A 576,716-nucleotide genomic window follows, 5' to 3' on the forward strand; every position below is an offset into this window, starting at 1 on the left:
TGTGGGATGACTGCTGACACTGCACGGCGCAGACGGACAGATGTGGGGGCTGCTCCCTGTTTCAAGGAAAGACCTCACATGCTACATCTATCTCCTAGTGCAATACCTGAGACGGCTAGTGACTCCTGACTCCTCATCTGCTTCTGTGCATCACTATAATACAGTTGCCTTTGTTTTGCTTGGTACATATACTTAAAACCTGTCTAAACAAGAAGTTCCTTGTGAATAACTACCTCTAGACGCATCAGTTGTCCCATCTAGAAAATGCATTGCCATTTGCAATAGCTGCAGCAAGAAAATGTTTTTTGAAAAGCAATGGTAATTTTAAAGGAAAGAGTGCACTCAAGGCTTAGGATAATGTTACCAAGCAGCAGAATATGTGGAGAGAAAAAAAAAAGGCATGAGGTTTCTCCCTTGTGTAGCGATACTAAAGGAAGGAAATAGGATCCTAAGAGCTTTAATAATCCTGTATAACTTTTTGGTGTTTAGTACAGAAATCCAAACGTAACACTACTTTGGCTGAGCATCTCTCCATTCTTGGGTCAGAAAGGCTGCTAATCTTCACTAGCATATCAGGAAAAAAAGGAAGCTATCACAGTTTGCGCAACAGCAGGGCTAGCCATATAAATGGAAATGTTAATTCTGGTCACCACTCTTTACATTTTTATTGTTGCCAATGTCACTTTCAATCTATAAAGCAAGGATGAAATCCATGTCTGTTGTCATCAGTCCTAATGCTCAAAGAGTAACCAAACAGCTAATAATGATGGCCTCAGCCCTTTCAGGTTTAATGAGTCTTCATTTTAAAAAATACTGGCTCAGTGCAAGAGTGCCTATTACACAGCTTAAAAGATATTTTTGGACATGATTTGCAAGCTTTTGGAAACCAAGAGGTTACTAAACAATCAGAGAAAATGCTAAGTCTAATGAAAGTGCTCTGTTATGGTAGATACAACAGATTTTTCACCTGCAAACAGATTTTTACTTTTTTTTTTAATGCTCTTACAATGTAAGCTTCTCTGCTGGGAAGGGAGAAAACAAGAACCTGCAACTCATACCACACTAGCAAAAGCAGCAGGAGGTTTGTCACTGACTTCAGCATGAGCAAGACTGTACTGACTAATGACTGTATTCAAAATAGAACAAGAGGGAAGAAACAAGAAGCCTTATCATTTACAGCTTACAATTTAAGTGAATCTGCAGCTTAAAAAGCCCAGAGGGCTTTAAAGTTACTTAATATTACCATGGCATTACCATTTTTAATATTAACTTTAATTTGGAAGCAAGTCAAGCAGATTTGCAGTAAAATGGTTCAACAAGTATTGATGAAATACACAGCACAAGATGGGTGTATGCATGAACACAGTAAAAATGTTGTTACTTATTTTAAAGTGAGATTTATGCCCTCCGAAGTTTAGGAACCTTGTTGCAATAAGTCACAATACTTGAGAAAATAGGGACAAAAACTGAACACAAAACATTCTGAGGTAGTCAAATAAGTTAAATGAAGTTTCACACAACATTAGGCTTAAGACAGACCCGCTGCGTTATATTTATATTTATTTCCACGAACACAATAGCGGTATTAAATGCAAACTGTGAAACGTTGGTGCGGCACGGAAGCTGGTCCTGCTCCAAGGTGAAGGGCCAGCCTCTGGCTGACCATGTGCCATCAGCTGGAAGGCATTGGCTGTGCCTAACGATACTGGTGGTGCTACCAGCGACATCTCCCCAGGCGGTCCTGCTGACTTTCTACAGCCGTAGTGATGCAGACCTGGTGGGATGGTCAACCCACCAGTGTCCAGCACTTTCTTCAGGATACTGACAGCAGCAGCCTTGCTAGGAAGGGCCAAACTCCCCTGAGATCACAGTTAGCAGTCTACAAGCTGTGGGTCAATATGGCCTAAAAACCTTGGTCATTTTAGTTTCCTACAAGGGTACTAGGTCACTTCAGTGCTCTTGTGCCGTCTTTCCTTACTAAGGTTACTGGAATAGGCTTGAGTGCATCTGCCCAATTTTCAATGTGTGCTTTCCTTGCCCTTGCTTGCCACAGTCTGAAGTCAGTAAGGTGACCCTGAAATCATGTTTCAGTGGCAGAAAAGTTCTAAAATAAATAAATAAATAGAAAATCAGAGTTAAAATACTGTCATCTGTTGTAGAGAAAATTTAAAGACAGGTTCCTTGGGTCCAGTGGACCAATCCAGACACTGGCGTCTGTGTCAAAGACTGCCTGCCTTCAAGAGGACCACTCCAATGCTATGCCTCAGTTAATTTCAACAGTGCTGAATGCAACTCTGGTCAATACAAAATTGATTCAATGCTGTAAGGGCAAGGCAGGGAGGATAGAAGGGAAGCAAAAAGTGGAGCTCATCCTCTGCTGCATCACACAGCCCTGCTGCAACACACTGCAGACACAGGGTGGTGAAGAGGGGAGAGGGAAGGGGCTGCAAGGAGCTTGCACCATGCAGAGTAACGCAGTACCTGGTACTGTTCAGGGTCAAGGCAGGCTTTTTCCCTCCCTTGGAGGATGGGCCAGGGAGTCTCTCTCCACACATGTAGCTGACAGGTACAGCAGTTGAATGCAGCAAGAAAAACAAATGAAGTGATCCCAGCCAGACAGTTAAGAGTCAGAGGTACAGAGGTCAGCCCCATGGCTGAGGAGGGGTAATTCCTTTCAAACTAGGGGCCAACCCACATTCCTCTCACCTCACTCCTTTTTAACTACAGTTTAGGCAGTTACAGCTTCATTTGGGTTAGTCCCTGCAAAAGTATCCACGTACCAGGAATAAACCAGACGCCTCTCAACAAGCCAGTGTTGTTTCACTCCAGTGTAGACTCTGTTTGCACAAACTCATGTAGAGTATTTATGCCCTGGAAAAATTAGAGACTCAATCCACAAAATTAAAGTCCCTGGAAACACGTGTGACTCAGGGAAGAGCTGGGACAAGATGTGTTTGACACAGCTGGTAGAGATACCTTTATGAACTAGAAGTTCATATTTACCCAAGAGAGGGGACAGTAATAACTGACATGAGCAAAGTCTTGATTCAGAGTATTTAGGAGATTTTGGTACACAGCTAGCTTACATCTGGCTCGGACTGAAATTCATCAAAATGTGTTTTATATAGCCAAAAGCCAATACAAAAATATAGCTAAAAAAATCTAGTGTAAACAGTTGCTTCAGGGTGGGAAAAATAAAACTCTCCTTGCAGTGTCTGCAACTGCTCTGAGACAGAACTTGAAAGGGAAAATGATTTATACATGAACAGGAGAGAGAGCTCATTGATTTTTCTTCTTCTTTCATGTCCAGAAAGGAAACAAAACTAGTGACAAACTGGACTAAAAACATTCTTTTACTTTCAGCAGACTAAGACATGATTAGTGCCATGCTTGGGGTAAATAAACATGCTACCCACAGCATATGGGGTGTGATTCAGATCTTATGCAAACCTACTTGTGAAACTCAACTGATTTAACAGATACTGTGAGATAACCATCAGGCACAGAGTTTTAAAACTGGCATTGTAAAATTACAAAAAAAGCAGGAAATAAATGCAAACACATAAATGCCAGTATTACACAAGAAACAAAATCACAATTGTTTGGTTTATTTCAACATGAACCACAGGGAGTCCTATGTGGTTAGCTTGGCTCCCACTCTTTCCGGATCACATATTAAAATGAATCCCAACAAATGAAATGTTCAGTTCTGAAGATACTTCAAAACCAACCTCCAGATCTTTTCAGACTTTTAAGATAAGCGTATTTCAAAAATAAGTGCTCCCCCCCAATCCCTTTCAAACACTTTTAAAGCGAGTTATAATACACCCAACTGTGCACAGATGCTTTCGGCTTTTCTCATGTTTTGTCCAACCCGTAGGTGCCAAGTGGGGTAGACCCCTTTGTAGCAGAGGTGGGGTACACTGCAGAGAAGTGTTCGGGAGTGGTTAGCATTTGCCTCATGGCCACGCCACTGTGCATGTGCTGTGCAATGCGACGGCAATGTGGTCTGCAAGCAAGAGCTACGCCAGCGCAAGGCAGCGCCACTGCAGACGGGTGGTGTGACCGCTCACAGGAACGAGCAGGCAACCACCTTGGCAGAAACTAGCAAGCCACCTCCAAGTCTTCGCCTTGAAACACCAACAGCACTAAAAGGTTAACGGAACTGTTGACACCCTCCTAATCACAGAGGGAAGAGCAGGAATATGCATTTGTATATGATCTTATTTACATGTGTGGAAGCAGTGAGGGGAAGCAAATACTTCTATAGCATGCAAAACCAAGTTCACTGGCTATGCACCAGCATAGCAAGACAAGTCTGGTATTTTTCCATTTTTCAAGTGAAAAAACACTTTGCCTGAATAGTTGTTTGTGTGTTCTTGGTACGGCAGACTAACAAAATGTCACTTACAAGCAGAACGCAGCTATAACACTTGCATGTCTGATCTACTTCAACAGGTTTGGAGGAAAGGAAATATAATTTATTATAGCCTATTTAGCTCTGCAACAATTGCCCTTCAAAACCCGAAGGAGAACAATGTAATTGAAGTGCATGCCTTCTTCCCTGCAGAAACCTCAAACAGCCTCAGGCAAGAGCTAATACAGATGTAGTACAAGGCATTAAAAGAGTGCTGGATGCTGTAGCTAGCAATTATCCTGGTATTTAACCAAATCTATCGCTCATCAGGAAAGCGTTTAGTGCAGTAGTCGGAGCGAGACGTGCTGACACGGAGCACAGCTACTTAACTGTCCCCTCCAGCGATTACACTTTCTCAACCTAAGTCATGTCAAATTAAACAACTACACATTGACTTTTCACTTCTATAAACATTAAGGTATGATTGACAACTCCTGGATGCTATAAGACAGTCATTATAATCGGCCAACATACTGTTAGCTTATTTGTGGTGTGGTTTTCTTCCCCTGTTCTGAGCAATTTCCTCCTGGACTATTTTTACAGTGCTCTATAGATACGTTTGCTTTGATTACACCCCCATCAGGAGACCTTTGTGTGTGTGTGAAGAAACAACATAAAATTACGTGACTGAACTTGGCATACAAGATACTTCTTTTTTTTTTCTTAGTCCCAGCCAGCACTTACCCATTTAACTCAAATTTGGAGATATCTGGACAGCAGCAATCGGATGCTAGCACTGCACTAAATACCGTTAATGTGGCACCTTTGTGGAGTATTTTTCCCAATTCCTGCCCTTACTCCTGGAATTCTTTTTCAATCTACGTACGGCAGACACTGCAAGAGGAATGAGTCAACTGCAAGAATAGGAAATTAAGTGACAAGCTCTACGATAGTGTTCTGAGTACGTATTTGTGAAGACCTCAAGCTTCATAAGGCTATTGCAGTGTCCCTATGTCAAGGCACTGCTTACTCTATGTATCTGAAGACTGCAGCTTAGTAAAGTTACTAGAAACCAAACAGGTACAAAAAGGAATCAAGGTTGTAAAGAAATATGACCCTTCGATTTTATATGCAACATTCTGGTGCCTGAAACCACCACATTATAAGTGACAGCTTTACTCTCCACCCCTCTAATTCAAGCCACAGGAGTAACATAAAAGATGTCCAAACTTTCCCTGCTCAAAATAAAAGGAGAAAGTAAAAAAAAGTTTCGTAAATAATGCTTAACATGTCTACCCTCTCAACTCCCCCCCCCCCCCATCATCCCTAACAAGCCTCACCGGATCCTTTAAAGCCTCTGGTAATGAAGCCGGTGAGATTAATACTATATCATTAAGCTAATTATGAATACGAACAAGTGTAGAATGCTATTGGTATGCCTGGAAGCCTCCATACTTACATGATTAGTGGATCTGAAGCTTTACCTTCCTACTGCCTGCAGTAGACTGAAAGGTAAACTGTACGGTGGTTTGTTTATTTAGAAAAACATAATAAATCAACTAAATAAAATCAGTCACAGTAAGCACATTTGTGGAAACTGTTCTGGGCTAGAAAAGTATGATTTCACTGCAGGATTAGCACTCAAAGCAAAAACAACTACAGGAGCTGAAAACGGCTGAGGAGGACAAATGAAGTATAGCTATCTCTCCTCTCTGGTAGTACCAACTGCAGTCCCACTCCTTTTTCCACTTCTGAACTATATTTAATACCCGAGAATGGGTCTCAGAAATCTAAAATTAAATGTATCAGTATTTCAAACATCCCATCTCTCCCCCTGGCTGAAGAGCCAGGCAATAATAAAACCAAAAGACTTTAGTGAATAGTCCAGAACATGCCAGCTCTGTTTCAAACACAGAGGACAAAGCAGTCACAGCACTGAAGACAGTGAAATATAACTTAATTACCAGGTTTTCCAGTGTAGCACTGAAATAACAACATCACAGGAAGCACTTTAAAACTTTGCTGGTCTATCTCCAATCTTTTCTTGCGTTTCTTTTTCATCAGTTAACTGCCACCAACTACCTAAATTTCACTAAAGCAAGTTACTGTCCTTGTCTGCAGGCCAACCAACACAGCATGCTTTCCACTTCATGCGGCTATTACTGTTTAACTCCAGGGATATTTCCCAGACTGCCAGATCCCCAAGACAGCAGATTTATCTCCAAAAGCTCAGCTTCAATTTACTCGTACACAAAATATCTTGGTTATATTTTGCACCGACTTCCTACTTATGTAATTGGACAAAGGCACCTACTATTTTATCTTATTCTCAATGACCTCATGTCCACGCTGCAGCTGAAGGGACTAAAACAAGCAGGGAGAACATCTGCCATCCCAGCACATTGCCAAATGTACTAGTAACTTATGTAGTTTCTGTATTTTAAGGTTTCTGGGTAAATATCCCCCAAATCTTCTGCTCAAAGTTTCACCTCCCAAGATCTGGGAGGCATTGACACAAAAAACCAACAAAACCCCACCCAAATCAAAACCCAGCAATGGGCTTTAGCTCCATTTTGGTGGTTACCAGCTGGCTGTATCATCTCTACATCTCAGAAGCAACCTCCTCCAGCTGAGCTGCTCCTGCAGCACTCTGCCTCACCGGAGCTCAGCTGCCCACGGGATGCACCTGCATGCACCCCCGTTCTCCCATGGGCAACACACCAACTGTATGTAACTCACTCACCTCACAGGTCCTTTGGCTTTGCTATTGAGAAATTCAACGTTAGCATTTGCTATAGCAACCCTACAAAAAAACCAATTAACCTAAACCAAAAATCCCTTAGGAAAATTCCCACTCTGTATTTCTAGCCAGGAATCATAAAACTACAGTATTCAAAGAACTGTATTTTCAACAGTATTTTTTTGAAAATAAAGGCTACTTCGCTGAAAAGCTAATGCTAAAATGCAGTACTTCAACAAAATACTGAAATACATTTAAGAAATAGCATAAAAATAAGACAGGGTCCCATCAGAGAAATCTGTATTTGAACATACGCAGTGTCTGTATACAGAATGTGCGCATAGCATGTGTGTATCCATATATCCATGTATATATATCTCTATATTGATATAGGCACCCACACACAAGTACAGGTATGTGTAGATTATATATATTATATATATAAAGCTAACTTTCAGTCCTCAGAAAACAAAAGCTATCCCCATATAACAGCCAAATTCCTACATAACTCAATTTCGACATCTCATCTGGTGTGAACTGCACTCATTCCTAGTGTAAACCCCAGCGCGCTCTGCAATGATATACTGTAATGTCACATCGCAATCTGGATTTACTATAAAGGGCTGCTGACGAGTTTCAGAGCAGTAAACATTGCTGCGAGGTGTATTTCACACTGAGCTGGTTTTTATGAAGAACACTTCACCGCCCAGCCACGGCACCCAGATGATGAATGGTGAAAGATGCATGACAAGCTTCATCATTGTTTGTAAATCTTAACTGTTCCTGCTCACTAACTCTGCAGGCAATTTTCAAAGACAGCGGCCGACAGAAGGACAGCACAGCTTTCCTGAAGGTTATTCAACTTGTACTTGGCCTAAGCTATGCCTGCGAGGAGCAGGAAATAAACTCATTGGTTACACTGAAGCATAGAATTAAAAACGTCTGCGGGGCAGGCACGCTAACGGTAGCTAAATTAAGAAAGCCCATTAAGTAGCCTTGCTATCCGTCCCGTACCCTGCCCCGCAGGGTTACATACATCATGTGCAGGCAACGTATCTTGGTATTATTTACACACACAATATAAATATGCATATTTATAAAATGGGCAGAATGAATGATGGGCTGTCTGCTCACATACCACGATTCCCCTGTATCTTGTGCAGTTACACACAGTGCTCGACCATCCCCCAGCTCCTTTGCCCACTGCTTGCAGGAAAACTACTTCTGTTCTCTTCCATCAGAAGTTTATCCTTGCAACAGGGTATAATGCACAGATAAAGGAAACTACTCATGGCATGCAAGCATGGCAGTAGAGAGAGATGTTACCCTTCTTTTCCCTGAGATCATTCTCGTGTGGGAGCAGCGTCATGGACTGCAACAACCTCTTGCAAAGAGTCACAATCTGGCTCATCTCCTCCCTGCTAAAGGCAAAGCCCGTCTACACCGCTCTACGCTACAGAGCCTTCTTAATTCTGAGTTTTTCTTTTCCCTTTCCTTTTCTTTAGAGATCAGTAGCTAATATTTCTTTTGCTAGAGTTTCTTACGATCTGCAGAGGGTTGCTTTATAAGCAGGAGAAGCTGCAGAAGAATTAGTTCAGCTGGAGACTCCCACCTGAGCTGCAAAGCTGGTGTGAACTGCAAGATGCTCTACGCAGACTCTCGCGCACAGAAAAGATTACAGCTGAATATGGAGTGAGTTCTCTCTTCTCTTAACCAGCCAAGTTATGAGGATGCAACTGCGCATTACAGCAAAGCAGAGAGGTGAGCAGTATCACTCTTTGTTACAATTACAAATCATGCCTAGGTAAGCACACTGTTATCACTACTGTCCTGACCAAGATGTCTGCATTTCTTTTTATAGTAAAGTTTTTTTTGCTATTAATGATTTCTATCAATTTCTGCTTGCAGTGGGAAAAATTCTGTATCCAGAGGTAATAAAATCAGTGTCAAAGTCATACTTGGGTATAAAAGGAAGCAGCTCAGCTGACGGTGTCGATTTTTTCAGTGAAGTATCCAACATCCTTTAAAGTGTGAAGAAAAATCCCATACAGCCTCATCAGCTATAGTAACATCCTCCGTCCCACACAGAGGAGCTCAAACAGGCAGAAAATAAGTCCAGGGGTGCAGTGGTTATAAACCACTGGTCTCTGACATGTGGCTCTAAAATGCTCCTAACTGCAAGAAGGACTGAGAAGAAACCTGCCTTCTTTGACTGCTTAGCAACTGTCCTGGCTGAGCCCCTTCTTGGCAGATGTGGTTTTGCTGGTGTGAGTGGATAGGGTCCCACTGGCACCTCCTGAAGGTTCAGGCTGTCCCACTCTCTCTTGCTAGGGTGCCGACAAATGAAAGCATTCACACATAGTTTTCATGAGACTTTAGCGTTCCTCCTAGAGGATGCTAAGGCCTCAGTCCAGAAATATCTGTATTTCTACAAAAAGAGATTTGGCGTAAAACCATCAAAAATACAGCTTGTTCAGCTGCTCCTGCCGCAGGACTAGCAGCCTCCCCCAGAGCAAACAGCAAGGGCTCATCAGCCGCCTTGGCATGAATCAGCAAAACTCATCAATCAAACCTGTAACTCTGCAATTGTCCAATGAAAAGTTGCTTTGCTGCACATATTATTTTATTTCTGTGTGCTTGTGAGTGAGTGAAACATAAAGGTTGCATTTAGAGAAGAAACTACTAAAATGAGCCTTTTAATCAGAAATAAACTGAAGCAGAATGGGATGTAAGCAAATACTTACATTAATTTCTTTTCAGGAATTCCCTTCAGACCTTATAAAGTTATTTTAATATTGGTCAAATCTTCACCTATCCAACCTAATTTAGAACACAGACCAATAATTTATAAAAAGGCTTCAATACACACAAAAATGAGTTACCAGAGCTTATACTGAATATGCCTCACATTCTCAAATGTATTTTGATAGCAGCTGTTACAGCTAATGAAATGATGAAGTATGAGTAAGTATGTCACAAATCAGGGTTAGTGGCTTGCTTGGTTTAAAAGACAAAAAATCCCCAAGCCCAACAACAGTCTAGTCAGCTGAGACCAAAATTCAACTTTTTATTGAAAATGAAAATGACATGTTAAAAGGGCATCTGCCTAAAGAGGTCTGTTAAAATGTTGCAATGCACGTGCACAACCAGCAGTGTAAACCAAGGCTTGCAGAAGCGCAGTGTAAAATCTGCTTGCCATCCTTGTAATGACTGCCTAAGGGAAGCTGCACACAGCACAGCCATCAGGGACTGTAAGTAGCAGCAATGAGAATGCACAAGAAAAGATAACCAGTCGCACAAAGATTAAGTGACCCATTTGAACTGACTGTTCAAAATCTGCAGATTTGGATGATTACTGCTTCCTTTCTTCTTCTGTCTTATTTCAAAATTTACTTCTAAAAGTTTGATGTAAGACAGATACTTATTGAAAATAGTCCCGAGTTGCTCTTTCGTCACTAAGGATAGCATACTCTTCAATAGGGGTCACTTTTTAAGCAAAAGATGCACAGACAGACACACACACAAAACACACAAGCTAAATACTGCTGAACTGTATCAGTTCTAGGCGCAAAATGTTACCCTCCCCACATACTCGCTGCTGAAACCCCTCCAAATTCAAGATGTATTTCTGCAGATGCTCTATTGAAGAGGTGCGTAGAAAAGGAGTAAAAGTGGTACCTCACATACTTGACAATACCTGGACCCTTTGGGACTGAAACAACTACTCTTTAGCTTACACAGACTGTTTCTAGGCCACTGATGGAGGACAATTTGGGATATTTCCTACTATTGTGCCCCACTTCCTAAGTGCTTTATTAGCATAGCTCTGTCAATGCATTTTCTCAGCTGGCTGCAAATAAAGAGCAGATAGATGAAAGGCTTTTTTCTGCTCTTTGGGGTAACTTCTTAGCCGTACCACGCCAGCCTACTTTGTTGCAGTGCCATCTGTGTAACTTGAATACTTGCAGAAAGCAGTTCAGGTTCAAGAACATGGTCTCAAAGACCTTTTGCATACCAGGACCCCTTGACCTCTCTGATCCTACAGCCAGGTGCCACCTGTGGCTCTGGAGGGTTACCCTTACCTCGCATGGCATTTCAAGGGCACAGGAAACCTCAAAAAAATGGGCATAACTTTGGTGCACAGTAACCCACTCTGAAAGAAACATCCAACCTCTCCTGCAAGTTTCTGACATTCCTTGCATTCCAGCCATGCTTTTGCCTAAATGGAACGTTTTGTCTTAAGCAGGGAGAACGTTTCCAACATGCCCTTGATTGTGAAACCACTGGAAGAGGCTCTTTACAGAGCTGCTCCAGTTTGGGCGGGCTTCTCCAATGGCTCAGCACTGTTTTCCATACAGCATCCAAGCAGAGAGATGCAAGGGTAAGTCTTTAAATGCAGACCCTGGAAAGCCTGTGCCACCTTGGATTTCCACAACTGTAAAACTGGGGATACCAGTTATTTAACTTCTAGAAAGGACTGTGAAAAGGTGTTTTGAAAGTGTTGGAAGCTGTTTGGCTGACAAAAAAACCTGTTACCAGAAATGCTCTCCTTCATAAAATTTTTTTTGCTGATTTACACAAAACTGTTGACCATTTCTGTATCAAAATGAACACTTTGTATAAGTTTTTCTTATTTGTGTTTGGGAGGAGTTTCGGGCTCCTGCTTTATGTTCAAGCTGCAAATACAGCACTGCTCCAGTGCTTCATTACTTGTGTTTCCAAATATCCTGACACTTAAGAAAATAAAAATTCAAATCCATTCAGCAGCTAGAGCAACATTTTAAACGCAAGCCATCTCCTTTACCACAGGTACAGACACACAGAATAATTATAATTTCACATAATAATGACAAAGAGGAGTTTTTATTCAATGCCAACTATAAGATGAGGTAACTACTTTAATGATCAAAGGTGTCTGCAAATACAGGGATGTTTCTCCCTTGCATGCTTCTATTTGAATGTTAAATTTTTCTGCCATTGTCCCAAATCTGGAAAACACTCCCATACAGATAAGCAAATGCTCAACTTTTACTCAGTGGAAACAGGACCCAGAGCAAGGTACGCAGTCCTGATCCAAGCATGTACTTTCTTGCTCTCTCAAAGCAAGGTCTTGTGCAGGTATTTCACAAATCTAAGTGCAGGAGGGCCTGATTCAAAAGCAGTGGAAGGTGCTATCCAATTCTGGGCAGTGATCCAACCCTGAAAAAGCCCCATTTAAAAAAAAAAAAAAAGAAAAGAAAAAAGCAACTGTCCCACAGAAATCAATGGGAATAAGGCATTTGGCTTTTGGAGATCCACTTCTTGCACAAGGATCTCTCAGCTTGGCTTCTTTCAAAAGAAAGACGTGTTAAAGTATGCTTTGCTTGCACAGGGATTGATAACAACCTCTCATACATCTTTTCCTTTGATTGCTCTTGCAGAAAAAACGAGAGTAAAAATCTTTTGAAAGTACTGAGTACAAAATTCCTCTCCTACCTACAAATTATTATATAAAACTTACAACCTGGTGATCTAAGAGAGCCCTCTGAAAACATCCTTATGCCATTTGTCACTGGTTTATCTTCTTTTTCTCCCCGTTTTTTCCAGTTTCAGCTGGAAGGGCAGCAGCTGTGCTGAGTTGGAAGCAAACCCATTTTACTTAGAACCACTTCAAATTGCAAGGAGGTTGACTGATGGTGTTTCGCCATTCAGAAAATGTCAGCCCATTACTATATGCAACACACTGTAACATGGTATGACCTCACAAATGTCAGAAGCTTCCTGAGAACTTTGCATCATTCATAAAAACAAAAAAAGTGTAAACCAGTGGTCTGCTAGCTCATCTCTCCTCCCTTTCAATGTAACTGGTCTAAGCAGGCAGTTAACTTACTAGAATAAAATTAATGAAATAGTCTGACTAAAATACTGAGATAATACATGAACTGGCAAAACCTCTATAAAGCTGAAGTTTCAATTTAAGTGTGGGTAATAGACTGCATGTGTTGTAAGACCATCTCAGATCTGTGCTTGGGAATTTAATAACCATTTTTGTTAAAGCTAAACATTTCCTATGCTTTAAGAATTTGGCTGCAAAATTAGGTTTTCATTTTGACTTGCTGATCTTCTATACGCACTATTACCTTCCTGTAAAATTTCTGGATTAACATTACGCAACTCTTCACACAGATCTTAAAAAAATTAGTTATGGGCTTGCTGCAGGAGTTACGAGGTGAAGTTTTATAGTCTGCATTATATAGCGAGTAAGATCAGATGATCCTAATGTTCCCTTCTGGACCCAAAATCTATGAACATGTAGTCTTAGAGAGAAAACAAGTCTCCAAGCATGGTTACTACTTCAACCGCAGAAAAGGAAGGAGTAAAATATGATTTGTTTATTTAAAACATGCACTAGCGTTGTCTTCAGCCAGTAGCAACCACTAACCCTGCAGAAACATGCCACCAGGCTTCACACAAAGCAGTCAGGCATTGTACAGAAAGTTCAGCCCAACAATCAATGGAGAAACGCCTAAGGATGTGTCTTCCGTATGAGGGAGCACTTGCAGCATAGGCAGTCAGTACTTTGGGGGAATGGACCACCCTCTATAATACGCAAGATCCACTGCTCATAGCCTGCTGGCTGACTCGGCACTCACACAGATGACAATAAAGAGGAAAAAAACCTCAAACCCTCTGAGGACTGTCAAAAGCACCAGAAGAAGAAGGTCACGGGAATGTAAATAATCAACTAACAGCCTGAGAATATTATTTTGTCTGTAGATGGAAAAAGTAAAAGCGGTCATTTCCTCCAAGAACATGCATAACAAAAAAGAAGATGCTTCTAAGAAGCCCATTAAATGGGTACAGTCCTGCTCACATGTTCAAGTTTCTCACAGAAATATTGGTGCCTCTTTCACCCACTACCTCCCTGCTATGGAAAAACACTTCTTCAGAGTCTGGAAAATGCTGTTTGATCTCAGTAAATTACATCTCACTGCTTGTCAGTTTCTGATTGATGGTGTAACTTAGGGAACAATATCTGTGTGTGGAATACTGTCTGGAGAAGCAGTCAGGGATTATTGAAAATACAGTATTTATGCAGTTTAAAAATCAGTGGCACATTACGCACAACTTTTTTCTGGAGTGATGAAAAATTACTGAAGTGCATTTGGGAACAAAGGGTATAAGGTCTTTTGTCTATTTGTAAGAACACTCAACTGGTAAGACTTCTTAGTGAGTTAATAGTGATGGATGCAAGAAAAAGTGTCAACTGCAGTTGAGCATAAAGCCAACTGCTTCTCCGACCAATGGGCAGAAAGGAAGACATCACTGTTCAACAGTGGTCAGAGAAGAGGGAAGAAAATAAAATTGAAGAAAAGAGAAGGAAAATGAACCAAGGATCACTGATTCTCTAAGCCATTTAAAACTACTGGAGAGGGAAGAAAAGTCTAAGGTTTCATCACACCAGATGTTGTTTCTTCATCTATCTGATACGTCACAGTTAGTTGGAAGATTTTCAGAAAACAGCCATTCCAAAAGAGCAGCCACCTCCTCAGCATAAATCATTCTGGAGTTACTGAATTCAAGGGCTCAGTGCTGATTTACACCAGCCACAGGTAGGACTTTATACACACCTCACCTTCCAAAACGTAATTTGAGTCCTTAAGGTCCTGTCATGACACAACCACTGTATTTTTTACCACAACAAATGCAAAAGACCCGAAGACATTGGCCACAGAAAAGCCATGACTGAAAACAGTTATGGAACCTATGCAACATACATCCTTCCATCAGATATAAAGAGCAGAAGATTAATTTCAATGCATGAGTGCATCAAAGAAGCAAATGAGGATGGATGCTGTTGCCACTGGTGTGACTCTGTGCAAAAAAAAAACAAAACACGAACAAACCCACAAAAATTTTGCAAGTGTAAAGTAAAGGAAAATAAATACTTCCCACAGACCACACAAAATTAAACTGCCATATTCATGAATTGCTACAGAGAGACAAAAAGTGTGAGAAGATTATTTCACAATTCATGGAGTGCAAGTCTGCTGCTGGTAACTGAAATGATGGTTCAGAGGCAATCAACAGCTCAGTATACCTTTGAATGCTGTAGGAATGTGAGGATTTTGGACATATGAAGTAGGATCACCCTACTCTTTGTTTCTCTTCTTGCTTCTCTAGCAGAAGTTACTGTCCCATTACAGGGACAGGGAAGCAGGTCAATGGTGTTCATCTACTCCAGCAGGGCCAAGTTAACACCCGTGTGTGCACTCTACCTGCTACCAGACCAAGGGAACAAGGAAGCGAGAGAAACATTGTCAAAACCACAGGGTAAATTCATCAACCATTTCCTGGAAATTATTGCAGTTTATAGTAAAACTTAGGACAGCCAAGAAACACTGGATATGAAAAGAAGAAATTATCTGCAGTAGTTTTAAATTAAGTAACACGGTGTGATGAGTTTGAAAGCAACCAAGGAAGCAAGTCTGCAAAGGACTTCACGACACGGTTGGGATGCAGGAATAGTTCCCACATGTGGTTCAGAAAGGACAGCAAAGGCTCAGTAGGAGGCCTGTGGAAAAAATCACAGACAGCATTTCTGAGAAATGCTGAAAGAAAAAAAGAGAGGAAAGACAATTCTGTGGTTGGGGCAAAGACAATTCTTTGCTCCTGTGAGGGAGCCAGGTGGTAAGCACCAAAGACAGCCCCTCAAGTGACTCTCTGTACACCTTCAAGACATACACAGGAGCAAAAAGGTACGACTAACTGTCCTCCTGAACCATGAGACTTCTGAAGTACAAGCCTGCACTACTGTGGAGCAGCAGCCCTACGTTGCCACTGCACTACAGGCCTTCCAGAAAACAGCCACCACCTTGTAAACACCTGCTTTCTGATGCCTAGCTTCCTTCCCAGCAGCAACCCACACCCCCCAGGTGCCTGCCCCAAGGCAAGGCGGTCCCAGACACCCTGGTAGGTGCACTTACCTCTCGCTTTCGACTCTGGGTAGCAGGGGATGTCCTCAGAGGTCAGGATCTGGGGGAGGCACGTGGGAGCGCCAACCCCCTGTCCCAGGTAGGAAGCAGGTGGGTAGTAAGAGCACATGTGGTACTGGGAGCCGACGGCATGGTAGCTCTCCATGCCCTTCACCTGTCGGAGACAGAACCGCAACAGCAGCCTGTGAAAACTGAGCCCCAGCCCCCGCGAGCACCCCGCTGCCCCACATGCACACGATTTTGAAGGAGGTCGCAGAAGGTGGATGGGAAATAAAATCCTGACATGCTGGTCTTGGGTTTTTGCTTTGGCTGGCTCATGGCGTGCCCACATCGCTCAGCTACAGGTAAGCTGGCGTGGGACGGGATGTGACCTAGCAGCAGCAGCACCGGCACACCTATGGCTGGGTTATCTTACCTCAGGTGAAGCTGCATCTGGCACACAAGCACATACTCTTCACTGCAAGGAGCTTGCTGGCAAGTTCCCCGCTTATGGCACAGACAACACCAGGGGAAGCCTTCCATACCCCTTCAACTGCACGCACCTGGCCCGTGTCAGAGAGGAAGCATCCATCCAGTCCCCACACCTCCCCACAGACCAACCCATCTCAGACTGGTGGCAACAGCTCTGCCAGGGACCTACGGGGTGGCTAAGCAAGACAGTTCTACTGACTGGCTCCCTCAGGACACGCTCCACGCTGTCTGAGCAGTGGCACACGCACACAAACACATTGCTTTTCTTATAGCCTCGGGAGATGGACAAAATTTTATTGATTTACCCAGAGAAACCAAGTTGTGGACAGACTACATGGGAAGCCTGTAGCGGAGCCACAGCTGGACACCAGCCAGCAGGTCCGCTGTGTCAGCATGGTGTCCACCAGACAACCCCTTCTCCCTCCCTCCCACAGCATGAAGCAAAGTTGGCAGCACTCAGAAACCAAAGTTCACCCTACTCCAATGCCCTGAAATCATCCAAACTGATCTCCTCAGAGAGGTGGTAATGCTTTTTTAAATTTTTGTTTTATGAAAGAACTACCATCTGCTATTATTTGTTCCAAAGCTCTACAACGTAACATGGCTACAGTGCTCCAAAAAATGCAAGCAAACACTTCACAGGATTAAGATTTTCAACAGGAAAAGTAACACTACCTGGTCTCCCTAAGTCTGCTGGGCAGTGAATGACTGTAAGATGGAAAGCTTCTGGGCAGAGAAAAAATATCAGAGTTTTGTACCAGCTATAAAGGTAGCAGTGCCAACAGTAATGCACATCCAGCTAGGCCATTAGACATCATCTTTGCAAGCAGAAGTGCTTGACAGCCTTTTCAGCTGCGTCTCACCTCGGTTAGAGGAGCTCTGCCCGCTCCATTTTGGTTCCCTCGGGTCCCAGGCAGCTGCACATGGAGCCCTGCTCCTCAGCCCTTCCCAGGCTGCGAAACTCAGACCCGGGGAGCAGCAGAGGCAGGGGGTGAACCTGCTGTCCCAGATGGCTGCCCAGTGGCAGCAGACCCCCAGGGTCTAGTCCTGGCAGAAGGAGCCACCGGTGCCTCCCAGCAAAGCAGCCAGAATGCAGTCACTTCTTGTTTTCCAGGGGTCCCCTTAGTAATTCGATATTCATTTTAGTATGCCTAGCTGGAAATAACATGGCCCGAGTCACATAAAATCCTGCTGGTTCTCTCTGAGACGAGGGCAACATCCTCCTTTCCATGCGGAGCCAGGTTTGCAGCGAGATTAAGTGCTGAGAGAGCAGTGGCTGTTTACAGGAAGCAAAGTGCACCTCTGCCTGCCTTCTGACAGCAGCACAGCTGCACGTATTTGCACGTGTACTGAGGGATTTGCACGACACGCTTTTAGTCTGTGAAAGTAAGAGGTTTTCTATTATAAGTTAAAGCAGTACTTAAAAGGTGATTTTTCTACCATCTGCACCCTATGCATGCAGAAAAACTTCAACATGTACCGAAGTTTCATCAATGATAAATAGTAAATTGCACTTAAAATATTTAATGTGTCATCCCAAGGAAGCCTGAACTCAAAAGAACCACTGACATCCCCTCTGCTGTTCTGAGAAAGGGCAGTCTCCTCATGGAAACTGACATCTGTACTTTGCACAGAGTCCCTCAATAAAACCCAGGCTGCCTCTGCCCTGAAATTATGGATTAGCAATACAAACTGCTCAAAATCTCAGTCCAAAAGCCATTTTGCATCTGCACATCTGCAAAGCTCAACAGCTCTAGAAGTACTGGGTGAAAAAAGTTAGCAAACGCCTCTCTGCCTGCCATTTTGCACACACCATCTTCCTTCCCTTGGTGGGGCAGGGCTGTGGGCAGCATCCACGGTCCTCACTTCACCACCTCTCCCTTGTGCAAGTGCACATGTGCAGGCATACAACTGAGAAAAGGTCGCCTGCAGGAGACAGCATTATTTCAGCTGTAACAAAATGGAGGGATCATACCCTGGCACTGAAACGACCACGTGCATGTTTCTTCTCCCTGTAGAGCAGATGCAGTGACCTGTTTCCTTTCAGACCTTTTTTAGGGTTTTTCTCCATTTCTTAAAAAAACAACTCACCTAAAATCTCTGGATGCAATGAATTATTACTACTATTATTATTAGTGTGTGGTAGCTGGCTAGCAAGAGACATGTTTTATAATCTTATTACCCATACCAAGTCTATGAACCACAGTTCGACCGACAGCCAGAAGCTTGGCTTTGCAAAGAATATGCTGTGTATTAACTGCTGAAGAAAATCTAAGCTTTTGGTTTTGTTTTATTAAACTGTTTAGAATACACACCGCAGTAAATCTGAACCATAAGGTTTCCTTTTTATAGTGCTTAGCAATCCTATTTTACAGTAACAATAAAAAAACAACCAGTCGTAAAAATTCTTGACCTTAGCACTGCATTAAAAAGGGGACTTAGGAGATCATTACCCCATGAGAAGGGGCATTTGCTCTGTATTAACTCCTGCAGCTCTGGAGAGTCCTTGCACATTTTTGGGTGCCCACAAGGGAGATAAAAATAGCCCTGGGGAGGGCCTGGAATATTCAGATTATTTCTAACCTGAGGCAGTTCGGCCTTCCAAACGCTGCAGCCACATGCCAGGTTTGGGATCCTTCCCTGGGTCCTGTCCTGGGGAAACACTGGGCTCATGCAGGGATCACAGGAGAAGACGCCTGGCCCTCTGGTGTCTCCTCCTGCCTCCCCCGCCCCTTCCAGCCCTACAGCAAGGCCAAGACATGCAAGGGTCCCACAAGCCACTCTGGTTTCTATCACCGCAGGCTAGGCGCTGTAAGAATGAGGCATGTTTTAGGTGAGGAAGTGCTGTGGAAGGGAAGGGCATGCACTTGCTCTTTGCAGAGAGCAAGTTGGGCTCCTGAGTTGAACACCTAAGTTGCTGACTTACAGTGCATCCCCTTCCACCCACACATCGCTCGTGCCCTGCCCCAGCTGCAGGATTGATTCACCAAGCACCTCACTCTCTTCAGTGGGAGACACAGATCATCGGAGAAGCACATTTGGCCTATTCAACATTTATGGGTGCCCCTAAATTATACAACACAGCGCACACTCAGTAACTTTTTAAAGGAAGTACTGCAAGCAATAGTAGGATGCTTATAACTCATGAACAAATAAATATGGCCTGATTAAAAGACCGTGCATGCAGTGGAAATTCTTCCCCTGTTCCCTTGTAAAGCCAATATGGGGAATCAAGAGGCAGCTACAGCTTGTCCACAAACAGGCAAGCTGGAAGCAGGATTTGTCCATCACTGAGCACAACAGCCAGTGCAGCCCTACAGCAGTGCCCAACAGTGACAGAATATGTAGCAAAAGCCAGAGAAGCATAAAGAGAATGCTCTTAGAATCATAGAATCATAGAATCATTTAGGTTGGAAAACACCTTCAAGATCATAGAGTCCAAGCATTAACCATGCCCACTAAACCATGTCCTGAAGTTCCCCGTCTATTTGCTTTTTGAATACCTCCAGGGATGGTGACTCCACCACTTTCCTGGGCAGTCTATTCCAATGTCTGACAACCTTTCAGTAAAGAAATTTTTCCTAATATCCAACCTAAATCTCCCTTGCCTCAACTTGAGGCCACTTCCTCTCGTCCTGTCTCCAGCCACCTGACAGAACAGACCAGCAGCCACCTCACTACAACCCCCCTTCAGGCAGTTGTAGAGAGCTATAATAAGGTCTCCCCTCAGCCTCCTCTTTTCTCGACTGAACAGCCCCAGATCCCTCAGCCGCTCCTCATAAGACTTGTGCTCCAGGCCCCTCACCAGCTTGGTTGCCCTTCTCTGGACACGCTCCAGCACCTCAGTGTCTTTCCTGTAGTGAGGGGCCCAAAACTGAACACAGCCCTCAATGTGCGGCCTCACCAGTGCCCAGTACAGGGGGACGATCACCTCCCTGCTCCTGCTGGCCACACTATTTCTGATACAGGCCAGGATGCCGTTGGCCTTCTTGGCCACCTGGGCACACTGCTGGCTCATATTCAGCCGGCTGTCGACCAGCACCCCCAGGTCTTTTTCCACTGGGCAGCTTTCCAGCCACTCTTCCTTCCCCTGTAGCGCTGCATGGGGTTGCCGTGACCGAAGTGCAGGACCCGGCACTTGCCCTTGTTGAACCTCATACAATTGGCCTCGGACCATTGATCCAGCCTGCCCAGATCCCTCTGTAGAGCCTTCCTACCCTCAAGCAGATCAACCCTCCCTCCCAACTTGGTGTCGTCTGCGAACTTGCTGAGGGTGCACTCGATCCCCTCATCCAAATCATAAATAAAGATATTAAACAGAACGGGGCCCAACACCGAGCCCTGGGGAACACCACTTGTGACCCGCCGCCAACTGGATTTCACCCCATTCACCACAACCCTCTGGGCTCGTCCATCCAGCCAGTTTTTCACCCAGTGAAGAGTACACTTGTCCAAGCCATGAGCTGCCAGCTTCTCAAGGAGTATGCCGTGAGAGACAGTGTCAAAGGCCTTGCTGAAGTCCAGGTAGACAACATCCACAGCCTTTCCCTCATCCACTAAGCTGGTCACCTGGTCATAGAAGGAGATCAGGTTGGTCAAGCAGGACCTGCCTTTCATGAACCCATGCTGGCTGGGCCTGATCCTCTGCTTGTCCTGGACTTGCCATGTGAGTGCTCTCAAGACAAACTGTTCCATAATCTTCCCTGGTACCGAGGTCAGGCTGACAGGCCTGTAGTTCCCCAGATCCTCCCTCCGACCCTTCGTGTAAATGGGAGTCACACTGGCAAGCCTCCAGTCCTCTGGGACCTCCCCTGTTGACCAGGATTGCTGATAGATGATGGAGAGTGGCTTGGCAAGGACCTCCGCCAGTTCCCTCAGTACTCTTGGATGGATCCCATCTGGCCCCATAGATTTGTGAGTGTCCAGATGGCGTAGTAGGTCACTACCTATTTCCTCCTGGATTAAGAGGGCTATGTTCTGCTCTTCATCCTTACCTTCCAGCTCAGGGGGTGGAGGACCCTGAGGATAACTGGTCTCCCTATTAAAGACTGAGGCAAAGAAGGCATTAAGTACCTTGGCCTTTTCCTCATCTCTGGTGACTACGTTCCCTTCTGTATCCATTAAAGGACAAATATTATCCTTGGGATTCTTTTTACTGTTAACATATTTGTAAAAACATTTTTTGTTGTCCCTTACAATAGTGGCCAGACTTAGCTCTAGCAACTCTTCCATCAGTTCAGACCATTCCTACAAAAAAGCTTTCTCAACAGCTGGTGGAAGAGCAACATAAAGCCCAGCTTCTCCTTCGAAGCTCCTGGCAGCATTTGCCTAACCTTTACACATCTTCACCGAGGAAGAGCCGCGGAGAGGAGGTGGCCAGACCAGAGAGAGGAAAGAGGCAAGGCAGGCACAAGTAGTGGCTCACTTCTCCTTTCAGCCTCAGAGACTCGAAAATGGTCCTGCCCTTCCCAGATGATTTATTCAGACAAAACATCATCCAGGTAATTCTTTTATTTGCAGAAGCTGCCAGGCACAATCTCCTTGCGAGCAAACCAGTGTTACTCTTAGCAGCACCTTCACATTTTGCAGTTGTCCTGACTATGGGGCTTATTTCCAAGAAGGACAAGTGGGAGGAGGTTGGAGGTGCTAATCCTGGGTGACAAGGGCTGCAAAAAATTCAGAGCAACATAAGAGATCAAAGTACTACCCTTCAGCTCTGCCACTGGTGTGCCACGTGATCTTGGACAAATCACTTCCCTCAGGTTTTCCATCCCTCTGTCTCACCCATGACTCACCAACAGCTGCCTTAAAACAAAACCAGTAATTATAGAAACACCAGAGAAACTCTGTTAAAAGTTTTAACACAGCTTCCTCTTTCTGCCTTGATCTCAAAAATAAAGCCACCTTTAGGGGGCATAAAATTGCATTTTGCGTTTATGTGTCGTTGTTTGCACACAACAGAATTCACAGGTTGTTTTTTGGCATAAGGCAAGAAGGCATCCACAGGGCACCAAAGTGGAAATCCAGACATCAGGAATCTCCAATCTGTCACCTGCGGGCTGTGTGACTGTGGGCAAGTTATTTAACACTTCCCTGCCTCAGTTTCCCCACCTGTAAACCAGGATTGCTGTGACTCTCCCACCTTGCAGTGATACTGCCCATGAGCTGACCCCTCACAACTACTGCTGCACTCGTGCTGCCCAAGGTGGCTTTGTTTCATTCCTAAAACCAGCTAAGCATATTTTCCAGCACCAGGAAAAAACGAGTCTGTGATACCCTGCCTTGACTTACTTTGATTCTAGCACAGAAAATACAAGAGACATCTATATCTGTCCCTCCTTGATAGACAAACTTAATTAACCTTTGCTATTCTGTTCCAACCTATTCTTTTAGACAAAGGCAGTGACCCATAAACAATATGTTACCATCAGAATCTCAACTGCGGTGACACCTAGAGATATAGCCCTATCAGCAATATTGGAAAATAAACCGCTTAGATTAGCTCCTCCAAGAAATATGGATTGCATTCATGTCACACATGAGCTGTCAGAAACATTAGGATACTTTTAGCATAAATCTGTAGTGTGAAGGGAATGTTATGAATACAGTATATAATACACTGCTTACACATAAAATTAGGATTGTGTCGGGTGACTTGCACAATGTGTATATATTTACACACATACACGCACATATATTTTACACTTTTTACACCTATTTCTGGAGAGTTAGACTGCACATTTCTGTAAGAAGGCCAGGCTTATTGGAGGAAAAACTGTGCCAGAAACTAGAAACAGGTTGTGGAAGCTGAAAAGAGCAATCTTTTTTACTAGCAAGCAGCTATTCTTAAGAGTGCGAATGCTAGCTGCCCTATCACTGCCACACTTTTCTGGATTTAGTAAAAGACAGTTTTATACGTTTGCTACTTTTTAAGAAATCCTTGCAAAACAGTTTCCTACCTCAGCAATGCTAAATATTTCACTTCCTTATGGTAAATGTAATTCCCATATTAGAAAATCAGTTAAAATTTCTCAGTCTGACTCTCACCAATACTTATTTCAGGGTTTTGCTCTAAACTGATTTAAGGAAAGAACAAAAAAGTTGCTGTTTTGGAAGTGAGAATAGTGGTTTGCCAAGCCGCATTAGAAAAAAGGAAAGAAAGAAAGAGCAAAAAACAGCTCAGAGAGCATGAAACAGAAATTACATGAAATTCTCAAATTCGCCCAAAACCTCCCCAGCCAGCCTTAACCTTTCTCTGAAGCAGGATCCCTGGAGTTACCAGAGTAACAAAGAAAATGCAGCCACTGGTTCCAAGGTGTGGGGGCATATTCTGCATCTTGCAGATTTGTAATGGTCCAGCTGCAGGAACCAGAAAAGTTTTAACACTTTTTGGGGAGGACACCGACTCACAAGGAGTCACAATTATCCTTATGCTGTGGGTCACACGCCAGCAGTTTCAACGCCTGGAGAATTAAACCTGATTAGATTCGGACGTGTCCATCCAGGTTTTACTTTTGTTGTGCTGCAGTCACCCCATGATTTTCCAGTTGCTGTCCCTAAGCGGGTCGCAGTGAGACCAATTTCAGAAGCACCAATTTCCACTGTATACCAACATGCTCTGACTTGCAGCGTTAATGTGGGTGAACTCATTTAACTGTTAATTGGACTGAATGCACATAGATTTCTCTTGTAATGAACAATTATGAGACCTTCAAGGGAAGGTGCAGATGCTCACACAGAACTGGAATGAAAGGAGATGCACAGTAACCACCACATCTGCTACACTTCTTCTCCAACCTAAGCTTGTCTTTTCTTCTTCAGGTCCAACATCAGACATACCTGATTATCTGCCTTAGAGCTGGCAAAAGCAGCAGAATATAAATGAATGAAGGATGCTCGGCCAAAACTATCATCTTCATTATGCTTATCAAATCATGATGGATACAACTTCTGGGATAATTATATAAAAATTAACAAAACCTACACAGAAATATCTAAAAAATTTGCACTGCTATGAATCCATTCAAGTACAGGAGCCTCTGCAAAGAACAAAGACTAATGAAATCTGACATTAATCTACATTAAAGATTCAGTGATTCAGTTTATTTGCCAAGGCTCAATGATGCATTAATCCTCATCCCATCCCACACACACTCACACATTTCCTCCCTGGCTTTTCTCCCTTGCTCCCTAAACTCTGAAACAGCAGAAAGCTGGGCTGCTCAAGGCCTTGTCTGCATCCAGAAGTTATCTTACTTTAAGTATGCAAATATCCTTGTGTGGTTACAGTTATCCCAGAACAAGCAAACCTCCAACAACAAAGCCTGGAAAAGGCAGGAATCTTGTCTACACTGCTTAAACTAGGATACCTTCCAGTGAGAACATGGGTGGCTTACACCAACAAAGAAACCCTCCTGTGGGCTCACAGCTTAGCAAGCTGCCCTGATTTTGTCACAGCAGGCATTGTTGCACAGCTATCATTTTGGTAAAGAAGCAAAAATGAAAAACCTTGATCAAAACAGTTATAGCACCACCAGTCACATGAACAGATTCACGCATACTGGAAGACTGGTTAAGGAAGCCTATGTATGTAAAAAATAAACTCAGTCAGTACAGGCAGTCCAGCAAAAATCCCTGTGTACATACACCTATGTGCTTCCTCTGGAGAGAATCAGCCCGCAGAGGTTTGCCAGCAAAACCCCCTGAAGGCGTAATCAAGGTCTGATTCCTCTTCATGGATCATACTTTGAAACTCTCCTGCAACGCCTTACCATGCTTGACAGAGAAACTCATTCATCCTTCTCCATTTAACACTACATTTGTGATCTTCCCTTGCTGGTAGCCTTCTATGCACAGAATCAATGTTTAACCACGTGCAGCAGCTGAGAGCTTGTTCCCCTTACAACAAACTATCTTCAGTGCCACACAGTGTTTTACAACCTTGGCATCACTGCACCCACTGCCATCAAGCATTATCTAGCCTAGCTCTCACTAAAAGTTTTTATGATTATTTGTGCAATGTTATGCTGTCATAACAGTATGCAAAGCCCATGATTCGTAACTCTTCCAGCAATAACAATCTTTCTTGCAGATCAGTCTCTGAGAAACAGCTTATATGTTAAATGACACTGACCTTGAACTACACTCTGCCCTACTGAACAGGAGAGGAGAGTCCTGGGTTTAGGCCATTTAGAAGCTGGGGAGATGTCACTTCTGCAGGCAGAAAGCACTACCTCTAGTCTCTCTGGACAGACCTCTCACCAGAACAGCACTGAGAGATCCCAAAAGGTTTTGCCACGAGAATTTAAAATCTTAGGTGAGGTAAATCACTAAATTCACATGGACATGAATGGAACCATGCAATACATCCCACAAGGTGGGAATGAACACCTAGCACTTGGTGCCTGCTGGTGGAAGGAAAACAGTCCTTTCTGACAGCAACCTCCTCTTTTTTGCTTAATCACGTATTTGGTATCCCACTAATTTGAGTGGCACTTAAGCAGAAGTTAGTTACAGATTCTGCAGGGCCCCAAGAGAAAAATGCATGGAAAACACACTATTGCTTTATATTTCTTTAAGGGGTGTCAAAGGTCCCACAAGAAACAGGCAATCTCACAGTGACACAACAGACCCTCTAGGCCAAGACCTCTTACACATACAGTCTAGTTTCAAATGACAGTACATGACAACAGAACCGAGAGGACACCATCTTCATTCCAAGGTTTAACATATTTTAACATACTCTCATGTATCTCTTCCTCAAACACTATGCGCTAGGATAGTCAATACATGTAATTCACTTTCCTTTTTCCCAAGCAAGTAAAACCACAGAAGCTTCTACTGGCTGGAGGAATGGTGAAGTGTGGGACTAGCAGCCTGCAAGAACATTATTTTCACAAAACAAATGTTGCTGCCACTCTTTTGTGTTGACAGTGTCTCCAAGCATCAGTTCTGCAGTATGCTCTTACAAGCTAGGTACTGCAAAAGCTTCAGAAGAAACTTTCTATCTGAAATACTCTGCTATGACATGTCAGGTTAACTCAACGAAAATGAAAAAACTAAAAAAGCACTGGCACCTCACCTCATTACCACACAAAAAATCCCACCCCCAGCTTGCCTCAACTAATTCTCCTCCTGCTCTGGTGATCAAATTCAGCAGCTAGAGAGGAGGCTATCAACTAACCTAACTGAAAAGGTGTACCTCCGTGTGTGTGAAAGTGACTGCAGCGTAGCCTATCAACACACTGAGAGAAGAAAGCTCTCGTGGTGTGGGTTCACATTGCAGGAGGAAGGGAGACAGCTCTTTTCCCCATGCAGCTGTACTCATGGCGAAAAAGGGACATGGAATAGTACTAAATGCAGACTGCCAGCTGTTGCTCCAGGAGGCCCCCAAATTTTCAGAAGGACCTTTCTGAAGAGAAAAGTGTCTAATGATAGGGAAGCCTCACTGAAGGTGATCTGGATAGCTACAGTAATTCTAATCACCCTGGTCTTAGTTCCAGCTCCCCAGTATCATAAGTTAAAATGCCCTTTCAGAGTTGGTCCCCGTGCCAGAATTGCTAGAAGAATTCTCTGTCAACAAAGGGAATGACCCATCTGTTCTTTTCAGAAAGGAAGTTTTGGCGGACATTTAATCTTTCATTCTTGAGTGGTTTCACAACAGAGCCTTTGCAGAAGGGAGCCTGCCCTCTCTTGATGCTCTAGAGAAGAGGTCTGCCCTCTCCTGCCCTTGGACAAGGGACACAGGCGTACGCAGACTCAGAAGGTGTAGCCTCCCGAGTTCAATCTCAGACAGAAAAGCACCGCTGTAGCCCAAGACCAAACAGCCTCAGGGTCACTGAAATGGCTCCAGTTACTTTTCCAAGAATCCCCTGCCTTGGCAGATTTTCCCTTTTTCCAGTCTCCGACCGGTACTAAGTTGGAGGCTACAATTATCAAGTCCTAGAGTGAGAGGGCTTGGTTGGCTTTATACCCTAACTAACGAAGTACGCAGAGCTCTGGTGCAAACCTCTCAGGCACAGCCTGTAAGCTGAGCTACCCAAGTCAAAATTGCAAGCCCTGGAGCTGACACTGCCAGAACGCACCATTAGCAACACGCCATGTCACATTCAACTGAGTGCCGCCAACTCACTGCACAACAGCATGGTCTCCTGTCTCACTTCAGTGCCTTGAATGTGAAAGATGGAAAAGAAAAGAACAGGGTCCTGAAGAGCAAAGCCTCTCAGAAATGACACCTGAAGCTCCCAGGATGCTATGTTGGGTAATTCAGTTGGAGTCTTTTTTCTGGAAAACAGCCCATAACCTACTATGATGTAAGTCAAAAGACAAAAACAAGTGGGTGCCCTTTATCTGTGCTTGCAGCAACCTACCTACACCTGTATCATTGCTTTCATTGTGCTGCACCACAACCACCCATTTCAGCTAACTTTCCTAATATGGGTCCTAACCCCACCCTGGAATCTGGTTCTGGTTTTGCACTGCCATGAAACCAGCAAACAGGAGGTCAGAATCAGGCCCCAAATAGCTTATTGTCCACCCCACTCTTCCATGAAGCACCTCTGTAACATCATACCTGCCACTGTTTTCCTGACTGGCTTGGCACGTATGTTGCTGGGAGGCTTCGAAGGCTGTTCTTCATGGCTGACCCTACAATCATACCCCCAGCCTCACTTGAGGAAGGCTCACTGGCCACTGCCATTTGGTACTGGGAGTAGTTGTACAGGTTGTTATAGTAAGGATACAGAGACGGCTGGTAAAAACTGCTGCAGCAGGTGGAGTCCACCACCAAATCAGACGTGCTCTCCAAGTGCCCTCTGCTGGGGATGGAAGAGATGTCCTGAATGAGCACCCGTCCCTCTGGAAAAGAAAAAAACCAAGCATTATGAAACAGGAGGCTCCGTGAAGACCACTACCTTTCACCTTCTGATGAGCTACTACTTCTCCTGAAGGCTGGACAGAGAGTAGTAAATAGGAAGAGGTGGGAGCTGAAAGGTGAACACGGCTGGATGTTTGGTGGAAACTCAAGTGGACTAATGTCTACTCAAAGCCCGAGACCACCACCTACATGCACTGCAGACCTCAAAACAGGTGACAAAACCAACTGCAGGTTAAGGCAATGCTCCAAGTCCTCAAGCAGCATCAGTTGATCTGATGATGGTTTACACTGGCTAAGGATGCAGCCCCGTACTATTTTTAAATAGGAACAGTGTGACAAGTCTCTTCTAACTCCCTGGAAGCAGAAAGGCTGTAGCTACAGGATGACTCCTCTCCAGCCAGTGTCCTGCAGGTGAGAGGACACTTTCTGAACAAGCCTCTAGACAGGGCAAACAGCCACAAGGCCAAGAGAAGGTGCAGCAGGCAAAGCACCGCATGATCAGCCAAGGTGTCTCAGAAACCCACACGCTGCCTCTGAGTAGCAAGGCCCTCAATCCTTGCCCAGCCTCCATACCCAAATACAGCTCCTGTTTACCTACAAAATCACAGAGCAGAACAAGATCCCCCGCCACTGGCAAAAGAGGAGAAGGAGGGGATTGCTTGTGACTTGCTGCCTGCATTCCGGAGTGCCTCCAGTCCGGAGGCCAGCCAGCTGCCCTCGCCAAGGTCTGCCTGCCACGTTGTTCCCTAAGATGGAGGTGCTTCTCAGAGGGTACTGTAAGTCCTGTTTTCCTCACTGCAGTGTCAATCGGTGCCTTGCTATATTTGCAAGGATGAAAAAGGAAGGTGCTTGTTGGTACTCTTTCACAGCCAAGCTCTCTCTGACACGCTGCAACAGCTACCTGGCCGAGTCAGACACCAGAAAAAACTGCCACAACTTTAGAAGGTCTAACCACACAGTGAATATACATTCACGTATTAAACAAGGGAGCAACTGTAAATCCCACCATCCCTGCAGCTCTGGTTCTAGCTCACACCCCTGTAACCCTGCCCTGCACCAATCCTTACACTGTTTGCAGCATAATGATCCCTTCTGCAAGCAGCTCCTGCTCTTCCCTTGATGTTGTCTAACTCTACCATGGAGGAGAAAAGGATGTGGCTTAAAGCATACTGATGAGCTCTCAAGGGCTATCTGTACGGAGATGAAGCAGCATGGACAACAGGCATTGTTGTGGTTTAACCCCAGTCAGCAGCTAAGCACCACGCAGCTGCTTGGTCACTCCTTCCCGCTCCCAGTGGGATGGAGAGGAGAATCTAAAAAAACAAGTAAAACTCATGGGTTGAGCTAAGAATGGTTTAATAACTAAAGTAAAATAAAATATAATACTAACAATAATAATATACAATATAATAACAATAATAATGAAAAGGAATATAACAAAAAAATAGAAAAAAAAACAAAACAAGAAAAGACAAGTGATGCACAATGCAATTGCTCACCACCCGCTGACCAATGCCCAAGCAGCAATTGGCCCCTCCTGGCCAACTCCCCCCAGTTTACATACTGAGCATGACCTTCTATGGTATGGAACATCCCTTTGGCTAGTTTGGGTCAGCTGTCCTGGCCATGCTTCCTCCCTGCTTCCTGTGCACCTGCTTGCTGGCAGAGCATGGAAAACTGAAAAATCCTTAATTTAGTATAAGTGCTACTTAGCAACAACTAAAACATCAGTGTGTTACCAACATTGTTCTCACACTAAATCCAAAACACACTGGACCAGCTACTAAAAAGAAAATTTACTCTACCCCAGCCAAAACCAGGACAGGCACGTATGAAATAATGGCGGTAAGAGAGATGCCAGGCAGGCATTGTCTAGTTTGTTTTGTGTCTTTCTGTTGGTATATCTGTACCTTGGTTACTTACCTGCAAAATGAATACGGTAGCATTTACCAGCCTCTCAGAGTCATGGTAACAACTTCCACTGTACTGTTTATTAGCTGAACACTAGATCCAGTGATTGGTTTTACCAGTTATTGCCATTTACAATGCAATTCTGCTTCACTTCTTCAGCTGCAATGAAAGCTCTCTGCAACCATGGATAGTCTCCTTCCAGGTCACTAAATTATACAGTGCCCCCATTCAGCTCTTGCTGACATTTTGTTGACATCAGTGAACTATACCCATTTATTAGCAAACAGAGCATTTTATGCCTCCCGCCTCTGATTTTTCTGACTCTTAACCCTATGCGAGCAAGAATCAAGCCAGCCTGCCTTTTTCATTGGGAGTACGTCTCAAATTTGCACAGAGAGCAGAGGAGTCTGCAATGCTACAAAAGACCCCTTGACAGGTTTTGCACTTTCATATTTTAATGAAATTTTATTATTGCTATGTTTCTGCTTCTGGGCAGGCTTCTCTTCAAATCCTTTTGCCCATGCCTTTGATAAAATCAGAACTTAGACCACTGGCATTGAAAACCCAACAATTCTGATAAATCACAGCACAAGCCTAACTCCCCTCCTCAAACTTAGCTCCCGAATAAAGCTGCAGTCCAATTGTTCTGCTTTTCATGCTGTAAAATAGAAGGTGAAAGCAAAATCCTCCAACATGTTCCCTGCTGGGATACAGATTTCACACAAGATAGAGATACGCAAGACAGCCAGCCGCAGAACTTCTAGCAGAGCTATGCTATGCTGCACAGATGTGCAATTTCTTCCAAAACCTCTGCAGTGTCTTGCCGCTTGCAGTGCATTGTAAGAAGGGATACTACTTTCCACTAAGAATACTCGCACCAGGAAGATGGGGCCTCTTTTCACCTACACATGGAAGGTGAGCCACCCTGAGGTGTCAGCAGCTAAAAGTAAGAGGGGGAGAAAGTAGCAGGCTTTCATGCAACTTTTGGAAAGGTCTCATGCACTACACTTCCTAACATGGGATAAGATGGGCTAGGCTAGAACAGAGACCTGCCCATAGCTCTCCACAAAATCATCCAAGCATCCTTGATGTCTCTGTGATGTTCCAGTGGCTGGTAGTGCTACACCTCCTTCCAGAAGAAAAAGCAGTGGTGGCAGTCTTCTGCTGCATTAAGTAGGAGAAAAAAATATGCTTTTTGCCCCCTCTTTCCTCTTTCTACCTCCTGTCTGTGGTTGGGGCTACCACCATTTGCCACCAGAGGTGCAAAAGGGTTTACTTGCTGCCACTCGTTTTTCCTTTATCTAGCTGTACAACAGCTGCCAGCAGTTCAGTGCTCAGGGCTGTTATGAATCCACCAGAACAGTCCTCCGCTTTCCTTCTGCTGTCCCTCCGCTCTCCAACAGTCTACAGTACTATCAGCTGGCCTCTCAAGACTCAGCATTTAGTCCAGAGAGGCGGTCACCTGCTCATTCAGCCACCCATGCACCCATACACATACATCCCCAGACTTCAGCAGCCTAGGGCATTTTTCTCTTATAAACGCAGAATTACGGAACCCGTGGTCCTTGTAACAGCCGTGGCACACAACCATTCTGAGGTGCAGCCATACCACAGGGATGTTCTCCAGCAAATTAGCAGAAAAAATGGGAGCCACAGGAAAGTTCAAGTGAAGGGACAGACACACCCAACTCCATACAGAACTAGGACTCCTGTGACAGCGCTGGAAAGACGTCCAGAAGTGTTAATTTTCCCTAAATCCCGAGCCACACCATGCTTCTGAAGGACTGGCAACATCTGACAAAGAGCATGAGAAAGCTGCCACACGCTTCAACTCACACTTTATTTATCCTGAATTTAGGAGATGAGTTTTTCTTTGATGTCATGCTTTGGGGCAAGTCTCTACTTTTTTTCTGTAACATGCGGAGGAGATTCGGTGCTTCACCTGGGAGAAGGGAGACATCTCATACAAGACAGCTTTGTGCCACCCAGACTGCAGGCAGATGTCAGATCAGACCAGGCCAAAGCACCCCAGGGGTTTCTCTAAACTCTTCGCAGTCTTGAACCAGCCAGCCCCTCTGGCTGCCTGGGATGCCTCTGGAGAGCTGAGCTCTTGCTGGTTTTCAGTGACTCTGGCATGCAATGGGTCAAGGGGAGGTCTGCAGTCCAGCTCTACGCTCTTATCCCACCCCCGCCTGGGTGAATCATGTCATCTCCTACTACTAAAGCATAGATCATGTATATACAACACATATAGAACGTACACAACTGTAAACACATTAAGGGGAAAGAGTTTTGCTATTATTGGAGAAAGCCCCGGAAGTCTTGACTTTTTTCTGAGCAATGAAAACTCAGGAAGAAAAGCAAGTCAGACCAGCCAGTACCTACATGGTGTACCTTCAAACAAGTGCTAAATGCCTAGGGAGCAGAATCAAAGGCCAAAGAACCCTGCTAAACTATCCTAGGGATAAAACAAGGCACTCGGAGATCTGTCCAGAGAAGATTTCATGTTCATCACACACCCAGGGCAGTTTTTGCCCCATCCATGCCACTTCTCTCCAGCTGCAGTCTGCTAGCCAGCTGGTGGGCAAGCACGCTGCTTCTGGGCTACAGCATCCTCAGGCACAGCCACTGTTTGCAGAATAGGGCAGATCTATTGGAAGCAATGGCTGTAACTAAGCTTTAACTAACTGGGGCTCCTCTGGTCAGTCTTTGGCCTGTACCTGTAATTCTTGACTCCTACCTACAGGCTGAACCTTCCTACAGCCTTGCCTCTGGCCACTCAATGAGCAAGGTGTCCTCCTCAGGGGAGGCTGTCAGCCCACAGCTGCGTTTCACACCAGCAAGGAGAGAATACCAAGGTTACGACAGCAGCTTTCAGCTGTGGATTTGTTTTTGGTTTTTTTTCCAAATGTAATTCAACACAGCTGAATGGCTCTGCTGGCAAGGAGATGGTCCTCCCCTGCCTCAGAGTTTGCCGCATTACAACACCTGCACATGAGGGGCAGCCCTGAGGTTCATTGCTCTAAGGGGAGCAATTTTCGAGAATTAAACTCTCAACAAGGCAACTGCTGCTGCACTGTCAGACTCCCACTCTGCCCCTCCACCTGCCCTTTAAAACAAGGGGGCTGCTGCAGGAGCTGGGCTCATGTCTTGGCTGTCTTCACCCTCTACATGGAAAAACTGGGAAGGGCTCCTGGATCTTTCCCCTGCCACTAGCCACAAATTTTAACATTTTGCAAGTTGCAGTCCGGACATGATTAAAAATATGGGACTGAACCTGTACAAGAAGGAAGAGAAATTAGAAGAGCAAACCTAAAGAAGAGTGGTTAAAATCCTCACTCTGTTTTTGGAACACCAAATCTACAATGTAGGGCCGTCAGAGGCTCTCCGTGTGTGAGCAACGCTCTTGCAGTGTGACAACAGTAACCCCTCATGCAGTTATGCCCTTGGATCTCTAAGCTCTTTTCTATGTCTTTACTAATTCCTGTAGAGAACTGGTGCTACTTTTTTTGCAATATGTACACAGTGTGAAATATGGCCCACTCTTTCACAGAAGATCAATATGATGCACGATAAATACTGTTATTGATCTTGCAGTGTTGTAGACGACTCTCTAGCTCTATGGCATATTAACAGTAGTTAACCAGTAATTCATTTCAGGATGGCTGGGATTTTCTTTCAAGGAAGGTGAGTTCTCGGGGTCAGCTCTACATGGGTCTTATACATTCAGCAACCTATAAGGGGCTCCTGCCTTCACTTAGCAGAGCATGGTGAAAAACAGTGGTCCAGTCCTCAGTTAATGTAAACCTGTCTCAGACCATTTACTTCAATAAAGCTACGGTGATTTACACGAATTGTGGATATGCATGACAAAATCAACACAGAAGCCAGTATATATAGATCATTCTTTCCCTTCTCACTTTTTGGGAGAGGAGAAATGTCAGAGAATTTACAGGAACTTCTATCATAATTTCTGTCTCACAGATGCAAATGTGTTTTTAAGCATACACAATGAGAAATGCAAACACTGAAGTTCTGTCTGTAACATTCATTCATTCCGTACATAAGCATGGATTATTTCCTATTCCTACCAGTACTGTCAAGGGCCAGTTATACATCTTATTATACACTGATAATAGTAATTTAAACATGCCTGGGCAAGCCTCTGATGCTGAGGTCAAATGGCACAGAGTCCACACTATAAGACTTTCTCAGCATCTAAAACAAGGTTGTAGCACCAAATTGCCTACTAGGAATGGTTACCGGACCACATTTGGGAATTTGAGGGAGAATATTATTCAGCTTGGGATGGACGCACACCAGGAACTGTTTTAAAAATCAGGATAGCACATACAGTCACGTTTCAATGTCTGGGAGCATGCAGTGGCATGGTTCAATTTACTCATGTGGCCGTAACAGAAGATTAGTCTCCATCTGATTGTGTATTTCAGAAAAGTGATTCTGTATATGCAGTGTGGCAATTAAGAGAATTTCACTCCCTGCATTTATTGACATGAGTTCTTACATACACCTATGGTTAGCAGCTTTTATTTCTTCTATGCCTACACAGACTCTATACATACACAGACATGCCACTGAAAATGTACAAGAACTGTGACTACTCAAGCAACACATTTACTCAAGAAGAGGTAGGCATAGCCATTGACCAGTGAGCAGAGTTCAGGTTCTGGTAGTTTACATTTCCTATAGTTTTCAATTCAGAATGACTGTTTTCATCACTGCAGCATTAATATCTTCCTGCAAGCAAGCCTCTGTGGCAGGAGACAGCTGTGCCATTAAAACACAAACAAATCAATTATTCAGTCAGGAAACACTTGCCTTAGACCTCAAATGAGTCTTGGATACGCACATGACAATTTCTCCTTGCTCAGTATATAAAGCATCAGTACACTCCTATTAACTAGTTTGGCAATATTAAGTCTCGCAATGTATTAGTTCAATTCATAGCTGGCTTTGAGGTCGGACAGTAGCCTTGAATGAGGCCGATCTGAAATCACTCCCTAACATCATAATCAGAAACACTGGAACAATATGTTTCTCCCATCAGACAATCATGACAGAGCTATTTCAGATGTCAAAGAAAGCTGGCACAACTGCTTACTTTCTGCTGAGACACTCTGCCTCCTGAGGAAGAAAAACCCGCACGCTTGCTCTGCCTTTGAGAGGAGTATTTCTGTTCTCTTCCCATTAGAAGTTGCGGATTATCTTCTGTTCCAGCATTGAACTTTTAGCTTGCTATAAAGTTAATGTGCTAGACAATGTTCATTCCAGGCAAGGCTGTGGGGCTGTGTATTTTCTGCCACCCCCAAAAAAGACCATTATCTGTAATTACCCATTACCATGCATAATTATTTCTTCTATTCTGGTCTATGGCCCCCAGGACTTTATGCTGTTACAGCTCACTGCATTATCTTATCAAATTTGTTAAGGAAGCTTTTTTGACCTTTTGAGCACTTGTCACAGCACATACAAAAGCTGGCAGTAAATTGTCTAAGCATGTAGTGTGTGATTTATTATTTGTACCCTGCATAGTGATACTGTACAAAATATTACACACTAACACCTTCCCCATTCCCACTCCCTGCTTTAGCTAAAATGAGAAGAGGAAAGGAAACCTCTTTAGTAAGAGAAGGAAGGGAATGGGAAGAGGCTGGAGACTCTCAATGGGAATTTGAAGAACACAACAGCAGCACATGGCTAAGCCTGAACATCAGGCTCTGGAGAAGATACCAGCTGCTCTCCACTCCATTGCCACCTTTTATGTTTGTCCTCTCCCTCCTCAGAGACTGATTCCACTATTTCGGCTTCTTTTCACACCGGTGTAACTCTGCTGAGCCCTGCTCTTTCACACAGAAGCCCATTTACCGCTCCTTCAGTAAGCAGAGAGAGGGCTTTAAACACCACCACCATCCCCCTAATTTACAGCTTCTGTCAATGCAGTACAGGTTCCTAAGAGACAAATTTGGTCCAATATTAGATTCACAGGGATTGTCCTTTATGGATACTGATGTGAATGCACGAAGGATGAGGTTTTGCTCTCCACTGCTCTCAAAGCTCACAGAGAAGTCCCAGGCACTGAACTGCACCCCAGTACCATTTGCTTCAGCTAGCATTCTCACCGCACTCTGAATCCACACACTATGTCCCTCTTCTTCGTAGGGACACTGGAGTGAGACCCTACAGAGAAGCAGGGCTCTCAAGAAAACAAGAAAGCTGACTCTGTGCATCTTGATTTTTGTCTTCCCCTTGGTCCTCTTTTCATCAATATACTCCAGAGTGTGCTTTATCTTAAAACCTCTCTTTCAGGTGCGTATATGTATAAAACCCTCAACCCACATTGCTACCTGAAAAGAGACATTTAAGGAATTACCATTTAGCAAATTCTAGTAAAAAAATAATTTTGATGCTTTTGAACCATGTAATTAAATAAATTTCCCAAACAGAAGAAAATCTGAGACACTTTTCTGCCATCATGACAAATAAAAGGGAATGTAAAGGATCAGGTACTCACTTTGGACTGAAAGTGCATGGTATAAATTACTGTAGCACAAGGTATGCAGAATCAGGCCTTTCAGATCTGCCCATGAAAGGCTTCTCCCTAAAAGCAGAGTGAAAAAAACAGGGACCCTGGACTCCTGAAAGCATCCCTGAAATGAGACCCTAAGAGATGGCTACCCGAGCCGCTGTGAAGACAAAACCCTTCTCTGTGTTTCTCCACAGTTTGCAGGCCTCTGGTCCATCGCTCTGTGCTGGCTCTCAGGCAGTGGGGAGGTGGAGACCTTAACAGCGGTGCAAGGAAGAGAGAGTCACCCTGTGTTCGAGATGAGCCAGCAAACACAGGCAAAGATCATGGTCCACAGAGCAGCAGGGGAGCTTGCGCTTGTACCCCTGTCCTGGAGCCCGGTTTCTGAGACTTACGGGGATGTCCTACTCTCATTCACACCTATGGAAAACCGTCTCTGCAGTCCTCCCAATTGTTTTGACCAGAAAGCTTTTGAGAAAAGCATGTTTCTTCCTCCCTCCCCCAATTGCCAACAATGCTACGACCCCATTGTAAGCTCAAATGTCAAATCCAGCGGTTCTTTTTCCTCATTTGGGATCGCCTGCCCAAACAGCCCTGGGTGCCCAGCTGTGCTCCGACTAACATCTATTAGAGGGAGAGGTCGAAAAATCTGTTATCAGCCATATCAGACGTGTGGGCTAAAAGCAGTCCAGTCTAAAGAGAATAAATCATAGCCAAAACAGCTTACTGCAACCACAGTCCATAGGTACCTCTCCGACTGTACCCAGGGAACACAGTTGCTCAGCAGAGATATGGCTTTCTTCTCATAGCAGAAATACACATTTAAAAAAAAAGAAGAAAAAAAAGAAAAAAATGCATGGTCCAACAACTCTGAGCCTCTTGCAGGCTCCTGGCCTTCTCCCTGGCGCTGAAGTGCAGGGACTGATCCACCCCACCTCCTTATCATGGCCCATGCCTCGCCTGGGCATTTATCACCTGCCAACTCCTACCACGTTTTTCACCTCCTCCCACCACCCCAAGACAAAAAAACCCAGTCATTGCACCTTTCCTGCAGCAGCTCTCTGACAGCTAGGGCAGAGCCGGGGTGTCCCACAACACCCCTCGCTGGACAAAGCAGCTGGACCCCAAGTTCAGCCCGCGTTATTGGCAAGGAGTGGGCACAAGGGCAGCACACGTCCTGGGGGGCAGAAGACAGCTTTATCCGCCAAGACATCAACGGCTGCGCTCTCCTGCTTCTCAAGGTTTACTCGACTGCCAGAACAACAGCCATTTTCACCCTGAAGGAATGAGCATTACTTGTTTCTTCCCTCTAGGAGTAATGCTGGAGTCATTATTTGAGCAAAGTGGCATAAGGTTTTCCAGTTCCACCTATAAAGGGCTAAACCTGTCCTAAGCGGAACAGCACATCTTACCAAGAACGACATTTGCCATAAAGAGGCCCTCTAGGATAAAAGTTAAGCAGCAAGAAAGCATTTCAAGAAAATCTGGGAGATCCTAGAATTAAGGCTGTCCATTATTGCCTTGCTTGAGCCCCGCAGTGGACGCACCCAACACACAAGCTTTTCATGGGATTCTGCATCCACATGACACTTCTGTTCACGATGTCAAAACCCATCCCATGAATCGTCACAGAAACTTCAACTTGAGCTGGTCTAGTCTGGCAAGGGCACAAGTGATTCAGAACCATCATATGGGGATTAATGAAATCTTAGATGAGAGGGTCACTAAAGGTCAAAATAAACTGCTGCCTCTCACCTCAGGATGTGTTTTCTGGTCTTTTAATCATTCCTGCATCTCCTGTCTGAGCCCTTCCAAGTTCAAACCCAAGTGTGGTGGTTCAGACCATGGCTGTATCCCCACCATCAGCTATAAAGAGAAGCCTAGGGAACACTAGGAACAGGGCAAACAAACGTGCTAACTCCCTCGCGCCCTCCCCCAGTCTCCCATCATTTTTGGCTCAGTGATGTTCCTGAGCCTAGTGTGGTATGCTTGCTTAATAACCACTAACGATCTCCCTTCCAATATCTGTTGAGAGCCCACTTTCCTGTATGTACAATGTCACCACGTAAGGAGTCCCACTAGTCCCACAGGCACCTGCCCAGTTTCAGGCACAGAAGACAACAAGCCTCCTTCCCACCATCACAGGGCTGTCTTAAAGGACTGTACCAGTCTTTGGTCATCCTTTTCCACCAGGAACCACTAATGTTCAGCATAGTACCCTCGTGGCCTCCAGCTCCTCTGCGGTGACAATGTTTCTTAGGGACAGACTCCTCCATTTTTCACTTCTGGTATGGGTTAAAGTGGCTCTTGTTTGCACGTGACCAACCATCTAGCCAACTCTCCCACAGTGCACTTATATCTTCTCCACGGCTTGCCAGTCCGTGCACCTTTCCATCACCTACCAAGGTGACCTGTGGCGATTCCAGGTTTGCTTCTAAGATACCAATGGGAAGACCACACCGCTTACAGACAAGAGCAGGTCCCTGTGAGACTTCTCCAGAAACACCACCGCACTAGCCTCCCCACTCAGACCCACATTTTCAGACTGATAGACTTAAAACCATGTAACACATACAATAATGATTTTCTGTCAATTGAGTTTCCTAATCAAGATGTCAGGGGATACAATAATCAAACGCTTTGCAGAGTTTGATTGCATTAATATGTCACTTTGTCAAGCAATTTTGTAATGATAAAAGATTACTAACTTGACAGAATCTTTTACCCATAAACTCCTGTTAATTCACATCCTGTAAGCATTCTTTAACAGTTGCATTTCTCCCCCTCCCGCACATTTCAGTCTGCTGCGGACTTTTCCGCTGTTTTCACAAAAACTGATGTCAGGCTGAGGGATTTGTAGGCACCCATCCTACCACACTTGCTTTTCTTAAATGCTGGCATGACATCAGCTTTCTTCCAGGCCTTAGGAATTTCCCCAGTGTTAAAAGACTTACTGGAAATCAGCATTAATGGACCAGAGAGATGTTCAGCCAAGTTTTCTGTTGGTTTTTGGTTGGTTTTTTTTTTTAATACTGCATGCAAGTAATCCGATCCTGCTGATTTCAGTTACTGCTGGAAATGAAAGCCGAATGTCACCATCTCCATATACAGCAACATTGGCTGCCTTTCTTCAAAGCAAAGATCTGAAAAAATTATTGAGCATTTCTTCCTCTCTTCCACACCTAGAACTGTTATCCCATAATGGGTCAAATGACTTTTAACTCTGTGTGTGTGCGTTCCTAAATACAATCAAAAAACCTCCCAAATTTAAGATTTTTAGTTAATTTTAAACTTAACACAGAACAATTTTTTTCAAAGGAAAATGTGATTTGGGAGAAAAAAGACAAGGAGGGAGAAATCCCAGCCAGAAGACTGCAGCTTGGCATAATGAGTTTCCCAGTCATACACACAGCCCCAATCCAGCTCCAGCTAAGAGGAGCTGAAATACCACCACTGATTTCAGTGGAACTGGAGAGGGCACATTTTGTTCACATTTAGCGTACACTTAATAAAAATGATCTGCTGCAAACATTTAACATGCAACTTAAAAATGCTCCTAATACAGCTGAAGAAATAAAACCTACAGAAAATAATTTTTATACCCACACTTAATGCAAGCTTCAGGTCCTCAATAAGATGTACACAGCAGCAAATTTCACTTTCAACATCTTCTGCCACTAACTAGAGCAGAGTAGTTGATCTTTTTATGTGAGCTGGGGGGCAATGCTTGCTCCTTCCTTACTTGCACTTTTGGTCTTTATAATACAGCTATAGTGATTGTATTCAAATTTTTATTGGCAAAAAAGAATGGCTTTAGTAGAGAAAAAGCACTCAAAATCTTTGAATGTGGCTTTGAATCTGTGAAGATGCTACGCACTATTTTAATGTGCCAGCATATGCTTGTTCACGCTGAACTGAGACAGCAGGATTATTTACATGTCTAAAACTATTGGCAGGCATGACAGCTAACAGGATCAGGACCAATAAAATTAGTGCTTCAGAAAATTAAGAGCACGAGAAACAAGTGCCATCTTCAATCTTCAGTATAACAGCTGGGAGTATGACTACTATGTGCGCATATATATGTATACCGGTTATTATTCATCTTATGATACCTGATTTGAGAAAGGAACTTACAAACATTTAACTCACTGCATTCAGACATCCGACATGCTACTGAAGTGTGTAATGGGAGCAAAAGTTATAATCAACCCAACTTTAAAAAAATAGAGGAAGAAATTTAAAAGACAAAGGAAATTAGGAACAAAAACTAGACTTCTAGACAGTGATGGAAGACAGCCCGGACACCTGCAGGTGCAAAGAAACAAATTGAGAGGAGAAGAAAGAAATTCGGTGTGGATTAAACATAAAGGGATTTAAGTCATTAACAAGAGATCAAAGAGAACATCAGAAGGGAGGGAAGGCTTTACAAGTGTCTGAGATAGGAGACCTTGGAGGAAATATGACTGGGATAAAATCATTATAGCTCACACTAAAAATAATAAAGGGAGTAGGACGATGGTTGGAATTAGCTGGACTCCATGCTTGGTTATAAGCTATATGATGACAGAAGCCCAAAAGGTTTCTAAAAAAGACCAGCTAGAAATAACAGGAGGGCTTTTTCACTCTGTCTACCTAATATGTGATGGAAAAACTAATATCAGGAGTGGTAAACAACCATTGTAGACACCCACTGGGCCTGGGCAAGTGAGCAAAAATCACATGCACGTGCATCACTTTTGTACACGATCGCCAGTGTTGCATGGATGCAACAACACCTGCACACAAAATCTGCTTCCATGCAAATGCAAATTGATCACTAATGGATTTTGTTCATGCCCAGCTGACAGACAGAAATGCACAGTGACTGGAACTACAGTGGCTTACATCAGCTGAGGTTCAGTTGTGCCCGTGACTATAGGCATCCAAGTCAGCAAATGGTGGCCTATGCTGTAAGCAATAGAAATAGTACGAATAGAGACTAGAGACAGGAATTGGGGGAAAAAAAATCATAAAATAACTAGGAATCCAAACTCATTGCAAAGTAAGAGAAGCTCAGTGCTTAACTGACTCTCTGCATGCTCTTCAAGAAAACATAGGACAGAAGTGCATGAACAATGTTTGTACTTAACTAACTGATGTATTCACAACTCTGATTAAGACTAGCGGGTACTCAAACTAAGGAGAAAGTTTAGAAAAGTTCAGAAAAAGAAAAAAAAAAGGGGGAATCAGAAAAGCATATGAAAAAGTGTTCCTACAAAAGAACCTTCAAAACTGCATTTTAGTCCCCATGTCATTAAGTGACAAGTCTACTTAAAATCGAAAAGGGGCCAACAGGCTGAATCAGGAAGTTAGTTTATAAATAAAGCAAATTAAAGCAGTCTTCAAGGTATAAGAAAGCACGTAAAAAATAGAAAAAGCAAGAAAACATGGCAGTGCTCAGTTAAGAAGGCGCTCAACTCCTTCACTCCCCATTTTTATCTTTTCTAAAAATGAAAAGAAAGCCCCACACATTCAGATAAGCCATAGTAACTGTTTCAAGGACACAGAAAGGAACAAGGGGTTAGCAGCAAATACTGTAATCATGTGCCCATGGATAGAAAATTCTTAGTACATCTTCTGCTCCTGCTCCATTCCTCATCTCAGTGTTCATAATGACAAATGGAAAGCACAAGCTGGCACAGAACACTCTCTAAACGTGAATGCACATACGCAAATGCCAGTGTGACAGAGGAAGAGCTTCCAAGGCACAAAGAACAATAGGGGCTGCCCACCAGCCCCACTGGCCTTCAGTGGGAAGAGAAACCCTGAGCACCCGGGTGCGAGGACAGTGTACACGGTAAAGCCTGTTCAGCACACAGCAAATGCTGCTCAGCATGGACCTCGCTCTAACCTGTAGCTCTACGTCTGGAAACCTCTCCTGGTGTGAGAAAAGGCGGACAGAAAGATGCTGCAAACACAGAAAGCCCTACAGCGAAAGATTTTGGAAAATGCACCAAACAAAAAAAAAATCGCTCAATTCTTCACGGGAAAAAAGCTCTTCTGAAACATGGAAGAAGGACGGAAATACCTGTTGAGCTGCCTGTGGGTTTTCCCCTCCAGCCCTCTGGTCAAAAGGCAGTCACAGAAGCCCTGGGGCTGAGCAGCCCTTCTCTCCTGAAGTAACTGGGTCTGGGTAGGTCACAGCTGGTCCCCCAGCACCTCTGCTTCCCCAGCACACTGCAGAAAGCTCTGCCCAGCCCCTGCCTCTGGTGAAGACAGCCCTGAGCAAGCCCCACAGTACCACTTGCACAGAAAAAGAAAAGCAATCTTCTCTGAGGTTTTCCAAATCGTTTTACACTAGTATTTATTTTTACACTTCCACTGAAGCTTCAGACAGCATTGAAAGCCTGAAAGGAAAAATGAAACTTTTTCTTTAGCTACTTAACCCTGAAAATCACAGCTAGTTCTATCTGTTTCACCAACACAACAGAAATACCACACTTTTGACAGTCTGTTCCTCAATGAATAAACACATATGGCACTTCAGACATTAGCTGAGTTAAAACACAGGCACCTACACACACACATGAAGCTGCAAAGACCACGAACGAATATTGCTTGAAAGGAGGAGCAGGGAAAGGGCAAGCTTTGCAAGCTCCAGCACTGGAGAATTAACTGGAAACATCTAATCAGGGATGCAGAACCCTGTAACATTATGATTTATTTAACACAGTCAAACAATAGCCAGAGGCAATGAATCATATAGGAGATGACAAAGCTGCAGGAGATTTCCGTCATCTAGTCTAACCTGCACATTGATCAGAGTTTACCCCTGTATTAATCACTTGAGATCGTAATCTAACACACTCTTAAACACCTCTCCTGATTATGCTTCACTTACCCCCTTGTCCTTATGCAGGTCACTCCGTTGCTAATTGCACTTCCAGTTAGGAGAAAAAGTGTCTACTGTCTAATTTAATTTTGTCTTTTTTAGTTTCAAGCCGTTGCTCCTTGTTATGCTGTCTCAAGCACTGTAAATAATCCCTCCCCCTCCTCCATATTATTACCTCTCAAATATTTATAGACTGTTATATCCACCCTTAGTCTCCTTTTCTACAAGTCATACATCATTTTTGTCACCCTTCCCTCTATCCTTTCAGATTTATCTATGTCCTTGTATAATGAGATGCTCAAAACTCCTTTGCAGCTTTTCCAAGTACGGCTAAACCAAAGCAGCAGAGATAGGCAGAAACGCCCCCCTTGCTTCACAAGCAATGCCTTTTTAAACAACTCCGAGCAAAACATACATGATTTCAGTAGGAACTGAAAATTACAAAGCAGAAAAAAAAAAAAATACTGCAGAGTGCTTTGTTTATCGCATAGTTGTAGTCAGAAATTTAAAAAGCCTGTTAGGGGAAGGTTTTATCCTAAACAAAAGGAAGATTGTTCAAAGTGGAACACTCCCTGAATATTTGCCTAGTCCAGCTTGAAAGAGATTTAGCAACTGCAAAAAACACCATACAGACAGACCATCTCCAGCAACTGCTTCCCAAGACAAACTCATGCTGTGGAAATAACGCCCATGCAAGAGAGATAACACAGTTCAGAAACTCTTACAAGAGACACATGCAAATGAGATTCTTTTTCTCTCATCTTAACTGTAACCAACTGGAGAAAAAACAGATGATTATGGATGGAAAGTTATTAGTTATTCACAGGTGAAGGATGCAAAACTTACTTCTTTGCCAGCTGTTACAATCCAGTGAAGACACACCATGTTCAACTACACTCTTTTCTTTTGAACAGAGATTTGCTGGCTGTGGGAGAAGCTGGGGAAAAGCACCAGGAAGCAGTGGATGGGGCTGCTTGGCTCTCAGTATTGAAGGAGAGTTGGCAGGACCAGGAAGCAGCCAGCAACTGAAACTGGTGATGAAGTAGTAGTGGGTGCAGCAGGAGAAAATCGTTGTTAAAAAGTAACAAGGAGACAAAGCCAAAAGGAAAGAGCAGGATGATGGACCAGTAACCACTGCAGACCCACCAAGATCTCTGAGGACATGCAGCCATCAAGTTAGCCGTGGCACAGGCAGGCAAAGCAGCTAATGCCTCCTTCCCCTTACTGCTCAGCGCTGCTGAGGCTGCTGCCACCTGAACTAGCCATCTTCTCCGCCACCTGCCAACCCCCATGATGCTAGTTTTCTGTTGAAATCTATCTTGGATTTAGTCATCGAATGCATTTAGGTCAAAAGAGTCAGGATTTCTTTCCCAGGCTTGCAAATGTTATCAGTATTGAGGCTGGCTGAATTTCAAATTTCAATATGTTGACTTAATGTCAATACAAAAAAGAGGGCATTTCATAGATTCACAGAATAGTTTCGTTTGGAAAGGACCTCTGGAGGCCAGCTGGCCCAAACTCTGCTCAAAGCAGGGCCAGCTTCCCAGTTAGATCATGTTGCTCAGGCACTATCCAGCTAAATTTTGAGTCTTCCCAAGGATGGAGGCTCCCCAACCCCTCTGGGCAACCTGTTCCAGTGCTTAAACACTCTCACGGTGAAATGTCCATGGCAGCTTCGTCATGTTGCTCATCCGTTGACTAAAACGAGACTTTTTTGACAAAATTGAAATTTTGACAGCATATGACACTATACTGTGAAGACTTAAAAGGACTTTTCTTTCAAAAAGAAAATTTCTCACTTTTTTAAAACCAGTCCATGGTATCTTCCAATTATAATAACTTGGTTTTTTACCTCATTACCTATGCAGAACAACATCTGCAAGTTCACAGCATCAATTTTTGAAATCACAATACAGTGTCATAGAAAAGGTCAATGCAAAAGATAACACCAGAAAAGCAAAGGAAGAGTAAAGAAGGCAAGGCAGGGTTTTCAGAGGCATCTAGGGCACTGCAAGTTCAAAGGGATCTCAGTACCATTCATTAGCCATAGTATTACTGCTGACCCCACTACAGTGTGTATTTATGAGCAGATAAAAACCCATCTGTTCCTCAAAGAGTTCCAAAGTTAAGGCAGCATCCACTTAGAGAAATGTAAAAAAGAACACTATTTTGTTTCCGTCACACATAATAAATGTAGCAAAGGGAAATAACAAGTGCAAGCTTATTACTCACAATTGCTGACAACGATGTTTAACTTGTCAACCAGTGATACTACGAAGGCACCTGAACAATGTCATTATTAATAGTCATTGCAAAGCCAATGGGAAATCAACCACTGCAGAGCACAGGAGCAGGAGCTGACATTTAGCATCATACAGTAATCCCATCTATATTGGATGCTTCTAAATTGGGCCAACATGAGCATAGAGCAGCAGAAAGAGGGGATGCTTTCCAGCACTTTCCAGTCATCAGGTGATATATGTTGCAGCCACCACACCCCATTCACCAAATGCCAAACATTACCCTTAGTCTGTGACAAGGACCAAATAAAATGGGAGGAAAGGTGAAATGCACTGTCTCCTTCCTTTTGTGTGAGCAACTCTCTCAAAGGTGTTTCATGATCACACCTCCCCAGCCCATGGTGACTTGTACATATTAAAATGGCCGAGGCACCAAACTGACATGGAACAGGGAAGAATCCAGGTTTTATAAACTGAGTGTGTCTGAAAGGCATGTTTTAAATGCCTCACCATAGTCTTTTCCTGAGTTTTGCACACTAGTTAATCTAACAAGATGTACTTACCCTACAGAAGGAAGGACAATTACCTCAGATCCCCTGGGATCATGACTTTTTGCTGCTCTGTACAATTAAATGGCCTTTGCTCTCAGCAACCTACAACTTTTTGAGGGAAAATGCACAGAAACTACAACACCTGTTCGCAAGAGGCTCTGCTAATGCCCTGTGACCACAGTCTGCTCAATTCCAGCTAACCTGCAAATTCCCAGTTTGCTTTTGATTGGGGAAGATACGGTCCATCCAAAGTAAACACGATTTCCAAGCTTGAGATGGTAAATGCACAAACCCCTATGCTATGACCATGACAATTCATTTCTCCCCTTTTCAAAAACAGCATGTCATGAAGGGATCTGAAAAATTGTTTCTGGCCTCTCCAGGTGTCACGGTATTTCTGATCTGCCGATAAAATAGATACAGCGAGGAAAGACTCTCTCTCTTTGTGTGACTCCTTCACACATTATTCCTCTGCTGGCAAACAATGCTCTGCGTGATGGGAGTCCAAAACAAGAATTGCTCTTGTGAAGCCAAAAACTTACAGGACGAAGAGAATTACCACTGTCAAAACCACCTCTTGCCTAGTCTAACGTGTGTCATACAGGGCACGCTGCACTCCCAGGAGCCACTGGTTCCCCTGGGGCTTGCAGGGAGCTGCTGACTTCCCCTGCCACAAAGGGTTTCACTCTCTCTGCCTGCCTTAATGATTACTGTAAATTCTTGCAAAATCAGCATTTCAGCCTACCAAACTGAGACACTGTGACACTTGCTCCAACAGGGTCTCTCATTTTGCTTGCAGTTGAGGGTACCAATAAAATGGTAAAACACCAATGCAAGAATCCTTTGAGCAGCTGGTCCTGAAACAACTTGATACCTAAACCTAACCTAACCTAAACCTAAAGAACTTAATGTCACATCATACCTGGCAGTTCCTTATCTAACAAAAGATCTTTATATGCTAAAAAGAGAAAGCTTCAGAATATTTAAGCAGTGTTCCTCACTGAAAAATCAGACTTTTCAGGGTGAAGCCTGTACTCTGACATCTGATGAAGCCACCCTACAGGTCTGGCTGAACGCAGAGCACCTTCTGCAGCTTCAGAGCCAGCACGCAGTCACCGGTCGTGTTAAATCCATACCCATGAGTACTTTACACTGCTTTCAACAGATTTACCTACCAAAATTATTTGGGACAGAACTTTATGCAGTGCAGTCGCTTTTGAGCTAAGCATGAATTTCTGTTGCTACTTAGGAGCCTAAAAACAAAGTTATGAACCCGATTTCATATTCATTCCCAGATCCCTCCATTTCTGGTGAACAAAGCTGACCCTGCCTTGATTCTTGGCTGGAATCACATCTTCTCTCTGGAGATTAATCTATGTATTTTAAATGTTGTCACCCACCCACAGTTATTTAGTAAAATGCTTGAGAAACAATGTATTTGAATTGCTCACAAAGAAAAATCCACTGTAAGAAAGATGACTGCAAAGCATTTACAATTGTTTTCACCAAAAAATTTCAAATAAATTACTTTAAAATTAGGCATTTTCATGTTTTCATGAAAGTCTTTATTCAAGCATGTGAATTGCCTTAAGCTTGTTTAATGAATGTTTTTCACTAAAGACCACAATTTAATTCAATTAATAAGAGATTATTAAAGTGGGGTTAATAAATTAAATACCTCCACTGACATTTTAAAAACATTAAGAGTAAAGCTTATGCAAATTTTGTTGCCAGTAAGACAATTTCATTTTTTGGCCTCTCTGTATAAGCAAGCTCTTGTTCTCTTGAGTTACACACAATCTCTATACATTACTGAATATACTACTTTAATCTTCAGCCAGCTTTTTCCACGTCTATAGACAAAGCATGCAGTAATCCAAATATGAAAGGAGTAATTGCATCGATTCAAAGGTGACACTAACATGACTGCAATAATGAAAACAAAAAAACTAATAAAAAGCTATTTATTGTTTTATCAACCAGTTCTTCTAAAAGCTTCCCAAAGAAATTCCTCCACATCGGTCTGAAACTGCCTGTCTGCAATGGATGCAACAAATCCATCTGACAAGTCTTTAAATGGCCCACAAAACAGTGATGTTGTTTGACAGATACACATATGCGCTGTCCTTTTATTAGTTAATGCAAGGCATTGTCCACTTTAGAAACATCTTTTTAAGCCGGAATTATATTCACCTGTATTATTGACATCAGCACAGATGATTAAAAATGAATGAAATTTCCTTTTCCTTTCCTCTATGTTTGTTTGCTCTTTTCTTTTTTCTGTCTATACAGAAGTCAGTTACATTAGTTTCATTTTTATACTTATTGAATTGCTGTATCTGTCAGGCATAAGCTCTGCATAGAAAAAAAGCACTTTGCCTAGAGTCTTCATTCCATACCTTTAAGTCTTGGTTGTGCTTAGCCATGGTTATACTGAATCTGCAGACAAATACTGTTTGGTTTTTTTAGTTTTGGTTTGGTGGGGTTTTTTGTTGTTTACAAGGGCTTAATGCAATACAGTAAGGTGCAGCGGAGTGGAAGGACTGCATCAGTCCTTTGTAGTTATCACACCCGGCCACACACAACAGATGCACCACCACGTCAAAACATGTAAAGTGGGCAGCCTTCTGCTGCTGGGGTCAATGATATTACCTACATACTTGGCTCCTATACAATGCTGAAAACTCCGGTTTTGAAGAAGATACCCTGCCAGCCAACACGCCGTTGCCAGGACTGTGGCAGGAGCACATATTTTGGGAGAAAGGAGAAAACCTCCTCATAAATCTCTACTTGCAGGTATACACCCTACTGAATTCAATTACAGCACCAGTCTATACCAAATTAATTTCTGATTTTCAAGTAAAAATAATCAACTAAAGTATGAAAGACTGACCCTGGGTTCTTCCCTTTTGATAACCACATCAACAGTGCAACGCTGTTCCTGGAGAGGGGACCCTCCACAACCCCACCACTGCAGGCAGGGGAAGAGGTGCAACAGCAGGCAGTCGTAAGCAACGTCAGCCCTCGCCCCCAGCAGTGAGCATCGCTCTCCCAGCACTTTACCTGATGTTGTGCCAGCTGCCATCATGGCTGTATTCACCGAGTGCACAGGGCTGCCGCTTTCCAACAAGAGACAAGAGCTGCCACCACTGTTCCTCTTAACGAACGGCTCGGGGGAACTGGGCAAGGGCACCGGGTGGCTGATTCCCAGTTCCTCTTCCTGAGCTTGCTGTCTTCTCAGCGCAACCTGGGAACAAGAAGACAGATGCTGGGCATGCTCTCCGGCTTGAGCACAATTTATAATGGCAACAACAAAAGACTCAAACTCAAGGCTGTTTTTTCCTCTTGGTACTCTATGGTGTTGATGTCACGATCCAGCCAGTGGGTAGAGGAGGATATAAAGGAGGTTATAAAGCTATTTAAAACCAACCCCTTTTTGTGTCCAAACATATATGAACAAACCTATGAAATGCTGGTGCCATATACATCTTCCTCCAATGAGGCCACATGAAGATGTATTAAAACTGACCGCACTCACCCAAGACAGTTGCTTTTGGGCAAAGCATACTGTGAAAAGTGTAGTCACTACCCTCCTCTCTGCTGATACACAGCTGCTGGGGATAAGAAATTAATCTACTTGCAGGGCCCTGCTGTGCCTCTTCATTAATATAAAGCAGCTCTTCAAAAGGACTTATACCTGCACTCTGCTCCTGTCCAAGGCTGCTGGGCTCCCTCACTGGCTCTTTGCTGGAACTCTAGCCCTTCAAAGGAATTTCAGTATACTGTACACAGACAGCCATCATGGAAGAAGCACGGCAAATGTGGGGAACTACCCTGCAAGCATCTCAGGCAGTGTCACACACATTGCAGGTAGCTGGCCAGGCCTGGAGCAGCAGGAGCTCCACACTTCTTTCCCATCACTGATGATGTTCCAAAGCCTAGCCAGCACTGGCCAAGCCCACAGGCACTACACTGTCTGGACACGGGTGCAAACAAACCATGTTTGTTGCTTACTAAAAATACAGAGGACCCCTCCTGCCTCATGTGGACTGGCAGATCAATTTTGCACAGCTGTCCACCCATGCCAAGTTGTGGTACATGTCCAGGCAGTATATATGACACTGGGGGCCTTACAGCTACCTACTCTGCAACTTGCCAGGTGACTGATTTGCATCTGTATTTGAACCTTGGAAATCTGTCCTAGATTACAGACTGGGATCATGGGCTTTTCCTGCTGGAAATTCTCCTGCGTAACTTGGACAGGATCTTCCCTCCACTTCCATGTTCAGCAGCAACAATCTTCTAATACAGATGCATAATACCATTAGAGAAATTAATATCTCTTGCAATAAACACATACCAAACAGGAGGTGTAGACTTGCAACCACCACGGGTAACTTTGACTTCACAAGCCAGTAACCTTGAACTGTAAAATTCCACCACCGCCAAGAGGCTTACTGCAGAAAGATATTGTAAGGGGGAAAGACAGACTTTCAATGTGTAACTCCTACACAGATAAGGTTTAGTTAGGGAGGCTTCAAAGCCACTTTCAAGTACTACGCAGGGAAGAGAAAACCCCCAGGAGGACCACGACCAGAATCTTACCAGGAGGCATTCGCTGCCTGACAGAAGCTGCTGGGCAGCAGGAAAAACAGTCTGTGCAGAAGGGGACACTTGTGCAGGGAATACTCCATTTCATGTTCCCTCCCCCGAGGCAGGCAGCAAAGGGATCCAAGTTTATTATTCCGTGGTTCTCAACAAGCAGAGAAAGCACATTAACTTGGGCATAACAACAATTTCTGGACTGCCACGCCGCAGACAAAGAGAAATTATCTAAATGAATGAAAGCTCCCAGTGGTTTCAGGGGACATTTAGTATACCTGCACTGAATAGTTACATAAAAAAGTGGGGAAGGATTTAATCCAGAGCTACTAAGATTTTTAAAATCTGTCAGTGGGATGCTCATTTTATGCAGGATTACAAAGCTCTGCGTGCACATTAATTGCAAACTGGGTCGGTGGGTCTGATACCACCGCCTATACCTGCACCAGTAGTCCTAACGCCTTCCAACTAATTTGTCTGCAGGGGACTATTTGCACGAACGAATACGTGCAACGCCAGTCACAGAGCTCAAGCACGCTGGTAGCCATTACGCTCCCAAGACTCCTCTTAATGAAGTTTTCGAGATAAGGATCACAAGGACTAACACAACGGTCATTTACATCGCCAAAGAGTTGTGACTTCAGCGGGACTACCCAACGGACAAAGTTATTCGTACGCAGAACTGCATGCAGTTTGGTTTCTTGGCGAATACCACTGAGTCCTCGTTTGGATTTAAGATGACCGAGCCACGCTGCTATTTACAGAGCCGCTCTATGCAAAATCAGAAAAACCGCTGTTAAAAAACCAGTCACTTCAGAAACGCACTCAACTAAAGCCACCTAGCATCAGGAAAAGCAGATACACCGGACCTGAAACCGCCAGCGGAAAATATTCTCGCTAACCAATTATTTGGGTAAATTACCCACTGCCTGGCTAAAAACGAGCTGAAAGCCGGCCGTTCGAGGTTAACTAGAAGTCCTCCCCCCCGGCGGCGTTAAAACCGATCCGCGCACTGCAGGGCGGCCGGCAGCTTGCGGCTCTGCCCATTTTCGGGCGGAGATGCGTGCAGGGGTGCTCGGAAGTGGGCAGCCCAACGCCGGCCGCTGCCGCCTGCCCCTGCCGCTAGCGCAGCGTGACTTAAAATCCTACGCGCCTTCAGGGCACCTCCTGGTTTTCTGCCGGAGAAACCAACACCCCACCTAACGTTAGAGAGAGGCGGCGAAAAGCCTTGTTAATTTAGGCAGACGGCGGTGTTAACTCCAGCCCGGGGCCGGGCTCCCCCCGCGGCCGCGCTGTCTCAGCGCACCGCACCGCACCGGGGCCCCGACCGCCGGGCTCCGGCGGGCACCAACGCCCTCCGGGGCGCGGAGGAACGACCCCGCCGCCGGCAGCACGCCGGCGGGACGGACAGCCCACCCCGCCCCGCCCCGCTCCGGGCGGGCAGAACCCGCCGAGGCGGCGGCGGGCATCGGCGGCGGGCCGCCCCGCGGGGCTCACCTGCGCTGCCATCACCCGCTGTCGCTCGGCGATCAGGCTGCACTTCTTGCACTGGCAGTCCCGCCACATGCAGAACCGCTTGTGCCCCTTCAGCGGCGAGGAGTAGCCGTGGTTGCGGCAGCGGGCACACTTGGGCAGACGCGGCGGCTTCTTCTCCGTCGCGGCGGCGACCCCCTCTGCTGGGGCGGTCGCCATACGGGCCGCCGTCTTCCCGAAGCCGTTCGTCTTGCCCCGCGGCCCCCCGGCGTCCGGGGGCTTGCTGAAGGCCGGGGAGTCACTGGACATCGCGGCGGGCTAGGGCCAGCCGAGCGAGGGGTCGGCACGGCTCTGCCCTGCCTTGCCCCGTCCCGCCCCGTCTCGTCCCGTCCCGTCCCACCACGCCGCGCGTTTTGGCGGGCGGCGGTCAGCCCCGCGTCGCTCCTCCCGCTGCGGCCCCTCCCGACCGGTGCGGCCGGCCGCGAAGCCCTCTCCCCGCCACGGGGCAGGCGCCGGGGGTGCAGGAGCGAGCCGCCTTCCCTCCCCGCTCCTCCTTCCCGCCCAGGCCGGCCTGGGGCGGCCTTCGGCGGGGCGGCGGGTGCTGGGCCGCGGCGGCCCCAAAGCCCCGGCTTCGCGCTGGCGGTGCCGGCGGGGCTCGGCTGAGCCGCGCTGTCCGCAGGGCCCGCACGACAACGCGCCCCTGGCCCCCGGTCGGAGGCGGCTCCGCGGCCGCCCTGCGGCCTCACTGCCCTCCCTCCCTGCCGGGGCCGGAGCGGGCCGCGTCCACGGCGGTCTGAGGGAGCAAGCCGGGATCCAGAAAGGCCATTTTTAAGGCCCGTGTTCCCCTGGGTTGCGCAGGCCGGGTTTGGTTAGGCGAGCGACGTGGCCTGGCCCAGGGAGAGGCGTGACGCCCCCAATACAACGCCGGCGTTGCCGCAGCTCAGCTGCTCTCCTTCGTGAGGCTTCTGGCTCCTTGCTGGACTATGTCTCTGGGTGGCAGGTTACCTTACGCTCGTACCCCTAAATGGGTATAAACACACCCCCATCAGTATCTGTGTGGGCAGGTGATCCCCACAAATACAGACAGCGAGGCTGTGGTGACAACTTCGCAACCAGCACCTCTGGAGCAGGCCTGGGCGGCTGGAGCGGCTGCACTCTGCCGAGGAAGACGGGGAAGATGCTTTTTCTTTTCTTTTTTACATAGGCTCCCCTTCCAACTCGGCACTACGTGATTTATAGACCCAGGCAGCTCTACAGATATTATTTACAGTATTAATATTTCCTCTGTTACACCTTTAAATCTTTCCGGGCTCAACTTCAGATGACGCTATCTTCATGCTGAAATGAAACTATTAAATTACATCTCAATCTAAGATGAATGACAACTGTCAAATGAGTGACTCAACAGAGATGAAGCAGAAAGCGCCTGAGATTATGTGAGGCTGATTTATAAAGATTGCATAAAGATTTCTATAACCCCAGCTTCATGACTCAGCATATCGGATGGTAATAAGTTACAGTAGGTAGAAATTTATTTCTGCTAGAAGAAGCCAAGGAAAGCTTTTCCCCCTTCGAGATCAGCTATCTCCCAGCTAATTCTGCTCAGACTGAGCCTCCCTGCTGGAAACGATCGGTGCCTATGCCCGCCTGAAGAAAGCCCCTGATCCTTGCTGCTTGGTGCTTTGCATTAGCATTCAATAAATTACATTTAAAGAACTTTTTACTTCATGGTACAACATTGGAGACCTTTATGGTGCTTTCCCTCCTCCAGAGAGACCTTGTTGAAACACTCCTGTTGAGTTCCGGTCTTGAGCAGTCAGATGGTCCTCAAGTGAGGCACCAGCAGAAGCTGGGTGGGCTTGGCACGGGGGTGTGACCATCATTCAACTCGCAGAAGCTGAAACTTTTCCCTTGCATCGCTTTGCTGGTGTTGACATTTCTGATGTCAGTAACTGCACACCTTCCTGCAAAAGAGGAGAAGATGAATACAATGTTTAGTGGAACAAAAATATGATTTGCCTATACACCTAATGGTGCATATCACTAATATTTAAGGAAGTGAACAGTGCAGACAGGCCTGCTTAGCTTCCGGTATCAAAACATGAAATTCCTCCCTGAATGAAACCAGTTGAGATCTTCTCAACTCATAGGGGCATTGATCAGACTCCGAAGTTGTTGTCTAGGAGCGAGTCTTGAAAGCGACACTCCAGTTTGTGAAGTTCTCTATGTGGTTGAGCACATGGGCAAAGATTTTTTCAGATGCTCGCATGCAAATTGTCTTGAAGTCAATTGAAAGTGCAAATTAAGAGGGAGATGAAAGGAGGCTGAATCAAAAGAACAGGAGAGGTGTCCTGGTTTCAGCTGGGATAGAGTCAGTTTTCTTCCTAGTAGCTGGTGCAGAGTTGTGTTTTGGATTTAGTATGAGAAAAATGTTTAAAACGCACTGATTTTTTTAGTTGTTGCTAAGTAGTGCTTATCGTAAGTTAAGGATTTTTCAGTTTCCCATGCTCTGCCAGCAAGCAAGTGCACAAGAAGTTGGGAGGGGACACTGCTGGGACATCTGACGCAAACTGACCACAGGGATATTCCAGACCATATGACATCATGCTCAGCATATACAGCTGGGCTGGAAGAAGAAGGAAGCGGGGGGACATTGGGAGTGATGGCATTTGTCTTCCCAAGAAACCACTACGGGTGATGGAGCCCTGCTTTCCTGGAGATGGCTGAACACCTGCCTGCCGATGGCAAGCAGTGCCTGAATTCCTTGTTTTGCTTTGCTTGTGTGCGTGCACAGCTTTTGCTTTATCTATTAAACTGTCTTTATCTCAACCCATGAGTTTTCTCACTTTTACCCTGCTGATTGTCTCCCCCATCCCACCACGGGGGGAGTGAGTGAGCAGCTGTGTGGTGCTCAGTTGCCAGGTAGGGTTAAACCACGACAAAAGGCAAAATAAAATAAAAAACAACAAACTGAGGTATGAAAAGGTATGATAAGAAAAAGCATATCAGAAATGACAGGAGGAGGAGGAGGAGGAGGAGAACAACTGGAAAGAGTGAAAAAAAGAGGAAAGAGAGAGAAGCATAGTGCATAGACAAAGGAGAAATAATAGCAGTCACCAGCTGCTTATATGTGACTTTTCACTAGGAACTAAGTGGGACAGCCAAGCTCAGGGATGAATCACAAGATGCAAAAAATGCAACAGTTCCAAGAAGAACATTCATTCAGCTGTCTTTCACATAACTAGTATTTTCTGCTCCTGGTTTTCGGGCAAACTGCACAGATCCATATTATCTATAATGTTACAGAACCTATTGGTGATAAAAAAAATATTAATGTTGTTAGTACCTATCTAGTAATTTGTGTCCTGGATGAATACCACCAAAATACCTAGGTGCCTGATGAATAGAAGTACAGGAGCAATCCTTTAACGATGAATCGCTTTGGTTTTGGTAGCTCAAGTCATACTTTGAGTACGGTTTTAGTGTGTAATGTTTGTCTCAATTTTTTTTTATGGGTGTTTGGTGAGGATGACAGCACATTACTGGATTTGCATCCGTTGGAGTCATGAAGGAATACGAGGTGGTTATAAACTGCCAGCAGTTCTAACACGAATCAGAGCAATCTCACTGCAAGTCTTCAGGAAATCGTAGTCATTAGTTTAATCTAAGTCTGGGTGTCTCTGATTGGAATCCAGCAATGATGCCAGTGACTAAACATTACTGTTGTCCGCTGACACCTTTGGAAATAACTGTAATTAATGTTTCTGTTGGAAAAAAAAAAAGAATAATCAAATGACATTTTTGCTTTTTTTTCTAGGTAGCTGATAGTTATACTTTAGCTTTAACATTTTTGCACAAGTCTTTAAAATACAAAATGTCATCTGTTAGTGATGATCTCTCCTTTGCCAATGGGTGCCTTTGGCTGATCCCTTGAACCTTGCAAAAATGTTTTATTTGCTAACAAGGTATTCATTTTGAGGGACAGATATGAACAAGCCATGTCCCCACCACTACACTTGGCATGACTGAGCATCTCAGTAGAGAGGTCACGCATTAGAGGACTCAATTCTGACACCATTGCCTGGAAAGCAAAGACCTTTAGTTTCACAGAAGTCAGCAGGGTTGAATGCATTTAGTAAGTCCGTTTTAGAGATCTGCTAGATCTGATTCTGTTTAATATTTTTTTTGCTGTCAGTAAGCCAAGCCAGAGGGTTTTTGCCCACTCTGTTCACAGCAGATCTTGCTGACTCTCCAAGGTCATTACAGTCCGTTATCACCAGGGATCATTGTGGATTCCCAACAGAGCCTCAGCTGCAGGAGTGGTGAGGGGTAGAAGATAAAGCATTCACACTGCTGGTCCGCATTGTTTGAAAACATCAATGCATCCATAAACACTCTGGACATTCAGAACAAAATATCAAGAACAGCGAGAGGGAGGCAAGCAAGGGAGGGAAATGGTGCCAGCATGTTCCCATGAGGCACTGACAGGGGCTGGGAAACTCCTCAGTGCCGGACTTCGGTGCTTGCCTGCAGCTTTGGGTGTCTTGGCTGCCCTACAGCCATCGAGTTAGCAGAATAAACAGGTGCACAGCTACACCCATCTCCAGTTCTGGAGCTATGTTAGTCCACACATGTCATTTACTCGTGTGAGTCACTGGCTTGATATCAGCTGGTCTGCTTGTGCGAGAAGCCTCCCATGCAAGTGTATTTCCTAGAGTGGCAGACATGATCGTGACAACTAAACCGACTGAAAAGATACTTCAGGAAAAATCCAGTAGGTGGCATAAATAAGCCGTGCAATTTTTGCAGTTTCACTTGTATACTTGTGCAGTTCTCTTTCATTCATTCATGCCTTATTTTAAACCTCCTTTAACTTACAGGAAAGCTGCAGGTTTGTCCCCTGGCTCTTAAAACACAACCCCACAGGCAAAGTTTTGTATTCCAGGCAGAGAATTTTCTCGACAGTTTCTGGCAGCATATAGCTTGCGGGGTGGTGGTGGTCTCTTTCTGTAATCACGTTTTCACACTTTCTGTTTACAAGAGTTTAAAATCAGCCCTAGAGCTGCCGTCTCAGACACTTCTTTGTGATACTGTAATAGAGTGTTGGCACTAGCAGCATTACTCAAGATCAATGAAATCTGATAAGCAACTGATGGTTTTGCTAAAAGTCCATTCAATCTAGCTGAATCTTTCATTCAGGCATAAGATTTCAAGGCGTAAGGCGCCCCAGCGTGCTACTTGGTCCTCTTCTCCTCAAATTCCTTTTTCCTTTGCTGTGTTGGTCTCAGGGGCTCTTGTTCACTGAGCGAACAACTGAAGCAGTTTAAGGCGCAGCCACCACTCGGCTGTTTGCTGCTTTTCCTCAGTGAGAGTTAGGAGAGTCCCTGGGGAGAGGTCTACAGCCTCTCACCAGTGAGTTCAGGGACATTCTTTCTGCATCTGTCTGAAAAGCTGCTGTGCCCAGCTCCGCTTGCAAAGACTGCTGGTTGTTGGCAAGGTGGGTCAGAATGTATACGATCTTCAGCACGCTCGGTCCACGTTCTCTTCTCTTGGTGCAAATCCAGACCCACTGGGAAGATAAGGTGTGACACCCATTCAGGGGAGTGTAAGGAGGGATGTTGGCAGGGGGCAGGGAACAGCAGCAGCTGTATCCCAAATTAGGGAACAGGCCTGCCACAGCAGGTAACAAGGGCCATTGAAGTGGGAGTTTCATTCACGCTCTGCTTGCTGGTGTTCTCCTGACATGTGGAAAGGGAGCCTCCTCATCAGTAACTTGAGATGAGCTACGGCTGAGAAAAGCCACCAGAGATTCTTGCCTGAGCAAATGCATGTTTGTTAGCAAGATGCACACTAGTCAGACTCTAGGGTTTAATAGTCCAAATGTCTGGATTGTGGTGAAAACTATTTATGTAAAAATCAAGAAAAGCCTGTCTGTAAAAATGGATGGCTCTTGCCCTTCATAGTTGTGAGCCCAGCCAATGACGTTGGCCCACAATGCTTGATAAAAACACAATTCACTGGAAATAAAATTCACTCTGTTACATCGTGCCAAGTACAGTGCAAAACCAGAGCAGTTTTCAAGTACAATGAAGCAAATAGAATGGAGATATTTAAAAAATGTGTATGTTTGTTTGTCATGCCACTGCTGTAACTAGTTTTACTTAGTAACAGGCATAAAGAAAAGAAAAAAATTACCTTTTTTTTTTTACTAACACCTACATTCTCTGTTTCCTTATTTGTTCACGCAAGTCAGAATCATTTCATTGCAGATGTAAAGGCTGAAGAGAACACACTGTCAGCTCCTCAGCAATTTCAATCATTGTTAATAATTGACTTGGGTAGCTATTTGGAAGCATTATTAGGTCTGACTTACAAAATAGAAGTAAAAAAGTGAGTATGGGGAAACCACTGGATTGCTTCTTCTCCATCTTCATTGTTCATTTTAGGCACATTTAAAAATTAATTGTATCCAGTGACTTAGAACATTGAAGACTCTTGCATGACTCATTAAGCTGCCATTTCTAACATTTGTAATTCACACTGTAAGAATGATAGAATCACATAAGCCATCTACACATTCAAGCTCCTTCATCAGTATAGGACTACTGAAGAGAATGCCCTTAGTTTTGAATATCATCATCAATTCAGCTCTAAGACATCTGTAATGGAGCTGAGTTTGATAGACTGCCGGAGTGTGAAAAACTAGGCTCCAACCTCTTAAAAACAGGCAACACAATTAATTGCTACTTTTTTATTTATGGTCTTTAATCTTTTAATGCATACAGTTAAATTTCCACTTCATTGAGCAAGCCAATTGGTATTTAAAGGAACAAATAGATCACTTCAAATTATAAAGCACTTGCTTTATTAAATATGCTTTCTTTTAAATTGTGCAAGTTTTTATTATTTTACATTCTTGATCTTCAGTAACTTAAAACTGCTGGAGCTCTGTGATTGTGAGGGATGGTTTCGGCTGAGGTGACGGAAGGGCCAGCTCTTGCTGTGTTGATTTCTTGGTTGTCTAATTTATTTAATTATTTGTGCATTATTATTTGTTGCTCCTAATTCCGATGCTTGATAGAAGGAAAAGCATTGTTACAACAGCTCTTTCTGAATTTATTTTCTTCTTTTTTCTTTGAGCCTAAATAAATTGAAAGTATCTTTTTCACATAATATTTTGCTCTCAGGGGAGCACATTTCATTCTGTGGGATTTCCTATTAAAATCAGTCAGTGTAGCACATGTCTAAGAGCAAAGTGTTGTGTTGCTCTTCCCCCATTTCTTCCCTCTTCCCCCTTTCCCTGTGAAGTCTTTCAAATCCACTGAGGAGCAGCAGGACAAAGGGGGTAGAGGTGTCAGAATTGTCTCCAGCCACAGCTCAGCTCTTGGAAATATTTTAATCAAATTCAAATGACTGTTACTTAATCAGCCATGCTGTGAAATTGCTTGATGTGAGCCACTGACCTTTTGCATCTCCTAGGCTGTGAAAGAAGGTTTCTTCTTCCCTGTCAGCCTGACTCTCTTCCTCCACAGCCTCTCCTGTCTCCCCTCACTGCCCTGGAGCCCCCAGAGCAATTGAGCAGCTCAGAGGTGGTCCCAAAATGCTGCAGTGTACTGAGTCTCCCCATCCTCAAGGGCCGCTGGCCTCATCCCTCCTCCATGCCAGGAATCCAGTTCAGAGGAAGGACCCAGCAAATCTGGGTCCCAGGAAACTTACACCTCTCAGGTAAGGCTTTGCTTAGTGCTATCAAGACACAAATAACCAGAGCACTTAGTTGGCTTCCTTAGGTAACAGTTTTTTCTATCACTTGCATGTCGGTCAGCAGTGTCGAGTTGATGATCTCTGTACCTATTACATGCACGTTGCCTAATTAGAGGTAATGTGAGTTTCTCTAATTCTATTGGCTAGAACACAGTTACAAATTATTTCAACTGTCAGGCTATTAATTTTAATTAGGCTGGCATTGTCTAGATATGGAGATGCTTTGTGAAGTGATGGGAACATCGTATGGAAACTGATTAGTCATACATCTTAATTTTTTGTCATCCCTATGCGAACAGTGTCTCTTGCAGATGCCAGAATAAGGGTGTTCTGAGCCCGGCTCAGCCATCCCTGCTAAGTGCATGCAAATATTCACATTGCCTGAGTGAAATATTTTTAAATATCTTCAGAGTTTGAAATTGTAACAGGTAACACACAGTAAGGTTGAGAACAAAGAGTAGCTTTGCTGCATGGTTGTTTAAGCTATTATTTTTTCTTACTTGTTTTTAAGAAACTAAGGCGTGGACATGGCCTTTCACTACTGGAAGGCAGCTTCTGTGAAGTCACAATAATGACATCTTAGAAGACTGTTCATTAGGCACCTGAAGGTAAGTACGGTGCACCTCTAAAATTGGCCAAGTATCTATTAACACAATAGCCCATAATTCATTTCTGTAGGACTCGCTATGTTCTACCAGCTGAATTATACATACCTTAAATACCTGCCTGGATGCTCACTTTACATGATAGCCCATCAGCCAGGTGATGTTCTGGTCCACTGGGTGAAGAACACATGCCTTAACCAACTTCCAGTAGCTATTTATTCTTATGTGGTCCAGTGACATCTCTCCTATCATCTGTATGGTTTATTATTTCAGCAGTCCCATACTGTGTGATGTTTTAAATTCCTCATTTACAGGATTTGTCTCTTAGCAAAACAAAAGCATCCTTTTAAACTTCATCCTTCTTTTCAACTCCTTTGTTAACAGCTGTTTGTCGGGTTGATGGTGGCAGCCTTTGGAGCTGTTTCCCTTGGGACACACTGACAGTAAATGGTGTCAAGTTGCATTACATCTTCCAGGGTCAGGTGCCTCTCTGCTCCATCTGAATTGGATAAAAAAATGCATGGACCATTTTTTGCTCTCATCACACTGACAACTCCGGTCTAATTTTGCTCTCCTTGCACTGCCAACTCTTGTTTAATTCACTCTCTGGCAGGTTTTCTTTCAGCATTACAGATTTCTAGCTTTTTCTCACTCCCACAAACTTACATTCTTTTTCCTTAGTTGTTTCAGTCTGATTTTCCTAAACCAAATCTCATTTTATTATCATCCTGTGTTTCTAATCTCTCAATCTCTTTGTACAGCTGTTCTGCTCACACTCCTCCCAAATCAGCATTCACTGCAGAAGGCATTAACATGCTTCTTGGTCATCCTGCTAAGCTAGTGATGCAGATTAAACCACCCAATAAGGGACCTCTGAGCAGGTATATGTGGTTGCACTGGAAAATTCTCATGATAAATTTGCAAGAACGAGTGCATGGGGAGGGGGGAAGCCATTTCCTGGGCCAGCCCCTGCCTGCTCACACCTCCCCAGTGTCCCCAATACCAAAGGGTTGTAACTGGCTGGCTCTGCCTCACTCACCCCTGGGACTGGAGAAAAGTTGCTCTTCTGGCCCCAGAAAATGCCCCAGAGAAGGCAGGGGCACCACAGGATGACTGCCAGAGGCAGCAGGTGGATTTTCATGCCTCAGAGAAAGGTGTGATACCATGGCCAGGAAGTAGAGAAGGATCTTTATTAATCTACCTCTTCACCATGGCATGCAAAAGAAATGGCTTGTCTTCATCTCAGTGAAGTTAAAGTGGCTGTGCGAGGAAAGACCGTATTACTGGGGGAGCATGAGCTACCCTTTCAACTCTGTGGGTAGCCAAAGCTCTTAAGGAGAACACAGCAAAGGCTGTTTCTGCAACAGTGGCTAAACCCATTAAGTGAAAAGCTGAAGAAACAAATTACCAGTATATCTCCTAGAAATATCTCTTTGCTACTTCCATTCAGATCAGCACACACAGATCATACAAAAGCAGATGCACTGCTTTGAAAAGATGTTACCCCTTATGTTATCTAAGTAATAATCCGGGAAATGGCTGTAGTGGTGTTCAGAGGACATGGAGACTGACATCTGCTATTCATGGCTGAATGTATTTAATAATACTCTGCTTAAGAGTATAATGATGCCCTTATTTACAGGTCTCTACTGTAGAGGTCTTTGAAGGTCAGTTTTGTATAGCAAGAATTATTTAAAAGGCAATTTATCTTTGCTGGTGCTGGCTGTGTTGGCTAACCAAACAGAAAATGCACACATGTGGTTCCCAGTAAGAACTGGCCAAGGGGAAAGACTACCACTCAGCTAGTGGCACAGGGCAAAGGAACAAAGCACAGGTGGGTAGAATGATAGAGGGGAAAAAAAGGTCCATCAAGCTTGTCTCCCATGCCCTCTACCACCCCCTTTAAAGGCCCAGCCCAAGCACTCCCAGCAGGTACCAACTGCCTGAAGGCTCCTGTTTTCCCTGATGATCTTCCCATTCCCGAGGTCTCTTCAGAGACCATGCATGGGGTGAGTGTGTGGAAACATGTTTATCTTTTTCTTTTAACAGGAAAAGATGAAAGTCCATACCATTAAGGAAGCAGAACACTTACAGCTGAGCTTTTGAGGCACTGAATTCATTAATCACTGATAATAAAGAACCGTCTGGTATATTGACCAATGTATGTATATAGTCATAAGGCAGTACTACTCATGTGCTTTGTTCCCATTGCCTAAAAACCTGGCAGGAAGTTGTTACAATTGTCTTTGGGAAAAAAAACAAAGTTATAGTATTTCCTGCATAGTACCTCATACAGAGGTTTCCAAATATTCCTGCAGGTAGGATGGAGTTCTGCAGCTCCTTACCAGCACTTTGCTGCCCAGTGATACTTGCTGAGAAGAGATGAGGTACTGATATGTTGGATGATGTCACACCAACCAAATAGAAACTGGAGCAACTAATGAAAAAAGACAGCAACCAGGTAGCTCAGCTCTAACCACGCACTTAGCGTATGCATGCACAGAGACACAACAGCCAAAGTGAAGTGAAATGAGCAGGCATTTTTTTAATTGACTTCCCTAGGCATTGCATTAGGCTGTGAGTAGTGAAGGCTAATGCTTTCGCAGTTCCCAACTGAAATATGAAACAAACCTTAATCTAGGTACCCCTTTCCTCTAATCTCATTGTGGTCATTTCTAAGAGTGTTTAATGCAAAATCCTCCTTGCATGTTTTCCAACATCGCTCCTTGACCTTCTACCTCTGTCCGTTGTCCCATGTCAGGCTCCCAGAGGCAGGCCCAAGCATTCCCATGTGAACTGAATGTCTGAAAGTGTCCCTTTTTAGCAAGGAAATGCTTGTAATTAAGCTTTCATTTGATGGACCTGGATGCAGGCACAGGAGCAGGAAGGGATGAAGTTTACAGACCTGCATGCAGACACAGAGCCCACTGAAGAGGGCTGCTCGCAGCTGAAGTAAGAGCGTGAGTGCTCTGCTGCCTTTCAAAGGCAGGAGGATGTCTGTAGCCTTTGGGCGGCTTCCATCCCAGCAAACAGAGCCAGTCCTGTGTGTCAGGGATTGATGCCAAGGCTTGCACTATTCACACCACGGCTGAACGGGACCCAGAGCAGCCAGACTTCTCAGCCAAAAGTATGAGACACCAGGAGAAACAGACATAAAAACTATTTCTAGAATAGAGTTCTCCCAGCTGTATGAAGACGATAAAACCTCTGAAAGTACCTCTTGCAAAAATGCCGCCTTCTTCAGTCATTGCATTTAGATTAAAATTGTGTTGGCTAATTTCCACCATTTTAAAACTTGTTACCAGTAACCCTCGCCTCTTGTCTCTCAGAGTGATTGTAAGTAGCAGCTTCACTTAATGTATGACAGTATAACTGGAAAAAGACAGTTACGTGTTTTACAGTCTTGAAAAACTGCCAGAGCTTTTATATATTCACTGACAGTTGGAGTTCAAAGGTGATGACAATATCATGCTTGGATATACTGAGGGTCAGTCATCATCTCATCTGAACTGAAAAACAAATGCCGGGGAGAGTGTGTAGGGTGAGCTCAGTTCAGAGCTGGTATGCATGGTAAACCCCTTAATCCTAGCACCTGTGATCAATGCTATCCAGCATTAGCAGGCAGAATTAAACTTGGCTTGCAGAGGGCATAGGTGGGTACAAATGCTTTTGGGAACCTCTTAACTATTTCCTGGGGATGGGCCTGACTTCCACAGTGTGAACTGCTTCAGGTGTCAACCTCTTGGAGACAGGAGGGCCATCCAAGAGAACAAAATGCTAAGGAAAGTAATTATTCTTTCTCCTTCTTTTTTCTTTCTTTCTTTTTTTTTTTTTTTTTGAACTGCTCAATCCATTAAGTCACCCCTAATAGGATTTTAGGCCAGAAATGACATTCACTGACTTTGGTAAAATAGTCTGTTTATTCTGTACTTTTCACCCATATCCACAAACACATCCAAAGTTTTGGTTGCTTTTGGTAATCTTCCTTACATGGCATACCACAATGGCTTACTTCACCATACAGCTAGAACTGGAGGCACTTTGCTTCACAAGGCATTTTAACCCAAGACAATGAGCTTTTGGGAAGAAACTGAACGTTGCATAGAAATGCAGAGTCCACACCTTCATCTAACATTTTCTAAAGCTCTAGAGGCCAATTCTGGGTCAACCATTTTGCTTACCAGGAAAATGGCACCTAAATAAATCCAGGAACTCTTGAGTTGCATAACCTGACTCTTGCATGCTGTTGGAAGGGTCAGACTCCGCCCCAGACTTCTGATAGTCAAGGCCATTAGAAAGCAATGCAATCACTTAGAAAATTTTAACCCCTAATGTGTTTGTTTCTAATACACCAATTCTCGGGGGAGGGGAGAAAAAAGGAAGGAATGTTTATTCTACATTCCTCTTCCTATGCTTATTTCCAGGTTAAAAAAAAAAAAAAATTAAGGTACATTTGGTGACTCTCCCTCCGTGATTAGACGCCTGAACCACTGGACCCATTTTTTTAAACCCTTCTAAGATAGTTGTGTGCCCAGGACTCCCATTGATTTGTGGAGGGAGACAGAGGGAACTGTGCCAACCCAGAAAATAAGTCATGGCCATTTGCTCTGCAAAGCTAAATTCACAGGTGTTTCAAATTTTTTTTTAGCCTCAGGCTATGGTATGTACAAATACACATGTGCAAATGAAGCACAGTAGCAAGGTAGTAGTGCAGCAACAATGATCATTGTTTAAAAAACTATTTTGGGGGCAAAGCTCTATTGGACATACTACTAAATAAAATATCTCCTACAGCAATACAGTGGCACTACTGAAGAGGATGTTATCAGACAGCTCAGCATATACTCTAACAAAGTCAGATTTTGAAGCATAATCTACAGGCTTTAAAACTGCTGTCATAGAATATCTCAAGTTGGACGGGACCCATAAGGATCATCACATACAAGTCCCTGCTCCTTGCAGGACTACTTAAAACCACTGTCATGAGATATAAGCTAGAGTTAAAAGTATGATTAATAAACTTCTTAAGAAAGCACAACTAGACTGTTTTGGTCAAACCACTGCTAAATAAAAACTGTGGTAAAGTGATAAAACTGAAAGTAGAAACCTGTCCCTGGTCCAAATTCTGTCCTGGCGATATGTCTCTCCACTAGACAAGAATTTAATCCATTAGATACAGGCAAGCATGTAGAAATATGTGAACTGGATTTTCTGTACAATTAGAACAAGTTCTGGAGAAAGATTAAAGCAGTCATCCTTTTTCTCCACTTCATCAGCTTGATTTGTTTAACTCCAGCACTGTGTGTAACTCATAAAGACAAGAACAGATTATCTTGACTTTGATTTCCAGACAGGTGTTCGAACTGTGGCAAGAGGTGGCAGATCAACAGGTCTGAAAATGAAGCAAAAGCCACTCTTGCCATGCCCAAGGCAGGGAGATCCAACTTGCACTAATTCTGCTGAACGAGAAACCCACCCGGCTCCTAAGTGAATGAGGAATTTTTTGGGAAGCCTGCGCTGGTGTCATGCACTGCGTGTGACCAAGTCTCAGGTCATCCGTTGCATGCATGTGTGGGGCACAGCTCAGCTCCCTGCTACGCGAGACAGCCTGCGCCACCCTCTCTGACTGAGCATGGATGGCAAAGTGAGGGTATTTTTTTCTGTTTAATTTTTTACAGCTCCTGCTGCTGTTTGCCATCAGTCTGGCGTCAGAGGGAAGACCTTATTTTCACAGTAATTTGGCAAGTTGGTGACATACGTCTTTAAATAGCAGGCAGGACCCAGGTGAGACAGCATCCACACAAAATTAGATGCTAAGTGAAGGGTGAGAAGAGAAGTTGGCTAAACAGAGAGGTGCAACAGTAAAAACTGACTGACCTCAAGGTGTCTGTGGGGGCTTGTTTGGGACTGCTATGTTAAGACACACCCCCCCCCCCCCAGCAGAGAGACTTCACCTGCCCTTTGCCGAGGGCACACTCCCAAGCACTGGCGTACCAGCCTGGCACTGGTATCACACAGCACCTGCAAAGCTGGACCAAATCAGCTCTGACAGAGCTCACTGAAATTTCATGTAGTCCCAGCCACCGAGTCCACGTCGGCTGAGTGGGTTGAGGATGGCTTCAGTGGGTCCCTATTTCAAAGGAACTATGTAGGAAGAGCTGTTTGATAGCAACTTACGGAGGGAAGGAGGAAGGACACAGAAGAACAGAAGTATTTAGGTCCCTTGAAGGAAGGCACGGAGGTGTGTTTTTCTGTCTGATCAGGTAGGTCTGAACTGACAAGGATACAGAGGCACTAGCTTAGGACTTGCTCCAACGCCATCTAAAAAGCATGCCCTTCACTAGGCTGCCAGGATTGTTTGGACGATAAAGCGCAAGGGCTTTTATTTCAGTTGGTAACTACTTCGCAGTTCAAGCAAATCGCTTGAACACCATCCTTCAGTGCCTCCCCATGATGCTGCCCATGGCCGAGAGAGAGGCCACTTCTCTCCCAGACAGCAAAGGGTCCAACCTTCGCAGCACATGCAAGACCAGCGAAGGCGTATCATCTTGGGCAAAGCTTTTTACTCCACCAGTCAGCAGGAAAAAGCTAGTTTGGGCACTGAAGCTGTTCGCATCAGCAGCCCCCAAGGGTTGAACTATCCAGTCCTCCCTGCCCTGACTTACCAATCTACCCCATTTTGCTGCTGCAGTTGTAATTTGCAGTATTTCTGGATGACGACAAATCACATGTAAACCAGGAGAGGAGTAAAACAGCATAATGAAATTTTATTCTGAAAATATGGCAAGAGTCTAAGGCACTTCAAACATTTCAATACACATGACTAAAGTGAATGTGACAAGGTAATAGCATTCCATAAATATGCACCGAGAACTACACTCAATTCCACTCAAGGGGAATATTCAGCTGGTACCTCTAATTTTACTCTCCAATAAACATGTATGGAGCTTATAGACTGACACAGTTAATAAAAATATGGTAACAGGACATGTAATTCTTCATGTAGTTTTTAATTATTAAGGAATATAAAATGTTGAAAATACTGTGTGAGTTAATTTTATAGATACTAGTATCTTTCATATAAAAAGTTATACATTATCCCCAATTAGCAACAACTTATTTAGTGAACTTCAGACCTGACAAGAGGCTCTATCCCCAATACCTACCCACTCACCCACCAGCTCAAGATCCACGGAGCTGACTATATAAGCAACTGCAACTTCTGAATTTCAAAGTAATTAAAAACATCAAAATCATGTTGGAATGAAATTTATGAAAAGGTTACTGTGATAAAGTCTAGGCACAGTAAATATGTTTTAGAATGATTAAAACCAAGCCACCGGGACACCCCTGCACGGATAGCTTTAGAAGTCTTAGGCCACACATAACATAGGAAAGGATAATAGCAAAGAAAAACAGGATTTATGCCAGTGTATGGAAAGACGAGCAGGTGAGCAAAAGAACAGTTCTGGCTAAGGTTCTCAGCTGAGCACTACTTAACTATATGCTTGCTTCAAGTTTACAGTTTTCTATCTCTAGCACTAGATCTCTGCTTTCACTTTGCTGGTGAGTTCAGGCACAAGACAATTACATTCAGTATCTGTCTCAGTAAAACAGTAATATTTAGCAGCTTAAAGATGGCATAGAGATTTTTACAGATATTCATGCACTACTCAAATGTGGCTCTGTGGGTAGGACCAGGAGATGTTCTTCTGCTAAGCCTAGGAGTGCCCTAGAAAAGAGGGAGGAACAATTAATCAAAGTGAAATTATTCCAGCCAGCTGAGTGAGAACACAGCACTCACAAGCACTCTGTTCAATCCCTTGCCTTTAAGTACACAGATTAATCTTTTTTTTTTTTTTTCCTTCATTTTAGGAAGAACAGTGCTAGCTATCATACAGCCTACTAACTGAGAGTGCATGTTGTTTAGACAGTGAAAGGTTTAGCAGCAGTTTATCAGGAGAGTGAGTTGGGGCTCGGAGAGCAGGTAGGTAGTTGCCAGAACACCTAGGACAGCTGTAACTCCAGAAACAGCTGTATTTTGGTGACCAGGTCAATAATTAGCATTATGATGATGCAACAGCACCTCTGCACAATAGCTAGTCAGTGAACCCTGCTAGTGAGCCATCTGTACCCCCAGATAAAAGGGAGGAGAAGGAGGAGGTATCCTGCAATCAGGGTTCAGCCTTCTGCAGTCAATCTGTATTTAAAAATGCGTATTACACTTACCAGCATAAAAATTATCCTGTGAATAAACTTGGAATTTCATGTGTTGTACTGCTGTACAGCTGCTGGGGAGTTTTGGGGGTGTTTTTTTATGTTTTACTATTATGCTCAGAGGCAGCAAGTTAAAACATAAACTGTAAGGAGGTTGGGTACTAACCGGTGACTGGGTTTTGGAAAAGTTGACATGGGCATAAAGGAGAACCGCTATGTCCTTATGTCCAGCTTCCAGGGCTATTGAAAGTGCCGTGCTGCCATCCTGAGAGAATAAAGGAAGAAATAAGAGAATTAGTGCTTGTCTGCATTAACAGATCTCTTAAAAGCCCCATCAGCCCACAGAGAAGGGAAGTTATGGAGGCACTACTGCTCAGACAGACAGTTGCGTTAATTTAGAGTCTTGTTTAATTTCTTTTATTATAATTAAGTGACAATAAGCCTTGCACTGCTGTTTTATGAGGCAGTCCAATTGTCAGAGGCCTCATAATTTCTCTCAACAAGGAGCCTCTATTATTGCTGAGGAAGAATGAGCACGCCATTATCACAGTAACGTTACATGTAGTGCTGTGTAAGACCAGTGATTTCAGAAGATTGGGTTGCCTGAGAGAAACTACAATGTCAGTGAGGAGTCAGAAAAAAGATAAGGGAGGGATAAATGCTAATCAAGTTATCATTATAATTGCTGTGTTACAATGATAATTGTTGTGTTATAGCTCCCATTAACACTAAGAGCAGTTGCATTCATAATTCCAAATGCTTCTTGATGGAAGTCTAACTACAAACAAATAGACTTTCCTGGTCAAATACTGTCACCTCAGTTTCTCAGAAGATATTGCTTTCAGAAACCATAGTTGCTGAGGCTACTAGAAGCAAAGACTGCTTTTGCTGAAAGGGTGATTTATTGACATGCTGTTTTCCCTTTAGACCATGTTTGGTCCAGGAAGAAGTAGATGTCGGACAACCTGTCAAGTGAACCTCTGAGCTGTCAGAGGGTCACACCTGTATGAAGCTGCCACATCCCCAACTCTGCCTTCCTTGTTTCCTTCCCTTCCTGAAATTGGTGCACCACATAGCTACAACCCCCTGCTCTCCAATGGTGTTTAAATTACAAGGCAGGCAGCTACAACCTCAGCACAAATCTCACAGTGGCTTGCTGGTTCACTGCCTGGCTTTTGGCTCTTGTGCACAGAAGTTTCTACAATAATGCCAGTCTTTGAAATGTCCTCTCACAGGGATTGCCTCTTATGTTGGCCCTCTGAATGGAGCATGTTTTCCAGCCACTGCCATAGCACTCGTATTAGAGAGGTCGGCACCAGTTTAAGGAAACTTTCCAGCATGGGGCACGAGGGACAGCATCCAAGTGGAAAGTCGTTGTATAAGACTACAGGGAGCAATTATACATAAATCTAACTGTCCTGAGCAGACAGAGAGCTAGAAGAGCTGTCCACTACAGTGCAATATAATGCACTACAAATGCACAACAAATACTCCACAGTCAACACCAGGAAAAGACAAGTTCTTTAAGAGAGATGTTGAATCACTGTCAGAGTGGCACACATCAGTAGGATGAAGCCCAGCTTACTACTGATCATGCTGACTGGGAAAGCATCACTGTCACATTCAGAATAGCTAGGGGAATGCTAAAAATCTCATAATCTCACAGCATGGACAAACCCGTTATAAAATGAATAAGCAGCAGAGAAGCTGTGCTTGGAAAACAGTATCAAACTGCCTACAGGAATACTTAAGTGTCCTGTCCCCATGAAGAGTTTAATTATTGACTTGGTGATTAATAGTGGTAACAGCATCCAGGCTGCAGTAACCTAGATTGCCCCCAAAAGTGTTTGTTACACTGAGGCCTTCTTACATTTTCCCCTCAGGCCAGCTGTTCCACACCGCTGGCACCATCAGTCAACTGAGCCAGCTCCTGCAGCAGGTGAGTGAATGAACAGAAATGATGTCTCCAGCTCTCTGCAACAGCTTCAAAAAATAACCACCCACTGCCCTCCCAACTCCCAAACCCAGGCTCAGCTTCCGTGCTCAGTGGGTGAAAGCAATAGGAAGAATGGAAACGCACCCAAGAAGCGGTGGTGTTAATGAGAACACAGTACTGGCAAGAAACCAGCTAAGCCATTAAGCTGGTTTCAAGCTTAAGAAGTCTACAGATCAAATTGTCTGCTGACAGCGTAGGCTGCAATGATCCTTGCAAACAAGAAATACACAAGTGTCTCACTTGGCACTGAAGTCACAGCCTGCATCTGTTTATTGTCAGGACAATGTAGCTTCATGACTGAGACCAAACCTGTACTCTCAAAAGTCATGGTGTAGATAATGTGTGAAAATCCTGTGAAGAGCACTGTAGGGTTGATGTTTGCCACGGACACAGAAAAGCGATGCTCAAGGCCATTAAGTCACCAGATAAGGTCCTAACTGAAAACTGGAAGACTCCTGGGAAAGGGGGAAGGAATGTGAGCAGGGAAGATGTTTTACCATGAGCTAGCAAATGTTTTTTCTGTTCTGGCCACTGCATACCTACAGCTAACCATAAAAATTGCTAATGGGTAGGTCTGTTAGAAAAGTAAAGATACTAGCCAAATAATCACAGCACTTGCTACCACTAAGCATAGGATTCATGCATTTGGTACTTTGGCACTGTGAGTCAGAGATTCATGCAAACAGATTTCAGCAGCTCTCCACTGCATCAAAAAAACTGAATTAGGAAAACATTCCAGAGCGGAGAAGCTATCTGATGAAGCATTGTATGGAAAGGCAACTCACATTGTCCTCCAGGGTGCCATTACACCCAGGCTGAGCCAGCAGAAGTTTGACAATCTCTACATGTCCGTGTTCACTAGCACACATCAGAGCTGTAGAGCCCTCATCATCCTGGATATTGACATCTGCACCACAGGCCAGTAAAGCTTTAACCATGTCTATCCGCCCATGACTCACAGCTAGCATCAGTGCAGTCTGACCAGCCTGCATGGAAAGAAGAGGAAAACGCAAGTAACTACACAATCAGTGACAAAGCATGCACACTTATTTTCTTGGCTCTGTGCTGCTTCTGGGAGAAAAAAAAGGAGATTGTTATTTTATACAGCACTCTCAAGGCTCTGCTTGCCATTATTTAAATACCTTTTATCCATAACACATCCCACATTCACATAGCTATTTATTAAATTAATGGAAGATATCGGATCTATTTCCAGACACCTGGAGTTCCTTGGAAGGAGCTAAATGGTGCAGAATTTGCAAACGCCTCCCAAAATTCAGTAATGGTTCTTTCATATAATATTCAGTCTTCATTTTTAGAAGAGATCCAGACCTCAGGCTCAACTGTTCTTCCACAGCTCCGTTTTGTATACAGCAATCAAAAACATACACACAAACATTAAGGACCGCAGAGGGTGAAAGTGAACAAGTGCAAAAGCTGAACCAATGGAGCGGGGATGGGAGTGTGGAAGGAAAGATAAAAAGACACGGGAGTGAGAACGGTGTCTCATGAACTGTTTGACTGACCTGGCTGGCTTTAGCATTCACGTCCCCACAGCTGAACAGTTCCTCCACTATCCTCATGTCCTTCTCCGCTTCCACAGCTGCAAGTGCAGCAAGCATGATGGGGGTATAGCCGGCCTTGTTCTGATGATTTACGTTACAGACATCTGCAGAGGGATGAGATAATTTCTTTGGAAAGCAGGAACCCAAAAAGCAGCAATTGTGCTAATGAACTGAATAAACTGTTAGTAGAGAAGCCTATAAAAAGAAAAGGCAGCAACTGCTCTCATAATGGAAGCAATTCAAGGGGAAGTGCAGAAAAAAATAAACAGGGGTGCTCTTGAGCCTAAGAAAGAAAAGGATTCTCTTCTACTATACATGCAACACAAGAGAGAGCACAAAGCCATTTTATATGTCATCATTTAGGGCTTTCTTTGTGCATTTTTTTTCTTTTGTAAAAACAAGTGTGTGAAATTTGACATGACCATCAGGGTCATGCATCTGAACCCCAGGAATACCATCAGGAGAGTCTTTAAGCTCCTCTCTTTAAGCTCCTGCAGGGATCCACATTGCAAAACAAAAATGGCCCAGCAACATGGTCAGTGGGAAAGCTGCTTCTCCTCAGCACAAACATTTTCCTGTAATTGGTGTTATTTTAAAGACCTGCAAGTGTACTTGGACATGTTTTGGAGCTGCAGAAAAAAACTTTCAATTAAAACTGTTTCCAGCTCTACAGAGTATTTGATTGTGAACAAAAGTACTCTGGGAACAAATACAGTCAAGTCCTCTGACTAGTGCCAGCAACTGACAAGAGTTCTTCTTTTTGTTCACATCTAACCTGCAGTCTGTCTCTGTTCCTAAAATTCTGCAGAAATCCAGGAGGGTTTATTAGTTTACAGGCAGCAGCGCTTTTAGTGTGCTCATTGTATTGGAAAGCAAGGACTCAGACTTACATAAACAGTATCTCTAGACTTGGGGTTAAATTGCATGACAGATATCTTTAACAAGCAAAACTGTTTCAGGAAATTCTTCAGATTCATTGCCAAAGGCTTTTTTTTTTTTTTTTAAGTGAAAAGAACATTGCAGAAGCAATACAAATGCAGATTTAAGAAAATGCACATTTTTTCATGTTTGGTAACATCACCTGTGCTACCTTATAACCAGTAGCCCAACCTTCCTTTCAGAAGTCACTTCTGGGAGGCCACTGAAGTCACAGAAGATGACACTCTGCTACATGCATTACCTCACAGGTAATGAATAATTATTGGAAGTGATACTCTCCTACCCTACTCCTAGACTACTTCAGTAGAGGTGTGTTTTCTGAGGTCACATTTCAGCTCCCTTTCTATATGGCTAATGAGCAGGGAGCTGTCGTCCTCTTGGTAACACTGCACGGTGATACAGACGAGTGTCTTGTCTCATCTGCTCTTCCCACCAAACACAGACACAGCGTTCTTGGACCAAGAATCTGCCTGTGATATAGCCACACTGCAAAGTTGACTACAGTGACCATTTAGACACAGTCCAGAGGAAGACTGTCAAAACCTGAAGGAATTTGCCTGTTCACAAATATTTTCCAAGTGCTGGCATGTGCAATGTGCTCCTGCACACCTGGCACTAGTCAAGGTGTTGGATTTTACAGTCAAAACCTGCTGTGTCCATAGCAATACAGCAGCTGCTGTAAACTACAGGAGACCTGACTTCCAGCAACAGATGAGCGTGCTCATGCTACCCTGAGATACCCAGGGAAGCGGAGGGGCAGCTTCCTCCCACCGTGGTGCTGCAGAGCCAGCCTGCTGCATTTCACTGTGCTCCTGACATTCCCTGCATTCCCCCGCCATGACTCACTCTTCCCAACAGGCTGCCTTCAAACAGGACCAGAGATTTCAAAGCGCTTGCCTTCCTGCCGAGGAAGTCTCTGCATGTGCGACAGATGTGCTGGGTTATCAAAGCTGAGATTTGTATCATTAATATCCTTGTTTATCTGATGCTACCCTTCTGGATTTATAAATATTGCTAGACTTACACTCTAGCCACGTTGTTGGCCTAATTAAGCTTCACAACCAACTGTGACAGGTTTTATAACCAGCTTAGAGAAAGCAACTTCAGTCAGGGAGCAAAACTAGGCTTAAACAAATCACATTCTGCCCGGGATCAGCTCCAACGTGTGTCACCTTCTGCTGGCTGCCTTCCGGCTTAGCACATATGGGGAGCAGATGCTCTGGAGTCTCCTCTCTGCCACTACCTTCTCTGCACGTGTGTTGCAAGGGGATCAAGAGAAGGAAGCAACAACAAAAGCAACTAAATGAAGCATCATCAAATTGCTCATGGATCAGGAAAATGCTCCTATAGGGCAGAATGCCACGTTGCTCCAGTTTCTCAGAAGAGCAGCATAGACGTATCAAGGTGGTGGCCAGAAAAAGCTTCTGTACTGCTGTAGTAAGACAAAGCTGGACTAGTTCGGGTGTTCAACATGGATGTTTATACCTCAACACATCTTCCTCCAGCAGCACCCTACCTTTGGCTGAGCAGCAGCTGCACTGCTTCCAGAGAAAACTGGTGGAGGCTGGTGCTGCTGAACTTGGACTACAGTCCAAGAGTCAGGGATCTACCTATCCGTCCCAAACACTGGTCAACTCTGTATATAGATTACTTGAGTGTATTTTTAACTTCGTCAAGAAGTTACAAGTCACCTCCACAGCTAGCACTAGAACGAAGGATTCTAGGCTACCCAAGTGAGCTACCATGTAACTGTTAATAGTTAAAACAGCAGCTGGAGGGAGCCCAAAATCGACCTCTGGCTCATGAAGAATTTCACCCATGAGGATTGCAAAAACCAAAAATAATTAAAAAAAAGTATGCAAACAAGTCAACCTACTTGCATCCAGAAGAAGCTTTACAATTTCAAAGTTAGAATGTGAGACACTGTAATGCAGAGCCGTGTTTCCATTTCCATCTGCCATATTGATGATATGTCTGAGGACAGCAGGAGAAATCTCTTCAAAAGCAGTTATGTAGTCTCCAACCATTTCAGGGACAGCTGACTTCTGACTTGAGACACGAAACCACTCATGCTGGATGGTATTTAAACAAAACCTCTGCCAAAACCAAGACAGAAAAATTTACATATGGGCAATCTATTTAAAGGATTTTCCATCCCACAAGTCAGTGATGCAGGAGGTCAAGCCTTTTTTAGTCAAATGTGGGAAGAAAGTATTCAGCTCACAAACAAGATGTACGGACTGAAGTTTCCCCTCTGACTAGACACCTCTTTAAAACACCAATTGTTCACCTCCTCTCTGATTGTATACCTCCTCTCATTTCAAGTAATTTTCAGGCATGGTTCACCTCTGAGGGTACAGAATTTTAGGATGAGATTACTCCCAGAATTAATGGGTTTCAAAGAGTGGTGAACAGAAAAAAGACTTGGAGTAACCATTTCCATCAAATAGTTAATGACGTTTATAAATCACTGATGAACCAAGGCTAAGAGCAGTGGGAACGCACACTTCTCGGGGACTTGAAACAACAGCATGCTAAGACAACTAGGCCCAATCCCAAGGCATGAATTAGCAAACGCGCAAAGTATAGGAGGACTGGCTGGACAGCAGTTCTGCAGGAGAAGAGCTGGACATTACAGAAGATGACAAGCTGAACCTGAGTCAACAACACGACACTGTAATGAAAAAGGCAAATACTGTTTTGGGGTGAATAAACAGATTTATAGCTTGCGTGGCATGTGATGGAGTCCCTTCTCTCCGCCTAGCACTGTGAAGGCAACAGCTAGGCTACCTTGTCTGGTCTGATCACTGAATGACATGAAAGATTAGGTCAAAACAGTTTCAAAGGTGAGCTGCGAGCATTAGTAGCCAAGGAAATCTGACCTATAGGACAGACAGGAAGGACTGGAGTTGCTCTGCTGAAAGAACAGCTAGAGAAAGGAACCCTGTAACATTTTCACAGTGCAAAAGGCTGTTGCAGTGAGAAAAGAATGAACCTGTTCTTCACCTGCAGGATGGATGCCTGTAGGAGTAAGGGATTTTAGCTACAATGAGAAGATGCAGGCCCGACATTCAGGATACACTTTCCCATTGGTTCCCACAGGGACTGAGAGTGGAGGGGTAGGAGCCTCTCAGGCCAGGTAACTTGTCTGTTGGGAACAATGTAGGTGGAACAGATCTAGCTGTGAGCCAAGAAGGCTCCTGCAGTCACCGCCAGCTCTGACTCTCTGAGACAAGTTCTCTAACCTGGAAGGACAACCATGTCCTTCTTCTCATAAACCCCCACCTGCAAGGTGCCCAGTAAGTTCAAGGACAATTTTGCATAGAAGACATTCAGCATGCTTCTCTAGCCTCTAGGGAAAACACAGAGGACCTGTACTAATAGCTCTAGCGGCGATCCGTGTCTGGTAAAGGGAGAATATTCTACACACGTCAGTACTACATATATATCTGTACTACATATACATATATACCAAATATCCTACATCAGTACTACTATAATAAAAACTTACAAGGTCCAACCATTTGAATTAAGAGACCACATGTATTGTGAACATACAGAGCTGAAACACAAAAGTGGTCATAAAGTGACATAATATAAATATTTTTTTTTTTATTTTAGGCACTACTGAGTGCAAAATACCACTAAGAAATTATTTTTACAGTCACAGTATCACATGCGTTATGAAGTAAATGGTACACTTTTTTTATTCAAGTAATCCATCACATCCCAAAAGGAGCAGTCTGCAGCTCTTTCTCATGTAAACAGCAGCTACAAGAGCTGACTGTGTTGGAAGAGGTTGGGACAATTTATACAGATCCCTAGCTGTACTGAAGTTTACCCTTTTTGGACAAGACTTCTTTATCAGCAGACAGACAGAGAACAAGAGCTGATTGGACTGCAGTTTCCAGCTACAAAGCACCACTTGTGCTGGCAAACACTTGTAAGCACAAGAAAGAAACACATAAATTCAAATTACACTTCTAAGGCAGAGATTATCACCTGGTTATACCATTTTTGGCACCATCAACTCCGACTGGGCCTGAAGCATTTGTTGTTTGAATGACTAAACTACTCCTGAAGGACTGACCCAGGACTGAAATCTACCTGCCACAACTGTATTAAACAACTTTTCAGAACATTCCTGGACCATGAATGTCAGAACTGGACACAGACAATATTACTGTCTGTATCTTAAAGACAACATTATTGTCTTTAAGAAGCTGCAGATGGTCTATGGTAGGGGAGACTGGCACTGGACTGTTGCCTTTTACATCACTGCACAACTGTAACAAATTTAAAATTCAGTTTCGTATCACTTTGCTTTCAGATTGCCCTCACAAAGTAGCATAGGCAATTCCTAGATGAGGCATATAGGCAATTCCTATATGAAACAAATACAACCTTATTTCTTGAGACTGAGTATTATACTAAGAATGAATCCTCCACCTGCAGTTTCAGAACAGACTCCGAGCTTTTGTTATGGGAAGAAACAAGCTCCTCACCTCGTGCAGTCTCTTATTATGAGGCCTGAGAGCTGGCCACAGCAGTGCTAAAGCAACACTTAGAAAAATAACACGGGAACGCATGGATGTGTTGAAACTGCACTTTCATGTTACTATTTTTATGTGTGTGCCTTGGGATGACAACACCCCAGGACACAAAGCACAAGTACATTCCCTGGACAAAAGTCTCCTGATAGAAAAAGCACTTTGTGACTCTTCCCAGAAAGACGAAATCCTCTTCTGCCTAGCCACTGCAGTGCTGGTCCGGCAAAACCAGAAATTATCCCTCCCTGAAGTTTTTCTGTTGCAGCTCGGAGAGAATTTTGCCCTGCACTGCTTACCACATCTTTGTTGGTCAATGCCTTGGGGTCATCAATGTTGTTTCTCAGCAGGTGACAGGCAGAAAGCATCTTTTCACTTAGTTCGTATCTGAGGGAGACAGCAGAATACATGGCATGTTTCAATTTTTCTCTTGACATTTCAGTGTAGGAACATTTACCTTTTTGAAAGTTGTGTGGGAATGAATGTTTCCAGGCAAGCCATCAGCTGCTGCAATTCAGAAGCCGCTCTGGCAGCTCTTCTCCGCAGGGACTCCCTCCACGGTGAGCAGAGATGTATGCGGGAGAAGCAGCAGGAACAGAGAGCAGGTGATGCATTGCTTCTGTGCTTTAGACTTGGCAACCCTTCTAGTGGAAATTCTCCCCTACTGCTGTATGACTGCAGAGCATGTATTACATACTCTATGCTTTGATTACTTCCTTAACAAGAGGAAATGCCGATAGTTTTGACGGAAACAGAATTAACCAGTGGGAAAGGGCACAGGCGGTGCCTTCCTGCCAGCTCCCATTCACCGGAACCAGCCTTTCTTATCCCATCCACTCTGGAAATTTACTGTCTTTCTCCGGTCCCCCTTCATGTTTTCACTTCTGCCCCCCTTCCATCACAAATTTCAAAACTCAGGGAACAGCTGAAAATAAGAAGGCTCATGCCCATGCCACATGGCACACCAGGCTGTGGCCAACCACCTCTGCCTACAACCTGCCACAGAAGATAATGGCAATTTTCCAGGAAAATTCTCCCAAAAAGCAGAGAGGCTAATACACTCATGTGTGTAAGGCAGGCATTTTAGCCTGCCAGGGTTATGAGCCAGCTGCTGGTGCTTCCAGAGCACTGAAATGCTCCACCATCGCATGGACCATGCTCATCCCATGTGGCCATGCGCCCTGCCTCTCCCCCTCAAAGGGCATTGCCAGGGCAGCCAGTTTGCAAACAACACACTCCTCAACTACACGTGGCTATCTAAGCTGTCCTGCTGCTCCTCTTCACAATCACCCCTTGCGAGGGTAAATATAAATTAGAGAGCTCCTTTGAGAAATTGCCCATCTCTTTAGGCCACTTGTAAAATAACAGGCCATCTTACAGTACTGTATAAATAAAGCTCAGGGCACTTCAAAAACTCACAGCTCCAAGGCCTCTGAATAGCTGTTTAATTATGAATTTCTGCATCTCTTTTATTTAGCAGTTGATACTTACAGATACGTTTGATGCTAGGCTCTACCTCCATGAAACAAGGCATATTAGTTTTGTCCTACCTCTTTTACTGTTATTATTCCACTTACATAATTATCCAATCTAGCACACTTGTAAACATCTGGCAAACCCAGTATCTATAAAATATCCCTTCACTGTCTATGTTTATACTTCCTTTTGTCCATTCACTAATCAAGAATCAGTAAAATCTCGCCACACTACTGCTTTCCATGTGCCAAACCCCGCCCCCCAAACCTTGCCTGTCAAATGCTACCTTACACGGCTCATTACCAGCTATTTGAAAAGTTAACTTAGACATGAAATGCTGAACAAGTGCATGACAGTGGCTTTGAAGTATACTGTAGTATACGATCTCATATGAAGTATATGATCTCAGGGTTGGACGGCCTCCTCACTGCTGTACCTCATCGTCTTACTGAGCAGTACCCGCCACGGCTGAGATGCTGTGGAAGGTGCAAGTGCACAATGTGCTCCCAGCAGGCTGCTGACTGGTGTGCGTGGTTCAAGACTCATTTGCTTGCTTACTTACTGTTTACAGACCAGGTTGTTAACAAGGCACTGCCTGCTCCTAAATGAGTGCCGTTTGTAACCTGGGAGAGTCTCTGCCTGGGGGAAACCACCTGGGTCTCGCTATAAATGGACCATTTAAGGTTGCTAGGGTCAGCTGCTGGAAAGAAAACCCTCTGACACCTTCTCCCCGCTCACACGTGGTCGTTTTGTGACAAAATCGCCCCTGATCACCCCCTCAAGGAGGAGGGAAGCCGGCAGCAGTCGAACAGCTATGGGGCTAGTGCTTTTTCCACCAGCACGGGCATGGCCTGTAGCTTGCCCCACGCAACAAGGCGGCAGTAATCCCCTCAGAGATATTTGGGAGAGGCCGAGCAGCCTACCTCTCTCTGATTTCCACCTCCTCGGCCTCGCACTCTGGAGGGGTGCTGTCCTTCTCTGCCCCCATGGCGCAGACCTCCGGAGCAGCACGGGGTGCGGGCTGCCCCTCCTCTGTGTGCCGGTCGTGGGGGTACTCGTGGCCCTCGCAATCCTCCTCTGAATCTGAGGACGAGCTCTCCTCGGAGCTGGAGTCATCGCTGGATGTTGTCTCGTACCTGGGGGGGAGAACAGGCAGGGGCAGGGGTGCTTGCTCAGTGCCATTCAGCAGCCGTCAGTGCTTGCGCCGGTGCAAGCTGAAAAACGTCTTCCAAAGGCTTAGTCCTCCTGTTTTCTATTCAGAAACCTCTTCTACTCACTGCACTCAGTGTCGCTGCCAACGGACACTGTAATTATTACGGGCACAGTGTGTAGTGGAAGAACAACCCTTTTTAAACAGAAGTCTTAATACTCTTGTCAGACCTTGCCTTAGCCACAAAATGAAATTCGTTCAGAGTAAATTGTGTTGTTGCCTTACTAGGCAGATATAAGCAGGGAAGCTAAGAAAGCTACCTAAAGAAAACAGCCATGATTTTAACGTTTTTTCCTCTGACAGTCGAAAACATTTTGGTATTTTAGGTGAAATATAGGTGATTTGGACAATTTTAATGCTGATTCTAACAAACTGTCTTATTCCACCAACCTCAGCAGCTGACGAATTAATGTACTAAGCCTATTCTTCTACTGTACAACAGTGATTTATGAGTGGTAACATTCCCCCACTGTAAGTAATAACATCTTTAGTCAATATCGATGAAATGAAGTAATTGCCATATTTAGGCTATATACTGCACAAGGCATTTGTACTCAAGAAAAACTAATCTGAGGAAAGGGCTAGAAAAGCTATATAAAAACAATTTGGTGAAACCGTTTTAAAGTTGTTCGCAACATTCTGCAAGGGTAAGTAATATTTTAAAAGATTATTTTCCATACTTTTTTCTGTATTTGTGTAGAAAAGTTTGTTATTTATCTAGTGCAAAGCCAGAAAAGTTAACTCTTAGGCAATGCCATCTCTTGCTGTATGGTTCAACAGCACAATGCTGTGTTTGTCAGCTGCCAAAGACATATTAAAGCTTTCCTTACTAAAATATTGCCCGAGAAACGTTTCCATGGCTTTTGAGTTTGTTGCATTTTCCTGTGTTAAATTTGCCAGCGATCTAATCTGCAGGTACTTGAGACTGATGCCACATATGACTTGCAAGCACAAAAGGTTCACAGAGGATTAAGATAAGCTCAGCTGTTTCGTTCTTCCCTCCAACCCTTAAACTCAGCAGATGCACCTCAGCCTGAAGGACAGGCCAAAGCTATGCAAACGCTCCTGGGTTCCTCCTTTCCTTCCCACTGTGAAAGTGCCACAATGACAGATTTTTGGAGACAGGTCTCTTACCCGCCATTAATGCCGACAAACTGCAGGTTCTTCTTGGTGTTGCTCATATCCTTCTTCCCATCCCTTTTCTTCATGATAGATTTTAGTGTGTTTTCACTATTAGTACATACTGTTGAAAAGGGAGACAAAGCACACCTATCAGTACAAATCTATAGCTGGCTTTGACTGCAGCAGCTTTAGACAATTTTTCAAAACAAACACAGCAGCTTTCTGTTTAATTTACCAACTGAAGCTGGGCTTTCTCATCTCTTATACATACAGTCATGGTGTGGGATGCACATTGGAAATATAGAAGAACACTTCCAAAAACGAGTTTGGAAGCAGGAAACTTGTTTAGCCTAACTTTCCCATCTTCCAACATGCTGCTAATCTTCATGGTGCTTTAGAAATCATTAAGAAAAGACATGTGGTTGGTTTTTTTTCTTCACTATTTTTGAAAGACTTCTAACATTGAAATGGGTTACTCTGCTCTGTTAAGAAGATTTTAATTCTTGGTGTCAGATGACAGCAGCTCCTTGCCAGAACTAAGGCATTAGTACAGACAGCACATTTAACAATAACCTATTCAACGGGGTGGGGAGGTCCAATCAAGGCTGGTCTTTTAGATTTTAGTATTCACTGAAACAACTTTTAAACCAACCTCTAAGCATAAGACAGGTAAAACATTCGTACAAACTTAAGTTAAAAAAAAAAAATTCTTTAACCCTTTCTCTGTCAGTCAATTTTTCTTATGAAGACACTAAAGAGCATTTCACTGATGCGCTACCATCTGCCACTTAAAAATTAACTACTATCTGCAGACACAGGGTCTCACACTGTGACCTTCCCACATCTTTTCCCACTTTTGCAATTTTGAGAACCCTGAAAACCTCCTTTAACTATATTTCATATTCAAACTCCATCAGCATGATGAAAGGTGAATGTGAGCCAGTTATTACCATAGAGGCCAGAGGCAAGCTGGTCATCTGTCAGGTTAATTGGAGTGAGAGTTTTGTCCTGAGAAGAAAAGGACTTCCTTCCCCGAACAGCTTCTACAAGGGGAGTCTTCCTCTCCTCCTGAGCAGGCACAACATCCTGCTCCAATTTCAGCGTTCGCAAATTTGAAGTTAAGTGGGCGTTTGCAAGTTGGCCGTGAGGGATGTACTCCAAAGTAGCACCTGCCAGAGAAGACAGTAGGCATCACAGAGTCGTCAGATGAAGACATTTCCATCAACACTGTGATCAACAGGGGAAAAAAACCAAACTGGAAAAAAAAAAAAAGCGCAACACTTGTGCTTTACAATACTCTTTTCTGAGGATCCAATAGGAAAAGGGTGTGATCGCTTTCAGAAAATACAAAAAAATAGCTGTGAGTTTTTCTTTCCATGAAAACATACAATACAAGGAAAAACTATAAGGATTTGGCTTTAAAACAGATGAAAGGAATGGTCCTTCCTTTTCCTTCTCTTTTGGTTTGCGCAGTCACCGCAGCTCCTGCTACCCTGGCCCAGGGCAGACTCGCTGAGCTGCGCCTCGCTGAGCTGCACCTCACTGACATGCCTGAGGAGTGCATTTATGGGCTCTGCAGGTTCCTTCTGCAAGAGCAGTGCCCTTTTTATCTTACTTTTTTTTTAGAAATGGTATTTTCCATGAAAGCAGAACTTTTCAGGAAACCTTCCTTTTTGCCAGCATTCCACTAATTGTGAAAGTTATATACTCTACCCAGTTACTGAGACAACTGCAATAAACTCCCACCCACCGCATTTCTTTCTTTGTTTTTTTTTTTTTTTTGATAGGATCGTACTGAGCTAGTAGTTGTATTTAAATCAAGTTCCAAGTGTTGGAGCTATACATTATTTTTTGGCTGATTTGCTGGCATCCACTCATTTTTTCCCTTTGTGTGTTTAAAAGGCAGCACTAATTACACACAGACTTTTACAGATTCCCCTGGAGTTCCTCCAGCTGTGCTGTTACAACTGCTCTACAAAGCTGTACAAATGCTTTTGTTTGTGGAACATGCTGGTTTTTTACACACACATATTTTTCCTTAAGTGATCTTGCTAGCACTTCTAGGAAAAAAAATATGTTTAACTTACTTTAAACACTATCACTTCTTCCTTTCCAAGCTTGCTTTAAACACTTGTGCCTCCACAGATTTTTCCTTGTTATTTATCATGAATTAAGCCACAGTCTCCTCATTCAAACAGATGAGTGGCACTGTACAGGATGCTAAAATATTGTAGTAATGTAAATTCCAAATATTCACTTTTAGAAATACAGCCAACATCTTTACTGCTCTTGCTAGTCTGCCCTTCCCCCTTCTTGCTTCACCTCAGTACTTTTTTTTTTCCTGTTACAGGACATAATGAAGCTGATTTTTCCAAACACTGTCACTTCCCAGCAGTTCCTCTTCTTTGCTCCTGTTCTCACCCAAGTCTCCGAGTTCCCAACCAAGTCTCACCCCACATGCATTTCCAAGGCACCTTCTCCAGCCATGAGACCGATTGCACACTTCCACCATTGCTTATAGCTTCTCCAAGCTACACGGGGAAGCCGCCTGCCAGGAAAAGCACACGGCATGGTATCGACGGACATGTCACTATGGGTATAGCCAAAAAGCTTCTGCCCTCTCAGGGAAGTGGGAGGTGAAGGCAGCAGCCACCCCAGTGCCTGCCGTGCCGGAGCAGCCCCTCTAGAGACATGCCTGCACGCTCCGGACGAAACGGGCGCCCATGAAAACCAAGAAGGCAGTCCTGCCCTCGCTCCCCCACCTCGCCTTGCTTCACAGCGGTGACCAACTTCGGTCGGGTCTCTTCCCGACAGCGAGCGCCATCCCTCATCTGCCAGCCGAGGAGAAGAGGGCTGCCAAGGCGATGGAGCGCCGAGCCAAAAACAATGATTTTTGAACTCCCTTAGCTGAAAAACAAGGAAACCGCCTCCCCCCTCCGCTCGCTTGGAGTGGTGACAGCTACAATTAAAGAGCACTGAACAGAGTAACCGCTTCCAACTGCAGCTGGCGGTGGCTGCCGCGGCTGGTTTTACCAGGTCACCCCTTCTGCTCCAGCCTGGCCACCGAGGACACGGAGAGGGAGCGGAGGAAACCTGCTCTGAAGCAGCAGATATGGAAGGGCTCCGAAGCTCCCCAGGTTTACTGGAAGCTGAGGTCTCTCCGTCCCCTGCCAGGCGTCACAGTCCTTCTCCAAAGGCAGCTGTGACAACTGCCCCGTGTCCTGGGGACACGGGTGGGCTTACGCGTGCCAGAGCTGAGGGCCGGCGGCAGAGCTCTGGGAAGGCAGAGCGGGGGTCCTGCCTGACGTGAACCGACGGCACCATGGTGCACCCTGCCATCCCCCCTCAGCAGTGTTCAGCCCCCCAAAGCCAGAGCCTGAACTTCCTCAGGTGTCCGTCTCCCTTCTGCCCTGGGACACGGCCGGGGAGGGAGCTGCAGCAGGGTCGAACACAGAAAGGAGGAGGACAGTAGCAGACTCGTCTCCCCTGCCTTACAGCCTCTCTCCTGGCTAAACCTGCCTCCCATGCAACTCGACCTCAGTAAGTTCCCCCTCCTGGTTCATCCCTCGGTGGCTGAGAAGCACCACACAGAGTTCAGGATCTGGGGCATGCTGTCCATGCCTTCAAACGAAGGAGGAAAGGTGTTCTGCTCGGCCCCCAGCACCTGACAAAAGAGGATGACATCAAGGCTTGAGGACAAGCACACAACAGATAAGCGTGCATTAGACGAACTGGCCAGTACACTCACTCTCCCCACACAGCTGTTAGATACCTACACTTACTGCGTCTACGGTAGCCAAGGTTCAAGGAAAGACAGCTTTGGGCCAAGCACAGCATTAATGCCGCAAGCTGTCAATTAGCATTTAACATCAGCTCTCAGGCCTTCCCCTTCACAAGACAGCCAACGTACAGATGCTTGGAGAGCAGCAACGCAGTGCAAATCACTCGGAAAAATGGATGAAGGAAGCAGGTGTGCTACCCAAGACTACGGTCAATGATTTAGCAAATTAATCAGCCGCTGCCCAAACCAGAAAGCTGAACGAGCCAAGCTCCCTCTTCCTCCAACATGGCTGCAGGGTCCCTGTCAGGGCCGGAGGCGACAGGGACCGCATTTCAAGTGTGGAAATGAAACCCTGGCTGAAGATCACCACCAGTCTACACGGACCTTAAAATAGACTCTTCATCTCACTTCACGCAGATCTCAAGTATGCCTGCACACAATCCTTCTCAGTCACACTGGGTCGCGGTGCCCAACACTGACAGTAAATCAGCCAACAGGTTCAACACTTAGCCAGCCACTGCCTCTGGGCAGAGCCACTCGGGTAGACTCGCCCCGATGGGTTTTGTTAGTTTACTGGTGTGGGCAAATAATGCAAACCTGACCTAAGTTTCTAAGTATTGATATAGCATAGCTAACCACAGCATGGAGCTGCCAGGAATTTCTAAATGTATTTTGCAATATAGTAGGGGATCTTGGAAAAGTTCACGAGTAATTTAGAAGCCAAAGTATAGAAAGACAAAACGAAAAACTTAACAGATTTCAACTGTTTGTAAATCCTTATGCAGAAAGCTATTCTCATCAATTTCAGAGGGAAACAAGTGACTGAAGCATCTTCAGTGCTTTAGCCCCAATGGTTTGAGGGAATGAGGGCACCTGTTTTTAATTTTTAGAGAGAACCTCCTCTCCTAAGTCACTTCTTTTGAAAATCTCACCAATTTAAACCAGGGTAACAGCAAAACTACTACGCATCAGCAGCGGATTACCCCTGCCATTTCTGGCACCTATAAAATCCATTTATTGTTATTAAGATGCTATTTCCCTTCCTAACTGCAGACCTTCCCTCCCACTTACGAGAGCATGAATAGTCATGTAGTAAGCTGGTTCAGGGAACTCACTGGGTGAGTTTTAAACAGTACTTTTTTCCCCTGAATTTGTGCTGAACTTGTGATACCAGAAGTCTGGCCTTTACCTGCTTTTGAAAAATTCCATTTAGTCTGATGGAAGCAAACCTAAGTAGTACTATAAAAATGATTTAGCTTGACAATACTGGAAATCAAGAGAAGTGCAAACGAGGCCAGGGGAATTAAATACCATCAGGATGAGAACCCAGCTCTCTGGCTGGAACATCACAGGCTTCTAGCTAAAAAAAGGGCACAAGCTTGCTGCCTATGTGGTAGCTGCACAGAGATTTTATTTTTAACCTGTTGATCAGTACAAGCATTTATTTGCACAATCCGTTTATAACAGCCAATGATACAACTTATACACTCCCTATTAAAGACAGTGCATAAATGTTGTCTGGAGCATATACAGCAAGGAAATACTTCTCCTTCACACTGCATGATTTCTTCACAGTAGCAATAAGCTCCCTATGAAATTACTGTAACTGAAGAACACAAAGTCTTCTCCAGTGGTTTTAAATCTTATTAAGTTGCTTTATACTTAAAGAGTTATTTTTTTCATATAAATAATTTTTAATCCACTCTCCATTTGGTCTATGCATCAGAACAACTGAAGGAAAAAACCTCATTCTATTAAGGCAAATAAAAAAGCAGTGATGATCAAACATGTTAAACGTAACATGATTAAACATTTACAACGATTGATATTAACCCATCCACCTGATAAATGTGTTACCTTCAGAAGACTAAGCGTAGTTTCATTTTAAAAGGTACTTCTGAGACATTCCAGATTAAAAGTCAGTGAACTTAAAATTTCAGGACAAAAAATTGCCACACATGAACTTTTTATATGACAAACCCACAGAAGCCAGATTCACTTGGGGCCCAGGAGTAGGTAAATGTTGCAACTACCATTGGCTCTGGGGAAAACGCTCCTTCTAACAGGATGGCTCCTTTAACAAGATTGCAAGAACAATCTAAATTTCATTTTCACTCTCACTTTAACCATTTTCTTTGTGTTGAGAAGCTGCTTTCCAACCCCAAACTAACTTGTGAAACCAGCTCATTGAAACTGGAAGTCAAAACCAACTCCTTGAATTGAACAAGACTGAACACAAAAAATTACACATCTGTGAAGCAGCTAATCATCTTATTTATGAAATGCTCTCTTTTCCAAGACAACTGCATGTGAAGCTCGGTGAAAGCCACCCTAATTGCCCTGATGAGTGGTGGATCAAAGCATCTCATGACACGGCACAGCAGGAAGGTCATCTCAGAACTTTTTCTTCTTTCTCATTTATGAGTTCATCTTCTCAGCTGATGCTTTATTGTTGCTGAAATACAACAACACTTCCTTGGAAAAATGGGAATCTCCTGCCATTAAATATTCATAAAATGTGGCTGTTACCATGGGAGTTGAACTTTGAACATATCTCAGTGCCTGACATCACATCCCTGTGCCACAGTGCAGGGAGGAAACTGGAGTTTTACCACAGTCACTCTAACAGACAAGCTAGCAGGCTGGAGCTTGCCACTCTCTAAGCAGCAATATATTTGAAAGATAAAAAATTATTTCTATCATGGCAAATTATACTCTTTATTAACTGACGCAGAAATGAGGAGATAGAGCAGCTTTCAGATTCAAACACTCCATGTAGTGCTCCCACCAAATGAACACAGCAAATATTCTAATGATAACAATGATAATAGTAGTAAGCTTGTGTTAACACATGACCAGGGAAGGTATGTCAAACTCTTTAAAGAGGTTTATGGAATTTCACTTGAATAATGTCTTTATAGGACAATTACTGACCAGGTCTCTGCTTCTCTTCTGATACAATTGGATGGGTACTTAAAACAGGAAAAAAGCCCACTTAACACCTCAGCTCCTGATGTAGAGGTCACTACCATTTTCGAACGACAGAGGCATTTAAGCTTTATATGTTGTCACAACTAGCAGGTCAATAGATACCACCTGCCATACGAAAAATGCAGAGGCGGCACTGTATTCTTTGAGATGCCGGCCAGACACATGTGAATAAACAGTAGTCATCTGGCACACAGATGGGACCATCTGCATGACCGTTTTGCATCATGCACTACCTTCCAGGGAATATGAAAAATACTTCACATATGTCAGTCACCCTCTCCCCAGCAGAGAGATGGATGGATCCCCTTTGTTACACAAACAAGCACATCTGTACAGAAACTTAAGATGGTGATTAAGGCACGCATCCGTGGCAGAGCTGAAGCAGAGGGCTTCATTCACTTGCCTAGACATAGAAAACCAGAGAGATTTGTCGCAGCCCACAGCTTTGCAGAGTCCACCGACATGCCTGCGCCTTGAACAGCATTGGCTCCTGAACCTCAGGCAAGCCTCAAGTCTTCAACTGCACCAGTGTGGTCCATGCTTCCAGGACAGGGGGTACTAAGCCATCAAGCTACACACTCTTTGAAGGAAAAGGCTACAAACTTTGTCAAAAAGAAGAGCTGTAAAGAGAAACCAGCTTTTTCCAATTCCTTGCTGGTTTTGCATTACAAATGATGACACAGAGAGACAGCCATGGCCACAATACCTCATTAGTCCTACCCACCAGCTTTGGACAACCAGGGGCTTCTCGCACCACCATCATTCCTTCTGCCCTTCCATCGTCCCCCAGCCTGCCTCCCCAGCTCTGGGTGAAAGCTAGAGTTGAAAACTTTGAAAGATCCTTCCACCAGATGGCACATCATGTTTTCCTAACCCCCGAGACTTCCCTCCACCACTTGCTTCCCCCTTCCTTTCACTCCCTCAAGTCTTAATTCAAGAGGTTGCCTCCTTCCTTGCCATGATTAGTATAATGCTTCCACTGGGGTGCTCAGTCAGGATTGCTCAAATAAGTGACTGTAAAACTGGTACTCCAAAGATCACTGAGGCAGAATAACCATGCATTTTCAGGTCAAATATGCTCAGGTAATTTTTCAGGGCAACAGCAGAGCAATTGTTTTTAAACACCACCACCCTTGTGAATGTCTTGCCTGAGAAAGACATCCATCTACAAGACTTGTGAAATGTCTGTCTTATTAAAACCCCTACAAGCGACATTAGGCCCCTGGCTGATATTTTGGAAAACACATCACAGACGCACTCAAATCTAACTTACTGAAGCTTCTCAAAAATTCTGTGACAATAAACAGAGAACCTGAACGCGCTGTCTGGTCTAAGAATAAGGATCAGTTAGCGTCTAGGTTTGTCACCTACATCCATATGATCCAGCTGGACACAGACAGGGTGCCAATGCTGGCTAACAGGACTTTGTGGAGTGGAAATCGGCTTGTCTGGCCAGCGGGTCTGATTTCCCTGACGTCACTAGGGCTTCTGAGAGATAGTGCATATGTAAATAGGAGTTGCTTAGTTACGGAAGTGAAGGTGTTTATTTTGCAACAAGCAATATATTAATTGCTAATGGACGCGGTTCAGAGATCCTCTCAGAGGTCCGCTTGGCTTGCGTCTAAGGATGCCAGCTGCAGAGCCAGCCCACGTCCCGCTGGGCAGGCTCCAGCTCTCACGCCTGTGCCTCCAGCGCCCGACACACGCTGCGTCAGGGGCTGGGAGGCGGCAGACGCCCCTGCAGCACAGCCTCGTCTCCCCGGCACTAGCAGGGAGAACTATCCATAAAGCTGAGAATTTGACTGACGTGCTGCCACCTCAGGTATCAGAAGCAGTACGGACCACTAACCCTTTAACACGGCAAACGGGTACCCAAATCACACACCTCAAAGCCAGCTCACGTGCTTTTGCCCTAAAAGGACCTAGCCTCTAAGAGGCGCTTCCTAAGGATGCTCTTTCAATAAAATATTAAAGATGACACTACTACTGCTGATCTGAAGCCAGACACTTCTGCATCTATTTTCAGCCTGTTTTTCTAAGAAATTGAGGCTTGCGAGGTCATGCTTCTTTCAATAACTTAAACCCGATCGCTCATTCTAACCAAACCAGACTAAAGACTCAATGCTCTGAAAGATTTTTGTATTTCTACAAGCTTTAGAGATGCCAGGCCTCAAGAAAGGGGTGCTGGTTGAGTTCACACACGACACCTGAAAAGCTACATCCGAGAAACCTAAATGTCAGGGAAAACTTACTAAGAGCTCACAAGCTATCATGAGATACTGATGCATGGGGGGAAAAAAAAAAAGCTTTATTAGTTCCAGGGCTTACAGAATTATTTAAGTTAGTGCTTCATTCAGCAAAAATCCTTCTACAGAAAAAAAGTAACTAACACATGAGCTGTAAAACCACAGGAACAGGCAGCAGGACCAGCAGATTAATGTAGTAAAGACAATATTTTCAAAATTAATAGAAAGAAAAGGGGAAACATTTCAGGCTTATGGCCTCCTTCCCACTCCAATTCTCCATGGGTCTAAACTGTTATAGCCCAGAGCTTGATTTATGCACGCAGTCTTGGCACGTAGTTCTCACCGAAGACTAAAAATAAAGCGATTTTACACTCAGCATCCACAGCTAAAGATAATGGCATTACAAGTTAAAGTAAAATTATTCCAGAATAATTTTATCAAGAATGTGAAATCTGAATCCAAGTAAGAACATCTTTAGTAAAATATGATCCATTGCTCCACCTGTGCCTAAATACTTTCAAGTCTCTAGACTACACATTTGATACTGTGTAGTAAAAGCAGAGAAAGGAATTGAGGATTTACAGCTAGTAAAAATTCTGGTTCACTGTTTTTAAGGACACTTCTGGTGTCTGCTAGATACTCTTATTATTATAGTATCATTACTTGTAAGAAGCCCAAAATATAAAGAGCATACCAGAAAGATAGTAATATTGCATATATAGTATCATATTGCATGTATGCAGACAGGATATCATACATTTTCTTTACCGCTACATAAATGTTGCTTATTGCTTTACTACTGGAAGCTGAAATTTTTACTTCAGCTCATTTAATGGATGGTTCCATTTAGCACACGAACATTGAAAAGAATCAGATTTACCAAGCTGCCTTTTAACCAGAATAGGTAAATTTTAAGACAGTAAATAAGCGGCAAGAGCTTTATATAGCAGTGCATTAGCCAATAATGCTATGCTGACATTAAATGGTATTTACTCAGGATTTTTCTCCCAATTCAGCACCCACTTTACAGATGGATTTGCACAAGTTTTTCCCATTTTCTTAACCTCTCGTTTCAGTCACTGTATGGCAGGACCAAGAAGACAGTATCAAACAGTCACTGCTAGGCATTACATATCGGTTTCCAGCAAGCCAACGTTTATAAATTTAGTAGTAATGTGGTTGGATTCACCAATAAGGTATTAGAAAAAAATGTCTAAGTTTTAAAATAGACTACCAGACATCAAAAAATAATAACAAAAAAGTAAGCAACTTTACTACCCCTGGGAATAAAGAAATCCCTCAAATTAATTGTATAGATTTTAAAGTTAATAAATAAAATGCAAGGAGTATTTAAATCTCAATTCTTGCCTTTCCTGAGTGTCACCAAAACCTCCAGCAGTAATTACAGCTTATGCCTTTCAAACATGAGGTTGTAATTAGGGATTAGGACAAACAGTTACTGGAACACAGAAGATGCAAGATGTGGTTTCTGTGAAGCGTTCTGGAGTTGCCTACTAAAAAGCAATCAGCCCTGCTGTTTCCCCTGGGGGAAAGCACCCCACAGCTCTCTGACTGAGAGGCACAGGGAACGAAGACAATGGAAGAAACACTACAAAACCCAGGGAAACAAGTCAGTTTGATACACACATTGAATGTGACTTTCACCTCTGTCAAATCTGACACTGTAGTTTTTAAAAACTGCATGCCAAGTTTAAAGGAAGGACAAAATTCCAAACCCACAGGCATTAACCTCGAGTACTATTAAAGTTATAAAACAGTGTCAACACCTTGTACGGCAGTCAACCCCTGCATACTTTTAGATACCTCTCTTGCATGGTCAGAGCCATCATCGTCAGGCCCTTCAGACTCTGCTGGACTGGGAGAGAGAAAACCACCTCTGGTTCTTCAGTTAGAAGCGGTGGGCTGGAAAGACCACCCAATGGGCACGTCTAGCAACAACATTATGTTCTGCGTTTCACTGGGGAGGATTACACACTTGCTTCCAGACTAAGCAAGAGCCTAGCCGGTGACTGACCTGTGGCTCTGGCAAGGAGCGGACCGAATGTGCACCTGGATGCTGGGCTTACCTGACGTGGTGCTTCTCTCCATGCACTGCTTCTGAAGGTCCAGGCTCCGCAGCTCCTCTGTGCTGGTGTATTTCATGACGGAGTTGATGGAGGTGAGGGTGCTGATGAGCTGTGAATTGAGAGATCCAATCTGGGAGTGGGGCTCCCCAAAGGCTTCTGCCAATTCACTGTAATTTTCAGCAAGCAGCATCTGCTGTTCCTGCAGCAGCTTCTGCACGCGCTCAATGTAGTGATCCAAGCCCGTCCTCAGCTCAGGTGGAGGCAGAGGGCTTTCCAACAGACCACTCACCGGCTCACAGACAGACTCTCCACCAACACCAATGCTCCTGGTACCAGCCGGCACAACTGGCAATGGAGGGGGTCCACAGGCAATGCTCCTCATTTTAAGACCAACCAGGTAGTTCTCATGAACGTTTATCTGCCCAACACCACAGTCTTTGGTTTTTACTGCAGAGGGCTTTTCAAAGCCAGGGTGGCTGGAGAGCAAGGTGCCCACTCCAACCGAACGCGTTTTAGCAGATGCGTGTATGTCCTTCACCCGGCCATCTCCCACGGCCACGCTCCGCGTCTCCACGCTCTCCGTGTTGGTCTGTTTATCGCAGCTGCTCAGAGCAGTGTTCGTCCCGCAGTCCACCAGGGCGGCCATCTCTGTGCCGGTGCACTGGCTCACCATCTCCAAAGCGGTGCTGGTTTGCCGGCTAGCCGTAGAAGGCACGGCCATCACTGTCGCCTCTACCCTGGGCACAGCCTCTGTGGCTGTTTCACGGGACACACGCTCCTTGGGGGTGCAAACCATCACATCCACTGAGCAATCCCCGCAGCCCACAGACCTCACCGCTCCGACCGACCGCGCCGTCTGGCGGGGGCTCGGCACGCCTGCTGGCTCCTCCGTGTTGATGCCCATCTCACAGACGCTTGTCTCTGCGCCCACCGCCTTATTACGCAGCTCAACAGACCTCCCTGCGCCCTGGTCTCGCACCTCTGCCCTCTCCCTCACCAGCCACCGGCTCATCAACAGCTCGGGGCCCGCAGCCACGCTCCGCACGGCAGGTCTGCAGGAGGTGCCGATGCTGCTTGTCTGCAGGTGGCTTCCCACTGACGAATCGGCGATGTCCACGTGGTCTCCCACCATTTGGTCTCTCGTTTGTATGACGGCCTCCACCATCCTGCTGATGACACGGGGCTGAGCCATCACAGCTTTATCCAGTTTTTTTCCTAGACCCAGCTGCCTGCAGCTCCTGTTTTAATTTGGTCATTTCCCTGTCATGGGTCGTTTCCTTTAACTGAACCTCTAGTCTGTAAATCTTCTCCTTAAGGGCTTCAATGGTCTGCTGCTGAAGCTCTATCTCTTTCTCGACCTCTGTAGACAAGCCAAGCATTGCTTCCGTCACCCCAACCCCAGACTCTCTCATTTCTTTCTCTGTCCCCACAGCTACTTCTTTGTGTTGCCTCGCCGATCTGTTGTATATAACCACATCGTTCATGTTCTCATCAGCACCTACAGCAACAGATCGGGCTTCTTTTGTCAGGCTTTCTCTGTTCACCCGAAGGTTTGCTGGACTTTCATAGTTGCTATCCTGGATTTTTTTCTCCAGGGCTTGCATCTCAGCAGTCAGCTGCCTGAACTCCTCTATCCTCTGAGAGCTCTGCTCCACACTCTCCACCTCTTCCTCACAATCTATGTACAGTTCTCCACCTCTTCTCACCTGAGACATGTGTTCCCACTGCTCTGCATTTCCCGCACTGTAGGATCGCCTTCTGAAACCGTATGTGTCATTTTGAGTCGCTTTCCTCTGGTTTTTGAGTTCGGCCATCATGTGCCTCTTCTCTTCCTGCAAGACTGAAATTTTGACCTGCAGCACAGGAATGGTCTTGACTTGCTCCTCAAGCTCCTTGAGACGCTTGAGGGCAACTGCCATTTGCTCCCTGATGTGCTGCAGATGCACTGGGCTCACGTTGGTGACCGGCGTGGATATACCCGAGCTCATGGGGCTGTGACGGATGGAGCTGCCCAAGGAGGTGCTGAAGCAGGCGCCGTAGTCCCCGTTCCCCTGATACCCGTTCTGCAGCTGCTGAGACATGTGACCGTACCCGCTGGATCCCACAAAAGAGGGGAGGGAGCTCGTGGAGCCCATGCCTCCAAAGCTGGAAAGCCGGGGCCTGCGGACATCTCCAGGCGTGACCTGCATCATCCTCTCCTGCTCGAGTCGCCTCCGTGTTTCCATGAGGGTTTTTGTTACATGGAGGTTGTGCCGAGGAGGCTGGGGGGAGGGAGGAGGAAGCTGCTTACTCTCAGGGACGGTTAAGTAAGAAGGAGATGCTTCAAAGGTAACTGAGGGTCTCACAGCAATGGATGAGGTCACTTGACTCCTCGCTGCCAAACAAGACTGCTTGTTCTCATCACTGTTCGACGAAGAGAGAGACTCCGTGGAGGTCCAGCCACCGCACTGGCCACCAGAGTTCTTGGTACCCGCCGAAGCTGGTACGGCTTTCCTCTTCTTTCGGATGTTTAGTTTCTTAATGGTATTGCCCTTTTGTATATCATCCACGTACTTCAGAAAATCCAAGTCCAGCTGGTAGCCATAAGGTGTTTCCACAAAATAGGGGTCTTTCCGTTCTTTTTCATCATCTCCATTTATAGTAACTTCCTCTTTTTCTGGAAAAGAAGAAACAAAATCAGCATTGGAAAAGAAACTATGCCTCAGTAAACTACGCGCTGAAACACAAGCGCAGAAAGACGGGTGCTCACAGCACACTGGAGGCAGAAACTGCTGCAGCAGCTCAGCGAGCAGACCAGCTTTCCGCTGACTGACCCTTAACACTAAATCCCGATTAACTTTTAAAAAGTTAATCAGTAGGTTTTCAAACGCTGAGAAGTGCATACCCACATAAATGTGTACACATGCATACACACAGATAGCGTCTGTTAACAAAGGGGCACAGAAGTGGCACAGCTAGTAGCTCAAAGCTGTCCTTCCCCGAATCCCTCCAGTCTTCCCGCGTCACACCAGGCTTTCACACACGCTATGCTGTCACGTAAAGACCACAAGATTACAACATACCGCACAAATCATCCGGAGACCAACTTCTCTAGAGGGTGCCTTTGAGCAGGTGAGGGGAACTCCGACCCCACTCCTCATGCAACCGATGCCATTAGACTTTACACAGATCTGCTCCTGTTTTATGGCTTCGGGAACTGCTGCCGCAAGAGCAGCAATACCAGTTTGCTCTCACCTCAGCTCACATCGCTTCCATCAGCGCCTCTGCCTCTTTCATTTTAAACTGCACAAATACCCCAGCACCCAGACGGGCAGCGGGACCCCCTTCTAGCAGGGTCCCAAATCCCACTGCTGAGGGAGACTGTCGCCTCGCACCAGAGGAAAGCCTGTCTGCCCTCCAGACACAGGACTCGCCTGTCCCCAAAGCAATCTAAACAAAACTTCACCAGATCCACTGGGCTTCCTTGGGCTGAGTATTTATACGCAGCGCTGCTATACAACCTGCTCCTCCCGTCCCACTTGGGGGGGGGGGGGGAACAACTGTTGCAAGTTACGATCTGGAGGAATAATAAAAGCCAGCTTTCTGGTTACCTGAATTAGCCACATGCCTCTGCCCCCACACTGCAAATTTTCCAGCCACGTATGGCTGCCTCAGCTTCATGTGTCACACGCCGAAGCCCTGCCTCCCTCCCGGCTTTCTCCTTCTTCACCCCATAAGGCAGGAAGAGCCGCCCGCACCCGCGAACACCGGCCCCGCCGCCCCGCTCCGCGGCGACCGCCCTCCGCCCGGGCCGGGCCGGGGGCCGGGGCCCTGCCCGCTCCCCCCGCCCGCCGGCCGGCCGACCCCCGCCGCCGGGCCCGCCCCGTCCGCCCAGCGCAGCAGGCGGCTACCGTGGCTGGGAGCGAGCTTTTGCTCGCTCTGTTTCGTTTTTAAAAGGCGAGGTTTGGAAGCCGCGTCCTCTTAAAGGAATATAAGCCGGGTCGGGGGGGGGGGGGGGCGGGGGGGGAGGCAAAAAAAGAGAGAAACTCTCGACTTACTGCAACTACAGGAAGTGACTTAATGTTGTACTGAAAAGGTTTGGGAGAAGGGGGGGGGGGGAGCTCCTGTTTTTCCAGTTTCCTTGGCATGCTTAAAAAAAAGCTTTGTCTACAAACAGTGTAACTGCTTTCATGGCGATCCTTTACGCTTTTGGCTACCACAGGGCACCCCGAGCAGTAGATGCTGCTCAGGGAAAACCTACCTTCCCCGGCACGGGAAAGGAGTAGGACAGAGACAAGAGACACGGGCAGGCACGCGTGAGAGCCACAGAAGTGGGGCTGACCTGAGCGCGTTGGTATCTCGGTCCTGCAGTGTGGACAGACTGGTCGGCAGACACAAACAACCCCCCCGACCGCATGTTTCTGCTGAAAGACCAGAGTCTCAGTATGCTGTGGTATTTACTTATAGATGCACCCAAAATAGCCATCTAAATACCAGAGTGGAAGCAAAAATACATGCATACACGCACAATTTAAGCACATAAGCACACACAGCTCCTTCCAGCAGGACTGTCTCGATGTCAGCCTGGGAAAAAGTCTCCAGGACTCCCACTGACAGGGAGAGAATGAGACAGAGCATACTCTCCAAATTACTCCTCTTCCTCCCCAGATTCAGTGCTCCGTTCCCAGATTCTCACCCTGGCTCCATTTCCCGCAGACAGACAGCTCTCCTTTCCATACCCCACAGCTCCTCACCCTAGGATGGTTACCGTTCCTTCCTGCCTGCACCCTGGGTTTGTCCCCACTCTCACACTGGCCGTCATCCCCGGTAGTCTTTTGGTCTCTTTCTGTCTTCTTCCCACACTTCGGAGTTCTCACCCATTTTCTCTACTTACATCCATTTGCTTGCTCCACCAATTCTAACCCAAAATCTGGTTAAACTCTCGCCCCTCATCCCAGGCTTAGTTCTAGTCACTTCACCCAGCCCATGTAAATTCAAGCTCCGACAATTTTACCTGTTCTCCCATTTTTCCCAGTTCCTTTCCTCTGCTTGTCTTGGTCCTTGTCTTCCTACCCAGCAACATCTCCGATTCTCCCATCACTACACCAGTGAAGTCAGGCAGCTCCTCTAAGCTGTCCTTGGGCACAATGCGTAAGTGTTGGATGGGGGAGGGAGGAACAGACTCTTTGGAAGTCCCAGGACTTAAGAATTAATGCATTTTCGGAAAAATATTCATAAAACCTCTAAAAAGACATGCAAATCTCAAGTTAAGTCATGAGAGCCAAACTGGAATCTCAGATACATTTTTTCTTCTTCATGGAATGGTATTAAGATTGCTCAAGAGAAACCTATAAAAAATAAATAATAATAAAAAAATAATCACACTGACACTGAATCCCTCACTAAACTGCTCCACAACACCTACAGGCAGCTCAGTGTCTTCACAATGAAATCCCTTTGGTCCTCAGCCTAAGCTGGCAGCACTACCAGGCCACAGTTCATATCTGCTGCTCCACAAGCATGAGACTGCGTGTGGAGCTGACTGCCTATTTCTTCTCCTTAAAATAACACAGTGAGCACTCCAACAATACAATCCCAGTATTATGAGTTGATCTCTGGAGACGTTTCTTGATACGTTAAAACAAATGACAATCAGGCATGCATCTATCCCTAACAACACAACACTGATGCAGCATGCAGGAGCTGCATCAAGCCTTTGTGCATTTTGCTGCCTCAGAGAAAGGGCCAACATGGGTCTGCCTGTTAAGCATGGAACAAAGCAAAATGGATAGCTGTTTTCAAGCAATAAAAATTATTTTCTTGGTTCCAAAAGAAAAAAAAAAAAAACACTAATAAAAAGGAAATGAATAAACACCTGGTAAGAGTGTAGCCCTTCCTCCTTTCAGCCCCTTAGGTCCTGGATGAACCATGGATGCCCGTACTTCTAGCTTTGGTGGGCGAGTACGATGTGCTCCACAAGCAGGTACCTCAGATTAACCTCAGAGGAAGCTGTATCTATTTGCCCTTCAGCCAGATAGGTAAGTCTTCATGCCCAGAGACCTCAAGTGAGCAAAAGATTCTTACCCCATTCACCCCAAGACACACAGAAGTAGTGCAGCAAATACCAGGCAGTACAAACGCTCTTGTTAGGTGTGTTGTCTCATCCTTGGCTGGCTGATCATAGGCACAGCTAAAATTAGAAGAACTATTCCCCAGTCTATATAGTAGCTCAGGCAAATATTAATCACATCACAGTGTTACACTGAAACAGTATGTGCAGATGCACAAACACATACACTTTTGTCTGTGAAAATGCTGCAGACACTCCTGCTTTCCTCTGGAATGTTTTTAAATGCAATGAGACACAAACACATCATGCTTTTAGGCCAGTACCTGTGAAGTAAAACACTCTGTGAAGCACAGAGGCCTCATTGTGGTACTGTCGTTATTAATGCATTTCTCCAGAAGTATGCAAAGACTTCATTTCCCTCTCCCTGCTGCAGGACAACCATGGGCAGGACACAAGCAGCATTTAAAAAATGCACTCTTCAATTCTCGCCTCCTGCACTGCTGGGACTGGCTCTGTCCAAACATTCCAGTCTTGCCAACTTGAATTAAATTATATCCTATCCAATGCACTACACAAGAACATCAGTATATTAAAATATTGAGTCAGCCCTACCCAAGTCCACACTAATCATGTCTGCTCCCAGACCAGGAGAACTGGAAAAAAATAGAACATTTAGTTGACGTGCTTCAAGACTTCTGAGGGAGAGAAAAGCAGTGAAAATGTGGGCAGACATACAGTTTTGGTTCTGCAAGCTTGGAAAACTTTACCGTAGAGCTGCCTTCGAGGGTCCAGCAAGAGCAAAGGGAAGCAACTGAAGATGTACTTCTGAAGCTAAAAGTCTAAGGTGCCTTGAAAAATACAGACATCACATCTAAAGCCTTTTCTTGCCATCTGGTTATGATATCTGCTCTGAGGCATTTTTATCTTGGATCTGACTGCTATTAAAGAAGTCTTTTCCATTGAAATAATGTTACGAATAACAGAGTCTCCTTCCAGAATTATGGCATAAGACAATTCATAAAGAATGCTGCAGAGGAAAAATACAGAGGCAACATCTGGCATAAACAGAGTCAAATCAGTATTTTTATATGCTCAACTTCAGTTTGAAAGGTTATCTGAGGCAGGAAAAGAGGGGATAAAAAAAACCAGTTCTGACTTTTTGATTCTTTACTGCAACAGAGAAATTGTTGCTTTTTCCCTTCTCCTCCCACCCCTGATACTACTTTTGTTCTTTTCTCTATCTGTTCTTTGGCATATATAAATGACTGTCAGCCTCACCTTCTGAAAAGAACCAGAACACATGAGGCTGAGCTCTTGTTTAAAAAGAAAAAGCAGAATGGAATAATTAACAATTTTTCTTTCATTCTTCTTTTCAGGTCTTGGGATTTGAATGTAAGTTAAAAAAAACCCAACAAAACCACTTGGAAAATAGACCTTAGCCTTGCAGCACACTCATTTAATCAGCCTGCTTTTGGCTAGCAATATACAGAAGATGCCATGAAATTACTAGATCTCCAACAATTCAGCCTAGCTCTCCAGTATTTTCAAAGGTGCGGGGAAAAAAGCCCCAAACCCAAACAACCTGTCAGATTTTTATTTTATTCCAAGAACTGAGGGGGGAACACTTGCAGAAAGTTGTTTCTGTACTTTGCCAGACACAGCAGGAGCACTGAGTGTTTTATTTTTCCCTTTGCAGTTAAAGCACGTAGCGGTAGCATGAAGCACACCGCAGGTGTGGAGCGCAGACTGCGTCGTTTGGCTGCTCGTCTCCCAAAAGGAAGAGAGCCACCGCAGCACAGCACGTCAGGCCACGCAGCTGCCCATGACGATGCTCCGGTGCTGGCCTCAGCCACCCCTGCTGCAGTGCCAGGCTGGAGTGCCGCGATGACCCAGCTCAGCTTAGCTTGTACAAGCCATGGCACGATTGCCCAGCACGCTACACTATAGTGTAAACATGGCTGATGATTACACCTTCCTCTCTTTTTCTGCTATGGAAAAACAACTAATAAATACCACCTTGTAAGAATGGTAATCTGTTTTGCTATTACTCAGCTACAGCTATGCCTGGAGCAAACGGGCTTTAACTCCTGATGCACCTGAGGCTGTCAGGTATGGGGTACTATAGTTCAGACCAAAACGCCCCAGCCAGAGCGGGATGACAGACCTTGCTACCAACCCCGCAGTTACAGATGCGGAGGATTCTCCTGTTACAGAGGAATTCCATTTACTGCACATTTTACTGAAGAAATAATTCTCCAGTGTAAAATGTTTGCTACAAATTTAATCTCTAAGAAAAATAAGGAGCAGAAAAATGGTAAAATATTTTTATAAGGTTTTTAGATTACTTTTTAAAATTTATGTGTCAATAGCCCAACTGGGGAGCTGACTCTTAAATCTGACATCTAAACACTCAGTGCTTTGGGTTGGAGGTTGTAATCAAAAAATGGGGGATAGCAGCTTCCCTGATAATAATAACAACAGAGAAGGGCTGAAGCTACAACACTGTGTAATAAACAGGTTTTTATTTCAAGATGTAGAAGCTCCAGCTCAGGTATTTGTAGTGGTAAGCCTCACAGAAGTAAATTAAGGACACCACCTTAAGTCAATGAACACAAGCAGCAGCAATGTTGAAGAAAGATGGTTCAGACTGCTGCTGTGTTTTGGTTGCACTGTGAACACAAACACTAGGACACTGGGCTACAATGCCACATTTACCACACAACATTGGTAAAAGAAGGCATTTTAAGAATGGATCTGCTGTCTTAATCTCATGCTCTTTCTAGAAGAAGTAGGACCATTATGACAATAGAAGAAAAACTCAAAACAATCACAGCCACAATGCAAATGCCATTAAAAGCATCAAAAGTCTTCCCGTTGACTTAACTGGGCTTTTCCATTGACTTGATCAACCCACAGTGAAAACAGTCTCTCAAACAGTTATGTTCCTCTGAACCTGAAAAATCATAGTTGCTTAGCATTATAGCAAAAACAGTGAGCCAACTCCCACCTTGGTACTGGTGATCAGATGGATGCTTTAGTCTGGATGTCCCAGTGTCAACTCTTCCTCAAGGGTCAATTGCTAAACCATAGAACCATTCCTTAACCTTGTAGAAGAGACTCTGGCTTTTCTTATTCTTGTCCCTTTGCTACATGTTTGCTAACTACGTGCTGATTATTGTTCATAGCTACAAAAACCAGAGCACTTTGTTATCACATAGGAAGTGCTCAGAATGCTCACCAGCCTGCTACCCAAAGGCATATATATATATTTTTTTATATATATATATATTTATATGTAAAAGCCTTTTTGGTGTTAGGAGGGGGTCTTTCAAGGTCACATTACCTTTTTTTACATCATTAAAGGTTCTTTCACATGGTAAAAAAGAGTTACCTACAGAGTTTCTATCTGAACTTCATATAACCACAACTGAAAATTATTTCTGTGAGCTGAAAGTAAAAACCACCTTTCAAAAAAGCACACCTCCTAACCCTCTCTAGTCTTTTTAATGTCTAAAAGTTTTACTTCTAGAATCTCTGAACTGCAAGCTTGCTGCTCAAACAGAAGTTCCTTTAAAACATAAAATACAGACTATAAGAAAGTTGTGCAAATTAATTAACCCAGAATAAAGGATTAATCTTGCTTACAAGAAATCTATTCGGGGCGGGGGATAAAAAAGTACAACCAACTGTCCTGAGAGTGACTGTAATATGCCCCCTGATCAAAATTCACAAAATCTTCTTTATATTCTTGACAACTCCCTTATTTGAGGCCAATAATAAATCTCCTTTTCAACTGCTCTCACTTTGTGGGAATAGCACTAGATCTGGCAGTTCTGTGGTGGGACATCTTGTATGTGCACCACCTCAAGGCCGCTAACCACGGAAACTCAAAGCTACGAGGCTAGTCTGTTTTGCTTCCACCCTGGTTTCTGACTCACAGGTCCCCCACAGGAAATCAAACTGCGGCTGGCAGGAAGCAGGGCATGGGTGGGAAGCCATGTAGTCATTAGCTTATTCTGCTAACCACCCCACCAGCAGCAAGGAAGAGCAGAGCAGAAACCATGGTGGGGGCTGCTGCTGTTGTCAGCAGTACTGCTACCTGTGGGTAGAAACTAAAAACAGTGGCCGCTTGGGCAAACTGCTGTCACAAGTTAGCCTGTGGGTCCACTGTGGCTCTGAGCGTGACCAGCAGGTCCACCATCAAGCAAGTCAAAAGCAAGCGGCGGCCTTAGTTGCATTGCACCAATGCATTTCCCAAATCATCTTCCACCAATGCGACTTTAGCCAATGTGCTGTGTCAAGAAATGCAACTGAGGAAGGAAGAGCTTGCCTTACATTGAAAGCAAACCACTGAACCAGTGGCGGGGGCCTAGTTAGCTCGGCCACAGAAAATGCTCTCCTCTGAAAGATGCTTATTTCCTCATAGTAAAGTTAGTCTCCTGCTCTCTCAGGTATCACTGGGAAGAGCAACGAGGTGTCAACAGTCATCCTTGACTTTGGGGCTTGAAATGGGGGGCATCTCAGTCCTGTTTACTTATGTTTGAAAACCAGATGCCAACAAGGTAAGCCCAAACCAGCATGAATTTATTCTTTCCAAGCGCCATGTGCATTTTTTTCACCTTGCAGTATTTGTCTACTTGAGAACTGCCCTTCATCATTCCCCGAAGCATTTATTTCATTCACTTTCTACTATGTGCACACTTACTGGCTCCAGGCACGTTTGTGACAAATGAAGAGCATTCAGTTTAAAGGTACTTTCCAAATCTAGACTAACTCAGGCCTGGCAAAATAATGTAAGTTACGGCAAACAGTAGATACCCATCACAAGCTCCTCGCAGACTGGGAGAAAGCCATATGATGTGATCTACCGAACACAGTAGGAGAGCAGCTCAGTTTCAGACCCCCATCGCCCTCCTTTCTGAAAATACATCCCACTAGATCTGGGCTATTTCAGCCAGCAATGCTGATGAATGCAAGACTGAGTCCCAGTGTTGGTAAGGCACCTTGCTGTCCTCTGCTGCACAGAAGAAACCCCGAAGCTCCCCCACTTCCCTTGCCAACCCTTGAAAACGTGGCATACCTGTCCCATTCTTCAAACAGTACATCACCCCGTTGCTTTACACCACTTCATTGTCACAAGAAAAACGACAAAGGAAAAAATAATTACAAAGAACAAGGCTTGTGTCCACATGGTAGGATGGGCTTCACAAAACCCAGATAGAGGACTGGCAAAGCAGAAGAGGAGCAAACCCCCAAATATTTCTCTTCCTTCCTCACTCATCCACATCATCTCCCCACTCCCCAAGGAGGCCAAAGGAGTCATGGATGCAAGCCAGGTGTTCCCCTGAAAATGTCATTTAACACAACTGTTCATCAGTGTTACCTGCTGAAGCCCAAGCAAAGAAGGCTGTGTTTGCGTTCTAGCCAAGAACAACTGAATCACAAAACCAAAATATTTAGATTTATAATGTCATTACCCTTCTGTGCCTATAAATCTCTGAAAAGGTGAGAAGTGGAGAACAGATACATAGGGCTATTGTAACAGGAGTAACCATCAGGAAAGAACCTGGACTCCTGGGGTATAAACCTGCCATGGAATATTAAAACTGATTTACAGTTTCAGTTTGGTCTTACAGCTGTGCACAGAGTGGAAAAAATGGAAGAATTGTCTTCTGCAAGAATGGTTCCACAAATATTTGTATTTATGAGTCCTGGAAGGACATTATTTTGTCACATGCTTACCTCCATAAGGAATATGGTTTATGCTGCATAATCAGTATGATATTTCAAATACCGGGAATTGTTCCCTCCTACCCTTTTTTATATTAATCTAGTACTGATTCCTTCTGTGTGATAAGACGTGTGTTGCCTTCCAAACTTCAAAAGCATAAGCGATTTCCATTTTCGAAAAACACTGAAAGCTTTTTATCTGTACTTAAGATAGTTCAGACCCATGAACTGATTTTGGACAAAAAGTCAAAAAAGTGATCATCAGAGAAAATATGGAAAAGGTCATTACTAGAATTAATTCTTTATGCACTTTCTAAATAGCTAAAAACAGTGGCTTATAATTGAAAGTCTACAAACAATTTTCAAAATTAGCCACTTTACGGGTAACAGTTACCTTTCTGCTGTTGAAACGATGCCTTACAGTAAATAGTTGCAGCACTCCCTTCACTTGAGCGTTCACAACACCAATATCCCAGTAGAAAACCTGCATTTGTTGAAGGAAACAAACTACTCTGTATGTAACAACAAAAACAAAGAGGCTACCAGAGGTGCATGAAAACGCAAGTGCAAACTCCCTTCAGACAGCAGCGCTTGCGAGACAACCCAGCTAACTGGGCACTATTAAAAAACCACTAAAAAATTCCCAACTTTATACCCTCTAAGATCGTCGAGGGGTAGTTTCAGCTGTGCTACCCCGGGGTGCCCCCCATCCCTTCTCTCAGCTGGCCCGCAGCGCTAGCAGAGCCAGCTGCTCGCATCTCACCTCTCCCCCCAGCCCGTTCGAGGGTCTCACTCACCGATCCACCCAGAAGCAAACCCTCGGACGTTGCGGAGTTTAGTTTTTCAGGAAATTAAGTCTGAAGCACACTTTCCTTTGCCTTAAAGGGAGTGCGTATTCCTGACACATCAGCAGGCAGGGAGCCCAGAGGTTGCTACAGAGCATTTATTTATACTCATTTGGAATTTCCTGAGACAGTCCCAGCCCGGCAGCCAGCCCAGCGCAGCGCCAGTGGTTTCCTTCATGGCACTTCACATGCTGCATGATGCCTCCGGCTCCCCAAGGGTTAAAATGCATTAAATGGGCAGCAGGACAAAAGGAACCACCCCAAATGACACACTAAAAAGATAATTTTTTTTTTTTGCCTCCGGTGAAGACAGATTTAATTCTCAAGAGGAAATTAAAAGTTCAGGTCACTTCTCTTCCACCCGCTCTGCCTTCCTCCCCAAGCCCTTCACCCCCACCGCTCTCATTTCTCACTCCCACGTATGGACTGAGAGCACAGAAAGGTTCATTGATATAATTTGGGCAGAACAATTACCTCTGTTGTAACCACCACTGCTTGCAATTCTGCCTGTGTTACATTCAATCTCATTTAGTTTACGCTTCTCAAATGCAGGTTATAATTTGAGGGATAAAAATAAAACTTTTAGTATAAAGTTACAGACACAAACAGTTTTCTTCTTTTCTGAAACACAGCCAAAATATACAAGATGCCCTTCATGCTAGTACAAGCACTTTCAAAATGATGCACACATATATTTGATTTTTCCATATTCGATTTTCTTGTTTCCACTTAACACCAAGTATTAACTCAATTAAAGATAACTGGCATTCCAGATGCAAAAAGGGTCACTTCTTAGCATCATAAAGAGACCCTCAAAGGCCTCAGCTCCATCTCTCTTCACCTCTGCTTACAGCAACAGTTGCTGTAGTATAGCCAAACAAGGACTCCAGAAGTAAACGGGCAAGGGAACAGGCTAATTTAACAAGGATAACGGTCCTAAGACTTCACAGGACTAAAGGAAAAGTTTAATTACCATGCCTTTCATTCAGATTCCCAAGAACAGTTAAAAAGAAAGGAAAAAAGAGACATGAATTGTTAAAGTAATTTCCAAGATCACTGCAGACTGGAAGAATTGTGCTTCAAACCAAAGTGGGATCTTGTGCTGAAATGGCAGGAGAGAGGTCCAAGTCCTCCACAGCACCTTCAGCTAAAATGGCACAGACTTCTAATAAAAGTGTTTCCTGAACATGTCTAGTGGCTGCAGTGGTATTTAATATGAAGCAAAGTAATATTTAATAGTTACAGGCATCAGCTTTTGGACTATAAACTAGGTCCTGCCCTCTACGTAATTGTACATTTATTTCCTTCAATTACAAGTCATTGATGCATACACTATAAAGCATGAGCTTGCAAAAAAAGTCTGAAGAAGGTCTCTAGATGTAGCCAACTTGTTACATCTATGGACCATGAAGGTACTGAATTTTATGTGAACTTGGTTTGGTTTGGTTTGGTCTCCACTCTAATCACCCCATCCACAAAGAAAAGCAGCTCTCCATAAAAAACACTTTGGGAACAGCTTCTAAGCATGCTTTGAAGTTTCTCTTAAAAGACAGGAAAACTCTAGGGCAGCTGAAACCCGACCCATGCTTTCTGTTCTGGGAAACAAAAGCAAAAATCCAGCCCTTTTAACTGCCCGGAGCCTGCAGCACTTTGCTCTCGCTGCCCCTTCAGGCCCTGTCTTTCAACCTGCAAAGCGAGTGACCAGCCAGGTGAGGACAAGCAGTGCACAGCAGCACTGGGTGTTACTGGTGAGCATCTCTAGCTCCATTGGCAGGTTCTTCACACTAGGCGGGGGAGAACATGAAAATACCCATCTAGTTTTCTGCTGTGAAAAAAAATGTGACATCTGGGATAAAGTATGAGAATAGAAGGTATGACCAAAACATCCTTCTCAACAGTTAGGAGTCTGCTCAGAGAAAAAAAAAAAAATTCTCTAACTTCATATGATTTCATTTTTCTAAAAAAAGACAGCACGATATCCTGTTTAGAGAAGAACAAATTTTAGCAGCTCTCTCCACATGTTCCATCTGTTTATCATTACTCTGTGGTTTCAAGGGCTTGACATCTGAACAAGCTCTGCATCAAGTCACGCACCTTCAGCGGACTCTTGTCAAAGCTCGGTCAACTCAGCGGGCTGAAAAAGACCTGCCACGAGTGCGAGGAATAACCCATAACATGTATCAGCACTTTGTCCCTTGTCCAGCAAGTCAAATATGGAGGCACATGTCTGGGTTGTCACCAGTAAAACCTAAAGGCAAAGAGCACACGCGTATTTATTCTCTTGGCCTTTGAGACCGTTATGGTGCCAAATAAACTCATTCAGCTACTGTTTACAGTAGAAACAAAACTGAGGTCAGAGCACAGCTCCCCAGTGACCAAAAAACCTGACTTGGTCTGCAGCAAAGTGAATGTAAGGTTTGGTGTATGGGCAGCCATCCAGCTGTTAAATTCTTATCTAAAGAGCAGGTTTTTTCACACCCCTTTTGAAAACAAAAGGCAGAGAGGGCACAATGGATCTGTGAAAGGCGATGGATGACACGCAGCTCTTTAAAACACATGCCTCCAACAGACCATTTCCTCAGCACTGGAGTGGCTCTGCCTGGAAAGAATGAAATACTCTGCCCAGCTGCAATGATCCAGTTCAGGGGAGCACAGAGCTTGGCCCAACCCACCACTGTCAGGTTCCTACCCCCAAAAATACAGCTGTTGCATTTTGGTGAAGGTTGGATATGGGGTTCTTCCTTCTTTTATTTTGGTGGATTTTGTTTTGGGAGAGAGGGGTGGCATTGCTGTGGGTTTGTTTTTTTTCTTTATAGCCTTTCAGAATTTGGCAGCCGGTTTCCACAGAATCATTTAAAACCCGCTAACCATTCAGGTCAGACCAGAGACTGATCTCTACCCACCTTCTCCTCCCTAGCAGATGCCTCTGGAAGGGCATAAGAAGAAAACAAACATACACCAACATTTCTCCTCTTGGCTTCCAGAAACCTGTGACCCAGATACCTCCTGAGACAGGGGTGGTCTGGGATGGGTTTTAAGTTACAGCGTCAAATGTGTGTTTTCAAAGGTGTAGCTGGGAGGTATTCAGTAACTGTTCAAAATGTCAAGACAGCAGCTGATGTGTTAGTACTGTAAGGAGATCTACTGGTCAAGTGCCTAGAGATACAGTTATGGATGATTAACCTGACCCAATGACTACATAACACTCAAAACCTCCATATGAGAGACTTTGCACGCTACAGTTAGATCCCTCACTAGTTGGTATCTATCCACAGAGAGCACGCAACTGAAAAATGTGCCCAGTATCATTGTGAAGTGTCCACCTGGTTTAGCCTCCCACAGAATGAACTTCAACTGCTTGGTATTTTGTATGTCATGAAGCAAGGCATGATCTCTACTGTTCTCCCAACATAACTGCTTGGAAAAGCTTATGGTAAGAAGTCTTGTTGTGGGAGCAAGTAGACCATTCAAGCCTTCAAATTTGGTGAAAAATTTTTTTTTTCTTCTTCTTCTTTTTTGTATGGATGGTCAGGCATACTTGCTTGTTTCTATTCAGGTGCTAGAACTGCGTGAGCTAGCAACTCAGCCTGCAGCTCCCAGCAGGGCTTTACAGGTTAGCTTTGCTCTCCCATTTTGCAGAGACGAAAAGTGAATGACACCGAACCCAAACACAAGAGAAAGGAAAAATCCATGGCTGTAAAAGAAAGACATACACTCTCAAATCTGGAAATACATGTATGGGCTTCTTATGCCACAGAAAAGGATGCAAAGTGAACTTCTGCCTGTTGGGAACTCAATGGAGGTATCAGCCTAGCGACAGTCTCCTCGTGCATTTGAAAAAAGCTGAGTCATTTGGGTCAAGCGGTGGATCCTGCCAGCGTGGAAGGCATCCCGTGTCCTTCAGTCATCATCCCTCCAACTTTCCCAGCTGAGCAGAGGCAAGGGGTGCAGGACGGAACTCACAGCTTTACCAGGGAGACCATACAGGCTACTGTTTTAGGCATCTCTTTCCCACTTGGATCAAAACTCTGCAATCAAACACCATGGATTTCTAGTAACAATTACTAATCCAGAAATACTGCACTTCTACCCACAATAACATACTGATTATGCAAAAGGCTGAGGCAAGGGAAAGTGCTACACAAACTGGGGAAAAAAACAAGTGCCATGCATAACTAATGGGACCCACGGGCAAGACTTCGCATGTCCACTATTAATGTGCCATGTAACTGATAAACAATGTGTGTAGTACATCACGCAGCATCAGCATCAGAGAAGGACAGTAAAGCTGGAGTGGAGGAGGAGATGCTACATTCAGTTTTGCACAGAGATGTTTCTCACGCTGCTGTGGTCTTGGCTGTACCTGCTATCTTGTCCTACAGGGATATGGGCTGAGATGGTCTGGCTGAGCCACGCACATGCTCGTAGAGTTGCACTGTAGCCTTACAACTTTTCTCTGCAAAAGGAGAGGGAAGTAATTTTCCCAGAATCGTCAACAGTGCATTTTCCACACCACTGAAGATGGGTTGCGAGGAAGCTGCTGAGCATTAAAGGCAGAGCAGCCGGCCGAGGAGGGTTGGATATCAGAGGCAAGGTACAGTCCCTGTCCTCCCCAGGGACTGCACTCATGGAGAAGTCCCTGCATGTCCTCAGGGAGAGCTAGGGTGAGACCAAGCACTGGAGAAAGGGGCCGGGAGGAATATCAGGGAACAAAAAGGAAAGGATGAGCATCCTGGATGGCAGACATGCTGTCTAAGAGCGGAGGAAGGGAACAGGACCATAACTAATGATGGCAAGGGAGAATGATGAAAGTCTAAAGGGCGATGCAGTGGATGCACAGACTTGTGAGCACATTCAAGTACTGGCAAGCTTAAAAGCAATGTGACAGCCATCTGTCTCCATGTAGAAAAACAGAGTACAGGAGCAAAAGAGAACCATTCTAAAATACACTTTTTTTTTCTTTAACCTTTTAACTGAAGATATGGAAAAACATATCTAAAATTTAAAAATCACAACTTCTTCTGGAGGGAGGGGAGAGGGGGACAAAGGGCTTAGCCATTGACTTCTTGAAGTGGAAAAACACTGTTGATCCTTGTAATCCCTTAAAACATGACCGCTCTGATCTTGTCTTTCTAATTCTATCATATGCAAATTCCAGTCCACTTTTTCAACCATGACGATGCATTTTATTGTATTTTCTTGCACTGTACTTTTTTTTTTTGAAAGGCGCACACTTCAGATTTACCAAGCAGTGTACATGAAGTGTTAAAACTTGACCTATTTGCTAGGATTAGACCTGAAATTCCAGTAACAGCAGCTAAGTTGCACAAGTGTTTTCTTTTTATTATTAGAACTTCTGCAACCCATACAACAGCGCTCCAGGCAGAGGAGTTAGTTGTGTGAAGAGAGAGTAGGGAAGGGGCTAGGAGTACATCAACAAGCATGCCCCTCAGCAATAACAGACTACTCCAGACCAGTGATGTCTGGTTTACATAGGGAGAACAATCTGTTCCCAATTACCAGTTAATTTGATCCTCACTCTAATCTGACCAAACCTTCAAACCCAGCTATTAAAAACAGTTTCTACCCCCTCCCTCCATCCCTCCCTCTCCTACTTTCAAACAAATACTGAAGGGCAATGCAGAAATATCACAGACAGGTCCTGTGTCTTGAAGGAAAGCAACATCGTTATGAAGAAAAAACATACAGGAATATATTCATAAAAAGAGAAGACAATTACATAAAACAGTCATTACAGTGTGAGATAACTAGGGAGGAGAGTCAAGCAAGAAAAAGAGATGGGCTGTGAGAGGGGGTAAGGGTCACGTTACCTGCTTCTACAAGGAAGAAGGCTTTGCAAGTGGGGAAGGATGGACTGAAAGCATGAAAGAATATGATGGGAACTCACACTCACCTACCTCTCCGAGTGTCTGAGCACTTAGTTTTGTCAAAGTCTGTGTGAAGAGTCAAGTGAAGAAAAATCTCAGGAGACCCTACCTAATGCAGACTGAGTATATGCTACGAAGAGTTTTAAAGAGTTAGAGAGATGGGGGAGGGCGAGAGCCCTATTTGGACCCAGTTGACCTGCTAACCCCCCCAGACACTGCAAGCTGCAATCTGCATCCCACAGCGGAGGTCAACCATCGCTTTCAGCCAATATGGTAAGTGCAATTTCCGGATGAAATCAGAGGAGGGAATGAGAGAAAGAAAGAGGAGGATGGCCACAAGCATGCTTCTGTCCCAAAGCTCAGAGCTGGTCACACAGGGACATCCTGGCAGGAATCTGTACTCTGCCACCAAGGGGAGTTGTGTTTCCAGAGGAAGGAAATGGAGATACAGCAGCAATGCCAACGTGGGCAGCCCAAGCGCTCCCTCAGCCCCTAAAACTGCTGTGAAAACATGATACGGGAAGGGCTGCCCTTCTGTCATCTCTAATCCAAAGCCTTACAAATGGCACAAAAGCGGGGGGAGGAAAGAGGTGGCCATTACAAGAGGCTTCCCAAGGACTTCTGCGCCAGCAGTAACCCTTCTGCAAGGAACATGTCTAAATGTAGGCTCTCGGTGTTCATGAACAGAAGAAAACTAGCTGTAGTCAGGCTATTTCCATCCAAGCCATTTCCCTGAGGGGCCATATCCTTTTAAAAGCAACAAAATCCCCTCCCTTCCCACAGGGAGGAGATTCATACACATTATTCATAAACTGCTTTCTGCAGAAGAATCTGGGAAGGGAATGAGGAATACTGTAGAACAGTTTTGGGGAAAAATACACCCTTTTGGGTTAAATGGCCACAGGAAGATTTGACGAGTTGTTTATCTTCAGAGTGGGGAGGGAAGGAAGATAGATGCCGAGAGAATAATTTTTCAAGTCTGGAAAACGTTTATTCTTGGTGGTTTTCCTGTGACGCGTGCCTGCACCACAACTGGTGCTTGCCCCTCACCCAGCCCCGCAGGCTGCTCCTCCATATGGGCACCTCTCGTCCGACTGCCACCACATCAGTGCAAAGCAGTGACTTCCATCACAAGAGCCTAGGGCTTTTATCGCTGTTAATCACCACCAGTTCAGTGAGGTTCCAGGGTATGGTAAACAGCAAGGCATGCCTGTTTAGTCCCTAGAGCATTATCGGCTTTAAAATACAAGCACTCTTAGCTGCCTCTGAGGGTGTAGAGGGCATGTATTTCCACAGGGAGCAGCAGCAGGCCACATGAGAAGGTCCAGGTGCTGCTCATGCATGTGCATCTCAACAGCTCAGGCAAGGAAAGCATGCATTACTCCATGAGCAAGACTGTGTCAGAGAGTAATGAAGACAGTCCTCTGTCTAGGTGAGATGTAAGAAGCTTCTGGGCAGCTGCAGAAGGTAATCCATAACAAGACACAACTGCAGTAATCTCTGAACAAAAGACAGACCAATTAAATCTGTTCCATTTCTCACGGGTGCTTTGTCCTTCTGCAGAGGACAAATGGACAAAAGACAAAGGACAAATCATGCATCTTATATGGCTTTGTGTCTTGGGCTATCTGCTTCCCACCACATCCCATTTCCATTTCTAAGGACTGGGCTATCTGGGCCAGACTGCTATGTCCTGAGCTCCTAATGACACTGTATTTGCTGTATCCTTTCTAACTTCTTACCGCCCCTTCCCTTTCCAGAAGATTCCAATATTAGGCCTGAGGGCATTCTTCAGGCAACAAATCCTGTGTAGAAGAAGATGCATGATCCTTGATCCTCTGTAGTCTGATAAAGGCCTCTAGGTTGGGCAAATGCAAGTCAGTGTCTTTTCAAGCTTTCTGTTGCAGCGGCAAACGCACCCTTGGATTGCAGGTATCAACTAGCACTTGCTGCAGAAAAAAAGTATTAACTCAAGTAGAAAGTTGGCATTGGCTGTGAGATCGTGTGCTCCATCTCCAGCCACCTGTCCTTAAGGCAGATCTGGCATCAGTGAGTGTACTACAGTATACTGATGGAAATCCTTATATGGCTTATGAGAGAGCTGATGTGAAATCACTGGAGGTTCAGTCACCCTTCACCCCGCAGATTTCAGGGTCCCACCCTAGCTTGTTTTTAAATACTGGGCACTACCAGAGTGACTCACTAGATCACTCATGGGTGAGGCAGGAGCAGGATCCCAGTGACAGCCCTGCGTGCCGTCTACCCATCCAGAAAGCACAAGAACTACATGGCAATTCAGCAGGCTCTGCCGATGGCAACGGTCTCCCACCAGCTGCCAAAGCACACCTTCAGCATACACCTGTCCCCATTAACTCTGATGGTTACTGGATGCAGGCTTGGAGCAGGGAGCATGGCAGGGGAACAAGTCCACGCCTAAACAGTCTCTCATCACACAGCCCTGACTCAATCAAATTACCCTTGCTTGCATGGCTGATTTGATAAAAACACAGGCTCACCTGAACCCTGGTCATTTGCATCTGCTATGCTAAGCAAATGCAGCGCATTTAAGGCTGCTAAGCTCAGAGTTTGGGGTGTCAGTAGCAGTGCGATGATACCTCGGTGACACCTACTCTGCAGGAAAGCAGTGGAGAGCGGCTGTCAGCTGGGGTCTTGTGGCAGGCACCCGCAATACTCAGGAGTAAAGGCTCTGTCGGACTGACTACTACCTAGCAATCAAACACTTCCAATTGCTAACTTCTTCACGTCTGTAAGTTCCCATTTATTGACTGAGGGTCTGTAATGAAAACTGGTGGATATTCTGCTAAAATTAGTAATAGTGGTAGTGTTCTTGTGCACAGCACTTTCTTCTCAGACTACACTTCAGATCATTAGGCTGGAAATCATGCAAAACTCCATGCATATTGCTTAAGATCATATGCATCAGGAAAAACAAATTGTAGGAGAGACTCTAACTCAAATAATCCAGTAACTGAAAGGAAAGTGTGTCTACAAATGTTTGTTAAGAGTTGTTACATATCAATGCAGAGGACATGTATGATAAAAACATTTGCTCGAAGCAAACGTGTATTCTATTTATTGGCTTCAATAAAAAGGGTTAATAAGTCAACAGGGGTTTTCATAATACTTTACAACAGTTGCTTAAGCATTTATATACTAGCAGATGGAAAACACATTTATTAAACATTTGCTCTTTGAGTCACGCTGACGTTAATATCTCAACATTAGTTCAGGCAACAGCCTCTTGCAATGGCCTCATTCTCCAACTAACTACTGCATAGTTATAACTTCACTTAGCAGTCAAAAAAACTGCTCAGATACAAAGAAAATCTAACCAGAGGCCCATGGGGTGCTGCAGAGTAACTGTGCATATATAAAATAACCAGAGGGACACCAGGCAGCTGCAGGAGAACCACAGCTCCAACACGGTTTGTATCTGCCATCAAACCACCTGCGGTCCCACAGCCCCTGGCGTGCTCTCCAGAGCAGAGGTGGATGCCCAGGTCTGCTGCGGGTAACATCTCCCAGTCCTGGGAGGCTGAAAGTGAAAGGAGTAAACTGGGAGCAAAGATACTTGATGCCTGCACATTGGCTATTACAGCAGCAGTTCCTTGCTTTACAGGTGCAAAAAGACCAACAGTAAAAACTATGGTGACTTGCTACAATGCCACTGCTTTAAGAACTGTGTAGGAATCCAAAGGAGGAGGTAAAGCATATAGTGGAGTTAAACACGCAGGGATATAGTTCAAATGACTCCGTATAAGATGTAGTGCTCCTGGAAGTAGAAGCATGTTAAAAGTGGGATGGGAATGCATGAAAACACAAACCCTTCAACAAGAGTGAGGGGGAAGGCGCAGACAGAAGGGAGAAGGAGAAAGGATCAGGGAAATCTCAGACACCGTGTACAGAAAACAATACACCTTTGCTTTACAGCAAAGTAAAGAAAGGGTTTGTGCAACAGCCTTGCTATACTGACCCCTGCAGCCCGTCTCACTCAGGAAACCTGGAAAAGCTTTTCTTTCCTTAAAACACTATTTTATGTCCCTGTTAAAGACATGACTGGCAATTCTGTGGTCTCTGGATACAGAGCATGAGGTGCTTAGGGAAATCAAATAAAACAGATACAAATACAGTTTTTAATCCTTTATATTTTTTAATCGGTCTCTTACATTTCTTTTGCTGCTTCCTTGTTTTCTACATCAGAGTAAGTGGAATTGGACTGGAATTTCACATCATTCACTGCCTTTCAGACCATGTTTTCAAAAGAAAGTTTCAGGAAATTAGGTATTGGTGAACAGACTGAAAATCCAGCCAGAAGTATTTCCAAACTGCTCGCTAAGTTTTAGGCTGGTGTGCACTGTGCTTTTTGTAGCTGACTGGAGGACCTTTCTACAGATACCACTACAGAAATGTTTGCAGAGCCTCATTAAATAGATGATTTATGCATCAGTCCTAGCAAGCACAGAAGCTAACAATTACTGGAAGTTTCACCCAGCAGTTAATGGAGACAATAATACTATTTCAAGAAACAATCACCTCTTTTTTTTTTTTTTTTTCTTGTACTGTGCAAAGATAAATTAATTTGTGTCATGCACCAAACCAACTCCAGCTTCCCAACAGCTCCCTACAGATGCAGGGTGCTTCCCAGCTCCTGCTGCAGGTCCCTGGATGAGTGCACAACACACTTTGGACTTAACCCTGCTGAGTTTACCAGACTGAGCAGTATGCTCGCATGCCACCAGGGCAGACTTGAAACGGCAAACAGTTGGGAGTACCCAGCACCCAACTGATAAAACGATTTTTTCTGCAAGCACCGATTATCTATCACTAGTGTTAGAGAGACTTCAGCTATTTTCTGAGCAGATGACACAACTTTGACAGACCCTAATCCAAAATCGGTACCAAGCCTCAAACCAACTTCCAAAATGTATGAAGATGAACAAATAAGCTTGCAGCTCACAGAAATACAGTTCACAAGACCTCTGTGCAATGAAACTGGGAACAGAGTGATAAAACTTTAAGTCAGCAGCAAACAAAACTATTGACAAACAGTACTGAAGTCTAAATCACAGTCTCTGTTATTTATTCGCCACATTTAAAGTTCATATCTTTACCAAGATATGCAAAAGACACAGAAGTTTATCTAGGTGCTTTCATGATAAAGTCATCACTTGCTTTGGAGCTTATCTAGCATACACATTCACTGAAAATATTTACAGCAAATGTACTTCCCATAAACATCCTAAAAAAAAATATGTTTATACAAATGCAAAATAGCTTGATCCTTTCCTGGAAACAAGTTCCAAATTCAAGCATTCCTCTACAGATTTTATCTGTAGCAGTAGTCCATATAGGCTTGTATACTGAAAAAATTTACCGAAATGGCACACAGGCATAATCATTTAACAGTGCAAGTACTCACATTCTCGAGTTAACCAAAGCAAACCACTGCTCCTTAGTCACCTTGTACTTGAATGCAGCTGAACGTGTGGTCAAACTTGCCAAAATATTCAAGTAACATAAACGCAGCTTAGTAGTCCATAACAAGTCTTTCTAGTTCTTTTTCCTGTTGCTGATTGATTCAGAGGGTGCAGAAACACCACCCCTGAAGTTTGTCTTTCCACTCTTAGAGCTCCATGCAATTAAGAAACTTGCTTCAATACCTCCAACGCCCAAATCAGTTCCTGCTCATCCAAAGGCATTCTCTCCCAGGCAGCAGGGCAGGATAACAAATCACAGGTATTTGCAGCCCAATACTCTGTCCATTATGAACTGCTGAGGATTTGGAGACACGGGCATACATAGCTGCGTGTCAGAACGCCAGCCTCAAGGGTTTGCAAAGCCAACAAGTCCTGACAGTCTCTGCAAAATGTTGTCCAATTTAGTTTTGAATTAAATACTTGCAATTCATTATAGCGTCTTTCTACGAATAAGGGAACAAACAGCTTCTACCCTGCAAGAAGCCTTGTTTGCATAACAATCCTGAAACTAAAACTTCATCTTGCATTAACACATCCCCAGTACAAGCATTTAGCTTGTTTTAGACTTACACATCAGCCTACCAACTTTTTCAATAGACAATTCTGCTGGGGGGGGGGGGGGGGGGGGGGGGGGGGGGAATTAGCAAACCTATCAGTAACACTCCATGCACAATTTTTCTTTCCTTGTAAGCAGAGGGAATTGTTCTGCATGACTTAAGTTAAAAGCGTACTACTAAAAAAAGTCAAGTTTTGGTGGGGTTTAGGCAGTAAACAGCTACAGTTCAGTCACACAGCAGAGGTTTTGAAGTCTGTCTTCTCAAAAGGATTACAAAAGGTTACAAAAGGATATAGTTTCTTTCTTGGAGAATATACTTTTAACTGTATAAGGGAGGGGGGAGAAAATATCCTTTTTCAGCAGTCTCAGGATTTAACAACATTGGTAGATTTAACCTTAAATCACCAACAGATAATAGTCACTCCAATGTCTTCATGTAACTTCCACTAGCCTTTAAAAAAGACTTGTTTTGCATAAATTGCAGATAATGACACTCCATATTTCTAATTTCCTGCACACAAAATGCTTTAATCCCTTGCACTAATTAGAACAATTCTACAGGGAGCACAGTGAGTAATTTAGGATGTTTCCATACCAGAACATACTTTCAAAGGAGGTTGGTGCTAAAATCCACCAGATAAGCCAATTCTCTGTACGGGTTTGTCATGATCTGGCGAGTAGCATTTGAACACGAATGCATGAGCCTTAGGGCAGAAAAAAAAAAGCTGAAATTTCTGTTTACATGGACAACAAAAAAGATACTTTATGTTCCTTCCCAGGATATTCAAAGTGCTCCCAGCCACCCCAGCCTTCATTGATAAATCCAAATCCCATCATACCTACATTAGGAGGTCTCAAAAGAGCACCCACAAGCTCCTACCACACACTTGAAATTTTCCATATAATCCCACTGTAGCAGCCTCAGCTTTTAGTGGGCTGAAGCTATGTTTGTGCAGTGATCAGGAGAACAGGAAAATATTGACACAACCGGAGAAGGAACACTGCTGCTGTGCTGTTACCAATCGTTCTGCAATCTCTGCCCCCTCCTGACCCATCAGTCCTCCTCAGCAACCTTTGAACATGCCAAGCGATCTATTTCAAAGAGTATCACCCAACCAAAATAGACATCTCGGGAGCTTCTTAAAATAACAAAAAAGTGAAATGAACTGAATGCCTCCTCTTGATGTTGCTTGAGAAATGCTTTTATGTTTTGCTGAGAAGCAAGAAACAAAAATCAGCCTGACCAGTAAGGGTGACCAGGAAGGGCTGGAGATTTGATGTTTAAGAGCTGGTTAATGTCGCAAGTTAATTACAGACACAGGATAATAACCACATGACTTTTTGCAGCAAAGCCCTAGGCCTCTCAGAGTCTGGTGTAAGCCAGCGTAGGTCCTTCAAAGCAGAGAGTGCTGCATGCTGAACGACTGAATGCCAGCCCTTAGATCTTTGCAAACAACTTTCCACACTTCAAATATGTAAAAGGTTATCGGGGATGGTAGTGGGGGAACAGACAGGCTCTGATCTACCAGGAAATTAGTTTTCAGTATTTAGTTTAACTGCGGCTACTTCCCTTTTGTGCTACTTTTACAATTTAAGAAATAAGTTTTTTTAAAAAATTAATAATCCAAAGGGGGGAAAGCGTTCCCGATTAGTTACCTGTAGCACTGCCGTTAGTATTTGCTGAGTAGGCCATGTTTGCTCAGTGACACATCCAGAGCTAGGCTGTTAGGTGTCATGCAAATGCCATGCATCAAGTCCAACCAGACATGCAACCTGGAACAGACAAGAGAAAGGCAGTTAAAAATGTACACTTTTAAGAAGTTAGGTACATTAAGCAGTAGGCATTTCTGAGTGTTTAAAGTCTCATCTTCACTGCAAACTTCACCATAGCAGTAACTTAATATCCCTCTTCATCAGCGTCCTAGCTATCATAAAACTCACAGCCGTCCTGGCGTCTGAAGTTGAATTGTGGCTCTCTGACAACCTCCAAGGAGGACCGCTGCTCCGGATCTGTCCTCAGTGAGGATGTAACCAGCTGAATTTGCAATTGGCCTTGGTTTTTTTGGCCTGCCCTCAGCTTTTTGCAGTTTGTCCCTAGCCTCCCTTGTAACCACAGCAGCTTCCTCGCATTTGCTGGCACGCATGTGAAGTTTTAGACTGCCCGACGGTTAACACAGGCAGGGTTAGAGGATTTCTAGGTGAAGAGCACCTACAGAAGAGCTGTACCTGTGAGCAGGGGACCAGCCACGATGTCTGAGCTCAGCTGTCCCCCAAAGCAGCTGAGGGCAGAAGGACCCCACCGCAGACACAGCCAAGGCCAGCACGTGCATCCCCACCACCCGACGAACCCGGCGGCCGACAGCTGCTGCGTGGAAGCCTGCGGCGTGGGGGGACCACAGCGGGCACGGACCCTGGCTGGGACGGTGCACAGCTGACTGCAAGACCTGTCCCCCACAGGTCCCAGCGGTGACAGGTTTTCTGGGTGTGAGGTTTTCTTTCAACCCACATGTGGCAGATTCAAGGGAGAAGCAGTGCTTGCCTGAAGCTCAGGCTGCGGGTGCAGAAGAAGGGTGCTGTCGCCCTGGGCGGGTGGCTGCTGGCCAGAAACCAAGTGAGAGGCAGAGGCAAAACCAGCAGCAGTTTTGTGGCTAGCTGGCTGCTGGCTGGCTCTGCAAAGCCAGCCTTGCTGGCTCTGCAACGGGGCTCCGGCTCCTCCTTCCCTGCCCACCGTGGGGGCAGCCTGAGCACAGCCCTCATCCTCAGAGCAACAGATTCGACTCCTCCGGGGCTGCAGAGATGCATCCGCTTGGCTCTGCTTCAAGTTTTCTACAATCCAAACAGCATTTCGTTTTGTTGACTCAGATAGGTGGAGCTTAGGTGCACGAAGAATACGCTGCTTCACCGACCCCAGTCTGACTTAGGCTGACAGCTCCTCAACAAACCAGTCACATTTTTCCAATTACATTTGATTTGGCTCTGACAGTACATGCGTGGAAGTATTTAAAGCTAAGCAGATTAGCAAAGGAAAAGAAAATCCAGAAATGAACTAGTGCAAGAACCATGCGAATCTGAGTCAAAGGTTACCGACTGATAGAGAAGCTGGCTGTCTCTTAAAACTGACAGAGCTCCATCACACAGGCTAATATAGCTTAGTTTCCCCCTTCAAGGAACACAAGCACAATAACTTTATTTTTAGTATAATCCTGACATCAATTTTCCAAGAGTGCAGAAAGACCTCCATTGCAACAACTCCTCCCCAAGCTCTGTCATATACGCTTAAATTTATGATCTCTTGTTGAACGGAGGGCAGGATATGAAGCTGTCATATAGACTACAAGCAAAAGGCTACAAACAACAAGATAAAGCAGGCATCCAACACAGACCATCACACAGAGAGGCCCATCACAAGATTACAGGCATAACAATAATTACCAGATTTCCAATACAATGAAGCATGGCAAAAAAAAAAAAAAAAAACAACAGAAAAGCATGTTGCTGGCTGAGTTTGCAGCCAGAACTGAAGTTTGAAATCTGTGAGCCTTTAGGAAAATATTAACTACTTCCTCTCAAAGGGAGAAATTTTAAAGCATCGCTCCCATCTCTGCCATTGCCATCAGGATATAAAGTTATGCTTTAAGTTCAAGAAGTGCAATTTTTTCTGAGTCACAACAAATACTTACTGAAAAAATTACCATCTGTCTCCATGTTAAGTTTCTCAGGACAGCCACTGTCTCAGGGCAGGCTGCACTTAGTGGGACATCAGACGCTACCAGCAGTGCACCCAAGGGTAAACAGGGCTGAATTATTTCTAATTTGTTCAGCACAGTCCTGTGCTTCTCACCAGCACTGTAACAGGCGTGCTTCCTTGCTTTCACTGTATATGTTTATTGCACGCTGCTGCAGCAGAAGTCTCGCACCACTGTAAACCTAACCAACGAAACACGGTAAAATACACACGCTGTCTAACATAGGCCTTGCTTTACCAGGCTACTCATGTTCTGCCAGTCTGCAGCTCCCTATCCCACTAGAAGCAAAGAAAGCCCAAGGGAGGCTGCTCAGGAAACCTGACACAAGATTTGCATCCACCTGGCCGAAGTCCTCCAGGGTCCTGTCTCAGCGCTTCTGCAGGGCTGGATGTTAGCTAGCTCCCTGAGCTTGCTTGGCCCACACCACCAGCTGCACCGCCACTAGTGCTTGTACAAGGGGAGACGAGAGAGGATGCACCCAGGGACGGGGACGGGTGGGAGAGAACCACCTCTTTCTTCTAGGTGCAATGCAGTCCCAAGTGAGAGCGGGTCAACCACAAAAGTAAGGCCCAACTTGAAACCCGTGCTGTGGCTTGCCTGGAAACTCATCATGGGTTTACACGTAAAATCTGTTAAGCTTCATCCTATCAGTTTCAAAAACACTGGTCACCTTCATGAGCACACATGAGGAGAGCTTCCTAATAGCGAGAAGCAAATGCAAAGCCAAAACAGGGCCTCAGGTCTACATTTTGTTGTGGCTTAAAAAGATGTAATTGACCTGGTACAGACTCCCTTCTGGGTACGCTTCTATTGGTTTCAAAGCTGTGCAGGCTTAAGTACCTCCATTAAGCAACAAACTCATCTTTAGTTAAAACAGTGATGCTTCTGAGCTTAAATGAGGATTAATAAAATAATTTAGGAAGCAAATTCAGTCCAACAGATAGGAGAAAAGAAAAAAAAAAAGATAAAAACATAGGGTCTAATAATTCACTACCTAAGATTAAGTGGAAGAATTGGTTCCTTTCTTTTTTTTTTAGATGAAATTTAACTGCAGCTGACAACCTGCCTATTAAACAGCTCTTAAAGTATGGAAGAAATCTGATCTAGCTCAGCAGACTCATGGAGGAAGGGAATTCATACTGCTTTGAGCCACAACAATACATCAGGAACTGAATTTCTGAAATTGCACCAACACGTACATGGACCATTTTTAGAAACATATTGCATGGGATTCCCCAGCAACACACATGCCAATAGCTGCACTTTGACAGAAGTCTCTCATGTGGGCAAGGCGCAGGATGACACTGGAGGCCAGCTAGAATACACAGAGAAGGAAAACTTAGCCTGCTCTACAGCAAAGCTTGCTCTCCAGTACAGACATCTTACAAAAGAAAATTAGTAGAGGAGCTTATATATTCCATTCCCAACTCTTCAACTTTCTGCCCATGTGTTTTTACATGCTCACCCCATGCCTGCCTGTGAATACTGTGATTTACAGACCCTAGGGCAAATGCAAAACAAGCAGAGACTAGCTATATGAAGTGTTATTGCTCAATGAAGCAGTTGTTTAAAGTGTTTTGAATTAGATATTCAAACTCTCTTCTGCCCTGAGGTTCAACAGCAGAAACCTTAAACACACATGATCTTCAGTTTCTACAAACTATCACGACACCCCAGCTTTTACAGGTTTTTCCAGAATGGTGATTCTTTAAGCAGAACATAAAGCCTATGTCCTAATCCTGTCCTAATCACAGAGGACAAGAACCTTGCTCCTCCTTTGTGCTGCATCTTGTTGGGACACCTACACCTATGCTAGCACTTCTGCACCAGAAATATCTGAGAAATATATACATCAGTTCTGGCATCCACACAGCAAAGCTGTAGACTCAAGAGGCGCAGACCAGACCTTGCAGAAAATCCAGGCTCCCACTTTAGTCTGATGTTTGCAAGAGACACTTAAGACAGCAAATAGTTGAGGGTTTATCTAAGAGTGGTTGAAGAATGGCATGTTGGCAACACAGTAATTAGAAGAGAAATATAACTCAGCTCTTAACCCAGAAGAGCGGTGATGAAAGTCCTCCTGTCCAGGGTCCACATTCACGTGTGGGAAATGGTGATGAACACACACTTCTTTGTGGGATTCAAGAAGACAGGCCTTGGCTTCCCAGGCAAAGGGGCTTTAGGCTAAATAGATATGCGTCTAACTTTTCTCTTTCTCATGGCACGCACAGACTGTTAAGAGTAAATGGTCACGTCAACCACTCAACACAAGCTCCAGATCTGCAGATATCTTGAACCACTCACAGGGTGAGTGTGGCTGAGACACTAAGATGCTGTTAAGATCTGGACTAAAAGTGGGAGCATTGTGGGGCAGAGCTGTGCAGGATTCAAAGGTACTGGCTCCCAATTGTTCAGATGGATGCAGTCAGAGGATGGTCCCATAAGGGAAACAAGCTCTGCAATCCTGTCCAGCAAGTGCAAAGCAGTGATTAAGTAGGCCTGGGATAGAGGGGTTTGACAGAGCAAGTCAAGCCATGATGTGCAACACTCGAGGAAAAACTGGTACTGCTCCATTCCTGTTATACATCACTGCAACAAGACTTCTGCCTGACACTTCCCTCTCACTTGTGGGTTGTCCCAGCAGTAGAACTCGCCCAGTTTCATTCTGCAAGATACTGATAACTTTTGCAAACAAGAGGCAAGATACATGCAAAACCCATCTAAAGACACGGATGGTAATTTCTCCAGCTGCAAGAAGAAACTGGCACTGGAAATCCCTCCTCCTGCTCAGCTGGAGGGGCAAGTGCTTTCCAAAGTTGTGTGGCTCTACAGGAAACAGGAATGTCTGCAGCCTACTTCGAGTCCTCAACCAAATATGCCAGGTGCAATTTAAATGAAGCAAGGGCTGAAGCCAGCAACAGCAAAAGGGAAAGTATGTGGGGAGTTGCTCTGTGGTTGGTATCTACCCTGGGAGAATGACTATGTATCTCACCAATATTTTCTTTTCAATCTTACCCCTACTGTGGTTGTGTTCTTCTTATCCATGTGTTTATCAAAACAGGTGGCCAATAAACTGAGAGGCAAAGTTTGTAAGGGAGAAATATTTTTTGTTGCTGTTTTTTATAATTAAAAACCAAGTAAGAATGTAGGCATATGAGGATTTTTTTCAGGTCAGACACAAAGCAGTCAACTTTGAGATAAGGGAAAACTGTGAATGATTTTAAATTTCACTTAATTATTTAATCATGTAACAATTCACCCATTCACATACTTTCTAGAGCTAATGTCTTTCTCATGTTGCATCCATATCACAAACAAAACTATTCAAGTTCAGTTGCTGCTCAAGTCTCACTAACTGAACAAAATAAGTCACTAGCACAGGCTGTTAGCCTAGGCCACCCTAAAATGCAAAAGTAAAAATTCCCCAGGATCAGTGTTTCCTGCAGCCTCTCTCAGGCAGCAGGCTGTTGTGATTCAGCCTTTTCCATCAACAGAGATGATCCAGAGATGATTCTTACTATACGCAATATGACAGGCAATTTCTTTTGGATTGTATTTAAGCAGGCAACCAAAAAAAGCCACCTCTCACTGTGTATGGTTTTTTTCTGCAGGATCTGCAGTACGATGGGAGCAAAAGAAGCCTTGTAAATCCTTTCAACAGGCGAGTTAATTAACAAGATATGGCTATGGTCAGCAGGAATTTACCTGCCTGCCTTCCTCACTCCCTCCACTTATGGCATTGGCCTGTAAAAGGTCTCTCTTTGCAGCAGAGCTCCAGGCAAAAGCTGAGCTAAGCTCTGTTAAGAAGAGAGTGATGGCTCAGAAACTCTGGGACCTGAGTCAGCAAGCTGAAGAAAAGAACAGTCAGAGTGCTCCCAGCCAGGGCACGTGCTTGTGCTTCCCTTCTGCCACGAAACAAAAAAAAATCAGACCTGACTCTGAGCTGCCTTGCTTTTGAACCACGAACTCCCAACTACTGCAATGCCAGGCTCTAATTCTGAAGTTATGTTGGAATTACCCATCAGTCACTTTCATGGGAATGTCCTAAACTTTCTCCCCGCCCCCCCCCCCCCCCCCAGCAGACTTGCATTAAGCTGTCTGCCTCCCTTGGTATTTCTGCAAGCAGAGAATAAGTGTACAAACTTCAGTTACATAAGGATCTGAGGGGTTTTCTTCTGCATACTTGAAAATGGTCTCCTCCTCATCTCCTGAGCTGAGCTTCTACAAAGCTTCTACTTCACTCTCCCAAGCCACCTACCTACTGCACAGGAGCTGGGCTTTATGGGGCAGCTTTCGGTACGGCAAATGCCTCAGAAAATGGACATATATGAAAATCTTTCAAAGGCATTGGATCCTTCTACCTACCCTAAATAACCCAGCAATTTTCTGATCTTCCCCCAGTGTTGCTTTGTCACGTTTGTTAGTGATGACAGCAATGCTCTACCACCAGCTGTTGGGTTTTAGTTTCCCTTCATATGGAGTTATCCCAAGCGGGTCTGGAGGATCCAGAAAAGAAATCAGCTGTTCTGCACAAGCCACTCATTCATTTGCTGGTACCAAGCAACAAGGGAAGGATTTCAAAATACTACCCAGCAGCCACAAACATAACAAGCATCCTGTGGAGCCAGACAAATGGTCCATCTAGACTATCTTGTTTTCAATGGTGGCAACAAGAGATACTATTTAAGGAGAGTACACGTGCATGATGATGAGACCATGCTTCTGTGCTCTCCCAGCACCAACAATGATTGGATTGTGAATATCTAAAGGTGTATCCTTACTGTGTCATTTTAATATTGTGGTGGGTTGACCCTGCCTGGACACCAGATGCCCACCAAAGCCATTCTATCACTCCCCCTCCTCAGCTGGACAGGGGAGAGAAAATATAACAAAGAGCTTGTGGGTCGAGATAAGGACAGGAGAGATCACTCACCAATTACTGTCATGGGCAAAACAGACTCAACTTGGGGAAAATCAACTCAATTTATTACCAATCAACCAGAATAGGGTAATGAGAAATAAAACCAAATCGCAGAACACCTTCCCTCCACCCCTCCCTTCTTCCCAGGCACAACTTCACTCCCGGATTCTCTACCTACCCCCGCCCCAGCAGCACAGGGGGACGGGGAATGGGGTTTACGGTCAGTTCATCACACATTATTTCTGCCGCTTCATCCTCCTCAGGGGCAGGACTCATCACACTCTTCCCCTGCTCCAGCATGGTGTCCCTCCCACAGGAGACAGTCCTCCATGAACTTCTCTAGTGTGGGTCCTTCCCACGGGCTGCAGTTCTTCACGAACTGCTCCAGCATGGATCCCTTCCACAGCATGCAGTTGTTCAGGAGCACGCTGCTCCAGCGTGGGTCCCCCACGGGGTCACAAGTCCTGCCAGAAAACCTGCTCCAACGTGGGCTCCTCTCTCCACAGATCCACAGGTCCTGCCAGGAACCTGCTCCAGCGCGGGCTTCCCACGGGGTCGCAGCCTCCTTCAGGCACCCACCTGCTCTGGCATGGGGTCCTCCATGGGCTGCAGGTGGATATCTGCTCCACCGTGGACCTCCATGGGCTGCAGGGGGACAGCCTGCCTCACCATGGTCTTCCCCACGGGCTGCAGGGGAATCTGTGCTCCGGCGCCTGGAGCACCTCCTCCCCCTCCTTCTTCACTGACCTGGGTGTCTGTGGGGCTGTTTCTCTTACATGTTCTCACTCCTCTCTCCGGCTGTCGTTTTCTGTCCGTCCCAACTTTTTTTCCCTTCTTAAATATGTTATCCCAGAGGCACTACCACCATCGCTGATGGGCTCGGCCTTGGCCGGTGGTGGGTCCGTCTTGGAGCCGGCTGGTATTGGCTCTGTCGGACACAGGGGAAGCTTCCAGCAGCTTCTTACAGAAGCCACCCCTGTAACCCGCCCCCGCTACCAAAACCTTGCCACACAAAACCAATACAAATATCCACATTAAGTCACCTGTGAATTTGACTAGCCCCTTTCTGACCCTGCTGATGCCACCTGCCTCTGCTGCCTCATGGGGCAGGAAGTCCCAGGCTGTCACTACCCACTGTGTACTTGTTTCTTGTTTTAAACTGACATCCTACAAATTTTACTGAGTGCCACCAAATCTTGCATTGCAGGGCTTGGTGAACATCAGTGCAGATTCAGCTTACCCACACCCTTCGTGATTTTATAAACCTCAGTCTTCTCTCCCAGCTCATATGGCAACTCCATCCACAGATCATTTTACTTGCCCTATTTGTATGTACCCTTTCATGTGTATTCACCACGTGGAAGACCCACATCACGAACAGCATCCTACTAAAAAAATGTCTGCAAGAACGATCATACAAAACTGGGTAAAGTACATTCAATACTTTTCTTAGCGTAACCAAGCTTGGCTTTAACAACCAGCTAATAGATGGGAAAGAAAACCACAGTTTTAGTAATTTTTGTCAAGTAAGTGAAGAGTTAAAAGAAAACAGAACTTACCTGCAGCACAAGCAGCTTTCCCTAGTGTAGGCCAGGTTGGACACAGCCCTCCCAAGCATCCAAATGCACATCAGGTCAGCCTAATGGACTTTAGGTAACCATACCTGTTCTCCGAGATCCAGCAGACTGTCAACCAGGACTAGCAGCTCTCACTATTTTCTCACTATCACGATCAGCATTCATTGGTAAAAGGAAGTCTTTGTATGGATTCTGTACATCATAGGTAGTATGCTTTTGTCATTCCTGACAAAGAGGATACCCTGTCTATATATAACTGGGCTAAAATCTTCTTGTTTTGTCCAGTCTGCTGACTTGGTGGCCCATGTCTAATGTGCAAGAGCATGATCTTTGCTCACGTGCTGTGAGACTGAACACAGAAAGGTATGTTTGAATGGCACCCATCACACAGTGCTGAAAGGCCCCCCCCTCGCCGCAAACGTTCTCAGACCACCCATCTCTTCTGGAAATCATTCCTGACAACATGATTGTCATCACATTACATTACAGAAGCAAAAAAAAAACCTTCAGAAGGCTGCAGTCTTGTAACTCAGAAACCAATTTCTGTTTATATTAGAGGAAAAAAAAAATCACCTAGAAAAAAGAAACACATTCCAGGATAGAAAAAAACAATTATTTTTTTTTATACCTGAAATTCCTAATGGGTGATGTAGAAGACACTCCCTTTGGTATATGCCAGTGAATAATGAGTCACACGAAAGTACATGAATTCAGGCCAGTATGATATTGCTATGGGTTGTAGTGCTTGCTGTGACTGGAAACCCAAAGGATGTAACTGGGCTATCCACATTTTCTTGTGGAGAAGCACGAGGGCTGAGACTTGAAGGGCATGGCTTGAAGTAGTTCAGTCTGCTCATTCTTCAAGAGGCAAATGAAACAACATGTGAGCAGCACTTTCATCTGCTGTGACAAAGACTCAAATCCAGCATCAGTAACAAATGAAAGGGCTTCCAAAAGAGGTGTTAACTTAGGAGAGGAATGAATGCACACTGGGGATGATGCATCCATGCCAGCTGCAGTATACCTGTGGCCTCCCAGTGCTGCTGTGCCTGGCACAAGAAGCAGTTCCACCTTCTCATCTACAGCATGAATATAAACTACCCATCACATCTGTTCACTTAGTGGGGCAGGACAAAACACAGCATCCTTTTCACTCTCTTGGCTTTAAACATTAAAAGCTGGATAACAGTTGTAAAAACGTATCTGCAGATCCCAATACTTTAAAATCAATTCACTTATTTAAATTGAATATGAAGATAGATAAACTTGAGGTTTGAGATGAATAAACAATCAAGGATGTTTATAAACAGCTCATGAAATGCACTATGATCTCATTTAGACATTGCATCTAAGAAAAGCTGCAAGGATTTTAAGGCACAAACTCCAGTAAACAGTAAAGTTTAACTCTTCTACAAAGTGCCCAAGTATTTAATTTTTGGTGACATTTCATATGCAGTGGCACAAGCACGAAACATATTTAGAGGTAGACGGCCAAATCTCAGTCTGCCTGTTCTTCTGATTTCAGGTCTGAGATGCTACACCTAGTCAGAGCAACCATAAATCTCCTATGACAAAAGGGTGGTGTGCATTGCAACCGTGATGCTGTGGGACAGCTGGTAAGTTCAAAGACTTTTGTCTAGCAGCATTTGCCCATGTAGCTATTCCATGGTAGTCCCAGCTGAAGGTGTATCTTTATGTGAGACAGCTCCAGCAGCAGATCAGCTTTGTCCCCATGTAGCCCTAAATGCTGCTTCCTGCCCCAAAACAATACCCAAATCCTGGTAGCTTTTTTCCTTTTTTTTCCTATTAATAAGGGTACTGTAGACTTCAGTATCAACCAGTCCTTACCATACAGGAACAGAGAAATTACAGGCTTCTTCCACAGTGAAAACAGAAAACTGTAGGGGCAAGGAGACAACATTGCAAGGGCTGGCCTCTCACTTTTCCTCTATCACAGTTTACAAAAGAGGACTTTAAAGTCCTATTCTCCATGTGACTCTAGAGCCCACACTGCCAACATTCACCACTACTAAGTGCTAGACTGCATGTACAACCTCAATATTAACATGAGCCCACTTCTCTCTAAGTTGCTGTGGCCCTTTGGAAATGCAGGGGGACCCCACCCCCCACAACTTTTCCATTGCACTGAGACCAAAAACACACAGCTTCAGCTTTGCCAGGGAACACACTCGAGACATCCTCCAGGCTGCCTTCCCCTCCCACCCCATCAGTCAGCATCCCTCAGGAACAGGCAGCATGTGTGCACAATTTTTCTTGCCTCCTCCCCCGGCCACATACCATCTCTCTGAGGCTTTTTGCATTCATCCCAGGAGTGAGCAGGTTTCTCTGGTCCCTCCTCCAAAGCCACCATCTCCACACCACAGCCTGTGGACTGCAAGCTTGCACACTCTGGCGGAAGGCACATGGGATTTCACAGCAGAAAAAACCTGCCAGCCACCCCACCACTCTCAAAATTACCTCTCGTTACTGAGCATGCAAAGAGCCACCAAACCCAACTAACATTTCAACTTGGAGCTGGCATGAACCAACTGGAGAGTGTCTGGCAGCACTTGCAGCAGAGCACAGTAGAGCCAAGCTAGCTGGGTATCTCCAAACTCTTCCTGCTCAACGGCTCATGGAGAAAGACTTGTCAGATTTCTGCAAGTGTCATACTGCCTCTGCCTTGCATGCAGCCAAAAACATCTTGCTGCATGTGGCTACCTGCAGAGAACTTACCCACCCAAAGGAGGGGACCACAAGTTGGGGCAACACACTTGTCCCTCACAGGGGGTGTTCCTCTCTGCTGGCTAGTCAAACCAACATTAAAACAACCTGTTCCTAATGCCCAGGGACTTTGTAATTTAATCAGAGTAATTTAAGTCAGCATAGAGTTCACAGAACTTGTCTCCCGCCTTCTCAGTGAGAGGGTGAGCTAACGCTTGTATTAATTATTGACAGCATCTCCTCATGCTCATGCCCCCCTTCTTTTTCAAACAGCTGTACAGTGGCAAGTTCTGAGAGTGCCAGTGCCCATGGAAGTGTGCTGATCGACTAACTGCACAAGAACTTTCCACCTTAGGGAGCCGGGCACTAAAACTCGGTGAATTATGTCTCTCACCTACAAATTCTAATCCAAAGCCCTGCATCTGGTTGCTGGCAGGAGGCACACACTGCCCTGCCACAGGACCCCGGGAAGCAGAGGTGCTCCCAAGCAAGCGGGCGTCCAGCTGTTGGGACGTGTGTAGTACTATGCCACGTGCAGCATCAAGGCTTGCAGCACTGACACTCATTTTTGCACCAGTCAGTCACATCCCAATAAACTCGGGCTTTCATTCAAATTGTCTGTCAGCCAAAACTACATCTCGGCACTGACATGAGCAGGCACGGTCTACGAACAAGCGGCCATCTATATCTTACAGCACACGTCAAGCTAGAATCAAATTTGTAATTCCCCAAATGACGTATGGATCTGAAAGTCACCTTCCTATAACCCTGAAACAGTGGATCAAGTCCAGCACAAACTGCAAAAACTCTACCTTTCTATGGAGATCTATAAATATGTTAACTTTAAAATCTTTGTGGTTGATTTATTGTTGGATAGCAGCACATTAGTAAAGACATAGCAAAATAAGATGTATCTTTATCAGTCACCATATGAGCACAGAGATGTAAGTAGATGGCAGTGCATCTTTCACCACTAACTAAATTCTGGGAAAAAAAGCAATATAAGAGGTTAATCTTCTGAAGAGCAACACAGCAGGACTGTCAATGAAACAATGCATCTTCAATGTGATTCATGTGTTTCTTCGCAGAAGGCCACTCCTAGGCAGGAAACTATGTGGCATGTATAAAACTAAATCAGATGTTCCTAGTAAGAAAAGAATGGCTTTCATATTCACCTGCATTATCTGGAAAGCAAAATAAGTTGCTGCACAATTATCAATGCCCTCCTCAAATCATACCACCACTTTCTTTGTTGAGATTATTCCCATCCACATCCCACTTCCCCAGGATGCTAAGCCGTACTTCGAGCTCTCCCCAGCTCGAGATGTCCATGGATTTGTGATAAACACCCGGCTACAGTAAACAAACCAATACAGAGCTAAAAGCACACCCATCTGTCTTCTTGGAAAAACTGCAAAACAGAAAATATACAACTTATTTATACCTGTCCCCCTTTTCCCTCACTCCACGCATAATCAAGAACAGAGCAGCTGAATTTGAACAAGGTCTGTCCCAGTAACATAAAAAGGGAAAGTTTTTAAGATTTAGGTTCTGGTTTTCTGGGTCAGAGCAGAACTTAAAGGTCCCTTCTGCAGGTGGTGTAATTTCCCTATAAAGCCTAAAAATACCCTTCTTTAGCGATACAGATAATATTTTACTGATTTTAGATCTTGAGAAATGTTTTTATAGGAGAAGGATGTTACAGCAGAAGTCTTCCCTCTGGCTTTGTTCTTAGATATGCTGAAGCTCTTTCCCCCCTACCTTACTTATTTGGAGGAACTACTTATTTTCACTGTTTCTGTCTCCAAGGATGGATGCACCTTACGCGGGGCTAACCAGCCCTAATTTTCACCTGCTCCTATTCCTCAGAGCAACAGGTCCAGTGCCGAAAAGCAAGACATGGGAATTGATACACTGCTATACATTTTTACTGAGAGGGAAGAGAATAGAGAGCCAAAAATGTTACAAGGCAGCACAGCATGTTAGGATTAAAGGCCTCTGCAAATACTTTTCCTACTACTACTTTTAATTTCTTAATTTTCTAAAGCTATGTAATCACCTTATGAGGTAATACTTTTACCCTTTGCTCCTCTCCGCTGTACTGGAATGACTTTTTTTTTTTTTTTTCTCCTCACAATACAATAGCAAGAGCAAGCACAGAGGTTACTATTGAACTTCTGTTGACATATTTATTGCTAATTATTAATCCATGTTTTGCCCTTTGTTTCTGACAATGTACCTCTAGTAGCAAAACATTGCCAAGAAAATGAACAAAAAGAAGGCAGCATGCTGATGTTACCCTGCAGTGAAGTTTCAAAAGCAGAAAAGGTGTAAGCTAGGCAAAAGTTTTCTTAAGTAAACATTTCATTTTGCATTCCCTATTTCTAAATGCCACTACGTATCTTCCATACACAGACTTACACAGAGGGCATATCCCATGCTGTTCCATTACGCAATACAGTAAATAAAAGACTAAGAAATTAGAATGCACAGTATTTAGAAATATTCTACACTTCGCTACTCAAAAAAGCAGTTCCACTTTCAGGGAGGAAGGCTGCCACCAAGGTGGAAGCTCTCTGCAAGCTTCAAGCTGGGGAAACACCCTGTTGAGAAAAACATGATCTGATTTTTAATTACTACAAAAGTACAGAGTACAAAAACTGCTACAGTTTACCTCTACCAGTACAGAATTACCAGTACAAATTACTAGCTTGTAAATAAGATACAACTTTTCCAACACAGCAAAAGGATATCTGCTTCACCAGAAAAAAGTAAAGAGAAGAAATATCAGGCAAACAATGCTAAGACAAAGTTTGTGGAAGAGAAACCTTAAGAACTGAAATGTTGAACACTGTGTGTGAATTATTATTTTAAAGCTCTGATTTAAGAAGTAGACTTTATTTATGTATGTAACTGAATATTGCAATTCAAGTGTTTATTTTTGCTATATATTAATTATTTTACAGTACATTTAGAATTGGAAAAAATACAAAAAAGATGAAAGTTATCCTCAGTTATCTGAGGACACTAACAGATTTCGGTATGCTTCTTACCTGCTGCCATCACACTGAACACTGACTGCTATGAAGATAAGACATTACCAAGAAAGAGAAAAGGCTAGCTAGGTCACAGATCAAAATAAAGTTCATAAAGGGTGAAAGCCAGCTTTAGTTCCCTTCTAAGTATAGCTAAAATTCATCATATGATAGCTCAGGCACATGAGCCTTTAAGGACACATAGACAAGCACAATTTTCATCAGCAACTGTCAAGGAAGGCATGCTCTTTAAGGGCTAATTTTGAGAAAGGTGAATGGCACTTAAATAACAAAAACTCCTATGGAAACTTCTTCAGTTTACATTGTCTCCACTCCCACCACCATTAGGAAAGCAGACAGTAAACATGGACAGATCTAAACTGTTCGTCAAGCCTTACTGGACACCATGCATCTTGCAAATTGATGTGCCAAGTCACACCACATCCTTCACTTTGAACTACACTCACGGCTGATAGCAAATAAAGACCTGGGTGACTGCAAACTTTATCCTTAAATGAAGTCCCGTAGCTGCAGCATAAAACCTCACAACTTTGTATGCATCTCTCTATTTGTTCAACAAAACCCATCCCTCAGCTAGTTTGAAGAGAATTGTAGTATTTGTGTTTTGGTGCATAAATCACACAGCAACAGTTGCTTTAGAGTAGTAACGAGGTAGCTGTGATTACTGCTGAGATTTGTAGAGGGTGGCTTTTAAAAAAAAAAAACGGGTGGGGACTTAACATGCTGCAGAGTATCACAACAAAGGCACCAGCCACTACCTTGTATTACATCTCAGATACCAGAATACATTCTTGAATAAGTGCGATAGCAACAGGAAAGTTTAACTTAGCAGTGGACACTGCAATTACAAAAAGTAGACTGCAGATCTTCAGAGCTATTTGGCACTTCATTTGCCTTAGGGAGTTCATGCAGCACTTGCAGAAGCAGCAGAGGACTTTCAATGAGTACCCGGAGAACTGCTGATAATTACAGCAGGGAATCCCGGAGCCACAAGAGACAGGAACATCCCTCTCTGTGATCTAGTCTGCTCTCAGGTGCAGGGAAGAGTAGCATAAAAAGCAGTCAAAACAAATTTGTTAGCACCAGTGTTAAGAGCAACATTTCTTGTTCCATAACTAAAGGGATTTTTGTCTCAAGTAGGAGATGGCCTTTCACACAAGGGCTATAAAGATGCATCCTATTTTCAAGGTGGCTCCCACCATCATCTCCCCATGGCCTGAGTGATACCCACAAATGCACAGCTCTTCATGGCCTTTACCTCTCTCTGCTGAGAGCTCGAGGCAGCTGGCCTTGCTGCAGGACAGGCACATAAACCCTGAGTCCCTATATATGGCGACCTACAGTTGTTCTGGTGGTGCTCACTTACAGTAGTGTATTTTGGAGTTGGGCAGTTTTTAGCTTATATCGAAATAAACACAGCTGTGCATATGAACACCACTCTGTCACCTGCCCTCCTGAAGCATTTTGCATGCGGCTGCTATGGCCCAAAAAGCTACAGACACAAACCTTCCCAAAAGTGCCAATTAGCAAGTATGTGGGAAGACAAAACCTGACGAGGCAGCAGCTCTTTGCTGGGAAAGCAAAAGCATTGAAGGTAAAAAAAAAAAAGCAGCTTTAAGAAATTCCACTTTGTTTCATTGACTTGCAGCAATGAACAGTGGCAGAAGGAATGCAACTGTTGGGAGTACACAGGGTGCTGAGGCAAGGTGGGACAGAACAGCAGAAATTGCTTCCTAATCTCTCTAGACCTGTGAAGACACCAGCCAGCCCCTCCCAGAAGCTGTGAGATTAGTACATATTTACATCACTGCCATAATAAAATAGCACTCAAAAGGAACAATGAAGATAACACACTCCAAAAAAATATCTTTAGGAATCACAGCTACTCTATGTGTATGAATATTATCTGTAAACACAAATTTCATCTTATTAAAAAGCGTTGATAAATAGTGTAAGTTAGTGTTGACTCATGATGGAAAGAGACAACTACTGTCTCAATATGTAATTAATTTCTCCCTGTCAACAACTTTCAAGCCTTAGTTACAGTAAAAGTAAATATTGCAGACTGTGTTTTATAGTTAATTAGAAATTGTATGTTAATCAGTTTGCCTGTTTCTGAAGGCAGGACAAAATAAAATCAGGGAGACAACAAGCAGCACAAAGATATTTGGATGCTCCTTCAGAGACATTATTAGTTTGATCCATTCATCTTGCAGAGCAAAATACTGTAAAAAACATGTTCTATGAGCCACTGTGCTTATCCATGTTATCACTCACTATGAGGATGACAGATGCTTGAGCTCCTTCCTCTGCAGCATTGAGAAGCGCTGGTCCTACCAATATGAACTGCTGCACAGCTGAGTACTGAATAGAGCTCATCTTAACAAAATCCAGTCAGGGCTACTGAACGCCATCCTCTCTCCAAAAATGGGACAGACTCACTCTCCACAATGCACTTGCAATTCTGCACGGCATCACTGAGTGGTAGTTGTACGGTTTGTCTATGTATAAATGAACTTTGAAAAACCTGGCCACAATGAAAAATAGCATCTCAGAGTAAGATTTCAGAATAATACCAAAACAGAGTATTTCAGAACAAAACAAGGTAGTTCCCAGAAGAACAAAAGTTATGTCCCATGCACCTAATGGTGATCATATTTTCTACAAAATGTAGCTTTTTTTTTTTTTTTAAACAAACATTCTTAATTCCAGAAAGTGACCTCACTAAAAAGCTTACGGTATCATCCTGTTCAGTGTCCAAACACTGATTAACGGAAAAAAAAAATCACTTTTAACACTCAAACCACAACACTTAAAAGCTGTTTGCAGGATAATATGAAGGAATTAAATTATTTTTTTCAGCTTCTGGTCTCAAGGCAGGTGGCTTCTGATCACCATCAGGTGGAACCTACACAGTTTATTCTCAGATTTGCCAAAATCTATCAGTGGGCATAGCAATGCATACATATACAGAGCAGCCACTAAAGGGAGCATGGGAGAAACAGACATTGGACTTTTCAATATCCCTCAGGGCCGGCTGTGTTTTGCACCAGCTCGTAGTTACAGCATGGGTGGAAATTTGCATTAGTTAGAAGTAGGAGGAATAAATAACAGGAATAAAAGATAACCAAATCTCCCAGCAAATGTGTTTTAATTATTTCCTGCCAGCTCTCTCACACCAACCTCTAATCCTAGACAAGATTATTTATTAATTTTATTGATTTATTGTCTTCAGTCTTTATGTCCTAGTCAGTCCTATTCTTGACCTTACCAGATCTGCTGATTAAATGAAGGTTATTTATATATATTACAAAATCAAAGTGTATCATGCTGACTTGTGGCAGACTTGTGCTAGTTTTAACAAACATTCTTCAGAAAATTTCTGAGTCTCTACATGGGTGTAATCAGGCAAACACCTCTGGCTCTTGGCAAGACTGTTGCTCCTGCTCCTACACCACAGGTGCTGCAGTAGACTGCCTAATATTCCCAACCAACGCAATTCAAAGTGAAACAGGATAGGGAGATGTGTTGCAAGCGAAGAGTCATGCCATTTTCACCAGGAACATTTTCTACGTGAATATGGAGACTCCTCAGCTAACAAGGGGCAGATTTAAAGGACTTCTGAGAACCCTGTTTGATTCCAGTAGGAATCCACTAGAGCAGCTGCATGGTATATAGAAAGTGATCTTAGGAGAGTTGGGCTAGTAACATGGTAGGTGTGCATGCTACACCTTTACACTCCTAAAAGCCTCTGAATTTTGACCCAAATACCTACAAGATCTGTAAGCCTCCCCTGGCTTTAGGGGTGGAGTTTCACAGGAGATGGTAAAGGGACATTGCAAGTGGTCATCACCAAGACCAGCTTCCCACTTCCAGCCTTCCCAGCTGGCCGCTGCTATGCAGCTTGCTGGTGGTCTGCACCACTACTAGTTTGTGCTACCTTGCTTTCACTCCTGCAAGATCCTAAGTTCCCACAGCAGGCCCATTCAGAGAGTGAAAACAGCAGCAAAAAAAACCCACAAGGAGACACTGCTAATTTAGTAATTGAGTAATTTAGTTCCCTGACCAGCCTGCAGCCCTGGGACCTGCTGAAGGCAGTGTGCACGGTGCTGCTCGCTCTGCATACGCCCCAGAACCGAAGCCTGGGCTGCCCCGTTCTGCCCTCCAGCCCAGCCATTTCTTTTAGCTTAAGCCAGCGGGTACCGGGAGCCGATAAACTAAAAGCTAACAGCAAGCGCCAAGGTATTATTTCCACCTACTTCACAGAACGTCGTGGGGAATATTAACAACAGGTAAGTACAGGATGCACAAACACCCAACTTTCCCAGGCATTAGTGGTAAGACTGCGCAAGCAGCGACCCATGCCATCTGATAAGCCGCTGTTTCAGGAAATTCACAGCAGAATCGAGCCCAGGTTCAGAGCAGTCGCTGTGCACGCACTCCACTGAGATGAGAGTTCCCACGTGAACAGCGTGGCTGACCTCATATGGGTCCATTTCTTGGCGCGTAACCCACTCTGAAAATGCTTTAGCTGCCCAAAAATTCACTGATTCATTGAACTCCATTAAGTGAGGCCAAAACTTTCAGACAAAAATTCTCTCAGCTGCAGAAGTCCTCGAAGTTGTAACCCCTAACTTTGCTACTCACTTCCTAAGCTTGGTCAGCCCCTCTCAGCAAAGCAAAGTGATGACCAACCTATCCAGCTGCAGATGTCTCTGATATTTTGCAAGGTGTGACCATTTTCCACTGAGTAGTCCGAGTCTCAGTACTTAGAAAAATAAGAGGATATATATACATACACATGCACATGTAGACCTATTCTCTGGTCAGCCTGGAAAATAGGAGTTTTTCAGCACAACTGCAACTATTGAAGGCAAAACTGGCTAAGGCAGTGTAAAAACTGGCGGTAACATCAATCTTACTTACTGCAAAATCGTGAATAATCAACATATAGGTAAAAGGACCACAAATCTCATTTCCCTGCATTGTGGCTACTCCTTCAGGAAACTGTATGCTCCTCTCACTTCAAACTAATTCAACCAGTATCAAATCAAGACAATTTCCTAAAAATCTGTGCTGAGTACTGGGCAGAGTTTTCTTTGGAATAACCGGTCTTTCCCTACAGATGCTTCTCTTCCGCAGAAGACATCATATCAGCGAGACACAGCTGCACAAATCAAGCTTCCTTTTGCCCCTGGTCAAAGCACTGGTGTTGAACAATTGTTCCTGTCAACAAATTCCTCCCCTCTTACTCACAGAAATATACTTGACTTTCAGCACACTCAGCCCAGTGGTTACAGCATAATGTAAACCAGTTATTACCCAATTTTCTGTAACTTTTATATTATAGCATGTGTGTATTTCCATTTATCTTTGGTAGACCGCAACCCTTTCATTGGCACTGCTAGCTCTCTTTAAGGTCATCTATCACTCTAAATTGGGAGGAGGGGTTGAGGTTTCTGTTTGTTGGTTTAGTACCGCAGTGTGAAACAAATAGCAATGATTCTTAATAAGCACCCCTAGGGAGACAGTCTTCCAGAAATATTCCCCTATAATGGTTACAGTGCAAATAATGTACTCGTGGATGAGATCATGAAAAAGAAACAGAGTAGAAAGGTTGGGAGGGGGTGTTTGGTTTTTTTTTTTTTTTTTTTTAACTTAAAAAAGGGGAGGAGAAAAAGTAAAACATACTAGCTTTGTTACCCTTTTCCAATACAAGACAGGCAAAGAAAATGGAAGGTTAATATGAGGTGAAGACTGAGGCATCTCTTCCTCTTAATTTTTTTTTTTTTTTAAAAACTTGGGACATGCTGTGCAGTTTGCGGACAAACCCAACTGCATTTTCTTTACCCAGAATACCTTTCCTAACTTTTTCTATGCAACCTGTCACTGCTTATTCAGTTCAGAAGGACAGGTGTACACCTACATAAATGTACCCTAATCTGACCACACAATATATATTGTGGCTCTAACCTCGTTATCTAACTCAAAACAAGATGGTAAGGTTAGAGATTGTTTTATTCCATATTTAATTAAGCAAAATCCTAACCATTTGAAAGAAATAACACAGTCTTTTCTCATGATGACAGCTGAATGAATTGCACCTTTTACAAAACCACAACATCAAGTAGATTAACAGTTTAGAAAAAAGAGATGTTTTTTAAGTGGTTGGAAACCCGGTTTTATTAGTACCATAAAGGACGGCAACTTTCAGCAAGACTGTGAATTGTGGCAGAGACACATCTAAGCGGGGAGCTAAAGCAGGGGGGTGACAAACCGGGCAGATACCAGCAGCACCACGGAGTGGTACCAACTCTCTGCCCAGCAGCCTGCAGAACTGCCAGAAATGTTAGCTGAGGCTGCAATCACAAGCTGTGCTTAGATGTGACATGCTCCTTCAGTGAGAGCCTAATCTTTGTCTGTGTTTTCAGTTATCTCCTGCTTACAACAAGAGGGCCTTTTTCCAACCGCAAAGATTCCCTGGAGTAGCAAGATAAGAGTTTCACGTTCAAGCGGTAATTGTTTTACGTCGTCCTCTAGCTTTGCTACTCAGTCAAAGCAGAGCAATTGCGTAAGAAGTTCCTTTGTAAAGTCTGTGCTCCTAATTTGCCTGCCGTGCCTCCCACAGCTCTACTTTAAATCACTGCCCAGGAGGACAGAGCCCTGACATAGCATCGGAATTTTGTAAATTTTCGTTCAATGCACTGAAATCCAGACCATTTCACAGCAGTGCCCTTTTCAATCACTTAGAGAATGCAAGTAAGTATCACTCAATTTGCTCTCTTTGCTTGAAAGAAACGTAATTTTTGTCTGCATTTGAGTATCTAATCCAACCTGTATCACACTGCAATTTCTGCCTGGTTAAGAAACTTAATATTAAGAAACTAAAAAAAAAAAAAAAAAAAAAAAAAACATAGGCAAAGAGCAATGGGCAATTGAGAAATAACTACTCATTCCAATAGCATACATTTGTGGATAAACTCTCACTTGTATTCAAATTTATGAATAATCCAATGTGTCAACTAGCAGACATCTGAACAAGACAAGCAAAGAATCTGGACCCTGCAAATAGGGAAATTAAGCTTGTTTAGTTAAGCATTTTGCCCAGGTCAAGAACTTCAATTAAATAATTTTATTTTTTCCAAATCTGCTTGCTTTATTCTCAGTATTGTTACAAAAACAAGGTGCATTTTTATTTGAAAGCTTTTGTTATATAGACACACATAACAGTACATGTATTAATTAGCTTTTGCTTAATAGATGTCAGGTTTGATAGTCTGCAAGCCAAGGTTTATTCCTTCTGTTGATTGTCTCTTTTTTTAATTTTATCTTTTATACTTTTACCTCATGCAGCTAGCACAAGTCATGGAAAGATGCTGTCACTTCAGCACAAGAGCATCTGGATACTGGCTGCCTATTTCCAAATAAAAATTTCATAATTCTCTCTCCTACCAACATAATTAACCTTAAAACCTTTCTGACAATCAGTCTCAAATAAATTTCTTATTTGTGTTATGTATGAGAGCTAAAGGACATACCACAAAATACCTGGTAAAAATACACTTTTGCATATCTAAGACAAATAAGTTTTCCACAGAGGTGCCTGCATGGTACTTTTTCTACTCAAGGTACCTCTTGTGCATAATTAGAAACCATTTCTTACGCTTGATAGCAACTTTTTTCCCTAACTCAAAGTAAAAATGCAAGTGGATTTGTCATTAATCATCTTAGGTTCCTTTCCAGGAGAACCCTTTCTCTCTCCTGGTAGCAGGTCCTGCTAAGGAGAAAATGTAGGAGCACAAACTCCACCATCTCACAGACAGACATGCTTTGGCATGCATGGCTCAGAACCACAACATGGACCTTTACTTTTTCCAGTGTCCAACAGGTTCATGACCATCTGCTCAGAAAGGAACTTCAGATACCATGTCTCAATTCAGGTCTGCCCTTCAGCTTCTTTCAATGTAAAGTAGCACTACTCAATTTCAATAAAAGATTGCCAGTGTCCACCAGGATTTTAATCTCATGTTGACACTAAAGTACAGGACAAGCATCTTGTTATTTAAGTTTATCTATTATGCTTAATATTTTTATATATAGAAGGATGCCAGATTTTTTTTAACTATGGGTTAATTTTGACAGTTCCTTCAAGGTATCTGCACTTGATACACCTATTTATCCACTGCTAACCCTTGGCCAGGAATGTATAGTCATAGACAATGATTTTAGCATACTTCTCAATATTTAGCAATTGTCCCTATTCTTTCAGTAGAATCCTCCTCAGGGGTTATATATGCAGGACAGCAGCAATAGGTCTTTAAAAGTCAGTAGAGTAGACGAACACTCAGCCCTGCAGGACTTTAGCTCTTCTGACATGTAAGAGGAGGAAATGAAAAGGAGAAAAAATGCAATAATTTGCAACTCTGAGAATGGGCACCTCCTACCAAAGCTTTTCAGACTTGGAATACCCATTCTTCCTCAACATGGATGTGTGGCAGACAAGCAGTGAAAGGTGCTTTTGTCATCACAAAAGAGTACTTTTTACGCTGAATAGTGTTTACCACTTTTCTTACGATTTTTGCAAATAAAACAAGTTTCCCATGGAACTATCCACACTGCCATCTAGTGCAAAGAGTTGCTTTTTAAAAAAAAGAAAAATGAAACTGCTAGTTTCAAGACAGAAGGTTGTCAGTGTGTTTCTCCTATACATAGCAGCAAACGGAGGTAAGAATTGCAAAACTCTCCTCTCCTTCCTTTTCAATGGCCAACACAGATATCTCCTACTGTTGTAACTGCAGACCACAATACCTAAAGATGTAAGATGAGGGTTGGGAAGAAAGACTTGTTCACAGACAGAGATGAGAGTTTATTATTAAATCAGGTATTGGGAACACAAGAGGTTTTTCTGTTCCCTTTTTAATAAGCACATCAATTATACAGAAACCAGGGTGTGTCTGGGAACCTAATGAAATGCATCCAGCAAGTGTCAGCCCACAGGGAAAACACGCAGCCTCACCCCAAGAGGGTGGCAGATGTTACGACAAAATTACTATTTGCACGTTACACTAATCATTACGCTGCATCTGAAGCCAAAGCACCGCTGGCTGTGGTTGCTGTCAGAAGTAAACCGCACAAGACGAGGGTTACGCAGCTGCTACACAGAAATACTCGAGGCCAAGGCTCAGCCACAGCTGCTTCCCGCAGCAGCTGGTGAGTCACCGCTGCCGAGGGGACAGAGAGACAGGAATGAGTGGCCAAGGCAGCGAGTGGGACCTTGAGCCAGTTTCTGCCCCTGCCAAGGAGAAGGCAGAGCGGTGGGACATGGCGCTGGTCGCTCGGCACCCCACGCCCAGCCAGCAAGGTCATCGCAGGATGCTGAGGGGTCCACACCAGCTATCTGGCTGCCTTCTGGTCAGCAGGCTAAGTAAGGAAATCATGCTGCCAACTAGCTATCGAGTCTAGCGGTTTCAAGCGTCACTGTCTAGTACCCCAAAAAAGTGCATCTTTTTAGTACGGGCTGTTTCCTAACCAAGGGATTTTCATGTCTTCAACTAACATTTTGCACTTAAGTGTGGAGGCCTGCCTCTGCCCAGAAGTGGGGGAGATGCAGTTCCTCCCAAGAGCAGGAGTCAAAACTTCCAGTAAATGCTGTAACTTATCCACTGCAGGAGTCTGCCTGCTTCCCTCACCAACTCATAAAGGGAAAATAATGAAACCCATCTCTGATTAACTGCCCAAGTTACATGATGTTAATCTGCCATGAGGTCTGCAGTTCACTTGGGGTAGAGCAATGCCTCTGCAGGACTCCTGAACACATCCAGGTTTTAGCATTTTGAGTTTTTCTAGAGGAAAAGCAGGAATGTTTGTGCACAAAGTATAACACCCTCCTGCAGTATGGCATCTGCAAAAAAGCCTGCAACAGTGACCAAAAAAAAAAAAAAAAAAATCCTTAAATCAGCAGCCTGCTCACTGTCATTTTTATTATTTATTATGCCCTGGATTAGTCACCAAAAATCATACTAGAAGATCTGGTGTCCAAACAAGCCTGCCCACCCATGGCTCTCAGGCAGTATGCTCACACAGTTACTTTGCTCAGCACCCCTGTGAGAGGAACCAGAGTGGTCTTCCTGCTACGAAAAGACAGGTCTCCTTAGAGACAGTCTTGTGCAGGAGTTTCCTTTCCACCTTGGGGCTGGAGACCTTGACAGCAGCAATCCAGTGATGCTCACTCTCTCAACAGCATGCCAGAAGAGAATGGAAAGTTCTTTGGTTTTGTTACAAAGAAACAAGGTCCACCAATTTACAAAAAACATACAGGTGTGGAGTCTAAAGCTTTTTAAAAGAACAAATACTTTACTGCTGGCACAGTTTAAAGGAGATAGAGGTTTTCTGTGTTGTGCCCTAAAAATCCTTGGAAAGGATCCCAGGGAGCCCACGTACATTTGCACACCATGGAAAGTGGTTGCTTTCTGTGCCACTTATGACTGTTTAGCAGTGTGGGTGAGCTGAGAGGTGAGATCAGCAATCAGCGGACATGCCCCAGACTGGCACCTTTCTTTCAAGTGGAATTACATAGCTTTTTTGCTTGGTAATAGGAAAGCGTTTGCTTCAGGGGAGTGGATGGCACTGCAGAGAAAAGTAAACTAGTCCACGGCACAGACAGCTGCCTGGTAAATCCAGTCACCTTTGTGACCAGCAGACCAAGCCTTGATGCATGTGGGCAAGGCAGCAGTCACTTCTGTCTACCCTTCTGCTGTCCTTCAGCAACAGAAAAGCTTTGTCTAAAACTGAATAGATCCATTAGCCACAGTTGAGCCTTTATCTAAAAAAAAAAAAAAAAAAAAAAAAGAAAGAAAAAAGACTCACCTTTCCCAACTTAGCAAAAAGTAATGGGGGAGGATGCTAATGGCCCAGTCTGGAAAACACCATGGTAAGTAAGATGACAGTGGTAGCCTACTAAAAGCAATCACTGCATGTTGTGCCAGCTCCAGGGGCCATGGTGGTCATCTATTACAGCCTCTCAAAGTCACAGTGGTCAGCTTGTACCGTGAATTTAGGAGGCATTACCTTCACCTGCAGCACCACTCTGCTGCACCTGGGTCCAGGCTAGCCACAGCCCATCAGCAGCCACCTGGTCACTTGGTACCAAGCAGACTCCTCAGTGACAGCCTACCCTGCCAACAAGACCTACTGAAGAGCTGATCAGCCATAAGGCTGGTGGGGAGGGAAACAGTCTTTTGGTCCGGGAGGGAGGGACTTGGCGGCTCCTCGGCCAGCTCACCACATCGGCAATTCAGGTCTCACAATCTGAAGGCAGAGCTGATGAGTAGTGACACTGATGATATCATGGCAATTAAGAGACCAAACCTGAGCCGCAAGGAAGGAGAGGAATTTCACTGGCAGAGAGTAATGTTTCCTCTTCTCTCACACTAAAACAATGACTACCAAACACTATGAAAAAAGAAGCAAGTCTTTGTTAAATATGTAAAACCCCTCATCTTTGCTACTGTATGCACAAACAGAACAGGATCTCCTTGATTCCTGCTCTCCTCCTCCTTGTTCACAGCTAGAAATACTCAAAAGACTTCAAAATGGAAGACAAAAGAAATACATTTAAAATTTCCATTATCATAATTTTACCAGTTTAACAACAAGCCTCTGGCAACAGCAAGGAAAACCAGGTGTTTTTCCCAGTATTCAGCTATCAACACAAGATTGGGCAGGAGGGAGAAATTCTGTACAATAAAAACCACCCCACCCCTCCATTTTCAGTATTCTGTAAAATTTACATTCCAGTAATTTTTTTAATTATGATTTGGGGTTTTTTACTGGTGTATCTGAGAGAAAATGGAAGTCTTCATTAATAAGAAGGCATATTAAACATGTGGCTTGAAAACTATGTACAGGGAACAAGTATTTCCCAAGTTTGCAAAAACTAGGGGATGTCAGGCAGGATAAAAAGACAGTAAAAATGCGGTGCATCCACACAACCTAAGTAACCCATGAAACTCCTAGCCATAGGATGTTGTCTGTGCTAAAAGTCTACATGTATTTAAAACCCTGGATGGAAGAAAAATACAACGCATTCGTCCACCAAGGACTACTGAAACAAACAAAGAAACTACCTGTGGTTTGAGAAAGCTCTGGACCACAAATGGTTGGAGGTTGGTGGTATATTCTGGGAATGGATTATGTGCCTGCCTTGTTCTCATGTTATATTCCCTGGGCACTTTTCTCTGGTCACCGCCAGAGAACAGACTGAACCCTGTGGACCTTGACCTGATCCAATATAGCCACACCTGCATAAATAAAACAGAACAAAGTGACAGAAGGAAAGCACCACTTCAGATTGTTTCTTCCACTAGTAGCAGCATTAACAGAAGTGGTTTGAAGTGACTATGTTATTTTTAGGTATTCAACCTCATCTTTTTATGGACAAATGCATGCTAAACTCTGCAACTCTAGAAAGAGCCTAAGGATAGTGTAGTGAGCTTGCACTTCCCTCAGAACTTTCCAGACAGCTGGCTTTCTGGTTTTCTTTTTTTAAAATCAACACTTAGCATTTCCAAGTGATTTGGAACGACATTTCAAAGGAGGCGCAAGCTCTGTATCCTATCTCCACAGACACATGCCAAAACTTATCCAGAATTGCTAACTAAATTTCAAAGGCATGGAAATATTTGACTAGTTCTCCGTCAGGTTGTGCGAGAGTGCGCACAGACAGAACTTGTTTGTGGGGGTGTTGTTTGTCTACAAATAGGGCATTTTGCTAAGGAATGCCTAACATAAACTACACATTTCTTGAGAAGCCTGGCAAATCTAGGGATTATCACTGACTAGGAAATAAATGTCCTTTTCACACCTACAGCATGTTGTGCTGAAAATGTGTTCTCAGATGGTGAAGAAAATCTGCTCACCTTTCTAATTAGCATTATTTATTTATATACACAGCATGTTATGAAAAACAGTGTTTGCAAAGGAGGCCATCCTGTTGAACAGAGAGAGGGAGAACATCCTTCAGGGCATACTCATGCAGATTTACACAGATATTACCTGATAGCTTAGTCCTAAAGCAGCCTAGCTCTTGAGAAAAACAAGAGGCACTTGCTGCCAAACTGCTGCAGCTGCTCACCCTCACGACTGTTACAGACACTCCTGGGAACCTCTGAAGGCTGCTTTGTTCATTCTTGGCTTTTCTTCCTCACTTTAAGTCGTATATCTTGATGATTACTCCCATGCAGCACCTTCTCTCTTGAGCTATCTACTGCACACACCAGGACTTTTGTTGAGAGAAGGGCACTGCCCTAAAGTAAAGCCAAGCCTCTGGAGCAGTTTTCTGCCCAGAATATTCCAACATTTAAAAAGCAAAGACTTTAGCGTATTTCTTAAAAGACTGTTCATGCAGGTTTACCAGGAGTAAAGCAGGAGTCCCAAACTGCATCTCCTTCCACCCACCGAAACCCCCATGGCCCCACAGCAAAATCCAGCTGGGTTAAGGAGGAACTGCAGCCCTCTGACCAATGAAGGCTGCCATGGACAGCCCTGGAGACTTGTCATGAGCCCTTTGGGGACGTAGGGCTGCTCATTTCCCGTAGGGGCTCCAGAGGTAGCTGCTCAGCTCTCTGTCCATGGTTCAGTTCTGCACGCAGAGGGGCATCAGGCAGCAGACTCTGATGCACAGTGGGGGATGCTCACCCTGACATCAGTTGTGAACTTATCACAAATGCCATGGGCATTTACATTACCAGGTATTTACCTGGGTTGGAGTAACTGCACTTAGTGCACAAGCTTATGAAACCCAACTACTCACCTTTCTACCCAGCTTGGCCCTTGTGGTTTCTGTGCTCGGAGATGGAGAGGCTACCAGGAGACTTTGAGCAATGAGTCACATCTAAACCTTTAGACTAATTCTCTTGCATATGATACTGAAGCCAATGAAGAATGATTTGTACAGTATTAACACTGTGCAATACTAAAATACTAACACTTTTTTTTTTTTAAATCCTACACAGACTAAGTTAAGAATAATCCTATTTCCACATGGGTGAAAACTCTGGCAGTCCTGTGGGGAATCTGACAGCTAATAGATCGGTTCACGTGGAGTATCTTTCCTGGGGGCTGTACTTCTTCCCTAGACTTGTTCATCACATTTTGGGAACACTGACAGGGGATGCTCCACCCTGTAAAAGAGACACTGCTGGGAGCTGTGGGAAACACTAGGGTGACAGAAAGGAGGGTGTGTGGAGCACCCCTGGGGTAACACTGCATTGAGAGGGTGCTGCTGAGTACAATGGCATGGGCTATGCCCCACTGCAGGCAAAGGAGGCTGGGTGGCCTACAGAGGGACCGTGAACTGCTACATTCATAAAGACACAGCGCTTAACAGAAAGTACTGCACAGTGATAAGAAAACCCCACACTTCCTCACGTCAGGTTTCCAGACTTACTCTGCAGGCAAGCACAGAAGGGGACTTAAGGATGATACAGCATTCAAAGTGCCTACCAGTGAATGACTATCATGCTTGTTCGAGGCATGCCTTTGTCCAGAGCTCTGAAGGCATCAGGAATTAGGAGAGGTATTGAAGCGGCATGGTGGCACCAGCTCTGCTACAGAGCGACTGTGCCAGAGAGGGCTTTGTGTAACTCCAGGGATGACTGCAGCAGCAGGCTGGGATCCAGCCCGCTTGGGCACTCCTGGGCTGCGGGGAAGTACCACAGCATACCTCTGACTTCCTTCTAGTTCCAGGCTCAGTAGTAAGCCTCAGAAGTCCATAAATGAATGCCAAGGTCCACCCGCTCCCCTCTTTCCCCTAGAAAGAACACTTCTGGCAGTGTAGATAGGGACGGCTCAGAAGCCCTGGGATACACAGTGGGAACCATCCCACCATATATCGCTGCCTTTAATGCTTCCAGTGTGAAGTGAACCATGCTTCTGAAACCTTACAGCCAAGTTTCAAAACTTGTGACTATTTTGGAAGCAAGTTGTGCTTTTATGCATAAACATGGAGAGTATGCTTGGATGCAACTTTTAACCTTCTCACTACTTAAAACTTGGACACACAAATATATGCAAAGCCTAATACAAAAAAAAAAGTACAAGGAGATTTCTCTGATACCTCTCATTGTTGTCATCTAAAACCTAGAACAGCACTGCCACAATAATTCACTTTATTAAGAACAAAGCCTGCAGTAAACACAGAAGAAACCATGAGTTTCAACTCACCTAAGCACATTAAAGCTGCCAAATTGCCTTTTCTGTTTAGACAGACATTAGACTAATTTTCCCATGATCACTGCGTGATCACTAAGGTCTTCCGTTTCCTTCATACATTATATGCATCTGGTGACAGGCTTGTGACAAAGACTTATGAAAACGCTCTCAAGCATGAAGTATAACACTGTTGGGATTAACACTAAATTCTCATAACAAACAAAGCAAACTCTTATTGTACTTCCATATATCCTATGTAGAGTATCAAATAAAGACAGAGTATACAAGTGGCTTTTCAGAAATTAAACCATTTTGGCAGTGCTACATAGAACGTGCATGTGTATGTACTGCTACAGAAGACATATGGGGAATCATGTATACCAGATCCAGTATAAAATTTGTATGTTTGCTGAAAAAAAAACATCAGTTAAGTTTACCCACATACTGTTTCTTGGTAAGGCACCAAACCTCACAATAAATAACACTATTCCTTGTAGTTTGTCTCTACTTTGCCACCGATATGCGATTCTCAGTATCTCTGTTTCTGTAAGGCTTATCTCCTCCCTTACAGAAACCCAAGCCAGCAGCCCTACTTTCCTTCAGAAAGACATTTGATACAAACGGCCGAAAAGGAAAAAAGTTCCTGTTTCCTTTGAGACTTTTTCCTTCAAGAAGTGTGGCCCATGACTTGTGAGGAAAACCACCATCTCCGCTCCCTGGAGAAAGCATGAGAGCAGAGCAGACAGCAAGGAGTCCCCTTGCAGAGAGTCAGCAGCAGTCCTTAAACCAGGAGTCCGGCAACACACCTCAGCCAACCTCACCACCAGCTGGCGAAAGGAGAGGTCTTTCCAGCCCCACCACTCTGCCCAGATCCAGCTGCTCCCTGGGTACCTCGCTGTGAGCTGCGCAGACAGATGAACAACTAGAAAACATTGTTGTTGGTTTTTTTTTCCCCTGTAGTGCTGGGTTTGTTCCCATTTAGTCCCCCCAACCCAGCTCCACACACGGGCAGGCAGATAGGCTGGTGTGCTGGCACACGGGGAGATCACAGAGCTGCACTCTCTGGGGAGGGTTTAATCCAAATTAAATCAGGGAGGCACAAACAGGGTGCCCATTTTCACTGGCCAGATCTCCCACCCGCTCTTGTGCCTGCTCTCAAGATGACAGCGAGGAACCAACAGGAAACTTGTGTCGTTCCTCCCTCCACTGTCCCCCAGAAAGGTTTGTTTGTCCTGCTTGCAAAGCACGGTCAAGGCAAGGCAATGCTTCCAAGGCTTCTCCTTGGGCTCCTACAGATAACCCATCTGTGGAGGGATCAGTGAGACAGAAATAAAGCCTGTGGCTGTGCCGTATTGCTGCAGCCTCAGGGAGCGGGGGACTATCACACACAGCCTTCATCTAATTCCCCTGTCCCACAAATCTTCAGAGCAGCACCTGTGGCAGTACCCACACCGCTGGGGCAGACAGTTTCAGCAGTGTTTGCTTTGCATGGAGGACAGCATCTAAAAATCCGCATAACCACCGTGGACAAAGCATGTAACTGTGCATGTGGTAATTATCACGTATTTGAATTGTAATCATTATTGTCCAGGACTAATTGCCCAAGGAATGGAAAGGGACAGATTGGTCCACTCAATGGTTGCTCCAGCGTGTCTGCACATTCAAAGGCATGAATATCACCTGCTGCTTTGAACAGGGGCTTCCTCATTTCTGGACCAGATTTTAATTTAAAGAGCAAACAAGAAAGCAGCTTGAATTTTGCAGCAGCCTTGCTCCACTTAGGAAGGAGTCATAACCCCCATTAGTGCTTTCATTACCTTTTCAGCTGCTTATGAAAAGGACATTTTTCATAAGAAACAGCATAACCATTTTCCAGTGCCTTGTAACAGACAGTAATGCTATCTCCAGTCATTTTATAATCTCACTTGTAGAGCCTGCAACAGAGAACAGTTTATAAAAACCAGAAGCATGCAGAGATAAGGCAGTATTTGCAGAGCTGTTCAGGATACCAAAAGCTGCCAGCTTTTGAGAAAGGCTGAGTTTATGGCCTCTTGATTAGTTCTAACTGCATGACAGGACACAAACACAGTTACTGCCTTTTAAAGTTAGCCTGCTTGTAGTTAAGAATGTATGTACCATAACCGAGAGCCACCTAATGGACACTGCCTGCTATACCAGCCCTGAGCACAAGTCCTAGCCTCAAAATAATCATCGTCTTTATACGGTAGACATAGGATAACCCCCTGCTCCTGCAGAGCTGTCACGGGGTTTGTGACTTTGGGAACTGTGACCTCAAAATCTCCTGAATACCACAACAATTTACCACTTCGGAAAATAGACTCACACAGATTAAGCGACAAAAGCATACTGATTATTTGCTGGCAAAAAGTGTATTTTCTTTCTAAATGTGCACATTTTTATATGCACAGAGTGTTAGAGTCAAGAACAAATAATCCCTTGCTTCCCAAGAAAGGAGGGAAAGCAGTCAGACTTAGGGTATATTAATAGCTATTAGTACGCCAGACAGAAATGCCTAAAAAACCTCTGCAGGCATTTTAACTTTTCCTGATCACACAGGAGGAAAGAAGGTCACAGGTGCCCAAGATTAACAGTAGTCAGATGAAAACAGCCTTTATTGGTTACAGAAAATGAACAGAAGAATGTACCCATGATCTTGGACACACCTGAAGGTCTTCTCTCCAAGAGAGAGAATATTTATGGACTGAAGCATGAACAACTTCTGCCTCCTAAAATGAGTAATTTTACATTTCACTCTCCATTGCCTAAGAATTAAACTGACTTTTGCACACTGAAACCCCGAATGCATCATTTTCCTGAATTCCCCTGTGTGAAGAACAAAACAGTGAATGTCAAAAGAGAAAACAATTAAAATAATTACCATTGTCATGCAGTTCTGTCCTATTCCTTATGCAGGTTCTCCCTCTGAGTCTTACTCAATTGATTCATTTCACTAACAGTGGAAATCTTTCTTTTGTCAGGTTAGTTTTCTGCTGAGCAGCACGTTAAAGTAGCATTGCTCGCTTTCCGAACAGTGCACTTCTGCCCTGCTTGTGCCTTGGGCACAACTGTCCAGCCTTGACCCAGACTGAGAAACTTCTCCAGCTGAAAAACAACCTGCTGAAGGAGAGCCTGCTGTATGCAGAACTCACACACACGCCCGCCTTCTCTGTTTTCCCTAAAGAAGAGTTTTTTCCAGTATTCCCCTCTTCCTGTGACCCCCCCCCCCCCGCCCCGATCTGCTCCTTCCAAAACCACAGCGCAATACAAACATGCATTTCCTGCATGGAAATCTTGCGCTCGGTAACAGGAATACCTACTCTGTCCAAAAACACGGCTCTAAACATATGCTAAAAATTTACAGGGAAAGCAAGGCCATTCTAGTTTTTTAAATCCAGCGCTAAAGAAAGGCATATGTTTTATAACCTTGGTAACTATGAGGTTGTCAGTAGGGTTGGTTATACAACTGTTAGGCCTCATTAATAAGTTCAAGAACACAAAACAGTCTTGCAAGAATCATGAATCACTGGCCATCTGCTAAGGTACTGTCACCCGAGGTCAGTCACCCCCCTGCCCACCAAGAGCTCACAGCCAAGGCTGACCCCGGAGATCAGTGCTCCCACCTCTGCAGCACGCATGGCTGAAGGCGCTCAGTAAACACTCAGCACGAAGCTGGGGGGGGGGACAACTCCACACACAACCAATGTAGCAAAAATTTTACTAAACGCTAATGCCAGGTGATTGCTTAAAATCTGCATCTATTGCTTTCCTGCACCTGTTTTGTGATACAGTGTACTAAGAGGGATAGGGTCCTAATACAGCTCTGTGAACGATACCTCCTTTAACTTGTTTGTTAATCCACTTTACAGCCACCACTTCCTGCTGCTCTACAGGGAACACTGGCAAAGTACCGTGCTGCTGCAATATTAATGATGAAATACAATTATTGAATCAGAAGGTCTTCTAAAGCACTCAGTGGAGAAAATACAAGGAAGACAGAGATTATAGAATATACAGAGAAAACAAGAAAAATTTACGGAACATAGAAAATCTTTTACTTCCCCCCACCCCTCCTTTTTTTAAAGCCTAAATTCTCTCATAAGGAAGTAGGAGCCATCTGCAGTAAACAACAAATAAAACCTACTGCAAAGTTCTCATGTTGTCAATGAAGCTTTTTGCTTTTTGCTTTTCCAAAGTCATTCATTCATCTAGTCCAACCATTGTATTTACTGAGGTTTACAAAGCCAAAAACAGCTGTAGGCTGTACAGATTAACTGAGTATCAACACATTCCCTACTATAAACTATTTTTAACCACATCATTACTACAAAGAAACTCTCATAACTTACATTTGGGATTTACAAACTACTGAAAAAACAAATAACTTTCATAATTTCAAACGCTTCTTTTTTTTTCAATTCCTCCCTGTCAGGACTGCCATTCCCTGTCTGAGGAGGTATCTTCCCCACCGCTAGTAACTCATACAAAATGTTAAGGTCATCTCTGTTTCACTATACTTTTTTTTTTTTTTTAAACTTATGAACTGCATACCTCCTCAGTAAAAAATAAATCTGCCTCTCCCTCTTTGTCTGAGAATTGTTCCACAGAGCAAGGGGCAGGGAAAAATCCCATTAAATGAACCCTTACCAGAAATGTTGGGGGGAAGTCATCCCTAGGCACAGAATGATACTGCACCAGTAGGAACTACTTTTGACTTTGTTTTTACCCTGAAAATTACTGGAATGGGAGATTAATGGACTATGACCTATTCCATGTTTATTGGGATTAAAATGCTACATAGATTTTTAACTTTCAGATCCTTAATCTCTTTCTCCTCAGTCTCTTTACAAGCTAGCTGCTGCTGAGATTTTCAGTGTATTCAATCTTCTATTTCAAGTCCTGTAAGCAAAAATAGAAAACTATCCTCAAGCTTCCCAGAAGACTGGTTTTCCACTATGATCCATACACCATCATAAGCCTTACACTGCATCAAAAAAAAGTCTTCACAGTGGAACAGTATTGTGGCTTGCTATCCTCCCTGAAGTCCTGTTACCTCCTACATATCGTTCTTTCACACCTGTCTTCTCTTTACAGGCTCTCACATTGTCTTTTTATGTGGTCTTGCCTGTATATTCGTTACTTCTATATGAAGGGTACATGTATTTGGAGACGAGGGTTCAGAGTGCAGAGTTCTTCTGGATACGACCTGACAACAGCAGTTATCTGACTTAAATGAATTATTTGTATCACTCCTCTCAGAGAGCCTTTTCAGAAGTGCCCTACCGAGGAACAGAAGATTTTGTAGTGCTATATTAGGCAACTCTTAATCACCTACACAAGAGGAAGCATGAAAGTCAACCTCTGAAGCTTTTTACAGCTGAAATAAGGCTTACGATATTTCTTTCAAAATCTGGGCTTTAGAGCTTTTGTTGCTCAATACATTAGCAATCTCAAAATTAAAAAACAATTACCCATCTCTAAAGCACGTGCATGCACAAATCTTTTCACAATTAATATTATATCACACGTGTTCAAACAGTGCTGTGCAGGCAGGTTAGCACCATGGCTAATGCTGGGCTTGCATGAGTTAAGCAGATACTCTCCTTCTAGGGGGGCAAACCTGATACAGGATAGGTGCTCAAGGCTGCAGAGTGAACCAGCAGAAGAAAGCTCCTTTTCCTCTCTCAAATCCTTCAGACCACAGTTCATTGCCCATGCATGTCCCCAAGTTCTGTGTTTGTAAGACTCCTCTGCCATCAAAATTCCTTGAACTTCTGAGCACTTTTTCCCTAGGTGTCTGAAAAGAAAACCTATTTCTAACACAGTTCAAAATTACTCAGTGACCACTGATAGATCATAAATTGTTTCAGATAGCTAGCAAAGGGCACAATGCCTCAGTAACCCCCCCTTCTTTTTTAACAAAGAAAAATTGCTTGTGCTGTCCAGAAGATTTCAGTTTTAAATAAATTACTGATTCTTATTTCTATGCATTTTCAATTAAGACACACCCAGTTAACCAACCTCAGCCAAGCCACACTATTATGTGTTTAAACCTATGCTTACCTGCTTAGTCTGATCTCAGCCACGACTAAAAGGAATTTTACAGGTACCTTAAAACGCACAGCCAAAAGTTAAATAAATATAGACACATAAAATAATGGGATGCATATTTCTGCTGCAAAGTTACACTAAACAAGCCAAACTCCTCCCTGAATAGAAATCCATCAATTACTGACTTTGAAAGGCAGTCTGCTGCCTCCTCTATTTCTTTTTAAAATGTCAAGAATCCTGCTGAACTACATCTTTTTTTTTTGCCTTTTTTTTTTTCCTTTTAAAGCAGAGGGAAGTTGGTACTTAATTTTATACTATTGAATTTGGAGCAAAACAAAGAGCAATTAACTTGAAGTGATGTGACAAAGAAACAAGTTTGGGATTGGGTAGCATTAGTCACAAATGAGGGGTAACCTGGCAGAAAACACTTTCTTTCTTCCTGCAATTTTTAATTTGGCCAGAACAAGCAATGATCCATCCTTCACTAAGGACAGATTTAAAATGAGATGTCTTGCCACACTTTTGAATTTGGCACAGGAACTCTTCTACCCTTTGGGAATCACGGACACATTCCAGCAACTCTGGAAATGGATTTTCCACCAACCCTTTTAAAGTTATCCTGAATTTTAAAAATTGGTTCAGAAAAATCAAACATGCAACATTACCTGTTTACTTCTCAGAGGATTAACTGAGGTTTTTGAGGAATATTTCAAGCACAGTAGCATTAGCCTTTCAAAGTCAATGACAAATTTTCCTTTTACACCCCGAGGACTGACAGCTACATTCAGCTGTAACAACTCCTAAATGCCTAGATCTGTCTTGCACACTCACGACGTTGTCAGCATCTGAACCTTCACACTGATCTTTGCAAAGCAACAGTGTGCATCTTTCCCTTGCATCCTCCTTTTCAGGGAAGATAACTTATCATTGCTGATGCATCTCTACTGAGGCAGCTGTGGTCCCTCATCAGCTGCTGCTGTGTGGAAGAAGCAAGGCAGCAAAAGATGTCAGAACACTTGAGGCCAAGGCAAAGAAATAAGAGAAAACTGGAACAAAACCTGCTAGTCACTTGTGATTTCACTCTAAAGTAAACCACAGGCTCCATCTCAAGGTGGTGAGTCCTTAGAAGTTGTACTTATCTCGAAACTATTTGGGGGGTGGGGGGTGGATTCCTTGGGTTCAAGACAGATTAAACCCTATCTTTCATGATGCCCCCTTAAAATGAAGTTCTCCATTCTGTATTTTTTAACCTCACCTTCCCACATTGCCTTTCCTATAGGCACACTAGAGAAAGCTTTCAGGAATACAATTTGTCTAGCACAAAATAAGTAAAACAATACAAACAAAACAATATAAACAAAATTCTGCATTTTTATAGCACAGTATTCCAGGTGCACAAGAATATCCTGCATTAAATGAGAAAGAGGAAGGGTGAGGAACCTTGAAAAACAGCTTAGGATCACGCTGGATCCAAACCTTATTTACTCCATTTTCCATTTCAAAGCAAACTTTGGCACTAAAAAACAGATCATGTTTCAGATGCTTAAAGCTTGCAGTGAGGCAACACATAACTGCTTATTCAATTATTTTGTAATTAGTTGGAGGCACAACCATTTTCCGAAACAACATAGCTCAGTTTCTACCTACCCAGCAATTCTTCTGCCATTTCTAACCATGTTTGTTTATACTGCATACAGCTTAGCCATGTTTACATTGATGCATACTGGGAAAATCTGTGCAGCCACCCCTGAGCACCCTTATTAAGAGCAGCATGGAAGGGAGGAGGAAAGGGGGAAGAGGAGGAAGAGAACAGGAAAGTGCCCTGGGACTATACGTGCTATAGATAGCAGATGGGTAACACACCTTGGCACACCACATTTCATGGAAACGGCAGGAGAGATGCCAGCCAAAATGGTTGTTGGGAGAAGAGGGTTAAAAAGTGTTCTGCCCTCTGCAAAAAAGAAAGGACTTACCAACTTCACTGTGGAAAGATAATCAATAGAGGCCTCTAGAAGGACAAAACGTGATTAGTTATCATGGTTACAGACATTAGGCAAGGACATAGCTCTACTTAAAGCAAGTTTTGCAGAAAATTCATTACTTTTACAGCTGAAAATTAGTTTGGACTGAGTATCCAGTGAATCCATTAAATGGTCTCATTAAGAATCAGCTTCTGTCACTGCAGAACCCCTCAGAGCAGGTAACGGAATTGTTATCAACACTAATTTGCTAAACTCAGCATGTAATTCATTATGCTCCCCATCGCTTTCAAATTAGTGGTGGGCAATATCATGTAACAACAAAAAGGAGAAGAAAAAAGATTTTGTCCATGACCATGTACGGGTGTTGCACAGGATGAGTATGTCCTGCAGCCTAGCCAGCAGAACCAGTGCTGGTACTGCAGGCAGGCTGGACAACGTTTGCTCAGCAATAAGCACTAATCCCACCCAAGGCTTTGCCTGGCTGTGTGGCAATAGGCTGCAGATCTCAGCGGTGAGGTAATTGGAGCACAAGGCATCTGCATTATAACCAAGACAGGTTTTGCAGCACTGATCAAACCTGGAAGAGGCTGCTGAAGTTTGTCCCACCCAAGCAAGTTTTATACATCTTTTTGTACCAAGAGAAGGGAGAATGGGAAGAAGAGGAGTTTTCTTTCCCTTATAATAAGGCATGTTGCAACTTGCAATAGACAAAGCACTTGGCGTTACACCTGGGTGGGAATGGATGCGACCACACACATTTTACCCTCCTGCCCCATGCCTTCAAAAAGAGAGTATTTTAGGCAGTACCTTTCAAAAATAATCGAAGGGTATCCCCCACATACACACCTTAATTCCTATACTGGAAGAAAAAAAAAAATTTAACATTATGTATTTTGATGCAGTTGAAAGGAAATGAAAAGTAATGGAAGGCTGTCAGATAACTTTTGTTCACAAGCCAAGCCCGCTTGCCTCACTGCTCCCCTACCACTTTGCATTTATACTGACTGCTAGGAAAAGCCTCTCTGTGTTTTCCCTTGGGGAAACTAAAAATGTTTTGGGTTTTTTTGGTTTTTTTTTTTTTTTGTAAATCAACTACTTACAAGTCCTTTTGCACCATGCCATTCCTGCAACACCTGCACTGGCTGTATGGGATTACAATCAAACACTAATTTTATTCCATTTCTTTTCCTCATATTTTTTAAAGCCATACTTAGGGGCAATATGAAGAAGATTTTGCTGCAGCTGTCCCTGTATTTTGAGCATGGCCTGCAGAGATCAGTCACGTGAAGCTGAGCTCTTACCATCTTATCCATCCCACTCTCAAGGCCTTCTCCACAATTGCTTTCCTAAGGGTAAAAAATTTGGGATGGTAGCAAGCAACACTCAGGTCATTTGTACAGTAGATTTCTAATCTAGATAACTTTCTGAAAGTCACTTGACCTTTCTGGACTAAGGCATATTTTGTCAGTATGAAGAAATCAACAAATGTGAAATTGCATTAAAGCTCTTTTGTGTTTGTCAGACTATTTCTGATTGATTTCTAGGGGGGGTAAATGAAGAGGTCAGAGTAATTTCATCTACGCACTGCCTGCAGAGATTTCCCAGATGCAGAGAAGGAGAATCCATCCCCACCGTACTTTGTGATGTCTCCTTATCTTACAGTTTCTCATTACAGTAGCCACTAACAAAGCCAGTGAAAGACGCTCTTTTAGACAAACACCAGGAACAAGGAATTTTCAAAATTGTATGTCACTACCAAAGTATACTTGTTTCAGAAAAAAATTACACACACACTCTCATAGTCCAAAACCATTTGAATAGAAGGTTGTAACAAAGCCAGAATTCTAGTAAAATGGCTAAAGTCTGTCCTTCTGGATGAAAACACAAACAGATGCACACTTGACCCAAAACCAAAGTCACAGGCATGTCAATGTCCAATTGTTTGTATCTTCTGTAAGATCAAATCAAAGGTATCCTCACTAACCAGCACAGAATTTTCAGTTGCCTGTATTATGTCAGAATTGCATAAACATTTAAACTACTGGAAAATTTGCCACTTTGATCAATCAAGTGAGTTATCGCAGACCTATCAGATGACCTATGGAAAACCTCCCACTCCCCTTCCACAACAGGTTTCTATCCATCAAGCAAGCCACAAAATTCATGATCTTGAACATCAAAATAGTCTTCTTCAGGATATTGAAGGTTTCATTTAAATCCTCACAGCCCCAAGACCCCCTTAAGATAAATCATTTTATATTAGCAGTGAAGGAGTTGGAGATTTACAAAGCGAGTAAGAATTCATAACTTTCACATTTTAATCATTCATAGCCACTGTATTTGATTTAACTCACAATTTCCATCACAAAACAAAGAAGTTTTGAAGAATGAGTTATTCTCAATGTAAGCCTCTAGCAAGCCTCTATCAATCATGTTAGTCCTTTCCCCGTTAGTTTTTTCCTCTGTCCTGATTGAAACTTCACAGCCAGTTTAATTACTTCATTACTTAATGATTTATTACCTTAAAAGGCTGTAACTGTATGGAAAGCTGAACTAATACACAGCAATTCTCCATGGAATAGAGGAAACTATTATAAACATCAGTATAGCACGTGAAGATCAACTATGTTCATACTTGTCATTACCCTAACACTTTTACAAAGGGGGAAAAAAAAAAAAAAATCTGTAGAGGTCTGGAATGCTTCTACCAAAGGAAATATATGCACACACATAAAGGGAAATAAACAATTCCATACTCAATACAATATTCGCTTGCCACAAATTGTACATTCCCTCAGCTGTATTAGAATAACAACCTGTAGGAAGCTACCATTCCAGAAATTATAGCTTAAAAAGAAGTTTCAGTGTTGGACATCTGTTGGGAAGACTAAGCGTTTGATAGTTTTGCTGGCAAGTTTTATTTTTTACTTATTTATTTATTAATTTCCAGTGTGTTGAGCAGCTCATTGTACCTTTGTTCAACTACAGGGAAAGAACTGTTTAGTTTACAGCACAGTTTTATATGCAAATTATATTCAGTAGACTCTCTACTCATCATAAGTGTCAACAGGAAAAAAAAAAGCATGACAAATTTAAGACTGTTGAGATTTTTCATAAACTTTGAAGGAACACTGAAATTACAAAGCATGCCTAACTCACTGTAAAGCATTTTCTCTAAGCATGTGCCAAATCATGTATATTAAAGGATTTTTTTTTCTAAATCTACTAGGACACTTTATGCTCCATTTTCCATTTCTAAATATTTATGACAATCAAAAAAGTCCCATCTTCTGCATACCATCAAACTTACTGTTTATACACACAAAGTCACTGTTTGCTTAGCTGTCCCAGAAATAAAGCTTGTTTCTACTCTGTGGAAACATTTCCATTAGATTTAGTAGCACTGAAGAAAAAGCAAGCTTTCACCCCCACACAAATCAAAATTCAGGAGGAAATTCAGAGTTCAAAATGAAGAGATATTTTACTGCCAATAGGGGGAAACGAGTCTTAACAAATCAGCCAGCTGTTGCACTAACAACATCAAATAAAGAAATTGTGGAGCTTTATCAATAATGCATGGCTGCGCACAGACAATTTATAGCTGTTTTCCATCATTGGGTATTGTGTAGTACTAAATTAAGTCTACAAAATTCAAGGACAGTCCACCCACACAGCTACTGTAAGCCAGCCAGGCCACTTTGAATAAACATTTTAAAGGCATAAAGTGAGTTTTATTAGCATGCTGAGCCACAGTTCCTAGTGGACAAAGCAGCTCCTTTGAAAAAGTAAAAGTACATTTAGCAGAAGAGATGAGTCACTCTTGTGCCTTACATGTACAGAAATAGCAAAAAAAGAAAAAAATATATACATGCAACAACTCAAACCCCTGAATTTATTAAGATTAAAACACGAAGCCAGAGAATTTATTTTCTATACTAGAAACTGATTGTCAGTCTCAGAAAATCCTGAGAAGTGCTGAACCAGTCAGGTTCTGACAGCAAAAGAGCTAAAAACCAAAGATGGTTTTGACGGGTTTTGTTTACATTTAGGTAGCTCCAAAGATTAATAGATTTATTTTTTAATCCTTCATAAGTCACATAAATCAGAAAAGCACACACAAGGCTCTTTCATCAAGATAAAGAACTAGTTATCATACTGAAATCACCTCAGCAACATTTATGGCACCAGTAAATAAGCAAAAGGTGGGGTCCCTCCACAGGCCATATTAACCAAGAGACGGTATGCCACAAGTTGGTTGCTTTCGGTCAGTCCCACCTCTTCCTACCACAGCAGTCCCAGCACTTGAATGCCTGAAACACAAGAAAGCATCAAAGAACTTGGAGCACACGAGCTGGCCACGAGCAGCAAAAGGATGCGGATGCCAGGTCTGTGAATCCAACAGTTTTACCCAGGCTCTGCTCTGGCAGTGGCCAATGTGCCACCTGGGTCCTCCACCTGGGTCCTCCACCTGGGTCCTCCACCTGGGTCCTCCACCTGGGTCCTCCACCTGGGTCCTCCACCATGGACTCAGGTGTAACCAGCCACAACATGGATGGCAGCACCACCAGGAGGTAGGTTTTGGTCATGTAGCAGACTTCTACTGCTGTATCTTTTACAATCGCGCTGCCTAGCTTCCCTCTGAAAAAGTACTGCAGAAGTATGAGGTTTGTGACAGCCTTTTTATAACCAGCACACCACTCCTGGTGGGACCCTCCAGGTCTCTCTGGTAATTGGCATGACACAATGATATCCCTGCCTGGAAAAACTAATTTCTTGCAGTGTGGGAAGGTGGAGGATGTAGCACAGCATGGCTGGGCAGCTTGATGGATTTCTGGCACATTTAAGCACAACCACAAATAAGAGCAGGAAGGATGCAAGAGACAGGGCTTAAGCCACATGTGTTGTAAATTGGTCAAGTGGAAATAGCTGGCCAAATTAAAAAAAAAAAAATGACTGCATTTATTGTGCAGGTGTGGAGAGGAAAAAACCCAACCCTGATCAGTGGTATTTGGATTTGCAGACACCTTTAGTTTTCTAGTTAAGGTGTATACTACTGTACAGCAAAGTTTAACTTCACTTACAATAAGCATGCTTTCTCAAAAATCAGATCCCCTTTGCACATGCAAGTATCTCATGGACCTCTGAAGCCAAGTAATCAGTGTGTAAAAATCTAATTTAACTTATCCAGTGAGCCCAGAAAATTCAGAAAGAGCCAGATGTAACTAAATCTTCTCACGATATTGCTGTGCCAGGGCAACCAACCTCCACCCTTTGGTGAAGCTGCTTCACCCCTGTGAAAGCAGAATCTGTCTGTTTTGTCCTACAGGCAGAAACTACCCCAGATGAAGCTGAAGATTTAGCTAAGGAAAGCAACTGCTGGGTATTTGTATTTTAACCTGTCAGAAGTGGAAGGTTTTCTTCAGAGGGTTGGTTGGGGGTTTTTTCCACTTAACAGGTTGAGTTTCTGCTGTGAAAAGTGAAACTGCTGTTTTGCAGTCTGATGAGATTGCAGTAAAACCCTTGGCTAAATCAAGGCCACAGGACACAGCTTTGAGAAAGCCCAGACAATCCCACTGAAGTAAACTTGGCTTTAGAAGTGGAAATTAATTTTAATAAGTCCATTGCTCATCTCACATTGTGAAAGTCTGTGATCCAATTAGAAGCGCATTGCTTTAATGACCTGCACAGGGATCATATTCAGTGAAGTTCAGAGACACACAAAATGCTCTCAGGCCTTCTCCATGGAGTGTGTCACTCCAGTGGGATGCTGGCTTTGTAACTCACAGGCAAAAAGCACTGAGGTGGTCACATTAGTATTTCAAAGTAGCAGTTATCTGTACAAATGCAAAATGGGATGCCTTGAGCACAACAAAGTGTTATTGTGTTACGTGCAATCATGGGCACACATGATCTTCAAACACTGTATTTTATGAAGAGAAATTGAGCTTACTTTTCCAAATACTTGCTGAATTAGTAGTCCCAGTGTACTGAGGTTTAATTTGTAGTACCTCTCTACAGCGCTGGCTATTGCCATTAATGCCTGTACTTTCCTCTCCTCTGTAACACCGAGTTACAGCCCAGCACTACTCACATGTACAGTGGGATAGTTCGCTATGCCACTTGGTGTAAGGATACACAAAGAAGATATGTACATATGTAACATGAGGGGTACTTAAATTCAGAGCATCCGAGAAGCCCCTCTCTTCATCCTGCTCCTCTCTGTAGCCACAGCCTTGTGACAAGAGCTGACACAGAACCTGCCTTTACTGTCCATTTCTTAGCAACTGTACATGGTGGTCCTGCACCTTCTGAGAAGCTACCAGGCAGCCCACAATCATCACTACTTTGGCTCCCCAAATCTGATACAAGCCTGCTCTGGGTTCTCCAGCCTTTCTGCAATCACACTCTTCCCCTCTGTCTGCACGTGTTTCCTTACAGCCTCCTCTCCTCTTCTCCCACCCTGCACCTTGCACAGCCACCCGTGCACCCCACCGGTGCACTCCACATCCAGGCTGTGACTACACTAGTTTACTGACACCCGCTACAGCGCACCAGGCAGCCAGGTCTGGGGACCTGCAAGGGCACCCTGAGAGTCCCTCTACGCATGTATCCGCATTTTCCTCGCTTAGAGGCCCACGCTTGGCTAAGGGTGCACACTTCTACAGCCAGGACATGGCTGTGGCACCCAGCCACACAGGAACTGGGACAAGCCTAGTCACAGTGATAATAAGTTTCCTTATTTAGCCTTTTCTAAGCACTTCTCCCTGCCAGCTACAGCCCTGCCTCGGGGACCAGAAGCAGTTGTGGCTGCTTTCCCCCAGTTCTTGTACAAAGCACATCTTTGCCACCAGAAAAGACAAAATTCACCTATAGATGCTCTTCCTAGTGAAAAGAGGGAGCTCCAGACGAGCGAAAGCCCTGGTATGCTGAACTGCAGAACAGCATCCTGCAAGGAGGTACAGGCACTGCTCTATGAGCAAGAGCCCAGGGCTTATTTGTAACGTGCTGGCATGAGGTCTGCAGTGGAAGTGCAGGCAGGCTTCCCGCTCACGGCAGCTTGCCACAGGTGCATTGCAGCACCCTCTGCCCCCTCTCTGAACTGACTTTTGCGCAAGAGAGCCAAAGGGAGAGTCAGTGGAGTCTGGGTGGATGCACGTACACACATGCACACACCCCATCTAAATGGCAAGTTCAGAGAGAAATGAAGAAAGGCATGAGATGTGCTCTTCCACACTTACTGAGTTTCACAGTTTGGGAAAACCAGCTGGTACCCCTGCATCTTTGGGATCACTAGATTCAGTAGCCCTCTACCTGTCCCAACCGCTGTCAGCAATTCAAGGCCACATCTGTAAGCACAAGATTTACTCCACAGTCAACAGCCAAACAAGCTATCCTCCACTAGTTGGTTTCACTCTGATTAAAGCAGCGAAAGCAGGACAAGACAAGAGTTAATCTGCACTGAGCTATCCTAAACAGTCAGAATGGCCAAGAGACTGAGTCTTTGCTCTTCAAGAGACAAGCTTAGTTTTAGGTGTGTCTTATCTCTCATCTGAACCTGCAGCACATTGCAGTGCACATAACAAGGAGGGCGGTGACAGTCACCAAAAGTAAATAAAAATAGGAGTCAGCTGCCACTTCAAACAGCAGCTGTCAAACCGGAGGGAATCCAGGAGTCAGTAACAAAGAGAGCCTTTACACTGGGATTACCCATCTGGATTTCTTTTATTACAGATTTAATTCAGGCCTTCCCTTTGGTGTTGCTCTTAACCCAGTTTGTATCTTTGCACAGCAACACTTTCATATAGCCCTGTCCCGCTGGGGTGCTTACACCCAGTCCCTGGTCACTGAAATGACTCTGCAGTGAAAGAAGACCATGCTGTGCACTGGGCATTGCACAGATATACTCTCCATTGCTCTAGTCTGTGGCTGGTCTACTGTGCTGCTGAGAAAAAGCAGCAGCAGCACTACAGTGCAGTGGACAATCTAGCTATGAATCCAAAAGATGAGTACAAAATATGGGTAATTAATTAATGAAAGTGATGGCAGCAGCAGCTCTAGTCAAAGCAGAATGGTCACTTTTCCAGCTACAGTTGCAGTTAGCTTCTTGCCCATATTTTTCCTGGTGAAGAATTTGTCTCAGCCTGACATCCCATAGGGAATGAAGACTAAATATTTTTACTACTAAAGCATTATTAATACATAGATAAAGGACTAAGGCATTCTAATGGAAAGGTATACAAGCACTTAAAAGTGTAGAATTGGTGATTTAGGAAAATAAACCAAGTCGTTTCTTCATTGCATCAGTTTTTACCTTACTGAAGTCGGTGAATTTAGTCATAACTATCAAATACTGACAGTCGGGTCCAGCCTGAGACTTCATGTTGGTATGGTTTATTACAGAGCAAGAGGTGGGGCTGGGACAGTCTGTGGGACCATGTCTATCATCTTCCCCTTGCTGCCTGCAAAAAAGAAGTCACATCTTACCTTAAAATATTGTAACACAAGTGCCAGTCCTCTCTTTCCTTTAGGCCTTTTTAAACATCAAAAATAATGCAGAGGCTTCAGCTAGTTCAATGCTTCAGCATTTGACAGCACATTCAGGAACCTGAGAGTCATCCTACAAGAAGAGAAATTAAAAGCACCAATTAGTCCTTGTACATGTTGGGCAATACATCACATGCTTAAAATGGCTGATGCCTGGTAAAGCCATAGTGCTAAACAGTAACGAAATTACCAATCAGAAATATGAAAGGCTAAGTCATTTTTCACTTCCATGGTGAAATGCACAAGCACTATTTTGGTTACAGCACCCTGGAAAGAAAGCATGCACGTTGCAATAGGTATGTCACCCTGCACAGCCTTCCCAATTTAAATCGTCTTTGTTCCAACAACAGTCCGTGTGAGTGCACAGAAACAAAGCTCCAGGCATATCAGGATACACTAGCCATACCAGTTACAGAAACACAACAGTAAGTGTTTATGCAAAGGTAACCAGGTACTAGTTTAAACTGGGAAATGCAGTAAAAAGCCCATGAGAGCTAAGTAGTAGCACTACATAAGCCAGGATGTTGGTGTACATGAAAGACCCATAGAAGTATTTTATAGACTGCAAGTAGAAACATCTACAGAGTGGTTTGTCTCATCTCTGTCAACAGGCTTTTTTAAAAATTCTCACGTTGCAAGGGTTCACACATACTCTTAAACCTTACCGAGTAAAGACACACCAACTGTGGCTAAGTTCATGCCTGCACCACTACGGCATATAAAACAGGTCTTTTCCACCACAGCAATTCGGCTAAGATGTTCTGTCACCAAGGTTTAGACACTTATTTTTCAGTTTCAACTCACTTGGCATGCTTAATCCCCCAAACAAGCAAACTTCCCAAAACCACAGGCACACACATATAGAGACACCGTTCCTTGCACCAAGACATCCTGCCTCACAGCCGCTCACAGGTACAGTCCAAGTCAGCTGCACCCTGAGGTTGTGCTGATGTTGAACAACAACACCGCTAGGGCATTTGACAGCTATGCAGGGATGGGACTGCAGAACAATTTATCTGTTTCTAGCATGGTTACTTAAAAGACTTCTGAAGATTATTTTCAGGGAAGACACTTCTATCGTCCATGTTTTAACTAAGTACTTCCCTAAAGCTTTGGTATGAAAACACAGTGATTGTTGTCCCAGTTTGTAAAACTACAGAGGTATGGACTTAATGGAATACAAGGGAATCATACCATGTAAGAATTTTAAAGAGTTTTTATTATAAATTAATAAACTGGCACTGAAAGCATGTCACAGACCAGTGTCCCTACATATATATACCATCTAATCCTACACTGTTTACAAATGCCTAAAACAGCCTCTTAAGGGTTAATTGTCTTCATAAACTAAAATAACATGTAGCATTTGAAAGTGAACTATAAGGGTCTGTCTGTGGGAGAAGGGGAAGGGGGATTAAGTGGAAGACCTTACACTTTGGAAACATAAACCATAAATGTAACATGTGTTACAAAACCAGAAATCCAAAAAACCCAAGCTTAGGTGAGCTTTAAAATAGTATTCAGTGCTCTTAAGTTACCCCAAGGAAATGGGAGTCAGTTTCTTCCTTCCTCTGTCTAACAATTCCCCAATACATTTAGTTATACTTTCAGCTATTTATATAAAATATGAACTTGTTTACACTGCACGTTAGCTATTCATGATACCCCAAAAATGCTTTTCTTACATTTCAATGGGACTGCATTCCAAGATGATTACAAGTATCTCCAGTTACATAATATTAAAAACTGTAATGCATTAGGAAACTTGAGATGATAGAAAACAAATTATATCCTTGGAGCTATATATTCAAAGATAACAGGAAGTACCACAATCATTGTTATTTCTGTATAACCTCCTGCTCTCCACTTCTGTATAAAGTGTTACAGCGGTTTCCTATGAAAATTCTGAATATTTCAAGACTTCAGCCTTTATCTTGAAGTTGTTCAGTCGATAGTTACACATCCTGGACCACTGTTCAAGGACACAGGAAAACTGACTTTCAAACTCCTACTACCACACCCAGCATGCCATGTCCCCATGACATGTTGTCAAGATCGTTCAGGTATTTCTCATAGCTTAATTTTGCTCCAACAGATTTCACCTTTGCACATTGTCCCACAGCTAGCATAAACTTTATACCAGGTACTCTGTGCAATTCAGCTGAAGGGAGTGTTTATGTCCACACCTGATCCAGATCAGTTTGAAAGCACAGTAACTGCAACACTGAAGGCCAGGACTAGGACATGGCTTTAGCTCCAAGATGAACTAGTGACAACTTCGCAGGAGTTGCTCCTCTGAGAAAGAGGACTGAACAAAAGTCAGAAATCCTTCGGGAGCTAAGATTTATCACATACCCTACCATTTTCCACACCAGATGGAAAGAATGCTTAAGTTTTGCTTTTTACCCTTTGGGGTAAAAATCACAGCATACATGCATACACAATCATCTGACTCCTACACATCCAAGCCCAACCAAAACAAAAAACATTACGCTGCACACCCATTTTTTCCCTTAAGGAGAGAATTAACCACACCTAACAGGTATTGACAAAAACACCAAACATTAGAAAACATTCTGATACAATGGGGATTTAAAAAAATGTATGTAGTACTGTAAGCAAAATTTGAATCTGTATAAAATGGATTTATGTATCTCATATCAAAAAGTAATTGTTCTTCTAAACTACCTCGCAAATGGCAAGCCAAATTCATTCTCAGGCAGAAAACTGACTCAGTGATTAGCACAGAGTTCTAAGCAGAAGCAAAGAAAAGCAAAAATGAAAACAAACATAGTAAAACAGTTAAGCAGAGATATAACATATACAAAAGGAACACATTTGCTGATAAAGTTGTCATTTTTACAGGAAGCTTTAACCTTGAAAACATTTTACATTTAAACAAAGCTCGCTATGCAACAGGTATTTCTTAAATTCCCAAAGACATGGTTTTACCAATTTTTCACAGAAAGTCTATGTACTTCACAGAATACTCTAGCTTGACAAGTTCTCCACAGGCAGGTAACACACATATTCCATCTTGTCCCCTTTTCCATTTTAATATTGTTCAACACCTCCTCCCACACACTCCTCCAACACATGCACCTCCCTCCAGCAGACAGCAGACAGATTCACTTATCTAAAGAGGAATTTATGCTGGTCTGAAAAAACACCAGGCCCCTCAAATGCAATGACGTGCCTGGATAACTTATTGAGATATGCCTCAGATGTTGTGTCAAACACTTCAAAGTCAGTTAAAGATGCATTGCATAGCATCAGAAGGGTAGTCACATTCTTGCTGGGAAGAAGAAATTATTTTAAAATAAATTTGAATTTGAAGGTAACACTTCCAGTGGTAAAGACACTATTTCCTAGCGGATACGTTCTAGATTTTTTGGACAGAAAGCCTTTAAGTAGTCAAAAGCAACATTCAATCTTGGTACACCTCACTACCATAAGTTCTCATAATTGCTAAAGGAAATAACTAAGGCTATGTCTGCATGGCACAAAGCACCATGCTAATTAACCCTGCAGAGACACTAATTAATCTGGGCAGGGCGCCACGGTAACATGACTACTCTGCTGCCTGGGGAATCTCCCCATGCCGATGTATTGAAGTATCCTGCCATTCAGTCACCCCCCCACACCCCTCAAGCGGTCTCTTTCACATGAAAAAAGTCTTACACCAAAAATGAACCACCCCCCCCCACGGAGGGGTGCTTCCTCTCAGAAGTTGTCATACTGCTCTTTGTTATTTAAGCCTGTGACCTACAGCAGACAATACCGAGCTGTACATTGCACTAATTCTTAACAAACAGCAAAATAACCGATCAGTGTTACTGAGGATCCTAGGCTGCTACGAGGAGAGGGTGTCTCTACAGACAGCCTCCTCGGCCCCAGCAGAAGGTGCAGGATAGCATCTCAGAGGAGCTATGTGTAATGATAACGATGATTGTCTGCCAATCACCTGCAGCAATTCACCCCACAACATTTTAATTTCTCAGCTGGTCTCAAAACAGAGCAAGAGACCCTGTAGACCTAGTGTAAATGTTTGTGAGTTAGTAGGGTCTAAATAGCAGTTAAGGGTGTGGTTGTTAGCACATTAAAAAAGTTAAATTGTTGCCAAAGCAACTTTCCTTTCAACCTTCTGGTGGTAAGTCCTGGGCTAAAACCAGAACACCTTATCTGCTGTACCTGATGCCACCTCTTGGTACAGAGACTAGCTCTTCACGTACTGCAAATGGACTCTGAACTTCTTGTGACTTGTTAAAACACATGCCATAAAGAATAACATACTCAGCAGTAGCTTGAAGTGCTTGTCCCAATAGGAACTGGGTTTTGAGCTGCCAGAGAGCAAGAGGGAAGGGGAACATCTGCCATACAACACAACCTGCAGCAGAACGTAGCCTCGTAGCCTGCTCAACAACACAGGATGGAAAGAGGCAGAAGGGTCATTCACTATGGCACAAACAAGCCAAAGTCAGGGAAAAGTGTTTCATTGCCGAGCAAAACAGGCAATTTCAGAGTCTGAACAGCTCCTGTCCAGTCCACTCTTTCTCCTCCCCACCAGTCCACATTTACAAATGAGGCATTTCCAAGACAATTCTGTTCATATGGCCTCTCTCAAGAAACCCAGATCTTCTGCAAAGCACAGCCCCATAAATTTATGCATGAGTTACTGTAGCAAGGGGACTCGCATTGCTAGTAAATGGGATACACCAGCTCAGCTAGAACCTGGCAGGCAAGGCTGGCTTCTCACATTTCAGTCCATTTGCACAGGCAGACGCCACAGCACAAGAAAGGGCAGCTTCACCTTGGTCCAGAGTTTGCAGTATAGCGGTCAGAAACCAATGACTGGTTTCAACAAGTAAGCTGTTTCTTGTGGCAAAAGCACAGGGACAACTGTTAGTCTAGTATAAAGTCTGCTGCACTGAGACAGGGAGACCACATTCAATAGCAGCATCAAAACCCTCCTTGAGCCTTTCATGCTCTCAGAGTGGACAAGTACTCAAGTAAGTCTGCCAGGTCCAGCTGAGATGAATACAAATCCTACACCACTGTAAAAAGCATTAATTTACAAGAAATTAAACTGTATTTGGTAAGTAGGTGTTAAAGTAGCAGTTCTCACACTTAGACCCAAAGCACATCGGCTCATGAAAAATGGAAAAGTGTCATACAAGACATTTGCTGCCCAATCCCTTTCAAAAACAGTAAGACTTTTTCACAGCCATCTGGTGCACATGTAAGTTTGAGACTGACTAATAAAAGGCTGTCTCCTTCAAAACTTTTTTTTTTTTGACCCAAAGGCTGAGTGCAAATTGCGTGCAGTAAAAGTGGCAATCTAGGTAAACACTTCAGTCTCCAACCAACAAAAACTGGTCAAGATTGTGACAAAACAGTAAAACCCAGCAAGGCATACAAACAGATGTGCTGAATCTTAACATCTTTAGCTGTCAAGTCAGGTGAGATTGACTCATCATTCACTATACCTTCCTCAGAGGCCAGATACATGTCCCATTCCCTCCCTCCAGTACCTTCCCTATAAAAACTGTGGAGTTCACCATGGGCTTTCTGAATGGAGATCTTTTCTTGGTAGGACAAACAGTGCCGTGACACAACCACCACTGCAATGGAGACCTCCAGCTAGCAGACAGCAATCTGAGCTTTAACCAGAAATGGGCAAACTTCTGAAAAGAAACAGTACAAATATCCACTCTAACAACTGAGGCTGCTGCCATAGATGAAGCTTTACTGACAGTGCTAGAGCTTTCACAGTGTTTCTTTTATCCCATCTGCAGGGAAATCACTGCTCACGGTCTTCAGCACCTATATATGGGGACTCATGTCCAGAGAGTAGGAGGAGGTAAAGTCACTAGCACACCCAAGTTTTGTTTGTGAGGATTTTTTTCCCTTTTCCACATGTCCCCTTCTGCAGACAGATCTAATTCTTTGTTCTCTGTCTGCAAGTCTAAGCTACCAAAACTCAGCCCAGATTTAAAAACATAATAATTTCCTAGGGCTCTAAAGCAGGATGGGCTTTACAAGGAGATCTTTATCTTTAGTTTAGATATTTTATGTTAGGCAAGGAATGGAGGGAGAAGAGGGTGTCACAACTGAAGCACTGGTGTGAAGTTACCTAAAAGTGGTTCAAGAAAGAAGGAAAACCGGGAAGACCCTCAGCTACAGATCATCTTCATTTAACTTTCCCCAATACACTAGTTATATCCTGTACTACATCCCTTATCCAGTTATATCCTTTGCTTGTTCACATTACCATACCATGAAACACCTCTGACAAGCAACAACATGCATGATAAATCTGTGCTTGCTTCCTTAAGGAGAGCAGAGATTAGGAAAGGGCGTGAAGGTCATTCTTTTGTCTTGCAATGGAAAGGAACTGGGAAGGTGGAGAATGAAGCTGTAAGGGACCATAAAACACTATCTTGCTTGCCTGGTTCCTAGGTCAGATGGCCTCTCACCTGCCTGTGGGACACAGGCACAGGGACACAGGCAGCTCCTGATGAGAGCCACCTGCTTACTCCTCTGGTCCCACCTGAGCTGGGCAAGCAGAAGAAGGGCGAGAAAGGGGCCTACCAGCTTTTAAAAGGCAGAATACACTTCACTAAGTGATCTTAACCTTCAAAATTAAGTTAAAGATACATGGCTGATTCATTATCTCCAGAAACAGCGGCTCAGAAACACCAGTAACCTTGGCAGACCCAAAAAATTCTTAGTTGCTAGATTTCAAGTGAAAAAGCAAACTGCCATAAAAACTCTGCTCTGTTATGCTATTTCCCCATCCTCATAGAAAATGAAAACATTCCCCAGCTGTCAAGCATCACTACATATCTTCATGGGTATATCACAGTTATAGCTAACAACAATGAAATAGGCAGTTGATCTGCTCTAGAACCATGCCAAGAACCTGCACCTTAGGGAATCCATATCCCTCACATATCCATCTCCATATCTAGGCCTGGAGGTTGAAGCTCCCCTTAGTCTGGGACAGGCCACGTCCTGAGACTTCAAGTTGGCAGGAAAAGAGACAACAGGGCTCACGTCCTCCTCTGGCACCAAGGCAAACCTTGGACCAGGTCACTTGGCTTTGCAGCTCAGGCTTTCCATATGCATGTTGCCTAGCTGCCTTTGGGCTTTTCAGACAGATCTTACCACCATCGCCCTGGTAATATTCCAGAGCTTATATTCCTAAGGGATGGGATTTTTGGAAGGGCTATGGTAGACCAGTCATCAAAACCCAGCACTGTTTGGGAATGACCCTCACACCCACCACACACTCCTGTAATAGCTCTGAGAAATTTCCAGTACTGAACCAAAATGAGAATAAGGCTCTGTCATATTTTCAGCCTAAAGCTTTGAAAACACAATGAATTGATGACCCAAGCTGCACGGTGCAGCAGGGTGGTATGCTCCTCGCTAGGCTACAGCAGGCTACAAAAAGAGGGATACTCCAAAGTGTAAACATAGTCACATACCACTGAGGGCCACTGTCATGGCAATGCTGTTTCCTTTGTGCAAAGGGAAAAAAAAGAAATATGACAGTTGTCTCATCAGATAGTCTGAATCAATGATTTAAACAAGAAAAGCTAAAAATAAAGTTATTCTGAGTTTAACTCCTTTGAAGCAAACTAATCCAGAATAACCACTGTGTGTCCTCACACCTTCAAGAGCACCATGTTCTAGACATGGTAATTCATTTTGGATGAGGGGTGGTAGACAAAACTGAGCATTTCCAGGGATTCAGTGACCAGGAAAATTAAGCAAATAAGCACATGGCCTCCAATGGAAAGGGCAGATTATTCTCCAGAGTCCCACCACTAGCTCTTAACAGAACTGCTTTCCCCAATTCCATTTCAAGCCCTACCACCCTAAGACATTTGTCTGTGTCCCTCAGAAACAAAGCAGGAGAATAGCTGGTGTCCTAGAATAAGCAAGAAAGACTAACAAGGGGAGGACAAGTGTGAGGCATGCAGCGCTGGTCAGGATGTTCTTCTCTGTTGAAATTGTTATCATGGCTATGGCGAGCATATTCAGCAATGGCACTGACTAGAAACTCCACAAAAGAAGGCATACACAAACAACAACACTCCTGTTCGTTCTGCCAAAAAGTAAGTAGGGAGACTGTCATTACAATAATAGTACTCTGTCTCTCTCTCTCTCTCCATACGGGGCGGGGGAATATATATACACTAAACACTAGATTTTCAGGCTCAAGCTCATGGACATTAAGGTTGTAATCTAACAGCCTAATCTCTCAAACTTGACTGGGGGAAAACACACATGTGAACTGTGTGATTTTCAACGTTTCCCTCAAACAGCCAAAAGAGTAATATAAAATTGCAAAAATCCCCTCTACCCACACAGTCCAAAAAACATGAAGGTCACAGAGCAAAGGAACCTCGACCGATTCCGCCTGAAAAGTCGCAGGCTCTCCTTTGCAAGCACAGCCAGCAGAAGGGGGGGCAGGGGGGAAAGGAGAGGACAGAGTGGAAAAGCAGATGAAAACGCCAGCACAAGTTTTGCAATGCTGCTTTATCATGTCAGTGCGAAGGCTCAGCGTGCTTGCGGGTGCTCAGGGTCACTGCAGATGAAAAATCGCCAACTTAATCGTCATCCTACCATGGCTCCTGCCTACCAGACTTTGACTTGTGTGGGACTATCGGGGCTGTTGCAGCAGTTTGCAGTTTGCTCACCAAAAAGAGATACCGACTGAGGGATTTCACACGCACGTACACACACACACACACACACGCACGCACACACACGCACGCACCCCCCCCCCCCCCAATACTTCTTCGACATTAAGTACGGCCATTCAAAAACAAATCACCACTTCAAGCCACAAGCACTCTCCTATTTAGATATATTTTAAATAGTCCATTAGATTGTAACACCTAAACCTACTCAGTGACACAAACCAGATCAGATTTCACTCTTTCATGAAAAAGTAAAAAAAAGACTAAACTTACAGGGCTGTTAGTCCACCGTTTCTCTCTAGCACACCGTACATCATTGAACTGCAATGCCTGAAACAGTAACTTGACCTCTCTGGGAAGGTGGGCGGTATTATACAAGCTGAAACATTAGAAACATGCATAATTACGCTGGGTATTTGCCACACATTCTTTCATCCGTGAACCAATATGAATGGAAAAGTCACACTGACACTCCAGGCTTAGATTATGTGCAAACCATCAATTAAGAAGATTTCTCATGAGGCCCTGAGAGAACAAAACTCTTTAGGGCAGGAGAAATTTACTTTGGACTTAAGCTGTGCATACGTTACAAAGACACAACAACAGTGCTGCCAGCTCAAAGCCAAGGCAACAGCGAGCTACGCGAGGAGTTTTCAGCTTTCTTCCCCACCACTGACAATGTAGCGTCACTTTGTTCTCCTCTGACCCCACGCACCCACTGCACCCGCTCCTGCAGCACTTGTGAGGATGTCTGCCAGGGCACCAGCCGCATCCTGTCACTAACCATCCACCCGCGCCTGCACAGTGACACTTCTCTTACACACCTGTGCCGTGCCTGCCTGCTCCTCAGCACAACCACATACCTCCATCAGACCAAGGACCTTCAGCAGAAGCAATCCATCCATACAGCTCGTTTGTGGTGAAAAGGGAGGAAAATTGATGTGCATTTCAGCACAAACTGCTACAGAGCAAAGATCTGAGTTTGCATCAAATCCTGGTTGGAATCACTTAATTGCCACTATGAAAGAGGAAGAATTTCCCAAGTCTTTTTCAGTATTTGCTTTTCCAGTAAACACAAGAGAAGGGAAAAGTCAACACTATAGTTTTAAGATTCCAATTTAGAAGTGGTTTGATAACAACCTTCCCCAAGTCATTCTCCTGGGAAAGAGTTGTTAAGGCACAGAGCTAATTAGGGCTTGTCAGTTAAGCTCCTTCTCCTGCTTTGTTCAGAAAACCTACACAAATAGCTTATCCATGGATAGACCTGGGGGCCTTTCACAAATATTTTGTATTCCACTGCAAGCTTAGGCACATTACATAAACATCTGGAGTACCCGCTAGAAACGTGAACACCTCTCCCTCTGCCCTGCAGAGACTGTCTTCATTACACTGTCTTCATGACACTGTTTTATCAGCAGTGACAGAAAGAAACCAATATTATAGAGGGCTTCCATCCAAAAAAATGTTGTAATCTATAGCTTGTCTATACATACACGAGGGTTTGGGGCAACAGGGAGGAGGGGAAATTCAGGTGCATAAACAAGTTTTCCAATTCTCTTTATCAGTGCTTAACTTCTGAGAGAAAGTAAGTGCCTTGTATCATTAATAGTAAGACACTGTTTCCAGAAGGGCTGGAGACTAGACTGCTCTGGGGGGGGAAACAGCAGTGAGAATCAGGTATGCTCATCTTTTCCCTGGAGGTGCAGTCCAGTTTGGAAATGCTCTGAGCATCCGGAACCCAGGACAATGCCAAGTCATCCTGGTGTACTCTCACACCACGGCAGACTGAGAGCATAGAGAAAAACACAAACACTGTATGAAACATGGGCATCTACAAAAGGTCCCAGCTGTGTTGACCATGCCAGGGCCCATAATTAATAAATCAGTTGCTCACAATGCAGCAGATACTTTGATACCACATTTCACAGCATAGCTGGATTGGAGCCAAAGAGCTACTTGCTATGTGAGCAAAGCTCTAAGGAGGGAAAGGCTCACAGTTTCTGGGATGCTCTCCCCAAAGTCCTAAAACAGCAACATCAGCACCTTCAGCTTAGACTGCAAAGATGCCTGCAGAATTGCATCTATCAAGCCTAACCACTGGGCAATTTTTAATGTATTTGTTTATTTTTCAAACCTGTACCTTACTGCACATTTCAGCAACTGCATAATAGGTGCAGCTCATTTACCTCAAAACATTCCCTTCACAAAACCAGGCAAACAAAGTCTTCCTCTTCACTGCTACTCCACAGGAGCGCAGTGAAAACTTCTGGTGAGACAAAAGCAGTAGCAGACAACCAGTGCAATAAACTATCATTCACATTTTATTCCAATGAGTAATAATTACATAGTTTAAAAATTCACAAAATCCGTGCATATGTTAAACACGAAAGAAACTGTCCCTATGAGCTAGATGCTCTGAGATCACATTTCAAAGCAATGTGGTATCATTCTGTTAATCTTTTGGGAAAACCAGCACGGATATTCTGCTTCAGTGTGATTAACGCAGGAATTCCAGCCTCTCCGTTGTGACCTTCCACAAAAACCTCAGGGGTCAAGAGTAGCAGGTTGTATGTGTTGTGCTACAATGTTAATATATCTGTACTATCAACAAAAGCCTTCTGTAACAATAGGACCAACAAGTTTTGGGAGGAATGGGGGGATCTATATATACACTGTAAGGCTGCCACAAAACAGCTTCTACACAACCATAAGTGAAAAGTTGTTCTCCTAAAGGTAGTTACAGAAATTTCATTTTTGCTATGCAATTGGAAAAAAGCTTATAGATTTACTTCCATGTTTTATTCTCAACAGATACCCACACCCTATCAAAACAGTAACAAATAAGCGACTGCTTTCTTAGAGCAATGGTTAATGAACAAAATGAAGCTGAGAGAAAGGCAACTTCTTGCTCCGACAATGAAGTGCTAGGCAGAGTGAGAGAGAGTTTGGGGGAAAGGTGTTGGGTTTTTTCCCCTTGAGCCACGTCACAGTAAATCCTTGGTGAAACCTGATGAGCACAAGCAAACCTGCAGCCTGCAGTGACAATGCTGGTTCCTGCCCTTCATACTGAAAGGGCCGTGCCCTCCTCCCCCAGCACCTCTCAGCAGAGTGACCGACAAGGAGTGCTCCAGGAGAAGGGAGCGACCTGGACAGGCAAGGAAGCAATGGCAACTTCTCTGCTCGCCAAAGGCCCTGGGCTCCACCAGAACCACCGGTGAAAATTTAAACTGAACCCCACTCAGCATGCTTGGCATAAACAGCCTCAGGGTGGCCAGCATCAAGCCATGAAAAGAGACCATCAGATGAGTTTCTCCTCTTCATTCTTACCCTTGGCAATCTGAGAAGAGTGAAAGAGGACACCAGCTAGGAAGAATGCTGCTAATTAACGTCCTTACCCAGGCACTGCAAAGCTTCTAGCTGCAAAGTACCTGCTTATCTAGGAACAGGCACTTGACGGCATAGGTTTGATTTGTTCTGAAAAATGCCATTAAAAGAGACAATCATCTCACAAGATCAGTTTGTAACATTTCCCCTATCAGCAGCGAGAAAAGACAAAAGAAAAGCAGCATCGCTCTTGCCTACGTTATTTTAAGCCTGGTTAAATTTCAGAGCACCAACTTAATGTTGCACAGCGATTTTGATGACAGGTCAGCATGCCACAGTCATAGATGCTTTCAAAAAGATGACTTCACATGAGGAAGAGTCCTTGCATCATCTCTTAGGTGAAGAAGTTTCCCTGATATAAACTCTCTGAATAAATTGCAACAGGGTAGAAACGCCTTGCTGCACAACAGGCCAACCGGACAGCAACAGGCAAGAGAAAGTATATTTTTTTTTACTGTGTTATCACGTCCTGGGCACACAGAGTACATGTTGAATGCACAGCAGATGTGCAGCTTAGTCAGCTGTGTTTTCTCACATCAATTTTTCATTCCTGTGTCCCCATCCTGAAACTGCTTTTCCTTCTATCCACCCAGCAATCTCAGCCACATATTTTCCCCTGAAAAAAAGGATTATAGTTTCTGGCCTTACCACAGCACACAAAATTCACTGAAATCTGAGAAGCAAGAATGTTTTACTTCACTTGAATCTGAAGACACCTGCAGTTCAATCGCAGGTGTGCAATTCCAAGCCAACAGCTAAAAAAATGGAAATGTCAAGGACCAGGTACTTTCTTAAACATACCAGATTTTGCTCTGGGCAAGCAATGAGAATACTGTTTGTTTTGGTTTTTTTCTTTTTAAAGCAGAAATTCTCGACTGTAGGATACACCATTGTAGGTTAATCAGTTCCCATGTACAAGCTCCTCTCTGATGAACTGACTGGCTTCAAGCCCTTCTTTGGACAGGTAACCTGGAAGAGGTCAGCCAGAGGACCCTGCAGATGCAGACAGGCTGGATCAGGAATGCCAGTGGCCAGAACCCAGACTGGCTAAGCAGGAATTACGCAGCTATCCTCTGGGTGATTACTGAGCATTTTTTACACCAATGCTATCAGATCTGAAGAACTGGAAGAGAAGAAAATCCATAGGGACACATTTCCTACTAACCTTGTTGCTCCTTCTCAAAAGCAGTAAAATGCCCTTTGTTTGAGTGCAAAAGTGAGGGCAAGTCCTTCCCCACTTGGAATAAACACAGTTGTGCACATTCCTTCCTTTTATACAGTGTACATCTCTACTTGGCATCACAAGCTGTTGCAGGATAACTCAGTTTGTTACTGATTAACAGCTCACTTCAAGTCTTTTCTGTGCCTCAATCCAACTCTGCTCCTATCAGTCAAGCATCCTGACACCATGTGTTTCTTACGACTTTGCCCTCAGGTGTACCAGACAAATACTAACTCAATAGCCCAGAGTTCACGATGTATCAACAGTCTTCTTCCCCCCACTCCAGAGCACAAACCCCACCTGCTTGCAACTATGCAGTCCTGCAGCACAAGCCTTTCACATCCCCAAAGGCTCTGCAGGCAGCAGAGCAGGACTGTGGTCTTGCTGTCATCCCAGATTTCCATGCACGAAGAGACTAAGCTGCGAGTCAAGGAGAGGTGTCCTGTCAAGGGAAGGCTCTGCTCCCTCAGGTGCCTATGGATACCTGATAGACACCAGCAGATGGTAGATAGCTGGGCCACCATGCAGTGTTATCATCTATTCACTTCTGGAGAGCAGGGCCTAGCCCTCCTGCCCAGAAAGGGGGGGTGTGCATGTATGGGGAGGGGTTACTTTAGGGTCACAGACAAACATGGTGCTTCAAATCTGAGACCAGGGGAAAGCAAGGTACTTCAGGTTTGGGTGTATTTCACCCAAATAAAATGTACTTTTTAAAGAAAACAAATCACCCTTTTCCTACATATTGAAGGCAACGCATCAGTCCTTCAAAAATACTGGGACTGCTGTCTTGAATAGTCATGCAGAACTATGTCCCGGCATGGACAAAAGGCAGCACCCCCAGCAAGCTTTGCTGTAACAGCTGCTGAAAGGTGATGTTATCCAGCCCATACCTTACTGCCTTCCCCACTGACCCACACCCTCCCCCGCCCTTCCCCCCAGGCACCAGCAACCTCATTCAGCCTTATTTGCTTTCAGCCCACAGCCTTTAACCAAAGACCACCTCCATCTGTGCCTGCAGCTCACGCTTCTTCCACCAGGGCTGCCCGTCCGCACGGGCATGCACACGCCTGCCCTATAGCAACACCCTACCCACCTCCCAGGGAAAGAGGGAATCCCAAGCACAGGACCTCACCCCTTCTCTTACTCTTCCACAGTGTGGTATTTCCAATAAAGTATTTACAAACACACACACAAGCTATGCACCCAGCAAAGTCCTGTCCAGGGGTCTTACCCTACCGCATATTTGCATTGTGCAATGAGTGCTCCTCAGCCCTGCTGTTGGCACAAGCCCTGAGAGCAGTGCAGGGGTGAAGTCACATCTTCATGGCCTCAGAAAGCCTCCAAAGGCCAGGGCAATGCCAACTGACATGCAACCGCCTTTCAGAAACGGAGGCAGAAGTGGCAGCAAAGAGACAAGTCGCTGCCAACACTGGAAGTTTGTTTGCTGGTGTAAGAGTTGTATCACGAGATAAGCTGAAAGACCTTCTCCTGCCCATCTGCATGCAACTACTGGCACACCTGGTGCTATTTCCAAATGCGATCTCTAAGAGTCCATGCAGGCTGCTCTATGAAATTAGTCATGCCAACTCCAATATGATTTGGGCGATAGCAAGAAATCACTCCTGCATCAGGAGCACTGGTAGTCCCTATAAATATCAGACAATATTTACATCTGCATCAAACCCACAGTTTGGCAAAAAAAGTTAATTCACCCAAGAGTGCTTTGATCCTCTGACAAATCATTTCCTGATTCAAGTTGAAACAACACAAAGGACTTTGGACACCAACCAGCTGTCACCCTCATGTTGTGAGCTGGCACTAAATCCCACACAGCCAGAGAGGAAAGATTTAGGTGGTGGGAGGGGAGCAAATGGCCCATTTGCATTCACAGCATGTGAGAAGTTCCTTCTGGAGAAGCGATTCCTTCTCTTGCTACCTATCTGATGCAAGCTGACAGAACAGGGATCCATCAAAACTCACAAACAGGAAAGGAGCTGCAGGACACTTCAACAGCACCGAAGCAGAACTTGTTGGATGTACTACAAATGAGGGGGTGACAGGAGATGGTTTTTCTTTGCTTTGCTCTCCAAAGGATACTTAGACACTGACAGATCTCCAAAAGCAATGACCCCTTTGCGACCTTTGGGCCTGAGCTGAGCGAGAGAAGTAAGAAGTGAGCTTAAAGATCTGAGAGAGCAGCTGGGAAAAGTGAAGGCAGAGCTGAGGTTTAATAGCCATCTCCTTTTGTCCTCTTTAAAATGAAGCATACACACACTTACTTGCAACCTAAAAAAAAAACCCACATGCTAGCAGACTGCTTTCAACGTCCTCCCTCAAATATTCTCTCAGGACAGATATATTCATATTTTCCTGTGTTTCTACTAGCACATATAGCACTTGGCAATTAAAAAGAAATGCAGCTTGGGGGGAAGTGGATTAGAAGAATAACTTGCTACATAGTTCTGGTATGATGAACCCTTAATTAAAAAAACATTATTAATTCAATGTGTTGAAAGAAACAATCCACAGAACTAAGTAGTTTCTTCCAGTCTCCATCCTCATTTTAACTGATGTGTTTTATTAGCAGGCTTTCAGAAAGTGATTTTACGACCTCCTTGAACGAACAGGCCATAATACACAAGCCAAAAAGTGACTGACTAAATCTTGATGTTTATGAACTTATTTTTACTATGGGTGGCATAAAACTGAACTCCTGAAACTTCTCCTTGTGACAGACTTGTTACTCTTCTATTATTTCTCATTAAAACAAGTTTTGCTGGCCAGGCAACTCTCAGATGTGCTGCTTGACCTGCCCCCTGCCTCGTTCAAACTGGATCAGTGTCTTCGAACTTAGCAGCACAAGCGTATCAACTTGATAAAATTCATGCCTGGCGCTTTGAACTGCCTACCGCCAGATCCAGAGCTGACATTACTCCAAGTCTCTCACGGGGCTCTGTTGTGATGCAAATAACGTACAATCCCCAGACACAAAAAAAGTCATTAAACTGGAATTAGGAGTTATAAGTAACAGGCAACTTGAAGGAAAAAATCAGGGTTAAAAGGAACACCGAAGATAGATATACAAAGAAGAAAGTAGGAAATGGCAGTTTACAGTTACACTTCAGCAAACCTAAGGAAACACAGGTACGAGGACAGTGCAGCTCTGCAGCAGGCAGCCTCCACAGCACAGGCTCAGCCTGCTTTCCTTCCCGAGTGCAGGGCGTGCACCCACGTCACCCTTGTCCCCCCATAAGCATGACCTGACGGACTTTGCCATCCAGCCCTGCCCCCGGGCTGAGAGCACTGACAGCTTTTTAACTTTGCAGCCTCCTGCTCAGCCCGCCAGTCGCATCGGTTGGCAGACAAGGCTAATACCAGCAACAAGCCAGCTCTGTGTGCAACCTGGAGCCAAGGCCAGCCCGTCGCCAGCCAAGCTCCCAGCAGCTCCCCAGCTGCTGACCAAACAGAGAATTGAGCAAACTGGGCAAGAGCAGAGGAAACAGTCACATGGTATTAGGTCAGGAGTTAAAATATCTCAATGACCTGCAACTTCTATCATGAACAGGACTGATGAATGCCAGAGCCACACAGAAGAGAAACTTGTCTACAAAAAACCCCATCCAGCTTCTGATGCAATTTCTATCACTCCAGATAGCCAGCAAGGTGAAAGTAAGAAGGGTCTCCTCCCTTCAGACAGAAATTAAACCATGACTTAAAATGAAGTTTTCAAGAAACAACTGAGGAAATGGATGGAGTTAGTGGAGACTTCCTAGATCACAGAGCAGCTCAGCATCTCAGTCTAGCAAGATGAATATTATCTCTTTTTCATGATAAGAAAGATAACCAAGAGCCGCCTTTGCCTGTAACTCCATCTTCACTTTCAATATCAGCACTGACCATCATTCACCTTGCCCAACTTCAGTCCCTCTCGGGCCATCCAAGATGAATTATAAACCAGTCATGGAGCACAACAGCTTTTTTCCACAGTAACAAAACATAATTCACACAGAAACGTACAACACAATTTGTGGCTATTCTTCACCCAGAATGTAAGTAGTCCTGTAACAACCAGTTCTCAAATAACAGGTTAACTGTGAAAGGAAATCAAAAGATCAGTTCAAAAAAACCGTGCATAAATCAGGCTAGAAGAGTGTTCACAGCTAAGAAAACACCAGATTCCTGCAGAAAGCAGGAAGAGCTTAAGAGAGCAGCTGGCAGAGCAAGTGCATGCCTTATGCCACCGGCCCAGCTGGTCACAGCTGTGGCCAGAGCAGAAGGCAGCAAGAGGGCTAGTCCACAGCCGGCACTACCCAGCTGCAAACAACCGAGGCTAGAGAGTACTCACAAAAGCACCTGTGGCACCTCAAAGCATTTGCTTGTTGTGACCCCTGGCCCCCATGGGATTTATCCCAGGTTGGATTCTGCTCTGTTTGAGAAGATGGCAAAAACGCAAGTTCTCAGACATGCACGGACAAGACAAGATTCAGGCCAATGTTCCTTGCCAGGAAAAGTTCCCTCTCTGCAAACTGTCATGAAGTAATATGTGTATCTTTTATTAGATACACATAAATTTTCTTTGCAATGCTGAAGCTTGAGCTTGGTACCAAGAATAGCCCAGTATGTCGTCTTTTTCCATTTCCAAAGTAGAACATCTTGTAAGACTGCAGCAGCCTGAAAAGTCGTGGTAGTTGCTGCTGTGTTACAGCGAGGGGCAGCTATATCTTCCCCCCACCCCGCCCAACTTGCAATGAGAAAAGGAATTGCATGGCTGGCTCATCACTTCTGCTCCTGCAATAGCTCCTTGAGACAAAGTTCAAAACTAAGCAGAAATGTGACGACAGGCTGAAAATGCAAAAGGAAGGACAGCCTCTCAAGAAAAAGTTTTACTTGTCAGATTGAACAGAGGAGCCTGAATCCTGTCAGGGATAGTTCTTTCACTTCTCCCTTTTATTTCTTCCATTTTCTTCTCGTTACCCCCCTTTTCTGTATTGTCTTAGAGACTTTGAATAAACAGAGCGAGCATTCAGGGGCAGGGTGAAAGAGGAGGAGCAGGCACAACTTGACAGGCAGTGAACAAAGCATGCGCTAGATAGAAAAGTTACAGGAAATAAAAGGAGTCTGGAGAGCCGAGACAGAGGAATAGCAAAAGCATGAGAACAGCCAAGATGTGAGATGCTTCACAGACATGTCTGGGCAAACATTCAAGGCCACGAGGTAAAACTACCAGAAGCCAGGAGTTACATTGTGCTTCTTCGTACTGCAACAAAAAACTACCCTGAACAGCTCCCCGGAGGGACCCACAGGCAACGCCACAACTTCACTCCAAGTTGTTCAGAGGTGGGAGAAACCAGTTGTGTTAGACATCCAGGCCTCCCCTAATCCCTCTTAATCAATAGGCGGCTGGTAATCAACCTGGCTTAAGTGATCAAGATGAGGCGATGGGCACAGATGGGCCGATGAACTCACAAGCTTAGTCAGGAGGGTGGTCGGACGGCATGGACCGGGGTCAGAGCTGCGCATTGAGCTTGTTTAACTGCCAGTGTCAAAACCAGTATTTCTAACAGGGATATTTTAAGAAGCCTCCTATCTCAGCATCACAGTCAGAAGCTTCCTGATAACTCTCCAAAATTATTCTCCTAATTCTCCAAAACCAGCAGGAAATGGATTTAATTTTTTCTCTGGACACTTCACTGAAACCTGCACCTCCATGAGCTGTTCAGCCATCCCACTGTGGGCAAATGACTTTCACCATGTGGCAGGCTAAGCAGGTGGGGGGAAGTACCATTTTAACTACCTGACTTCAATTCACCTCTGCATGCAAGTCAAAACCATCTCAGTTAAGGCCAATCTCTTCCTAGCAAAAGCTAGGATAATATACTGCAGTTAAATCCTCACCTGCAAGCCACCCTTGCTTTAATTAGATTCAGTCAAATCCAGGTCTTTGCAGTCTAGACATGGTTTATCAAGTGCTTTTATGTGAGTAATTCGTTGCAAGAGAACAAAATTCTTAAAGGAATTGGAAAGATAACTCACCACATGTGAGGTTTTATCTGGAGCTTACCTCAGTTTTGGCAAAGAAAACCTCACTGGATTTTGGCAGGGCAAAGACGGCCTAACCTAGGTATTTAAGCATCAGTCAAGCAAAGATTTTACTTGGGGAAGGAAGGAAAACAAAACGCTCCTCTTTACCCCAAAACTTTTCCGAAGTTTAGCCAGCCACAAAAGGCTATCTGTTCAGACCAAGAGCATTAACATTACCATTTTGCAACACAGCACAGAAACATGAACCTTGAGGCGATGCAGAATAGACTTCCATCCCTTACTCTGACCCCTTCCGTAGCCTCTGTACTACTCTGGGTTTTAGGCAAAGGTATAAAGATTTACACAAAGGAGAGAGAAAAGGCTCACAGGGAGTACCTACTGCTTCTAACCTACAGTACAGATACACTGGTCACATTTTCAAGGACCTCCCATGCTCACACACCTATTTACAGAAACTTAAGGCAGGAATATCAGAGAAGCTTTGTGGCTTGACAACTTCTGCGTTGAAATCAAAGTGATGAGATGTTCTAGCTCCTCCAAAGTCAATTTGACTAAGCTTTAATATATATACAAAATGGCTGTCAGATGACAGAAAATCCTCAAGTGCCAGCACTACTGTGCTCCTAGCTGTGCATATACACATTATTTTATTGCTATTTTTGATTTGCTCAGAGAATCTCTGGCAGAGCATTGGTAAGACATGGCGAGTATCAGCCCAGTATTTCTGAACAGTGGATACGTAGGGGAAAAGGCCTTACATACCCAGCTAGTTCTTCTACAAGGCAACGCCAGTATCACAGGCCAGCCACTCCTCCTGCTTGTAATGAGACTCTCTCAGCACGGATACAAGAATGGCTGTAACTCGACATTGCAGAAATACAGTATTAACCAGTTCAATTAAGTGTTATACTTGAATGCACCAGTAAGCCTAAAGCAACCCATAAATCGTCCCATCTTTTACTCAAACAGTTGAAGAGATCTTATTTCTGCTACTTACTAAGGAGACAACCCTGGCTCACTTTTGTGATGCAAATGAGCAAGTGGCTTGGAGGAAGAGGGGAAAAAAGGTCTTTTAACTGAAATTACAATGAAACTTCCTCCCTAGACAATAGTCACAGAGACACCAGCACCCACTGAGCCTCCTCCAGGACTCCATTGCTCTTCTTCAGATCATGCATAGCCAAACCTCTGGCCCCTTGATTGCACACTGTCCTCACTCCTGCGTGCCTCTGTCCCCTCACTCACCTGCAGTCACCAAAAAGACCTGGAATCACCCAGAACCAGCACCAGATGTGTTAAACTGTGCTTGAAACTGAGGGACATAAATCACTGCCCTCCCATGAAGATGTAGCTACAAGGAAACTCCCTTACCAAGCGGTAACAGCCTCCAAAGCAAAACACCATCCCAAATGAAAAGCGGCTCAGGAATGTGAGCTATGTGGGCAGGGGGGCTCTCATGGATATTGAGGGAGGACAGGAGCAGGCAAGCTGCTTTCACAACCAACAGTGGTTTTCTAGCCAGAGCAGAGGACCAGCCTAGCTGCCCTCCCTCGCCCCACGCGTGTGCACGCACAGGCACGCCGGCACACACAGAGCTTGGGAATGTGAGCAATGCAGATCGGGGGCAGAGAGGGATGGGAGCGGGTACGAGGGAAACAACACAACAGGACCAAGAGGCAGCTGGGGTTGCTGCAGAGTTGCAGGACTCCCTTTAAGGGGGGGGGGGGGGGGGGCATCTGTGGAGGGGTCGCAAGGCTCGACTGCATGCTGCAAACCAACCAAGGGTCCCTTCTTGTCCCGCTCAGCCCGTGCTTGTGGGAACAAAACTTTACATGCAACTTTGCAATAAACCTGTCTGTCATTAATTTCTACCGGCTGAAACAAACTGCAGGTCCCCCAGTTTTGGCTAGTTGCTGACATGAAAAACATACCAGCATTAAGAGTAATAAACACATGCATTTAACACTTCCTGAGCCAGAGACTTGATATTCAGCTGTACAAGCACAAGCCTCTTCTCCCCCAGGCTAACAGAAGATGGAACTGCTACAGATAAAACGACCTGAAACCCTCCCAAGTCTACTTCAGCCAAAACCAACAACGCCTTACAGTGTGAAGAATGTATTCAGTCACCTGCTATTTTTAAGGTTCTTGAAGAACTCCATTTTATTTCTACCATATTTTCTTGGTCCACAGGTCTCGGTCCAACCAGGGAGTCAGTGAATAATGAGCACTGCCTATGTGGCTGGCGCTGCAGCTAGGATTGGCTCAGCCAGGAGGGGCTCATGCCCACAGCCAGCGGGCACCTCCCACCGCCGGCTCTTGCCGGAGTGAGCACCGACTGCATCTCCTTAGCACGCCTACCGCACAACTCGTGACAATCATGATGTGTGCACGGACACAAAGAAGGGTTTGTTTTCCTTAAATTTCCCCAGCTGAGAAGGCTCCCGGCAGCCACTAGTATTTTCGTTGATGTGACCGATCTTGCACATTGCTTAAAAACATGACAGCGGTCAAAAGCAGCAGCAGTGATGGGGTGAGAAACTGCAAGAAAAAACTCAAGAGAGATAAAGACCAAGTGATAAATCACAGATAGGATCAGGATCAAGACTAAGGCAACTCCAACTCCACACACAGGCACACATCAGAGCTCTTGTTTAGTTGAAAAAAAATGAGTAAAACAGCTCACTGCAAGAACAAAGTAAGAAGCACGCATGAAGTTTGTCAGCCCGGTTAAATGATGCTGACAAGATACATAAACCGTAGCTAATCAGGTCTACATCACTTTCAGCACCTCCTGGTTTCAGAAAGTTTCAATCCCAGGGTCTTCTTGCAGGTGATTTTATCTCTTCTGGGAAAGTTACCGACTTGCCATGCACAGAAAAGAATCCGAGCAGACTGCTGGTAAAGTACACATGTGGAGGAAATGGTCAGTGATGCCAGAGTAAGACTAGCATTCATCTGAGGAAAGAAAACTCTCCAAGAGCTTACCATCAAAAAAAAAAAAAAAAAAGACAAGTTAAAAGTTTAAGAACAAGTTCAACACCATGTCAGGAAGGAATGGAACTTAAACTAAAAAAGTCTCGTCTTGTGTTCCTTTTTCTAAGTCTTAAGATCACTCTTGGATAAAGACTGTTGTTTTAAAAGCAAAGTTGTTTATTGAAAAATGTGAAGTGTGATTTTAAAAAAATACCATGAAGCAGTTTAATTCTAATCCCACTCATGTAAATCCACACTGAACACCTGAAAAGAGCCAGATGACTTTTAATACCTTTAAAAAAGAAACCAAAAAAGACTCCCCTGCTCAAGAATCCCAACGTTTTACAGTTCATTGCTTTTTGGTTTGTTTTGTTTTCAATACCAAAACTGGCTTTTCAGCAAAACTGTCCAAGGGCTAAAGCTATGAGACATTATAGTAAAAATGGAGACTTTTTGCTTTGTTTGTGGAAAACTGGAGATTATGAACAGAGTTTAGAGCAACTCTAAAACTTACATTTCTATTAACACCTTCACTGTGAAGTGGTTTCAAAACTGAGTGACAACTGCTTTTCACTCAGCAAGCCCATTTTTTGTTGCCAGTCTCTACAAGACAAGGTGTTACTGTCAGATGGACAGAAAGCTGGAGAGCACAGAGCAGGTTGAAGAGAGCAAGAAAAAGACTCTGAAAAGCACAGAAGCTATAGAAATCCTACTTCAATATAGCTGTTAAAGTCCCACCTTAGTACAGCTGCATAATATTCCATAACGTCCATATGCAGTTTTGACAACTGTTCTCCACCTTGTTAGGATTTCTCCAGCCATTCTGCACCCATCTTTTACTTCTGCTCTCCTGTGCACTTACACCACACGGAACAAAAAAGCTAAGCCAAGCCTGCCAAATTACTTCTGCTTCCTGTCCCCATTTGCCTCAGAAACCCAATTACAAAGTTAACTCATGCTAATGGAGCCTGAAGGGATGTACACTCACACTCAACTACATCACAGGTCACAATGAATGAACAGCCAGATTTTCACCCTGGTTTGGTATCTGAAATGTAAACAATGCACATTGAAGATATCTATTTCAGAATTGCAGATACATCTTGGTCTATCTGTGGGTAACTGGAGTGAAAAGTCAGATTCCAATAGATGAGTCATTACCCATTAAAGCACTCTGCTCAAAAAAACCCAAACAAACAAAAAAAAACCCAACCCACAGTAGGATTGACCCCAGCATCAGTTCTACTCTGAAGATTCAGCTAAACTAAACATCTTCTCTCAGCAGATATTTTGCTGTGTCTATTGAAGTACATCCACTCAGAAAAAAAGCAAGGCTCTGCTCTAGTGCAGCCTTCCAAAAGCTGGACTGCAGTGGGAAGTGGATTACGCCCTAATACATCAATCTACTAACATTGCAAGGATACTGAAGAGAAGGAGTTGAAACAGTACAACCTGTCTACTAGCAGCTGGGTTAATAGCAAAGCACTGGTGAGAAGCTTAAATTGCCTTCGCCAAGCTGCAAAACAGAGAAGACTCATCAGCTCTTTCATTCCAATGTCTCTTCTGTCAGAAGTCCGGAAATTAGAGGCAAATTCTGCAATAATAAATAATTATGCATGGGTCATGTCCCTATACTTTTGTCTCATAATCAACATCTTGACTGTCCTTTGTTACTTTTTTATACTCTAATTTTAAAACACTCAAAAGCCAAAAATAGAGAGAAAGGCTCTCTAGTCTGAATCCAAAGATATTTCCCCCCCCCCTCCACTAATCACTGCACTTCTTGGCAAATTCTCTCTGGAGAAATACCGAAGAGCCACATTAAACACTCTCATATCTTTCTCTGTCCAAACCAGATTAGTTTGGAGTAACTCTTAGAGAGCCTCTGCATTACCATATGCTGAGACAGGGATGAAAAGAGCAACATTTGCAGAGAGTTCACTATTGTCTGAGGTCCTTGGAGGTTTTTTTGACACAGCTGTTCCAAAACAGCTCAGGAATGACCACCATCCTTTTCTCATTTAACAGCTCATGATGTGAATGAAAACACTGTGATGGAAGCCCCACCATGCACAGCCATGTTTATGCACCTAAACAAACACATTCAACCTCTGACACTGTCCCACTCCAGGGGACACTCCCAGTCATTAAACTGGGAAAACAGTTGCAGTTAAAAAAAAAAAAAAAGGCAGGGGGGAAGAGTCAGAATAACTCAGGGGAAATCATTGTTTTAAACTAAACCTCCATCTTTGAGACAAACAAGTTGCGGGCTGGTGGCATGCATGAATATGCAATGCAAGGCAAGGAGCTTTCCCAATCCCACCCACAGAGCAGGATGCTTCTGATCATCACCTGCCAAGCTGGTCCTAACGGACTGAATTTTAGAACAAGTCACATTGGTTTCCAACAGTTCGCAGGCTTGAGAGGCCATCATAGTACCATGATTTCATGCCTATTAATTTCTGACACAACCCCGTTCTGCCGCTGAGAGGCTTCCCACCCTCTCCTGCTACGCTGGCACAGTGCGTACTGTGGGACGCTGTGCACACAGAGAATAGCCTGGGGGGCTATTTTAGCAGGTTTGTTTCCAGCCAAATCAGTGCTCCGATCTGTTTCGTCCCACAGCCACATAAATATTAGCACGATCACAAAGAAGCTGGCAGCAAAAGTGCAAGAGGAGAGCTCGCTGCTTTCAGCCAGGCACGGATTTACTGCCTACCTGCAGCTCCTGTAAGGCCCCTGTGGCACGGGCAGCTGCAGTCAACGGGAAAGAGCCAGGAGGTGTGGAGATTCGTATGGATACAGAGTAAAACAGAAATAGCTCTGATACCACTTCTGGAGCTACACTTAGGAATACTAATTAAAGTCTTCAGGGGAAAAAAAAAATTAATCCAGGGACTTAGGGCTTAAAAGTCAATGTCCACTAATTACAGACCCATACAAGACATAAGGTAAGGGACAGATTAGACCTCGTCAGTCTTAGGTGTATGGATACTGCACACTTCTCAAAGCCTTTGGTACAAAATCTCTCAGCACAAAGCAGCCTTACCAGGGCTGGCGCATTGTCCAATAACCAATATTTTGACTGGTTTTGCCTCCTCAGAAAACACAGCACCAGCACTATCCACTCCTCCCAGGGCAGTACTGCTTCATGTAACTGCACTGGCCACCCTTCGGGCAGAGAAGATGGCAGACCAGTAAGAAAACCCCAGGTCCTTGGGACAAGGCATGGGTACATTTGTGCAGTGAAGAACTCAACAGTAACGCTGGCACTTCAGCTCTGCAAAAGCAGCTGCAGTGAAACCCTTTTGTGTTTATTTCCTCAGCACCATCCCTGAAACAGGCTGGGACACCCCCACCGCCAAACACCCTCCCACCATCACCTTCACCAGAACATTTTCTGAAGACACCTTCCCACGTTCAGGGAAACATGGTTACAACCTCCAACCCATCAGGGCAGATATCCGGGTCTAGTTTTGGCTCCTGTGTGCAACAGGGAGCCTGTACACCAAACAAGTACAGGAACAGCAGTTTGGCTTACAAAAAGGCCAGACTCACTTTGACAGATTTGCTTACCCACAATTAAGTTCCAACTGCTCTTGTCGGACTCCTCCATCTTCAGCCTACTCACATCTCTAAAGAATTAAAGGGACATTCAAAACATGCATTCATGACTCATGTTTAATTGTCAGCTGTCCTTCCCCAGTACAGCTCTAATTAGAAATCAGAAACATACTTTTGAGCACAGAAAGACACAAAAAATTGGCATTAACTGCCAAGGGAAGCCTGTGGGAGCATTTTAAGTCTCACGGGATGCTTTCTTCTAAGTTGTGCTTTAGCCAGACTAGTCATTGGGCTTAATACAGGGGTAAGAGCCCAGAGGCTGTGACAGCCTGGAAGTGAGATCAGACGCTCTCACCATCCATCCTGAATGACAGAAGTCTTTTCATTACTAGCAAAGCTCAGAAAGCATCTTCAGTATTCACTACAGCACCTTAAAAGTAATTTCCTCTTTTTCTCATCACAGACAAGAACATCTTTAATGCTGAAGAAGGGACTATCGCCATATACATCTTTCTGCTATTTTGCAGAGTTTGCCAGGGAACCTTTGGCAAAGTAAAAATATAAATATAGCCTAAACCAGTATTCAGATTTAACTACAAGTCTCAACGCTGCTGTCATGATTGCAGACACAGTTTCCCAAAGTAATGGGCAAATGTTTCCCAAACACATGGGCAGCATTCAGAGTTAGAGAATGAGCTAGACGTTAGAGCATAATTCACAGTATAACACTGCTAGGAGTAATCAGCATAAAATATATAAACTGCAAAAAAATAATCAATTATGCTACTTGTTCATTCTTGACATGTATTATTACTTCCCTTCAGGTCCCAGTCTTTTGATAGCTGGGAACAGCCATATAATTTGCATGTTATTTCCCCTCGATATGTAGCATCTATAATGGGAGCAAGAGATAATTGTGGAGTGTCAAAGTTGACAAGCCTAAGTGGTTTCCCCAATTTCTCCATGAGATGCCTAAATGCCTTTTTACAGCACTGCCAATTATTCAACCACGCAAACAGATACTATTAAGATACTTAAAATGAATCATTTCCCACCAGAACCAAACACGTTATAAGTTTGATCATAAATCTGAATCTCTAGTCAAGATGAACTTACTTCAGTGCTTACATAAGGTTTATAAAAAGATATTGCGATTTTATATATTTCATATAGCTCCAGCAAAAAACTTTTCAAGTAAATCCTGTAAAAAAATTACAGCTGTCATTTCAAGCCATCTGTAAACTACATTTACTGCACCTTTAAAAAGTTAGGTGGAATCAAAACTTCTCGTAAGTTGTTCATTCCTACTTCATGTTGCAATTCCATATGAACTTCTCATCATTATGACATGATAATGCAGTTATTAGCTTAACACTTGCCATCTTGCCACAACCCACAAAAATTTAGATAAAATTCGTACCCATGCGTGTATATACACACAAGCTTTCAAGCCATTTTGCAAGTTCTGTGTTTCTTGCCTTTCTAATGTGCAAAGGCAAATTTGGATGGATCGGACAGTCCAAGCAGTGAAACTTCCCTTATGGCCCATTAGTCAATTCCATTAGCTAAAGGACTAGAAAAAAACCCTCCTTGTCCATGACCTACCACTACAATAGGTGCTGACACCACAAGAAAATCTGCAACTGTCCTCAACAACTAATGCTTTAGTAACTAAAAGCACAATCTGCTGCCTGTTTCTGATAGCTCTTCACAGTGGCTCTGCATCATTTGCAAAAGAGACTCTTCATTTAGACGTTTTCATTTCACTTTCAGCATCTATTATTTAGACATACAGGGCACTGCAGAAACTGAGACCGCAAGCTGTACCAGAGGCTCACAAGCCTGAGAAAACTGCCAGAGTGGGAAAAGGCAAAGAGATACCGAGGGGGAGCGACTGAACAGATTCATCTCATACAAAAGTCATTTGTGGTATGAGAAATACATCTATTGCCAGTTCTCCCAAGGAGACAGGATTTTTAGAGACCCACTAAACTGCCACCTAAAACCAATCTGCATTCAGTTTTCAGTCTAAGGACCCAGCTTTATTCTCAGTTTCTCCAGTGCAATTTTAAGTAAAGCCTAATCTCAAAAGAAAGCAGGTGTGTACAAATTTAAAAACTAAGACACTGGGGACTCCCATATAGGCTGGAGTGCTACAGAAGTTGTCACCAAATTACCCGGAGTGGTCATCAGTAATTTATTTAATGGCAGTATCATGTTTGCCACTAGAGAACCATCCACCTCAGCTGAAGAATTTTAATCTAGTTAGAGCTCTGGCAATAAAAAGGGAAAAACCTCACTGTGATGTCAGATAAACAAAACAAAAGAGTTCAGTGTAACATCAAAGCACATGGTCAGCAAAGTCACAGATTTTGAGGCGCACAAGAGCTTATATGCACTTATGCTTCTGCCCAAGCCGCTCTCTGGCAGCTGGAGTTGTACTGCTGGTGTACTTTGGTGTGACCCACATTTCCCCACACCCAGCACTGTATGGGATGCTCATGCAACTAGCTCCCATGCCCAAGCTCCCCCACGCCTCATACACCAGAGCTGCAACGTCTGTCGCTCAAAATGGATGGAGGAAGGACGTGGGCTTCCCTGCCATAGGACAACACCTCGTCTTCTTTTGAGGAGGCAGTTTTGGGATAAGATCCCATTTTACCTAGTCACTAATACAAGGCAGGTGCTCCCAGACAGAAGAGACTTCAAAGATGCTGCTTGCAGCATGGATTGGGGGCAGCCCCACTGCTACCAGCCAGGCCCACTGTGCCCTGCTGGCACCTGCTCCCTTTGGAAAACTGACTCCAGACCTGAAGTCCCAAGCAGCACTCCCAATGGCTTGAAATCCCACTTGAACAAAAATGTCAGGGCTTTCTTTGCCCACCTTGGGCACTTATTAAATTAGTTCAGCCTTTCTAAAACTCGCATTAACCCGATCAGCCTCCTCTCACTTAACTCATACTTTCCTTTCTTCACAACATGCACCCACACAGCCTTTAATCAGATCCAATCACCTTGCCAGAAGGGGTGAAATAAAAGGGTAGAGATACCTGCAATATTTTTAATCAGGAAATTGTTCGGGTCACCTTTCTTGGCTAGCCAAGATGCAAGGTTATCAACTAAACTACAGAACTGCCAGATGGGCTCTGCTGTTAGTTAAACGTTTGAGAGCTTTGATTTAACAAAAAGCACACTATGCCTGACCTTAATATCAGTACAAGAAAGTTAAACTTAGCTTGGTCTTATGTGAAACCCAGGGCCAAAGAAGTCACAAGAAAGTCATTGTCATTACTGAGGCTTGTATTATGCCTGAATCCGTTTTTACACATAACTGTGTCTCAAGCTATAGGGCCTCACAATGTTCTTTGTTTCAGAAAGAATAAGATGGTTTTCAACCACTTCAGGATGTCTTGAACAGCTTTTTGGAATGCATGAAGAGCAGCCAAAGTTAAGGCATATTCATAAGCTGCGCATCAAAGCCCAAGACCCTCCCCCCGCCGCCCCCCCCCCCCCCAAAAAAAAGAAGATTCTCTACTGTCTATTTTTAAAGTGCCAGCTCACAAGTTAGACTATATCCAAGGCAGCCCATTCAAACAAAGCCCGGCTGTGGATGTGACCCATTCCCCACACGCCGGTACCCGGTCTCCCTCCTCTCCCCGTACAGATGCTCCCCACCCCATCCGGCCGCACTTCCATCCCCGGACAAGCAAGAAGGCGGCAGCCAGCGCTCAAGGTCGGGGGGAACTGCCGAAACCTGCGCTGGAGCTCACCGGTCAGGCGAGCACCGTGCGAAGGGCAGGGCTAGGATGCACCTTCGCTGCTCCGAAGTCGAGGCGGGATGCAGCGATGCACAGAATGCTCCCGTCCGTCCCCCCGCCCCAAGGTAAAAATCACGCATTCTTACTCAAATCGGGGAGCGGGTACCGGTACCAACAACTCTCCGAGACACGCTCGCACACCGGTCCACCGGGTCAGCAGACCGCCCGCTCCCCGCGCCAGACGGACCCAGAGGCTCCCCCCGGGGCGGGCTGCTCCCCCCGGTGAGAGGGGCGCAAGGGCCGCCGCCGCCCCCCGCCCGCCCCATCCCCATCCCCCGCTCACCTCCGGGCTCCGCGCCCCGGCGGGGCCCGGCCGCCGCCCGCCGGGGGGGGGGGGGGGGGGTGGTGGTGGGGCGCTCGGGAGCCCCGCAAAACTCCAGCCCCCCCCCGCCAGCCCGCACCGCCAGGAGCCCGCAAACTCCGCTCGCCGCCGCTTTGTACCCGCCGGCGGCCCGCACTGCGGCTGCGCGCTGCCCAAAATCAACAAGGCGCGCTTCCAGCCCCCCGCCGGCACCCTCGGCCCTCCCGCCCACACCCCCCGCCCAAGCAGGGCCGTCCCTCCGCCCAGGGCCATCCCTCCGCACCCCCAGCAGTGTAAATCCTCCCCCCGCCCCCCCCCGCCAGTGCAAACTCCGCAGCGCCCGACCATGCCCCCTCCGACAGTGCAAATCCTCCCGCACGCCCGGCAGTGCAACCCCCCAGCCCCGCAACAATGCAGTCCCTCTGCACCGCAACGCATCCCTCCATGCAACCCTTCTGCCCCGCCGCGGGAGGTGTGGGGCGGGTGGTGGTGGTGATGATTTTGGGCCGTTTTGGGGGGTGCGTGGCATGGCATGGCGTGGCGGCCGCGGGACGTCTGCCCTACGCCGCTCCCGAGATGCGCTGGAGGGCAAGGGCCAGCAGCGGCTGCAGCAAGGAGTTTTTCTCGCCTCCATCCAAAAGCCTGGGTCAGTGGGTCACCAGGATATGGGAGCTCCCTGCCAGGGAGGGCAGGGCTAGCGTTGGGGCCGCGACTGGAAACACAGCATCCTTGGGAAAACCTCTCGGGGGCTAACCTAGATGAAGTCCTCCCTGTGCTGGGGCTGGAGGGACTTGATTTGAAGCCCGCAAAAGGCGTGTCAACCTCGGCAGGGTTTGGGTCAGATCCGATACCTGGTCAAAGCTGGCACTGCCCGGTGCCAAGGGACTGACTGGGATTCCCCACCGGGGACTGTCATGTGAAAGGTTTTTTTCGGTGCCAGAGCATCAGCAGAATATGCCCACCCACTGCCAGCTACTCTGCTGCACCGGGGTGGATGGGATCCTTGGCCGGGGCTTTCAAAGGAGAGCAAAATGCGCATCAGCTCCCTCTGCATTGCTTTGCGAATCTCAGCTTAGAAGCAATGTTTTTAAACTTGTGCCTTGATCTTCACTGGTCAGAACAGGCTGTCTCTAAAGCCTTTTCAGCTGTGAAAGGATACAGTAGTCCCCATTTTGTGAGCCTTGAGTTTTTTGCTTAACAGTTGGAATATTCAGTATGGATTGATGCATGGTTTCTCTCACCCCTCCCGTTCTTATCTCAGGTGCTATCCTCATTGCCCCGGGGCTCCCAGATCCCCAGGAGTAAATGCTTCGGAGGCTTTGTGGCGATGCCAGGAAGGGTTTCACAGCTTGGTGTCAGGTAGTCCCTCCCAAACACAGAAAGATCAGCAAGTGAATCCACAGGCCAGGAGTAAGCAAGATGCAGGAGGCTCAGCAAAGTCAGGAGTGTGACAACACTTGGTCTACTTTTCCAGATCTGGACATGGGACCCGGCGAGGTGATTATTGTGAGTTGCTTCACAGCACAAAAGGATGCAACTGTGGTGCATCGCTCCTTGCTTTTTCTGGTTTTCCCTGTAGTGCGCCATCAAACGCTGGCACCTCCTCACCCTACCTTCCCATTTCCTTCTTTCTGTGTCATTCCTCTGCTTTTCTTCTGCCTTTCCCTGGGTAATTCTCACAAACTCTGCATATTTCCAGATGGGTTTTTTGCAAACATGATACCTGAAGCTCATGAATGGACACCAGCAAAGATTGTCTCAATGAATATTGATTCCAGAATAGAGCAAGAAGGATATGAAGGAAATTTGAAAATCTCTGTTTTTCCCAGTGGACCACACTCAAGTAATGGTAGACAACAAATGGTAGGGTTTTCTTGTTCTATAAAAAGCTAACAGGCTTAGTGATATTTCCACCTAAATAATTTCCAGTATTTCTTCTGAAATCTCTGAAGCCATTAAAACATTTTAGAGATTAAATCACATTGAGTATTTTCGTAAGTGAAGCTGCTATGATGTTGATATAAACCATCTCTCAAACCACTAAGCTTTTATTAAAAAAAAGAAAGCTTTTATACATTTTAATTCAAGAGCACATATTTTTTAGAAATATTTGCAGACTGAATCTGCAACCAGACCCTGCAGCTCTTTAAGACGCTAATAATTATTAATCCTGACTGTGCTAACTTTCCATCAACAGGCTATTTTTTATGGCTGAGTTACCAACCCTAGAAAAAATGGGGGACTGATGAAAGAAATAGCTGAGACAACAGTGAGCACCACTTGCCATTATTTATATTAACAACCAAAAAGAAAGTATACTCAGGCCAGCAAGCAAGTCCTTAGCATCAGCTTATTCATCTGAATAGTTGGGTCAGGACCATGTTGTACCAGAAACTGTACAAACACAGAATGAAAGCACTCCAGACTACAGCAATGAACAGAGCAAGCAGATAGGGCTCTTTCCACTTCTCCCACTTAATCCTTCCTTTCAGGAGCTGCCAGCTTTTGACAGTTTAAACAATGAAATTAAATAAAGAAGTCAATTGTTGCATTACCTGTATAAGAGTGACAGGAAAACTCTCAGTGTGGTCATGCAGTAGATGGGGCTTTTTTCTTTGATGGTGCAGTTAAAACCACCAGGTCTTGGTTCACCCCTCAGCTCCCTGGGGCTTGTCTAGCACTGCAAAGAGCTTGCAAAGTGCACTAACTGGGAGCCTGGGGATCTGCGAAATGGGGCAGAGGGGGGATATAAGGGAGCAGAAAGTGAGGAGGGCCAGTAAGCACCTGCTGCTCTACCCCGTCTGCCCTGGCCTCCGGGGCACATACATGCACATGGGAGAGGTTGGGAGAGGGGACACAGGCCCTCCCTCCACAGACTCCCTGTAACGCACCAAAAAGAGAAACTGGCTTCAGTCTAAACTAACCCAGGCAAAGCTACAAGGTGAGAGGGGGATGACGGTGTCAGTGTGTTCCTACCCCTCCTCAGGTGTGAGCAGTGAGGAGTGGGGTGCTGCTCCCCAGCTGGGCATGCCCTGGCTGGGGCACTGCCACTGGCCATGTCACCCCTGGAGATGCCTGCAGAGCCCCCACCGTCCACCCAGGGCTGTGGGTGTGAGTGAGTTTGCCTCGCCCGGGCCAAGCACCAACGAGAAGCACAGAGCAGGGAACAAGTGCTTTTGCAGGACTTTTCCAGCTCCCTGGGGTGTTTTTCATTTGGGACCTGCTCCGGCAGGTAGGAAGGCTGGACACACCATTAACGTTTAGCAAAAAGACCTCCCACCCCCCCAAAAAAATCCAAACCCACCTCTTTCCTTTAAAAAGCCAGATGTCCCATGCCTGTGAGCAGGTAATCATGAGTGGCATGTGCAGAAGTAAGTAAGGGTAATACCTGAAGAGGCAGGACACATTGTATTTTTCCATGATCTGGATCTGGTCCAAATAAACATTGTGTATGCTTTGGCAGAGCTTTCTGTGAGGTTTTAAGTTGCACACAATACAGATAAAGCCTATGCACACATAGTGCATGTGTTAAAAACAAGAAGGACTTAAGACAAATCATCCCGCCCAATGTCATTTTCAGTGCATTGAGCAGGGACTCAGGCAGAATGAGTTCCCATGGACTCTCAGGCCCTATCCCTCTGGGTTTTAACACTCACCATGCCTGAAACCTGTTTTGTGTTGTACATCCCCCACAGGTTACTCGGGAGTCAGGGGGCTGCTAGAGCACGAGAGTCACATCAACAGCCTCAGAGGCTGGAAGTGCACCTGAGTGCGGGTGGTCTGGGGGCTAAACTTGGAGGCAGGTTGCACCAACCCTACTCCCAGCTGTGGCCCATATCCTGTTTGGAAGTGTGGTAAGAAGGGGGATCAGAATCCCCTCTGCTGCTGTATTTGGCAGCAATTCTTTGCTTAGCTGCAGTCATACAGGAGACATCTATGGCTCCACAGCAAGCAGGTCCTCAGCAGGACAGTGGGTGGAAAAGGCTGAGGCTAACTCACTTTTTGCACAATGCCCCCCCTCTCCTGCCTTCCCCCAGAACCCCCAAAATCTGAGATGCTGCCAGTCCCACAAGGCTCACAGCTCCAGAGAAGCCCCTGAAGCCACAGCAAACTTCACCCGATTTGTTGGGGTGGTGGAAACAGCCCTGCCCTATTAACAAAACAATCCTATTAAAATTCTATAAACAGAATAATTCTGGTTTTGCCAAAACAAAACAAAAAAGTTGAAATGTTCTTTCCATAGGAAATGACAATGCTTTCCTGTGCCTTATTTTGTCCATTCTAGAAATACCACTTATTGGAAAAAAAAAAAACAACCCCATATTGTTACTGAAAATAAGCTTTGGCTTGTAGGAAGCGGTGTTCATAGCACCTGCCTAAGCCTGACCAGAGCACTACAACTCCCCCCCCCCCCCCCCCCCGCCTAATTCCTCCCTGCCTTTGTGGGGTCTCCACAGAGAGGGGCTGAGAGGGGGCAGGGCTGCGCTGCTGGGAATATCTCCCTTCAGGGGCCTGGGCTGCTCTTCTGCTTGTGAAGGACACTGAAGTGCTGATCGCTGCCAAGCAGCTGCCATTGCCAAAGCTGAGTAGCAACTTAAGGAATTAAGTAAAACCCAATTTTAAACGCACTGGACCTTTGCTGCCCTGAATATTCTGCAAACCATGCACCGGTGTGAATGACCCCACACAGTGGGCATGGCAGCTGAGAGTCAGATTAATCCTCTCCACTGGCAAGCCTGTAAAAGCCCAGCTTTTCCTCTCTGTGCATCTACTGTTCTGACTTTCTTTTAGGGAAGCAGTGGTTTCAGTAGGTGTACGCACTGTCGTTCTTCTCTCAGTGTCACACACTGCTAGCAAATCCCACCACATGGCTTGTTTCTGAGCACCATCTGTAAAGGAGGGATGTTACACAAACACAAAAGAAGGCAGAGCATTTTTTCTGCCCTGGTTCAGGACTCACATCAGTGGCAGCCTGGAAATAGTACCACATGCTTGCCTGTCAGTCTAAAGTGAAATGAAATGATGCAGCATGCGGCTGAGTTTCCATCATCTGAGTTTTCAGTGCTGGAGGGTACGTGTTGCTGTTTGCCATACATTGTCTTGGATGTCACCATTAGGCCTACGGATATTTGAGGCAAAACAGTGTTCTTGATTTGTGCATGAATGCACAGGAATGCAACTCCAGAAATCATTTACTAGATGAAATGTAGCACTTGCCTTTCCCCTTATCTTTAAAGGAGCAGTGTCAAAATACTATACTCCCCAAGGTTCAATCAGCTCTAATAAGAAAGAGGAAAAGTTGCCATAAATTTGCCTTCTAGATTTTATCTACCTCTTATCACTGAAATATTTGAAAGAATGCTTGATGCTTCAGAGCTCCCAGACCTTTATTTTACCTCTGAGCTGGGTGAAGAGGCCACTGCAGTTTAAGTTGAATCAACACCATCATGCAGTTGTATTACCAAGCTTAGTCTCCACAAAAACCTTTATTTGGACTTGATGTCTCTCATCAGTTTTCTGAGAGATTAATATAATAATTTCCTTAGTGGGTATGTGCATACAGCAACTGTGGTCTAGAACTACATTGGGGAATCATGCTAAAATCTAAAATTATCACCAAAGGTTTGTTAGGACACCCATGCTGGGGGAGATGAGCAGGTCCACATGCCAGCTCATGAGAGGGAGAGTTGGCTTGGACGAGTTCACAGGATACCTGTCTCACATGCCAGGGCAGGCAGAAAACATGTCACAGCACCCCGACAGCAAACTTCAGACCCATAGTAGAGACAAAAGCAACAACCATAAGAAGAAAGCAGGAGATAAAATGCTTTGGCAATTTCTTGCTGGAGCAAGGAATTTGTTAAATGACCTCCCAAAGTTAGACTCAGTTGGCGCAATCCTAAATTTGTGCATGTTCATCCAAGGAAATGGCAGAATCAGGAAATTAATAACACCAGTATTCATTTCCCTGATGCCATGGCTCCTTGGAGGAGTTCCTCCCTCATCATGGATTTTGGTTCCACAGCAGGAGATACATAGGACCTGAGGGACACTTTGAAGGACTCCTGCATTTTACATACAAGACATTTGGAATTTTCTTTCTATATTTGTACACTGAAAATTCTCAAATTAAAATGTGCTCTGTGCCAGAATTGGGCTAGCAAGGACTGCTCTTATGCACAGACAGATTTATTTACTTTGTATAAATGGTTATTTGATTTCTGTGATGATGATTTGATTTCATCAAATTCATTAATCGATTGTCCTCTTAGAATGGGGTTTCTCAACCTTCATCCTAGTTTCAAATTCACAAGGGGATTTTAACTTAGAGGCATGGTACCTTTTTTAAAAAATGGGATTGGGATATGGAGGGCCTTGATTGTAAAAGTGCAACCAAAAAAACTTGATGCACTTGGGCATTTTGTTGAGAAGGGTGGTCAAGGTATTTTCTCCTGTTTTTCTCACCTGCTGACTGACTTAACAAATAAGGGCCCATCTGATGGTTATTTAGTGACAACTCTGACCAGTGACCAATCTGAAGAAGAGAACAGGTTCTTTGTTCCTGTTTCACAGACATCAGTGTGAAGCTGCTTTGGCAGAGACTGGGGAAGGTTTTAGCTGTTCTTGAAACGCATGCCTTGCTGATTAATCTGTGATTTATAGCGCTGGAGTTGGGTGTGGATCCTCTCTCATAACTCACAGAGATTCTTCATCCTGAAGCATCTGGTACTGGCTGCTGCATGGGTAGGAAATGGGATGAGCTGAACGGCATGCCAGGTCTAATAATGCTATATTTATGTTTCAACAAACTCATGACTACCAGTGGAAGTCTTCAGCCTTCAGATGTACCTCCTGACAACGCAACGTGGCACAGACAGTAAATACAGATTCCTCCATAAACTAAGCTGACCTATCACTCTGGTTTTGCCAGCCAGTCTTCACCTGGGATCTGGCAGTTGTTGTGTAGACACAGGTACCCTCTCACTGTTTCAGACCATCCTGGAACATATGAAGAGTCCCCGTTCTTAATGCACGGTGTGCAATTCTCCTCTCTGGATGCAGTGAGTGCACTTTGGTATTTTACTGATGCAGAGCGCTGCTGAGGATTGAAAAAAATGCATTAATCCCCGAAGCATTTCTTGGGTTTGGGCAGTTTTCCACCCTCCTTCCAGCAGTGGTGTTTGAGCAGCCCCCTCGGTGGCACGGGCTGGCGTGTCGCAGCTCTTCCGCGCGGTCCCCGCAGTGCTCTCCGGCAGCCCTGCCTGCAGAGCTGTGGGCAACCTTCACCAACACCTCCGTGGCCGCTCCCTCCTACGCTGCACTGTCCTGCACAACCCATGTGTAGGTTCGCAGCGGTCAGGTACAGGGATCTTGGGCAGGGGGTGAGTTACACCAGCATCATGGAGAGCAGAGATGGGAACTATCTGAAAGTGAACTGCCAAAGTTAAACAGAGGATTGAACAAGCTCCAGGTTTGCAGCCATGAATACCGTGTGTTAAATGCTTTTCCTTACCAGGGTGTGGGAATGATCAGCAGTGAAGGAAGGCTTAGCTGGTCTTTCTAGGAAGATTGCCTCCGTCAGTGGAACACTCTGAGTGCCGGGATGGCAGCTGGTGCTGCAGGGTCAGCCCACCCGTGATGTTGCCTGGCTTGTGAGCAGGATCCCCATAACTGCGAAGCCACTGGTGGGTGCATCCTCCATCGGTTAGTACTAGAAGAGATTAGCAGTGAACCAAAACTAGCAGAAATAACAGGACATTCTGCCTTTGCCCTCTGTTTCCTCAAACTATGTCTGTCTATGACTGTATTTCCAAGCTGAATAATTTCCGTCCACAGGATCCCTTTTGTGCATAGCCCACGGAACCAGTGGTCACTCTTGGCACCTGTTACCGCAGGAGGTGTGCGGGGCTGTGCTGCTGCTCCCAGCCACCCTGAATCCCGCACTGGAAGTAACAATCCCGACACTTGGTCTGCCTCCTTCAAAGGAGTGATAGGAAAGCACAGTGTGCCTTTTGTTTATTGCTTTTGCAGTTCCCCAGTCCTTGATGGAAACTAGCAAAATCCAGGCAGCCAGCATTAAAAAGCAAAAAAACCCAGCACCAAAATCCACAAAATCCCCCTAAAACCTAAGAATATCTTTATTAGAAAAATGAGAGTTTTCCCTATTTTATGATTATTATTTTTTAAGCTTTTGTGATTACTTTTTGCCTGACAGCTTCCATTAAAGCACAGCAGTGCTTGGTTTGGTGCTGAGTGCCCCACATGGTGTAGAAAGTGAGATGCATTCAGCACTTTAACCTGCCCTTAATTCCCTTTCCATGGTACTACTCCCTTTGTTCCCCACAGTGTGTTGGGTTTTTAATCTTTTGCTCCCTGATTGCTTATTTATTTCTTTATGGATGGATTTCTTTCACTTAGCTGCAGCCTTTGTCCTAGGCTGCAGCAGGCCTTGGGGGCAACTGGGTTTCTCTACAACCTGAGCTGAGCAATCCTTTCTACACAGTCACAGAGGACTGGTTTTATTCTCTTCAGCCTGCCACAGATTACAAGAGTTTTGTTCTTCCTAATTTAATCATTGGTTGAAGTCTGTTACATAAGCCAACCTCTTTGAAATCTTTTGGACCCCATTGATTCAATATTATTCTCCCAATGTAAAAAGCTGGCAGCATGAAGTTACAGCAAAAATGCCATCCTTCTAGGCTGCCAAGAATTCTCCAACCTCTGAGGCAAGCACTATCAGCTTAATTTTTGTAAAGCTGGTCTTTCTGCCAGACCTTCCCCTTTCCCTTCCCTTTTCCCTTCCCTTTCCCCTTCTCCTCCCCCCACTGGGAAAAATGCCACCCCAAGGGTTTAGGTTTGAGCCCAGGAGTTTATGCCTTAATTCAAGAAGGAACACGCACCTTTGGGAAGACTTCCAACCTTTCTTTGATACCTGAGACGGGATTCTTCATTTCTCTTAAAGTTGAGCTGCAGACAGAGGAAAGTTTATGGTTTTGTGCATACTTCCTTTCTTCACTGTTTAAGGCCAGAAACACTTGTTTGCTTGAGGTTTTAAGACAGCTTTCTGGCACTTTCAAGTTATAGGTATATCAGCAATGCTAAGTGTGCTTTTTCTGCTTTTTCATGGAGCTCTCCTTGGGCAACAGACATTTGTACAGACATTCACATCTGGGAAAGCTGGAAATGTGTGGTAGGAAATTTTCCCTTCTAGTTGTTTTACAGGTGTTTGTTAAATAGCACAAAACATAGTCTTCCTGCCATGAAGCTGAAATACCTTGTCCCTTTGATTATTAGATTTTAACTTTGTTATTTGAATTTCACAAGTCCTAGCAGGCATCCAATACATGTTTAGAAATATTGCTTGAATAGAGGCAGATAGGGAAAAACCTTATTCTTGTAAAAATAAATAGTTCTAAAAGAAGTATTAGATCCACAGACAGAAATATAAAATCAATTTTATAGCATAGGGAAAAAAGTGTGTAATGCTTTAAAGCATTTACATTTGCATTTAGGTGTTTTTTAATTCTGCCCATGTGGTATTTAAACAAGTACATACCAATTTTTCCTCTCATAACTGTTTCCGTTGAGAAGGTATATAGCTTATAAATAGTGCATCTGTGTCGTAATTGGGACTAAACGCATGCTTAGCTCTGGACACCCCAGCATATGCTGTATAAATTCATAAAGGGAAATAAAAATTAAAAAAAGAGTAGAATTCAACTTTGCATTTCTTTTCCTAAGGGGAAAATTTTGTTTTGAAGAATGCAAAGCTACAGATTTCTTAGAACAGACAAGCAGAACAAAATGTTACAACTTTCAAGGCCTTCTAGACTAATCCTAGAAAACTACCGTTGAAGGTCTTTTTGGTTTTAGTTTGTTTTGATCAACATTTAGTTTGATGTTTTCAGGATTTTTTACTGAGCAATATTGGTGACTACATTGTTTGCAAAAAACTTCATCCAGATTAGTTTTTTTAATTCTTTAACACTTGGAAAACAATTTTTGAATAAAAATACTTCATTTAAACCAATCCCTCACTGAGAACATAAGGAGTCACAGAAAACGTATTCAATGTCAAGCACTCAATCAATGCCAGATTTTACTGTTACCTTCCCAAACACTAACTGAGCTCTACTATGAACGTGCATTGACTTTATTAATGTAATCAAAAAGGACTTTTTCCACAGGGGCCCTTTCTCCTTTCAGTGCACTGATTAGACTGGAGCATTACCCAATCTGATATGATTTATCAGGACCTGTTGATTGTTTTTTAATCACTCTGTTTAACCGGTTTAAAAGATGGTCAAAACGTAGTCAGCTGAGCTACTCCCCAAATTACCCCACTCCCAAATTACCCCATTTCCAAATTCAGCACTAGTGGCAACACCCTATGAACATTCCTTGTACATGTTCCTGTCTACCAGAAGGCAGCAGCCCTGTAGTGCAGCGTAACACAGTAAAACACTGTTATCATGTGCTTCATTTTCATAACAAGCATTGCTTTGAGAGATTGTCACGCCTTAAAGAGTCCTAGCTGGCTCTCTGTCAGGCTGTCTGCTAAGCTTTAATTCCCCTTTCTGAAACACTTGAGATGATGATACTTCAAACAGACAAAAAGGAAAAAACAAAAAAAAAAGGAATTAAAATGTTCGCCTGTGTTTTTCCACTTCTTCAAATTGGTGGGAAACCTAATGAGAGGAAGCGTTCAGCTTCCAGAAAGAGGTTGTGTAACCCAGACATGCCAGTTGTAAGTGACAACACTGCAGTTCTCTTTACCCAGCGCAAGTGTGGCTACAGCTACTCACAGTCGTGCCTGTTCAGTCCATCACCTGCTGAAGCCTTGAACGTGTGATTTTTTCATGCAGTATGAAAGGTGTGCTCCCTTTACAGCTGCTGTTCTGCAAACCAGGAAATCTAGTGTTAGGGCTGGTCATGTAGGATACATACTTAAGGACAGTAGTGCTGTCCTTAAGCACCCACCTTGACTGTTCAAATGTGTTCAAAACATGCTGACAGGTTAATTTATACTTCTGTTAGTCTTCTCACAGCCGGCATGGTCTCCTTATATATGCGTGTTGTCTGCACGCTGTCAGATGCGCAAGTGTGTGCTTGCAGCTGATGTGGATCAGCTGTGCTCTGCTGGGCGATGGGGGCTGTGTACAGACTTGATGCTGCTGGTCACAGCCTGCCGCTGCGTGGTGCAGAGGGACGGGGCACAGCTGGGCTGGTGGGCTGATGGATTCCAGCCCCAAAACCAGCACCACGCTCTTTAAAGCTGGTGCTAGCTCATGGTAAAGGCAAGGAGTAAGTGAGCTGTGCAGAACTCCCAGCCAAGACACACATGGGAATCTCTGGACCAGGATGGGTGCAGTGCTATGCCTCACTTGCTGGTTCCCCCCTGACAGCCTCAGTAGCTTAGCCCTGGACCTAACTAGTGTGGACACACAGAGCTCTCCTTAGTCTTGAATCACCCAGATGGTGTGTCATTCCGTGTTTCTGCTCTACACCTACACACTGCAGGAGGAAAGAAGGGCACTACCGTCACCAAGCTTCCCACTGTCATTTTTCACAGACACTGAATGAAAAAGGAAGTTAAGAAGCAAGTTGTTGCCTGTTACCCCTGCAACAGACACAATTTACCCTGAGACAGACCAACACCTCCCCTGCCCAAATCTTTTAATTTTCTGCTGAATGATGCTTCTACAAGGAAAGGTTGCTCCTACTGAAATTTTCCTTCCAGCTGGATTCTATAGAGGTATAAGGTGCAATGTAAAGGCACTTCTGAACATCCTCTGAAACAGTCTCTTTATTGCAAAATGAATAAGATAAGGTAAAAAATTTACATTTCACACAATTCAACTCTTGAAAGAAATGTACAAACCATGTTTTATTTGTAGAAGGGACAACATGAGCTACAAACTGAGGGCAAGACTGGCCAGCTGGTTGAGGGGTGCTCAGCTTGTAAAATGTGAGTGACGAGTCCTTCAGTATTCATATTATCCTGAGTATTGTTTCAGTTCAAGGACCACAAAACACTACCTTACTTTTACCTAGTATATTGTACACCTGTAGGGGTTTTTCATTTCCCTGAGGTTTCTGTTATTTAGGCTGTAAACGATAAGCATCTTGTAAACAATGAGTTTGGATTATGGGATTGATAGATGACAGTATTCTGACCTTCCTCCTGAACAGGCTGTTAAAGACAATAGATAAGGGTCTAGTTTCTGATAGGCAGAGATCTCATAGCTTCCAAGCTTTGGGAAATTAATTATCTTTTCAACTTAGAACTGTTTCAAAGCAACTTGTATACAGAGAAGCTACTCCACGGAGGCATCTTTTGCTTTGAGCTCTTGATACCATTCGTTTATGTACTTTGGATGCACTCACTTCAAAATCATGGAGTACTTATTCCTGATGATTGCATTTAACAATACTATGCATGAGGAGGGAAATGCTTTCTTACACTCCAAGTGCTGTGTAAGTACAGGGTTTATTTCACCTCTTTCCACATCTCATCTTGTTTGATGATGCCTGTGAATCTTCTACATAGCACATTCAAAATCTGACTTGCTCAGATGTCAACGAAGTGCTGGGAAAATTCCTCTTACCAAACAGCAAGGCTACAGCTGACCATAAAAAGTCAAAATGTTTCCACTATAAGCAGCAGCCTCAATCTCCCTTATACTTTTGGAGCAAAGAGGCTTTGCATTTAGAAACACATGGCATCAGCTCTGAGAAAGTTCACTGTAATTTTCTAAAATGAAGTACAAAGGAAAAACTTAATTCTACTGTTTCATTTAATTTTAACATTTAATTATGTGTTTGGGCAAATGGGGTTGGTTACTTTAATCAGCATTAAACCATAATTTCCGAAACCCTGAAAAGGTAGAGGGAAGGAAGTAATATTGAGGGACGCTTTCATAGATCTTTGTTTCAAAATACAAACATTACATGGTAAGCATGGTCACAACACAAATTATGGCTCTGCCATTGCCTCACTAAATGAGTTCCAAAGTCCTGATCTCTCTCTCTCTCTCAGCATCCTCATCTGCAAAATTGTAATATTTCCTTACTTCAGAGAAGTGCTGTAAAGATTATTTAGTAAAATGTTTGCTCAGGGTACAGAAAATACTAAGCATTAGGTATTATAAATTATGTGCTAATTTCTCTTAAGCTGCAGTAAAGCCTGAGTGAAGTGCCTTGTAGGAAATCCTCACTGTGCGCTTCTGTAGTTAATTTTAGATAAAGTTATCTACATAAGAGCATTGTATAGTAAAAGAATCACTCATAGCTTAGCGTCTTCTTTTTAAACTATTACTTGTTAGCTCTGCTAAACAAGACACTAATTATTAAGAAATCCAACAGCATGTCAAGTAGTAGTCCCCATACTTAGAAAAAAAATGTAAAAGATCTATAAGAGTTATTTATTGCTACTTCTTGCTTCCCAAGCTTTGGTTGAGAAAACTTGTGCAGAACTCTCCCCGCAGTGAAGGACAATTATAGAAACTGGTGACAGAAACCAGTTGAGGAAATTATTCTTTCCTACAGCTCCAGCTCAGCAAACACTGAGCAAGGGACCATGTCCCTCCTCATTAAGACAGCATTTAAGCATGTGATTAACTTGCAGAATGTGCTCCATTGCCAAAAGCATACGGATAAATACTGTCTTGGAAAAGGACCGTAAATAGACATAATTTGTCAGCGTCCCATAGACACGTTATTTGGATTCGCGTAACACCTCAACCAAATCATGCAGTTCTGTGTCTGTTAGCTAGTGGTGACTGACCTCATGCCACTGACCACTCTAATGGTCCACCCCTCCACATTATGTGATTATTTTACAATATACAAAAAGTATCTAAAAAGCATCCCCTTCCTTCCCAAGCCTTCATGAGATGTGGTTGATGAACAGTCATCCCCCAGTGTTCATTCAGTGATCTGGTGTAAATGCTTTTCTGCAAGCTGTCCAGAAAGTGCACATGCTGTCTTGTGAGACGTTTCTGGTTTCATAGATGTTGAATACCCCATCACTTCTGGCGTGCAGCATGAAGCTCTTCCTTGGCCAAAGTAGCTAGTCCTTAGGTGCTTTGTGAAGAAGTCTGGGCATCATACTTCCTAAAACTGTGGTTACGAAAAGATTCCCTGCAATGAAATGGATCCATAAATAAAGTGGGCAAATGAAAAAGGATCCGAGAAATATCTGCCTTGTGAAAAGGAGCAGCTGACAAATCATCACCTGAAGCATGTTATGTGTTGGCAGGTCAGAGGTATATTACTTCTTCCACTCCCACCCCACACTGGACACAGTGGCTTTGTGAAGAAGTGTATATTCATAAGTAAAGAACATAAGTGAGACTTCTGTCTCAGTCATGGAACTAAACCTGATTATGTTATCTGCGAGTGAAAGGATCACTCTTACTTCATGCTGGCTAACACCACACGGTGCCATGTGTTCAAAACACATACCTGTTCTATCTCCTTCCTGGCTTCAAATGGTGAAGAAATGGCAAGATGTTTCCAATATCTTTTCATTAGGGCGAGGGGGAAGACTTCTCTAACAATGCATTAAAATGACATAAATCCTCTACCCCAGGAATATAAGCAGCTTGAGAAACACAGTTAGTACTACATTCAGCTCCAGTGGAAGTCAGCAGACTTCATTAACCAAGAAGTCTGAAGTTGGCAGTCTATATCATGGCCTGTTTTTAGCTGCCAGTAAAACTGCCTTTGCTCCCTGAAAAAATGGCATCTTTTTGTATAGCTACAACAGATTACCCTGCCCTAACTGTACCTTGTGCTATGGACTTTCACTACAGGTTTGTACAGCTCTGGGATCTTCCTCTCAATCATGGGCCTAAGGTTCTCTTTCAGCTTCCCGTAGTTCTTTCTGAGCTCTAGCTGATACTCCCGCTGGTCAGCAGTAATAAGGCGCTTGTTCTTCTCCACTGCTTCACCACACCTAGGCAAAAGGAAAGAAAAAAAAAAGGTATGATGTGTCGCCTACTTCTGTTAAAATCATTAACTTTGTGTTAGGTAATATGAATGGCCAAGGATCCAGCTCCTCTGGGCTAGGCATTCCTCTGATAACTTGTCAAGTCCAAAATGATAATGAACTAATAAGAAACCTCTGTCTTTCCCAAGTACACAAATTGAGGCGGTATTTTTAAGACATTAGAAATGCATGAGGGTGCTAATAACAAATTTAATGACTGCAGAATACTGAGCTACCTGCCTACTTAGTGTAAACAGATGCAAGTGGCAAGAGCAGAGAGTAGAGGCTGTATCTTCTGCATAAGGCTCATTTTTATTTAACTCAAACTTAGCCTTCAGCAATTACACTTTCTTTGGACTAAGGAGATGAATATCTTGCTATGTGGGTATGCTTGTTAAGATTTACAAGCATATCTAAAGCAAAGGCCATATGTGTCTACCACTACCAATGTGTCTGCTTGACAGATAGGGTCAAATGTTTTCTTATGAACAGCTTCCTACATAAAAATGTCATTTTATTAAAAATAAAATCAAGGCAATAGTCTGAAATGCTTGATTTCTCTAAAATATCAGAGGATAAAACAAATGGAGGATCTTAATTTCTACATAATTAGTTTGAAGTGTTAAAATTTGCTCCCATTTGGGATGCAAAGCCTACCAAAGCACTGACAATGAAGCAGAGATAACAAGTCTGGACCAAGAATCTAAAGCGTGAGATGCCAGGATTCATGATGCTAACTTGCATAATTAATCACACAGTCATATTATTGTTGCATTATTGTGATTATTGGCTTTATTGATGCAATTCAGCACTTCAATTTTGTTTTACTGACCTCATTATAAACTCTTTGAAGCACAACCTCAGCTTGTTGTGATGTCGATAAAGTTTGGGATCTGCTGGAATTTCAGCCAGGAACACTTGCGCTACCTCTAGCGGTCCCTTACAGAAATAACACAGGAAAATGTCAAAAACACCTGCTTAGACTGAAAACAGACCACACGTTTGGTTAAGCTGTTTATTATTTCATGAACGGAATTATGAAACAAAACAAAACTATGTGTAGTCACCATAACAGTATGGTTTTTTGCTCCTCTCCCCCCCCCCCCCCCCCCGATTTTTCCTTTGGCAAGCAGAGTTTTTGCCCATCATATTTTATCCTCTCCTGTATTTATTTCACCTCCAGCCCCACAAAAAACGGGAACTGACAAATTCTACTCAGCAGAGAAGAGGTGGGATAGCTCTGCTGCCAAACCTCGTTACATGAGATAAACACAGCTCCTATCTGTGGCATTACAAGACCCCAAGGGAGTTAAATAAGCCCAGCGCAGAAAAGGACCACTCTTTCCAAAGCTTACAACAATGTGTTACTTCAGACTAGAAGCTTTGGTTGATGAAGAATCTGGAGAAAGTGAAAGTATTCAGGCTTTCAGCAAAGAAACAAAGCTCTGTGAAACTGTGGATAATATCAAGTTTTCTCTCAGTTGTGTCTTTATTCTTTCATTTTATTTTTTTTTATTTGCCTTTTTTTATTAGCAGACATACTTATAATTATTGCATCTCAACTTTCTTTTGGGGCACTCAGGTCTTGACTTCATGTATTTTCTGTGAAACTGTGAGTTTGCGGTGGTGCCACAGCAGAATTGTTATTATTATAGCCATTCCCCAAGGATACACCTTGACTGAACAAAATGGCTGAGATGACTAGTGTGCTAGAAATGGAAAATCCTTGGATGCATCCACAAGGCTTCTGTGAGTTTCTGCACCTACAACCAAGACAGCTCTTCCAAAAACACTTTCATCAAAAGCATACCTAATGAACAGTATACAATGACTAAATATCAAGGGATGAAGTTTAAATGCACATTGTGACTAAATGTGTCTGACTAGATGTACTTCTTCCACTGCAAGAGCTCAGAATGAAAAAGAAAGCACATTGAGAAAAGTATGCAGCAATTCTTCACCTGGCTTATTTGGTTCCCTTACCTGATTTACAGTGGCTCCAACTGAGCCCTGCAAAACCATCTGGAGCATTTTGGCATCTGGTGGTTCTTGGTTGGTGGCTGCAGTTAGTTCCTGTGTTTTTTTCCGCATATCTTCAATAGCAACTTCAATTGGGGTTAAAATAAACTAATGGAGATGGAAGAAAAGATGATTCATTACACGAATCATGCATGCACTTGACCTGTTCTAAACCTGGCAATACCATTGTCATTTTCCCATGCCAAAAGCAGTAGTTGTGAAACCAAGGAAGACTGTTCAATCTAAATGTCACCTTGGTAGACACTGCATCTGATCCAAAGCTCTCTGACATCTTACCATTTGCAAGAATAGCATGTGGATCTGACTCCCTGATTGCATAAATTTATTATTATTCTGAATTACTGACTTCATGTCTGAAATGGTTTTGCACTTTCTACCTTTATAAAGCTTCCCTGTCTCCAAACCAGCTCTGAGCCAAATTTAGTTCTTTGACTGTACTTTATCAGGTAGAAGTACAGCCATAAATAGAGCTCCACACATCCTCCTACACAGCATTACAACTGGGAGGTCAAAAGAAGAATATACCCTCGCTAGCTTCTCTTGTCCATAGTAAATACCCATCCTGCATTTGTCTACCCATTCTATGCCACTCCTATTTATGAGAATAACATGTCTGAGAAATTCAGCCTTCTTTTCTTCTACCAATCATAGAATTTGAAAATCTTTCCACCCAGAGACTTCTTCAGCCCCTGAGAAATTACATCTGTCCTCAAAACCCAATTACCTCTTCTTTTTGGATGACATTGATTCTAGTTTTGATGTAGGGGAAAGCATGCATTGTGGTTAGGATGGTGTTCCTCTTGTATTGCTCGCTAAGCTCTCCTCTGGGGCGCCCATCCATGGTGAAAGGTGTAGTGTACATGAACCGACAGAGGTTGAAGTTCTTCTCAAAATAGGTTACCCTGTCTTTCATCTCATACTCATCAAAATATGGCTCCACAAAAGTAATTTGTATGTATGCCTGAGAAAAGAGGGAAGAACCATTACAGTACTTTACAATCCAAGAAGTGTAAAAGGAATGGCATATGTGAAATATCCCATAGTTCACATTGGCTAAGCATGGTCTGGAAGAGCACAAAGCTGCAGATCCTTCAGGGCTCCTTCTCTTCTTCAGAGCTGACAAAACTTGCCTCTGGGGAAGGCACAGCTTAACCCTGCGGATCAGAACCAAAGCAGGGACCAGAGGTCAGAACTTCTAATTTCCACTCTCTGTGACAAGCTACCAAACTGAGCCTTTCACAGAGGCTTTAAGGACACCCCTGGGCACAGAGATACAGCCAAGTTGGGGTTTTTTTGGGTGCCTTAATGTTCGAGCATGAAAGTTCCTTTTCTGTTTCCTCTTCCTTCATTTTCTGTGACAAAGCACTCAACACTCTCAGTAGTGTTTCCCTACCTTATTGGGATCCAGCTTTCTTTTGTCGACAGGAGCAGAGTCCTTAATCACTTCCACAGCATCCTCCCCAAAACACTGGCCATAAAATCCCTGGAAAGGAAACAGAATTATCCCAGAGTGTTTGTTACACTGCTAATGATCTGTATGCTTCTAGGAGAAAGAAGTAACCATGACAATTTCTGGGCTCTGTACAGTCAGTATACTGCTTCATGAACCACAGCTGGCCAGGGCAAGGCATCTTCAACAAAGATCAGTGTGAGCTGCTCACAAAAAAGCAGAACTTAAGGTAAAGTGATCAGAAGGGAACATTGCAGTTCCATGAAAAAGCTGAAAAGATACCAAAGCAAATATCTGGCATGCTCAAATCAAATCATTCGATATATTACAGGCTTGCCCATAAGAGACATGGCCTGAAGAGAATGGATCGCTTTCATCATTATGCTGTAAAAAGGGCTACAATGGAAAGGATATATACCAAGGAAATAATCCATGGTACAAATCAGTTTGTTACTGATTTTCATATAGCAATAATAATATTAGAACTGTGTAGGCTCATTAGAAAGTATAACGTAACATTGGAGATCATATTAACACAATGTTTTTTTCTTTACCTCTAATCTGTGAGAAATCTCAGGCAGTTTGGTAATTGCAGGCTCCTTATAAACAAATTCCTGTTCATCCAAGTCCCCAAATTTGGATCCATAGAAACCAACACGGAAGTAAGTTCCAAACATTCGCTTTTGACCCTAATTGATAAAAAGAAAGAGGAAATTTACAATTATTTTTTTATGTCAACATTGTAGTATTTGGATGCCTTTTTTTCCAAATTGACATATAAGAAAACCCACTAATCCTACATTTTCCTGATTTTAGAGCCAATTCTATGCATCATCAGTGCTGATGGATTAGAAGCACATGTTCATGAAGGAAAGCATACAATTTAAGGGGACATTTGACTGAAAACTAACTTAAAATTTAGGCTAATCATGAAGTGACTTTTGCAAAACATAATAACTTATTATTTTTTAATTCCATTGGATACACATTAACAAAATAAAAAATTTGCAATGAAAATTCATAAGAATTTGAAACTGACTAGACTCAGCAATACGATTCTTCTGAAGAAAGATAAGGAAAGGGGCAGTATGAGTGCTGAGAATTTAGGCAGGCTTTTGTATTTCTTGTTTTATAACTGAAAACACTAGTTAATTGACAATAAAGTTATTTTTCTTAAATAGATGTGGCCAAGTGGAGTCATGCACGTTCTTATTCTAAGTTTGACCTGTTCAGCTATTTTTCTGTAACTCTAAACCAGTTTTATATTCATCTCTGCTTTTTCCTACAGAGACGACAGAGCCTCTTTTCACTGTAGACTACCCTTTGTAGGTAGGCCAAAGCAGATGGAAGCTTTCGTTAGAAAAAGGAAATGGATCTATTTCACATGAACAGTTTTATTATCGCCAGTCCTAAACAAACAGTGCAACCCAGCAATGTGTCTTGCTAGCGGCGCCTTGCCTCACAAGTACCTTATTAATAATGCTGTCAAAGGCCTTCTGTAGCTTGCTGTGTGTCAAGGTAAGCTTCCTGAAGTCTCTATGCGCTTCCAGTATGGGGATGACAATTTTGTACACCTCGTTCACAGTTTCATACAATCCCCCCTTGGGAGAGAAAAAAAAAAAAAAAGGCAAAAAAAAAAGAAGAAAAGAAATGAGTCCTCATGCACTCTGAAAAGAAACTAAATCTCCATTAATGGCCTGGCTGAAGAGGGGATTTATGGGACTCATCTTAATCTGCTATGTTGCTAGTTTTAGCTTTCTAAAAACTAGTAATAGTAAATGCGTAGTTCTAAGCTGCAAACAACAAACTGGATCTAATTTGGATCTCTGATCTCTTGGGCTCTCAAGCCCAAATTCCTGTGTAAAGCACATGGTTTCTGCCTGGGGGCTAGAAGAGTTAGAAATGCAGGTCAGCAGAAAGAAATTGATTTGTTTAGCATGTATAGTTCAGGGCAATCAGAGCTGCATTTGGACGAAAGGAACACAAATTACATCTTCAGAGATGCTAAATCATATATCCTCTTTAGCACTACAGCAGTATCATGAGCTACTTGAGTATTAACATCATGACTCTTTACATGGTAAGTGTAGATTACAACACTGGTGGTTGTATGCTGTGTAAAAGCACAGGAGTAACTCTCACATGCTTTCTAAAATCTACAGTTTAAGCAAGACCTTTTTCTTAAATGCACTATTCCATGAAAACACCAACCAAAAGGCTTGGTTTATGCTTGGGACAATCACTTTCTGCTGATGCTGCCTGTAGCCTGCACAGTAGAGGTGGATATATAGCTGAGCTAGGCTACCTGAAAAGCCTAGCTTAGCCAACCCTAGCTTAGCCAACCTGGCTGAGGCAGGGCTGGGTCAGACATAAGATGTGTTTCTGCCTCTTGTTTTTTTGCCGTGGGGCAGATCTGTGGAGCCTGGTTTAGCAGTAAGGCTTTGTTTCCTCATGTGCAGGACAATAAGCTATGGATCTGGCCCAGATGATAGCCCCATTCCATGTCCCCATGTTTTTGGCCCTGGCTCACCGTGCTGAAGAGCTCTGCTGCTTGTTCCAGCAGCCCTACCAGGCCACTTTCTGAGAAATACCTCCCAGAACATATACCATCTTCATCTGGAGACAAAACATCATCTGAAACAGCAGATTCCTCCAGCACATTGGACGAAATGTTCTAAAATACATCAGAGCAGAGAAATCAGAAACCTAGATCAATAGTCTATCATAAAGATCGAGGCAGAAACAGTTTCAACATATTTACATGACGGGAAGAAGAATGAAATTATAGAAGTGCAGCCAGGGGATACACAGTTAAATTCCATTTAGAAGCGAACGTAACATCATAAATCTCTGCAGATGGCAGGTCAGGATTTTCACTACAAGAATCCTAAACTTTCTTTCTCGCCTCAGGTTTAAAAGGCAGACTCCTGTAGGTCACAAACTGTCCCTGCCCCGCTGGCTGCATTTCTATGGTGCTGCAATGAGCTCAATCTCCCAGGCTGCAGGGGCCACAACCAATGTGCCCTTCCCGCTGCTGGTGCCTGGGGATGGGAAATTCCAAGCTGCACCCCAGACCTCCTGCCACCTGCTTGAAGAAGCTGAACTTTCAAGCTGTTGGTTTGACTTCCGAAAGCAGAGGAGAAGTAGGACATAGACAATATTGCTCTAAAAACTGCAATAATCGAATTCTGCTTCTTGTTTCAGCCTCTGCTGTATTACACCTTGATCCTATGGAATTTACTCAGTTTCTTGTTAAAGTTACTGATCTTACTGTGTGTTTAAATAAAACTAGATAAAGTACACAATGTCAGTCACTCTTTGAGATTCTAGACCATGAAATAACATGTCTACAGTTCTTCAGGATCCCTTTGAATAAATGACACCGGGTAGAGTCAACATTAAAAATTTTGTAATACATAGAAATACATGTAAATGAACATTAAAATATGTGTACCTACAGTATGGAACTATCACATGTAAGTTTCAACAGCAGTAGAAATGCTAAGCTTCGATTTGTTAGTAATTAAAAGGAGTTAAATTAGTGTCATAGTGTCTCACTTCCGCAGAAACTGGCAATGACAATCTGTCTGAGCGCAGGATAGATGCCAGCTGGCTAGCTAGCCAAGTCCTTAAAGACATCTTTATAAAATGGCAGAGACACTGAGGGCTGTTACTATTGATCAGATTTCAGATAAAGAATTGGCACCACACATCACTAGCAACATGTGACTTTCCCCATTGGGTTTTGTAGATGTATTTATTTCTCCATAGGTGAAGTTTACTCCAGCCATGCTGCCATCACAGTACCTAGTCTGCACATCACATCAGCTCACTGGCAAGGTCAGGACATAGCTCAGGACAGCATTTGCAGGAGTTAAGAATATGCCTGTATTTCAGCCAGAGGGAAAACTGCAGCATGTTTTAGCACACCCATGCCACTTCCTACTTACCAGTCTCATTGAAGATAGTGACTTCAACCAGACTTAGCCTGCCTGGCATATAGCTAGGGCAACTCATACAACCCATGCTGCAGGGGGTTTTCCCTTTCTGTAACAGTAGCCATTAAGGACTGTTTTCACAAAATGGCACATGACCTTGGGTGGCTTTTTCTTTTTTTTTTGTAGTAAAGGGAAAAGACTGCAGAGGAGTGATTTATTTATGAAAGTAACCAAGAAAGTCACAGACACCAATTATCTCTTCTTTGCCTTTAAACCTGTAATAACTAATGTCAGGCATGTATTTGCATGTTTTATAGTCCATGCACTCTAGTAGGCGAGAGCCCTCATGACGTACTCCTGGTGCTTGCATGATCTTTTGCAAAGTGGACATGCCTTACCCACCTTTTGTCTTGATCTACCTTTCATATTGCAGAATTTTATATGTCCCTTGTATAATAAAGACAATAAGTAAGTTACCACATATACCATCAGCAATTATTTGGACCTCACAAGCCTAGTTTTCTTTAAGGAAAAGAAACACTTGTGTAAACTCAAGGAACTTAAGTGTGATCCCCAGCTGTTATCACCATGTTAGATATGGCTAGGGTACCCTGCAACCTAAAACCCCCAAACAGCACAGTTGAATTAGGCTGAACTGAATTAGGCTAATTAGTCCTGTGCCTCAGCAGGTAGACAACATACACACTAAGTCCTTGTCTGTGGTAATACAAAGTGGCTTTAAAGTCAGTCCATATGCAATTCATACTAAGTCTCCCTTACCACTTGCAAAGGGGATTTAGTCTAAACACAAATTAAGCTCAAAGGGAATTTCACTGAAAGTGATCCCATTCTGATTCCAAGGGATAGTTTTGATTTCACAGAGGGAAGTATACGCAGTTTTGTCTGGCACAGTATAAGGAAAAGTGTTTCTCCACTGAGAATCAGTTTTCTGGATGCTAACAGGGTCACTGCAGAAGACCTAGGTCAACTGATTTAATCCTTTGCTGCCTCATTTTACTCATCTGTAAAAAGGAGATAACACTTCTGCACATCCAGAATAATCTTTTTTTATACATGTTATCACCACCCTCAATTCCACAACTAAATGCGTATCACCAATATCAGTTAATTTCATATCGGAGCTAAATGAAGAAATGGACACAGAAAGAGTCAGTGAATGAGATCTGGAACTCCAGGTAAAGCTGAGACAGTCTGAGTAGTGTATCTCTCTTTTAACAAGGTCATCTGAACAAGATCTTCACAGGTGCTACAAAACACAAACCTGTTAGTAAAGAATGCGAGCTCTTCTCTTGAAAGGCTTTGCAAAAATGCGAAGTGTTATTATAGTTAATTATTGTTACTGAGCAAACTTAAATTCGGAATTATGCCGTCAGATAAAGAATTGTGTAATTGGGTTTCTGGTCATTAAGGCATTTTATTACCTCTCTCCTATGAAGCAACTGTTTCTTTGGCAAACATGTATTTACACAAGCATTTTGATGAGAATGATTGATTTGTTGCTTTTAAACTTCTAAGTTTTTGCTTGCCTAGTGCCTTGTAGAATAGACTTCAGTTCTCTAAAATAACTGAAAACATACCCATTCATGGCAATGTGCATAATCTGGGGGAAATGGAAGGAGGAATTCCATTAGGGTCAAGCATGTGACATTACAAGCATTCAAGGCAGCCTGGGAGCAGGATGACATTGGGAAGGGAATGCAGATTTCACCTATATCTAAATGATGATAGTATGTAACAAGTAGGGAGAAAAGAAGAAAATAGAAGTAATGAATGGAAGTTAGAAGTTAGGAAGTACCCAAAGCTGACAAGGGATGCAAAATGTCAGAAGTATAAATCTCTGGCCAGAAGTGTAGCCAGTAAAAAGAGTATATACAGCTATCTTAAGAGTAAAGGAATTTAAGAATAACACTAGTCTGTCACCTGATTGCTAAGGTGGAATTGCAAATACTAACACCCAACATACTAAATTCAATGCAAAACGCCAAGTGGTTCAATCATGGTCACATTTACTATTCTGAAGGGGAAAAAAACCCCAGGTGGCACGGTTATTTACTATTCTGAAGGGAAAAAAACCACAAGTGGTATGGTTATATCAAGGGATGATGAATGTACCAACTACTACTGTTAACCATTTCAAAATCACCTGGACCGTAGAATGTGCTCCTCAACAGTTCAAAAGAGCTAAGCAAAAGGGTATTCAGGCAGCGAATACCGAGTTGCCGTATGTTTTAAGAAACTGGAGAAGTTCGAGAGGAGGAAATATGCTTTGGGGACCACATTTTTTTAAAAGTAAACAAGATGAGCAGATAGTGGTAGGTTTATCAGTCTGCATCCAGGACAAAGTGGTGGAAATACTGATACAATATGTTACTAAAGAAAAAATTAAAGGTATTGTAATTAAACTGAATCCACACCAGACTACAGAAACCTGAAACTTTTAAAGAGATTACAATCTCATAAGGGTAATAATGCCCAAACAGTAGATGTTTATAAAACATCTGAGTTGATTCTCCAACACATTTCCACTAATTAGTTGGAATGATTCATAATCATTGCAGCAAACACTCTGTAAATGAACTGGTCTTAGAGAATAATGATAAAGGGGGCATCATCAACACATGGGAATATTTTAAGGGTTCAGCCATTTCTATTTTTAATAATGTCTGAAAAAAAAGTAGTAACATCACTGAATTTGCACATGAAGTCAGTTCAGGTATGGGTAACCAAAACTGCATAATCTGATAAACTACCTATGAATATCTGCATTTCAAAATGTCTAACTCTAACAACAAAGAGTTATGCTTTCATTTAGGGGATGTAGAAAAGAAGGGTGAAAAACAAAATCTAAGAAAACTCTCTGGAAAAGATCAATGTATTATGGAGTAAAGAGCTCAACATCAAACGAACAAGTGGAGCCTTTGGAGACAGAAACTGAGAGACAGTTTCCAGGCTTAAAGAACTTAATGGTCATTTTTACTTGACTTTGACGTGACTGCATATAGACTATGGTGATTGTGTCATTCATCAATCAAAAGGGTGTTGGTTAGTAACTGGAGGACAGTCAAAGGATTGGAGAACATGTCTAAAACAACTAAGTAGCTCCAATTACCTAGATTATGAGAAAGATCTGTCACAGTTGATAAGTAACAGCCCTAGCATGTGATAATACAGGGGTTCTGCTTAGCAAATAAGAGATTACAGTATCCAACTGCTGGAAATAGAAGCTAGAGACAGCCAGATACTAAAGTACCAGTTTTCATCAGTAAGCATGAATCATCAGAACAACCTACCAAGAGTAGTGATGGATACTCTGCCATCATAACTTTTCCTCCCCATACATGCACTTCTACTCTGCTTAACACAAGAAGGAATTCACACACCAGAACAGGCCATCCTGGCCTTATGCTGTCAGAGCTTGGGAGCCTTTTCTTACCTGAAAGCTGACACTGCCCACTGGGAGATAGTTTCGATCTTCAAGCATGCTGAGGTACTCTGCCACAAGTGCTGCAGCATGGACCAGACACATGGCTGCTTCTGTATAGCACTTCCTCTTGGTGTGCTTCTCTGCCATGTTCTGCAGCCAAGTCAGCCTCAAGTCAGGCGATGTCTGGTATCCTTTGGCAATTCTAACAACACAGGGCAGAAAGGAGGTGTGAATGATCACTTCCTCTAAAATAACAGAAAGATCGTTTATAATTCTCCACGTGGGTTGAATGGAAGGAGACATCTCTATTCTGTATGATTCACTAAGCACAGGGCAAAAGAAATGGTTAGGCAGGGGTAGGCAGGACACACAGGGGCTATGAGGAGAGTAAAACTGCTGAACCCAAGACTCTTCAGTGTTCATCAGTCCCTGACCCCCACCCTTGCCCAAGTCTATGCCCACCTCCCAAAGGCTCTACTGCAACATGCTCACTCCCGCAGCCTGTGGCCCCTGTGACAGATCAGCTGTACTAAAGCTGGAATTTACACAAACAGAACAGCTATAGGGTTTGTCCACAGCTTGTCCCTAAAATGCACAGTTCTTGTGCTCACCTCACTGCAGAATCTCCTCAGTAGCAATTCTAAATGGATTCACCTGTACATGAGATCCATGAGCATCTCTGGATCTTCCTGAAATTCCCTCATTTTCACTGTATCTGACAGGATGCTGTTCAGATTACACAGCAGCTCCTCTACCTGCAGTAATACAAAGATCAACATGCATTTCTCAGGTGTTTATTTTCCCCCTTCTAGAAAAATAACAGCATCTGCACCAGATGATGTCTTTTAGTCCCTCTTACCCAAGGAAATGTCAGGATGCTGAATTGCTACAAGATATGTTTTTCCAACTCTATTCAATGCAGAGAAGACTGCTGACATAGCAAACCTTATACACACATTTTAATTAATCGAAATGAGCTGGAATCCTTTGATCTGTCTATTTCCAAATGAAAAAAAAAAAATCAAACGCATGTGCTAGTGGAACTCAGCTATAGTTAATATATGATCTGATAACAAAGCAGATGTTTTTATAAGTCTTCAGCACAGCTGAGTTACTGTAAGAATTTTAGCAAAGCATCTGACAGTTGTCTGAAATGTTTTTCGTTATTGCTGCTGCCACCTTATGAATTGACAAAGGGAGAGAAGTTTGAATGATGCTACTTGTCTGAAAACATAATGAATCAAATTCCATCTTGGGAAACTCTTACAGGGTACAGCTCCTGCTGGGGTCTAGAAGAAAGTTGTACACAAAGCTAAGAGATGATTCTCCTGTAATATGATTTCAGTGGAACTTCGTAAGAGTTTATTCTATGGAATTATGTCCTCCACTTCTTCCCTGCTTATTGTTGTGTTAGAAATAAACTCATGCAATAATGCCTGCATCCTTATTTTCATTGCTTTGGAAGACCAAGATCTAGGACTTGCTCCAAGCACATTCCTATGTGAAAGCTCCTGATAAAAGCCACAGATGTCATAAAAGATTTGACCTGAATGGGAAATGGAGTTGCCTGCATATCCGCATCTTCCTCTGCATAGGCTAGGATGGTTCGTAAGGACCGTCGAAGGAATTCTTCATTAAACTCAGGTGATTTTCCAACCAGAGAGGCTAGTGACATGGTCACCTGCATCTTCACTCTTGCAAAATTCTTTCAGAAGAAAAAACAAAACCATGAAAGTATGATGGCTGCATTGCATCATGCATTTCAGCTCATGTATCTCTGTCTACTGTGTAAACCAAACCCTCTTTTTCCTGCCCACACTGAGTGCATTAAACTCACTGCTCACACGAGTGGCCTCTGGTGTATCAAAGCCAGTCCTGTTTTACCTGGTTAAGCCAAAGTTCCCTAATTCTGATATGCCTGTACTTCGGGGCGAGAATATTCCTTGGAATACACATGGTTGCTTGAGACAAGGGGAAGTCAGAAGCACCTCTTTCCCCCTCTGCACAGCCCAGGGGGTGTGTGGATCAGGCCACCCACAGAGAAGAAGGAGAGGAAACAGGACTGGGAAAACATTCTGGAAACAAGTCTGGGAAGCAGAAGCCCTCTGAGGGCTTCACCTGGTGATGCACTATGCCTTGCTGATCATGGTGTATCAGAGGCACATTTTCCTCCTCCAGAGCCAATGCTTTTTACCTATTCAAGGCTTTTAAAGTAACAACTAGGAAAGAAAATGCTGTGCAAGATCAGACGCTATTCAAAATGCAAATGCATATCCTTTTGTGCCAGGACATTGTGAACCTACATGCATAACACATGTATTTTGCTCCATATGTGTGGTAACAATCAGAGCCTAGTCCTGAGACCAAGGGGCCAGCGAAGAATTCCCATTAATACAAGCATACAGTAGTTCTACTGAGGTTCTAATGGCATTAGAATAGAACTAGTCTAAGTTTAAGTAGTTCTGACACAGGAGAGGGAAAAAAAAATTCCAAAACATGACAAAACAAAGAGTATTGCTTATGCATTGTATAGTCCTTGCCATCAGAGGCCTAATGCTGTTCCATTTGAAGATGCATTTACAGATGTTGCAGAAAAAAGTCACATTTTCCTCAACAAAATAATGAACAATAATTAAAACTACTTTCCCTCTACACTTCTAGCAGTTCTTCTGGCTCAAATGTGTGGAACAGCATAACATATGATTATTTGCAGATGCGTTCCATTTGCTATCACAACTTCAGTTTCAGCTTCAATCGATCACAAAACCTAGTGCTGTTCTCAAAATCTTACACTGGTAGAGCTGAAGCTGTATCTCATGAGGAGATAAAGAGTGGCACAGGCTTGAGTCCGTGTAATATCTATGCTGCTGCTGCAGTGATGGAGAACTCTTTGACATAGGTCAGCACACTGTTCGACCTCCTCTTCAAACAGGAAATCTCCAAACTAAGGGAGATAGAGAAGAACACATTCATTGCTCTTGTTTCTGGCCATTAAAACATCATTAGCTTAGTGCACAAAAATCACAGGATTCATAAAAAGACCAAAGTTTGCAGAAAGTACATTTTATACGTCTTTTTATTTGGACTTCTAATTCCTATGACACAATAGGTTCCATTTTCAAGTCTTCCTACAGGAAGAAGGGTTTGAAAATAGTCTTTGTGTTTTGAAATGAGTGGCAGAAAGAATAAAAAAAAATTCTCAGAGTCCCATGGCTCCAGGAGCTTTTGAAAACCTCAAATATTGCAAAATTCTTAGAATCATGGAGAGTTGCTAATTTCAGAATACATCATGGTTGATGAAACATGCAAATACTTCCTTAAGCATAAGGAGCAAATAGTAGCTTTTTGCATCAATGCCCAACCCTTCCACAAAACTTCCATTGCCCAGCGTTCATGTCAGACCCTCCTCTACAGTATCTCCACAATGCACCCAGCAGACAATAAACCCAGGGTTTCTGTGCTAAGAAACTCTCACCGTAGACAGCACAGATGCACCAGTACCGTATGTACTTCCATAGGACTGCCTGATAAAGGCATTTGGGCAGAACACAGGATGTTATTTCTCATTTGCAGGCCCATTTGCCAGTTCTCAACCTTTCTTCACTCCATTATCTCACTGTTTTATGTCTAATTTATATTACAAGTCTGCTGGCACAGGGTTCTATCATTTTTATTTGTAAAATAACATGTATATACCTACAGTGTAATAGAAATAATTGGAATGATTGCTTCATAAAATACAGAACTGAGTCAGCTTAACTAGAAGATCTATTTCAAGGAGAACAACAATTGCTTCACAATATTCATTATTGTAATTGGAAGTTAGCTTTCAAAGATAAAGTACAATGAAAACGTAATTATGAGTTTCATAACTACTCAGATATCTACCCGGTAATTAGGCTTTGTCAGCCAATCTGCATTTAACAGCAGACAGGCATTAATTGGACAGGAGTATCCTGTTAGTTATTTGCATTTTAGAATAGTTTAGGGGAAAAAAAAACCCCAAACATTTAATGGATTTTTCCTTTCTGGAACCGCTTTTCATTGTAGGGCAATGAATCTTAAACAGATTTTAGAGAGTCTTCATGAAGCACCTAAACAATTATGACCCATTTTATAAAAATGTTGGGTCAAATTCTGTCCTCATATACATTTTGAATTTTGTTTTTTAATCAGTAATACAGTAATGAAAGAGAGATTAGGCTTAGTTTTCAGGCAGAATGAAGATTAAATCTGTCAACATCTTAGAATCTACTTAGAATTTTGGAACTTCTCTTAGAAGCAGAAACCTAGAATGAGCCCCCTGATCTCTGATGGGTTAGCTTTGATTTCTCTGTCTGCTTGGAAACTAGTCCTGATGATATAATAATTTAAATTTGACTTTATGGAATCTGTGCAATCCGTAGCTTTAAGATTCCTATTTTAAATCAGAACGTATTTGAAATATAATGGGTAGAATTTTTTACCTTTTTTTTAGTAAACTTCCATATTTAAGAGTAAACTCCTAGAACCGCAAGATGATTCAGATTCAGTTATTCCATCTTGTGTGGTCAATGTAATAATCTTACAACAAGTGGAAGTCCCTTAACATCCCTATAGATAGGCATTTGTATTTACATACGCAAAACGTATTTAACAAATGCCAAAGGGAAAGTGGTAAGTGAATGCACACAGTTCCGCTCTAGAAATGCTGCTCTGATAAAATAACTTGATTGGAAGCATGAAAACAGAAGTCTGTCAAGAGCATACCTTAGCAATGAGCGCTCTGAGTGTAGCAAAGCAATGAGTCAGGTAAGTGGTGCTCTGATCACAGCCAAGAGAATTTACCAGGACCTTCAAAACTCCTCCCAAAAGATTGTCTCTGCACTCTGCTGCAAAGCTTGCCTACACATGGAGGAAACAACAATAACTGCATGAGGTAATTCAGCAATGAACTGGCACATAAGAACCCCTGTCCATGAGACACATCCAGGAGTTTAGACACTGCAGTTTTTTCATTTGTTAACATCTGCTTCAGAGGAATTTCAACACACTTTTGTAGTGATTAAGAAGACAGAGGGGAAAATATCCCAAACATTTCTCAATATCCATGGACCCTCCAATGCATTTTCAAGCTCAGTCAGATTCTGCAGTGACTCTTGAAGCTCTGCCGACCTTCTGTCCAATCTTTCATGTACCTTGGATCAGGAAGTGATCCTGTGGTGGGCAAGCACTATCCTTCCCCTTGCCTCCTCATGCTCTCATTTCCTGGGCATATAGGCTAAATAGGCATACTGGTATGCTCTGATCAAACCCACAACCCAAATAGGGGGGAGACTAGGTGCTATGAGTGATGTCATGCAAAAGTGATGCCCAGTACTACAAGAGTCTGGTACCTAAATGCTTTTCCACTAACAGGTTTTCAAGAACGAAGTTTTCTCCTCACTATCCATGAATATGAATGTTGCTCTAACAGTAGTATTCCCATAGCCATGAATTTGGAGTATCTCTCCTAAACCAGGAGACTATGTCTAAGCAGAGTCAACTATCATGGTTCCACTGCTGTCAAAGGACCTGTGAAATTTTACTGCATCTGATTCCTAGAAATTAAGTAAGTTCTGCACATTACATTGCTCTAGGGGGCATATCTCTTTTCAGAAGGCCTCCATGCAGGTGGAAGATACTTTCCCGCACTGAGCACTCTGTGGAAGTTAAGGTTAAATCCTTTTGTCTCACAGGATCATACATGCAAGTATGAGCAAAGGCCACCCAGCAGTCCAGTACCAAATTACTAATATCTTCAGATACATTCCTAGCATAAATGAAGTTTTTTCTTCCCTCATCCTCTCTGAACTCCAGGATCACAGTAAGACAGTGGAAACAGCTTTCAACAACATGTACTGAAGACAACAAGGTGGTAGATTTCCCTTTCATTCACAGTAGTGCAATGCCCTACAGTAGAAGGGGCTTGTGGCAACAGTGTAAGGCAGGCAGCAATTTCATCTTTGGATTCATTCTTCTTCATCTTTTTTTCCCTTCAAGATTATACAAGTTTACAGAAGATCTTTAATTAAAACATTTTGCACTGCCTAAGAAATAAAAGGAGAAATTAATCTTGCTTCCACTGGCTTCTGAGGGAGCAGGGATTGATACCAAGCTAACTCTGCCATTTCCCACCTGGATGATGTTCTCCTGCATATCAAGAATGATCAGGTTAGCTTCAGTTGCCAGGTTTCCACTGATCAGAGCTTCTTGATCGAGCTCAGCTTTTGTCCTGCAAAAAGGAGTTCTAATTAAAGCACGCAGAGAGTATCCCAACAGATGGCCTGCTGTTTAAACAAAGCCAAAATACAAATGATACCATTCTGAACAATCCCATAAGAGCAAATAATGAAAATAATGTTCAGAGGTGTTTCTTAAGAACTACAGAGTCAAATGAGGAGGGCTGATATTGTAGGACAGAAGTCCCAAAGGAGACATCTGAAAACTAGGCCTATGTATAGTTCAAAGAGATGCTTCTGCTTCCTTAATAGCAATCTGTGTAATGGCTACTCTGCCCTCAATATCATGTTCAGTTGTTCAATAAGCTATGCAATAATTTCTGAATGCATTACCTGTAGCAGGACACCAAAACCCAAAATGGAATAAAAGGCATCTGATCTAACACTTCCAGAAAAAAAGTAAAAATAGCAGGCTTGGGCAAAGGGGAAATTGCTTCAATGCCATAGCAGCAGTGTTTCATGTAGGCAATTTAAAACTTGATTCTTGAGACTGTTGACAACATAAGACAGCAGGTCCAGCTGCTGCGGGGTCAATACAGCAGTGCCCCAGGCCATTTAAGAGAGGGCTGAAACATTTATAAAAGACAGAACATGGTGGTAAGGCAATGCATGATGCCCTCTTAGGTGAGACACATGGGCGAGGTCTGGAACACCACTCTTCTGCAGCTGAATGCTCTAAGCATAGGTGCAGCTCCTAACAAAACTGTATTTTCAGAGATCCCTTCTATGCCAGAAACACAAAGAAGAAGCTTTGTTCTTTTTCCCAGACTGCTCAGAAAAGGGCTGCTGCATGGCCAGAAGCTGCTCTCTAGAGCTTGAGATTAGAGCTGCTTTGACTTGGGCCAAAGTTCCTAAGGTGCATTTCTGTGGCTGGAGCAACACCCTTACAACCACACTTCCAAGTGACTTCAAAATTTGTGGCTTTTCTGCTACATTCACTTACTTTTTCTGCCCAGTGGAGTCTTAGCCAAAAAGAGAATCAGAAAAGTAAAGAACCATCCTTTTGGGCACAATGAGATAATTCTGGGGAGGGCTAGGAAAGGAAGTCAGGGCAGTTGTATGGTTATTAATTACAACGACTCAAAGCAACGAAGAATAGAAGGCCCTGCCAAAAGGCTGGTGCTATAATCAAGCCAGGGGTCACTAAATATGAGTAAGAACTGACCAAATTAAGCAAACAGCATAGCCGTTTGAACCATTTCCAGCAACCACTCAGCCTTGCACATTAACCAGGCTGACTGGATCCTCTCTGACTTGTAACCACGTGTAGCTTATAACTGCAACTACAATACCGAAGCATGCTGGACTCAAGAGGAAGCAGGCTGAGTGAGGCTGAGTGGCAACCTGTGCAAACCTGCTGTGCCATGTACTACCTGCAAACACCTTACTTACGGGACATATACACTAAAGGGATCCAAAAAGGATGAGAGCAAAGATCTTGCATACCACAGCGATGAAAGCTGGGTAAAACAGAAATGCCTGGGCAGCATGCAGAGTTTTACTTATGTAACCATAATTTTTATTTTAAGTGGTTTAACTGAACTACTGCAAAGAGGTATTGTAGAGCTGCTACTTGAGGACTGTTTTATTCTGATTTCAATGGAACTGGCTGGGAGAAAGCAACCTGCTTTCAGGGAAAAATAAAAATATCCACACAGGATCTGCACCTCTTACAAACTAGCACAAAAGGTGGAAAGATTCTTTTTTTAAAGTTTGGATAAATTCCAGATTAACAGTCTTGTGTTCAAAAATGTATGTGATAATCATAGATGAGTGCTAGTAGGCTACATCAATGTAGTTGCTGCATAGCACAAGTGTTCTCAGTTCAAATTCACACATGTTGAAGGATATAGTGGTAGCTCACAGCAGCTGGACTGGTGAGAGTCCACTGTCTCTACTTGACACACAGTGGCCCGTTTAGATAGTCAAAATTCAAGCAAATATCTATGAACAAAGGACACATCTCCTTTAGGGAAAAACAACAAGCTCCACACTTAAAGAAACTAAGCACATAGCATATGAAAATGCTGTTAGTAACACAAATCATTCCTGAAAATACAGTTTTCCATAAATCTAGACATTGACTTGTCTACTACCCATACAATGCTGCTAAGGTGAAATGTACTGAGACATCATAACTTAAAACCTGCAACAAGAAAAATATTCACTACAGAATCATGTTCCCCTACTCCTGCAAATAACACTTCTCAATTTTAACATAGTACATCAAACCCAGCTCAACTGATTTCATATGGCAAAACTTATACCACAGTACTGTTACAGTGAGGAGCCATAGCAACACCAAAATAAATGTTGTAGCAAGCCTCTGTAGAGTATTTGATACAACTTGTATCAGTAGCTAGTGTTTACTACATTGCTAATAAGAAGGAAAAAAATGTGTAAATAACTATTTAAACTTCTCATTCAAGTATTTGTGATCTCTTTGTTGTGTCATACCAACAGTTGGATACTTTTGCTACATAAACATTTTCTATTTTTCTCTTTGACAGAAGAGAGAAAGGATTGAAACTGCTGACTTTGTATTAAAACATCCTAGGGGAAAGAACAAAATGTAAAAAAACCAAAGACCTTGGTTTTAATAAAAGCAATATATATTTATTAAATGACTTACTTATCTTGTCTCTCATTTGCCTGCCGCCAGTGAGTCTGCTCCTTTCTCCAGCGCAGGTTTTCATTTAGTCCCGCTGATCTGTCATTCCCTAAAAGTGCAACATATATCAGTGAGATTAAAGCAAAAGGGGACACCTGAAGTTTGATAGCTCACTGAAAGAAGGAGATACATGTCTGTAGCAGCCTGTCAGAACTAAAACCATTTAACTTTACAGCCTCAGGGCTCTAGTAAAAGGACAGGACCCCATCATTTTTCTCATCTAGGATTTTTAGAACATTAGCTTGCTTAATGTCTTCAAAGATGAAAACACAAATTATTCCATTTATTAAATGAAACAACCTTTTTTGCTATGAACAATTTGTTCTTACTGATAGTTTTGACACCATTTCTTGGCTCTTGATTAGACACTAACACAATTTTTCAGAATGTCTTAAAACTTAGCTGGCCTCATAGTCTTCACCTGAGAAGAGCTCAGTCCCAGCCACACCTTGGATAGTTGAAAGCTAGTAATATTTTTATCCACAGCAAAATCAAGAAAGGTCTGCAAGGGAAAGGACTGTGGGTGAAAAATATAAGGATGAAAATGAGGGGAGTGCATAAAACCCAACAAACTCATTTATGTCTACAACCTCTTGAGATCTTTTCAAAAGACATGGGGGGAGAGGGGTGTGAAGTACCAGCTGGTATTCTGCAGCGCTTCATCATTTCTCCTCTGGCTCCTTCACCTCTCAGTAACGCCTCTTCTAATCGGGCCTTAACGTCTCGTGACTTCTGGAGTACTTGAGTGCTAACTTTATCTGAGCTTTGTTTGCCCTGAAAGTAAAGTCAAAGCAATCAGCACCAATGGACATGAGTCCAAATTACATCTTCAGAACCAGACACAACAGGAGAGATCTGCAGAGGGGGCAGAAAGCAACGAATATGGTTGACTAATATATAAAGGCTAATTAAATGTTGCAGATGAGGAAAGAGGTAGTATATGTACTGCTGATAAACACAGATATATAGCTCAGTGCTACAGAGAGAGAAATTAAAGTTCAGAGAGAAGGTTCTTTGATACATTTCAGACAGACCCTGTCAGAGAGGGGAGTCCTGATGTTCAGTCCCAGCACTTAACTAAAGGGTCATCCTTAGTGTCCTCTCCAGAACTTACAGGAGCTGTCAATATATTGCCCGCCAAAAATAGCCCTCAAATCCCCAGAAAAAGGAAAATAAGAAAACAACTTAAGCCAACTTCATAGGACTTCCTCAAAGGTTTTGGCTGCATTTTGCTTGAAGGCTAGTGTCATTTTATCTGAATTAATTTGTCCATTTGTAGCATAGATTAGACAAGAGCTAATTTAACAACTCTCAGTAACAAATTTCCCCTGGACAGCCAGAAGGTAAGGAAAAAAAAAATTAAACCAACAAAATCAGGCCATGTTTCGCTTACCTTGTACTCAAAGCATGAGACACAAATGAAGAGGAGGTCTAAAATCCTGTTCAACTGCATGGATGGAAGGTCTGCAATCCATTTCTGTATTAGATTCTGATCAGCATTTTTCATGATCCAGAGGAAACAGATCAAAAGGTTGCGAGTAGTATCAGGACCTAAGGTGGCACTCTGTCTGTAGGGCTAGGAGCAGATAAAGTAAACGTTAGTTGAAGGAAGAAAAAGAAGAGGGAGGTCATTCAGGTGAAATAATGTTATTTAAATTTCAGTGAAATCAAATCTCAGGACTGGACTTCAGTAAGTTTAACCTCTTCCAGGTTATACTGATTGTATTTTTTGAATGTATGTGTGTGTAATTAGTGACAGGACCGGTTCTATGCAAGTGAAAGACAGAAAGAGGCACAAGAGCATTTTTTGCTAGATGCTTGTATTTTAATTTCCTTAGAATAATGCAGAAAAAGATTCTATAACTCTTTAGTCCCCTCTTGCCATGCAGTTGTGTCAGCCAAATTGTATAGAAGATAAAAACAACCATGAAGGAAGAGAGAGAGAGAAAAAAAGAAGGGTCTTGGATTCAGGTGAGACTGGGAGGCAGTGAGGGAATCATAGTGGCATTTGCTGATCTGGAAATGAGACTAGGTTGGGTGTGGCAATGGAAATAGGCATGTGGGAGAAAAAGTGGAACTACCTATGGTAAAGGAGTAATTAAATGACTAGAAGAGAAGAGGAGATGACAGGAGGAATATGAGGCATTCTTTGGGGCTGGAGGAAACAAGAATGCAGTTTTTCATTACTGCAGTTATTAGTGGCAAGAAAGGATAAAAGGAGAAAACAAAGAAAGAGGAAAACAGATACCAGAAAGGACACTGGCAGACTACTGGACATACTAGGGACAGCAGAGATGTTCCAGAGCTCCTGAGGTTGAATTGATTCCCTGCAATGGCAAGGGCCACGTTTTGATTGATTGCACCTGTAGACTCTTGTTCTTCTTCTGGGTTTCCTGTGCGTCCCTTTCCGCTGCGGGCATCTGAAACTAGATTTGAAATATCCTATTAGAACTTCAGGAGCAATCCAGTTGTTGCTGCTCACTTGTCACAGTCTTCCATTGGGCTGTAATATAACAAAACAATTGGCACCTCCATCCCTGAGACTGCTGGTCTGGCTGATGTACCAAGCAGTGAAAGAGGTGCAGCATTAGCAAGACAGATTGCAGCCATCTGCAAAGGCTGCCAAATTGTTCAAATTAACACAGGGAAAGAAGATGTGTCCAATAAGCTCCGGGTATTCAGAAAACCTAAATTAAAAGCAAAGGCAGTAGCAAACATGAGGTTTGCTCATGAAGTCCAAAGCTAAGCAGTGCTTCATAAGACTTGGAACCACCCAGTTCCAGTCCATTTCAGGTGAGACGATCAATGCAAAAGCCATACACGGATTTGGTGATATTCAACAAAGTATGTAAGTCTGCTAACACCTGACAGAGCCAGTATTGCCTGCTGACTAAAGAATAAGTTTAATTTCAGGCTGCTTCTATTTCCTGCTAGTTCTTGACATCACTTTCAGCAAATAAAGTTGTTTATACCTAAGTTTTGTAAAAATCTCCTCTGATTCTGAGTGTCCATTTTGTGTTTTGCAAGTCATGTTTTTCAGACAAGCTGAGTGACCAGCCCGTCCCAGTGTGTTCAGAACGAGGTCAACAGCCTCTTGTGACAGATACTCAGAAAGAAAGACACTCTAAAACCAAGCCATACTGGGACACCTGGGCTTCCTCATAATGTCTCTTTTTCATCTGTGGCATAAGGATAACACTTAGATTACAAGAATGGGGTGAGATCTGATTAGCCAATGTATAATAAATGCTTTCATCCTATTAGACTGAAAGTGCTAAATAGTACCTTTATAGTATTAAGTTTTTTGTCCAGACTTCTAAATGCAAAATATTTTCAGAACCAGTGACAAAAGTATATTCTTCAAAGATTATACCTTTTTTTCTTTATAGCCTTTATTTTATTTATGGAAGTGAAATGTAGTTTTCCAAGTAGCAGAGATCTACTATCCTACAAAAAGATGTGAAATAGCTGCTTTTAGCAGTATTATATGAACACACATGTAGCAAAATGCAAGAAAACAGCCTACATAATGTTGTTTTAAAAGGCTTGATAATGTAGAGCAAAGTTTATAGTTATAATAGATGACAAAAATATGTCTCCTATGTGATGACTACATCTGCCTGAGATTAATTTTGGTATCCTGTTAATAGCACTACAGAGCAATAGAAAAAGATAGAAAGAATACAATCCAATTTCTTTAATTGTGATGCAACACAATGTCAGTATCACTCTTGTTTTCTTCTCTACTGTCTGTTAAACCTATCTATATGTCAATATTTCTCGCAGATCTTGCAGGCTTTATTTGCAGGATCATAATATTTACACTAAAGAGATAGGCAGGAGTACTTACAGATACATCTCTAGTCTATCATTTGCTCATGAAGTGAGGACACTGATGTTTTTCCTGTCTTTAAAAATCCAGTTTACTTCTAAGTAAAAGAAATATTCAACCTTACTAGACTGTGTGGAATTTCTGCACTTAGCACAATCTGTTTTATGTTTGATAGATTGTTTAGACAAGTCACTCTGAGAAGCTGAAAAATACAAAGGCAGAAAGGTCTTACTTGTAAAATCATGGAGTTGCGGCAGTGAATCCAAAATGATACCAACCAAAGGGAGGTAGAGAGCTGCAATTTTAATCTTCACCTCTTTTTTGGAGCAACGTGGGTCTAGGTCATGGGAACTCAGCAGGCTAAGGATAGCACTGACAGCCTTTTTTTGCACCTTGCTAATCCTGTTAACACAAAACCCATCCATAAGCTCCACAAATTATTTATAAATCAAAGATTTAAGAAACAGAGTGGAAAGAAACAAGTAAACAAACAAGTAAAAGAAACAAGTTAATACACCAATATTAATTAGATAATCTCTTCCATTCTGAGCAGAGACTCATGTTCCCTGCAAGAGATAGCTATCTTAAATCTCCAAGCCACTTCACCACAATCAAAGAGCACCCACGTTTTTCAAACTTCCCATAAAAATTCAGTATGGTGAAGAGAGGTGCTTAAAGAAAAGCATCAGATTCTCACCAAAGTTTAGCTAAACGCTTAAGTTCAGACAAAGGAAGAGGTGTTTTAGAGAGACGAGCAACTGAAATGTTGTGTTCTCAATTCGTGTATCTAGCCAACAGTACTGCAACAAATAGTATATTTTTATTCACTGGGACCAACATACTGCAGATAAAACAATGACTGGGTTATTGCTATGTTAGAGTGACTCACTGAAAGAGTGGGGGAAACAAGACTGCCCTGGAATAGAACTATGACCTTGCCAAGAGTAATAATGTGACTCGATCCCATTCTAAAATCTACAGATTGGGATACCCACCCCTCGCTGTCTGCATCCAGCGCTGCTGCCAATTCAGTGAAAAGTAAGCCGGTCAGAAAGTGCTGCTGACGGTATTCAGCTGAGAGGTCAAACATACCAGCGATTTTCTGGTCCTGGAAACTAGAGCAGGAGCTAGAGTTCTGCAGAAGTATATTAGAAGTGTTTAAGAATGATCATTGAAATAAAAGCTTCTTAAAGAGGCCGTAGTTACAGTCCATGTAGCAAATGGAAAATCTCTACCAGAGGAAAAGCACAGACTTTGAAAGAAGGTTGGACATTTTGGAGAAAAACACCTGTGTGTGAAATAAAAAGCATCTAGTTTCAAATGAGTTGTTTGCTAGGATGCAATCTCATTCTTTCCATTCTGTGTGAGCAACTCGTTTGACATTTTTTGAGATGTAAAATTCTACCCTGTATTCATTAGTTTTGACAGGACACCAAGTCAGAATTTTCTCCATGTTTATAACTCTTTGCATCGTTCTTACTATTGCAGAGTAGCCATTGGGCATCATACAGCAAGAAGCTGCCCCTACATTAAGAGGGACCTTGGTGTCAGAAGCTCTGCACTGTGCCTTCTTCAGCATCCATGATGTCTAGCATGGAAGTAAGGTCAGGAAAGATGTGTGAACAGTGTTTCCTTTCACCCTGGAAATCCTTGGCTGAGCTTGCTGGCAGCTGGCATAATTTAGAGCAGCCTTCAAACTGCTGTAACTTATGGCTATGACTGATATACAGCCAGCTCAGGAATGGAAAGTTGCTGCTATATATGTGTTGTGAACTTCTTAGATTCTCCAATCACAGGTCTGTGCCACAGGTCATCTGGAATGTTTTTGTCCCCTGATCGGGTGAGCATAAGTCTTAGACTCTACTCCCTAGTGCAGCTACTGGGGTTTATGAGTCCAAATTTTGCTTTTAATTTATATTCTTCAATATTCTCTCCCAATATTTCTATCAGTCACCTGGGAATAGTCCCAGAAAACAAACACATGAAGCAGCAGTATACCACACTGTGGCAGCTGTCTTCCAGCATATTGGGTCAAATGAAACTCATGTATCTGAGCAGCCCCATATTTTGGATCCACGTACTTAAGCCCACTCCCATTTTGGCCTCAAGGAGACAGGCATTGGCTGTACTATGTTTGTATGGAATAACGTTAAAGTGTAGAGCACCCAGTTAAGTGAATTTGGCTTCTCTCCAAGAATTCCAAAAGATTTATTCACACGGCCACATTTCTTACTGAAAATCTAACTCTAGCTGGGCAGCCCTCCTGCAGACAGATGAAAATTACTGCAAGCGTGGTCAGCTAATGTATTAAATCATCCAAGGGCCACAAAAGCCTTATTGATTTGCACAGGTTGCACTTCATAGGTTACTCCTAAAGAAGAAAAAGGGTTGATGATGTTGCTTGAAGGAAAGAATGATTAAACTGGTGTCTGCCCAGCTCTGACTTGCTAGAACTAGTTGCAAGACCTATGCTTGCTAGAACTAGTTGCAAGAGCTATGCTGACTTCTTTTTTCCCCCATAAGCAGAAGAGTCCCATTTCTAGTTCTTTGGCATTCAGGATTAGCATTAAGCAAAACTACTGGGAAATCCTGACTCTAAGACCTTCATGTTTTGCTTTTAAGACCAGGAAAAACTTCAAGGAAATACTATTTGCTATCATTGACCTGTCAGAACCCTTAAGGTTTGAGATGCAGCACATCTTAGCATCCAACTAATTCCTTGGCAATGACACTTGAAAAAGTTACCATGAATTTGAAAAAGTTACCATGAATCTGTTACTCAGAGTGTTTTTATACCTCCCACCATTCTTGGCTTCAATTCCATCCCCCTGCTTCCAAGGGCTGTGGCAATTATGGGGCACTGCACTGAAATGCTTCATCCCAGTTCTGACCTCTGCAAGATCACTGAGGTGGAAAACAGGCAGGCCAGCACCCTTTGTCAGGGGGTATACCCCATGGTAAATGCAAGTTACCATCTAAGTAGAATGTAGAGGAGAAGAGCACAACACTGGCAAAATAGTGTGTGGCATGACAGCCAAAAATTTCTTTACTGAATGCATTTGTGAACTCCATACCCAGGATGATGCATGGAAGGTCCTGACATTCAGGAAGTCTAGAGCTGTGTCAGTGTCAGTATCAGTATCTGGGAAAAATGTGCATGTACTGGGAATGACATCCTGGGAGAAATGAGAAGTGATGAGGAGGGGCATTCACAAAGTTGTGTGGAGAGGTCTACTCAGGATACCTGAGTGTTTCCATGCAGAAAAATCATAAAGTTCAAATAAAAGGGAAAACACTGTCCAGAAAATACAGAGAAATCATTGGCATAGTGATAGCATCATCTGCACCACTGGGGTGGGGAGGAATCCAGAACAAAGAATGCTGCTATTTGAAAAGGAAAGCATGACAATCCTGCTCTGAAAAACACTAAGGCTCAACAGAAATCCATCATTCCAGGATATTGAAAATTGCAGTGTTTTAGTCACTAGTTTACATAGTGGTAGCATCTACACCCACTTGGAGACCAAGAAGGTCAGCTAGAATGCAAACACACAGAAAGTTTGCTGCGCACTGCTGCATGCCATAATTCTCCAAAACAAATACTGAAATACATATTTGTGGTTGTGTATGGATGGGATACAGGTGCGCCTGTAAGTTTGCCTTCAGAGCCATGTTCCTTTTAGACCTTGTATGTCTACCTTAACAGTAATTTTCTGTTTTCATTTTTCTAGAGGGGCACATATCTGTGTCACGTTAAGTTTAAACTTATGTAGATGCAATTTTGCAGTAGTACTCCCTTAATCTTTATTCTTCTGCCCCTTTTCTTTCAAGAGGGAAGTTATTCTCCCTGATCCAACCGTGGCTAATTCTAACCTAAGTATCTGAATACAGAGCAATGTAAGTCTTTCTCTACATGTGTGCTTCATGTGACGTTCATGCAATATCATCTAATGGATGCCCACCTGGGAGGATAAGGAGGGGGAGGGGGATGCTGGAGCAGACATGGAGGTCATGAAGAAGAGGTTCAGATTGAGGTAATGCTCATGGCTGCAGAGAATTCTCAGGAACTCCAGTCTCATGGAAATCAGGGTGGAGAGTGAACTCAGCTTGTTTGAGAGCTAGAAAAGCAAACCAAAGAAGTGTCATGTGATGGGCATGCACTATTTAAACTACCATGCAGTGAAATATCCTGCTTCCTGAAACAGAAATAGACAAATAGCCCAGCATGCATTAAAATGCTCACTGGTTCCCTGTACCTAACTAGTTTCCACCCATTAGCTGCTCTTTGTTTCACAGTGGTGGTGTCTCTCTGCCCCCTCTCTGGCCGAGTTACCAACTTCCCAAGAGACAATAAATTGTTTTTTTTTTTCCTCCCCAAAGAAAAACACAGTATTTTTTCCCTTTTGCATAACACAAAGATTAAAACCAAACAAAACTCTGCTGAGTCTGTGGCAAACTCATAAAAAGTCCTACTAGGCAACACGGAGCATCAGTGGTCTTGTCATCTCTCTTCATATTAACAATGACATCAGTGAAGTATTGTACGTACTATAAGAAACTGAGGTGGTAGCCATCTTGTGCTCTCTTACCTACCATCAGCTGACAGAGGGCCTTCCTTTGGCTGAAAAACTACAGTAGGTATATCAGGTCACAAAACAGAAGGAAAACTTTCCCCTTCAAATGCAACAAATAATTTCATAACAACATCCTGCATCATCATTTATTTTTAATTTTGGGAGGCTTGTAAAGCAAGAAGACGGACATGGTTCATTTTGACTGAATCCCCCAAATCTAAATACATCCTCACAGCACTGGAAGAGTCAGAGACCAAAAGCTGCTCTGTATGGTCTGCAGACCCTGCTGCTAAGGGATGTTAAAAAGTAAGGGAAGAAAAGTGGCTCCATGGATGCTCTGCAGTAGTGCAAGGTATGACATTTCTAAAAGAGTCTTAACCTACACTCAATTTTTTTCTGCAGACCACAGATCAGAAAGGTTTAAAGTCTCTGCATATGCAAGAGGAAACAGGAAATTTACCTGGCCCTTTAACACAGTTCAAAGGATCTTGATGGATAAATGAATCAAACAGAACAGAACAGTGGACTGGCCATAAGCCAAATGCAATACCAATCATGCATGGTGCCTACCTGATTGCAGTAATGTTTGATGAGATTAAACACAAATCCTCGGTCCATTAAAGAAAGAAGATCATACAAGAAAAACGCCAGGCTGATATTAATCTTTTCTGCTTGTTCATTTTCCTTTTAAAAAAAGGGATGAAAAGAAGAACTGCAGTTACAATGTATGAAACTTATACAAAGGTGGAAGACTTTTCAGAATCATTAAAAAATAGTGTAGGGAACAGCTCCCAGAACCATGGCATGGAACATACTGGACAAGATCGTTTCAGTTCTCCAATTTATGTAATCTTGTTAAAATTATACAGAATCACTCCTGTAAATTATTTCAACTGTTGTGGTTTTCACAGAAGAATATCACAGGATGAATGAGCAAGTTTATCTATGCAAATCTTTGGGCTGACAACAATGAAATGGAATTTGAGACCTGTTCTGAACTCCCTATGGGGTGCAATCCTGCATATGCCATTTTAAAAAAAAATTGAACCTTTAACATTAGAGAATGCTGGTTTAGGTACTTAAACCATAAAATATTGTTTTAATATATTAATAAAAATCTGCACTCGCTCTGCTGATGGAATGCCAAGTATTTTGTTTAGAAATTTTAAGTGTAAAACTGATAGTAAAAAAATACTGGTAAGATAAATCTGTGTGTTTTACCGTTCAGCAGCTAAGCTCTTGCATGCTTACAATTGGCCTGATTAACAGAGATACGCAGCCCCCAAGTAAAAATCACAAAGAACTCCACGTGCCCTCTAAATAAGGCTACAGTTACTTCAAACACACCAATTTAAATCATAAAATCTCAGTAGCATATGTAGTTCACCAAGAGGAATTTGTGGAGGTGCCTGAGGGATCTGCACACATGTAATTCTCCGAGTCCTCAGGTGGATTCACTCAAGACTGACAGAGGAGATGACTGAGAAAAATGTTGCCCCTATTCCTGTCTCTGACTAGTGAGAACAGGTGTGCAGCACCTCAGGGTGGTTACAATTTCATTTTTAATTTTTCAACCTTTTTGAAGCTGTTCAGGAATATATATACATATATTTCCTGCAATGTGGAATTTACACAGCAAAACAGTTTCTGCTGTGAAGAATAAATTAGTTTTCCACTACCTTACTGGGTAGGCTAAAATATGCCACACATCACTGTAGAATTTCAGGGCAATCTGACATGCTCAACCATGTATTGAAACATAGATTATTACTGCTTGGATTTAAAAATCAGACACACATTACCTACTGCTGCTCTGTACAACTAACCAATCGCCCTAATTCTGCAAACACCGCAGTGGGTTTTTCACACATAATCAGGTTCTATACACTCACTCTATCAAAACTGAATTGAATTAACAGCCCATAAAAACCTGTGTATTTCTCAGGAGGAAGCCATAAAATACTAATCTCTTGGCAAAACCTACAGTTTTGTTAAAACATTTTTAATGTTACAAAATTTTATTACACACGTATTTAAAAAAAAAGAAGTCACTGACACCTTAAGTAAACATTTCCATGGAAACAATTTCTCTGCACATGGCTATCATGGAAGCACACCAAAGATCAAGCAAAGGGTAAAGCTTCAGGAAAAACTTTTTGATGGACAATGACAATCACTTCTGCCATTCTCTGCCCTCAGTCATCTGGTCTCAGCCCTTTCCCAGTTTCTGCTCCTCAACAGCACAGTGGAGGACACATGAAGTGGATCAGGAAACTGAGCTGGCTGAAAAGCGATGTGGCAGGCCAGCTGTCCAGCCTGGTCTGCCCTGTGGCAGAGCACACTGCTGGGCTAGCACAGTGCATTTGCCAGCTCGGAGGCATGAAAACATGCCGGTTGCAACAACTGAACAAACAACAGTCATCCAGCGTGTAGATACACAGATGTGGCCTTAACTTTGTCTATTGGCTAGTGCAGAGTGACATCAGTGATGTAAGCTGACTATCAATGTTAAAATATAGATTACATTTTGTGATCCTTTCAACTTTATAATCCATTATATCAGTACAACTTGTTAAAACATATCAGGATAAAGAATTTCATGAGACTTAGGGCTTATTTCTTGTCTTTAATTTTCAAGTGGCCAGTGCCTCTTTAGAGAGATCTGGGTTAGATCACTCATGGCTAGATTTTGCAACAGTCAGGAGGAATACTGCCTTCATCTTGCATAGCCCACTGCTGTCAAAGTAGTCAAATGTGGAATAAAACACTGTGCAGTACAAACAAAGGTAACAGGAAAGGGGGATAAAAGGAATAAGCCCTGCTTTGGCTGCAGTTTGATGCCCTGGCTAACCTGGCATAAAGCATCACTGCCACTGAAAAGGGGTGTCCAGTCTTTCCTGTTGATGGGAAAAGGGGTTCCCTCCCTGCACCCTGCAGCCACAGCAAGAAGCAGGCTGGGGAGCTGAGCTGAATAAAAACAAACTGTCTGACAGGGGAGCACAAGGCTAGCCCTTGCAACACCCCTCACTCTTACTTAAGGTCCATGAGAGAATACTGCTGCAGTTTTGGCTTAATTCTAGTGACACTGCTGAAGGTGAAGTGGGATTAAACACTGCTCAGCGTAACACAGGCTGAGTAGCAAGGATCCATGGTGCTTATTTCATGCATTTACCTTCTGTGGTTTGACTAAAAGCGCAGCAATCTCTGAAGTAACCACACTAACTATGGTGGTAATATCATCTTTGAAGCGATCGGAGAACCGGCTTCTTCGTGGGTTGTCTTGCTTCTCTATGTTGTGAACATACTGAGCCATACTCTTTATCTGCAAAGAAAAAAAAAAAAAAGAAAAAAAATTAAAAAAAAATGCCAAAACTGGAGGTAAAACTACTGCTTTGTTAGTCCATGGGAATAAGATTTCCTACTTGTTTTTCCTTGAATGTAATCACTCTCATCTTCTCAGAGCTGCTGTGATAAATCCTACATGTACTGGCAACAACAACAGAGAGCCTGAGACTTGAACACAGACAGATATTGATTCCTGTTCACATCCACGCAGTTGGCTACTCTCAGCACCTGAAATCAGAACCACCCTCCCCAGTCCCTTGCCTCTGCAGCTCTGAAATGCTGCTATTTGCAACTTTTGCCCTTCATGATGACACACAGGGAGTGCCACTTCTGGAATTAATTCTTATTTTTTGACCAGATGTTGGGTTGCTTATACGCTGCCAGTGGAAATCAGTATGTTTTTGCCACTGACATCCATCACCTCATTTTCACATCTGTGAAATTGAATTTGGGGAGCCTTGTCACTGCTCCCATGTTGTTAACAAAGTGGAAGAGACAGGAACAGGTATTCACAGGAAAGGGTGTGCTCAGTTTGATGTCTGTCTTTCAGCCTTCTGCAAGCTGTGGACCACTGTGCATGTACTTCATGCAGGACTTTGCCACGACAGGCTGTCAGTGGGAAATGGGTACGAATACGGAGAATTCTTTAGTTGTACTTCCATTATTTGGGACCTTTCCTTTTCACACTGGGGCTGAGTAACTGAAGATATCACCACAGATCTAAATCTGTGCCTGGAGTACCTGCTACATTTCAGCATTAACTTACTAAATGGCACTATCAAATCTTACCAGGAGCTCAAAGAAGAACCAGGCATACTTGAAGACAGATTCTCTCACCATACCCGTGCTGACGACCATCTGCAGTGCCAGCTCCTCGTGGAAATGCTAAATAATAAACACAGAGTGTTGGGAAATAACTCTTCAATCAACTCATCTCCCAGGTTGAACATCCCCCCTCTTCCCTGTGGGAAACTCCCCCATACTGGAGAGTCAGCAGCTGGATAGGAATGTATGGACATCCCTGTAGGATCAGAAGGCAGATTTGACCAAAATGATGTATGAAGAATGTTGATGGCAAACAGACTTTGGAACCCATTTTTCTGTGGATCCAGAACCCCAGATAACTAAACTAGGGAAATGCCTTTGGTCTATCCTCAGGCCATTGGCTCTGTGCATGACAGGGAGCAGTCATGTTCCCCACTCCCCACTAATTGTTTCCATTTAGCATATCCATGTTTTTGAGAGAAGGTAGAAGTAAGATTGTCTCTGTGGTGTGAGAGAAGGACACAGCAATAACCACAGCAGAACTTGTACATAGGTTTGTGGCTGGAGACAATACTCTTTGCAGTGAGATCTGACCATAAGACACCCAATCCCAATAACCTGAACTTTAAGGAAACTCAAATCTGGACTAAAAATTTATTGCAATATCTATTTTCTATACCTGACACAAACAATAAAGCTAATGAAACTCCTAAGCATATTTACATTGAATAGGACATATAAAGCCATCCAATATTCAGACTGGGTATAAATCTCTATGCTTTTTGGCAGAAATCAGACCAATAAACAGACCAATAAACAGGAGTAAGAAAGGAGAGTTTCTTAACTGTAACTCAGATTCTGAATTGCTTATTGCAGGGTTTCTCCCCTGCTTCTTCATCCAAAGCCACTGCTGCTGATCAATGCTAAACACAAGACCCAGCTCTGGAAAAATTATCTAAGTGATATGGTATCTTCTATGTTGTTAAAAAGCTACTTGGGAATACATACTCAAGATAGAGGGAATTTCTTGGTTCTAAAAGCTACAAAAGGGGGAAAAGAAAAATATTCTTTACAGAAGAAAGAGATGGCAAACATTTCTGAATGCAGTTTACTGTAACATGTAAAGGCAGGTATCCAAGGGTAAACAGAAGTGGAAAAAGAGAGAGGCCCTAACACCTTGAGAAAGAGAGCAAAGGGAGGATCCAGACACGCTGCTACTTGTCTAAATCTGTCTTGGAAAAAGAATCTAAAGATTCTAGAGCACAGCCAGAAAAGTTTGGGTAATAGTCACCCACTGATTCAATATTCTGTCACTAACTCCTTGTTCGATAAAACTGGTTGTTACTTTATTCTCTCTCTCCCTTCTCCTCGTTTAGTAGCACTAACTACCAGCACTGCCTCACGAAGCTCCAGGCTCTGTTACTGTGCTCCCTCACACTTAGTGGTAGGCTACCTTTTTATTGGATGGTCTTGGGCTTGCACAAATGCTTGGCATGTCATTTGTTCCTTCAACGTAGAAAGACATCCGACTGGAGCTGTGATCCATAGGCTGGGAGGCATAGCCAGAAGAAATACAAACTAGTAAGTTAATACATAACTTAAGCTAATTAACAGAGAAGAAATCAGCACCGGTGGGTTTTTTGGAAGGTATGCACAGATGTTCACCTAAATAGCTCTTCACCTTCTTTCTCCCCATTCCCCTTCCCAGTGGAGGCCAAGGACCACCTGAATGCAGCAGCCGCAGGAGCGTGCAAATGCCAACACTGCCATCACGTGCCCAATTTCAGCACTGCAGCTGTCTTTTGGAAGCGCTGCAATTCACCGTCAACGGTAACTGTTTATCCGGTGGCTCTACATCCGAAATTAACGAGCATAGGGGAGTCTTTCTTCCATTAAAAGTAATGCCAATTTAAAAGGCAGTGAAATGGCAGCAGCCAAGTGTCAACTGCTACATTTATCAATGTGGTGAAGCTGTAATATCAAACATTTTACTTTTGCATTAATTTGGGGGAAAAAAAATGCCTTGAGCTCTGTTTTTTTTTAGGACACAGCACATTACAGTAAAATTCATAAAGCTATTAAGTTCAAATCTACATTATTAAAAATTGCTATGGATGAATACATATGCCCATATAAACAAATCAAACAGATTGGCAAAGCCTGTGCATCTTACTAGTTCTGGTTTAATTTGCTGAAGACAAGCACCCCTTCACTTTAACTGGAAAAGCATGTGGTTGGTCAATGGAGAAAAGACTTCAAAATGTTTCTGAAAATAACCTGCTTGAGAAGCAGTATTTTACATATGTAACGCTCAAAGAAAAGAGAGGGAGGATATAGTTCAGAGCTCAGCAGACATGCTGCTGTAGAGCTCTGCTAGGGCTGCAGCTAGGACCAGGCGAAAAATCCTGCTTTTGTCAGAAGCACAGCTTCCCTGCTCCTGCTGAATGGGGAACTCCAGATTTTGGTTTCCCCAGAGAGCCAAGCACAGCCATCCTCATAAAGCTCTGAGATGGGCCTGGAATGCTGTTAGACCCGCAAGCACTAGATGCCAATCAGGGAGGAAAAATCCTGCTTCTCTGCTGTCATTATGCTTTCTATCCTGCAAGCTGTTGGTGGCATATGTAGTTGTGGATGGGAAAGACAGAGGAAGTTTGTGTTTCACTCTGTGGTTGAATTAAGTATTTGGAAAGACCCAGTTACAAAATATGCACATGGCATCTGTACTATAGCCAGTATAAAAACATGGGACTGCTGTCATATAAATTGCTTACTTTTTTTTTTTTTAACAGGAAACTATTTAGCACCAAACAGGCTCTGTGATTTAAAAAAAAAAAAAAAAGAAAAAAAGGAAAAAGAGTTAAAAGGAGTAAGAATAAATTATCAGTGCATTTTAGGAAAACTATTTCCCTTCTGAGGAATCTTTCACCCCTTTCAGAAAGTGAATCTGTTCCCAGTGTAATCAATAGTAGTCTTTTCTCACACTGACTCTGTGTAACCTGGACCAGCCCACATCACCAGACATGAACAGAACTTAAATGTCAAGAACAGGAGAGTGAGGCATGTCAAAAAAGCAAATCCCTCTATGGAGTGTCTAAGCCTCACACAAGAGACAGATTTCTTACCTCTTGCTCTCTTCACTGATAAGAGACATCAGAATTTAGCAAAGGGATTTAATGTATGCCTATACCACATCAGATAAACAACAAATGCTTCTGGTGATACATACAGCACATTTACAAGAAGTAAATCCAAACCTTAAAGAACAAACCTAGATTATTAGGTTTTGGCCCGTACAATTCTCCAGGTATTTGACTTTGTTCTCTTACCTTGGATGACATGATGTTTTTGACCTCCTCATCAGTAGCAGTTGGTGTAACAGCGATGTCAGGATTGCTGCAGCTTATCACTCGGCTCTGCAGGAGTTTACTCCCAACAGACACTGCGGAAGTGCGTCCAAACGTGTAATAACGAGACTCTGTCAAAATGGTACTGCTGCCTGCACCTGCCCATAGGGAGATGTCTGAACTAAGACTAAAGTACACATGTATGAGACAAACCTCAGATTCAAGCCAGCTTTGCTCAGTGCTGTTACAGCATCAGCATTTTGAATACCATAAAGCTCCTGAAAATCTCACCATCAACTGCTTAATTAACAAATTACACAGGCATTGAATGACAAGGTGCAGATGTTTTCCGACTCAACAGCTCACAGGTGATTGCACAAGCAGTAACAACAGATTTAACATGGCTACCTGAGCAGCAGCAGTATTACAATAGCTCTTTCTTCTTTCGCTCAGCTCTTTTTAATTTGCTGTAGATTAAGACAAGATTCACAGGCCTAAACACAAAATATCACCTCCAACACGTAACATTTACCACCAGGTTCAAAGTATCCAAGGAAGCAGAGAGTGGCCAGCAGGAACTTCACTAAATAATTACCTAATGTCTTCAGCTTCCCCATGGACCTTATTTTTCCAGGATAAAGAATTTCCAAGCATAGGCGAGCTCAGAGATTTTAGCACATACTAACATCAGTTTAAATGTCCCTCAAGGGGGATTTAAATGAATATTTGAAAGAGAAAAGGGCATACCTATCTTTAGTTCCCACATCACAACTGTTTGGTGGTCAGCCAGTTAATATATAGCAATTGATCAAATGAATTCTATAGGCTTTAGGACAATGGACTGCAGCAGAGTAACAGAATGGTTGAGGTTGGCAGGGACCTCTGGAGGTCATCTGGTCCACCCTCCTGCTCAAGCAGGGCCACCTAAAGCCAGCTGCCCAGGACCATGTCCAGATGGCTTCCTAAAATCTCCAGGGTGAGATGCTCTACCACCTCTTTGGGCAACCTGTGCCAGTGCTCAGTCACCCTCACAGAAAAAAGTGTTTCTTGATGTTCTGAGGGAACCTCCTGTGTTTCATGTTGTGCCCATTGCCTCTGGGCACCACTGGAAACAGCCTGGCTCTGTCTTCTTTGCACCCTCCCTTCAGGTCTTTGTATATGCTGAAGATCCTCCTTGAGCCTTCTCTTCTCCAGGCTGAACAGTCCCAGCTCTCTCAGCCTTTCCTCACTGGAGAGATGCTCCAGTCCCTTCATCACCTTCATTGCCCTTGGCTGGTCTCTCTCCAGTATGTTCACATCTCTCTTGTACTGAGGACCCCAGAACTAGACACAGCACTCGAGGTGCAGCCTCACCAGTGCTGAGTAGTGGAGAAGGATCACCTCCCTCAACCTGCTGGCCAATTTACAGGGTTTTATCCTCTGATGACATCCCTAATGCGATGGAGAAATTTGCAGAGCTTGGCCCTATGCCACTTGGCAGCAAGTGAGTTTGCATGGAAAGTAGATTACTGATGTACAGGCCAGTAAGAAATTGGCATCTTAAGGTCATTTTAATTTCTGGAGGAAAATCCTCTAAAGAAAGCCTCAGTTTAGGAGATGTCTCTCACTTTCATCTTCATGAAGCTACAGTGTTGCATATAGCTGTGGAGTCCTCCCACCTCAACCATGCATCGTAAATGAATGGGAGATAAGAGATTATGTGGGGCAAGTCCATGTTGCTCTGTGCAGCTCTGAGATCCCTGACCTTCCTCTGAGAAAAACAAAATATCTGAACAGTGCTGTGCTTAAATGGTATGCAGTCTGGGTCTGAGAAGTTGTGTTTGCTATTTCATAGGCCAGTGCCCTAAGTCCTCCTCGCAGAAGCACCATGCTGAATGCCATGTATCAAGAAAAAAGAGTACTTTAGCAACCCTTGCACCAATATTACCTGCTTTGACTACTTCTCTTTGAGGATCTGGCAGACGAAATACATAGTAGACATAAGAAGCCAGGAGGCAGTTCCTCCCGTGCTGGTCTTTGCTCAGGTCTTTGCTGTTGTGAAGACTGTTCACTATTGCAACCACAGATTCAAAGGCAAACTGTGAGAAGTTGGCTGTGAAACAAAGGCAAGAAATAGTCTCAGCACTGAACGGTTTAGGTGAGGGCATTCTTTGTGCCACCACCAACTAATCCTACATGCTTTAATTCAGTTCTTAACAAATTCAGAGCTCTAGACAGCAATTGCTATACCTGACCAGACCCAAAGTCTACATAGGCCAATAACCACTCTTCAGTAGATCCACTGAGTTTCAACCCAATCACTGCTACTCCATCATTTCATGCTACATAAAAGCAGACCAGAATTGTTACTAACAATTTCCAGCAGCCTTCACACAATTTCCTATAAAATACCTACTTGAAGAACACTAAGACCCGTTACTCTCCAGCTGACACACAAATACAAGCTAGCAGGCTTTTCCACAAATATTACAGTGGATGACAAGTGTTAATTACCAAAATGAGATAGGAAAGAAACTACACCACTGTTTCCAAGTATGCCTTCCCTCCAGAGTTAACATGTGGTGGGCAACTGACAGCCTCAGTAACAGAACAATCTGTGTGCATTACTATACCCTTTCTGTTTTGTGCTCACTCAATTCTGTCTAAAGATATTTGAGCAGCGGATATGGTGCAGTCAGCAATGCCAGCTGTAGGATAAGTGACTTTCTGGTGTTTTCCTTGCAAAATAATTGAATTCCAAACAAAGTTAAACCACAACCCACTTTCTGACCTATATTTCCAGATAAGTGAACTACTACAATTTAAGGTACCTCCCAACCAGAGCCTGAGAGTCTTATATGCAGGGGGAAAAGGAGAGAGGGCAGCAACTCAGTTAAACCTGATAAAATTGTGCAGTGAAACTGTGTCTTGAGAAGCACAACTCTTTTGGACTACCCCAAATACTAAATCTGAGCCTGGATATTTAGCAATCATTTCCCCTATATTTCTAGGTTGCTTGCACGACCGCTCCAAGGCCATGCACCAGTAAATACCTGTCTGGCCAGCTATGACCATGGGCTGTACAGCAAGCTGGAAAAGTTTATCGAGTACCAAATGTAAAAACAAGACAAGAGGTTCAAGGCGTGAAGAATTCAAACAGATAATGCTGAGTTTCAATTCATGTTCCAGTGTAGCCTCAGTTATCTTCTGGTCCATCAGTCGAATGGGGAATGTCACTTGACTTTCTAGAGAATGGCACAAAGTGAAGAACTTCTCCAGGTGATTGTCCTGCAAATACAGTGCACTCATAGTTAACAAAGTCTTTATAGTTCAGGCTGCTGCTAGCTGAGCAAAGCCTGATTGTCCAACCTGATGGGATCAGAGAAAATACATTCACCCTTCTGGCTGGCAGTGGTAGCTAGCCCTAGAAATCAATTTGTAAACCAGCTGTCACAGCCTTTTGTTTGTTCCTTTTCATCTGGCTTAAATTCAGACTCTAGTTAGATCAGATTAAAAGCAGAAAAGTTAAAGCCCTCACTAAAGTGATTGCTTCATTTCATGAAAATACTCTTCCCTCTCCCTGATAAAAGTCTGTCACTCCACAGGTCTATAGTCCCTCTGCCACCCACACCTAAGTTCCAGCTACATACTAGTTATGTGCCTAATGGGTATGCCCTACTTGTATTTAGAAAGCATGCTACCAGTGGTGATGGACCTGCTTCAGACACAGGGTCTCCAGTTGTTAGGACATAGCTACCAGGGTTAACTAGAATGGGATGATGGGTAGGAGACACGGTAAAGCAGCAGAAACAAAATAAAGCTGCTCTGCCTCAAACCAGTATCCCAATAAGGCGGGCAAAGCTCCAATTTCCTATCACATTTAAATGACCAGAATCATACAGTTCTCATTCAGCACTAAGCTTGTGTCCCTATACCACATGGCATTGACAGTTGAGCTGCCTAAAGCATTCTGGCAGTATAACCTGTCCCTAGAGGCGGGGAGGTGCTATGTCTCTGAAGATGGGGACACGTCTGAACTAGCCTTGCAGAAGATGTAGACTGCAGAAACTTGCACTGTGCCCTGCCAGTGTCTTTCAAACACAGCCTAAGCAGATCCTTGCTGAGCTGAGAGGACATCAGGCTCCCTAATGCTTGATGTGACTTGCTGCTGAGAGTGCTCATTTGTTCCCTTGTACCAATAGATTTCATTTCACCAAAGGATTTCATTCACGGAGGCTATCAGGTTATTTCCATAGCTGTTAGCTGTTTTTAAACCTGTGTGGGCTTAAACATCTCCACTTCATAAACCTCCCAAGTCAGCCTGGGCATCTGAATTTTCTTTGAACTGAAACTACAGTGGTATACTGCTTCTGATGCGTTACCTGAGTGTGAACAGATGAAACAGCTTGCACTTCAACATTGAAAACACCCTTGTGTCCTTCAACCCACTTAATAGGTGGTGTCTGAGATGGAACTTTCTGTGATGGAAAAGAAATATGGGAATCATCAGCTTCTTTTTAACAATCAAACAGAAAGTCTGTTTACACAGTGGTCTATAGGGTATTTGCACTATTCACTTCATTTTATATATTCAAATTCAGTGCCATACAGAGGACCACAGCTCGGCATCTTCTTGTTCTCATACACTAGATGGAGAGAACCTGGTGCATTGAACAGGGAAATGTGGAGCACTTCAGCTGGATGCCTAGCACAGGCAGTGGGAATATACATCTTCTGACGGGATATTTTTAAGGTTGGAAGTTCCCAGTTAAAGCACTTCCAAAGGCACTCCATGGTGATACAGTGCAGTTTTAACCCTCTGGACAGTTTCCTACTTGCCATATTTACTCAGAGGACACAGTTTTCTGCTCTAGTAGCAGCACCTAATTCCTTTTTTCCTCCCTCTCCCACACAGCCACAAAAAAAATGAACAAATCATCCTATGGAAGAAAGCAAATTATTGACTTGACACCCTCAGAATAAATGTATCCCTGATTATACAAGGATTTGCTTGGATAACTAACATTAAAAAACACAATATAACAACATAGAATAGTAATAATAACACCAGTGACAATAATAACAACATTTTTCTCCAGAGCTTGCCCCTTTTAAAGTTCAAAAAGGAGGCATTGTCTACAAGCAGACAGCAACGTTAGTTTGTAAAACACTTACGCTGTTCTCCTACATTAGGAAAATATTATCTTTTCATAATTTTCTTTGTTACCTCGGGAGAGTGAATTGAATAGTGGACAGGCAGCTTATCCAATGCAACAGGAAGACAATAATGTCCAGTTTGAAGACGATCATTTAATAGAATCGGCAGCCACTGAAACAAATGAAGAGAAAACACAGCAATATTCATGACCATATATGATTAGGGCTATTTATCTAATTTGTTATGTACAGTCAACAAAACAACAAATGAGATATTGACCCAAGCTTCTCTGCTCTAACCCAATTCAACAGTAATTTCTTTGCATTTTAAATTCACTGATAGCTACTGTAGAAAAATGTACAAGACTGCTTTACAAACCATCCCTTTTGAAGAAAACAAATACAGAGCTTTTCATGTGTGACACATATCTTTCTAATAAATCCTACCAGAAGGATTTAGTAGAGCCCATGTTTTTATTTAAAAAATCACATATCTTGAATAGACTGGTCCTTGGCTTTGAAGCAAATCAACAGAGTTAAAGTTTTGCTAAGGATAAAGTGAACATCTTGGTCGTGGTCACCATGAGGATTAAGGCCAGAATGACTCATCATAACTCTGTATTGGTATTTGGACACACTTCATTTTTCTCCTATTCAAGTCTGAAAGAGGCTGTGCATTTGATTGTCACAGGGCAGAAACTTTTGTATTTAGGTGAACAGAAGCTTGAAAATTAAGTTCTCACCTATGTCAAGTCTTGCTCCTGAACTACAAACTAATTTACTTCTTACCAATCCCATTGACATTGCTGGGACTGCATCTGTCTATAAAAGAAAGCCCATTTGAAAAGATTGTCAGTATTGGGATCAAGAACAAATACAAACTTCACAGCAGGAACACATGGAAAGAATTTGTCTGGCCCCAGAGCTCAATTGCTGACCATAGCACTATGACGTTTTCAAAGCTGAAGTATTATCATCACCATCTATGCTTTCCTTTTATTTTAAAATCTATCCAGTTAAAAATACTGATTGATAAAGAAAAATATCAAAGAGACTATGCTACAATACGTATTTCTTAAGCTAAAACATGCTAGTCTCAACATGAAGATAATGAATGCAAGAGAATTAAATTTTACCTTCTAGATTCTTTCTGTTTTTTAATTTTGATGTGGGTAAAAGACACTTTAGAACATAAACAATGTCATACAAAACCTAATTGAAAATATTATATTAGTTGTTACCTCATGTACGAATATGTTAGGTAACAGTAAATAATTGTAATTGCTTATGTTTTAGGGTTTTTTTTTGCAATAAATAGAATATAACAGAATTAGGCAATATGATATAAGGCATTGCTGTTGCAAATATTTAGGTGCATACTTAACTTCAGTTGCATCAGGTGAATTTATCAACTTCAAAGACACTTAACAATGTAAAATTATAGGACGAGGATCTAACATAGCGCAGGTTGCATCTGGTTTCTGTGAATTAACACTAAGACCGTCTACTGGTTTTCATGTATTACCATAAACAGAAAGGGAATATATGACAAAATTCTTGACAAGAAAAGAGTCTGTGTGCATGGGATGTAGATACAGATATATATACACACGCACACTTACATATCACATGGAACTTACTGAATACCCGAGGAGGGTTTCCACAGATGCTCCTTGCTTTGGCTGGCAGCTGATGTGATAGAATGTGAACAATAGATGGTGCTTCTCTGTGAGTTTTGCTGGCAGCTTAATTTTCACTTCTTCATAAAAGTCAGGGGACCTGTTTAAAAAAAATGCCAAGCATATTTCCAATGTAAGTATGAGACTGAGCAGAAGGAAAATTTGCCAGTAGGCTCTTAGATGCTATAGTTATAAAAACTGTACAAATACTGAAAACAGCCTCAGAGCCTAGTTAAACAAAATACATATATATACAGCTGTATTTATGAACTATCTACAGCTTTGAATCAGGAAGAACATAGACAGTATCAGCTAGAATGCTTCAGCTTTCACCCATCTCTATTCTTTCAAAAACATTCAATCTTAATTTTGGGTTCCATCATATTTACTGTGTAAATCCTAAATCCTGAGTCCACATTCATGAGAATAAGAATGTCCCTTCAGCTCTTTTGGATCTGTGAATTCAACAAAGTGAATTCTGGTACAAAGTTGTGCTGCTGCTTCCTGCTCCTGCTCCTTAATCTTCAGATTAGGAATATTCTCAACTAACCTCTGAAAAACTCCAAACAAGAAAAGCAATGGTCACTTACACAATGGTCACTTATGCAAATGCATGTAGCAATCCAAATTAGATATGACAAATCCACATAAAATGTAAATGTTTGAAATGGATTAGTACCAGCATTCCTTGATGAACTATGTAGGCTAAGAATTATGTGAACAGGTCATGATTAATACTTCTCAAGTCATACAAATAGTAACAATACTCACTTATTATGGTACGTGATAGCTGTGTATATTTCTTCCACAAATTCTGGACCTGAAGATTTCCCAAAAATTACCTACATTAAGAAGGAAAGAAAGTAACAGCAGTCAGGTCTAAAGCATTTAATTGTCATCATCTTGTATAAATTTTAAGACAGTATCTGAAGGCTGAAAATGACTCTTCAATTTTATCTTAGCATGTTGACACAAATGTCTTATTACCAAGCATCTTCCCCACACAACATTCAGGGTAAAACACAAGGAAAATGGAGCAGAGTTAATTTCCAGAGCCACTGACTACCTCACATCACATTCTCCAGTCATGCACTAAAAAGTTACAAATTGCAGGAATAAAGTTATGGTAAGCCTCTTACACAGTCACATTGCCTTTAACTAAATGCTAAAAAGTTAAAAGTATTTTTAGAAGTTTGTTTTTCAATTGTATCCTGCTCATTTAGGGTGAGAGCCACCTCACCCTACCTTAGAGGTTCAAAGTTCCTTTATAATCAATGAAGAAAAATAGGCATTTTTGGTGCTTGATTTGCTCCCTTCATTTCAGACACAGGCTCACGGTAAGGTCCTGGAATCCAGTAACTTAAAGGGAGCCCTAGGAGATGAGCTTAGACGAGGATATCTGTACAGCACAAGTCCATATGTATTGAGATGAAGCTCACTCACAGTGGAGAGGGATGCCAGATGAACTGTGTCTGTCCTAAGCATTTGTCAAAACCTAATCATAATATGGGCAGAGTTTAAGGAAACCAACAATGCAGTATTGTGTAAAAGATGGTGTTACATTCACACAGCACAGCTCCAGCTCTGGAAGAAACATGGCTTGGGAAAATGCTGTGCTGATGCTCTGATTTCAGTTCCAGAGGTCAGGTGGAGTAAGGCTGCATACTTACTGTGCAGCATCAGCATGCTGATAAAGGCTGGTCAGGTGTCAGTCCTTGCTCCAACATACTGTTGGATTAAAGCTCCTCCAAGTAGTATTTCCACTCCTTTTTTTCCCCCACTAACACATAAAAATCACAAAAGATTTTATCCCAATGTCATTCTCAAATAGTCAATCACACTGTCTGAAAATTAACCAAAAAATTCAGGCTGAAGCAGACGTCTGAGTTAGAACACTTCAGATTGAACATCTGAAGCGTGGTAAAGCTGGAGAGAGGATCTTATAATGAGAAGTGTTGAACAACCTGAACATCAACAGTGCTGCCTGCTTTGCTAGTAGTGCACACATATTCCCTAATATACAGTGTGTTTCAAACATGGAAAACTATTCCTGCACTGCATGACTGTGCACCTGTTCAGATTCAGGCAATGAAGATCCCAACTTCTACTTTCCAGTGTTAGACCTGACTATTTGTGTTCACAGAGTGCATAAAGAGGAGTTACACTTGAAGACAGACTATATTATTCTTAAAATGTCTCAGAAGCTCTGTGAATTTTAGCATTAGTTTCCAACACAGCATTCATTTAATACGATGTCATTCTTCTGAAAAGAAGGTATGAAGACTTAGATAAGAGAGAGTAATATGCCTCTGTTCCACTCGAGTGATAAGTCTTTCCTGTTGTGGGTAAGAGCTACAGCCCTGCTTTCTGATGAGAATGACAAACTTCACAAGCTCTCTGATGTTAGGCTTCCTAAGGCTCCACTAGAAATCGTGGTGATGGGAAGTAAACAATGACTTATCTCTTCAGAGGTTCCTCAGGAATGCATGTACGCAAAAGTCTGCTAAGAAATCTCAGCATTTATTACCGGCATTGCACAGGATGGATCTTCGCCACACATAAACTGGATCTTGATGGTAATGTTTCTTGCAGAAGCCGGTCTGTTAGCAAAATTCAGCCTCTGAGGGTAAACATAGAGGAGATTTCTGGAAGAAAGAAAAGGAGGAATGAAATGGGCAAATGGCAAGCATTTGCTTTTGAAAATGAAGTGCACAAACTAGCATTTTGCCGATTCCTCTCCCTGTCCTTCAATTCCACCTAGACAGTGAAAGCTTTGCCAGAACTCCATTTCAAAAGTTGACAAGGAAAAGGTAAGTTCTTGTTGTGACACATAGAACATCCTATGTTTAAGGTTTCTTATACAGTAAGCTATGTCTTTGAGAAGGCAGTCTTCCTAGCTCTCCTTTTTTTTTTTTTTTAAATATGTAATTCCAAGTTACACATGAATGAGTATCTTTGCTTGACGTAATGAAAAGCAGGAATCTCTCAAGAAAGCAGCTCCCTTCTCAGCTTTGAAAAATCAGATTTTGGAAGGGGTAAGGAATCACTCAGAGGTGATAAAAAGAAGTAAAACAGCAAATAAAACGAACAACTGAAGTTCATACATTCCTAGCTTATAGCAACAAAATGGCACGTGTTTCTAGATTATGCAAAGCAAAAAGCAGTATCAATGAACCTGAGTAAATACAAGGAAGAAATTTTGAACTATTATTCTAGAAACTGACACTTTTTAGTAATTAATATGATCAATGCATTAAAATACAGCACAGCATACTTTGCTGTTTACTAGCAAAAGTTCATGGGCAGATCACTAAACTTAAAAAGCACCTTTAATTTCTGTGGGGAATTTGGCAGCATAGATGGTCTTCCAAGTTCAAAATTCAACAATTCTGGTAGAAGAGTCAAAATGCTAATAGAAAGCTTTTTCTCCAGTGAAGTCTATGGCAAGTCTGAGATTTCAGCAAGACCTGGATTACACACATACTGGCATCACGATTATGTCTATTTAATGTGTCATTTCCCAATCTGGTATAGGATTCTCACTGTTTGTCCTCTGAGTGTAAGGAATAAGACTGGTGTTGGTGGAAGCATGCTGGCTTCCAATGAGAAACAATGAGAACTACTCATGGGCTTTCATGCTTTCTTTTTGACTGTGACAGTCAGAAGCTACACACAGAATCGCCCTGTCCTTATCACAGATAACTCCTCAGCACCATCGTCAGCTGAAAATGTGGAGCAGCTTTGAAGAATGCTGTCATTAAGTCAGGCAGTCCATCTTTCATTTGTTGTAACCCAAGATCTGGAAAACTGTGGTTGATTCTCCTTATTGCCTTATGTCACAATGTGACAATAACTTTCAACTACACAGTCCAAGCTACTTTGCTAACCAATACATGCTACATGGGCCGTGGTATGCCTTATGCCTTTCCCTTTGTTTAGAATAGTACTCCTGCCTGCCACACTAATGCACTTTCTTCCTTACCTTCTTAAATGCAATTTCTGCTCTGCCAAATTCTCTCCAACAAGATATTAGGAAAAGCTAAGTGAAAGAGAGAAATATATTGGTAACCTCCACTGAATTATGCTTGGGGGAATGACATATTAAATGAAGGATATTATCAATATTACATCTGCCAGAGGTGAAGAAATACATGTAGGGGAGGCTGCATAATCCAGTCATTGCTTCATTAATCTGCAGCCCAGCAGAAGATGTCACAAATCCATAAAATGTCCCTGAGCACTGGATTTTACATTTAGATGTGACTTGAGATGAAAGATATGTAAAATCACAAACAGAGAGCTCTCTGCTGACTAAACAACCAAGGAAGCATTACTCCAGCAAGTACTGTACCGAAGAGCTAAAGTTGTGCCATTTATGCTCAGGCAGTTTTAGGGATCTTGCTTACACGTGTATTAAACCCATCAGCACTGAGGAAGAAAAGAGGCAAATGCTGACTTTGGATATCCTGCAGAGAGGAAAGTGATGACTGATTTTTTAAAGCAGGAAGGCGGGGAGAGGATCAAAAGAGGTTCCTTCACGCAGGCATGAATTGTAGACCCATTGCTGACCACTGTGTAAGTGCTACTGCCTGCCAGCATCTGTACCCTCCAAAAGCCTTAGAGGAAGCAATGACAAGGAGCATTTCCACCTGGCAGTTAGCAGGGGTGTCAGGGCAGCACATACTGATGTCTTTTAAATAATAGGACAGCTAGCATGCCCTTAAGGACGTGGTGAGCTCCAGGAGGCATTGTGTCTCCCTCGTGGCTCTGCGCTGAGCAGAAATAAACATGCTACAGCAAGTACTTTTGGTCAGTGTGACTAAACTTCTCCCCTCGATCCCACTACAGAAAGTGCACTCCAGATATAGTCAGATGTGCTTACAAAAAGCAAGAGAGCTATTCAGGACTCAGTATGTGTCTACAAAAGCCATGCCAGAGCACCCAACTTCACTGAGCTCAGAGTCCCACAGGACAGCAGAGTCCTTGGTGAGGCATGGATCTAGATAGCTTCTCTGGGTCGGAGGCTGACCCAGCAGAGGGACGGTAAGATAAAAGGCTATTTCAGAATCAGTTACTTGCTGGGAAAGCTAAGGGTCCACCTAGCTTGACACAGGACACCATGCAGCAATTCTCATTCAAATTTGCTGACCTTCCTACACTTTCATGGGACTTAGCAGTGGTGATTTGATCACTTCCCATGGCCAAAGCAATGCAGACCTATCTTCTGCCAAATTAAAATCTGTGAGGAGTTTCAAGTCTGTGAGCCTTCTCATTGAATATTCCTATTTGTAAATACTGGTTGTGCGTATGCGTGAATCCTTCTCCTTGCTAAATCATACGATGTGTAAGGTGTCAAGAAGTGCATCTCAAACTCCTAATGAATATTAGGCATGTTCATTGATGACTGTGACAAGAACGCCATACACAGCAAAAGCCAATAAATGTGCAAATAGTCACTCTCGATACAAATGTTCTATAGGTGCACAGTCATGGATGGGTTAACATTGCCATTTAACACTTAGGGTACCGGAAACAAAAACTGATACACCCATTAGTTACAGTTTTCAATTTTTGTTGATTCCTCTACACTTTTGTGGGGGTAGGCAGGGAATCTTCACAAAAAGTGTTTGAAAATTATAATGCAAATCACAAACACTTTACCAAATATGGAAATCTGTTCTAGTCAGCCACTGACTAGACGAAATGGCACAATGACAGAACTTGAACAGGTCATATTCAAGAGGATGTATATGAATATATATTCTGTATCTTAGTATGGATAATTCAGGTAATAGTTTGAATGATTTTTCTCATGTTGCTAAAATTAGACATCATCCAAAGAGTCATTTGTCAGATCCTCATTAAATTTAGGCTGAGAGTGATTGTCACTTTATTCTGTCCATTAGCATTGGTGTGAAAACCGTAATAAATTTTCTATTACAGTTTTAGTCAGCACAAAAAAAATGTTGCCAGAGGAACTGAGTGGAAGGCTGACTCAAAACATCAGATTTCTGCAGATTCAAACCACAAAATTATGACAAGAAAATAGATATTTCTAAATTTAAATGTGACCCAGAGCTTAGAGTCAAGTCAGACTAAAATGTTAATAGCTCTCTCTCCAGGACTCATATTTATTCATTATACAACATTGAATTGATCTACCATTACTTCAAATATCAAATATTGCAAACAAGTAATCAATGACATAATGTGTTTGAAAACCAAGACCAAAGGCAAATAACTGAGATTTTGTGAATCATAAAAATCACCTTCAAAATAATTTCTTACCTATCATATTGATCTTCTGGTGTGCAAATGTAGGGAACTTTTTGACCCACAATTACTTTACATCATCTTTTCAGAAGTTACTCTTAAAACAGTTTTAAACTTTTCAAATATGAGAATCAAAGAGATTATACCACCTTCTGATGTCTCTGTCCTCCATGTTTTGCAGTCCTCTACCAAACTAAACCCACTGTTCCATCGATAATACCCTCACTTCCTCTGCTGGTTCCATTATTATTAAATCCCAAGTGGCAGTGTTTTTGAAGTGGATAAAATGAGTAGATATCCACCAGGTATCAACTATTGCAATGTCAAGACACTGTAATAACAAGACAGTAGGTCACACATAAGGCATTGCCCAGTCGCCCGAATGAAGTATGAAAAGCTGAAAAAAGGAAGATAGTAACTATACCACAGAGCTGTATTTTATGCCTCCATTTGCCATCCCAGGACCTGTGATTCCTCTAGCTGTGTAAAGAGAGGTAAAGCTTTATCCCAAAATTTTCACTGAAACCCAGTAATCAAAGAGTGAAATTTCTGACATACCAGATTTTTACATATAATAGTGAACCTATTTGAAATATTACAATAGAGCCGAGAATTGTGGTGAGATAATTTTGTCCCGATATATTTAATTAAATGACATCATGAATGAGTGCTAGTAAATACAATAGCATACCACATCTTCCCAAAATACTGGTAACATGCCCCCCTGAAGTTACATGTGTTAGATAATGTGAGGTAATATTTCATTTTTACCAGCATCTTCTTGTTGTCATGGTCACTATGCAATTCTAAAATTTCAGTTGAAAATGCTTAAAAACCTTAGTGAATGACACAGGATTCAACAGCATCCACTATCTGTGCAGCTAGAAGTCAACAGGTGGAACCTGGATTTGTTTTAATTGTCTCACTGATGCATTTACACACTCACCCATCCTGACCCAGGAGACTGGAAGCTATACTGACAAACTACACTGCTCTTGAGTGTTGCCTCTTCTCTAAACTGTACACCTCCAAGTAACCATTTATCAAGCAAGAGGAAAAAAAAAATCCAGTGAGAATACTGATGTTCTCTCTAAGTGCCCTGCAGACTTAACCTAAAGAAGTCACCTGTTCTTACCAAAAGGGAAGCCACCTACTACTACCAGTAATGCAGCACTATTAACAACTCTTGGATGAAGTCATTGGAGCATTTTCATTACAGTGAAAAGCAGACAAATGGTTTGAAGGAGAAAGCACAGTGCTCTGAGGTTAGCAAAATTATCTGCAGACTTGGGAAGGAATGTTTTAGTTCCAAGAGTCCTGGTTGGGAGTTCTTTACAAAAGGACAATATTCAGCACCCTACTACCTAAACAGGGTCAGTATCAGTGATCAGAGTAGCTTCATTTTTCTTAAGATATTCATGCAAGACCAAAGCAGAAGCCACTGCCTGCTGAAGTGGAGCTGCAGCAAAACCAAACCAATGAAGAAGATGCCTTAATTCAAAACCATCTGGAAAAGTAAGCCCCTCACACTACTTCATCTTTTGTGTTTTCAGTTATGGTTTCTTTCTTGAGAAGAAGGTGAGCATTCATTGTTGCACTGACTGCTAATGATAATGATTAATGAGCAATCCAGTTTTTCTGGGAAGCCATTGTACTAGATAATGAAGTGCTTTTATCTCTACAACCTAGAGGAGAAGCAATAGTGATACTCTTTACAAGACAGGGAAAAAGAAGGGGGAAAAAAAGGCCTCAAGTTTGGGGAATTAAAGCACAACAAAAATGCCCAGCATTGTTTGAACATCGTATATAAACATTAGTGAAAACTTTCTAATATTCCTGGACTGTAGGTATCTTGCTGTGGATGTGAATGTGCAGTTGGAGAGCAGGAGACAAAATCAATAAGTCAAGGCTTTGCAGAAAGTCAGTGGTAGAACTGGAACTGGATTTAAGAACTGGATTTATGTCCCACATTCCTTATGCTTTAGGGAAGTTGCTTGAATTGAGATACCTAGATGTTAATTTCAATCTTTAATTCCTACAGGTCTCTGGAAGATTCAATTTAGCTTCTTGTGAAAGAAAAGAACACTAGCTTGCTTGGTATACAATGTGAATGCTTTGCATTTACTTTCTGTTGTTTTAAAAGCTTTCCTTAACATGATTTTCTTGCTGATAGTGCTCTTTTGTTTCCACACAGTAGACCAAAGAACAAACTAACACTGAAGCTGAAGAACAATGCAAAAATACATCATCAGATTCGTCTGGGAGGTAAAACACAATATTTATCAGTATATGATAAATTTTAAATATTATAAAAATGCTGCATGAATGTGAAAGCAGATATTATACTAATGATTCTCATACAGACAGCTAGCAGCTATTCAAGACAGATTGTCAAGATTGACCAAATTGTCAAGATATTTTTGAGATGCTGTTGTTGCATTTTGAATTATACTTCCTTAAAAGTCTGCTGAAAATGGAGTTTTCAAGGATCTGATTTATGATGTCAAATTACAATTAACCAAAATATTTTGAAGTACCAAAAGACCCCCTCTAATTAAACCACTTGCATTTGTTTATTTTTTTAAAGCATAATTACACATTTCTTTAAAACTTTGCTTTCACCTGGAAGTTTAGACAAATCCATTATTTTATTCAGAGTCTCTGCTCAGTGACTACACAGAAATCACCATTCCATGGTGGCATGTTTTCCTTTCTGCCTGTATTACATAATTAATGAAGTTTGTTATGAGGAGTCAGGCATAATCTCATCTGAAAGCACTGTGACAAACAAGCTGCCTATGGGAGAGGGGCATGTACGCCCAGAATCCTGTTTGTGTAGCTTTTGTTTTCATAGTTTCTGCTTTGTTATGCCGTACTTGACAGGCATTTTTATTTGAGTAAAAAAGCAAAGAAAAATTAGGAAACTTTCCATGAAACCTCTTACTGCTGAGATAGTATAGTAGATGCCCAGTAAAGATTACAGAGCTTGGAAAAGAGCAGGCAGCTATTTATGTTGGGATGAAATCATGTGTACTGAGGAGCAGAATAAATCAGGACACGCTCACATCTCTGTCTGAAACTGCAGCAGCTAGCTTAAGCTGTTTCCTTCACCTGTGCACAACAGCGCAATCCTAATCTCCACTTTGTTTACTCTGAAAAAGAAGTTAGAAGTGCTAGCATCTCCGACCAGCACAAAACTAGAGCAATGGCCCTGTAGAAAATGCACAGGGCTATGTGCTCTCTCCAGATCCCACGGGCAAAGAGGCAGAAAGGAGTAGATAATGCTGTGACAGCAGTAACGGGAATAACAGACCATTATACACCAATAGCCTTTGCTCACTCAAAACTAGTTAAGGATGGGGTAGAATCATTGAAGAATAACTCAGAGATTTAGAATAGTCTGACTATTTTGTGCAAGATGTATTTTGTATATATCAAATTAACAAGTAAGGCTGTAATCAGAAAGGCACACAGTTAGCATTCATAGAGTAATGGCACCCTGGAACAATTAGGCCTTTATGTTTTGAGGATGCTTTGTGTGCATTGCCAGCTTGGCAAGAATACTCAAGGTCCATCAGAGAGAAAAGAAACATTAAGGATAACTGGACCTAAGAAATGTAGGATGTGACTGATAAAAAGAAATATTCTGCTCCAGAAAGCGCCGAAAGCTGGATGATTGCCAAAGCAGCATGAACTAAGGGAAAGGTAAAGGTGGCAGGGGGAGATCGTGACCTCCAACTCAATTCCAGGCTGGAAGAACTTGCCCCCCACACACACCTGCAAGGAGCATGCATGCTAATTTACATAGCAAGCGAGGCTAATTTAAATATAACTAGCCAATAGTAGATGAGATGGTGACTACTAACCAATGAATGTAAATGTAGGCAGGTTTTTACTGATCATGTAACAGAATGAATACATTGTTTTCCTTTGGTGTGGTGTCCTAGCTTTGTGGAATTACCACCTAGCACCCATCTTTGTGCAAATATGAAATAAATAACGTCTCTCCTGAGTGTGTGATTATTGGCTCGCTGCACACAAGGAAATGAATCCACTTTTCGGACAACAGAATGATTACCACCAAAGCAGAAGGCCTCCAGCTCACACTCCAGACTAAAGCAAGTCTGAGCACAGTGCCAAGTCATTTGCAATTAAATGAAGCAAAACAGCAAAGGAAAGTTTCTGCCCCGCCCCGCCCTCCAAAAATCCCCTAAGTGTTAGGCACTTCCCCTATCTAAGACAGGACTTTCTGTGCCTGGTTAAAATGAGCGATGGGACAAATCCCTCTTCCTCAGCACCAACATTTCACAGTGGCAGTAAGCAGCATCATTTTCATTTCTATTAAAATGATAAACAAACCTTAAATTATATGATTTTTCCTATTAAAAATAGAAAGGTATTGAAAGAAATAAATCTTGGAATGTTTTGACATTTTCAGGGAACTATTTTTATTAAAGAAATGTAGGTACACAACAAAAAGAAGTGCTCAATTTCACAGTGCACAAAGAAAGTGGGCTGGCTGATCTCTCTGGCATAAATCAGAAATAGCATAATTTAAAATAATGGCATTACACCAGTATAAAAACTAGCAAGAGTTAAGTTCAAAGACTGTAACAGAAGACTCTGCTGCTCCTATCACAAAGGAAAGAGCTATTATTTAAAAAAAAATTTTTCCTCTGAAATATCTTACATTGGGAAAAAAAAAAAAAAAGTAAACGAACCCTGTATATTTCTTTTAAACTTTCAGGAGAAGAACTGAAGCTAGATGTTTCATTAGTATTTGGACATGTGTAGAGGTATTACTATGCCAGTAAGAGTTTACCAGCCTGTATTTTTATGTTTCCATTTATTTGTCATTCAAGTACTTCTCTACCTCTCCTATATTCATGGTAATGTTAATAGAAAACAGGTAATTATTTTATCCATTTTTCATTCTTTTAATATCTAAATCTATAGCACTGGTAAAAAGAAATGCTTTGCAGACTTACAGTCAAAAATTAGGAAACATTAAATCACCTGTAACACACTAGAAGGCCATGGCATTCAGCTGTGATAAATGCTAGCACATTGCATAATTAAGACAGGATGGTTCCACTTTTCAGATTAGAGGAAAAGGAATAAAATAGCATGAAACACTTGGTATCTGGCTCTGTTCAAATTCAGAGTTATGTTGCATAGGTTAGTTTAATCTCTGGCCCAAAACAGTATTCACCATACAGAGAAGTAAGCAAGGAAAATTGCATGATGGTTAAATCAAGCAAAGGGTAGGAAGGCTCTACAGAGGGATCTGGACAGGCTGGGTCGATGGGCCAAGGCCAATTGTATGAGGTTCAACAAGGCCAAGGGCCGCATCCTGCACTTGGGTCACAACAACCCCATGCAATGCTACAGGCTTGGGGAAGAGTGGCTGGAAAGCTGCCTGGTGGAAAAGGACCTGGGGATGTTCGTCGATAGCTGGCTGAATAGGAGCCAGCAGTGTGCCCAGGTGGCCAAGGCGGCCAACAGCATCCTGGCCTGCATCAGAAATAGTGTGGCCAGCACACAGGACTAGGGAAGTGATCGTTCCCCTGTACTCAGCACTGGTGAGGCCGCACCTTGAATACTGTGTTCAGTTTTGGGCCCCTCACTACAAGAAAGACATTGAGGTGCTGGAGCATGCCCAAAGGAGGGCAACAAAGCTGGTGAAGGGTCTAGAGCACAAGTCTTAACATGAGGAGCGGCTGATGGAATGGGGGTCATTTAGCCTGGAGAAAAGGAGACTCAGGGGAGACCTTATCGCTCTCTACAACCACCTGAAAGGAGGTTGTAGCGTGGTGGGTGTTGGTCTCTTCTCCCAGGTAACAAGTGATAGGACAAGAGGAAACAGCCTGAAGGTGCAGCAGGGGAGGTTTAGATTGGATATTAGGAAATTTTTTTTTACCAAAAGGGTTATCAAGCATTGGAACAGGCTGCCCAGGGAAGTGGTTGAGTCACCATCCCTGGAGGTATTTAAAAAACGTGTAGATGTTGAGCTTAGGAACATGGTTTAGTGGTGGACTTGGCAGTGCTAGGTTCACTGTTGGACTCAATGATGTTAAAGGTCTTTTCTAACCTAAATGATTTTATGATTCTGATTCTGAATACATTGGCCTATATTCCTTAACTATGCTTTTGGTCACCAAACAGAGCACTGACATGATTATGTGGCAAAAGTGTCTCAGATGTGGTCAGGCAATTCTGGCTTGTGGGAAAAGGAAGTGCTTTCAATGGCACTGCGCAAACACAAGTGTTATTTCCTGGACCCCCCAAGTTCCAGACTCTGCTGTTTCACGTTTGCAAAGCTGTCTCGTCCGAGTTTCTGGGGATCTATTGCTGGAGTTCATAAACAGTTTCAGTTAGCAACTCCCCTCTCTTGCTCCAAACATGTTTGTTGTCACAAGGCAGTCAAAACATGACCTAGCATTTCTGCATTTTTTTCACCATTTCCCCAGTGTATCTAACTAACTGTCTTTAGGGTTTTATTTGGGTATTAACTGATAGAGTTTCCAGTTAACAGCATAACGCCACTTACAGCACGTCAGTGGTGTCATCACCATTGATTCACTAATTAAGGTAAAGATTAATGAACGCAGCTATTCTTTATAGATATTCTCTTCATTATTACCAATTAGGCTGGACAGATCCTGCTTTGTTTTGTTACCATGACTTTTACTTAAGGTGAAGATTAAAACAGAGCCTAAAAAGCCTGAAGAACTTAAGCATGCTGGGTATTAACTCTCGCTCAAGGAGTGTAGCTGTTGACTTATAGCAAGCATTTCTTCTAATGTGGGTGTATGTATTCAATAGAGACACCCTAGCAACTGAAGGATAGTGTGGAGACACCCAAGCTTGCTTCAGGACATGCACAAATTAATTTTCAGCATGGTGGCTTTGATATTCATGATGTCTGGCTGCAGAAGTTTACCTTGGTGAGAACTAAAGAGAGAATATTCTGTGCAGACTCAACTCCCTTTCTAGCTCAGCAAGACAGCAGTTGCTAATGGTTTTCATTTTCAAAAGCAGACCTTTAGACACTATGAGGCTGCACACTGGAGTTGACACATGCTACTCCTTACTGGGGCCAGAAAATGAACAGGAAAGTTAAAATTCTGTCTTAGTTCTTAATTTAAAAAGAAAAGGCATCATTACTCAAGTTCATTTACATTTGTACTTTCAACTGTGTAAAAACTACTTCCCCTGTAAAAATGCCTGCATAAAACCCCTAAAAACTTGGGGGTGGGGAAGACATTCACTTCTATCTTTGATACACAAAGAAGACAAAGTACCATAACACTGCCTTTTAGCATTCTGGTGCCGAGAGTGCAAAGAAACTGCCCTCAGAAGTTTTCATATCACAGATTCATGGCACAGCCCAGGAATAACTCCTCCAAAACTTATAATGAGGCTCTATCCAAACTGGCTTACTTACTCATTTCCCTGCTGACACCACATTGCAAGTTATTATTCTAAGGTAAGATGCCACTTCCTCTTTTTGCTATCCCTAAAAGCTGAGACCCAAACTCAGGTGTCACCAACAGCCCCACTGGCTCTCCACTTTCCCATGAAGGTGTGGAGCACCTCCCCCAGCCTTGTAGTTCTGAGTTGTACGAACCACAAGTCTTGCCCTTTCCTTCTCCCCTCCTGGATGGAGTCACGTGAGTGGGTGGGAGAGCTGGCTCTTTGCTAATCTCTGCTGCAAGAAGTGAATAAGATTTATATCCCTTTATTCAGCTTCTGCATTCTGTGATTCCCTACTGATAGTCACATCTTTGCCACTAATGCAATTCAGTACCTAGCTACTGTTTTAGGGATCAGAAAAGTCCCCTAGAATAGCATCAACTACTCTTGTAAGAAGTATTATGCTTCACTTTCATGCCTCCTAACACAATGGTCACATGAAAGCTAATATTTCTGTATCTATAATACTGTGATACACTCTTTCTGAATTATTGCTAGTTAGCTATTACTGATATCACTGCTCACTAGCACTACCATGCTGCACAAACATCTTGAAGAACATTCTTTTGATATTCATTTCTTCTTGGAGACTCAGATGTGCCAGACCACTAAGAAATTATGAGAATTGCTCAGTTGCATACTACTGAACACTGTGGTGTCCTTGAAACAAGCAGAATAGAATGGACTTAAGAAAAGAAATGACATAGCCTAGAGTCCTTGTTCATGGTGAAAAAGGACACGGGGCAACACATTACTTGCTCAGATGCTCAGATGACTCAAATTAACAGTAGAAATCACCCAGCATGAACATTTACCAAAACTGTTAAAAATTATAATAAGATCTACTGGCAAAAAAAAAAAAAAAAAAATAGAACAGGGAAGATATATCTATATCTATATCTATATCTATATCTAGATATAGATATATATATGCCAAGTCAATGAGAGCTGTTAGGGGGTTTTTTGGACGTTTTAGAAAAATTTTCAAAGGACAACTTAATTAGATTAGTAAATACACTATAGAACATCCTGCAGGTGTTTTATCTTGTAATGGCTAGTAAGATTACATCATCAGCCTAACACATAGCCTTTAACATTTTTTCAAAATATTTTTAGTTTCTATTTCTGAAACAATAAAATCTAAATCACAATTATTTTTGAAAATGGATCTTAAAAAATTAAAAAAATATATGTTATTTCTTACCTATAAATGGTATGGGGAACATACACTTCTCTAATTGGGAATTCCAAAATCTCTTTGTGAGGACGATTACGGTTTTCTGGAAATGGCTTCACTGGTAGTAATTCTGGTGTCAGACAATAACCAAGGTTTTCTGGAGCTGGGGAAATCTCCAGTTTAAGTGTTCCTTTAGAAAAAATTACAAAATCTCAGCAAAAATATAAAAAATAGCCAAAGTATAATAAAACAAAAATGAAAACAATATGTGAGATTACATAGCAGCAGTGCAAAAATAAGAACTAGATCTTCAGCTTGAAGGCTGCATGAGAATGAAAACACAGGTGTATAAAAATACACAGGAAGTAACCTACACACATCCCTACACATCAGGCTAATATATAGCTGTTTATGTCTACCCTGTACAATTTCAAAGAAACAGAAAAGAAGGAAGGAATACTATATGCTGGGTTGATGTTCTAGTATTTTTCACACACGAATAATATAAAATTTGTCTCGGAGACAAATAAAAGTTAAAAGGGCTGCTGTCTATTTAATAAAGTTCTGTCTCCGCGCCCCCCCCCCCGCCCCCCCCCCCCCCCCCGCCCCCGCCTCAGATTCTGCTCTGATTAATCTCTGTCGAAGTAGACACCACCCACCAGGAAAGCCAGGCTTGCTGTGGTGAGCAGTTAAACAGTTAATACTGATAACATTTACCCATGTATAACTAGACTTTCAATTTAAATTCTCTGTTTTGATAAGTGAAAACCATTTGGGGAACTCAAACTTGTCATTTCTGGCAATCAGCTAAAAAGGCAAAACAGCTTTGCACTGGGTTCGTGTTTTTTAAAGTTCCTCTACAACCCAGAAGAGCTTGAGCTGTAATTCATGTAACAAGAAAAAATAAGCTGGTCATGTTTTTGACAGTAGCTAAACACTATCTCTGCTTCTCTACTTTGTTAACTAGCACTGACCCAAATACCCAAATAAGATGAAATGTGTACAAATTTTAATTTCCCTCTGTAAAATATGATCCATTTAAAAACATTGCAGGGAAACAGCAAGGAACTTACAAAGTTGCTTTAAAGCACTGTCTTCAAACAGTTTGAATAAGAACAAAAGACATCCAGTAGATACACTGTAAATTATGGAGGAAAGCAAATAATTTTAAAATATCAAGTTAAATACAGATCTCCATACTCACTCATACAGAAAAAAAAACTCAAAAGCATCTGTGCTCAGGTAGACACTGGGAACCCAGGAAGTTCCACAACAGGACATCCTATAGACTTAAAACCCAAGGTATTTCTGTTTTGGGGTTGGAATTTACTGGACAATCCAGAGGAGAGAAGTACATATATCCTCTTCCATCCAAAATGAATTACATACCTGGTAAAGTCTTAATTCTTCTCTGCAAGGAAGACGATCTTTTGAAATCAGCTAAAAATTTGAACAGATCTTCGTCACTGAGTCTGTCTCCTTCCTACCAGGAGAAAGACAAAAATCAGTACCTTCATAACAATACTCCATAACACCAAGAAAAGCTTCTGAGTGAACCATGTCCTTGAGGCATGCAAAGCAAGTGGGTTACTGCCTACCTGACAGCAGTTATCCTTTGTCCCCTCACGAACATCACTGATAACCTTCCCCAACACAGTTCACATTACATAGATGAAAAATGTCTAAGGCAATTAGAAATAAAGGGTATCCAGTACCTGTTTAAAGAAGGTGTTGAGGGTCAGAGAGATTCTTTTGAAGTTTGATACTGGATAACTGTCTTCTGAGCTGAGACTCCTCTCAGAAAGTCTTCTTGCCTGTAGCAGTGTTGCCCTCTTGTCACTAGTGGATCCTTTCCCTTCAAACGGAAATTAAATGAAACATCAACTTGCTTTGTGTTGCTTCAGTACAAGGACTATCAGAATACACTAGAAATCCACAACTTCCCAGCAACTTCAGAGGACAGAGAGAGTACCTAAAACATTCCACTACTTTCATTTCAGACTATGTGAAACAGTGGAATGCCTGAACACACCTAGTGAAGTGACATTATTTCTGCTGCAGAGCAGAAGTTCATTCAGATTTTTAGTTCATGGGTTATAAAGCACATTGGTCAATGCTGTTGACCAATGGTCCTGTGTACTCTAGAAACTAAGATGACAGGTATTTTGATCGCCCTGTATTGCAAATGAACTCCATATGGCAAAGGGAGTTTTACTTCTACAAAGCCAGTGTTCAATGAAAATTAGGCCTAAAACACAGAATAATATTTAGCATACCAAAGAATAAATATGCAGAGATGAAACAGTGAGCATATTAAGCTGTGTTTGTAGCACTGAAAAGGAAGGCTGAGAAGACGTGACTTTGAATCTGTTGTTCACTCTTGATGCCAGAGTAAATGACATTCTTTCCTATGCACAGTCCTACTGAAAAGTCACTTTACATTAGTTAGAAAAGTTAGACAACTACCATTTAAACCTTCAGCCTCAGGTATTTCTCGTTCAAGTGTTGAAAGGTTGAAGAAATTAGCTAGGCCTATGGGAATCCAGGCGAATGGCATTCTGTATTTCCCCAGCCGCTGACAAAAGGATTCAGCTTGGGCTTTCAGTTTTTCAATCTTCTCTTTTGTCTAAGACAAAGAAAATAATGACTGTTTAAAAAGCAGTAAGTTATTTTAATGCTACTATAGATAAAAAATGGAAATTACATATTTACAGTTCAGTAAATGATTTGCATTCTTATCTCTTGGGTTTTCTTGCTACATTACTATCAGGGTCACAGCTGTTTCGATTTGTACATTCACTTCTCAGTTCTTTTCAATGAGTTCATTTTCATTATAGAAAAGGAGAACACAGATCTTTTTGCAGTGGCCCTCAAGCCCAGCATAAACAATCACCATGAAGTGTTAGCAGCTTCTACTTCCTTCATCAGATACAGAAACAGTGTTCTGCTGAAAGCAGTATCCTAAAAGTAAGAGAAGTGTGAAAGTCCAGCAAACATTGTTAAGTCTGCTCCAGGGGGGTAAATGACCCTGAATTCCTTGAACAGAGCTAATGTTATCTGTGGATGACAGCACTGAGCTGGCCACGTACACGCTACAACAGGTTGTTTGCCCATCCAAATCAATAACATGTCTCTGAGGTACAAGTATTTCTGCTAACTCCACATTGCATTGCCATCTCCTTTGCTCACCCCTGTCTGCTTCGTGACTGAAGACTTTGTCAGTATTGATTTCCAAAAGGGACAGCAATGAAAGTGCACCTTGCCTTCTCACGACTTCTTCCTGTTGGCCACAGACACCAGACTGCTTGCACCACGGATGCACCAACTGGCTTCCTCCCCAGTGTTCTTGGGATTCTGTCCTATTTCAAAGGGTCTGCTCTTTCTCTGTTTTTTTTTCTTGTGCATGCATATTTTGATCTAAACACTCTTTATAGTTATTTACTTACCTTGCCAGCCTCGCTTTCTTTAAGAACCATGTAGGGCTCTGCACAGTCTCCGATTTCTCCTTGCTGAAGCACTTTTTCTATCTACAAAAAGCAGTAAAATAAGACACTCAAAAAAAAAAAAAAATCACCCAAACAGTAACATGTTGCTTCTCTAGCAATACGAAAGAGCCTGCCTAAATCTGCAATATAGAATTCTTAAAAATGTCTTTATGGAGTAACCGATACTAAACCTTCCCCTAGTTTTCCATCTGGTTTGTTACAAAGCAGAAAATACATATGTCACAACACTGTGAATCAGGTACTACTGCAATTTCACTGAAGTCAGGAAAATTAACACATTCCAAATGAAGTGGTTCAGGCTAACTCAGTGTTAGAATTAAATAAAGAAAATTATGCAAAGTACACTAAACCAAACCCCCAAAACCTCCCCAGAATGTAATTAAAATTTTTAAAAATGGCTTATTTCACTTTACTTTAAATTTCCCTTAGGCAGAGATAGGAAATTCTAAATACTTAGTAGAACTAGAACACAGGGTATCAGTAGAACTTCTTAGCTTGGGAGTGAGATATACCAGTGGACACCAGCACATGTACTATTAAAAACTGTAAGAATTCATCTCAGCTACAGGAAACCCATGTTTGTCAGCTCCATGAACTCAGACAACAGGCACAGCTGGGAACAGGAAGAACAGCATTGAAGTAGCACTGTAACATACCTTTATTACTAGGTATATATCTGACGAGGGATACGTGACAGAAAATACTGCCGATCTTGCCTGAGTAGACAAGTCAATGGAGGGTGTATGAGAACGCAAGAATCCTCTTAATGAATCAGGGTTGAGGTCACAATGAAAATTTTCTGAGATCTTGAAAAGAAAAGGAATTAAAATGTATTGCAACGCAAAAATGCATCAAATTTTATTTTAAAGTAAGTCAAAAGTAGTAACTAGAACTACAAAATAAACAATTGCAAGCATGTGACTTTGACTGAATAAAAAGAATCCTGGATGAGACTGCATGTGTGAAAAAGTTGCATGTTTTTTGTAAGTTTTCCTAAATTATTACTCCAGAGATAAAAACTCAAGCCAACTGAACAAAAATACTGTTTGCACACTTACCTTTTTTCTTTCTTTTATATCATAGAGAGCTATGCATGCAAACAAAGGTTCAATCTCTATATCAAACCTGTTAAGGAAAGACACACAGGACACTGATTAATACTGCACTCTTATGACTCTGTATAATAAAAAACCGAAAGGGCTGTATTTCTACTGGCACTTCCATTAGAAAATAAGGAGAAATATTTAGTTCCAGACCTCAGCTCTCTCAAAGTCTGGAGGATTTTTTTATTGGTGCCTTTTATTAGATGATTTCAAGAGGAAAAGAAGGGAAGTAAACTGCATGCAATGCATTTTCTGAATTTGTCAGAAAGGTGGTCTCAGATATCAGTTAAAAACGATCATACCTTTCCTGAATTTTTTTTTCTGTTTGTCAAGTCCAGTAGCGTGTACAGAGACTAACCTAGTTTGTTGGAAATACATAATTTGGGCTCATTCCCAACTCCTTTTCAACCTATCAAGTTAGAGACTTCTGTAATGATAGATAGAAATAGTCCTCTGCTACACTACAAAAGAACAAGCATGCATGTAAACACTTGCTGAACAGGACACCTGTAGTGGTGTAGCAGGATCGGCAGCAGTACACTGGAATGAACTGAGAAATGGTGAGTGAGGCCTGTGAAGGATACTTACTTCAGAGTCTGCAGCTTCACCAAAATCCTGTTGCCCAGATGTTCATTTGGGCGATCCGGCACCGGCCGTATCTCCACTGCATCCTCCTGTCATTAAACAGCTATTGTAGTCATACTCAATTAAAACAACTGTAGATTTGCATACATGCATAAGACCTTTATGTGACGTAACTGGGCCACTGCTACAGACTAGCACCTTCCCCCACTCAGCAGGCATTCTGTCTCTTCAGAGATGAAAAAAAATTGATTTATATTTCTGAATATTTACGCCTCTGACCCCCACCTGGCATTTACACTGGATATTTACACTTGTGGCCCCCAAGCAAGCGTTACAGTGAAGGCTAACACCCTGACACAACCGCACCACCAGCATGTGGCTTGACCCACACTGCGAGGGGTATAACAGAGCCCCAGGCACCACCACGAGTCCCAGTACAGCCCCCCGAATGCGCGTTCCAGATAGCTGACAGGAGCCCATGGTGACATGCCTTCACCGTGTTATTATCCAAGGGAGACGCATATCCAGGCCACAAACCCTGGTTTTTGACCGGGGTGCAGCTTTAACCACCTTAAACATGCCGGGACGGCCAGCTCAGGAAGGCTTGCGGGCCAGTCAGCCTCCGAGCTCACCTCATCCACGGAGGGGTAGAGGGCGAGGAGCTCGGCGTGCCGGTTGGTGCGCCGCGCCTCCTCGTTCTGCCTCTCGAACTCCTCGGCGCTGACATGCCGCAGCAGGTTTTCCAGGCGGGGGTCCGGCTGCAGGCTGCGCAGGTCGAAGTCGGAGGAGGCGAGGGTCGTCCTCGAGGCCTCCTCGGGGAGCGCGGGGACGGGTCGGGGCCCCGCCTGTTGGAAAACAACAAAACGGTGAGCTGTGGCATGGACACCGGGGCATCATGAAACGTCTCTTGCTTCTCTGGCAGGACGGGCCTTAAGGCCACCTCTGCCGTGAGGCCTAATGGCAAGCACGGCTCTCCGCTTGACGCCATTACAGAGATCCTAGGATGCTTCCTTTGAGGAAAGCTGCTATATTTGATCACTTTTCCATTACAGAGATCCTAGGATGCTTCCTTTGAGGAAAGCTGCTATATTTGATCGCTTTTCCCAAAGTGAAGAAAATGTACCTGGAAGTTTGCATCACCGGAATCCAGTGTTTCCGATTCAAATGTTTGTTTTTGAAGCGTCTTGTGAAAATCTTTTCGGGATCCCTTGTTTTTCAGGCTACAAGTATCTGAATTCCCTTGGTTCCTTTCACAGAGAAGCCCGAGCAAGTGGGGACAGCATGAGGAGGAGTTAAGGGAAAATAAAACAGAAAAGACAAATTTAAAAAAAATATTAAGCAACTGGAAACATTACTGGGCAAAGGAGCAGCATAGCACAGCTTTTATGAAAAAAAGTGGCATTTCACAACATTTAATTGTTTTATCACACCACTGCAGCTCTATCATGTATATTAAGAATGGTTTTAAAAGGAAGAAAATTCATTCAGATCACTTTTGCACAGACTGTGAGCCTGAGACAGCAGCAAAACCTGACCTAGGTACAAATTCAGCTCTGAGCTCCTCCTCAGACACAGCGATTATTTCAGTCACCTTAAGAACATGGATCCGGATCGCTTATCTCTTGGCTGGCTCTTTGCTCCTGCAATTATATATCAAGGCACTTACTGCTCTTCTCCTGGACCTAGCTGGTATCCCAAGGTAATGACATACAACAATCTACGCCTTTCAAACAGTGCCTGTTTTTGAAGAGGGCTATTGCGATGGCACAATGTAACCCTCTCTGCTGGCAACTTCCCAAGATTTTGCAGTGAGGTACCAATTTCAAGTTACATTTTTGTGGCAGATGAAAAAAAAACAGCAGGTACCTTGAAAAAGATACCAGATGCATCAAGAGCTCTTTTTCTTCCACTTTAGTATGCAATTTGCAAAATCCTGTGATGGCCTTTTTGCAGTCAGCCTCCTTAGTTACTGTATCCTGCTTCGTTCATTTTCCCTTCCCTAACACTCCCAAAGCAATGTCTAAACCTCTGAGTACTTTCATAAAGATGCCATGATAAGCAATTATTGATCAGGGAGACATCTTTTTATTACATTTTGGGAGTAACTGAATTATATGCTCTGATGTGTTCTAATTTTAATTGTTTGCATTTTAATCATTTACCAGTTCACTGCAAATGAAAACTGAAGTCATAAAAGAGACAATCCCAGCTCTCCTTGGATGTGACCTTGTTTTGGAACTGCCTTAATCATCCAGAATATGAAAGACAGAAATTCTGCACGAGTTTACTTTAAGACATTTCAGCATCCAAAAGAGGTTTTGTTGATAATTTTTTCACTACCTTTGGTGGCAAACAAATGATTAATGGAGAGATTTATGTACCTGAGATCACACTTGCCCTGTGGTGTACAAGATACACTAGAGATGCCTTTCCCCTAAGGTATTCCTGGAAAATGTATTTATATTGTTTCTTTATTCTGAAAAGCACAGTAGCAATTAAAACTCTGGCAAACCCTGCTCTTAGTGCACATGTCAATTTAATGGCCACAGACTGAATTAAGAAAATGGGACAAGAAAAAGGAGCAAAGGACAACTGAAAGGAGAAACTGACAGGCACAGGACCAAGCCTCCCATTCAGCTTCTGGCAAAAACACATGGACCCCTCAGCTGTGTCCAGCCCCTCTGTCACATACCTCTCTGCCCTGGGGCACGAGGACCACCTCTGCTCATGCCACCCACTGAAGACTCTTCAATCTCCTGTTCTGAACCTTCATGTCCATGAAAGGATTAAAGTCACTTACACACTCCTCTCATCCATAGCTCACCAGACCATATGTCCAGCAACCTGTCCTTCGTCTCCCAAGTAGGCAACTACAGTTTTTCCAGCCTTTCTCAAAACAATGGAAAGCTTTCTACAGCTATTTTTTCTCACTTCTCTCTTGATGTCTTTCATATCTGTTTTGAGAATGGTGTCCAAGTGTAACGTGAGACTCCCAATAACAATCTATCACTGGTTTATGTGACACTGCAGCATATTTTACACTGTCTTGTTCTTTGCAATTTTTAATAACTTGCTTGCTTTGTTAGCCACAGCCATCAAAGCTCAGCTATCTGGCAGGGCCCTTCATCATGTTTACCACAGACTCAACTGCTCAATAAAGTTCTTGAATGCAAATTTGCCTTACCTGAATGAATGAAATAGTAAAACACACGACAAATCTTTTCACGCATGTATTTCTACTGCTCCATTCACTTTTCTACAAGCACACATAAGTGCAAAAATAGCTATGTTCTATTTTTCACCTCACCTACTTTACTGCTCACTCTCTACTCGTGTGCACAGACAAAGCTGGACGCTGGCTCTTTACCGTGCGCTCAGAACAATGTCGTGTGAAAGAGCTAGTGCCTGTGCTCTGAGCAGTGGAGGTGGAGAGCGTGCAAAACCCGCTAGCTTATTTTTAGTGACTCACTGTGGAACAGTTCTGAGAAGTCAATCAATTTCATCAGCACCCCTGAAGGAAGTCTCTTAATAACCCTCAGCGGCTGCTCCATCCCTGCACAAGCTGCACAATTAAACAATGCAAGTCCTTTACAATCACCAGGAGTCAACCCATAACACACTAACTGCTGATGTACATCAGGTCAGAAAAACAGAAAGTAGCAGGGGTGAGCAAAGGGGCACAACAAAATGGCAGTAAATGTGCCAGCACTCTACAATCGGCTGCTACTACTGCTTCTCAAGAACAGGGCACGAGCGCAGGTGGGGATGAACAGGAAGCGCTGCTGAAAAACAGGGCTCCAGAAACCTCTTTCTGAAGAACAGGAGGGGGTGATGGGGAAGGAGGTGAGCTCCACTGGCACAGCGCATTGCTGAGAGTCTGGGGACAGACACCCCTGCACAGAAAGCACTGACTGAGAGTTGCCTTCACATTTAATACATGAAATGAAATGAAACAAAATGACATTAAATGATAAAATAAAATAAAATAAAATAAAATAAGTCACTTGTAATGACTACAGGTCCATTTCTGTGTGTTGAATTACACTGACCCCAAATGCAGAAATCACTTACTGATGTAAAATAGTGAAGTTGGACGTTATGCTAACAATCCCATGAATACAATCAATCACTGCTGGGAAAGCCCATAATCATCGTTTTTTTGCTACTAGCACTCCATTTTGTTTTCAGACACCATGAGAAATCAGATCATACTGAATTTTCAGGGCATGGAGGGGAAAATGAAGAGCATACAAATGTAATCTTTATCCCTGTTATCTTTCCTTTTAGTGTGATCAAATAGTAGAAGTATTCCTGATTTAGATAAATCATCATTACAGTTGATGTGAATTTCTTCCCAATTAATTCCCAGAGTGCCTGATAATTAAGAAGCAGATGCAACAATATTTTGCTATAGCCCACCGGCTCAAAAAACCCAATATAGTTATATATACACTACTGAAAAGTCAGTTGTTGTCTTCAGTCACTGATTCAAATCATTATTCTTTAGGATTACTTATAACAGCACGCATCTCCTCTCTGACAAATAAGATGCAAGGTATTTTCTATTTTATTTACTTGTATGTAGCTTACTTTCGATTTACAATCAGCCACTCCCGGATATACGTCTGAACACAGTCTCTGACATGTGAGTCCAGTTCGACCCTGGGGAAAAAGCAACGTATTGTAAATTTTTTAGTACCTAGGTCATACCTTAAGGACAAAGAAGTTTATCTAAACACGGTGTTCAGATAAAGGCCTCTCTATTAGTCCTCTCCTGTATATTTATTTTACTGTTAAACTATTGTTTGAGATTTAAAGAATTCTGTGTACTGCATGAATTCCCTGATGCAGGTTTTTGTTACTGTGTTTATAAATTAACAGAGGTATCCATTTGCCACACTATGCATTTCATGAATGTAAGACCGATGTTGCTATAAAATACAGCAAAATACAAAAAATTATACCAGGTACCCATCTTTGTGATTTTCAAAACTTGATAACAAGTCTTAAGATATAGAGATATTTTTCCAGATGCCTCAGCTCCCGGACTCTTGCAAATACACAGTCTCTTGTATGTTTTCAGTGTAATTTTCTCTTCCTCATAGAAATGAAGAAAATTCTAAAAAAGGACCTTAAGCTTTTAATCAGATAGCATAATAAAACTTTAAGATCTAAGAATATTAATTTTATTATTTTCAAATAAGTTTCATTTAATGTAGGGGGTTGTCAGTGCTGCCTGATAGACTGGATACTGATTGGAACTGAAATATTAAAAGCTAGTCGATGTCCGTGAATTTGCTGCCATGATGTTGTAGCATAATTCCCCTACCCCTATTCTAAAAAATTTTAGTGACCTGTGCCAAAATCACTCGTCACGTCCTCCAATCCAAGTGAGTAAAAGAGTACGATACACATGCAATGCAGGAACGGGGTAAAAGGTATGATACTTTTTAGCACTTTCCACCCAGAACTCTTAACAGATTTACAACCAATTACCAAGACCGGGTAACAACGGATTTGGGTTCACACGTGCACCGCAGGACAGAGCCTCGGCCAGTACCAGACTGCTGCGTGCCCTGCCACCAGTGGACCGACACAGCACATGGTCACTTCCTGCATCTGGTTCAGGGGGGACGTATGTTTGCAAGCAGGCAGCACGTTAACCCACTTTGGTCGGTGGTATCTGTTTCCTGCTCTCAGTGCAGGAGGACACCGCAGACTGCATTGCCTGCAGGTCAATCTTTGGTGCATGCCCCTCCTGTGCTCTCATCCTCCCTAACACACCCTGGCATGCTTCACCAGGATTTTCTGTGAAAGCACTCATATCGATGACGGCAATGTGAACAGCTAAATGGGAAGCTGCTGTGTAAAAAACATCTGCTGAAAGCGTATTTGTTGGTATTGACTATTTGAGCTTTGCCACAGACTCCTTACAAAACCCTTAATGTCACTGTGGTGCAAATCAGGTCTAAAACTGATTGTACAGTGTGAGTCTACACATTCTCCTACTGGAAAAACAAATAGGTAACTGCTGTTTTAAATAGCAGGCATGCTGGGAAGTAGCCTTGGAAATAGAGGATAAATGGTCATCTTTTAAATCTAACTTCAAAGCTGGATAATTTTTTACTATTTTTGTCCATCATTTAAATAAATGGGAACTTCAGGCACCAAAATATTCACTGTTTCCCACATCCATTCTCTCTCCCCAATCCACAGGAAAACAAGAATTCATGATAAAGATTGGAACATTTTCTATGAGTAACTTCAACTGAAAATCACCTTTTGTGCAAATGTCACAAAATTTCTTAGGAGCTGTGTGATTCAAAGAGTTCTCAGGTGACCTAGCATGGCACCTCATCTCTACTGCCTTTGATCTCCTGAACTTCCCGAGAGATGCACTGGGCCAAGAAGGAACTTGCAGGCTGAGATCTTGCTTAGAAATAGGGGTTCTCAGCTAGTCCACAACTGGAAAAAAAATCATATAAACTGTGGTTCCTGCTTAGCCTCATTGCATTTGGTATGTTGGGCAGAAAACACTGAACAAATACTGCTGTTGTATAGGGCTCTAGTTTATACAGCTGGCTGGTATAAATTAGAGCAGGCTGCAACAACTTTTGCAGGAACAGAGGGGAATGCAGGTCTTCCCTGTGAGCCAGGACACCATAAGATAAGCCTATTTGTCCCTTCAGCATCCAGGTGCACCACAGCAGAGAATATAGACTGTGCCATGCACTTCCTGAATATACTGGAAGGAGCCAGGTCCCCATCCCAAACAAGTTGCACAGTTAGCCGTCTTTGCAGCCACAGCAGTTTGGGGCTACAAGGGTGCTGACTTGATGTTTATCAAGGCTGTTACTGCTTGCAAAACTCAATAGGCCTTTGTGGTTCTGCTTGAAGGTACCATCTACAGCAAAATAATCCTTAAAGAGTATTTTGTATACAATTCATAGGACTCTCCTAAACCACATCAGAAAACTCTCCAATGCATCCCTTTTTATCATTCTGAAAAATTCAGTTGCCCATAGTTTGCCTGTTTATCAAATCAGCTTAACTATTTCCCGGATGGCTGAGCACCACCATCAACACATGCTACCTATTTTAATTTAAAAGCTGTTGAACACAGTGGAATTATTTCATTAATGTCAGCCTGAAACCATAAGTGGCTCCTACACTAGAAATTAACAGTTTTTTCCCAAACCTTGTGAAGTATGAACTATTTCCCCCCATTTAAGTGAGAAAGGTACTGAGAAAGAGATGGTGAGTAATCTGATCAATGCCATGTAACACATAGCTGGGGAAAAAAAAAAAAAAAAAAAAAGAAAAAATGAAAAAAACCTCAATCCTATGCTTACTGTATGACCAGAATCAACTTCCACCTCTGGGATCACAGCTACAAAATTATTTTTCTTACTACTGTCCTGCCTTTCTTTACTTTTCTTCCTGGTCTACATCTATCTACCTCACTTCTGCTGCTACCAGCTAGCTCAGGAAGTCATGCAAGTGCTTGCATAATTTTAAATGTGCAAACAGGCCTAACAGAATCAATGTCAAAGTTCAAATGTTTAAAGTTCAGCAAGTGCATAATGGCTGGATGGATGGCAGAGTGAGGTGTCTGGATCAACATCTTCAAAACTAATTTTAAACTTGCAGCGTTTCAGAGGGAGAGAAGGTCTCCTTACCCATCTTCTGGCATAGCAGGTTGCAAAGTCCTGCACTCTTTGGGTGTAAAGACAATGTCCAAGTCATCTTCAGGAAAGTCACCAAGTTCTTGTGCTAGTTCTGAGTCCAAGTTGTTTAACCGCGTCATTAGGAAGCCTTCAAAATCTACTGGGTCTACTGCGTCATAAAAGGCAGGCTAATGGAAGAAATAAAGAGGTGTTTATTTCAGCAACAGAAGGTTCTTCTTAATAGTGTAATTTAGGCTTATTTATTTAAGTCTTGACATTGTCCCATTATTTATTAAACATTGGAAACAGACTTCTAACCTTATATATAGTGCCACTGCGTTTAATGCAAGGAAAAGTTGCTAACGAAACATTCAGCTGAAAAAAGAAAGGGAACAAAGGAGAAAAGTTTTAAAACACAAAGAAGAAATAGAAGATACTACACCTAAATCCAAATTTGCACCTATTTCCTCTGTTGAGCTTTTCTAAATGCTGGTAGAAGGAGGGCTGACTGAGGTGCGTCCTGGATGCCCTAAGATGTGTTCTGCAGGATTCCCATGAAGTGCACTCAGTCCCCCTTGTCCAATCCAAGCTATGAAAAAGGCAGTAGTGAGCAGGAACAACAGAGGATAAAGGCAGGTGAACAAAATGATAGTGGCAGGCAGTGCCAGCTGGCAGGGAGCTGCCAATGGACTCCACAGCACATGTGAAGAAAGGCACTAGCAATAACAAGGCCAAGGCAGTAAGTCTTGGAGGTTATTCTGAGCTAAGGACCAACTATAAGCACCATGGCTGCCATCACGAAGATGCCACTCATTTGAGGTGCTGTGCCTGAAAGACACTCTTAGAAATGCTGTGTGCTTTCAATTCCAAAAAATTTGAAGGCAAGATATACCTAAAATCAGAAGAAATTATTATTTTCCATTTCTGAATGTTACTGGTTTGCATATTATTGGAGTTCTAATTTTAATGGATTTTTCAAGGGTTAGTACAGTAACTACACACAAGATTACATGGAACTACTAAAATTATTATTGCAAACCTTAGATATCCACCATTTCTACAGCACATGGCATTGCACCTTGATAGAAAGCAGTTGTATCTGATTACATTTAATCAGCCATTTTTACGGAGAATGTCTGATGAGAACAAAGTTAAACAAGTACAAGCTCTGCCACTCATACATGGTATGAAGCCATCTGGGTCTTTTTATCTGTTTAGTCTCAGAAACAGGCAGAAAATCTTATTTGATATGGTACCTAGAAATGTGACTTCATATGTTAAAAGTGTATGTTATTCTATGTATAGATAAAAGTGAAAATTATTTTACTTGCTATATAGCCAATAAAAATTCCCTGTATATGTTTAGAAAGTAAAACATCTGTCCAGTTGGCTGCAGAGACCAGCATCTCATATTGTTAATTTGCTTGGCAAGTAACAAATAGATCTGAAAGCTACAGCTTTAGAAACCTTATGGTTTATATTCTGTGGGTTCCAGAAAGGCCGAGGACATCTCAGCGCAGTAAGAGCACAGAAAAATAGTTAGAGCATTAGAAGAAGAGCACTGGAATAATTTATTTACTAGGAGGAAGAATTCTAGCAAAAAATACCTATCAAATCACCCTTGCCTGTAAAGAGCAAGGATTGCATTGCACTGATTCGCCCAAATACTTTCACACGACTGCCTTCTGAAGCCACCAGCAGTAAACAGTCTGAACATAGATCAGATAATCTACCTCTACGGTGCTGTTGATGGGGTGTGGGGAAAATAAGGCACCCAATGTCCCTGATATCAACACTGCCTTTATATTCAATGTTACTGTGGCTACTGTCTCATCCAATGTTTTCTGGAGCTATCCTCCTTACAGCCCAGTGTTGTTCTCCACAAATAAAATCTGTGGGCCAAAATCATTAAGTCCTCACTCACTATTACTGAGTCCTACTCACGCAAGGCTCTCGTGGAAGTTGACAGGATTTTTGCCTGAGCATGAAGTGATCTCTGCACATAACAGTGTTACACCCACAACATCAGGAATTTTGGCTTAATAACACAATGAGGAATTCCACAATTTATGAAACATGAGAACATGCTTAACAGTGGCAAAGCTCAGGGTACCTCTGAACTAAAATGGCTCACACATAATATGCCACGTCAGTCACTGTAGATAGGAAGATGTGTTAAAGCTGATTAGTGGTAAATACGAGTTTGGAGCCTTTTTAGTGTTCTGGAAATATAAGTAAGGAAGTTATTCAGCTAATAAAAATCCAGAAACATCTTGCAGAAAGTGAAGCATATTTAGAACAAATGTGTTAAAAACATCTAGGAGAAGCAAACCAATTTAAACTTTTGAAAAAAAAAAAAGTGGTAAATACTCCTCCAAATGATGTAGTAGAGACCTTTGAACACAACCAACCACCATCCCCCACCCCAGGTTCCCCTTTTATAGGGAAACTGTACATGTCTCTGCATAAATAAAGTCTCTGAGCTCACCCCTCTGCCTGTACATTTAAGGGATTGATTGAATTCTCTGAAAACAGCTTTGGGAAAAATCTCTCTCTTTCTTTGCTCTTTTTATCCAAAGTGAAAACCTAAAACTGACAGTAAGTCCAGCAAATCATGAAGCAGCCAGCTGAAGAAATACACTGTGCTGTGAATAAATTTTTAGGTTAAGCACTATCTCTGGTTTCTATCTAGTGTAGTGCTGAGCATACTGGATCAACAGTTATGAGTAAATAGTGATCTTTATTAGCTATTGATTTTTTATTAATTGTCAGCATAATATCCTTGAAGTTCACTTACTGTACTGCCAGTGGGCAAAACATTACATATTAGTATATACATATGAAGATCTACTAAAAAAAAAAATCACAAAAATTAAAGTAAAACACAGCTTAAAATATAAAAAGCGCATTGCATCTTTTCAGTTGCTGAAGACGTAATGTTTTACATGCAAAATATTTTTGCTTAATACAATCTAATTTTTGATCTAATACTTCCTTTCAGAAATGATGCTATTCTGACAAGTCCAATTCATTGCATTTCATCATGTCTTCTAACTTTTTCTAGTTGAATTGTTAATAATAATCTTTAATCACTAGAAATTTGTGCTTTTGACTATTGTAAATTAGACACAAATGCAAAAAAGATGGTGAAAAACATAAATGCAAATGGAGAGTAATGGTCTCCCTAACGATTGGTGCAAGTTACCAGATACTGTTTCAACTGAGAAGCCAACACTACTTTTCACACATCATACAAGTGTGCAAAACAATTATTCTACAGAAAATGCCACAAATCATTGCTGCAAACATACCTTTTTAAGGATGATGGATTAGAGGCATGTAGATTGTGACAGCACACAAAATGGCAGCTACAGCGTAATACTCGGTAAATGAAACGTTATCAAGTTTCTCAAGAGCAAAAGCAACTGTCTGCATGTAGAAGGGACCTAGCCACCACGCTGAATAACCGCATGCAACAAGTTAAAACACAACAGCATTTCGGATTAAGGAAGTGAGTAGTGGCGGGAGGCCCTGACACACAGGAAGTAACTGCTTACATCTAGCGGTTTACATTTTTTCACAACCACTGGTGCACAAAGACTTTTCCTGCTTCTACTTACGGGGTCACACAAAAATAAGAAAAAATTAAAAGGGTAGGAAGAAGGAGAGTATAAAAATCTTAGTCAGTTTTATTTATGGCATAGTATGTTTGCAGAATACCAAGAAAGGCCATTAAAAAGATGTGGCATTTTTTCCCCTTGTCGTAAGGGTAGTGTCACATGGTCTGACTTCTTTAGAGGGGGATTACATGTGAAAGGCTGACGATGATTCGGAGACATGTAACAGTTGACTCAATTATATCTATTCCAATCAGGGCATACTTCAGCATTTCTCACTTAATACGCTTATGCTAAAGCACTGAAAGACCGGTCAGTGTGCTGTCTCTGCTGTTAGCTCTGGAAACTGCATATTAAGCCAAGCTAGCTGAGCTAGCTCTACCCTTCTTTTTTTTTCTCTTTATTCAATGACCTCCTTTGCAAATCATCTGTGATCACCACACAATGCATTTACTTGATGGAGTAGAATGTTTCCAGCGAGGAAAGATGTAACTTACTCCAACACTTACTAATTAACTGTGATTTATAGTAGTATGCAGAAGGACTCTCTGTTTCGGGCTCCAAGGACCATTCTCAGTTTTTTCAAATGCGTAATTTCCTCAGCCCACCAGGGAGTATTTTTTAACAGCTTCAGGCAGAAGCCAGGGGAAAGCAAGACAACTTAAGAAGATCACGTAATTTAACCTAAAAACATTAAGCAATGCAGATGCCAAACCTGTGTAAAGAAGGTAAACCCAGAACTTACCAGATGGAGAGTAGAAAAGCCAGGGGTACTTAAACTTCGTTGACAGAACTGTGCAAAGCCTGGTTGGAGAGTAAATTGCTTTCTTATTTCTGCAGAGGAGTGCCTTTAATTAGAGCAGAGAAAAACCCTTATAATTACAATTATCCCCATACAAATTCGAAATGCCAGACTTCAGCCAATTTAGTCTCTTGTCCCAGTGTTTAGAAATGTATTTTGATGATGTTCTAGACTCCTCTTGTTTTGTAGTTGATGCAAACCTCAAAAAACATTTGCAGTCCTATATAATTAAGATTCTGACACTCTTCCAACAGATTTCTATCATTATATTGCAGTCGTTGCAACTGGGAAAGGTTATGAAAGAAAGAATAACTTTGCGCTTAAGGGAAGTGTGACTGCAACCTGTACAGCAGTACTCACAGATTCATTTCTGCAAAGCAAAGATACAGGATAACAGTGCAGAGAAAGAAAAATGAACATCACACAGGCAAGTATTTTAATGATCTAGTAATTGACTAAGGGATAAAAACAAGACAGGACCACTCACTGAACAGTCTAAGCCTAGACTTCTGTTACTAATGCAGTCTGCTGTGAAAAGCACAAGAGAAACCAAAGCATGAAGTTAAAAATCAGCCTATACTGTATCACCTGAACATTCGAGGAAAAGACTGGGAGCAGAAAGAGGCCAGTACTGAATTCGTCAGAAATCCCAGAGCGATAGTACAGTTACATGTATCCAGTCTGAAAATTCAGTAATCAGAGTAGCTTGGTCATTATTCATGGAAACAAATCAATTAATATTTAATATGATTTAAGAATAATCTGCCATGGTAACAATGGTAACAAAACATCTACAATATATTTCACCATGAACGTTCAGGACAAGATTTTTAAAAGAACAAGAGGCACTTAAGCAGATTCCAAATTAAAAAAAACCAACCTTACAGCCCACCAGGGCAGCCAACTGGGAGACAGGAAAATACAGAGGTAAGATGACTTTCCCTTCCGTATGAGACTCTCTTCCAACTCTGGCAAGCATGAATAGGCATCTTAGAATTACCAGCTGCCACAGGACAGTTTGCCTGTTTGGTCTGCACCTTCTCTCCGCTCTGGCCTCTTGATTTCTGTGACTACTATACCTATTCTGTGACCCTAAATCTCTTTCCACTGCTTTTGTAACACACATGACAAACACCTGAACTCCGCTCAATGCAATTCTGCTCGTATTAAAGACAGGCATCTCCCAGAAAGTATTGAAGTTATTAGAGGTATTAGGCCTGACTTCTAAAATAAAAGACGCATAAATAGAAGTAGTTCCTTGTAGGTCAAAAGGCCACACCAGTTGTGAGTGGGACATTGCTCCAATATGAAGGCAGCAGCAACTGCAGACAGAGCAAAGCCAGAGTTACAGAGAAAGAAAAGAGATCCATTTGGAAGAGAAATTCCTACTCATAAGTGGTATTCCAAAAATCAGACCCGATGAAATGGGATTTTTTTTAAAGGTTATTCAATAATTATATAAGCAAGAAGCCACATAGGGAGAGTGAGGGAGTCTGTGTGTTCCTCGGATTATTTTTGCCCTATTTGAAAAAGAAAAGCTGCTTGTATATCAAAGTTATGGTTACTCATCTTCCCACTGCAAATAATCTCTGATCATGAATGTATGTAGCAAGGTATAACACAAAATTCAAATTACTCAAAATTTTTATTTCCTTTCAAACTGAGTCAGTTTCTACCCGGTGCAGAAGTATCTGTTACGGATGTAAATAATAGATGTACCAGCAGATGTTGGCTTAATGTATGTAAAAAACAGTGTTACTGTGTATTGCAGAAGTTGCTTCTGTAAACAATGTATAACACATCTCTGAATTACACCAGATATGTGGTCATCAGACTCTTTAAAGAGGAAATGGTATGAATTTTCATCTACAAAAGAGGAAGCATGCATGTGGATGAAGGGCTGTCTGGTAAAACGCTATGCAAGCCCAGCTGAGAGGAACTACATTTCTCAAGAGTGCCAACATTAGTTCCAGAGTCTCCGCAGTATTCAAAGAAAGAACTGCAAAATACACCAGTCCAATGGAAGAATCCTGTAATCTATAAAGGTGAACTTCAAATAGTTTAAGAGTGGTTCAATTGATTGATTTCACATTTTTCATATCACTGAAGGAAGAAAGGCAAAGCTGGTTTGAACCAACTCAGAAATGATTGGCAGGATCTACTAGGAATAGGTAATGGAAAGACACAGCTGCTAAAAGACACCAAACAAAAAACACAAGTTAGCTACCCCAACACAGATAAAAGGTGGGCGTTACAGTCAGAGATCAGCATGTAAAGTTTTGAAAACCTGAGAACCAAGGTAGAAACAGAGGTCCTTCTAGACAGCTCTTCGATAATGCCAGAATGGCTGTGCTCTGCGAGATGCCCGTTTTCTGACCAAACAGCTACCTCAGACACTGTCTGGGTACCCGCCGGAAAATGGTGGTCCACGTTAACCTAGCGCATGTGGTGTCTCAGCTTTTATGGAGGTTGCAGTCCATCTATGCCATGGCCATACTTTTACCATACCTGCCTGTACAGCAGACCTGTCTGATTCCTAGGAGAGCTTTATAGTCACCCTTAGTGGCAAGGACAGTCTAGCTATGTGCTAAAAAACAATAAGGAAAGAAGGCAAGTGATTAAGGATGAATGCAAAGCAGTCACTGAAAATCTCAGCAATCTCTGACACTCAAAAAGGTAGTAAAGCAACTTGCTGGACAATCAACTTACAAGTAGCTGGAACATCAGGTCCCAAACTGTTGTCTCCAGTTGAAGTAACGGGACCATGAAATCGTACTTAACATTAAAATGTACATCACCTTAGTAATGCCTGTTTATTAATAGTCTGATGATGAAATGTATGGTGGGCAACTAGAAACTGCGGACTGTAGTAAGCTATGGTCCAAAAAGTTTGAAAATTATTGGTATATTACTGGCAATTATTAGGTAATGATGAACAGCCAATATGGATTTATCAAAGGGCAGTCATGTAAAACCAATTTAATACTTTTCTGTGATAGTTAACTGGCTTCAGTAAGGCTCTTGATAGTGATTTAACCCCAGCCAGCAACTAAGCACCACGCAGCCGCTCACTCGCTTCCCCCCCCACCCAGTGGGATGGCAGAGAGAATTGGAAAGAAAAAGGTAAAACCTGTGGGTTGAGAAAAGAACAGTTAGTAGAACAGAAAGGAAGAAACTAATAATGATAATAATAACAATAATAAAATGACAATACTACTAAAAGGATTGGAATATACAAAACAAGTGATGCACAACACAATTGCTCACCACTCACCAACCGATGCCCAGTTAGTTCCCAAGCAGTGATCGCCCCCAGGCCAACTCCCCCCAGTTTATATACTGGACATGATGTCACAGGGTATAGGATACCCCTTTGGCCAGTTTGGGTTGGCTGCCCTGGCTGTGTCCCCTCCCAACTTCTTGTGCCCCACCAGCCTTCTTGCTGGCTGGGCATGAGAAGCTTAGAACTCCTTGACTTCATCTAAACATTACTTAGCAACAACTGAAAATGTCAGTGTGTTATCAAGATTCTTCTCAAACTGAATCCAAAACATAACACTATACCAGCTACTAGAAAGAAAATTAACTCTATCCCAGCCGAAACCAGGACATCCCTCATGACACTTCTATAAGCAAAGTAAAGAGATAGTGGCTAGATGGAATCATCACAGCTGATTCCAAAACTGGTTAAAAACATATATGCAAGGCGAAGTCATGAATAGTTCAAAAGAAGACTGTGAAGAGATTTTGAACAATGTACTACTGTAAGTAAGAAGCAAGTTAATTTTTCCTCAATCTAGCTCCAGTCCATATTTATTTTACAACACTGATAATGGTATAGGTAACATACTAATAACATTAGTGGATCACATCAGACTGGAAGGAGTTGTGAATGCTCTGAAAGGCAGGACTAGCATTCAAAATGACCTCGTATTTTAGAAACTGTCTGAAATCAGCACATTTGGATTCAATAAAAATAAATTTAAACCCCTAAACTTATGAAGAAAAAAAATCAAATGCAGAAATACAAAAAGGGAAATCAACTGTCTAAAGAAATTGCAATGCCATTGAAGAGGCTCTGAGAGAGTATACTGGGACACTTACTAACAAAGTATCATAAGTGAGGAAAAAGAGAAGTTATTTCTGTTTATTTAAGCCAGTGAGACAGTGCTTAGGCTGATGTACGCACTTAGAACACCACAGAGTAAGATACAATCAAATTTAAAAGGCTTCAGAAGAAAGCAGTCAGAGTCCTAAAAGTCTGGGGAAGTATGACCCATGAGGAAAGATGGAAAAAAAAATAGATGTGTTACAAAAGAGATGACTGAGGGGAAACAGCAGTCATCCTCAACTATGTAAAAGGTAGCAATCTGTAAAGAAACCAGTGAGAAATTCATGTCCATAAAGGGAATAATAAGAAGAAATCTGCTTAAACTGAAGCAAGAAAGATTTAATAATCTATTAGGAAAATTGTTCCCATTGCAACAGTAGCAGGACACTGGAAGTGTCACTGGAAGTGACATGAGCACACTGGCAACGTACATCATGTCTCTGAAACAACCTGGTGAACAGCATCTGGACAACTGCAAGTCTTTCAGAGACCACCAATGGGACTCAGCAGTGTTAATAGCTTTACAGATCTCTCATGTTGGTACCTGTCCCTTTGTTTAGGATAAAAACGAAACACTAGCTGCAGAGGTGTAGATTTGAGGGAGTTTTTTTCCACAACAGTTACTGCTGAATCCACAGTTAGTCAGCCTTCACATGGCATGCTGCAAGACAGTGTAAACCTGTGGAAAGATGGGAGATGATGGCAGCCTGAGGCTTTTCTAGACTTTTTAGATCCTTGGTGGCTCCATGGTGTTAGAGCAAAATAACATCAATTGGAATTCATTGCTCCACTCTTGTGTTGCCTTGGCCCTACCTGAATGACAATGCCATACTCCTCTGCTGTAAATCTTGAAAAAGCTGGAAAGCATCAGACTTCCTGATCTACCCAGATGGGACCAGAGAGTAGCCTCCCCACCCCCCCCCCAAAATTGGTGCTGCTTAATCAGAATTTCACCAGTGTCTGTCCCACTGGCAATCCTCCAGCAATTCTCCTGAATTGCTAACAAAAAGTTGAGACATAGTCTGTATTTCACAAATACTTTCCAATGCAAAGTGTACAGTTTGCATAATATATTAAAACAACAGTGTAACCAAAGTAACAGACTACACCTGGGGGTTCTTAAAATTTAATTTAACTTGTAGGTCAAATTCTGAGATGTTCCTCAGGACAGAGCTCATTGCTGGATTGGGAACTTGGAGATTTGTGTTACTGGTTGGGCCTAGATGAGGTATCATGAAAGGAAGATAAATAGCCATTTATTTTCTTTCTCTAAAATATGTTAGATCTGTGCCTGAACACTGTTGGGTTCTATAATTAAAATTATATGAATGCTCATAATGCATAAAGCTTGTTCACTGTAGTTTCACTGTAAATTATGCTCAACAATATAGTTCTTTGAAATATGTAGTTTAAAAGCAGGCACAATGAGTATTTTGGTAGTAAGTAGATAATAAGAAAACTTAAACACAGAGCAACAATTTAGAAATAAAAGAAAACAGAAAGACAACAGCTTTAAAGATCACCTATTAATTGGAAATCAGAAACTTCATAAGAAAAAACCTGATTTTAAAAATATGCTTCACACACCTAATGGATCAAGTTGTCCGAAGTTACCTACTATTAGAAATTACCTTCTAGACAGAGGCAGGAAGAGTAATCCTCCCTTAGAATCCCTTCCAGCAGACTCTGAGGAACAGTAGGTTGTCATCTGCAAGAGCTGCATACACAATTAGATAGCAAGGAAAGATGAAAAAATGAAATAAAAAGAGGCTATAAGAACTATCCCCAAGGTAAGAGAAACCTTCACATTTAAATGTATACAGATGGTGGAAGCATAAGATAAAATAGTGAAAAATTTTGCTTAACAGGTGAAATACTCAGTCTTGACTACCCTGAGGAGTAAACCCTTTCATGCGACACTGACATAGAAAATTCTCAAGTAGCTTTTGTTCTTTTTCTGAGCCTAACATGAAACTTCTCTACAACTAAAAACAAGCAACAAAAAACTATGGAAGAGAAAAAGGTAATAATTACCTAGCCCTCTCCTTCACTCCTCCACACAAAGACACACAAAGTTTTGTGCAACAATCCACATCTTTAACTAGCAAATATGGGAATCTTGCTTAGAAGTCCTTTTCTTACTGCCAGTGGAACTGCCTGTTTTTCTTCTAAGTTTCTAATTAGTCCTTAAGGCACCAGAGCTCTGCTTTGTTAGTCACTGTTTACAGCCATGGTCGATCTGAACTAGCTGCTATTTCCTTGATGGCTCAGGTAGGCTATACACCCTCTGGCACACCCCTGCTTTGGGGTCCACCACATTAAGACTCTGTATCAGCTAAGGCAATAAAGATCCTATCTGAGACCATTGAAATTTAACCACAGTCTTCTCAAAGGGGATGGTGCAGGAAGAAAGGAAGAAGTCTAGCAGAGGAAATTGTCGACTTCATTATGCTGGCATCTTGTTACAAAATAAAACAAGCAAGAGGTCAATTTTTATTTTTGTCCCAGGTCATGTATGCCATTCATTCAGTGAAGGTTTTTCACTGCCACTCAGTTTTGCTGTTTCTCCCTCAGGAAGAGATAAAAGCAAACATAAAAATTAATTTTCTAATCCTGGCAGTGGAGGAAAAGGACAACCATATTTTCATGCCATGCAAAGAAAATGAAGACTTAGGATTTGGTCCTGATGAGCCTGCTTTTATGTGCTTTTTAATCACTATGCTCTACGGATAATATGGAAAAGCTATGATATAACATTTGAAAAGACATTGTGCATGCATTGTTGACTGGTTGGCTCTTGCAATGAAAGTGGTTTTAGGTGTAATGTTTCATACAACAGTTTAGTGGTACCTCCTAGAAAGCAGAGTATAAATCAATCTTATCTGTCATCCCATTATAGACTTAAACTAATCATGATAGTTTATATATGCAATACACATGAATATTTCACATGATGCTAATTAATGATGCTAATAGAAGATAAATTTGTGTGAAAACAACACAATTCTTTTGTTGTCCCCATTAGCTTAAAATCTATCAGCATACAGCAATATATACACAAATCTTTCATACTGAAGGGATTAACCTCAATTTATCTAAGGATAATTTTCTGTAGTTGGCTCAGAGGTCTCTCTGCTTGAAGTGCTAAAGCTCATATTGGTGCTTCATTAAATGTTTGTTTCAACTGAGATGGCTGAAGAAAAGCTTTCTAACAAGTATGCCAAGTCTCCAGAAGACTCTACAGATCTATATTCCAGGGCAGAAGTTTATAGTTAGGGCCCACCTCTTTTTTTTTTTTTTTTTTCCCCTTGTTCCTTGCTAAAATGTTTAAATGTCTTCCAAAACCTTAGATTCTCTACAACAACGACAAGGGCAATTTCAAAAGCATTAGTGATCATACATGCCATCTTCCTTTTATACTTTGACTTGAAATGTAATAGAAAGATACTAGTTTGTGCTTTTAGATTGTTGTTTTGCCTGCACTATCCTACCAATTCACAACAGGGTAATTATGAAACAAACGCAAGGTTTTTATCTTCCAGCTCACACATATTATCTGAGCTTCACAAGGACTTCACTAAGAAAATGCTACCATAGTCCTAACAATTTTGTAAAACCCATACCAAGTTTAATAACGCATGTACTTTATTTTCACTTTCTTCCTAATAAACAATTATTTATAATAAGTAAAAAAGTCTGACATTAAGAATAATAATAAAGAGCATGTAAATGTTATTCTAGGGAATTTTTTCTTTTTGCTTCTACAGGTTTTTTTAAATTTTTATCAGGGTCAGGGTTGGTATTTTTATCAACAAGGAAAAAAATGTGTATTTTGTCTCTTTCATGACAGACCACTTCAAAGAAAGTCACAATATATTCACAGGTGGGTCTTTAATACTGTGAGTACTTCAAAAGCCAGAAGAGGAGAAAATGCAAATGGCACAGAACTGGAAAAATAATTTGTGTTAATATTTTGGCCCCTCATTTCCTAAGACCACAGATTTGTGGAGCTTCAGTGTGACCTTTCTGTGACAGGAAAACCATGAGTTGGGTTTTTTCCAGTTACTTCTTCAAATAACAATTTTTTCTTTAGAACTGTAAGTTTAACTAGAAAAAGCAGGATCTTTTATTAGGGCATCATACCTAAAAAAAAAAAAAAAAGGCCCAATTTCAAGTACATGAAGAGGTACTGTCATTTTTAGAACAGAGAATTTTGATTCAACTTCAGTGGGAGCCAGAGCAGTAACTAAAATACACTTGAAACCTGGATATCCCACTCACACTTTTAAAAGTAAGAATGTCCACAGAATTTGGCATATGTTAACAACCGTGTTGTTAAAGAGAATATATTTTTGTATATGCTGGCTACACTACAGGTACAAATTCCATAGAAGTTATATTACACACCCTCACAAACACATTTGCAAGACATTTTATATGATAAGTCAGAAACTGAATTTCACTTTGCGATTCATCTGGAAAATTTCAAGCTTGGGGAAAGGTTAAATTTTACTCTAACTATGTTCTAAACATGAGGTTTTGTTATTATAATGATTGTAAAGCTCAGATAATGTGACAACTGAAATAAAAAACACTCTTATCTAATCAAGTTTGCTTGAGTTTAGGGAAAAAATACTAATACCGAGTCTAGGTGTGCTGACTCCTTTATAAAAAGTCTCCAGGTCATTGTTACTGAAGCTCAGGAAACTGTGAGATTCATCATGTGCAAGTATTATTCTACAAAGGTTGCAAGGAAAAATATTGTGGACTTTTTATATGAACTTGGCCCAAAAGCTGATCTAGGCCTGGACCTATTTTTCTGTAACTGCATTCATGATGGCAAGCATTTAGTGTTAGTATGTTATCAGGTAAGCACTTTTCACAGACTATCCTTTTTTCCTACTGCTAACAGACAACAATATAGTCTGGTGTGTGTTTTTCAAATCAAATTAAAAAAAAAAAAGCAAGTCAGAATAGAAGAAAGGACAACTACGCTGAAGTGTGCTCATGAACCATAATTTTTAATGACCATAAAACCTAAAAGTGGTAGAGGGTATAAAATACAACATTAAATATTTCTTCCTTGCTGGTTTTCACTTCATGCCTGAAAATGAAAACTGTTTGGAAAGATAAATAAGGGATGTTCATATGTGGGACCTGGTGGACATAAAGATGTTTCTCATTTGCAGCTACATTTTTCTTGGGTAAGCTTAGGATTTCCTGTACTATAAAAAAAGAACCTCATCATAAATTGCAGCCTAGACTTCACAATGCACGTAGATGTCTTAAGTCTAAGAGGGACATAAGATCTTAAAAAAGGTTTTTAAAATGCAGGTTTTCTGCCCAGAGCCTAAAGTCCATTTCATGCTCACCAGCCATCTTCCCGAGACAAAGCAAAAACCTCAGTACTCTAATCATGTAGCAAGGATTATTATGTGTGATTCCAGTGATTGCACAGGTATGTAAGTACAGCATAATACCAGTCTTCAACAACTGTAATAGAAAATAGATGGTTATATTTTAAACACAATTTGAGTATGCAGTCAGATGAAAAGATCAGCTTCCTGCTAAAAACAGTTGTCAATAACATCTGGGAATGTTACAACAATTACAGTTGTCCCAACAGTAACAACAGTATTCTGCTTCCTTGACCAACTGTTCTCTAAAGGCTTTGTGTCTACAGGTGCGTACTTGCTGATAAAGAGTACACTTGTATTATGGAGCCTATCTTTCCTGCACTTGTAATTTTTCACGGAGATTTGGATGGATGGGCCTGTGTTTGTCATCAAGCCTCTATTTGAGTAGCTACTATCACCTTGATTGTACAGCAGGCAGACCACTCCAGAAGAGGTAATCATAAAGTTCGAGGTAAACAATAGAAACCAGAAGTAAATCACTGTGAATAGCCAAGGGCATTAGTATCCTCTGAAAGTTAAGAGGGTATTTTCTCACTCTTTCTTTTCTACTTCCTAAAAGTTAGATGTATTTTAGGCAGGAAATGTTGTAATCTTTGTGATAGACAATATGATGTCAAATCTACTAAGAGCATCCTGAATAATCTTATCTTTGAAAAATGAGCAGATATTTACAGGAATCTCTATTAGCACCCTATGGCATAATCTTGATATATATTTTATATATATTTTTTTTATATATATATATATAAAAAGATATTGCTTTCTTCCTCAACTTACTCCTGTAACTGATTTACAATCCACCTCTGCTAGACAAGGAAGCAATGTTCACACCACTCCCCAACAGAATTAGAAACACCTTAAGGACACACACACAGTTTTGCACAGATAAAACATGGCTTTGTGCATTGTTTGCTTTTTATTAATTTTGTGCATATATAAAACATGACAGCTTGCAATCTAAGCCTAGTCCATAACAAATATTATAGCAGTGTTCCTCTTGTCATGTAGTTGTCTCTCTTACAGCCTCCAGCTATGTTCTAGCCCATATGGTCTACAGCACAGCTTGCTCCCAGGTATAATTCAACAGGCTGTGTGGATGCAGACAGGCTTTGATATAGTTGGGCTTAAAAGCAACAATTATCAATGCCAGAATGTGAGGTGCAAATCAGCTTATATTGGTTTGAATTATACATAGTGACCAGTCAAACTGTACACCATTTGAATTTGTCATTTGCTTAAGTGTGGTTGTAAAACATGTTTAGAAGTGCTGCACTGACATAGATTTAGTCTAATTTGACTGCTCACTGGAAACTCCCTAGCAAAGGCAAATTAATTATCTTTAGGGCTGATGAAAAGATAATCTAACAGGCATTAGGAAGTTCCCTCTATTAGCTTTAGAGCTATTTACAATAGATAGGATCCATCCCTAGCCTGCTTTAATATTCTTGACTTTGTGGTAGATTTAGAAGGTTGTTATTCCCGCAGGTTACATCCCTCCCTTGGAGTGGAGTACCACCTGTAAAAATGTCCCAAAAGAAGAGACAGGTTAATATACGTAAGAAAGGAGCCATCTGAGGTATTTAATGGCTGTTTAGTCGTCTACATGCAGTGAGCGCTCATAACTGATACAACAGGGATGAATCCATGGTCTCAACTCCTCCTTATCTTTTCTGCTCACTCAGATTGCCTTCACTAAACAGTGGTGGGATGGGAGGTAAAGCACCTATGTGCAGAGGCTGAAGTGGGGATCAGCCTTTATGAGTGCCGTATGAAGGAAGAGCTCCCTGTCTTCTCTCCCTCTTCTGTACCTGCTTTAGAGCCATGTACAACCTATTCCCTATGCTGAATACAAATCCAGAAGACACCAAGACAATCATGCCATAAAAAGCTAGTAGAAATCAGCTTGCAGTAAGTCAGGAAGACAGGAGCGACTTTTTCTGGGAAGAAGTAACACTTAGCAGATTGTGTTCTTCATTATGTCCAAAGGAAACTGATGTCTAAAGCTGGTGAAGTACTAGCTGGATGAGTGGACAGCGAGTTGGACTGAAAACTGGCTGAACAGCCTGGCCCAGAGGGTGGTGATCAGTGGCATGAAGTCTAGCTGGAGGCCATTAACTAGCAGAATACCCCAGGTCAATACTGGGTCCAGTCCTGTTTAACATCTTTCTTAATGATCTGGATGATGGGGCAGAGTGTGCCCTCAGCAAGTTTGCTGATGACACAGAACTGGTAGGAGTGGCTGATGTACCAAAGGGTCATGCTGCCCTTCAGAGGGACCAGTGGAACGCCCTTCACCTGGAACATCCCCATGCACCAATACATGCCAGGGGGCCACCCAGCCGGAAAGCAGCTTTGCAGAAAAGGACCTGGAGGTCCTAGAGGACCACGTTGGTCCTAGGAGACCATGACTTCAACGAAGTTGAATGTAAGCCAGCAATGTGCCCTGGTGGCAAAGAAGGCTGATCTTATCCTGAGGTGCACTAGGCAGAGTATTGCCAAGGATCCTTCCCCTCTGCTCAGTACTGGTGAGACATGCGTGGGTTCTGTGTGCAAGTCTGGGCTTCCCAGTACAAGAGAGACATGGACATATTGAGGAGAGACCAGCCAAGGGCCACAAAGGTGATGAAGGGATTGGAGCATCTCTCCTAAGAGGAAAGGCTGAGAGAGCTGGGACTGTTCAGCATGGAGAAGGGAAGGCTCAGGAAGCATCTTATCAATGTATGCAAATATCTGAAGGGAGAACATAAAGAAGGCAGAGTCAGGCTCTTTTCAGTGGTCCGCAGTGACAGGACCAGAGGCAGTGGGCACAACCTGAAACACAGGAGGTTCCACCTGAAACACTTTTTTATTATGAGGGTGACTAAGCCCCAGCACAGGTTGCTCAGAGAAGTTATGGAGTCTGCCTCTTTGGAGGTCTTCAAAAGCCATCTAGACTGGGCAGCCAGCTCTAGGTGTCCCTGCTTAAGCAGATGGGCTGGACAAGATGACCTCCAGAGGTCCCTTCCCACCTCAACCATTCTGTGATTCTGTGAAAGAAAGGAGCAGATAGTTTGGTCAGTTTATAATCTATCCCTGTAAACCGGAAATGGCAATTGGGAAAAAACACATGTTGAACTCAGCTGAAAAACTGGAAAAAACTGAATATAATAGTTAATGAAAGGTGAAAAAGGTAAAATGATTTTCCTGAAGGACAACAACCCCAGTATTTCCTATAGCTAAATTAAAAGGCTCTCAAAGAAAACTAGTATGCAGGAAGAAGACTAGTGAGCCTTACCTCAGAGCCCAGCAAGATCATGGAACAGATTCTCCTGGAAGTTCTGTTGAAGAATATGGAATACAGGGAGTGGTAAAGACAGCCAACATGGCTTCACCTAGGGCAGGTTGTGCCTGACTAATCCAGTGGCCTTCTACAATGGAGTGACTGCATCAGTGGACTAAGGAAGAGCAACTGATGTCATCTACCTGGACTTCTGTATGGTCCCCCACAACTTTCTTACCTCTAAATTAGAGAGACATACATGGATTTGATGGACAGACTGTTAGTTGGATAAGGAACTAGTGGGATGGCCGCATCTAAAGAGTTACAGTGAACAGCTCAATATCCAAATGGAAACCAGTAACAACTGGTCTTCCTCAAGGGTAAGTACAGGGACCAATACTATTTAATATCTTCATTAATGACACAGATAGTGGGACTGAGTGCACCCTCAGCTAGTTTGCAGACAACATCAAGCTGAGTTAGGCAGTTGTTTGTTAGGCAGTTGTTTCACCTGAGGGAAGGGATGCCATCCAAAGGGACCCTGACAGGCTTAAGGGGTGGGCCCATGTGAACCTCATGAGGTTCAACAAGGCCAAGTACAAGGTCCCACATCTGGGTCAGGGCAACCCCCAAGATCAGTACAGACTGGGGGATGAAGGAATTCAGAGCAGTCCTGCGGAGAAAGACTTAGGGATCTTGGATGAAAAATTGGACATGAGCTAGCAATGGGTGTTTGCAGCCCAGAAAGCCAACTGCATCCTGGGCTGCATCAAAAGAAGCGTGGCCAGCAGGTCGAGGGAGGTGATTCTGCCCCTCTCCTCCACTCTGGTGAGACCCCACCTGGAGTACTGCGTTCAGCTCTGGGGCCCCCAGTACAACAAGGACATGGACCTCTTAGAGCAGGTCCAGAGGAAGGCCATGAAGATGATCAGAGGGCTGGAGCACCTCTTCTGTGAAGAAAGCCTGAGAGTTGGGGTTGTTTAGCTGGGAGAAGAGAAGGCTTCGGTGAGACCTTATTGCGGGCTTTCAATACTTAAAGGGGCCTTATAAGAAAGACGGAGAGAGACTTTTTAGTAGGGCCTGTAGCGATAGGAGAAGGGGTAATGTTTTAAGCTAAAAGAGCATAGATTCAGGCTAGATATAAGGAAGAAATTTTGTACAATGAAGGTGGTGAAACACTGGAACAGGCTACCTAGAGAAGCTGTGGATGCTCCATCACCGGAAATGTTCAAGGTTAAGCTGGATGGGGCTTTGAGCAACCTGATCTAGTGGAAGGTGTCCCTGCCCATGGCAGGGGAGTTGGAACTAGGTGATCTTAAGGTCCCTTCCAACGCAAACCCTTCTATGGTTCTAAGATGTAAACCCAATCTTTATACTCCCTGCACATGCAACTCCAAGTAATTTTCTCCAAAGGATTGAAAAAATCAGCTTCTCATTTATTTTTATGGAAGTCTAAGAAAACTGGCCATTTACTATATAAACTGTTACTAACAGTGTTATACGTAACATATGAAACTTCTATACATCCTACTTTTTTATCTTTAATCTGTTATTAGTGTTTAATATTCTTTGTACCAAATAAAAAACCACTACTATTTCACACATGTACTATGTAAGAAGTAGTCTTTTCCCATAGCAATTACAAATTGGAATTTTTTAACCTCTCTTAAAAGCCATAGTGCACTGTATATTTATGGCATGGATTTTAGATTAATTCAAATGGGTTATTATTTGATTGTTCAAAAAAAACCATCTTGAATATAAACGTGCAAAAGCTTATTAACTTGAGTTATCCTCACTTAGATATCGATTCCCAGGGTGCAACTCATTAGAGTAAAGCAGGATTCATCCCTTTCATCAACTGTGCTCTGCTTTGTGACTCTCTTGAATTAGGCTGACTCAGTAAAAACAAACACAGGATTTTTAGTACTGCCACTGTCCTGACATTACATATTATAAGGCTATGGCTCAATGGTCGTACTTGATAAGAAGGATGTATCTACAAGCAGCTTTTAAAAAAGTTGATAAAGTATGAACGTGCATTTTAGGTATGCAGCAAACACATAGAAAATGCCTTCACTATTAGCAGACTGGTACTTTTATTAAGGCTTTTATAATGCATTACTTTATGTAAGAAACTGACTGTGAGAATTTACCACATCTTTTTAAAAACGCCCTAGACCTTTATACTTACTACATAGATCTATTGTACATACAAAGGACTGAGGTTCTCCCTGCAGCTTACTTAATATACTTAAAGATTAAAAAGAAAAATTAATTAAAAGAAATAGCTTTGCCTATACAATGGAGTCTGGACAATGCTTTTAAGTAATTAACATTTTATTATATCCATATAACAAGGGTTTTATTGAAATTCAATCAAAAGATGCTGGCCTCAACCCCATAAAGGGGTTGCACTGAACAGAAATCTGCTATCAGAGCACATAGGAAATGGCCTGTTCTGCCACTGAAACTATTTTGCACTGTGCCTGACCCCTCTGTAACAGCCTTTGCCATTTAGGGTAATTTCTTGTGAACTTTCAGAGCTGAGATTTGTACAATATTAGGCTGAAGATGACCTTTTCATTTCAGGTAGAAATAATTTAAATGTATTGTCATCATTAATGTAAAATAGAATTCATGGTACAATTTGAGAATTAGGTAGGGGTTTGACTTTTATCGTAGGCTTTTTGAAATTTGCAATCTTTAGCTAAATGTTTGCTTTAATATTGGTAGTGTGGGTTGCTTGTTTTTTAAAATATAAATCTATGCAAATCAATTCATCCTTATGTACACTTATTAAAACTAGAAGAGGAAAAGAAAATTTTGTTTGGCGACTGGACAATTTCAGGAACAAGGAAATGAAATGATAGAAGTAAATGCTAAAAATGTGTTTTATAACAGTTGTAAAATGCAAACATTGGTTGTCTGTAGAAACAGTTGAGTATGTCTATTGGGAGTGGTTTTAATTGCATGAGTCACATGACTGAAAGTTAAGTGATGTGTTAGGGAGCTGTATCGCTGCTCTTGATAGTTTTCTGTTTTGTAATTTATGTGTTGAAATGTTTTCAATGTATAGCACTGGTGGCCAGGCCCCTAGGTAGGTGCCTAAAACACAGTTTTCTTCAGTTGAAGTCAAAACAAGTACTTACTACTGCAAGATCTATGTAGAAGGTAAAACAGTAAACAACACTAGCTAAATAAAAGTAATAAAAATAGAAAATATCTTCCATGAATGCTGTGTTTATTCTAACACACTGCTGAGGCAAACTGATTAAAATTCAACTTTTGTGGTCTCTCAGACGTACACTGCTCAGCTGGTACATGTTAGAGCCCACACTTTTAGCAATGATGAGTTGTTTTTTCTCAGCAGTTTGCAAAATTATTTTTCAACTTTCTTGTTTTCTGGTATAAATACTGTGATTGGAAAGTAGACACATTTACAACACACAATCCAGATACCTTCTAATTACTATCTAGGACTCAACTCAAAAAGGATGATCTGGTTTTTCATGTCCCGTGCTGGCTTCCAACCACCACAGACACCTAACACTGTCAGAGAGCACCTTAAAGGTGTCTTAGTGTTGCACATTAATGAGGGTTTTCTTCCCCTTCCTTTGTCCAATGCAGGAGGCCATTTGGAAAGACACTTACAACTAACTTTTAAGTGATAGTATAGGCTTCATTTTGAAGAATGTATAAAGTTGGACAGGAATTTAAATTCTCATGTAATAAAAAAAAAGTTATTTCAAGACGATGTTTTCTGAGGTCCTGCTCAGTTTTCAGCAGCTGAGCTCTGGGTAATACGCATGTAAGTAGTAGGAATGCTGCCTAACATTAGGGACACTAAAGGCTTGCTCCTTCACTTCTACATACAAGATGAACATCATTATACATAAAAGTTATCCCATTAAAACAGAAGGAACTACTCACATACATGCATTAAAAACATGTGTGCAAGTCTTTGCAGGATTAAAAAAAAGGCAGGAAGCAACAGGTTGGGGCAATAGACACCAGATGGGTAGAAAGAAGAATAAAGAGGTAGGAAGACATGGTTACGTGGGCAGGTTGCATACACAGCTTACAAGTGAAGGCATTTGAAGGCCTGTTTTTTAAAGTTTGACCTTGCTTTAAACAATGTGATGCTTGTCATGTAACAGCTGTTCCAGAAGCATCTGCATGCAGTTCCAGTGCTCATGATCGATAACTCACACTAACTTTAAAACATGACAAGACCACAAACACAACATTTCAGATCACACCATTGTTAATTTTTTACAGAACAGTGTTTAGCATAGTTCATCGGGTGGTCATGCTTCACCAAACACCCAGGGTAAACCTTACGTAACTAGGAGGGAGACAGGCTGATGTCATTGTACTGAGGAACCAGTGCAGAGCCTGAAATTCTACTGGTCCTCATAAAACCAGTATATAGCTCAGTCAAGCCACTGGCAAGAGAAAGAGTGAGAAAAAGAAGAGCCTGCATGCAAATTTGTAGTGAAAGGAAAGTAATTATGCAGACAATGTAATAACTCCTGTAAATTATGCCTTGCCAGTAACGTCCAACTTTCACTAAGAGTTGCATTTTGAAGAAGTAAACTCTGGAACTCTGAAGAAAGAGGAACAAAATTTTATAGCTGTAAATTAGCCTTTTATGTACAGGCAAGGAAGCTAACACACTGACCTATTATTCCTCTTATTTTGAAAATTCCTTTAAAAAACCCCAAAACACCACATTAAAAACACTTCTTGTGAAGATACATGACTACTGTCAGTAGAACAAACTGTACTTGCGTCACGTAAGAATGACCTGCTCCTTTTGAAGAAAGGGAAACACAATGTTCTGCTAGCAAATATATGTAATTTCTACTATACTGTGTAAAAGTGAATATTCTTACTCACAAAATAAACATGCAGATTGTTAAACTGGAATCATATTCAGAACATGATGATTAAAATATTTGAACATTTAATTTGCTACAAAAATATTGAATATTTCACTACTGAATCAAAAGAAGAAGAAATTTAAAAAATTTTAACAACAAATGAATTTCACAACCATTCTTACTAGCAAAACTTTTGCGAGCCTTTGTGAAATGAAGCCAGATTAGTTGTTATGAGTCCACTACTTTGTAAGGTTTTAGTCAGATGAACAGTGACCATCACCGCTCCTGGGAAAAGCTGCCAGAAGGCTGACCCTAAAAATAGGAAGAAAGAAAATAATCCAAACCCTCTAAATATCAGCCAGTTATGCTCTTTATTCAAGAAAGTCTCCAAATGAACCGGAATTGTGGCAGGATCCTGGAGTGAACTGCTCGTCTGATGGCTTCTCAATATGTTGTCTCACTCTTGTGAATATCCCACTGTAAATTTAAAACTAATTTCCAAAGCATACAGAAAGGTACACTGATGCGTATTCTGCCATGGGAAAGGCACATCACAGCACAGCTAATTTTATCCTCTGTGACTGCAAACCCCATGTCTTCCAATAAATTGCTGAGGAGGTGGAGTTTCTCTGCATACTTTTCTCTCTGGCACAGAGACGTATCCTCAGTTTATATTACCATTACGCTATCTGTTCTTTCGTATGTCAGTGAATTCAGTTGCCTTGTACTTAGATTAACACCCTGGAAACCCAGTTTTGGTCTCAGATGACAAGACACTTGCAAAGGAGGCCTGTGTTTTCCTTTAACCTAACAATATGCAAATAATTGTCTTGGTTTCTTACTGCCACCACAGAGCACAGACCAGCTGAGAGTCAGCACTTCCCTGGGAAAAGACACCAAAGTCTAGCAGATAGAAGCTCAGTCGCAAAAGTACGGTATTCCCACAGCTGAACTCTCATTTATTTGGTTTAGGGAGGGAAGGGGGAAGGTAGATTTATTTTCAATCATCAGGAAGATTTTTTCTTTTCATAGATGAAAGGACCAAAAGGAAAAAAAAAAATGCCAGGGATGCATGTCATTGCAGTATTGATGCCCTACATAAACCCCCCATTTCCTAGGAACGTCGATTAGGCACCAGGCCATTTTGCCGCTTCGTGCGGAGGAGGGACCCCAACCCTCCGCCCCGCCGCCACCCAGCGGCCCCTCCAGCAGGCTCGGGGCTTGCTCGGACAGAGCTGATGGGGAACAAGCTCCTGGGGTGAGACTGGACGTTTCCTCCCTGCCAGAGGACACGAACACACAGCCGGCTTCGTCTGCCTACGCGGCATCAGAGCGAGCTCCGTTGCAGAAGCGCACCCTGGAGCGGCAGCTCCCCGGGACCAGCAGAGGACCGGCGGGATGCCCCCAGTGTCGCCGCTCGCCGGAGCAGCCGGGCGGGGGGTGGGGGATACCGAGGGCTGGCCGGCAGCGGGCGGCGGCGGCGGCAGGGCTAGCCCAGCTATCTGGAGCTGGCAGATGGCTCCACGCCACGGCGGTCTCCCAGGGAGGAGCCGTCCCGCCCCCGCTCCCTTAGCCCGATCGCCCGCCTCGGCCGGGTCTCCTACTAAGGCTGGCGGGGAAGAGTTGCGAGGGACGAGGAAAGCCCCTTACCTGTTGATTTTCAGGGCGAACGCCCTCCTGTCTGCGGCGGGTAAAGTCGCCATGCGGGAGAGCAGCCGCGGGTGTCGGCTGCCGAGGAGGACCGACGCCGGCTGTACGCACGAAGGGCGGCTTTGGTTTATTTCTTTATTTTTCTTAATTGCATGCTCCGGGCTAAAAACCCGACGGTCTTCTGACAGTTCTGGGTGGCAACTTCCGCACTGCACCTTCCTCACCGAAATCGGCCGGAGTGGGAGGGATCTGCCCCTGTGCACAGCTGGCTTCCCACCGCTGCCGGCGTCTGCCCCGCCGACGGCAGCGCCCAGCCCCGGCACCCGGCCGCGCTGCGCCTCTCCCCGCTGGCTCCCACGGGCTGCCCGCTGCGGCGGCAGCGCGCCCGGGCGTGGGAGGGATTGCCCCTCCCCGTTTAACACAGGCGACCCCCGAGCCGCCCGTGGGTATTTGGAGGGAAGCAGCGGGGAAGGCTAGCATTTAAGCAAGCGCAGGAGGGGAAGGCGGAGGCGAGGCGCCTTGTACCCGTGTGAACGGGCAGAGCTGCGCAACTCCGTGCGCATCCCCCCCCAGCGCTTTTTGTTTCGGAAGCCGCGGTGCGGGTGTGGGACACCCCCACCACCCCCGCCGGGGGGTGGGGTGGGGGTCGAGCGCTGCTCTGCGGGGGCGGGCGAGGAAGCAGCGGACACCGCGGGGCGCCAGACGGGCCCCGGGCCGCCCCCGGGCGCCGGCGGTGCAGCCCGTCCTCCCCCGACGGAGAAGACGCGGCCGGCGGGCTGGGCCGGGCACGGTAGGGCAGGGCAGGCCCGGGCAGGGCTGGGCAGAGCGGCGCCCACTGCCCCTCAGGCAGAGGAGATAGCCGGGGTCCTTCCTTCGGCCCCGCTGGCACATGGACGGAGCTGTTCGGGCAGGTAGAGACGGTGAGGTGTGAGACGTAAATAGATGCCGGTGGTTTACCCCGGGTGACATTTTGCTAACACACGCCTGCACCCAGGATAGACGTTTCTCTTGCCCCCGAACAACTTGAGTGTGTAAGGAAAACTCACACATACCAACACCAGATACCAGCTCAGCTTGGCACAAAGTGGGCCACGCTGCTGTTCTCTTCACCTGCGCTTACAGCTCAGCTTTTTAAAAAGGCCATTTTTATTAAGTATCTTGTGGTTGTGTGACAAAGTGATGTTTCCTGACGGGTATTTTTCTCTCAGCCTTGGTGCAGATTTCACGGCTTCTGCAGATAAGCAGAACTCGGGCTTCATTTGAAAGGGGAAACAGAAGCCAAACATGGTTTCTGCAGATGAATTCTGGGGTAGCAGAGGCAATTCTGTTTTAGGTTGTCCTGTTTTTACTAAACCCATGCCTTGGTGGCAACAACATTAGGATTCACCTGCCGAAGGACAGTCATAGCTTATCTCTCCGTTCCCAGTGAGCTGGAGGGTACCTAGAGGAAAACAGCATGGTCTGAGGCAAGGAATGTAATATTGTCAAACAGTGAAGGCCTAAAATTGTGCTACTAATAATTACCTTTTACTCTGCAGGATTCACCATTCTTTAGAGCGCTGTTAAGTATGGGTGGTCTCAAATATAGATGTTAACCCCTATGGTCTTTGAAGAGCACTGGCTATGTGCCCTTAGGGAAGTACAGAAAGGCTGAAGAAGCAAAAGATTTAACAAAAACCATAAGTAAATAAAAAGAGTTGAAAATGACAACAAATACAAATATTTTGGGGGGAGAAAACCCACAAGGCTCTACAGCAGAATAAGATCTCAGATATGAGTCTGAAACTTCGGAAAAAGAACATTAAAATCTACCACTAATAGAACAGTGTTAACTAACAAACATTTGCTTTGGGAAAAATAAATTAGACACTTTATTGCATGGAACTTACCATACCCATCCTTTCTTTACATTGCCGAGATAAAGCTAAGGTCACTTACCTATCTGTAATTTGAACTTAAATATCACTTAGTTACAAATCACTGATACATAGCTATGATCTGGCATGTGTGTTGGTGACAAGAAGACTCTTGAGTGTCAGAGGTGTTGACCGTGCTTCACACCACCTTTCTTCTTGTCTGCACTTGCACGTGTCTGTTCAAAGTTTGTTACTGCCTTCAAAACTCTCTTCAGTGCATGAACTGGCTGCGGTTTTAATAGATGTGTTACTGCTCTACAAGAACCTCAAAGCATGCAACCTGCCTTTTGACAGGTGGCTGTTATCACATTGCTTCAAAAGTGGAAAGAAACAAGAAAAATGTAACCTTTTTAAAATTTTAATAGACCCATATAATTCAAATGGACACAGCAATTTTTGAGAGCCTAATTTGAGATACCCAATGTTTGATTTTTTCCTGGATCAATGGTATGCATTTCTTACCTACTTTACTTGGAGTTGAGGGCCTCAGCACTGTTCAACGCTACGCATCCAAAATCCAGCTGAAATATTTAACATCTTGGCCTTTCTAGTATACTTATTCTCTTTGCTTCTACAGAAAATTGGTGGACAGAGCAGCTTCTCTCCTATTTGCTTTTCAGAATTTTAGCTTAGAGATTAATATAAACCATGCTCTCCTTAAGATGCCATGAAATAGCCATGAAATAAACACCAGTTTGTCAATTTTCTATGTTGTCTAGACCACTGCAGGATGGGCAAGAAACAATTCTTATGTACTCTTTGCACACGTCGAGGTGGGCTCTCTCAGTTCCACTGCATTCTATCTCCTGTATAAAAGAAGGGAAATCAGAGAAAAATGTTATGCAGTTCTCCACTAGTACAGTAGGTCCTTGCTATCAGATGAAATTGCTTTCTGGTAGCTTAACCGTGCATTATAGATAACCCGTCACTAGAAGAGCTGCTCATCCACAGTAGGAAGCCAGGTCTTTCCTGTTTCTCAAAGTACTGCTTTTGAAAACCACAACCATCCTTTTCATTGTTTAATTTCAAAAGCTTCCATGAAGTGCTATGCCTCTGTTCCTAGCAACTTACAAGCTAAGGCGAAGAAATGTAAGCAATGAAAAAAAAAGCAGGTACCTCCATTAACCATTGTGTGCATTGTCTGGTTGTAGAGACAGTAAGACAACAGTTTTAGTATTGTATAGGTTTCACACCCATCTTTCTGTTCACTGCAGGTTGCATGAAAGGAACTGGACGTTCTTGCGTTGCTGAAGTCTGTGGTTAACTGCGTTTGGGGTCTTGTTTTTTGTTTGCTTGTTTAAGAGAGGAAGATGTTTCTTCTTCTAGCTGTATCTCCAGAACTGCTAACTACTCAAGAAGAAACCACCACCTTATTTTTTACTGAAGCTATAAAAAAGAGTCCAGGCTTCATCATAACAGCTCATATGGCATGAAGTAGGACCTTCCTTGATTCCTGAATCTGTCTACACAAATCGAGCTAGCAGCAATGCAGAGAACATCCCAACTTGCACAAAAACACCCATTTATGAATGATACAACTATTTATTTTGCAGTTTCATACATTCTTGGTAAGCATGGACAAAAGGATTACTCAAAAATATTTTGTCACATGCACATCAGCAGCCTACTTCAGCGTATGAGCAGCAAAACTCATCAAGTATTCCCTTTCATCTATTATGTCAGCAATTCCATTGCCTTTTTTGGGGGAAAAAAAGAAGAAAAGAAAACAAGGAATTTTATCAAGAAAGCTTACATGGTTTTAACCCATTGGAGTACTACCAGATGAGATGTTAGTAAACTGATTTTTTTAAGCTATCTTATCCAATTAAGTATTGTCAATAGTACTGCTCCAGCTTATTGTTAAACACTACTGTTTGAATTCCTGCAACAAACAAACCTGCTATACACAAGGTCATGAAGGCTAATCATGCCTTTAGGACAAGAAGTCCTAAAGAACAAGATCTTTCCAGTCAGGAGATTAAACAAATGATATCAAACCAGGTGCCAGTGGAGGCAGCACAAAAATCAAAAGTGAAGAAAACAATGCAACTCAGAACAGACCGTGGTTTCCCAAACCTAGCTTGCTTGGATGGCAGCAGGTGTTGGTGGGTCTTGTATATAATATGGTAGAAAGCATGCTTAGATTCACCATTTCCTCATCCCCATCCTCCTGTTGCACATGCATGCATCCCAAACGGTGGTCCTAATCATCGCTGCATCCCTGCATCCCTAGAATCAGTCATAAAGCCACGCTTCCTTCTAGTTCTTCTTGGGCTTGAAATGCTCTCACCATGCTTTGGTCTTCCTCCTGCTTTGGTCTTCCTCCTGCAACTTGACCTGGAGGTGGTGGGTCCACGGCTGGTTGGTTGCTGTACCTGGGCAGGCTGAGGAGCTGCAGGCCCAGCCACAAAGAGCAACTGGGTGGTGGTACTGACAGCACAGGCTGGGTATGAGCATCTGGGCTGAATGGCTACTGCTGCGTATTGTTTTGAAGGAGTTTGCAAGCTGGAGTGAGGGAAATGCAGGAAGAGACAATAATTGGTGTGTCTATACACCACCTACCAGGGGATTATTTTTTCTGTTAAGCCACACATTTCCAAACATCTTTTTTTCTTGAAAGAGTAACTAAGCGGTCACTTCTTCACTGGCAGTGGTATCCCTGCAAAGAATGCTGTTGCATGATAGAGTATTACAGCATCATGCTCATCACTAAACACAACTTTGTATCCCAGGATAGTGATGGATGACAAAGCCCTGCGGAAGCTTTAAGTGTCACCTGCATATTTGTAGAAGATGTACCTTTGATGCTCAACTGGCAACTGAGTTGGGGAGTTTTCTCAATATCTTTTATAATGGTAAGTTTGCATCCTTGGCAAAATACACCAGCAGTACATAACTTCAGTAATGAATAACAGTTATCTGATTACCTTGTAAGAATGCCTGGAGGTTCACACCAACAGGAAAACTGTGATGATCTCAGTACCTGCCAGCAACACACAATGCCTGTTGATGTATGCTCATATTCCACCTTCGTACAACATCACTGACTTGGGGAGTATAATGTAGCCAGTGCAACCAGACACTCTCTCCTTAAAGGAAGCTGACATGCTGTCAAGTTCAGTGCTTTCGCTGGCATCCATCTCGACTGTACCTAAAAATCTAACTGACCTACTCGAGATTGTTTAAACAAAATTGTAATATGAAATTTAGTAGGCTAAATCTCAGAAAAATGAGTGTAATTTTCCATTACTCCTACTGATGTATTAAATAGATTGGCAATGAAACACTGAACCTTCCTTAAAAAAAAAAAAAAAGTTAAAAAAGTCATTCCTAGGTTTAAGTTTCATTTCTGTGTTGGTGAAAGAGGAGAAAGGGAACTTAGATCACTTTGCAGCCTTCTGTTTTTTTGTAAAACACTTGACTCTAAAAAAAAAAAAACCCAAAACTATATGTGAAAGCATATATTCTTTTTCCATTTGTCTGTGCAAATTCTTCTGGAGAATTAAAAATGTTACTGGCCAGATCCTCAACAGAGAGTGTCTCAAAGAGAAATGTTTCTTTGCTCACCTTTGCAGTAAACAGAGCTTAAGCAGAGACAACACTGACAAAGTTTTCTCTTACTGTCACCATCTTCCTACATACAATTAGGCAACTTGCTAGATGATGTATGGTGATATTTAAATCCTGACTGTACCTGTACCTGATACCTGATGGTATCAGCCGTACCTTTATTTTAATGTTCTCAGTTTCACTAAGTTTCACATCATAAGAGCATATTAAGCACATAGGTCATAAAAAGCACCAGTGTTAAAAAGCAGGTGCGCTGACTGAAGTAGGATCTTCCTTCTCTTACACGACATGTGAATAATCTGCATTCTTCAAAGAAAAATAAAGTCCAGTTTTCAGGAGAAGCTGTCAATCCATGTACAGGTAAGAAAATAGAGATAGTTTAATATAGGAATAGTTAGATAAGAGGCAAGAAAGAAGTAAATGTACCCAGGGGAATATGCAAATCATACTAAAGTTATGCCTCTGCTCACCAGCTTATATTTTGAGATATACCTGGGCCTGCTTAGCAGCTACTGAGCCAATCACAAAACTGAACTTAATCTCTGCTTCCACATTGTTTTGCAGGTTAACTATCATTCAAAAAATCTGGCATCATATGAATTTGCAGCAACTCCTTTCTCTGTGACGCTGAACTACATTGTACTATACAGACTAGTAGTACTGCAACGGAACCTCCTTCTCCAGCAGCCGTGATGCTTTAAGACTGTTATATTCCACATTATACTGAAATGCCAATGGTTTTCTTTTCCTGTTGTTTCAGTCAGACCATGCTCCCCTTGCTACTGCATCAGGAATCAGTAAGTTGCAATGCTCTTCAGTGCATCCTCTTCCTTATTTTCATGGCTCTTACAGTCTTCTTCCCCAATTCTCCTCAAAGAGCCTTAAACACTTTTGTCCATCATCGAAATCAGTCTGAAGCAAATGGCTTTGCTTGCACCGAGTTCTTCAGTATTTGGGAAGGGACTAGCTTATTTCACTTGGAGCCACCTAAAGTAATTATTAAATATGACCTCTTGGTACCCACCAACACTTTACTGCTTTCTGATGTTTTATGTCTGGCCTACAGATACCTTAGAATAAAACACTCCAACTGTGCCACCCAGATTTAGGTTTGCTGCGCTCATTTTAGCTGCCACCATAATAAAATATGCAGGTTTTACATTTATCTTACAAAGTAGGCTTTATTACACAGTTCAGTAGAAACACAAAGACAGTTAATACTTAACAGCAAAATTCTAATGTTTGAATATATAAAGAAACCAAAAGGAAACCCAGAAACCACAGTATTTATTTTAGATAATTTTGTTAACAAAAAAAAAAAAAGAGCAGTGTCATGTGAACTGATGAAAAGCAGAATACCAAGACACTGGTTTCATGACCTTTTTCTTCCCCAACACCAGGTGTCTCACTGACATGTAAATGAAATTTCAGTATTACAAATAGTGTCATTTTTGAAAGACAGCTTACAGCCTTTTATATGCTCTGTGATGCTAGCCTGCTAGTACCCAACACCTTTCTTTTTTCTTCATTTACCCCACAGCTTTCTTGCAGTGAAAATCTTAAATATTTTTCTTAATCAATCCTTTAATAACAGAACTATGTAAAGTTGAGCAGTCTCAGGACAGCAAAAACATATACCACCGGTCAGGGTTCTAACAGATACAGCTTTGAGAACCTGATCAGGTTTTTCCTCTAAAACAGGAAGCATCATACAAAGCGATGACCTGTGTGGCTGAAACAAGAATGCAAAAAAATGCATTTTACCACGTATTGGTCCTATAATTATACAAATCAACAGACTATAAATTTATACTCTCTAATGAATGGATGAGATACTGCTTTCCACAGTTAAGGAAACAGGAACTCCACAACTGATTCTTGTCACCCACTCTTATTTACTGAAGATCCCTAAGCTTGCACCTTGCTAAACTCAAAAGTTTCATACTTGTGCTGCTGCTGACATTCCACAGAGCTGGTGGAAGATTTATAGGGTAGGACAACATGAGTTATTTTAACTATGACCTAAGCAAAACCCCACATTTTTCTCACAAATCAAGATTTTAATAATTTGCTTTTGAACTTACTATCTGGACAATCACGTAACGATAGGTATTTCTGTTGGAATAAATACAGTTTTATCTCCCAAGGACAAGCTGAATTAATGGATTATGTAAGTATTTGATCATTTTTTTAGACCAGACTTTTACATGCTTCCTAGAATGACTGAAGTAAATGCAAACTATTTAGAGTGGATTATCAGGTATCACTGGTGTTAAAGGAATGTTTTAACCTACACAAGAAGATTCAAGGATAAATACTAAGTATATGTACTGCCATACAAGCCAACAAACATACAAACAAGATGAAGCCCAACATACTTTATCAGCCTGTTCTCAAACCGCTGCCACTGGAACTTATATCGAGAGCAGAGAACCACACCTGGGTTTTGAGCAGTATGCACACTCTCTCCTCCGTGCCTCCCCCAATACTATTACATTTACACCTTTTGGTGTGAAGAAATGAAAGATATATTACCAATTCGCTAAACCTATGGTCCACAAAAACCTATGGAGTTTACAACACTGTTGTTAACTGTAGACAGGTCTTGTAAGGGTCCATGCCTCCTCACCGTATGTAATGGAAAACAGAGAGCGCTGGCATGCGATTTGTAGCCTGACTTGACTATAAACAAAAGACAGCACCTCCACACCGCACAGGATCCGCTGACCACAGCGGGACGCCTTCAGCGTTCCCCGTGGGTCAGAACCGACACTCCTCTTCCCGAGACCGGGCGGAGGAGGTGTAGCGGGCGGAGGGACCTCGCCCCCTGGGGCCGCGTCTGACGGGAGGCAGGCCACCACAACATCCCCCCCACCTCAAACCGCCCAGCCGCCGGCCCTTAACGGGCGGCTAACGGCCAGTCCCCGCCCCTCCGCGCCGTCCCTCCTGCTGCGCCTGCGCGGCAGAACTCGGCGGGAGGCCGCCCTGAGGGCCAAGGCGCAGGCGCTGAGGGGAGGTGCATGACCGCGCTGCGTCCTAGGCGCTGCCGCCCGGGCCGGGCTGGGCCCGTGCGTGGGCTGCGTGACGTCGGTCGTCCCGGGTGAGTGGCGGCTGGCGCCGGGGCTGCGGGGGAGAGGGCGGGCGGGCGGGCATGCGGCTGAGGGGAGAGCGGCGCCTTGCCCCGGCTGGCCCCGCCGCATCGCCGGCTTCTGCCTCTCCCTCTTCCCTAGCCGCGGCTGCGCCGGGCTGCGGGGGCCCGCGCTCTCATGGAGGACGAAGACTGCCCCGACCTGGTCCCGATAGACGCCGGCGGCGCGGAGGAGACCCAGTCCAGCCCCAGCAGCAAGATCCCCGTGACGATCATCACGGGGTACTTGGGTGAGGAGCGGCCTGCCGCGCTTCCCGGCGCCGGGAAGAGCTGTACGGCAGGCCTGCGGGCTTCGCTTTGTTGGCGTCGGGAAGCCCCTAAGGGAGAAGCTGGGGCGCTGGGCTGCAGGGCGGCCCGCACACCGCCCGGCGGGCGGAGAGGTGCCCCGGCGGGTCTGACAGAGCTTCCGTGCCCGCGAGTTGGGTGGGTAAGCGAGACCCTGACAGCGTGGCGGGAAGGAGTCCTTAGCGCTGCTCGTCCCGCGTTTTCTGCGCCGTGTCCTCACGCCGCTCCTGGTGAGCGCGGGTCCGGTTAGATTTGCAGAACAGTTTCCAGCAGGTGTGCAAGCTCCTGTTACTGCTTTTAGCAGCCTGTTTTCGGGGTCCCCTTTGCTCTGGTCGTACTTGACGAATCGCTTTTTGCCCCTTAATGTCAGAACAGTGTGACGTATTTGCCTCAGTTAAACGCAGACTGAATTGCAGTCTTACAAATGTGAGGTTCAGCCTTCCTCTGTTAAACCAACACAGTTGTTGGGAGCTTCCAATGTAGTTACATATGGTAAAGATCGGGTTAAATTTAGGATCGTCAGCACTGTTCAGCTTTGTTCTGCATCATACTCTCAAAAAAATGTAAGGGCAGAGAAGGAGGATTGTTTTACCAAATTCCCCTAGTTGTGAGCTTGTGCATGGGATGAAACTGTTAGTAATGTGGTGTTACAGAAGTTGTTAACACCTTGTTTAACAATGCCTCATCAATGGCAGTAGCACATCAGTGATTACTGATGATAAAAGAGCTGGTCAGAAAAGGCAGCTGGAGGGAGAAGAGTAAGTGCACCTTTTGTTGAGAGAAACATAAAAATGAGTTTTCTAGGAAAAAGCTGCCCAGCTGGTGGGGACTTGTAAGTTTATCAAACACTGACACTTAGTGAATGGAAAACTGTGGGTCTTCTAAAGCTGAGATTTAATGTGCAGATAGTTCTATGGGGTCAAATATCTCTACAAATTAATTTTTACAGTGTTGTAATAGAATGCAGGATACAAGAATGAAAACTTATATTTCAGAAGAGATCAGATTTGTCTGAAGTGTGCATGTGCACAACAATATTTGCTTCTTATTTGAAAATTTAAGTTTTTCTTAACATTTTAATAGAAATGTGGTCTGTGTTCTAGGAGCTGGGAAAACAACTCTTCTAAATTACATACTGACAGAACAGCATAACAAAAGAATAGCAGTTATTCTGAATGAGTTTGGCGAAGGTATGTAAACCTGCAGAAACAGGGTTTTTAGCCATAAAATGACAAATACATACAATTTCTGGGAGAACATTGTAGTTTTAAATCCGTTACTGAGATTATTGACATACCTCATAGCCTTCAGAAGGGCAAAAAGTCTTTTGACTGGTGTTCATAAAATAATGCTATGCGTTAATCTGTTTTGTATATAAATTCAGTCCCTCAGAGTCAAGTAAATGAATATATCACCCTGTTGAAAGTGCTATACCTCCATTTGTCCTACTCGGTTTCAAGCAAATGGAAATTAAAATAACATGTTGGTAGTTAATATTTTCTTTCCTTTCCCCTCAGCCACTTGCAGATCACAAATTATCCTAGACCAAGAAAATGGGGAGATGTATGCTTGGTGTCTATGATTCTTTAAACTCTTTGCTTTCCTTCTCAGTATTTTTAATTGTTAGGGCTATAACTTAATATCCGTACCATAGGCAGTGTTGCTTACAGTTTGCACTGTGTTGGTGATGGTTTGTTTGTTTTCATCAACAAAGATGCATGCCACTTTTCTGGTCATGGAGCCTAAGATAAAATGTGTAGACAGAGCCTTTATTTGATATGGAGACAGAGGCTGACTTCCCTTTCTTTTAGCAAAGTTTGTGGCACTTACGCTGTACTTTCATCCTCTGGATTTTGGTCTTTGAAGAACCAACTTGACTTCGGCTCTTAAATTTCCCATAAAACGGAAAATACTAATTTCTGAAGAACATGTCAGAAACATGGTCTCAGAAGAGAAAAATACAATTCAAAAATGTATACCAACTTGAATCATACCTCTTTTATAGGCATTGTCATGCAAATTTGTAGATTAAAATTATAGTACTGCTTATATTTCCAGGAAGTGCCTTGGAGAAATCCCTGGCAATCAGTCAAGGGGGAGAACTCTATGAAGAATGGCTGGAGCTCAGAAATGGCTGCCTGTGCTGTTCAGTAAAGTAAGGAAGGACTATTGTACAAGTTCTTACAGTGGGTTTTGGGGGAATTGAGGAAAGAAGACATCCAGGATTCGATTCCTAAAACTGATGGTAGTATTGATTGAGACTTCTTTTGTCAGGTAAAACAAGAACTGGAATCTGGGAGACAGAAATCTATTTCCTTTTGCTGCCTTACTGGATTTGGACTTAATGTCTTTCAGAAAAATGATCTAAATACCAACTTATACGCCATTGGGGTATCATAGGGTGGGGAGCTCTCCCTCTTCTGTTAGTATTTCATGCTTTTATGTAGAGAGCTAAAGATTCAGGGAGGCTGGAACTAGGACTCAAGTTTCCTAATTTCCACATTGAATACGTACTCTGTGTTTCTTTCTCTGTATGTTGGTTAATACTTGAATATTGTGTGCCTCAGAAAGGGTGGAGGGAGAACCTTTTGGTGACCTAATGAAACACAATATTCCAAATTATAAGCTGGTGGTCACATGAAAAAGCCAGAGTGTATTTGTTTCCTGGACATGTTTTTACCCTGTTTGTTTGAATGCTGGATTGTTTGTGCTGAGTTTGTAATAAAGGTGATGGCCTGTTTGTCCTGAAAATTTGGAATAACTGGTCCTATGCCTTAAATTGGGATAGTAAGTGGAAAACAGAAGGCCGTTTTGCATTGTGTTCTCCTGGGATGTAAGGAATGCTGCCATTGCTGCTGTGCTTTATATACATTGGTTTCTTACGTAAATGCCATACATTTCTGCTTCAGGCTGCCTTCATCGGTTGAGATTTGAGTAAATGACACATCTTAATTTTCTTGTAGGTGAGGTGGAAAGGCAGGAGAACCTGGTTCAGTTCTTCCACCTCCCTCCATGCACCCCTTTCTTTTCGTAGTCTCAGCTGCCAAACCAAATAGTTTACACAGTTCTACTGTCCTTTACAGGGTTTTCAGTGTTGGAAAACAAATCTTCATTTAAATTACCTTTATATACCTGTTGGGAGTAGGCAAATACTATTTTCAGACTAAAATGTAACAGAAAACAACAATTTGCCTAATATTAGAGCAGCAGCTTGATGACTGGATTTTCACTGTAGACCGTAAGTCCTGACTCAGGCCTTTGCTTTGATGGTACTGACACTGTGTTCTGCATCAGAAGATACACATTTATACATGTTTTAGCTTGTTTTGTCTGTTCTCGGGTTTAATTGTTTCTTCTTACAGGGACAATGGTGTGAAGGCTATTGAGAACCTGATGCAAAGGAGAGGAAAATTTGACTATATATTGTTAGAAACAACTGGTTTGGCAGATCCAGGTAGTTCACTTTATGGTTTTCATAACCATGATAATTATACTGTTTTTATGAAATGCTTATTTGCTCACCAGTCAGTTCACCGTGCAAAATGTAATATAAAGTGGTGAGTTGTCAGGCGTATGTTTTGATTGCTATGTAGACTAAAACTGACTGGATAAAGTGCAGAAGCAGGGTTGTGGGTGGGGTTGTTTGGTTGGGTGTTTTGTTTTTGTTTTTTTGAACTTGCTGTAAATTCACTCTAAAGCTTAACAGAAATCCAGTTAAAATATATTTCTACCAAGAAAACACACTGACCTTAGACAAGAGAAGCACACTCTGAAACTAGCAGTTTTCAGTAGGCTTTTGCTGTTCTACATTGCTCCCTCTAAAGTATAAATTATTAGCATCTGATGTATTGTTATGTTGGTTGTGATAGTTCTTCTATTTTGTGAAGTCATAAGATACGCTGCAGAACAAACTAATACATTCTTCTGGTAGGTACAGAACACTAATAGATCTTAGAAATTCCCTGTGTGCTCTTTAGTGATATTTTACATAAAAAGGTGTTTAAACTTGATGTCCTGTTAGTAATAGCTATTTAAAACAATTTTCTCTGAACCATCTCAATTAAAAATGTGCTGTTGATTGAGAACAAAGGAAATTCTTTTCAGAAATTCAGTTGTTTCCCATTTAGATTGAGACTTCCCAGCTCAAAGCTAAATAGTTGTCATGGTAAAGTAATCTTCTTCAAAAGAAAGGACATTGATTTGGCCTCTGTTACACACAAATTCTATTTGAGTCAAATTGGAAAACTATTACGCGTTTTGGAAAAAAAATCAATAGTTACCAGAAAACCATTAGATGTTGTGGCCCTTGCTGTATCTTGCATGAGTAAGCACTGTGAACAACTGACAGGTATTTGGTGTTGATACAGAGTGATGTTTGGAGAACTGCATCTTGTCACTTCAGGTGGACAGTTTGAGGTGTTAGAATAAGTTTAGTTACTGATTTGTTTTTTTTTTTTTTCCTTCTGAGATGCCCAATAGTCTTAGACAGCCTGCCAGTAACTAAGTATCTGATAATTGAAAAAGCAAGTATTGTTATTGCTGTCAGCTCCTCCTGTCCTTCATATTGTGGCACTGATATATGTTAAATTGGTTTATTTCATAACAAATTATGATTTTTTTTTTTTTTTTAAATACACAGCACATCCTACACTTGCTAGAATCTGTTTTACAGGGCCTTTTTATCAGAAAACAGGAGTAGCATACTCCTAGGCCACCTGTAGTACACAGGTATCAGCTTACAGATTCCAAGTCCTTGATAGAATGTGGTCCCAGTTGTCCAAATACTTGCTGATTGTTTTAGCTCAAGACTCGTCAGTTTACTATGTTCCATTTTACATCCTGAAGAGATACAAATGACTATACAAAGAAGAGAGAGTATTACGTGTTTCATTATTCCAGAAGTATCTCATCTGAATGGAAATTCGGTGGATAATAAGGTCAAGCATGTAAAAAATACTAGAATCATATAATCAGAGAATAGTTCAGTTTGGAAGGGATGTTAGGAGGTCTTCAGCCCAGCCTCCCGCCCAAAGCGGGGTCAGCTATAAGACCAGGTTCTTTGGGATATCCAGTCATATATCTCTGTCCTCTGAGGATAAATGTGACACAGCCTCTTCAGCCAACCTGTTCTGTGCCTGCCTTTTCATGGTGAAAAAACATTTTTCTGATATATGTGGTCTGAACCTTGCTTGCTTCAACTTACTACGGTTGTCTCCCATCCTTCTGCTGCAGCCTTGTTCAACCTTCTCAGTGACTCACCTGTAGGTACCAGGGAGGCTGCTGTTAGGTTCCACAGAAGCTGTCCCTTCTCTGGGCTGAACAAATGCAGTTCCCCCACCTCTCCTTGTAGGGCCTGTGCTCTGGCCTCAGCTGTCTGGGTGATCCTATGCTGATGTCTTTCCTGTATGGGGGATCCCCACGCTGGAAGCACTAGCACATGTGGGCTTGAAAGTGCTAAGTAGAGGAAATAACCTCCCTCAGCCATGCTTCTGTTCAAACAGTCTGGGGTGCTTTTGGCCTTCTCTGATCCTGGGGCACACTGCTTGCTCAGCTTGCTGCCTACCAGGACCCCCAGGGCCTTCTCTGTAGACCTGCTCCCCAGCCAGTCTGTCCCTAGCCTGTATCATTGCCAGAGACTCTTTGTTCTTAAGTGTATTAGTCAACAGTTTTCCTTTTTGAATTTTGTCAGGTTCTTTTTGGCCATTCCTTCCTGCCTGGCCAGGTCCCTCTGAAAGATAGCTCTGCCCTTAGGTACATCAACTGTTCGTTTCCGAACTTGGTGTTCTCTGCAAATGTGACAGGCATGTCTTCCATCCCCTCCTGGCTTCCTGGTGGAGATGTTGAACAGGACAGGTCCAACGATAGACCCCTGAAGTATGCTACTTAGTACTGGCTTCCAGGTAGGGTATGCCTCATTAACTGCAACCTTTAGAGCTTAACTATCCAACCAGTTTTACTTAATTGTCTTTCCATTCAGGCTGGCAATGTCCCAGCTTGGTTACTAGAATATCTTCGAAGACAAGTGTTGAAAAATTTGCTAGAGGTGATGTAAACTCCATGCAGTGCTCTCCCCTTGTCCACAAATACAATCATTTTTTCCACAGAAGGCCAGGTATGTCTTTTCCAGATTGATCAGGCATGATTTACCCTTGTAAACCTCCCTTCCAGTACAATATCTGTTTGCAAATTGAACCTTCCTTAGATATTTCTTAACTCAATCTATCTTAAAATTGTCTAAAGCCAGAAGCTTTTCTGTGCAGACCTGACATAAGGAACACATTCTTTTCTATATCCAGGTATTCTTGACTTTATTCATCCAGTTGATTTATGATGTAAGAAACTGCAGATGGAGAGTATAGAAACCAGTGAAGAAGAGGAGGTCCCTAGGAGAGAGCTGATTTGTCTCAAATGTCCCAAATCCATTTTTCTTTAACTGTTTTATCTCCTTTTTTATCTCCTTTTTTGTGTGTGTGTGCATGCCATGACCTAGAAACAGTGGCTGAAAGGTGAAGAGGGGGAGTACAGAATTTTTTAGAAACGAGGCAGCCTTGGAGTGTGGTAATGACGGATAGTTGGTGTTACTGAGTAAAGGTAATTTAGACAACTTACATGCATCTGGAACTGTGAGATTTTTTAAAGCTTTTTGTAGTCATAGCTGTTGATGTGCACACAAGTATAGCACTTTGGTAGCTGTTGTTAGGTCAAATGTGTGGTTGGGTATTCAACATCTATGATGCTTTCTGAGTTTGGAGGAGAGGAGTTTCAAGTACAGCACTACAAATTGAGTTTTTCTTTGAAATGTCTGAATGTTGATAGTTTACTGGAAAATGTCAGTTTTGCAACTGAATGTACTGCACTTCTTAGGAGCTGTGGCCTCCATGTTCTGGGTTGATTCTGAGCTGGGAAGTGACATCTATCTTGATGGTAAGAAGTGCAAGCTTGTTTTCCAATGTATTGCCATTCCATATCTGGATTTAGTGTAATGTACTCTTATCATTTAAGGCAAGGTTTCAGAGAATGTTTGAAATGCATGATCTTGGTTCTCACATCCCCAAATTTGACTGCGGAGATCCACTTGCTTATTCTGATGCTTATTTATCTACTAGGTGAGCCGTTTCAGTTTGCTAAATCCAACAAAAGTTGTGTACTGCTTTGCGAAGGGATCAGATATGGAGAGGTCTTGATTGTGGTGTAAGGGGGGAAAAAAACCCTCATTAGTTAGATGTTACAAAACGTTATTTAAGAGTAATATTGCGGCTCTTGTTATCTCCCCCCCCCCCCACCCCAATGTTTCCTTTTTTCTGAACTCTTAATTTGTCAACATCAGGATTCTCCTGCCTTTTGTTTTCTGCCTTCTTTGCCTATTGTACTCTTGTTAGCTCTAGTATTTGCTGTGTTCCAATAAAAATCTGAGTTTAATACAAATCGTCACTATATGTAGTTAAAGAGCATGTTGAATGTTGATTTTTTTTTTATGTAGGAAAAAAACCTTACTTGTTGGCTTAATAAAAAAAAAATCCTACTAACACTTTGGTTGGTCTGTGAAATACCCTTCTAGCCAAGGAAACGTTCAATTGAATAGGAAATAGCTTCCTAAGTTTCTGCCAGAGAATTGCAGATTCCTGGTCACTTACAATCAGAATAACTGTATACCTCAGTCAGTCCATCCCCTTAATTTGTTTCAGTAACTTGTAAAAGCGTACCTCTGCCAATTTGCTGTTGTGGAAGAAGGAGGAGAGACATCCGCCTTCCGAGAATTTCTCTCACCTGGTTTGGTAGACATTTTTTTACCACAGATACAAGTAATAACTAAGAAAATAACGAGGTGACAAGTCTAATGTTCAGATACACTGGAGGCATTGAAAGTATTATAACCAGTTCTAAATGGTATGATAGTTACTTTGGTAGTTGTACAGGAAGTTTACAAGTTGTTAAATTGTCAGCTGCTTTCAGCACATTTCTGTGTGTTTTTTAATGTTCTTTTTTAGGTATTGTATCTGTTGTTGATGCAAAGCATGGATTGCAGGTAAGTTACTGGATTTGTTAGATAGTTTAAAACTGCAGTGTTAGAGCAGCAATTGCAATGATGTTCATCCAGATGAATTGCGTTTTTATAATAGGTTTAATTCTTAAAATGGATGAGGATGTATTTCAGTTGCTCTGGTACCTTAGTACTATGTTTTGAATGGGAACAAGAAAGTACTGATATTCACAGGAATTCAGATTCTTAGCAGCACAGCAGCATGTCTACTAAGAGTTGTCAGGTTGCTACTTAGATACTTGATTCCTCCTAGTTCTATCACTTCATTTGGGAATCTTGGTCGTATGCCAAATAGGCATTTGGATTACTGTAAAAACAGTGGAGAAGTTTGTGTTACAGAGTGTCATTGGTCCATGTTACTTGAAAGGAGAGGGGTAGGGACAGACCTCTGGTACCAGTGTGGTAACAAGCGAGTTAGGGCTCAAATTGCAAAAGGTGCTAATGTAATGGCAACTGTGGTGAGGAGAGATGAGAGAGCCAGGTGTCTAGGTACCATTTCAGATTAAAAGATTACTTCATTATATGGAAGCAGACAAAAAGAACAGGTATTAGAGTAATCTATAGAAAGTGTAATGTAAGAACAGACCTATAGAACAGTGAGTTTGGATAACAGAAGAAATCGTGATTAGATCAAATAGTTCAACTTTTTTTGTAATAGCTAGACATAAGTATAATTATTTGCAACTTGATAACTTAGGAAGTGACTACTTTGATTTAGGTACTGATTTTGCAGGATTCAAAATAAAAGCAACAATAGAAGGGATGCTTCCATGGTATAAAAATCCTGTCATGCTGTGGAAGTGTTTTTAATATCTCTTTATTTTACAATGGCTGCAAGAAGCTGAAAGAACTGAAGAACGATGGTTAAAAAATAAGGAAGTGATCCCTCCTTTATAAGATTTTATTTTCTTTGGACCATGTGGGTTTCTCGTTTCAGTTGAGCTGATCTAATAGCTGATTTACCGGAAGGGGGCAGTCCTGTTCTCCTGTCAATTTGTGTTGCACCAGGACAGAACTAATCTAACCCCATAGCAAGCCAGTTTGGCGAGTTAAGCCATCGTGTTTTGCAAGGACTTTTGCGGAGGAGTTGGTAGAAGAATGAGGGGAAGGGACTGAGAGGTGGTTTGCCCTTTTAAGCAGGAACTGACTTTTAAGTCAGCTAAACTATCACAAAAAACCACAGCATGTCTTAAGTCAGACCCCTTTTCAGCTGAGTGCCCTCATACTAATTCAGATAGGTTTTATTACTTGCAAAAATGTTCTGTTTATCTTTCTCTTCATGCAATGCTGATATATTGGCTTGAATCAACTATAATTGTGTTGCTCACAGCAACACTAAATTATTATTGTTTAAAAAATAAAATTTTTAGTATTTAAGCTTTCAAGTAATATGTCAGAAACAACATAGAAATGTTTTGAAACATTCAGCTTTTCTATCCATTATTATCTTTGACAGTTCACTGGAAACTCTTACATTATTTAATCAGTAAGCCTGTACATCACTGACATCCACTCAGAATAGTAGAAACTTCAGACTTTCTCAGTTATATACCAAGTAAACAACCTTTGCTTTGTATAAAGGACTTGCTGAGTTGTGCGATTCCTCTGGTTGCAAAGCTTGACCTCAACAGCTGCTTGTGATTCAAAGAATTTTGAAAGCTATACAGGTAATGACATTGAGATAATAGGCAGCAATTTAAGGGTGTCATGCTTCAAAGAACCAACCCATCACAAGAAAAGCTGACAAATAGTAGTACTCTGTGACCAGTCAGCCAAATTGAAACTGCAGTGGTAATTGATATCATGGGTTATCACTAATGGATTTGTCACCCAGCAATCTGAAATACTAATTTTTTTAATCGAGGGCAAACTGTTGGACAACTTGAAGTGACAGTTCTCTACTTTCAGGACTTGACATCTGGACTACTGACATTGTTCTTTTCAGGGCAACAAATCTGACAACATTTGATTCAATAGAATCAATACACAGAGGATTACAAAGAAAAGGTCAGAAGAGAGGTTCCCTCCCAGTCATCCTGTTGTTACGTTCTGCTTAGGTTGTGCACAATCAGGAAATAGTTTTGGTTTGGTTTTTTTTTTTTTTTTTTTTTTTTTTTTTTTTTTTTTTTTCTGTTAAGGTGACAGACTGACAGTATTTAATAATCTATTTTTTTCTAGTCAAATAATGTTAGATGCCTGATAATTCCACTTGAAGAAAAAATAGTTTTCTAGGGTTTTTAAATTTATATCTTTCCCATGACAATTAATTCCACTTTCATTTGGTATTTCTGTGTCTTTCAAACCAAATTTTAAAATAATATTCCTGGTACATTTAAAGCTGATGAAGGAATGCACAGGACTAGTCTTCCCAGAGATGTAAGGTTTAAGTGGTGAGGTCTTACTAATATTACAGCATCAGTTTAAAGTTTTACTGCCTCCAGGTATCTGTGATGCTTCTCTCCTGGAGATTGCTGCCTGCGTGGTAGAGTGGGCAGAAAATAACTTGTAGTTGAACCTTTGCTGCTTCAGTGTAGTCTGTTGCTCAGTCTAAAATAAGTAAGGCTTTATGTTGTTAAACTTCACGCTGCTGCTGGAGATGGAGGCATTTTTTTTCCCTTTCACTAATTCTTCTGTAAGGATGTTAGCTTGGGCAGACAGGTAGAGCACAAAGCTGCAGTTGATATTAAACTCCGGCAGCATGACAAGAAGCTTCTGCTTTTGTCGGTGCTGACTGACTCTTCTGCCCAGTTACAGCTTGAATAGGCCACAAGCACTGATGTTGGGCAGACTTGCCAAGGAGTAGTGGTTTATTTGTACAAACCCAGAAAGAGAGTTGGGGATTTTTACTATAGAAGTACAGTTTGTCAAATCTTTCAGAAAAAAGGAATATGCAGGTTTGTATATGAAATTCTGTACTGCAAGCCTAACCTGTCTTTAACAGTTAGTTGACACCACACTCATTAGTAAAGTTACTGTACTTTGATTTTTTCAGATATGTTTTTACATGATTACTGCATGTCATGGTGACTCTTTTTACTTCATTGTAAATCTGAAAAGTTATTAAAATAAATATAATACAGTTTTCCAATTCTTTAGCGTTCTAATCATAAAAGTCATTAGAAGAGTTTTTGTAAAAGAAATTATAAGCTTTTGTAATGGCAAATGTATAAATACACTTTTTCACCATCAGTTTACAGAAAAATTCTAGATGCCATTTTTCTCAATACCTTGTTGAAAAACATACCTCAGCTGAATTGGTTTTGACTTCCTTTAATGGCAAATGAATTTAAATTTCATTTGAATATGCTTAATCCAATTGTTTTAATTTTTGTCTAGCACTTGACAGAGGAAAAGCCAGAAGGTCTTGTCAATGAAGCATCTCGGTATGGATGTATAAATTAATTTTATATATCACAGTTAGGAACTGCACTGTATAGAAGTTAGTTAGAAATGACTTCTTTTTCTTTTGTAAGGCTTTTTGCTCCTCCTTTGCTTTTAAACCAAGATAGATTGGTCTAATGAGGTAGAAAATTGAAAAGTGACTTCATGCTCCATTTTGGTCTTTTTACCAAGATCTGAATCTTCTAATACATACTTTAAAAGGGACTGGATTTTTATGTCAGTGAAGGGGAACCACCTGTATTGAGAGGAAGAAAGAATTGCATGCTACGATCTGTCAGATGCTCGAAGGAAAACTGGAGATAGAGGATTATAAGACAACAAAAGTCTTCATAAAGTAACGAGACTTACAAGTATGACTTTATGAAGACTACATGCAAGAGAAATAGGGGCTTGTGAAGTTCATAAATCACCAAGTACTTTGGATTAGATGTCATTTAAAAAAAAACAAACCAAAAACTAGGAAGCCTTTGTAGGTTGCTAGACTTCTCTTATGGCATAGAAGAGCACCTCAAGGAGAAGCCAGTAGTACTTTAGTCATACTCCATGATGTTTGATAAGTGCTTGCCTTTCTGTATTAACAATGCTCGTACTATTTTTTTAGTACTATGGGAGAGATGGTGTTTCTGCCTTACCGAAAAAGTATTTGTTTGCTCATGTTGTCTTTTTTTTTTTTTTTTTTGTTCCCCCCCCCTCTTAATGCATAGGCAGGTTGCATTAGCTGATCTTATAATCATCAATAAAACAGATTTGGTTTCAGGGGAAGAACTGAATAAAGTCAGAACATCTGTCAGGTATGAAACTTTTGGCATAACTGTAACACCGTACTGGCTCAAACGTTATTTAAACACAGTTCCTTCCTTCATGCTGTTAATACAGAAATTAGATCTCACGATTACATTGACACAAATCATTAGCTCAGAAGGGAAAACAGACTGCCCGTTTCTAAAGGTGTTTCAATACTTTTAGGTGCTTACACGCACAGGTGCTTAGCAGTCTGCCTATCTAGGTAAGATCTGATGTGACTTACTAAAGACAGGCCTTTGTCTTAAGTGTTGATGCTCTTACATTTCTGGGCAGCTGTTCTCATTTTTCAGAATCGGCGTAAGGGGGAAAAAAAATTTACTAGTAGATATGAGTTCACTAGGAAACGCAAAGAAAGATGTGTGGAGGAAGTCCCAAGTAATTGTCATGGGTGCAGAAGAACCTATAGTCTGAATCAAATTAGCGATCAAAGACGTGCCCCATCTTTTTCTGTCAATACCATGATAACCAAAATGAAACATAAAAAATTCTAAGTACTTTACAACTTCATTAGTGGTTTGAATTCTAAAAGTAAAAATGCTTAGACTCAGCAGGGTGTATCATGAAGAGCCTTTGATAGGAAAATGCTATTCTCACTGGTAGTATTTTGTTGTCAGAACTTCCAAAGTTCCCCAACCCTTACTTAGGAGATGAAAAAGTCACAAAAACAAAGTCTGTCAGGATGTCTGTTGGTTTATTCAACAAGTTGATAACAGAGTTGGGGTTATTGTTGTGGTGCTATTTCTTCTGCTGCTTTCCATGGTTAACTTGTTGCAGTGTTTTCATATAACTTCTGACTTTTCTGTTTTATTTTAGGTCAATAAATGGACTTGTTAAAATTCTAGAGACACAAAGATCAAGGTATTAAATGGCCACTGTTACTAGGTACCAGATCCTGCTTCTTTTGCAACAAATTTAAGTATGCTATTAGATCAGTTTGTGTAAAGGAAAACTATTGAATTAGAAATATTTAACTCAATATTTATTTCATGAATAAGCATCTAGATAAAGGAATTTTTTTAATGAAGTAAAAATGTTTTTTTCTTTTTTCTTTGTAACTGTTCACATCTTACACTCTGCTGTATAACTATTTAAAAAAAATCACTATTAAGATGTGTCTTAGTTTAGAGAGGTTATCACTAGTGGGTTTTACTGGACTTTGCAATATAACCATAAATATTTTTTATTTACATGAGAAGGGGATTTTACAAAAGCTTGGGCATTTTTTTTTCCCCTCAAAACCTGTATTTTGTTCTAAGTTTAATACGAATATGGCTTTTAATTACTAAAGTTGCCTTTTACTCATGTTGCCATTTATGGAGTAATAGCATTTGGAAAGTTCCTGAAAAATGCTAATACAGATGTAGTTTAATTGGCTTCAGCATATTCCAAAAATGTAGCAGATTTTTAAGGGAGTGTTACAGGCAAAAATTCAAAATTTCTCATAACTTGTTAACCAGATATTGTAACTAAAGAGCAACTTGTAAGGCCAGGTTGTCTCTGAGCTAATCACTGATCGAATGCACTATAATGTTTTCTTTCTGTTGTGTCAGCTTAAAGATTTTTCTCACTTATGATGGCTGCTGCAAATAAGTTGTTACTACAAAATTTGAAAGCAGTGCAAGGAAGCTTATAAGAAGGAAAAGTAATTACACTGGTTTTGCTTTTTTTCCTTGAAATTCTGACTCAGATTTCTTCTTTAATAAGGAATTAAATGGATATGGTATTCTGTGGGTCATTAGGAGAGCAGTGTATCTTTCAAACTGCTAGGACTGATTTGTGTGCTATTACATCAATTATTTGACTATATTGTGATAAATGTTCCTATAATACAGGTTCCTGTTTTAAGCAATTTTTAAAGGGAAAATAGTAGACATAATCTTAGTAAGTATACTTTTTTTTTAAAGTTATTGTCCAATGGAGTTGGAAAGTGTAGTGAAGAATATTTGCTGTTGTTGGCTGATCAGATAGGACCAACAAGTGACTGTAGAGTATGTATTTTGTTCGGTAATGCAGGGTTTTGAAGACAGGTGCTTGTCTGACTTCAATCTGAAGATCAGCTCAGTTTACATTTCCAAAAATGTTAATCATGTTAACATTTCTGTTGGCTTTAACTTACTTGAAATTCTGTCTGCAGTCTGATCACTGGAAGTTTTATGCTCTGTTGTTGAGCAGTTGCACTATGAAAAGCATTCCCTTTAGTGACTATCCTGTTAATTTATAAGGATTATCCTCATACTGTTTTCATTACTTTGTTCAAGGAGCAAGGTGAAATGTTTAAGTAGTTTTGACAACTTCACACTCCTTTCTTGTTAACTTGCAAATTCTGTTGAAGAATGCTTAGAACAAGAATAAACAATACTGTAGAAGGGATCATAAATTCAGTTACTGGGAGGTGTTTCACAGTCATTCATTTATTGCTTTTCTAGTGATCCTCAGTAAATCATTTCTCTCATGTCAGCATGTGTGTCTATTACATAAAAAGTTATTTTCTTCAATAGATTTATTGTCATTTAGGGACTTAAGTTCAAAACAGCAGGTGTATATAAACTTGTGAGCAATTCTTATCATCAAGCTTTTAATGTTCACCAGCTTTTTGATATGTTAAGTTTTAATGTGTAAATAGTCACTCTAGATTCTGCTGCAAAATTTAGACTTTTGTGAATTTGTCCTATTCTGTAAATTCAGTATTATTAAGTTAGTATTTCATAAAGTTGAGTTGTATTAGAATAATGTTACTGGAATTTTTCTCTGTCTGTAAATGGAGGTGAGAATGCTCTGATGATTCTAGGTTAAATTTAATCAGGATTTTATTCTGATGGTAAACCTTGGATATTTACTCACAGCTAACTTTACATTATCAAATCTGGCTGTCTTTTATTTTTGAGACCTCTGTATTACTTACAGTTTTCATGAGATCTATGCAGTGTGGTATTTCTTCATCTAATGTATGTACTTTTAAGTGCAGCATGAATGATTGAATGAAAGACAAAAGAAGAACAAATACTGCAAAGGGATGGAGTTGCAGAGATACAATTGTAGCATTTTCCTTTCCTCCTGTTTAGTAATCTTTTGGAAACACGATATTAGTTTTTTAAGTTCTGGAATTTATATTATGAAGAATGGGAAATTTTACTTTGCCACAGAATGGGGGAGAAAATTATGAAGGATGATCAGGGCTTAGGAAAACACTTAAACGAAAAAGATTTGCAGCCGATTGCTCCAGCTGAAATCAAAGAAGTGGCGGCATGATGATTTTACTGAGAAAAAACAGTGGTTTTGAGAAGGCAGATCAGGAGTTCCTTGTTCTTTAGTTGCAAGGCATAGTACAGAAATGGTCAATGAAATGCTTTGGAGGGGGAAAAGAAGCAAACTCTTTATTGATAAAATTAAATCACTCATAAATTGCATATGCATGGGTCTGACTGCCCTAGGAAATTAGTGCAAGTCTGAGGCCAAGATTTTTCTAATATGAGGAAGAAAAAAAAAAGTTTCTGTAAATGTTATAATGGTATCCAACATGGCTAACAATTTTGAAGAGGATATTAAACTTCATGCTTTGTGTCTTAAATCAGTATCTTTCCATGTCCATTAGGAAGAGATCCAGTATGTGAAGTGTAGTATCCACATCTGCATCATTCTCTTGTGTGTGATGCTAGCCAGCATTGAATTTTTGATATTAGATTAAGTGGGCCTCACATTCAGTCCTCAATGGCAGCTGTTGTGTTACTAATAAATATTCTTTAGTGAACGACATATACTGTTTCTCCCATGCTTAAACATTCCAAAAGTGAAATAAGCACGAAACTAATTTATTAGCATGTTATTTGAGAACACATCTTCTTTAATTAGGTGCTTTTGTCCCTCAAAAGCCCACATTTAAAAGGGACCAATATAGCACTTTCCTGAGTGTTTCTGTATGATTTTTCAGAATACTGCTGAGAACAAACAATTGGCAGTGAGCTGGCCGTGACTTCAGAGAGGGATTATTTACATATTTTACATTATAAACCTTTCATCTTAGAAACTGCTTTGCAAAGTACTGTTGGGTGCAGAAGTTTAATAATAATGGCTACACTCCAGAGATCTTTTTTTTTCTTTTTTTTTTTCAACGTCTTATATGTTCCTTGGATTTAGCTACATATCATTACTTGCATTTAGAAAGCTATCAGTTGCTATTAGTGGTGAAACCTATAGTCTATATTGCTTTTATAAAAAAAGTTTCTTATGCAAGTTTATAGGTAGCTGTTCTTACAAGTAAATATGATCAGTGCTCTCTGTTCCATATTACATTTTTCATTTGTCTGGTTCAGATGTTAGAGCTGAAATTCTTCATAGTAGCACGTACCTCATAGTGTATTTCAGTTTTGTTTGCTAACAGTGTGTCAGTGTAAGCTACGTATGTTCCAGTGGTTTGGGTGTGTGTTGAGGGGGTCTATGTTAAGGGTGCAGAATGATCGCTGAGAAGAACTTCAGGGTTCCTTTTCCCAAGGGTGCAGAATGATCACTGAGAAGAACTTCAGGGTTCCTTTTCCCATTTAGGGAAAATCAGGTTTATTTGGGCATCCAGTATGAGGGATTTTATCATCTTACTTGGAAATACCTTGTATTTTACTATATTTTTAAAATTATCTTTCTGTGCTTACATATTACTGTGTAAATAAACACTGCATCTCCTTGTAGGAGGCAATACCAACCACCAATATCCAATAAAGCTAAGGATTGATGGCATTAGTATGATAGAAAAACAAATATAAGCTTCAGTGAACCATTTTAAAAATAATTATTTAAGTATACACAGTATTTAAATATAGCAAAAATACAAAGCTTGCTTTCTTCCCTCTGTTTAGAGTTGATCTCTCCAATGTCTTGGACCTGCATGCTTTTGACAGCTTATCTGGAATAAGGTATGGTGATAATTTCACTGTCTTTTATTAGAAATAATGTTCATTGTATAAATACGTGCCTGAAATAGGGACACTGAAATCCTGGCTCAAATTTGCATCTGAGTTTCTGTTAGAAATCCTAGTTCAGTCACTTCTTTAAAGTTCTCACTTCATAAGTGGTAATCTGAGACTGAGGATTTTTTCCACTTGAAATACGTGCAACAAAAGCTTTTTGACCTTGTAAAGTTAAATGAGGCAGAGTGTGCATGGTTGGCTGGTGCTTTTCCCCAAAATACAAGTTTTGCTTTAGTACTAGTAGTATAGTAGAGTGTACAACTCTTTTCTGGTTCTCTTAAAGGGTTTCAAAATTTTTCTCACTTCACATCATGATGAACTGGAAGCTTCCTTAGTTTTCACAGAAAACAATGAGGGACTGAGGTTCCACAACAAACAAAGCCACTACAAATTCTGATTACTGTGTCCCATGTTCTTGTTTTTTTTAACGCCAAATGTGTGCTTCAGCATGCTAGGTGGGTGGAACAGTAAAATTGGAGGCGAGGGGAGAAGGACTTCTGTTCGCTTTGTGTGCTGAAGTTGTTCAACAAAGAGAGAGCAAGGTGTACTGGAGCAATCATAAAGGAAGGGAGGGAATATGCAACTAGGGGCAGTATCAGCTTCATTTTTCTTCGTGGACGCATGCTATTCACTTCAGGTAAAGGAACATAGCCACTTCCTTATTCACAGAAAGGAGAAATTGCGGAAGATGCAAGCTAGTAATCTCTAGTAGATGAGATGTGCTCATGAGATTTCCCAGTGAACTGGTGCAGTACTATCCAAAGGATAGCCTGCTTTTCCTGACTCTCTACTGCCCTTCGTTTTTGCTGGCACTGGCTTTTGTCTGATCTGTGAAAAGTAGCGTTTGTTTCTTTTGAGCTCCTTGAATGTACCAGTCAGATCTGTACCAATGGCAGCGTCAGGGAGGTATCAGAATAGGCATCCAAAAGAAAGTTAAGGGAGGAGGAAGGCCAATATATCCTTTATGGGCAATAGGTAACTATTATGTCGTAAACCACATCATAAACCCATGTCCTGAGTTCTTATGATGGATCAGCTAGCTAAACTGACTCATCCTGGAGGCACAGGATAGAGGGAAAGCAGGATATGTGAACCAGAAAAGGGTCATTATTGATAGTGGCAGTTCACAGTTAGATCTGATTAGCTGTAATATTAGGTGGCATTCTGCTAGGTTTACTAGGATGGGCTGTGCTCCACAAATCTGAGAAAGTTCTTAAGGAGCTGATGAAAAAAAAAATCTTTCTTGCTTTACTCAGTCTAGTCTTCTTGCTTATCTCACTCATAGTTCCTTTAGAGGTTCTCAGTATTTGGTATTAAAACAGAGGAAACACTCTAAAATTGCAGCATTTGAAGACAAATTCTAAAAGCACTAAGAAGGTTGTGGACTGCTTAAGTGAAGTTCTGTTTCTTTTGTTTTTGTTGGAGCTCTGTACAGCGGAATTGCTTACCCTGCTATCAGTTCATAGATACAGAAATCCCTGCATAAAATATTAGTGGTGGCTTCTGCCCTATCATCTGTAGCAGAAAAACTCTTTGCATCCAGCACCATTTGAGCACAAATACACACTAGCACACTAAGAAAATTGTTGTTTTAACTGCATACTACAGTAAGGATTTCTGCCAGAATAGCAGACAGTAAAATATCTGATCGGAATGACTGCACTGGTAGAACCTTGTAGTCTATATATGCCCTGAAGTGACAGGAAACACATCGAGACTTCTGGATTCTGTGGTATGCAGTCTGAGAAGACGACAAAGCAAAGATGTGAGGAGTGTGAAATGTTAACTTCAGTAGCAGTCAGTACCTTTTCCCCCACCATTAAAGGCTTCTTAAAATTTAGTCGTCAAAGTAGGAGGAGAGATTTTTATGGGCAATCTTCTCTGAAGTAGCAGAGAGCTGTCATCATAGTGACTTTTGCTATGGTATTCTTTTTTCTGCATGTTGGACATAAGACAGAATGTTCTCTGGTACAGAAACAGTATTTGAAGAAATCTTGCACTGTCTTGATTAAAGACAGATGTGGGTGTGTAATCTAAAGTTGCAGTAAAATTTTATGTTGTCATACAAAATGATACAGCGAGACCCTGAATCTTAGTTTATGAAACAAGTCCCCAGGTTCCTCTATGAAGTAGAGAGGACCAGTTCTAAATTAGCAGGCACACTGCACAGTAGGAATGAGCTGTACAGCAGAGTTGAAATGGAAGCTGGTATATAGTATTTCACTTGGTGTTACAGATTTCATTCTCACAAGCAACAGCTTTGTACATTTTTTTTTTCTTCTTGCTTTTCAAATCATTCTTCTAAATTTTTTTTAAAAAATCAACCTCTAATAAATCGACAAATTCTAGTGATTATTTTTCCCTTCTTGCTTTAATGATATAGTTTGCCTTTTGTTCCTACATAAAGGAATATCAAAGGCATTGTACTTCTTGAAGTATAAATATTTAAATTTCCAAAAATAATTGGAAATCATACTATAGTCTAATTGTGTTTATATTTAAAAAAACCCGACATTCTAACACAAAGCATTAACTAGATCAAACTAATATAATTAAACTTCTCTATTTTGAGATTAAAATTGAACTAACAGTTGAAGCTTATTCTTTGATATTTTAGTTTTGCTCTGCAATACTGAAGAGTTTGTTTAAATTTTGAAATAATGACAGTTTTTCCATCCTACTCAAATGTGACATTTAACTTTACTTATTTTTAGTTTGCAGAAAAAGCTTGAGCATGTAAAGACAACACATGCACATCTAGATAAGGTAATTACCAAAAATATTCCTTCAATCTTTTTGTAACAACAAAACCCTGTTGTTCAGGGTAATTGCAGTCGTTGCATACTAATCATGTTACCTTTTCAGAAGGTTTCGGTTAGGGAGTAATAAGTTTTAAGATCTTTGGAAGATTACATAGAATACATATAGGAATGTGCATCGTTGTAGATAGATTCTAAATGGGTAGAGTTAGATTCTAAATGGGTAGAGTAAGTTTTACTTTCAAAAATAGCTTATAGGCTTCCACTGCTCCAGAAAGTCACATCATTCATTGATTCACATGGAGAGTGCTACTGAAACAGACAAACAGTACTACACTTTTTAATATTTGCAGCATCAAGTCCTAAATATGTAGCCAGTCTTTACCCTGTAGGTTTTCTGTCCAAATGTTGTCTGTGTATGTAGGTATCGGGGAGATGTTATTCGTGACTTTGCAGTCTTTAAAGCTGTAATAAAACTTCACTGAGTTTGTATATATTTCTGTTCTATGAGTGCTTCCCATTGTTTTCACAAGAAATAGTAACAATTTAACTTGTAACAGTGAAGTATGAATGTTATTTTTAGTATGTCAAATTAAACTCTAGAAGGTATTTCCCCCCACACCCCAATACTCCACCCAATATGTGTTTATATTGGGGCAGAGTCTTTTCTCTCCCTGTGTGCAACTGCAAATAGCATTTCTGCCTTTGTGGCATTTATTTAAGCAAATACAGTATTTTTTGTGATCAGCATGTCTAATTTCAAAGATGAATTTAAGGAAAAAAGGTCTTGTCCGTCATCCCTACAGAATATAACAGTTCTATGCTAATTGCTACTTTTATGCATCTGTCTTATCCATGATGTACGGGTTTTACTGGAAAGGCTTCCCTTTATTTTTCTTTTTCTTTTTTTTTTCTTTGTTTGCTTTCCAAATATTATGATCACAGTATCTTTTCCTGCTTAGACCCTTCTCAGAAGCAGAACAGTCCTAAGTCAGGGAATTACTGAATTTATTGCCAGGCAACAAAACCTTCTAATTACTGATTTGAGTTCTGAAAAAAAGAAATGCAAAACAATTACACAAATGCTTACACGAACACTTCTCTCTCCCCCAACTTGCCCTATTTTTTTTCAGTGGGTTACACTTGGTCCATCGAAGTTCTCCCAGCAAGGCCACATGTGGCATAGGAAGTTGCGGTGTTTGTGTAATAATTTTCTGTTCCTCATCACTGCTCTGTTCCTTAGGGTTCCTGGCCTGTGGTTCATGCAGGACCCTTAGTACCTGTGGAGTGCCCCTGCTCTGTGGGTAAACAAACAAGCTGCCGTCTCTCAGGAGTCTGTGTACCCCTTTTAGCATGGCATGGCATGGCATGCCTCCTCTGAAGAGTCTTCAGTCCCAGGTCACTGGAGGTGTCTTGTCTCTCTAACAGGGTGCCATGTGTTTTCTCTCTGCCTGAAGATGTGTGGCATGTTTGGTTTTTTTTACTGTTGTATGGTTTCAGAGCTGACTGGAACAGGTTGTGAGACACACGAGGGAGCTGATGGTCTTTTCCCACACCCCTTGGCACCGCAGCCCCCTGCTACATAAGCCTTGTAAGCTTACATATACTTAGAGCTGTATAAATGTATATCTGTTATAGACTCTACCCTTTATATCGTCAGAAACTGAATGTACACCTAGTACATATTCTACTCCTTGCCACTGAGAGTTAAACTGTAGGGGTTAATGTTGTAGCAGTCAGAATATACATGTTAAAAGTTGTTGTATTTAACCTCCATCTCCTGCCAAGCAGATGATGGAGGTTAGTATCGTAAGGGTTTGAATTTACATATTTCCATTGTAGACTCCACCCTTTGGTGTAGACTAGTAAGGTTAGCATTGCATACTGCAAAGTTCAGGTCTTGTTCCTGCAAAACACCAAACCAAGACACTCGGCTGTTTAATTTACTCATCATGTCTTGGTATACAAGCAAATATTCAAGCAAATAAACAGTACAACCACAGTGTAACATCACTATTTAATATCCACTTGGTTTCTGAGTCCAGCAGCTGTAGTTTCATTCAGAACCGAGACGTGTGGTGACCAATGTTGATCTGATATAACATGGGCACTTCCCCATTTGGGATGTAAGATGATGCATCAGCTGACTTAGATTTCTGAGAGCTTGCTACATATCCTGTGACCATATTAACTGAGCTCTGACATTTCTCCTGAGCTTGTTACTCCTTAGATCCCAGGTGTAGATCTTCAAAGCACTTCTTTTCCCCTTTCCAAATCCCAATTTATAGGGTGGAAGCACGGAGATTTTTGTATACCCTCCTGACACTTTCACAGCTACAATTTTGTCATGCATTGCCATGAGGCTGATGTCACACCTGCCTCTGGCATGTTCCCTCCAGTATGATACTGTAGGTCACTCCTTGATCAATAGGATGTCCCACCAGGTTATCAGGTGATACCAGAGGGGCAGCAGTGATGGTGCCTAGCTGTCAGAGCTTTTGGTCTGTGGCCCCAGCCTTTTTGGGGTCCCTTACTCCTTGCCTGTAAAAACAGCAGGGGTCAAAGTGACCACAGTTGATTGCCCCTACTTCCCAGTCCCTCCACAGGGGTCTTGTTTTGTGGATCGGAAGGATTGATCTCAGCATACCGTGCCATCAGTAAATCCCAGAGTTTCCTACTTTTGCAAGTGCCCTCCTCTAGCTTCCCAGCACCACCACAGCCACTGCAGAAGCAGCTTTTGGGGGCAGCAGCTGTAGGTTTCCTGCACTGGTTTAATTACTTCAAGTAAAAGGTTGCAGAGTGGTTGCACTCTGGGGAGCTGTTTTGCATTTCTGGAGTACTGTAACATGGGCTGCCTGATAGGCCTCTCTTAAACTGGCTTACAGTTTCCATAGTAGATTGGATGGCTTGTGTGGCGGGTTGACCCTGGCTGAACACCAGGTGCCCACCAAAGCCATTCTATCACTCCCCCCTCCTCAGCTGGGCAGGGGAGAGAAAATGTAACAAAGGGCTGGTGAGTTGAGATAAGGACAGGAGAGATCACTCACCAATTACTGTCATGGGCAAAACAGACTCAACTTGGGGAAAATTAACTCAATTTATTACCAATCAACCAGAATAGGGTAATGAGAAATAAAACCAAATCTCAGAACACCTTCCCTCCACCCCTCCCTTCTTCCCAGGCACAACTTCACTCCCGGATTCTCTACCTACCCCCGCCCCAGCAGCACAGGGGGATGGGGAATGGGGTTTACGGTCAGTTCATCACACATTATTTCTGCCGCTTCATCCTCCTCAGGGGCAGGACTCATCACACTCTTCCCCTGCTCCAGCATGGTGTCCCTCCCACAGGAGACAGTCCTCCATGAACTTCTCTAGTGTGGGTCCTTCCCATGGGCTGCAGTTCTTCACGAACTGCTCCAGCATGGATCCCTTCCACGGCATGCAGTTGTTCAGGAGCACGCTGCTCCAGTGTGGGTCCCCCATGGGGTCACAAGTCCTGCCAGAAAACCTGCTCCAACGTGGGCTCCTCTCTCCACAGATCCTGCCAGGAACCTGCTCCAGCATGGGCTTCCCACAGGGTCACAGCCTCCTTCAGGCACCCACCTGCTCTGGCGTGGGGTCCTCCATGGGCTGCAGGTGGATATCTGCTCCACCGTGGACCTCCATGGGCTTCAGGGGGACAGCCTGCCTCACCATGGTCTTCCCCACGGGCTGCAGGGGAATCTCTGCTCCAGCGCCTGGAGCACCTCCTCCCGCTCCTTCTTCACTGAAACCTGGGTGTCTGCAGGGTTGTTTCTCTTAAATGTTCTCACTCCTCTCTCCGGCTGCCATTTCTGTCTGTCCCAGCAACTTTTTTTTCCTTCTTAAACACATTATCACAGAGGCACTACCACTATTGCTGATTGGCTCGGCCTTGGCCAGCAGTGGGTCCGTCTTAGAGCTGGCTTGTATTGGCTCTGTTGGGCGCAGTGGAAGCTTCCAGCAGCTTCTTACAGAAGCCACCCCTGTAATCCCCCGCCACTACCAAAACCTTGCCATGCAAACTGAATACAGCTTGTCACATAGCTTTCTGCTTGGCCAGTTCAGTGTTAGCAGCTGGGAAGTTTTGATCCAGGTTTTGTCATTCTTGCTGAACACTTACTAGTGCATCTTTTCGCAGACTATTAGTCTAACAGTGACTGTCAGTCTGATGGTGATGAATTTTAAGCAGTCCTGATCTTTCTGAGGCTTCATTTGAAGCATATGATAAACTGGCATACCCCTACAGCAAAGCAGCACACCTCCCACTGTTTTACAGGTGGTAGTTGTATCCCTTTTGCAACGCTGGGCTAATTTCCTTGTATGCTGCCCTAGGGGACTGTTAAGGCTCCATACCACAGGCACATGGGCTTGAAGCTGGCACCATCCTGTGTCTTTGCAGTCATCTTCCTCTCCCACTAGGGCTTTCACAGGTCCCTACCTTTTCCAACAGTTTGTACGTTGTCTGCACACATCCCCACATATGTAATGGGTACGCCACTGACACCAGAATATACAATCACAGATTCCCGGTACGAGAACCAAGGCTCCTTCTGGATTCTTCAAGTCATTGCAGTAATGTACTCCCCTCTTACAAGTCCTCATGAGAGTACAGCATCCATCTCTGGGGCCTCCAGCACAAGAAAGACAGGGACCTGTTGGAGTGGGTCCAGAGGAGGGCCACAAAATGATAAAGAGGGACAGAACACCTCACCTATGAGGACAGGCTGAGAGAGTTGCAGTTGTTCTGGAGTCTGGAGAAGTGAAGACTCTGAGGACACCTTATTGCAGCCTTTCAGAACTTAAAAGGGGCTTATAAGAAAGAGAGACTTTTTGCCAGGGCCTGTAGTTTTGTGTAGTAGCTTTCTGCTCCTTTTTGCTTCTTAGTGGTTTTGTGACTGCTGTGTTCCTTGGTGTTCCTGCTCCGTGGGTCACCCATGAGCCCCAGTCCATATACAAGTACCCTGCTCTGTGGATGAATTGTGGGTCCCAGTCCTCTCTGGGGTATCCCCAACTGGCTGCGGTTCACCCATGGGCAACAGTCCCCTTGGACTGCAAAAAAAGAATAGCCTGTGTTGTTACACAGTAGCTTAGAATAGTGTGTTTTCCTTCTAGAAAGTTGCTGTGAATAAATTTAATTTTCAGGTTAAAATATGATGCATAAAATGCCTGTATTTTTCTTTTTGAACAGCAAATCTTGACTGTGAAGTTGCTAGTCTTGAAAACAGGAAAAGGCAATTATAATCTCTTCTGGAACTAAAGATTAAGTAGAAAATCAGTTTCATGCTTAACTGTAATTGTGATCAGAATCTTAAGTTAGTAGTTTTTTGTTTAATTAAAATCTGTGTTCATCTTAAATAAGGTCAGGTATAGTAATAAAAGTCTGAACAGATCCCTAAAGTAGGAAAAAAGTTAAGTAGAAGCCTTCCTGAATGTTATGAGAGTTATAGCACGCTTGTATTAAGGAAATTATTGTTCCTTTTGTAGCTGTTCGACCAGCAGGAAACAGTGAGATTTCATTGTTGCTATCCTTGTTTAATTCAACACCCACATTAAGATGGTTGTTGAGACAGATGAGGCATAAATGAGGGCAGAACACCTCTCGCAGTAGGCTGCAAGTCCTTGTTGGATGATAAAGTGTGCTTATTACCTTCATGTGGAAGATAAACAGAAGCAATACTGTGGAGCACAGTGAACTTTTGTCTATTTTGTTTGGAAGCTGCTCAAAGTGGTCTCTCTTGGTTGTTCTGGTCAGTTTACTTGGTCATTAGATAAGCCTTTAGATTTGCTGCTTGTTGCTTATTTTTTTTTTCCCTTAAGTTAGACTAGTCATGTGAAAGCAGTAATCATTTGAAAGAATTTTAGGTTGTACAAAAAGTCATTCTCTGTTCTTCTATGCCATTGAGAGGTTATGGTGACAAAAATAAGCTTAAGACATTATTTCCTTTATTTTTTAATAAATTGTTAATATTAAACTGCACATTTATTTTCACCTTCTGCCTTGATAATAATTGGTTCTGCAGTAAGCCAGTGGTTGCTTTGGAATAAAACATCACTTTGGGCATCTTTATTTTTTGAATCTATTCCTACATAGTCTGTCTATAAAAAGCTATTTGTAACAGGGAAGTACAGATAGGTGAAAAATGTGTTGATTAATTTTTGTCTGATAGAGTTGTGATGAAGATCAGAAATTGTGGCAAAGATAAGTATGCCAAGAAAATAGCATTCTTAAACTTATTTGAAAGATTGAGTTTACTAGCCTATAAGAATTGAAATTCTTAGGCTTTCTTTGAGAACAAGCATCAGCTACAGCAAAGAATTACATGGTAGAAGCTGATGGCATTAAACTATCCAAAGTATTGTGTATGCCCCTTACATGCACATCCAAACAGAACCAAAAAGTATAGCATAATATAGCAAATTAGAGCAGAACAGATATGGAGAATTTTTTTTTTTTTTAAATTTGACATGGGTATATAATTGTTTTTTTATGAGGTCAAGTTATAAAGAACACTTTTTGAAATTAATGTAATGAAATGTTTACTCTTTGGTAACAATAAGTGAGTCTTTCCATTTGCAGGGCATAGTTACAGTAACATTTGAAGTTCCAGGAAATATAAAAGAAGAAGACTTAAATCTCTTTATTCAGGTATGTAGTACATCACTGTCAAGTCATTGTGGCTTTTTATAGAAAACCATCACATGCCATTCTCTTTATGAAAACTTTTCCTTTTTATAGAATCTTCTGTGGGAGAAGAATGTGAAAGATAAGACTGGGCACACTATGGACGTCATAAGACTGAAGGTTAGTCAGAAATGACCAACTTCTTTGTTTCGTGCTTTTCCTCTTTTACACCTAAAAAACTGCTGTGTGCTGTCAGTTACAGACCTATCAAAGGCGCTACTGGATCACTGTAGCAGAACAGACAAAATGGAGAATAGCAATTTGTCATTGTTCTGCATAGAGACAGTTTGTTATCTGCTGGCTGGTGGAACAACTCAAAAGGAGATAGCTGACAAAGAAGCAACCAGTCCTAAACATCAGTGGAAGAGTTAATAATCAGGACATAGTTAAATCACTTTTTAATTTTTCACCTCCATTGCTTTGAAAAGTTCCATCCATCTCACATGAATGTCTCCTTACCTAGGGATTGGATACTATAGATGGCTATCCATAATTATAATTGTTGGCATAATATGCAGAAGTTGAATTTGGCATAACATAACAGCACAATACTTGTTGTGGTCTACACTTAAAACTTTTTATGGTATTACCAGATGGTAGTTTTAAAGATACAGCTCATAAATACTCATCTTCATGGGCACTTCATATGTTTTTCAGTTGCATGGGTTTGAGAGGAGTATATATGACAATTTAGGATGTATTTTCATTTTTCTTATACAAAGCAGCCAAGTAAATAATTAAAAAATGAGAATCAAGTCTGTCATTTGGTAGGCTGTAAGAAATATAAGAAAATACACTCTGGTTTGTTTTCTGAGAACACTTGTGCGTCATGGATAGCAACATAATTATTTTCATTTCATTGGAAGAAAGGCAGTATTCTTGCTCTTCCAGCTACAAAATGAGAATATCCTTGTCTTCCCCTTCCTGACAAATAGAAGTAAATAGCCACTGATGCATCTTAAGCTGTCTGAAAACAGTACTGCTATGCACAAGTACATTTTTGTATGGAGCATTGGAATCAAAGTAATTCTTTAGGTGATCTGAGGCCTGTGATAAGCTGTGTGCTGGCGCTCAGTCACAGACAAATGCACCAAAGCAAATGAACTCCAAGTAATAATATAATGGGTTCCAAAGTTTGTCACTTCTGTATTTGTATCTTACCTGCTCTCATAATCCTTTTGGCAGTAATAGTCATAGAATGCCTACTAATATGTCAAATGCATGAAATAATTTTAACTCTCTTTTTTTTTTTTCCTTTAGGGAAGTATAAGACATGTTTTACAGAATGTGTTTCACTAAAATATTTTATAAAGTTTTACATGAAGTGATGAAAACTTTTTTTAAAAAACTTTTTTAATACAACTTTTGGTATGTGGGTTAATGGGCTCACTCTGACATTAATCCCTTCTAATTCTGTTGGTAGTCATTTCACTTCACAAATGTTTGTTCTTTCTCCAATATTCAAAGATTCTGTTTCAGAATAGTGAATAAGCTGAGCATGAGAACTTAATCAGAATAATCTGAAATCAAATGTTTTTGCTCATTTTACACCATCTTTGCTGGCAGTCAATCTTTCATGGACTCAGGCATGATACAGCATATATATATTCGAAGTGGCATAGTTCCTGATGACATTTTATTGTTGCTTGAACACGCTAGATACTGAACAAATGAGGAACAGAAGGCAGGGTATGGTGAAGTGTAATTATTAGTGTTTAACAAAATAAGGCGATGTGAGAATGGATGTTACAAGTAGAACTGATCATACCATGTGATTATCTTGACTAACTGGTGCAGAGTTGCCAGAAATATTTTCCCCTGCTTGGCCTAGTTTCAAAGTTTTTTCCCCCTCTTGCATATTTCCTTTCTAAAGGTTTGTTATATATCCTAACAGTTATTTTTCTGGTAAGGGACTGGTATCTATTCAAGGCAAATCTCATCAGGTGATAGTCCAAGGTGTCCATGAGCTCTATGATCTGGAAGAGACTGCAGTAGCCTGGAAAGAAGACGAAAAGAGAACAAATAGATTGGTCCTAATTGGTAAGAGGAAATAGTGTATCTCCCTGTTTGACTTTTAAGAAGCTGTTCTTTCAGCAGGCAGTCCTGTGACTTGCCCAGTGAGAAGCAACCGGCCTAAACTGGCCAGAGTAATAGCAGTGAGTATGTTCAGCATAACCTTCAGTCAAAGGTTTATCCATCAAGACCTCCTGTGGTTTTATATTCCAGCGCAGGGGAATCTATACTATCCCTTTTAGTGACATTAAAATAAAATACTAAGTATTCATAAATTATTTTGGCATATTTAATGTTATTTTTAAAATCCATAATAAATATGGTGATGGGAATGGTTTAAATGTTTGATCAAATATTCAGTAACTGTAAGGAAGGTGATTATAGCCATTAAAACGTATAAAATTTGTTTCTGAAAAGCTTGTAATGCTCAGGTTGTGCATTTCTATTTCCTACTTGTTACTCTCTGCTTTGCAAAGTGTTTTTATGACCAAAACCCATAATTTTTCCTCCTTTCCCCTACCTGTACAGCTTGAAGTCTGTTGTTGCCTGTAAAATCTGAAGTTATCTTGTTACCTGCAGTTTAATTTTAATATTGCTGGTTTCACTCATTGGTGTAATAAACATTTTCTTTGCTGAGAAGACTGGCAGGTTGCTACTTGCATGCATTTTTTGTGATACGCTCTAAAATACACTGTTCTCGTTACAGGCAGGAACTTGGATAAGGAGACCATCAAAGAAGTATTCATAGCTACTGTGAGAGAGAAACAAGGAATCAGTTGACATCAAACTACAAAAAAGATTAAATATCTGTGCTTAACCCTGCAAACTTTTTATGACAGAGAGACCGAATGACATGCAGTATAGTAGTTTCTTTTTCCTCTTGCAGTTTACACAACAGTTAATCCCTGAAATCCTCCTAAGAATCCCAGCTGATATACTGCTTAAAAATTAGCTTTTATGTCTAGAATCAAACACAAAGAATTCTGCCCTTTTGGATTTAGCTTACATTATCTCAGTGACACCGTTTACCTGTGCAGAAGCACAGACAGGCAAAAAGCTGTTGTTTATGCTGTACGTGAAGTATTACAGTAGGAATATGGTAAACAGGTTTGAAGCCTAGTGCTTTCTCCAGCTAACTCTCTTTTACTACTGGAAATGAAGCAACAGTGATTATTGCCAGAGATGTAATCACAGTAAAAAGTATTTAGTGTTTACTATTAAACTGTCTTCCATCTCTTTCCACTTGTTTTGTGATTTTTTAATGTATACATCCGTCCCAGGTACTGCTAAACCTGTTGTATAAATGAAACTAAAAATACATAGATAGCAGAGGCTTGAGACCACATGGAATATATACTATCTGCATAATAGCTATGAATGCAACGTTGAGTCACGTAGCCTGAGTGTTGGAAGATGTAGCTGGCCTCACAGATCTGCTAGGCCTTGACCCTGCCAGTTCAGGATTTGGCGGACCAAGGACAGCACATTTTCACTGTGTTGTGTAGGCTGCCCTGTGATTTGTTATGGGGTTCTCTGACACTGCTTTTGGGTGCTGTTTTGAAAACTTAGTTTGAAGCTTTTATCTCTGTGCTCATTACTTTTACACTTTAGAGTTGAACTTCTTGCCCTGTACCTTCTCCGGTTCACCTCTTAGCTTTAGAGGGATATGTTGACTATGGCTGGGTGAATGCGAAATGGGTGAATGCGAAATAAGTGAATGCAAGAAGATAAGGTGGAATTAAAAATGTTTCAAAACATAATTCTAGGACATGCAGCAGATACTCTGAAGAATGGACTTTTGGCTACAGTGCTACCTGGATGCTTGCTGATGTGTCTGGATAAGTAGACATTTGTTTTCAGTATCAGTGGTGTGTTACTTGTCACATAGCTAACATTTGCTTTAGGATAAAAGGTGCATCAAACTTAAAAAAAAACAAAAACCAAAACAAACAAAGAAATAAGTCCATTCCCTTATCAGCTGTCTTAAAGAATTTCTTTTTGCTTCTACTAAAAAAAATTACTTTGGAGTTTGTTTCCAAAGAGCTGAGCAAGGAGGCATTGTTCATCTTTCACTGCCGGGAGCTGGCGTCTTGTTTGATTAATATGTGAAGTCACGTGTCCAATAAGATAGAGCTCTTCAGTCTCCCAGTGGATACATTAGGAGACATGACTTCATTCCTCACATCATAAATTGTTTTAGATAGCTTGAAGAAGTTTCCAGAAATTAACTGTTTCTGTAAACTAAAGCAAGGTAAAAAGAAGGAACAGTCTACTTAAAATGTTGCTTTCTGTTTAGCGGAGCATTGGTGGCATTTGAGTGAGGTGGGTATATTGTTGAGCAACACTGGCAGTTTCCCTTAGCAATTGCATCTCTTCATTTTGAAGACTAATACATATTTTCTCACTGATACATGTTTTGGATTGCATAAATGACACTTAGTCCTGCATGAAAGTGATTGCCATCAGTGTTTTATGGATTGAGTTACAAACATCATGTAAATGTAAAATTGTGGATAATACATTTGTATTTGTTGCTGCTTATTACTTCCATTCATCATAAAGTGATCAAATACCTTCTAGCTTATAAATGCCTCAGGTAATTGAAGAACTCTGTTATCTTTAGAAGCATGAAGTGCCCAACTGATCATTCATTTTCCATTTGAAAAAAAAGTTCAGGCATTTAATAAGACCTTCAACCACGAGTCACAAGGGAACAAGCCATGGATGGCTTACACACTGTCATATTTTAGGTGCTTATTTTTTATATTTGCTCACCAACCACATACTCCAAAATTCCCACAATGACTGTCAATATACTGGGGTGTTTTTTTGTTGCTGTAATGGGGCATCTCTGGAGCTGGGAATCTGTATCGCTCATCTTGCTATTACTCATTCTTCCTGCGTAGGACTTTCCCTGCACTGCTCGCAGTGGTAGTGTCAGAGGAGCTTTAGTCAGTGTGCACAGCTTTGTCTCCTTGTCTCCTGTAAACTGCCTGCATATTTCCAGGGAGTCCCTGGGATGGAGAGCAAGCAGCTCCTGGGCAGGGTGAGAATATGCACGTCTCCATCCTTGCTGGCTGTCAGGATGATGACTCTGTGTTGTCTTTCTCTGTTCTCTTCATGCATAATGACACTGGTAACACAGCCAGTCAAGGGCCAGCTCTTCATCCTCTTCTCCCAAGAAGATTGCTGGGTTTTATTCTTGGATATTTATTTGTCTTTTCCTGGTCTGTTATACGCCCAGCATGGGGACATCATGTGAAAATGAAAAGAGGAAGAAAGGTACATGACAGAGCTGCAGTAAAACCTGCTCTTAGCGAACTGATTGCTGGATGCTTTCAGTATTTTTGTTACTGGCAGTTACATCAAGGATGGCTTTCTCCAAGGAACCGGAACTGGGCTAAAGTGAGGTGGGGCTGGAGGCTGTAGGGAGCAGGTGGACACCACTCAGCCCTGTCCTGGGATGGCGGTGGCATGGGCGGTGGGGTGGCTGAGGGATGCTCAGGGTGGGGCGAGGAGGGGTCTGGCCAGGAAAGCCATTAGCATTTCTCCCCATATAGGTCCCAGGAGGGGCACAGGGGGGAGCGAGCTGCACCTTCTTGTGAGGAAGTGGTGGCTGTCATGGCTGTGGGGCAGCCATCCGCACCTGGGCCTGCTTCAAAGCCAAAATAACTCCCAGGATAGCAACGCTTCACTCCCCACCTCCAAGACACACTAAGCCCTAGGCACACGCTCAGGATCAATCTCGTCAACAAAACCCACGCACTTTCTTCCCTAGCAGAGGCAGAGGAGTTTCTTTCCTAGAAGCATATTGCAATGATTTGATCACCTCTGCGCCCTCGTGACCATCAAGCGTCTACAGAAATCACCTTCCCAAAACAGCATTTTTTCCACTGTATTCTACTTTCCACTTGGTTTTATAGGCTCTGTTAAACTTGAAAATGACAGAAATGATCTGCTTGCATTAACCCATCATACCATTTGTTTATATCATCAGTCATGTTTAATCTTCAGGAATTACCCAGGGAGGTGGATGAGGTTTAATTTTTCTGTTTTATTATGCCCTTTAAAATGTAAGCAGTTCTGAATTTGCTATTTTTTCACTAGATTCTTACTTTCTAATCCTCAAGTATAAAGACCTCCATCCCCACCCTCCCACCACACCAGGGCGGGCTGTCATCCCTGTCCCGTCCCCCATGGGCAGGATGTGGCTGGAGGGGACAGGACGGGTCGGTCTGGGGTCCCAGCGGCCCGCTGTCCCCATGAGCCACCCTGCTCCTCCACCGTCCTCACCAGCTGGTCCGCCATGCAGAGACCACAGCGGCGGTATCCGCACCTCCACCCCGGCCACTTCCCCTGCTACCGGGAGCGCCCGCCCGAGCAGTGTCCGTTGGTTCTTCTTCCTCCCTTTCGGACCCACTTGAGCATCATTTTTGTATGTTTGCTACCACGCTTTTCTCTTCCTTCATGGTTCTGCAGCTCCACATTGCATCCCAATTTACTATATACATTTAGAAATCCTGGGTACCATGCATTTGTTCTCTTTTTTTACACTTAAACGCAGTTTTATCCAGGTCTGAGTCTGCATTGTTTTAACTGACCATGGGTGAATTGTTTATAGCAGTGGGGTCCCAGTGCTAAGCCTGCGCCCCGTGTCTTACCACCCCATGCCTGTTCTCCTCTACACCACATCCTTGTCTCCACTTACCAAGACCGCTGACATTGTAGTATCAAGCATGTGTTTCTCTATGCTGCGTCATTATTTTACAGCCATAGGTATCTCATTCTACACAGAATGGCGGCTTGTTACTGCTAGCTATAAAAACCTACGGTTGTAACATGCAAGGACAAAAAAGGAAAACAAATTAGCAATAGACACCTGGTCAGTTAGAGAAACTGCTGTCGTAAGTAAACCAAATAACATGAAGCTGTGGGTAGGTCAAGAAAAGACCAGCCAGACCAGGGGTGACAAACCTCAGCCCTGAGGCCCTGCACACTCAGTACGAAGCTTATGGCCTGTTACTGGCAGTGGCAGTGCCATACTGCAAGACGACATGGTTATGTTCCCATCCCAGTGCCCTGCATACGGTCCTTCTGTTCTTCCGGGCATAGACATGCGGGCAAACGGAGCAAAGAGGAATTCCAAGTCTGGTTAGGGCCAGCAGCTTCATTCACAGAGGCAGCCGTCAGGGCTCCAGTGCAGCTTGGTCTCAGTCCTGCATCCACAGACATCCATGGAAATTCTGGGAAAAGAACTCAGCTGTAACAGATCAAGCATCAAGCAGTCTAGGACATGTATTGCTTGTTAAGAGTTGAGTAAAACACTTGCCACTTCTATTTACTTATAATTATTGGTCTGAAGTGTAGTTTTATTGTACTGTTTCCAGTCTTCGAGCATAATGGCAATTCCCAGTGATGTTACTGTCCTCACTCATGTAGTCTGAAATATCTACCAGTCACACATTGCTGTCTTAACAGGATATCTATCTGTTGCCTGTTGCATCTGTTTCAATTTAATCATTTCAATCTGTTCATCTACAAGCACAGTTAGTTTGTTAATTGGTTTCTTTATTACTTTCTCTGTACTGTTCTTGTTTGAAACTTCTTTTTAATAGGAATGAGCAGCTAATAATGATTTTTATACTCTTAAATTTACTAAGATATTGGTATTTTTATAATTTCATTTTCAGTTAAATGCAACAGGAAAGACTATGGTTCTCTATGGTTTGTCCAGTGCAGAAGTTTGTTTTTATTCACAACAGGTTGCTCAGAATCACAGCATCGAATCTTTCCTTATGGAGAAAGTTTTTTTAAAAAACCCAACACTACAACTAGCTGCTAACAATGTATAACAACATAACACCATTATAACATTATAACAGGGTGAAGGGGCCTGGTTGTTGTACAGCTAAACCCTGTGAGTAGCGGCAGGGCAGAGCAGAGCAGCCTGCGGGCGGAAGGGCTGGCCTCCTGCACCACTGGGTCTCCCAGTTGGTCCTTCCTCGCCCTTTTCTCCCAGCTGACCCTTCTTCCCCCTTTCTTTCAGCACATTTTCTTAGGATGCACTGATGTAGTCACTTAGGGAGCTTTTTTTAAAAAAAGCTGTCAAGAGTGTGAGCAGTTACTGCTCCTCTCCTGGAGATGCCCACCTTCTCTGCAGAAGGGCTCCAGTCAGCGCTGCCTAAACCATTTCAGTGCCAGGTCAAACCAGTTAGGTCAGGTTGTCCTGAACATCAGACTGGTGTGACACTGCACTGAAGAAGATCACGTTTGCATAATGCTCTGATAAGAGCATTAACCTCAGCTGATGAACTGTGTAACACATGGCTGGGAAAGATAATATTTTCAACCATGCTAGCTGAAAGGGGGTCTACATTACAATAGCTTAATTCACTGCAACTGCATCATTCTTTTAGTGGCATTGTTAGCAGGTGCCATTTTTTAAAACTATCTTGTTCTGGAACCCCTGTTTGTAAGAAGAGAGCACAAAAAATTAAACAGACTTCTCAAAAGGAACATGTGAAAGTCGATTAAAATTCTTCCTCTCTGTTCATGCTAAAATATGCTTTAGAAAACTCTTCAATTTGCTGAAGAAATGAGAATTTTTCACCCCTTGAGAAGTGGACATTTCTGGTCTCTATTTTTTCTGCTAGGAGCTGAGATGAATTCACAGCTCTAGAAGTAACCTTTAACTGTGCTTTCTATGTTTAGTTTGCTTTTCCCTTCTACTGCTATGCTTCCCCCCCCCCCGCCCCGCATCATTTGTCAGTCATTTTAATCACCACTGTGAAAGCCTTTTCACAGATTAAAGTGTTCGTAGTCCAGTAGAAGTCACAACCAGAACTGAAGACTATAGCTGGATCTAGATACATTCAGAGCAGAGGAAAGCTGAAGTTTTCTTTCAGGTATTTAACCGTTTGAAGCAACCTGGAGTCTCAGATACCTGAGGTCCTTAATTTAAATCAAAGTAAGATATCCTTGTAGAATACACTTTGTGGTTCATATTCCTTGGTATCATATTCCTGAAGCTACTGGATAACATATGAGAGGTTGTTTTACTGTAACATGCAGGAAAGTCAGATCAGGTATCATATATCTGTGTTTTTTTGACCTGAGAAACTGATTTTTCTTTCTTTTCCCTGTCAAGTTTTTTGCCTATCAATTCAGTAATTTTTAAAATTAATTTCATAGTACTGATTCTATATTTTTTACTATAAATAAGGTAAAATAAATCTGAAAGAGAAATTTTGGCATGTTCAGGGATCATGTATTCACAGTATTGTTCTGCACTGTGTCTATGGTCATCCATTCTGTTGCAGCAAGACAATTTTTTTAGATACAAGTTCCCCCATACAAAACCCCCATTATAGTCACAGTATCCAATTCAGGATAAGCACTGCAAAATTCAAAATCTTTTAAATCCTGTTGCATGGTTTAAGAGTATCTGTGGTATGGAGTTTGTCAAAGTGAAAGGACTGGTTCAGGTTACCAGGGTAGACACCAAACAACACTTGTGGCAGTCCCTGGATAATTAGTGCTTCATGCTGCCTTGGAAGCTGACTTTCAACTAATTGCCTGGCAGGTTAAGGGAAGTCCCGTGCTAATGCATGCTTGCGGATGAAACATACCTCCTTGGCGGGTGAGACTTTCCACGTACTTTGACAACATACTTTTTAGAAGAGGTAGATTTAAAAATAAGGCAAACTATCAGTGTAAGTCCAGTAGTCTCTGACCAGCTACAGGTCCCTTACATAGAGCTAAGTTCAGCTTCCTTTGCAACAGCCATGGCTGGTCACTCACCTGCTCTTCCCGAGGCTTCATGAGCATGGGCATGGAGCCCCTGTCCAGCCCCTGAGTGCCCCTTACCTGGCCCTTCTGCCTTTGCAGGAGCTCACTGATCCCTCGATCGGTCCCTTGGCTCAAATCAACATTTAACCATTGTTAACCATTTTTGCACTGTGAGCTTCATTCATTAATTCGCCATGTGAATGACCAGCGCTCTTGCCTGTGCACTGTGAGAGTAAGCATGTGTATAATGGAAAACATGGCAATTTACAATAGTTTAGTGTGTGATTTAACTTGAATTAATTTTTCATTCATATGTACTATTTGAGTTTTAAGATAACAAATCAATAATAAACTTACTACAGATAACAATACAATGATTATTAACATAGGTATAACATCCATTGCAGTACATTGGTAGTTTTTGGTGACCAGCCATCGTACTGATGATGCTGAATAAGGGTGGTTTCCACCTCGCTAACTGAATCAGTGTAATACTACCATATATCATTTTTATTTCTCATTCCCCTAAGCATTTTCTAATTTCAGACAGATGTTGAGTAACCTTGTTACTTAGTTTGAGAGAGTTATATAGCATATATGGTATATATGTAGCATATTGGGGGTTTGGACTAGATGACCTTTGAAGGTCCCTTCCAACCCAAACTATTCTTCTGTGAATTTATGATTCCGTGATCCTATGATGTTGAAGATTACTTCAATCACTACTGAGGTTTTAAATGGTGCAAAATAAGACACCTCCTGCTCAGTCGTGTGAGAGGTTAACTAACAACTCTTTTGGTAGTTTGGTCAAAACCACAGCACATTACAATGGCAAATGCTGCCAGGTCCAAAATTTATATTGCCTTTGAAGCAAATAGTATTGGAAGTGGATACTCTGCCACCAAACCATTGTCATATACTCATGTCTCATTACCACAGACATGTTGCCAGACACTGGTAGCAGATCAGAGTCTAACTGTGGCTGTGAAGTTGGGTAGCGGTTAATTTTCAATACCTGAGGTGCTCCAAGGGCAAGGTGAACCCACAGGAGTCTGGTTGCAGGGCTATACCCCAACCACCAATGTTCCCACAGGGGTCAGGTAGCTCCACATTTTCCTGCAAGACAATAAAGCTTGGACATAAGACTTGGAGGTCTCAGGGTGTAACGTCAGCAGCACCTTGCACATTCCTGTTGTGAAACAAGGGTCACCTGGTGGACCCCAAGTTGCATGTTTAACCACAGCTTCAGCTCTAGAGCTTCAGGGGGGGTTTACCTCAGCTTTAACAGGATTTTGTACTGCTTTTAACATGAACCCTTTGTATGGGACTTCTCACAGGGGTTTGCCACAGGTTTAGCTGACGTATGACTCCCCATGGTGCGATCCACAATGGGAGGTGGGACTAGGGTCCCTCCCGCTGTTGTCCCCTTTCCACCACAGGTGGAAAATCCATGCACTCTGTCCCAGCCAACCAGGGTTGCACTTCTTTATTCTCAAACTGTGCCCTGTTGACAGAGGGTGTTTCTTGGAGTGGGGGAGAAGCAGCAGACTGGCATCCAGGCAGCCCCTTCCTAGCCATGCTGCCCCACCATTTGTTTCAGCCAAACCATTGATCATCTGATATCACTTTCTGCCAAGGTGGGTTTTTAGTTGGTTTTAGTTTTTTTTCCCACCTGTGGGCATGTACATCTCCTATGGATATGTTCCCAGATTGCGCTATAGCACAAATCCTTTCCCAGTGTTTTCCCTGGACAGATGCACGGTAGTTTTCTGTGCTGCCCCAGGGGAAACCAGTTAAAATTTTCAGCAGTGGGCGCACAGACCCTGATTCCCCTTCCTCCAGTGAGCGGCCCAGCGCAGCAGCCCTGCCCACACAACCAGCAGCACTTTCCCAGAGGGGTACTGGCCAGGATTTACAGCCAGCAGTAGTACGGCAATCCTTTTTACATTGCCCTTCTTGTTGCCATCATCTCCGTTGATCTCCAGTAGTGTAAAGGAGCGGGTAGAGAGGACGGGCCCTGTAGATAGGTATATCAACCCTGATAATAAAAAGTTTTTTTAACAGGCCATCCTAGGCTGTTATATGGTGAATGTTTCTTTTTTTTCTATAATACCCTGTTGCTGGGTTTGTTTGATTAATTCTCTCACACGTTTTATAGCAGGAGCAAGTAGCTTATACTGATGAATATTAATGGAAAATATTAACTATTAGGCAGGGGTGGGGCTATCTGTAGTATATTTGTAGGCTTAATCATGTGGCAAATTGTCTTTACTGTAACGGGAGGACTACCGATTTCCTATTTACCCCAGCTAGCTACCCAAGATTGTCCTTTCACAGTACCCATTCTGAGAATACTGATTTTGCCCAATAACAAGGGGCGTAAGGTCCACCCACTGCAGCACATTAATTTGGCCCATACCCTGCTCTGGCTGCGGGTGGTGCTGGCTCCCCCCTGCACTTCAACCGCTGGGGTGTTCAGCTGCCGGGGCTGATACCCCCTGATTGTGGGATGCGGAGGGAGATGGTGGGTCCTCCTCTCCTCCTCTCCAATTCCCTGGTTTCTCCTGGGGCTGTCTCAGCATTCAGCTGGCACACCATGCATTACCTCCTTGCTAACCTGGTATCCCAGTATTTCCACCTAACCTGGCTGTGTTGGTCAGGCACTTTGCCTGGAGGGTTTTTTTTTCCCCGCAGGGCAAGTTAACCAGGGCAGAGTGTGGGGGGCACTGCAGCAGCACAGTCCCAAACTTTACCTCGGAGCCTGCCATTTCATTTAACGGTGAAGCAAGCAGAACACTGCTCTTACTCTGGGCTCTGGGGCACACGGCATTGCCACGGGTTAGCACTTGGGGTCTGCCCATCCCGGGATGTCTGTGGTGGCAGACGTGAGCAAGGGGTCCATCTGCAAGTGCGGAGCGTTCCCCTCAGCCGTGTACCTGGGGCCTGTTGGAGTAGCTGGTAACAGTGATCCCTCCATGGCCAGCCATCGGCTGTGACACCAGGATGCAGTGCTGGTTGTAAGCACCTGCTCTCTTCTACACCTAGGTGCACTGCATTTTACATGCTGTGTTACCTTCCATATCTGCTTCTTTCTTTCCTTCCAGAGCACACAGCACTCTCCCACAGGCACATCTCCCTCTCCCTTCTCCTGTTGCACATGTGAGATGCATGCCCTGCACATATTTCACACTTGCTCCAAGATCCCAGGTCTGGATAAGACAGATACCTAACAAATTTCTGTCTGTACCTTATGCTGTCTCCCAGGATCTAAGCCTTTTCCATATGCAAACCTTTAACTAAGCTGTAAGACTTGTGGGTACACAAGGGATGGCACATGGCAGGGAAAAGAAAGCACTTGCACTTTTTCTGTACTTATTTAAAATGGACTCTCAGACTTTCTGAACATAAAAATGTGTGACAGTTTCATTAATTCCTGAAGTCTTGTAGTTGCACTACATTTTCCAGTAAAGCAACTTGTTCCTTCACCAGAAGAGGAAGGAGACTGTCCCTGTATTTCACCCACCATCAGCTGACCGGTCAGATAAATCTTTGTCCATTACAAATTAGTGTTTATCATTCAGGTGATGTGCCAATTGCTGTGCAGTAGTGGCAGTCAGATATTTTTTGGTGAAGGCCAGAACACAGCTGTGTGGCTTGGGAATAGGGAGTTTCTTGTTGCAAGAGCTGTTCCTGGCATCCCAAGTCCTTTGGTAGAGGAAGAGATTGTGTTGCTGTGTGCTGTGAGGCTGAGTGTTTCCCAAGGACACATTTAAAGTCCTGAGTCTAATGTGAACTGCCCATCAGTTAGGAATTGCTTCCTGTTGTTGTTGGATTACTCATCGTGTAAACCAGTTTAGGAACCTCAAGTGCAAGAGAAGCAGCAGAGAATTACAAATCAAGTTGTAAAACCATGGGTTTTGCATTTATTCTCTTTGACTTACATCATTAAATACTGCAAAAAATTATTTCTCCAGCAGTCAAGGGGGGCAATACCTGTTACAGTAATGTTCAGTGTTACTAACATCCAGTTTTACTGGATAATAACATCCACAACATCTCATGCAGAATGTGGATTTTGCATGGAGTAAAAAGACCAGTCATCCCATTGCCAGCATAGGGCTTTTCCCTTCCTCGGGCAGTGAGCCTCAGCCAAGGACAGTAGCCAGCAGAGTTTAGGAATTTCTGCAGCACAGCTGCCTCTCTTGCTTTTTAGGGAGTTAGCTAGGGCCAGTATCAGCATATCTCTCTAAATGTTGTGCTAGCACTTGGAGGCAGTTGGCATTTTTGCCTCCAGCGTTTTCTTCTGCCCTTGCTCCATCCCACACTGTGTCACCCTATTTTATAAGCAATGTCTGCCCACATTCATTGCTGATTCTGAAGTATTTCTGTGTTTCATGGATTGAAGTCCTTGAGGTTTCAAATTTATTTTGCTTACATATTTCCATATTTTCCTCTACAATATTTTCCAGGAAAGTCACATATGTTATACAGTACCTTTTAAAATCATCTGAGTGTCAATATTCATGAGTTCCTTATTTTAGCTGCCGTCAAACTGATTGGTTTACAGGGCTGAGGAACGGATAGCCTCATATATGACAGCAGACTTTGGGAAAGGGGGAAATCTGATTTTAAAAACTTTAAAAATACCCATTTTTACTTTCAGTTTTACTAGAAGACTATTCTTCAGAAATCTAAGTGTGAGGCAAATCTGCTTGGGTTAATTTGTTCTGCTTTCCTAAGAATTAACTTTACTTTCCTAGTTTATAAATTCCCTTATGGGCTGGCTTCCCCCTGCTAGGAACACCTTTCTTTTTTTTTTTTTTCAGAGGACAAGTAGAGAAGGTTGCATCTCCGTGGCTGACTCTTCCTGTTGCCAAAACTGTGCCTACCTTACGATAAGCCCTTCTTCTCCAGTTTTTTTTCTTCTAAAAGCCTTTCTTTGGATACCTTTTGTGGCAGTTCCTTCCCTAATACAAAGAAAGGGTAGTTAGCTGAAGTCAAGTCCCATTTCCTCTAGAATCTGAACTTCAGTATTATCTGTTTAAGGTTGCTTTTTTTTTGAGAAACTCTGATGCCTTACTTACACTGATATGGCTGCCATAAATGTATTGGGGGTTATCCGAACAAAGGCTGTGTTGATATGACATTAAAACTGTATTTTCCAGAAGGACCTAGTCATAATAATAGAATCATAGAATCATAAAGTCATAGAATCATAGAATAGTTTGAATTGGAAAGGAACTTTAAAGATCATCTAGTCCCTCCCCTGCCCTGCAATGAGCAAGGATGTCTTCAACTAGATCAGGTTTCTTATAAATAATAGCCTGAATAAACAAATCTTCTTAAGCATAATATTTTTATTTGCTTCTTTGTAAAAATTCTGCTGCTTATTCCTGAAAACATCCCTGTGGGATCAGCATCTGCCTTAGAGGAATTGAAGGAAGGTGAGTAAAAAATCAAAACTGACAGTTTCTGGAGTTCTGGTTTGCAAACAAGAACATCAGAAAGCCTAATATCTCAGAGGACAACTCCTCAAAGTTAGGACTATAAAGCAGCACCCTGCTTGGGCTGAAACAAAGAATTTACAGGCCAGTGAGTGAGTTTTACTCAATGAAAAACTCTGCTGTTGTCTCCAGGGGGAACAGAATTTGTTTCCAAATGGGGATTTAACCCAGATCCTCACTTAACACAGTATTTCTTTGCCTATTTTTACCTTTTAATAATTGAGCTGCTGGCAGGACAGAAAAGGTCACAGAAAACGAGTATTTGCTGTCATCTAGTGGTAATATTTATTTTAGCAACGGTTTGTTCTTGGCTCTGCAACAATGTAGTTTTAGTTTTTCCTAGGAAATTCCGCACCTGATTTTGGTTTTATGCTCTTTTCCAGGCAGTAAAGGAGAGGATTTATGGAGAATAAAAAGCTTGTATCCTTTTACTGATCGTTCAGTCCAAAACCGTAGTGAGATTTTTTTCCTGCCAAATGCTTTCCTCTTTCTTCTAAAACTAAGAGAATTCTGACTTCATTTTTTTGATAAAGGACTTTGCTGACATCATTACAAGATTGAATGATGATGTCAAAGGTGCCTGAGAAGTTAAGCTTTAGCTTCCCACCATAGGAAGAGAGATAACTTTAATCATCTTCTTCAAACATAGTGGAGACAACGTTACCTTTAGAGTTAATTTTTTTCCCCCCACAGATATTCTTGCTACAGGATGGACAGTGATGCTTGGAATCTTGAGGTATCATTCACATCTCTAATATACCATGCATGGTGTGCCGAGTTACCTTCTATTGCTTGGTTAACTCTGTAGATATCAATAAAGCTGCATGAATTTATACTCTTTGAAGAACTGTCAAATAAGACACTCCTGCTTTGCATTATTTAAAGGCAGTTACACTGACAGCTGTTAGATGGCATGTGCTCTGGACAGGACTGTCCAATGATGCAGCAGAAAACCATGGATGTTAAACCTGGGATGCTGCATTCTGCCCAAGGAAAGGATGCATACAGCACTGCTGGGAAAGGGTAGGATGGATGAGGAAAAAAGGCTATGCCATAATACACCCTTTATTAAGAGATAACACTCGAAAAAGTGATGTGGGGTCCACAAAGACCCACTTCCAAGTTTATGTGAACCCCTTTTTAACTATCTATCTGTGTCATAACAATGTGTATTATAAAGGAGAAAGTTAAATTGTTGTATGTTTTCACATACGCTTCTGGCCCTTTCCACTTGAATGTGATCTTACGAAGGCTGAAAGACCAGCTTGTAAACTTTGGACCAAGATGACTGCAGAAGTATTTTGTGTTAAGGCATGGATAGATTCAACACTGGAGAAAAGCTGAAAGTAAAGGTACAGAATCTCAGGAAACTGCCATTTTGGTAGGGTGTTTGCTGGTTAATCATGTGGCCATGGGACAGGCTGGAAGGGAAGTGGCATCTTTGACATAGTCTGATTCAAAGTAACAGCAGACAAGCAAAGACCTACAAGAGAAGTCAAAGCAGCACCCTTGGTAAAAGTGGTAGGTAGAAACAGCCTTCCACTTCTGTGCAAGGTGAGCCTCCTGGGAAAAAAAACACCCTTGTAATTCTAGAGTAAAGAAATAAAGCAGCATGTTACTTCTCTAAAAGCATGGTGGTCTAAATAAGACAGACTTGTTCAAGCCCGTTCCACGACAGGTTCATTTCTGCAGCAGTAGGCTCCAAAGACCTCAACCCAGGTGTGCACTGCAGGTATAAATAGATATATTAACTCAGTGTCTCTGGCAATCTTAAGGAAATGCCCTATTTAACACCTGCAAATTGATACTTTATTTTATTTTAGCTAACATTCTATTGCAACTGCCAAGTACAGCTACACTCATTTTCCAGAGTACATCAAATTTTGGTCCATTTACATTTTCACAGAATCTAAATAAGAAAAGCTGAAGTTACCCTGGATTTACCTGAGGCCAGACGAAAAGTCAGTCAAAACCAGGAGCAGAAGACACACCAAAACCGAAAGGCTGGTTTGTCTGACTACAAGTGCCCAAAGACATACATCCAAATGGTTATTCCTAATTAAGCACCCTTCCTGGCTTGCAGGTCGTGAGAACTGAGAGCAAACTCCACAGGGAGGAGCCAGACAATATGGTAGGTTATGGAAGGGAAAAACAAATCAGACTTTTCCTGTGGGCAGGCCCTCCAAGAGCAGACTTTAAGCTAGACCAGACATGCCCACAGGAGGAGGCGCTGCTCGACCACTTTCCACATTGCGGGTGGGACCTGCAGTCGGGTTGGGGCTCTCGGCTGCAAATCAGGACTCCGATGCAATTATTCCTTTGACTCACTTTGATTTTTTTCTGGATCTTAAAGTCAATGGTTCTTTCTGGATTATTTTTGTCAATTTGAAGTACTGCTTTTATGTCTGTCTAGCCTCTTTAGTGACCACTCGAATGTGGAGAGATTGTTTAGCAGACACAGTATGTTGCTGTAAGAAATTTGTCTTCTTTTCGTCAGCTATGGTCAGAAGATAAAATAAATTCCCTTGCAAAATCAATTTGTCAGCTAAAATTTAGAGTATGTATGCTGAAAAATTACTTGACCTTTGACATGAGAGAGAAACTCTTAAAAAGAGAAAAATCCCGAGTTCTTTATCCAACAGTAGTCCCCCAAATGGCAGGGCCCGAAACAGCAGGCAGTGAAGAGTGAAGTTAACAATGTCTTTTTCAGTGGGTGCAAAAACAACGGAAACCTTTAAGCAACTATGCAAAGTGATCAAAACCATGTTATTGACACTTGCTAAGGAATTACTGGAATTCTGTCTGGACCCTTTCTTAAAATAGGCTTTTTTAATCCCTAGGTCTCAAAGCACTTTCTAAAAAACCAGTGAACTTGGTTGGTGAACTGAGGGACTTAAATATATTGTGACTTCCCCAAAAAACTTAGAAAGAAAACTGGTATTAAAATCCTCACCCCACCCCACCCCATTCCAAGGAGCTGTTTTTCCGTGCTGCTTTCTTCTTCCATTTTTATTGTATTCCTGAACAGTTTTAGCTTGAGTCCTTGTCAGAGACACTGTGACTTAGAGCAGGGGTGATAACAGTTTGCTTTTCCTACCTTGATATATTGCTGTAGAAGCCAGTATATATAAGACAAGGAATCCCTGTACCAAACAATCATTATGTCGAGTGTGTATCTTCCTTCAGATTTGTTTATTATCAGAAAAGGTATCAGGGGAACATTTCCTGCTCTGCATTTTTAAACCTTGTATATGCTTTGACTTAATGTTAAAAATCCCTGGCTTTTTAAACAGATGGACAGTAGATCTGCACTATAAATTCAGTCTCCGCTTCATGTACCAATCTGTTAGTACAGCAAGAAAAACAGCATTTTTCGCTGTTACCTTTACTACCTAGCATGCCCAGGGCTGGTAGTTAGATAGCCAGGACATATTTGAGAATGAGTGTTTCACTTCTGTATTATCACTGCCCAGCTGCCAGGATCAGACCATTGTGCCTCAGCTGGGATTTTCATTTTACCCAGTAATTCCACCACTGAAAAGGATGAACACACACAGAATATGCTAGCTTGTAAGGAGTGGACTTTAGACCATGAAGTAATTCGCTGCCAGGATTCTGCAGTGCACAAGTGGATGATCACGTGGAAGAGGCCATTCAGTTGGCAGTATCTGTAAGGCATATTTTGTCATGGTTATAGAACATGATGTCATCTGAGCATTACAGCCTGGAGGGCCTAGTCTTGTGTCACTCTCATTGGATGCAGTGGTAGTACTTCTCACACCTCTGAAAATCGGACCTGAAATCTGCAAGTCTGTGGCAGCAGGACCTGTTTGTAGGTTGTGTTTTAGTCTTTGCATATCATGTGCCAGAATGCCAATCATAAGGATAAAGTTTCCACTCTTAACTTGTAACATAATTGGTAAATAGCCATAAATGGAAGTGTAAGGCTTCCACAGAGCCTATGGAGTAAGCTCCTGCTAAATTGGGCCTTGATGACATGGTGCCTTACTTGGCAGTGCAGCCAGCTTCTTAAACAGAATATATCTATCTCCATCACACAGTCTAGCAAGACTGTGGTGACTGCACATTTAATTTTACATATAGTAAGATTAGTTAACTTACTTATCTGCAGTTAGAAAAACAGAATGAATCTCTTGACCGTGGCCAAAACTGAGAGTGTGAAGCATCCTTCCATATTCAGCACTTCCACGCAGAGCTTGTGTTGGACTCAGAGAATCTGTCACTTCCTGAGCAGGAATTTAATTAGTTAATTACAAAATGTTAATATTTGAGAATGTTAGTATTTTAGATGGCTTAAGTATATTTCCAGATTTTGTGAAGAATTCACATGGGATCCATGTCAGACATCTGTGTTTTTTGGGGGATTGCATCTCTGCTACATTCATTCTGGGCATTAATGATATGTAAGCATATTTATGGGGTAGCAGGAGAGGATTGTATTGCAGTGTCCTCTCCAGCTGCCTTCTCCTCCCATGAGAGAGGAGACCACCTGACTGTGTAGCTCTTTCCTGTTCCCAGCCTTTCCCTTCTTCATCCCCACCATAGATCTTTCCGCCCTTGAATCATGTTACTTCCCAATCTGTACTTAATTAAAGGACAGCAACAAACATAGCACGTGCTGATGGTTCATCATTCTATCCTGAACTTTGTGGTATTAATTTATTTTTAATTGCCAGACAGAAAAAAAAAAATCACATCTATATATAAATCCCAACATGAACTCAACTGAAAAATACAGACTTTCTTCCCAGAAGATGCCCTCTGCAGATGTCCTAACTCCTAATATTGGTGGCTAGCATGTGCCCAAAGAATTGTACAAATTTTACAGCTTATTTGAATTATTGAATCTAGCAGCTGTTAAACAAGGGTTACTGAACAGTACCAGGAAAAACTTGAATCATATGTTACTTACAGCCTTTTTATCAAAGTAGCATTTATTCCACGCCTTGTTCCCCCCTGCACCAATCCAGACAGGCTGCCTAATGAGAAGCTGTGATTTGTGCAGAAGCATATCCACTATAACCTGGATTTCAGACATCCAGCAAAAGCTGTTGCACAGCAGTGCCTGTTTTGGTCTACACAGCCACTTAGCAAACCTAGGATGTGGAGTAGGACTTAAACACATCTGTTATTATTTCCCTTAATCTACAAGGAGTGCGTAACAGGTGACGGATCTAAGAAAGCTGTGTAAATAAGTAGAATGGTGCTCTTGCTAGTGAGGCAACATACTCAGAGGAGGAGCATTGCATAGCCCCTTGCAGGACCGGAGAGAGGGCTTACTTTGACTCCCAGGAATTACATTTTGTTTCCTCTCCCATGCTGGTGAGTCACATTCCAAGCTGCTGTTAAGGCGATAGGAGAATTAAAAGTGTCAGCTGCTTCCCCTTCTCATTCCAGTCCTGGCAGCGGAGGCTAGACCAGCAATGGAGCTGCTGAACTAACTGTGGCAGGACTAGAGCGGGAACAAAGACAGTTGCTTGGGCGCATGTTCAGATTCTGCTTCTTCCCCACATTGTCAAGAACCATTGCACGATGTATCTGTTGTTCATAACCTTGCATAACACCTCATGGCCTAGCATTCAGTGCGCTTGGCTGAGTATTTCTATGGAATTATTGAAAACAAGAATGATGGGACTGATCTGTCAGTAAGTGGAAAATGAAAAATTGCTAGTGATTCTAAGATATCCAAAGCACTAGTTTAAGTAGGCATATTGTTAGAGTTTTGAAATGGAGATTTATCTTGATGTTCTCTGTTATGCACAAAACTAATAAACTTTCTGCAACAGAGTCTCTGGCCATTTTGGAGGATGCACTTTTTACAAAAGTTGCTTTCTCTGTTATGTTAATGATTGCTGATCTTCCTTCCTCCCTTCCTCAGTCCCTTCCTTCCTTCCTTCCTTGTTTCTTCTGGTTTGATGGGTAGTAACAAGCAATTTTGTAAGTCAGACCTGACTTGTACAACATCACGAGTTGCTGACATAGCAGTAAATCAGATGTCTATCATGAGAATTATGTTTTCAGGGATTTTTTTTCCTGTTTGGGCTTTGTAAATCAATTTGCATATAAGTTTGTGTGAAAATGTTCCTTAGAACAACCGCCTTGTTTCACAGTAATTAGAGACTTACAGCTGTAGTGAAATATAGCCTTTTTTGGTGATTAAGTATAATTTCCAGAAAACAACCTCACCGAGTTGTGGTATCCACCAGATCATAAATACTACTTCTCAGTAAAACTCTACTACAAGGGAACTAATTTTCCTGTAGGAGTATAAAATACACTTTCTCTGCCTTTTCTAAACATTATAGCAAGGCTTACACAGAAAAGCTTTCATCTGTGAACTGAAAGACAAGACAGATCAGGTCAGTCAAAATATCTAAAAAAATTTCAATTTTATTTTCTCTTTTAATTTTTTTCACTCCTAACTAAATCTACATTTTGAAACAAAGTCACTGCAAGTCAAAGAAAACAAAGTATTCACAAGTAGAAAATGACTCAATTGGAAGCACTGGGTTTTAAAACCATGTTTGCTTTTATTAGTAAAACAATATATTAATTGAAATTAGCCAGTCTCTTTGAGTGTTTTTCATAAGCCAAGATTTTATTTTTAGAACATTTTTGTAAAATGCTTTTTCCAATAGCTCAGGTTAACAATCTTCATCTTAACAATAACACTACTGTATGACATTCTTCAAATTATAACTGCACTCAGTGGCAGAATGAGAATTTGAACTGCAAAACATGGCACCATGGGGAATGGCTGAATTACTTTTAAGTATCCCCATTTCTATTGCAAACACATACTGTATGAAACAACTGTAAAAATATGTATCCATCTAAAACTCAGGTACTATATTCGCGCTGAACTGTGAACTTAGCAGTGCAACTGAAAGAGCAAAACTTCCTCAGTTAATGGTGCTGGTACTGTTCTGCCACAACATTTGCAAGCTGATAACAAAAGATTTTTCCTTAACAGAGAGTAAGCTTCAGGTCCATAGCAATTTCTTGTATATTAGCATCAAATCAGAGCTGGACTGGGCTTCCGTAATGTACCTTTAGGAAGATACATTAGTAGTTTCTGCCATCTTGCAGAGGAGACACTTCTGGTCACCAGGTCAACTGAATTAGAAGTAATTGCGTGGCTATAGAGGGCTTCTGTTGCTGTGGGACAGATTTCTTTCCTTTGAGTCAACACAGAAAACAACCCAATGCCCAGCTCAGCGCATGAAATGATTGGACCTAAACGGACAGAGAAAGGCACCAGTACAATGCTGGTAAAAATAGCTGAGGAAACACAGAAATTATGGCTCTTAAAGTAATTAACATTGCCTCAGTCAGCTGCACAAGGCAAATGAGTTATGGTAAACATCTTAAGGCTCAGGAATTAAAAAGCTTTAAGAATCAAAGTAAGGGTTGAAAAATATTCCTGAACTAGATAGCATATGTCAAATGAAGTTTGCAAAATTGGCAGCTAATTGTTTTACTTGGAAATGGAACAAATTTAACATGTATCCTATCACTCCGTTACGTTGTTTTTTTATTTTAACAACCTTTCAAAAACTAACTCACAATACACTGTGGCAATACTAAGAATATATTTAGCTGTTGTTTTCCAAGAAGGCATTCCAGGATTTTAATATCATCCCATAGTGATAATTATTCCTTTGTTAGAGATACATAGCAGTAAACACTTAATGCACTGCAATATTGGCCATTTACAGAGACCTCCACTTTTCAGTGAAATCTGCTGAGAGTAGAACTGCTTGTGGGACTTTGTATTCGGTTTGCATGGCAAGGTTTTGATAACAGGGGGGCTACAGGGGTGGCTTCTGTGAGAAGCTGCTGGAAGCTTCCCCTGTGTCTGACAGAGCTAATACAAGCCAGCTCCAGGACAGACCCGCCACTGCCCAAGGCTGAGCCCATCAGCGGCAGTCATGGCACCTCTGGGATCACATATTTAAGAAGGGGAAAAAACTGCTGCACAGCAGCAGCTGGGAGAGAGGACCGAGAATATGTAAGAGAAGCAGCCCCACAGACACCCAGGTCAGTGAAGAAGGAGGGGGAGGAGGTGCTCCAGGCACCGGAGCAGAGATTCCCCTGCAGCCCGTGGGGAAGACCATGGTGAGGCAGGCTGTCCCCCTGCAGCCCAGGGAGGTCCACGGTGGAGCAGATATCCACCTGCAGCCCATGGAGGTCCACGGTGGAGCAGATATCCACCTGCAGCCCCTGGAGGACACCACGCCAGAGCAGGTGGATGCCCAAAGCAGGCTGTGACCCTGTGGAGAGCCCATGCTGGAGCAGGGTCCTGGCAGGACCTCTAGCCCTGTGGAAAGAGGAGCCCACACTGGAGCAGGTTTTCTGGCAGGACTTGTGACCCCGTGGGGGACACGCTGGAGCAGTCTGTGCCTGAAGGACTGCAGCCTGTGGGAAGGACTCACGTTGGAGAAGTTCGTGCAGAACTGTCTCCCTTGGCAGGGACCCCATACTGGAGAAGGGGGCGAGCATGAGGAGGAAGGAGCGGGAGAGACAATGTGTGATGAACTGACCGCAACCCCCATTCCCTGTCCCTCTGTGCCACTAGCGGGGAGGAGGTAGAGAAAATTGGGAGTAAAGTTGAGCCCGGGAAGAAGGGAGGGGTGTGGGGAAGGTGTTTTTAAGATTTGGTTTTATTTCTCATTACCCTACTCTGGTTTGATTGGCAATAAATTAATTTCTTCCCTGTTTTGCCTGTGACAGTAATTGCTGAATGATCCCCTCCCTGTCCTTATCTCGACCCACGAGCTTTTTGTTATATTTTCTTTCCCTGTCCAGCTGAGGAGGGGAGTGACAGAGAGGCTTTGGTGAGCACCTGGCGTCCTGCCAGGGTCAACCCACCACGGACTTTTGTTGCTACAGAAGAGAATTTGAAGCGCTTCTCCATGTATAAATGTATCAATATAATGTAATCCAGGTACTGGAAAATTGAAGCACTTCTTAAAAAAAGTAAAAAATTGTTCCTTTTCTTCAGCTTTTGTACTAGAATCTTCAGGCTCTCTACATTAACTTTTTCATGCTTTGCACTGCCACAGTGAAGGCTGGTAATTTTTATTTTTTTTAAACAAAACCTGAGCTTCTCATGAAATAGCATGACTTTAGGAACCTGAGTTTTGCAAAGTATTACAGGAATCACAGTAAAAGAAGGGTCACAAACTTTTGCTTGGACTTATCTCAAGCAGAGCCTGAGTTTGAACTAAAAGATTTACAGTGCTCTTTACCACCCATTACACTCCTGGTAGAGCCATTGTCAAGGTGATGCTTGAAAGGACTGCAAAACACGCTTTTTCTTTGTTCTTCAGCACTGTTTATGTAAATGATATGGGTGAAGACAAACGCTTCTGGAACATTGTCACTGATTGTCCCTCTTAAATGTACATTCTGGAACAGAGTTTTTAAAACTGATTCAAACTGGTATATTTTCTTCCAAATGCTGGACACATTTCCCCTACCCATATGAAAAATACAGTCAATTCTCTATTTCGAAGACCATTACTTTGCTGCTTACTTTGGTCATGTGTTTTCCGTTATTTGGCATTTGGAACTTATCATCCAGTCTTTCTAATGCTTTGCTTTTGACCTTTGTTGCTGTTTCCTTGTTGGATACTTGCTGTGGTAGATACCAGTTATCTGATTCCATTTCAGCTTTCACTGATGCAGACTATATGTTGTGGTTTCGTTAACGGCAGTGCCCAACATTACTTAAGGTGTAACAACCTCATCTATAGCTGTGCCTTGTTTACATTAGGCATTGCCATACTGCAGAATTTTTCCTTCTGCTATTTGAAATGCATTCTGAATCAGTACAGGAAGCCATAAATGCGACTACAGACTAAGAGGTCTAACAAAAGAGAAAGAAGACATTACTGCTTCCCTGTATCTGCTCTGGCCCTCTGCCAGTGTATATGGTTCAGCATATAGGTGTTCCTTCACCAGAGCTAGAATTCCTGTGTCTGTTGTAGTGGATTAGTTTATTTAAATTAAACTGCTGGGCCTCGCCCACATAGCATGTATAGTGTTCTACTGTGAAGGCAGTGGTCACTGCCAAAGGGATGGATGAGTAGCAGACAATCGTATCTTAAACTGTCATACTCTATCTGCTATGAACCACTAAAGAGTCTGCAGAGACAGGGCTCAAAGCCACAGCTGAGTTCCTCTGGTTACCATTCATCAGGTGGCACTCACTCTCTCCTAGTCTATGCAACAGACAAAAGCATTTTACCCCGTGTTTGCCTGGCCACCTCCTGTCATGCAGCTAACACGTTGTCTTGTTGAGCCGTGACACTCCATCGTGCTTCTGAGCAGTTTATGAGCAGCAGACTCCTTCGTAGAGACCTGAAGAATGCCTTACAAAATGATTTTTCTCTGTTCAGGCGCAGGTTTACACCAGGGGTTTCTTAAGCACAAGAATGACATCTAGGTTACACGACTATTTTTTCCAACTCTCCAGCCAACAGAACTGTCCTGGCAAGACACCGTAGTGTGGGCCCGTGTGAAACAAGCATTTGGATGGAAAATTTCAGCTAATGTTTGACAGTCATAGGCATCTGTAAACACAGCCTTTATACTGGGAAATGTCAGGCATCTTCATGATTGCCAGTGCCGCCACCCCTGCATTTAATTTAAGCAAAATGCACACATACGTCAATGAACTCAGCCTCGCCACATCTGTATGAAATACCTTACAGTTTTTCAAAGGGTAAGACACTTTCAGAGGGTTGCTCGGCCCTACAGGGGGTAAGCCTGGGCAGAAACCAGCATGATCTGTTACCGTACAGTCAGACCAGACCCCTCCTGTAGTACTCGGCTCCTGCTGTGAAAAAAACGAAGCAAACCCCCCTCTGTAAGCTTGCTCACTACACAGAAAACTTCTTTCAGAGCAATATAGTAAAAAAAAAAAAAAAAAAAAAAAAAATCGATTCCCCTAGCTCGAGGTTCGGTAGTGAAAGAACTTGTTCATTCTTTAAGCGCTTGTTCTTCCGTTTTCTCGCCTGCAAAACGGGACAGTACCACCTCCCGCTACCACTCCAGCCTGGGGACTGGTCCTCTGCTACGCCTGGCTGCCGGGCCGTGCTGCCGGAGGGGACAGACGGCCGGCTGCTCCCCACGCCGCCCGGCGGCGGTGCGCGGACCCCGAGGCCGGCCGGCTGCCTTCCCGCCGGCCGGGCGGGAGGGTCGGCGGGGACGGCCCCGGCGCTGACAGAGCGTGATCCCCCCGAGCAAGTGTGCCGTGCCGGCTCGCCCTCTCCCCCCTGCCTCCGGTTACATCCCTGGCAGCAGACCGCGATCCTCGGCTTCGCTTTCCAGGGTTATTTTTGGCCGGGGCCGCCGCATGCTGATGGCAGCGGACCGGCAAGCCCCGGGCGTCCCTGCGGGCGCCCAGGCGCCGGCGGGGAGGGGAGGGGGGGCGCCGGGCGGGGGGAAGGGGCGGCGCGCACCCCGCGCCCGCCCCGGCTCCCCCGCGGCGCCGGGCTCCCGCCGGCGGGCCGCCGAGGGCTGAGCGAGCCCGCCTCCGGCCCCGCGGGGGGCCGGCCGTGAGGGAGCCCGGCCCCGCGGCCGGGGAACGCCTCTCTGCTCCCCGCCGCCGGCCAGGCAGCCTGCGTGAGGGGCCGCCGCTCCGCAGCGGAGCCACAGCCGGGCGGGCGGCAGCGGGGCGCCGCCATGGAGAGGACCCCCATCCCGGTGCTGACGGTGCAGACGGCGCCCTACGAGGACCAGCGGCCGACGGGCGGCGGGGGGCTGCGGCGGCCCACGGGGCTCTTCGAGAGCCAGCGCAACTACCTGCCCAACTTCGTGCAGAGCCTCCTCTCCTCCGTCGACCTCCGCGACCGCCAGGGCTGCACCATGGTGGTGGGCAGCGACGGCAGGTACTTCAGCAAGACGGCCATCGAGATCGTCGTCCAGATGGCCGCGGCCAACGGGGTAAGCGGCCCCCTCGCCCTCCCCGCCGTGCCCTCACGCCGTGCCCTCGGGGTGGCCTTCCCGCTCAGCGCCGCTAGCCGGGCCCCCTCAGCAGCTGAGCGCCGCTAGCCGGGTCCCCTCAGCCGCTCACCGCCGCTAGCCGGGCCCCCTCAGCAGCTGAGCGCCGCTAGCCGGGCCCCCCTCAGCCGCTGCGCGCCGCTAGCCGGGCCCCCTTAGCCGCCCCCGGCCCGCCTCAGGCGGGCGTCCCCCTTCGCCTCCTCGCAGCGGGGTCCCCCGCCGCGGGGAGGAAGCGCGGAGAACGTCTGAGTGCCGTGAGCCGGGTAGCGCTGGATCCGCCAGTCAAAATAAGACGAGCTTCGCGTCCGGCCGTGTGTCGGTGGTCTGCGCCTCCGAGGCGCGGGTCAGCCCAGTGCCGGCTCGGACGTCCTTTAGGCCGTACCGCTAGGCTTCGGCGTGGCTGGCTTTATCTACGTATAACGGAGGCGGTCGTGATAATAACGGAGGCGGTCGTGATAATAACCTCGGGAGACTGCTGCTGGCCATGCCGTGCTGTTTCGCACCTTGTTTTAGACTGGGGCAGGAATGGGAGCTGAGGAGCAAAGTTGACTCTGCAGGAGAAAATGTAGCAGAATTAAAAATAAGTGTGTGGGAAACGGGGGTGTCAGACGCGTATCTGCTGCTCAGGGTCTTTTGAAAATATTCAAGGAAAATGGTGTTACTGAAGCAAGAGGAGTTCAGCAATTTGGCTGCATCCTAAGAAAATAATCGTTCTTCTCCATTGCTCGCTTGCAAACAAATTACGAAATGCAAGAAGACAACAGTGGCAAATACCTCTGTGATCAGATGGGTTTCAGCTTGTCTTGTGCAGTGTTGAAAATAGGAAACCGATGTCTTCTGATAGATATGTGCACATTCATGTGTTGGTGTGTATGAACAGAAAGCTGGAAGTACCAGCTAATGTGGGCTTGAAGTTTCTGCTTCGATGCAGAGGTGAAGCTGCTGTCTCTCGTTATGATGGCTGAATTGATTCTCCGGATCTGGCAGAAGTGACATAATTTTATAGGTTCTTTTTTTGTACTGAATTTACTTTTTCTTAACTCTTTTCAAAAGCTCCATTCTTTAAATGCAGTCCTGTTTTATAACCAGGAGATCTTTCAACTTTAAAACAAATCTCTGTACATGTCTGAATTTTCCTGCTGATTTATTGTCCCATACAAGCTATATGGATTAGCCAGCCTGGTATAAATAATGAGTATTTTAAATTTATTTCTGAGGCATGTTGTCACCACACTGATACCATCAAGCAGACGCTGAGCGATACCTGAGATTTCAGAGACGCTGGCTGTGTTACTTACTGGCTAGCTTTTGCAAACTCACCGTTCACGCAGGAGCTTGGTAGAGGCCAGGGCTTATGTGGCCGGGGGTGCGAGGAGGGCTGTCGGGGGGGCCACTGGCGAGGGCAGCACGGTGGTGTTTCGTCTGCAGTGGCAGGGAGGGAGTGTGCCGGGAGCACGCGCGGAGCAGCGGGAGCGGACTGGTGTGTGGGGTGTTGCGAGGAAGGTTGCGAGGAAGGTAGCGAGGAAGGTAGGACGGGACCTGGAGGAGTGCTGCTCCCTAGCCCCTTCCCCCACATAGCTCAGTGGAGAAAGCCTCACCGCTGGAATTGTACCTGTTGACCAGGTGGGACAAAGCACAGCAACAGCTTTAGCAAGAGCCCTGCAGCAAGAGCTGTCCTGCTGAGGCTGAGGTCCTTGCCTGCCCTTGCACACTGATAGGAGCTACAGATTCACAGCCACACGGTGACCACAAGGACCGATGTGCTGAGGAAGACAAGAACTTTGGGGTTTAGAAGACCAGGGGCTTGTCAGCCAGGTTATGCTGTATTCAGGACTCCTTCCTGACTAATTCTTCCTGTCAGCTTGCCTCCTTCCTGCTGCTTCTGTCACATTCCTCGTTTTGCTCGGTTTCCCCTGAAGATCAGGTCTTTTTGACCTCAGGATATTTCCAGTTTGACGTGTTTCTGGCACCTTGCTGTAGTAGTGCTCCCCCTTTCTTAAGTTGCTGCAAGTTTCTTGGAAACACAGTTTCTCCCTAGTGTTTTCTGAAGCCAAAACCCGAGCTTTTCTGCTCACAGTTCCCACAAATATCTGAATTCAAGCATGATGCTCTTACTAATGACACAGTCCTCACAAATTCAGCAGGCCAGCTGTTGGGGTGCTATTGATACTGAAAAGGCTTCCCATTTCCATGCTATGCTCCATCCCCTCACCACCATCCTCACCCTGCTCGCTCTCACCCCCGTTTCTCTCAAGCACGCTGTAAGTGCATAAGCCTCACATTTACTTAGTGAGTACTGTTTGTTTGTTTTATTTTTTGGCTGTTAAAATATATCTGCTGGGAAGATACCTAAACCTCCCTGGAGGCATTGTTTAGTGCTGCGCTATGTAAGTAGGGGGAGAGGAAGGGAATACTCCTGAGGCCAAAGATCACTCCCTTTGGGTAAGGTTAATGTCATTAGAAGGCATGTAGCCAGTATCAAGGAAAGAAGTAAGCTGGTGTAGGCAGGATCGGATGAAATGTGTGGAAGCCTTGAAGTTGCATGCAAAACCTTGAGCCACCCCAGAGTGCCAGGAGAGGGATAGCCATGCAGTGCTGATAAACTGAACTTGAATCTCCTTCCTGGAAGACATGTAGCGAGTGTTATGGTTAATTGTGCCTGCTGAGTACAAAAATAAAAGGGATTTTCTATTATCAACTGTAAATGCATTGCCCTTTAGAGTTGCTAGGTTCCCCTTGTTCTAATTTGGTGACTCACCCTGCATTCCCCCTGTGTTAACAGCCTAGCACAGTTGGCATAGGCCCCAGCACAAGGAATGAGATGAGGCCCCCTGCCCGGTCAGCTGCCAGTGCTTGCCCTGCTGCCTTCTCATCCTCAGTCCCTCTGGCTCGTGCCCTCCACCTTGGGGTTGCAGGTACACGCTTCGGAGCTGTAGCCTGCGTAGGCTTCCACCGGTGGCAACAGCTACGGGCTGGTGCGTGCTGTGCAACTGTAATTAGCACACGCTCCACCAGATCTTTCTGTTCAGAGCCGAAGGTGGCTAACCAGGGTCACCCTTTGATGGGTCACACAGCTGGGGCTGTAGCAGGCACATGTGGGTAAGGGACTGCATGCCGTGAGAAGGTGGGGGAGTGTGAGGAAAGCTGGACAGGTCCCGTACCATTCCGGGTTGCAACAAGGAGTTTTGCGAAGTGGGGTGTTAGGAGAGTGTCTGAGGCTGTATTCCCTTTTCACCTGCGTCCTGTCAGTAGTGGTGTCCTTGTACCTTAATGTGCAGAAGAACTGAGATAAAAGGCTCCACTGTTTATAATACAGTTCCACTACAAATTAAATGCAAGTATTCCATTAGACCCATCGAGTGGATGCAGTGTCTCATTTTTGATGCAAAATTTAGGATAGGTTTAAATGAGAAGCTGGGGTGTGTGAGAATCAGTGGCAGATCAGAAGCTGGTGATCATACTCTGAATACGGAATGTCATAGCAACATCCTAGAGAGATCACAAGAGTATTGCTAGTAGTGCTGTAGAAGCTGGAGATGGCAGAGAGTTTTCCAACTGTCTTCTTTATAATACCATGGTGTTTTTATTTTCCATGGTCTTCCATGCAAATCTTGCCATCCCTCCCTGGACCTGTATGATTGATATATTTGCTTGAATGTTGAGTGTGGCGCTCAGTCATCCTTATGGTACTATAGTACAAGATAGGAAGGCACAGCCCCGTGCTGTCCAGGATATAATCTGCTTGCTTCATGTTCTTTCAAGTTTAATTGACTGAGGCATGTGAGAGATTACTGGGAAAAATAATTAAAAAAAGCATTAAGTGACTCCATGATAATCAACTGAATTGTCTGAAAATGCACAGCTGCAAGTGGTAATATTGCATAAAAATGTTCTTGTAAAGTACTTCTTAGGATGACTGTTCTTTCAGCTGTAAGAGTTTGCTGAGGATCATGGTCTTTGTTTCTGCTGTTGCTACTAAAAGCAGATTGACAAAATAGAACGTGGCGTAGGGGCACAGTATTAGAAGAGACATTACATGCCTGTGATCTCGTAGCCATGCAAGTTTTTGAATTCCAAAGATAATCTTCCCATGCTATGAAACTGTCCAAGATTTTCAGAGGTATATTAGTGGAACTTTAATTGTGAGTCAGTGCATGGAAATTATTTGGTTACTGTTTTAGCCCAGCTTGCGAGAAGTCTGTGAATCTGAGTGTTCATTACTTAAAATTAATTAAATGTCAGTTTAGTCTTTGGTTCAGCGACAAAATGAACAGCTTCTGGGCCAAGAGAGGGATGAGGTTGTGCATTCTTGCCACTGAAATGAAGAGAGCAGAGGAAGATGGGTAGCGTGCGTACACTTCTAAGGTCTGCACTGTCCTCAGGGAGTTTTGTAAAAGCACTGAAGACCTTCACATAAGGTGAAGCTCTTTGCAGTAGGCACTGCAAATAAAATATCTGTGTATCATTAATGTAATTTCACTTTCAACATCCTTAATTGAGAATAATAAATATTGCAGTATTTCTATAGTATAGAAATTAGTATAATAAATAGTATTTCTAAGTAGTATAGAAATAATAGCCTTGTGACACATGCTGAAGGCACAGCAAATTACTCCTGTTCATATTAATATTGGACATCCAGAAAAATGGGAAAACTGGTTTGTGCAACATCTGTTGAACAGGAAAAAAATGAAAGTATGGTAAAGAGAGAGCACCGGGTAATTTATGCATTCTGAATAAACTAAGTATTCTACTTACTTTAAAAAACAGTTTTCGTTTGCATGAAGGTAAAAATCTAAACCTCAGTAGTTTAGATTTAGAATTACAAAGAACACGTGCTCATGATAAGCCTGTATACAAGTATAAATGCATTTATACTTGAGCGTACCTCAAGATAGATTCAGTGGTGTTGTTTTCAAGCATTTTGCAAAATGTAATTCCTGTCATCTTCCTTTTGCTTACCCATACACAATACTGTTTTAAGAGCTGGCACCCATTTCTGACAGCTGTATTTGGAAGATTGAGTCATTGCTCTAGCTTTCTACATGCTTCATAGTTTTAAAAAAGGGAGAGACAATATTCAAAACAAACATTTTCAGTATTTATTTTCACCATGCTTTTCTTTCCATAATAAAGGTACATGGGTAGATTGTTGCATAGACTGGAAAAAGTTTGTTAGAGTCTATTTCCCAATGTTTTCTGTTTTTCTAATGCTTCACTACAATTGGCAGTAGTGATTAAATGACAGCATAAATACAACAGTCTTGCAAGACATGGCATGTTGTCCAAAAGCTGCTCCATGGACTGAAAAGAAGCCATAAAAGGACACACTCAAATTCAGAACAATTTAAAAAAAAAATCTCTATTTCTCTTTCAAATTATTTACATGGCACTGGTTTAAATAAAACAGTAAAATATGTGGCTAATGGAAAGTTTTCTTTCTTGAGCTTGATTCTAAAAGTGTGTCAAAGCATGTGCTAGAGCTCCTAGTGATTTCAGTGCCTCTCCTGGTGGATGGAGTTTTACCCTACGCATTTTCTGGGGTAAAAGTGTGTCTGTCAGTTGTCAGCCACAACAACTGGAAATGCTTCTGCTTTAAAAAAAAAAAAAAAAAAGTCTTCCTTGTTCCCCAATGTAGGAATTGCATTTCTGTGGTAACAAGAAGGGTTGTATAGAACGTATTTTGGAAGTAGTTTAGTATTCCAAACAGTTGAATAAATTAAATGTAAATGTAGCATTTGGAGATTTAAAAGAGTTTTAAAAGATGGGAAGAACATTACATAAATGTGAAGAAGTCTGATCAGTAAGAGAGATACCAATTTTGTTCTGTAATCAGTGAAATGACATCTAATCAGCTGCTTCACTTGGCTTGGAGCTAGGATTGGAGGAAATATACCTTCATTGTTGCTCCTGAGGTCTGTAAATTATGATAAACTGAGAGCTTTACAAATACACGTGCTGTAAATTACTGCTTAGTTTTACCTTCAAGGAGAAGCAAGAGTGGAAAGGCAGGAGGGGCGTAAAGTCAGAAGGTGATACAGAGTCTTGGAAGTAAATGCTGTCACAGTGCACAAGCATAACATTTAATACATTCTTCAAGGAAAACTCTATTCACTGGTATGTTTTGTTCCACAAATAATCAAAGGTATTTATGTTAAAGTCTGCATTAGGTTCTATGATAAGGAAGATGGTATTGCTCTTAATCATTCAGTCATAGGTTAATGAAACAGTATTGTTAGGCTTAAATAGGAAATAAAATTGTTCAGTACCACTGAAGTGAGCAGAAATGAGGTTCAGCTGTATAGTATATGTGTTAACTGTGTATACACTCAACCCTTACCAAACTGACCATTTCAGTGGAAGCACTGCTTTAAAATAATCTGTTGAAACAGAAAATGTGGATTCTGCTGATCTGCATTTCCTCCTGGAAAGGATACTTGTTTTCCCTGGAAAACATTTTCATTATAGTAGAAAAATCAGAAACCAAAGTTTTTTGTATCTTAACTTTTTCTTTTTTTCATTTCCTTCAGAATTGTTCCAACCTTGGAAAAAAAAAGACGGTGAAACAAATTCTCCCAATAGTAGCAAGAGCAAGTAAAATGAACCTTTGAAGTTTTTCTATGAACTGTACTTAAAATTTTGATAGCTTTCCTGTTTTCTAGCAACAATCCATAGGCTTCAGAATTGCCTGCAAAAACTGTGAAAAGAGAACCAGGTAGACAAACAATCATCCTATCATCAGATCTTGAGGTAGAAATCCCAGTTAATAGAATGTGTTGTTCTGCACATTTTTTTTAAATTTGAAGGCAGATGTCGTAATTTTCAGTGAAAGAGAAATGGTTAACTGTAGTTTGTGCTTTGTGCGGGTTAGCAAAAAATAACTTGTACTTGCTTAAGAACTTGATCATTTCAATGTAGAATTTTTTTTTTTGTAATTAAAATAGTTCAAAAAACAGGCTAAATAAATAATTTATTAATCCTTTGCTTTTCTGAAATTATTTGGAACCCCACTTCTAAATAACCATTAGGGGCCTCACACAAGTGCTGGACCCAGAAGAAGGTAATCTGTATGTGAAGGAACAGTCCTTTATAGAAGGGTGGCATGTCCTGACACCTCCTGTGCTGTTGATTTGCCACACAGATGGTAGAGCTGTCAAATCTCCCTCAAAACTAGAGAGGAAACCTGAGGTTGAACTCCCAGTCTGCTTTTAGATAGGGAGTGGGAAGGATTCAGTGTTCTGCCTCTCCCTCCCTCCCTCCATCCCCACCCCTCTACTTCCCTAACTACTACTCAATAGTGGTAGGGTTTTTTTTTTTGTTGTTTGTTTGTTTGTTTGTTTTATTTTAAGTAAGGATATTAAAAACCCCCAAACTTTGGCAGTATCCTTTTAAGCTCCATATGCAGCTGCCTCAGTTCTCATCTGTGACACAAACCTCCCCTTCTCCCCTCCTTTTTTTGTATCTGCCTGTTTCCCAGGAACTGGAACTCTTTCATATTTCTTTGTAAATACATTTCTGGTTGGCTCCTAGATTATTTATGTTGAGCTGAAGCTGTAGTATCTGTGTAGGGATGAAGGCAAGGTTTTGAAATTGGAACCTTGCAGTGGGACTGCACATAATACTAAACACATTGAACCAGTGTTTCGTAACACCACCTGAAAGCTTTTTTTACTTTAAGAATGGTGGGAACTTCCCCTGCTCAGCTGTCCCGTGGGAAACACACCCTCTTCATCTGGAATAGCCAAGGAGTCACAGATGGCTGGAGGAGGAGCAGTACTTTCTATAGGGCAGGACATCAAAGGGTGTCTTAGGAATAGAGATGGGACCTGTAGAGTCTGCAGGTCCTACTGTGTAGTGATACTGGTGATTGCACTGAAAGGCTGCTCCATGAAAGGCAATTCGCTTGCTGTTCTCTTTTTTGCTGGTTAAAGCCCCAACCCTGCAAACTACATCCACACAGTCAGCCGTAAACTGTATTGATAATTTGAGGGGATTTGCTGGTTCGTGGGGATACGTGGAAAGGTTTGATAGCAGGATAGCATAGCCCAGTGCTATGCTTGGGAGCTTTGCAAATCACTGCCATGGCTGTGCTCTTGCTGTACTATCGATACACAGGCCACTGGTGTTAAATGTGCCAGGATACAATATTTTTTGTCAGCGTTCCAGATCAGCGTGCAATCAACTCGTGTACATGTATTTCTCTACAAAGGAATAGGTTCCATACTAGGACTTCATAATCTCTATCCTATACATGTATGCCTGTATGTGTGTGCATTTATTTATTAATTTTCAAAAGTTTGGTACCATTCAGAGTACTTTGACTTCCTTTTCCACCTAGATCGGCAGATTGGTTATTGGACAGAATGGTATTTTATCCACACCTGCTGTTTCATGTATCATCCGAAAGATCAAAGCAGCTGGTGGAATTATTCTAACAGCTAGCCACAGTCCTGGGGGACCTGGAGGAGAGTTTGGAGTCAAGTTTGAGGTTGCCAATGGAGGTAGGTTTTTTTTAATAACACAACATTGCATCTCGATATGATGAAAATATGCTGGCAAGGATAACTAGCTTACTTTAACTGTGTGTTTTTAATTCATTCTGTTAAAACTATGAGGAGCATATGCATATCTCTTTTTTTTTTTTTTCCAGTAATAGCAGTGTATTTGTTTACATGGGTTCATACAGTAAGCATCAAATGTTCACTGAAGTCCTTGTGGTAGCTGTAAGATTTCTATAAACAAGAGGTTTACTATCTCATTTTTATAGCATTGTATGTAGTCTGCCAGATCATTGTAACAGTTCTGATCCTTTTATAAAGATGCCTGTGAGGGAGCTCTGTTTTGCTCATATTTCTGTGTTGCTTGTCTTGGCATTTATTTAAAGCGTGTAATTTCAGAAGTGCTGTAAGCAGTATAACTCATTGTCTTGTATGGAAGAAAGCACTTCTCATGTTTACCCAGGAAATAACTGCCCTTACCCAGGGAGAGGGTTGTACCATTTTAACTACTGCAATTCCACTGTTGAATAATAGAGGTTGTGTATATAGCTGATGTCTTGTTTTTCAAAATCGGCAAGCTAACACATGTATAACACATGTTATACATGATGTATGTTTTATGTTATAGATTTGTGTACACCTATAAAACACCATGGTGACAATTGCTGACACCTTGTGCACCTCACACATGTAGAGTGCTTTCCATCTGAAAAAACTGAATTGCTTTTAAAATAATGTTTGCTTCCCTATTTTGAAGGTGGGATACCTTGAGCCCTTGTCCCTTGTTTAACTGAAAAATTTGCATGGTTAAACCAGTGTGATTTTATAAACAGAATAGACTTGAATCCTGGAGAGATTAAAGGGACTGTGTAAGGTCAGACAGTGAGAAAGCCAGGGTCACAGCACAAGCATACCAGAGCCAAACCATTACATGCATTAGCACTCTATAAACTTTAAAACACCACATACACCTAAAATCTCTGTGATAGATGGGTAACAGTTAGTGGGGCATTCTTTTTAGTGTGCTTTGCCTTTTTAAAGAAAATTCAAACAGGCTATTAAGCTTTAAATATGAAGCACTTCTCAAGCACAGGCCATGAGGTTCAATTATTTGTGGTAATCGGCAGGGACATAATGAAAAGTAGTTGGTTTAAGTTGCAGCTGAGAAAATGTGGGTTAAGTATTAGGCAAGGCTTTTGAACGAAGAGGATGGTTAGGCACCACGACAAGCTTCTGGGGAGGGCTATTGTTGCTCTGCATTCTCGCTCAAGTCTATTTTGCAGATCCGGGTCAGGCAGAAGCGGTTTGTTTCTGTAGCTGTAGGAGGGAACGCAGAGAGACACTGTGGGATCTCCTTAGCTGGAAATATCAGTAGACAATACATCCATCTATCAAGGATGATCTGGAGCTAATGAAACTTGTCCTCACCCCTTGGATGGGTTTGGATTAGATGAGTAAGAAGTCATTTTCTAAGCCAAATGAAGAGTTAAGTGACTGTTACTGTATTGCCTTGGACCATCTGGTACACTGCATCCGAGATGGAACACACCAATTTATGTAGCAAAGCTGCACTGATTATAGCAGCATTGCTAGAGGAGTGGGAAGTTAGTACTGAAAAGACAGAGGCTTTGGATTAGGAGAGAGAGCACATAAAAGAGAATAAAGGAAGTAATTTTTCAGAGTGGAAGTGTGGCTTTAATATAAGCAATGAAGAGTCAGATAAGCCAGAAAGGACTTTTGTTGTAACTCAGACTCAACTCTTGCACTGCATATAGCATAGCTCATCTGGTAATTGTTGCATCAAGCCTGCAACTTTTATTTGATTGACAGCAAATCTTCAAAAATAGAGCCAATATTCAGGATTTGGCAATAAAAGTAATGCACAAGTGAGATGTGGTTTCTGTTTCTGAATGACATAACTGTTCCAGGTCATAATTGCTTGTTAAGCAGTTAAGGTATTTTGAATTCTAACAAAGACACATTTCATTAAGCCATTGGAGGAAAACTGCAAGAGAACACTACTGTCAGACTGGTAAGACTTTTAAAAATGATAATTATGTCTAATGAAATAATGTGAAACACAAAGCTATCTCACCTTCACCAGTGTGCATTTGCAGAAGGCCCTATGAAACACCAGAAACTGCTGCTGAAGGACAAGTTTTCCTTTAATATGTATGTTGAGATTGCATGTAGACTAAAAAAATGGCAGTCTTTGGGCAATAACAACAAAGATGGCTGTGGGTTTTTTGGTTCCCTCATCCCCCCTGCCATGGATAATGATTGATTTAAATACTCTTTGTGAATCAGAACGTTGCGAGTAACGCACTGTATTTCCATGTTATGTATTTTCAAAAATTGTTGTAAACCTGTGTTACACTGAAAGAAAAGAAAAGACCTTATTTACTATAGTTTTTTGTTTGGGTTTATTCCTTAATAACTCCCAAGATATTCAGAAAATGTTTGCTATAGCACTCACTTTTTAAGTAGGGAACCTTCATTAAAAAAAATGACCCACATTCTTTTTTCTTATAGGACCTGCTCCAGATATAGTTTCAGATAAAATCTATCAAATCAGCAAAACCTTGGAAGAGTATGCCATTTGTCCCGATCTCAGAGTTGATTTATCACGCCTAGGAAGACAAGAATTTGATCTGGAGAACAAATTCAAACCTTTCCGAGGTATTAATGTGTGCTTTTATGCATGCTACTTCCATTGGTTCTAAATATTAGAATTGCTGCATGAATGAAGGGTAATTATTTGAACAAAACTTTAATTTTTCAAAATGCCTTACTACAAGTTCTCAAAATATTAGGCAGTATAGTTAAGCGTTGTGTTTGTTTTGCACATAAGGAAGCTGGGTTACGGACTTCAAGTGCATGAGGCCTCATCATTTAGCCAAATACCTTTACCAAATATATGTGCTTAGGCTTGCTAGTAGTTAAACACCAAACACAGACATTTTAGGACTAGGAACGGTTTGCTTATGGAAGTCTAATTGACAAAAGAATTTGTGAGAGTCTTGGTTTATTCATTCTTTGCTCACACTTTCTGAAAAGTTGTGGGATGTGTAAGGCACTGGCCATCCAGTCACTCCAAATGTAAAGGGAGTGCTTAAGCATATGGTTTAATTTTAAGCATGTGAACACTTTTATGCCTACACTTCATTTAAAATGAGGTAACACAGCCATTTTGTCCTGAAGGAGTCAAAAGCAAAGGAAGGAGTCCAGACAATATTTCAAATACTGTAAAACTCTGTGTGGCCTCAAGAACTCTTCCTCATTCCTTTTGTCCTAGAATTAAAGCCAGTTTATTTTCCACTGAAACATTACATTTTGATACAAAATACAGTTTGATAAAGTTTTTGATGAAAAAAAATCTTAAATTACGAATTTTTTGATTGCAAAGAACATGTTTGGCTTTTTAGGCAAACAAAAAGCAAATAAAATTCAGCTCCAGCACCACTCTGGAATCATATGATTGCCACAGTTTTAAATTTTGCTTTTTCAACTTTTTAATCTCTCCAAATTGTGTTTTTCTAAATGAGAATGAGACACCTCTCCCCCCCTCCCCGCTACAGGTAGTATAAAAATAGATTTAAAATAATTGCAATTTGTCTGAATGTTTTTCTAAGGAAAAATTGTTTCCCAATCATCTCTTCCCAGAATCCCTCATCCTGGGACAGTAGAGCTGCCAGGGATCTCTACTGAAGAAGCAATGTAATTAGCTTACAAGTGCATGAAAAAGTATGGTTTACACAGGTCTAAATGCAGAATGAAAGTGCAGAAAGAATGAAAATAATGTAAAAAGTATTTTAAGATACTATCTGATGTATTTAAAACTTCTACTCTTTCAGTTGTATGAACTAACTCCTGTGAATCAAGGCTACAGAGGTGTTGAAGCAACTGAGAGTAAACAAGTTGGGTTTGGCAGGAGCTAAAATAATTTTCAGACTTTAATCCTACATGCACTTTATCTTAACAGGTGTGAGCAGCTCCACTGAAATTGAGGCATTTGTTCATATGTGTAAAGCTTAGAGCCTACTTAAACATCGCTAGGAGCAGGGCACAGAAGATACGCAGTAATGTAATTCCAGTGAATCCTTGAGACTTTCAACATATACCATAGAATTAACTCATTTTCAAATAGCTTTTACAGGTTGTTTTTCAGCCTTGAGAACCTTTTTTTTGTTTCTCCATTCAAGTGTATTGTTGCAATCTATTCTAAGTGTTTTTCTCAGGCTCAAAAAATGTCTGTGTCATTTTCATGTTATCCTAAAGAAGAGCATTAGTGTGAGATCAGTGTTTCTGAGGAAGACTACCTGATATTCCAAGTAATAATTTAACTTGTAACTAAAGTATTTCAAGATACTTATTTAACCAGATAAAAAGACATTTGTATAACATATGCTTTTTAATTTAATCAGGAAAAGTAATACGTTCCAATATGACTGAGAAGCATCGCTTTTGACAGTTATTTGGTAACTGCTTTCATTTTGACAGACTTACTTTCATTAATTCATTTTAGTTTAATGTTTTACATCCAAAAGAACTAGGAAAATTGTAGCACTCTGTTTCTATGAATTTAGAATTCAAATTAGTGAGACCTTAGCAAAAACCAGATGTTGTATCTGAGCCTAACTTTCCTAAATCAGTGAGATATAAAATGAAAAAGTATAGTAGTAGATTGACGACAAACTGGAGATAGATATTCCAGGTGCCAAAACCTAGAAGAATAGGCTATATGTCTCTCCTGATGGGATGATGCAGATAGATACTGCTGTAAGATAGAAGAATAGAACGTGTGCCTTCAACTCGGCATGGACATCTTCCATCCTCTGAGAATAAACCTGTTTAGCTTGAAAAGTTGTTCAGTGATTTAGTGAATGATAAATAGTTTACTTTGATATAATGTACTCTCATGAATTTTTTCAGTGAAATAGGAACTGTCAACTTACCTTATCTCTGCAGTTCTTTAGCAGGCAAAACTGTTACTTTTGCAAGGCTTAAAGCTTGATGGTAGCCACAGTGAAATCAGTGGAAGTGTTTGACTTTGCCTCTATGGGCTTCAGAGCAAATCCATATTATGCAGAGGTTGCACGCTCTGATTTTAGTTGAGGTGCATGGCTGGTGGAAGTGAACTGAAAGAAATATTTTCCCATATGTGAACTGTAGTGTTTTTTTTCTACCTAATTTTTCTAGTGGAAATTGTGGATTCTGTGGATATCTACCTCAATCTCCTTCGAAGTATCTTTGACTTCAATGCGATCAGAAATTTGCTGACCGGACCCAACCAGATTAAAATAAGGATTGATGCCATGAATGGAGGTACAAACTTAAGTTGCTATCAGGACAAAATTGTAGGTACACTGCAATAGTTTCCCAGTAAAGATGGTACACTGCAATACTTTCCCAATAAAGGTACAGCGTATAAAAGTCAGGCTTTTTAGTAAAGTTAAGGGTAATAAGAAAGGATTTGAACATTATACTAGTAACAAAGGCAGTCTTAACAATGGGTTAGGTCCCTTATTAGGGAAAGAGGTTTATCTGTCTTGTTAAAGAAATGAAGGCATATGTGTCCAATAAATGTTCTCTTTCTGCATTTGGAAGCAAGTGGGATGAGGTAATCTTGCCATGAGAGGGTGATGAAGTATGTTGCAGGGTGCAGTAACCAAGCAAGTACTACAAGGCAGTATCTACTAAGAGTTAATTCTAAACGGTGTAAAATTAGTTAAGTCTCAATAAATTGCACCCAAGAATCCTTAAAGAGTTTGCTGAGACCTCTGTCTCACTAACATTAACCATTAAAAAATTTCAGTGTACTGGGGGCAAGATGAAAGAAAGTGTCACAGAAGATGGCAAGGGGACCAATTTTGTGCCTATATGAAAAAATGATGACCTGTGTCACTTGAGGAAACATAGATCTTTATGAGATTTATCTTAGGCTACATCATGAAAAAATAAATAAAGATATCTACAGATAATGACTTGAAGGGTAGGAATGTAAGTGATGCTGTTCAACATTATCATATGGAAGTCAAATTCCATCAAACAAACCAGGTTTCATTCTTTAACAGGATTACAAAACCAGACTGATAAAGGGAGCTGGATACACTTACAAAACATTTGTGAAGCATTTTCTCTAGTACAGTGTGATAGTCACTGTTCAAAAGATCATAGTGGGCATACAGTCAGTGTGAACACCCGGTTTTGCCAGGGTGTCGCAAAAGGGCAGATGATGTCCTTGAACAATGCAGAGGGAACAATGAGGATGGCACTGTCTCCTGTTATGTACAATATTGGAGAGAATGTTACTCAAATGGTTTGTAGAGCTCTGATGTCCAGATCTATAACCGAGTGTTGAAAAATCTTACATGTGGTCAAAAAGATGCATAGTCTGGCTCAGGGTTAGAAAAACTGATGCATCACAAAAATTTTAAAGGACTGAGTTTGTTTACTTTTTATTTACAAGGTGATAGAGAATTGGCTTTATGACTTTGTATCTTGGTGGAGAAATAGCAATACCATAATACATGGTACATGTACAGTAAGTGTATACAAGTGTATATATTTGTTTATACAAGAGAAAGTTGTTTTGTTTTTTTTATTACGGAAGATTTATTTCTCAGTCTTCTATTCCCCAAAATACCAAAAAGAATCAATAGTAAGAAGTTGAGGCCAGACAAATTCAAACTGACATGTAGCTCACATGCTTATGGGTAACAGTGAATAACCACTGGAGCAATCAACCAAAGATAGTTGACATTTGTCCTTCTCTGGGAGGCATCAGATCAAAAGACTTTCTGAATGAGATGCATTAGCCAAAAGTGAGTCATCAGCCACAATATAGTGAGCTTTAGAGAGGACCACATGTGTATGAGGACAAACTGTCTTCCAAAGTTTGTTTTCTCTCTGCACCTCTGGAATATGCTTTTTTGTCTGCAGACGTTGATAGTTCAACATCAGCATAGAAAGGAGTAATTTGTCAGGAGTCTACTCTTGATAAGAGCCTGAATCATTGCTTGCTGTATATTTTACAGAATTAGCATCTAAATTTTCATGAACACAAGTTTCTCACATAGTTTTACCTCGGATTACAATTGCTCCAGTTAGCAACATTTGGGAGTAAGGTAGGAGAAAGAGAGAGTATGAGAGAATGAGCAATCACTCATGAATTTTTTATCTGTAAGTGACCTGTTCACACCTGCTTCAGGGATGCAGAAAGCTCAGTCAGTTGTTAGTGTCTGTTCAGCCAACGAATGCATATAATAATTATTATATATAATAGCATGAGCTGGGGTCTTAGTTGGCCATATCTTTAAGAAAATAAAGAAGTTATTTTGGAAATAGTTTTGAGAAGGTTTTTATTTATTATCTACATGGTAGTAACTAAAATGTGGTAAAATTCTTTGGTGGACAAACCTGTTGTAATTTTAACGTGAATTGGAATGTTGAGGTTATTTCCCATTTGTATTCCCCTCCTGTTTACTTTCCTTGCTATTATGTGTTAAACTGTTGTTTGCATTCCAGGATACATAGAATAGCATCTTATTTTTATTCTAGTGAAAAAAAACCCCTCTATGTGTATGATAATTTCTTTACTTAATAATGGGTAAATAAAACTTGCATCTTTCACCATTCAGTGATTACTTTTTCACTTCCACTAATAGGGAATAATTTTTTTAATGCTGAATTGCCAATTGATTACTTACTGGGGTGGACAATTGCATACTCCTTCATGAAATAATAGTTTGGTTTTTGTTGCTAGGACAGATGTATAGAATTGCTGAAAGTATGTTTTATATCAAGTTTCCATGGTGCTGTGAAAAATTTGAATATCAAGCATATGCTTTTGTGATTGCATGGCAGATTTCTGTTTTTGCAGTTATGGGACCTTACGTGAGAAGAATCCTGTGTGATGAATTGGGAGCTCCTGCAAATTCTGCCATAAACTGTATTCCTCTGGAGGATTTTGGTGGACAGCCTCCTGATCCCAATTTAACGTATGCAACTGCCTTGCTGGAGGCTATGAGAGGTGGTGAATATGGATTTGGAGCTGCTTTTGATGCTGACGGAGTAAGTATTTTGACCTGTCTGGAGGTTTCACCATAGTTGTTTTGTCTGGGGTCAGATATGGGACATGTAAGTATAATTTATTTGCTTTTCAGTAAGCCCTTGAAGCTGAAAGTGATATTACTTTCAGGTACAGATGATAGCATTTGCAACCCATAAATCAGACACATATGTTGTAATTTGTCTCTGCAGATGACTGCAAATCAAGCAGGATTTGAATGCAGAATGAGAATTCTTTAAATATTAGGCTGGTTTTATCTTGTACTGGCACAACAATTTTATTCCCTGGTTAGGAAGAGACAGCATATATAGATAATACAGACTTGTCACCATAAGTAGTAACTAAGTTAAGTCTGTTTTGGTTAACATCGTATATTGAGGGAATTTTGGCTAAATAAAGCACTGAATCACAATCTCTGTTTTAATTTTTTTGTGTCATATTATCAGCATTATAAACAGCAAAGTATTACAGAACACCTTTCTGTCCTGACAGGGTGGGAGAAAGATGAAAAGGTTCTGAAGAACAGAAGCTGTTTTCTGTTGTCAGTAAACACAAAACACCCTCCCACTCCCCGTATAGTGTGTGTCATTGCCAAGAAGATTCTCCCACCCAAGCATTCCCTGGCAGGAACAGACTTACTGAAGTGTCATGTAGGAGGCTGAAGCTAGGGACTTATATGGAGCTTTGATTTGCAAGGCTGGAGGGAGCGATGTTGTGATAGCGAGAATATAAACCTGCCAGGGTGATGCCAATAAATTATTCTGCCCAAAGAGGGATGCGAGTAAGCCAAAGCGTGTTCTTTTTTTCCCTACCTACAGTGGATCTAATAAAAGAAATTGCCACTCCCCAAAACATGGAATTCAATGTGCTTTTTTGAATTTCTTTTCTTCTCCAGGACCGCTACATGATCCTTGGCCAAAATGGTTTCTTTGTTAACGCGTCAGATTCATTGGCTATAATTGCTGCCAATCTGTCTTGCATTCCATACTTTTGTCAGATGGGCGTCCGAGGATTTGGCAGGAGCATGCCTACCAGCACAGCCCTGGACAAGTAAGATGAAACATTTATTTGTATCACCTTGGTCATTACATTAGTTATCTCTCTGTTTTGTACTACACAGCAATTCCAAAATTGTGAAGTCTTCTAATAAGAGCTTCTAATTTTCACAATCTTTATGTGCTTTATTGTTTTAACTAGTTCTGATGATATTTTGATCTTACCTAGACAAATTTTACCCACCTTTACTTGGATGAAAATAGTTTAATTCAGCCTGGAAAAGAAATAAATAGGTTAAATCTTTTTGAGACTACAAACAGCTGGCTGGTAATCCCTTTTCCAAATAACTTTGCTCTTTTTCTTAGTAAATAATGGTTTGCAGCCTAATCTAGCAGCCCTTCTTATGAAAGTCATGGAAGTTTAAAACAGATAAAGTACTAATTCAGTACTGAAGAAGCATTTAAAAAACCGCAAACAAAACCCCCCCTCTTATTTTAAGCCGTTGAAATATATCATCTATTATGATACAAAATGTCCCAGAAGGGATGCAGGCAGTCATGAAATCCATGCCCAGTTTCAAGGCAGGTTAAAAGTATACCTAAAGCTATTTCTGACAAGTCTTAAAAGATTTGCTGGATGTGCGTGCTGTGGCAGCAGCTGAATTTTGAACAAGTCTCATCCAGGCCTAAATTTTCTGTAAGTAGTGGTGTAAGAGGATTAAGCTAAATATTATTGCCTTATATATTCTGTGTGGGAAGAGCACTCACTGAGTCAATTGTGCCTCAGTGTTGATCTGGTTGCATAGCTTTACTAACACAAGAATGATCTGCTGCCCCCATTAAATGTGTCTAATCAGGAAACAGTAATTTTGAAGTGAAATGTAGCTTGTATGAAAAGGTTGATTGCTCTGTGCAAAACAAGGATATTAGGGTGCTTCCCTATTCAGGAAATTTCTGGAAGTTGCTAAATTCAGAGCTAGCAGCTTCCTCTAATGCTTGACAGAGTCTTCAGGGAAATATTTCTTACTTGTAGGTAGATGGTCTAGTTTAAGGAAGTAGTTAGGTCAGGGTTTGCTGTATTTTATTTATTCTGTTTAGAAATCCAAAAATCTCATTGTTTAAGTGAAAGTTACCATTATATTGAAATAGAAATTCATTTTGAAATAGAAGTTCATTTTGGATATAAACCCCAGGATATCTGCACTTCTGTAAGACTTAAAGAAACAGTGACATTTAAATATGTTTGTCTGTCTTTTTAAAGTTTGGTAAATATGTCAAAAAGTATGAATGTACTGAAGTCCCCTTCAGTAACACTGTGACTATTTGAATTATGTTCTTCACAATGTTTACTTGACCTTCTGGAGCATAGATTGTCTCACGGTGATTACTGCCTTATTTAGTTCTGCGGAGCTAAGTCTGATTATTAAATAAAACGGAGCAATTGATAATGATGGAAAGACGTAAATATTTTCCCACCCATTCTTACAAATATTTATTATTAAGAAGTTTGCAGTCTGTATCCAGGACACTTGAATTTTTTGTTTCATTTTGTGGTTGTCTTTGTTTTCCTGAAGATTTAAAAGTTACATGTTTTCAAAGTTGGTCACTTTTTTTTTGTGACTCATTCGTACACGTGACAGTCCAAAATACCTGAATTTTAGTTTCCTGTAAAAATGCCATAATGTTGTCCAGAGATTCTCATGCTTTGGTGGCCAAAGTTGTATAAACTGCTTAATTTATGAGTGCCAGTGCTGAACTCACTCATTGAAGAGCCAAGCTTAGACCTGAAATCACAGTCAGTAGTTCATCTTAAGCAAGTCACTTTTCCTATATAAAGCTGGCTACATGGATTGGGACACAGTAAGGAGTATCATAAACACCTTTCTTAGAGGTTCACTGCATGAATTATTGAGCCATCGTGTCTTCCAGGATTCCTAGTGAAGCCCACCATAAGGAACTGCTGAACTACCAGGAAAGATCGTTGTCTGTAAGAGTTATTTTTGAGTAAAATCGTAGAACGTCATTGTCTGAAATCCAATATATTGCTTGAAGGAGTGGCTAACAGAGAGGTTGATTGTTGGTATAGGTTTCATGTTGAACTGAATTCCAATTTCATGTATCTATAAATGTAAGGTACAGTTCCACCAGTGTCAGTGAAATCCTCACCCAGTGGGACAGTGGGTGTAAAAGAATATGTGTAAGGCATTCATGATTTCCATTCCCATGGACTAACTGGCCAACTTGCAAAAAAAAAAAAGCCTTTGGGAAGGACAAGAATATTCGCAATACAATGAGGCAAAAAGAAAAAAGAAAGATTGAGCAATTCTATGTAAAATTAGCACACTACTGTAATGTTTAGTGTTAAAATTTTAAAACCTCAATCTGTGCAATAGGAAAGGAAATCCTTTTTCTTCCAAAATGTGATGTCTGATACCAGACAGCATGCTGTTTAGTGCAAGGGACAGCATCCTCTCTGTGTTTGCTGCTCCATGTCTCACCTCCAATATAATAAAATCAGTAAGGAAAATATTCTGTGCTCTGAGTAGAACAATCAGAAAGGAATGGATAACACTGCTTGCTTAAGTCCTGTGGTAGGTTTCAGGTTACTGCTTACTAGTGTATGCTTTAAATCTATTTCTTTTTTTGTTTCTTGATCCCTTTTATTCCTTTCTAATAGACTGGTTTAATGTGCTCCAGGGACAACTGTTACAGAACCCTTTTGTATATCTACCTGTAAAGCTTATGTTCAAGCTCACGCACTGGAAAGAAAACATTAAAAATTAATTGAAAAACTGTACTATGACTATTAATTCTGGCAGAAAAGAAGGAAATAATCACAGAATAGCAGAGGCTGGAATAGTGGGCGTCATGTAGTCCAACACCTGGGTTCAAAGCACTGTCAACTACAGTGGATTGCTGAGAGCCATGTCCACTTGGGTTTTGAGTATCTCCAAGGATGGACACTCCACAGTCTTTCTGGGCAACCTGTGCTGGTATTTCACCACTCTCAGAGTAGAAAAGTTTTTTCGTAACTAGAAACAAAATTTCCTCAATTTCAGTTTGTGCCTATTGTGTCTTGTCCTATTACTGGGCACCGTTAGAAGATCCTGGCTCTGTCTTCATTACTCCCCCCACGCCCTATTGGGTATTTATGCACATTGACAAGATTTCCCCCCTCAACCTTCTCTCTTTGAGGCTTAGCAATCCCATCTCTCTCAGCCTCTCCTAGCATGACAGATGCTCCAGTCCCTTAGTGAACTTTGTGGCCCTTTTCCAGAAGTGCTCCAGTAGGTCCAAAACTGGACTCAGGACCCCAGATTTTGTCTCGCCAGTGCTGAGTAGTGAGGAAAGGTCAATTCCCTCCACCTGCTGGCAGTGCTTTTCTAATGGTACCCAGGATGTTGGCCAGCTTTGCCATAAGGGCTTATTGCTGGCTTATGGTAAACTCACGGTCCTCACCAGGACGTCAGGTCCTTTTCTGAACAGCTGCTATCCCACTGTTTGGTCCCCAGTATGTACTGGTGCCAGGGATTATTCCTCCCCATGTGCAGGGCTTGGCGGCATTGGCCTGTATTGACTTTCATGAGGTTCCTGTGTGCCAGTTTCTCCAGGCTATTGACGTCCATCTGAATGGCAGCACAATCTTCTGGTATATTACTCCTTCCAGTGTTGTGTCATCTGTAAACTTGCTAAGGGTTCACTCTACCCTATCGTCCAGGTCATTAATGAAGATGTTAAACAGTATTGGCTACAGTATTGACCTATGGGGGGCACCCCTGCTGACAGGCCTCCAGCTGGATTTTGTGCTGCTGATCACAACCATTTGACTCTTGGAATTCAGCCACTTTTCAATCCACCTCACTGTTGACTTATCTATGTTTTGTCATTTTGTCTGAGAGGATGTAATGGGAGAGAGAGTTGAAAGCCTTGCTAAAGTCAAGACAGACAATATCCACTGCTCTCTTCTTATTCTCTGAGCCAGTCACCTCATTGTAGAAGGCTATCAGGTTGGTCAGTCATGATTTCCTCTTCATAAATCCATGCTGACTACTCTTGGAGGACCTTCTTGTTCTCCATGAGTTTGGAAATGATTTCCAGATTAGTCGCTCCATCACCGTCCCAGGGATTAACGTGAGACTGACTGGTTTGTAATTCTCTAGATAGTCTTTTTTGCCAGCCTTTAAGATCGGAGTGATATTTACTTGCTTTCAGTCCTCAGAAGGCTCCCTCAATTGCTGCAACCTTTTGAAGATAAAAGAGAGTGGCCTCGAAATGACTCTCAGCACCTGAGACCTCATGGACTTGTGTATGTCTAGTTTGTTTATGTCTAGTTTGTTTAAGTGTTCCCCAATGTGTTCCTCCTCTACTGAGGGTAGGTCTTCCTTGCCTAAGACTTCCACTCATACCTCACCTCATTCTTATCTTTAGAAGAAGACCCTTGTGTTACATAGTGCTAGTTATAGTAGAAAATACAAATTGTTAAGGTGAGTGAAACATCTGACAGTGAAAGCTTGTGGGTATTGGTCAAAATTTACTTAAATGAAGTCCTAATGAACTTCCAAATAGTGATTTTAATGAAATAAGTAAAAAGTTTTGAGTGACGGATTGTCGTCTGATGTTAGCTACAATCTATCCTGTTTGCCCGACTTTCCAGAACTGCTTGGCTTTTGCTTTCTTTGCAGCTATTAACTATCTGTAGTTATACCAATGCTAAAGATTTTGTTAGAAGCTTCTAAAATGGACATCAAAACATGCATCCAAATATTTATGGTGGGTTGACCTTGGCTGGCTGGCTGCCAGATGCCCACCCAGCTACTCTCTCATTCCCCCTCCTCAACAGGACAGGTGGAGGAAGTAGGATGAGAGCGCTCATGGGTTGAGGTAAAGACAGGGAGATCACTTAGCAATTACTATCATGGGCAAAAGACTTGACTTGAGAAAAATTAATTTAATTTATTGCCAATTAAAATAGATTTGGATAATGAGAAACAAAAACCCCACAAATTCAACCAACACCTTTTCCCCAGTCCTTTTTCCTAACACTTAATTTCACTCCATCATTATTTCACCTCCTCCACCCTAAGCGGTGCAGGGGGATGGGGAATGGGGTTGAGGTCAGCTCATAACAGCTCCCCTCTGCTGCTCCGTCTTCCTCACACTGTTACCCTGCTCCAGCGTGGGCTCTCCTCATGGGCTATAGTACTTCAGGAAAAAATTTGGTCCAGTGTGGGCTCTCCACCAGCTGCATTTCCTGCCAGGAAAGATCCATCTGTTCCACTGTGGTTCTCTCCATGGGCTGCCTGGTAATCTCTGCTCCAGCACCTGGAGCAGCTCTTCTTCCCCCTCCCTCTTCTCTGACCTTGGTGTTCATGGGCTGTTTCTTCCTCAGTCCTCACTGCTGGGCAGCTTTTTGCCCTTTTTGAGTATGTTTTCCCAGAGGGGCCACCAGCTTGGCTGCTGGGCTCAGCTGTGCCCTGTGGTGGATCTGTTGTAGCTGACTGGAAATGGCTGTGTCTGGCATGGGGCAGCCCTGGCCTCTGCTCACAGAGGCAACCCTGCAGTCCCCCACTGGCAAACCCTGCCCCGTTCACCCAGTACCACACCTAAAACAAATCCCTTAAATACTTCTCTCATATCTAGACTGTCATTCATTCAAATTAGGATTTATTCCATTTGAGGTAGTAGATGCGTAGCAGACCTTCTTATATACAAAGATTAAGTGGTAAATTTTGTTCTTATTCATAACCAGTCTACATCCATGGGCTTCTTAGACATGTCCCACCTACCTTGCTAGATTTAATCTTGAAGTATGACACCTTGAGTTAGTTATAATTTGGCCTTTAATGCATGTGCAGTACCATTCAGTTCAATGGGAATGGTTATTTAAAAATACTTTGAAAAGTATTTCTTGTTAGCAAGTTAGAAGAAATAAATAAAGGAAAAGGACTTTCAGGCCAACTGTTATCAACATCATGTAATAGTAGGGACAAGAATAAGAACAACACTTGATTAACAAGGGATGGAAAGCACACTTAATAAACAGAGTATTTAAAAAAAGATTTCTACTGTGCTGTTGAGTGCTGATATTCCTTATTTTCTGTATTTTGTTGTTCCAACACTAGAAATAGAGAAACTGTGTTAAAATAAAGGTGATTGGAAAGGACATGGCAACATTTGTAATAGTAGGTGCAGTAGGGTAGCAGAAGTAGTGCCTAGGAAAAGAAAAGAAACTTATATTCTACTTGTTTGTCTTCCTGAAGAAGTTAGGAAATGCTAACTTAAAGCACATCTAACTAGGATTTAATAATACAGTCACTACTATAGTAAAAAATTAAAACGTGGAAATCTTTTTCCCAATGGGTGTCAGCAGAGTAGGGAAACACATAATGATGGTCAAAAGAATCCTGTGTGAACATTCCTTAATTTTTTTTCATGAGGGAAAGATGAATTCTGCTAGTAATACTTCATTGTATTTGATGGTGTCAACACAATGTCTCTGGGATAACACTTCTTCAGTCATCAGAGCACTGCTATTATCTGAAAGGTGTAGTTCGATTTGTGTCTACAAAGTGAATCTTCTTGTAGTGTACCCAACTGTCTCTTTTGGCCTGCTCGTGGACCTTGGTAATAAGAGTAGCTCTCGTGAGGGAATTGGATCAACTCCTGTCCATTTGGCTGCTGTCTTCTGAGGTCATGGGCCTCTCTCCTGAGGTCTGTGCTAGAGACCAAATGAAAACCACCTCTTCTTATAGGGCATCCATGTTGTATGGCCACAGTTTATCCTAAATCATTGTACTAGAGTTTTTCCTCAGCTATAAAAAAAAATTAAAATCATACATAGTACTTGAAAGAAAGGATTTAGAAAATCTGATGCTTTTTAGTTTAATAGTTTTTCACAGTGCATTATTAAACTTAAACAGAAAGGAGCAATAATCCAGAGGACTCTAAAGGTTGCTTAGGAGTACAGCATTAAGAAATGGAGCACTGGATTACAAGGGAATTCACTCAATGTGTTTAACATTTACATGTGTTTGCCTGACTGCTGGAATATACTAGTATGTACTGCAGGGGAGGTGTAACACTTGACAGGAAACATCTGCTTTGATATGCTCCAACATCAACAGCATTGTGGCAGTACGTCTTCAGGCTTCAATTCTCTGGCAATATGTACCCTGAGGTTGGTGTTCTTTTTCTTGTGGGGAATGCAAAGCTGTGTACCCTGTGCCACAAACTATTCTTTTTTCATATCCTTGTATTTTGATTTATCTGATGTCTGCATAACAGGAAGGGAAATGAAATGCTGAGATGTTAGCTAATGGTGTACAAACTGAGAATCACAAGGGTGAGTCAAAATTGTTTCTGTGGGAATTACGAAGCTGGGTGGGTGTGGAAAATAGCAGTCAAGTTGGTACGGGAAAAGAGGGTTGTTGAGAGAATACTACTGTGGCTAGCATTGTCTGATACCTTGTTTCTACAGCCGGGCCATTTCAGGGGCATGTAGGTGCTCTGATTGTGCTTACCCTGAGCAAAGCTAAGTACCTTACCACACAGCACCCTGCCACTTTACATCTGGTAGCCCGTCTTTTAATGCAACTTTGACACATCAGTGTTCTGTTTGCTGATGGTCCATTTACTATCTGGTCAGCTAGTGGCAGGTTTTAAGGGGGCCTGCAGTGACAGTGACTATTCTGACTTGTTTAAAGAGGCGTCTTCGTGCAGTGAAGGGCAGAGATGTGATGAGCTCTAAACAAGCTGTGTTGGGTGCAGGAAGGAGGCTGACCCTGGCAGCAAGAAACTCTTAAATTCACAGTGCTGCTGGTTTAGAGTAGGGTCCATTTTGTCTGAACTACAGCATGAAGCTTTGCTTAAATGGCTCTGTATGCTTGTTTCTTTAGTTCAGGAGCCTCAAACATTATAAGCAGCAATGAATAACACAGGATGAAAAGCATTAATTCATATAACTGTCTTCTTACAATTACTTTGCCCAGCTACCTGGCAAAGTTTGCCTAGTTATGTCAAAGGCTGGATTTCTGCTTACTCATTATTATCAGGTGGGTTGCCTCTCTTACTGCTTAGAGAGGAGCAGCACTGCTCCAGGAGTTTCTACCTCATTGTGAGAATTAGGAAACAAAGCAAGAGTTCGCTGTTTGGTAGGAATTGCCCAAGAAGAGCTGCTGTCTTCATTCTCAGCTTAGGTCAGTTTGCTTTTGTCTCTTACTCCCACCTGGAAGCACTAGAGAAGTGAATTATCTCCACTAACAAATAATGAACATTTCTCTTTGCCATTTAAAACACAGTTACAATAGAAGGAAACCACAAGAGCATAATGAAGCTTGAATAATGGGCTAGTGCATACTGTGTTATGTCAAAGTCAAACTGTGCACAAAAATTTATACTTTGATGGGAAGGTGAAGAAAGAAGGGCTGACTGTTCTTCTGCAAGTGGTTCCTAGGGCCTGGTACCAGCCAGGAGAGCTGTTGGGAGTCAATGGTATAAACCCAGGTCTCAACCAGGGAATGCAGACCCAAGGAGACCTTGTTTCCTCTTGAGGCACTGGATCGTTCCTATATGTGTTTGTTGAGGGGTGTATTGTCCAGTGTAAGTGCTTCTGCTGCTTCTTCCTGTAAAGCTTAGTCTGTCCTCTGTAAACACTGAAAAAGTTTTTGGATCAGTTAATGGATGGGGACTGTTATTGCTGTTTAACAAGCAGTAGCAGTTAAAGAAACCTCTGGCCATGGAGAACAGCAGACCACATTCCACTTGTGCCTTTGTGATTATTTCCTCATTTACAAATCCTGCATGGATTTTTTTGTCTGTTTTGTCTTGTGAATCTGTAGCTTATTGTTTCTTTGGAACCATCTGCTTTTCTTCTGTATTGTTGATCATCTGTTTTAATGAAGAAGTTTGTGCCAGAAGCCGGATGCACGCTGTGCATTTCTTTCTCTACATGGACGTCCTTTACTGTTGAGTTGTAAGGGATTCTTCCAACATAAAGACTTCTCCAAGTTATAAATACACCTTTCTGCATGGTTGATACTGCATTCACTCTGTGACTGTGATTTGTTCAAGTTATGCCAGTTGTGATCTCACTCCTTTTATCTTCCTTCAGTAGGATAAGTCAGTCTCACTTTCTCTTATCTGGAATAGGCTTGCTGTGAATTTTTTAAGACACCCCTGTCAAACTGAGTCCATGTCACGTACAAGCAGTTTTTAAATTAGATGGAGCAGAAGGACAAGTTCTGTTCTGGAATGCTGTAGAAGGACAACTGCATAAAACCTTGAAGCATAATACAAACTTGTTGAGCACTGTGATAGGAAATTTGTTCAGGACTTGTAACTTTTTAAATAACATTGCAATATTAAAAATAGCCATATGTGTCCTCTGTATACTTGTATATCTAGTAAAGAATGGTAGTTTTTCTGTATCAGTTTTCAAATATGTTATGCAGCTAAATGTTTTACTTACACAGATAGGATGTGTTTGAAAAGATTTGTGGAGAAAAAGCAACAACTGTCATTACAAGGCATTGATGTCCTTTCGCTAGCTGTGCCCTTCAGTTTTGTTTCTACAATGTGCTTCTAATCTAGCTGTTATCCTTTCATCCCTGAATGTTTTTTAAGCAGTGGAGGTGATGTATCATTGCAAATATTTTCAAGGATATCTTTAAGGATCTGTCTTTGTCTTCTTTGTATTTTCTTTGGTACTGGATTTGGTATGCTTTAGTATAGTATGGTATATTTGGCTGTTGCAAGTCCACCATATTCTTGGCTATCCTGTGTTTCATTATCCTAGCCTGCACTGATGAAAGCATGCTGCCCACTGTGGTCATGGCAGGCCACATTTTGGATGTATGTGGGGTAAGTGGACAGCAGCAGTCAGACTTTCAGATACTTTCTCAGCCAAAGATGAGAATGAACCTCTCTCAGTGTATTGCATACTTTTGAACTTTGCAGGAGAGAACTGATTGATACCGCAGCTTGTGTTCTTCAGTGGCTGCATTTCATTGCTTCTGAAGAAAAGGACAGAAAACATGTCGGTGTCCTGTAAAATATCAGTAGAAAACTCTTGTCTTGTCCTTTATGGATGGATAGCAAGAGAGGCTAGGCAGTCCTGTGGCTTACCTCCTTTCACTTGGCACACAACTTAGTTTTTGGGTCTGAGAGGCACTCACTGGCCAGTTCTGAGCCTGAAGGCAACTGATCCCTATTAAGAATGGCAGGCTGCAGAGCAGCCTTACCCAACATACAGCTCTTGCTCTCACTCATAGGTAGTTGCATTCTGGCCTGTGCCTGGACTGGACAGCCATAGCTGCTTAGCCTCAAATGAGCAGGTTCATTGGTTGTGCAACGTGCAGCTTTCAGGACTGAGTACAGAAAGGTGTATTGAAAGCTCTCTTCATTTAAAGGAAAAAGGAAAGCTCTCTTCATTTAAAGGAAAAGATGAGTTGAAAACTACACAGTGCTCTGTTTCCGACTTAAACTTTGGTTGCAAATGAGGTCAGTTGTCCACCAAAGTTAGAGAGAACAAGATTTGGCGCTTGGTGACTTGACTTTTGTTAAGAAATAGGGTTATCTGCAGTTCTCACAAACAAACAGACTGTTGTCTGGGCTTAATATACCACATGTGAAAAACTACCTGAGAAAAATAAACTTTTGCAAAACGTTCTGGGCAGGCCTTGCACTGTGCAATAGATAGATGTTGGGTAACAGAAAGTCCACAGTTTTCTTAGTGCTGCATCTGTCATATCTCAAAAAGTATACAGCTATGAATAAACAACAGGAATTCCTACAAATGTCCTGATAAAAAAGTCCAAAAGTGTTTTAATTGAAACAATCTGAGGAAGTTTACAGTGAGTCAGTTACATAAGACTGTGACTACTAAAAGAAAGTTTAAAATAAAGGCCCCTTTTCTTTCAAGGGCTTACGCAGTCAACATAGAAAGGCTGCCACGTGGATTAGCGTGTTGGAACATGTTTTGCCTGTGCTGGACAGCACAGCTGGTATCAGCTCAAGAGTAACCTCTCCCATCAAAGGATTTTTTGTAAATGGGTGACCCTTATGGAGAAGGCTTCCTGCTGATTTCAAAGAAAACTTTTCTGGCACAGAATTTCAAAACAGTGTGTTTAAAATTCTACTTCTTATGTGTATTAAAGTATAATCTTCTGCTAAGTTACTTAGATTGTTTACAAATTAAGAAGACAGGAAATTGTTCTTTACATTCTGGGTGTTTTGAAGAAGATCTCCATAAGACTGTGACAGAGCCAGGGTGCTTAACATTATTTGAAGAAGTTTGAGAGTCCTGTTAGAACAGATCTTACTTTAATTTGTAGTCACTTGAACTGTCAGATTAATTTTAGTGGAGAAGAAACATTGTCTTCTGTTCCCTTTTGTGGGGAAATGAAAGAGGCCTAAGATCTTTCCAACCTCAACCATTCTGTGATTCTGTAGTAACAGTCTATTTCTATGGCATGTTATAGTTTCTTCTTCCTTTTTAAGTTTCTCTGTTTCTATGAACACTACCATAAAGTCGTGAAACTGCTTTCTTCCTTTCCCTTCCCAGCCAAATATCACAAGCACACAGAGCACTTACTAATTCTCACTCTCTAAAATCCATAGAACAATTTGCAAGAGAGAAAAAGCAGAACTGGCGTAAGGAAGGAAATCTGAATCTAAACGGCATTGTTAGGGAGCCACTAGAATAAATCATGTCTAACCAACCTGATTGCCTAGGTGATAGAACGGTTGAATCTGTTCATGAGGTTAGGACAGCAGATGTCATTTACTTCCATTTCAGCAAGGCTTTTGACACTGTGTCCCATATTATTCTTGTATCCAACTCAGGACTTTATGTTCTGGATGGGTGGACAACTAGATAGGTAAAAATCTTGTTTGGTGGTCAGGCTCAAGGGCCATTGGTTAATGAGCTGGTAAAAAGTGGGGTACTGCAGGAGTCTGTTCTGTGACCTGTCCTGTTTAACATCTTTATCAGTGGTCTGGAGAAGGGGATGAAGGGCACTCTAACCAAGTTTGCAGATGACACAAAACTGGGGGTGTACCTGTTCGTATGCTGGAGGACAGAGCTGCTGGTCAGGGGAACCTGGACAGCTGGGAGTTACGGATGGACAAGGACCTGATGAAATTCAGCAAGGACAAGCTGTGAATCCTGCCCCTAAAAAGGCAGACCCCTACAGTGATGCAGGCGGGGGACAGAAGGGCTGAGGAGCAGCTTTGCAGAGACAGCCTGGGGCCCCGGTGGGCAGTGAGATGGGCAAGGGCCAGTTCTGTGCCCTGGAATCAGAAGGCCAGCAGCACTTTGGACTGCATGAAGAAGAGCGTGACCCAGAGAGTGAGGGAAGTGATTATTCTCTGCTCAGCACTTGTGAAACCACTTCCAGATACTGCGTCTGGTTTGGGGATCCCCACTACAGGAAAGACATCAGTAAACTGGAGTGAGTTCAGCGTAGGATCACTGAGACAGATGGGGGCTGGGGCACAGGCCCTACGAGGAGAGGCTGGGGAACTGGGTTTGTTCAGCCAGGAGAAGGATGGCTTTGGTGGGAACTAACAGCAGCCTCCTGTACCTACAGAGAGGCTGTCAAGAAGGTGGAGTCAGGCACTTCACAGCTGTGCATCGTGGGAGGACAAGAGGCAATGGTGATAACTGAAACAAGAAAGTTATTCAGTGTCCAACTGCATAAAGCTACGAGCAACCTCATCTCATAGCTGACCCTGCTTTTGTCAGGAGGTTGGACTAGAGACCTCCCATGGTTGCTTCCAATCTGAATTATTTTATAATGCTGTGGCCCTACAAGGAGACCTTTGCTGGAAAGTCCACATGCTACCAAGACTGATGAGCCTGCCTGCACTCTTGCAATCTTGTATTTACCATGATTAACAGAAAGGTGATATATAGAAAACCTTGATGTTGCCTTAAATTAATTACTTTTTTATTTTCTTCTAAACCAAGGAATTATCCAGCTGGAGAAACTGCACTGGCTTTTTCCTGGTCATTTTCTGAGCTATCCTGCTGACTCTGCATGAGAGGATGTATGTAGTATTACAGTGCTTGAGAGGTGAAGAAGAGGCTGTAGAAGCAACCAGTAACTTATGATATGTACCTAAAACTATTGTTTCGCTATTATTCAGACAATTCAGAGTACTGAAACCCCAATTTGAATCGCTGTCAATACAGAGTGTTGTACCACATGTTGTGGTTATATTCACATCTGTTTTGCATCTTTGTCAATGAGCATAGGCACAGTGCCTTTTGAACCAGCTGACCTCATTGTAATAGTCCTAAAAAAGGCTAATGATTATGGGCCATGTGTACTTCTGAGTTAATGGAGGGTCTTTTCCTTGTGCTTAGTTCATAGGATTATTACATTTCCTGTAAAAGACCACAGGTCTTGCCGGTCATTAGTGATGACATTACTCAGACTTACTTCAACAAGTATCTGCAGAAGGATATAAGGAGAATACCTCTAGCTTTTCGCCATTTATTACATCTCTTCTCTTCTCTGGTGTAATAAAATCTCCCTGACAGTTTCTACAGAGTAAGAGAACTTAGAAAACATTTTCCCCTTCCCTTCATAGACCATTTTTATTGCTGGAAAACTCACAGGTTTTGTATGCAGCAGAGACCATGCAGGACTCGAGGCTAGAACAGAAAATGTCCCTATTTGAGGGTGGGGAGGTGCGGAACCTTTGAGTGTTGGTTGTCCCTTGTTCAAGTTTTGGGTTTTTTTCCCCGTAGTATGCGTACGTTAGAGACCCTTCTGACATTTCTTTGTTGCACTGAATATGAAGTTTTTTGTCAAATCCTTAGCGGGACAAAGTCCACTACTGAAATTCATTTGTGTCATTTTGTGCTGAGGTGTGTCTTATATTGGTGGGTGAATTTCCTTTTCCAGGGACAGGCTTGCTTTAAATAACCTGAGTCTTTTTGTTTGTTTCTGTTCTTTCCTTGCATTAAGAAGATTGTCCTCCTACCTACTCCATTCAGGAAGCCTGTGACAAGGCAGGCTGTTCAATACAGCATACTACAGCGTAGCAGTGACAGCTGTTTTTCTGGATGTATATACTAAAAAAACCTTCCTTTGCTCTCAGAGTTTAACTAGTCATAGGCCATGCTGTTGGGAATCGAACACACACAGACTGTCTAATACAGTCAGCTGCAGTCATAAAAAAAGTGGACAGTATCATTCCTAGAAGAAGGCATAATCTTTGTGCTGCTGAGCTATGGCAGAATTTGGAGGCTAAAATAAGCTTGGAATCTTTAAAGGAATTCATTTGTTATGTAAAAGTTCACTGAAAATGCTAGAAGTCATTGTACCTGATCACCATCCATTCCCTTTGTCCTTTAATTTACCGACAAGGAGGAGTTAACTTACTCTATAGGCATATGAGTGCTGAAATAGTAATGAAGAGTGATTCTTGTGTCTCAGCCAGGAAGGGCATGAATAACCTTAGGGATTACTGCAGTACATCTGGTGAGCATGGCCACATGCTTGCCAGATGGTTGGACTTTTCTTCATTAGTACTATGAACTCTGCAATCAAATCTCAGATTCTCTGTGGACCTACTGTACATATGTGTGCAATTTGTCACTGGAACAGGCTCTCCAGGGAAGTGGTCACAGCACCAAGCCTGTCAGAGTTCAAGGAGTGTCTGGATGACGCTTTTAGTCATATGGTTTAGTTTTAGGTAGTCCTATGAGGAGCAGGGAGTTGGACTCGATGATCCTTATGGGTCCCTTCCAACTTGAGATATGCTGTGATTCTGTGATTCTAGTTTCACCTCACAGGGACTCTGAGCACTGTGCCAGCTGATTTTATTATGTGAAAGACAAAATTCTGTTGGGGTATGTTGCTGCCAAAACACATCTCTCCCTCATTGTATACTCATAGAAATGCTTGTGTTTGCTAGTTGTCTTTAGCAAAGCAGCTTTTGTCTCTTGCTTTGTCCTTACTTTTAGCACAGCCATATCTAGATACTGTATATATCAGCAGCTGTTTCTAGTCATTCTGGTAGAGCTTGTGTGAAGGGGACAATGAAGTTTTCACAAGGCAGGGAGTCACAGGCACTGTGTCCTGAAGGTTATGCTTCCTTTGAGAGTTGACTCTTGAAACATTTAGAAAAGAGGGTGCGAAGTTACGCATTTTGGTTTTGAATCTCAAACTGGTGACTAAAGCAACATGAGAACAGCATTTGATGTGGAACATCATGATGAGTACACCTGTTCGCATCCCACACACTGAAGAAAACAACCCCATAATAAGAGAGAGTTACACAGACTGCATCTTGTGCAAAGCTTTCCAATGCATTTGTAACCAAGAGAAACAGTTGAAAACATTAGTTACTGTAATACGTTTTGTTAGAAGTTCTCAAATTTTAAGTTTGGGTTCCTGGAAATGTACAATGCAAAGGCAGTGATGGCATTTTCATGAACTTGCGTATTACACACGGGGGGTGTGTGCATTATATTAAAGAGAAGAAGTGTAAATTCCCATATATATAGCTTGCAACTGTAATGCATAAATACTTTTTTACCCTAGCTGATTTGGCTGGGAGACCAGTGAGAATTTTCATGTTTTCTCCGCTTATATCAGTTATGTCACTCATTTGAATTTCTGAGAAGAAATATGGGCTTTGTTGTTGATGAAACTCATTAGGGTTTTGCTGTCCAAGTAGCATTTATTACCACTGAAACAACATCATGAGGTTGCCAAAATGTTATAGTGTGGACTAAGCCACAACCTGAAAATTTCCCTAAAGGATTGCTATTTTTTGTTTGGTAGTATGGGTCTCAGGTGTGGTATGCATAGGACTACAGCACCATGGGAACCTATGCTCTGTCTGTGTGTACTCTAGAAGGTATTTATTTCCTTCTTTAACTACTGAAGTTCAGCAATATCTTCCTGGTACTTCAGTATGTCCTTTTATTGAAATGTCATAAACATAACTAATCATTATAGGTAGTCTAGGTTGAGACATCCATAATCACTGTAATTCATATTGTTTAAAAGATTTTCAGTTCCCTGACTGTTGTTTGCTCCTGGTTTCCATTTTGTTCAAGTTTTTCACATTTCTTTTTAATTTTTACTGTGTACTTTCCATCAAGGAAGAGTGAGAGAGCAAGCCCACGCTTTGGGTATTTTCTACCACCAAACTCCACAATATTGTGGCAAAATTTACTTCCCCCGTGCCCAAGATTGACAGAACTCTGTCTATGGATAGACTCCCAGGTGGTGTGCTAAAGGTGCCACTCCCTATCTCTTTTTTCACAGTAACACTTAGTGTTCCTCTGCTGGGTGGACTCACAGCATGCCGAGTCTCCTGTGGTATGCTAGAGAGTCTCCTTACTTAATGTCAATGTGCAGGCATTATAGGTGGTTTGACTTGCCTGCAGAATCTTTCTGTGATTCCGGAGAGGAATAATATAGATACCGCAAATGTCTCCATACACTTACTGCTGGGTTGGTTTAGGAAATTAGCTTAGTCATACATCTATTTGTAAATTGGAGAATTAAGTTCTTCAGCAGCTGCTCCTGACTGGCTGATCACTCACTGCTGGGGTAGTTTGCTGGATTGTTTTACCTCTGCAATAATTCAGTGTGATATTTTTCTCAGTATCTTTCTTCCCACATGAAGACTGATTTCTTAGGGAAGACAGGGCATGATGTGATCGTAAGGATAGCTCCTTTGTGGGTCAGAGCATTGATTGTCAGCCCTTGTGCACTGGTCCACAACCAGCTCTGGGTTCTTGAGTCTTCCAGAATCAAGAGCTCATTCTACACCCATCCTAGTTACCTGAATCTTGCTTAGATTGTTCTTCACAAACACAAGAAATTGTGATCTAAAATCAGATGGGTCTATATGTTCTCAGGAGGCTTACTGTGAGCTGATAGATCTGTAAGATTACTTTCTTTTGGTCAAACGAATCAGCTCCTCATCAGGTACACCTAAAGCTCTCTTAGCTTCTTTTTGTCAAAACTAAGTACAAACATGGTTTGTTTTGCTCTTTCTCCCATCATTTAGAAATGCTTAAGAGGCCTGGTTCATGCTTGCTTTTGCCAGTTCTAGAATCTTACTGACATTGTTACCAGTCTGTGAACTGCATGCTCCTCATCCAGTTTAAATCTGACTTTGCTCCTTTGCAAAATTGTCTTTGTGGTGGATATCACTCAGCCAGCATAATTAGAGAGTGAATTTAGATTCTTGTAACTCAGTGGAATGAAGTATTGGTAGAATGTCCTGCTGAGTTTACCGTAATAACATTTAACTGCAGCTTAAACTAACCCATCAGACACTCCTTTACTATCCTTACAGCCACCATCAAATGCAGGATGAATCAAGCTCCACGTCATACGTTTTCAGAGCACTTTGTTATTTGTACCAGATAAGTCAATTCTTTGTTTCACTGGAAAGAGTTGTGGAAAGCCTGGCAATATCTTTTTGGAAATACTTCAGATGGATCATTCAGCACATTAAAAGTTTGTTAGTAATGAATGGATAAGAGTCTTGGCAACGCTTTAGCATGCCTAAGAGTATTCCCATACCTGAGATAAAATCGTCAAGAAGTCTACCGAGTTCCTCCTGTGCCTGTAGCTCATGCCCCAATTTAAGGAGAGCTGTTTTAAATGCTCCTTATTTAACCAGCTATCTTTAGGATCTTTTAAACATCACCCTGTGACTTGGGAGACTGCTGGAAAGTCACCATAAGTGAGTTTAATACATATGAGCAGAGACTTGGAGAAGAAAAATAACTTCTTAACATTCAGTAACCGTTTATTCTGGAAAGTTTTTCTTCCCGCATGTGGATCTGACAAACTGGCCTTCCTCCTGTGAGCTTTGGAGTCTGTCTCGGCTACAGTTTGTTTGTTAGTGATGACTGATACCTGGTGAAGCTAATCTGTTTGATGGGCCTTGAGTACAAGGTTAAATAAAGTCACATAAAGGACAGAATTTTCCTATTGGTACTTCTGGTTAAAGATAAAGGAGGGATCTGCAGGGGCTAGGCAGGAGGAACATATGCAATTTATAGTCTTAGCACATACAAACATCTCAGCTAGCTTTAGTTGGGTTTCTTTATAGGGTGTGTCTGCAGCATCCTGTTTTTCTATATAGAAGTACACAATGAAGAGAAATCAGAAGCAAGAGGATGAACACATCCATTTTTGGACTTCGAAATTACTTTCCCCCTCCCTTTAAAACAATAAACCTTCCAACTTATCTTTATTTACACAGACCTATCCACCTTGGCATCAATTTTTTTTTTCTCTTCATAAGGAGCAGTATTTCTGTCTGCAAGGTACTGGATTTGTTAGCAGATTTCTTGGAAATAGGTCTTAAGACTACACATAAGTAGTCTTGCTTTATAATGGGTGCTTAATACTCAATAAAGCAAAATAGTTGACTTTTGCCTCTTGGCACCAGTTCAGCAAAATACTTAAGCACGCTTAACTTTTGGACTCATGAGAACCCCCTAGGGATTTGAATGGAAATATGAAAGCCTTTTGTAAAAGTTTATGTTAAAAAATGAATGTAGAATATAGAAAAAAGGAATTTTGCACAAAAGTACTAGTTTTTCCTTGACTTCAATGTTTTATCTTTTCCCCCATTTTATTATGTACTACCCTCATTACTTTTTGGCACTGAGCCCTTGTATAAAACACTTGTCCTGTAAAGGAGCAATTGAACTTGTGCTGTGACTGAGTCAGCATCCTCTAGCAAGAACCTCCTAGGTTGCTTCTCTTCATAAATCTCAGTGTGGGTGGCAGCTGGAGCAGGGCTGAAAAACATAAGAAGACATGGAAGTGGAAGAGGTAGGAGGAACAAAACTCAGAAGACCAGGTTGCATGTCCACAGACAGTACTGTAGTTTGAAATCATATAAAGCTTGTGAACATTCTGAACACTGCTCCAGCTAAGGAAAATACAGTTCAGTAATTCAGCAAAGCCTGAATCATGCCTACTTCACACAATGCAGTGTTTTTCATGGAAGCCTGAATAAGCCTGTATGTCTACATGGTACAATGCAGAGCAGTGCAGAGATACTATCTAGACTCCCACTGCCTGTGTGTTTGTGCCAGCAAAGTACCAAACCCAGCCCGTGGAGACCAACCAACAGGGGCACAGTGCCACACTGATGGGACCAGACTGCTTCCTGCTTAGCAGATAGCTTCTTTGCCGTGAGGTTATAGATACGTGAACCATGCTCAGTTGCAAAATATGGCGTATGTTTTACTGTCATTTGCACCTTTAGAGCTGCCTAAGGTTGGTGAGTGTCCAGCAGGACTTAAATCACTCTAGTCCTCTCCTCCCACAAAAATTTGGGCTGAGTTTTGTGGAGCTGCACCTGAGAAATGCTGCAGACCTTGTTCCTGGTCTTCTTTCTTGTTTCTTCTCATCCCGTCATGTCTGTGTTTTCCCTCACACACAGCAGAAAAGGACACTAGTACAAATACTGTACTTAGAATAAACTCTTGCTCTTAGCAGACTAGATACAGGCATTCAAGTTGACGGTCTGGGTCTAGTTTTAAACACAGTGGATTCATTCTGACTTCTGTCATTCAATGGGAGAGAAAGAAAAGTGTTGACCATGTGAGGAGTTCAAAAGGGTAAAATTGTTAATAGTTTGGAAACAGAATTTTACACTCAACTAATTCCTAGTAAAAAGTAATTGAGAATTGTTTCTAGCAGTTTAATGTGAATTCACGTAAGACCTGGTTCCACTGCCTGTAATAAGAGCACAAATACTTCTTCTGGAATTAAACATTTCTCATTATGATTAAATTAATTTTTCTTTTAAAAAAAGTCAGGAACAATTTTTTTTCTCTTGTCCTACTAATGTTTTTATTACAGGTGAATTCCAGTGTTAACAGCAATTTCAAGAAAGTGTTCTTAGTAGCTCTACTCATAGCAAACACCACTGAGTCAGTATTTATTCAATTTAATTTTATTATGAGTGTGCAGAAGTCTAGCATCTAGCAGTTGTGTCCCTTTCTGATTATTTTCTGAACATTTGCTCTATGCTAAAATCTGTCAAAGTGCTGAGATTTTTTTAAAACATGACAGAGGGGATTTTTTTTTCTTCTTTTTTTTTTTTTTTTGAAGACTGCAAAGAATTGTGTGTTTTGTAGTCTGAGCTACAGTGTTTTCATGCTGACAGTACTGTCCATACCCTGATAGTCTGGCTGAGCAGAAACAGATGTCATAGGCTCATTGGCCAGTTTCCTGTCTGAAGGAGAGGCTTCTGATAAAGTCCAGTTTTTCATGGTGGGATTTCTTTGATGCTGTATTTCCTTGAAAAGAAGGAAAGTTCTTAGTTTCTGTATGCACAAACTTCAATTAAATTGAATTAAGCACTTAGCTCTTCAGAGAAGTTTTTTATCCCATGGAATCTCATTGCTAGGATTCTGTTATCATCCAGACTTCAGAGAGGAATTTATAAGCCAAAGCTGTACTTAAGGCCTTAAAACCTAAGCCTGTGTATGAGGTCTCCTCCAGTGCAACTTCTTAAAAGTAATTTAACTTCTCAGAAAAAGGTTCTTTAATGCCTCATAGTGCCCACAAATTGGGGATAGTAACAGTCTCATTGTGGTAAAATGTCTAACTTGCATGCTATTGATAGTTTTAACATTGGCAGTAATTTCGTATCTTGATCACTATGACAATAACCTACTTGCAGCACTGCAAATACAGGGTGAAAAATTCCAGCTTTGCGTGCCATCTGCTTCGTGTATTTCTTAAAGGTGCATTTATGTCCCTGTTCACCAGTGAATCCTGCATCAGTGGCAGTTCACTCCACAGCAAATTAGGGAGACTAGGCAGTACAGTGTCCATAAAAGGTATATTTGCACCTCCTGCCCACAGTGGACAGGATTAACACATTAGTTTTGAAAGGAAAGGCAGACTCATCAAGGAGCCGTGCTGGCTATTTTTGCCTTCACGACTTACTCCCTGAAGAGTAGGGAAGAGGCAGAGGCATTCTGCAGCCCTTTCTCAGAGATTTGAAGCAGAGCTGTGCTGCAGCTGTTGGCCTACTTACAAATGCATTTCAGTTTTGCAGTGCTCCCCTGGCTCTGTAGCTGGCTATGAAATTAGGCACATGAATTTTACTTTTACCCCTGGGATTGAATCAGAAAGTTGCCTGTTGGGACTGGGACACAAATTAGTTTACCATTATTTTCTAAAGTGCCTCAAGTACTTTAAAAAGTGCTGTCTTTTTGCTAAGTTGCACAAGGTGCTTGTAACATCTGACTGAGATATTGCAGAGTCTGTGTGCAGGAAAACTTGATGGTATGAAACATTGAGCTGTGTGTTCACACCATGGCCCATAGGTGGCAACAAGGAGTGTAAGTAACTGCAGGGCCTCCCTGTGTTTATGTTTGGGAGCCTGGGTTCCCTGATGAGTGTTTTAATTATCTCTGTGATGCTGCAAGCCTTTTCAAGTCTGCTCCTACAGGAGACAGAAAAAGTCCAATGAACTTGAAGAGCCTGAAGGGAGATACTAAGTTTTAAATTTGTTTGGTTTAGGAATTTAAAGCCAAGGGGCTGACTTTCCACACAGTAGTTCATGTCCTTGGAGTATAGTGGTGATTGTGCTGAATGTGAATGTCTTCCATGTAGCTCAAATAAGTTTTTAGTATGTATGGTTGCTGTGTGTTACAAGGCATGAGCAAGGTAGGTTGTGTTTGTAGCACTTTGCCTTTCTGCTGGGATAATTTTTAGTTTTTGCTGTTGAAAGATTTCAAACATGGGGAAAGGCCAATGTGAGACTGAGAGGCAGGAGAGAATATTGGAACAGTTAGTTGGCACCGCAGTTAAGTTGCATGAGTGCCAGGAGGCTCCATTGATAGAAAGGGAATTCAAATTGTCCTGAATGGAATTTAACAAGGAGATGATTTCTGCAATTATTAGCAATCCATAACAATTCTCAAAACTATTGTCTGCCAAAATAATCCACCTGAAGTTACCAGTTTTCAAGACAGAACTTAGCCCTGAACACCAGACCTTGATTCAGTATACCTTTAGACCACCTGCAGAAGCATCTTAGAGTTATAACTTTGCAGGGGTGTGGAGGAAGCAAAACCAAAAGAGCCAAACGTTTTTAGATCCTTTGTAGCTGAAGTGTCCTCACATGCTTTTTTTAAATTGATTTCTGTTACTATGATCTTTCTCTGTGAGATGTAGCATACTAGAAAGCAGAAAGAAAAGGAACTTGTTGACTACTAACTAATATTTTTTTTTCTGCCTTGTGCTCCTGATAGCCTCTCTGCCAGCCATGGCAGTTTACATCTTATCTTAGTGATAGGTCCTGGTTATCTGTGTTGTGTGCAAGGGCTTAGCATTCCACTGTTTTTTTGCTTAATAAATTAAAGACTGGGAAGGAGTAACACTGTAACACTTGACCGTATAAGGGAGGTGACTGTTGTTTTAGTTCTGCTCCTTGCACAATATGAAGTTGAAGCCTTTTAAGGGAAGGCGGTGCAGACAGAGTGAAAACATCCAGAAGCAGAACATCCATTTCACATTATAGTTGGTGCCAGTGTTGGTGCTGTCATTGCTACTGCTGTGAATTTCTCACTGGTTGTTGCATAGTTAAAAAGAGGAGAGACTTAACAGATGAGACTGAAGAAAAAAATTAAACCCACTTAGTTCATGGCTCCTGCATCTTGAGAAATAATAAGAATGAAGAGGGAACTGACCAAAGATGAGCTGAATTAGACTTCTGAAGTTGAGAAATGAAGTCGCAAAGAGCTCTTCAGCATCAACAAGAAGAGACCACAAAAGGAACAATTGAAAATATCATGCAGTGAGAATGGGATACTGAGTCGGTGACTAAAAAGGCAATGAATATTGTGTCTAAACTTTCAATTAAGTTTTTAAAAAAATTTCTTTGCAAAAGAAATGTGAATGTTGGAGAGGGAATGAGATAACTAATGCAAATGATTGGATGGAAAAGAAACTGTGGCAGCATGATAAGAGTTCAATCCTGGATGTCATCTTACTACTCCAAAGAATGAACCCATGAAATTTTAGGTCGGGTTGCAAGTAAGTCCATCAAGGCAAAGACTGTACTATATGGTTAGAGAATAGCAAAAGCAGGATCTCTAATAAAGGGATGGAAGAATTGATGTAGGCAAACATAAGTCAGTTGTTTTGATCTCAGAAGAGTCCAGAATCTTACAAAAATTTTGAGGCATCTCAGGCAGTAAAATATCAAATAAAACACATTAGTATGCCAAGGTTAGACTGTGTGAAGACTGTTCTTTTCAGCTAGAGAAATTATTTTCTTGATAAATCAGATGCAGAGCCTTACTTGAGATATTTTTCATTCTTTGTGTCAAGGAAGACTACAAAAGTGGGAGGAAAAACTGATTTTCTTAGTTGCAGTCAAACCATAGTCTTGTCTTTAAAATAGAATATGCTTCAGGCCTTAAATCAAATGAGACTTTTATCAGCTGGAGATTAGATAACACAGTCTACTTTAGTGGCTAAGTAGAGATTTAGAAGATCCAGTGTGAAACCTTTTTCTTCTACAGCTGTAAGTCCGAAATAAACCGTTACAGAGGTTTGATCTCTTGCGAAATGCTGCTACCTCACACTATCCTTCAGTGGCCCACATGTCTGTCCCACAAATTCCTTCAGTTCCTCTTTGTTAGGGCCCAAGAGTGCTTACCCATCTGCAGAATCAGGCTCGCTGCTCTCTGAATTACAGCACCGTGTCTACCTCAGCGCTGGCTCCACAGAGAGGAGTAGGATTGAAAAAAAAGTGTCCATGGAACACCAGTCTGTGTTTTGAAGCTTGCTCACCCAGGTGTCTGTAAGCATCTTTCCCACGTGCAGCTGATACCTACAGGTGGTGGAAGACAAGAGAGACAAGGACATGTAATAGCCAATTCTTTAGTGATTCTTTCATTAGTACCTCTTTCTTCCTCCAAGGTAAGGCTCCAGAATGAATGCGATGCTGCAGTTTACCCTAGCCAGCATTTCACCTACAATGCAAAACTCTAGCCAGTCATTTACAACAGCTCACAAGACCTGTCAAGGAAAGCCCTTCCCCCAGTGTTGTGACCTTTATCTTTGTGGTGAACAGGCGTCACGACTTTGGCAGGATAATTTTGTTTGATTGACTGATCTATTCTCAGAAGTTATAAAAATTTCACTGGGCACAAGAAAGTCAGCTTGCCGCAGGCCATTTGTTGTGTCCGAATGATATGTATTCATCAGGACATTTTGTGGCATTGTAGAGAATAAGTTGGAGCAAACTTCCCTCTGACTTTCATTAATGTAAGTCAGGGTAATTCTGCTGAAGTCAGTGGTGTTTTGCTAGTGCAAAACCACAGTGACTGGGAGATACCCTCAAGGACTACTTTGCTTTATTAGCCCATCTGTGGAAAATAGTCTGTTGTCTCCACTGAAAACTGAAAGAAAGGTATCACAAGGATATTCTTTTAATCCTTTTAAATAAAAGAACATTTTTTCTTCAATGGAAAGTTGTCTTTTTACACAGTTTAAGCAGGATAATATTTTTACTGTAATTCCAAGGAAAATAATTTGGGCTGTCAAGAGTCCTGTACCCTCTGTTTTCCTAGTTAAGTGACATACATATGGCTGTGAAGTATAAGGAAGATGTGTGATATTCAGATGTGCAGCTGTACAATAAGTAGCCCAGTTGCCTGGTGCAGAACAGGTATGTTTTCTACATTAGTCTGTTAAGGCTTTCAGGAGAAATTTTAGAATTAGCTGTTAATTTTTTTTTTTCTGACAGGAAATTTTCATAAAACCTGATCTTCATGATGAAGATTATTACTATGTTCATTATTACCTTTATTATGAACTGGCCAACTCTTGCTTTGGTGAGACTTATTGTAGAGTTTTCTAGTGATGAAGCAACTCAGAGTGCTTCTCATGGTTGTGTTGTATTTGTTCTCCTTATGTTTTAGTAAAAAGTGGGCAGTCAGTATAGGTAGTGTGGGACTAGCTCTTCTTCATAAAAATGAGAGTGAAGTTGTACAGTAGGAGGGTAAATTTAAATATATAACCTTGCAATAATTCATAGTCTTATTTTAACTCACTATTATCTCACCATTTAAAAACAGCTGCTCCTGCTTTTTTTAAATTAAAAAAATATCATTCTAAATAATGTTTATACTTGCAAAAAGTGCAGTCCACTCTGATTTTTTTTTCCTCCTTAATTAGTTTTTCAGCATACTGGGAACATAAATACCCTTAGCTCTGATATGGGCAGAATAACTAAGGTGATTGCCCTTCAGTTTAGGTCCAAGTGTAAATACCCCATTTCCCAGTCTAGCAAGAGCTAATTAGTGCTACACACAGTCAGAAGAAACTTTATTGTGTAATCTCATTGATTTAGTGAGCAGTTACACTGAAAGAAGGCAAGCAAGAATACTGTTTGAAGTCAGTCCCATTAAATGTCTGAGGTGACAAGGACCAGAATATCCACAGTTTGTTGTATTCCTTCTACATAGTTCATATTCATGGAATGAATAAACACAGGTATATATCAACTGTGTGGTTAGACATAAATAGAATGCCTTTACTTGAAATAGACTAGGAAAATGAACCTATTCATATGGCATATTTTTTTCCAGCTTTTATTTTGAATTGCTCTGGAAGTATATTCCATCTGTCAAGTCAGGCCTTTTGACAGCTAACACCTTCACTCAGAGACTGAGGTATTGCCCTTACAGGAGCACTACTGCATCAGTATCCTGATGATGATGCATTATACATATATATAAGGACATACAAAATTTCCTCTGATGAGTGAGACCTCTGCAAGATAGAAACTGTTTGCAGCACCAGTTCCAAAATTCACTTTCTGAGAGAAGTAGTATCCTGTCTGACCAAGAGATCTCATATAGACAACAAAAACTTTATGGTAACCACTTGACTTTCCATTTCTAACTCCCCAAATTTAGGGACTCCAGTGTAAATTTACAGACGGAAGAGAAACTTAAAAAGCTATATATATATAGACTTGTTTGAACTGTTCTGTAAAGGTACATTGCTAAAAACATCATAGATTCTCATTAATGGATCTGTGATTTGTTACAGATAAAAACCTTTACCATGACTCACCAGCAGTTGTTCGTGCAGAATTACAAGTTCCAGAAACCCTCATCCTAAGCATTTATTTGCTTAGCAGAATAAAATATTTCCTTAGTGTCTTTCAGGCTTGTCATGAAGTCATATGCTGCACTAGGTAATGCTCGGAATCCTTAGTGGTACATAGAAACTAATTTCCGAATTCTGGTCTAAAAGGGATGCTACCCTTTTGTCTGAGCTGGCACTTTTTAAAAAAAAAAAAATCTGGCTACTTGGTGTAGCAGTGACTAAAAACTCTGATTTTGTCATTTTGTTTGCAAGAAAGCAGTCTGGTGAATGTAAAGTGAAAAAAAAGTTTTGGGAAATGAAGATGCTTTTTTTTTTTTTTTTTTTTTTTTTTTTACTTTCTCTGCATACCAGTGATATTTCTTGTTTAGAAAGATGTAAATGTAGGAGCATTAAAAATCCTTTCCCCTTCCCATGTTTAATCTCTGTTTTCCCTGGCTTTGAAGATCTAGTAATTTCCCAGTTACAGAATATTAGTTTCCTTCCTCTGAGGGCATTTTCCTGTAGTTGTGGTGTTATTTGTTTGATGTGATGCAGCACATTACTTCTCTGAGTCTGAAACTTAGAGAATTTTTTGCATCTTCCTGTGGGAACCCCTCTCATGTTTCCTGGGTCAATCATTCACCTTGAATGTCTATAGGTTGTATAAAGGCACATTCTGCATTTATTGAGATTTCCAGTGATGATTCTTTAGTTCAGTAAAATGGCAATAGAAAAAGAGTATGCTTAATTTTCAGTATGCTTCTACTTATTTGTTCTGTTAAAGTCTTAAGAGTCAAGAACATGAAAATACTGCAAGGAGCCATCTGTCATATTTCAGTATAAACTTTGTATGTATATGTTTATATGTATATTGTGTTTTGTTTGTTTGTTTGAAAGGCTTAGTTTAAAGTAAGCCCATTGCCAACAGAATCAGCATCTGTATTTCCAGTACTAGCCTAGTACATAGAAATCTTTGAAAACCATTACAGCCCCTGGAAGCCTTTGGTGATGGTCAAGATGGGTCCATCCAAAGCTGCTTGTCCCCAGACTAGAGGAATACAGAAAAGTGAAAGGGGACGGATTTCCTTCTCCAAAAACCCATACCAGGATATGGGGACATTTCCGCAAGCAGAAATATTCCTGCTGTATTGTTAGGCAACCTCAAGAGAATTGGTTTTGCTCTTCTAGCATGTTAGCCATTGTTTTCTGGTTGATTGTTTTCTGGTTTTTGGCAGTACGGTCCTGTTCCCAGTCTGCAGTTATTGTCACACAGAGATTAAATCCTATTATGTTCTTGATTTTTAGCAGAGCCAGCCAGAAACCTGTTCAGCTCCGCACTGTATAACCTCCATTACACAGCAGCATTTCTAAGGGCCAATAATATAGCTAGTGCTGTATAAATACAAGGAAGTATACACTTGCCTCTGCCTCTAAACTAGAGACATGAAAACTGAGTTTAGGATTAAATATTTTTATAATACTTTTTTCCCAGGTACCTCTTTAGCTCTTTTCAAATGAGTATCAGCAATTCTTACTCTATCTCAATTAAAAAACCCACTCTTTTTAGGTAAAAGTACAAAAATGAACACCTAGGCTGACTAGGAGGAGACTTAGATAGCAATGGATATTTATTACATTAAAAAAAAAAAAAAAGTGGATTTGGAGACTTAATACCAGTGCTGATTAACAATTTAAAGATTTCAGCAAGAATACTTAAGGGCTGAACTGTCATTTAGGTACATTTATGTACCAGGTTTTGAAAGGGTCAGTATTTGCACATTTGGACAGTTCATCCCATCTATCTTACATGTTTCCTTTAAGACACAATGATGGCGCATCTGAAAACAGATGTCTCTCTGTTGGTCAGAGAGATGACTGCTTTTGCTTTGACACGTAACTTCTAGGTAGATTGTGTTAAGCGCACTGAATCCTGCTTTGATTGATCTGCTTTGCCTGGGCTTGACTGCAGTTAAAATTACGTAAATCGTCTCATGTCAAGTATTCTTCTGTGGGGGTGGAATTTAGGAAATGTTTGTTAGGTGTATTGCTGTAGCAGTCCTGGGGAGATTGTAAGGTCCTTCGTAGTCAGTCAGATTGCTTAACTATATCTCAAGACTTATTTTTCATATTAAAAAACAGTTGGCTCTGAAAATCCTAGGCACACAATGAAAACAAGCAAATATAATTAAAAACAAGAAGAATGGTAATATTCATTCTGCATAAATCCCAGCTTGGTAGTGGGTTCCTTAGAGGATTTGGTTTTTTTCTTCCTTCTTGTTTTTTAGTCCAAGAAAGGATTTTTTCATTGTAGTTCATAACAGGAATAATTACCAGTTAACAACCTGGGAAGGGGAAAGGACATCCAGCTTATATGGTGGTTTATTTTCATTTTTGAAAATACTGGCAGGTCAGCCAGCTAGTGGGACTATTTCCTGTAGGTGCATCAGAGGAGACAGGGAGAGTAAGTTCAGACTCAGGTTGAGACTAGGAAAGCTTTTTTAGAGGAGGTGCTGCATCATGGATACATTTCTGTATTGTGTTGGCTTTGAACACATGAGCAGAAGTAAAAGTGTCTTTCAAGCATATCGGTGTTGGCCACCTGTGTTTTGTAAAGGAAGATACTTCAACATGATGATTTAACTTTCATTAAAATATTAGTATAACAAAAGTGTGTATCTCTGGATATAGCTGTTTCTTGTTCAGAAAGATACTGGTAAAGGCTATTGAGCTGAGGGCCTACATTTTCCAAAATACTACTGTTGGTGTATAAACATACCTGTGAAGTCAGGTTCAGAGGCAAGGATTGGTTCTGAATGGTGCTGTTGATCTGTTCTGTTCTTTTTGTTTTACTTACAGCCCAGCTGTCAGGAGATGTAGCAAGACCTAGAATATTCCTCAACTGATCCCAGGCCATATGTAAAAAAAAGCAATGTATTAATTTTGTGATGTTTTATTGTGTCTGTTCCAGAGTGGCAAAAGTAATGAAGGTTCCTGTGTATGAGACACCAACAGGATGGAGATATTTTTCCAATCTCATGGACTCTGGACGTTGCTCACTTTGTGGGGAAGAAAGCTTTGGCACTGGTAAGTAATACGTAATCAAAAGTTTCCACAGACTTTTAATGACAACTTTTAATTTTCTTGGCTGCCTCAAGTCAAAGCCAAAAGAATCAGCAAATTAACGTTGTCTTGTGCTGGAACAGAGAACTGTCAGTTATTCACATTTTGAGGGTCTTCTTGCAACTCCGGTGTCCAGTACCCTGAGGTATGAAAAATGTGGAAGATGGACATTCACAAGCCATAGGCAATCTTATCACTGCCCAGACAGCTTTTGGAGGTGCCTGGCACTCTCTTCCGACTTGAACATAATGCAGAAAGATCTCACTGGTTCTACTGTAATACTCTTTTCACAAACTGCAACAGCATTTGGAGGGATTTCGCCTGTATGGAAAAACCACATGGATTTTCCTAATGTGATTCGGTGTACAAAGTGTGAGGATTGGTATCCGTAATGGTATATCTAATCAAACCTGTTGCAGGTGTCCCTTTTTGGAACATCACAATCACCAAAACTCAGATAAAATAATCATTAGAAGAAACTCAGTTACATGTTGGCGTCTGTGTTTTCCCTCAGTATTTCTCCCTTATCTGTCCCAAGAACCAGTCACACAATAGAATGCAGAATGAAAGGCAAATTTCAGCCCTCATGAATTCAGTACTGACAGGAAGCATTAGAGCAAACAATTAAAATATGTAGTCTGTAAATCTGCACAAATGTGGTTTTGGTTTATGAGAGAAACTGAATAAATTTCACAGTGATTCTTTTTTTCTTTCCTGGATTGTGGCACAGAAATTCTTTCTTCTTTTTATTTATTAGTAGATTTATGTTAAAACTGTTTTTGAATGAGCACATATCAGAATAACTTAACCATTTGCCTGGCTAATAATTTATTCTATATTTTGATGTGAGTTCCATGGAGTTCTTTATTTTGGTATATAATTAATTGGCTACAGCTTTTCATAGAAAATAATTTATCATGCAGTATAACTTGGTTACAAATTTCATTTTGCTTTGATTAAGTTGTGTATTAAGTTTGTTTGTTAAAGTCAATTAGAGCAAAATGCTGCTTTTTAAAAAATGAGAATACCTTTAAGCCATAGACATACCACTTTATGTGTTAGCCTGTCATTAACTCTCTAAGTACCTGAATGGACTATGATGGAAGAAACAAAAATGTGTTAGATTTATTTGGGTGTCTATCTGTAAGAATTAAGAGAATTTAAATGAATAATGAATGTTTATTTTCTTTCTGTTGTGAATGGGAACCAGTGTCCCATGATTAGCAACCTGGATGCCTTGGCTTAATTGCTGCGACTGGCACAGATTTGTATTGCCTTGAATGTATCTTTTGAATAGATATTTTCAAAGGGTGTTCTGCAAGGTCATTGAGTGAGTTTTAACTTGCGGAGAGTGGGGCAGGAAGATCTTGTATCTTTCAGAATGTACTGCCATTTGTTGTGGTGTGTTGTTAGACTGTGTCTCCATTTGCCCATTAGAGGTCTAGACTGGGGAGTTTTCAGCTCTCACTGCTTTTTGATGCTTTTTCACCAGGCCAGTTCTGTACCCCTTCCCTCTAAATATTGAAGTTCCTCCTGCTCATCAAAACCCAAATATTTCCATGAAACTTGGTTGGGTATTGAGACATCAGCATGACCTCATTAGCACCCAAATAATTTGGAAAAAACTCCTGCCTTCGTCATCATGCTGAAGAAAGGGAAGTGTGGGTTTTGACTGGAAGGAGCTTGTAGGAGTTTGATGGTGAGTTCCCATAGACTGAAGTACATCTGGGTACCTTAGCCTGCAGAGTGCAGCATCTCCTGGTTCATGCAGTTTTATCTGTAGAGGTATGTAAAGCCAGCAGGGGTGGCCTCTATGTGCCATATGCCATGAAAAACCGCTTCCTCAGGCCTGTTTCTGCTTGGGAAGTAAGGCTCCTAGACCCTCCTCATCTGGTGATGCTGAGTACAACTCTTGCAGATGCTTTCTGTCTCATGGAGAAGGGAAGAACCTTTGGTTGCTTAGTAGAAGCCTTGTCTCCTTTGAGGAGAGTTGTCATTAAAATTTTATGGTGCAGTTATAAAAAAAGCCAAACATCAAATTTCCCTGGCCCATTGAAAAGGCATGTTCAGGTCTTGCTGAGCAGGCAGTCCCAAGCACTGGTGGACTTTAGCCCTGCAGATCAGTTATATAGGAATCAAGAGAGGTGGTTTCAGGGCTTGATATACTGAAACACTGAGGGCATTGTGATCTGTGTTGGCCTAACTTTATTACCTTGAGTATCAGATGGTTGAATTTGGGAGGGAGAAACAGGTGTCTCGTAGATGTCAAGGAAGGGCCTCTGGAGTTTGTTCTTCTAGGCAAGGTAATTCCTCTAACTTCTCTCTGTTCTTACACTTGACTTTTTTCCTTTGCTTGTTTCCTTCTGTAGGGCCTAAAACAATTGCATTTTGTACTATAGCCTCTCTTCCAATTTTGCAGCTCCTGTCTCCTGACCTCAGACCAGTCTCTGCATTCCTAGCACTCTCCGTGTTCCTGTCTTAATCTGGATTTCCTATCCTGTCATTATTTCTTGAGATTCCTGATAAATTCTGTCTCTTGTGAATTCTAAAGGTGCTTGAACAACATATTGCTGTCTAGCATGGAGAGCTGTTCTACAGCAATATTTAATCTGTGCATCATGGCACGTTCTGGTCAGAAGAGCTTTGTTGTACCTGCAACACTTCAGTGCAGAAAGCCTCCTGACCTCCCATTTAAGTCAATGCCATCTAAAGGCTAAACTGAACCCTCAAGATTCAATCCCATGGGCATCCAAACAACTTGAGCACTGGGTTTAAATTCCTCAGTGCATGTGTAGTTGTTGTGTAAATGAATCATGACGGTTCCTACAGGGCAATTATGCAATGACTGCGATGCCTAAAGTTTGTTTTTCTCCCTGCCTCAGTTTCCTTATCATCTTTCAATTCAGTGCAGCTGTCTGAAAATATCTCATATGCCAGTAGGTTTATTTGTAAAATGCAGTCTTGTCTGTAGATGACCAATACTTCAGCGATGCGAGCTGTTTTTAGGAATAAATATTTACCTTATTGCGAATCTTTTAGTAATGTCCTAAGCTGCATGACCCTCACAAGTTTCTGCCAGTATTGGGCATCTGAATCAATTTTACAGCTTTCCCCTCAATCATATCTATTTAGGGAACTGAAACTTGGCACCTCTTTAGCTTTCAGCACGGAATATTTAAGGAAATGTACCATAGAGCTGATCAGAGTGGGAAACTTGCTGTTCTGTGCAAGAGAAAGGGGTTTCACAGATCCACATTCTGTCGTCAAACTAGCCGAACAGCACTGGAGACCAATTGCACATGTACCCAGGTAGTCCACCCCAGCTGGAATTTCTGAATAATACTGAGCCCTGGCTTTATAACATAAGGGATTTTGCTCTGGCAAGTAAATAAAAGCAAATTTTCTGCTATAAAAGGACAAAAGATTTTGAAAACATCCCATAGGACTGTGTTTCCCAGACTTGTTTTCTGGCAGCTGATCTTGGAGCTCAACCAGTGCTTTAAAAACTTATTCCATTTTTGTAGCAGTGTGGGGAGCTTGTCAGATGAGGTTAGTAGCTTTCTGGTTCTATGACTAATGCCCAGGACACAGTTCAGAGAAGGGCGTCAGCAGCAGCAATTAGTTTCTAAATTTCATCAGCAAACTATTAATCAGGATTAGGAGGGCTGTGTGGCTGATTTATCTCTCTGCAGTTTAAGCCACTTCAGTAATTGCTACATCTTTCATAAATTTGCATGCTTCATCTCTGAATTTCCAGATGCTATTAACATCAGCCGCCTTCTCCTGCAAGACTATGTAGAAGAAGAACTAGTGGAGAATGTAAAAATGTGCTGCTGCTGAAATGAGTGAAAGCCTTAAAAGAGCTGTTTGGTGGTATCTGTTACAGTAACACAAATCTAAAATAATCTCATTAACTTGAATGAAGGAACAGATCAGAATGCCCCTAAATCTCCATTTGCCTAAAATATCGTCAAGTTTCAGATTGCTGGATGATAAATTCGTAAGATTCAAAGCGTGTGCAAACAAAATGTATACTCGCTTCAGTCAGATTTTTGTTTTAAAATCACATTTACAGAATGCAATATGCTAGGCAGAGATGACTAATTTAGGGAAAAGCAATGACATTTTCTTCATGCGTGTGACCCTCAGGCCTCACTATCTCTGTCAGAATTGGAAATCTCAGATACAGAATAAGTTAGACATGTAAAAGACAGCCTGCATGTCCAACATCTTTCCAATACCAGAAAAAGCATAGTATGAACATTTTTGCATGATCTTACTTTTCTCAGGCTATTGCCTCTCAAGACTTTACTTCAATTTATGCCTAAGTGGAGTATTCCTTTATGAATGGGAACATGCTCTGAGAGTTTTTCCCAGATTATTTACTCTGAGTCCAGCCATAGCAATTGACTGTTACAGTAATAAAAAATAACTTTTGCTACTGTTATATCCAGAAATACCTTACAAATTAACTTAAAAATAAATTGTCGAAGTAGATGCAGTTACTATAATTTCCCTTACTAATGGCAAATTAAATATAATGGGATAATCAGCAAAATATTTGTTGACTCCTCTGTTCTATTGACTCTTTCTGCTTCAGCTCCTTAAACAGTCTGGAATTCATTAATGCCTTGGATGTTTCAATTAAAAGTATCACTGAGAATTATTCTGAGATTGCTGAGAGCCCTCAGCAAGCCAGGAGGACTGTTAGCATTGCAATCTCAGGAATACGGAGTTGCAAGGCACCTTTTACTTTGCACAGGGCAGCTCTGCCTCTGCGGATCCACAACAGCAGATATTGGATTTATAAAGCGAAGAAGAATGGTGTGAGCTGAACTGAGGCAGCAGAATGAGCTCCCTCCCTAGACTTTCTATCGTGTCAGCTGGGCAGTAGGAATAAGTGAGAGAGAGACAGTAGGTGAAAAACAGAGTTGACTAACAGAGTTGCAGTAATAAATTTTAGTTTGCTAAAAGAAAGAAGGGCAATAAATGGAACAACATATGTACATATCGTAACCCAGTTGACGGATATGCTGGTGAAATAGGTGGAATAAACAAGTTCTGAGAAATCCCAGTTGTCAGTTTTCCTCCTATTAAGAGTGACATACTGAGACACTTCTTGGGCACACAGGGTTATTGTCCTTGTACTCCTATCAGGCTAGCGTTTTTAATCAGTGACTTTTGATTCTGGAACAGTTGGGTTGTTTCCAACTTTTCCATCCAGGCTTTTGCCTCTGGATTACTTTCTTCCAATGCTTCCTCTTTCCAGAGAAGCAACAATCTGTATGCCCTCCTGAAGGACACACAAAGACACAGCACATGCCAAAGCTGCTGAATGGATCAGAAGAATGATAGGTGTGTACACTCATCCCTCTTCATATAGATTTATGAGCTTAAGGCATGCCGGAGCAAGGCTTAGAGCACAACAGAGAGCTTTCCAAAAATTCTTCTGTCCATGTTTCACTGCACCATTTTGGTTCAATGAAACATACTCGAAGTGTTTGTTAAATCAAAACTCATCTCTTCTTTGGTGTTCAGTTCAGACTGTTGCACAGATGTCATGATGCATAGACCATTTTGGTGAATGAATGCTGTGCCTTTCACTGTATGATTTGTTGGCCTGCAATCTGCAGAGTGTTACACAGCAGGAGAATAAATGATCGTTTACATTGGAACAAATTGCTGAGGCGTTTAGCTCAGTACCATGTCTCCACTTCTTGCTGGTGTCTGTTGAGACTCTTAAGCCATTTAGGTTGCTGATAATATCAGCAAAAGAGATGACTTCTTAGGTGAAATTGGGTTTTTCAGTGCTAAGGATGAATGGCTGAAAGGAGAGGCAAGCAGGTTAAGAAGGACAAGAACAGCCACGGTGGCTGTTCCTCCAGCTCGCCACAGCCCTGCCCTGCCCGGCCATGGGCCCCCCCAAGCTAGGCCTACCCACGGCCCCACATCCTGGCCTGGCCTCAGCCCATCCCTGTCCCCACGGAGGTGCCCGATTTCCCGGGGCTGGGGCTGCCCTGGTGGCTCCTGGCTGGGGTGGTGGGGGGGGCCCTGGCTGCCAGGCCCTGCCCTGCCACCCTGGGGGAGCCCCTGGTGCTGCCAGTCCCTGGGGAGCCCCCAGCCCCTGTGGTGACCTGATGACTTCTACTGCTGCTACCAGAGGAACGACGGGCGCTGGTGGGAAGTGGCAGCTCTATTTTAGGCCTCTCTTTTGGTGTCGGTGGCAGAAACCTGCACCATTATCTGGGAACAGACTCTTCGCTACAGTAACAATGATCGTGACCATGCTGTCGGCTTTGCCTACAAGTAAGCTGACTTTATTATCTGTAGGCCATGTTGCTGGTGTTTCTGTGGAAGGCATCCTTCAGCTGATCTAGCACGTTATCGCAACAAGGGAGTAGACAAGGTGAGGACCCGATTGTCCAAAGGGCTGACTTCCTGTGGAGGGACGTTCGTTTTCCTTTCTTATCTGAAGCTATTTGCAAAGCTGTGAGGGCTCATAAATAACCCTGCCCTTTTTCTTCTGATTAGTTGGCACTCCATGCTTTCACAGCACCCGGGACTCTGGAGCAGGAAACAGAGTGGGCTGTTGCTCTTCCTTCCTATAGTGGCTCCTTGAGGACCAGCCTGTAGCTCTGGCCATTGTAGTAGGAGACTGCCCTTGTGGCAGAGAGCTCACGGATTACAGATCAAGGCAGATAAAAAGTGGCAGAAAGGAAGTATTCTTACTATCATGACAGCTACTTTGCAAATGCAAAGGAACGTTACCATCAGTCTCAGCTCTCAAATCCATCTACAGTATTCAATGTCCTTGTTTTATGCATTTCCTAACTCATAGACACAAACATAATCCTCATATAAGTATTTTTCCTCTTCACAAGTCTTCAGTAATCATTCCTATACAACTCTGATATTGTGCTGAAATAGTGATTTACATTTAGTTAACTCTGTGGTGTTAACTTGCTTAATGTTAAGTTCAGGGTGTTGGAGGTCTACACCCCCAGGGTTGAACATAACACAAGAAGACTAAGTGGGAGGCAGAGCTGGCAGGCCCAGGACGATGGGCTCTTAGCAGATCTGTATGAGTAGCAGCTGCTGCTATGACTGTTGGTCTTCCCCAAGAAGATGGATTGCAAGTCCAAGGCAGCAGCAGTGACTGGAAGATGGACGTCAGGACTGAACCATAGGAATCGCAGTGGCTCTCCGCATGCCTTGCTGTTTTCCTTATATGTCTTTAATTATCTGTTGACAGTTTTTCACAGGATTAACAGCTTCAGTGCATCAATTTATATTATGGGAACCATGTCTTCCGCCAGTAGCAAAACACAGCCATTTTGACAGATGACTGTGTAGACCTTGCAGGCTGTTATGTAAAACCACAGCACTGCAAAGCACTCTTGCCGCCAAACGATTTTTGTGTTTGAAGAAGGAGGATATTTCATAAAACAGGTTTTCAGCTTAAGACTTTCGAGATTTCTCTCTGGAGGATTTTGCTAAGTATCTTCTAAGGGCACAGATAGTCCAAGTGGTTGCCTCCTGATCAGTAGGTAATTCATGGAGGAAACAAAACTTGTGAATTACTGCACTTGCTTTGTACTCAGGGTTTCAATAATGTGCGACTAGACAGAAAAAAACATCGCAGCTAACAAACTTTAACCAAATCTAGTAGTATTATGCCAGACCAATGGCCACATATTTGATGTCTTTTCAAGTTTCTTGAGTCCATTAGTTTATGTCATCAATATCTACTGAGTGTCAGATGTCTCAGATCTTACTTTGTGTTAATTCTCATGCATGCTTCCTCATGATTTTTTGGTAATCTGGGTTAGATACATATGGCCACAAAAGCTTTTTCTGAATTATCCAAAAGAAGAGGGCACTTGCTGAGATGACTCAGAACCTTCCTATGAAACAGTCTTTTGTTAGGAAATACTGATTTTATTGAAACTTTTTGCTGATTGATACATTCCAATTTTAACATGCAGAGCTTAGCGTCATAGAAATATTTCTGGTTGAGGTATGTTACACATCTGTTGCAGAGCAGCCTATTACTCCAAGTTGGCATTTTGGCTTTGGATGTGGGAAGTGCAAGATCAAGTCTGTGCTCTTTTGAATTCAGATAATAGACTTGAACTTGTGCATCCCGTATCTGAGAGTATGTGCTAAATCCTGTGGAGTATTCCAAAATTGTTCTTAGTCTCCATTATTGGATCAATTTCTCTCTTCATAAATATAAATCTAGGAAGGGATTTAGATCTGAGCATCCAAACATTTTTACCACTGAGATATATGGAGAAATAGGGAAAGGGGAAAAAGTGCTATTCTCTGGTTTGCTTGTTGTTTTTTTTTTTGTTTTGTTTTTTTTTTCCCAGAAACATTTTTTTGGGCTTTTGTTTTTTATCCTGATGGGAGGTCATGAACATTCTGGAAATCCTCATTTTTCATGGAATGGGAAAATTTTTTCTCTGCAGCTTGACAGAATAACATCTGCAGAGATAAGGAGATGCTGTTGAACTTGACTCACATAACTCAGAACATTCTGGTTCATCGCCAGGGGTTTGCATACCTAGCCCAGTTCTGGGAAACAGTACTAGAGGTGTGAAAACACCCTGTATGTCAGTGAGCAGGAATCATGACTAAAAATGTTCTCCTTCTACTACCATTTCTATTCAAATGCTTGTACATCTTTTTATTTAACCTTAGGAGTACAGACTTTGTCATATATAAATAAATCACATTTTAAACATTAGTTCTGGCTGTCTGTCTGGAAGATATCAGAGTTGCTGAGGTTAGTACTGTTGATTACTGTTATGTGACATACAAAGTTAAATGAGACATTTGCCCAGCTTCTTTACCTTCTTTTCTGACTTGCAGTGATACCAAATAATGTGCTTTATGTATGTCTCTTTAGGGTCTGATCACCTTCGAGAGAAAGATGGACTCTGGGCTGTGCTAGTTTGGCTTTCAATCCTAGCAGCTCGAAAGCAGAGCGTGGAGGAGATTGTCAGGGATCACTGGACAAAATTTGGCCGGCACTACTACTGCAGGTGAGAAAAATGAGGAAAGGGCACAGGAACTTATGCAGTTGGTAGGACAATTCTGCTACAACCATGGCTTCTTCATCTGTGCTCAGCTGCATTTAGGTGTGCATTTGCTGTGTCCACAGAATGAGAACCTGCCACAGATTGCCACAGTTCTGTAGGCAGGTTTTTTCTGATGAGTAATTGGCAGCAGAATTTATTTACTTACTGAAGGAGCAGCATCTATATGTCACTTTTAGTATATGAGTAATTGAATTTTCTGATATTGAATGGCAGAATTATTTGAATTACTTACTTGTAGAATCTGTAGGCATAGATCATTACATGGTGTTGAAAAAAAGATGAAAATCCCAGCAAGATTTACTCCTGCATTTGTTTCTGTATGTGTTTCCGTGTGACAGTGTTTTAGTGAGAACTGGGACTATGTCTACTTTTAATTCAGGAGAACTCCTCCAAAGATCTGAACATTTACTCATTTTTACTAAGGTCTCAAAAGCGTGTATTCTAACTGTCATTTATATCTTAGCTTCTGCCTCTCTCTTTCCCTCAGAATAGACTTAATCCAGAGGAGTTCACATATCTGTAAGGTCTTTTGCACACCGCTGTTCCTCAAAACTTGTAGCAAAGTTTTCTCCATTTCACTTGGCTGTTGCGCACTGCACTGATTGTGTCCTTAATCGTGGAAAGCTAGCTGTGTATAGGTGATGTTTTCTATGCTGTTTCAGAAACGGTGCATTTTCTAAATGATTTCTGTTGACTCAGAGTCAGGTGGCCAGAGTGGAACTCTGGTGCACACAGATAATGGTCAGACTGCACAGAACTTGCATGCGTGTGCTGGTTTGATTTGCTATCAGTACTTCAGTGTCCACCTCTGATTTTTGAAGGAAGCAGTAAATTGCTAATTGTGAGTATATTGAGTTCTGTGTAAGCAGAACCGTTTTCTCAGCTGTAGAGGACTTACTTCTTGGTTCTACTTTTTTTGTATATGTGCAAGGTTTGATTATGAAGCACTGGAACCCAGAACAGCGTATTTCATAATGAGAGACCTGGAAGCTTTGATCACTGACAAATCATTCAGCCATCAGCAGTTTGCTGTGGGTAACAATATCTACAGTGTGGAGAGAACAGACAGCTTTGAATACATAGATCCTGTGGATGGCACTGTGACCAAAAGACAGGTATGGCTGGAGTGATGGAGTACCAAAGTTTTGCGACTGTCATATTGTCTCTAACAGTGTTTCTAACGTTCAGCTGGCAAGCCTCTCCATTTATTTATAGGATGGTGTTTTCTTTGCTCTGATAGATACCACGTTTCCTACTTAAGATTAGCTCAGTCTGGATAAGATAATCGACCTCTGGTTTAGCTTGCACTTGCTGTGCATAGCTGGAGCCAGTAGTGTCACAGAGAATGTAGGAGGGGATGGAGATCCTGGTGACAGCAATGCACGTGCAGGGAGGGTTCCCTTTCCTGAACAATGCAAAGTAGAAAGACAGTCTTTTCTTCTTCTATTTTCTATCTGAAATCTTCACTTGCTGTATGTTACAGAAAAAGTTAAAATTATCTTGCTCTTGGTGACCCACAGGATTTGCATAATTAAGGCACAATATCTGTTGTAGCTAATAGCATGCACAAGACGTTAGTGGATTGTACCATATGTGGGCAGTTTTGACTTCTCTAGCCCAAATGACCGGTTCTGTGTTCCTTCTGGGCTGTGTCCATAACGAGATTCCTTAGCTATCAAGAACTGCAGTTCAAACTGAGCCTTCAGTGTTTTGAAATTCATGATGTGCTCAAAACTACCCATGTACTTTTGCCACGTGTAAATGTATATTCAAATATCTTGAATATGAGCTATGACCCATATTAAAATGTCTTCTGATTTTATGCTGTTTATTTTTATTGTCCTAGTTTCTCTGGTTTGTAAATTACTTGACCTGACCAGACCCTAGCAGATAATGTTACAAGCCATTAAAACTATTGTCATGCCATTCTGCTCAGAGTCTTTATAGTTTCCATTCATCATTGCATCCAGAAAATATAAGTAGTCCACCTGCCACTGAGCTACTCTCTTTGTGCATATTACTGCTGAAAAAAGATGCGAGGATATTGTCATATCCAAGTCCGCTGGAAAATTACAGGCATGGGAGACTTGTGGACCTTGTACTTTTAAGAAACAGCTTGTGAATTTTCAGTGCACTTTTCTTTCCCTTCATTTTCATCCAAAGCCCTTGTCCTAAATTGGAATATAATTGCTAATCATATCACCATGTAACACAGAGAAACATGACTTGGCCTGTTTTCAGATGGGCTCTGAAAGTGAGCCCATAAAATCAGAAAGCATGTCTTTTCACAGGGAGAAGCACGTATTTATTGAGAGTACAGTTCAACCAGTTTGTCTTTTGACAAGGGCACATTCCTAGCTCCATGTGTGTGCAGCGTCAGTGGGATTCTTCAAGCACAATAAAACAAGGGAGGACATTGATCCATGCAAATGAAGCGATAGTTCACTGCTGCCATTTTTCTCAGGTAGCTTGGTCTTCATGTAAATGCAGATACCTCTTTCTGACTGTTATGAGCTTCATGCAGATTTTCCAGCTATGTTTTCAGGAACCTGTTCAAAGTTTTGTCCCCAGGAGGTAAGGGACAGACATTTATATTCAGTGTAACTGTACTATGTCTCATGAATGAGAAGCTGGCTGCATGATAATTAATCAGTTAATAAACAGCAGGTTCAGAAAACAAACACAGCAACAACAAAATAGGCAGCAAACAATACGCCCACACTGTAGCTTCTAATTCACTCTTGACTATGGAAACCCATGAATATTGTTTATCACAGTGCAATAATAAGCCATAAAATCAAATTGAATGTTCTGCTGTTCTTGAAGACTGTTTTCATTTTTAAAGTCCTATTGTGCTAGCCTTTGCACACATGAGCACATAACAGTGCTGCTCCTGAGGATCCTGCAAGCCAGAAATGGAACCAGTTGCATTTTTGTGTGAAATTTGAATTAGAAGGATGAGAAGTACAAGTTGCCCATTATAATGATTAAGTTTGAGCTTTTTAATGAAGTGTTCTTATATTCTGAGATTCACAGAGTGAAACTCTGGAGCTTTATTATTAGAAGTTTGTTAACGTTTTCTTGCTCCTTCGTTAGATTTGGGAGGCAAAGGGCTCTGCATGTAGTCTTGGTTTTTTTGTATTACAGTTTGAGCAAAAGTCGGGAAACAGGTATTGGAAAAGTTGGAAAAAAGTTATTTCAGATAACTCCCCAGAGATACAGCAAAAATTCTTCTCTGTTCAGAATGATATTTCAGTCATGTATCAGCAATAAGGTATTTCCTGTCAGAGTAGTGAGTGTGGCCTACGGGACACTCAGGGGTCCAAAGAGAAGCAATTAAAAATTGTGATACTCGCAGTATCTTCAAGTAAAAGTATAGCCATTTTACATGCTCCTAATTTATGTATATGTCTCTGTGTCTAATATATTGCTGGTAGGGTAGATTTTCTACTGGTGTTACTCCCTGACGTTATACTTTAATAATGTTTTTTGAAATCCTAAGCTATTTTGCTTTAAGTTTGCTGCTTTGTCTTGTTCATGCTAACTTATTATGCTACTTTATTATTATTTATTTAATTATGAAATTGGTAACTGAAAAAAACCCCAAACCACTGGAAACCAAACTACATAGTACAATATGTAGTAGGTTTAGTTTTCTGAGTGCTTCATGGGTACTGATACATCAGTAGGCTGTTTAACTGGATTTTAATGTAAAAGAGAGAAATCCCAGTGAAGGTCCATCTCCATCACATCAGCTTCAAAGTCAGTGGGTTAACTGTGGAACATAATTTTGTTTCAGAGCTTCCACACAGCTCATTAATATCCATTAGCAGGCCCAATTTGCCTAAAACAAGTATCTGTAGATGTTCCGTGTGGGAGCCATACTAAACCTTTTAATCTGCTTCCTCCCAGAAAAAAAATTGTGTGTTCCCATAAGAAAACATTATTCTTGTTAGCGACAAATAGTCCGTCCTATTTTGTTAAAACTGGAAGTTACTTTGTCCTATGGGCTTTCCAGTGTGTTATTCTTCTTTCTTTTCCTCTTGCATTGGTTTATAAGTTCTGCATATAAAATTCTATGTTTCATGGAGCTGACACCTTCTATATAATAAATTGCAAATATGTGGCTTTAAATTAATGGAGCTTATGTCAGGTGAAAAAATACCATCATGGCAAACAGTAAGTAGGCTGCTTGCAATTTCACGAGCTTGCTTTGACCTTGCTGACCACAAAAGCTCAAAAAAGTCAGGAAGGAAAACTTTTATGTGTTAGACTGGATATTCTGTAACAAGTGTGGAAAACCTGTTTGGTTTTGTCTTTACACAACATGGAGAGTCACAGGTTATTCTCCAAGCAATGCTTTTCCATATTTATTTGGTAACAGTGTTTTTGGCTGGGTTTTTTTGGCTTTAACAAATGTTTGTAGCTCATGGCTTTTAGGTATAATTTCCAGAAAACAGTGAGGGATATAAAAATTTAAGCGCTCTCATTAATTTCTATGGCCTTCCTGAGTGAAAAGCTTTGCTAGTACTTAACTCACTGTTTCCAAGGGAGAGTCAAAAGTCAGATTTTTTGCTGCTGGGCTCTCTGAAAAATGAGTTAAACTGAATCTCCAGGTGCAAATATCTTAACTTTAAAAGTTGACTTGGACAGTCCAGCTCTAAAGGCCATTGTTTCCCTAGAATATGATTTATCACTGGCACTTAGGTTTATTGTTTTTAAAGAGTACAGCCACTGTGTCTCTGTAATTCCCTTTTACAGAGTATTTTCAGCTGTATGGCAGGAATCCTAGTCTTACAGACAAATATTAATTGTCATCATGCATGTATAAAAATCAATAGTGTCAGTTGTGTGTCCCTGAGAAATGCAAAATGAGTAAAATAATAAGCTCAGAAATAGTACAGTGAACTGTCTGAATGCTGGTTGCGTGTCTATATATGTTATATAAGCATCCCAAGTGCCATTAAGTGTAACATCAAACTGGCTACAGATGCTGTAGTTCAGTGGAGCGTTTTTGCCTCATAAAGTTATGGGAAGAGTTATGGGGAGTGTTTATAAATCCTTTTTATTCTGAAGACCATAATTTAATGAGTGGTGATACTTCAGATGTGCTAAACCAAGTAACAATGTGCTATTGTTGTTATTGTGAGATAAACGTGGAGTATGTGGAAGAGTATTCAAGTAGTCTTGCTAGTCATGTAATTGTGGGAGTTGTTAGGCCTGGCAGGAGCATATAAAATGACCGTTTAGTCTTTGAAGAGGAAGACACATGCTGTGGTGTTCATGCTTTCATTTTGTGCAGATATGTTAGACTTCCTTCCTTCTCTCTTAAAGCTGATTGACATTAATGTTCTGTACTTTGAGCTGCTGGTTCTGAGTTTGACAACCGTTTGAAACAAACTATTCCCAGAACTGCAAAACTCTTCAATTTATCTTGTTTCTTTTCACTGTCATAAAATTAAGTGTAATGAGCAATCAGCTAGAGACAACCCCTTGCTCACAGGATCAGATCATAGCAAACTGCCTGTGTAATTCTAGGCATCCAAGATGGAATCTTGATTCCACTGAAATTAATGGCAAAACTCACATCAACATCAATTGAACCGTCTCATTACAAAGTTGGCTTAACAGCAAATACTAGAAAAACAGTCTCTAAAGCTCAATCTTTTGAATGTAAACTATTTCTGTTTGTCACTTTTGCTGTACATATTGAGAATACTAGATAAATTTAGGTTGCTGATACATGTTAAAATTAATATATAATACCATACTAGCACCTAAAAGAAGTTTCATGGTATCACCAAAGTTAGAGATGGAAAATATCTCTTAGGCCATCTAGTCCAACCCTTTTTCCATGTGGGATATTTTCCTGTTGTATATTTTCTAGTGTTAATGGGCATTACACAGGAGAGATATGAACCTGTTGGAGTGGGTCCAGAGGAGGGCCACCAAAATGATCAGAGGGATGGAACACCTCTCCTATGAGGACAGGCTGAGAGAGTTGAGGTTGTTCAGCCTGGAGAAGAGAAGGCTCCAGGAAGACCTTATTGCAGCATTTCAGTACTTAAAGGGGGCTTGTAATAAAGATGGGGACAAATTTTTTAGCAGGGACCGTGGTGATAGGACAAGGGGTAATGGTTTTAAACTAAAAGAGGGCAGATTCAGACTAGGTACAAGGAAGAAATTTTTTACAATGAGCATGGTGAGACACTGGAACAGTTGCTCAGTGTGGTGGTAGATGCCCCATCTCTGGAAACATTCAAGGTCAGGTTGGATGAGGCTCTCAGCAATCTGACCTACTTGAAGATGTCCCTGCTCATTGCAGCGGGGTTGGACTAGACCTTTAAAGGTCCCTTCCAACCCAAACTATTCTATGATTCTGTAATTATCAACCAAACAATGCTTTACGTGGTGCTGAAGATGTTTTGGCATATACCTGAGGGAAAAAATGTTTCTAGTTATACTTTAGAATATTGGAGCACTGTGTTGCTAACATCAGTGTTTTCTGAAGCTGCTGATAAAACTGGAAGAATAAAATGCTTCTCTATTAATTCTCTTCTCTCGTTTTTTTAATGGTTTACTGCTCCTTAAACAAAAGTAGCAAAGATCTCAGTTTATGTACTAGGCATTTGCCAACAGCAGGACTACAATAGGAAATAAAGTTCAGCGGCATAGCAGAGGTGGCACTTAGCCTAAGGGTACCATTTACAGAAAGGGAACTAGACTGCATGTTAGTGCAGAATTGGTATTGAAACACTACAACTATTTAACTGTGCAATTTAGTCCTTTGGCTTTAATGGCCTTCCGGTACAGAAATTCTGTCAACTGTGGATCCAAGTATATGGTCTGTGGTCTGTAGGAGAATGTGTTCATCTATACAGTGTGAAAGAGGGGAGGGAGGAAGAAAAAAGAGGTGAAGATAGGAACAAAGAGCAAATTCACAGTTAATTAATAATAAATCCTTTTATTCTACACACAGTTAATGTGCATTAATTAGTGTACTGGCTATTAATTAACACCTTAAGTTAAGTTTCCCAAGTCGTACTGGAGGGTCTTGTTGAAATTCTTCTAATCAAATGTTGATGTATGGTCTATGAGGGGTAGCAACTGATCCTGTCCTTTGTATTCACTACTGACAACTGGGTTTTGATCTTGGGATCCTGGAGCTATTTCTTAGGCCACTGATTCTTGCTGATCTTATAACTACTTCTCAGGCCATTGGTTTTGTGCTCTGCCACACAGAACAAGAACAAATCAACTAAATAAAAAATGAAAACAGCAGTAAGAGAGTCCTTGTTATGAGGAGTGGGAGGGAATACACAAGATCATTTCTAGTCTTTGGAGGGGGGAAAAAGAGTAATAAATGAGTTGGCCAAAGTTACAGAGAAAGAGGAGCTGCATCCAAATGACTCTTCCCTCCACTTTTTATTTTAAAGCAGTGAACTGTGATTTGTAAATGTACTGCCACCTTACATATATGCTGCTGCTGCTTCTCCCCTAGGGGCTGCGAATTATTTTTTCGGATGCTTCCAGGCTTATCTTCAGAATGAGTGCTTCTAGCCACGTGAGAGCTACTCTCCGGATCTATGCAGAGAGTTACGAAAAGGATCCTAGCCAACACAATAAGGAACCACAGGTAATGCAATAGCATTGTAGTAAGTCAATAAGTAATGGACTTCCTCTGTAATAGCAGTGGCTATAGGTTTTCATCTTTAATCAGAAGGAAGACTCAGCACTTTCACCCCTGTTTACTGTGTTTGTGGATGATTTTCCTAATCATGTGACTGTACATGTTTTGAGGCAGGACCATCAGTTTTAATATATGTTTGTGTAATATCTTAACACAACAGGCATGTCAAGGGCTGAGATGCCTGGTGATAAATGCTGGGCAGTGACTTTAGTCTGTTAAGAGAAACCATGCTAGTTTTAATTTTTCACTCATTTTTTTTTGCAACTGTTGTAATCTGAGTTATAGAACAATATTTTAGAAAAGATAATCATTTTTCAAGCAGGTTATCTGGGGATCACTTAGTTATGGCATTCTAGGGATTACTCACAATGAGAGTACAGTTAGGATATATGGATGACAGAGTCTAAACAACGTGGGGATTCCTTGTAAGGGAAAGGCTTGCAGCTGTCTGAGAATTACCTCATATCATAACCAGACTCTTTCCTAAGAAGAGTGAAGGTTGAGAGCAAGTTGCAGTACAGTCCAGCTGTCACCTAAAACAATTCATAATACAAATGACATTTCAAACTCTCAGATTTTTCCCAGTAAAACACCTTCATGCTGTGGTATACAAGAAGAAAGGGCTAAGGATGTTTCATGGAAGAGAGGATAAGCATTTGGCTTGTAGTAAATCAACACCTTGTAGTTTGAAGTCCCATGTAGTTGTGTAGTCATGACTGGAATGAAAATACAAATTTCCCAAAACATAAAAGCTGTCAAATGCATTTGAACCCTAGGTAAATGTTTGACGTTAATTTTTCACAAGATTCCCACCATAAATTTATCGAGTTTTTTCTTATGCTCTTAAACAATTGTCTGTCAGTCATGAAAAGTGCTTCAATTTTTCCAGAAATGTTGCAGGCTCCATTCCTGCAGATATGATCTATTAATTTTATTTGCATTTTCTTAAAGTAACAGTTTGCATCCCCAGTAACTCCTTGGATAGGATACTTAGAATGTTAAGCCCTCAACAGACTAAAGGACCATTTTTAAGCAATTTTACTGTTTTTCTGTGCATCGAAGTTTAGCCAGCTAGCAGGGTCATAAATAGATTTTGACCAAGGAAGAACACTGTTACAACCCCATTTGCACTTGATACTCTTTTGCGTTTACATGGCAAGGTTTTGGTAGCGGGGGGACTGCAGGGGTGGCTTCTGTGAGAAGACACCAGAAGCTGCCCCCATGTCAAACAGAGCCAGTTCCAGCTGGTTCCTAGGTGGACCCACCACTAGCCAATGCTGAGCCAAACAGCAATGTTGGTAGCCCCTCTGTGATAACATAATTAAGAAGAGTGAAAACCACTGTGCAACAGCAACAGGGAGGGAGGATTGAGAGTATATGGGAGAAACAACTCTGCAGACACCAAGGTCAGTGGAGAATGGAGGGAGAGTGATAGAGTGGCTTGGTGGGCACCTGGCAGTCAGCCAAAGTTAATGCACCCCAGCTATGTCAAATTTTGTTACAGCACAAACTGTTTATCAGTTTCAATTCAGCTGACCATTTTAAGTATGGTTCTTTGTGCTATTTAGGCAAGGCATAGATGAAATGAAAATAAGTTATGATAAGTGACAGGCTAAGAGTTCATTTTAGATGTTTGCAGTGCACTTACAGTAACGTTGTGATACATGACACAAAAAGTGTGATCTGAACATGCTTCCTGTCTAATGAATCCCAACAAAAAATACTAGAAAACAATAAAGCATATACTTGCAGCATTTATCTAGGTAAACTTTTGACCATTTAATTACAAGTGGTGATGTGCCTTTTAAAATGGAACTTTTTTTGCATCCACAGATTGTTCTACTTTACTTGTTACAAGGTACGAGAGAAGTGACATGCCAGCAGAGTTTAGGCTTGTGTGTCTCCTAAAGTAACCAACAATCAATGCCCAGTATTTAACACTTGTTTTTTTAAATGAGTGGAAAATAGCGAATGTTCTCAGAGAATTTTTCAGTTGTGAAGAGACTAGACTGAGGGAAATTCTATTATCCTCAGAAAATGAGGAATGTGCTGCCCTACTGCTACATTTCATCTCTGTTCTGCATGGATTTGCTTGAGAGAGGTGCATAAAGTTCACTGCAAGGTCTAGTGGCCTCACCAGCAACACAGACTATGTCCACGGAGCAGCATGAGTGGGGCTGCTGCATAAGGTGATAGGAGCCAGGCACCCAGACCAGCTACAGCACAGGCAGTGCCCTCACTGTCCAGGGGGCAGTCCCACAGCAGCCAAGTGGAGCAGGCAGAGCAAGGCTCTGGTAACAAGCTAACAGGCTCCATCGACCATCCCAGACAAGGCAAATGATGGGTCAGGTTCAGGGTCCATCTGGAGCAGCAGCAGATGGGACCAGAGACAGGGCTGGAGACAAGGCAACAATGTGGGTCCATCCAGGATACAGGGTCAGAGTCAGAACTGGAGAAAAGCTACAATGTACATCCAAGGGGTCCTTCGGGGAGGGAAGCTACCCATAGCACAGGTCTGAGGTCCACCCAGGCAGCAGAGCCAGAGATGAGTCTGGAGACAAGCACTCCTGTTAGTCCAGGCAGGGACTAACACCCTTGGGGCAGGCTGAAATGGGCTCTGTGAGCCCGTGGGCAGGGTGCAGGGGGGAATCCTCAGGGGAGACTGGGCAGGGCCAATAGGGTTTATCACTGCGCTCAGGGCTTTCAGAGTCTGGTCTTTTATTCTAGACATGAAAAGGGTCTGTTATTCCTAGGGTCAGAAAAAAAGGCTGGAAGGTTTTTTTCTACGCATGTACCAGAGCCTGTCAGATTGTTACACTTTTGGCTGTTTATCCAGGATATTCACTAGTGAACAGATAATCCCAGGGGTAGAAATGTCATTGCCTTGAAACTTGTTGCAGGGACTTTCCTGCATTCATGCAGCGCAGACAGGCATTTTAACATCCAGACTGCCTCAGGAAATACATAGTGCTGTAAACACCCTCCTCCTCTCTTGCCATGTGCACAAAATCTGGGACAAATAGCAGTTTCATCTTGATTAATGCAATAAATTCTTTCTCCGGTTTCCCATTGTATAGTATTGCACAATTCCCATTGCTCCTCTTTCCTTACCCTGGCTGGATACATTGCCAATAACATGAGTGCATTAGGACCTGCAAGGTCATAGATTGTATCTCGCAGGCAGATGGTGGATTTCAAGGGAGTACATAAATTTGATTTCAGGAGATCCTCATGTTAGTACAAAAATAATTAAAGATTTCTCAGGAGAACACTTGATAATCTTTAGTGGAATATATGGAAGAGAGTGAATAGCAAGCGCCTTTTTCAGAAAACAGCATTGCTGTGGAAGGGTGGCATAGATTTCCTGATATTGTAATTCCTTTACTGTTTAGTTTGCTTTGAGATTCATACTGACAGTTGTACACCTAGACGAGCTGTGACAGATTTGAAGTTTTAAGTGCTTTGTTTCCTATTTACTTTCAGTAATAGGGGCATGGTCAACATATTCATAAGTGACCAGTTATTCCAAGAGCCCTGACATAAAGATGTATGTAAAGTATATACCTTATATGTAGTATTTAAGGAAATTGTTACATTTGGAATAAATGCTTATTTTACTTTAACTGTAGTTGATCTTTGTAATTGGATAGATGACTTCATGTAGCTTCTGTATCATTGCACTCTGCCTGGATCAGCTGATCAGGAAAAACTCTCTTCCATACTTTTTATATCATAAACCAAGACGTAAAATTATTTGATGGTTGGCTGCTTAAATAAATACTTGGTTGCTTCTCCTTATTGCACCACTTCCCTCCAGTACCTTCTTTTCATTGTTTACATAGAAAAGATGTTTACATAGAAAAGTGGAAGATGAATGCTTTGCATTGCTCCGTGTTTTTGCCTGGTGACAATTCCAGTCAATAGCTGAAGCGGAAGGCAGAAATACCTTGAGATAGATTTTTGGCTCTTTTTCACAAGAAATAAATCTCTCTGTCTTGATAGACAACTCATTTATATTGGAAGGTACAGTGCCATTTTGTGGAATCATTGTGGTAACTAGCTTGAGTTTGGCTCATATGAGCATCCTTTTTTTCCCCTTTCCTTTCAGACAAAGCCTTTTCCAAAATTAATCAGCCAAATTTTCAGCAGTTTTCAAGTTTTTCTAGTTTGTTTCTGTTCTCTTTGACAGTGTAACTGCTGCTGCTGAATATTCCGCAGATAAGCAGAAGTCTAAACCACACCTTCCAATATGCATGCTGACATATGCATATTGTCCTGAAACACCAGTATGACATTATGGCACTTTCTGAGTTAAGTGTTGACTGAGACATATTGTAAAGACAATATATACAAGTACATTTCTTTTAAAAACAACAGTTCACTTGAGGTGGAGAGGATTAATCATTCACATTAGAGGTGCTGTACTTCTGTGGATGGTCATAACTCCGTCCCACAAAAGGTTGGACCAGATGATTTTTGGAGGTCCCTTCCAACCTGGGCTGTTCTATGATGAACTCTTGTCCAGAATAAAATTTGGACAACAATCTGTAACAAGGCTCAATATCATCCAGGTTCAACTACTGTGAGAGTGCTAGCTGTAGGTCCTACTTTGGTTTGATACCCAACAGAAAGCCTGGCATCCTTTGAAGCACCATTGGGGCTGCTCAAAGCTGTGCCTTTTAGTTTTGGCCCCAGGGAGCCATTCAAGTGAGTAGTGCTCAGGTGAAGCTCTCCTCATACTTTGTTGTGCTTCAGTACTCTGTAACTCTGCATAAGTCTTATGGGAAGAGCTGATTTTCAGGCCTTATTGCCTTTAAGTGTGTATTTTCCTTCAGAAACATTAGAGCTTTCGTAAGAGCATTCTTGTAACCAGACAGAAGCGAGGCTTGTAAGGACCTTTTGTTCCAATTTATACGTAGGCCAAACAGTAGCTATTAATGAATGTAAGGGTCACACAAATCTTATTTTAGTAGCCTCTTTCATACAATTAATTGGTAATACTTTCTACCTAGAATAAATTAAGCATAGTCAACAGCCTGATCAACAACATAAGAGTCCAAGGGAAAGTAGTAAAATATGCCAATGATTAGAAGTCCAAGGTCATAGACAAATGTGAATAGCAGTGGCTTCTGGCTGTTGAACGATCCATTGAAGGAAATTGGCAGAAGCAGCTTCATGGTCACCGGGGAGATAAGGAGTGGCTACTTTGTTTCTGTGAGTAGTTCAGTTCTTCCTATAAGCCAGTATCAACAGGAGTGAAAATCAGGAGCAATAAAGAAAAATGACCATCATGCTCCGTGCAAAGTATATTAAAAACAATTCAATGTAAGCATTTTAAAATTATGTAATTTATAGTGGTGATGCAATCTAGTTCCAAAACAAAGTCTTAAAAACAATGCCCAATGCTTTTCTAAAACTGGAATGTTCCCCTTCAAATGGAAGACCGCTGCGTTGATGCTCCTTGTCACTGGTGATGCCCCTCATCACTGTGCATTCCTGAGAAAATTGCTTTCCAGCTAACTTGGAAGATTTCCTTAGAAAGACAATTTCTTTGGTTTTAACCAATCAAATAGGTATGCATCTAGCAATTTCAGGAAGTTCAGTTTGTTATAACAAATGACAGACTTTTATCTAACATCTTGGACCTTTATGCATTGGCATGTACCTTTTTTTAAAGTTAATGGAGTTATTAGCTGTGCTAAATTTAACACAGATGGAAAATCTAGAGATACGTTCAATGGGCATGAAGTACTAAAGTAAGAGTTTATTGACCTTTAGGCTCAATTATAACCTCATTTTGTAGATCAAATCATTGTTGTTTGCAGATCCTGACACATATCTTCTTGTCCTTTGACTAGCCACCTGGATATATTATTGAACTTGGATAAGATTCAAACAGGAAGTTTCATACACAAAGACCAAGAAAGAAATGACTCATTATGCAGAGTTGTTTTGAATTGTTTTATTTGTAAATCCAATGTGTCCTTCAACAGCATGGTTGTGCTGCTGTTGCAGGATAAGTGCCCTGGGAATAGTGTAGTGAGTAATCTGGATTGTTCTGAATATGTACTAACTAGCTCTGTTTACAGTGTGTTATTGTTCATTATGTGAATTGCAACAGCAATAAATAGGTGTTGTCATAGACCTGTGCAGTCTGTGTCAGGTACTCTTTAAACAGGATGCAGTGAATCACAAATGCTGTAATTAAGTGTGCCAAAGACTAGTGAACTATGCGCTAGTTAGCTACAGAATCATTAGATTAGCAGTAGCCAAGCAAAGATTTTGGGGCAGGAGTTGTTTCTTTGTGTTTTTGTCCAAAAAGGCATGCCAATTAAAAGAGAAATCATTGTTATAAAAAGTGTCTTGGTCATCAAAGACTGAATTTCTGAAACAATTTTTGAATGGCAAATAGCAGAGGAAAAAACAAACTGATTTTCATATACCTTGGTTGGTATATGAAAGGATTATGATTATATATGATTGTGTATGTGTATATATATATATATTATATAAAGTGATTGTTTATAGTGTGAGTTTGTACAAGAGCAGGGAACTGAAATCAATAACCCGGAAGTCCTTGTGTCCAATATCACTTAATAGGGATAAAATTAAAGGTTTCTATATGGTTCTGTCAAGACATTCTTAGAACCCTAAGCACAAGTGCAGTTTGCTAGAGAATTATTGACTCTTTGTTTACTTTTGAAGCATTGGATCTTTGAGCGTGGCTCTGATTGGCTGTTAAAACATACAGTACGGTCCAGAGAAATCATATAAAGTTTTGCCTTTACTATTAAAATTCATAAGATTTTCTTTGAAGGGACATGGGATATGGAGATTTCCATCTGTTTGATCACATTCTTAGGTAACACAGCATGTTTGTGCTATTCAAGTAATTTAGCTTCTGATTCTGCCCAAAGTCATACAGTGAACAAATTTTAAATCAGCTGGAACTGGGAAGGAACATAGGAAAAATACTTATGTGACAGTAATTATAAAATATTTCATGAATCAAGGAAATGAGTTCATTAAACCTAATCTTCACTCAAAGCTCTTTGGATATACTAGAAAAGAATTAATCTGTTGCAAACGTAGATGTTTCCATGCCCCACTCAGTTTACATTTTCTTCCTGTCTTTTCACCCCTTACACCTGCCCTCCTCTATTGCTTGGGGCAGAACAGCTGGCCTCCTGACCTTTAGTGTAGTTTTGTTTGAGTTAGCAGACAGACCATGCACAAGAGTAGAGATGTCAGTTTCCTTTTTCCCATGCCGTGTGTGCTGCTTCATGGTAGTAAAGTGAACACTACCGGTGCTGTGGATGTTACAGAGCCAGTCCAGTTTGTTCCACAATGAACCAGGCTATACACATTGCTTAGATCTTCTAGGATGGGTGGTTGTAGCATAAACCTTTACCAAGACTTCTGTTTTTTGGAATGCAAGACCCAAGCAGGCACGCTGAGCTGAGCTGTGTGTTGAGCCCTTTTATGGCAGAAGCCCTGCAGGAGGTACAGCTGTGATGCCAGACTGTGTGATCTTAGTGCTGAACTCACTTTGTAGTTGTTGGAGTCCATTCTTTGTGCCTCTTCCATCACTTTAGTGTTGCTTTGTAAGTGTATTGGTTTGACTTTAAAGTACATTATAGCCAAAGGAAAAGCTCCTACTAATAGGTAAGGCCTTCAAAACATGTTTTGGGGGATTTGCCCTCTCTTCTGCCTTTCTTTTTCTTTCCCTTTGTTCATGTGGTAGTGATTCTGTTGCCCAGGTTACAAAGGGCTAACAGCAGCTCTAAGCAGTCACATGAAGCAAGGGAAGATGACATGGGAGCAGGAAGAGTTAAGAAAGGAAGGAGTTATTTCTCAATTCCTCTGTGTCCTTTTTCCAGGAGTTAGAGCTGTCTAAGTTACCCTGACCTCTCTGAGCAACCTTCTGTGTAATGTTTAAATGATAAAAAGAGAAGGACTGAGAATGAATTTAAGTGTTATGAGAGAAAAGGATTTCTAGCCCATGCCTGAAATGTCAAGGCTTATCTTAATTTATACAATAACAATAACACCACCTAGCACTTAACAGCTTTTGGTGACTTCAAAGCATTCTGCAAGCATGTTTTTCTCAAGGCTGCCTTTATGAACTGGAAAACTACTTTAATTGGTACTAAATCTGATAGAAAGGCAGCTGAAGAGTATAATTTGGGGTTTGAGAGCAGTTTTTAGAGAGGGAAGATGCAGAGGTAGAAAACACTTGGTACATCATCTATTTTTACAGAGCTCCAAAACACTATAGCCCTTCTTTGACAACTTCGTGCTGTACTAACCCACTTGTTTATGTCTCTTTAATTTTGAGGCATTAACAATTGTTCCAGGGAAGTGAATTCTTCTGGAACAGGTAGTATTATGGCAGCTCTGCTTAGAAGTCTGTTGCAAGGTCTGAACGTTTGTTCTGAAGTAATTACTGTCTGAAGTGTCATTCTGATTTTTAGTAATTCAGGTGCCTAAATGCCTATGTAACTTGTGTAACAGTCACACAAGGTTTAGCCGATTGATGGTGGATCTTTGTCCCCAGTAGGACATGCTTTTAAGACTGGCTAATTGAGGTGGCCTTCCATTACCTCTCCCTGCGATTGCAGAATACAGGGAGCAAATGGTTTAGTGTTTAATGTTTTACAAATACTGACATATGTACAAATAATTGACCCTGTGTTCCTAGTGTTCCACCCTGTACATTCACTTGGGTGTATGTAAACCTGAGAGAGCCCAAAATAACACTGGTGGACATGATGCTGAATGCAAAATGCGGATCAGTACAGTAAGAGAAGACAGACCAGAAGTTTGAGAACTGTAAAAGAGAGTTGTAGTTACCTGGTGTTCACTAAAATGTTTGGATCCTGTTCGAGGGCATTACCATTCTCTGAGGTTTTTTTTGTTTTATTTTCCCGAGATAAATTCTGCAGAATTCTTCTGACTGATGAGACTGATGGGCAACTTGTTTTTGAGACTTACATTGGACTGTGAAAAGTGAATTTGAGACCTATGGAAAATGTCCATGCCTAGACTGTGTAAAACTCACCTACATTTGGTTTTCCTAACAAGACTGAAATTCAGCGCAGGCTTGGGGAGAGACTGAAGAGAAAAGATTCACAAGCTTTCCAGCCAAAGTCTAGTCAGATGGTTTTGCATCAGAACTGCATGAATTTTTGATGAAAGTTGGCAAGTTGTAGCGTAAGTGCTACACATAGTAGGTTTTCACAAGGTGTTTCTTGACATATAGAAGGCATTTGTCCACCTATACTGAGAAAAATATTTTCTAAAGCCAAACTCTAGACACATGCTGAGCTTTTAACCTGCAAGCAGGGACATTTCAGCCCTGCCTGAGCCTTTGGTAAACTGGATGCATCATGGGGCAAATCTTGTCTGAGAACTTGACTAGAAGAAAGGGAGTTTTATGGAATTTTCTTGCAAGATCACAGAGAGAAAAATGCTACATGAGCCAAGCAGGCATGATACCTCTGACAGCTCTGGCACAGATTATTCCTAAGCAAAGGGCTTTTGATCTTTATTTGCCTTATGTTAGATATCTGCTTGTTTGATGTATTTCCTGGTATGAATAATAATTCCTACCAGTTATTTTTTTAGAGGTATAAATTCTATCTGTTATTACTAAAGCAAAATTCTGATTTAAGTCAGTTCTGTTAATTTTCAGTTCTTAAATTTTATCTAAAGGATAACATGCCATATCTCCCAAGCAGTTTCCAAGAGATAAATGTGTTATTAATGTACAGAGTGATTGCAATTGCCATTCTGAGTTGACATGTCAATAGTAAAGTTTTACAATTTCTTAAGTAGAAAGAATAATTTGAAAAACATTTTAAAATCAAGATCTCTTTAAGATACAGAAGTCTTTCTAGAGTCATATTAACTATAGATGATTGCTGGCTGGGATTTATCTTTTGCAACTGAAATGTAAACTATTCATTGCAGAGATAAAGCAGTTTTTAAAAGGCATCTACAGCTCTAGTTCCTTGTTATTCTGCCCTGCTTTTGCCATTCCAAAGAGAATGCACTTTTGGTTTTTTTACGGCTGCAGGATGAAGAATGTGTAGTTAAATGGAAATGTGAGAGGACAGAACTAAAATAGGACTTGCTCTGTTGAGAACCATGATTGTAACAAGTAGAATATTTAGTAGTAATTGGAACGACTTGGCAAAAGAGCAGCAGCTAAATTGTTTGTGTAAATGGGTGTCACATTAACTCATTTGATTCTGTGTTTTGTTCAAAGCATTGTGTAGTGTTTTTTGGTTGTTTTGTTTTTTTTTTTTTTCTCTTCAGAGTGTATTTGTTGCTTAAAAAAGCAGGGTCAAGTAAAGCTGGTCAGTAGGGTTGCTTTTTAAATTTTCCTGTGCTTTTTAGATTAAATAAGGAAGAGGTTTAGGGGAGTGCCAGAGGGACTTCAGATGCTTTCATCTTCTTTCAGTTCTCCTTAATCCATGTTGCTGGAGGGAAGGAGTGATATGGTCCAGACCTTATAAATTGGCACATTTTAATATTTACTTTTGCGGCATTTGCCCACAGATGCCAATTCGTGCTCCACATATTAATCTTCTCTAAGCATGTTTGACTTTGATGGACTTGTATTCTGCTTTAATGACTATTCAGTAGATAGGTGTCTACAAATATGGAGCCTTTTGTAAGATAGCATGGCAGACTGCTCACACTTGTGCATAACTAAGTTTGATCATAAACTCGCTTGACACCATTGGCATTCATGGTGTTATTCCATGACTCTGCTTGCACAGTTAGTTTGTCTCCTTACTCTTTTTATTTAACTGTCTGACCATTTGTATAAATAAAGCAAACACCCCATACTGTCAGAAACTGTTAGGTGGCTGAAACAGATTCAAAATATTGATTATGTTAAGCTTATAAAAAAGATATCTGTAAATTTAAGCTCTGCAGAATTACTGTTTTGTTTGATTTGATTTTTAAACCTGACAGGTTTAAAGCCAGAATGTAGTTTATTTGAATGAGGCAGCAGGGGGAAATCTTTGAGGGTTGGAAAATTACCTTACTAGTTTGGTAAACAAATATGTGATTCTCTGAAAAGATTGTTCTCATGCAAAACTTAGCTCTGCCAGTTTGTCTTTGCATATCATTTAATTAACTGAGAGAAGATTCACTTGCCATTTGAAAAATTGTATTTTACTTGGTTTTCATATGGTACTATCATAGTTGTTACATGCACTCACCCATTTGGGCAGTTTCGTACATATGGCCATTTAATAAGGTCTGTAGCCTGAAACTTGAGAGTTCATGCTGCTTTTGTTGGAATTTATCCTATTTAATACAATTACAGGTGGTATTACTCAAAACACACTTCTGTGTTTTCTGTTAAGTTAATCGTTACAGTACCTTCTGACCCTAAGCTTCACAGTTTAAGTGTGTATAGGAAGCAAGTCTCATCTGCATGGCTTCCACTCATCAGAATAGAAATAATTCTACTTCTGTGATTTCTAGGTTGTTTTGTACAGCAGATTTCACAAGAGCTCCACACACATAGACATTATCAGTATAGTATATTTACTGGTTTCTCTTTTCTGCATAGCTTAGGTATACTCAGTGCAACAGTTCACAAAACATATGCTCAGCATGATACTTCTTTCTATCAAGTATGACAATATAGACATTGTAACTGTGTCAGTGTTTATTCTTATTGAATGATTTACTATTATTATATAATACTACAGTTAAAAGGGGGATTTATAAATATAAGATGCCTGTTGATATTTGTGCTTTATGTAATTCAATGTATTTATTCCTCTTTAGGCTGTCCTGAGTCCTCTTATAGCAATCGCACTGAAAATATCTCAGATTCATGAGAGGACAGGGCGAAAGGGACCCACTGTCATCACCTGAAGCCACGGAAGATTGTTAAACCAGGGCCAAAGGAGGAACAGCAAGGAAGAGACAGGACCTTGCTGAAACATGTTAGCCATTTGTGCCTTGTATGATTTTAAAAGTTTTCTTGGGGATAGAGGTAGGGTGGGAAGAAAAATTCAATATAATATTAAGCATATTCATTTGCATTGATCTCCAAATACAATAGTGTATTGACTTCTTTGTTTTACCTGCAATATCTTAATTTCAGATAACAGTATAACCAAAGAAAGAGGCCTTAACCTTTAAATGTTGTCAGCAGTGTGACAGAAAAGGAAAACTGCTTGTTTTTGAATGCTGTGATAAAGGTTGGGGAAATTTCAGTAAGGGAGAGAGGAGGAGGAGGAGTTGCAAAGCAAAGACATGCTTGGTGGATATTGTCTGAGATCCTTGTCACCTTCTTGCTTGTTTACGAAGAGGTATACAGAGCATGTCTGAGGCATAAGAGCTGTATACTAAGCTTTGCAAAGGGTGTGTTTCCTCACCTGACACGACCTCTCCTCTCCTGTCTCTCCCGTTGCTCACAGATGCACGCTGGCAGCACTGTTGTATACACACCTGCACATGCTCCCAAAGAAGGGGTTATGCCGTATTTTTTTTTACCCCTGCTTTTAAAGCATATCAATGTGACTTGTGCCTTTATATTTTCCTGATTTTTTGGCTCTTTCTGGTTTTTTTCCTCCAAAGGGAGGCATTTGTGCTATAGAAGCTGATTGTATCCTTCCAGCAATGTCAGGTGTGGAATCTGGCTGTCTTTTGCAATATTCCTCATGTCAGGAGATGGTATTGGTGCTTGCAGTGTTTGAAAGGTAATCACTGCAAGTTCAGCAGTTTTTCATGAAGGAGTTATTATGGAAGTTTTTTAAGTCTTTGGAATACTCATGCTCCACTTGCCACAAAGTGGTAAGTGAAGCATGTAGTCAAGAGGAAATGGAAACAAATGTTAGTGAATTAAATAGAAATATTTGTCTGATGCACCAGCTGGATGCAGTTTCTGTTAGATTCTTTGTAACAGTGGATCGTGGAATAAAAAGTTGGGGAGTGCAAAGGGAGAACAGACATACCGGCATAGATCCGAGAAGGATATTGGGGATATGGACATCAGCATTTTTCTGCTTGTGAAATGATACTGCAGTTCTAGCTACAATACTGTGCTCTGAAGAAGAACACAAACACTTTATGCATGTGACTTGTTTGAAAGCTTTGCTTCCTTGGGAACAGTGTGTTCACTTGTACAATTTGTCAAGGTGGCTTTGTGCAACTTGGCTCTTTGCAGTGTGTTTCAGTTCTTTGTGGTTGTCAGAATTTAGTGCAATTGATATAATATTGCAGCAAAGAAATTTGTTTTGATTTTTTTCAACACTTCTGTCAAAAAATTGCTATGGCACTTAGTACACAATAAAGAGTAATGCTGTATTTCTGTCTTAATACATAATTGTGGACAAGACACACTGCACTTTCAAGCATCCTAATAAAACTGCCTTTAATACAACTACATTATCTACTTAATTGACTCTAAACAAATGAGGTACTAATGTTTTCACGTAGTATTCTACCTTACCATTAAGTATTCCCATAAACTGAAAGAGATTTTAAGGCTTTAGTTCTTTTTATAAAGATTTTTTTTTTGAGACAAACATGGCATTCACACACAGTTTGGACATCTAGTTTTGGATGTAAGAATATTCATCTTTACAGAAAACTTGTTTATCTAATCATTTTTGTTATAGATCAAACTCCTCTAGGTGCAGGCTATTAAGCTCCCAACTAATGGATCACACATGGTCAAGCATAGACATACTCTGGGTTATGACACTTAATTCAAATTACTGGGCCACATGAAAGAACATTCTGATAGGCAGTCCAAGAACTTCTAAAATCTCTTACATGTTCTCTAACAACGAAATAATTATTGATCACATGGTGAACTAGCTAGTTATAGTACCAAGTATCCCATTTGCCCAACTTCTGGGACTTGCACTTCGAAAAGTAAGAGGTACAGAATCCAGGTGTCTTTCAGGATGCGGTGGGAAGACTCATGAGGAGCAAATCAGGACTGTGAAGAAGGATAATTGTGCTTTTATCAGAAGGTCATTAGAGCACTAGCTGCAGTAGATGGCAGTCTGCTTTCATGAAGGCAGTCGTCATGAGCAAAGGATGTATTTTAAAATGTCAATACTGAGACTTTGTCCTGGGCTTCAGAAACAATAGTTGTGTCTGTGTACTGAAATGGAGAAAAGGGCTGGTTTTGTGTGGTTTTGAACAGCTGTCAAACAGCAGACTTCCAGAACTAGCCTAACCCCAAATCCACTCATCATCCCTTATTTTTGATGACTGGTGAGATTGATACAATGTAACAACTGGTATTTTCCACCAGTTAATTGCTTTTCTCTGCAAGAAGATGAATGAAACTTTGGCAGGCTGAAGTACAGTGTATATCTTTATATCTGATGTGTTTGGGGAAGGACTGTAGCTGTAGTCTCATAAAGGGTACTCCTTTTTCTGAGGCCTTTTCCTTATTAACATGAGAGATGAATGCTTGGAAAAGAGCAACATATATGAACTTACACAAAGATGCAAGGCTTCTAAAAATGGACCATACGTCTGGCAGAGGGAAAACTATTATTAATACTGTTTGTCTTATCACAGTGTCTAGGCACTATGACAGAGACCCAGACCCTTCTGTGGCTATTGTTGGATTAGCAGTTTTATCAAGTCTGGAAATTGCAAGATTCCCATGTTGTTCAGCTGTGCACTAATATTTACTTGGATAGTAATTCTGTTTCCCAAAACCTCAGGTTTTACTGTATCCAGCAATACAAAGATATACTCCCAGCACACTGGAGGAAGAGGAGAAAGAGGAATTCAGAGAGACCACTGAGACAGAGAACAATTTCAAGGTACATTAGCAGAGGGCTGACCAAGACAGGGCTTGGTGGGTCCCAGGAACAGAGAAGGAGGCAGCAGGTGGCGGAGAGGATAAGGAGAAGACAAATTGCTGGATTCAGGTGGAAAGAGAGAGATGTGATAAAAGAATACTAATAACACAACAATGGATTCGAGAGGGAAAGAGAGAAAAAGGGATTAAAGGTGGGAAGGGAACATAGTCTAAGAATAATGTAATAGTGTTCAGTATTAATGAAAACTGACTGTAATCTCATCTGTTTAATGACAGTGTTTTGTAATAACTGCTTTCATGACCTAAGATAACTAATAGTCTACACTAGGGGGAAATAAGGGCAAATTTGGAGCAGTATGAATTGGTGACTCTGACGTAACTTACTTGAACAGTTTACAAAGACACAGTAGGTGAGACTGAATTACTGAAAACAGTAGAAGAGTGTAGTGCCAATGTGACTAGAAGCAACAAAATTTTTGGCATAGTCTCCTGGGGGAGCGTGGTTGTGGCTTTTTACCACACAGGCTCCAAGCATCTGCTCTTCAGCATCAAGTGATTTCAGCTAAGTCATAAAATACCTGCAAATTCACCTGCCAGCACAGCTAAGTGGTTACTAGGGAGAAGTGCCCTTCTGTAAGAGAGTTAGTGGCAGGAGGAGAGGCACATTGTGTTCAGAGACAATTTGGAAGGCAGCAGTACTCACCTGAACCACAGGATCACAGAATCCTTGAGGTTGGAAGGGACCATCTAGTCCACTGGGACTAGAATTGCCTAGTCCATCCCCCAGTTCAGAGCAGGGTCAGGTAGAGAGGTTGCCCAGGGCCATGTGTCTTGGTTTCAGCCCAGCCGGTAACAAAGGACCACGCAGCTGCTTGCTCACTCCTCCCGCCCCCCTCCGGTGGGATAGGGGGGAGACGGAGGAGAGAAAAGAAAAAACCCTGGAACCTCGAGGGTTGAGATAAGGGCAGTTTACAGGGACAACACAAAAAAAAAGGTAACAACAACGGTACTAATGAAACAGTATACAAAAAGAGTGATGCACAGTGCAACTGCTCACCACCCGGGACCCGACGCTCCGCCACTTCCCCCACCGAAAGTCGAGAGAGAGAGAGCAGGAGAGCCCTCCCCCCCGGCCCACTCCCCATATATATACTGGGCATGATGTCACATGGTATGGAATAGCTCCTTGGCTAGTTCAGGTCAGCTGCCCCGGCTATGCCCCCCCCACCTCCCAGGTTCCTGTAAAAATTAACTCTATCCCAGCTGAACCCAGGACACCATGTCCAGTTGGGTTTTGATTATCTCCAAGGGTGGAGACTCCAAAAGCTCACTGGGCAAATTGTTCAAGTGTTTGACCACTCCCAGAGTAAAAAAAAAAAACAACTTTCTTGAGGGTTCAGCTGGAATTTCATGTGTTTCCATTTGTGCCCATTGCCTCTTGTCCTGTCACTGGGCACCACTGAGAAGAGCCTGGCTCCATCCTCTTCTTTCGCTCCCATCAGGTATTTATAGAAATCAGTAAGATCCCTCCTGAGCTTTCTCTTCTCCAGGCTAAACACTCCCAGCTATCTCAACCTCTTGTCATATGACAAATGCTCCAGTCCCTTGATCTTTGTGGCCCTTTGCTGGAGGTACTCCAGTACGTCCATGTCTCTTTTGTACTGGGAAACACAGGCCTGGACCCAGCACTCCAAGTGCATCTCAGAAGTGCTGAGCAGAGGGAAAAGATCACTTCCCTCCACCTGCTGGTGATGCTTTTCCTAAGGCAGCCCAGGATGCCACTGTCCATCTTTGCTGTGCAGGTGAGTTGCTGGTGAGTGGTCAACTTGTTGTCGAGCATGTGACCCCCAGGTCCTCTGTGGAGCTGCTTTCCAGCCCACTGGCCCCAGCAGGTATTGGTGCCTGGGTTTAGTCCTCCCCAAGGGCAGGACTTTGCATTTCCCTTTGCTAAACTTCACGAGGTTCCTGTCGGCCCATCTCTCCAGCCCGTGCAGGTCCCTCTGAATGTCAGCAAAACCCTCTGGTGTATCAACAGCTCTTTCCAGTGTTGGATCATCTGCAAAACTGCTGAGGGTGCACTTATCCGGCCCATCATCCAGATCATTAAAGAAGATGTTAAGCAGTATTGGCTTGATTATTGACCCCTGGGGCACACTGGTGGTGACTGGACTTTGTGGCACTGACCACAGCCCTCTGGGCCTGGCTGTTCAGCCACTTTTCAGTCCACCTCACTGTCCACTTACCTAAACCATATTTTGTCAGCTTGTTTATGAGGATGTTATGGTAGATGGCGTCAAAAGCCTTACTAAAGTCGTGGCAAACGACATCCACTGCTCTCCCCTCAACCACCGAGCCAGTCATCTCATAGTAGAACATCATCAAGTTGGTTAGGCATCATTTCCCCTGACTACTCCCAGCCATCTTCTTGTCCTTCATGGGTTTGGCAAGGGTTTCCGGGATTAGTTGCTCCATCTCCTCCCCAGGGACTGAGATGATGCTGACCAGCCTGTAACACCAGAGATCCTCCTTCTTCTCTTAAAGACAGGAGTGGCATTTACTCTCTTTCAGTCCTCAGGAACCCCTCCCAGTCACCAGAGTCTTTCAAAGATCATGGAGGGTGGCCTTGCAATGGCATGGCCCAGCTTCTTCAGCACTGTGCATGCATCCCAAGTCATTTGATGGACTTGTGTATGTCCAGTTTGTTTAAGTGCTCCCTAACCTGATCCTGCTCCACTCAGGGTAAGTCTCCCTTGCTCCAGACTTTTCCTCTGCTCTGGAGGGCCTGGGGTTCCTGAAGGCTGGTTTTACCAGTAAAGATGGAGGCAAAGAAAGCATGGAGCACCTCAGCCTTTTCCATGTCCTCTTTCACCAATGTACCGGTAGAAACTTTACATGTTGCTCTTCACATTCCTCACCAGATTCAACTTCAGGTGGGCTTTGACTTTCCTAATCTCACCCTTGCATAATCGGACAACATCTCTATATTCCTCCTGGGTCACCTGTCCCTGCTTCCACTTATCTTACACTTCCTGATCATAGCTGAGTTTAGTCAGGAGCTCCCTGCTTATGCATGCAGGCCTCCTGCTGCCTTTGTTTGATTTCTGTGTTTCAAGATGAACCATTCCTGAGCTTGAGGGAGGTCATCCTTGAAAATCAAACAGCTGTCCTGGACTCATCTTTTCTCCAGGGCCATAACCCGTCAGATTCTTCCAAGCAGAATTTTGGCGAGATTAAAGTCTGCTCTGCTAACTTTGGTCCCACTTTTTGCCCTTCTCCCTCCTCTCAAGATCCTAAACTCTACCATCTCATGATCACTGCAGCAAAGGCCTTCACATGCCCACTCATTCCTTCTGGTATTGTAAGTATCAGGACAGCCACACGCTGTTGGCTCCTCAGTCACCAGTGTCAGGAAGTTGTTGTCAATGCACTGAAAAAATCCGTTCTGTTCTGAAGCCTTTGTTCGACCTGTTCATATCCTCCAGTCCAAAGAAAATTCCTTTTAATCTAAAGCTTCCAGCTGCTATACTTGGCAAAGATTACTTCATGCTAGTAAGTTTGATCAAAAGCAAACCATTTAAAAGCTTTTGCTGCTTTAAAATTGTTGACATTTTTGATCTAATTGCCCACACCATTTTCCATCAAGCTCATAGCCAAATAGTTCATTAGCTGAAAAGACAAATGGAAAACCGGTTTGTATCAAATCAAATAAATTATTAGGTATTAACCTTAATTTTCTCCTTATCTCAATAACCTTCATGTTTCAGATACTTTCTTCCATATTGCAGGATGAAGATGCAATCATCTTTGGTTTCACATTTCTGGATCCATTGAGAGAGACCTTACAACATCTGCAGAAGGCTGGAGCTAAAAGGGGGCACTGCATTGGGGATTGGGGGAAAGGAAGAGAAGATTAGCTCTTCCTGATTGTCCATAAACTATATGTAAAGAATCTGAATGTCATTTCCTATAGCAAACTGGTCCAAGAGCAACCTTCAACAGTACTCCTGCAGTACTTGCTCTCAGAGCTACCTGTAGCCTCAGTCATTTCCCACTCATGTGGTCTTGCTTTAAAAGTTATCTGGTGGAAAAGTTAGATCTCCACAGGGGAAAAAAAAAAAAAAAAATGTTGCATGTGCACAGGACAAGCATTTTGCCATGAGAGATCTCCTGCTTAATCAGCCTCATCCTCTGTGATTTATCCCTGCACCAATACTTGTGCAGTGCGCACAGCCTTCAGGATCTGTGGCCCTGAAGTAAAGAAGCAAGGGATTTCAGTGTGCGGGTATGGTAGTGCTCAGAGGCAAGACCATTGACAAGGTCACTTGGGATAGGAGATCCTCACTTCAGTTGGTTTGGCAATAATGTGCAGTGTTCCTCTGACTTTTACTGTTCTCCCCTGTGCTTTGCCACTTCTCAGTCACTTTGAAAAATCTTTATATGCTCATGGCGTCTTCTATCAGCTTCTATCTTTTTCAGGGACTCTTTTACAGCCTGTGATTGTTATAATACATTTCTCTTCCTCAACTTGTCTTGAATTGATTTTCCTTTGTAGTTTCTGCACCCCATTTTATCCTGCTTTCCTTTCTCCTTACACCAACTGAACATTTATAGGTCCTTCCTATAAAGGGTGACATTCCTTGGAAGAAAAATCTGACGTGATTGTCACTTTCCTGGCCTTAGCCATTGTTACCATCTCCATCATGGCTTGCATTTCTAACGTATATGCAGCCATAACACTAAAGTTGTTGTCTTGGGGTATGTGGGCATCTGAAAATTGTGATAACTTTTCTGTCTCACTGGTTCTGCAACAAAAACCAGGAACAGATTGCCCAGAGAGGTGGTAGATGCCCCATCCCTGGAAACATTCAAGGTCAGTCTGGACGGGGCTCTGAGCAACCTGATCTAGTTGAAGATGTCCCTGCTCTTCACAGGGGGGGTTGGACTAGATGACCTTTAAATGTCCCTTTCAACCCAAACCGTTCTATGATTCTATGAAAAAGCAAAACTCCACCTATATTCAGTGTTGCAGGTCCAAATCTGAGTGAACATCTGTGAAATTTTTCTTGTCACCTGGAATTATAGATGACAGGGGTCTGGATGCAAATTTGCCTCAGTGATTTTGTGGAAGGAAGGAAACATGTAACAGAGGAAGGATGAGTCCAAGCCTGTCCTCTTTCTGGTACTTGTTCCCTAACCACAAGGCCACTTGTGTCAGAAACAGGATACAGGACCCCTTTTTTAGTTCACACAGTCACAAGTAAGCTGCAGGGGAAGCAACTGCTTTTAGAGACAGCTCAGAGGAGTCAGAGAAGGTTTTTCCTCCTGCAATTGCTTGTTCCCTTGGAGGAGCTGTGGGCAAAACCAGAGTTGTCCATTTAGCAGCTAAGAAGTGTATTAAGTGCATTGTATTGTGGGCTTATCCTGAATCATGGACACCTTGTATCATATAAGCAAATACAAGGCATTTGTTTTAAATACAAAATTTATTCATTAATTCAGTAGTAAAATACCAGCTATTAGTGCACCAGAATAAAACAGGTAACTTGAAAGGCATATGATACAAAAATAATCAGTTACAACAAATAATTTACAGATTCCAAACAAGGGCTGAGTTAATAGGTTTCCCAAGTCAGCTAATGTTACAAAACCACAAATGAGGACTTTCAGCCAAAACTCCTTATGAGGCGCAAGACATTAAGATTGATTACAGCATGATGCTTCATTTATCTTGCAGCATAAGAAACTCTAATTGCCCGTGATGTTGGCTTTTATAAGATACAGCCCAATAGTTTCTATCTCTATGAGATTCACTCTGCTTTGAAATACTGAGCACCTTTATAATATCCCCTCCAACTCCATTCAAACACACAAATGGCCAATGCTTCTCCTGGGAAGTTTCGCCCTAAGTGGTGTACTACTGGGGATCACTGACACGTGTCTTCTGCCAATTTTCCCTGCTTCAGAGATACAGGATTTTTCCCCCTGCCTGTCTCAGACATTCTGGTAGGCACTGCTCTTTCTGAGGTCCCCTGGCAGTCTGTATCCTGGTGGTAACTGTTTTCTTGTGTGGATGGATGAGAATTCGACTCTGCTCTGGGGTTTGAGTTTTGGTCAGCTGTTTGCTGCTGCCATAGCTGCTGCACAGATAATTCATATGGTGGTGGCTGTTCCTGCTCATTAGTTTCACTGATGAACTCTGTGCTGCTTTCGCTATACGGAGGCGGAGGGATATTGATGACTTCTTGCTCTTTTAGTGTGGAGGCAACTGGGAGTGGGAAGGTCTGTTTTTCAGGATCTGTGCTGTCTTCGTAGGAGGGGGGATAGAAGTCAGGCCTAAAAAAAGTCAAACCAAAAAGAAACACATCAAGGTGAAATGTGATTTATCTCAAAGAGCTTGGTTAAATGCATTGTCTATTATGTTTCCAAAGTGTGGATGAAGCTTAAACTGTAAATGGAAACCTAAGTAGGTTTACATCAATGGAATATGTTCATATAAAACAGCTGGCATAGCTGGGATTATTACTGGTGTATTTCTGCAAAATGTTTTATTAAAACACAGCATTCTAAAAAGATGAGCCTTCCCCATGAGAGTTCCCACTCATGGCATACAAACACTCATGCTTGTGAGTATTTCAACAAGTGCCTGAGAAAAGTTTGGTTTGGAAGAAGAAAGAAATCACTGTCTGAAGTAGGTTAAATTAGTGAGTTATTTATTATTATAATAATAATTGTTTTCCACAGTTTTAAAATACATTTTGCATGTTTCTGCTTATCTAAACAAAATTTGCTGAATGTTGTTTTTATAGTGCTTTTAGAGCACCCATTGTCAGTGTTTCTGGTGCTGTTTCCACAACAGTCCGGGAAAAGTAATTTGTATCCAGTGACCCTGTTAAAGACTTTTGTCAGGCCTAGTGCCAATCAGTTTAAGAAACTCTCTCAAAGCATGAGACTTTGCTCAGAAGTAGTGGGGACAATTACACAAGAAAACTTTAGCAGGGACCATATTGGGAGCTGAAGCTCCCTGCAGATCTCATTGGTAACAGGTAATATGAGTACAGCATCACATCTGGAGTTGTCCGTTGAGATAGAACTAATGATGCTCCTGCAGGAGCTCCATGAAGTCAGTGTAGCTGCACCTGCTTCCTCCATGCATGCCTTTGGACCACGCTGTGCAACCTCCCATGTTTCCTGGAGTATACCTTAGTTGACGTATTTTTGCACAAATTGCTGTTTGCACATTGCTGCTTGCTCTAGCAAATCAGATTTCAGACTACAGTTTTCTCTACAGAAATAGAATAAAATGGCTACATGTTTTTTATTTTGTAAAAACCTTGTATTTTCTCTTTCTCAGTATGTTTACAAAACAGCATCCCTCCCTCCCAATTCATCATCAGCAGTCTGCAACACATACCTGTCTATGGTGCTGACACATAGCTCTCTACGGCTGGGATTTCGAATGAAGATGCTGCTGAGGCCCCTGTATTTCAAGACTTCATGGAAAGTGCTCCAGAAAATGCCAGTCACAAGAAGAAAGAACCCCAAAGCCAATAGGCAATAAAACACCAGCTCATTATTTCCACATCTGCATGTGGAGGAACTTGTGGAAATGCAGAGAACTCCCAGACAAATAGTGGAGAAACTAAGTAAGAGCACAAAAAGACGAATGAAAGTGGAAACACCTTTTGGCATCTTTCCCAGCAGACACAGCACTTGGTTCCTGCCTGCTGTTTGTTTGCTGGCTGTCTCAGCTGTGCTTCTCGTCTTCATGCATTGGTATTTTATATACTGCAGGATCAACTGGCCTTTGGACAATTAAGAGAAACAGGCAGTTTTAAGATACTCATTAACTCTTCGAGATAGTTGAATCTCTTTTGAGATTAATTTGTAATCTTAAACCTACTTTCAGGAAGGAAACAGAAACTTCGTGCACCATTCCTTTGCCACTGTAATCTCTGGAGTGCATATTGAACTGCTGCATTGCATTTTGCAATGGTTTACACACTTCGTTAGTTTATGAATGAGACTTGTATTTCTTTGTCTTAAAAAACCAAACAACAAACCATAAAAACACTGTTCATAACTCCCTGTTAAAAGTTTGTAGGGGAAATACACTTCTTTCTTAATCATGCATTTTCATCTTTCATTGGATTTTTGTCTCCTTCTGTCTTTAACACATTATTCAACTGCCTTGATATTTTTAACAGTCCTTTGAAAAAGGATAAATTTCTAGCTTGCAATGTGATATAATCAATGAATTTAGTATATAAAATGAAAGAAATTAAGATTGCATAATGTCAAAAATGGACATAGGCATACAAGAAATCTCCTTCTTTGTCTGCAGGTTCAATTGTACTCTCATTCCTTTAAGGTTATTCTCTTCTCTCTTCTAGCAATTTTTATTGACTGATTTTCAAAAGGGTCAGTGCTCAGAGCTATGGAGGAACACCTATACTCAGTTCTCCAGATATACTTAGACATCTGAAATTCAGAGATGCTTGCTACCAACAGATTTTAGGCCTAAATATTGCTACCTCCAATGCAAAAAATAATCTTTAGAATAGCCTATGGATTTTCTCTTGGAGAGTATACCCACTAGTATTTAACAGGGCATAGCAAACTCCATAATCAGAGCTTGACTTGTCTATTCAAGCTACCTTATTTAGAACATTACTAATCATGTTTCTGAATATTTTCAACAATGGAGTAATTAACCACACCTTGCCTAGGTTTGCTGTAAAATCTCCACTGGACAGTGTCCAAATCAGAACAGGGAACAATTAAAAAAATAGGCTCAGGCTCAAATCTTTATTGCAATAATGAGTTTATTGCAGGTATTGTTGGGTGATATTCAGTGAGGTGGGTTATGTATGGGTAACAACAAGTGATTATGAGAATTTTCTGCCATGGCCTATAAGAGGGTTTCTTCCTACCTACTGTGGACTCTTTATTTTGCTACTGCAGTCTGGGGGAGCTGTAGGACTTTGGTAGTCAACACAATAAAACTTTCTAATATACTGCTTGGGCCTAGATGCTGTAAGTCATTTATGCAATCCTGAAAGAGTGTCCTGGTTTCAGCTGGGATAGGGTTAATTTTCTTTCTAGTAGCTGGTATAGTGCTATGTTTTGGGTTCAGTATGAGAAGAATGCTGATAACGCATTGATATTTTCAATTGTTGCTAAGTAATGTTTAGTTGGAGTCAAGGATTTTTCAGCTTCTGATGCCCAGCCAGCAAGAAGGCTGGAGGGGCACAAGAAGTTGCGAGGGGACACAGCCAGGGCAGCTGACCCAAACTGGCCAAAGGAATAATCCATACCATGTGACCCCCTGCCCAGTATATAAACTGGGGGGAGTTGGCCTGGGGGGGATCGCTGCTTGGGAACTAACTGGGCATCAGCTGGCAGGTGGTGATCAATTGCATCATGCATCATTTGTTTTGTATATACTGATCCTTTTTATTATTATTGTCATTTTATTATTGTTATTATTACCATTATTAGTTTCTTCCTTTCTGTTCTGCTAAACTGTTCTTATCTCCACCCACGAGTTTTACTTGTTTTTTCCCAATTCTCTCGCCCACCCCACTGTGCAGGGCAGTGAGTGAGCAGCTGTGTGGTGCTTAGCTGCTGGCTGGGGTTAAACCATGACAAAGAGGGAGTCACGTTTGATGGGATGAGGAAGACTCCAGCTCTTCCTACTCTAGACCCTCGCTGCACCTCTGGAGGGGGAAATTCTTCACAGACAGTTTCAACAGCGTGCTCGAGCCTTGTATCTTCCACTTAGAGGACAGAGTTTTGATTTCTGACTGTCCAGGAGTCCTGAAAGTACTGGGTCTCCTGTCTCACCTTGTCCTGAGCTGTATGTGTGTGAGCTGCACTACGACACACAATCTCACATTATATTTCACAGAAGCTTTACAGTATCTCATGCGGTGTTTCATGTCTGCTCAACCAGCACTGTATTTTTCTGCCCTGTGTTTATCCCAATGTGGCAGATATTCATTTACAACAAATCAAAGTAGAGTATTTATAAGGAAACAGCAGCTGGTACAAAGCTGCCACACATTCTGATCAAGTACAATTATTTCAAGCTCCCAGCACCATTACTGCTTCTTTGTTCTCAAAGGATCTGCAAAGCCATTCTCACTTTTGGTTTCAGGATCTATCAGAATACCAACATGAAGAACAAATCTCATAAAACAGTATTATCATTAGACAGGATTTTTCTAAGGTGGGTCACTCTTATGTCATAGCAAAAGTGAAAACACAGCAAGACAAGCTGCTGCCCTTCCTAAGGAAGGCATTCAGGTAAGGAATGATTTGGGGTAGTCTTCATTTCAGAGCAAAACCTTGCCAAAGTTGAAATAGTCCTGTTCTCTCAGCCCTCCGCTACAGTCACCTACACAGCACCGAAGAAGTGTGGCACCACTTCATGTGCAGGTAAGAGCTCAAGTGGGTGCCAGCTAATCTGTGGCTGATAGGATAAACCAGGTGGTGTAAGTTAAGTTGAGTGCTTCCCACTCTGCAATGCCTTCTCACAATTCTTTCGGTCATATTTCCTGTAAGCCACCTTTTCCTTTACCAATGTCACCTATTTATTTATTCTGATCTGGCTATTTGAAACTCACATTCACATGTAGTTTCCTGTACTATATTTACCCTGCTCAGTTATGATAAAAAGGAAATCACCTTACCAGTAACTCATTAGGCTGTCAGTATTCTTGTGACTCTCTGGCATGAGGACATCACAGACTGGTATCTCAGGACCATTATACACAACAGCAATTCACAGACATATTTAAATACACCAAATCTCCATGTGCACACTGCTGTTGTACACGTTCCACTTAGATGTCTTTAACCCTCAATCACAGCCTGTACAATGGCAAATCTCTCCTCATATTTTCATATGATGTAGCTGGGGAAGCAGGTAATAATTATGTGTTTATCTCTATGGTTGGGCTATCTCCTCGCAAAAAACCTGCTAATAGTTTTGGGAAATATATTGTCTTTCCTGCTTATGGATAAATAGAAATGAAAATCCCTCAGCAAAGCTTCCCCTTGGGAGCTTGTGTCTTGTTCAGAACCACTGCTACAGGTTTCCAGTTGTGCATTTCAGCTGCAGATGTGGCTAGCAAATTTTGAATAGCAGTGGCAACCTGATTCTCAGTGATGCATGCTCCTCACCTGCATGTCCCTGAAAGGTCAAAACAAGCTCCCATTGCGTCTCCAGGAATGTGCTTTTTCTCATCCAGCTGTCACAGATCCAGGACTGTGTAACAGCGCTGGTCAGGACCTCTGCTCCTGCTGCAAAACTGCTGGCCTGCTCAACAGGTGTTTCATTTGCCCTTAAAAATCTGCATCAGCCATACAAAGAACATGCTGAGATCCCATCACACAGAACTACCACTAAAAAAACCCTGTCACTGGGTCTTGAGCCCTGCCTCTTCTCCTGTTGCCAAAATAACAGTTTGATTGATGCCTACACTCAATATTGCACTTCCAGGCTGGATCTGGCCCCTGTCACCACATGGAAGAAAGGCTGCAGTACTCTCCCCAGGCTGGAGCCAGGAAAGTTTAACTTGTTCCTGGGCTACCACCATTTTTGCCTGGGAAAGGGAAAACTGATTGTCCTCCACCTCACTGTGAAGAAGTTTTCAGAGACGCTCAGACCACTGCAGCACTGTCAGCACGCGGTGCTTCCCCAGCAGCCGAACTGCTGCATGCGAGTCTGGCGTGGGTGCAGGCAGTGGGGAGTTATTTCTTGTTGAGACCGCTTTTACTGCATCCTTCACAGAGGAGGTTGAGGGGGAGCAAACCCATGAAACCTCGTGTTGAGTTAATGCTGCAGGTAAGATCACTGCATTGTTCAGCATTTTAGCAGAGTGTAGATACACAGAGGAGCTGAACCTGTTTATTTGTCTAAGGAGTTCGGCACTGTGTGCTGGTGTGCTCTATGCTATTTCTTATGGAATAATAAAAAAAGATTACCTTGAAATTTGATCTAACAATGCACCTTAACTGAATGCCAAGTTAATTTTCTGATCCTTACAAGAAAAAGCTCCTCTGTATGTTCTTCTGAATCTTGCACGTGTATATTTTGTAATGAGCTACAAAATTTTTATCTTCGTGGTACGTTTACAGTCAATCTTGTTCACAGTGAGCTCTCCTGTACTGTCTTTCCTTCTTAGACAAATGGGAGTGAATGCTGTGTATTGGTACTTTTAATGGGTTTTAGGTCTTTTGTAATGAAGGCTACCCATAGAGAAGATGAATTCTGCTCTTGTCATCCCACAATAAAGGCACGACTACATGTGATGTCTGTACTGCTCTGAAACTGGCTGTAAGTGTGACAAGTTAATTTTCCCTGTGCTTTTAGTTCACGTGCCTGCACTGCAGGCAGGCTGTGGGCTGCTTTCACGGGGATGACTACCAGTCGTGATCCCGCCTCCACGGTGTGAGCTTGAACATTTTCTGGAAGACATGTTCCAGCAGCCCTTGAGGATAAGCCAGGATGGACACACAGAGGTATGTATGATAGATCCATATCTCTAAATATGCATACACACAGACATTGACATGGAAGGGAAATGGGCATACAAAGATAATAACAGCTGCTCTCTGAGGGGAGATATCCCACATTTTCCCTCTGTCTTGTCAAGATAAGGCAGCACTGAAGAGTATCAGTGTCTGACACATATCAGGCTAGGTTCAATGAAGGATTTACATGTCTAAGCACTAGGTATTTCCATCCATAACCCTGGGGCAGCAAACCTAGGAAGCCGACATCAAGCACCTGCATGCCCTGTGCAGTCCGTAAAGGAGTCAAGCACCTCAGACTGGGACCCAGGGTGGCCCTGCGGGGTATCTGGGAGCTCCCAGAAGATGCAGCAGGAGGCCATACATGTCTTAGCAAGCTGGTTTCCTAGCCATGAAGCTACCCCAAAACTATGCTGGGCTCTGAATACCACTCATAGGTTGTTCCCTGGCTGCTTAACCTGGGGCTGATGGGTATTACAACATGCAGCTCACACCTCTCTATACAGCAAAAATTCAGCTGCAAAAGTAGCTGGTGAGCACAACAAACAGTTCCCTTCCCTTAAAAGAGCTGCTCCACTGGAGAAGGCATAAAGTGGAGCAAATTCCCACTACCATGAGCTGGCACTTCACATGTGTGCAGGTGCAGGTTTGTCAGGGACCAGGGCATCACAGAAAACTGTTAATTTAGCCACTGGTTTCACAAAATTCAGGTCTTTAAAGGAGGCCCAGCTGTGACAGTGGAAAGCAGTGACCAGGAGGGGTAAAGCCATATGTTGGGTCTGTAAGTTTGTGCAGGGAAGATGAGAGTGGAGGCTGGGGGCACGAGAGGCCGGTGAGGCACAGCAGGAGCCCCCAGAGCCACAGCAGAGTCACTGCCTCTGGGTGCCTGGTCACCAGCAACCGCTGCTCCTCCAGAAAAGCAACTGCAAAAGTGTAAGCACGTGACAGAAACATATTGAATTAAACTGTTTAAATAGGTGTGTAATTTACATCTGTCTTGTCTAGTATGAAATCCACCAGTTCATCTCCCTGCTAGTGCAGGACTGCCTCCCAGAGCACCTTTGCTTCATGTTTCGTTGTTTCAAATATTCATGAATGCTTTTCCTGCAATTGGTTTTCCCCATAGGCTAACAGATCAGCTGAATTTATAGTAAAATTTTTCCTGTATAATTTGCACTTTCGCCCTATCTGTTAAACATACTTTACTTTACAAAGTAATTTTTTTTACTTCTGTTTTTTTCATGTTTTAGATCTTTCAGACTACCCCCACACATAAACAAAACCACTGAGTTATTCATGACTGCTATCTAAAGTTCAGTGTAATTACTGTAATTCACATCTCCTGTAGTACTAGTCGTTCTGCTACCACACAATATTTACTGAAATAATTATGTTGATGAAAAGACTTTTTACTTAGTGTTTTCTATTTATTGATCTGCATTCATTGATCTGTGTGTTTTAATTTTATAGCTGGAACATGACAGCATCGTATCTGTGGTGACACAGGCTAAGTTAATTGTTACAGGAAAAGCTGGACAGGAAATTATATCCTGGCTATGTGAAAAAATTTAAGAATTCAGATACATTCCCTTTCTATACTAGGTAAAGAGATAAAAAAAGGTATTCTGAAAAATCTTTAATGAAGAAGTTACAAAGATTAAATCATCTTAATTACTGTCAGAAGAATCAAAAGCCAGTGACCAGGTTACACCTCATGGGGAGGAAGAACTGATTTGCATGATAAACTTCAGCCTTGGAAAAATAAATTAATTTTCTATCATCACAGTCAGTTCCCTAGCATCTCTCAAAAATTCAGGTTAAGTAACTGAGACCTGCCAGTGGCAGCTGCTGGCTCCACAGCATGGCAAAGGCAGAAGCCGCAGCCCTTGGGAGGCAGCAGGCTTGCAGTGCGACTGCAACGTGCAGCCAACAGAGGACTGCTCAACATTGCATGAAAGCTGTGGATGGAGGGGTCACCAGGGAATGATGGGTTAGTCCCTTGTGGTGCTGTGGGAAAAGAAGAAATAAAGGAACTCTTTTTATGGGGAAGCTATATATCTGCTGGTTGTTGCATGTTTGCAGAGATTCCTATTTTTGCAAGCTGCAGAAGTCTGGTGCTTTCTGCAATAGGTCAGTTAAATCTGTGACAACTGGCTATGGGTATCTTTTCCTTGAAAATAGCACTTGATTTCAAATTACTGCATGTCACATAGTAGGTATACAAAGAAAAAAGGAAGAAAAGATGAGAAGATGAAATAGCCCTGTAATGCAGTTTAATTTTCAGGGTTCCATTATTTTTCTTATTTTCTATCACTTAAGATTTTCTGTAATGTTGTTCTTGGCCTTTTTCAACTTCCCTAACGTTTTGCAGCTAGACTGTTTTATTGGCAGTGAGTGTCTTGGACTGCATCAGACTGGATGAGCAGACTTCCTATTTCTCTTACAAAACAGGAAGAAAGTTGCTCCTAATGAGGATCAGGTGGGAAAAGGGAATAGCTAACGTGGTGTAAAGGTTGCTGAGTAGAACTGGCTGCAGACCAAGGTCAAAAGGTAGCAGTCCAGACGCACAAAACCCACTTCTTAGGAAGCCCGATTGAAGATGAACTTAGTGGATGTTCCACTGGATGATTTGATCACTGCAATTGTTTTGCAATTTGCCTTTCACTTGAAAAGGTCATTGCTTATCCTGTATCCTGTTGAAACCTGTAAGGCAGTTTTCTCACAAACCAGTTGCTAGAATTATGCTACTCAAAAAGAAATTTGTGGTATCATACACATTTTTATGGAAGTTGTGAAACACAATTAAAAAAAAAAACCTAATAAAGTGGAAAACTTTAAAATCAGGAAATAAAAAAATAGACATTTTAACAGAAATAAATGGGATGTAGCAGTACTAGCTGAATATTATATGGTAGTACATGATACAAGATAATATCATATTACAGGTCACATGTGCTGCTTCTACTAAAAAGTGTTATTTTACCAGAAATTTCAATATTATATGTCTTGCTCTAGCCTGAAGTGTATTATTTTTAATGAAATGAAAACTCAGAATTTAAACCAGTTTTGTTTTTCTCTTACCTTCTCTTACCTTCCACCCTTACCTACCACCCTTAGCTTACATGATTTATTGGTAATAAATGTTTCAAAGGGTATTGTACATTGTTGTCAATAATTCAGTGCAGGTTTACCAATGGCCGTCTCTTTAGCAATTCTAGTATTCATTAAGAATGTGCACTTGAGGGCATGGGAAATGATTTTAAGCTCTGCAGATGTAGTCTCTTCTCCACATCATACCTGAATTAATTACAATGGTTTTGAGAGCATGGGAGAGTTTAAGAGTGAATGAGAGCAGGAGCAATATGAACATCAAAATCGTATTCCGCAGATCAGTTCCTGTGATTTTGATGCTGCCTGTGCAAACCTAAATGTGTGAACACAGCCAGGGCTACTCTTTGTCTTTGAAGACATGGTGGTGTTATGAGGTCTAGCTGCTATTTGTGAATGAATGATTGAACTGCATAGAGGAAACCGAGTTCAATTTATTCTACAAATACTTGAAAGGAGCAGGGATGAAATAATTTGATTGAAAATCATCAGCTACCTGATTTTTATTGAGAAATTTCCCCAAATCATTGAGTATAGTCTACCTCAGAAGTGGGTAGAACAAACGAGCAATAAATACTAATACTTAAAATAAGGAGGAGTTAGATAATAAGTTTTAAAATCACTGAGAAAATTATGAGTTATTTTAGCAAATATTTAAATTTGCTTTTTGGTAACTCACACATTCATGTTTTTCAGGTATTCTTTCCAAATTTTATTGTTTTATTTATTTATTAAAAGAATTAAATACAGTAATTGTGATAACAGTTCAATAATTTAGAGTGATATTGTGAACTAGCTACTCAGAAAAAATCATGCACAAAATGGAAAACTTCCCTAATGAATGTGGAATTATCTTTGGCCTATCAGGCTGTTAATAAATCTATCAGAACTTGTATATTTTTTTAAAAAATTGAAATGAACATGAGGGATTCTCAGCAGATGCGATGGCTTCCCTTTTGATTTCTTTCTGTCAAAATCAGAATGCTAACTCCCAGTGTCAAAAAAGGTATTAGTAGACATTGTTCTTCTTCTGTCTGCACAAAGTTATAAAGGAAGGTTCTACCAGTGAAAATACAGGCATGCTGTACTTGTTTCATAGTCACACCTTCAAAAATATCACATCTTACATAGTACCCAAGAGCATGGGAAATCTATGAACAGCATGTGCATTCCTAAGCAACCAGACATTATGGTTCTTTCTGTAGAAATAAGGGTTAAAAATCGTCACGTGTACAGGGAAATAGAAAGCTTTTAAAATGCAAAGAAAAATCACCAAATAGAAGGCTTTGCTATCTGTTTACCTAGGCATAAGAATTAGAACCACAGGTAAAACAGGGTGACCAACTGTGCAGTGTGAATTACAGGGTACCTGGGGCTGTCATTTCCATTTTGCTCTTTAGCAACCGTTTGCTACACAGTGGTGCCTCAAGAACAGTTGTATCTGCATGTCATTCTGAGTAGGAAACAATTGTACAGCACTGCTTAGCAAACACGGATAACTTTGACCCTGCTGAATAAGGATCCTCTGTACAGGAGACAAGTTCCCTTTTGTTCATGCACTGAAAGAGTAGATGGTGTGCCAACCGAAGCATTCATCTCAAAGAAAGTTTTGTAATCCACCATTACACGCATAAGGATTTTGGCAGACTTCTAATCATAAATTAGTATACAATCACCAGTTAGGTACAAAGCAATGCTATTGTATGCAATTAGCTGACTATATTGTTTAATGACAGCATAAAACCTCTTGGGAAAAAAATTTCTTAGGGAGAAAGTGTGAAAGCAATATTTTTCATTCAAAGTTTATATGTTACTTTTTCAAAAATCTTTTCTTTTTTCCTTTTACTCCCCCTGCATACTTAATTCAATGTAGAAGACAGTTGGCCGAAGATTAAGCATCTTTCTTTGCTTTTTTAATTGAGATTTAATGGTAAAATACGTTTTTGTGCAAGGAATCAAAGCAAGACATATACCTTCTATAGATACTTCCAAAGAGGGCTCAGATAAGCATGCAAATATATGACATTGCTCATATGAACCATGCTGCCCTCGGCTAGGAAAGGTGAGGACTGCCCTGGGCACTTGTTTAATCTGTCTTTAGTTTTCTGGTGAAGAAGGCACTGAAGCACAGTCCTGTTGGCACTGATGCCTGTTTGCCGTTGGCAGCAGGAGCAAAGTCAGGTCTTCAGGCTTGGCTGTAAGACTTCCTCAGTTTTATAAAAAGCAGATTAAAAGCGAACTTTGAAGGAACTGCTGATAGCTCTTGTTCTAACAAAGCACAAAAAGCTTACAGCTAGCTGTTTGGCTGTGCTGGAAGGTTTAATATTAAAACAAGAGTTGCTATTTGCTTTCAAATACAGTTAAATATTATAACGTAATTAGATTGAACCTCCTGAAACTCTTCTTATTTGACATCATTGCAGTAGCTTGGCTGAGCTTTACAATCAAATGTCACATACTAACAGGTAGTTAGAGTTTAGTTGTTATAGGTGCAACTTTTCAGAATTTTAAGTGGGAAAGATGAAAAAGCCCTGCTATAGTTTAGAGGAAATATCCTGTGACAAGAGTTTTACACAAAACCAACGAATGATCCTAGGTAGCAAAGCTTTCAATTAATTTTTAGCAATTATTTTCAAGAGTGAATCTGGTATCAGAAACAACAACTATCTGTATTTGTTTCTGTAACTGTAGTGCATACTTTGGTACGTGCTTTTGTTTGCAGTGGTATACCCATCTCTGATTTGATCCAAAGGAGTTATTCAGAACTCAAGGAAGCCTCAACACCCCATCATTTATGCAGTCAGGTTTATAAAGAAGCAGGTTTTCAGCACTTACAGCATACCTGATTTGCCAAAGAAACTGAGGAAGGTGGAAATCGCAAGAAAATACAAAATCAAAAGAAAATACAAACAAACAAACATACAAAAGAGATAAGTGCAGTGGCCTAAGCAGCAGTTAGCACAGTTATGCTGGGGAAACATGTGGAAAAAAGTTATAGCCAGTTGCACATATAAAGCTTGCACTGTGTGAAGTTTTCACACTTTTGTGCAAATGAACAGGCATGCCCAAGGGAGAATTTGTCAGCCATACTCAGCAAAAAATAAAGAGAGGCCAGAGTAATATGGCGAGTCTGAGCAGGCAGAAGTTAGAGATGAGGGTCTGCATTTTGGTGAGTGGACCTAGGAACATTAGCAAAGCATCAGCAGAGTCCTAGTGCTCTTCAATTTTCAGTTCAGAATCCAGAACTCCTGATATTGGCAGGCAATACCTACACAACGCTGCTCATTAATGCATGAAGCAAGGAGGCCTACACCGAGATGGCTGCTGTATGAGAAAATGGAATGCAGAAGGCTGCTATCTCCCTGATGATTCAAGGATAAACGTCTGTTAGGACTGCAGGATCTGAAATGCACCACCAGAAGGTGCGTGCAGAGGTAGATAGCCCAACTGCAAAAGCTGACTAACTTTGTGCCTCCGGGAAGGATGTCTGTTCTCCTTGCAGGCTGATACAGAACACTGTACTGGCATTGCTTGTCATGATTTGATGATCCCCTCCCATATATGACAAAGGAACATCTCCAGCTCCACAGAATGCACGTGTAGACTCTGTCTCCTTTGTAGATCACCAGTCTTACACTTAGAGAAGACGAATGGGCACTTCCCACCTCAGATCTGTTAGGATGGTCACCATTAGTCTGCAGGAAAGGAGTGGGACTCTTTTGAAGTCATTGGCTTAGCCCTTCCCTCAGGTGTGGAGAAGCAGAGTGAGCACTGTATCTGGTCAAGGAGATGGTACAGATTGATCTATACATACCTAAGATACAACCTGGTCTGCAGCATGGAGGTCCAAATCTATTAACAACTCCAGTTGCTATCAGTGTGGCCTTGATAGCTTCACAGAGGAGGTAGAAACTGCTCGTGATCCAGCACCCCACTGCTTACCCTTTGTGGGGATCTATAGCCACACTGCAAAAAGGTAGCAAAGGCCACCTTTATTCTTTGGGGTATAAAGTTTAGGGACATTTTAAATGGTACAGCTGATGGGGCTGGTACTAGAAACCCTGAGCAGAACCAGAGCTGGTGGTGATGCTGGAGGCAGAGCCAGTGCTACTGAGATCATAGGGTGTAACACAGACTTTTATGCTATTTGATGCTGATCTAGTGGATGATATGATGACACTCAAAAAGAAGCTAAGCAAGCCACTACTTTTGATTGAAAACAGGAGGAAGGGAAGGCAAAGGAAAAAAGTAGCAAGGTAAGAGAAAATTGGAAAAAAAGGGGACAAAAAGGAAAAGGAACAGGAAAACAGCTCAACCAGAAACAAAGTCTGGATGAGTCAAACAGCAACTCTACCTTGAACTTACGACTTAAGGGGATCTGAAGAGTAAATGCAAACAGTATCAAATAAGTTCTTAGTAAGGAGCAGAAGAGGCAGGGAATGTGTGTTGCAGTGGTCTGACTCAACTTCCTAGGAATGGACAGGACTACACAGAGAAAGATAAACAATTCACAGAGAACATTTGTGGCTTCACAAGAAAGGAGGGAATAAATCTGCAGTACTGCTGATGACAATCATGGCTTGGTGTGATTACACAACTGTAATACAGACAGATATGACTGTAGGAGGCATCAGGAAAGATCTCTTCTGCAGGGACAGAGAAGCGTTACTATCCATATTCAAAGGCAATGATGCTGTGCACAACTTACATCATCTTGGTTGAGGATCCTTTGAGCCTGTACCAGATGCACAGAAGCACTGTTAAGTAAACAGGTGAATCAACAGCCTGTTGTACGGGAAGCAACTGAAAGTGCTGGACATGTTGTACTTGGCAAAATGAAAGCAGAGAGGCAATATGGTTATTGTCTACAAACACATCAACAAGTGAACACCAAGGGGAGAAAAAAAGAACTATTAAAATTATTAGTGACGGAAGCACAAGGAAAAAAGTATTCAAAATAGGCAGCAAAAACCTTAGCCTGGAAATGAATAGGCTTAGAAGAGAGAAATTCTTGATTAATTTCACAATCAGGAGGGAAAAAAAACTGTAACAGCTATTAAAATAGCTTAATAGAAAGGGAATGAATACCAGTGAATGTACATCTGTAGTGACAAGCTTCCCTGTCCTGTATTCCCAAGACACTTTGTATAAACAGGCTTCCATAAGAGGAGGATATAAACCCTGTAAATACTATGAAGTTCACTTACTGGTATTAACAGATGAACCCGAACCACAATTTACTGTCTTGAGAACACATATAACATACTCTAATTAAAACAACGGTGTCATCTTTGAGGGAAATAACATCCACCTTCCCCTTTCCTTCCCAGCATGTTGCCTCCAAAGCAGGAAGGCATAAAAAGCTTTTCAGAGGTATTTTACCTGCAAAGTATACAGTGACCTGGTCTCCAACTCATTGTGTCAACAATTTAATTCACTTCTGTTGTTGATCGTTTGTTCTCTGGAGAAAGAAAAAATGTGAGCCTGTAGCCATACACCTGCAGGACACCTCATGCTAGCTTGACAGCTAATGTTTCATTTTCCCAGCTAACTTGTTAGGACCTGCCTCCCCAGCTCTCTCTTCCCAGATAACAATCTCAGCTAGCCCCCATGTCCGTCACTGATCACTCTTTCTATCCACCTGATGCATGCTAGGTGTCATAAGTAGGATGTCCACGCTCCTGATATCTGTTGCCTTTACTATCACAACCTAACCTTTGAATCCATTAATTTGTCTGAAGCACACCAAAAGCTATTAAAAGTACAACTTCAGAGGTTTCTCCTCTAAAAATGCAGCTGTTGAGCACTGTCTTTGTATTTTCCTTACTGCAAATAGCCAGTCCAGGCTCACCCCCTGCATTTTCAGGGATGTGTATCTTTCAAAGCCTTCAATAATCTGACCTTGAAGGAGAAGCAGAATTGAAGTCCTGTGTATTTATTCCTCAGCTCCTATTAAACATTGTGCAGAAATAATTTGGCTTCTGGAATAATGCTATAGCTCTTCAGTCAGCGAAAACCACTACCCAAGAGATTATGTGCCTACCTTCCAGCTCACAGTTACTGTCATGTGTCCTTCCCAGCCCCCTTTTGCCTCCCTTCCCATTTGATCCAGCACTCCTGTTCAAATGGCCACAGTGTGAATCAGATAAAGGAACTATTTTTTTTTTCCTCCTTTTTCTGCTGATCTAGTTCACCTTGCAGCTGCTCAGCTCCTCAACCCAAGTGAAGGGGCAGCTAGAGGTGGTCAGCCGGGGCAGGAAAAAGGGCAGAACTTCACCTTTTGGCATCTGCGTACTTGTTGATTATACACCCGCAGGAGAAATAGTTCATACCTGCATTCTGGGTAGGGTTTTTTATTTCTCAGACAGAAGTGCTGCTCTCTACCTCTTATTCTCACTCACTTTCTTCCCCCCCACCCCGCACCATTCTTTGTCACCATCTTCTCCCAGCTTTTCCTGCCTCTTACCCAATCCTCTTTGCAAAGCCAACTTCTTTCTTTATTGCTGCTGCATTGTTATTTGAAACCAGCAAAGTTTCAAGTTCAACAGCAATAAAGTGTCCAATTTTAGCTCCCCATTATAAAACAGATATCAATAAAGTTGAACGAGTCTCGGTAAGGATGAATCAAATAGCTGTAGCTGGAACATGTGTTGTATGAGAAAAAGCTAGGGCAGGAGTGCTTGTTCAGCCTAAGGAGAGCAGGATGAGGTGGGGAAACGAAAGCAGCTTTCAACCACCTGGAGGGAGCTTATTAAGAAGAGAGAGCCAAAATTTTCTCAGAAGTGGAACAGCAGAAGAAAAAAGAGTGAATAGGTAAAAGTTGCAATAAGGAAGCATGGGAGTGGTTCAACTCCAGGACAGAGACTGTGCAATCTTCACCCTTTCAGATTTTCAAAATTTGGCAACTTGACTGAGATTTGCAGTTAGCCCTGCCTGGAGCAGAAGCCTGGATTAAGTGACTTCCACAGGTGCCTTCTGATCTAAGTCCTTCCTTTCTTTGCATTGCCTAGAAGGCAGCAATCTAGTACCTAGTACTTTGAACATAATTGCCATTATTTATCATGACAACCATGAGATACAACAAGATATTTAACTTATATTGTTCTTTCTAGCAGCAAGCTCTTCTCTAACAGCACACTATTGTTTAGCATGAGAATTTTGTCATGAGGACTGGTGCTTATTGGTGCAGAAAAGTAGCTGGCAATATTTTTCCAACTTTATGATGCTCACAGAATGCCACCTTTTATTTGTTTGAAATCACATAATGTAAGAGACTGCTGTCCACCTTCATTCGCTGAATCATTTAAACAAATCTTAGACATGTTACTGTATGTTGTGTAACCTTTCCATTGGTATCAAGCAGTATGTGTAAGTAGGTTTAGTATTTTTAAGCTAGTTGATCAGCTAGTTTATTATAAGACACCTCACTTGTGAAACATTGCATGCTATCTCTCCTTTATAATGTGTTATTTGCTTGATGAAGATCGCTAAATTTTAGAGGGAGAGAGTATCCAGTACTTGTATTTTTTCAACATTTTTCACTATTTTCCACCTTTCTAGTTGAATCCATCCTGTCTGCTTGTAATCCACTTTCCTGGACTCTACAGGTCCTGTTCATGCTTACTGAAAAAGGGAATGCTGCTTCCCTTTATCCCTATCCCTTGACTGCATATTGCCAAAAGTTGGTATGATCTCCTGTTCTTGACTCACCCTTCAGTACCCTCCTTCCTTTGCAATTTGCTTTGCCTTCAGCTTAATTTAATCTCATTTTCTGACTTTCTTCTGGATCATTTCTTCTGGAAATGCTGAGGCCAGCAAAGACAATCTACAAATTATCAATGTAATGAAAAGCATGACAGAGAACATGTTCTCTCAAGGAAGTACACCTGTGACCTTTACGGAATTTGGCTGTTGGAAACTTTGCTCTTTTCTTTGAATTCTCAGGTACAAAACACCTCAAAATGTGAAGAGTTCTTTTCTGATGAGCAGCATTTTCACTCTGTTATTATTCTTCAGACTCATGATGCTCAGCAAATGATTATGTTTGGCTGAAAACAGACATGAGTGTTTTAAGAGGAAAATGGGAGATCTTTGAAATTACTTGCTATCCTTAAATGCAGAATGTCTGCACATGAACTGGAAGACTCCTGTATAGATCTTAGATCTGGGGGGAGGGAAGGGCATAGGATTGTATTAAAATTTCAGCTTTTAAATAATATTTCATTCCTCTAAATCATGCCATTGGTCAATACTTTTGTTCACTGCAGAAGACCAGATCAGTATCTACCTTTACTATCTAAAGCATACCTGCAGAAGATTGCTGTCATCCAGGAATCGCTTAGGTTTCATAAGCCAGTGTTCTCTAAAATCCTGTTTTGATGTAAGGCCAAATTTGAAAGCAAGGGTATGGACACATGTTTGCAACCCCTCCATCCACAGTGGAAGGAGATCAAACCATGACACTTAAATACAGAAATACACATCAAACTAACTCAAACACAAAATGCAGTAAAACAAGTAAGTTATTTAGCATTTTTAAAATACCTAATCCCACCAGAGAAGCTTACCATCATCACAGTCAATTACATAAAACAACTGTTCAATTTATTGTGTGAATTACAAAATCAGAGTGAAGAGGTAAAGCCCTCATTACAGTCTCAGCACTAAAGCTCCACCTAGTACTCTAGATTTTGAAGTCACAAGCAAGTGGCAAATTTAGAAGTTTTTAAAAATTACTTTTCTATTTCTCCTGGTTCTGGAAACACAAAGGATGTGAGGAAATTAGAGAATTACATGCTAATCAATTTTTGGCAAACTGGGCACAATACAAATGCACTAGGTCTTGTAAAAAATTGCCAAAAAATGAAAGCTTTCTATTCTGAGCTATTTAAGACTTCTGAGCAAAAGTGATAAAATACTCTTCAACTTTGAACAAGTAACAGATAGCATTTGCATTCCAAGTAGAGGAAAAATCCCCTTGCATGAGGAATAAAAGATGCAAAAAAATATTTTAACACACAGATCTCTGATGTAAAACATAAATATGGATAATCATTTGGGAGTTTATAATGGTTAGGCATTTGGGAATTGAATTGCACTTCAGCCAAGATTTGGGAAGATTTTTTTGGCAATGTATGTCTGTGCTTGCAGAGGCACCTTGAGGAGTTGCTGCTTCCCATGTCTCTGGTTGCCCACCGCTGCTTCCACCCCCCATCACACTCTCCAGCATGCCAGCACACCTATTCATGCAAAAAAGGAACTAATTAATACACTAAACCAGCTGAAAAAAAAACAGTGAAGCAGCTCTGCTGCCAAGTGTGATGGCCTGGTTTCACAAACAGCTTTCCAGTGGCAACATGGGCATAAGCTGCCACCACCACTACTCCATGCTGCCTGCAGTGGTGCCAGCACCAGCACTCATGCAACTCTTCCTTGGGGCAGGCTGGAGAATGGATCCCACTCGAATAAGCTTTTTCCTTGAGTAACATTTCAGCCAAATGAGTTCCCAGCTCTGGCTCACGCTGATACTGATGGAGCAGATGGAAATGGTGGCTGGAGCACAGGGAAGAGAGTCAGACAGTCAGTCATTGCTCAAACCTAATGCTGGGGCACATTCTCAGTGGTTTGTAGGTTTTGAGGGATCTTTTCAGACAAATGAACTGAACCCAGACAAGTCTTAGCATGTATGAGACTGCTGTTCAGATCATGCTCAAGCCTTTTTGTAAAATATAGTAGGAGTAGATGGCTGTGGAGAACATCATCATGAGCCCCACAGAAATACATTTTCAGACAGTAAGAATACAAGATGAAAGTAGTTCAAACAAACCAGAACATGTGTTAAATCTAATTTATTCTACACACACTATCTTGATGTACAAAGTTGTAGACTAAACTGAATGGACACTAGAATCACCTCAAGCATAGGCATGTAAAGAAGGAAGTGTTTGGGGAACAGCCTTATGGGGAGCATTCTCATGCCCTTTCTGGGGAATCAGCACAATTGGGTGCCTCTCTGAAACGCCTTTACACTAATGGATGCAGCATAGGGAACAAAAAGGACAGCTGAGGATAGATAGATGCTCTTGAGGAAAGAGGGGCTGGGAAGGCAAGGAGGGGGAGCTGCCCTTTATGTGAGTGAGGAGCAGGGATGCACGGAGCTCTGCCTTTGGGTTGGTCAGTAGCCAATAAAGAGCGTATGGGTCAAGCAGGCAGACCGACCTGGGTGATGTTGCAGTGGGTGTCTGCTACAGACCTCCTGATCAAGAACAAGTAGATGAATTCTTCTTCAAACAGATGAAAGAAGCATCACATTCACAGGCCCTGGTCCTCTTGGAGGAGCTTGAATCACCCAGGTATGTGCTGGGGGTGCAACAGAGCAGGGCACAAGCAATCTCTCAGATGCCTGGAGTGAGTCCAACAAGGGACCATGAAGATCATCAAGGAATTGTAACATCTGTCTTCTGAGGGGAGGCTGAGAGAGCTGGGAGTGTTCATCCTAGACAAGGGAGGGATCAGGGGCATCTTGTCGATATGTATAAATACCTGATGGGAGAGAAAGAAAAAGACAGAGCCCAGCTCTTCTCAGTGGTGCCCAGTGACAGGACAAGAGGCAACAGGAACAGAATGAAACATGAGATTCCATCTGAATACAGGAAGACACTGTAATCCCATGAGGGTGATCAAACACTGCCACAAGTTGCCCAGAGACATTGTGGACCCTCCATCTGTGGAGATACTTGAAACCCAGCTGGACAGTCCTGGACAACCTGCTCCAGATGATGCTGCTCTGAGCAGGAGGATTGGACAAGATATCTGAGGAGGCCAATCCAACATGAGTTATTCTGTGAGTCTGTAGCATGGTTCTTAAGCCCCACAGGTACAACTGTTAAGTCCAGCCTCCAAAAAATGGAAGAAGCTGACTTAGTAATTCTTGGAGGAAAGGAGATACTATTTTGCAATTATGTAGCATAACAGAAAAAGATGAAGTTATGGTACGTCTCTCAAAATAATAGTCTAGTCTCTGTGAAAAACTAGTTTAAGAGATGGTTCTTCCAAAATCATCATAGTCCACTTGCTGGAAAACCAGAGCTTTGAATAATTTTTTTTAAACACAGAGAAAGTGTGTTGGTTTTTATGTTACTCCCTGCAGAATTACAGAGAGGGTTATGCTAGGAACATGGGGCGATTACCAGTGAGTGAGGAACTTTTGAATATCTGCCTAATGGGGGCTGGATTTGGATCCTCAAAGTCATCTCACAAAAGTTACTTGCTCATTTGGTTTTGCCAAAAAGGAAAATAGACTAACCTCTGGTTGTTAAAGAGATGTCCATGGATGTTACTCGTCTTTCATTAAAAACCAGCCTTGAACTCAGCGTGATTTGAATTGCTGTACAAGTTTGCACTAAGATGAGTCTCTCTAGTTGCTTGTCTTTGTAAGGCAATTTCTTGAATCAAAGTATTCAAAAAACAGGTGTGATTTGTGCTGGTTTTGGCTGGGATAGAGTCAATTTTCTTTGTAGTAGCTAGTATGGGGCTAGGTTTTGGATTTGTGTTGGAAAAAGTATTGATAACTCAGGGATGCTTTAGCTACTGCTGAGCAGTGCTTACCCAGCATCAAGGCCTTTTCTGCTTCTCACCCCACCCCACCAGCGAGCAGGCTGGGGGGGCACAAGAAGTTGGGAGGGGACACAGCCGGGACAGCTGACCCCAACTGACCACAGGGATATTCCAGACCATAGGACGTCATGCTCAGCATATACAGCTGGGCTGGAAGAAGAAGGAAAGGGGGGACATCGGGAGTGATGGCGTTTGTCTTCCCAAGTAACCGTTATGCGTGATGGAGCCCTGCTTTCCTGGGGATGGCTGAACACCTGCCTGCCAATGGGAAGTGGTAAATGAATTCCTTGTTTTGCTTTGCTTGTGTATGGGGCTTTTGCTTTACCTGTTAAACTGTCTTTATCTCAACCCATGAGTTTTCTCACTTTTGTCCTTCCAATTCTCTCCCCCATCCCACTGGGAGGGGAGTGAGCGAGTGGCTGTGTGGTACTCAGTTGCCGGCTAGGGTTAAACTGCGACAAATCCCAGAAGCCACAGAAGTGATCAGGTGGGCCATATCAGTGGGATGGGAAGAGACAGAAATTAAGAGGACTGCCATTTCACCATGAATACAGTATCATATGCTGCCAATAGCACCCTCTTTTTAAAATTTTTACGTTTATCATAGTAACTCATTTCTGTAAGTCCATTATTAAATATGAGTAAGACAAACCATGCTATCAGCACGTTGCCTTGGGTTTGGCAGCACTTCTAGTGAGTAATAAAAGTGCAGAGATGGCAAGATGAGCACACCAGGTGTCCTGAGCTAACCTGTGGGAATTCACAGCTGCAGTCCACACCGACATGCATCCAGATGTTCCCTTATGCCTCCAGTTCAAACTGCTCTGCAGGCAGGTTAGATATCCCACGTCCTACTGAAAGGAGGAGGCTGTAGATTACAAGCCAGCTGGCTTATGCTTTATTGAAGGCTGTGAACATCTTCTGTAAAAAAGTATTCCTTTCTATGTGTTGGGATTGTTTACTACATATTTTGTGAGATAGGTGCAAGGGTTACTACCTTTAGAAGGAGGTGCCTTTCTCCTTACCTGCTTTGCTGATTCAGGACCCTTATCCCTGCATTTTGTCTCTTACCTCCCTCCCTCTCCTTCCTGCTCATGTGTTGCTTCCTTTGTTTTCTTTCCCCTCACTTTTCTGTGAGTTTCATCTGCTCTCTTCACACAGCAATGATCCCTTATGGAGACAGCAGTGTTTCTGCCTCCTTGTTTCCACTGATTCAATGGGCTTAGGGGCAGCTGCCACACCAGACCTGCCTGATCCTCATGATAAAAGAGCACAAATGCACCTGAAGTGTGTGTTTCTGAGCACAGACCAGAGCTGGGGACTGTCCAGCTTTTTGCAACTCTGACAAGCCTATTACTTCTTGCCGTGGTTTAACCCCAGCCAGCAACTAAGCACCACGCAGCTGCTCACTCACTCCCCCCCTCAGTGGGATGGGGGAGAAAATCGGGAAAAAGAAGCAAAACCCAAGGGTTGAGATAAGAACGGTTTAATAGAACAGAAAAGAATAAACTAATAATGATAATGATAACACTAATAAAATGACAACAGTAATAATAAAAGAATTGGAATGTACAAATGATGCGCAGTGCAATTGCTCACCACCCGCCGACCGACACCCCACTAGTCCCTGAGCGGCGATTCCCCACCCCCACTTCCCAGTTCCTATACTAGATGTGACGTCCCATGGTATGGAATACCCCGTTGGGCACTTTGGGTCAGCTGCCCTGGCTGTGTCCTGTGCCAACTTCTTGTGCCCCTCCAGCTTTCTCGCTGGCTGGGCTTGAGAAGCTGAAAAATCCTTGACATTAGTCTAAACACTACTGAGCAACAACTGAAAACATCGGTGTTATCAACATTCTTCTCATACTGAACTCAAAACATAGCACTGTACCAGCTACTAGGAAGACAGTTAACTCTATCCCAGCTGAAACCAGGACACTTCTCCATGTCTCAACCCTGCAGTGACAAAAGGAGGGAGGTTGTATTTCTATGCTCCTCCAAGTTGGTTATGTACCACAAGTGATAGGGACAGGGCCATTCCAGTATGGATACACTCAGCATGGGTCCCCCTATCCAATGAGTCTTCATTTTCACACCTCAGTTTTAATTCTGCTGTATCCTGTCATTCACACATTATTGGTGAATGAAACATACTTTTTTGAAAGAGCATTTATGGCTGTTCAGTTCTTCCTGGGGGAAGGTCAGACTAGAAGAGAAATAATGAAATTTTGTGTTGTTACTTTCTTGTAATGCAACTTTAATGATTCCCCCTGCCCCCAACTGTGCAATAACAAAGCCAGGCTTTGGACTGTGCAACTCGTGATCTCACTATGGGAGCTATTCCCTTTGATGTAACTCAAAACATCTTGAACTGCTAGTGACAACTTTAATGTTAAGACTCTGTTGTGTTCTGTTTGCATATTTATCTGATGAAAGTAAGTCATCTTGCAGTGGTAAAGGCAAACGACCATATCTAGTGCAGTCTAATTACTCATCTGTATGCAGGGTATAACCTTGTAAACCAAGCCCCCCTCCCCACTCCCTGATATCTCATTTTAATTAAGATTTTGTTCTTAACGAGACGGAAATTAAACTAAATGCTCCAGGTCAAGGCAAAAAAAAGGAGACTGTTTTACTGTGCCTTGAGCCATGGCTTTGGAAAAACATGATCATGGGAATGTTTTATCTTCTAAAGTGAGTGAAATAAATTGAGAATTAAATTGTTTCATAATGTTTATGGAAGTGTACATCCATTTTAAGGGTTTCAGCTCACTCTCCTAGTTGTCACCTCTTAAATAGCAACCTGAAAAGAAGATAATATTCTTAACAAAAGTAAAAATTACTGGTTACTTTTCAGTCTCTTTATCTTCCCCACTAACCTGAAATACTCCTTTCTGAACCCATATTTCTGTACAGTGCTGGCACCTTTTCACCCCGTGCAGTTTCCCACCTGATAACTCTGGCCTCATGTGAATGGTGTGAGGCACTGCACAAACATGAGGTGAAAAAAATACCCTTGAGCAGAAGAGACAGCAGACTAAATACCGGATGAAAGACCTTAGCTGCATGTAGTACATATGAGAGTAACATGATCACAGTCAGAGAGTTGTATTTATAACCAATAGTCCTAAAAAACAGATTATCTAAGTTGGAGTTCTCTTCCACCATCTTACTGTTTGGGTCTACAGAAAAGCACATGCCATGCACAGAATGCAGAGTTGACACTGTTACATTCTACTGCCCAAGAGGAGTTTTTTTAATCTGAGATTGAATCCATGATACTGGATTATTGGTAGCAATATGATGTAAACTTGGCACCAAAAATATTTCCATGTTCATTAGCTTCAAAGGAGAGCACACACTTGTGTCACACAGAGCAAGCACGTCAGTAGGAAGGAAGATGAAGCCAGGTGGAGGTTGGCCTTAAGAATGATTTATCAAGCAAGAAATATAGAAGCCCCCAAAACAGGACAAAGAGAGAAATTTCATGTGCTATTTACATAAAATGGAAAAGAACAAAGCTAGGATACAAAAGGTCTGAATTTTGCTTTCCCTTTAGTTCACAATAATTTGGCAGATGATGTTTGCGGTATGTAAGTTATACATAGTTGATTGAGAAATCTTAGCAGATGACTACTACAAAATGTGTCCATGTCCAAGCTTTTGGGCTACATGGTAGATTTTTTTTTCAATATTTTTTTAACCCTGTGGATGACTTCCTATATGTTTTAGCTAGTAAAGATCCTGTTTGTGCTCTGTTGGCCAAGTTCCTTAGTATGAAATGAGGAAGATGTTAGTGATACATTAAAAGTGTACGATTCATAGTATCAGGGTCGATTAAGGTGTGCATGAGGAAGCTGTTTTTTAAATCTCTGAAATGCAAGGAAAGATTCTTGTTAACTAAGCAGGCTTTGGCTCAGGTCCTTTATAATAGCCCTCCAGAAAATTTCCCTATATTATAACCTCAAGGTCCACATAGGTTCTAGTCTCCACTTACATCCTTGTAACAGAAATGATGAAAAATTAATTTGCTGGCCTTGTGTGCCCACAGAGCCTTGGGACTGGAGCTGACCAGTGCTGCAGTTGAATCTCATCAGTTTATATCCCACTCACTTCTTAGAGACTGAATCTGAGATGGGATTTTGGAGAGAGCTGTGGGTTGGGTTATACGACTTAATCATACTAGTTGGGTGTGGACCCAATAGTGAACTATTTCTTTCAAAGAAGAAAAAGACCCTAAGGTATTCTTGGAAAGGACCACATGAACCAGAAGAACCAGCCAATGGGCCCATGAATTGCAAACTGTATCTCAAGGTAAGTGTCAGATGGAGAAGCCAGGTGGTGGTGGAGGAGTTCCCTTTGCCCATTGACTGTGGGGTATGGACCAGGTAGGCACAAAAGTGCTTACCACACCATCCAGCGATTGTGTCAGCAACCAGGAAAATTTGTTTCTGGGACAGCTGCCGGACTTCGTTGTTATTAAGTGTGTAAATAATGACACTTTTAGCCACGATTATGCTGAGAACCCTTTCAATGTCACAATACAAATTTTGTGGGCCACATGGTGACGAGCAAACATCAACAAAACTGCTGTGGCCCAATTTTGAGAATGGATGCTGTGTGAGAGAGTACATGCAGCTCATTCATAGGATCAGCAGCCATGTGAAGGATCAATCCCTCATCAAAAAAATGACAGGAGCACACATCATAAGCCAGAGAAAAGAGGTAAACACACAACTCATCTGGTTTTCCTATGATGGTGGTGCTGGGGAGGTTGGATCTCTCCAAATTTCCCTCACAGAGAATTTAGAAACAGTTTTGCAATTTGGCATTTGGCTGGGTTTTTCTTTATATGTTCAGCCCACAAAGGGACATCTTCTTTCTGCCTGTAATCTTCAACATATTTTGCTTTTTTGTTATTATCTGTGCACCAGGCTGGGTAGCCTGATCCTTCCTGCTTCTTGCAGAGGTGCAGTTTTATGCAATTTCAGAAGATGCTGCTACCCTTCCATGCAAAACCTTGCCAAAACTTACCTGTAGCCCACCTGCAGAGCCTTGTTCAGTTCCCGGGAACACCAGGTGCCCTCATGAGCTCTTTCTTCATCAGTGGGTGCAGGGGGCCTAGCAGATTTCAGTGCAAGAGTAGCATGAGGGAAAAGATAGCTTGCCTTTGACTTGCAGGGGAAAAAGGGTCCATGAAGTGCGTAGATCTTTGCTCTGACCATGCCAAAGCAGGCCATCAGGGTGTCAAAATTCTCAAAAACAGCTTTGGGGTGCACAAAAGGGTATGGGTTTGTTTTGTTGATGAAGGGATAGAGGCTAAGAAAATCAGTAATTTATCTCTTAATTGGGGGTTGCTTTGTAATGCAGACAAAATGCCACCCAGAGGGAGGACTGCTGCAATGTTGGGTTTGAGGCACATAAACTGGTACATGGATGTGCAAGCAGAGGGCAGTGTGGTATATGGAAAGAGATCTCTACGGTGATAAACCTCCACCATTGCCCTCTTTCTTAGAGTGTGAGATGGCTCATCACCATAATCTCATTCCTGTACAATCTGCAGGCCTCCCTCAAATTTTGTACATTGTGCTGGCAATAATAACTCAGTTCTTTTTGCAAGCCAGAAATCTTCTCCTGACTAGCTGTGTGCCATGATGAGAACAGCTTTTTCTCTTCAAGCATCATGCTTGAAGCACATCCACCCCATAATGTTCTGGTGGTCGAAGAGGCCCCATATAACTTTGATTTTGAGCAGTGCTGAAAAATTGGGCAGACCCTGATACACAAAGCTTGGGAAACGCTGGGCTAAAAAATTTAGAGTCAGTGAAATGTAAAACTAGTCTGGTGACTTCTATGCACATGAGTTCACCACCTTGGGGGATAAATTGCACATCCATCTTTTCCTTCAGAAGATGACTAGCAAGGAAGTAGCCACCACAGCCTTTGGCGTTACCTGCTACCAAAGTCTAGCTCTGAAACTTTATGTCCATGAACAGCTGAATTAAGTCTACAAGATGTGTGTCCTCTTCAAAACTCCCATTCCCATTCAGATCTTTCCCTCTTTGCCCCTTCTTCTGCATCCCAGTGGGCACCCGGTCCTACCTCCATGGCAAAAACGCAGTTTGGGGTATGTGTCCTGCTTTCCTGCAGATGTCCCAGGTCATTGATAGTACAGTCCTGCCCTGCCTCTGGAGTTTTGATCACAGGCACAAAACATTGGTGCTGGTTTATGTTACAGATGTGTTCACAGTGCAGTCCACACTTCCAGACTTTTTGTCTGTAATGTTTTCCTATACAGGCCTTGCACTTTTCACAGAAAACCATAAACATTCCGTAAAATCTGTAAGTTTTCCCCAGACCTGCACAGGACCCTGCAGCTGGCACACCTTACCCTTGTCATCTGCACAGTTATGAAGCAAGCAGAGCCAACAATAGTATGTACAGCCTTGGCTGTGGTTGTACAATGTATGACAACGCTCACAGACATTTCTCGCCCCCAAAACCTTTCTGACATCCTTAACACCATAATTATGTTCACCGTGCAATAGGAGGAAACAGGTCTTGGGGTATCTGACACTCTCATTTGGCTTAAAAATCCCCTACCCCTTTTTCCCCTTGGGTAGGATGATGGTGTGCTGGGAAAGTGCACGGGGTATGATGCTGCCTGGAGCAGTGTGGGGGCTTCCCTTCCCAACCAGCTTCTGGGTACACTGGTGGGGTGGCTGGTCCTGCAAGCAGTCACAGGGCAGCATGAAATTACACGGGGCACGACATGGTCAAAAAAAGTAGTCACCCACAATAAAATGGTGGCTGAAGCAGTGTAGTGGACCTGGTGTAGTTAAGTGGGAGGGGACTCCCTGCCCAAACAGCCTCCTGGGGGGGACAGAGCCCCGGGGGGGCTGTGCGGTCCTGTCCCAAGCAGTGGCTCTGCCAGGGACCTCCATCCTGGTGCACGGCACCACTCCTGGGCAGGGCCCGTTGCGCTGTCCGTGCCTGTGACACAGCTGGCTGTCAAACTGGGAAATCCAGCCCAACGTATGGTGCGTGGGCTGTATTTTGATATTTCTGAAGAGCTGAAGTAAGGGAAACATACCCTTACACCTGTATCGCTGTAGAGGTATGCAGCATGTGAATTCCCAGGCAACTCCACGGTAACATGTGATCTCAGATGAAAATGTACCATTTTATTACTTGTGTATTCAACTAAAGTGCAATGAACCCTGGAAGTGCTCAGTGGCTCTTCCTGCACTTCACCAGGAGATGACACTAGAGAGCTCTTTTTCTGAAGAATTTAACTTTCTGAAGAATTTCAGGCAAGGTTGGGTTTACTTATGGCACAGTGCAAGGGACAAGGCCTTCTCACCAGGAATAGCCACAAGACACTTTCAGCAAAAGGGAGATGTGCACGTTGGTGAATTCCTAGTGTGAACACCTCTCTATTAATGAGCTGTCAACAGTAATTTTTAATGCTCCCTTTGCTATTTCGGTACCATGAGGTATTATGCATTCAGAGCTTTCAAATGTACTTCCATTGCTTTCAAAAATAACAAAAAGCCTCCATCTGATACATATATGCCAGATAACCTGGGTGTTTCTAGGAGGCAGTAATAATCATTATTGCATTTCCAGAAGGCTGCTAAAGAAATCCACTGTGCAGTACTACTGTAGCAAATTTACCTCTGTGTTACCATTTCTGAGCATACATATCAGTACTGGTGTGCAGCAACTCAGTGCAAACTTATTGTGTATGATTTCTGCCAGCAGACATCCACAAACATACATCAATAAATCCTTCAAATAACCATAATATTTGGAAAAAAGAAGCACCAGAAGCTGAGCACAGCAGAAAATTACTTTAGTGTAGTTTCTTTTGTATCCAAAAGCATACACATATGTAGAATGCAACTGATATATATGTATTTGCAATTTTCCAAAACATGAATGCAAAATAGATCACACCATATTGTCACAAAAGAATTTATTTTGCTTACATGCCTCCTGTCTACACAGCGGTGACATTTGCCTGCTGTGGGATTGGCTTATACTCATGGGTTGCAAAAGCAAGCATTAGCTGACGGATTCTCTACTCTTTGTTTCTCCTATGTACAGACAATCCATAAATCCTAACTCAGTCTTTGCTTCAAAAGAAACCTTGTCCGATTACGTGCAGAGTCCAGAAGTCCTTTAGCAAACCTCTTGAAGTAAAACATAAAAATTCAACACTGTCATGCTTTCAACAAGTGAGGCTACACAGTATTTACCAGCTCCTGCAGAACTTAGGGTTGCTTTCTCGTCAAGATTTGCAGTACAGGAAGCATGCTAGAACAACAACAACAAAATATCTAGTTATAACTCCTTAAATACTTATTACTTAGTTCAAACCAAGTTGCTCAGATATCAGCAAGCACCAGCAGCTACAAGGGCAGCCTGCAGCAGAGGCAGTGCTGACTGTACTTTCCAACACTCCCTGCCCCTCACAAACACTAGTAAATTTTTTTACTTCTTCCAGAGGTAGGAGCTCAGCAATAGTGTCTCGCTGTCTCTCTCCTATAAGCTTCTCCCACCCCAGGGTTTTGCTGCCTGTCTGCCAAGGATGGAAGTCCCAGTGCTGGTACAACACAGCCAGGCGGTAAGACAGGCCTGTTAATAGCTCAGGCATTCATGTTCTGCCTGCTCATCCTGCCTGACCGGGGTGGTGAGTACTCTAGTGCTCAGCTTAATAGCTCGTTACAGCCTACCTGCTTTTCACAGGTGTTAGCCAATAAACTGACTGCCTTGTGCTTCTACCTTGCGTGTAGTTGCTTGCAGAGTCTCCTCGTACTTGACTAATGATGCCTGAAAAAACCAAACCAAAAAAGGAGCCGTAACATCTCCTGCAATAACATCTGCGACATAAACCTCACCACTAGCTTCCTCCAGTCCCACAAATTAGGACCCAGCCTAACCCCTTTCACCAGCCTCCCTGCTATGGCACTGTAGCAACCCTCCTATTCCTACAGCCTGTCCCTGCGTCCTGGGCTGGGTTACGGAGTGAGAGCAGAGCTGTCTGGGGGACAAGGAGCTGCCACGCATGTAGCAATTGCCAGCAACAGCTGATGGCTGTTAATTACTGAAGAACCAATTGCCCTGTAGCTACCCTGAAGAGACGCTTGCTCCAGGGCTCAGCTCAATGCCTGCGCACAGGTGGCCACTCTTTGGAGGTGCAAGGTTGAACACTGTAAAGGACCAGAGCTGCAGGTCTCAGAAACAACTTTAAAGAGTCGGATGGGACCTGCCACTGCCTAGACTGTGCTGATTTAGGTCGTGCACCACACACCTGTTCATGGACCTCTGAAGCGGGGTGCAGATTTGGAAAGTTTGTCTTGGACATAGAATTGAAGTAAAATGACTTTGCTGCTGATTCTTCCCCTTTCCACTGCATATGATGTTACAGGAATCTTGTTTCACCGTCTTAATGCAAATCTGAGCACCAGATATCCTTTCCACATCATAGGGGTAGTCTGCAAGACTAACAGGAGTGGAGTTAGTTTTAATGAAATTTTTTCCTCCAATTAAAAAAAAAAACCCAACAAACCCCAAGTTAGCTCAGTGGGACAACACAAGAGAACAACTGTGACTTCAAAAAGAGAAGAGATTTTTGTCTTGAATACTGTGTAGATACTCTACAGATCATGATGGAGAAAGGCAACTGGAGACATTTGCTGTAATCAGAACTATAATTTGTAAATTGCAAACCATGAAATGGCTTCATTGACAGCAAATAGTGCAGACTAGTGTAAATCTGTGCAGACTGTAATGTTGGCTCGGTTGCTCTTCCAGTGACATCCAAAGTGTTTTTGAGCAGCTGGAAGTGACATTTTCAAAAGATATAGCAGTTAGCTTAATGTAGTTCTACATCTGGTTACACTTGACATAAAATGAAAGTATTTAATGAACACTCATTTTTGTTTGGGAACTTTCAGCATACTTCAGCATTTAAACATTAGTTTTTCATCAAAAAAGGGGTTTTCACAAGGGGACAATATTGGTATATATGAATATATTTATATATATTCATATATAATTATTTTTATATATTCATGTATTATAGTGGTATTTAAAAAAAAAAACCCAAAAGCAAGAGTTTATGTTAACTTTCATTGCACAGCAGGAAATTTTCTTAATAAAGTATGTCCTTCACTCAGGGAACCACTTCACATGTTCTTTCATAGGATCATCTTCTTCCTGTTTCTCTAAGCAACCTGCACCTTATCCCCTTCTCCTGCAAACAAGAAATGTCACACCTCAGAAATGATCATATGCATAACTTTTTTCCTCACTAACGTGCCAACAGCATCACAACTGCATCACAGTCATTATTTCATGAGTTTCACTGGTAATCTCCATCACAGTTCTGTCTTAATTCTCAAATTTTAATGAATTACATTTTTTTTTAAAAAAGTCTTGACTAATAGAAGTTAAATCAATGAAAATAAAATCTCACAGAAGTGACAGCCTCCGTAGGACGGGTGGGGAAGCTCACACGCCTTTTGTTTACTCTTTCCAGAATTGCAATGATGAAGCCTCTGAAGAGACACAGACCTGCAGGCGCAGCAAGCCTAGCTCCTGGCTATCTGAAAGAGCTGCACCTCATCATTCTTTCCAGGCACGTTGGCCAGAGGGTCTCGAGGCAATGCAGCCCTGCCCCAGCCTCATCCTGCAGCTGGGAGCGCCTGTCCAAGGAGCAGCAGCCGGGCAAGGAGGTCCCTGCCTCGGCTGGGATTGTGCCAGCCTCGGCAGCTGGCGGCGGCGGTGGTCAGCTCTGCTCTCAGCTAAAGCCAAGGACACTTGTGGCTGTGATGTGAAATGGCTGGAGCAGCCATGTAGCTGCCTCCCAGCTTGATCTGTGGCTCTGTTTTGACAAGGGAGGGTGATTTAGCACCACAGCGTGTTCCCTGTCAGAGGATTTTCTGCAGGGATGCTGTGATGAGGACTGTGTGCACACTGCCCTGGGAAGGGGTGCATGACACAGGGGTTTTTTTTTTTGCACAAATGGAAAATCAGTAGAGATTTGCTCATACAGCTGGGCTGATACAGAGCAGTGATCTGCTTGGGAAAGACTTTTTTCCTTTTTCTCCCTCGCAGTGAGGAGTTGTTTTACACCTGTAGCTCCAGTGTAGGAGGCGTGTATCAGGATACAGCTGTATCCCCACATGGTCCCAGGTGGTTCCAGCGAGGGGATGCTTTGTTCTGTGTCTTCCAAAGGAGCACCCTGCCTGAGTGGGGATCACAAAGATGCAAATATACAGCATCATGCACAGGAAGACCCATGGACGGTGCAGCAGTATAGTTGACCGTGTGTCCCTGAGGACAGCTGCAAGAATCCACCCCCGCTCTTTGCCACCAAACAGTCGTCCTTAAGCTCTGTCTTGTCTTGGCGTCCCCAGGGGCCAAATGTATGCTGCGAGCCAGGGCTGGGGGTAGGGAGTGCGAAACACCCACATCTAAGGTGCTTCTCATCTCATACATGAGCTCTCCTCTCCCTCAGTCTTTCAGTAGCTCTCAGAGTAGCAATAACAGTTTGGGAAGCCTTAATCAAAAGGGCTGCAGAAGGCACTTTGTGTCTTTTTCAGTAACTAGAACCTTGATGGCGTTGGTGTGGAAAAGCACAAATGAGGCAGAAGTTATCCAGTGCTGATGGAGAAGGTGAGCTTGGACCTGTGGAGGGAAGGGAAAATAGACTGCGAATTTAGCACATGGAAAGGAGCTGCAGGATGGGGAAACTGAAGGTGTCTGGCCTGAGGAATAAAGAGAAATCAGACAGGGTTTCATGGCACAAAGGAAAGGCTTAGATCAGTGTGGCAGGGAACTGCTTTGCTGCTGATTTGTTCAGCCCTCCTCATTTCAGGAATGGTCTTTTCAGAGCTGCCAGGAAACCGTGTTGTTTGAAGTCTTTTAAATTGCATACTTTCCAGGCGATGGGCCTACAGCCCTGGAGTTTAGCTATGTTAAACTTCTGTGGCTCAATCCAACTCTGTGATTTTCTGCTCCAGAAAGCTCAGAAGTGCTGGTCTTTCACTGACACCTGTGGATATAAGGCAGAATTGCACACAGGCTCTCATACTCTTGAAGTCAGGAATTTCAGCTCCCAAACTTGCTGGCTGAGAGTATTCTGCCTCTCAAAGTCTTTCACCTGAAAAGGACTTAGTTCTATGCAAGGTTCATGATACTGCAGTGATGAAGGTCGAGTGGCACATGTTAACCTGCAAAATTAATGTTCATCAGTCTTCCACTCTTTCCCAGGGGAGAATTCTCTGTGCAAAGTGATTTGGGGTTTTTGCTTTTTGCAGGTGCAGACATAGACATGTGTTTTACAAGAGCAAAACAGGCCAAAACAGTGTGCCTTGTAGTTGGACCAGAAAGGCACGAGGCATCACTGCCCATAAACAAGCTCTCTTTGGCCTACCTGTGGCTTTGCCTGCTGAGCAGGACACAGGGATGGGAAGAGGGGACAGCACCTGGTTCCCACTATGCTTTGATACTGCAGTTACAAGTGCTGCCGAAATAGCTGTAGCGTTGCTATTGCCCTCCCCTAGACCTCCTTAGGCTAACACAGGCTCACACTTTAGCAGAGGCTGAGACACAGACTTCATCATATACCTCTGTGGGCAGCATAAACTTTTAAATGTTTGTTTTGCTGGTAGTTACAGGAGTGGAAAGCCTTTTGCTGACATACAGGATTTCTAAGAAAGTTACTAGCTTGTTGAAGGGAAGCTACTGTCTGTATGAAAACTTTGGTATGAAGCTGACATAAATTGACCTCAAACTAGGATGATTTCAGTGCCAAATATACATATTTTGATAAGTTCTATCAGGCACTGCCATGTGCATGGAGAAGCTAATAGGAGTTAAAGTATAGGTAGCATAACAGGATCATTATAAAAGAGTTAAAAGATAAGAAAAGAACCAGCTGCCACTATCCTGTCTCTCCCACCAATGAGGGCCATCCCTGGCCATGAACTTGCTGGACTCCAATGAATAAGTGAGCAGGTGCATTAATCACCAATGTGAGATATCATCACTTACGGTTTACTGTGTTTTGCTATACTTGTATATAGCATACGCTCATTAGGAAACATTTCTTGTTTTCTTGCCTCTGTCCTCTGTGGTCATCTTGATTGTCTTGATAAAACAACAGCTCTTGTAAGATCAGTTTTGCCCCTGATGCAAAGCTCTGCACTAAGATTAGCTCCAACTGAAGCCAAACCTAGAAAAGGGGTGGCAGTCATTTGACAATCATTTGGGGTCAGATTAACTGCAGGAGTGCCTTTCCCTGTCTCAGGAGTACCCTCTCGTCATCCTTCTTGCACAATGATTTGTGTGCTTTGTTGAAGGTTCGATTCGTAAACTCTTTATTGCAAAGTTTTGTAGTGCAATAGGTTTTGAATGAGCTGGTTACTATCCCTATGGCTTGTAGTGTGGTTTCTGCTACACAGCTGGACAAACGAACTTTTCTAAACCATTTTCTAAGTGTTGAAGTGACCTTTGTGGTCTTTTGGAAATAAGTAGTGCCTGATCTATAGCACTACTGGGGATAAGAGGAAAAGAAAGCCACAGTTCTTCTGCATTGCTGGGGGATCTTCTTGGGACCACTAAAGATTAAACAAAAAGGTTTGCTTAATGGTGGGGCCTTGCTACCTTACCAACCGAAAGCTATGCACCCTCATGGCTTTTGATAGATGAGGGTCTGTGAGCAGCCCTTGGGCAGGGAAAGCTGGGAAGAGGGAAAACTTCTTGGTGGTAGGACTCTCTTTGTTTGCAGTTGTCGTGATAGACCCTGATCACACACTTTGTTGACTTTTTTTTTTTTTTAAAAGCCTTCTTCAAGACCCTAAAGTAGATACAGACCTCTCTCACAGGAGCTCTTCCTATTTGGCAGTGTTGGCACCCTTTTCTGCTTGCTGTTCCAGTGTTATACCAGTAACTCCCACTGAAGGGCAGGAGTAGCCTGCTCATATAACTCTGCCATGATTACTTAAAATGCCAGGTATTAAATTAAGTGTTCAGAACAAAGCCATTCAAATGTTGCACTGCTCTGAGCTAATTTGGACACCTTCCCAGTACTTTATAAATACATGCTGTATTTAGACTTTTGTGGTTACATTGAAGTAACCTATTATCATAATGACAGTAATCACCCTGACTACTGAATATGTTATAAACAACAGAAGGTACAGTTAGAGCAAAAAGTGACATCTTTCTCCTTAAATAAGGGCTCTTACTTGTCGGTTTACAAGCCTATGCTGTGAAGACCAGAATTAATCTTCTCCAGTACCTGTGGTTTATATATAACATCTTTGTATATGGGTGGTGTGGTCCTAGTACACATTTCATACAGTTCTTGCCTGACAGTTCTCTTCTGGAGTGAGAAGAGTAACCCATAATCAGAAGGACAGCAAATGCAGTCATAATACTCCTTGATTAAGGTTTCAAAAGAATGTCAGTAGACATATGGGTCTATGGTTTATAGCTTAAAATGAAAACATTCCTCAATCATTTGTGTGATCTGTACACACACAGAGTTGATGGAACTAAAACTTAACATTTTGTGCTCTTGTGGTCATTTGTGCTCAATATAGAAAAACGCATCTGTCTTTCCAACCCTTATTTATGGGAATTGGCCCATGGAAATCAAGGCCCAGAGTTTACCACCTCTGGTTATGTTAAAGAATTTTTTAGCAGTCCCCCCTAATACCCAATTCCTTATTTAGCTTGAATAATACTGTGAGGTGGGGTAGCCCTTCACTGAGATACCTCTGCTCAGATTGCAGTATTGAGATACACTTTCATGGCCTTTACGTAACAGAGCTGCCACATTCAGCAGCTTGGGGGCCTTATTTGGACTCTGTTACTGATTTCAGGTAATAAAACAGTCTGGAATTAATTCTGTGTCTGAAAGATTTTGGCTCTGAAGTTAGACAACCAAAGAAATCAAAGGGAACCGTAAGTCTAGCTCGTGTGGAATCACACTGAAACTGCAGCTCATCGTTGCTGGAAGATCCCCAAATAAGCAGTGCTGCCATTTTATAAGTAGCTATCTTGCATGTTAGAGGTGGCTGTTGCCGAAGTGATTGCTACCAACAGCACACAGGCCTATTGAATTTAACAACTTCATTTTAAAATATATCTTAATAACTGGCCCTTTTAAGCCACTTTAAAATGCTTCCTTGATATTATGACTACCTAAATATGTTTTCTCAAATACTAATTCCAAACTGAATAATTGGCAGAAACATATAATGCATAGAAGCATCACTGATAGACAGTTGCTACTCATTAGGACAAAATGGAGTTGCAGGTATTTCCACTGCCACCAAATTAAGTAACAACCTGTGTTTCTGGAGCTACTAAAGCTTTGCAAAATCTGATGTTTTGGGTATCCATTCTTCTTTTGCGCTTTTAAATCTTAGCAGAGTTAAGGAATGAAATTTTCATGCTGATTGCTCAATAAAGCCTGCACAGAAAAGGAACTAGATATTTTAAAGAAAGCTGATGTTTCCTCTTATCTGGGACTTGACTGATGGTTAGAAAAACTAAGCAAACATCATAATAAGCCCCAATTACTTTAATCCACCAAGAGCTGCCACAGTTAATTACTATGCATGTTTTATACAGCTGGAATATAATTACTGTTTTCTGACCTAAGTGTCATTGTGGGTAGCTTACTGAGACATCTGGTCTAAGAGTTTTAGTTGTCCAAAGGGTGTAGGAGATGGTAAGGCTTCCCACCCCCCAGCTGCCCCGAAGATCATTGTTGAGAAGACATTAGTTCTGTAAGAGGACTGCATGGCACAACTCTGGGTCAAGCACTATCTGCACTTCTTGTCATGGCAACTTTGTAAAGGGAGCGGAGGCTGTGGAAAATGAAGACCAATAGGAATAACTGGAGATACTGGCAAGTGAGGCTAAAAACAAAAGCTCTTTGAGCTCTGCAGAGTAAAACACAGCATGTAGCAGTATCTCAGGTGATGGGGACTACAGTAGGGTCTTGGAGGAGGGTGAAGGGGGGGAGTCATGGAGGAAGGGGTTATTACGGGAGGGCTTGAAAGAGGAAAAGGCAGACGTGGTTGGGCAGGAAAGGGGTATTTTGGCAACTTTAACAGTTTCAGCAACCTGTATGCAAGAGCGCCTGAAGCTGAACAAAGGAGAAAGAAGGAGGAACACAGCCAGAGAGCTGTGGAGGTGGGGAAGCTCCCTCCCCTCAGCCCCAGGCTAAGCTCTGACCACGATGAGAAGCAAGTTTAGCTCCTGGGTTGTTACAACTTGAAGGTGGTATTTTTATTCCTTGGAATCTAGCAGCTGCCAAATCCAGTCAGCAAGACAGCATTTTTTTCTTAAAAAACAATCCCTTCCTCCAAACTTAAAAAAAAAAAGAAAAAAAAAGATGTACATGTTGTCTTACCCCTGCCCACCAGCCCTGCAGTTTGTCTTGTGGCTGTTGACTGAAGAGCTGACAGAGAGACTGAGCCCTGCCATCTCCAGATGCTGCTGAGATGCCTTTGCCACGAAGAGGTTGAGCACGTGCTGATGGGACATTGCACCAAAGCACAAGTGATGCTCATTTCGGTGCTTGTCAGGGGACACTACAGAAGATGGCTTTGAAATCAAGTCAGAAAAATTCCCTGGGGCAATGTGGGGAACCAGAAGGAGGTGTTGGAGCCCAAGCAGACTTCAGGCTGGAGAACACCAGGGGTCTGTGATCAAATCCCCGCTCAAGGCACCTCCACTGGTTGCTCCAGACCTCTCCACAGATGGACATTTCACAGCCCCGTCAGGCAGCCTGCCCCGATGTTTGACCAAATTGCTGTAATAAGGGCCAGCCAGAGGAGAAGCAGAAATTTCAGCTGCTGCAGAGCTTAGGTTAGAGACCAAACTCAAGTGCAGACTGAGGCCAAATCCCAAACAGATCTAACTCTGTGGGTTTCTGTGACCAGCATTTTGAATTTGGCCTATTTCTTGTTTTGACCTTTCTCAAGACCTCTGCACACCTTAAGAAAAAATACTGACTCACTGGCATGTCTGTGTGTTGCTTAACTGGCACTTCTACCACATGAGTAGATGGTGACATTGGAAAGTGCACATTTTTGAAAGGCTACTTACCATATTGTCTGTGCTGCACTGTGGTGTAGTGGGCACCATTGCTACGCATCTTTTAATGAATCCTAAGTAAAAGAAAGATCTACAAAGGATACAAAAGCGAAATAATGCCTATTTTGAGAAGACTGCTGGTACTTAATTTTGTCTATCATGTGCCAAAGACAGCATGGCTGTGTATTACTGTCATTCCATGAGACTATTTCCCTCACAAAGAAAAATATAACTAATTATTCAGGGGTGTGAGGGTGGGAAGCCCCCGATGTAGGTGCCAGAGGGGAACATAGCTGTTCCTCATGCCTCCCAGGAGTGTGTTGGCCCACAAAGCCAGCCTGGCCCCATGCAAATGGGGGGCAGGAGGTGAGGGCTCCCTGCACCCGGTGGTTTTCAATGCGCTTGCCCAGTTGATCAGTGAAGGGCACAGAGGCATTGGAACAGGCTGCCCAGGGAAGTGGTTGAGTCACCACCCCTGGAGGTGTTCAAAAATCATGTAGACAAGGCGCTTCAGGACATGGTTGAGTGGGCATGGTTGATGGTTGGACTCAATGATCTTAAGGTCTTTTCCAACCTAAATGATTCTATGATTCTATGATTCTATGAATGCAAACAGAAAGGCTTTGGATCAGACCTGTCCCAAAAGTGGCTTAGTCAGCTTTTTTATCTCATCTTGAAAATGATGACCACTAGTAATACTGCTAGATTTTTTTTTTTACTTTTTTTCTTTTAAGGAATCACAGTGGAGACATCTGAAAAAGCGGGAGGAATCTAATCCCCGTGGCATTTACAACACGGGCAGCAGCATGCACAGCTGATGCAGAGCAGCCTCATCTGTTCTAAGTTAAACATGGGAAGAGGCCCACGTTCATAACCCAATGTTAAAATTAGTGGGATTTCTTTTGAAGGGGGTGCTGAGCCGTTGATGGCTCTGAGCAAAAGATGAGGGTTTTTTTCATACGTAGTTTTTTTCATATGTGTCTAGTAATACAACTACTTCTTTATGAATCCCTTGTTTAAGATCTGACAGCCTGCTTGTTACTCTATGGAAAGTACAAGAAAGGCAGTCCTTCCTCCAAAATGCTTATAGATTAAGTGCCAGCGTTTTTTCTGTGTGTTTTCCCACTGAGGCATGCAAAAGCAGGACTAGGTCAGTACTGGTGTAGAAGAAGAACAAGCTGTGCTGAAAAACCCCAGAGCATGGAAGAGTCCTGTTTTTCCATCTGCAACCACATCTCCTTGGCCTGGCAGCCTCATGGGGTGGCCCCATCCCCAGAGAAACTCACTGTTTCCTGGGTTTGGCTGAGCTGGAAGCAACACAAATCACAGTATTTTGTGCTCTGCCTGTTTTGCTGCTCCTGATGTGGGGCCAGAATAGCAATCATGGCTATAGGGGAAAGTAGTTGACATTTAAAATCAAAGTTCCTAAAAGTCAGCAGTAATTAGAAATTGGGGTTGAAAATACAAGTTTAGGTGAATGAAAAGGTGTTTCCTCTCACCTCAGTGAGCACTTCACCTGAGTGAGCCCTCCACAAGTAGCCATACTACTACTGAGATAGTAGTGAGATAACACATATGAATTTGCCTCTCCTGTGTGGTGAGACTGAGAGAACCAAGTTCAGCTGGGAGGTAAAAAGCCTAAAGGGGGATCTAGTTGCTGTTTCCAGCTACCTAATGGGGGGCTACAGAGGAGATGGAGCCAGAGTCTTTTCCAAGGTATAAAGGTAAAAGGACATAATTTGCACTAAGGGAAATTCTGAGCAGCTATTAGGAAAGAGCTCCTCATCATGACAGTTGTTACAGTGAAGCAGGCTGTTGAGGGATACTGTGGGGTCTCTGTCCTCAGAGATATACAAAACTTGACTGCGTGAGGCCATGAATAACCTCATCTAATTTTGGTATCAACTCTGTTTTGAGCTGGGGGTTGGGTTAGAGACCTCCAGGCTTTTCTTCTAATCTATGAAACTAATAAATTTATCTATGAGGTAAGTTGGTAAGTTACAATAAACTATTCTATGAGATCTTTAGACTCCTAGAGGTGAAAAGAAATCAGTCAGGTATTACAGAATATGGGAAAGCATGTTTGATCAGACTCCTCTCAGGCAAAGGCTTAAGGGAAGCTTGTTTTATCTCTAGCACACCCTCTCCCAAAATATCCTTCTCATGTCAAACTCTTGTAAATAAAGCAGTATGTGTATTTGTGGGATGCCTACAATGACTGTTGATATGTTTAATGGTGCACAACATAGCATGATATATTGTAATAATCTACCCTAAACAAACGTAAGTGAGCTCTGCAATAACAATTGATGGTGAATATATTATTTGATTATATCCATTTTTATATAGAGATACACATCCTTGATAAGCTAAGCAAGAAACCAAGAAATTGTGCACCTAATATTGTCTCCCGTGAGCAAACCCCTTGCTACCACGCTCCTGTGCCACTTCTGAAAGCCCCTGTGATATCGGAGGTAGTTTGAGAGAGATAGTCTCTTCCCAGTGGGGCTGTCAGTGGCACTGGAGTGTCTCATTGCAATGGTGACCTGTTAGGATCCTTTTATCATTTGGATTTCATTATATGTGCCAAAAGAAGCTGTCATCATAGTGTACACTTCTGCCTGCATAACTGTGTATATATTGCAGTCTCTAAGGGTTGGGAATCAGTATTCATCTTCCCTTTGGGCTATGGTAAATCTGCAGGAATATGACCTGAGCCTGGTGACTCCCTTCATGTTAGTCATGCCTGGTGTTTCTTGTCTGAGCAGGATGAGCAGGACTTGCCCCCAGGCTATGTAGCAGCAGCCCCAGCCACCCCAGGATGAGGTGGGTAAGAAGTGAAAGAAGTGAAGGTGTTAGCTTCCCCTGCTAGCCTCCTTCCAGCGACAACTTGTGTGGGCATTAGGTGATGAATATTATCTCCCTATGGAGAAATGGGGAAGCTTGGGAAAGCCAGTATTGCTGTGTGACAGACAGTGTTGTCACTTGCTAGGCAAAGGCAGCAATGCAAATAAGGGGTTAGGTGGAGTGCATTGACTTAAAATCTTAACTTCAACATTTAATTAACATTTCCAAAGTTTCTTGGACCCTTACAAGACTTTTGCCTTTCTGTTGAGCATCAGCCAATATTGTTATTGGGCAGATGCCAGAGTCCTTGGCTTTAAACTTTTTAAGTCTGAACCACATTAGCTTTTTCCCAAGTTTTATGTCTCTGTCACTGATAACAAATATCCTGCTCACTTTTGAGATGGAAATAGCAAGTCTTTGCTCAAATTTTATCCATGCAAGTGTGTGTCTGTGCACATACCCTGCAGCCAATCTGCTTGAAACTCAAATCCAAGAATTGCACCAAGATTTGAAATCAGTGCTTGCAATAAAAATTTTAGTAATAAAACTAAAAAATATCCTTATCAGAGGATATTAAATAACACATCTATGGCTGATTGCTGGGAAGGGTGGCTTACAGCTACAGTAAGTGTGACAAGTGTGAAAAAGAAAATGGTGGTGTGAAGATAAGTAGAATAAAGGGATTAAAAAAAAAATCAGTAAAGAGGAGGTTCATGCTAAGCAGTGAGACTTTAGAAAGGCTTGGGGTGAATGCCACTAGAAATCTCCCTAATGAACACAACACCCAGGTCTGGATAGAAAAAGCTACAAGGCAAAAAGAGAAAAAGAGTACTTGGAGGGGCTGCCCCAGTGATTTAATGGTACATCTGATATCAGGCAAGCCAGAGTCTTGCACTCCTGGTTAGAGGAGAAAAAAACACCAGGGAGATAACATGCTTACTTAGAGATCCTTGCTTGAAGAACACTGCTTAAGGGAAAAGTCACAGATATTCTGTATTGCCATTTTGGCATAATCTGTATGCCAAATATGGCATATTTAATTTGGTAAGACAAGTACAGTTTTGTTGCCTCCTCTGATTTCTTTTGGGAGAAAATATTTGTTAGAAGCATGATTTCAAAAAGACAAATGTCTGAAGGAACAATGAGGAAATCCAGATACTTTGTGAAGTTTTTATTTATTGTATAAATTTAATTGAATTTGTTGTTATACTTCTCATTCCTGCTACATTTTTTAACTCAGACACTGAAACCCTGCAAATAGAGCAACTTGCACACAAGGCAGCACGTGGCCTTGTCCACTCCTGCTTGCTCAAGCCACTGCTTGTCTTATCTCAGGTGCATGGACACCACAGGGAGGTGGGCACATGGCCCTGCTCTTCTCACGCTCATCCCAGGGGGCAATTCATAAGTAGTGACCAGGAAAACTTTTTTCATGTTAGTGCATTCCTGCCCAGTCCTTGTCAGGAGATGTCTGTTATGGGCTTACTTGAAAAGTATCATCAAAACCGAAACCAAACAAACCCAACCCTTTCCTAAGTAAGAACATGTCTTACTAAAGCAGCCACGCTTCAGCTAGCAGCAGCATCTCGGTGAAGTGTTTCACCTGTATCGACAGAGGGCACGATTCCCATAAAAATCACCCTTACTCTTTATTTAAATGTGGCCCGGGCAAATCTTAGCTGCTAATGCTCTGAGCTTTCAGGTCTTAAAGAGAAAAGCATCTGCTGCTGCTGCTCCCTGACCCGGGTGTCCAGGTGGTTTTGGGTGGGCATTCTGTATTTCGCAAGGGGATTTGTGCATGTATTAGCATAAATGGCCATTATCCAGGCTAATTTCCCACAAGCTGGTGAGGTAACAAGTCTCTGTTTTTTTTAAACTGGTTGTTGGAACCTGACGCCAAAAATCCTTTTAAATGTAGCCCATCAAAACTATCCAGCCACCTCTTTTCTTCCCTGATGGTTGCAGTGCCTGTGTTACTTATGGAAGAATTGACAAAGCATTTTTTTATAAACTTCAGCCTTAGTCAGTATGTCGCTTGATTTTAGACTGATTCTTCTGCTTCAGTAGTTATTTGACAGTAGTCAGGGCTCATGGTTTGCTGTTATAATCCTAGTGGTTATCTCCCCCCCCCCCCCCCCCCCCCCCCCCCCCAGCAGATCTCACCATCTGCTTTAGCTCTTCTGCCTGGGGCACTGAAGTTCCTTGTCTCTCCCCCCCCCCCCCCTCTTTTTAAAAATAGCATTGTCTTCTTCATTTCTCCAGTCAAGGAGAAGAAGCTAGCTGATTTCAGAAGCAGGATGGGCCTTGCCAACCTTTGTAGCTTCAGCTTGCAGCAGAGCACCTTCAGCCTGGCTGGCACCATGGGAGAAAGCCCACAGACCAGCGTGCCTCATGGTGTCTGGGGGATTCAGTTCTGGGTTTGGCCTCTTTGATTCAGGTCCATCTCCCATTGTAAAACAAGAGTCGTGCTGTGGGCACACCAAGAAGCAGCTGAGTGCCACCTGGCTGTTACTGAGCTTGTGGCAGGGAAGGACCTAGTGCAGAGGTGGGGAGGGGGGCAGGTTTCTTTTCCCTCTCCTCATACTATTGCTTAGGATGGATGGTGAACAGAGATGCAGGGACAGCTAAGCCCTGCTGCCTGTGTTTTGGAGAAGCTATAGAGAAACTCTTGGCACTGGTCAGCAGCTGGAAATGTGCAAGATGCTACAGTATCATTGCCTGCACCAGCTCCTGGCAAGGAGTACGCTTTGTAAGAGGACCGCAGCAGCAGAGTTCTTTTTTAATGCTTCTGAGCGCAATCCAAAAGGATGTGGCAGTTCTGTGTATGGGCAGTGGCAAAGCACAACAGACTGGCAAACTCTGAAGAGCTGTTATCCAAAGAGACTCAGCTGGGACTGAAGCTGAGCCGTGGCTTTCAGCAATTGCTGTTAGCTTGGGCATCTGGCAATGGCGACTGTTAATGCAAAACGGAGGCTGGTGGAAGCTATGTGTCACCAAGATGTGACATGGAGGAGGTCTGAGATGAGATTCCATTCAGAAAGTTTACATCAAAAATTAAGGGAACAATCCTGTCAATGCTTTTGGCATGCTTTTGCTTTCTTTTGCTCTTTCTGGATAGAGTAGGGTGTTTCTCTCATCTTAGAGTCCATTACTCAAAACCCTAAGCAAAAAATAATAGCTCAAAAGACAGTAAGCAAAAGCAAGAGTTGTGTGCCCAGTGCTACAGACTCCTCTGTACCTGGATGGGAAACAACCATGTCCCACAGTGGGCTCCCGGTTCCTGACTTGGGTACGGCTGAAACAGAAATATCCTAAAACATAATGTTTAGACATTGAAGCACTTAGTGTTTTCAAACTTGCACTAACTTCCCATTCACCCCTTACACTACAGCTCTCCTTGAACAGACAGCTGTGATGGAGAATGTCACATTCAGATCCAATTAATGTCCCCTTGAGAGCCTTTAGAAGGCAGATCCTCAGTTGGTATAGGTCAGCGTGGCTTGCAGGAGCTGACATTTTGAGATTCGCTCTCCACTGAGACTAATTAGATAGTGCATGGGAGTAAGTTCACTTATCTTGCTGCGTGGGGTGAGAGGTGTGCTGCTTTTGGTAAAAGGAAGCTGTGGAAGAAGCTGGTGGCTGGGAACACGAGACTGGTCTGGCCAGGCACCCTCCCTGTGTGCGTGGAAACCTTTTTGGCTTCTGCAGGTCCTCAGAAATGAAGCTCCTCAAGTAATGCAATCATGAACATTTCCACTTTACTCCCTCCAAGGTTCACTGTGGGCTCAGAGGTTTCTTAACGAACCTGTAAGAGGAAGGATAAACCACACACTCTGCATGAGTCCCCTCTCTCTTTGGTCTCTCCTGCTTTGCTAATGTAGCCAGAGAAGGGGAAGGTTAAAACTCTCTTGCTACCTGGAAGCCATCTGAAACTAGGAAAGAGCCGAACTTTCCAAGCTGGGAATTTCACAGGGTACCTGACAGGCTGAGCAAAGCCAGGCTCAACTGAAGCCTGCACATGAGGAAGGCTTTAGAGAGAGAAATCTTGGGTTGGCAGGAACAATACATTGTAAAAATCAACCACTATACAATTATATATTTTAAGCTTGTTGTGCATATAGGAAGAAAGAAACAGTAGCATTTGAGACATTGATGTGTTCATAGCTGTTTTTATTTCAACTGCTGTAACAGCTGGTGATGGATGATGCTATTTTAATGAAGAATATCCTTCTGTAGAAAAGTGGTGGTTTTCTTCAATTTTTATTGTCCTTTGGGCTTTGTGTTACTTGAGGTTTACTCTTTGTGTTGCATATTATATTCTTTTCCAGGTTGATTGGCATTTTGCTGAGTCACAGCTTTGTTTTTAATTTCCCAGTGACTCAGGAGCTGGCAGCAGTTGTGTGGGCATATGCACTGCAGTGCCGGGCAGTAGTGTAGCTCAAAATACAAGGGGCATAGCAGCAACAAAAGAACAGCTTGTGCTTGGCTGTACTGTTTCGATTTGGCTATGGTGAGCTTCTCCTTACTGGGTTGTAGGGAATAACAACAGAGGAGAAAAGCCCCAAACATCAAAGGCCCTCCTCCCCTTGCTCCAGAAAGATATTTTATCTGTAAAAATTCAATTTTCAATTAGGTGTTAACAGAAACCTCTGAGGAAAACAAATTGATCTATTGATATGCTGTGCTTCTGCCAGGGAAGGAACATCTTTTCTAAAATGCCATTACATCTAAAGCAGAAAAAGAAGGCCTAAATTTCTGCTCTAACTTTAGAGAAAGAAAATAAGGCAACTGCTAGATCAGCTATGGTCTTTGCCAAGCTGTTCACTCATCAATGAGGGGAAATGTTCTAATGTCATGATTAACTAACTCTCTCAAACATCATACTGTGCATGACTTTTCTTTAAGTGAAGAAGTCTGTAGGAACACGGTCATTGCAGACTTGCTGACTCAATTTCTCCATGTTCCAGGGTCAAAAGTGAGTTGCTAAATTCAATTCTGACTAAGCTATTTGAAGACATATCCTTCAGGGACATATTCTGAAAATTCAGTCTGGGAAAAAGATGAGTGACTGTGGCTGTGATTGCTGTGGCAGTGAGCATCACTGCTGGCCCACTGGAAGCAATCTCATGGAGGGTGGGGGAAAATAGCCTGTCATAGTAAGGTTTGTATAGAAAAATGTCCCTATGCCTATAAAATTCATAAATGAATGAACTATGACTACTGGCGACAAGCAGTGTTATATCAGAAAAAGCAGAGCTCTTTGTGTCCTGCAGAGCAGATGTGGAGTGCAATGTTCTCCTCTTGCAAGTTTCTGCCTGATTTTGACCATAAGTGCACAGTTTTGCATTCAGAAGGATAACAGTTAAAGCAAAATTTGTGGAAATACTCAAGAAGTAATGTTTGCAGAGGGTAATATCTTACTGATTCTCCCATCTGTGAGAAAGATTGAGGTGCTAGCTGACCAGCCCAAAGCCCACAAGCTAGATACATAGCTGTAATTTAGAGTCTATTGAGCTCTCTTTGAGGTAAACACAGGGCAATATTTTCTACCAGCTCTAGTGCTTGGGATCCAGTCATTGCCTAGCACAGTGTCTTCAGCTGCTGTCACGGTGTAACTAGTGCACCATCTTCCATTTCAAAGTGAGGTATTTATTCCACGGGGTTTAGGAGGAAAGTGAGAACATGCCACCTGAGCATAAGTGATGCAGTAAAGGTCTGTATGAACATGGAGATGCTCCAAGACAACAGTTTGCAGGTATTCCAGCTATCCCAGACTTCCCAGCAGGGTGCTAATGAGAGAAGAGAAATGGGAAACATTCATGGCTGAGGGAGCATGCTGTTGGTGGAGCCTGTGGGGTTGCAGTCTGCCTCGGGTAGGAAAGGCAATGTCCCCCAGCCACAGAAAAGGGGTATCTGATGCTTCTAGGGGAAGGAAAGGGATCATGGCCTGATCCCTTCACTTTGGAGAGGAGATTTCATGTTCCTGCTGTGGACTGATAGAATTCAGACTATGCCTGCCTTGGGTGCTGAATAAGGCAGGTGATACAGGACCAGAGAAGAGGATGGTCTGTCAGAGGTTTCTTAACCAACCTGTGAGAGGAAGGATAAACAACAGAGGAAGGACAAACCCCTCCCACATTGAGTATGGTGGGATGAATGCATATATTTTATATGTCATCAGTTCTAAGGTGAATTCTAAGGTGAATTGCTGTCTGTTCCAAAGTACTTCTTACCAAAGTGTACTTTCTGCTGTCCAAAATGAAAGTTCAGTCATTGTAATTTTCAAATTATTATTTAAAATGGTACTTCAATGGAGTACAGATGGTACAAAGATCTTAAAATTTGCATGAACAAACACTGCTGTGTTTCTTAGCTTGCGATATTATTGATATAAACAAATGATATCTAGCCTGCCAGCAAACTTGAGACCTTGAATTGCCAGCAACATTTTCTGCAAAATAAAAACAAGGAGAGTATAGAGCAAGATTAACCTGTTTGAACTGCTAATTCAATTTTGTAATCTGCAATCAGGCCTGAGATCGAATATATGATGGAATGAAATCACTTTCCAATTCCCTGCTTGACTCTAAAGTGTTTCCAGACAAATACTTTCTTGACTATAGAACAAATTATATAGTTTGCTGAAGTAAACTCTGGCATCTAACTTTTTCTTCAAGGAATGTGTTATTTGTATATGTTAGTGCATGTAAGATCAGGTTTTTCTAATTGACCTGATATTCAAGAGTAAATTAATATAGCTGATAAGTATGTTTAGCCTTTCAGCAGTGGGATGAAGGGATAATTGTCTTGTGAGAGGATTCTTTGATATTTCTGCATGTTCACATTTGACAAATTGGATTTTTTATAATTCTGAAACTCTTTTGGCAGGTGAAAAAAAGTGATTCAGAATTTGCTACAGTCTTTAGGACAAGATTATGACAATCTATGGTGTATTTTGTTACATAATTTAGTATCTGAACGGAACATTTATCTAGAAGCATATTTTGCCCCACCTTGCTATTAATCTGTAAATGGAAAGTGCTTCTTCACACTGTGTTACAAAATCATCTGCAAAACATAATATGTGGTCAAGGTTCGAACTGTTTGGCTGTAACACACTGTTTGCAGATACCAAAATTCATTATGCTGTTCTCCTGTCTCAAAGAAAGCCCTTGGATTATTTATTTTTTTAATTCTGTAATAAGAAACAGCTAGGAAAAAAACTTGGTTACTTCCAGGTTTTCAGACAACTGTGCCCATAGAGACAGTTATGTGCACCTGAGCCAAGTCTCCAGTTTTACCCCCATCTGAAAGAGGGAGTACTGTATTACAGGCAATATGTGAAATTTTTGTATTATCAAAATGTATCATACAGCTATGTGCAAGTCTTGAAAAAAAATTACTTAATTTATCACCAAGGGGATAACTATGAATACCATTATAATCCACTCTGTCTGCTTTAGTCACTTTGCCATCTTCTGCATTTTCATGCTTCTAGCAAGAGCCCATTCACAAGCTCTGCTAGAAGCTAGGCTGCAATGTCTTTTATGTTCTGCTCCATTTGCATGGTGCCTTATAGTTGACAAGTTACAGCGAAGCCTTACGGCATTTATTGTTATCTTCATAGATCTGTGCAGAATCACTCCTCTGCTCCTTCCAGGAAATGTAATATCTCCTTTAAAGGGGTTGCTTTGAACTGCTATGGCGTATTAGTGGCTGTCGTACTCAAGATGTATACACAGATTAACTTGATCTCTTGAAACTATATAAATAGAATTTACGTTTAATCTTAGGTCATTCTTACTCTGCCTGCTCTCTACATACAGCATACCAGACTAACAGTGGCTTAATGCAAGCAGTATTTAGTTTGGGATAAATGTATGGGATATAACTTATATAGGTTGGTCCTCAGGGATTTATTTTAGGCAGGCAGAAACTATTAGGAAAATACTTTTCAGATGCTGCGGTTTTTTTTGGAGATCGAAGTAATTTCTGTACAAAGTCTGCCTCAATCACTTGTTACCCCAGCACCATCCCTGGCTGAACCTCACTAGAGACCTTCACACAAACTGGAAGCCCACCTCCTCTGCCCCCACTCTGTCTTTGCAGCCCAGCAGTATGACAGCAGTGTAACAGGACAGCGGTGCAATGCAGCGAGCCCCTGTGGCTCCAGCTCTCCTCTGTTCTTTGTCTGCTGCACTTGGGCAAACTTTTGCACTAACCTCTGGGAAGGTCTCTCCCCAAAAGCTTGCGAGCCTGCTGGAAGCAGCTGGCTGCAGCAGTGTTCACGCTGGCACCCTGCCTGGCACCCTTCCTTCTGAGTCCTTTCTACTGAGTGTCCACATCCATAAGCCCCTGGCACTCACATTGCCACCAGCGACCCATCCTGGAAGTCTTCTTCTCTGCATAACTTTTCATTACGAGCATCACAGGTGCGAAAGCAGAGGTACGGTATTTTAATAGCCAAAATCTCAGATACGAAGTTTTCATTTCAGATGTGCAGTTTAACTCTGCTCTAGGAATCTATTTCTTATCAGTGAAGACTTTTCATCCTAAGAAGTAAATCAAAGAAATAGGAGACAAACACTCAAGATAAGGGATGACTCATTTGCCAGCTGAAGCTTAGGGCTTGCCACCAGCAGACTTCAACCTGATCCTTTGTCAGTTGATGGCAAACATATCCCTGTTTCCAAACTTAACTGTTGTCAGTGCTGCTGTAGAAAACAATTGGCCTTTCAGGCTCCCCTATGTGGACATCACACAAAATGAACTTCCAGTGAAGGCACAAGCTGATGCAAGCAAAGCAGAGGTTTCACCTTTTGATGACCAAGTTGTAAAGACAGTTTCAACAGATATGCGGCAAATAATAAAATGCAGTGCAGGTACTTCATTAATTTTCTCAAAGAATTTCCCTTCTCTCCCCTCTCCTCCAGTACCCTTTAATGGTTTTGAGGGTCTCACCCTAGCAATCCCTGTTGCTGTGTTTTCCGTGCTGTTGCAGCACCATGGAAGTTGGAACCTCCCCAAGGCAGAGGACAGAAAGCTCTTCTTGATCTTGGCACCAGGAGGACCAGCACTGCAACTGGGTAGTGTTCAGTATCACAACTCTACATGGCTCGTTGTCCAAACCAGTACAACTTCTGCACCACAACACTAATGGGGCAAAAATGACAGCTACGAAGGAGTAGCCTTCAGGAATAAAGAGGAGATGAATGGCTTGAAATGTGCAAAATCTATGTGCTACCAGTTCAAGAATGGAAACTGAAAATAAAGGTTCATTTTTTTTTAAACTTATCTATAAATACTTCAGGCCAAGAAGAATGTGAACTAGGAGAAGTTTTATGTTATAAATGTAACATTACTGTCTTCAAATGGCCTTTTGGGGTGTTTTACACTGTGAAATTTAAAACCAGCTATGCTAAGCATGTAGTAAAATAAGTAACCAATATTTTCTGTGATAATTATGCCTGTACAGAAATAGTGTTCTGCAGAAGTTAAAAGGTCTTCTAAATATTTGACATATGCAAGAACACTAATTAATGCTTTGTATGGTAGAAGTATGGAATGAAGCACTGGGAATTGTTTATGAATTCTTTATACAGAGGCTTTATAAAGAGGACTATATATTCAGCTTGAGCATTTCTGTGTGATCAGGTACATTAATAAAGGCATTCTATTCTGGGTGAACTAATCTAATCATTGTCCGTTTTTGCCAGTAGGATTTCATGGGTTCAGTGTTAAATTCTCAAGTATTAAAGAAAGTGTGATTTTTGTTATTGTACGTTTTTCAAATTCCTGCAGAACTGAAGATTGAAGCACAACGAATGCTCTCACACATTCCTTGTCATTCGCATGGCCAAGGCAAGTATCTTGTAACTACTTCGCTAATAACATGAGTTACCATATGATTACCTAGTTAAGCTACTAAAGTAGCTTGGCTTGAAATGGACATTTCAGTGTTGACTAATATCTTGAAAATAACCTCCTTGTTAGGGAACCACATGCGGGGATGGACAAACTTTCAGGACAAAGGAAGGAGAACTTATTGGCTGAGTACATAGTTACTAATATGAACCAGTTAAACACGTAAAAAGAAATCAGTTTCTTTAGGCAGAATCTAAGTTGGGTTTGCATTCCTTTCTAATGTAATTGCTGGGAATAGGAGCTTGGGAATTGCTATAGTGGATGAGTTGTTGATCTAATTCAGTATTCAGCAATGATTGAAGAAGCTTTGAGGCACAGATGAAAAGGTCCTGAAATGGGCAATCATAAATTAACCAGTCCAGAGAGGAAGTTTCTTTATAATCCCATCTGATGGGAAGTTGTCATGTGCCCTGAATAATGAAAGCTTGTAACATTGCCAAAACTTATGGCTCTTTAAATTAAATGTTTTACTGTAACTGCAGTTTTTATCTTTGTTCACAACGTGGTTCAGTTATTGTTTTGGATCCTGCAAAGCTCTTTCGTTTAATGATGGAGGAACATGTAGCTCTTGGATAATGCCGTTTTCCAGTAATTTTCAAAGCAGTTCCAAAGAAGGTCGCTATAATTAAAATATTCTCCTTTTTAAACTTAAACTGAGTAATGAGTTTCGTGAGATAGATTGTGCTTAAGAAATGGTTTCACAGTTGAAAGTACACCATTCTTCATATAAGCATACGGGGGAATAAGCAGAAAATCTTACCCTGCTTTCTTTTTGGCCTTCCTTTTGTTCTTTCTTATGAGCCATCACTTGTTTTAGTTATTTTTGCTGAGCTTTTCATCACGATCTTATATAAAACATACAGAATGAACTTACTGCCAAAGGCACCCGCAGAAATATTAGAGTCCATGTGTTACCGGCATGTTCGGGTTCTCTCTTGTGGTTGATCCTGCCCCATATTTGGCCCTCTGATAATCTGAGGCCAGGTAGATCCGAGCAGTGTCTCACGGTTTCTCAGCCCGACCCTGAGACACCCTACGGCCGCAAACCGTGGGTCCGGCAAGTGTCCCCTGAGCTGAGCACCTGCGCTTTGGGCTTTCCTGTTGTTTGGTGGTAGCTGGACAAGGAACAGGAGTGTGTGTTATCCCCCCTGTTCTGTGACCATCTGATGAGCTTTGGGGCCTCTGCTTAGGGGATCAGGTGGGCAACTCATAAGCCCTTGGGCATTGCACTGGCAACACCATCTTCCCTCTGCCCAGCCCCAGCAGTCCAGCTGGTTCTTCGAGCAGAGGTCCCCAGGGTGGGTACAGCAAAAGCCAGGCTGTGGGGCTTTGAGACAGGCTGCCATGGCTTCTCCCTGGTAGTCCTAAGCAGCACTGTTTGGCTCTGAAAATAGAGGTTATGCTCTGCACCGAAGATGTGCAGAGATTATGCCAATGTATTGCAACAGTGTTGGGAAACTGTTTTTGAAATTATTAGATGAATGAATTTGCTCCAGCAAACTGAATCTAAACCTTGCCATGACGAAAGCAATGATTTGGGCTCATTAGCCAGATGAAATAGAGCAAAACAATTTCGAACGCCAAACAGTTGTTACAAATTCTTTGTGAGAACAAAGATCATTTGCAGAAATTACTTCATGAGTTATTTCTGAATAACACACATTTTAGATGAGTCCTGGACTTCTTGTTGACAGGATTAAAGAAAGGTGGTATTTGTGAACCACTTAGCTGTATGATTTAGGTATTTCCAGCCTGAAATTGTTCCTGACGTCCGGAAAACAGACTCCACAATCAGTGAGATTGTAAAGTAGGTATGTTTACTCAGTGCTGGGCAGCACGGGGGTAGTCCCACCAAAGTCATGCGCGCCCGACTCGGCAGTTCGCTTCAAATTTATACAGTCAAGTGTTACATATTCACAATACGCCTATACATATGCATGACCTATCCCCGCTTCATATTAAAATTAGCTCTGGGAGGTCATTTCCATAGTCTCCTCTCAACTGCGCTTGCGCAGTGCCTCTTTATGGTGGTCGTCTGGTGGTCGCAGAGATGAAGATAGATGACTCCTCTTCGTCACCGCTAGTAACCTCTTTTCTTGTGCAGGCTCAGTGGTCTCTTGGTATTCACCCAAGCCGCAAGACCCGTCTTAGCTGGCTCTTGGGGCCAGCTCCTGCTTCTTATCAGGAACTGTCTCTACCTTATTGGCTGGTTCTTAGGACCAGCTCTTCTTATCAAGGACTGTCTCTATGTCAGCTGATTTCAACAATGTAAGCGCTAAACATCACCTTTCATCCCCCTTTATTATGCCTACTGAAATTCTTTTGACTCCCCTTGTCTCATTCCCTTATATGTTGTTCTTCCTCCTGTTCTCCTGGTATGGTAAAACTTTGGTGACAGGTGTCAAACAATTATGTATTCCCACCAAACATGGCTTTGTATTTCTCAACTCTGTGTTACTGAACTGTATACTTAGTTTTTCAGTATCTTCCTTGGCCTCAGGGCAAGTATAAGCTCTCACCTTACTTTTTAAAGTAAATCTGTAAATGAAATTGTTTGCAGTACGTGGGATCAGGTGATGCAGGCTGTAAAGGAGACCACATTTACTATGGACGTGTGGGTCTTGATTCAGTGAAGTGCTTAAATGTATACCCCACTTTGAACATGCTGGACTTGTTTGATTGTGCCAGGCTGTGGGATCTGGGCTGCGGGTGCTGCTGCTGGTCAGTACAAGTACAGACCCATGGTAAGGCTCCAGCAACGAGCATCAGGAGAGGAGATTTCTTGTATTGCTCACGTTGGGGATGCAGCAGCTCTTGTACCCTGGCACAGCCTGGCCCATCCCTGAACATTTAGCACAGGTGTAATGCCCTGGCCAACACCTGCCCTTGGGATCGACAGATGCTGCTGGAGACACAAGCCATGAGTAGCCAGAAGGGCCACTGGGGAAATGCATAACCCATGCTGGCACGAAGACATCATGCCTGATTACGCAGTGATAGGTGTGCTTGCTTTGGTCTCCCCCCACCACCCTTCCTGGAGAAGTGCAAGTCTGTGCATTAAAATAACAATAAGGAGAGCATGAGACTATTTTCCCATTGATAAAAGTGCTGAATTAGGCAGCTTATGAACGAACAGGGCAGTGCTGCAGAGAGAAATCTTGTGACAAATCAGTGCTCTGCCCTGATCGCAATCAGATGGTTAACTTGTATTATATAATTAATTCTCCAGACAACTCTGCTCCAGCACTGTAATTCTGACTTAATGTCTGCTATGTAATGCTTTATTAATTTTGATTTTTTTCTCTTGCTTCAGTGCAAATGAGCAGCTATCACTGGGGAAGAATAGAAAATTCTTTCTGTTGCCTCACACATTTCATTAACCTTCCCTCTGCCCTCTGACACTTCTGCCTCCAAAAAATTTCTTTCTGAGGCTTCGTTGCCATGTCAGACTTTTTTTTTTTTTTCCTTTTCTGGAGACAAAGGCATATTTAAAATATGACACTCCCAAAGTGTGTGTGCTCAAGCATGTCCAGCCAACAGATGCCAGGCACTGTGGCCCCACAGCATGACACAGTTTGGGAGATCGTTAAGATGTAGTAGCCAAGCCTGAATCAGGCAATTATCTGTAACTGTAGCCTTGTGTGTGAGTACCAGAAATTACTTCTATAGCTAAGCCTAAGCATAAAAACTCTTCAATGGGCCAGATTTCAGGAAGACAGTCTTTTCCCCGCCTCTCCTTTCCTTTTTCTTTATCCTTGAGAAAGGCAAGGCTTGAGAACAGAGATAAAGGGAAGAAAAGTGGGCCAGATACTACAGTGGCCTCTGAGGTGAAGGTCTAATCATATGGTTTCTGTCTGTCTAACTGTCCTCATTATCAATCTGTTGTTGAAGGCAGCACATACGGAGGGAAATAAGTAGATGATTGATTTGCATGAAGAAGGTTAATATGGGTCACTGAACTTGACAGGACAAAAATACAGTAACTTTGGATCTGTGAAAGCATCAATGGAAACAATAACCGAGCACAGCAAACTTGTCAGTGAAAACCTCAGTCCCTGCCTGTGGTAGGAAGCCTGTGTCGTTGTTCTGGGAAGTTTGTCCAAAGTGCAGTGGAGTGCATGAGGGGCTGATGGTCTTGGGCATGGCACTGCGGCTCCTCCTGGGGAGGAGGCCCATGGAAGAGGCCAAGTATCTGGCTTCCTTGTTGGCCCAGGATGAAAACATCATTTGTGTGGCAATGTGGAGCAGCAAAAGTTATGAAAGCAAGCTTTGGTTTTGGAAAACAGTGATACTGTTTTCATACGGCCAATGCATAAACTGCTCCCCGTGGTTCTGCAGTGATGTGCTAACTTCATTCCCCAGCTGCTGTTTGAACATCCTCGAGACAAGAGCCTCCGTGTCATTCACCCCCTCCTTCCTCTGCCAGCCCCAACATCATGCCACGATGGTGGACCTGGTGAGACCATGTGGACCACCCCTGTCTGAGGCCTGCTGCCACTGCCAGTAGCTCCAGCAAGGAACTGCATCAGAGGCCACACATCAAGGTCCTTAAACTGACAGAGAAGTTGTGGGGATAGAGCAGGATCAGAGAGAGCCTTTGCTGTACAGCAAAAGTGCTGCTGAAATGTTTGGAAATAGGGTTGAAAATATTATTTTTGCAGAGGATAAAGAAAGAGCATTCCTCTACCCCTGGAGCATCTGCCCAGAGTTTGGGGTCAACTGGAGCCTTGGCCTCACAGGCGTGCATGGATGGACACCAGATCTGTTCTGGTTTTGCTCTTGTCTCATGGTGAAGGCTCTGGTCCTCCATTTCAGTTAGGACAGGCCAAAAGCAGGAAACCCTGTGCTGGGACACTACCCTTGGCACCACCGTGGTCCACCCAAAAGCCAGTGCTCATTCCTGAGCAAGGGAGATTTTAAAATTTCATGGGGGATAGAGGAAACAACACTTGTCTTGAGATGCCTCTGAGGCAATGTGTAATGCCCTCTTCCTCCCAGCAGTAGCCTACAGAAAGACAGCTCTTATCCTCTGCTCATCTATCCTTTCTCAGCAGCGTCCAAGTGCTATTTCTGGCCACCCTCTTTACATTGCCCAGGAGCCAATACTCCTTTATTTCACCTCGTATTACCACCCGCCGAGGAGTAATGCCCAGCATTACAAATGAGGAGAAACTTTTGCTGGAGGTGGATATAGATGTGACAGTATGATGGTCTTTTATGGAGGTAGGAGATTATATAGGCATACAACATGACCTATTAGCCTCTAACACCAGGCTGAGGGTACCTTTATCCATTTGTACATAATTCCTCTTGGCTGCTGTTAATGAAAGAGATGCAAATTTTACTTTCACAGCTGTCACTGTGCATGAGACATCACTGCTCCTGTGCCACAGGTTAAGGCATCACTAGCTTGTCTCCTGGGAAATACTGAATCATAATGCAGGGGGAAGAAATCTGAACTTATAAGTACCTTGGTTTCCCTGGATGCTTTTGTACTGGTTTTGTCCACTGCTATTTCTTTCCTCAGAAAAGCAACCTGTGCAACACAGGCTGGACCATTGCAAAATACAGCTGTAAAGAAGAGATGCCAACATGGAATATCCATAGGGAAAGGGACATTTAATCCCTAGTGGTTCCCTCCTTCACCCTAATGTGATCCAAATGCACAACGCCATCTTGATCAAGTGTTATGTCTAGAGCATGGAAGATGTTGATTAAACCAGTCTTAAAAGACATTGCTGCTTACTTATCTTGCACTTACTTGTTATCTTCACTGATTTATTCATGTTTGCTGCTGCTCAGTTCTGCAATCCTGCTTTTGTCAGTCCCTGAACCTTTTAGTGTCTCCAGTGGAAAAGTTCCAGCATGAAGTGCAAGGACCCAAGTGCCTCTTGTGAGGCACTTCCAAATGTTTCGGAGCAGCTGGAATATTTGACTTCTTTGGGGTTGCAGATATTGCATGGTGCCTGGGGATGGGACAAGGAAAGGCAATGTTGGAAGCTTGCACGTGTAACTTACATTGAGGGGTTATTAATTTTGTGGGAGGCAAACTGTAATATAGCTGTGGGCTACGAATATTTGATTTCTTGACTAAGAAAGGGCTTTCTGTCTTCTAGTAATTCACTGTTTCAAAACTGCTCACAAATATTAAGCATGAAAGTGAAGATGTGTGGTGATGCAGGGGGGGTGACGAGGATTTACAACACGTATGAGAAGCTAGAGACACCCTCAGGTTTATTTCTGAACACGCTGACTGTAAGGCATTTTAGAAGTTGTCTGAGTTGTTTTTGTCTCAGTGCAAACTGATTTTTACAGGATTTCTGTCCTGGGGCTGAGCATCCGAGCAAGCGGGAAGCACTTGTGGGCTGGGACCGCCTTGCCCAGAAACGATCTCGCGCTTCAGCTGCACTGTGTTCTGCACTGCCTCTGAGTGCAGCACTTGGTGAAGCAAGCCCTTGGTGAAGCCTGGCGGGGAAAACGCTCAGCATACAGTGTGTTCGCTTTGGGAACTTGTGGGGGGATTGTGCATGGGTCTGCTGTTAAAAGCACAGGCCACGGGTGAAAGGTTTTGCCAGTAACTAGCGGGGAGCTGCGGCTGCTCCACAGTCCCCCGGCATGTCTTCCAGTCCAGTTTTAATTGGCTGCAGCATGAATTTGAATTCTGCTTTTCCAACATTCATTATGTGGGTAATAAATGCACACAGTCTGTCCTCATACAACAAAGATGGTGTGGAGCTAATTTATAAGCACTTGTGAAAACTCCAAGGTCAGCTGGCTTATTAAAACAAAAACTCCAAAACTGCTGGGTGTACCTCGCTGCAGTGAACGTTATTATTGCTGAGATTCACCCATCTTACCACAAGCTGGCTTTTGCCTTCCTTCTTCAACATACGTCTTTCTGTAAGGGAAATACTGCCATAACATTGCATGAGCACTCTCCAAATGCTTAGCCTACACAAACATATATGTTTTGTATTTCAGGTTTTAACCTATCCTTTCATAAAGTTATTCTTTCAATCTTTGTATATATTTTCCCCACAGCAACATATTTGTTTTGTTTGTTTCTTTCAGCAGCTGTGTTACTTACACTTCTGTTTTTAATTGCGAAAGTCAGTACAGGGGGACAAATTCAGCTTTGGTGCAACTGTATTGAATTGAATGTGTTTGTTTGTGTGTAGCATTGACACATTTTTATATTGCTTTTCAGTATTAAATATTAATGCATGTACCTAGCACATTGATTTAAAGGGCACTGCAGCAGTTAAATGTTCGTCTATGAGATTAAAGCCATTACTGGTCACACTGGGTGACATTGCAGAAGCATTGCTGCTGCTTTCACCAGAATCCTTGGCAATTGCAACACTGTTTGTCAGACACTGGGACAAAAAACTGCCAAACAAACAAATCAAACTCAGCAAACAGCAGTGTGAATAAATGCAGCTTTCCTCACGCTCTGGCGCTTGTTATGTATGTGTAACTACCAATAGCAATGGGGGAGGAAATCAAAACCACGAGACACATATGGACAGGAATACATGTTTTCATACATATAATGCCATTCTTCAATGTACCTTTTTACTGTTGTTGTACTTCTCACTGACCCTACCTGATTTGATAATCTGCAGAAAAAGAATTGCATAGATGGCCTTTTACAATTTGGAGAAACCTGCATGTTCATGAGAGGGTTTTTTCCCCACTATGTGTTTCATGAAGGGCTGCATGTGAGATGCTTGAGCCCAACCCCTTGCTTTACTGCAGCTTCGCTGGGTGCTCAGCAAGCCCTGCTCCCCCAGGGAGTACACAGGTCCGAGGCCAGCCTTTCTGAGGGCTGTTCTGCAAGGCCCGGTATTAGTTCTCCCTGTCTGGGTGGCAGACACTGAGAGCTGATGATTTCGTTGCCTGAAAGGGAAAAAGGAGTTAATTCCTCAGCGAAACGCTGTGACAGTGTTGGCAGCTCTTGGCACAGCCACCGTGGGGGAGCAATGTCCCCATCCCCTGTGCCAGCTCCAGGCTCCTGAAATATTTCCTCTGGCAGACTGTGGCAATGCTAGTAAATTGTCAACAGCATGAATTATTTCTGAGATGCTCGGCAGATTTCTGACGCTGGCACTCGTATTAGTAATAGAGATGTTGTCACTGGCATTAGAAATCAATATTACTGTGGGCTGCTTGTTTGCATTTATCAGTAAAGTGTCTGGGTATGTCTCAAGTGCTAAGGCTTAGCCCAGCAGTATCAACATGGTGCTCCCCAGGGACTGCTGGACTGAGGCCATAAACTACCAGTACAATAAAACTGCAGGTATATTTTTTTATTTCCATGCCTAGCAAGCCTGTGGAATAAAGAGTTGGTTCAGAGCAGTCCTTTAACAGTGTTGTAAAAACATCATTTAGAACTTTACCAATATCTGTTCTGCAAAGAAAAAAAAAAAAAGCATGACTGCATTTGTCAGCAAAAGCTTATTTTTCTACTGAGTTGCCTAAGAGATAGGGCTCCTTTATATAGCTCAGCTGTATGGGACTGAGCTGCCAGGGCCCTGCAGCCTGTGCTGTAATACGTGCAGAGCCCGAATCCAGTTCTCATGAGTGGCAACAGCTGGGGCTTGGGCCATTAAACCTGTGTCTGACAGCTCGTGATGGGTGATGTTGGGAAAAGTCACTTTTGCAGCTCAGAAAGCTAAATGGTAAGCTGGCATATAACTCTGTGGAGTTTCTCTCTAGACATTTCTCCCCAGGGTTTCGTATGTGAAATATATTTGTGCTGTTGAGAGAATATAAAGATGTGAAATGGCCTCTGGTTGTATGCTGTGTGAGATGGTAGGAAATTTTTTTTTTTTTTCTCCCTCACTCATACTTGGCTTTAATGCTGTGCTTTTCCCTTCTCTGTATTGCCATATTTTGTCCATGTCCAGTTCCCAAAGAGAAAGAGTATATTTATATTTTCTTCTGTGATGAATAAAAAACCAAGAGCCAAAACTTCCTTTCACGGAGGCTTGAATTTATACCAGATGGATAGATTTACAGGAAGACAGGAGGTTTACTATGCATAAAATATGGGACTGTCACAGCTTGTGCTCTGTCAGAAAGGAACTGGTCTACAGATGACATGCTAGTTACTGTAGTTAAATAACAGAAAATGTTTTTAAAGTTTTGTGTGGATGGCTGACCAATTAAACCAGTTCTGTTGCTCTCTGAAAGGCTGCCAGGGACACCACAGCATGTTTTACTGGCCAAATTGCTTGGGGTTCTTTAATTCTATTGCCCTTTTCCTTTATATGCCTGCATATTGTGGCATAGTTATACATGAGACATTTTTCAGCTGTTCCTCCAGAAGGATATATGCAGCAAAGCTTGTGAAACTGATGAAGACATATAAGATTCTTCTTCATTGATATCCAGCCTGAGCTGAATGCTGTACATGCATTTACCTTGTTGCACCCATACGCTTTTTTGTGTGTTCAGGTACATAGATAACACACATGTACACACATACACTTTTCTGTGTGGATATAGGGTGATGTTCACTTTACGCTGCCAGTATAGCCTCAATGTATTGCGTGATTGATCAGAGCAAACAATAAATTTCATAATTTTTCATGTATGTTTTCTGAACAGGAGTGTACAAAAAGAAACCCTAGTTAGACTGCTAGGTAGGGCTTTGCTCTTTATAGCACTACTTTTGTTTCAGCAATTTTTAGAACAGCAATAACAGCTTTGCTTGCTATTAGTGGCTTCATCCAAGAGGTTCCGAGCTCTTTAAAATCAATTACATTTATAAACAATGCATCAATTACAATACTTGTTTTTCACTACAGGGCATAAAACAACTCGGAGAGGTCAGGTTCTTGTTCGCAATCTCAGATCAATGCAGTGACCCAGGGCTGAACTGAGCTGGAGATTTCTGACCCTGAGGCCATTTTTTCGGCCATTAAACCTCTTAGTCACCATAAACTGGGACTTAAGCAAATGTTATCAGCTGGAAAACAGAGGCATTCTGAAAAGAAAGGAAGAGGAGGCATGGAGTAAAGCGGTATTCTGCACCTTCAGTCACCTGCAGACTCAAACTGTTGTTTCATGACCGATTTTCTACATTACTTTGAGCAAGGCACTGATGGCAACATTTTAAAAAAGCACCTGTATTTCTGTTTTCCAAAGACCTGGCTTGCAATGGGATAAAGGCCTGTTTACAAAGAATGTAACTCTTTGGATTTAAATTTGCTGTATAAACTTGAAGCTTAGTGCATGATATTACCTTGTAACTGAGGGTTTTCTATGCCTCAGTTTTTCTGGTTGTAGAAGAGGACTAAGCGATGGCACAGTATTGCGAGTGTCATCAGATGCCATGGTGACAGTGACTGTGCACGCATCTTAGGCAGGAAAGAGAACATTGTGTGGTCTTTAGGAGACAGGTAGCTGACATGGTTCTTCATATTATATCAGCTGTGATGAACCTTTTCGATGAGAATTCTATGCTGTTGACTTACAGATGGTACAAGGTGAGTTGGTATGGTTTGAGCACAGTAGTTTTCCCTCATACTAGCCTAACAGGCTGAGGAATCATCAAAGCACCAGTCTTTTTCAAAGAAACAATGCTCTCAAATGTGCCTGCTGTAGCAAATGTGTGGCTTGATTTCCCACATTCCCGAATACGGCAGGCAATAGCTACTGAAGAAGCCCCTGCTTCGGCCTTCATCTTCACCTCAAAGGGATAAGGCTTGCAATCTGCCTGTACCTTGGTCTGCCCTACCGGTCTAGTAGCACAGCAAGACCAGGGAAGACAAGTGACTGTTTTCTGTGTTGCACCTCAGCCCTTCCTGAACCACCCAAAAAAATCAATGTGACTTTATTGTCCCTTGCTGCTGCTGCATTGCACAACACGTCTTCTTCAGGGCATAGAAATTTTTGAATGATCAACATGTAATGCAAAGTGATTCATAAAATATTGTATTTCTAAAGCATGTGCCTGAAATGGACTTCCAGTCTAGGATTTCACATGTATTTAGAATGGGAGAGTCCTGTATATCCGTAAAGACCCAAGAGCTCACTGTCCAGCTCTCAGCTGTCCCATGGATTTTCTGTGTGACCTGGGGACAGTCAAGTATGCTCAGCAATCTTCTGTGAGCTTGAGTCTCACATTGAACAGGGAAATCTGTGCTTAAGTGCACTGGCATATGCTTGAAGTTAGGCATACTTGGGCATTAAATTCATACCCTTTTCTCTTCCAAGAGAAAATTTTAACAGCAAATCCCCTCCTATGCAAAACTTTCCTTACCTTCGCAGAAAAGCAGCACAATGATAATTTGGTCTATGTTTATAATCCATACTGGTGAGATATGCAAGCTGTGCAGCCACTTTTACCAAGGTAATATTCAAGTTGAGCCTATAGGGGAGTTGCTGTGAATAGGAATGGGGGGCTCAGCTGCCCCCAGGCTTGGCCCAGAGCCTGGTGGACAGACCTGCAAGGAACGGGGCTCCCAGCCCACAACACCTATCTACCCCACTGGATAGATGCCCTTACTCTGTGCTGTGTCTCAGCATGCAACCCGTGGGTTTCTGTTGCTGTTTGACATGTGTTCTGGTGCCTCACGTGACAGTGCTGTCCATGCCTCCCAGAGGAGCTCACCATCTTTTCCTGGAAGACATTTAGCAGCATGACTGTGGGGATCTGCTGAACTAGGCTGTGTCTTCTCTGCTATGGCAGTTTTGAAGTTTTACAGATGGTGAGGAAGATATTCATGGCAGAGCTTGTAGCTGTTTGTCTTTCAGGGGTTTCCTACTATGAACTTGGCAATTTCCTGATCTGATACTTAAGAAAAAACCTAGGTTTTGGATTTCACTCATTTTCAAAGCCTCAATGTGTTTTATTACATTGTCTGAGTCTCTGCAGTTGCTAAAAATGCAGCAACTGATTTCAGGGGCCATAGGGTGAATTTGGCTCCCACATCCTGTCTTTGGATGAGTTTTTCCAATGTCGGGAAAGCCAGACAGTTGCCTTGAAGAGTTAAGCTTTTAGGAGGGTTGTAATGCATGCTGCAGTGTCTCACTGTAAATAATTCACAAAACGTCAGCTGGTGTCAAGAAATGGAAACCTTTTGAACACAACTGAGATGATCAGTCATGTATTTGCTTCCAGAGCAAGGCTGGAATTATGCAGGAACAACTGAAGGTACATTAAGTATGCAGACCTTATAAGCTGCTCATTCTCAGACATAAAATTGAAGAACACTGCCCTCCTTCTTCCTTCTGCCTTCAAGCAAATCCTCTGGTAGGACTTCCTGCTTTTGTATCACACACTGTTGGCAAAATCCTGGTGCCGTAAAAATCTGATAGTGCAGAAAAAAAACCAACCCAAAGGCTGTAAAAAGCCATAAAAGAGACTGTTTAAACCTTCTGTCTGGTTTTCAGAGCAATGCTGCCAGGCACTGGCTCCCACCTTTGCCTTTCACCCAAGTGAAGAATTCCTCATCTCTTTTTTAACCGAGGAGAAGAAAACAGCTCCCTGCTCTCAGGTCTCTGCTTTCTCTCTTGGATGCCATGTAGCTGGGTGCTCCATATGATTTGGGCCTGCAGCAGCAAGAGACAGGGCAGTGCATTTTCCCACAGCCAGGGCTCAGCAGCCAAAAAACATGGGGAATGATTCTGCAATCAGCACAAATGCAGAATTGATCTGTTTCATAATATTGCCACTTAGACTTGCAGCGTATTTTACCAACCATAACCGCACCAATTAGTAATTCTTAAGCTTTGTCTTCCCTGCACTTCTCTGCCCCTGAAAACTGTCAGCCCTCCAAATGGCTGATACTGTAGGAGCTGGACAGCAGATTTCATTCTGCCCCTTGATACCCCTTAGATGCCAAAGTTAAAATACATTTTAAATATATACATTATTTTCTCCCTTTCAATATTAGGAGACAGTGGCAACTCTGTGAAGCAAGGACCATAAATGTAAAGCAGTTTTGAAACACTGGAGGAAGAAGGAATGCTTTCAGTGAAGCCCTAGCGATCCCAATGTAGAAGTGGGTTTTGTCAGATCTTTATGTGTCTGCCACCTCCTCTGATAATCTACTGCTGTACATTATTTATGCATTTATTTTCCGGAAATTCTTCAAAAGGCTTTCCTATAAACAGAGCCAAGTGCTTACTGCCCAGAAGGGCAAAACTTGAACCCGGTCCTGGGCTGAGCTCTGTCTCTGCTTCCGCAGTGTGCTCCATGCCAGCTACCGCGAGAACAGCCCAAGGCTGTATGAGTGTTTTCCCCTGGTCCTCCAGTGCCTGCCTTCACCCAGGAATGGAGGCACTTCCATTGCCCTCCTCCACTCGAATGACAGCCATGCAGGGTAGAGAAGCTGTGAGAGCCTTTGCCCCATATTGGCCCTTGCATTGTAAATGATTAATTGTAAATGAGTATAACTGACTTAATGACGCACCCATACGGTGTTAGCAAACACTTGCCATATGGCTGATGCATGGAGCAATGCTTTGTCCTGAGAAAATGGGCCAATTCTGCTTGTCCGAAAAATAGAAAATATGTTTGATGAGAGGATCCTCTATCTAGGCTGTGCTGTTAGCACTCAGGGAGCTGTTGCAGCCTGGAGGGACTGTGTTTCCCTCGTCCTGGCGGGCTGGAGATGGTGCAGGAAGGACCCACAATGTGGGTGGCTGGCTCTGCAGCCTTGGCCAGGGACCCAGAAATGAATGGAGAGCAACTGAGGCAGAAACAAAGCTCTTCTGATGGCTTCTAACGTGACTTGAAAGGTGCTATTTCTCAGAAGGAGGTGATTCCCAATACTCACTGCAAGACATGTAACTCCCTTGTGCTGAGGGAGGGAGAGGATGGCAGCACCAGCAGACTCAGGAGAAGACAAGATGCCAAAGAAGGTTCCTAGGGCTTGGAGCATCGCTGCCTGCCCCAGGCAGAGGGCAGGAGCCATGCCATCCACACGCACCCTCACAGCTTTTTAAGAAAACCTTGACTGGTGTGAGAGAGTGCGTGCACTGCATCTGCAGCAGCAGCTGCAGGGCTAATGGAGTTATTGTACCAGAAGATGTTGCTCTACAATACGCAGCACTATTTACAGTTTTTTGTAAGGCCCGATACTACTCTGATCAATGGGTATCAAGCGAAATTGCAGAAACTCCTTCAGGGAAAAAAAAAGAAGGATCTGCATAGAAGCGTATAGGTGAGAATGATTGACCTGGTAGTAATTTCAGCAGAGTTTCTGCGAAACTAAATGTTATTGGATTAAATTCTTATTCCAATCAAATGTCTAGTAGGAACTGCCTGAGCCAAAGCTGATTTCAGAAGAAATTGACAATGGCAAAGTCATGTATGGATTTAATACTAAAAAAGAAGTAAGGAGACAGGTTTTTATTGTGCCTTTTGTTTCTATTTATCAGAAAGGCACCAAATCCCTCAGAGGTTCAGCCTGTGTAAAATCAGTTGCATTTCTGTATCTGTGTGATACATAATTGCCCATCTGGAAGAGAAATTACCTGCTATGTAGGCGCTGTCAAGGTAACTGAACAAAAATTAACCATGTAATTGTTCGGTATTTTTTTGCAAATGACCTTTTGATTTCACTTGAAAATTTGGCTCATTATGTTTAAAATGGAAAATATTAATGATACTATTTTTGGATGTTTGGTTTAATAGAACAAAGTAATAGGTACAAGACAATACATTTCATTGACTTACACTGTGGAAGGTTTCCTCACTGTTTCAGAAATGTACCAGAAAATTTGCTCAACGCCCTGAATTTGACACATTGCTATTTTCTTGCATTAACAGCATAATAATCTTCCATTTGCAAAGATGTGTTAGAGCAAAGCAGCATTTAGATCATATTCCATTTTTTTCTGGTTTGGGAGGCCAAACAGATTTCATGATTTGACATTTGCTTCTAAACCAATTTGCTTTAATTTGCTTTTACCTCAGGCTCTACCTGTTAGTCTTTTCATAAACTAGCAAATGATCTGCAATCTCTAGGCATGGTGGGACAAATACTAAATCCATTACACATCACCTACGCTTTTCCAGTTTTTGCAGTATTTGCTAATAAATATTAGTTGTAGACTAGAGGAAAGGTGCATCACAGTGACTGCGGTAATGAACAAGCTGGCACCAAAAAGCACTGGTGTACTCATCAGTGCCGTACACTGTCTCAATCTTGGGCAGGTAGAGAAAAGGCCCTGGAGACACCCTACCACCATATGAGTGGGCTTAGCATTGGGCACTTAGTGACTTAATGCTTAATCTTTACAAAAGTCTGAGCTTTTACGATTCCCACTTGTCTCAAAGGCTGAAAACAGACAAATGAGGGAAATTTTTGCCATGCAGCTGGGACTGTAACAAGACACTACAGTGCCATGATATCTGCCTCCTACTTTGCTCTCCTTCCCTTTTGTGCTTTCCTGAGCCTTCCCTTTCCCACCTGCCCAAACTGGGTCCTTCCCCCTGCCCTTAGGCAACACTATCTTATTTTCACCCTGTTGCAGAGCCCCCAGTCGCCCTTCCGCTGCTGTCCTGGTGCAGCTTGGCACATTTGCTCTCATCTGATGTATCTCTTGCTTTTTTCTTACTGTGATCTGCTGGGGGCTGTGCTGTCTTGTTTTATCACCTCGCTCTACTTGTGCACAGCCTTCACCATGTTACAGTCGGAGTATGCTGTGGGGTGCTTAGTTATTCCTTAAAAGCACTGCAAGTTTATCTGAAGGAGGGGAGTCCTGGAGTGCATTAACTGATGGCAGCATGTGATGCTTAGGTGTGTGTCTTCTGGAGGATGAATGTTTTCATGAATAAATGAGAATGATGAGTGCTCACGGACTGTTTATTCTTGTCTGTGGTTTTCTCTGATTGTTTTCATTTTTCGATTTGTGTTCTGTTCATCTATTCTAACCTAATTCTGTGCATTAGGTTCATTGGCAAGAGCAGCAATAATAATAAACATTGACCTTCAAGGTAATTTTTTTCTCCCAGCTTTTCACAGGCTTTTGCCTGATTTTCCACTCTGTTGCTCACTCTCTTTCACTAACTGGTGCTCATCTGCCCTGCAACCCAATGGAGAAAGCAAGTTATGGGTTATTGAGCAGAGTGGGGCATGCTTGTGGCCAACACCGGCCACCAGCAACATGGGCTAGGGGCAGAATCTGCCTCAATTCACTGGGTCATAGGATCAAGCCACAGGAATCAACCTGGCAGGGAGCCAGCCTGCAGAGTGATGATGGCAAAGCAGAGTGTTATGGGCTTCATAAAATCAGGTAGACAGTTTAGCAGACAAACAGATAAACACTCACCTACAATCAGTTAAAAAACTTGACCAACCTGTGATGATGAAGATGATTATAAATAAAAAGTCAGAACGGGATCTTAGCTTTCCTCCTCCCATTTTATAGAGAGGCATAGGACAGAAAATCGACAAGCAAATGCACAGAGATCAAAACCCTTTTCTGTCAGAGAAGGTACCCTAAAATTAGCCTTAGCACTGAAAATTCTTTGGCTGTTTTCTGTATGTTGGTGTATTGCCTCCAATCTTGGGGCTTGATACAAGAGCTAATGTTTTATCAATATTAAGCAACAACAGAAAAAGTCTAGAAGGAAGACTCTGCATTTGCTTACTGGGACCCAAATATCCTTCATATGTAAGCATCTGACAGGTGATGATTGTTTATCACTTTCTTTACCTCCTTGTGTCGTGGTTTCAGCCCAGCCGGTAACAAAGGACCACGCAGCCGCTCGCTCACTCCTCCCGCCCCCCTCCGGTGGGATACGGGGGAGACGGAGGAGAGAAAAGAAAAAAAACCCTGGAACCTCGAGGGTTGAGATAAGGGCAGTTTACTGGGACAACGCAAAAAAAAAAAGAAGTTACAACAACAACAACGGTACTAATGAAAGAGTATACAAAAAAAAAAAGAGTGATGCACAGTGCAACTGCTCACCACCCGGGACCCGACGCTCCGCCACTTCCCCCACCGAAAGTCGAGAGAGAGAGAGCAGGAGAGCCCCCCCCCCCCGGCCCACTCCCCATATATATACTGGGCATGATGTCACATGGTATGGAATAGCTCCTTGGCTAGTTCAGGTCAGCTGCCCGGCTATGCCCCCCCACCTCCCAGGTTCCTGTAAAAATTAACTCTATCCCAGCTGAACCCAGGACACCTTGATATAGTAATAGTAGGGACATCAATCTTCTATTACTTTTTCCAGCCAGTGTCACTGTTTTGAATCCATTTCAGTATAGATTGTAGCTGGCTGACCTTCGAATATTTGTTCTTTCAGTTAAATGCAGAATTTTGAAGTACAGCCAGTTTTTACACGTGGCTGTGTCGCTTATGAATAGCACAAAACATGGAATAAATACGAGAAAAATTTATCTCTCTGCCTGAAGTCTTTTTGAAATGCATAAACTAAAAGATCTGTAATGTGAGATTTCTAATGCAGTTCCTCGTATAACTAATCCTCCTTCAGAAACAGAGGAGTTTGGAAAGACTGTGATACCTAGGTTAATGAAAACCGAACAGGAAGCTTGTGTTCATGAAGAACACCCTCCATGGAGTACAGATCATCTACCATGGCAAAGCATGACCAGGGAGAGGTAGAAATTTTCAACCTAGGATTTTCATTTCTGCTTGAGAGCTGCGGTAAAATGTTTTTGCCTTGAATGATTTTTTTTTAAGAGAAGATATTATTTTCAGGCAATAAAAGAAAATGGAAATGGATAGCACTTGATGATCTGTCTTTCTCTACCATTTTTGCATCTGTTTAATGTATTTGTATTAGATTTTATTAATAAATTAAGAATAAGTTTTACAGTTACAAGAAATGTGGAAAAAAGATGCACTCTGCATCTAACTTGTATGGGGACTGGGTTGATTGCCAGTGATTGATTTAATTTCTTAGGTAATCTTAATGTGAACTCATTATTTATGTGCATATCTAATTTAGCAATGTGAATAATTCAATTTAGAGAACTACTTACATATTTAAAGTAAGTCTTGTGCCAAGGTATCATATTGAACCGAGGCCATAAATCTAAAATTGTGACCTAGCATTTTTTCTCATGAAAAAAGTATTTTCAGTGGGGGATATAAAATGTTCAAAAGTACTTCTTTATTTCCACAATTTGAACTACATATAAAAGTTTGAAATAGGATTGTTGCTTTTATTTACAAAGGCTTTCTCCAAGAATTTGTTTTCATCTCATCTTTATAGAGTGTAAAGATGTTAGAATGTACCGAGGAATTAAAGCTCCAGTATTTCTGTATTGCCAGAAAAAAAGAAAATGAGATATATGATTAAAAGAAAAGTAAATTTTTTTGAGCAGTGGCAGACAGAAGAAGGTTTACATAAGCATCCAAACTGACCGTCCAAAGCTTCTGAGACATCCATTTACTAGAACATATCAAAGTGCCATTCAATTCATTCAAATTCATTATTTTCCTTTGGCTAATTTCTAAGGGGGTTGCAATGAGACAGCCGAGGCCTGGATCCATAGCATGCTGTTCTATTCATTCCCTGGATTACATCCATAATAAATCAAATAATGGTGATGTCAGGTTTTGTTAGATATGTTATTTTAAATCACAAGCATCAAATAACAAAAATAGCACTTTAATAATCTATTTCAGTAGTCCATCCTGTAAATTGAGACCTATACTTGCACCCATGAGACTTAAAAATTGATGTTATTCTGCTACCTGCTCAGTTTGCACAGAAACACTGTCTGCGCTTGTACCACAGATATTTTTATATTCATACACAGGCACAAGGTAAACACTATTTTGATAATTCATTACTTTTATAACTTGATAACACTATATTGATGAATTATTCTAAACTACACATGACTATGACCTTACAGTATTTTTCTCATTAAAATAATTGCTACTGCTAACAAAATCTCTGTATTTTGAAATATTTCTTCATTATTTGCAGTTGCTGACAGCTGTCTTCAGGCTCATCTTGAAGTACTCTTTTAAGCTCTTAACAATTGAGAAAGTGTGTGGGATTGGATATAACCGGATGTGTCAAAGACCTGAAATTTCAAAGCTGATGGAGTGACTACCTTTTTATAGCACTAGAAGAACTAGCAAAAGTACAAGTTACAGATATGTGACCATGTTTATTACAAATCTCTGTTCAGCAAGAGCTTACTGTTTTCTTTGACATTTTATTCCCAAGATACTATCACTTGTATTAGTAGCCTAGTCATTAGTTGCAATTAAATGCTGTCAGAAGCTTAGACTTCTGCCCTATTTTAAACACTGCCTGCAGTCCTTCCTTGCTCAATGGGTTTTGCTTTGTCTGCTTTCACAAATCCAAACAGTTGTTTTTTGCTTTATCCTGTTCAGCTCGTGTTTGCAGAAAATTATATGGTACATTGACTTATCTTGCATCCCTGGCATTACCAAATGAACTTCCAAATACAAGCCCTTTGTGTTTCTTGAATAAAATTTTAATAACCCCAATTGCAGGATGAAATAGAAATCGTAGTGCAGTCCTGCCTCGGTCATCTCCTACAGAGTGTTTCAGCCACCCACATGGTGCCCCTGGATGCATCTCTGAGAAATGATTGCTCTTTATGTGTGGTGGGTTTGCGTGCCAAGGTTTTGGTGGGGGGGGTTACAGGGGTGGCTTCTGTGAGAAGCTGCTGGAACGTTCCCCCATGTCCGACAGAGCCAATGCCAGCCGGCTCCAAGACGGACCCGCCACCGGCCAAGGCCGAGCCCATCAGCGATAGTGGTAGCCCCTCTGGGATAACATTTTTAAGAAGGAAAAAAAAAGTTGCTGGGACAGACAGAAATGGCAGCCGGAGAGAGGAGTGAGAACATGTAAGAGAAACAGCCCCACAGACACCCAGGTCAGTGAAGAAGGAGCGGGAAGAGGTGCTCCAGGCACCGGAGCAGAGATTCTTCTGCAGCCCGTGGGGAAGACCATGGTGAGGCAGGCTGTCCCCCTGCAGCGCAGGGAGGTCCACGGTGGAGCAGATATCCACCTGCAGCCCATGGAGGACCCCACGCCAGAGCAGGTGGGTGCCTGAAGGAGGCTGTGATCCCATGGGAACCCTGCGCTGGACCAGGCTCCTGGCAGGACCTGTGGACCCGTGGAGAGAGGAGCCCACGCTGGAGCAGGTTTTCTGTCAGGACTTGTGACCCCATGGGGGACCCACACTGGAGCAGTGCCCTCTTGAACAACTGCACACCGTGGAAGGGACCCATGCTGGAGCAGTTCGTGAAGAACTGCAGCCCATAGGAAGGACCCACATTGGAGAAGTTCATGGAGGACTGTCTCCTGTGGGAGGGATTCCATGGTGGAGCAGAGGAAGAGTGTGAGGAGGAAGGACTGGCAGAGACAATGTGTGATGAGCTGACTGCTACCCCCATTCCCCATTGCCCTATGCTGCTGGTGGGGGGAAGTAGAGAAAATTGAGAGTAAAGCTAAGCCTGGGGAGAAGGGAGGGGTGTGGGGAAGGTGTTTTAAGATTTGGTTTTATTTCTCATTACCCTACTGTGGTGGGTTGACCCTGGCTGAACGCCAGGTGCCCACCAAAGCTGTTCTATCACTCCCCCCTCCTCAGCTGGACAGGGGAGAGAAAATATAACAAAGGGCTGGTGAGTTGAGGTAAGGACAGGAGAGATCACTCACCAATTACCATCACGGGCAAATCAGACTCAGCTTGGGGAAAATAAACTCAATTTATTACCAATCAACCAGAGTAGGGTAATGAGAAATAAACCCAAATCTTAGAACACCTTCCCTCCACCCCTCCCTTCTTCCCAGGCACAACTTCACTCCTGGATTCTCTACCTACCCCCCCAGCAATGCAGGGGGACGGGGAATGGGGTTTATGGTCAGTTCATCACACGTTATTTCTGCAGCTTCATCCTCCTCAGGGGCAGGACTCATCACACTCTTCCTCTGCTCCAGCGTGGGGTCCCTCCCACAGGTGACAGTCCTCCATGAACTTCTCCAATGTGGGTCCTTCCCACGGGCTGCAGTTCTTCACGAACTGCTCCAGCTTGGGTCCCTTCCACGGGCTGCAGTTCTTCGTGAACTGCCCCAGCGTGGGTCCCCCATGGGGTCACAAGTCCTGACAGAAAACCTGCTCCAGCGTGGGCTCCTCTCTCCACGGGTCCACAGGTCCTGCCAGGAGCCTGGTCCAGCGCAGGGTTCCCATGGGATCACAGCCTCCTTCAGGCACCCACCTGCTCTGGCGTGGGGTCCTCCATGGGCTGCAGGTGGATATCTGCTCCACCGTGGACCTCCATGGGCTTCAGGGGGACAGCCTGCCTCACCATGGTCTTCCCCACGGGCTGCAGAAGAATCTCTGCTCCGGTGCCTGGAGCACCTCTTCCCGCTCCTTCTTCACTGACCTGGGTGTCTGTGGGGCTGTTTCTCTTACATGTTCTCACTCCTCTCTCCGGCTGCCATTTCTGTCTGTCCCAGCAACTTTTTTTTTCCTTCTTAAAAATGTTATCCCAGAGGGGCTACCACTATCGCTGATGGGCTCGGCCTTGGCCGGTGGCGGGTCCGTCTTGGAGCCGGCTGGCATTGGCTCTGTCGGACATGGGGGAACGTTCCAGCAGCTTCTCACAGAAGCCACCCCTGTAACCCCCTGCCACTACCAAAAACCTTGCCACACAAAGCCAATACACCTACTGCAACTTTTGATTGGTAATAAATTAAATTAGTTTCCCTGAGTTCAGTCTGTTTTGCCTGTGATGGTAATTGGTGAGTCGTCTCTCCCCTCTCCCTGTCCTTATCTTGACCCACGAGCATTTTGTTATATTGCTTTGCCCTGTCCTGCTGAGGAGGGGAGTGATAGAGCAGCTTGATGGGTGCCTGGCATCCAGCCAAGGTCAACTCATCACAGTATGTTAAGCATCATCTCTGCTGTCCAGGTGGAGGCTCTGGGGAGGTGCTGGGTTTCAGGGAGGGGGTGTGCTCTTGGGGGCTATCTAGCAGCCTTTGGGAAGTCTCTCAGGGCACAGGTGCTTTTGCCCTTTCTGCACAGAGGGCATCTATGCCGGTGCTTTTATGGCCATAGTCCCAAGCACCATCAGGGGGTTTGCACTCCTTGATGAGATTTTACTTGCTAATTCTTTCCAATTTTGTGTTGAGCTTGGGATATCTTGTGCAGTGACACTTATTGGCTGGGTGAGTTTAAAAAAGGAATTGCTGATTACATTTACTACTGCATCAGCAGGAGACTGCAAATTAAACAAATCTGAGCTGTGCAAAAACTTGTGAGTGTTTCTGCTGAAATCCAGACCAAATATGAGATGTTTCACCCATATCCAGTTGGAGGTGAATCAGAAGGCAGAGTCTGGATCCAAACATGTTCATGAAGTTATCCCAAGTCCAGAGACAGAGATCTGCAACTGCAAACCCCACTGTTTCAGAATGGGGTAAAGAGAAACCGGGTTCAAAAAGTTCCACCATAACAATATTTGGGAAGTTTTGAGATTCAGGTGACAACTATGTAACTGAAATTTGTTTCTGCTTCTGATAACGCTGCTTTATTTCATAGCAGTATTCAAAGTAAATGTCCACTGTACACTGTCAGTGGTGAGCTTTCCTGCCATTACATATGTCAATGTTTGCTTTTCAGATGGCAAACAAAAAACAGACAGTCCAGTGTGGGGCTGCTACCCTCTTTCTTGGTGTGAATCCTGGCTTCATGTAGTCCCTTACATTTGGCAGTCAGAAAAAAGGGAAAAAAATGTGACGAATGGCTGATGAATGAAAGACTATATTCTTTCTTTTAAAGCAGAAAAATGCATCGCCTGCTTTTCCTTGTAAGTAACAAGATAATCACACGGAGATGGATAATAACTGTCTTCTTACTAGGACCTCACATTGTGCCCTAGACATTTTGATGGCAGGAGCCTCCTGTCAGGATCAGCTGCTGCTCCTTTGTCTTCGCCCCACACCCCCCCCACTCCTGTCAAGCAGCCGACATCCCAGCGCACAGCGGGACTGGGGCTGCTCCCCACCTGACATCCCCGCCGAGCATCTGGGCACCTTCCCCCACAGCCTGGCAGATCTGCCGGCATGAAGCCACTAGGAGGAACTGGCAGATGGAAGTTTCCTGACCTTCAAAAAGCAGGTGAGGAACGATGCCATTGCCCCGTCCTCAGCCCCCCCTTCCAGGCTGGGATGCACCAGTGAACCAGGAGCACAACGGGTGATGGGAGCATGCTGGAAGTGCCCACATCCCGTCCCTGGTTTCCACTGCACTATGGGATACCATTGCCTTTGGTAGCAGTAGCAAATCTCTGCAGAGCTTTGGTTTTGGCTTTGGGGTCTTTTATTTTGATATTTGCTCTAATACATTTGCTACCTGAGACAACTACCAGCCATTTTTTGATGAGGCTTGTAACGACTGAATGACATTAGATCTTCAAAAATCCCTGGAAGGATATTCTCGTTATTGTAGTAACTAATGTCTATGCCCCAGTGGACAATAATTCTGCATTTGCCAATTTATCAATCAGCTGTTTTTTAATCTGGTTGTTACAGGTTCTGTGGTACAATATTAATATTCGACACTACAACATCCTTGCTATTTGGTCTGTGAGTTTCTAATACATGGTTAACTTTATCTACAGAGTGTCACTGTGATGTTTTGTCTTTGAGTTACTAATAAGTACTTAAAGCCTACATGCAAGCAAAGATAAGGTTACCTGTGGAAATTGCAAAGTAGGGAAAGGGAGGAAGAAGGACATAGTACTTGCAGAAGGAATTGAGCTAAGGGTGGTAAAATACTCAACTCATCTATTAGATCCATAGAAGCTGTGTAGTTGTTGGTGCACTGCTGGTAAAATAGCCAGCCCTGGCAAGAGCATTGAAATTGAAGCCCCGCTGTTACAAAAAAATAAATTCAGTTTGTGTTTATTACAGTTTTGCATTCATGTGGTGGTCTATTTCTCTCCTATTATATATCCAGACTGAAGCACTTACTGTAAACAGTCTCTTCTAATGTCATGCATGTGCCAGGCTTTTTTGCTTTATAACTTAAATGGACAACTTCTATTGTCAGAGTGGAAATCAGTCCTTCATTAGTTTTGTGTCTTTTGGGAGTTGTGACAATCTTCTGCATGAAAAAAAATCTAAGTAGGGTAAATAAAAGACTACAGAGATTCAGCAATATAGTTGTTAAAGTGATTAATATTTGAACAAATTAATGATTAATATTTGAACAAATAAATGAAGAAATACCGAGGAAAGTTGTTAGGAGGTGAAGGCATTAAGATACCAGTGGTACCTGTGTGTAAAAGCCAGCCTGCTGGAACTGCACAAGCTTCTGCAAACTACCTTCTGCAGAGATTACTATAGGAAATATTGTCTGGGAGTAGCTGAGCTTCTGCCCACATGTCTTGTTTCTGTCTTGATGCAGATAGTCTGGGAGCAAATGAGTCTGCACTAGTATAAATTCTGACAAATGGCTTGTGAGTTTGGGTGCCTAAAGTTGTCCAACCCCACATGTTGCAGAGGTTTGGTTTAGCATAGGGCAGGTACGTGATGAGTCCAGAAGACAGATCTTTTCAGGTAAGACACCCAAAACTACACCTCCTCCTAGGTGACCAAGGTGAGCATTCTCTATTTGCTCAGAGGGATCAGATGTGGACTTCACCGTCCCCATGAGAGAATATCCACCCAATGTCAGTGACACAGAGGTTCCCATAGCTGGGAAAGTGGGTTCTGGCCACCCTGCCAGGCAGCATCGGTCTTCTGCAGCACAAGGTGTTATAACTACTGTAGGGTAAGGTGAGTGATGGAAGGTAGATTTCAGAAGACCACAAATGGTATGAAAGCCAAAAAAAAAAAGACACAGCCGTTCTCCTGCTGAACAGCAATATGTCTATTTGCACTCTTATCCTGGGAGCTCTACGTACCCATGTGATTAATAGCTGGGTGTGACAGCTATCATGTAGATCACATACATTCCTTCTGTATTGCCACGTAAGATGCAGAGTGACAGGCCTTTGGCACTGGCATATGACCTGCCGCCTTGACAGCTGCTGAGTCTGACAGTCCTGAGTCATGTCTGGTTGTGCCCAGCCAGTGGGCCTGTGGTGTGCACAGCGGAGCTGCTACTTCTTCTGAGGAGGCCAATGATGCGTCATTGCCATGTCACAGCACTGCATTTTTTTTGCCCCAGGCTGTATACATATATGTAAATATCCTGAGAGCACCATTTTGAAGATTACTACCTGGAGCAGCTCTTGCTCTGTCTGTTCAGGCACTGAGACAGAAAGCTTCTCCATTAGAGAAAACATGCTGTGACGTAGCATTTCAAGTTGATGGGGATTCCCTCTAGCACAGCATGTTGTTGGCAGCTGGCGTGCATGACTGATCGGCTTGTGTATCAGAGTACGTGGCTTTCAGTGCATGTAATACGATAGTGTGGTGTTGCCGATAATAACATATCCTCTGTCATTCCTCATGCACCTTACACCCTGTGCTAGGCATTGTTGTATTTACCCACATCCAACCTACCCAGAGAATAGCCTTCTAGTTTTAATGGTCTGAAAAATGAAGCACTTAATTTAAGACACAGGAGCTCAGTCCCAAGTAAGACTGCAAAGAGCTTGCATGTCCTCAGGTGAGAGACACTCTTCTTTGCTTCAATGCTCTGTTTGCAAAGTGACGCCTAATATGTTTCTATGCCCTAAGAGGATTATGAGGATGCATGTGAGGCACTTGGAAGCTATTGCCTTGGGAACCAGATAAAGAAATCTTCCAGCAGCCCACTTGAGACCCAGCTGTGATAAGTCTTGTTGCACAGAGACATGGGGATGCATTAAGGGTGCAAAGAGTTTCTGGTAGGATCAGGCTGTTAGCCCCCTGCCCTGAAGTCTGTCTCCCACCACAGAAGTGGGAGAGCTTTTGGAGCACAAATGTAAGCCTCAGCCCTCCCTGGGACCTCTTTTCCTACTACAACTCTACAGCCATAGCTCTTGCATTAGATATGTTGGTGAATACATCTCTGAGCAGTCCTGTCCAGATCCATTTGTAGAACTGTGGTATATGCAGTCATCCAAACCATTTCTGGCCACGCTGATGCCATCCGCCCCAGAGCCCTGTGGCAGCAAATTACAGAAGATACTACTTGCTGGGTAAGGAAGGACTGTATTTTATAAGGTTTAGGCTTACCTCCTACTGATTTAATTGCATGCCCCTTAATTGTCTGACTGCAGGACTCAGTGAACAGTGGTTCCCCATTCAGCTTATCCCTTCACTGTTTTGGAAACATAGATCATATTCCACTCAGCCTTCCCCCTGAAAGGTCGCAGCCTTCCTGGTCTCCCCTCATAGACAGCTGCACCATCCCCTTACTCGCTGTATTCATCCTTCTCTGTACTTCTCCCAACTGCTGAACCTCCTTCTTGAGACACTGAAAACAGAGCTGTGCAGACCTCTCAAGAAGTGGGTGCACAAGCATTTCATATAGCAGCAAAACTGCACCTTCTCTCTCGGTCTCAGCACACTTATGTATGATGTCCTGTGTTTTTGTCTGCTATTTTAGCTCCCCCTGATCACTGAGCCAAAGATTTCAGAGGGCTGCCCATGGTGACTCCAAGACCTCTTGCCTAAATAGTAACTGCCAGTTCCAGGTTCAATATCATGTAGACACGGTTCAGATCTACTACCTTACATTTATCCACATGGATGCCCATCTGCCCACACATTAATTTCTCTAAAGTCATTCTGGAGCATCTCACTGTTGGCACAGCTGGTGACTGACTGAAGGAGCTCAGCTGCCATCTGCAAACCTAAGTATTTCACTGTTTAACCCATTCTGCAGGTCAGCGAAGAAGCGTTGAATAAAAATGATTCCAGCACCTTCCTCCATGGGTTGCCACCACTGACTGTTCTCCATCCCAAAGCGTGACATTTGGCCCTGCTCTTTGCTTCTTATCCTTTAACCGGCTTTTAATCCTTAGAAGGGCATTTGTTCCCATCCCTGGTAACACAGCTTCTTTAATAACCTTTGCTGTGAAATCCTGTCAAAGTCCTTATGAAACCCCAAATATAAGGCATCCACTGGATTCCCTTTATCCACAAGCTTACCAGCACCCTTGAGAAGCCAGCTAAGTGTGGCAGGGCTGCCTGAGCCCTCTTTGCAGCGTGAGGCTGTGCAGACAGCCTGCCTGGCACACAGGCTACTTGCAGGGAAACATCGTGCTGCTGTGGGACCCATCCACCACAAAACCAGGGACCAGAGAGCAAGCACCTCACAGCCAAACCAGCCTCTGGCAACTTGAGCAGGGTTGAGGTCAAGCTGCCAATAAATCCTCTCTGCCCCTTCTGTGGGTGGGCCCAGGCATCTTCTAGGAGGCACAGCAGCTATCTGGTCTTCTCGGTGCTGCTCAGAAGGTGTTTCTGCAAAGGCACACGGGCCTCTCCTGAAGATGCCTGGGCAAGCAGAAAGCACAGGGTGGGGTTTCCCATGGGCATGCCAGTTGGTTTGTCTCATATCTCACACAGAGGAACTGAGATGGCTGGTGAACGCTCCATGACCAAGACCCAGCTAGGAAATCCTAGTCAACACTTCCATTTTCAGGCTTTCATTTTGTCTGTCCTTCTACTTCACCTAGTACTGTGGGCACTCTAGTTTAATTTTTCATATTTTTACAGCAGCTTATGCTAACTGAAGCATATAATGGAAGGGCTTTGCAAGACTTTCTAACCTGCTCATTCAGGGGTTTAGCCAGCACAAGAAACATAGTTTCCTTAAAGCTTCAGAACATCCGTTCGGCATAGGTCACAGATGTCTAAGGTGTCTGGGATGCTTTTCCTAGAATATTTTTCTCTCTGCCTGATGACATCTTGTTCATTCCTGAAAACACATCTCCTCTCCTAATCAAACCATTTTTCTTACAGTCACTGGTCTCCCCAGTCAGGTAATTCTGTTTGACAGGTGATCTGGTCCTTCCTTGCTGCCTCTGGGGATTTGGAGTGGGGAAACTGCTTTGCGCATCACTACCACAACAACCTGGACATCCACCAAACTCAGCATGTGGTAGGTGGAGCAGGTCTGAAATTTGAAAAGGACAGCATCTGTGCTCCCAGTGCCTAGCTAGGAGGTAGGCCAAAAATCACCAGGTCACCTCTCTTCTTCCCTCTTTTAAACTGAGCAAATGAAAGGAAACATGAAAGCAAATTCGTCAAGTAATGGTGTGTGAATTCTGCAGGCTTTGCAGATACTTGTTCTTCTCACCTTGGTTAATTCAGCTGAGTAAAACACCTGAACTCCAAAGTGAGGCTTGCCCAATGCGTTGGCATGAGTCCAGCTGCTGTGGAGTTTTGCTGACTCCACAGTCCTGGTAGCACCAGGGGTTTATCACTGCAGTCCAAAAGGGGTTTCCTTGTGTTATCACATTGCTTTATGTTTGGCATGGTTTAAACATGTACTTATTCTTATTTGGAACAGCTGCTTTTATTCTGCCTTGCAAAGACTTGTAGCTGGCAAAAGCACCTCACTCGCTATTAACATCCTAAGGATAGAAGCACAAGCAGCTCATAAAGATGTAACTGTTTGTATAATGCTTACCTGGAAAATAAAGACTATTCATTTTGGGTGCTACTATGGGAAATTAGATTCTTTTCCTCAAGAAAGAAAAGAAAGTGAAATCACCTTGTTCCTATAATAATGGGAAAGAAGATTCAAACCTGGTGACTTTTGCAGGTCTGGGGGAAAAATCTTAGCAGTCCAATAAATTGTGTATTTTATTATTTGGTATTCCTCACATAAAAAGAACACAAATGAAAAGGCCTGGCCTTTTCACGGGCAGCAGCAGAGCTCTGACAATAGTCAATACTTACAGCTAATAGTTGTGCAATTTAAGATCTGATGTATAATGATACATTTGTAAACAATTTTTTTTTTTCTCTTTTCCTAGAGCAACTCATGGCTTTCTGACTTGTCTTTGCTGCTATGGGGGTTTCTTCTGCTTGCAGTGACATCACCAAATGAGATCAGCATGTGCTTAATGTAGAACCTGTAATTATAGGGTTGTTTCAGACTGCCCACAGAGCAGTGCTGCTCTTGCCATGCTTACTTACGATCACCTTGTTATTGGCAATGAAAAGCTGCACTTAAAGTACAATAAATGAGTGTCTATTTCTGCAGTATCAAACTCATTAGAAATCAAGGATAGTCATTTGCAAATATGGTATTTTCTGTTATCGCAAGAGGCTAAATGTTATCTACTGATTCATAGAAAAGGTATTACGACAATGTCTGAAGATACTTCCAAGAGGTTTAGGCTTTTACTAGTGGGCTGGTGACTTGGAGTCCCCATAGGGCCAGTCCCAGATGGACCCACAACTGAGCAAAAAGTTTTTCAGGAGATGGAAGGTAAAAGTGTGCCTCTGAGAGTTGTGCTCCCTGTGGACATCGATTCTGTGATGTGCCCCATTTTGTAGTAAGAGCAGTGGCATGTCAGGCACAAGCAGCCATAGCTGCAGCAAGTGGGGATGTCTGTAAACTGCAGGAATGGTGGTGATGATAGACTAAAACCTCTCTGAAACACGCTGTCACAATGAGCTCTGTTCTCTCCAAGGAGAGGTGAGCAGGGAAGCAGAAAACATTGAAGGGTTTGCTGTGCATCTTCAAAGTGTGCTTGAAGCCATTCATTTCCCCGGTTTTCAGGTCTGACCAGATCTTGATTTTTTTTTTCTTTTTGGTCTATGTAGGAATTGTTTATAAGCATTTAATAGCTAGTTTGTTAGCAGTGTTTAGTCTCTGACTGTTCTTAGGGCTGAGACTGCTTGTATACCCTCACTCTTATGGGTTTAAAGGAAATCTCTGCTACACTAAATGCCAAAGTATAAGGGCTGATGTTTCAAGGCAGTTTTCTTTATTGTGGGTTGAATTCTGCAAATTCCTTAGTCATGAAAGATTTGCTCATAATCCTTTGCATCCAGAATGTAGCAGACCAATGTGTATTAATCAGACTGATACTTGACTTGTGCACACAGATGGTCAGTAGACCCTGCAAACTGCCTGCTTCTTGTAGAAGTGTGACGGCATGAGCGGCACCCAGATCATGTATTAACAGAAAGCAGCATGCAGAAATCTGATCCCATGAAGGCTACAGTTATTTCGGTTGGATTAAGAAATGTATGTATGCATAATTGCAAAGCAAACTCTAGCTGTTTTAAAAGATACTGAAATGCAATGGTTTCATGAAAGGCCTGATACAAAACAGATGAATGAGGCAGTCATAGTAGCTGAGGAATGAATGAAACCACAGAGAGCAGCAGCAGCAGGGCTTTTGCAAAGAGCTACGGCAGTACCTTTCAAACTGTCTTCACTGGACTACAAGCAACGCAATAGCCCTAAAAGTGCGCAGATATAAAATTTGCATGGAAATTTTCAGCAAGCCATGCAATAAACCGTTCCATGTTGCAAATAGGCTGTTCATTTATGTTCAGACTGGTAGGTCTCTCACAGAAGCCTGAAGGTTACCGGGTGCCCGACAGGAGATGCCCCTGCACCCCTGTGTCTCACCGGCAGGCAAGCAGCAAAGGTCAGGGAAGACTGTCAGCTGCCAGGATTGCTCCTGGGGGCTGCCAGCATCTGGTGCCACTTGAATAAAGTTATGGGAGCTCTTGGTTGTGGCCACATCTGCACTGAGATACAGTGGTGCCAGGGCTGGGCAGATGTGCTTTTGTCTCTGTTACCTCTGAACTTCAGCAAGTTTTAACCTTTCCACTCCAGCTCAGAAGCAAGTCCCATACTGTAACACCTCCATCTGGGGTGATGTGGGAATGAACCAACTCAGGATGTCTGATTTATGTCCATGTGGAGGGCACTGATACTGTGCCTGTGCTATAGACACAGACCTCTCTGTTTTAAATGCTGCTGGTTGCCTATTCTTTCCCTTCAGATATTTAAGTAATAAAATATAATTCAAGCTTGAATCCATAGTTGACAGGTGAGATAAGGAGAATGAATGTCCTTCATCAGCCTATAAAATCAGATCCGAGCCAGGACCACAAATATTCAAACAATGGAAAAAGATGTCCCCAGAGTCTTTTGGCAGATAAGGACGACAATTTGGCTCAACTGCTTCATGTAGGATTACAATAAGCACAGTACGCTGTGGTGCTGTATTCATAAGCACGTCTGCAGAACTGAGAAGTTTTACAAGGCCAAGCACAAGTGACATCCGTTTGAAAATTCATACCCAAATGTTCCCTATTTCCAGTTCCAGATTCATGATTAGTTAATAACCTGTTCTAAAGTTTGCTCTTCAGGCAGGGGAAGGAAGCCAGACCCTGTGACTACCATGATCAATCACATCCTGGGAAATGAATGGCTTGACATAGATCTTGCACCCCTAAAGTGGAGCTGAATTTGCCCAGAGCCCTGATGCCCCGAGTTGGAGACACAGAGTGTGATGGTGTCCCTCCCTTCACCCCAAACACCAACATTGTGCAGGCTGCAGGGAGTGGAAATGCCTCCTGAAACCAAATGGAAAGAAAGCTAGGGCAACAGACAATGGAGATTTGCTGTTAAACAAGAGGTGGGCACCTGGTATGCTCTCTGACTAATGACTGTGCAGAAGGAAAATGTATCCTGAGTTGCTGGGGGCTGAACTTACAACTCCCCAGGAAGGTCTCTAACAGCAAGAAGGTTTGCCATATGGCTCGCAGTACAGAAGTAGACCTTAAACCAAAACACTGCCCTACGTTTAATGAGAGGATTTGCAGTTGCAGGTTTGGCAGTATTATCATAGCATGCAGCTGCTTTGCTCTGGTTTTGTGTATATGTTTGTACATGTATAAAACCTGTACTATGTAATTTCTTGTAGATTTGGCCCAGCCTTTAAACAGAGAGGGGAAGTATGAAAGGAGCTTTCTGCTTTCCTTTTCTTCCTCCCTCTCGTGCAAGAGCTGCCTCAGGGCTGTGAACTGCTCACATCTGCGCTGCTGGGAGCATGGTTCAAAAGGAGCAGGCAGCATGAATGCTGGTGTGGGTATGGACCCAGTCTCTGCACTGGTCTGCAGAGTTATCTCACCTTCAGGGTTACCATTGCAGGCATAGTTTGTACTGTGAGCAGGGGGTAATCACAGGACCTCAGATTTTACTTCTTGAGAGAGGTGCGAAAATTGTGTGAAGACCAGAACTCTCTTTGCTCTACTAACAGTTTTGCTTCGTCTATGAAGATACTGAAAATAATTCCTTCTTACACTACGTAGTCTGGTAAATTTCCACTCACAACAATTATAGTGGACATCCTGGATGTTCCCAAATGGGTGCCCACCTAACTTACAGAGGGTTGCCGCCTTTTTACTCTCTTTTCTCTTTTAATCTTCCCTCTTTCTTATTGCATCCAAGGCACCTGGTGAGTCAGGCTGCTTTACGACGGAGGTCCCTCTGATGCACCCATCACTTGAAACATTGACCTGCATTCTAGAATTGTAACTTTTTCCCCTTTTTTCTAAAAACAAAATCAAAAAAACCAAAACCAACAACAAAAAAAAATTCCAAACAAACAAAACCCCCAAACAAAACAAAAACCAAAAATAAAACCCAAGCAAACAAAACCACTGGTGCTTGTGACAGTGAAGTCAAATTACGGCCAGACCTTCAGTCCCATGTTTGGTCCCAGGCCCCATTAGGGACAGCCAAGCACTGGGGCAGTACAAATACAGGAGGTGAACCTCTGGCCTTCAGAGAAGCAGGATTTGGTGGCAGTCAGGGGCCAGATGTTCCTGCAGGACTGCAGAGCATTAGTGACCTTCACTGGTGCACTGGGGACAGAGCATGGGAGAGACACCTTTAGGCTGCTCTCTCCTTTAGAAACAGTATCTGCCATCACCTGAATCTTCAAGTGAAAAAGAACATACATTCTTTTTGGTTTTGAAACATATTCTCATTTGTACAGCGATGTTAATTCCAGTAAAAAAGGTAAAATATACAGAATGTCTGAAATACAATGGAAAAGATATTCAGTGATGGAAATGGAAAATCTTTCAGCTGACCTAGATCAAAATTGGTTTTGGAGTTCCAGTTTGTGGAAACTTGTGAGATTTTAATTTTTGGCTTGGAAAACTCTACAGCGTTGCTAAAAGTTTAGGAGACCGGAGGAATTACTCCCTGTCCTAGCATCCCATCCACCTAAGAGCAGACGTGGCTCTGGAACCATGTGGTGTTACATGTCCAGAGCCTCCTCCTCCAGCAAACAGGATGGAGAAGCAGCGCAGCTTGCCCTGCAAGCATTCCCCTCATTTCTGCGGTGATCGGTTCGGTAATAGTGCCAGCATGCAGCCAGGGAAGAGAGAGTGTGTTGCCCTTACCTGCTGCCACAGCACCTCAGAGCAGAATCTAAGTAATATGAAGCCTCTTTGCATTTTGACACATATAAAACTGTATTTGATAGGAAGGAGGCCCATAACTACCTTTTACAAGACAGAAGAGAAACCGATTGAAATTTAGCCTTTATCTTTCTGGTTTACTCCAGGTGGCAAGACTTGTGCTACGTGAGAGCGATGCAAACCAGAGCTGCTCCTTTGTTTGGTAGATCAGCTTCATGTGTGAAGTGGATTTTGACTGCACCCAGTTGAACACTGGAAAAACAGGCCGCTTGTTTAACAAAACTAAAACCATGTCTGTTTCCCTGCCCAAAAATATCTCTTGCAACTTATCTTGTGACTGAGGTGTGGTGGTGCAGTCTTCTGGGCCACTCTGAGATCTCATGCCACGCGTGCTTTGGGAAAATGTCCCATTGTGCTCTTATCTTGATTACAAGAGCAGAGACTGTGGGGCGTTGGGCACCCCCTGGCCACACCTGGGCCACCAGCTGCCTGAATTGTATACCAGAATGACTCGGCTCGAATTGTGGCCAGAATGTAAAATAATGACCAAAGCCAGTCATCTCGAGACCCTATAAATATAGCGAGCCAAGGAGAGACCCTTGGAGCTCTCTGGGACCGCAGCGGGCTGTGCGACCCAGTGTGTCCCCCTGAGCGGGGACGCCTCTCAGGGTGGATTTCCCAAGGGTTGAAAGATTGTCCGTCAATGATTTCGTGAGGACTTAAACGCCTGATTTCGCGAGGTTTACTGACTGTCCATTGATGAATGCTGGCACATAAAAGCGAGTAATTAATGAAACTCACGAAAGGGAAATTTTAATCATAGGTTAACCTCTGTGCGTGGAGGGCGGCGGGGGGTAAAATTTGGTTCATAACTGTTGTATCTGTGCATGTACATTTGCAGTTTGGTTCAGAACGATTTGTTTGTCTCTCTGTGATATAGTTTGGAACTATTTTGTCTGTCTGCGTGGTTCAGAACTGTTTTCTCTGTCTGTGTTTGTGTGATTTGATTTAACCTCCATCTGTGTGCAACGCTGCTGTAAGTTTCGGGTGATCCTTGCCATTTTCAAATCTTTACGTCGTAAATTTGATTGTAACAAATTCCATCGAATCACTCCATTAAACTAGCTGATGATTAAGTACTGTTAAAATTATACAATCTAATCTTGTGATCTATCTCAAAAATATTAATAAATCCTAAATTGCTGCTAAACCAAAGCTGTGTAGCAAAATCTCATTTGCGACATGAGGTCAGCCTCAGATAACTGAGTCCTTGTCTGTGCCCCGCTACGGCCCATGTGAGTGAGCAGGCAGGGAGGAAGGTTTGCATTTATTCCCTAGGTTCACATTAGGTTCCCTGTGGCCTGTGCAAAGCAGGAAGTTTTTTATGTGTCCCCAGACCCCATGGTGAAATTCTGCACTACTCTTATTTTCCTAAGGCCTCACTTCATTTCAAACATCGCTCGCACTGACTTCAACAAAAAACAAACACGGGAAGCCTCTAGCTCTTGCTTTTTAACAGTGCTGCAGTACTGTTATCAATTAATATGTATAATATCATTGAAATAACCAGGGAGCTGCTAAAGTCCTGTGTACAGCCCCCATCAGTTAATATTTAAAATAGAAAAACTATAACTAGACATGATTTACGGTTTAGGAACTAACTATTAGGCAATGGGGCTTTATGTTTATGTCAGAAAAGGTAACGAATTGTGGGCTGGTCAATAAGCCTTGAAGAACCACTTGGAACTGCCAAGACAGAGTAAGAAGTAAGTAAAAGGTAATTCCTACAGGGGGAGATCGTGACCACCAACTCCTCAAATCATCCCACCTACTCAAAAGAAGACAATAAAGGAAGAAAACAGAGTCTGCACACTAAATTTACATGAGGGGCGAAGAAGAAAGAACCAATCATTAAGGAAAATAACAGTGAATATGTATTAGTTCAGTGTATAAATGTGAGAATTTTTAAGACAAGGGTGTGCTGTCTTGGGACAGGCACCCATTCATGCGCATCAATAAAATTAATTTGAAAATACCTCGACTCTGTGTGTTATTGGCTTGCACACTAGGTAAATGGACCCCGTTTGTTGGACAACAGTACTGCAGGGGTATTATAAGCACAGTAACAAATGAGGCACCAGCAAAATACATGGGCTGCTTTAGCTGATCATTTTCAAGAAGTTTAGCCTCTGAATTTTTACATGGGCTTTTTTACAGGTATGCTGAATAACCAATAACTTCTGAATACATGCTGTAGAGAAGTAGAAACATGATTTTCTTTTGTATCACAGACATCTAAGCAGAGTACATATGTCGACAGAGCTCCCCTAATAAAATTCCCTCACTGAGCTATGGAAGTGATGGCAATTGTACAGTTCTGCAGCCACTATAACCTGAATGGAGATTATTTTTTCCCTTGTTACAATAGCAATAGCAGTATAGAATAAGTTGATGTATGGAACTTGGCTTCCGTTTAAAGAAATCACATTGTAGGTCACTGTAGTATACTTTGCCTAACAGCATGAAGTTTGCAAACTTAGAGCTGGATTGCAAGTAACTTAGAGCAGTACTGCTTCTTTGGTAGCTTGAAAATGGCTTGAAAGACTACTGAGGTTTTGGATCTCCATACATTTCTTATCCTTATTGTCATATCCAGTCATCTAGTTGAATGGCAGTTATGTGTTTGCTATGCCTTTGGGATAGTCACCAAAGACATTGCCTGGTATGCTTTAGTTGACCGAACATTTTTATTGGAATTTGGAGGTAACTGTGGAGAAAAGACATCTTGAAGCTGGGTCAATAAAAAGGTGGAGTCTCTTGCTGTAATAGGAACTGAGACTTCTCCTAAGCAAGTCGTGTCTTGGCATGTAGCATAAAGGGTGGTGGCTGGACAAGTCTTTGCCTCAATTATTAGCCCTTTCTAGTTGCAGCTGGATATAAAATAATTGCAACAGTGATGCTCTGACATACCTTAAACTCCTGTCCTCATTCACTTCTGCATGTAGCTAAACGGCATTTGCGTTTTGCTCCCTATGAAGGAAATATGGCTGCAATCTACCACTGGCACAAATTGTCATGGCTCCTTTGGGTCTCACAGAGGTTCTGGGAGGATGCGGTCCTTGGGACCTAGACAGGTTGATTTTTCAGTTGAATGTGATTGAACTGCAACTTGAACTAGTGATTTCACGTTGTCTGAAACACAGGTACAGTGCTGTGCTGTGTTCAGTCCTCAATATCGAAAAGTGCATGTCAGTTCCTATTAATAGTATAAATGCTAATCTTCTGGTAACTAGCACAACATGTTCATGCAATATGTTTGCCGTACTATATGAATTAGTTTGGCCCAGCTTCTGATGTCCTCATTTTTTATGATATAATGCTCACTTGGACAAGGCTGGAAATTTTTGTGAGGAGATGGGGTTTGTCAAAAAGGGGCAAGGTTATTCCTGGGATTTAAAGGGAGATCCAGAGCTCAAGTCACTCCCTTTCATTTCAGAAAAAAGCAAGTGTTGACTTTTATGAAGCCATTTCTACCCGCTTTTTCAACCAACATTTCTTTTGCGCAGCAACTATTGAACAAGCAACTTTTAATCCTGCACAAGATGAAAATTGCTCTGAGATTATTTGAAGACCTCTGCTCCAGAATTTGCTCCGAAAAAAGACTATTGAAAATGATATGAATGCCTCAGGGTTTGGCCCCTCGTTTCTTAATGCACTGGAAATGTTCAGCAGTGAATCTTTTGAGGGATGAAAGTGAATGTTTCAAACCCCCTACATTACTATTCACAGACAGTTTGGAAAGGTAAGTACATAGTAGCTTGCTGTCCAGAAGGGCACATGCCCTTATTTGTCTTGTAAATTTGCCCAGGGAGCATTTCACAGGTCACCAGCCTGAATTATATTGCTCCTGACAGTGATGTCAGAATGAGCAAATGCTGAGGTCATCTGCAAGAAACACTGCCATCATGGTACAGCAGTCTTTGGCTTGTAGACGGATGCTTTCCCTGTCTAAAGAAAAACTAAAGACAGCAGAATAAATACTTTCAGCTGCATGGTCTGATTTCACGAGCCTTTGCCTCTGGCTGCAAACAGGCAGGACTCCCTGGACGCCTGCCTGGGTCTGGGGCTGCCTCCTCCAGGCACTGCAGAAGGATCCAGCTGCCTGTGGGGACAAGTGGCAGGGGCAGGGGCAGCCCCTGGCCCCCAGCAAGGCTGTCTGCAGCCTTGCTGCCTCTCTGGGCTTTCCTCCTGATCGCTGTTGGTGTCTTACATCTGCAGGAATTGGACCCACAGTGACATGCTTCGTAATCTTCTATATTTCCCACCTATTCCAGTTCCCCTGAATGTCAAAGAAATACCTGCTCTGATCCTCCTGTGACATGGGGCCCCACTTTGTAAGCGGCCACAGATAAATGTGAAGATTGCCATCCAGGCCAGTCGTCTATGACTTTAAAATCTCTCCACAGCACCATACTTCCATAAGGTACAGCTGGTGGGAAACGGCTTACAAACACTGCATATCCATACGCAGCTGGGAAGCCTGGTATTGCAATCTTCAAAGTTCAGTAAACAAAAACTAGGCGAGGCTGAGCTTCTGTGCGGGGATGTATGGTCACGGGGACAGAGCTGACTGCAAACCGACTGGTTCCCATCAAGTGATGGCTGTGTTAAAGAGCAGGGTGCCTCGGCAGAGAGAGGCATGGTTTCTCTGAAGCAAGACAGGAGAAGACCCGCGGTGGAGCAAGAGCTCCAGCAGTGTCCTCCTGTCAGCTTCAGCGACTGCAGAGCAATGGAGGCAAGAGAGGTGTGAGAAGAGAGGAAGGGTTTTAATCCTGTTTTCCCCAACCTCTGCCTGGTTTCATTCACCACCGGTGTTACTTCCGACTCAAGAACCGCCATGCGGTACTCGATGTTGGCACGGAGCCGCTGACATGAAGATGAAACGTCAGATTGTTGCCCTGCTGCTGCCTGCCCGCCTGGCTGTATTTCACTGTTTCTTTCCCCCACTGGTCGGGGTGAGAGTTGGTGGGAAGTGCAGCCCCCCCTCACTGAGGAGGACGCTGTGAAGGACAGCCATTCAGCAAGGGCAACTTTTCTGCACAGCTGGCCTGCTTGGGAGGAGTGGGTGTGTATGCTGAATTTAGGTGGGGTTTTTTTCATTATCCCAGAAAGGAGAGGAATTTTTATCATAACCGCAAAGCTCAACTCTCTACTGATGAAGGGAGGGAGAAGGATCGGTTGTCCTTTTGCAAGGTGTATGGTAAACACCACCGGCAGCTGCTAACTGCAGTGAAAACACTCGGCATCTCTGATTGACCTGCTTTGTATGTCTCAGATTGGATGCCCCAAAACCTGCAGCATGGGAGTTTCAGCTGACGACTCCAGTGGACCCAGTTATACTGCTTCCAATATTTTTTCAGTGTTATTTTTTATACTGGAGAGATCTTGTCCACCTCCCGTAGTTCTTTGCTTTCTAGCCCCTCCAGCATTTCCTTTCTGTTTCCATAGTACCAGGACTAAATTAATCCTTATTTCACCTAATGCAAAGCTGGTCCCTGAGCACCCCTGTGTCTCTCCCTGCTTCTGCTGCGCAGTCCTGGGTCATGGCAGGGCTCTGCTATTTTGCTGGAGAGGAAAGTTAAAGGCTTTGCCCTCTGTGGTGATTCTAGCACTGCCTGTTCTGAGTTTGAGATCTACCTAGGGATGCTCTGAAGGCAGAATTCCTCACATAAGGCATTTACAACTAACAGAAAAATGCCTTTAGGGAAAATATTGCTAAAATTCATCGAAGAAACAAGAGTGGATGCATTTCTAGGTTTGTGCGTAGTACTATCAGAGGTGTGAGACCAACATAGGTTTAGGGACCAAAGCCTGCTCTGGCATGGTGAGCTTAGGCATCTATAGCAGCAAAGGAGGAGCAGCACAGTGCTGTGACCACTCTGGTAAAAAGACACAAACTAAGCCATTTTTGTGTGTCTACACGGGAACGCTCACTATGCAGTGCTGGGACTTGCTTTTCTGGAGCTGTAAAGTGCTCTGCCACCAGTTGTCCCACTGGTGTTCTCTCCCAGAAGCCATTCTCTGCCTCCATCCTCAGTTGAACTAACATGCACAGGCATGGTAATATTCTGCTTTATATGGGGATTTTTTTTTTTCTGCCTTTGACAAGAAAACGGCGCTACAGTATTGAATATCCTCTCTAAATTTAATAGAAGGACCTAGAGTACTAATGCATTGCAGCTCTTTGAACTGAGACAAGTCATGTAATAGAGGATTCATGCCAAACTGAAGCTGCTGTTGAAATAGAAGAGTTGAGTGTAATAAATATCCCCAGATACTGGAGAAGTCAAAGCCACTGTCTTCCGTTCTCCATGTTATAAGTAAATGCAGAAAAACATGCTGTCCATGCATATCTAATGTGCTGGTTTGAATTCATGAATGTAGAAGCATGAGACTGGAGAGAGAGGAACACTATTTTTTTTTCTGTTGGTAAGATACACCCCATACCTCCTTGCTCCTCACAGCATGGTGGGTCACCTGTGACCTCCAGCCAAGGTCAGGCTCTCTGTTTTCTACCTGCTGTACAAACACATAGTAAGTAACAGCATCTGTTGTAATAAATTTACAGTGTAAATAAACAAGGTCAGTAAAGGATTTAGAATGAGAGCGCAATTTTATGGCTGGCTATCTGAGGCACAGAGGAATTAAGTTACTCGGCCAAGGTCACATCAGAAGTCAGCTGGAAGGCGAGGACTTGTTGCAGCTCTTGGAGGTACACATCCAGATCATCTGGGGAGCACGCAAAGAGGGCAACTGGCCTGTTTTGTCACACCTGCAGTCCCTCCTGTATTTTGTGATTGTATGTGTGGAAACTGTTTATCAAACACATAATTTTATAAGTCCTGTGAACAGTATACAGTTGGTTGTTTGTGGGTTGTGTGTGGGGGGGTTGTGTTTGCATTCTAAACTGTAGTGTGTGCAAGCAAAACTCTTGGTTTTGCTTTTAAAGCCCAGAGACCATTAGCAATGTAAAGTCAGATTTTATTTCTGTAGGTAACTGCGATGAGTTTGGAGTTATTGCTGAATCTCAAGATCGCCTTACAGTCTTGGTGTTTGCTGTTACCAGTCCACAACCAGGGCCTTGCAGGTTAGTAGGGGACGTGCAAGGAGCAGCCCTGTAGAGTTGCTGGGTGTCCTAAACCTGAAAGTGTGCACAGGACTTCACAAGCCATTCACCCTTTGCTGACACATTTGCCACCTTCTGATTGTGGAGCGGTCTGTGTTCAGTTTCCTGGGGGCGAATGAAAGAGAGGAAAGACTACATATGCTGCTTTCTATCAGAAAGCGTCAAAATTTACACTGGCAATCACAGAAACAGGTATGAAAACACAGCACTTCATTAGGATTGTACTTAACAGAAAGGGGCTTCTCCACCATCCAATCTACAGGTGGCTCCCCGCCGGAGGAAACCCAGAGGGCTGGCATACCCAGGCGGCAGGCATTACATCGCTCGTGCTTCGTTGCCTCTAAACCATCTCCCTTCACTCACAATGGCATTTCTCATTCCTATTTTCCTTCCCACTGGTTGTGCTGTCTGGATGCTGGGACAGGCATTTCTGCTTCATGTCTTTAGGTTTCCTTAGTGAACACATCTACTGCTTTGCTTATACGTCTTGTTTCTCCCTGGCCTCTCCTAGCACTATCATCTGATGATAGACATCTCATCTGTACATTTAATAATTTATTTTATAAACTCTGCAGGTTTCATTCTTATTCAAACTTCACATAAATATGTAATGTGAAATAACTGATGGTGAGTTTGGGTAGCTGCTGCATGTGTGGTGCTCATCTTACGGGGAGGCTTCTTCTGGGGCCCTGTCCCAGCACACTAGTTACACATCGTAACAAACTTTTTGTGGAAACATTTCTGTTCAGTGTGGAAGACTATTTTGGAAGCATCGTTACACCACCCTGACTGCAAACTCTCCCTGTGAGGCTAGTATCCCTCTCCCTTCTCACCAAGCCTGCAGACCTGCTGCCACAGATGAGTCTGTGTAGCAACAGTGCAGCAAAGCTCAGACTGAGGATGGCACAGCTTGGTAATCTTTTCCAAAATGGAATAAACTCAAAGCCAACACTACCATTTAGCCCCCAGGGACCTTGGTCTTCTGGGGAGTGGGGTGGGTTGCTAGCACAATTGCTTTCCCTCTCCCTCTTCTGGATGACTTTTCTTCAAAATTAACTGCTTTATTCTGCATGTTTAATAGGTGAGGCTGATAGCAATCTTTCTTGCTCATGTCATCCCACCAGTCAATGAAACTGTCTACAAAAGGAACAGAATCCGTAACTTCTTTCCCCTCCACCACGTGTTGCTTAAAGAAAGGGGATAAATGATCTGACTCCATCTGGTGTGGATGTTGCTTCCATTTTTGATTCAGGATCGCCATGTCTGTAAGACTAATACAAATCTTCTAGGTGGTAAGCACAAAAAAACGGACCAATTCAAAGCCCTTGTTGCAGTCCATCTTGGCTCTGTAGAAGATTATGTGATGTGTAAGCAAGTTCCTTTGGATCCAAGATGAAGCTATCTTTTACAAACTTGTCTGTATCTCAGGTCCTATTTCAATGTTGATGCGTACTGATTTTCTTCACCCTCATTGCTTCACTATTATTGGTTTGGCATACCTGATTTGTGCACCGATGTATGTCACAAAGTATTTACTTAATGGTATTAGTAATATTCATTTATTCATTGTATTCTAGAAACAGCAGGCATTTCCAGACATCTAGCAGGGGCCACCTCTGATCTAGAAAAACTGCCAGGTTAAGGGAAGGAAGTCAAGTCTATGACACCAGGCAAACAATACCCTCACTCAGCAGATCATATACGTAGTGTTTGCGCCAGCACATTTAGTGAACGTGTTCAGCCATATAGAAATACCTGTGTGTGCTGAACGACATATACCCGTTGACACAGGCACAGCAGCTAACACCGCAAAAGTGGCCGTATTGAAGAGTCTTAAAATTCACAGTCAGGGAGATCTTCCTGATAACTAATCCTGCATTTCAGTCTGGATTTAGTAAACAAAGCACCAGTCTGGGAGTCATTTAGCAAAGGTGAGTAGAATTCCTGCTCTACCCATAAAAATGTGTGTATTTCAGTGAATTATATATTAAACATTCCAATTTATGGGACAAATACTAAAATATCAATTTTTTTGGCCCCACAAATATTGTGAAAGAAAGATATTGCTGTCTTCTCCCGTAGATTGGCTTGGACAAAGGTGCCAAATCAGAGAAAATATATGTGTCAGAAACATATGTATTACATATATTCATAAGAATTGATAGAATTTTTATATTCAGTCTGTGTGATATGTACTTACTTAATAAACCATATATTTCATATGTGATGTGGTGTATTGAAGAAATGTATTTAGACATGTAAAAGTACCTGCATAAGCTGGATCATACTCACGCACATCTATATAAACACACACACAGAGCTAGGTAGATAGATATAATGTGGCAGAATGACCACAATGGCAAACTGTTGCAGAAATATCCAATGCACAATATGAACCAAAGTAAAAACATAAATGAGACATTTTAGGGAAATCATGAATGCCTTTTATTTCTGCATTTGGAAGCTGAATGTTGCCTTGCTCTGGGTCTCTTTTTCCCAAAGGTTAGCAAAGTGCTAATTACAAAGTGTGAGGAGCATTCAATTTCCTAACAGAATTTATTCTGAAACCATTTTTACTCTGAGCCTCCCAAAGTTGCCACAATTTACCCTCTTCAGTATTGTTCCTTCAAGTTTTTTGGAAACTGTCTTTTAAGAACTAGAAAAGCTTCAACAAAAGAAACTAATTCAGTGAAAGGGTATTTCTGAAGTACTAAAACAGTGTAACATTTCTGTTCAAAGAAACACACAAACGAATCAATCAATGAGGGATTAAAACATGGCAAAAATGGCCTAAAAAATAAAAAAGTTTAAAAAGAAACTTTCAGGGATTGAGCCCATCCTTATTCAGTTAGGCAGCAGATTTTGGTGACTGAAATAGAAACAGGAGCAGGCCCGGTAAATCAAATCACGATGGTGAATGAAGGAAATATCTACATCTACAGATTGTAGGTGACACATTTTTACCTTGAAATGAATTTTGTAGTCTGGAAAAGCTCTCCCACAAAATCTGTAAGTTTAAAAAAAGTAATAACATTTTGCAAGCAGACTAATAAAACTTTTTAAAACATTTTTTTAATAGGCCATAGAATATAAAGTGAGGTTAATGAATCAGGGGCCATTCTGGTCTCATGAAGGATGTTACCTATGTCAGATGTCACCTGGGCATCAGGGCTGTGATGCTCGGTGGCTACCGGAGAGGCAGGTTGAACTCTCCAGGGACAGCAAGCGCACACTCAGTAAGAGGAAGGAAGAAACTGCAGGTCTTGAATCATAATCCTAATTAAAATACTGAACGACATAATCATGTTACCTATTACTGCTATCAATGGTTACTGGAGGCAGTAGATGTGGCAATTCACATGTGACATGGAAAATGATGAATACGAGAGAGGAAAACTCCCAGAGCATACATACAGTAACACAACAGGGAAAAGGCATGTACAAAGCAGATCATGCTATCCCAAGGTTAATAAGCAAAACTGTGGCAACGACTGAAAGTATGGAGCAAGACACTTTTAAGATACAAATGAATTAATTATTGAAGACATATGCTAAAAGAAGACAGGATAATATCAAAAAGCTTTCAATTATTTATACTTTATTGCACTGAATCTCTAAGCGATGTGTCATGCTTTGTCTCATAACGGGGCTGTGTAGGGAGAGCAACCACCGGAATACACCACCAGCAATTTGTCTCCCATCAAATTTATGGTCATATAGATCCACTTCCTCATTTACAAGTGAGATTTTATACAGGAATGACTTACTGAAAATTCACCTGCTGGGAAAATAGCTTCATGATCACTGGTCTGAGTGTGCATACGCATAGCAGGCAGCTAAAAGGGTGTTACTCAGAAATACCCTTTACTATTAAAAGAAAACAAGGTTTATGCAATCTTTGTCATTGTGAAACATGGTGCTATTTATCTGGCTTTTTATTTTTAAGTAGTATTCTGATAGCTTGTTAGGCATACTTCATTCTATTAAATTGGGCTATGATTTCTTGGGCTCTGACAAAATGTCTGATTTTTTTCCACTGTCAGCTCTTGCATGTGCTCTCTCTCCGCCCCCCTGCCCCACCACTTTGAGATAAACCCTACATAACTGCAGCATGCCAGCGATGTTTGGCTTTGCACAGAGAAGGGCATATCTCATTTGTGTTAAGGAGATTACACCCACTTTAATCATCTGTATGTTACTGATATACTTATGCACATGTTTAGAGTAGACCAGACAGAATATTTTATTCATTACACAGAAATCAGAGCCCAGATAGGGCGTTTCAGTTCTTGCCTGGAGTCATGGTGTGTCTGTTGGCTATTTGCTTCTAGCAAGGTGGATGCTTGCCTGGGGGAAAACCTACCTGAAAGTCAGCAGCTGCAGGTATTCCCACTCCAGTCCTTTGCTCCTTACCAGGTCTCAGGCCCCAGCCCTTCCATCCGCTGAAAGTATTTTGGGGATCATGTGGCTTCACTGTCCTCATGGAGGCAGTGTGCCCCTTGCACCTTGGTACACCTTTCTCCAGGTACCTCAGATGGGAGTGCTGGTTCTTTGATAAAACAAAAATTGAAGCGTCCGGTTGAAAGTCTAGCAATGAAAGAGTACTAGTAAAATAAAATTTAAATCACAATTCTAGCTTAAATTTAAAATGTATTTAACAGTCAGTTAATGGTTGGCAATGGGGTGGCTGGACATTATGGCTGTGTGAGACACTACACACTGTTGCTCTTTTCTGAGTCCATCAGCAAGCCTGACATCCCTGGCCTGACATCATGATGCCTGTCATAGGATGTAAAAGGCTGTGATTATCCACACAGATCAGTAAAGCCATGATTTCTGAGAGATAACCAGCATGGCATAAAGTCCATGTTTGATACGTAAATGACACTGATGACAGACTGAGCAACAACTGCTTTGCACTAGCACTTTGCACCTTCTAACCTGAAATTACTGTGAATTCAGGATAGAGGTTTTACAAAAATATTGAGTGCCTATGTGGAACTCTCTTTCAGAGAAAGTGGCAAGCGCTACAATTTTTTTTATCATACTAGAATCACAAAATTTGACATGCACCTGCATATTTCCCTTGAGTCATAAAAACCACAGCCTAAAACTATTTTTAAAAGCCCCAAGATATTTTATTCTGTACTAAACGTGCACTTCATTCAAGCAAATGATCTCTTTCTTCCACACAGCAGAGAACAAGGATTCAGCCTGCTGGGCTTACCACCTTTTGTGAGCAGCTTTTGGTGTGCCTGCGGCGAGGCAAGCCCATGCTGCTGTCAGATGTTTCCCTGTTTCCTCTAACAGGCAACAGTGGAAGCCCCCAAACGCTGGCTGTGGCTTGTGGGTATCCCTTCCTCATTGCTGCCCCAATTTTCTTTTTTTTCATGTTTTTCAGTGTTCTTTCCTTAGGAAAAAATGGATTTCTTTAATAAGTACTGATTTTAGGGAATCTATTGTAGCCTTCTCAAAGGGGCTGGAGCTTTGACTTACAGAAGCATTGATAAGCCCTAATTCATCCTCAATGACCAAGGTACATTGTTCTTTTAGAAAGGAAGTTACAATCTAAATTTAGCTGAAGTCAACAGGAAAAATAATCTGAAGAACCTGCTTAAATGGTGCAAACTCATTTTCTGAACTGTGTGAAATTTTACTGACCTGTCTAGGGGAAAAGAAACCACTGAGATGAGATTCTGAATGTGAAACGTTCATCCTGAATATTACATTTCATTCAGAAAGATGCAAACACATGAAGATGAGCATTTCAAATGAAAACACCTTTCTTTCTGCCCTGAAAACATTTCTGGTGGACTGATAAAGTCAATGTGTTCATGTATCTAGTGAATGTTTGCATATGTGTGCACACACTCACACCACACAAGCACACGCACTCACTCAAAGTATTACCCAACAGTCTTCATTTCCAACAGGTAATATCAGATTGGATACAGAGCAATTGTGACATGGTCACATCTGGCAATGCGGGTCCAGGCAACTGACATCACATCCACATTCTGCTGGAATGAGGAATGAAGGAAGTGATTTTTTTTCTGTCTTGATGAATTGCTTTTTGATGGGGAGGCTTTTCTTCAGCAGGAATTTGTGCACAGTCTGTAACACCTAGTATGACTGCATGCCTGAAAAATACTATAAAATGCTTTATAGCTTGCTGCTCAGGTCTTCCATAAACACAAATACTATGATTCATTTGAATAGCACCTTTACATCAGCCAGGGCTGCTGTTTCTGCCAGGCAACCACAAAAGTCAGTCAGCAGTGCACAAGAATTGCACAATTATCATAGGAATCTTCATGAGCTCTTTCTGAAGCTAATGAAATACCATGATCTTTTCCTATCATGTGTACCATATTATTTGGCAAGAAGCTGAGATTTTGCAAAGTTGTAAGCACGTCCAATGCCAACACATGCATGAGATAGCCTAGCTCTGCCTTTGAGAACAGCAGCCCCCTGCACCTTCAACAGCCCTGGGACTAAGCATTTCAAACAGTGCTTTCCAAGCTCCCTCTATTCTCCTCCAAAGCTCCCAGTCTCTAAGATTGAAGTAATTCACCAGTTAGGGATCATTCACTAGAGAAATATATAAATACCTTTCCTATACCAAGTCTTTAAAAAGAATTGTAGCTGGTATTTTTGCTTCAGCTGTGGATCGTAGTTCCCATGCCCTTGTAATTTTGGATCTCCTGAGCACTACCTGGATGAAGGATTTTGTTTTTCAGAAGTCATGTCAATGCATGCTCCATGATGATTTAAAAATACAACAGAAAGATAGCTGTGAATGCTTTAATCTGTGATTCCCACAAGTCTCTGAGGACTGTGTACATTCCCACACTCCTAATCACTTCTGTAAAGGCAGTTTGTTGTCTTTGTCTTATGTCTGGTGAACTTTGGGAAGAAAGTAGGTAACAGCAACAGAAAACATGCTCATCAACAAATACTGCTTACATGAAAATAACTCTTAATCCTGTGAAATATCTTCCTTTCTCTCAGATTTTTCTATTGTGCTTTCCAGGGGGCACTAAATGTTGAAGGCACACCACGTACTGGGTAGCATGTCCTGTGCACCATTGGGGAGTTATGACACCCTCTCCATGGCCCCCAGTGAGGCTGCACCTGGGGTGCTGTGCAGGGGGTTTAGCTCCCTGTTCGAGGGATGTGAGAAACCTGGTGAGGGTCCAGCCAAGACCCTCTCAGACTTCAGGTCCTAAGGCACACGGACAGGCTGAGGGGGATGGGCTTGGGTGGTCTACAAGGAGGAGTCTAAAGTACATTCTGAGAGTTGCCTGCAGTTGTGCAAGGGGTGACTGCCAAGTTGGTGGGGCTGAGAACATCTGGGTAGCAGCAGCCAGTGAGATGAGGCTGCAGCGTTGCAGCTTGAGAGCTCAGACCAGGCACCCTGCTCACTAGGAGGTGGCACAGCACTGGCACAGGTGGCCCACAGAGGGGTCTCCATCCTTAGGGGCTTTAAAGTCTTGGCTAGGCAAAGCCCGAGCAACCCGTCAGAGAGCTGGAGAAAGTCCTGCCTCAAGTGGAAGGTTGGAGGAAAGATCTCCAGGGTGCCATCCCAAACAATACTTCTGTGATTCTCTGATACTTGAACCTATGAGCCATGCCACTGTGCTTCAGACCTTAAATGCACCAGATATTTCTCTTCCTTATTTAAAAGTTAAATTCACACAAGTTTTCTGCCTGTTGCTCTACAGTCCTCAGTACAGGAGGTGTATAGCAAACTGATCCTTCTGCCCCTCCCCAGGACTGTGTGCATTCAAGTAGATGTCCCTGACAGAGAGGCTTGCTGGGGGTGAGGTTTGCTGTTCGTGCAAGGCTTGCCCCCTCCCTGATCTGCCAGCTCGTAGTTGTAGAGCTGGATTTTAACACATCGAACACGGCTGAAGACAAATCACGGACACAGCATAGGTGTAATTTTTGCTTCAGAGCAATAACATATCCACAGCAGCTAGATGTCTCAGCAGCAGAATTCAGGGTTTTACTTCTACTTTTCCAATCTGAGAGTTCATGTGGCTGTGAGACAAGGGCAATGGGCCTGAGTTTCTCAAGGATTGAATCTCTTGTGTGCGCTAGGGAAGAAGATTTTCCCAAGAGAGCAAGGAAAGAGGATATTGTGAAACAGTGGAGAAGCTTGTAGTAGGCTTTCTGTCTCTCTTTGACTTTGCAAAAACATGTTTGCTCAAGTTTTCTGAGATGCAGAAATTAATCTACAGGGAAAGTGATGAACCAAGATCACACCGACCCACAAATGGAAATACCTCAAATAAGAGCACAGAAAGAGGATCTATATGTCTATTTATATCTGTCTATTTATCTATCAATCATCTAATGATGACGCTTTCATGGCAACATCAGAATTACACCTGAAATCAGTCCACCTAATGCCTGCACCTTGACTGCTAAAAATCACTCTCCCTTCAATCAATCAGCTTTTGCAACTGCCACTGGCATGAACCACTTAATGAAGACAAGCCACGGTGGTTATGCACATCTGAACTTCTCCATCCAGGCATTTGTTCATTTACTTTCATAATTTTTATGGCTTTTTTGTCATAGGAAAGTCCTCTGTGAAGACACGTTAGCTAAGCTTACAATGAGAGAGGAAAAGCGAAAGTAATCCCCAATGGGCAATATCTCAGCTCCTGCTGTAAAAAGGGATTAATTCAATTACATTAAATACATGGCATACAAGAATGGGGGTCAGGGTCAGTGACAGGAACAAAGTGACAAGAGCTAGTGTCTTATTAGCATAGCAGTGGTGAGAGAGAGGAGAAAAACCTATGGCAAAGACATAGGAAGTAAGGAAAACACCTTCAGACAAGTATTTGGGAGTGACTTACCTTTACGATTGTCACTGTGTAAACTTCTAAAGTAATTTATAATCACTTAAGAATCCCCCATCTTACTTATCTTCTATTTTTGGCACTGCTTTTCAGTTACTTCCTAAATCAATGTGGTTGGTTGCTGTCCTTCTTTTTTGCCAGTGTTTCCAGTCTATCTCCTCTTTATCATAAGTTTTTTTCTTTATGATTTTCAATAGACATAAACATTTCAAATTAGATCCAAGTAACCTATTGACTTCCATCCTTTCCAGTAGGAGTAAATTAAAATCCAGTACTTTTTCTCTAGGATTTAATCTTAAAACCTACAACTACCTCACAATAGAAGGTAACAATAACCCATCATGCATAACACATGTGGACTTTTGCAACTCCACCTGCATTTAAGCACTTATCATCACAAATTTTAGCCAACTCTGCAGGAAACTCCAGAAGAAAGAAAGAAAAATCCTTTCCCCATATTTTTTCTCTGCTAATATAATCAGCCATTTCTCTTGCCTTTTTCATCCTTGTTCTTTGTTCTGACACAAAGTGTTAGAAAATTCTAGACTGTTGCTTAGAACTCACACCTTTCTCAGAAAAATTGTCCCATCACCTTTCACAAGCTAACACGTGTAGGTTCACAGCACCAGGCTTTTTTTTGCAAAATTTACTGCAATATTCCATTACAAGGTAAGAAGTATCCCAGATGTGACCATAAGTACACCTCAGCTTCAGCCTTGTTTTTACCTTAAGTTATTCTTTACCCATCAGACAATTCTCCCCAGCTTTTGATTACACTTCTTGTCCACAGCTACCTTCAGAGCAGGAGCTGGCACACTCTTTTTGCAGGGATGTGATTGAAATGAGACACCTGCAGTTTCTGCATAGTGTGTGCTCTTAAGATGGAATTTCAATATGTGCAAAAAATACTGTCTCGGTTGAGGGGTATGGAAAAAACTCCCTGCCTTTGTAAATGGATGGCTATTTTAGCTCTGACTGCTGTCACTAAAAAGGTCCAGCAAATGTGTCTCTAAAAATACAGAGATTATTTTTCAGCTATAAATAGAAGCTTTGAGAAATGAATACAAACCTCAGAGAGATTTTAGTGGTTGCAAACACATGTAATGGCATGCCCTGTGGTAGATGTAAGCCACCTTGCACTTATAGCAAGAGGTAAGAATGTGCAGCTGGGTGATGGATAAACACTGATGAGCCACATGTTCAGCCCTTTACTCAATATTGTTTGTCTGGGTATCTGGTCTGAGTCTTTTGAATAAAATACAGCTACAAGCTTCCAGTCAAAGACAGCATGAAGATGGGGTCAAACTGAGATCCATCATGTCAGCCCAGCTGGTGAGCTGGTTAGGGTTAATTCCACCAGGCCAAGATGGTTCAGGCCCATGGTCTACCCCGCCTTGCAAAAACTACAAGTATGCCTGGGGGATGCACAAGGGCAGCGCTTTTCCCCTGCCCTGTGATGTCTCCTTTACAGCAGAGGTCAAATAAATCAACCAGTCACAACCTGAACTGTATCTGTCATCTCTGTCATGGCTTAGAAAGATGCACAAATTTTCATGAGCATGCATCTGGCAAGGTAATGAGCAGTGTTATCTCTTGAGCATGACACAGTCCCCAAATAGTGGCAACTTAGTGTTTGCTCATTTCCTTTTTATTTCTCTAACTACAAGAAGACTGCCAAGGAACAAGTAATGCTCCTCATTACCAAAACTGAAATAACCAAAATTCCAAAAATGCCCATCGAAGTGGTCTGCTATTTTTACCCAAAATGAAGATGTGCCAAAAACTCCTGAAAGTGCATGAAGGACCTAGCAAAAAGTTGTTGGTTTATGTGGAAAGCACTGAAATGGCAGAGTCTTACAAATGCCTCAGATCAATACTGAGCTTGGCTTGCCGAAGCACACAAAGGATGCTGGGGCTGGAAATCAGGAGCCGCTGACTCCCTTGTCTGTTGCTAAACTGCTAGCTCATGTCTTTCTATTAACGTCGGTAGTATTTTTAGAAATGCTCCATGTTACTCTTTTCACTTACCCATTCAAATATATTTGTTTTCTCTTGACCTCTTGGCTGAACAGTGGTTATTGTTTTCACCTTTTACAGCAAAAGTGACCGACTTTTGGAGATACTGCCACATTCCTCTTCATGTCTCCTGACTCTAAACTAAGGGCAGGCTACCATAAAACCAGCGTCTGCTGTCCTTGCTTCTGTTTATCAGTTTCTTAGTCCTTAACTTTTACTAGGCCAATTAGTTTCCCGTGTCTTGTCTGGTACAGTTTGTTGAGAGAGGATGTTTTGTGCTTTCTTGTCTGGTACAGTTTGTTGAGAGAGGATGTTTTGTGCTTATAAAGATTTTAATTAAAGGTTAACTCAAATATCAGGGTTTAACAGCCTCTAGAACTCAATGTACAATATGCTGATCTGTCTGACCTGGCTAATCATGCTGTGGGCTAATTGGTGCCATGACGGGTGCAGCACTAGCGGGGGCATGGTGAGAAAAACGGGAGCTGCACCCCTGCATAGGGAACCCATTTTGCTCAGCAATGCCAGGAGGAGCACAGCTCTTTGACGCAGCTTTGCTCAGGGTAGAAACTAGCATTGTGAAAGATCAGATGACAGCGGGCCTCATAGTTTAGCCTGATGCCTGTGGAAGATTGAGGTTTCTTCCCTGAACTGGCTGGGAATTTTTTTCAGCAAAGTGTCCCTTTTTTAATGAACTTCTGATGGATTGTCAAACCTGAAACTTTTCATGGGGAAGGGACAGTTTCCCTTAGTTTCTGAATTGAAGACAGTACTGCTATGTCCACTTGGAAATGAGATTGTGACACCGTATTCAATCTGTGAAAGCACAAAAAACCAGGAGCAGTCCAGAAAACAAATTGAACTACTAGGAAAGAGGACAGCAAGCATATACTTGTGATGCTGTGTAAATCCCTGGTGTGCCCACATGCTGGATGGTCTGTGCAATTCTGTTTCTGAGTCTCAAAGGGGATATGGGCAGGGGATGACCAGAGGCAAGGCACAGCCTCTGCCCAAGGACTGAGAGGGTTTTACGTTGGAGGGGATCTCACAGGGTGGAGGTGAGTGGGCTCTGTAGACACCTGAGAGCTGCGGGCACGTGGGGAGAGGAGCAACAGCTCAATGCCTTTTCCATCACATGTTGTGCTGCAGGGACACAGATCTTTGCATGACCTGCAGCTGAGCCAGGGAACTCCTGGACACAGGATAGGGTAGGTGCTAAAGTCCCACGGTGATGTAAAAGGCACTGAGCTTCTCAAACCAAAAGCCACTGGGAGCTGCTAATTACAAACCTAGCTGCCCTGGCTGAGGAAGTCCTGGGCTGCCAGCTGCTGCTGGGGCAGTGTTCGGGGGCAGCTTCATAACACACTTGCTCGGCCCTGCCCCAAGCACCGGCTTTTGGCAGCTGCCAGTGATGGGACACAAGGTGAGATGAAGATTTGGTCTAACCTCGTACAGCACTTCCTATGCAATAACTTTTTGAAATTCCTTACCTGCTTTGTTTCAATGCTTCCTCAGCAGAAAGTGTAAGTTTTCCAGAGACAAAGGTTTTGTTTCAAAGAACAAGGCAGTTTCAAAGGACAAAAATAAATAATATCTGGTATCTGAATGAAATGTTTAGAAATTATTCTTTGCACATTTTTCCTGAGTATCAGGGAGATGCTTTGTAACCCAGATGAGCAGGCCTGTGTGAGATGCTCAGTCAGGCATGTTGGAGGTTTCTCAATTCCTAAACACTTATGTTTTAAAAGTCTGTTAAAAACTGTTTGAACACTTCTTAGTAAGAAAGGTTTCTTCACAAAGGACTGTAATTTGCTTCAATGGGAAATGGAAATAAACAATTCTGCCTTTAAAGAGCTCTGCTTTTTCAATGCACATACCTTTCTCTACATGCACAGTACCAGGAACTGCTACTAGCTGAACTGCCCTTCACACAAACAAATATAAAACATATGAACAATTGTCTAAACTGGAGAATGCAAGGTTTGTATTCTTCTCAGAAAGTTGAACTTAAAGGATACCCAGTCAAGAATTTTGCACTGATTGATTGTAAAAGGGAAAAGATACAATCTGCCAAAATGGAAAATCCTGTATTCCCTGTAGAATCAAAACTTTTTCTCAAAACCAGCATGCACAGAGGAGGTAAGGCTCTAACTGCTGTTACACTGGGATGAAGAAAGTTTACCATAAAGAACGTTAATGAAGCTATTAAGGGTGCAGCCTCATAAACCCACGTCAGGCTACTTTTGTGACAATGGGCACAGATCGGGATCTGACATGAAGTGCACTTAGGGAAGCCTGTTGGAAGCAGCTGTGGATACCTATAAACTGTAACTTCCTAGATTCAGCTAAAGCATCTCTCAAACTGATAAGAGAGGAGACAGAGACAGGACTACATGCTCATATCCTCATCAACATCTTGCCTACTGGCCTTGTTCAAGGAGGCTTCTACAGAGTTCTTGTCATTTAGGAAGAATCCTGAGGGAGGGTGAGCAGGGTAAACAGCACCCGCCTCACCAAGGAGACAGTCAAGGCAATCCCTGTGGAGTACAGCTTGCAATTAAAAGCCCCTGTGACTGGTGAAGGGGAACAGAAATTGCACTATAAATTGCCTCCTGTCATCCATCTATAGAAAGCATCCTGCTTTCACAGATTACAAGAAACAGGGCCACCCATCTTTTAATTGCTGAAGGATACTGCATGGCTTTTAACCGCAGGGATGCGAACAGCTGAGGCTGTTGTTTCTCACCCATGTGGGGTAGGCTCTGGTGGGAGTCTGTCCCATGCTGACTGTAGTACAGGTCACTTGAGCAGGCATGGAGATGACCTAGGAGCCCAACTAACAAAGCTCCTGGGATTTACCACAGTGAGGTTGTCTGTGGAAGAGTCTTCTGCAAATGCCATCCGCGTTTGAACGTGCAGGATTCACTGCTACTGCGAGGGCTGGCCAGCTGTCCAGAGAAGCGCAAGGCTATGGTCTGGTCACTGAGATTTATGGCCTTACATGATGCACTTCTGAGCCAAAGACAGATGGCTGCCAATTGCAAAACGAAGGTGAAATGCCCTCCCTCCTAATGGAGGTGGAATTTTCTTCTGTTAACATTTTGCAAGACATAATGATGCATGAACAGAGGTTTTCAAGACAACTCTGGTGCAGTTACCTGCTCTTTCGGGAGCTATGCAGAACATTTTTTTACTCTAGTTAATTACTGAGTCCCAATAGCATTTCATGTTTACATGCAAGCAGTCTTTGCTCTGAAGAGCTGATGGGTTTATATATGGATGACAAGCTCTTGTTTTGAAACTTTTTTTTCTTCCTGTGCTTTCTTTTTTTTTTTTACAGCACTGGATAATTTCTTGTTTCTTATTGCACGCATTGACTGTACCTTCCTTTTTATGTATTTTCAGGGCATTTGTTACGTTAGTTTTTTTGCAAGGTCTGTGCTAGGCTCTCACCTTGTCAGAAGTCCCTGCTGGGAAGACTCCCATTGGAAACGCTCCAGCTCTTTGAAGGAACATGGCTTTGTCCAACAGGCACCCACCTACTCCTGGTGGCCACACAATGGAGACAAGTTGTGCTTAAGGATTTGCATACTGGAGCCTCCGTCCCACTGCACATTGCTAAGAGATGTGGGGAAAAGGAGGAAAACTGGGAAGATGAAGAAGGACAGTGATAAAGAACAGGTGGAGGCCTGATGAAGCAGAGCTGATAGGTGATAATGACTGGTAGCATTAGAGCATGAATGAGGGAAAAGGTAAGAAATGAGGGAGCATCTAGAGATGGTCTGATATCTTTGCAGCACCTGGGTGTCTGGAGTGATACTAGTGCTGCCAGTGGGCAAACAGGAGCCAAGGGACTACAGCAGCAGCTGCTGCTGACCATGGGGGGTGGGTGGCCTCAGGGGAAGAGGAAAGTGGCTGAGCTGTGCAATGCCCTTGGCCCGAGGCCCCAGAGTCAAGGGTGCTCTTTCCCAGACTTCTCACTGCCTTTGGATGCCTTTCCTAGGCTTGCTGGTTTGGTCTTTCTCCTGACGGCATTTCTGTTCACTGTGTGCACTGGCTTCCAGTGGGTTGGTCACCACGCCTCTTCTTGTGGCTAGCAGCTTGCCCCGAGGATGTGCAGCTCTCTTCAGGCTGGTTCCTGGCACTGCCAAGCATGGAGACCGGAGAACCTGTCCTCTGGAAGCACTGCGCTCTGCCTGGCTCCTCTCTTGGAGAGAGATCTGTTATATGGCCCTTTAAGTCAGACCTGCAGCAGCTGCTGTCATGGTTTGTAACTAGGCCATAGGAGTTAACTGAGTTATTCCTTCCTCAAGAGCTTAACTCCTGACACAACATTAGAGAAAGAGAGGGAGTTTTGATTTAAAACATTGAGGTGAGAGCATTGGCCTAGAAAATTGCTCTATTGCTTAATTACACTTACTGATTTTTAAAAAGAAGCCTTTTTTTTGTTATGAATTCAGCTGGCTTCTGCTTCTAGCCATTTGATCTTGTTAAGTCCCTGCTCGCTGAAGACCTCTCTGCTAGTGGTAATCACATCCACATGCAGCTACTCCTGGACAGGGAGCAAGTCACCTTTTAACCTTTCCTTGGCTAAATTGACTAGACTGTGCTTCTTTGGTAAACAGCTTTTCCTGGACCTTCCATCCTTCTCCTTGTTTTCCTCTGAGCTCTTTTCAATGCTGGAATGTGTCTGTCATGGAGGCTCCCAGAAGAGGTGTGGGATTCCATAGTGGCTCTGCAAATGCTACATATAGCTATAGGGTAACACCTCCCTACTTCTTCTGGTCATAGTCCTGTGCTTATTACTTATTTTGTTAGCCATGCTGGCAGGACAGGCTCAGTAGGTTAACCTGCTTGACTCTGAACCTTTTTGAACCCTGGCTTTCCAAACTATGACTGTATTTGTGTGTCCTATAACCATCAGTCCTACATGCATTTCTATAGACATAATGCAACATGTTAGTATGAAACTGTCTTACCACTGGGATACAGATCTGACAGCAGTCATGACCCGATCTATTCACCATTCCATTCGTTCTGCCTCATCTTCCAACTTTTCCAGCTGTATGTTTGTCATCCTCTAGAGGAAAATACATCAAATAGCACTGGACTGTGAACAGACTCCTTTGGCCCACCAGAAATTCCTCCATTTATCATCTATCTTTGTAACTTTGAGATCTAGCAGCAGGCAGACATCTGAATATGGGTCTGCCAAGCTGATACAGAAAGGTGTCTTCTGGCCAAGTTTATACTGGTGGGTAGGGTTTATCCAGTGTCTGTCTCAAAACTGGACAGAAAACTGCTGAAGTAGTGCTTGGTAGAGATCCAGGATCTGTGTACTTCATAATTCATTCCAGTCTTCAAACCATGGCCAGTCCCCTGTGGCTGATTAACAGTAATTTTCCAGGAGTTAAACTACGAAGTATGTTATGAAGGCATGCATAGAAAAAAAAAAAGGGGGGGGGGGGGGGGGGGGGGGGAGAAACAAAAGCCCCCAAAAGAGCCCTTCCTGGATTTGGTAGCAGCAGAGTGAGAACTGTGGTAGCTCTAAGGAAGAGATGAACATAGAAATGCAAGCTTGCTGGGCTTGCGTCTCTGTGCAGGACAGAGACATAAATTAGGCCAGCTGTTGCCAACTGTGTGGGGTGGGCTGGTTGGTGGGTTTGTTTGTTTGTTTTTACACCTACTGATCTGAGCTCCTTGCCCAGCTCCTGGGACTGCTGTCACCCAGATAGCTGGGGCCAGGACGGACAGTTAGTTTTGTCCCCCCTGCTCCCCAGCCCCACAATGTGGACATGAAACACCTGGTCCGGCCCCAGGCACACTTCTTCCTCTGCCCGCTGAATTCTGCACCAGGCACAGAGGGCACAGAGGGCAGCCTGCAACTTTTGCTGAAAGTAAAGGCTTGGTAGGTCTGGCAGAGCTAAGCAGGCAAAAGCCTGCTTTGAGGCAAGAAGGACAGCTGGCACACTGGAGAGTTTCAGGATAAAGAGGGACTGGAAAAGACAAAGAGGTAGCAATACGGTTGGGGAGAATACCATCTGAGGATGAGCAAGGGTGCTTGAGCCTGTGTGATGAACAGGACATGGGGCTGAGGGAGCAGGCTGGGGTTGGTGGAAGAGGTTGTTTTGAACTGGAGGATGTGCTCAAGGAGTGGAAAACTTCCAGAGCATTTCATGAAATAATCCTGCACCTCTGAATACGTAATGCTTTTATGCACACAAATGTCCCAAGAAACACTTGACAGAAAAAAGGCATTCACTGCAGGAAAAGGGGGAGTCCAGGCAGCACATACTTCAGCCAAAAGTCCTCCATCCTTTCAGTGGGGAAAGAAAAAGTAGACCCGGGTACTAAGAGGTGAGCATTTGAACAAAGGGGAAGTTCAATGGGTTTGTGCCATCGAATGATTTATATCTTCTCAGCTTTATTGTGGTGAAGATAATAAAATAGAACTAGGTCACTGTGGTTTAAAGGGGAATGATCGCTGGGAGGTTACATATACTGTGTTTTTCTTAATGTATTTACTGAAAACTTCACTGACTAGGTATTTTGCACGTATCAGTGCTTTTTGTGAGGTTTTATCTTTTAGGTGACAGCTTGATTATCTATAAAGTCAAAGCAAACAGCTTTTTTCTCTGCAGACATTCAGTTTCGAATTACTGGCCATCAAACTGGGACCTGCTGGAGTTTTGTGCATGTGATCTCTTCACCTCTCCTTCTTCTCAATTAGCTGTGGATTGACTGCTTAAATACAGCTATTTTTGTCTTCCCTTTTTTTTATACCTACCCTGCAACCTGAGCTCTTCCACAGTGATAAGAACTCATGTTGCTGCTAAAATGAAGTTCTAACAGTCTGATATAATGTCCATTTGTCACTTCTGGAAATGAATTTCCAAATAAAGCCTTGTATATTTTTCTCTATTCAATGGTGAAAAAGCGAACCAGAAGAAATAATAATCATTTTAAAAAACCACACAAACCCACACAACAAAGCCCAGCTATTTACTGTGGAGTGTTTCCTAAAGGCAGCAAAAAAATACAAATGTCTCATTAAAAAGATATTCTATATCTCAGAGGCAGCATAAACAACCATATGATGTGGCAGTTTCTATAGTGACTACTCACTTTCCTTTGAAAACTCACTAAGCAGCCAGACAAAACCAGAGTGACTGGCTGAGGTGTTGTGTAATTATTTCCCCCTGCACACCCCCCCCCCCCCCCCCAAAATACTGAATACACAGATTTTCTACCCTTGAATTGGAAATGCCCCTCCCTGTGAAAGAGCTTTTGTTGCATGATAGAAAGGAAGGGGAGGCTTCAGAAACAGCACAGCAGTGGTGTAGAGAGCAGAAAATTAGTCAACGAGCTGAACTGCCTTCTGGCTTGTGGTCTAGCATTTGGCTGGCTCCAGCGGGACCCTCGGTGGGACTGCTGCCTGCCTGGCATGCCATCCCTGCCTCCGCGGCATCGCAGACGCCTCAGCCTCTCTGTCGTTGGAGGCAAATCACCAGGCAGAATAACGTAAAGAACATTAACAGAAGCACAGTGTAACACTTGGCCTTCCTGAAAACCTCTGAGCTGTGCTGTGGGGTGACAGAGCATAGTTACAGACCTTGGGAGAGAGATACATGCTGGTATTTTCAAGGAAAAAGAAAAGAAAAGCTTTTTTTTTTTTTTTCCTTGAAGCCCTTTGTTCTCTTCCAACATCTTTGCCCTACTTTTATTTGATAGGAGTTTAACAGCAACACTTTTTTTGCTTTGTGATATGAACGCTTTATTGCAGAGCACTGAGTGAAATCATGTACTTGATTCCTGCTGTAAGTTTTCAGCTGATTTTTTGAATGCCTTCTTGAGCACTAATTCCTAGAGAACAGAGAATCAGAGACGGGCTTAGCAGAAGTTTAAGTTTTTCCCCCCTTGCGGCTGCTCCCAGTATATTAGTAGTGTTCCCCTTGACGTTGTCACTCAGAGCTTCAAGAGCTGCCAGACAATCCCCCGTGGCTGACTGACAAGAAGTGGATATAAGCACTTTAGTCATGGGGAAAAAAAACCCAAACCACTCGGTGTCCAAAGAAATATGACTCACCTGAGAGAGCAGGCTGCAGTAACATTGAGTTTAACTTCACCTCTAAAGCAACCCTGCTCCAAATATGTCCTGACTAGTTCTGAGTAAATAATTCAGCAGTGCGTGATTTATTTGATTTGTTTCAGCTCTCCTTCTGCTTACAGAATGGTGGTGAGACAATCCTGATTTCCTATCCTTGAGTTTCTTAGTAAAATTTCCCCCCTCTTCCTGAACCCTGGATTTATGACAGACAATTTGCTGTGAGAATCCAGTGCTTAAGACTGGAGACACATTGACTAGAGCATCAATCACATAGCATTGTTCTGTTACATTTTGGGTTTCATGCCTTTTCCGGATGGATATAGCTTGTGATCAAAAGCTTGGGAGATACTTCTGTTCAAAGAGGGGTGTTTTGGGTATCAAACCTGTGAATTTAAAATTTGTTCTCTGCAGGTACTATTGGAATAAAGAGAAATTGCACCAATAATCATGGGAAATGAGCACAAAAGAAAAGAGTGCATTTCAAGGAATAGTCAGAGAAAAACATGTGCATATTTTTGCTAGTGGTACTTTAAAAGATAAGTTGGCACACTGACCGTGAACTGTTCTGGTGTTAGTTTTATTGTTGCTGAATGATGTTCTGGTGCTAAAACTGAGTACAATTATGCTGTGCCTTTGGAATGACAATCCTGGTTTTGAGGTATTAATATTCTAAGATAGAGTAAGACAAAAGCTTTGGAAAGGAAAAAGGGATGCTGCAGGTTGGGTTTTTGGCAAGGGAAGCATCATCAAAATTGTTTCTGCTCTTAACATACAATGCACCTAGATAATGTTTTAATAAAAAAGAAGTGTGCTATCAAAGTAGATCTTAACTACCCTTAAGTTAAGGAGACTTAGTTGTAGGTGAGATTATGATCTCAGTAACTCATCTTCAGTCTGAGGCAGTATTTTGCTTCTGCACCTGTGACAAATCCAGCTGTTCTAGACGCACTTCATAAAGAAGTGCTGTAAATTAACATGGTCTCCACACATAAATACTGAAGAAAGGGTGACAACCTGGTAAAAATGGTGGTTGCAGCAGTGCTCCAGAAATTAGAAAAGCTGGTTTTAATATCTGACTCTGCCACAGACTTTCTCTGAGACCTTGAACAGACCCTTGAAGCCTGGTCAATCTGAAGCAGTATGTGGTGCATGGTCTGAGCTGCAATACTCTCACTGATGTAGCAGTCCATATGGCAGAGTCCAAAGTTAGGCTTTATAAGGTGCTTTACACTGGAATGGCTTACTGCCTTCTCAGAGGGGAATATACTTTATGGGTATGAACAGTAGTGTTGATGGCTGGGATTCTCAGTATTTCTCAGAGTTGACCTCATTTTCTTCTGTGGGATCAGAATCAAGCTAATGCAGGCTGGCTTTAAAAATCTAGCCCTACAATGCAATTTCAACGTCACTGCTAGCCTTAACTGGTTTGTTTGCAACAGCAACAGAAAATGCCATCCACATAATTTCTGTGACTTCTATATTGTCATTTTAAAGGTGTTCGAAGAATATTAATAAATAATTTCATACCAAAGTGTTGGTTTACTACCTGGCAGGGTTTGTTTACAGATTGTAAATGGATATGCTAATGAAGAAATCAGCTGTGTGATTTATTGAAGTGTTTATCACCTCAGCTGATTTTACTTGAGCATAGATGTATTTGTGAGATTTACATGCAGGCTGGAGAGGAGCTTGGAGAGACCTTGCATTTTTTTCAAGATGCACAGGCAGGCTTTTGTATGAAACAGCACATTCAATTCAGAAATCAGCTTCCTGATATGTGTCCAGTCTTCTCAGAAGACAAGAGCAGTGACAGACCTTGCTGCTGTGACTCATTTGACTGCTCTGTAACCCCATGCTTTCCGCTACATGGGAGCAAGCTGCCGCTTCAGCATTTTCCGCACCCCTAAGGAGCTGGGTTTCCTGGCTATTTTCCTCCCTGGCCTCAGCTCAAGTCCCTCTCGCACAGCGTAGTGCTCTGTCACCCGCCGGTGCCCAGGCAAGTAGTGGACTGGGCTAGTTTTTCTCTTGCTATTTGAGCCTGGCCGTGCTGCCAACAAATGCATCTACACATTTCTAACATATAGCGGAGGAGCATTGGTGACTTTAAACCCTCACGTCTCCTTAAGTCTAGGGTCTGCTTCATTCCACCCCAGCTAATACCTCACCCATTGCATTTTCACATCTTTCATGCTTCATTTTGCAAGTACAAGTGCTCACTTTCAATGAAAGCTCACTTGTTTCCATGTTGCAGAACAGTTTTGAATTGCTAGTAAGGTTTTGCCATCAGCTGAAATCAGAAGAGATAAAAACGATAACAGGATTTTTCAACTTGCTAAATGCACCTTTGCAGGTTGCCCTGTGCAAATATGTCCCTTCACAAGGGGTAATAAGGTTGCAGTGACCTTACAGGCAGGTCAGATGGGATGCAAAACAGGCAGTGCTTGCTTCAGGCAAGGGCAGGAGAAGGTTGTATACACGGTCTTGACTGATGTATATCTGGCGGGGGGGAGGAGGGTTCATTGAAAGAGCACTTTCCTGAGCTGCAGGTGAATGTTGGGGCCCCTCTGAGGTAACTGCTGTGCCACGGTATATGTCACGAGGAGGAGCCTGGAGCCTGAGGCTCATCAAATGATAAACTGATAAGAGACAGGAGGCACACTCACTGCTGTGGAAGCTCCCACCTCAGCAAAGTCTTACTTGTTGCAGAGAATAGCCTGAACCAAAGTCTAAGATGCGAGTGGTTGTTGCGTGCGGAGAAAATATGGAACCAAAGGTTGCAGCTACCCCATCAATGGGAGTGTAGGAAGTAGCATACGGGACCAGCCTGCAGGTACAGGTACCCAAAGATGCCATGTCACAAAGCTCTCTTTCCTGAAGTATTACAAGAAACTCTGATATACCTGGTATTAAAGAAATACCTGGTATTATAAGAAACTCTGCTTGCAATGGTATTTGCATCATGCAAGTGGTTAAAATGCCCTGTCCACAAAACCAGTTAATTTTTAGCATTGGAAAGCTGTTCTGTTCCAAACAAGAAAGCAGAAGTATTTGTCTTGGATTAGATGGAAAGATGTAGTAGCTGGAAATATGCTGGTATCAAAAGAGGGAATTCCCAAATTGTTAATGAGACATCATTTGTCTCAGCTGATAATACTTCCAAAAATTGTTTACACACTGAATTAGCAAGGAAGTTTTATAGGTAACTCTGGCTCTCTGTAGATACTTTTACTATTTTAACAATGAAATAATATTGTTCTATATTGTTGGAGATATTAAAAACCTGACTGGACATGCTCTGGGGCAATCTGCTGCCCCTCACCCTACTGGGGCAGGGGGTGGGACTATAGGATCTCCGGAGGTGCCAGTCAGTCCCCACAAATCTGTGATTCTTTCTTTCCTAACGCTAAAGTTGCTATTGTTTTTTTCCCCCACAAAAATAAACAGATTTGATATGTGCATCTGTTGTCTGGTTTTAGTGAGCAATTATCAGTTAAATAGAAAATTTAGAGAGTGATAAATAGCATTTTAATCTTAAAAATATAGGGACTAGAAAGAAAACCAAGGCTGAAAACAGTAGGTTAAAGCTAAAAGACCTGAAATGAGATTATTCATTCCTTGAAATACACATCAGAATATTCTAACAGTAAGTCAAGGGAAACTGAGGCAGTCCAGGTTGGGCCCAGGTTGGTAAATCTGAGGCCAGAGCATTTTTTAAAAAAAGGAAATGCTCCCATGTAGACAGAGGGCATGCCACTGAGCCCCAGTGGGTGCTGCAAGCCATCTGTTTTGTTTGTCTCCATCCCGAGCTTTGAGACACTGACCCAACTGTCCAGTTTGCTCTTTTTTATCAGCTTGTCAGGCTGGCCACTTCCACATATGGGGCAAAATGCTGCTGACAGGTCATGGCTGGAGGTCCAGGGCAGGTTGACCTACTACTGGTCCTTGAAGCGTCAAAACTGCTTTTGGATGCAGGGGTCCTTCCTCTAGTAAAGGCATTGGTAGGATGGCTGGGGGAAGGGAGAGCAAGTCCCATTGGGCCATCAGTTAGCGTGAGTTAATTGTGCTGTTGCTCTGCTGCTACTAATGCTCAGTTAGCACTTTTTAAGACTGTACTGTGCCAGACCTTAGCCCAGGTGACAAAGGTAAGAATGTGATATCTGTCATTTTCCTTGTGTTAAGAATAAAAGACAAGTGGCTTTGACAGTCTTGATTAAAATCCTACCCTGAAGCAAAAAAGTAGGGTTCAGACACTTAAATTGGTGATTTCACCCTGACCAGTCTCTCTGTGAGGTCACCAGTTCTTTTATCATTTTTCAGTTATCCAGGATGATTTGGCTGCAGTGGCCACGTGAGATGTCTTTGCATGAATCCTCTGTATGGTCAAAAGCTGCAGAACCGTAGTAGCTGTAGTAACTGTAGTGAAAATTCATCTCCACTTGTTAGAAATAGACCTATGCCCTGGAATAAATGCTGCACAGGATGAAATTTCCGTGACCAGCTGTCCATGGCAGAACAGCCAGCAACAAGTCTAATGCAGCAGTGTGTCTTGCAATGAGATTTTGTTGTGATCAGATGCCCACAGTAGTGATTTTACAATGAAAAATATGCAGGAAGTGGACAAAAATCAAAATGGGACTCTGTTGTTCTTGATGTCTGAAGGATGTTTGCAAGAAAAAAAATCCTTTGTGAGAATTAAATTAGAAAACACTGACATGCATCATTAAATTTTAACACTCAACCCTAATAAAAGGGGGAATGCTAAAGGAGATTGGGCAAGTGATTGATGCAGGCTTGGCACACCTCAATTCTATTAAGGCAGCGAGATGACTGGTAAGCCTGAGATGCTCTGTCAACACTACTTGAATTAACTTGCCAACTCCAGCCCTTCTCTTGCTCCGGCAGCTGTGCCAAGTCCAGAGTGTGGATGCTGCTGCCGTGGGAAGAAGCAACACTAGCAGGTGTTGTGAGGACTCGGTTTGTGACCATTCCTCCTGCACAGCAAGATGTCCTCCTTCCCTCTGAAGAGGGGGTGGGAAGTGGGGGGGAGGTGGTGAAAACACTCTTCTGTTCTGATAGCAAGATTTATTGATTCTTGAGAATATTGCATTTTACAGTGATCTGTTTTTCCAGGTAATGCAACTTGGATCTGAACCTGGAAAATTTATGATGGCTTTTTAGATCAATACAAGCCTGCCCAGAAGCACATCGTTTATGTAGTAACCAAAAAAGGGAGAGAAGAAAAGGCTAGGTATTTCAGCTGCAGAGCAAGGAACAATAAATATGCTTTTGAGATGAAGCCTAATTTTGCTACGAGGTGATCCAGCTGTTTGAGACTCCAAGAAGAGAACACAAAATATGCCACTGCCTACAAGTAATCTTGTTTAACTGCAAACAAAAATTTTGAGCGAGGACAGCATTGAAATAACACCCTTAAAAAAAAAAAAAGCATCTCATCTCTTTCATGCAGTGCCAGAAACGACCTGCACAGGTTTCTAAGGGAAGACAAGCATTGGCCCTAATAGTACAGATGAGTTCTGAGGATGAATTTTCCACATAAACATGCAGTTTACACATTTGAGAAATCCTGTCTGCTACTGAGATCTCAATCCTTTTCCAATAAGCCAGTCTAGGTGACTTGTCTAGGCCTCTGCCAGACTTCCCTTCATCCTTGAGGCTGCATCTCAGGATCTGAGAGGCAAGAATACATGTCCCTTTAAGGCAAGATATATCATAATTGTTTATTATGTTTTGGGGTGTTTTTTTCGGGGGGGGGGGGGGTGGAAGGCCAGTGGGGTGTTTAGATCAGACCATTGCCTAAGATAGCCTGCTGAGGCAAATGAGAACTCATATGAACAGCTAGAAGAGTCCTGAGGGCTCCACACATTTTTTAGTTCAATTGTTTTGTTTCAACCGGGTGTCATATTACAGCCATGAAAATAAACGCACTGCAATGGGAAATACTGCAGTTTAGGAATAATGATTACATATGGTAACCCTCCATGGCATCTCATAACAGATGGAATTGCCTGAACAATGATGTGTGATCAACAAATAGTTGAGCAGTGTTCTCTTAATTTTACTTTTTTTTCCTCTTCCTTTCATAGCCATAATGATGGGCATCCAGATTTTTATCTGGATCTCTTATCAAGGGTGTAGGACCAAGTGACACCCCCTCCCTACTCCTCCCTTTCACCATCCCAGCTTAACCTTGATGAACTGGTGTTCCTCTGAGCCTCCAATAAACTCTGGTAAGCATGGATTGCACGTTTTACTAGGATGCAAACTTAACTCTCAGTTGCATGGGCCACACATAAATGTCACTGTCAACTTCTTCACTGTGATTCTTGATTTCCCCCCCCCCCCCCCCCCCCCGAAACATGTGCCAAAAGTGTTTATCACAGAATCTCAAAGCCCTCCAACTCCAAACCTTCAGGTTCGGCAAAGATGCTGTTGTTGTTTGGACCAGTGCCAAGGTCATTAGAACTTGTATGTGTTGTCAGTACTTGGCATATAGGTAGCAGGAGAACCTAAGCACCAGCTCAGTAGCCAGGTAAATAAGAGAAGGTGTGTGCCACTGACCTCATTGCACATTTTTTGTGTTTCAGCCCTTTGCCACTCTGCAGGCTGTGCCCATTTAGGGGAAGCCACAACGAGGTTTCCCTTCTGCTGCATCCAGAGGACCAAAGATATCCATCTATGGCCTGTGATGGGGGCAACTGCACATGGCCTTGCCACTACACACTTCCAGAGCATTACCAGTGGGATGGGAAGCAACAGGCAGAAGATTGACTTAACCTGTGGTTGCCCTCCACAAATCACTTAATCTGATGTCAGCTTCCACCTAAAACCCTGGAAAACTATGCAGTCTCCTAAATGATGCTCTCAGGTAGAACTTCCTTAGCTCCAAGCCTGGGTGTGAAGAGGCTTTTGGTAGGGGAATATCTGTCTGCAGCAATGGCATACAGACACAAGCAGTCTTATACCCATCCCATCCTCCTGGTAAGCATGCTAAACCCTTCCCCTTGTCAGGAGCAGTGGTGTATAGCTCACCCTGCTCTGTTCTGAACACAAGACACATGTTTTTCTTAAACTGAGAGCATCCTTTAGGTTGGTTACTGGGAAAAAATGCAGATGTAAGATCCTGAGTGGCTGGGGTTTAATGAATTGATGAAATAAAAGCAAGATAGCTTTTTGCCTCTGTTTTGTAACATGAGATGTCCCTGTGCTGTGGTCTGGTCCTTGCTGCCAAATACTGCTGAGTTCTGGAACTCACCCAGTCCCTGTTCGGCTTCTGAAACACTTTCTGCAAGCACCTAGGATCCACTGAGGAGGACTGTGAGTTGCACGAACAGTAAAGATATGAAGAAAAGGACAGAAATGCTCTTAAAAGACTGAAAAGTCAGCAAAGAAATGCATTAGGGAAGCATCAAGATGTCCATTCCCAACAAGCCTTTGTTTTTATTTTGGTGAGTGTTTGAAATGTGCTTGGCCTTCCGAAGGAAAGTTAGGGTGCTCTAGAATAAACTTCTAATATCAGGCAGTTTATGCTTGTCCATCACCGCTTTCCTGATACAGCTGCAGTGGATTGCAAAGCATTTCACAGATGCCAAGCCCCTGTGATTCAACCCTTTCACCTGACAGTCTGCAGACAAATGCATTCATTTTCAATAAAGGTCGTAAGTTAAAGGGAAGCAGGAGAGCTATAAAATGAAAACGTATGCTATCTGAAACACTGTGACAGAAAAAATATAGAGCAGATATTGGTAATGCAATGTAAACATTGGATGCAAGCCCAGTACCAAAGCTAGAAAGGCAGCATTTCAGCTAGCAAAACCCTGAAAGAAGAACTGGAACTATGAGAAAGTGTTTTAAGCTTGTCAGCCTCTGTTTTGCCCCGATGGTTTGAAATTGCAGCAGCAGGGGTTCTTGTTTAGTAAGAACATCTTTCATCTCCATGCTGCCAGGGACAGTGAAAGGCATCACACACTTATTTTTTCCCATGGCCACTTTGAACAGTGAGGCAAATCAGAAGGGAAGGTGTAGCAAGGACCTTTGTGAAAGTAAGGGTGAAATGATGTGGGATAATAGGTAGTGAGCTGGAAATGGGCTTGCAGGCCACACTTTGCAGAGCCAGACGTGCTTTCATTTTTTGCTGCTTTGTGTTGGAGGGACATTTCCCCAGGGAAATGGCGGGGGGGGGGGGGGGGGGGGGGGGAGGGGGGCGAGGTTAGACACTATGATGTGATTACTTGAACTCAGTTGCAAAAGTTTAGTGTAGAATTATTAATTGTCCTTGGTTTGTAAAAAAATATTGGTAAATTTTCAATTTTATCTCTCAAAGTGAACAGAATTGTGTCTGCTGTGTTTCAGCTGGGATTAGTAACACTTTGTGCTTTCATCCAAAATAAATCTGAAATAGCTTCACTCTCTCAGTGCTTCAATGATTGCCCTATTTCAGTAGTGTCACTTATTGCTCATATTTTGGATGAAAACAGAGCCTCCCCCTTGTCTTATTTTTGCACATTCCTGCCTCTGAATTTGAGCTGATGAGTGGTAAAGGTCAAAATGCCAGCGAGATTCAAACTGATACTTGAGTTCACGTGTACATATGCTGAACCTTCCTTTATTTCTGCTTTCAGAATTAGCATTTCTGTATGTGTGCAAAGGCCAACTAGGAAGTATCTAACAATGGATGTATTAACTGGAATGAATGAATACCCGCTTGCATGCAAAAATACATGCCTGTATGTTTCACATACAGTTTTTGAGGCAGGAGTTTAAAAACTAGTACTGAAAATAGAACCTTAAAGTAGGCAGAAGTAGCAAGAGGCTGGAGACAACTTGATGTGATGACTATAAAGAACTGCAGAGCTGTCATGAAACAATGTCCATAGTACCAAAGTTGACTTGCATAAGGGTAAGCAACAGCAAAATTATATGGGTGGTTCAGTGGGTAATGACTTTCAAGTTTTAATGTTGTGTCAGTTATGGAATATACTATCACATGGTCAAAGGAGTTTGATATGAACAGTGATTAAATCTTATGACCCTTTAGGCAAATTCAGTCTTAGAGATGCAAAGTGTCAAATCTGTCACTGAGTGTTACATTAATCTCCCATTGGCTTTTATGGCAGTTCTACTTTCAGGGTGATGGCAAATAGCCAAGGGCTCTGAGGCAGGTGGCAGTGTCCCCCAAAATATTAGAAATGGAAAAATAAGAAAATTTTGTTATCAAGCAACTTTAGCCATGTTGGGATTCAAATCCTGCTGCTATATTTTAATGGGTCTTTGTGAGGGATACTCTAGGAAGTACTTCATCTTCAGTTGTAAGACTCCCCAACAGTGGAAAGCGAGCAAACCTGAGAGTCTTCAGAGATTCTGGTAGATGACACTAAATACATTGATGGAAAAAGATCATCAAAAGCTAAGTACAATGCTTTTGAAATGAGAGGGGGAGAGTACCTGAGAAAGCTTTAAAGGGCACAGCAGGCAATAGGACTCATCTTCTTGTCACAGCATCCAGGCAGTGTGTGAGAGCTGCCTGGGCAGTGTCTTCTCTGAAGCCCTACAGTATGAATGCCCTTACCTTGGAAAAGGCTGCAGCGACAGGCCTAAGATCCTCCCTTTTCACTTATTTGTTTTTGCAGCTTGTCCTAGCTGCTATTTATCTGTTGATTTTGTTTCGTGCAAGTAGGGCCTCCATTGCCCTGATTAGCTGATCTTGTAAAGCTCAGCTGCTCCTCTCATGTGGCACTAGGGTGGAGGGTATCATTTCATTACAGATCCACCGTGACTTGCAGTTTCCTGTTTCTTGCATTGCTCCTGAGGGCTGTGTTGCTGATTATTTAAATGCCCTCTTATTAGTAAATGTCCTCTTGTGTTGAGCAAGCAGTCATCAGCTTTATTAAACAAAATTTCCTCCACAAATTTTGGCAATTAGAAAGTCATTAGAAAGCATAGACAACAAAAAGTAAATTAAAAAGCTCATTTAGTAAAATGGGAATAATAAAATAATCATTAAAAAGTCAGGAGAAGAGGTTTGATCAATTTTGAAAGTCCCCGATCCGTCACAAATGTTTTTGTGCTCACATTCTCCCTACAGTAAGCATGTAAAGTAATACACAGTGGTTGGAAATGACTGTGTAGACACGATCTAGGGCTGTTAAAAAAAAAAAAAGTATCTTGGAAGCATCTAGTTAGGAAAGAGAAAAGGGCAAAGAGATGAAAGAGGCATTGAGAGGATATGAAAGATGGATTGAACAAAGTAAAAACCAAACAGAGCAAGACAGAAGAAAGCAGCAGAGATGAGGAAGGTGGCATTTACAAAACCCAAACCCAAGGTCTTCAGCAGGCAGAGGTCATCTAGGAGGCTGCTGGAGTAGAGGAGGGCTTCCCTGCACTCTGTCACAGGCTCACCTAGGTATTTATATGCAAGTGATGGACTCTGCTCCTCTCCTGTTGTTAAGTGATGAGCAAGGGGACCAGCTCCCAACGTTCGCCTGAAATCCACACAGGCTTGTGCAGGTATTGTGTCCCCTGTAGTCTTTCAGATCTTGGTATTTTTCCCACCCTGGCTTTTAAAGGAGATTTTTTGGGGCATAGAGGAATACCTTGGGGAAAGAATAGTGTCAGGGGCAGGACATCCTTGATTGCTTATAGCTGGGAAAAACTGGAAGCAGTGTTTGTGGCCTTACATTTTGTGGGACCCTTGTGAAGCCAAAATGTTTCTGTGGAGCATAAATCAGCAGCCGAAAATATAGATGGGGCCATTTCTGAAATGTAATAAGAAACATATGGGGCCTGAATTATTCAGCTCTATGTTTTGCCTTCAAAACTCATAGCAAAGCATCATGTTTGCTTACAAAAACCCTAAAGCTATGAGAGTGCGAATGGAGAGGTGGGATATCATGCAGTCTTGATGTCAATTCACTTTCACTGCTGATCAGTCCATGCAATTGGAAGAAAACCCGGGCTACCGAGTTTGTTATCTGCAGGGCTGGGAGACCCTACTAAGCCTATGAGCCTTACTGCTCATTCACATTTCAGAGCTTAGAGGATGCTTCTCTGTGCTTGGAAGAGAATAGCCTTTACAAAAGCTCGGCGGGGGTGATTGAGATGTGTGGGTGGGAGAGGGGGAGCTGGCTCTTCAGGTTAGGAAAAGCCCTTTCCTGTGGAAGCCAGCAGCCCCAGTAGCCGTGGGTTCAGCTCCTCCAGGGAAAGTGCTTTGAGTCATGGTCTGAAGGTTGCAAACAGGAGCTGCAGCCATAAGAGTGAAAATGACATCATCTGTTACACTTTTAGCTACTGCTTTATTTTAAGCACTTACTTGCAAATGTAATTTGAAGAGGGGTTGGTCAATATGTTTGTTTCCTTCTGATACAAAGCTGAATAAGCAACTCATGCATGAAATACATCAAGACTTGTTAATTTTCCATTAATTCTGTGAAAAGGGAATTTTCCCTACAGACAAGACATTTATTATAATAATTAGTAACTGATGTGATGATACCTGAATTTGGATTTCTATTGCTGCCTTTTTCTCATGAATGTCCAGGATTACACTTTTGATACACCTTTAAGAGACCATTCATCCTACAGAACTCTAATGTGTAGATGCACGTATATAGAGAAAGGTGTTTGTGTGTGTATATTTGTGCACCTGTGCAGAGATAGCACATGCATGTAGATATACATATTAGTCTTTCTACATAGCATATACATTATATATATTTAAAGAACCACAGTGCAAGTGTACAGTGTATATTTTTATCATGGCTGAAATGCAACCATCATGATGGGGCGGAAGCAGGACGATTAACAAACCATTGTACAGGAAACAGCCATTTCAGCCAAATGCATCAGACAAATTCTCACTCTTTTGTGAAACCCAGTGCTATCTTGAACACGCAGGTAATGGGGAGGCAGGTGGTGAGTAACTGTGTGCACAGCTAACCTACGTGAACACACGCTTAGGTTATCCCTGCTTCATCCTCCTCCTCATGCATCTATTTGTTTGGAGCAAGTGTTTAATTCTATTATTGGTGGAAAAATGTTGGCCTGGAATAGTGCATAGTTCATGCTCTTATAGGAAGAGCCAGGACTGAGCCACAGAAGGACAGTTTTATCTGTCTGAAATAGTCACGGTTGTTCCCTTTCAGATTTCTCCAGCACCCAGCACCAAACTGTTCAGTTTGGTCTAGAGTGTAATAATGTAACACAAATGAATAGTGATAATCATGATAAAGTATTCCTGAGTGTAGATGAAGCAAAACTTGATAATTCAAGGAAAAAAAAAGAAAAGAAAGAAAAAATTTCCAAGGGAAGCCTATACTGCTAGCCAGGTGGAGTAAGTAAGGGCTTGTGAGTGTCTTTGCTCTATATAGCACAATGTGCTTGTTTCTTACATTAGGGAATATCTATCTCCTTTATCCTGGCAGACATTCTTGAAGACTGGGGAGTTAAGAGTTTTATGACTTCAGTGTGGCTATGAAAGTAGGGTGAACTTCACTGGGAATTTTTATTCCCAGCCCCTTTGCAGTGTTTTGGGGGATAGATTCTTTGCTGCACCTGATCTTTCCCAGGACATTGGGTGGGCAGCAGCCCCACACCCATACACACATACACACTGGGATCTGGGCAGGGTCCAGTGTCATGTCCTCCCAAAAAACAGGAAAGCACTGCCTGGAGGTGTTACTCAGACTTCCAAACTCCTGCTGGCCGCCCAGGTGCACATCCAGGGAGCCCACAATATACCATGCACCAGGCATTACTTGATACTCATGCCTGATACTCTATTGTTGCCACTGGTGGAGCTTCAGCAGGGATCATGTGGGGGAAGAAAGGCTATTGTCCAGCCTGGCTGCAGCTGCAGGATGAATGCAAGGGGGATGGGCAGTGGGCTGCGTGGCCTCTGGGGTCTCCCGTGCCCCTGGACATGTGTGGGGCTAGTGTGCATGGGTGTGTGGTAACACAGAGTGCATTTCCATACCTCTCCCTCCTCACCCTGTAGAACAAAGGACATGCCTGACTTCAGGCACATAACCACTTAGAGGGTGGGGAAAAAAGGCATATCCTTGGAAGGCTGCAGAATAAAATGTGTCTTATATGGAAGATCAATGTGCAGTGGGGAAAAAAGTGCATATAGGACTGCTATTTTTCTTATCTTTAGAACCACACTGCAACTGTTATTAGTATACTACATACAAAATCCAGGCAAATGAGCTTGCTTCAGGTTTTGTTTTTTTTTTTTTTTTTTTTTTTGTAAATGAGATGATTTCTGTGCTATAGTAGCCACTTTGAAGTTAATCATACTGTGTATGAAAGGCTGGCACACGTTTCATTTTAATATGTTATCCTAGTCTGTATTTTCAGTAACTTCACATACAGCAGGCAGGATGCTGATCTCATTTCTACCTGTATGAATCCAGAATAACTCCACTGGCTTTGATGTCAACACATGGCAATGAGAACCCGACAGCGCAGTGTGCTCATTTATTTACCAGCTGTCACCTATTACTTGTTGGTCACATGCTTCTAAAATACTGCTTAACCTTAAGAGCAGCAGGGCCATCCGAGTCAATCCTTAGGCCCAGGTTTTGCACGTGCGATGTCGTGTACATGCAGCAGTACCTCTGACAGGACCTCTGTGCCTACGCAGAGCTGCCCGGTGAGCTTCTCGGTGACGGCTGGTTCAGGAGAGCATGTCAGGCTGAGCCGCTCTACCCATACCAGCCTCATTGGCCCTGCCTGCTGCGGGCAATGCAACTAGCATCAGAGCAAAAGCTAGGCGCTTGCTGTAGGGCAACCTTCAAAGTGTTGTTTTTTGGGGGGAGGTATGCATGGAGATGAGATGGCACTGAGTAGGAAAGGCTCCTTATCAAAGAAGAAGAGATTTTAACATAGCAGACAGCTGAATGCATGTTATCTTTCCTGATGGTTCAAAAGGCCATTCTTGTCTGAAGCTGTTAAATTCTGAAGAGCAGAGACCAGTCAGCTCTTCAGAAATCTCTAAGTCACTTCAGAGCCCTCGAGACCCCCTTTTTAAAAATCCTGGCAGATGGGTTTTCTCTGCCCCATATCCTAAACTTTGCTGAACCATTTCTGGTAGTTCAATGTAGTCTCGGAATAGC

The 576,716-nt window shown here is 42.4% G+C and overlaps 6 protein-coding genes and 1 long non-coding RNA gene across 18 annotated transcripts in view; 2 read left to right on the forward strand and 5 right to left on the reverse strand.

The window, feature by feature from the left end:
• The window catches only part of DMRT1 (doublesex and mab-3 related transcription factor 1), a 63,356-nt gene extending 10,434 nt beyond the window's left edge, over positions 1–52,922 (reverse strand). The window contains exons 1-4 of one of the 2 annotated variants that reach the window (XM_030004784.1): positions 52,638–52,922; positions 49,602–49,785; positions 28,116–28,399; positions 16,064–16,226 (exon numbers count right to left, since the gene is read on the reverse strand). In XM_030004784.1, the coding sequence (XP_029860644.1) occupies positions 16,064–16,226; positions 28,116–28,399; positions 49,602–49,785; positions 52,638–52,922 (916 nt within the window). Of the gene's footprint in view, positions 1–16,063; positions 16,227–28,115; positions 28,400–49,596; positions 49,786–52,637 lie in introns of both variants that reach the window. The other variant, XM_041120905.1, reaches the window with a different exon arrangement.
• Positions 52,923–67,726: 14,804 nt separating this feature from the next.
• Positions 67,727–174,641, reverse strand: KANK1 (KN motif and ankyrin repeat domains 1). Its single transcript, XM_030004776.2, is given in 14 exon segments — positions 67,727–68,711; positions 69,363–69,461; positions 71,978–72,178; positions 72,719–72,861; positions 75,573–75,792; positions 78,543–78,630; positions 80,643–80,855; positions 82,064–82,172; positions 83,002–83,220; positions 93,157–94,369; positions 94,371–95,812; positions 119,379–119,495; positions 165,492–165,624; positions 174,536–174,641. Coding segments are annotated over 12 exon segments (4,047 nt in total). The 5' UTR covers positions 119,416–119,495; positions 165,492–165,624; positions 174,536–174,641; the 3' UTR covers positions 67,727–68,648.
• Positions 174,642–207,362: 32,721 nt separating this feature from the next.
• On the reverse strand, positions 207,363–304,898 carry DOCK8 (dedicator of cytokinesis 8). Of its 5 annotated transcripts, none has more exons than XM_030005138.2 (48): positions 304,570–304,898; positions 285,190–285,292; positions 280,840–281,015; positions 277,751–277,822; positions 274,284–274,407; positions 273,793–274,005; positions 273,164–273,249; positions 272,531–272,597; positions 272,129–272,278; positions 271,413–271,493; positions 270,433–270,592; positions 269,682–269,821; positions 269,356–269,449; positions 267,994–268,156; positions 255,568–255,685; positions 253,812–253,882; positions 253,002–253,140; positions 251,432–251,533; positions 250,587–250,682; positions 249,258–249,492; positions 248,153–248,317; positions 246,208–246,383; positions 244,335–244,430; positions 242,906–243,001; positions 241,944–242,093; positions 239,342–239,455; positions 238,160–238,315; positions 235,193–235,332; positions 234,430–234,599; positions 232,646–232,791; positions 231,759–231,941; positions 231,004–231,139; positions 230,327–230,414; positions 227,591–227,687; positions 226,184–226,318; positions 224,226–224,378; positions 222,981–223,139; positions 222,089–222,189; positions 221,444–221,636; positions 216,582–216,725; positions 215,521–215,652; positions 214,606–214,740; positions 213,995–214,084; positions 213,326–213,562; positions 212,545–212,688; positions 211,394–211,500; positions 210,361–210,528; positions 207,363–209,711 (listed from the first exon to the last, which is right to left on the reverse strand). In XM_030005138.2, exons 1-48 carry the CDS (start codon positions 304,620–304,622, stop codon positions 209,648–209,650), a joined length of 6,318 nt encoding a protein of 2,105 aa, XP_029860998.1. In that variant the 5' UTR covers positions 304,623–304,898; the 3' UTR covers positions 207,363–209,647. The 5 variants fall into 5 exon arrangements, with proteins under 5 accessions (XP_029860998.1, XP_040976863.1, XP_029861000.1 ...); XM_041120929.1 differs by lacking the exon at positions 304,570–304,898 and adding an exon at positions 290,989–291,049; XM_030005140.2 differs by lacking the exon at positions 285,190–285,292 and having other exon boundaries at positions 304,570–304,696.
• Positions 304,899–305,801: 903 nt separating this feature from the next.
• On the reverse strand, positions 305,802–312,025 carry LOC121232663. The gene is made up of 3 exons (XR_005931544.1): positions 311,694–312,025; positions 306,094–307,291; positions 305,802–306,010 (listed from the first exon to the last, which is right to left on the reverse strand). It is a non-coding gene; the product is annotated as an uncharacterized LOC121232663 (long non-coding RNA).
• Positions 312,026–313,041: 1,016 nt separating this feature from the next.
• On the forward strand, positions 313,042–343,413 carry LOC115336657 (COBW domain-containing protein 1-like). Of its 7 annotated transcripts, none has more exons than XM_030004014.1 (16): positions 313,042–313,149; positions 313,285–313,433; positions 314,592–314,678; positions 315,547–315,643; positions 316,851–316,942; positions 320,353–320,412; positions 321,477–321,514; positions 324,866–324,912; positions 325,636–325,722; positions 326,549–326,593; positions 330,583–330,639; positions 333,408–333,459; positions 340,054–340,122; positions 340,213–340,278; positions 342,069–342,198; positions 342,878–343,413. In XM_030004014.1, the coding sequence occupies exons 1-16, from the start codon at positions 313,076–313,078 to the stop codon at positions 342,949–342,951; spliced, it is 1,224 nt and encodes a 407-aa protein (XP_029859874.1). In that variant the 5' UTR covers positions 313,042–313,075; the 3' UTR covers positions 342,952–343,413. The 7 variants fall into 7 exon arrangements, with proteins under 7 accessions (XP_029859874.1, XP_029859875.1, XP_029859876.1 ...); XM_030004015.1 differs by having other exon boundaries at positions 342,102–342,198; XM_030004017.1 differs by having other exon boundaries at positions 313,067–313,155; positions 313,286–313,433.
• A 23,664-nt stretch (positions 343,414–367,077) lies between these two features.
• PGM5 (phosphoglucomutase 5) lies at positions 367,078–444,511 on the forward strand. Its single transcript, XM_030005534.1, has 11 exons — positions 367,078–367,436; positions 375,832–375,994; positions 378,524–378,670; positions 381,191–381,316; positions 383,874–384,064; positions 384,958–385,112; positions 414,149–414,264; positions 423,212–423,347; positions 424,336–424,519; positions 430,906–431,040; positions 442,909–444,511. Exons 1-11 carry the CDS (start codon positions 367,176–367,178, stop codon positions 442,996–442,998), a joined length of 1,704 nt encoding a protein of 567 aa, XP_029861394.1. The 5' UTR covers positions 367,078–367,175; the 3' UTR covers positions 442,999–444,511.
• A 6,965-nt stretch (positions 444,512–451,476) lies between these two features.
• TMEM252 (transmembrane protein 252) lies at positions 451,477–453,670 on the reverse strand. The gene is made up of 2 exons (XM_030005070.2): positions 453,330–453,670; positions 451,477–452,251 (listed from the first exon to the last, which is right to left on the reverse strand). The coding sequence occupies exons 1-2, from the start codon at positions 453,605–453,607 to the stop codon at positions 451,843–451,845; spliced, it is 687 nt and encodes a 228-aa protein (XP_029860930.2). The 5' UTR covers positions 453,608–453,670; the 3' UTR covers positions 451,477–451,842.
• Between the last annotated feature and the right edge of the window lie 123,046 nt (positions 453,671–576,716).

This window comes from Aquila chrysaetos, chromosome Z (genome assembly GCF_900496995.4).
Source record: "Aquila chrysaetos chrysaetos chromosome Z, bAquChr1.4, whole genome shotgun sequence".
In the NCBI taxonomy this organism is placed as follows: domain Eukaryota; kingdom Metazoa; phylum Chordata; class Aves; order Accipitriformes; family Accipitridae; genus Aquila; species Aquila chrysaetos.

Bases quoted from the DNA above. Each gene is read 5' to 3' on its own strand.
- DOCK8 (XM_030005138.2), bottom strand. From the start codon at position 304,622: ATGGCGACTTTACCCGCCGCAGACAGGAGGGCGTTCGCCCTGAAAATC. The intron at 270,593-271,412 runs GTAAGTAAATAA...TCTTTGTCTTAG, and splicing joins AAGAAAGCGAGGCTGGCAAG to ACAAAAGAGAAGATTGAAAA. The intron at 231,140-231,758 runs GTAAGCGAAACA...CTTTACTTTCAG, and splicing joins TCTCATGCTTTGAGTACAAG to GGCAAACAAAGCTCAGATAA.
- LOC115336657 (XM_030004014.1), top strand. From the start codon at position 313,076: ATGACCGCGCTGCGTCCTAGGCGCTGCCGCCCGGGCCGGGCTGGGCCC. The intron at 333,460-340,053 runs GTAATTACCAAA...TTCCATTTGCAG, and splicing joins CACATGCACATCTAGATAAG to GGCATAGTTACAGTAACATT. The intron at 340,123-340,212 runs GTATGTAGTACA...TCCTTTTTATAG, and splicing joins ACTTAAATCTCTTTATTCAG to AATCTTCTGTGGGAGAAGAA.
- PGM5 (XM_030005534.1), top strand. From the start codon at position 367,176: ATGGAGAGGACCCCCATCCCGGTGCTGACGGTGCAGACGGCGCCCTAC. The intron at 384,065-384,957 runs GTAAGTATTTTG...TTTCTTCTCCAG, and splicing joins CTGCTTTTGATGCTGACGGA to GACCGCTACATGATCCTTGG. The intron at 424,520-430,905 runs GTATGGCTGGAG...CTTCTCCCCTAG, and splicing joins GCACTGTGACCAAAAGACAG to GGGCTGCGAATTATTTTTTC.
- TMEM252 (XM_030005070.2), bottom strand. From the start codon at position 453,607: ATGCCAAAAGGTGTTTCCACTTTCATTCGTCTTTTTGTGCTCTTACTT. The intron at 452,252-453,329 runs GTATGTGTTGCA...GACTTTTTTTAG, and splicing joins TGTGTCAGCACCATAGACAG to GCCTGACTTCTATCCCCCCT.